Source organism: Buteo buteo, chromosome 19 (genome assembly GCF_964188355.1).
Source record: "Buteo buteo chromosome 19, bButBut1.hap1.1, whole genome shotgun sequence".
Taxonomy (NCBI): Eukaryota; Metazoa; Chordata; class Aves; order Accipitriformes; family Accipitridae; genus Buteo; species Buteo buteo.
In genome coordinates this window covers 14,818,597-15,395,312 of record NC_134189.1, presented here as the reverse complement: position 1 = coordinate 15,395,312, position 576,716 = coordinate 14,818,597, and the positions used below count along the sequence as shown (strand labels likewise).

Below are 576,716 nucleotides of genomic sequence, written 5' to 3'. Positions count from 1 at the left end.
CAAACTACCCATTAGTTCAGAGTTTAAAATGACTTTACAAAGAAATCTCTAAATCTGCATTACATAAAACACTGGAGCATTCACAGACAATCACACATGGCACTTCTATTGTGTATTAATAACTGCGCCTGATGGCATCCCGTTTTCATGCTGGAGTGTTGATGGGGTGGGTGAGAGAGAGGGAGGAAAAGGCCCCGCGAGACAAGGCATACATCCTTACAAACTGCGAAAGTGAGATCTCTCTCTGAGAACGGAGATCAGTCCGTCCGCTGGGAGATTTGATGCGGATTTCATGGGGCGGCAGACAGACAGACCCACTAACAAAACCACGGACACTTTGTACACGAGCAATTCGGGTTCTAATGCTGAAATACCAAACCGGGGGTGCATAGGGCACCGTTTCAGACACGGCCCTCCACTTACGATGGAGAACTTGGTACGAAGCTGATACATACTAAAATGTCCTTCACTGCATCTACTCATATTCTTGCTTTAAATACAACGCAATGATTAAAAGCACTTTTTATTGCATCTTGCATTTCTAGCAGCATCTGCCTTGTTAAAATTATGGCTTAGCATTTCTAAATCAATCCAAATTAGAAAAAAAAAAAAAGGAGGAACATTAACCTACTATGCAGATGGAGAATTTCTCTCAGGTTATTTCTTATTAAACAGGGATCCACAGGTGCCTATTACTGTCATAGCAGCCACTGCTCAGCAGCCTTGTCAGTAAAATGGGAAGAGAGATCAAGACCAGCCTAGCTGCACAGAGCCAACACCTGGGCCGTACAGAGGCTCTGTACTGAGCTACAAGTCTGCAGTACCTCAGCACAGGCTTTGCAGGGAGGAAGCCTGAATGGCTTGAAGCCCTCTTTGTGCTCACCCGATCTGAGACAACTCCAGTCCCCCCAGTTTCCCTTAGCACAGTTTGTACAACTTACAGTACTCTCCCGGTGCTGCAAGAGCTCGTTGGTCTTCTCCCCCACCCGGAGTTATTGCTACCCTGGAAAACTCTTAGCTGTACCCTTCATTTCCAGTGCCATGGGGAACTTGTCCCTTAGTGTCCAGCTCCTTTTTGTCTCACGCTGCCCCTTCTGTTCGGCGTGGTGGACGAGGTATGGTACACGCAAAGAGATGTCTGCATTCAGGAGGGGTCTGCTTTACAACTTCATTGGTTTATTTCTGAGAAATGGACAGAGAAAGATTAGTGTTGTTGCAGGGAAAAGCTGCTCAATTCCTACGTTTTAAAGCAAATCAGGATCAAAGCAGGTTATTGATTTATTAATGACATGTAATTAACTGGCAATCAGTGAACTATACATCCAGGGTCAATATCAGCAGCACAACAGATAAACCACAATACAAGACGCTTACAAAATGTAAACCAACACTTGCAAATTCAAGAAAGGCCTTCCATAAGTAATCCCCAAAAGTTTTAACGCCATGCCCTCCCACCACAGCCACCCCACGTGAGGGTGAGGAGGGACCCCCACAAAGTCACATCTGCCCGCCGGCGGTGCAGGTCCCCACACGTTGTGCCCCGTACCGTCATCCCCTCACGGCATCCCTGGGGAGGAGGCACTGCCTAGCCTGGATGGAGGTGGGGATGTGAGTGGGTCTGAGTGAGTGTGGGCCCCCAAAAAGGGTAAAAGAACCTTGCAGGAGTTTAAAGCCCAGTAAAGGAAAAGTCACGTTTGGCAAACACACGCAGAGTTTTATAAGACAGCTCCCGAGCTGCTGGCTTTGAAGCGCCGACCTCCAACCAAGTTACAAAAGTTGTTTTGCTGTGCTGCCCCAGGATGGGAACATCAGAAGGATCAGTAGGTAGATGCAAAATTAACCCCTTCTAAGAAGTCAGCTGCGAGAACACGCAGAGGAAATATTTTTAGATCGATACAGGTATCCACAATCACCCAAAGAAGACAGGCAACACTAGGAGATGTGTAAGCCTTTAACTGAAATAATCACCCATGGAGACTGTGTTTTTTAAAGGTTTGTTCCAGCTGTGGACAGAAGCAGTAATGATCAGACAGGCTTGCTAATCCAAATGTTTCCAAACCAGCTGGCCCTGCTGGGTACATGTGCATGGCACTCCGTGCGGGACACCCCAGTACCACCCAGAAGAACAAGAGGCACAAGGCCAAGTGCCTGAAGGCATGACCAAAGTCGAAACCAGGAAGGCAGCAATGCTGCAGGCAGGTTTGTGTCCATGGCCCAGGGTATCACCGGCTTGGGGCAGGATCAGCTGTCGTGCCCATATCTTGGCTATACAAGATAGCCAGGCTTTCACTCATATTGTCGCTGCTATTTTTTAGATAGGCAACAGAGTACTCTGCCTGCAAACCACAATCTTTTGCTTTTCAGTTTATAATGAAAGCACTTTTTGTTTAAGAAAATATAGCTATATTAGTACTGAAATTGTATTTTAGTGAAACATTTAGTAATGTTTACACTAGAAGTACACTAACAGATAGTGCTGCATCTTTTTACGTATGGAGCAAAGGGTTGACTTGCAACAGACTGCTATTTTGATAAGAATACCTTCTGCTTAGGAACTATTCTTAAGTTTATTTTTCAAGCGTTATTCCAAATCCGTGTTATAAAATGTTTATATGTGCACTTAGGAGCACAGTTATGGTATAGCTGTAAAAGTAAAAAAAAACCTCACCCCGCAACTGGTGTCTTTTCGCATACTTCAAATGTCAGAATGGATTTGCAATTCTCTCACCCTCGGGCTGTGCAAAGCTAACCCTCACAACAGGGGCGGTGCTGTTAACGCGCCCACGTGCCCCCCAGCACCCAGCGTGCTCCTGCGGTGCTCGCCTCCACACCACGCGCAGTCGCAGAGTAGCCCAAGGAATGCGGAGGGAAGCGGAGTGGGTCTGTCACCTTAAGGATGTGAAAGGAGATGTTCCCATGACAATAAAAGCACTCCTAAGTGCACCTCCAATCATAAATCATTTTCAAAATTGCTCCTGGCTTTTTAATTTCTTTCATTTGGAGGATTTATAGTGCACTGACGTGCCAGAATGTTTATTCCATGGGCTGCCTGTCACGTGGTGCCCCATTGGCAAGGTACCAGGCTCCAGTCTGCGTTAATCTAAACCTCTGCAATGAGCATCTGCGGTTTCTAATAAATGACTGATAACTCTGTGTGTAACTCTTGCAGTGATTAAAGTTAACATCGGTACAGAGTGCAGGCTGTTTCAGCCATTTTTTGACGGCTATTTGCCATTCTTCCTTTTTAGTATTGCCATCACTGAAACAAAAAGCTTCTTGTTTGAAAATTATTTATGGAGTGTTGCAGAGCTTTGTAAGATTTTCATACACCATTCTGCGAGCTGGTATCCTTTTGGATTAGAGTGTACTCTCAATTTCAGTCCATGGATGAGAACAACTTGATTTCTTTTCATAGTTTGCAGCTCCAGAAATGTCCATGAATATGTATTGCGTCTTTTGACACTCCTTTGTGCTGGCTTTTGGGGAAGGCTGTACAGAATCAGAGAAGTTAAAGACGGAGTGGACCCATTAGACCATCCCGCCCGTCTGCCTCCCCACACAGGCTTGCGCTTTCTGAATGTAGCTGTCTCGTATTTGGTCGGGTCCCAGCTGAGGGGCTTCTGCTGCTTCCCCGGTGGGCTGCCAAATGGCCTCGCCTAACTACTTACACAAAGACTTGTTGGTACTCACCCTAAATTTTCCACTTGTTATTTTTGCCTGGTACACCTGATACAAACCCACTATTTTGTATCAAACCATTCTCCTCCATTGCTGGAATTCACATTTACCTCCATCAACATGCTATTGCCTGTTTGCGTTAGTGCCATGTAAGGGCACTAGCCAGGAACCACACCACCTCGCAGCAAGTGCTGTGTGAAAACAGAACAAAAAAAATCAATCCCTGCCTCAATGAGTTAATTGCTCAGGTGAATTAAATTTACAATATGCACAACAAGAAACAAGGAATAAAAACTGAGGTCTGGAGGGAGAAGCATTCCAAAGTTACAAACCACTAAGTACCAAGGTTGCCCACGCCACCATATCTCAACCCTTGTAAATGCCACTGTCAGTGACAATGCTGTTCCTTGGTCCATCCGTCTGCCTCTCTCGCAGCCATTCCCAAAATTAAATTCATGCAGGGGAGATTTTCTTTTGGTCTCAGTATTCGTCCTCCCCCGATGAGGTGCCGTGTTTCTGGCAGGTTCACTCCCACTCTTCCTGCCCAGAGGATCTCACTCCTGCTGTGCAGCTGCCAGTTCTTGCTTCTGGTCTTCCGAGGCATCTCCTCCCTATGCCTTTCCTCCCACTTTCCCTGCTCACACCAGCACTCCCCATTTCCTTTCTTTCTCTAACAGGTGCCAGTGTCTTTCTCTCCATCTAGCCCAGCTTTTGCCTGCCGGTGGAATTACACATCTCCTGCTGGCACCATGCGCCGTGCTAACGCCACGAAAGGCAGGTGCCGAGGATCGGGCCCATTCTCCTCCCTCTGCTCTGAAATGTGGGAACTTCAGAGAGCTCAATTGCCAAAGTTTCTAGGTGTGGGCTGAAAACCCCCAGCCCACTCCGTATTTTTGTTCAGCTTTATTTTCTGACTCATTTTAGAAGGAAGTTCAGCCGAGGAAGACATCTACCTAGAAAATTTCAGTCCAAGCAATTAGCTCGCCAACGCCACAATTGGAGCATAATGGAGAATATAACGTTTATGACTCTTATAAGTGTTAGAGATTCTAACTTCTGCCTAGAATAAGCGTAGTTTCTAAGGAAGGATTTAAAGCTCTACTTGTGCTTTGCTCATGCACTTCACTACTCTTCTCTGGAAACACCTTATTGACCAATTACGCTGTGTTCAAACACACAAGCGGCAATTAACTCACTCATCTGCCTCACCTGTCACACGTGTATTTAAAAATCTGTCTTAGCATCTCGACATTTCTTAGTCTCATCAGCAAAACCCAAAGCACTGATGTATTCTGAGACACTGCACGTTTTTTTTTTTTGTCTCCGTGTGTTGCACCAGTTTTACACCCCATTGAGTTCAGGAGAGCTATACAGCAGGAAATTAGGCCCAAAGTGCATATACAGGTTTAAATCCGTTTCTAAAACACTGTAACACACTGCTCTGCAGCCCTCTAATGGAGAAATGGCAGACACATTCAGCAAAATGAAATGGAATTAACGCTTAACAAAGAAATTTCCCCTGAAGGAGGCAGCTCTGAAAACACATACTCAATTAAGAGCAGACAGATATTTTCCTGCAGTTGAAGTGATTTTTATTTATGCATTTATTTGTTTATTCAGAGCAGAAGGTCATGAGTTTTCTTTGTAGTGAGAAGCAGGGGTGGGGGGTGAATGAAATTAGATCAGTAAGAAGAGGGCAGGTGAAACCTCCTGGAGAGCTCAGCCTCCCCACCTTCGCTGGGGAACTCATTGCTACTGGGGACGCCCCTGCTTCTTTCTCTGCTGTGTCTCTGAGAGACAGCCCGTGGGCAGAGGCAGTGTGTGTCCCGTGAGTGGCCATTCATACCTAGCGATCCTCTCTGAAAATGTGACATGTTGCCAATACCATCTTATTTGACTGCAGTCTAACACAATACGTTGAACAAGTAGTGTACTCTCCCGTGCTGCTAACGTACCCGTTTCACCCTGACTGGCTGTGTGGAGTTGCTTCGGGTTACTTCTGCTCCGTCCTCTCCGACAGATCCTAAGCCAGCATAACGCCAAGACGCTCCTGCTCATCAGCGATTTTTGTTGGAAGGACTCTGCACTGGGACCTTACCTGGCATTTTCAGGATGAGCTTAAGAAAAGTTTCAGAAATTGTAAAACAGCTTTGACTTCAGTCTGCTGGGGATACCTTTTAGGATGCCTTTTACTTCTATATCTCAGCTGCCTCCTCCTTAGTTTAAGTGTCTTAAAGAAATAGGAGTTGTGAGAATTCGCTCAAGGTAATGGTAGGGAAAAGTAAAGACATTTTTCTCAAACACTGTAGGACTATACCTGCTCTGGATTGCATTGAGTTGTTTGAGTCCATTGGACATTCACACTGTAACGGTAGCCAAAGATATCTGTCATTTCTGACTCTTCCTGTAAGCTGAGGCATTAGTCACAGAGCTGTGCTTTTTTTTTTTTAAGACCTGCATCCCACACTCAGGAATAAAGGAAGAAACCATATAAAGATTATTCTCATTTCCTTAGCTAATCTGAACAAGCCAAATGACCCATGCTGGCTCTCCAAGAAATGTAGTGGTTCCCAGTCCAGCCTCAGCACATCTTCAAGGTGTTTATTTAAAGCTCCTTGAGCTTTAAAGAGGTGCAGGGCAGGTCACTTTTCAGACCATGAATTTTTAGGAGCCATTCTGAAGCATGTTTAGCAGAAGAGGCCTGGGATGACACTGTTTTACAGAGTGGCACCGGTATTTTTGTGAGTACTTGCCATCCCCAAGGATGGGTGTGGTTTGGCTTCCATGTGGGGAAAAATATGTGTTTGTGTAGATGTTCCTCACTCTGCTGTCATCAGACACTGAAATAGCCCGTTTAAAAGTGCTGAAGAAACTAGAATGAAGTCCCTGGTGCCTAGATCTATAGTTAGAGGGGCATTACTGGATGATGTGATCCTACCAGATTGCAGGGTTTATTTTTTTACAACATTAGAGGACTCGTCAACCCTGAAGGGACTAAGGGAGGCAGGATGGAGAGGATGAAACCACCTGGATATGCAGCACTGCAGGTTTAAAGCTCCAAGTCCCAGGGCTCAGGGCACACACAGTGCATCTGTTTAACATCCTTGCTGCTTCTGGGCTTCACCCTGAGAATTGCTCCAGCACCACGTGCCACAGAGCATCCCCCCTGCACTTGCATTAGGCATCTCTTAACGTTCAGAGGGAAACAACAAAAGTTTCCTTTTTCCTTTACAGCTCTTTCACTTTCAGCCAAAAGAAGGTGGAATATAACATGTTGAAGCAGTTTTTCCCCTACAGTAGAATTTCCTTTTCAGTTACTTTTAATCTGACATCTGCTTTAACATGCACTCACACACTACATGTATTTTAATTTTTTCCCTGCCTTGTGTTTTATTATTTACCTCCTGTTCCAAAGAGATCACAAAAGATTACACTTCTGTGAAGCAATAACAGCGGTGGCGATGATCTCTCTTACTACTCACAACTTCTCTTTTTACCCCTGTCTTTTTCCTTTATCTACAGCTTCCCGTCACTGCCCTCCCAGAGGCCTCGTTACAGTCGCTATCAGATGGGGTGATGGCATTCACGGGTTTTTTTGGAATTGGACAGATTTGTGCTAACTAGAACACAAAGCACTCCTTGTTCAGAGCCCGGATAGTCATTCTTTGCTCTGGTTCAATTCATGCCTTTAAATAAGTTAGAGCAAGAAATCACGCTCTAGGTCAGCCGGTGCCTGTACTTTGAAGAAAGCCCAAGAGTCTGCTGGAGGCAGCAGAAAGCAGCCAATGCTGAGACGTGCCAGCCTTCAGCCAGACTTCTGACATGATGCCGGCTGAATGTTTCATTTCCCCTGGAAATGAAGATAACATCCTTAATCAACTTACATGTAATTAAATTAAATCATGGAGAATACGCATTCTCCAGCTTCTCCTCAGAAGCTGGTTGCTCAGGTCTGCACATTAGGGTGGAAAAAAAAGTTCTCAATGGACCAGTAATCACTACAGACGGTTTTAGCACCTTCCACCCCCAGGGCAAGCTCTCAGGCAGTAAGAGCAGGCGCTGGTTTGTGCAGCCGGCAGGCACGATGGCAAGCCGATGGCAAGCCTTGGCAGGCTCCTCCATCAGCCCACGTGCTCTCCAGGTTGCGACAGTGGCGGGGACCCTAACCCGTGGGATTACCAAAGCAGCCTTGTCACTGGCCTCGGCCCAGATGTAGGACGTGAACTTGCTGGCTGGTTCGCTTGTTTGTTACAACTAGTAAATAGGTCAGAGCTCATGTAAGTCTTTGTATAAAAGCAGAGCTTGTGCTATTAATGATCTTGAAAAATCAGCTTATAAAGCTTTCCCTTATTTTTTTGTACAAACCATCATCCATTTGGGGGTTTGGTTTTATATTACGCTGTGCTGTATAGAGATGATGCTAATCTCCACCAGCTGAGCCTGCAAAGATCTTTCCTCTACTCCTCCCATAGAGAAAGCCAGACTTGAAAAAACAAGTGTAGTCAATTCCAGTATGGCTTCCTCAGTTTGTTAACATTCTTTAAAAAATTATTTGTTTTCATCTCAGCTAAGGAACCAATTCTAAACTGATGCTTTTACAATTCAGTATTTTCAAACACTCTCTGCGATCTCAGAGATCTGAAATGGTTATGCCTCAAGAAAGCTTTGCTTCCAGAAGACAAATTTTCTGCAATTCCCAGGAATTAGCAATCCACAAGATGTCCCCAGTGCTCAAAACAGAGCCACTTAAAATCACTGGACTCATTAGGAATGGCTAGAGCGTCTTGTTGGCACTCCTTCATTGCATCAATGTTAAGTTTCATTAATGGCTATTAAAACAACTTTGTTACGCGTTCTCTTGGTAAATGGTTACTGTACGTCCTCACAGAAGGGGAAGGATCTGTAAATTGTCTAGAACAGAGGAGAGGTCCCTACAATATAGCTGGTTGGGACCTGACAGTCACGCATCACTTGCTTACTCTTGCTTTTAGGGAGTGCAAGGACTGCAACCTTTCTTGATGCTTCTTTCTTTCTAAATCTTACCACCTCTTAATTTAGCACACCTCCAGCTTTCTGGGATTTTAATAATAGTGGTCAATCAGTAATTTTTATCTATGGTGTCTTTGCATATTAAGAATACTCTTATCCTTGGTTGCCCTATTAAATAAGGACTGACCAGATGGACAATTCTCTGTCTTTCTCTCCTGGGCAGGTTACATCTAATTAAAAGCAGTTCCCTCCTTCTACTTCTACTGCACATTATACATATCATGCAGATGTCAGCACTGGTAATTTCAGCAAAAGCTCACCAAGATTTGGATAAAACTTGCTGTTGTTGTTTTGTCTTTTTTTCCCCCCAGGGGAAGCAAGGAGCCAAAGTTCCAACTGAGCGAAATAAAATTAAAAGTAGATCACTTTTTTCTGTCTCAGTAGCATGTGCTATGGTATATAATGTATGTTCCCTGCTTCACAAAGGAAATGAAAGAATGAACTTATACCACTGATGAAATAAAGATATCAAAGTATTACTTGCCCCAGCTGATATGTACACTTCACATATAATTACTATTTAATATCTTTGTTTCCTACAAACCAGGAAAAAAGCTTACCCTCTCTCCCAATTCCCTCTTCTTGTAAATAAGCTGATGCAGAATCTTCTAGATTTGCAGTTTCTACTTGACTTTCTTCTTGAATTTATTATCTTCTTTGCAAAGTAATGTGGTCTACAAAATGAAGCTATTTAAAATCCTAAATGAATAAGTGTTATAAAAATAATAAATTGGTATACAAGACTGACTTGCACAAAACATATGTTATACTCTGAAATATATTTAGATGGGAGTGCATAATTGCCTGTTCCTTTTCTAATGGCCTGAAGCACAGCGCTAAATCTGAACTTTTCCCAAAGTCTATGCAGCGACGGAGCAACACCCCCTCCCTGGTTCCTGCCTGAGTTCAGGTCCCCATTGCCTTCCACGTGCTGTCTGCAGGAGTGACGACCAGCTGCAGCAGCCTCGATAAATCTCGACTGCCCCCTGACCACAGGAACTAAATAGCAGCAAACAGCCATCAGTGATGAGAAAGATGGAAGAGAGGGCAGTGGAAGTGCCGGTCAGGGCGAAGGGCATTACTGTGAGTGCTTCCAGTTCCCTGTGGGTGGGGGCGTAGGTCCTGCCACACCAGCCTCCGACCGGAGCTCAAACCGCATGTCAGTCCCTGGCTCCCCCGTGTCTGGCTCTCTCACGGGCTCAGTACTGGAAGAACCCCAGTGATGCTTCTGGCCCTGCCCAGCCTCCCTCCAGCCACAGCAGGGGCCCAGGAGCTCCACTTCAGCTCAGCCTATGGCCCTCAGCACCTGCCTGAGCTATGTTGCAGGAGTGCCGGTCTCCAGCCCTGCCTCCGTCTCCAGGAGGGACGTCGGACCTGCGCTGTTGGTAGCTGTCTCCTGGATGGGCCCCTTGGATGTGCTTTGTCGTAGGTCTCCAGCCCGGTCCCCTGCTGCTCCTGATGGGACCCCCGGCCCAGGGTCACCCCCTCGCATTGCCTAGGGCTGTCAACAGACCAATACTTGGCTGGTACCAGCAGCTTCTGTAGGAGGATTGAGAGACGAGGCTCTGGGTCACGTTGGGGGTCCACAACCACAGATAACATGAATACAACTCACTTGAGTCACAGAGAAGTTAACAACCAGTCACTCTGTAACACTGAGCCTTCTGCTTGTTCCTCAAAAAACAACCCCCACCCCAAAACCAGAATCACCTTTATTTGAACGTGTTTGCAGATTCTGTTACTTTTACGTTTCTTCTTTTTTTCCCCCTAAAATTACAGGTTTCAACAGAAAAATGTTTAAACTACTTCCCCGTCCAGCTTCTCCCAAAACACTGGTTGGCTTGGAGTTGCACAGTATTTCACATTGGTGTGTTCGTAACGTTCATGGAAAAGGGAAGTGGCTATCTTCAACCTTTCAGGAAGCCAAACCTCTCCCTCTGCAAATGGAGCCTGTTCCCTCTGAAGCAAAGTAACCAGCAGCAGTCCATGTGCACATCAAAACTAAGGGAGACCATCAACAGAAATACACAATTCCTCCTAGCAAGTTCATTAATCGACACGTAGCTCCTGTGGAAACAGTGAGGTAGTTCTCAGAGGTACTCACATTAAATAGTTAGGTGGTAAAGTTGGACCTTCATTAATTTTAAGGAGAGTCCTTCACCTAAAAACTAAAGCATCTCCAAAAAATAGATTGTATCTTCGACCTAAATGTCCAAAAGACAACCAACAACAAAAAAGTTTACTTTGCAAGCGAGGTGAATCTTTCTATTATGAAAGTATTGAAATACACTCTAACATGTATATGGCTAAACAGCAGCAAAATCCAGTGTGCAGTTGCTGGGAGGGCATGGCAGAGGGTCAACCTGGCAAGCACCTGGTGGGAGCTGACTTCATATAACAGGCTCTGTATTTCTGAAAGCTCAGCAGCAGAAGTTTTGTCTAAATATCCAAACAGGCACTGGATTTTTTCTTCAAGAAACTGGCAGTGAAATCAGAAGGAAAACCTGTGCAAAAAAGGCCACTTTCCAGGTAAACAAACGTATGAAAATAAAGTCACAGCTCAGCCTCATTTTCTGTGTTGAGACCTAAACCAGAAAAAGGCTGAGAGCCGTGGATGAACTACTTCCTGGGAAACTAAGGCCTATTTTTAGTACTGAGCACTACATATAGGATTTTGCTTTCTGTATATGTTGTTTCTCTGGGGTTTGTTTTTTTTCCCCTATTCAGCTTTCCTATCTGTCCAAGGTGTTTTGTAGAGCACTAGTGATTCAGGTGGTATAACCAGATAAATAACTGAGTTATTATCTTTATGAAGCACAGATCTTTTTGTAATAAATGTACCTTGTAGTTTGATTTACAGCAAAATCCTCCTCCTCTTACTTCCCTGATGAGACCTACTTAAGTCAGTGAGACAAGTCATGATGATAAGATAATTAAGTTTTTAGTACAACTCTGGTTAGTGAGCAGAATGCAGTTCTGAAGTAATGAATCTACTAGCTACAGTCTGATATTCAAAAGGTGTTGATGATTTTGGTATTATTCTTAATGTGCTCTGAGAAAAGTACTTTTTACATTAAAGCTGTAAACCCCATATAGGACACATTTCAAATCACCTTTTAAATTAAAGAATTGCTTTTAGAATGGCAAAGTTGAAGTTCAGCCAGCATAGCAGTGACACCTCCAAACTGACAATCAAACCCCCCTACACTGAAATGGAAAGATTTGCATGAATGTGTTTTAAAATGACAGGAGACAGGAATGGGAGCTTCTAAGCAAGTTAGACTAAAATTTTAAGAGTAAAATGCCTAAAAATAGGCCCCTGAATGCATAGTTAGGCACCTATATAGAGGCTGCTTGATTTTCAGTTGTTCTGATCACCCAGAGCTCCCATTAACTTCAGGAGAAACTGTGGATACTCAGCTGTTCTAGAAATCAAGCCACCTTTATTCAAGGGTCTAAATATGGATGTCTGTGCCCAAGTTTGGGGGAAAAAATAAAAAAATAAAAAAAAAAGGGTTTTTTGCTACAGAGACATTTTATAAAAGAAAGTAATAGCCAGGTTTCATTTTCTCAGGTTACAATGCTTGAAACTGAATCAACATAACAATTAGCAGTGCAACACATCTGTGGCAGAGGATTTTGTCTGAGGTGAATGGAAAGCTATTCCAAGATCTGTAGCTCTTAATTAGCAATCTGAAACATTCCATAGATATTTCATATTCTGCGACTGCAAAGTGTTACCAGGCCACCTAAATCTTTTTCATAGTATTTCAGTGTTGCCATTAATAAGCTTTTCAGGCTGGTCTGAGGAAGACTTTGCAAGATTAACTTTGCAAATCTGTAAGAATTAACTATTTAACTATTTCAGAATTACCATTTTTTCTGCTTTTGGATCAAGTACAACCAGCAGACTTGAGCACATTTTTAAATACTATAAAATACGAAGAAGGGAAGAAGGGAGAATTAGGCCTTTAATTCTACCATATGCACTTGGTTGTCAAAAGACTTCTGAATGCTGTTGGCTTAAAGATCTCTTTTGTAAAAGTAATCCTGAGTTGATTTTGTGTCTAAGCCATTGCCAGGTCATGCTGAAGTGCATAAGAGCCAGTCACATGATAGAAAATCTGCAAGAAAAAAGAAAATTTATGATGGAATTATATATGAATATAAATCTCAAAGTGTCAAGGAAGTAACAAATTAAAGGCATGCCAGATGAAGATGATAGATATTTGTTTGTGTGTGTGTGTGCGCGCGCACGCGCACATAAAATATGATGTAATATACCTTTGTATATTTGTTTATAGGATCTGAACTAAGGGGTCTTGCTGCTTTGCTTGGAAAAAAAGAAAAAAGCAAAGACTCTTGTTGCTTTCAACTAAGCTTTCAAAAACAGCTAGGTAGAAGACAATGATTTACTCTCACTGTAATCTAGTTTTGACAATTTCAGTATTATTTTGTGATATTCAAAGTATCCAAAATTGCTTATGCTTTTATAAGGCTCATTTCAAACTATTCTTTTAACTGTACTGTCTTGGGGGTGGGGGAGTGTTCTCCCCATTTTCTATGTTTGTTTGGCTTTTTTTAAATACCTGTTTGTTTTATCGAATATAATGATTGGGACATTTTATCTTACATGTTTTTAGATGGGACAGTATAGCAGAGCTTTGGTCATGACTGGGGCATTTGTGCAATCCCTGGCAGATAAAAGGATGCCACCCTTAAGAAATCAGAACAAATTGTGCAACACAATCACTGGCTGTGTTGTAAGACTCAGCAGCAATGGCAGTGGCAACAAGAAAGCTCATGCTGCTTTGTCATAAACAGGGACATGATTTTAGGTCAAGAGTGAGGCAGAGGCAGGCTGGCAATGAAGCAAGCCAATATTATTCTCATTGCAGGAGTGAGCCAGGGGTTTTCAACAGTCACGAATATTCACCTGACATCTCTCAGCTGTTCTATATTTCTTAAGACATGTCAGCATTTCAGTTGCTAGGGAAGGTGGGGAAAGGGAACAGACCAATGCTTTTTTCCTCCCCCAAATCCCCTACATCTCATGTTCTCCCACCAGCAGCAACAGCACAAGGACTCTCAAACTTTTTTCTCGGTTAAAGCTAATATCACCTCATCTCCTGAGTTTAATGAACATGGGAGTGAAGTTCAGCAGCCCCAATGGTTTAGTAGTTCCTATGACACTACACTGTGCTCAACTATGCTGTATCCTTTGGGGCTGATATCCTGTGCCAGTGAGGTAGGTCATGGGTAGATAGGTCAGAATCCTTCTTCCCACCAGGAACTACACATTGCCACTGCACCTCATACACTATTTGTCTGCCAGGAAACACAGCAACCAGCCTGCACAAAAATAAAACCAATTAGAAAAATGAGGCTTTGTAGGAGGCAATTGCTTTTCTTCCCCAGGAAATAATCAATATGTAAAAACTTCTCTATCAGCAGTACCATATGTAGGATGAGACGTGACTTTCTCCGCAGCATGGAAATATATTGTGAACAGTTGCAGCACAGTGACACAAAGGGTCTGTGAGGTATTTTGAGGGCCAGCTGAACTGGCAACATCTAGGAGTTCAGGGGAGTGCACTACCATGCATTTGCAAAAGACTCCATCCGTATATGTACAAACTGAGCCTCTTTGCTTACTGCATTGCAAACCTGGCCAGGCAATTGCCAGCTGCTGGAATATCAGTGTCCCAGACGTCTGTAATGACAGGCCAAATTTAAAGAAATACTGGGCTGGAAGTGAACCTGACATTAATAATGGATTAGATGTATGTTCTATTATCTTTTAAAGAGCACCAAAAAGCATATTCTGCAAAAACAGTAAGCCAGCACATTTAGGAAGATTACTTTTTCTCTCCACCAAGCTGAAAACCATTAACAACTAACCTGTTTCTCAATGTCTTCCAGCAAACTACTGGCACCCAGGCGAAAGAGCTCTGGTGTTAGCCATTCCACTCCCAGTTCCTCCTTCACCAGCATAAGCCAAGTAATAGCTTCCTTTGCCGTCCGAATGCCCCCAGCAGGTTTAAATCCAACCTTTATATAGAAAAAAGAAGTGCAATACACATTTTCATTCATCAGCAACCCTAGAAGAGCAAACAGCATTTGTACACCAGCAGTCTCAAAATGCCTGTGGTGTATGTAACAACTCCACTCGGCAAGTATCTGACTGCAAACAGTAAAGCTCTGGACTAGTGCTGAGAGCTATCAAGCCTCAGTCATCACTGCGAAAGATAACATTTTCATCCCGAGGGACAGCAACTGAGGGAGTAATACTTTTGACCCCAGTGCACTTTCTCAGGAGCTGGGTTGCAGGTCTAATGGGAGCACTTTGCCCATAGCACATATTAGCCCAAGGGATTTAGGCAGGACCTGGGATATGTGTGTATCACCTACTGCCCACGTCACAATCTAATTCCTAATGTGTAACAACAAATACACATGCAATAACATAACACTAAAGATGCTGAAATAAAGCACATGAGGCAGCTGGCTCATATGGAGAGCAGTGAGAGATGGCTGTACTTCATAAAAAGCCTGTACACCACAGTTACACATGATTGGGCTGTACATTCAAACCTATCAGAGGTTTAATTTTCACTAAAATTTCCCAAATGGGAATTAAATTAGGTCTGTCTTTACCAAAAATTGAAAGTTTTGTGCTTCACAGGAACTGCAAAACTTCTCTCCCAACACATGCTGGATATGTTTTCGGTCACTTGATGTGAGATATGTTATATTTGGTCAGGTGAACTGCCATGTAGGTAGAGGCACACATGCCAAGAAAAACCTATCTTTGAGGTAAAGCATGTCTTGAATCCCATGATCAACCTGCTGTGCAGAGCCACCACTGAGGTGACTTGGCAAGCACCCCTAATGCCAGTCTTTTGGTTACATCCCATTTAAACGCATCTCATTCTGAGACAGAGCTTGTGACATGCAGCTATCAAATCCCTCGTCAAAAATTTTGTCACATGCATTAGCCAAAATATTGGCCTGCAGCAGCTTACTAAACTCTTGAAAAACAAGGTGAATTAGGAAAAAGTGTTTCCACATTAAAAAAAAAAAAAATTAAATCTGAACAATCTGTACAGTAACACACAGTGATTCTGTCTACATTTCCCTCTGCCATAAACCTTTACCTTGGGTACTCCTTCCCATCAGCCTTCTTCTGCAAGAATTATTGTCTTGATTTCTGTATATATGTTCCTGCAACCTCACTGCATTGAGGATTTCTTTGTACCTTATGGATGTAATACTGGAATCAAAAAGTATCTGTTTTTAAATGTGTTTGGTAATTTTTTTTTATAGTGATTTCAGGACAAACACAGAATAAATCCTTCTCTTACACTGAAGCACTGTGATAACAGCATATTTCGAATAAGATTATAAAGAACAATAACAGTAAAAGCTTTACAAATCCAAAACATGAAAACTGTGTTTTTGTGGATGGATGGGTGGATGGATGCGTGAGTGTATGCATACATCTGTTAATATTAGATTTCCAAAAGGAATTTAAACCACAGCAACTAGAAAAACATCTTTTAGACAATAAATTAAAATTGTGGGAATGTCTTTTCCCTCAGGAAGAGAAATTCTAATGAAATTCAAATTTAGATTTCTTCCTAGAACTATCACAGCTCTTTGAGATAATCTGTGGCAAAAACAAGTAAAATAGAGTTAATATAAGAATTAAAAACACCATGTGGAATTCCTTCCCCTTTTAGCAAATTCTGAAAGCTCTTTTCTTTGCAAAAAAGCTGACAAAGACAAGCCTGTCCTCTCCTCCCTTTACCAGCTTTCCAAACGGCACATCTGACTGCCATAAAAACGCAAAAAGGAAGGGGGGCTAGGGGTGGAATTTAATTCAAGAGCAGTACAAAGTCCAGCTACCACTTTCCTGCTGTTTCACAGCATTTCATTATTTTGCTTAATAAGTTCATCTCCTCAAGAATTTTCTCTTCACCTTATATTATTAAAAGTAATAAGTTTTTCTGGATTGGAGGTTTTCCCAACAGAAAAACCAATTTATGTATGTCCTTCAATAATGACAGGAAAAGATTATTTCCCATTATATTGCACACTTTTCATATCACCACCACAGCTTATCATTCAATAAATGTTACTCTGCAACTTGTTCCTTTCCTCGAAGAAGTTTAATTTCTGTATTAACCTGTTTTTCCCAGCCAACTCCATGCTAGAAAGCATCCCTACAGCAGCAAAATTAGTTTGTTAAAGAAACCATTTAGAAATATCTTGTCATTGATAATATTGTCTTCAGTTAATAAAAACACATAAAGTCAGTTTACATCTAATTCACTGACACACACAGGCACACAGACATAAGCACTCATTCTTAATAACACATTTTATACCATGAATGCATCCTTTTAAAGCAAAAGGTGGATTCAACATTTATATCCAATTATAGGTACAAAGCTCTGTTAATGCAGCAGAGCCCAACCTGGCACACAGCTCCTGCAAGCCGCACGGGTGCCAAGGTGTGTCAGCCAGCCCCAGGGATCTGCCTCCGGTTGGCAGCAGTGACAACGCTCCCACAGAAGCAAGGCTGTCAGAGTTGTCGCATGGCAGAGATGCAGCGTGGGGAAGGGAGGAGTGAGGACAGCCCAGGGATCCACGCTGGCCTCATCTAGATGACTACAGAGAGCAGATGGACACACGTCTAACCTGCTGTCACATGTTCCTCAAGCTCCAACAGCCCCTGAAGCCATCTCAGCCCCTATTCCACTGCTCATCCCATGTCCTAACATCATACCTTGAAAGGCCACCTGCAGAAGGGACAGAAGGGTGAGCTGGAGAGGACAGAAGGGTGACCCAGAAATGGGGAGAGGGTCTTAGCTAGAGATATGGTTTCCTTCCCTGAGGCTGCAAGTGAGGACAAAGCCCACTGCTGAACGCCAGCATCAGATCTAACTGGCAGCCCCCACTTGCCTGTGGATAAAGGAGGTGAGAGGTGGCTTAACCCTTCCTGGATAAACTCCTCCTTTCTCACTGCTTCAGCGCAAGGATGGATGCACAGATAGTTCATCACTGCATATGCCACACGCTCCCCCCTGCTCCTCGTCTCCACTGACCTCACTTGGCAGTGACCTGACGGATAAATGTTGTGTACCAGAACATAATGTTCTTCTGGCCCCTGTCCCTCCCTCCCTCCACCCCAGACAACAGGATCCAACTGGATCTGCCTTCTTGTCCCCTTGGAAAGGCCCTCTGGCAAGGGAGGAAAGAGCAGAATTTATCCCTTGGGCTGGCAGAACAAAGTCAGAAAACACAGTTGTGTACACTGGACAGACTCTTGAGGGCTATAAATCTGTATAGCTCCACTGAGGTTTATGGGAGTATGCCGGTCACTGTCAGCTTGAGATTTGCCCTGTTATTAATGGAGATGACCATTTAAATACCTTAAATGGTGAAACAAAACTCAAACCCAAGTGCATCAGGGGATGCATCAAGATTGCATGAGCATTTAGGGAATGAAGTAAGAGTTACTCAAGGGAGGAAAGCCAAAAGTGCCGCCTTTTTTTTCTAAATATTAGCAAATCAAATGAGGAATACAAGACAGAAGTCCCATTACCTATTGCTCATATAGTGACGGAAGCTAATGTATGTGGATTTATATGTTCTGTGTTTTGAAACTATTACAGTTTTATGTCTTCCTGAGTGAGCCTGTTTGGTTAATTTTTATAAAGGTAGTGAGAATTACCTTGTTGCCAGTTTGCCAGTAGAATTCTCTAATGGCTCGCATCATGACTATTCCGACTGGAAAGGTTGCGTTTTCCACCTCCTTTCCTGTAGACGTCTTTATAAAATCAGAACCTGAAAGGAAGTAAAAAGCTTTATGGTAGTTTTAGAACAAGAGCCACTCTGCACATACACAGTTCACACTCTCCAAAGATGTCCTCATGCTTCACTGCAATTATGAAGCATTCCTTTACATGCACCCATGGTGTCAGTGCTAACCTTGCTCTGGTCGAGGCTAGAGCAGGAAGATGATATCCATCCAGTTTCAGAGCAAGTCAGACATCCCAGCAGCTAAATGAACATCCCAGCTCTTAATTCTTTGCTCTAGCTATCAGACCAACAATATCTTCAGGACAGTCCAATATAATATATGCTCCTGTACAGACACTCAATATATGAGTATATATACATAAATAGGAATGTGTCTGCCTAACCACAATAATGGAAATTATGTCCTCTGAATAAATTTTGCTTCTAAATCAACATTTTGATATTTCCACAAGGATCTTTCTGAATAGAAACAATTTTCATCATTTCTTTTAATTTAACTTTGCATCTATTTAGTCTCACATATGACAGTCTAGTATCATATCTCCCGCAGCTGTTTAAAGTGAAAGGAAAGAAATCCCACGTGTATTTACGAAACAGCTGTGTAATACTGTAAACAGGGGGAAAAACTCCCTTCTTATGCATTTTGCAGTTGAAACACTGCAAATTACTCTACTTAAATCCGTGGTCTGATATAATGCAGTAACAAGGCCAAAACACCTGTGTTATTTAAAGAAGGAGAGTTAGCTTTGGCTTATTTTTTTTCTGGTTTCTCACTTGTGAACAATATTCTCCACTGCCTGTCCTGAATACTTGTATAGTGTTCTTCTGCATTCTTGCTGCTCTGGGTTGCCTTAAAATGAATCCTGCAGCACAATATAACAAAAAACTAAGAAACTAACCAAAAAATTTGCCTTGCAGTGTATGATCCTGCGCTGACACAATACAATGACAAAACTTCTTTAATTGCATTAGGGCGCACTTCATCCCTGGAAACCTACTTCTTAGAAAAGGTGTACAGTGGGATCATTAATTATCAAAAGTAATCGGGAGAAGAAGAGGGATAATTCAAATATCATGTAGTAGTGCATCATCCACTTCAGTCAATTGGAACTGCATCTGCTTCCACTTCAAATTTGGCTTAGGGTCCATTTTGTCTCTCATTTGAATGATGATGCCTCTACAACATCTCCTAGAGTAAGCAAGGAAAGTTTCACTACTGGCTTAAGCTAGAGCTGCCTAGACTACATTTTGATGGTGTGCTGTGGCACGCTGCAGCGACCTCTCTTCCTGATGACACAGCTGACTGGCACACAGGTAGGTCTCAGCCTGATGGGAAGTTAAGACAAAGCCAGGCATGTTTCTGTGTCCTGTGATTTAAACATAACCGAAAGGTACCACTAACATTGTGTCTTGTAAGATCACGGTTTCCTCTGTAGGCTTCCTGTCCAGGCACTAACTCAGCTCACTGGTGGTTAAATTGCACCGTGCTATGACAATTCCTGTTCTAAAGAGAAACAGTTATTTGCAAAAAAAGTTGTAACTCCAGAGAAAGTGCAATGTGCAAAAGAGGCAATTAATAGTTGATTGAGCTTTGCAAAGAATGGAGCACATAGGGGAGACAATTGAGTTACATATTTCAGAACTACTCCCTTCCAGAGAGACACTACGGACATCTGATAGTCACATTAAAACAAGTAACAGTGGAAGTGAAACTTCAACATCGCTAAATTATATTTTTAATTTCCCTTTCGAAATGTAACACTTAAAGTCCTTCAGTGCAATACTTTTCATTTTTTCTAGTATAAGGTAAGTCAAAGCTTTTATAAGTCTTATAATTACAAGTCTCTATGGTACAGTTTCATTAAAAACTTTCATTAAACAACAGCTGCCCTTGTATATGGTCTTCTAATCAATTTGGTCAAACAGAATGACTTCTAATCAGCTGTTGATAAAAATAGAAGATGAAATTTTAATTCTAATAGATTAACCACAAACTCAAGATAGTCTTCAAAATCCATCTAGCTCTATTCTCCAGTGGATTTAACGACTATTCAGCAACTCATTACTAAATAGAACAAGATGAACATTTTCCAGTTCATTAAAGAAATGTACTATGTATTTTTGCATTGTCCTCATGATTCGTTACAGGGAGTCTTAATTACAAGATAATGGATAATGGTTATTAAATGCAGACTCCAGTAATGAAGCTCTATTCATTTGCGAGCCTCAGAGACTGCAAAGAGAGGAAAATAAAATTACTAGCTTCAAAAGATTAACGGATCAAATTATTATTCAATTTTGAAAATCTCATTCAGACTTCATAGAAACAAGAAGAGATTAAAAACTAGTATTAGTACAAAAGTAGTGCATTTATATATTTATTTTTAAATAATATCTTAAGGCTATTACCAGAATAATCAGCTTTAGATGTGATTATTAGACAAACATACAGCCAATTTAGTAGCATCCTCTAACAATGAAAACAATACATTTTTATTTCCTGAACAAATTCTATTTATGACACAAGAGCTTGCTAGCAGGATTGCATGCAGCCTCTCGCAGAAGACAGAAGATGCACACTAGCAGAGAGGGCCACAATGGAAGGTGCTATTAACGTTTAGATTTCAAGAATGAAAAGGGGGATTTAAAAATCAACGACTGCCATAAAAAGCACCTCATTAAGTAGGCTTTATGCCAACCTTGTAATAATAAGGGAGTTTCACCAAGTCTATTTCTTATTCAAGTTTTCAAAAACAAGCCTAAGGAATGAAGTTCAGCAGGAGTTTAATCTGGAAATTTAGGTGATTATTTAGAAACTGAGTTTTATCACCCATCTTCTCATCTTCCTAGGCTAATGTTAAAATACATGCTGGATGGCTTTCCCCTTCCTTAGAGTAGGTTACATGATTCAATGAAACATTAAATCAAAGACTTAAAAAATGAATTCTTCGGGGTAGTCTTCCAGGGAGCCTGGAAAAGGCCATGCTTTCTACTCTTTTCCAATGCGTAACCACAACAGTACATTGCCTTTCAAGGCAGCCAGTCATGTAAGACTCATTGAATCGGTAAAGAGCAGGGACATCAAAGCCTTTTTGAAACACAGCAGCATTACACAACTGTTTCAGGTGGGCTTGCTGCCAACCTAGCAACCCACCTGTGTGTGGTACATTACAGCACCACAGCCTGGCAAGCACAAACTGCATCAGCTTACTTTAACCAGAGGTGGAAATCTGAATAAACCTTAAGAAATATGAACAATGCCACAGCCTCTGTTTGAGAGGCTCTCTCTGGTCGAGAGCATCCCAGCTCTCAGCACCACTGGGAGCCAGACCACTTGGGCTGCAGTCACACGTCTTGTGAAATCAGGTAGAGTATTTTAAGATATTAAATCCTCTCTTCCCTTGCACTCTTACCCCCCATACACACACTACCCTCAGCCACTGCACTCCACCAAAGACCACTCAAAATAAGCCAGCTGAATGTGTACACACTAAAAAGAAAATCACTGTCTTCATAGTTTGTTGCCTGAACCCATACCTGGAGGTCAAGATGAAGTGCATTATATTATTTCTATTCTAGATACTCACACAGCCTTATTTATGGTAGCACCTGAGCAGAGGTGTAGAGCTGACGTATACAGAAGCTGAGTGACTTGCCCAAGGCCTCTCAGCAAGCATTTGGTAGGGCAGGGATTGAATGTCCTGGTCTCCAGAAGGCCAGAAGAGCTGCCATGACTGGCCCACTCTACTGCTACCCCCTACATAATCTTGAAATGCTACAAAGCTTCCCAGTCTGTGTAACATTGAAGCAGACCATGAGACCTGGAGAATCTTATTGAGATGACAGCATCCAGGAAACACTCTGGTTCCATAGTTAGGCAATAAGGAATAATAAGCAGTAGAGCAATCATAGAGTAATCACAACCTTTTGGTTGTGAAGTGCTTCAAATGCCCTTGGGGAATGATTATCTCCTGATAACTACAGACTCTGTGTTGTTGCCTTACTCTTAATAAAGAACAAAGATGCGTCTGGCAGTTTTAAACAATAGTTTAGAGAGAGATGGTTGCAGAGGGACAATTATGCCATGCTACTTTGTAAGTATTTGCAATGAGCACAAATATATCTTGGTTGCTGCAACTCAGATATAACAATATGCAGTGACACAGGGCAAACACATACCCTTCCAAGACTTCTAGGACTGGTGGCAAAAAGAGGCATGCTGCTGAGGGGACCTGCAAAAGCCCCTGCTGTTTGTGCTGACAGGGTAGCAATGATAAAATAGTACATTATCAAATGTGCATAAAGTCCCATTAGCAAGTCATCCTTCTATTTTATGAGTACCTAAAATAAGGGTCTTAAGATTCACACACAATTAGTCTGACTAGGGGCGACCAGGTTATCAACCCTCTGAAAATAAGAGGCAGGGCAAGATATAAAAGGGTAATGTAGTAGCTAATTCTTGTCAGTTGAGTCATAGTAATTGTCCACTTACATGTCCTTATCCTACTCCAGTGGCAAGATAAAATACATTCCCTGCTAGCTTAACTTTGCCATTGAGGACGAGAAGAGAATACAAAGCTGTGACAACTCACTTTAGCAGTAGCTTTAACTCCATCACACATGGCTACACTGCCAGACCACTTGGTTAGGTGTCTATGCACGTTTTCACACGCCTGTGTCTATGCTACCATTTTGAAAAATGCTAGCTTATAACTTGGTCTTTTGTGAACTGCCTATTTTTTGCAATTCTTTTTGGAAAAGTGTCTGCACGGAAGGGGAAAAAAAAAAATCACATCACAGGGCTCCATGTTTAATGTCTGTTTACAAATAAGACAACCTTTCTAATGACCCATCCTATCATCTCAGCTTGGTTTTCAAGACTCCAAATGGATGCTTCCTATCTCGTATACCACCTCCGGTAATAGGCGTTCTGCAGGCCAAATGGTGCCCTTAGGAACACTTACGCATGCAAGCAAAGGGACAAATTATTAAGTCCACACTTACGCAAAATTCCCTGTAGATGATGTCTGAAAGAATTCAGCATTGCTGAATTATGCATAGCTTGCTAATGCACTATTATAGTGTCTACCACAGGCCTCCATAGAATACTATTAATTAGTATTAGTTTCTTGTGTGTTCATTTAAAATGTGTTTCTTTAGAAGGTTCAGCAGAAAGATCCATACCACCTTCTGTTGCTCAGCTATATAGCATAGGCTCTTGCTATTTTTAGAGCATTCCTTCCAATCCAATCCCTATTTGTTATGGTGAAAGAGAAGATAAATAACTGACATGTGCTCCGGGCTCAAAGACCGCAGCTGGCATTCCTGCCAATGGTGGCTCTTGGCATCACGCTTCAAACCACACTAAAGTGCAAGAGGAAACATGGTCCCAGTCCCCTCCCATATTGCCAGGCAGAAACAGTGTTGAGAGATGCCCGTGTGCAGGAGCAGTTCAGGCAATTACATGCTGCTGGAACAGCCACTCCTCTTCATCTCGAAAAAAGAAGCAGCAGGATATCCTCCCAAGAGTGACTAGTGGGACCACAAGGAAGCTTAAGGAATCCCAGTATTGTTATCTGTTGTTAAATTTCATGTTTCTTTACCGAGATGTCATTTTTCTTCTTTAAAACTGCGTACCATGTATTACACTCAAGGGCTTTACAGTGTATGACCTATATTAACCTTATTTCATTTTGCAGATGGCATGACTGGAACTGTTTAAGCAGTTTGCCTAATGACACATGACGAGCCAAAGGTAGAAAGAAGAAACAAACCAATGCATCCCAACACCTAATCCTAACCTTACTATAATCACTGAGAAAAAATACACCTTTCCTCTCAGCTTATCCACTCACAATGCTGTTTTCCTTTACAGACTATTCTGTGGGCTATTTTTTGCCACATCCCTTCTGATTTTGAGCAAGACACAAAATACAAGAGACATCAGTGCAAATCTCCTCTCCACTCTAGCATAGGCTCAGCTTGAGAGCACCCCTCAGCGCACCCAGGGCAGGAGGGAGTGCTGGTGGCACAGCTCTGGCCCCAGGTGCCTGAACCCATGGCCTCCTCCGGCACGATACCCGTGACAAAACAGAAGCAGGCAGCCGTGGCACATGTTATCCAGTGGAGGGAAGAGTGAACAGGGTGAAAGGAGTAGCAGAAGTGGTATGGGGAGATAGAAGTGTTGCGGTTACCATTAGCTTTAAGATGTGGCTGTTCCATCAGCTACCAAAATACATGAAGAGTAAGGGGGAAGGGAGTAGAAGAACCACAAACAACTGAAAAAAACACGGATAGTGTGCTAGTGGTAAGAGTAGCCGCAGCACCTGCATAAAATTTATTGGAAGTGCTCTGCAGCATGCACGGAGGCACAGAGCAGCAGGCCCGCTCCCTCTCATTGCCACCACCACCATCTCCACAATTACACAGCGGCTACCTACAAAAAAGGCAGTCACATCTTTCAACACCTCGTTTCGACTCAAGGATAGTGATGGCTGAATTCTACAGCCTTAATGTCCAAAAGTCACATTTGCATAAAAAAAGCTACAGGTTATAAAATAACACATTGTCTCTGTACAGGGATATGGATGTGGCCAGGGGCTAAGAGGGGGACGGTGACTTTCCCTGCTTTGGCAGAGTGTTAGTGTCCCACATACAGCATGCTGGGTGTCTGAGAAGGAACTGCAACATTCATTTTCATTGCTTTACCAGTAACACACAGTTTGCTCCTAAAATAGGTTATTGCTCCTCTATGGACCAACATAGAGAGGTTGGCCTCTCCTTTCAGATGAGATGCGGGCACTCAGGTTGTCAGCACTGAGCCACATGCTCCTGCCGGGCTGGGTCAAAAAGCAAAATGCTGTGGGAGAAACTAGACTTGATTTGAAAATCCCCATTAAGTTGCCTTTACAAACACTGAATTGCATTGCATCCTTTACTTGTTCACACTTAAACTAATCTAAACAATGATAAACTATTCTAAACTGTGATATAATTAAAACAGCACTGATCTAAGTCAGGCTTTTTCCCTCTTGGCTTTCTTGGTTTTGGATCAATACATCTCAGTCTCTCAAAATGTTGTGCAATACATGACATATTACAGACTGAGGCTAAAACCCTGATATACCTAACAGTAATAGCACTGCAGTTTGGAAGAAAATAACTATGCATGACTGCTTAGAATCACAGCACTACATGGCATAACGCATACCATGTTTTAGCAACCACATTTAGCTTTGTGATTTTAATGTTGATAGCAACTTTGAAACAAATATGTTAACATTAAAGCTCAGGTATGCTTGTCTATTAGCTTGTAACAAAATTACTTAAATTGAAGAAATAGCTGTTTGAAATCCGTTTGGAAATACTCCACACCGAACAAAGCAAGTAGAAAATCAGTCTACTTTATCAGAAGGTGCTATGAATTTTAAAGATTTTAAAAAAAAACCAACCATACATAATATAGCCAAAATCATGACACTTCAATGTCATTTTGAGTGTTTTTCAACACCTCATGATAAAAGCAGTTTAAGATTCTGTTCTGACTCTAACCCAGAGAAAGGCAGGATTGATTTTTGAGATTTAAAAGTCATGTCTTAATGCCACAATCAGAATCTGTAGCACCAGAGCATCCAGCCTCTTTGTCATGCAGAAGACAAATAGCCAGCATCAGCCCCTCTTCCACACTGTTCCCTACACATAAAAAGGCAGCTGGCAGGGGTGGAGGCTTCAGCACTGAGGGGATTTCCAGTATGAAGGGCATTTCCCAAGAGCACTTCGTGGCCAGTGTCAAGCTTTTGGCTTTGCCTGAAAAAAAAATACAAGGTGCCAGATCTCACCAGACTCATCTGGTGCATGGAGCTCTGCCTGGGGATGGATGAGGAGCTGACCGAGAGCTTAGGGGTCCGGATTCCAGGAAGGGCAGGGAGAGGTGATGTTATGGGGGTCTGCTGCAGGCCACCCGCCCAGGAACACCGAGCAGATGAGGCCCTCTATAGACAGACAGGAGCAGCCTCATGTTCACAAGCCCTGGTCCTCATGGGGGACTTGAACCACCCCGGTATCTGTTGGAGGGACAACACAGCAGGGCATAAGCCATCCAGGAGGTCCCTGGAATGCATTGATGATTAATTCCTTCTCCAAGTGACAGAGAAGCCAACGAGGAGAGGTGCTATGCTGGACCTTGTTCTCACCAACAAGGAGGGGCTGGTGGGGAATATGAATCATAGAATCATTTAGGTTGGAAAAGACTTTCAAGATCATCGAGTCCAACCATTAACCATGCCCACTAAACCATGTCTTGAAGCACCCTGTCCACTCGCTTTTTGAATATCTCCAGGGATGGTGACTCAACCACTTCCCTGGGCAGCCCATTCCAATGTTTGACAACCCTCTCAATAAAAAATTTTTCCTAATATCTAACCTAAATCTCCCTTGCCTCAACTTGAGGCCATTTCCTCTCATCCTATTACCAGCCACCTGACAGAAGAGACCAACACCCACCTCACTACAACCCCCTTTCAGGTCGCTGTTCAGAGCGATAAGGTCTCCCCTCAGCCTCCTCTCCTCCAGACTAAACAGCCCCAGTTCCCTCAGCTGCTCCTCACAGGACTTGTGCTCCAGGCCCCTCACCAACTTGGTTGCCCTTCTCTGGACACGCTCCAGCCCCTCCATGTCTTTCCTGTAGTGAGGGGCCCAAAACTGAACACAGGACTCGAGGTGCGGCCTCACCAGTGCCGAGTACAGGTGAACAATCACCTCCCTGCTCCTGCTGGCCACACTATTTCTGATACAGGCCAGGATGCCGTTGGCCTTCTTGGCCACCTGGGCACACTGCTGGCTCCTATTCAGCCAGCCGTCAACCAGCACCCCCAGGTCCTTTTCCACCGGGCAGCTTTCCAGCCACTCTTCCCCAAACCTGTAGCGCTGCATGGGGTTGCTGTGACCCAAGTGCAGGACCCGGCTCTGCGCCTTGATGAACTTCACACGATTGGCCTCAGCCCATCGATCCAGCCTGTCCAGATCTCTGTAGAGCCTCCCTACCCTCAAGCAGATCGACCCTGCCTCCCAACTTGGTGTCATCTGCAAACTTGCTGAGGGTGCACTCAATCCCCTCATCCAAATCATCAATAAAGATATTAAACAGAACAGGGCCCAACACCGAGCCCTGGGGAACACCACTTGTGACCCGTTGCCAACTGGATCTCACCCCATTCACCACGACCCTCTGGGCTCATCCATCCAGCCTGTTTTTCACCCAGTGAAGGGTGCACTTATCCAGGCCACGAGACACCAGTTTCTCAAGGAGTATGCCATGAGAGACAGTGTCAAAGGCCTTGCTGAAGTCCAGGTAGATAACATCCACAGCCTTTCCCTCATCCACTAGGCAGGTCACCCGGTCATAGAAGGAGATCAGGTTGGTCAAGCAGGACCTGTCTTTCATAAACCCATGCTGACTGGGCCTGGTCCCCTTCTTATCCTGGGCTTGCCATGTGGGCGCTCTCAAGACAAACCGTTCCATAATCTTCCCCGGTACCGAGGTCAGGCTGACAGGCCTGTAGTTCCCCGGATCCTCCCTCCGACCCTTCTTATAAATGGGAGTCACATTGGCAAGCCTCCAGTCCTCTGGGACCTCCCCTGTTGACCAGGATTACTGATAGGTGATGGAGAGCAGCTTGGGAAGCACCTCTGCCAGTTCCCTCAGTACTCTTGGATGGATCCCATCAGGTCCCATAGATTTTGAGTGTCCAGATGGCGTAGCAGGTCCCTAACTAATTCCTCCTGGATTAAGTGGGGTATAGTCTGCTCTTCATCCTTACCTTCCAGCTCAAGGGGTGGAGTACCCTGAGGATAACTGGACTCACTATTAAAGACTGAGGCAAAGAAGGCATTTAGTACCTCGGCCTTTTCCTCATCACTGGTTGCTACGTTCCCATCTGTATCCATTAAAGGAAAGATATTCTCCTTGGGATTCTTTTTACTGTTAACATATTTGTAAAAACATTTTTTGTTGTCCCTTACGATAGTGGCCAGATTTAGTTCTAGCTGAGCTTTTGCCTTTCTAATTTTCTCTCTGTATGATCTAATAAGATCCCTGTACTCCTCCCAAGTTGCCATTAAAATGGCAAGCTATGGTTGTTTTTAAAAGGTACCAAGTTACTCACAGCTCCCGCTTCTTGTAAGTTTTTGCCCCTCAGAGTGTTCCCTTCTTCTTTCCCCATCTTGATAATCTGACATCTGGCAAAACTGCAAAAGCCCACATGTGTAGGCTGCAATGTGGGTGAGAACTTCAGGTACTGACAGATGTTTTCACCACTGTTTTAGGTTTCTAGCTCTTCGGTAGCCTGAATACCAAAAAAGCCTACCAGTCCCCTTCAATAAAAAAACAACCAAAACTGCTGACTGTGCAGCCACACTCCAAGCAGGAGGCACCTCTCTGCTGGGGGTCAGGGAAAGACACACTTCTGTTTTTTTAAGAAACCTTTTTTTCCCCCCACTGTATTATTGATGATGCTTACATGGCAAAACTAACAATTTTATTTCAAAGGGATGCTTTATGAAGGCATGTTGCTGATAAATTCAGTCAGACTTTTCTGGCATAACAATCTACTGAGAACTACTTTAAAAAATGAAGGAAATCAAAAAGACCCTTAAGTGCCATCAGAAATAGGCAGCAACTCATAAAAGGTATTTAATATGCTGGAGCATTGTCTCTACACCTCCATTTGTCAACAGCTTGCATTCTGATCTGGTCATGGACTGCAATCATGGTGAGCATCTCAAACCAAAACTGGGTTTTGGTTAAAAATAATTAAAACTGATACACAAATGCACATTTCTTTAGTCCACTGGGAAAATGAAGATGATACTTCAGTCTTCCAATCTACATATCATATATAGGTTTTATATTTTTAAAAACCTACACTAAATATATATGCTATTGTTTTGTACTTCGGCATTCCATCCTTTTTACTGAAATACTGTGAAGGAAAGAAATTGAGTATCAAAATCTCTTTGCGTTAGATGTATATATATCCTCATAGGTATTTAGTGGCAAGTTATTAAATGTCACTATTCATTGACACAGTAGATTTTATATCTTTCTTACCAAAAAAAAATCTATCTAAAGTTTGTAGCTTTGCATGGCAGTATTTCAGAGCCTGACTTAGGTATCATTGGCTTCTTCATCCACACTTCAATGTTGAGAAATAGAAGTAATTAAACAAAACATTACCTGTGTTTTACTGAGTTGTCCCTTGCCAAACTGCAGTGGTAGTGATGGTGTCACCATCACACCAGGAAGCACGAGTGCCTGGTGTATACCTTTCCGTCTGTAATCCTAAATTCTGCATAAATAGCAAAAAGCTGCAATACTGTCTCTCCATTTGAGTTTGGTCCTAAGCAAGCTCTGTTGAGGTTATAGAGCATAACAGTAAGCAAAGCTACCCAAGGCTGCACGCCAAAGAAACAGATATTTGATGTAAACAGACAGACCTTAACCCAAAAAAGTAAAGCCTTGCAAGATCCACACTTTTAACTATGAGTTCTAACAATATCTAAATTGGTATTAATATTTTCTGTAGTGACTCCAATTATTAAGTGTCGGGAGTGGGATCATGAGACATACTACCATGTTTTGTGTTTCATACATAACCTGAAAGAAAACTATGAAAGTTTAAACACAGTCTGTGGGGTTCTTGTTTTTAATAGCAGTCACTTTTAATTAAAGTAAATCTTGATCATGCCATGAGACTAAAAATCACAAGTTTAAAAACCTGTCACTTGGCTTTTCTCTCCCCCATCCCAATAGCAATGCGTACATTTCAATAAAGCAGCTGCTTTTCACAGATACTGAATCACAGCTAAGTTATGAGGAATTATGTATTCAGCATTTCTCTACATCAAATCACATACAAAGGTATCTAATAAGTATTTACATTGGAAAACACTGATCTGGAGTATAGCAGTGCTGCATGTCCCTTATCTATCAACTAAGCACAGTATTCACTTTGCTTTACATCTTCTCTACAGTGCTTTAAGGCCCCCAGACATTAGCCCAAAGCAAAACCACATTGTCTCCATTTAATTACCTATCTTTTCAAACTTACTGTGATCAAAATGACTGAGTTAAATAAAATGGTTACTAGTAACGGGAGACCTTTGTTAACCAGCAAGCTAAGGTGGGTGTATGTGCATAGAGTTCAGAAGAAAAAGATGTTACTGCATGCTGTTTGCTTCTCCAATGTGAATTTATAAAGAGCAGTGAAAGTGCAGTATCAAGTGAATTAGCAATAATTAAAAGGATTAAAATCCCAGAAACCAATGAAGCCAAAGAGAAATGGAAAATGGATTCAGCCCTAAAAAGATAAAATTATTTAACAACTTATTAAAACAGTTCATCATTGTAATTAAAATCCAAATGCCTAGAAAAAACTGGCACAAGAAAGGTAATTATTTATGAGGAGGCTTTAAAAAGCCATTTATTGTGAATTTGGGAGAGAATCAGCCTGAAAGAGTTGGTTGTAAAAAGAGATTGTTTGTTTATTCATAAAACTTATTTTGGTCTAGCATACCACTAAGAATCCCTAACATCTGCTCAATGGCAGCTGTAAGTAACATTAGGAACACTCAGCCAATTTATATCTTTCCTTTTTATTAAAAAATAAACAAGTCTTTTTAAATTATTCACTAGTAAATTAACATAAAAATCAGTGCTGTAGCAACTCACATTTTGTGGAAAGGAGTCTGCAAGCTTTGTATGATCATGATGATCTAAACCTTTCTACGTTTCACTGACTACTTGACTCTTTATGTGATGTCCCACCTAATTTAGCAAATGAAAACGCAGAAAACCTACAAGCCATACCGGAGTCATGGCCGTGAATAATACAGAACGCATCACTGATACCTCAAATGCCATATTAGTTGCCTCCTTCCAACTTGAACGGATTCTGTTCTTACCTTCCCTTTGCCTTCCACCATTTAAAAATTCCACTCAAATAATCTCAGATCCGCTCCTGCTTCTGTCTTTCATGAACCAGACATTAGACAGTAACCTCAACTGGCAGAACCCTTCTCTGAATTATTTCTGAGTAACAAAATGCAGCAGTGTTACTAATTAATAATTATTTGTTCTCATCTGCAGCATTTTCATACATAGATTGCAAAGTGTTCTGCATTTTCCTTTATTTCCTTCCAAAACTGTGTTCTTAAGACAGGAAAAAAGGCACAGGAATCCTTCAAACCTAAAGGCTTCTCTTTACCCCTCACTAACACTTTTTCTTTATTTAATCTGTTGAACAGTTCAGCAGAAAAATGTATCACTTTCTTCCTAGGTTTCTCTCCTGCCTTCAGTTCTTACTTGCTAGTACAAGCAAGTCCCTGCAAACAAACTCACCAAGAAGTTGCTCAAAAGCACGGAGTAGCTCTGTTTATTTTACTAGGATTTTTTTTGTTTTAATTCTAAGCAACAAACCAGCATTTCTGCAATACACTCTGGAGACAGTTAGTTTAAAGCTAAGTGAGCTGTAATTCTAACCCAGACACTGGAAATCGCTGGAAATGGCACCGTTACAATAGCACAGGGTCTATCCAGCTGAAGTTCCCGGAGAAGCCTGCCTTGAAGCTGCAACCGTGCTGCGACTGGCAACCAAGCAAACTGCTGTGAAGCTAAATTTGCTTACATCCAGAGTACCTGCAAACACAGTACTTGATACAACATAAATGCTGTTGATAGCTAACTGGTTACATGTACATGGTATCTTCTTACCAGAGCACCACCTGAAAATGCTACCCCTCCTCTTACTGGGGACTAGAAGTCATGAGAAACATGGCACCTCCTTCCATCACACCCCACCAAGCTGCTTTGTCATCCTGGGGCTCGGGTTTGTTTCAAAGCTCTATTTATGCATAAGGCTTTGTGTTTCCTTTGAGCTCTCTACACATCCATTTGCTAGGACCAGTGGGAAGGAGGCTTTTGAAGATATATGATTCATAATTTTGTATTGCATAATTTAAGTTTAATGTGCTGCACAGAATATGGAACATCGTCATCTGTTTCCTTTTTGGTCCATTAGAGATGAGTTAACAATCTTGATAAACTACAAGCCTTCACCTCTGCGATGTTTGGGATAGGCTGGTAAGTTGGACATTGGATTGGCAGTGTAACTGCAAAGGTGATGGAAGGAAGACTTTTTGCTTAAGAAGAAGTCCTGTCATCATCAAGGAGGAATCTTTTCTACATCTTAGATTTAGGGAGAATTCAACTTGAGAAATCAGCTGCAGTTGTACACTGCAGGGAAATCACTTCATAGCACAAATGCTAGAGGGGAAGAAACATCAAAGGTGCAAATGACAATCAGATGTCAGATCCCTGTTGGTTTTCCATGAAGGCTATGGACTTTGCTGTCATCTTTGCCTTTGAAAAAATTCTCTCAAAAGCAGGACTATTACAGACAGCTCTGGGAAAGCTATTGTCTCTGGTAACTATAAAGTAAGCATAGTCAGAAACTAGAAATTGTCTTATCTGAGAGATGCTGAAATTAAAAACTACCATTTCAGAAAAGGAATTAAAAAAAATATAAATCAGGAACATTTCCCAGGGGATGAAATTCCAAAGTATAGTATCAAAGAAGGGAATACATTCCATTCTTTTCAACATCTTCCCAACACAGCTGGCACTTCAGCAACACAAACCAAAGTGCAGAAAGCCTGGGAGACAGGCTTCAAGTAACCCAGCTACCTACCAAGGAAGTTCAAGACCCTTGTGCAACTCACCAAAAATACTGCAAGCAACCACAGAGGAAAGCTGGAAAAAGCCATGGGGTTCTCTTTCTGAACACCACTGAAATGTGCACATTCCTGAAGAATATTGCTATATCCTATGGTCATATTCTGATAGATATATTTTCCTTTCAGAAAAGGCTGACAAAGTCTATTAAGAAGACCTGTTAAATTCCGGTTAAAAACTTACATTTATAAGGAAGGGAAAACGTTAAACACAAGCATAAATGTTTGCATTTGAATAGGCAGTCCTATTTATCTCAGGGAGGAATATGTTTGCATTATGCAACCCAGCAGTCAGCTTGGGTATTCAGCCTCTTTCTCTGCACTCAATGATGTAACACTTTGAAATACAGCATCACCACCATTAGGACATGATCTGTTAAAAGTCAGTGGATGTCTTTATATTGATCTCAGTGTGTTTTAACATACAGTTTATTGGTAAGGTAACTATCTATAACCTCCTTATGGCAAACTTCTTGTTTTACATGACTATTTTTTGTCCCACTTTTACATCTCAATATGTATTTCACTTACATTTGTGTCCATCTTTTGTTATGTTTCTTTATTTTTCACCATATTCCTGTTCCTTATGATTATTTTTTATTTTATTTTATTTTTATTTTGGGTTTATTCAAATGACTGTCCAGGTGTTTTAAAATAACCTATTGATGTTCAGAATCACATATTCCTAGTGTATTTTTCCATGCAACAGCTTTCTCTTTAGAATTCTAATTTCACATTTCTGCTCTCATGAGCATATACCTTCAAATTAGGTAGGCACGATCACTAAGCCTTGCCATCTTAAAAAGTGACAAAAAAAAATCCCAGGACCTACAACCCTCAAATCATGCTTAGTTTATTTCCACATCTGTATTAGGTTTCTGTTAAGGGATTGGATTTTCTAACTAGTATTCCTACTTGCAATCTCTTAAAAGATACTTTAATATTTCATAAGCCAATTTTGTATAATTGATAGATACAGTAAATTAAATATTTATTTCTATTTTTCACTGGTTTAGTAGAATTTAACACCTGCTGCTGACAGAATAAAAAAACAACCTGAAATATCAGAGAAATAAATAGTACCATGTACATCTATTGATTTTACATAATATTTCCATGTTTTAAAATTGCATTCTCTCAAACCATTACCTTCAATACCAGAGCTTCACAGATTCAAAGTTTTTTGCTAGGAAGCCGTGTTATTTTGATGGCGTGTTTGACTAGAACTATTCACTGTGCAACGATTTCTGAGTCTGAGGTGATATGAAACTTCAGAAGTTTTAACTCAAATTCTAACAAATTATTTAACATAGAAACAAGGTTTCATTCATGGGGAAAATTAATGCAACAGGGGTGCTTTCTCACCTCTCTGCATCAGTTGTTATAAATTGAAAGTATACCATTTAGATATTCCTAATTAACATGCTTTGCAAAGATCTTGAATATCAGGAAAAGAAAAATGCTATTCAGGCATTTAGGACAGTTTGTTAATAGAAGGTTGACCCCTCTCAACAGCATGTTACACTGTCAGTACATGCCTACTCACTGTAACCTGCTATTTCGCAACCAGTTTCAGAGGTTGAAGCATAAAGAATAGCCGCTTTCTTACAGGTCAAGAAGCAGAAATCTGGAGATCAGGGTTCCACCCTTCTCTGAGATCCAGTGACAAGTCTTGGGATTTCTGGGGAGTTATCACGCTCCTGCCCCTCTACGATTTCTTGTAGGGGCATACTGCTCATTCCATTTTGCTCAGTGCAGGGAGAACACCAAAGCACAGCAAAACAGGCATACAGGAGGCATGGCAAAACTCTTTCATTTAAAAGAACATTTTGGGTGGAGTGCTATGAAAACAGCTGAAGTGAGGTGACCTCCCTGCTGCTACGGGCAGTGCTCGTCAACCGTGCAGCGCACAATACCATCACCCTGGAGTACCACAGCAAACTGCCAGCTCCCACCTCCGCTGTCGCTCCCAGGGTTGGTTGTACTAGTAAATCAGAGTCAGCAGCTCCCACCAGAAAATTTCCAGACTTTCTCTTGCTCCATTTCCCAATTTCAGTCGTGACCAAGGGTATTCTATCTTCATACACAGGCATCGAAAATTTCTGCCTTCTAATGACAGGAACATATTTCTGCTTATATCTTAATTTATTAGACCTCACGAAGGTCCTATAAAATGTGCAATGTTAATTTTACATATGGAAAAACAGAGAAGCTAACAGAGTTGTCAAAGGTGATGAAAAGTTAGGAGTCATTCTGCTACCTCAAACATCCTACCCATTTTCTGGCTTCCTGACTTAACTTGGTATTCTTCTGGTGATAATTGCTTGGAAATAGCACTGTTTCTATTTGTAAATGGGAATGGTGGAGAGAGAAAGTCAACTGGTGGTATGGATAACACAGAATCAAGCAGGTACAGAGCTGACAAATATTTTACATTGGTATTTCTTCTTTTGACTTCAGTAGAGGGAGTATATTGCTATTTTCTGATTACAGTAGAATACCATTAATAGAATAGACCTTTCACAAAATTAGCAAAGTGAGTTGCCAAGCATCGTAGTGTGACAAATATGAACGGCCCCAGATAACTATCTCCCCTCAGATATGGCTGTACAGGCTAGCGCACAGCTCGGTAAGCACATAAATAAATGCATAACAAAATGTGGCATCACATGCACATCTGGGTTTCTAGCTTAACAAACCGCAAACAAATGAGGTTTTACTGTATACACTCTGTCCTCCCTTCACAGACTCTTGGTATCTTTTTTTCCCCCAACATCTCTGTTTCTCTTATGTATTACTTCTGTCCTCTACTTACCCATACATGGTTCTGTCGCTCTTTTGACTCTACTGAAAAGACATCTCATTAGAGTCTGCCCTAGTGTTTCTCAACCACTTTCCATTCTTTCACTTTTGATTCCCTGTACATACATTATTGAGTTCCAGACAGATTTTTTAGTCTCATTTTGCATTCCTTCAAGGTCTGCTTTACTCAAGCCCAACATTTTTTTTTGTTACTTACTACTCTTTGTAGGGACTCTCATCAGTAATTCAAACCTGAGGATATTGTGACTGCATTGTTAGAACTTTTCAACTCCAAGCTTATCTATCACACCTACATTATTTCTAGTGATTAGCTACAGTATCACTGCTAAGCTTGTAGGCAATTACTTCATTTAAGGGAGCAGCCTTGTACTGCCTTACTGAACATGCAGCTATCTGCATTTTTGTACTACTGACCTTTTTATTTCCCCCCACTCTGTACCAGAAAAAATGAAATCACTTGTTCCTGTAAAGACCTCTCTTAGACCAACTGTATTTAAAGATAATCCATCTTTTGATCTAATCCCCAATTCAAAAACTTTTTTATTCTATAAGTGACCTGCTCTGTATCTTGGTCTTCCACAGCCCATTTTGTGCTCATTCCTTGCACTAAACCTTCAGTGATGTTAACCAAAGCTCTGAAAATGCAGAACAGCCGCAGACTATGCAGAATGCAGGACATCTGCTGCAGCAAACAGACAGGAAAGTTATCAACTACTAATATAATTCCATAGCGTTAATTACTGTCCTGATGAGCCTCTTACAGCAGCCAACTGCAACCACGTCTACATATTCAAGACAGAAACCTAGGCTATGTTCCCAAAACGACATACAACACTACATCTGCATGATGCAAAGTGCTAAAGTATTACAAACTCTGCAAGTTCAAATTTATCTAAAAATTCTGAAGGAATGGGCATATCTTTGGACAAATGAGGTACTGTATGCATGCAGGCAGACAGAAGAGAGCTGACATAAACATCATTTTATGCACTCTCAATAAACTGCCAGAAATTCAGAAATGTGCCCATGCCCACGCTAGATCTAATCTGTACCGCCAGAAGATCACAGCCAAAGAAAATTGGGATTATTCTCTACCATTTGACAATGCAGGTGGGAGAAGTCTCCCTGCACTGTGCTTTGTTCTCTGAAGACAAGCAGTCAGATGCAAGAATACACTGCATTTCAACACCCACTTTCCCCAGCCAGTGAGTGCAGCTCAGCCAAGCTGGAACAGCAAGCAATCTCCATCACACCTTGGACTCACTCCTGCTTGGTTGGAGGGAGAGAGGAAACAGCCACGGCCACCAGACTGTGACCAAGAAAGCCTTAGTCGCCAGTCAGACAGCAAGTCCTCTTCCCACACATTCAAAAGTATAAGAACTTACTAGTTTGTCCCCAGCCCTATACTGGACTTCCAGACCAGAGCTTAAGATCATCTGTCACCCTGGAAAGCACTCAGAGACAGTTCACATCTGTAGAAAGGAGCTGCCAATTTCGACCCGGTCTGCTTTTAGAAGATGACAGCCATGCATTGCCCCTGATTTCTGATGGACCTTTTACAGGGTGAAGTGTACCCTTTACAGATACACTGTAAACTCAACACAATTGTATTTCAGACACATAAAACAAGACACAAATTGAAGTTTTGCTTTATATGTGTTACCAAGCCTTCTCCCTTGGTTTGCTTTTCATTTGGAAATGCTCTGGGCTCTAATAACTGACTGACTTAGTATCAAATTACAGCTGAAGTTGTAGGCACATAATTAAATCAATACATAATACAAGTCACATGCTATTGAGGGGACCCTCGACTTTTGGGTTGAGCGTGGGATTTAAAGCTATGAACTCACAACCGATCTCAGCTTGACTTTTGACTTGTCTGTTGTTATCTTTGTGTCATACTTCACAGGGTGATTGTAAAATTTATTCTGCTAATGTCAGTATGTGCTTTGAAGACGTAAAGTGCTATCTAAGTGCCAAGTATTATTACTTATTCAGTAGTCTTGTTTCCTACATTAGTTGCATTTGCACAAAGCATGCCTAGCTTTTCAGTCAAATTTTGCTAGTTTGGTTTCCTTTCTTCTCTTTCATTTTTCATGAAACATTTGCTTGGTAGAAGTTTTGGATCATAGCGGTCCACATTCAGCAGTAGGAAAGTCATCCCTTGCACTTAGACAGCTGCTAGCATGTTTACGGCCACACAACCTAACTCTGCTCACAACAAATCTTTGCAAGACAGGGCTCAAAACAACAACAGCTATTGGTACCTTAGAATTTGTCTTCCCATTATTCATACTAAAAATGGATCCACACCAATAATAACTACACTATAAAAACCTTATTTAGAGTTGAATTAAAAGCTTTGTGTAGCCAGGCATTATTTTGTGATGTTCCAAACCACATTTCTTGGACTCTCTCTTCTTATAATCATTAAACTGTTATATCTTTTCTTAATTTAGGACTAGGCTTTTGTGCAGTAGGATGTTCTGGTCTTGAGGATTTTTGAGGAAACATCTTCATGCACTACTGCCATGTCCTGAATTTTCTTTGGGGGAACCTTGTGGCACTGCTCCCTGTTTTAAGAGACAAAAACTGGATAATACAGACCTCAGCCAGTCTTTCTCTGGATCCAGCACAAGGCCAGCCTATTTATGCCTTTAAGTTTTGGTAAGGTTTGCTGTGAAAATAAGTGTGTATTAACTAGAATGGCTCCTGTAAAGCAGGATGAAGCCTGGAAGGACTGAAAGCGGGCTCTCCTGAGAACTGCAAGACACAGCTTTTCTTCACCGTTTGGCTATGTTACTTTTGTTCACTGTGGAATGAACTGTATCAAAGTGTCTAAAAAAATTTCTGCTCACACATTTAATGTGTTTTAATTTTCCTCTTCTAGATTATTAGCATCAGAGATCTTATTGCCTCAGTCATCTTCTGCTACTTTTTGCAGGGTTTTTTGTGCTAGAGACTTTAGAAGTTGGTTTGGTTTAGCACTAACTCATTGTATTTCTAAATTCAAATTTTACACTAGACAGTATCTCAACTTATAATTTATTTGACTAACTGCTTAATGACCTATGAAAAAATTGTTTTAAACCCATACATTTAGTAGAGCTGCAGAAGAACCTACATCACTCCTTCATGATCTTTTCACAGGTACTTTTTTAGATATATGTAATGAAAACAAATCTCTTTCACATGTCACTTCTGTGTTTCCCTTAGATACCCAAAAAGTGACGTAAAAGGAGTTTGTACTATCAAGACCAGCTTTCACAGTCAAAATGACACAGATGGAGGTTTCACTTTTAAAGTAAAGTACATTTACTTAATCACTTCCTCCACCTCTTCCACAGCCTGCATATTTTAATTAACTTGAATTGTTACACAGAACAATAAAGATTTTTTATTTAGGTAAAATGGTTAAAATGTGATTTTTCCAAAATAAAAACCTTATATATGACTGAAATATGCAATTAAGACATCCACACCTTTACTGAAGCGTTCCTTTCCCACTGCCAGTCATCATCTTTCCCTTCCTCGTCTGGCTTCCTTGGCAGTTTCTGATGTTTGTGTGAAAAAAATAAAAGTTAAAAAATGGCCTACCTCTCATAAGAGAACTGTGTAAAAGACCTGTTTTTTTCAAAGACACCTTGATGAAGAAACATGGAATAGTTACCACTGGTATGGGGGAACCAGGCACTCCCATTTGTGCTCCTTAGGACTGTTTATTCCAAGAGGCTACAAAGACACAGATTTGAGTGTGTCCTATAGAAATGGATGTGACTCACACAAGTATACACCACAGTGAAAACCACTAATTAGTTTGCTCTACACATTGTCTGGAAGCTGTCTGGTAGAGTCAAAGATGCAGTCAGTTTTCCATGAGAAGCTCGTGTACTCAAACCACCATCAAGACTTCAAGAAGCTCAAGAAATGGCAGTGGACGTTATAAACCAATGACCGAAGATTCCTTGATTCAGTGCCAAGATTTTCTCTCAGTCAGCTTTCTGAAAACAATGTGCTCCCTTGGTAGTAACACAGAGCCACTGATGTGCAACCCTACCTGCCATTTTGTCCTCCTTAGCACTGCAAGGATTATTCTTGCTAAGTGAGTCACTGTCCTTAGAGGGCTGTCAGCCTCTTTCACTCAGAAATAGGTTCTTAAATATTCCAGAAGAATTTATTGCATGTCAGTCAAGTCTGTAAAGGTATGGTTAAAAGAATTTGAGAGAACTGGGTGCCTGCTCCCATCCTGATGTCTTTCTCCTTATGTACTGTGCTAGAGAAGAAAGAAAAGTAGTCATGGTACTTTGGAGATACGATTTCAGACACAGGAGGAGCTAAAAGCCACTGCTTCAAATAGAGGCAAATTATTCTCATACTTCACTGTGAAGCAACACTTTTTTCCCAAGTTCTTGCAGGTGCAAGCATTAACATCTTGTACACAGGCGTGTTAGGCAAAGCACCATTTCTACAACTGGCCTCCACCTCCAGTGCACTGCTAAGATCTGCACATCTCACTGGGCTCAGCCTCACTCACTGGTGTGCAGTAAATGGCTTCTGCTGAGCCCTGCAAGGGCTGTGATTCAGAGTACAGCTGTTTGTCTGCAGAAGCAGCCTATGTCATCTGCTTTGAATATAAAAGTGCACGGGCACACCACCCCTGCCTGAGCACAGCCCTTAGCGTTCTTTTAAAATCCCAGCCACTGAGGAGGTGCACATTTTTTGACCTTTTACCATCCCTTTTCAAGTCAGTGGCCTGTGCAGTTGGCCTCACGTCCAGTGGCTGAATCCCAACCCGCTAGCTCGATCAGACCAAATGTAACATGATGTGGTTCCCAGCATACACCAATAATTCCTCAAGTCAGCACAAGGAAGACTGTATAAAACTTTTGGAAAATTATTTGGGAAAGGAGACATCTGGGTTGTATTCCTTGTTCAGTTAATCGCTTTGTGCAAAGCAGAGCAACTTTATGGGGAGGGACTGAGGTCCTTAACAGCAAATACATGGTAAATTGACCTGTGTGGAAGAAGAACCTCAGTCAGAGAGACCAAGTCCCAGACATCCCAGGCAAGCTTTTTAACCACACAGCTACTGATAAATCAACATTGTGATACTCTCTCAGCCTTCTGAGTCTCACAAATGAGACACATGGGAAATACCCATATTTTATATACACATTGCAACACAGCTAGTGGCTTTGTGCTTCAGGACCTAGGTGAATGCGTGCATGCTCAGCAAGGGCAATGTAAACATCTCTAAATCTAGGATTTTGTGCTCCCTACATGATAGGCTTACATTATGCATAGTGAAGTGAAAACAGTTTAAGGACTGCACGCCAAGTCCTCCGTTGCACTGATGAAATCGTATGCAAGGCAAGGCTGTAAACCAGACTATTGAGGCTGTGACCATTTTAAAAAAAAAAACATTTCCAACCAATCACAAAACACACAGCAAACTAGTTAACCCTTTTCTGGGCTAATTTTCAACTGTATTACTTGGAAAACTCAGGTTACAATGCAGCATGATGAGCACTTCTAACAGCACAGCTGAAGCAGCAGCAAATTTTGGTGTAAAGGACAGGAGCAATTGGCCAGAGGCAGCAAAAACTTCTAAAGCCAGTTTTGCAGTTGAATCCACTGCACTGTGTAACTAATTTCCCCATATAAAACTAATTACTAGGGTCAAGTTTATCAGAGTTGTTGCTCTATCTTCAGATAAAAGTTGCCAGGGCCTGCCATATCCACAAGATCATCTTTTTTTCTTTCTTTTAAATCATGGCACCAACTGAAAAAAATATATGGGTACTAAAGCTAGAATTTAAAACTACTGTGCCGAATTACTTTCTCCTCCAAATGCTACAAATATACAAATCAAACAAAATTCAACAGGAATTTGAGGTTCTCAGCAGTTCTGACAAGTCAAAGTCTGAAAATCTGGCCCTCAATACATGTACGTAGGGCACCAATAAATTCTTATTTTTACACCTACCCACAAAGAAAAAGCAAGAGACTGAAATAAGAAAATTACTGCATATATTCAGATGGATAAGTGTTTTGCAAAATGAATAACTATGCAAGGAAAATCATTAACAATAGAGCCATCTGCTGTATTTCAAAAAAACTACACCAGCAAAAAATCTGAAAATGTTAAAATGCTTTACAACCTAAATTTTTCACTACTCCGTGTTACAAAAGTGATCATAATGATTAGTACATCAGTTTAAATGACAGGACATGTGTATTTCTTACACCTCTTCTAATTAAAAGCAGTATTTACTGGCATAATAATGATCCTCTGTATCTAATGATACCAATTGTCATTGTAGCTGAGCATGTAAAAAGCCTGAAATGCTTCCCATTCTATTTGAAGTAGATAAGCATAGTGTTGTGTAAGGAGACAATGAGGTCAGCAGCAAGTTGAATATTTATTTAAATACTGACAAGACACTTGGATGATTTTTTTCTTGCTCTAAAATAAGAAGCAACTCCCGGTCTGAAGAGCTTACAGTAGAAGAAAAAAAATCAACACAAAAATGAGGAAAAGTTTAGAAGACAGACTAACCCAAGTGGTTCTTAGTGTATCTTTACACTTCTATCAATTCAAAATGTTCAAAGAACATAGCCTTATCAGCCAATTCCCAGTTCTGCATCTTAAAGATGGCATTAAAACACAGCCCTAAAATTCTGGTTAAACTAGGGAAAATTGTATCAGCACAGACCCAAAGCTGCAGACAGAATATACTGCTGTAAATCTGGGATCAAATGGGTGATTTGCTACATTCAGTCTGCAATAGCTATAGCTATGCAAAAAAAGTAATACCTACAAACTGTATGTAGCCCCTGAAAACTCTATCCTGCTCATATGAATGTGTTTCTTAGCTGAAAGGTTCAGAAAAAGACAGACACACTCCAAACATCAGGTCAGATGTAATTGAGTTTTCAAAGACAGGGAAGACTGAACACCTTTTGAAGTGCCAATTAATTGCCGGTACTGACTGCCAGTGTTTGTGAGTGTGCCAGTTAAAACCAGTTATAATCAAGCCCATCCCAATGCCTGCTGGAGCATGCAGTGTTCTTCGCCTCACTGCATTTCCAGTACAGCTGGTTTCCCAAACAGCACTGTCACAGAGGTGGTCAGAAGAAGTGATTGCAAACCAGAAACAAGAGCTGTCAGCATGAATCTTCACAGGGAAGTTCCCCTTGCATTTAAAATAAACTTATGAGCCATCTATCTACACCACAACTGTAGCTCACCACAATTGCCTGGATAATACGTGTATCTGCCCCAAATGTATGTGTCTTTTTTAACTATACCAAAGATCAGATGTTTGACAAGTATTACTTGTTCCTACAAATTTTGTCATTTAGCAGTTTTAAGTGTTATCTAACAGTTCGTGCAGTTTTTGTAGGTTATACAAAACAAGTGACACTTCATTACTACACCTGCAACTTCAGTTATTGCTGCATAATAGTTTTTTCTACTATTGGCAAAACTAAACTTTCACAACTAGAATATTTTAAGCTTCATAAATAATATAGCAAAGACATTCTTGGCTTAAAAAGAAAACTACATATATTTACCTGCCATCATAGCTATCATACTGGCTTTGTAGACATTAGCAAGGGACCCCAGTTCACCTGTTGCCAAGATTGTTTTCATATGAGCTTTTCCACAGGCCTCACGGCACTGACGGATCTCCTCGTAGAGACCTGTGGATAAAAGCATGTGAGAATGATCAAAGTTGCCTGAAAGACATTTTCAAGTATGGCTGTAATTTCCACTTCTGGATTAATTTTCAATCTTATAATTAGTCATAGCACTCAAGAACTTAAGTTTTGTAAGTTCAATAAATTACATGACTGGAGGTAATTAACAATGCCACACAGTTTCAGACTTAACTTAATAGCTATTAATGTCGGTTCTCTCAAAACTAAGAATGTGCACAGTATGCCAAACACTCATGAATACATCATGAGTAAAAAATGCTATGATAGTCAAGATCGATTTTAAAACAGCTTTTTTTTTAAAACAGCAATAAATACGGTAGTACATCGAATCAGTACTCAGGGACAGTTATGCTTTCCTGTCCACATCCCATCATCACCCTCTCTGTCCCCTTCAGCCACATTTGCCAAAGGGCTCAGCCTAAAAGACACCGAAGGTGTGACCAAGTTGTCTAATGACAAACATGAGGGCCACCTGAGATGCCATGACGTATGTCCCTTGGCTTCCAGCTGTCCCCCCTGGAGGCTCCACATCTCCCTTCAGTTTCCTGCTGTTCGCCCTGGTACCATGGGACCATCTCGGGAAGTCTGATTATGGGGCTCAATGTCTGCGTTTAGGCATCTGAATCCCACTTTAAACTTCTTGAAAATAAGAATTTCCTGAAAAAATCAATGCGGTCTGCTGACATCCCTGGTGAGGAGAGACCAAGGCCTGGGATCACACCTCAAGGACCAGCAAATCCACACGGATCTGTGTTTACAAACCACCTCAAGTAGTTGCGTTGCCCACGAGGCTACTAAGGACTTGGACCATCCTGTGCTGTGACCTCAGACGGCCCCAACAAAGGTGAAGGAACCACCACGGCAGGAGGGCCAGCAGGGCGACATCTGCCTGGCATGCTGTGGAGCTACAGCTCCGGGGGCAGAGCTGGACCCTCTCTTCTGATGCCCCCGCTCACGGAGGAGGCTGGCTACAGCTCAGGAAGGAGGTTTGTCATGATCCACTGTTACACACACAAGCACTGCCACTGCACTCACACAGACAGCAGGGCTGACTTACATAAAGCCTTTTAGATGGGAGATAAAGCAGACCGTTATCTCTGTGTCTTCACACCACTTGGAAAACAAAAAGCAAACCCTGCCCTGGAGTTGCCCCTCCCTCCCCACAGAGAGCGCCATCACCTCTTGCCATCAGTCTGTCTTCCCACCTACAGCTCGCCTCAGCTCTCGTCCCCAGGCAGTCAGCATGTCCCCGAGACAAACCAGCACACATCCCACCCGCTCTCCGCTTCTCCGTGAACTGCCACCCAACCAGCCGGCCACCGGCTGCAGCCAGGGAGAAGCAGGGACAGGGAGGACAGGCCGGCATTCGGCTCCTCATGGGCATCGCCCAGAGCAGACCACCCCCTCAGAAACTCCTGCTTTCAGATTTACGAAGTGTCATGGCCAGAGGCATGCTTAACTTTCGAACCGTTTTATATTTTCACAGACTCAGTAAGGACTGGAATAAACTTGGACATAACCAACTGTAAAAAGGCTGGGATTCGTAGACCTGGTCAGGAAACGCAACACAGAGAGCACAGGGAAACCCTCCCACTCTTTTTGGTAAAATTCAGCAGGGCTCCCACAAAATTTTAAACATAGGGAGACTAAAAGAGCTAGAAATTATTGAAACATAGCTGTTAGAAGCTGGTCATTCAGAGATGTTTAAAATTCCTCCAGTGTGGAGAGAAAAGCAGCTCTCACAGTGTACAGCCACCATTTCTGGAATTTGAATTAAAAAAAAAAAGGCATGAAATAAGCAAACAGGATCCTTTGCAAGAGAGTCCTTTTCACAAATCATATTAAATCTTCAAAGGCATAATCAAAAAGTTCTTTTATGGAAGGCTAAAATACAGCTTTTAACAAATCTTTCTTGCTACAACAGTCCAGGACACGGCGATGAAGACTAAATTTTTTCAGCGATACTATCTTTCTTTTCCTCTCAGTCCCCAAGCGAGACCCAGAAACATACAGCAGGGTTTGCCAGCTGCTGGATGGCTGGACCTCCCCTCCACCTGTGATGCTGCTGCATCCTACTGATGCCATCAGCACACCAGGCAGCCAGGGCTGGGATGGCTGGGGTGGTCCTCTGAGACATACTACACACATTAGTAGACAACTGGCTAATGCACTTAGCAAGTCCCTTTATAGACACCAGGCTTCACCTTGTTTCTTACTATGTACCAAAGGTGTGAATTAATCAGTACTAGCATGCGGTCTAACATGTTTTATTGATCAATTGATGATACTCCAGAAACCTACATCAAATCGAGACTCAAAAAGGAAATAAAAAGAACCTGTGCTATTTTCTTGTGCATTTGATAACACTGCTCATGTTAGATCCAAATGCAGTCTTTTTTTGTGGAGTAAGGCTTTCCTGAAGCTTTTGGAAAGCCAGAGAAAGCAGCTTTCATGTTCTTCTAGCTTCGGTAACAGGAAGAAAAGACTCGAGTTTTCTCTACCTTTAAGATACACCACCAAAAATGTCACAATAAAATCAACAAAATGTACATTTAGGTTGGATTCCAGGAAAAGAAATTACAGGCTTATAGCTGTTGTTCACTGGAGTTCGTACCGCAGCTACAGCATTCTCCCTATTGTTGGAAGGTACTTTTATATGCAATTAGTGCCAAGATCATTTGAACAGTCTCACTATCTGACAGCATGCATCAACCCACGGACAGGAACAACTGAGGATCTTCAATCATCCGTGTCTATCAGGTTAGCTGAGGTGGTGGAAAAGTAGGCATACTTTAATGGGGCAGGTGTGTAGGTAATAAATACTGCTCTTTATTCAGAGACCAATTATTGCAGACAATAGCTGGCATTCATAGGACATTCTCAACCCTACAGTAAAAGCAGAAATAGAAATGCAACTACCTCTGGGACAGAGAAAATTAACCAGAGCACCCCAGTCCCAGTGCTAGCAGGAACTGCTTTGACACAGAACAAGTACAAAAACTCCTACTCCTTTCAAAAATAAAAAAGAAGTTTCAGTACTCAGTTTTAAATCAAGGTACAAATAACTTGATTATCCTGAAACTTCCTGGCAAATGCCTGAAGTATAGGTGGAGTTAATCACACTTGAAAACGCACTCAGTGTTTCAAGGAGTCCTGGGCTTCTTCCTGGACAGTCTGTGCTGCCAAAAAGTCCATTGTTTAACTACTCGGTTCCATCAAGCTGAACAGTAGCAGGAGCAGAGCTGGACGTTGCCGTTCTGGGAATATCTGTGACCTGTGCATAACACCAGTAACTGACACAGCAGATAGAGCTTCTCTGGTTAGCAGTAGTGGCACAAAGATTTGGGGAAAAACCTCTATCACAGAAAACCCTGCAGTCGTATTTTCAACTGTGAGCTAAGACCACCATGAAGAGGTTGCAAGAGATCTCATACTGACTGCTAAAAACAAGGAAAAGAAAATCAAGAGCTCTCAAAGCAAATGGCCAGTACTGTGCAGCATCTTGAACACAGCACCAACACTATCCATTCTGAAAGAAGTCTAAGTCTTAAGCCAGAGAAAAAAAAAGAAAAAGAAAAAAAAGAAAAAAAAACACCAAAGAAACCCCCAAAGCAAGCCAACCTATACAGAATATATTTGGAGCCAGTTGCTCATTGATGTAGTCTGTAGTAGCTCCACTGACTTGGCTGTTAAAATGGATGTGACATAAGAACTCTTCTACTTTACATCCACTTACTTAAGATACCTCACTGCTTTCATGAACTTTAGATCTGCTTTTATTGGATGCATTTATAGAAGTCAGAAAATTCAGATTTTATAGGAAAAAAAAATACTTTCATAGGTGTGGTTTTAAATTTTATAAAAGATAAGTGTTGGAAGGTGTCTTTTGTGTAGTTTTCCTAAAATTCTAACTATTCAGTACATTATATTGATTTTTAGCAGATATTAAATATACCAAAGAAAATGTTCCTCCCCCTACACATTTCTCAAGCAAACATCCCTGACAACTACTGCCAGCTATAATCTGCCCTAGATTGTCTAGATGGTCTTTTGCTTTGGTCTAATATATTTGTCCTATAAATCACAAAATAAATGGGATAACCAATATTTCCTACACAGGAAATGAAAATATTAAGGGGAAAAAAACACAGCTTAAGTTTTTATGAAACAGCTCTTCTCCAAAAATGTGGTGATAAAAACACTTTTTCTTTTTTTTTTTAAATTCAGCTTATTTGCTTTTTTTACCTAGTCACTCACATTGACTGGTGTTAAGGGTAGAAACTGAGATGAGGGGGGAAGATGTTTCGATTTCTGTTAGACCAAAAGATCAAGGTAATCATGATGGGAAACTGGAAAATGAGCTGGAGTCCCTTCTGTCTTGCATGTTAATGGCAGGTTTGTTAACAAAATGACAAGCAAAAGGCTATCAGCACAACACGACTCTTTCAGTTCTGCTCTCAGCCACATATGTGCAACTCCAGGCTTCAGTCATTCACATGAAACTGAAAACAGAGCTTGGCGTCAGGAATCTGAGCTGCTGCTGGCAATATCAGACATAGAAATTGTGCAACTAGACTTCGAGATCCCAAGTCAGCTTGCACACCTAGAAAACAGTAAATTCAACTATATTATTTCTGAACAACATGTGGAGTCTTTTCCAAGTCTCTGGAGCAGGAAGTGTATTTTCTCTGCACTGTTTATAAATCATGTAACACAAAAGGGGGCCCCAATCCCTGAACAAAGCCTCTAAACTCACAGTTGAATAATTATTAACAGAATTGAAAGGCAGCTTTCATAATGAGGTTATACTCAATGTATTTCATGGATGCAGCCATGTTCAAACTTCTTAGATTATACTTGGTTTTTTTGCTTTTCTTGTAGGAAAATTCAACTGACAGAGCAAATGATGGGTTAACAATACCTCTGAAGCTGCTGACAGTGTAGTATGTCCAGGTGTTTGCTAAAAGCTGTGGAAATAGAAGTAACATTACAGCACCCCAGAGAGCTTCAGAAGGTACTGCAACTCCAATATATTCATTGATAACAAGAGGGAAAAAAAGAAAAAGAAATAAATACAATTTCTTTGAACAATTTGTTGGTCAACTTCGTCACTCTTTACATACAGGGTCCACATTCTGTGCCTAAAGACAGTATCTAAATTGTGATTTTTAAGCTTAATCCATACTTTGTCAAGTGATAAAAGACAATGGTTGAGTAAACTATCGTAAAGTAGTATTGCTTTAAAAGCTAATAGGTTGTAAAAGGTATCTTAAGTTCATAAACTTAAATCTCATTTAATGTTATTTTCGAACGTAATTTAGCTGTCCAATAAAGCTTCTTTCATGTTCAGCACTATTAAAAAGATCTTAACAATTACTTCATAAAGATCTAGAAAATATATTCTGAGTGTCATAAAGAGCTCCAACAATATTTAAGAACTGCTTTAAAATAACTTGACATAATTGGACATACACTAAAATATTTAATAATCAAACAAGCCTTTGAAACAAATCACAAAGCAACACTATCCTAGCATGGTAACCCCAATTATTGCACAGGCTAGAAGAAAAGCTAAAAATATATGAACGGTAAGATAAAGCACTCTACCACATACATATTTTTGTCAATAAGTCCTGAAGCTGTGAAGACAGGCAGCATGAGAAAATAACGATAAAAATATATTAGCGTTATAAGCATAAGCAGAGATTCTGTCATAACTGCAAGGCAGCTCTAGTTGAGGAAGCACATTGAACACAGGCATAGTTACTGCATTAAACTTTTCAATTTTATGTAATACAGGGATCCATCCTAAAAAAGAGTTCTTCATCCCTTCTTCTAACTTCCTTAAACTTACTTTATACATTGTTTTGTATCATACCTAATCATTAGATAGAGGTGGAAATCTGCATGTTCACACAGTTAACGTATCTATTGAAAGCTAAACAGGAAGTCAGAACACTAGATTTTCACCAAAATATTCAGATCACCTACTGAAGTAATTTTTTTGGATGGGAGAGTTAAGTATGGTAATTTTTCACCCTATAGTATCATTATCTGGATGGCAAATAAATTCTGTTCCTGAGGTAGCTTTTTTCAAGACCATGTAAATATGTGCCATACACAGATTCACGTTCTTGAATAAACTTTCAGAAAACATTTGGAAATCATTTCAATTCTGTCCTCAGTAGAAAAAAGTAAACTAACCATTGACAAAAAAAGGATGGCTTTCAACCTTGTCATGACTTCAGCTCTGGATAAAAGAATATGCATACCAAATCAAAAGTCATCCCTAATTTACTTATTTAGTAAACTGACAGCTTTATACTACACCCATCATTGCTGTGTCTGTGTAGTCCTCCCCGGTAATTTATGATCACAAAAACCCAATTAATTTCCCATATAGAAAAACCTAACAATGTATGTATGTCCAGTTTATTTCAATCACTTATACAAACTTTCTCTCTGAATCTAGCCCTGTACTTCTCCTCTGAGTTCTCCTTCACGTAGTCCCAGGCAATATAACCTTGAGCCTGCATTTGCAATTGCCTACATGCACTAACTTTCTGATCTCTGCTCTATGCAACTTGTACATAACAGTGGTTTGTACCATGAAGTCTGAAGCATGGTAACCACAGTTATGTGAGAAATCGCTACAAGACAGACTTTTTCAGACACAATTGCTCAAGTCCAGTTTAGTGGTCCTTTTTTCATCTTAGTGACACATCACGGACTCAGCTCACTTTGTGTCCAAGACCAATATGTGTTCCTAGTGGAGTGCAGCTCCTGGAGAGGGTATCTGCTTTGTAGACCATAGTGTAGACCCTAACAAAGATACAGTGTAGGAAAGTGTGATATAGTCTTACTGCCAGCTGGTACAGAACTTGATCCATCATTCCGTCTTATTTAAAACCATTCAATCACCCAGTCTCCATATTCCAGCAATTTCTGAGGCCATACCTGAACGTAAAATAGCCACTCTGAAAGAAACAAATGTCTGCAACAACGTCCATCCTCAAGAAGTCAAACATTTGTAAAGCTGCATAGGTTTAAGAGCAAAAGGATGGAGATGGTAAATACTACAAAAGATGTCAAGATGTTACAGCAAGTGGAAACCAGGATATCAGTCCTGAAGACACAGATGCAGAAACATGTGGGTTTTTTGGTTCAATTTTAACTGTTAATTGAAGGAAGATGAAAATCAGAAAATACGATCTGTTACCATGATGATTGTACTTCCTTAACCAAACTCAGGTACCAGGGGTCCTTTATGAAGTCTTCCAAGAAAACAGGCTATTACGGCGCTGCATTATACAGCTAAATGGAAAATTCATTCCAAGACAATGACGTGTTTACCTTCACATGGAGATTAGTTATAGGAGCATTGTCAGCACTTAAGGCAAGCCATCCACAGTACATTAAGAAGGCAATTAGAGCAAAAACCATCTTCAGCATTATTGTTCTTACTAATTAGTAGTAGTCTACAGACACAAGAACATCAATAACATGAACAGTTAATTTGTACCCTCAACTTTCAGGAAAAAGAAAACAACTAAAATACATATTTTTGTCAAGAACTGAAACATGTATATTTAACAAGGTATCATCTACATTAGCAACCCCTTGGGGGTTTTAAAAAACCTGTTCAAATAATTAGGCATTCTCTTCCATTTCACTTGCTATTTTTTTAATCCTGTACACAAAATCCTCTAAAGGCATAGAAGGAATAGACCCGAATTTTCAAAACACAAAGTCATTCTGCATACCCAGCTTGACAGGACTTTTAACAGCATTCTTTTCAAAAAATGCAACCATTTGTCATAATTTAGTTAAATAGTTTTCATTTAGTTCAGTGCCCCAGATTATCAGTTACTTTTAGGGGAGGGACCAAATTCTTCAAGGACTGATGTGGAGACCTAGGGAAGAGACAAAGACAGAGCTTGCACGTGCACATACAGAGGTTTAGGTTCCTTGCCAAAGGATGGGTACTTACGTTCCCACTGGCCAGTCAGCACCAGACTTCTGCTAATGACAATGTCAATCTCTCTGGCACCATATTCCACAGCTAGCTTTATTTCGGCCAGTTTGGTTTCTAGAGGAGTTTGTCCAGATGGAAACCCAGCAGCCACTAGCAAGAAGGGAGATGCAGGTAGAGGGAAGAAAATGTTTTATAAATTGACCATAAAAACACGAATACCTCTAATACACCAAAGAGTTTGAAAGTTATTCTTTTTTATCCCTACCATGATTCAAAAAATCTAAAGGCACCTCATCCTACCCTCTCTTCATCCACAAGAAGTATTAGCTCTTCCCTCAAGAACCAATGTCCAGCAAGATACTAAGTGAATCTTGTGATAAGGTCTCTTTCACATACCTTAATTTTTGCCAAAGCAGCCTACATAAGAAAGCACAATATCTATTGCTTTCAGCAGAATTGAGCAAACAAGGACAGAACTCATGTATAAAGCAATACATACATTTTTAATTCTCCCCAGTTCTTTTAAGTAGTATTTCAGATTAAATCCTAGTAATAAGTTTAACAGCTAAATCACAATATAGCAAAAATTGCTTTCAATGAGGTCTACTTAAGATTACGTTTATGATGTTCAAGTACAAAACCCAAAGGTAACTTTGGAAATGGAAAAAAAAAATGGCTTTATCAGACATCCTCTTTCTCTCTGATATATAAATGCATTTAGTATGTAATTTTTCCCCTACATAACAATGAAACAACAACAAAAAAAACCACTAGAAAACATGGATCTTAGCATTAAACACCTGATCTAACTTCAAAGTTAGCCCCTGCTTTGAGCAGGAGGTTGGACCAGATGACATCCAGAGCTCCCTTCCAACCTGCATAATTCTTTGATTCTACTTCTTTCTTATTGTAGATTCAGGACTTGTCTCCTGTGTATGGTGACTGGAGAAGAGTTGGCACTATTAGATTTGTAAGTACAAGTCCTGAACCTGCAGGCTGCTCAGCAGGCAATAACCCTTGCCTCTGCACACAGATTCATTGAATTCAGGATTATACTGTTTGTACTGATTGTAGGATTATACTTAAAAGCCAAACAACTGATATGGGAAAAAAAACTTGTATTAGAACTCCTAAAGCTCATATTGCAGTATATTTTTTTTTTTATTATTATTATTATTATTATTTACTTAGTGTCTACTGATGCTTTGTCCAGCACACTATGTCAATTTCTTCTATTTGGGTGAGGAAAACCCTGATAAGCACCTCTTTGAAGAGCTTCCAGCAAAACAGACTTGGCATTCCTGATAAGTTTGAAGTTGAAAGAAAACAAAAGATTATACCAGAAGCAAACCCCCCTCCATTCCTTTCCTTCCACCTGCTACCTTTTCACCTTATGCTCTGAAACAAAAACAAGTCCAAACTTCTGGATTTTTCTACATATTTTATAGCATCAAAATATTTAATTGGATATTTTTTAATAAAGCTTACCTGAAGCTACTGGTATGTTACAACCAGCAGCCTTTAGGGCATTAACAGCATCGGTGACTCTTGCGGGATATACACAAACTGCTCCAACACTAATACCTGCAAAAGCCACAGTTTACTTTTTCATATATATATTTCCATCTTCTCGAGTGCAATCCATATCATGAGCATGTGTGCATTGTTCTCACCTCCCACTTCTGCATTCTCACAAGGATCTTAAGCACCTACACTAGAGATGTCTGTTATATTGCTCAAACGGTTCGGATAATTCTCCATATTGTTACCTCCCTCATGTTCCTTTACCTGACCCTGGCAACAAGGTTGCATGAGCAGGAGTTAAAACACCAAGACTTCTGTCAACAGATTCACTCTTTAAGGCCAACACGTACAAGTTAAGACATGCTTAGTCAGCGAATTACTGTGAGAGAAACCACACTGCCAAACTCTGTCCTTACTTGTTGAGCCAGACTGAGCCCAGCAGCAACTGAGCACTTTTTATGTTAATGCAGTCCTACTGCATTTCTAGTTAAAATGCTATTCTCTCAAAGTGTCAGATAATTGACCTCATATTTAATACTTCAACTGTCTGAAGAGTCCATAAATCCAAGTTTTTTAAAAAGACTAATCTTTGATATTTTATGTGTATGGCTTAAAACCAGAGGCCTGATTCCCCGTTGGTTCTACATCATATGACTTCAAGCAGTGGACTAATGCCCGTGTAAAACTGAAATATTTCAGTAGTAAAAGCATGCCCCAAATGTCATTGGGATTTTCTTTTTGTTAGATCATCACAAGGCCAGCGTGACAGGACAAAAGTCAAATGGTATTCACTGACACATCAATGATTACATCTGGAAAAATTCAGAAATGCTGCTCAGATGTAAAGAGTTTTGTTTTACTGATAGTTATATGACAGTCTCAATTTGCTCTGAAGTTCTATTGTGTTCAGTCTTGTGTGTAAAATTGGGACTTCAGATGGAGCCTGCTCGAGTAACGTCAGTGAAAGTTTTACCACTAGTTCTTAAGGGCTGCCTTCAACCCCTTCAACTCTGTTGACTTAGCTGGGAACTCTGTGTGTATGCACGTGTCTGTGTATACATGATACGCACACAACTGCATACACTCACTACAGGACTGACTCCCTGAAGTAGACTGGGCTGCAAAGATGTCTCCTATCTAACTATTGAAACAAGCAGGTAACAGACAGTGCTTTCTGAAGGAAAAATAACATGCTTAGGACCGTGAAATGCATCTTTTCTGACAGGGAAAGTGGCAGGCTCGGTAGTTACATACAGAAACAGCACAAAAGCCAAAGGAGTCACATGAACACTCCCCCCTTCTCCAATTTATTAGGGACATCAGCAGGTTAACAGAATACTCAATTAGTTTCACCTTAGTGCACTGTTATTAAAAGACATACACTGAGGTTATACACTTGTGGCTTCCACATCAAATTTGCTCATTAGGTATCATAACTTACAGTGTCACCCTGACTCCATGCTTCACTTCGGTTGCCAAACTGAGCATGGATTTTTTTTCTCCATGTATTCTAATATTAACTCAAAGGAATAGATATTTTGCAGTTAGAACTTAAGACAGTTGCTTTGAATAAGACCGTCTAGAACGTAGTTTCTTCTCTCAGGACTATTAGTTTTGCAGCACTGCCTACCATAACTGCTTCCATTAAAGGAAGAAGAGGTCATTTTTACACCTTCCTGAAAACTGAAAAAATAATGAGGAAATGTGGACATTTTCTCTACAAAATACACACAGTAAAAACTATCATACCTTTATCATGCATGTCCATGGCTTTCAGCAGATCCTCTCTGATGGGATGCTTTGCTTTAAAACACAGTCTGTGAACATTTGAAGGAGTATCATCACCTGAAAGAGTGGTAAGGTCTATGCAGGTGACAGCTTTCAGCAGCCAAGCAGCCTACAAAGGGAGTGAAGCAAGGAATAAACTATTTCAGTTTAAGCTTCCAAAGCCAAACTGACTTAGAAGATGCAGGAATCAGAAGCCTGGCTCTCACTCTAAGAATGAGGAAATGTACGGGATATAACATGGAGGATATGCAAAGAACAGTTTATGACAGACAGGGTTGACATACTTGTTCATGTCTTGAGCAGTATCTAATGGTACAGAAAGGATTTGGAATCAAAAGTCTGCTCTCAGAATCAAAGGATCAAATTCCAATTTTTGATGTAAAAGCTAACTACCAAATGGGACTCTCTAAGAATCAGACAAACATTTTTACCTGGACAAAAAGCATGTTGCTTCGAATTTAATTCTGTAAGGCAAAGATAAAAGCATCACCTATGTGAGGAACCTCACTGTTATCATATGCTCCATTCTATACAGTATGTCTGTAATTTTAAGGCTTGTATGCACAAGGAATTATACACATGCTTCAAGACAGCATAGGTCTGCAATTGCCAATAACCAGATGAGTCTACACATCAGCAATTTGCACACTTGCACATTTGCATGCTTCTCCTGCTGTGAGACTGAAACATGGAATCAGTGGGGAGTAAGAACCCAGACTTCTCAAAACTTAGGGTCTAGACTCCAGATGTTCCCACTTTCTTTTGTGTGAATTGGGAATAAAAAACATCTGTAATTATTTCATGCAAAAAAACAAAAGCAAGAGCTAAGTGACAAGGCTAAAGCACTCTTTAGATTAATAAGTCTTTTAAAATTCTGTAGCATTTTCATTGGAGAATGGAACAGATGCACAACTAAAACTTTTTTGAGCTTTCTTGTTGAACAAAAATTGAGCTTAAGACATTATTTTGAAATACTTTTTGAAGCTCTTCCAGCAAATTCTTGTTTACAGTTATGGCTTCACTAAAAGCTGACATCTCTTAATGGGCACTTGTTCAACAAGGGGAGAGTTTGCGATGGCAAAGTCCATTTGAGCCCATAAAGCCTCTCTCTGACTCCTCTGCTCTGTGACAGGATTAGTCAGTACAGGCAGCAAAACTTGTTTCTGCATGGAGGTATTACTCTGCAAATCTTAAGTGGCTGGCCAGCCTACAAACCTTTCACACTTCGCTGATGGAAGTCTCCTTTCTGAACTTGCAGTAAGTGTTACACTGAAAGCTGCTTTGGGGTGACTGAACAGACTAATGAACCATTACTGGCCTCTGTTAGTCCAAGCTTAACTGCTTGTTTCTAACCAATTTCTACTTTCACCCTATAATACTTCAAAAGGGGTTTTCACTTTAAATGGTTTTAAGTTTCTTTTACTTGGATTTTTTTTACCCTTTGTTCAAGGGAATTTTTGTCTCATCTCTTATGACATGAATCATAAAGTCATCAAGACAGATGTAGTCAGGGAGCTCCAAGAACTGGTATGACCTTCATTTTTTTAAAAGGGTTTTTCAAATGTGTATTTGGGGAAATGGGCTTCTAAATTTGAATCTGTGGTGCTACTTATGTTCAAACATGTAAAGGTTCAAAATCACCTCTGTGAAATAAACAGCACATGACTATCCTGCAATGACAGTATTCAAATACAGGGGAGATGCTTCTGGCACTCTTCAAAGTAAAATCTTACTCAAGTAGCTCAGTACCAGTGTTAACAACACAGGAGAGTGAAGAAGTGTTAGTAATAATTAAACATGTGTCCTACAGCCATGTTGAGGAAGTGACACTAAATCCCTTTCTTCCCAATGATTCTTTGTAATCAAAGCCTGTGGCGCTCTCTGTCTTTGTTCTTTATATAGTAACTTTGGTCAAATCAGAAGACCTACTTTTTACATTACTGCACCTGCAGGATCTGAACACAGCCAAGGTTATGGAATACCCTTTGGATTTTCTCACTGACACTATTTCCCAACCCAGTGCCACCAGACTGCTAAACTTGGTATCAAGTGACTTTTTATGCATAAGGAACTCTTGAGAAATGCTGAGCTGGTATCTAACTTTCCTCAGTTTATGTCCATTTTTTATTTAATCATAACATTCAAAGCACAAACTTTCAGGTTCATGTAACGGGCAGGAAGTTTTTTTCTATCACCTTCCAGTAGGATCTTACAGCTACATCAAATTATCTCCCAACTGTCATCCACAAGATCTGTGCTCATTGTGAATGAAGCTTCAGCCACCCCAGAACGGCTGCCTGATGTACTATGCTGAGGATGCTGACTATTTTGAACAGCTTTTTAAGAATTAAGTATAATTAAATGATTCTTGCTCTGTTCTATTATGTTGCACTGTTAAGACTGATCCTTCATTGCCTCCTTCCTCCTGCTTCCAGGTTTCCAGTTACTGTTGCAAATAAGTGACTTGTTTGCGCAGAGGGTAGGAATCACACACATTTGCTTGCAGAACAGCTGTTTGGTGAATGAAGAATCGATCTGTCCTTTGGAGGCTGGTTACAACCCCACGGCTGAGAGCTCACTGGGAGCTCCAGGTCTGCAGCATGGCATCGCTCAGACCTTGCCCTTGGCTGAATTCTGCCAAAGCACTTGTGGCATCCTGCAGCCCGCTCTGCTTGCCATTCCCCTCTCAGTGCTTCCCATCCTGCCACTGAGGCAGCAGAAGCCAGCGCGTGGCCGTGCCTCACCTGCTCTGCTTTGCAGAATGCATTAGCTTACGTTGCTGACGTGGCTTCACGCTACGATTGTCACATACAAACCGGAGAAACCAAAATGCACACCAGGCCAGTATCTGTCAGTTCTGCCAGGAGGGCAGTAACAGCAGAGCTTGAAGGTAACTGCTAAGACACTCTGAACATGTGTGTTCAACGAATACAAATCAGTCTTGAAGAAAAGTTCATTTGCACCACTGGCTTTAGCGATGGCTTACGTGAACCTACTTTATATTAAGATGGACAATAACCGATCATTTACCTTATCTCAGGAGCTGAGAAGTCAGTCCCCTTAACATTAGTGGGCTCGCTCTTTTTTTTTTTTCCCTCTTTGTTTTTTTAACTTTCTCCCCCCAAGTGCCATAGCCAGTCAGAATTTTCGAGTTTCAGGTAAGAACTAGTTAAGCAAAGAAATCACACATGTTGGGGATGTTTAAGTAAAGAAAAATCATCCAGGTAGGTCAAACTTGACAGGGACCGTGATCATATCTTACAGCTTTAAAATTAAAAAATAAGAAGGCAGCATGCAGAGAAGTCTGTCTGGAAAACAGAATAAATGTGGTGGGATAGTAATATACAATTTAATCCACTCATGAATAAAGATGACTTAAATTCATTTGCGGTTTTGCCACTCATGAGTTATAAGGTTTTTAACTTGTTTGGATAAATGCGTCACCTTATTCCATCCCATCATCATCAAATACAAATTATTAAAATAAGACTTGGACAAGCACATCTTTTAAGTTTACATGTATCTTGAAAAAAATTCAATATTGCAGCCTGGAGAGGGAGAGTGACTGCTTTAAAAATACAGGAACAGAATACATAAAAAGAGCACTTACTTGCCAATTACCTTTCACAGTTCTCCATTTTTTAATTTGTTCTGCATGCCTCACAACTGCAGGTCGATTCACATGCACTTTTGAGATCCAGCCAAGCTCTGGGGTGGAAAAAGAAAAAAAAAGCCTCATCTATTTCTATGTTCTTTTAATATATGGTGCGAGACTTCAGAAGAAAGTTGTAGCTTAGTTTGGAACCTCTGAAGAGCATGTTATGCTTTCATATCCTCTTAAGGGCTTGTGTACTTATCACCAGTCCAAAATACCATAATAGCATTCAATTCTGTTAGGGTATGATCTGTGAACTCGACGTTTCACACAGCATGTTTTGTTTGCCATTACAACTCAAATAACTTACTGCTGCTGAAAGACATTATGTTGCCAGTCCTGGACTATGAAGTTTATTATACATGTAGCATATAAAACCCCACCACAAAACAGCCTTCTGCCACTGCTTGCTGATTTACTTCTTGATTCCAGAATACAGTAACATTTATTCAGTCCTTTGCTTGTCTGCTGGCACCCAAGATACAACAGCATTTTTTGTGTGCATGAACCTTTGTTTACAGGAACTGTACCCCACACAGCCACCAAAACCACTGCACAGACCCTTGCATAACAAAGCATTTGAGTTGTTATAGTCTAGAGCTAATTTTACTGAATTTGCTGCTAGGGCCTAACTAACTGCAAGTTTCCAAAAGCACTGAATTCCTGGGCAACATACCTGCTTGGAAGCTGCCTCAATGCGTGCCTGCCTGAGAAGTGCTCACCTTGCCAAGTACCCCGGAGGACTCAGGGAAACATCTTCAACATGTAATTTCCTTCAGACACCCCCTGCAGACAGCCTGGCTCACAATTTCAATGAGTTTCAGTACCCATAAACAATTACCAGACCCAAAGTAAAGCAGATGCTCAACATTTGCTAAAATAATGAAACTAAGAACAGAAGCACCAAAAATTGGACAATGCTTAATGAAGCGTAACTGACTGATAAGGAGAATTGAGGGTTCAGGCTCTTGAGCCCTGACATTTCTGCTGAGTGTGATAAACCAGAAGTGTAATTTTGAATGTTAATAAACACAAGCTGCTCACAGAAATACACAGGAAAAAGAAATCATAATATCTTTAAAATCTCTCATATCCCAAAACATAAATAATTCTTCTAAATACTAGTCATATAAGCAATCCATGAAAATACTCTGAAAACAACATCAACAATCATTAACCACCATCAGCAAATCACCACCATTAATCATGAATATCATCATCAGTTAAGGTCAGTAGACGAGCATGGGCCTAGATATTAAGAGAAAATAATTCTGGGTGACTTAATTTATTAAGAGCATCTCATCTCTATGAGTCGTCTTCACTACTGTATTAAACTTGCATTTCCCTCGAGCACGTTGATTAAAAAAGGTTTAAATCTTTTTAAAAAGCTGATAGCCAAAATTACTAATTTTGTACAGAAATCTTATCCTCAATTTTTTTTCTTCCTACTTTATAGTTTTAATAGCAAAAAAAAAGTGCAGAGCTAAAGTATGTGTAAACACAAGCTTGTTTTCCTAATTAAACTTACAAAAAGCTCTGGAGAAACCAATTTAGGGTAAAGATGACTCAGTGGAAATGCAGGACAAATGCATGAAACAGCTAAACAAAACCTTGTTCTGAGCACAGTAAGCCACCTTGCTACCACTTCCCTATTACCACATACAAGTAATTAAATGAGTGGTACCCACCAAGATCAAAATGTTGGCCAAAAGCAAAAAAGTAAATCAAAGAAGGAATTTCAAAGGAATCCTAAGGAATTTAAGGATTTTGCATCAGTCTCACTGTATGGTGACAAAGAAAAGGAGGAACTTGAAAAGTTGCAAACCAGTCAAACAACAAACCCTCATTACTTCTCTCCACTTTCAAAGCCACAGGCTTATTCACTCTGCCCCAAAAGCAAGAAGCTGAGCTGACATGTAGAAAGCAGGTAAGAAAAGCTATTGCTACAAAACCTATGGCTAGAACTTTCCTTCTTTTTGAATATCAATAAACGCAAACCCTAGAAATGCAGACAGCTGAAATATAAGCTAGTGAAACATCTACATCCTCTGCAGTTGCTTTAAGGTCAAGGCTCCTACGTGATCAGCAGAGAGCATACATCACTTCCCACGGGACCACCGTAGGCAATATTTGACAAAGTCCACAGGGGAGGAAAATACAAATAAATAAATGAAGGAAACACAAACTCTGTATTGTGATTCTCCTACTATGTGCCAAGTGCTTGGGTAGAATCATTTAATCACAGTCCAATTTATCAAGATAACTTTTGAACCCTACTGGGTGCACGATGACCTTTCAGCCCCTTTAGAAAATGTGATAAAATCAAAAAAAGCAGTTTAGTGAGGAACTCGGCTTCTTGCTCTGTAATAAGGATCCTTTCAGTTACTCTAATCTAACCTATTCTTTCTACATTATGAAATACAATCAAGAAATCCAACTAAATAATTAATTTATAAAACCTACAGCCTTCTATAGAAGAGTTTGGAAGAATTTGAAGACGGTGTCCGGTCTGTTAGATATTGAAAATTCAGGTTCCAGATGAAAATTTAAGTGAAAGAACAGAAAATTTCCCCATGAATAAGTTAACTCTTCATTACTTATTTGTAGAGGATTCAGCCTGATTCATCTTGTGCTAGACTTTGGCAGAAACATACATACAACTATCTTATCTGCCCCTACCTGACTTTTAAGCATAGCTTCTCAGAAGGTCTGAGTAATCTTTTCAGGAAATAGGGCACTGCATGCTAGATTAGCTTAAAAGAAATAGTCAAGTATAATACCATTTGGGGAAAAAAAAGAAAAAGAAAAAAGAAAGAAAAAAGTAAATTCATAATCAATGGGAGAAAAGATGGGGAAGAACAGTGGAAGTGAAATAAGCTACTACGTTTGCTTTGCCCAAAGTCACCCGTGAAAGTTACCATATATCAGCTGATCAGCAATAGCTGATTGCATGTTTTTTGCAAATACGATGAAATTCATTGGCTTAAGCCCTTTTCACTGTGTAACACATTTTACCTTCTGTTTTCAGTAACACAAGACTAGTCATAAAGGTAGCCGACATGGTAACTCAGTAAGGTGTAATATCTAATTTTTTTGCCTGAGATGCAAGTTTCCTTGAAAGACCATGGAATTTGGATCTACAAGTGTTTTTTCAAATGTGGGAAATTGAACCACTGTGCACAGCACAGGCAGAAAAGTTTTAAAAAAATCAAAATAATTTAAAAAAAAATCAGAACTCCATCCTGTCTGTAAAACTCAATGTGAAACATCATGCAGTTTACTAAAGGAAATAAAATGGTGTAATAAAAAAAATGCATGGTGAGGAAGGACAAAGGTTCTGGTAATATGCAGCAGCAGATGGAGACTTCTATCTAACACAGACCTTTTATTCAAGCCTACTTCTCCATTAATTAAAGCACTGGGCAAGTGAAAACAAATACGTCTCAGCACAATTGTCTCTAAATAGACTTTCAAAGTTTGCCATGTGAGGTCTCATCAAATCTTTAAATGTAAGTGTCTCTGTTCAGAAAAATCACTCACAACTCCAGCTTTTTTTTTTCCTGCATTAAAAATCAGAATAAAACCATTATTTGAAATAGAACCGACTGCCTTTGGATTCTCCCCTTCCCCCACTCCCCCAAGCTTTATGATTTAGTATCTGGCTAAGGAAAACTATATTTAATTAGGCTCATTAACCTTGCAGTGTGAACACGTCTTTTTTTTTTTTTTTTAAATAAGTCATCTGCTAGTCATCTGCACAGTCATGTGGCTTCAGGGATAAAAGTAATTAAAGCAGTTACACTATAGCTAATTAGCCAATATTCTGTAATCACTCTTCAAGTTTACTTTTTTCTCTGAAGACATTTGAAAAAATCATACTCGAAATCTTAACAGGAAATTCATCTCCTCTCTTTGAAGAACATGAATCCAAAAATACCAAGCATTTCCTCAGAAAACAATAAATAAAACCACTTCATTAGTATAATTACATAAATATCTAAGATACCTAACACATTCCTCATAAAACAGACTAAGCTTTTCAGAAGCTTTAAAACCAATGTGTAGATGGCATCCCTTCAGATGGTGAAACAGAAAGCTCAAGAACGCCTGAGGCTGTAGTTTCACAAGCATTTTAAGGCAGCACTGTCCCCAAAAGAAGCTGCCCCCCCAACTGCTTATTTTGTCCTCTGTGCCAGAAAGAGCATGTGTGCTCCTGCTCTTATCATGAACACTTGATAAAACGGGAAAGAAAAGTGATGAAAGCTGTTATTTCTGGAGAAGTGAGTGAAACTCTGCCCTGAACCTTTAGTGGAGAAATGAGCTGGACACAGGCTGACCCCAGCTGGTCATGTATAGCCAAGCAAAGCCACCGAAGAGAGAGAAAAGGCTTCAGGATCAGGTCTTGTTACAGTTGTCATGGTATGTAAGCTGTTTAAAGGTTTGGGGGTTATTCAGTTTCTCAGAGACAGAAGCTGTAGTTATTTTCCCATAGTGACTCTTGCTATGAACCTATTTTGTTTTCAGATGGGTCCTCCTTACATGAGAGAGGTTCAGTCTCCAAGTCATCACCATTCAGATACTCAAAGCAGGACACCAAGGCATGAGCCCTGAACTAGAAATCAGCTCTATTATCTTGTGACATTACTGAAATCACACAACGTTGACCATGGATCACATGAAATGGATCACGGTATCCCCCAAAGCACTTTGAAAACCGCTAACAAGCCTTTCCTCAGAAAGTGAGCTGCAGAACAACAGGAGCTTGGTTTCCTGCAGCTCCAAAGTCCTCTGCTGTTCCCTCTCTTCTTCCCTGGCTCCAGAGACCTCTCCTCACCCCAATAACCCAGCTGTCTTGTTATGGTCCATGGAGTAAAACATGATGTTGTTACATGTATAAAGCCCCCTCCAAAAGATGTAATGAAAAGTCGTGTAATTGCTGAGCTGTGCCTGCATTATCCTCAACCGAGGGACTAACTTGGTCACTCCACCCAGGGACTTACTTCCGAGATATCTATCTGTTCTTCAAATGTGATTAAAATTATCCAGCAGATTCAAAAGGCATTAGAAAGGAACAGTGAAGAAACAGAGCCACAGTACAGGCTAAAACCAGCTATTAATATATTAGAACAGAATTATGCCGTCTTGAAAAGGGATGCAACACTTCATTATCTAAATGCCACTTACCAACAGGCTAGCTCTCACATGTAAATGGCTCAGAAATACCAACTATAATTAAAAATATCAATTGAAACATAATGAATGTATTTCTGGCCCTTCAACTAGGGGCTGAGCAACATAGATAGATTACTTTTTTTTTTTAGAATCCAAGAACATACTTCGCAAAACAACTGCAACTATTCATTACTCAGAATACATACGCGTGTATATATATACACACATACATAAACACACACAAGTAAAAAACCATATAATTTAAGAATAATTTGGGTTGGAAGATCTCTGAAGGCCATTTGTCCAACCTCCTGTGCAAAGTAGGGTCAGCTATCAGCTCAGACCAGGCTGCCAAGGGCTTTATTCAGTTGCGTTTTGAGAGTCCCCAAGGATGGAGACTACACAGCCTCTCTGGGCAACCTGCCCCACCACCAGACTGTCCTGGCATGAAAACGTTTTTCCTATATCCTATATCCGAACTTCTCTGTTTCAAGACAAGCCTGTTGTCTCGCTTCATCCCATCACGCAATGCTATGAAGAGCCTGCCTCTGCTTTCTTCGTACACTCCCTGTACAGATGAGCAGGCTGCTGTTAGGACCCCCGGAGCCGCCCGCTCTCCAGGCTGAACCGGCCCAGCTCCCTCAGCCTCTCCTCATGGGGCAGCTGCTCCAGCCCCGGACCATCGTGGCGGCCCTCTGCTGAACTCGCGACAGTTTATCCATCTGTCTTCTATCGGGGAGCAGCAGAACCGGACGCGGTCTTCCAGGCAGGATCTCGGAAGCGCTGAGCAGAGGGGACGACCCCTCTCCTCCCGTGAGTGGAGCTGCTGGCCGCGTCCCCGTCGTCGGTCCGTCGTCCCCATCGGTCCGTCCCGAGAGGCCGCCGGCCATCTCTGCTGCCAGGGCACTGCTGGCTGGTGCCCAGGTCGCGGCCCCCCAGGCCCCGGGGCCTTTCGGCAGAGCTGCTCCCCAGGCAGGCGGGCAGGCAGGCCGGCCCCAGCCCCTGTGGCCGCCGGGGCTCGTCCTCCCCGGGGCAGGGCTCTGCCTTCGGCCCTGCTCAGCGTCACTGGGCTCCTGTGGACCCATTTCCTCAGCCAGTTTGTGTCCCTTTGTGTCCCTCTGATCTGGCTAATTTAGTGGCATTTGCAAATTTCATGAGCAAGCAGTCCATCGCCTCTTCCAGGTCACTGAAAAAAATATTAAACAGGATGGGTCCCAAGCTAGACCCCTTCATTACTGCACTTGGTACCAGCCTCAGAGTATTATCAACTGTGTTATCTGCTGGTTTTAAACATCCTACTTGCCATTTTCTGGGTCTACCCAAGGTTACTGAATGTCTGTCTTTCTGCATGACTTCTGAAGTTGTTGCATCAAAATTCCATCTGCAGGGAGCAGAAAACCCATGTGGTAGATGTCTGCATCCCCACAGTTAAACCAAAGGAGTATGCTACTAGCTTACACTACAAAACAGATGCTCATTGATGTGCTTTGCTATTTTTTTTGTGAAGTGGCATCTGATGCTTTTCTGAAAAGTAACAAAACATGAAGCACCTGGTCCATTATACTCTAGCATCCTTAGGAGCAGAGCAGGAGAGGTAGACTCCTTTCAGCCCCTGCAGTCAGTGTGGTGAACCCTAATACCCAAGAATGACTCTGCAAACAGTCCCAGTGGAATGACAAGCTTGTAAAATTCCTTACCCACCTTCTTTACACAACTCTCTGATGGCAAATGTATCAGTGTATTAGACTAGTGATCCTCTGACTAGTTCATGCAAATCAGTGTCTTTTATCTGTGTTACATGTACCTGTTTTTTATTGCAAGTAAACACTTTGTTCTTCTACTAAGGAACAGTGATAAGAAGGAAGACAGACAGAATGAATTAAAGGCTTTTACAAAAATGTATTTATTTAAAAAAAAAATCACATGGGAAAGCATTATATGCCATTATTTGAGAAGAGTTTGGCTTGTCATTGATAAATAAATAGATGCTCTCTAATGGCAGCATCAGAAATTTACTCCTTAAATAATGACATTAGGTAGCAAGCACAGAAATAGGGAAAAAGGACTCAAATAATATATTTTTAAGTAAAATATATTTTACCACTAGGTGTCCCTGTTAGAAAACTGTAATCCTACAGAATGCTCTGTGAGATACAGGGCAAATAATCTGAATTACTGTTAAAGTTGCTGGCACAAGCTGGCAAAACCTTCAAAAGCCAAAGTACCTAAGTCACAGAAGCAGTGTGTACTGTTAGCAACCATGAAAGATAAAGGCAAGGGTTTAACGTCCTTTTTGAGTACGGCTACCAGCTAAGATGCAGCAACTGACTTAAATATGGCACTTAAAGTATTTCAGATGTGTATTTAATAGGAAAAAATGGCAGGGAGATTCAGTTCTCCCTTTAAAGCAGCCAGCGTAAGGCAGCTGTTAGAAATAGCCACAGCAGGTATGCTGCTGTTTAATAGAAATATGGTCATGGCCACACCATTCCCCTACTATGCCTGCCCTCCACAGTTAATCCAGCTCATTTTGACCGCAACTGATTTAAACAAAGGTCACTGGGAAAGGATGGCAACAAGTACCTGCAGATAAGCTAAGGGCAGTGGCCCTTCCAGGTAAATCAGCTGCAGCTGGAAGAGGCCACATGGTGCAACCCTGAAGACATCCATCCCTCTGTGCTCTCCATCAATAATTTTGAGCATTAGTTGACTCTGCCCCTCCAGCAGGGGAGAGCTACTTATGGGAGGAAAAAGAGTCATAGAAAATATTTGGAACATACTCGAGGATTGTTTCAGTGGGTGCAAAAAAACAATGATTATGTTGTGCTCGTCAGCTGCACGTTGAATAATTTTCCCTTGACTATGTTTGTGCAGCAAGATCCAGCCAAATGTTAGCGAGGTTGCCTGTCTCTTCCAATTATTTGCCACTCAGCAGCATGGCCTTCCTTACACGTAAGCCTGTCTGTCAGACGACAACTGATAGGAACTGAACTGACTTCACATTCAAAGGTTCTGGACTCCCCACACATACTGACAATTAATTGTAAGACTAAATTGACAGTAAGAAAAAACACACACCTCATTTAAAGTAACTGGAGCGCATTTGCAAACTTCCATGCTAGCTTTATTTCTAACAGCTACTCTAGTTTTGCCACGATATGATTAACAGGTTTGTTTTAGCAAAAAGATGCTGTTCAGATGGCTACAGTTGAAACTCACCTGTCCCTGTGAGCAGCCCACAGATAAGCACATCAGAGAGCAATTTGAGCACCCAATTTTAGGAGTTACATGTCAGTCATTTCAGAGAATGAGTCAACTTTCAGTTGCCCACAGGCTAATTTAAACTGCACATTAGCTCTATAAAAATGCCCATACTTGTGCTAGAGACAGGAGCATGGTCTCCTAAACTCTGCTCATGCTAACTTTGAGATCTCCCTGTTCCACACCAGCTGTCCTTTGCTTCCCATCTTCCATGACACCACCCCTGTATTTCCTCCACTTAATTGTCCTTCTACTCCTATTGACCTAATTATCACACCTTAGAGGCAGACTGTGGGAAGGGTAATCACCTGAATTCATTCTGCCACTGCAGCTGGGGTCTGCTGGGTGAAGAAGTCAGAAAGCTGTAGCCATTTCTCCATCCCCACCCCCAGCAATCAGCAGAAGAGGAGCTCCGGCTGGGAAGTGACAGAGAAACCCTTTCTTGGCTGCTCTCTGCCTTACCTGAGGCACAGCCACCTTTCAGGCCTGGAGACCACCTGCAAACACCTGGAAAATCCTTATCAGTCTTCAGAGAGCAAGCAACGAGGAGAACGATAAGGAGAGGTAAAGTCCTGAGTTTACAAATCAGAATCCAACTAGTAAAAAATGGTTTGAACCTCTTGGGGAGAAAGGAGGGGGGCAGATTTACTCTGTGACAACCAGAACGGTGCACAAGAGGGGACCAGGCCCCGCTCTGTGACAGGACTGGGGCTGCCGAGTCCTGCCCGGCCTGCGCGCTGCCGCCCCGCTCGGGCCCTCTCAGGCCGAGGCCACGCACGATGGGCAAACCCCGACTTGTGTTTAACCCGAGCACCAAAGGGAAAATAAGCCTGCCACGGGCCTCCCGGCTGAAGACAGCCCGAACAGTGTGTCAGGAGCGTATGCTAAAGGATCTAAAGGAATCGTGAACCTATTCCGGCCTTTCAGAAAAACAGGTTTTGCAGCGGCCCGGCGCGTACGCACCGCGGCGGCTCAGCCGGGGGTGGGCGGGAGGGAGGGCGGCCCCGCGGCCGGGGGCCACCCGGCGCCTCACCCGCCCGGGCGGCCGCCGGCACTTTCCCGCCCGTTGCCAGGGCGGGCGGCCCCTGCCCGAGCAAGCGCTGCCCGGTTTGCCGCCTCGGGAACCCCTCACGCCGCGGCTCCGCGGCTAGCGGCCCGCCCCGTAGGCCGCCGCCCCCTTACCCAGCTCGGTGCCCGGGTTTCGTCCCGCCATGGCCCGCGCCGCCGGCGGCTCGCTGCCCCGTGCCGGCGGGGCGGGCGGACTTCGGCCTCGCCGGTCCCGCCCCGCGCGGGCAGGAAGCGGCGGCGGCGGGCGGGCTCGGCGGGCCTGCTGCGGGCCTGCTGCGGGCCGCGGCGTTCCCAGCCCGCCGCACCGGAGCTGTCGGTAACGGGGCGGCCGAGGCCTACCGCCATCCCTCAGCCCCCGCGGGGCGAGACCTCCGCCCTTCTGCGAGGGGTGCGAGGAGGTTCTGTTCCTTTCGTCGTAAAGACACCCAGCCTGCCATTCTCGATGGTGGCGAGTCCAGGCAACTTCCCATTTCTTCGAGTTGAATCTTCAAGTAGCAACTAGCGTCACACACAGTTTAACAGGCTGTATAAACTTACCAACCGCATAAAACTTCCTAGTAGCACCTGCAAAGGGCAAGTCTGGTAACAAAGCCACTGACAACTGCACAGCCTTTACTTTTTTCCTGAGTTACATGGACACAAACTCATATGAAAAAGGTATTAAACATTGTTAATATTCTCAGTTAGATGAAACATCTTGCAACTTTAGCCCTACTTGCCCAGTGCTAGCAAAGAAACCACAGCATCGCATACAGCAGCAAATGGTCACAGCTCTGAAATCTGAGGACACTATTCCAAACGTCCCTGTAAGACGCTACACAGCCTGCTTGAAATACAGCATGAAGACCACAGCCTGCAAGATGTCTCACCATGGCGTAAAAAGTGTGGGAGTTTCTTGTTTTAAACTCATACTCCAGCTTGTAAAATGAACAGCTTCTAGGCTGAAGTACTAGATTTGAGCCCTCAAGCCTTAATGGAATTAATGATAAGGCTGAAACAATAAGCTGTAAATCAGAGGGTTGTGACTTGCTTGTTGTTAGTAAAATTCAAACAGATAACTGCAAAACTAATTTTGGAATAAAGTCTGTGAAATCACATATCCTTAACACTAGTATTGTACTAAGAAACCATGATTCATGGTTACCCCATTCCTTGTTTTCTTACTTCCCCACCCCAACAGTTGAAGCTAGAAGGGACTGTCTCCAACCACCTGCCCAAGCAGGCTCAGCTACAGCAGGGTCCCTAGGACCACAGCCAGTTGGGTTTTGAGTAACTTAAAGAATGGAGACTTCACAACCTTTCCAGGCTACCTGTTGCAGCATTTGACTGCCCTTCACCATGGAAAAGTATTTTCTTACATTCAGACAGAATTGCCCATGTTTCAATGTATACTCCAGTTTTCAAATGTTAAGCTTCAGTTTTCTAGGATGATAGCATTACTGTAATCTTGGGAAAAAAAATCCAAAAGGACAGTAAGGATAAATATGAAATAAGTGTATTAATAACTGTACCTCTGTATAACCCTTCTCCTTTCAATACAGAATGCATTATGTAAACCTTTAAGCATAACATTAAAGGAAATGACAAGTGGAAGAATGGCAATATTTTCTTTAATGAAGAAAATATGATTTGTAACCTTGAAAGAGTAACTTTTTTTATCCAGTCTGGAGCACTAAACCCAAGCTTTATACAGATTCATAGCCAACCTCTGAGATTTTCATGTACAACCAAATATTTCAGGCAGCATGTTTAATTTAGTTTTCACTGGTTTTGATTTTAGAGACTCACATTTACATTCAAAGAGTAAAAAGACACAAAGCTTACAGATCAAAGAACTTGCCACCCTCCCTACCAACACCAAACCATTCTTACCGCTTTCCTTCTGTATAGTACAAAACCAAGATGCTAGAAAGGATTACATGAAGTTGGTTGCTTTTCCATTCCACAAATCCAACGCTGAACAGTAAGATACGAGTTTTGAGAGGCATTTTATTTAAACAACTGAAAACAGTTAAACATTCAGAAGCAGCGTACAATGAAACAAAACCCGAACCAAATACTGGAAGTACGTAATCCCTTCTTTTGAACTAAAGCCAAATTTTCCAACTTTCAAGAAAAAATAATGGGTAAAAGCCATTGTATCTCTTCTCCATAATAAAGAAAACACACTACAATGAGTCTAATTGAAATTGGAGAGACTGGATCGTGGCTTGCACACTTCTTTGAAAAGACAGTAGGCAGTTATGCTAAAAAGATAGCAAAACTCTACTACTTGTCTTTTTTTTTTTTTATTTGGATGCTCAGTTCTCTTACAGACAACACCTAGCCAGTTCCACCGCATTCTCATCAATTACTGCCCATCTTTGCCTTATGTAGAGAGCACACTCTGGAAGGCTGCTGTTCATCACTGTTCACTTGATTTAGTCTCTTATGTCCACATGTCGCATAACAGTTGCAATAATCAGGCCTTAACTTCAGGAGTTGAGCTGTACACTGAATCTGAGTTTTCAGAGGCAAGATCTTCTGCAATTAAATAAAAAGGGTATTATTTAACTTCACCTGAGATATATAAACCAAATAAATGTTCCAGGGATTGCTTAAAGACCAGTTCAGTTTGTTTTCCCATTTAACCTGATACAGTTATGCTACCCCATCTGTTCAGTCTGCACAGCTCTAGTCACTAGTCTGACACTTGCCACATGGTCATTTTCAGGAAAATGCATTCAAAGATCTTGAGAAGAGTGAAAACTGCCAGAAGGTGCTTGGGGAAAACTACCTCTTCCATACTAAAGACTGCTACCATCTTGACTAATCTTTTAACACTTAGCTGAGGTGAAGCGGGCACTTTAGTGCATTACCTATTTCTTCCTCTGCAGTTCCTGGAAGGGTGGTCCTTGCTTTTGCTGCTTCTGCATTCTCCTCTTCTGTAGAGAGAAGGGAGAAAAAAAGTCAATACCTTCAGTTCCCCCACCCACCTTAATCAAAAAAATAAAATGTTCCACTTAATTGAGGTATATTTCTTGCTTTTCAACATAAAAATACATCAGACTACTTGCTTAAATATCCACAAAGTGTCTATATACCATAAGCTTACAGGTATGAAGTTAATTGCTTAAATGACTGCTACAAAAGTAAATCCTTAAATCTAACAGATTTGAGTGGATAAAGAAACCCTCAGAAGACAGTACAGTTACTATATGAAATTCGATGATGTTTACCACTTCAGATAGATATTACTTAAAAAGTGCACATGCAGCAGCCAAGTTCCACCAGCAACAAGCACACACTTACCAGGAACTACACACTTCCAAAGACCATAGGTTTTCCCTACTGTTGTCTGCCACAGCCTTAGTGTACCATCCTCAGAGCCACTTGCATATAACTCTCCATCAGGGCTAAATCTCACACAGTGAATTGGACCAAAGTGTCCTTTGTAAGATTCTATAAGAGAACATATGAAGACCATTAATTTCAAATTTTAGCCAACAACTGAAATTAATAAGTAAAAACTGATCAGAAGAGGGAAAAAAAAAAATACAGAGGGCAGGGGGGACCACTTTCCCAGTACTTAACTTCTGATGCAAAAACAAAGCTTCTATTAATTGTATCTCAGCAATCTCTAGTTTAGGTAAGATACTAATGTTTTATTAACTGCAAGAAAACAGGTGTTTATTTATTCTAGGCAAAACTACAAAGCAAGCCAGTAGCACAGAGTACACATGCTCTGTTCCTTCAGCCTCTTGCTCCACACAGACACAATTTTAAACAAGGACAGGATCAACGAACAAACTTACAAATACATATTTTTTTTAAAATACATTTAGCCAATGTTAACAAGAACACAAACATATCGCATTTTTCATAAAAGTGAGTAGCTGCAACTCATTAGACGTATATAATAAATGCTATAGTATGACACAAGTTAACATACAGCTTGCTACTGTATTGCAGATTGACAACTTTTTTTTAAAATGGGTGCAAAGAGCTGTTTGATGGAGGCTTTAATTAGGTCTAGAAGAGTAACGTTAAGCATACTGAGATAGGAAAAAAAGCTTAACTGATAATATACCTTTTCATCTTCTTGCATAGCATGCTATGCTAAGACCTTGAGTACAACAGTTTAATTAGTCATTTCGTTAATCTAATACCTATTTCAGAACTCATTTTTTAGTACAGAAGACAAACATACCTAATTCTTCTCCTGTATTATAGTCATATTTATAGAGTTTAAAATCTTCACCACCTGCAACCAAACATTCTTTCGCAGGGTGAAGTGATGCAGAATTGATTGTAGCAGGTGCTTCAAATGATTTAATCTGCTCTAGACTGAGGAGAAAAGTTTGTTAAAAAAGTTCATTAAAAAAAAGATCCTGAGAGCAAGGAAACTGTGATTCTACTAATCACAACTGCTTTTAAGATAGAATACACCCACACACAGTTTCTGAAACAAGTTTTAATACTTGCAAATCACACTCATCAAGTTAGAAACCAGTTCAGAATAAGCAAAACAAAAGCTCACACATTCAGAAATACTTTCTGGAATATGTTTAAGTGTGTAACTTGCTTTCTTAAGACATCATAGAGATGTATAAATAATCAGTTCTCTGAAAAGCATGGAACTGAACCCTGGCCGAAACTTATTCAACCACAACTACCATTAGTGTGAAATAAGAAAACGGCACCGAATCTTTACAGTGTAGTATCTTACAGACAGTTAGGGTTCACTATTTTAGAAGAGGGTAGTCATTCCACACTCTGCCTCTGACAAGATGGCAAGCAAAGATGTCCACTAATGCCCGTTCTCACAACTTGGTGATTTTGACCTTGTACAGTCAAGTTTTTACCCACAACCAAGCCCATGAAAATTCTGTCGTTTGGACTCACGTTTCTGCACTATGAAAAGCAATAGTCTTCCCATAGGTTATCACAAGTATCTGTCCTTCTGGAACATACTCCATGCTGCTCACTGACATTGCAACATTTAGTGCCTTCACTTCGGTCATGGTACTCCGGTCCCAGAGGCTTAAGAGGAAACAAAAAGGAAAAAAACCTCTCAAATTACTTCAGCAAATCAAACGATTTTCACCTCCCATCCATGGCAAGCTTTGAATCAAAAAAGCCACCTAAAAAAGAATGTAGTTTGATTCCATAGGTACTTTGGGTTTTCAGTGGCATCCTTGTCTTCATTCTCACCTGGGCAAAGTTTTAAGACACACTTACTTTAAAATACTGCTACTTTTGAAGCTTAATGCAACAACATTAAATGGTACACATACCATTTAACTACTCAAGGATTCTCTTAGAAGTTAAAAATGTTATTGTAAGTCTCCTGAGCAACAGAGCTTTCTAGAAGCAAGGCTTGAAGATTCCATTCTGCCTTTTTACCTCACAAGGCAGAGGTACTAATGCCAATTTATACAAAGAACAGAGATTCATTTAAGATAATATTGTTTTCCATCTAGGGGTGCAAGAGCTATCTAAACAGAAAAGAAATGAAATTGTTCTGCTATGACAAGTAAGAATCTTCGTTCATTAGATGACTGCTACATTTCCATTCCTACAATTCAGAGAAAAACAAACAAGACCAGGCTCTTGCCTATCTTGAACACCAGGAAACTGAAGAGAACCGGAGCTGAAAAGGAGACTACAGGGAAATTGCACCAGTGACTTTACCCTCCCATCATTCCTTCCACAAAGCAGAAAACACCACTCTATTTCTCTCTCCTTTGTGCCATAAACATAAGAATGGAGAGACAGCTAGACATGAGATAACACTCGTCATATCAGCCAGAAAGCTGAGGAAGCAGTTAGGCACATATCTCATCTTTTCTGGACAGCATAGTTTGAAGAAGGGTCTTTGTCAATTCATCCCCCCAGCAGTCGGGTTTGTCTAGGTTTCAGCACATCTCCTACCAATTGGGCATAAAGTAAACAAAACACTTAACTGTGACAGGATGAGCCATGTTATAAAAACACTAAAGCCTACTCAACTGATCAGCATGGCAGAGAAAGAAGGCTATGTCTATCAACAGTGCACTGTTTCCAGAAGTCTTTTAACCCAATGCCTGGCTAGTCCATGCCTTGTGCATCTTTCAAGGCTGGATTGCAGATGACAAGACAGCAATACCTCAGCACAATGCGTATGCATAAGACCTCACCTACAAATTCATCTTCTCTAGGATTACAAAAGGCATAAATTTATTCTACTATGCAGTTCTCAAAGACCACCTCTTCTTATTAGGGAGGACACGTTTATGAGGTAAATTAGAATTATTACAAAAGTTTTGTCTCTAACAGCAGATAAGAACTGTATTAGGCATGCAGCTATAATAATCCAGGATCTAATAACCTGTGTTACTTGTATCCTTTACCAAAAAACATGTCTTCTCACGCAGATTATGACAATAAATAAAGTGAACTTCTTGGAAAATTCAAAGTTACTTTTTCTTACCGGACAGTTTTATCATCAGCTGAAAGAATCTGTTTGTCATCACTGCTCCATAAAGCCTTTTTAATGCCGGAAGTATGTCCACTGACAACGTCAGGTTCTTAAAGTAAAGCCAAATATTTTAATACTTGTAAGAAAATGAAATGTCATGCAGCAGTTTGGAAGCTTTCTTAAGCTATATGAATTTCCATTTACTAGCAGCTGTAAAATTACTTCAAGCACTTACAACTTTATTTGTAGATCTTATTCCAGGAACAGGCTGAGTATCTGATTGCCTAAATTTAAAAAGCCTCACTAGTTTAACATAAAGGTTCTCCAGCTTCATATCAATCATCAGTAGTCCAGCATCAACATGAATTTAAACACTCTTAAATATGTGGAATCTCTTTTCTTTCAGATGACTAAATTTTAATTAATTAGACACATTTCTAATGAGTCTGTATTGAACTGAAACATGCTATCCTTCAACTCCATTATAGATAAACTCCAATTCACTTGTAAAAGGGTAAACTTAAAACATACAGATAATCTTACTATAGCAAAAGGTTATAGACATTACATTTGTAAAACAATCCTCAACTTTGTCTTTCGTGATTCATAACATAAAGTAGTTTTTAATTTCAGACCTTTTATTTAACTCCAAGAAACAAGAATCAGTTCTCAAAGCAGACTCACCTGCTTCTGGCTTGCTCAAGTCGTAGATACGCAATAGTTTATCTTGTCCACCTGTTAACAGATAATTGCTATCCTGAAACAGAAGTTATAAAGGGTCAACTCTATTTTGAATCAAAATACCAGCCTTCATCTGTGAGTCTTAAAGTAACAGTTCTTTCTCTCAGATAGCCTCTAATACACTTACTACATTTAAGCTACAATCTTAAAAACTAGAAGTGGTATGCTAGATTATTTGCTTGTTAAGATACACATGTAAAAAGTAGAAAAGTAACTAATAGCAAAACAGGAACTCAAAAGCTTACTTCCCTAGTGAATAAGGTATAACAGTTTTTCATACCTGTGTGAAATCCACACTTTTGACAATGTGTTTGTGAGCCAACGTGATTAGTTCATCACCTGACACAGCATCCCACACTTTGCTAAACGGCAAGAGAAAACATTTTTATTTTAGTAGCACCAGGACAAATCAACCTGACAGTCAGATTATTTTGTAAGCAATGTTTCCTGACACCATGATAACATTTTATCATAAACACTACATAACCCAGTTAGTCAGTGAGAACACTTTATATGTTTTTACTAAAACTTTTTTTGTACTCTCTCACCATTTTCCTTTATTCACTTCTTCAGGATAATGCAAACTAATTAGCATTTTAGTTTTAAGACAAAGGCAGTTCTTCTCCACAACTTTATTAATAGAGATTGCCCTCTACTAACAGGATTCAACTTGCTGAATATTTAACATATGCTGCAAACAGCACAAACAAACAACAAAAAACATCAAAGAAATAATTCACTAGAATTTTCACAAGAGTTTTCTTGTAAGAAAAAGAGGCTAACTGCTAGGAGCAAAATAAAAATAACTTTTTCAAGTCTGCTATAACTACAGTGCCAGAGATTAGAGTTGCAAAGAAATGTTATTCTAGCAAATCAGTATGGTAATTACATATATCTATCAAGAAGCAATCATAGTTTTTCATCATGACTGAATTAACTGTAGCTGCTTTCAAGAACCTAAAAGTCTAGGTTTTAATTTGGCTAGCCATAAGCTAACAATTACTAAAGAAAACCAAATTAATCAGTAACTTACTACAGCTACATGTCACCAAGGAGCACTATAGAGTAAAATCAAAATACAGACTTCAAAGACAGTTAATCACTTACGCTGTAAAATCTGCTGCTGCTGTAGCTGCTTTAGTGGCATCCGTGTTCAAAGTGGCACCCCAAACAGCACCTTTATGACCTAGAAATGTGCCAATCCAGTCTCCTGTGTCACCCTGACGCAGCATAGGCTTACCATCTTCACAAAAACAAAACCAATATTTAGGTAACATGATAAAAAAAGGAAGCTGTTTTTAAAAAAGATTCCCTTGCACCAGCATGTGGAAATACCACACACTTTATGAAGCTATTCTTTGTAAAAGAGTTTAGCTGAAAGGCTTAGATATGCAGCTGTACTTGCTGCATGCATCTAAAACTGTACAGACATTAAAATACCACTCCAAATGTGATAAAAGTTTTCTTTAGTTTTGTGTTAAGGTAGAAGGGAAATACAAAGCAGCACTTCATTTAGGTTTTATTTTTACTGAAATTTTCTTCAGGAAGGACAGGTTTGGTTTTTTACTTTGGAACAATATTATCAGACTAACAGTACGCAGAAGTAAGTCTCGTGTTTACAATCAGATACGTTTAAAACACACACAGAGATGCTGTAAAAATGAAACAGAAAGCCTTTCCTGCGATTATTTTTTCTGGGAGGCCATCAAAAAGTTGTTCACACAAGTTGTAGAGCTGAATTGGAAGCACTCCGAGGCAGAAAAGAATGTCCTTTTAAACTTCTGAATAGACACATAAGATTAACATATACGTGTATGAAGGGGAAATGCTATTCACATAATGAAAGAAAGCTCTCACGGGAAAGGAGGCAGACGTCATCATTCTACGACCTGCAAGGCAGCTGCCGTGGTTAAACGGGAGCTCACTTTAAAGTCTACAGCCTATGCGTGCAAACAGTAGAAGTGGGCAGTTTTAGAAATGAACCTTTTCGAGGGTTCCCACCCACGCCCCCCCCCCCCCCCAACAGTCTGGATCCAAATTGGACGAATGCGAGCTTTGATACTTCCCAGGCTAACCCGGTAATTGAGCACCACAAAACCCAGCTGCCCGCTCCCTTCTTCATTCGGCAACCCCGTAAGCTGCTATTACCCTACAAGCACCAGCGTTTCGCCGGACGAACGGGCCACCCCGCCCCAGCCAGCACCAGCCGCCCGGCCCAGCAACACCCCCTCAGGAAGGCGATGCGCGGCCTACGAGCAGCGGGGCGGAGGCGAGGCCCGGCGCGGCCCACCCCCCCTTCCCTCCCCACACACCCACCCCCGGGGGCGGGGGCGTCCCCGCCGGGCAGGCCGAAACAAAGGGGCCGGCGACACGGGGGCCGCCGCCGCCGCCCGTCCCCGCTCACCCTTGCAGGCGCTGATGAGAAAGTAGCCGTAGGGGGTGACGCCGCTGAAGGCCAGGTCCACCACGGGCCGCGTGTGCCCGGAGCACGTCAGCGGGGTCTGCCTCATGGCCATGGCGGCGGCCCCGGAGGCGGCGTTGGGCGGGGAGCGGCGGCGGGGGGGCGCGGACGGAGCCTGGGAAGGGACACGAGTCCCCTCCGGCCGGGCAGGAAGCGGCGGTGGCGGCGACGGGCGGCGGGGGGGGAAATGACGGCACGGAAACGCTTCGGAGCGGAAGTCACGTCAGCCGGCGGGGGGCGCAGCCGGAAGCGCGGCTGGGCGCAGGCGCACGGTGGGACGGTCGCGATCCCTGAGGGGAGGCGGGCGGGTGGGGGCGCCTCGTTCCCGCGGCGCCACCGAGGGGCGGGGGCGCCCCGCTGCCGAGCGCTGCCGAGCGCTGCCGAGCCGAGCCGAGCCGAGCCGAGCCGAGCCGAGCCGAGCCGAGCCTGCGCGCGTGGTGTCCGGCGGCCTGTGGGCCGCTGGCCGCGGGCGGCTCCTCGTCAGCCGTGAGGGCCTCTGCCACCGCCGCCGCTCTCCCCTCCTCCCGGTTCCCGGAGGAGTAAATACTCCACTGACCCCAGGGCAGGGCCCAAGGCTTCTCCGTGCTCCGCGGGTTTGACCAGGAGCTCTCTCCTCGGGCAGCTCCCGGCACGCCCCAGCCCTGTCCTTGCCTGTCAGTCGCTGGGGGCTGACATAGAGCGGGCCCTGCCCAGCTCCTTCCAGTCACTTCTTGTGCTCCTCTGCGCTCTTCGGGCTCCTGAACCCACAGCAAAGCAGGCCTGCCAGAAGGAAGCAGTTTCTTCTGGAGGGCCAGCTCCCTTCACGGCTCGCTGCAGGACCTGACAAGCCTTTCCAGGCGGGGAGGCGGTGGGAGGGCAGACTGAAGGGGATGGAGGGGTCTCGGGGCACATGGCAGCACCCAGCTGGGCTGGCATGAAAGACCAGGGAGCCAAGCTGATGGTGGTGTCTGGGCTTGCCCTCGGAAGCATCTGAAGATGCCATTTGAAGATGAGTCGACAGCCTTACTTAAAAATTAGGGAAGCGGTGTTTCTCTTCTTTCAACAGGCTAAAAAATCAGAACGATTGATGGTTACTCATCTGCTTTTTCAAGTCTTATAACTAGGAAAAGCGTTTAAGTCATTAAAAGACAATTGAAGTTTAAGATAAGTTGAGTCTTCCACAGCTTTTCTTTAAAGGATAGGCACCATATTTCAGTTTCTGACCTGGTATTTCATTTATCATCCCAGAGTTCTCAAAAGTAACTCCTAATGATTTTGTAGTTTAATGACACATTTCCATGCATACTACCGGTCTACCTGACATTTCCAGTTTTTCCACACACAGACACAGCCTACCCACATAGACCTTTTCAGCATCCTTGAGATTTTATGGTTTTTTTCCTAACAGTGATACCAGTCTCTCACCGTGCATTGACACAGGCTTATAGCTGAATCTGTCCAGTCTCAGACAACAGATTATAATAATGGGGAATTCAAATGCATCTCTGAAAACTTTTATATTAACATTAAAATTCATATTTAAATAGAATTACTGAAACGTGTTTCTCTTGATAAAACTGTTGATGAAAACTGAGGAATTTTCTGTATTTTATCACATCCTTAGGAATATGTTGAGAGATTAATTTATAGAATGGTTTTATTCAGTAGAGTGGCTAAAACTTCAGAGTGCAAAAGTCAAATGCAGTTTTATTATACTTTATATTACAGCAGTGTTTCCAAAATGTCATGGTATATTAATCTTAGTGTTCTAAACCTCACGTGTATGTCCTCTATTTGTCCTATTCCTTGTCATTTTTTTTTTCTTTGTTCCTAACTGTACATCTATTTTGATTCTCAGTAGAGCCATTGCACACCAAAAAGTACATTTATAGGAGTGGGGCAGAAACTAGGGGGAAAGATAGAAGGAGATCCCTTATCTAAGCTTATATTTAGAACAGGACTAAACAAAAGATTTATTACTATTACATTTACATTTTTCAAAACCTAATCTAAACATAGGATTATGTCTCCTAGTTAGAAATGCTGCTTGGGTTTACATTTCAAAAAACTGTTCTGGTAACTGATGTTATCAACCTTTTGAGTGGGAAAAAAACCCCTAAGGGTCAGTAAAGATAAAAACTTAGTATTATATTTAAATTACCTATTTAAAATTCAGTACTGAGGAAGGGAAAGAAAGGGAAGATTGTGTCTAGGGAAGTTTATTTTTAATGATTTCGTAGCTTTGATTGATTTTGTCTTCTATTAGATGGGAGCATGATTTTCCACCTGCACAAAGCAACAATATGACATTCACTTAGGAAGACACAAAATCTATAACAGGCAGAGAAAAGCAAAAAATATTTCCAATTTGCTAGTAAGTAGCTGAAAATCAGAAAAGTAGAAAAATCATGGAGGTGTGAAACCTGTAAAATCTAGACATACTAAAAATCCCACTAGGCCCAGCAAAACTATAGGGTAGTATTATGAATTAAGTTTTTGATACGCTGCAGGAAGATGAAAATTCTAGTAAAGAACATGATGGGTGTCACTAAAGCCAGATCCTTAAAACGGGACTTTGATAGCTACTGTGGGACCTAGGCAGACTTTAGGCATTATGCTGCTAACTGCTGTGTTTCATCCTGAGGAAAATAATTGTACTGGGTAGAAACCTGTGTATTGATTGTTATCAGCTACTGCCCAGTTTTATAGAAGTTCTAAATCTGCTGGTAGATGGATTTAGCACAAGCATGTAGATGATTACGTGATCCCACGGTGCCCATATCTGCTTCCAGCAATAGGTACTTGGTTGATTCCCAGTTAGAGCCTGACACTTCCCTGCTGGCCTCAGCCACAGCCTCTCTGGCCTCATTTCCCACCCGCTCTGTACCAGGCAGGGGCTTCCAGAAACTGATTTTTGCCTTCCACACTGAAGGTGTTTCCATTCCTATGTACAGTAATAGTACAGCCACATGGCTGACAAGAACTATAGGAAATAGGCCCTTAGAGTCTAGAGTTAAGTGTGATACAGAAGGATATGACTTCTTAAACTGCAATTCTGCATTGCAGGGGGGACCTTTATTATCTTTGGGAAATATGACTAAGGACATACAGAAATTATACTGAAAATAAAGCTAGCTACATTTTTCCTTAAGTTATTAATACCAACAGAGACCACAGTAATTGAAAGTCTCTGAAGTTTGTCCTAGGCCTAACTCAGGATATATCATGCCTAATTCAGTCAGCCGCTTTGTTTAGCAGTGGTCTCAGACTTTTTTCCTGCTACATTCCCGGGTACATTCTGGGTCTCTATCCCAACTCCAACTAGAAATTTCTAATGCAGCATTTCTTAAACTGAGCAGGGGGAGGGGAAATACCATCATGAAGCACATTTGCAGCTGGGGAAGAAGAAGCAGTTTGTTGTGGAGCCACTGCAAGTGGAAAGAGCAGTGTGTTCAGGAGGAAGTGTTTCAGACGGAAGCAAGAGCATGGATGACAAGGGAAGGGGCCAAATACACACAGAGCGGGAGCAAAAGGAGATGCTGAACTGATCCGGCATTGTCAGCGAGCTCTTGCTGAGGAGCAACATTCTAATGTGGCCATTTCTATCAGATGTCCTTCCTCTGCTTGTGTTCAGCGCTGTTGGTTTCTTCTGTTGGAGCCTGACAGCCTTTGGCCCTAGCCACGACTCCTCTGGCATTTCCCCCATCCCCCTTTTAGCTCCCTAGTAACATCTCTGTTTAAATATGTTTATTCCCCCCATTTTGAGAATGTTTGATTTAGAAATACACTATTTCTGTGCACTTAGGCTAGACTACTTTTAGTACAGAGATTGTTAGAGAGGGTAGGAACGTGAAACAGGCCTCAGTTTTTCAAGAAGTCTAGAGAAGGTACAAGAAAAAGAAGGGAAGATGGAAAAAGTAGTTACTCACAAATGAAAGCCTAGCAAGCTTAAAATAAAAATACTGAGTTTTATTGTTTTAGCCAAGGTGATTATGTATCAGATTCCAATAATGCTACAAAGAAAAGAAATGTCATTAAAACCTTTTTATTCAAAGTTTCATATTTGTCTGTTTATTGTCCAAATAACTGTCCTGTAGTGTTAAATAAATATTCGTCAACCCCAGCTTGTCAAGAAGTAATCAAGGCCCTGTAATCATACAGAGTAATTCAGCCCATTACTGCATGGAATAACAAGTATGCCAATCATAGGTTATAAAGCATCTGGGCAAGACTCTCTTTTACTTAACATTTATAATTCAGAGTGTCTGCTTGATTAAGCAACATCTTTCCACAGCCGGTGATTGAATTTTCTCAGAAATGTTGCTGATGATGAATAAAGCTATCTTAGTGAAAGGTCATGATTCTAGTGCTTTGATTAAAATAAATCACGCAGAGATTGAATTAAGTAGAGGGTGTTTAGTATACATATTTACATTTCCAAAGACTCCTTTCTTCTCATGTTATGATATCATAGCTGGAAATACATTCTCTTGCCACTGAGTGGAGCTCCTTACGTATTTATTAGTACATTAACAACCTAGCTGAGAGCTTCTACTCACTGGTGACTTACTGGTGGTTATTTCAGCTTGTACCTGGCAGCTTTATGGACATAGCATTGAAGAAGGTACCAAATGCTTAATTCTCTAAAATGAATTGGCTAAGCAGGTGAATGGAAATCTCCAGTTGCCACAAGAGACAGCAGCAGGGCAGCCCCTTTGTTAGCAGACCTTGAATATGAGTTATTTTAATGTATTGTGAAACATTCAGTGTAACCTGTAGGCACATTGATGGTCTCTACCTCTGTTAAGTTTTTCTTTGGAGAAATGTCCCCTACTAATTTGTACAGTTAATTTAGGGGGTGAGCGAGGAAGGAATAGCTGTTTGCTGAAGGGTGATGTGTTACAGATGCTGCATGCAGATATGTGAGAGCAACTGCAGAGCATGTTGCTATGTTTTCACCAGGGGAATAATTACAACTGAGTGCCAGCCTTAAGCAGTCAGTTATCACTGAGTAACAAGATGAAAGATAAAAGGCAGATGTAATCATATTTCACAAATAATAGAACAGCGTGCTTCAAGTCAAGGAGTCCTTTCTAGATCAGCCTTTCACAGCAGGTGACCATATTTTTTCCAGTTTCATTCAACATCTTCTAATGCAGAGCTAGGGAATGTGAGTGCTGGACCACGGGCACTCTTCTTTTCTGTGTGCATGGTGGTATAGTTTGTATGTGTGAATAGAGGCCAAGGGGATTGGACTGGGAAATGGGCTGTAGACGAATAGGGAAGAGTGTGAAGAGGAGTTTGAGACAGAAGCAAGGAAGAGAATTGGTTTAGCAGGATAACTATAACCATGGAAGCTGGATAGGGGAAATAGGAGACTTACCTCAGAGTCCAACTGTGTGCCTCATAGTGGGATTTGTACATTTTTTCCTGTCTCTTCAGGTGAGGTCAGATGTAAGATCACTTCTTTAATCACCATTTTAGCATTAGGATCTCAGAAGGATTTACTCTTTTGAGAATAATATTGTTCCTAACATTGTCTACATTCAAGTTAGACTATCAGGAGCCTTTCCATCTGTCTAGAGGGCAGGGATCAGGCACATTGAGAGCATGCACCAACCACAGAGTGATGAAAACAATGAGAAATACTAAATATTGTTTTATCTCTGCTATAATAGCTTCTCTGTTCCTCAGTCTTCAAGTCCCGTTATGTCTTTTGAAAGGAAAAAGTTGGTAGTGCTGGCCAGATAGAGAGGAGAGTGATAAGAAAAAGAAAGGACAAACTTTTAAGTAGCCAGTGTTTTCACTGGAAAGCTGACCATTGCAAAACCAAAGGGATGACAGTTGAAGAAATTATTAAAAACAAATCAAAGAAAAGGAAATGCTTCCCCAGTTTCTACCCAAATATTCTTGGAATATACTGTTGCTAAAGTTAACCCTCAGAAAATAAAGGAATGTAAAGTAAATATATACATATTCAGGGTTTAGGCTGAAAGATGTAAAGACATAGTTGGGGAAGCCCAGACAGGATCAATGTCGGGAACTCACTTGGAGAGGAAAATATAGTGTGCATGTGTTCCAAAATTCTGTCCTAGGACTGTGCTCAGTCAATCCATTTAACAGTATAGAATGTTGCAGTAAACCAATACATATGATATGCATTTATAGAAGGAACAAAGGTCAATGAACAGCATTATAGCAGCTCACACAAGGCTTGGTGGGATAGGCGATCTCGCAGTGTTAATAGGGAAAATGGGAAGGGGAAATGGAAAGAAAGAGAGATACACAAGTGTGTTCCCATGCTTAGAGTTCTTGTAACGAAGACAAAACAGCTAAGTTATAGGTATTATGGGTGCTAATTTCTGACTGAAATAAGCCATTTTTTATTTTCTTTCTCAGCAACGTTTCTCTCTAGACCATTAAAAGCATGAGTGCACTGTAAAGAAGAAGACATAGGTGTAACATAATATTCTTTTCCCACCACTTTTCAAGCCTCATATTGGAACCACTTGATAATTCAGGCTAGCTAAATAGGTATTTACCTCTGCAAAAATAATTTCAATTCATAATAAAAATGAATCTGATAGTAAAAGCTTTGCTAAAAGATAATTAAAATTGTCTGGCAGTTCACTTGCTTTCCAGGAAACAGTTTAGCAAAATTCTTATTCTCTAAGTATCATCACATCTGTAATACCTCTCTATGAGATTACTGTACTGCAAGAAACAGTAATACAAATTTTCAGGAACAAGCTTTAGCTGAGTTAATTCATAATTGTAGGCTGCTCTGATGTTTTCACTTTGAAGATGTTCTTCACAGTGCAAGATGTTTATACTTACTCTTCTAAAAGGCTAAAGTAGTTCAAACATCAGCCTCTGAAAATCAGCCATAGCAGACAGCCTTAGTCCTACTAACCTAGGAGTATTTAAGCTGATTGGACATATACAAGTCCATGGGACCAGACAGAACCCTTCCAAGAGTGCCAAGGGAGGAGCAAGTCAGTGCTGTTGCACGGCTGCTCTCTATCACTTTTAGAAGTCACGGGGATCGGGGCAGGTTCTTCATAACTGGAAAAAGGTAAACACACCCATCTTCAAGAAGGACAAAAGAAGGATACAAGGAACTGTGGGCCAGTCAGCCTCATCTGTGTTCCTGGGAAAGCTATAGAGCCATTTGCAGACCAATGACAAATTATGCCTGACCAACCATATTGACTTCTAGTGTGAGATAGCTGGCTGTGTAGATGAGGGGAGAGAGATGGATGCTACGTACCTTGACTTTAGCAAGGCTTTTGATACAGTCCTTACAGTATCCTTAGAGCCAAAATGATAGTAACTAAGTAGAAAGGTGGGTGGAAAATCAGCTGGAGTGCTGGGCTCAAGGGATTGTGATCACTAGTACAAGTTGAGCTGGTAACTGGTTACCAGCGGCATCCCTCAGTAATCATTGTTGTGGCCAGTAACATGTAATGTCTTTGTTAACAATCTGGATGATGGGATAGAGTGCACTTTCAGCAAATTTGCAAATGATCCTACGTGAAGGATCCCAAGGGGGAGAGCAGGGCTGCTGAAGGCTGGAGAAATGGGCTGCAGGGAACCTCATGAAGTTCAGCAAAGGCAAGTGCAAAGTCCTGCACTTTGGGTACTGTTTTCATTCAGGCATAAGAAGATAAAGCAAAGGTGGAGGACCTTATTGTTATGTATATCCTATAAAAGGATGTAAAGAAGACAGAGGCAGATTATTCTCAGAGGTGCACAGTGGAAGGATGAGAAGCTATGGACACAAGTTGGAGTATGGGAAATTCCAAGTAAATGTAAGCAAAAAATAAAAAAATTCACCACAACAGTGATCAAATGCTGGAAGAGGTGACCAGAGAGTCGGTGGTGGAATCTCCTGTCTTGGAGATACTCAAAACTTGGCTGTACAAGTCCCTGAGCAACCTGATATACATTGTCCCTCCTTTGAGTAGCAGGTTGGATGTTAACTCTGGAGTTTCATTTCAGCCTATGTGATTTTATGTGTTTCCTTTGAATGATGATTTCTTATGTCTACACTACTCATATTTGCCCTCAGCCTTTGAAGATGAGTCAGAATAGCTTCCAGAATTGTCATGTTGTTTAAGGCAAAACATTATGTCTTAAAGGACTGACAGGAGTCACCTATATGTACTTTATATTCAAGCGTTGACATGATTCCTCAGAAGCACATCTTGCTCCACTGCTATATTTTACAAGTCCTTCACCTTCATGCACAGGATGTCATCTAACATATGCTTCTTATGCATTATTGAGTCTATATATCAGAGACACAATGCTGACTGATGCACGATTGCTGTAACTCAGCACCAAATTGGATCATTCAAAAGACTCATACATCTGCTTCATTTAGTCACCCAACCAGACATGGCAGGGAGAAGATCAGTGATACTCCTTAAATGACCTCCTTACATTGCAATAATGCCAAGCTAGTGCAGCAAATGCTTCCAGCAATGAAAAGAGCTAGACCAAACGCAAAGAACGCAGTGAAATTTATTTATATAATCCATGGCAGTTATCCAGACCTCTACAGGGCAGCAGATACAGAATTAAATTTATGTCGGCATGTACTGTATTTTTTTTCCCTTGTTTTCAGAGGTATAAGCTTTGCTGAATTCAACAGTTTGAAAAAAAAAGAAGCTAAACTGGGTAACATCAGTCAGGCTTGTTGATAAGCCTTTTCTAATCACTTTTTGAACAATCATGCATATTTTCTTCACATTCTGTTTTTTAGCAGAAACTTGCAAGTCCAGTTGTTATACCATTAATATTAGTGCTACAGGGTCAGGATGTAAAAATGCTGTAATCTCTGGTAAATAAAGCTTAGTTTGTAACTTGACTGTAAGCCTCTCTTCACTAGGCAACATGACATTTGCTGGTTTATCAGAGCAAGTTGTGCATTGCAGAGAACTAGAATACAGCAATGTTGTTCTGCTACTACTTGTACAATAAATTAGATTTGAAAAAGCAGAAAATTTTTTTAAATGGAAAGTACTATGTAGTAGACTGTCTTTCCCTTTTAGGACACACCAGAAAAATAGGTGAACTTGAAAATAGAGGATAGGAAGAAAAAGATAAGAGAGACTACTTATATGCAACATTTATTTGTGTTATTTAGAAAAATTACTAGATACAATTTCTGTGCATAGACAGCAATTATAAGATTATCTCTGCCCTAATGGCATAAAACCACCAACTTTTAAACAAATATTATTACTCTTCTGAGATTAGAGAATATGCTCCATTTCAAAACAACTTTAAGCTACTTTTGTCTCTGGACTGAATCCACTAATGTCATCAGTATTAGATCATGGATTAATTTGACTCATGGTATTATGCTTGGAGTAACTACAGTTCTGGGGTTTTGTTTTTTTGCCAGGATCAAACTTTGAAAGAAATTAATAGCACTGATTGTAGAAGACAGTGACTGTGCTTATACAAGTATGAGACATGACAAGGAGATTTGCAAAGGTTTCCATTCTACTGAGGTTTTGAGGAACAAAGATCATTGTCCCAAGATGCATAACAATTATGCAACTCCAAGGAACTGAAAATATGTAATGATGGAGTGAGTAAAAAAGATAGGAAGTACCATCATTATTCTTGAGTAGAAGTTTGCTCATGAGGCTTATTCAAATATTTGGAAATTCATTAGTGCAAGGAAGATAGTTGCCAGTTGGGTTTCTGTGAGACTTGACCGTTTGGTGCTGCACATCATGTAATCGTGCCATGCGAAATACAGACTAGGGTTCCAAAAAGTGTCATTATTGTTTCTTCCTTTTTGTTTCTTGATGGTGACACAGGAACAGATTCCCGAGCTGGAGGGAAGCATTTGTTCATCTCACAGTCATGTCCAAGCTAGTCTGTACTAGTAACCAGTCATCTGCAATCACTACAGGATGCTAAAAACAAGAATCTTATTTGCATGTGAATGTCAGTGTGACCCAGGTTTTATATAACATTTAATATAGATGTATGGATAGCTTTATAGGAAGGAGCAGTTTAGATTTAGGCTAGAAGTGGCTGGCTGTCAGGCTGGTTCCCAAGATAGCTAGATCCCTTCACGCCCACCAAGAGCCTTTGAAGTTTAACAACAAAGCCTAACTCTAAGGGCATAACTATAGGACCATGTAAAGAAAAATCATTAACTAGTTAATCTCAGGCCTTATCTGGAAAATACTCTATTTCTATGGAAACTGAGTACTTGGCTCTGAACGCCAGAGCATATCGTAGGAACTCATTGTAAGAGTATTGAAGCAAAGCGAGGTATCCAGTTATGTGTCAGCTAGAATAGCATTCTCTAGTTGTTCCACTTATCAATTCCCCCCTGGTTTTGTGTGTAATCCTTTACTTCAGTTTTTGTCCTTGTGTTTTACAGACTTGGATTGCCCCATCTTTGTGGGGGCAGTAAATCCAAAGGAAGCAGTATATTCAGGCATCTCAGAGACATTCCCTGAGATTGTTGGGGCACTCTTGGCTTGCTAAAGTACAGTGGACCAGTGTGGGAATATTATCAAGTGCAGGCTTTTGGGAAGTAATTTTTCTGGCAGACAAAAAAAAGTCATTTTACAGAACTGGTAACACTCTACAACTCCTGCAAATCCCTTGAACATTGTGACCACCTAAGAGTTGACAGCTGCAGATTACAGACAAAACCCCATATCTCACCAGCATATCTGGTGACTTCGGCTAGTCTATTTACTAAAAATAACTAATGTGAATATAGTATTATAACCAATAATATGCATCTAGCATCTCACCTATTCAAGGCATTGAACAAAAAAACATATGTGAAGTAAGAAATGGGAGCAGAATTTGGAAACTAGTAACTGGTAACCTGCAGGAATGATAGGAGTAATTTAACTTACCATGTTACATTGTAGTGTATCAGAGAAAAAAAAAAAAAATCTATTAAAAATCTGCCCAGCACCTAGGAATGGGCTGTTACTACAACTGGCGAGAGCTACAGAGATTTCCATCTGTGGATCATTCATCAAATCTGTCCCAACTTGAAAGACCAAAGCCTGCTATCAGTTAGCTTGTCACCTTAAAAAAAAATCAAAAGTAGCAGAAAGCCCTCTTGCTGACAGCATCACGTGAGAGGCCAAAGGCAGTTTAATCCTATCATCTGAACAACTTTCCTTCTTGTGAGAGTTAAAATACATCGGTGGAAAAGTGTAAAGTTATGTATTAGTACATTCGTTTCATTCTACTGAAAAATGGATTTATTCTACATATTCCATTAAACAACTGTCAGATCACCATCTTATCTGTCAGATCACCAGCACTTATAGGCACTGCTGACTGTAGCTGAGTGTGAATTGGTTGCCTGGAAGTGAAATACTTTGTTCAGTGTGATAACTGAAGTAAGCCCTACCCTCCTGAAGGCCTTAGGCTTTTGCCCTGTGGCTCCTAACCAGGCTTTGATGCCTCTCTTTGCTTTTTCTGTTACCTGTCTCTTCTGCCTCTTATCATCTCCTCCATTAAAGCCACAGCTAGTTTGCTGGACATTTTTATCCTTATTGCTTTACAAATGTTTTGCTAACTAAATTTATGTATTCCCTTCACTTGTTTTCCACCTCAGAACTTGATGACAATGCAGAAGACTCCAGATGAAAGCTGCTTTTGTGGCTTTCTGTGCAAGCTTCCAATTCACTGCGCGTGAGTCTCTCGGTCTCAGGAGTGCCAGCTGCTGGTTTGATTCCACTTGCAAAACTCGGAATTGAAGTGCTTGAAGGGATGTGAGTTTGAGGGGAAACAAAGTTACTAGGTGTTTGTTCAGACCTATAATGTGAATGAGTAGATAAAACCAAACATACCGCTTTCATATACTCTTGATCTGACTGCAAGTACCATGGAAAACAGTGATAGGAAGCACAAAGGTTTCAGGAATAAAACCTATAGTAATTCCTTTGCTGAGAATCTTTATACTTCTAGGAAAAAAGTAATGCTATGCTTTTATCTCAATAGATGTTACTGAAAATAGCTCAAATTCCACATCCAGATACCACATGACTTGGCATTAAGCTTGTAGTTACAAATTTTTTTACAAGTAGGTCCCTACTTGTATAATGCCTTAAACCAAAACCCAAACTGCCAACTCTAGACTTTCAAGTCTACATATGGATTGTTTTCACAAAACAAGTTAAATGAGTCTAAAATGACTTTTTAAATATTTTCCAGATAACTAAATTTAGCTTTTAAAAAACATCTTCACTAGCAAATGTAGGTAAAATATTTTTGCTTTGAGATCTGGGTTCATTGAACTCTCCCAAAGTCCTAACACATGCATGAGCCAAAAAAACCCATGAAACAACAGTTCACACAAACTCCTGAGAACCAAATCAGCTGACTCTGGCAGAGCACAAATGTTTTTAAACTCATTTCAGCTTCTTTTATGAAGATAATCCAAGCAGTACCAACTTGCTCATTCCACAAACATCTTTTCTGCTTCTCCCAGGACAAAATGATAACATAGGCGTCAAAGACTTGCAGCGTCGCAGAGTCACGGCCTAGATTTTTTGTACCATGGCAACAGATCTGCAAGAGAGCAAATATTTGCTTTATAATATGGAAAATGATGTTGGAAAATAACAGAAATCATCATCTTTTTTAACTAGTCACAGTATTTTAGAGAAGGCTGGAATGCCCTGCCTCTAATGTAAATGTACAGTACTCCATTTAACATACTTCTTTTATTTATTCTGTCTTAGTACTCAGCTGCTGCCTTTGAGAGGATAATAAAATTAGTTTTTATTCCCCCACACAAACATGCACATACAATGTAATGTATTGTGACTGATTTACTTTTTTTAGAGAAGCTAAAAAAGGAGAAATACACAAGAGCACCCTTGTTTGAATAAATACTGGGCTGTCTGTATGGAATAACAATTATATGCTGAAGCTAGAGCAGATGTATGGGTGTGAATCACATAAGGGTAGGTTGGGGAATTATAATCAGCCAAACAGACATAGGAATCAATCATCAGTGGAATTTTTTCTGTGGTCAAACAGCAGATTTTTCTAACTACTATGGGGCAAGATAGGGAAAGTGCTTTTCAGCCCATGTTCTGCTGCAAGTCTAGTGTGAAAGTTCCCAAAGTGTAGGACATGCATTTGTGGTACAGAAATGCAAAATGAAACAAGAGCTGGCACTGCCACTGGCAGCCACCATTAGGACTGCTGAAGAAAGGTTTGAAGACTTCTTATTTAGTACTCTGCAAGAAGAACAACTCTGTAGTTAAGACTAGAGATGTGAATGCTATTTTTTCCTGGTTTTGCCATACACTCTGACCTAGGTCAGACTTGGACTGATTTGCACCACCACTGGGTATCCAACTGTTACTGCAGTCAGTAGAAGGAGTCAATAAAAGTCACCTTCTTTGAAGGATGAGGTCAGCTTCTGTGTTACAAATCATGCAATATAATGGTATGTCTGCATTGACATTTGTGATGTTCCTCTGATACTTTCATATACAGAGTAGTCTCAAAGCACTGTTTAAAACAAATGTCATTTGCCTACTTTTCTTCATCATTTCTGCATTATCATACAAAAAATTTCACTCAATGAGGTCATTCAATGTCTTTCCCAGTGTTTATTACCTACTTACTCTCTTACTTATAAAACAGCTTTACCTGAATCATCAACATAGGCACACTCCCAAAGAGAGTTAACCAGGAAAAGTCATGCTGAAAATTTTGTCTTCTATCAAGTCCTTTCTTCTCTCCTATTTGTTTTGCATTTCACATGGTGTCACGTATCTTGCATTAGACCTTTGGAAATGAACAAAGGCATCTGTAAACTAAGGTTCTAAAGTAAGGTTCTAAAGCACCCTCTAAAAACCTGCCAGAAGCATCTTTCATCAACTTCAAGTAGTAAGCAAATGGGCTTGTTAACTTCATTCTTTGTTGTTAACCTAAGATACAGATAGTCCAGGAGGACTGAGAAAACGGGCAGGTAGTAGTGATTACACAACATTACTATTTGACAATTGGGTGGTATTTATTTAGTCAGTCAGTGAGGTTTTTTTGTCCACCTCCCTAAGATGTCTGCTGATTAAGAAAAGTAATTTTAGCTAGGTGCTTTGTGAGCAGTCTCGGCTGAGAGTTAAGACATAAAGGCAAAGGAACAGAAGCAAAGTCATTGCTAGGGCACTGCGGGGAATGCGGAGTCTTGCTGTCGCTGCTTTTGCTGCTCTCATACCTGCTCTGAGTGGAGAGATGACAGTAATGTTTGTCATTTCATCACAAATGCATTAATCTACCAAAGGTAAAGGGCTTATATTATATTATACTCAGTTCAGGATTGAAGGAAGTTTCTCCACTATTATCCCCACTACAGAAATTCCATGTGCATTAGCTGCTTCCCAAAAGGCATGGAGCTGGTCCTGGCAGTTAAGTGTTTTCTAGCCCCTGAATTAAAATAATTCAAAATAATTTGGAAATGTATGATATTCCAGATTTTTAAACAACTTGTAAAAGAAATACAAGTATTTTCCAATAAGCTTGGATATGGTTATGGAACCAGTGACCAAAAAAATCAAGGCTTTCTATTTCTAGTGATAACTGAAATGTGTCCAGAGTTGCTTCCAGTCAAGACAGTGGGCGTTTGTACGATGATTTTAGTGAAAGTAGATTGGGCACTTAATTATTTTTCCACAATCTTTCTCAGGTAGACTAGATTAAACACTATGTAGAACTTAGTTAATTGAGGAAAAGATGGTGTATTAAAAGCAGAAAACAAACCTACTGATTTATCATTTTGCTTAAAGATGTAAGAAGATTGCCTGTCTGAATATGCCTGAAGTTTGGGTTGGTTTTTTTTGCAGGTGCAAGAAGCCGCCATCAGAATATATACTATCCCCTCTATAGACTTTTTTTGCAGAAACTAGGGATCTTTTCTTCCAGAAGCATGAGAAACTCATCTGGTAAATGTATACATACGGAAATAATTACAAAGCGGCACAGTGGCACACTAGGGAGAAGATGTACGGTAGTTGAATTGATAGTTGATACAAAGAGCATTAAGACAACTGAAGAATTTGAGACAGACTTTTTAGTAGGGCCTGTTGCGATAGGACAAGGGGTAATGGTTTTAAACTAAAAGAGGATAGATTCAGGCTAGCTATGAGGAAGAAATTTTTTAGTATGAGGGTGGTGAAACACTGGAACAGGTTGCCCAGAGAGGTGGTAGGTGCCCCGTCCCTGCAAACATTGAAGGCCAGGTTGGACGGGGCTCTGAGCAACCTGATCGAGTTGAAGATCTCCCTGCTCATCGCAGGAGGTTGGACTAGATGGCCTTTAAAGGACCCTTCCAACCCAAACCATTCTATGATTCTGTGGTTCTATGATAAGAAGTTACAGTGGATTTATACCACCATGGAATGCATTTTCAGTTTATGTCCAGCTTTTCTTCTTTTGTTAGAAGAAATGAAAGGCACACAGCATCTCTATTTCAAATAACACTTTTTGCAAAGCTAGGTCACCTAGTGCCACTTCTCATTTAAGCAGAGCTCTTAGCTTTTTATCCTGTTGTACTAACCATGTAATCCAACCACAGCAGTGATATCCAGGGTGACTATCTATCCTATTTTAACGGCAATATCAGCCAAGTAGGAGTGGTACTCCAGGGGACAGAGGATTCCCACCTCTCTGAGCTAGTTTTACACATACATGAACCTCTCATATTTGAGCTCCAAAACATGACAACCTGCAAAACCAGCCTGGCGTGTCTTCTGGCTGCTGAAGAAACATGTATTTATTAATGGAAATGATGAACTTTCTTCACAGAAGACCACCATGAATTTCATGAAAGCGATAGGAGAGTCAGAATAACAATGGATACTGGAAGCCTCCCCATTTATTGCACTATTTCATCCTCCTATTTTTAGACAAAAATAATTGTCAAGAAACACTGAGGCTTGCAAATGTTCCTGCAGCTGTATTAACTGGATATTAGCAAGATACAGAGAGACTAGCAATGATGCAAAGAAAGGGCAAGACTTTCTTGTGGCACTGGATTGGAACTGTATGTGAATATCCAGTCTTTTGATAGCATTTTGATTGCATGTCTGACCATCAATGCAGAAAACCTGTTTACATCACAAAGTGGAACAGGAATAATGTATGATTTGGCCACTCAGTCATTCCTATCAAAAGCATTGAGAGATCAGTAAGGAGCAAGCAGTCCTTTTCTGCCAAGTTGTCCTAGACAGAAATCCTACTTCAGTAGATATATGATACCACTTGGGAAAATTGAGTGATATCAACCATACATCAGGTATAATCATTTGGATATATAGTTTTCCACAGAAAAATTCAGCATCAAAAATTCCACAGTATTTAATGCTTGAATGAGGAACCAGTTATTCACATTAATGGTGTGGCATGCCAAAATAACAGTAGCTGCCTCCCAGAGCTGACCTATGTAGTTAGAATATATTTTCTCCCTTCCATCCAGATGTTAATGTGATCAGAAACATCAGCCTATTCATTAGCTCATAGGCAGCGTGGCAAAAACTCATCCTTAAACTTGATTCCATTTCCCTGTATCCTGTCAGAAGAGATCCTGACTACAGTAGCCCATCAGCTACAGAGGTTGTCCAAAGGTAAAGACAACACCAGGGCTTCTACTGTTGAAGAATGCAGCTGTATAATTTTCAGGGGGATTAAGAGCTGCAGCTATTCCACATCATTCCTCTACACTGATCTTTGTTAGCTTCAGGTCTACTCTGGCTGCAAATTTGAGGGTCCAATCCAAATCTTCAAAGCCATCACCAAGTTTTAATCTATTCCTATTGGCAGGGCATTGCTATCTGCACAACAGCTACAGAGCTGCATCCTTCTCAGAAAAGCAGCTCAGAGAGTCCAAGACAAAGTACACTAAGGGTGAATGAAGACAGAGACTTTGGTAGGGGGTCTTCACTACTGAGTAATCTCCTCAAGGAGGTTATACACTCAGCAGTCCTGAACCATAAAACCACTCCTCATATCCTTTCCAAAGTTACCTGTCTTGTAGAATGTTTCCCTCCTCTTTATGGTACAAAATAATTTGTTTTATATCAGAAATGTGGAACTGTAAACTAAGATTACTGAGATTTAGTTACAATCTAGAATGAACAAGCCTACAATCATTGAAAAGTTCTTACACAAAAATAAAAAAAAATAAATTATGCTGCTCATTTTGAGATCCATATGACATCCTGGACCACAACTTTGGAGTTTGACATTTGGAAAGAGATGCAGTTAGTTCCCAGATTGGAGCGATTTTAGATACACCTCCAGACATTTCTTGCAAAAGACTTTTTTCCACTAGAACTGAGTTGAGTCAAATTATAAAGTAAATCTTTCCTAACAGAGAAAGATTCATGTTACATATTCCACTCCCTTCAGAAATAGCCTTTTCTGCCTTTCCATGTATCCTGATGGAGATAATCCCCTGCAGCTGCTGATTCATGCTGAGATTGCTCAAGCAACGGTTTGATGCAAGATTTACATTTGCAACAGAGTGCCTACCATTGTGTGAAGGGACTGTTGCAGAAAACTAGATTTATCTTTCCTTTATAAGCAATCAGCAGTGTTCCAGGTGGTGAGGCAATGCTAGGAATCAGGTACCAGCTTGAAGATCACCTGGTCTATATGGCAGCCTACAATTTGCTCCAACTTTAGTGAGTAGGAGGAAAAAAAGGGGAAGTGTTAAGCAAAAACAATTGACAACCAACCCCCGCAACTCTTGTTGCATTTATTTTGCATTTATTTTTCTGCCTCGTAGTAGGCCAACAAGAGAACGTTGATATTTGTATGATAGTTTAAGAGAGAAAGCAAAGACTGCCTTTTTTTTCCCAATGGTTTTTGCTTTCATACCCACCCTCCTATTTGGCTAGCAACAGCGAAATAACACTACTAATTGCTGCAGCTTCATTTTCCAATTTTCAGTATTTAATGTTTTTACTTGATACTTCAGATCTTGAAGAAGCTCAAACTTCACTTTTATAAAGTTATTAGGTCTCACGGAGAAAAAAAATATAATATGAACCCAAGTGCACCTTAAGAGCTCACAGTTAGAGGGAAACTAAAAATATCTTCATTTCATATTTCACAGCTAGACTCCACAATTTACGATGTTTATAACTAACAATTTTGCCAAAGATTCTGTTCTAGATATCAAATTTTTCTGAGATAACTTTTTATAATTTAAATATAAAATGGTGTACCCTCAAAGACATTTCAAAGATTCCAGTTTTGTGATTCACTTGTGAAGGGAGTTATTTTCAATCTTTCCCATGATCTCAGTGTCATGGGATTTTTATTCTCTGGGAGCCATGATGACACAAATAACATTACAATAACAAATGCATTATCCATTTTGAATTTAGGATAAGAAAGAAACTCACACTTCTGATAATTTCTTAGTGGGCAGCAGCTTTTCTTACCTGCTACTAGTACAAACGTGGCTGTCATCTGTTGTGGAAGGCTGCATAGGCTCACCTACATGTCAGTGGAACTGCAGTTTATTTTCACCTTTTTCTTGTGTTTTCCGTGTAATTTGTCAAATCACATACTCTCTTTGCCCCATATAGCATCTGTAAAATGGGGTTCTTTAGGTTTTCTTCTATTTGACTAGAAACAGATTGTTACCATGGGACAGATTCTGTCATCTCTGCTCTTGTAGCAGAACACTTCGCAAAGGAAAATAGCAGGAGTGAGAATGCATATTGAGTGTTTATCCAAAGGGGACCCTGAATTTGAAGCCTGTAGATGTATTCATTTTTCTGCATATAATGAATAAAATTATTAATAAAGTGATAAAACTTTCAAATGGTGTGGAGGTTTATCCAGTGTGCAAATTCTAGATAATGCAGGACAGTTTGATTGGCATACTAGCTGGTAGTTTCTCAATGTTTCAATGCATGTAGAAAGAGAAATCCCTGTCCCTTCAACACATTTCCCTCACTTCAGGCAGACTCTGTGTCCATTCTGTTTCTGCTTTGTGGTTAAACTAAGGACATCAGTTTCTTGGAATATCTCCTATTAAACTGATATAGTAAAATAAGTAACATTTGAAAAGAACTACGAAGGCAATACCAGCGTGCCTACAAACGTCTGTCCTGTACCTCCTGCACCCTGGGCTCGGTGGGCTCGGTCCAGCCGCTGTAAGAAGATGTTCTGGCGAAGCACACCCTGTGTGCCACAGCATCGCAGAGTGCCGCAACGTCGCTTTGAACCTCCGGCTTCTTAATCTGCAACTGAAAATACTGCTTTTGTTTACAAGCTTCTGTTTCAACATTATCTCTTTGGAATTTGATTATCAAACACCTCTGCCTGTTCCGGATAGATCACACACTGTGTTTGGGAACCACCAGCTTGTGCTGCCTTGGGTAAAGTTCTTACTGTATCTCACGAATGGCTGTCCTGTGTTGAAAGAGGAACAACTAAGAAAATGTGGTGATATATATTGCTATTCATACTGTGTTTTGGCAAAGGATGTTACAAATTAACAGTAGAATTTAACCCCCGAATTTATCATAGTAAGTACCTGAAATATGGACACCAGACCTGATATGAATTTTGCATGTGGTCTTTTCATTTATTTTTATAGCAGGAATAAATATTTAAGGGATGTTTGATATCTGTCTTTCTATTTCCTACAATGGAATGAGACAGATAATTGCTGTCTCCCAGTAAGTTTTGAATGTAGTTAAATGGTATTTGTAAGACACTGTAAAGTACATCTGTATGAGAACAAATAGGATTGGCTTAATTTTTTTTTTCATTTTTTGATCTACATTTGTTGCAAATGAATTTGATTTTTGTCTAGCCAAGAGAACACAGCCATACCTTACCTATATAAGCTATTTTTGTTATTTTGATATGTTTTTTCCTGTTTCAAAATGTGTCCAAATGAAGTTTTAATATTCTTGATGGGATCCTTATTTTCCCAGAAACTTTTTAGACTTTGAACAACTCAATTTAAAGAATATGTTCTAAGGTATCTCTAGATTGGATTTGTGATTTTATTTTGGATCCTGTTCTAGTTCACGCTCAACATGGTCCAGGATAATAAATCCTGATGCAAAAATGTGTGAAGATTCTAATACTGGTTAAGGATATATGTTTGCACTTTGTATTTCAAGAGGGATCTGTTTCAAATCCTTGCATATGAGGAGGAAAAGGACAGCTTTCTTCTAACGTTGTTTTGTTTTTGTTTTCAATCTGACAGAAATTGGATGCAAAACTGATATCGTCTCTCAGGCATCTGCTGCTTTGCTGCCAAGGTCAGCTCTGCAAGCTAACTTCATATTTTTCACATGGCTGTTCTGTGCTTCAGCTATTTCTCTGGTGTATTAAAACCAAATAGGCTCTTCTCCAACGTCAAATGTTCATGTCTTCTGTTTATTTCTCTGCCTGCTTTTTAACCCTTACAACTGTTTAAGCCCTAGGAAGACTCCTCCACCCCCTACCCCATCCAATCCTCAAGCCGTCTGTCGGGGGACACAGGGGTTAGGCTGCACTAAGTTGATAAGCAGGAACTGTTAGAGATCACAAAGTGGCAATAACTAAAGTCAAGGATGCAGGGAGATTTGTTCCTCTGCACAGTCATGTGGTTGCAGAATTGGGTAGGAGATGGTGGTGGCAGTTGTAGGAGAGTCCTGGGTTTTGGTTTGTTCAGGACCTGCAGTGGTTTGTCTGTCCTTTTGCAACTACAGTAGTTTTTTTCCCTGTCTTAGGCATAGGACACAAATATTGAATATACATTAGGAGGTTTTCAGAATGAACTGGGAAATTGCAATGTACCAGACAATTGCAAAACGCAAAGGTTCTGAACTCGCTAGTTAAATCTTTACTGTTTTGGCTCCTTATCCTCAGTGCTGTGAGGGTTATGGTCTGGGCTGTGGTCTTGAGTGAGCTCGGGTTTAAGTGTTCATATATTTGAGAAACTGATGTAGTGAACATATCTGTATACTGATACCTACTGATAGCTAATATGAGTGTCCCTCCTATGCATATAAAGTTCCATAAGAAACCAGCTGGAAAGAGCACTACCACTGAAATATGCCTGTCATTTTTTAAATGGAAAAATAAATCTTGACTTGTGAGTGCATAATACTAGTGTCTATATTTCTTGCTTCTGTATCATATTATCAGGGCTCCTGCTGCACAGGGTAGAGTGTAAGCAGTCAGGAAAACTTTCTGACACTGAAAGGAGTCTGTTATGGAGGTGCTGTGCTCACTCTGTTCCCCTTGTTTGAAGATGCCCCAAAAACACTTAAAGAGGCTGGAAGAGAGATCTTCCTGTCCAGGAGCTGTAATGCTATTGTAGATAGATATGACAGGCAACAACACAAGCCTCAGTATAGAGGCCATACAAGCGACTATACAGTATCTGTGTAGTATTGGAAGTGAAGAAGGTAGTTTTGAAAAATGCAAAACAGCTGAGCTTCTGTATACGAGAGCATCCTCTGGACTGCTCAATGTCCACATTCCTCTACACTGCATTGTTGTGTGCTTTTAATGCCCTAGACGTACAGATGATATTTTGGTTTAGAAGCTTGATACTTTCTGGCTTTATAACTCTGTAAGCTAAATAAATTCTTTTCTGTTTTATATGTCTAACTTAATGACAAACTTCCTGTTGTAGTAAGTGCAGCTGTGACAACACAGGCCTGGAATCCACGGGATGCTAGAAAACCCTTGGGCAAATAAAGTGTTGGCTGTTGGTAGAAAGAAGAAGGTATCTGCAGATCTTCGTATGAGTCCAAAAGATGACTCAGTGGTAGAAAAGGCAATTCTAAATTACCCCCTGCCTTGACCTATAAAAACATAGCCGACAGGCAACTTTTTCTGTTTCCAAATATCAATACAGGGCTCCAAACAAAACAAAACAAACCCAAACCCAAGAATGAGCCCCAACAAGGTGAAATAAAGCATACTAAAATTTAGGCAACTTAATGAGAAATCAAGTGCAATTTCTTTGGCATATTCCCACAATTTAAGTTAATGCAAACAGTAATACTATAAGTAGTTAGCTGTTAGAGTTTATTGCTCTCCTCCTGGGACCCAGGGTAGACCTGTACCTCATTTTTATTGCTATATGGTCAAAACTGCCTACAAGTGAGAAATAATTTAAAATGCAGGTTAGTAAAAATCACATTCCTCTGGTATAAAATAATAAATCCTCTGAAGAGAAAGGTCTACTGCAATAACTCTAAAGATTTAATATCCTTAAATATCTTGAGAATAGAAATTGATGACTAGAACAAGGATAAGGTCAATATAACATTGTAAACTCAATGAAATAAATCAATGAGAATGAAAAACATAGCAAATCACTTGCTGACAAATGATGATGGGGGACTGTGAGCTATTTATTTCCAATGTATGGTGAGATCCACAGTCAAAAACTTCAATCTTGCCATCAATTAATTGAGTTCTCTCTCACTTTACTCCAACCCTTAGCCCATAAAATCTTGTTTAATAACAGCAATGAAATCTTCCTCATATGAAAATAAAACTTTATGAAAAAATGTTGATAAGAGGAAAGCCTTCCTGTTGAAAAACAGGCCTACTGCTAAAGAGACCTTCATTCTGTTTAGGTGTTACTCAGAAAAATTAATATATTTTCACTAGGATAAACATGCTTTGAACAATATTCTGTTCCTGGGTTGGGCAACAAAAGAATTTTATTCATACCCAGAGAATCAAGTTAATTCTAAACTATGCAATTAATTTCTTCATATTCCAAAAAAAGACAGTAATACTACCATGCCTCCACACAGCAGTCCTGCATTACAATTATGCAGTCTGGCAACATAACCTAACTTGTCAACATAAACTTTTGTGTTGAATGGTGATGTATAGTAAGCCAGATTTCATAGCCAGCAGAGTTCAGAAATCTGGTGATTTGAAAAAGAAAAGAGATTTCAAGCCTTGGGATTTGTTTTTGAATGGCAAAAGAAAGTTTGGGTCATAAAGCTGTTGGGATATGAGAAGGGAGAAGTCTGGTGAGAATGGTCAGGGAGAAGGCAACTCAAATCAGTGTTGGTGGTCTTAAAAAGCAGCTTATGGATGAGGGAGAGAATGGTTGGACATGGGAGTGAATTCACCATATTTGCATTTTACATCAATATGTTAACTATGTCTTGGATGTGTATTTTAAGTAAAGGAGATAGAAGAGCTGGAAGGGTTACAGTTAAATGGACACAACACTCATTGAAATCCAAGTCCGAAACAGCTTACGTTGATATGAATCCTTTTAGCTCCCAAAGATTTCTATGAACTGGTTTCTTGCACTGCTGGATTCTTTATTAGGATTATAGGGTTACTATATTAATAATAGACTGTGTAGGCAATAGTCATAATGTATTACTAACAAGAATATATCATGTATTGTCTTTTTCTTGTTATTTTTTCTTTTATTCACTGCCAGATTTTGCAGACATTACCATATTATTACTGTTATTACTTTGTAGAACAGAAATGCTTGAAAGCACTCAAACCAGGGTTACACAGCAGCTAGACTGAAGCAATGGACACACATTGACCCCACTCCAGGTTGCTTAAAATCAAACGCAAAATGCAAAACAACAGCTGAATTTAATGTACAAATGCGGGAAAAATATGACCAAACATGAAATAGCTGTAGGGCTATAGAGCTGGGGACAAAGCTGGGGACTGACTGGGCCAGGGCGCAGCTTTGCCATAAAGGACTTGGGGGTCCTGGTAGACAGCCAGGTTTAAGCATGCATCAGCAGTGCGCCCCAGGAAAACGGAGGCTGAGCACGTACTACGCGGTAGTAACGAGAAGGTAGCTGAAGATCACGAGATTGTGCTTCTCCAGTAGTGCTTGTGAAGCCGTGTCTAGGGCAGCGTGTCTGGTTTTGGGCCCCTGAATACAAGAGCAATATCAACAAACTGAAGTGAATCTAGTGAAAGGTTATTAAGATGATTTATTTGGGTGATATGGTGTACAAAGAGAGTCTGAGAAAGCTGGGTTTCTTCAGCCTGAAGCAGAGAAAGTCTAGGGGAGATCTTATTGCTGTCTGTAGCTACCTAACAAAAGCGTGCGGAGGAGGCAGGGTCAGACATGGCTCAGAGGTACACGAAGGATGAGAAGTTGAAACATGGGAAGTTTCAAGCCGATGAAAGGAAAAAAAAAATCACCATGAAGTTAGTACACATGGGGACACAAACAGATAGGTCGTGGAATTTTCATTTCTTGGAGATGATACTCAAAACTCAACTGTACAAGTCCCTGAGCAACCTGAGCTAACTTGTAAGTTAGCCTTGCTTTGAGCAGCAGATTGTACTAGGTGAGCTCTAGAAGTCCCTTCCAAAATGAGTTATTATCTGAATCTGTAATTTTCTGGTTCTCATTTATATAAAAGCCTCTTTTATCCCAATTCTTGCAGTTTTACAGTGCTTGCAAGTAAGTGTAAATAAATAAATGAAATATCCATATAAGTAAATGAAGTGGTTAAACTACACTGCTGTAGCAGAGTAAACAAGAATCAGGTCCATCAAGTCTCAGATTTGGCCATGAGTGGCCATCAGCTAGAGTCACTGTGCTGGGCACACTGCTGTCTGGAGAAAACAGCCCAGTCTGAACTGGAGATCATATCTGCTTGAAATGGGAAAATTCACTCAGCCCATATGCTGGAGTATATGTCAGTGCTGGCCACGTCCCTGTCCAACAGGAGTTAAACCCATATTGAGAAGATTCACTCATAAACACAAATTTTTCTTTAAAACATTCCGCTTTCTTGGCCAGTAGATCCTCAAGGGAACTGCACAGGGAGTTGCATGAAAACTTCCGTGTCCCCGTTAGGACAACCTGACCTATTGTGTGTGTTCAATTGCGAGTGAATGGAGAGTGCTGACAAGACTGGATAACATAACACGTCTGTCTCTCCACTAAAGAAATAAGCTATCAAACTGTCTCTCCCTGCTTTTCCTGGGAGAAGCACATTGAATGAAGCACACAAGAGAATTTTTTCATTTACCACTAAGCTTTTGGATTCCTTCAAAACTGCTCTAGCATCTACCTCGTAAATGAGGAAAGTTAATTGAAAATTGCTCTCAGCACACAGAGCCTGACACTGGGGGAGTATTGTCTCTCCATGCTATAGTGATTTGATTGGGGCTGCTGTCAGATGTTATATATGTTATGTTCAACTCGGCACTGAAAAACAGTCTTTGCCATTTGCCCTGTTCTCACAGACAGGGAAGCTCAAGCCATTGTTCCTGATTTGTTTTGTTTTCAGTTGTTGCAGTCTTCGTGCTGGTAATTTCACAGCCTATAACTTAGATGAGGATAACAAGAACACGTCTTTGGAATAATACAGAGCAAAGGCACATGAAAGGATAATTAATTCTAGTTTCATAGTACTGTGTGCATCCTGATTTATCTGTTGCAACAGTCATTTACTCTGTAAAGTTCAGTAGTAATTTTCCAATATGTATGGGCCTGCTCCAATGTCCCATAAATTGAAAATATCCTTTTGGTTTCAGCGGACTTTGGATTCAGTTTATCACAATTCTTATCTCAGGATCTCAGAGTGTTTTGTAATTACACCTGAATAAATCTTCACCGTGTCTCACTCCTCTCCACGTAGCAATTCACTTTCTCCAGAGGGCAGGGTAGAATTTGGAGGCAGAGAACAAGAGAGAAATGCAAAGCTGGCCGTAGTGCCTCGCTAGGGGAGAGCAGCCTCTCCTGCGGGCGCACGTGCAAAACCAGAGCCTGCCTACTCACACTCCCTTGTGACGGACCTGCACTTTCTTTTAGAATTATAAAAGTCTGTGTTGATTTGAAAAGAAAAGAAATCTGAGATGTGCTTATTCTTGCCCTTATTCCATTTGGCTATGACATGCATATCATACACCTTTAGAAAGACAGCTTCTTTTTTAATGCAGATACAGCACCATTTTAAAGTGTCATAGAGCCTCTATTTTGAGGGAACATTAGGAGCGGTGTTACAACAAAATTATTGCCATTTCCTGCAGCTTGTACAATGTGTGAATATGCTTAAAAAGAAGGGAGAAAAATAATTTGTACAACTGTTATCAAAACAGATTAGGAATAAGTTTCACTTTGCAATAAAGGCAAAGAGAAAAGGACTAGAAGTTTAAAGAAATAAGAGCACTTAAGAATTTTTATTTTCAAAAGAGATTTGGGGTCTTAGGGTGGAAATCCCATTGACTATCTCATTTGTGTTGGCTTTGCTTTTGTTTTCAGACAGAGAAAAAGGGATGTTCCAGACATCCAAGGTTCACTTTCCTCACCTCCATCAAAAAAAAAAATACACCTCCCAAGTTTTAAATGCAAGGAAAATACAGTTGTAAACCTGCAATGTTTTTTTCAGGTCCCACAAATACTTTGTGGGTTACAAATCCTTGAAATAGGTTTCTGTTAGACCAGGTAGGGTAGCAATGCCTTGCTGTGTGCGTTTCTGGCATGTATGGCTGTTTTACAGTTGTGAATCTGAAAGCTCTTACGGTTCCTCCAGGGAGTTTCCTAGATTATCTATTCAGTTATTCCGGTAACTGTTTGTTTATTTTACTTTGGGATTAACTCTATTCCTTCTCTTCCTATTTTTCTTATAGTCCAGAAATATCTGTATCACAAGTGTGTTCCCAATCCTCCGTTTGTTCGTTCTAGGGGTTAAGTCATCCGTGTCACGTTATAAGAGTCTCAATCCTTCTCAGTTTTTCCTTTTGTCTCCATACAGCTGCACCAGCCACAAGCATCGCCTGATTGAGACCATTCAAACCCCCTTTTTTAAATTCAACAGCAGTCCGGGTGTCTCTGCCCTTTGGAGTGGTGAATTCTGCTGGCTGACACCACTCCAGAGGAAGAAGAAATTCTTCTCTTGGCCAAGTACTTGCTTATTCTTTTACCATAGGCTCATGTAAAGAGGAAGGACTGACATTATTTTTGTTATTATTTTGCCTGTTTTGGTAGGATACAGAGACTTTTCTCAGCATGAAGCCCTGGCTGTGCTAGGCACTGTGTACATATATATGTGAGGACAAGTCCCAGCCTTGAAAATCTCACCCTTTTAAAAAACGAAACCACAAAAGATGTGGGAAAATGTTTCTGTAAACAAACAGGGGGGTTATCATTGTGTATAAGCTCAATTTCTTCCTTCAGCTCATTGAAAAGCACCCCTGCGAAGGGTCAGGAGGAAAGGCAGGTCAGGTTTCTCCCACTTTGGGTGGTGGTTGGGTGCAGAGGCAGGGATGGACCATGGTGCTAAGCTGCCGCATGGGACCCTTTCTGCTGATGTGCCTGTCACCTGCAGCCTGGCATGCTGGCTTTTCCCCACCCTGTACCCCTTCCCCTCATCAGCCCCTTGTGTCTCTTGTATAGGGTCACGGAAGGAGGGAGAGGCCCCAGTGCTCCCTGGCTCCGAAGCGGGATGAGGGGAGTCAGCTCGGCAAGTCTCATGTTCATGGTGCGCCAGTGACGGGTGTATCGAGGTCAGGGTCTGTCGGTCTTGAATAACACACCTCTGGTTTTTGGACCTCTGGCACCAGAGAGGTCAAATGCCTGGCATCTTACTGCCGCTGGAAAGGGCAAAACTGCTTTTGGCCCCTCACTGTGTCAGTGGGTGTTGATGAGCGCACTTACTTATAATGGGGTGGGAAAAGTGATGGGGCATCACAATAAAAAGGAAAGGAATAATGGGGGAAGTGGGGAGGACTGGTGGAGAGGTTTTTACGTGCAAAATCTTGCTCTTGGCGAAGGGGGAATACACAAGCCAAGAATTTTTTAGTCTAATTAAAATTTTAACATGCTAACCAATATACAACACACGGTTAATTAGTAGTAGTACAGTTACAATACACAAATATTCACAGTCCAAATTATCTAATGAATATAAGTGCTATTAATAAAATGGCTAAAAATTGTTATGCAGGCAAACCAACCTCACAATCTACCCCTCATTCTCTGGCGTTACACTTCTTTCCACTGCCTCTCTGTGTCCCAGGGGCAATGGCACAAGTCTTCCTTACGAACAAAGCAAGTAGCGGGTTTGCAGCAAGGCACCAGTGTCCCATGTGTCATGGCCCTGGGAGCACCACCAGTCCTCACTGTCCCGGCCCATTTTAGGGCCCCATTTCAGCCCCCCAGGGCCATCAGTGCCTGCCCCAGGGGTGCCGCAGCAGGGCTGGTCTCCGGCTCCCCACAGCCCTGCCCTGCCCAGCCGTAGGTCCCCGGAGCCAGACCCCCACATGGGCCTATTTACTGACCCGTCCCCGTCCCACGGCCCAGCCTGGCCACCCTGGGGCTGTGTCTGACCCCTGCTCATTCACTGCAGGGGAATGGTTTATCACCCTGAATTCTCCAGTATCATCCTGTGCCTGTACTTCTCTGGGCTGCATCCCGTGTCCCCACTTTGGAGGCTTCTGCTGTCCTCCTACATCGTTATACTAGGGTTGTAAATATGTCATAATACACAGACTATCAGCTTGTTACTATTATCTGTATAAAAATTATTATGCCATATGGTTATACCATATGATTCTGCCATATTTTTCTCAGCTCTAGAGTGAAGCAAAAGTTAATTAAATCAGGCAATAGCCACCTGAACATTAGAAAATTGCTGTTATGGCTAAACAAGATAAAACACCATTCCAGGCGGGCCAAAACAAGTCCAGGCAAAGTCTGACATGTCCTGAGGTGTTGCCGGCTTAGTACAAAGCCTGCGGACTGTCCCCAGCCATGGCAGCACTGTGCTTCCCGGGCTAGGACACTACAGCTGGGTGCACAGGGCTGGGGAGGAGGGGGGGACAGTTCTGGGGGAGCAGAGGGAGAAGGGAGGTTTGGCAAAGGGCCACACAGTGAACGCAAAACATCCCTTGCCTGAAGGCAGCCCGATGCCCAAGAGCCACAGGGGTGGAGCATGCTGTGGAATCTTCTCTGTCCTGGTGTGGCTTCTTCAGGTACAGCTGAGAAAGGCTGAACAGGCTGATGGTAGGACGGCCGTTACAGGGATGGTGCTCTTAAAGATCCCTCCACATCCAGGTCTGGTGAGAGGCGGTGACCTCCAGCCAGGAGTTTTCCCGAGTACTTTTTCCGTGCTCCAGCCGTTTCTGTTCCATACTGCCTGAGAGGTGTGTCACACAGCTGGCGATGCCACCTCCCAATTGCTGCATTGGCGAGAGAGGGGTTGCCAAACACTATGAACTTTCATAAGCCCTTGGCTTAAAAACCGCACCTTTGCACTGCTTCTCCCTGGAATAATATGCATACGGTGGATGTTCTCCGAAATCTCTCATCCACTCTTTACCAGACAGGATTATTTTGGAGTACAAAAGGTCTTTCAGACCCCTGGAAGGACATCTGTCAGTACTGTCTGAAAACCACACACTAAGCTTTGCTTATTTATTTAGTAAAAGGGGAAAATGTTTGTTTCTGAATACATACATCTGCAGTGAACTTCCAAGGTGAGTAACCCTAAGAGATTTTAATAAGCTCGTGGTGCAAGGTAGCATTTAGAAGAATCAATTTTAAATTAAAAACTCCTCACATGGTGGAGGAAGGAGAATGGCACACAAGAACAGCAATAAGCTGTAAACTGTACAAGATGCTTCACACTTTGTAGATATATATGCAGTATGTCCCATAGTGTTTGGGATATTTTGGTGAGTTAGAGTGTGGAGTCATTGTCCTCAACTCCTTCAACCTACTTAAAGCTGTCTGAGAAGAAGAAACATCTCACAAGAGGTCTTTGAGGCAAGATCCTAAACAAAGGTGATAAAATCAGGAGTGGGCCATGGGATAAATGTATGAGGCAATTAAAATAGAATATGATCCCAGGCATCCATAAGAATGGTTCAAAAATTGCTTTAAAAGTGTGTGTTGACTGGCACATCATTTATATTCTGTTCACTCCATACCTCATCTATTGCTCTGCAGTGACTTCTGTAGTGTGCATAGGGACTGGACAAAATTCAACCAAAGTAATTGAACCCTGCCTTTCTAAAGCATGTTTTTGTTTGGTTGTATTTATGTTCTCACTTTGCCTTATACTATTGCGTAGTGTGCTGGTAAACTGTTAAGAAGCCATTACAGTCCACCTGATGAACTTTGTGGGGTTAATTGCTTTTTCTAGGCAGATTTTTATTCAATAGCTGAAAGTAGCTGTTAGCCTGCTTGCTCAGTGGCAGGCTGCATCAGAGGGCCTTCAGCCCTATTTCTGTGCGCTCCAGGAGGGCTGCATAAGGTCTGCTGTGGTGGGTGGCTTCTCCTTGCGCCAGCATATCTGAGCAAACAGTTGTGACCGCCTCAGTATGAAATCCAGCACTGGCTGACTAATGATGATAATAAAGGTAGGATTTAGTCTCCCTTTTTATTATTATTAGCCTTCCCTGACTTTACTTGGTATAAGCTCAGGGAAGGTCATCTTTTATTTGGTAGTATGTGTGCTTCAAATGCTGATATTACCACAGGGTTTGGGGTGCCTTAAGGCAAGTCGTAGCTTCAAGTAATGCGGCTGTCGATCTGCCACATCTGTCAGAGACTTGAGCAACTGTGAACTCAGACATTACATATGTTTATCTGAAAACTGTATGGAGTGAAACTATCTCATGGGGACCTTCCTTGGGAAAGAAAAAACTTGTTGAGTCTAGTTGTGTTTGTGACAATATACACAGCCTTTCAATGATGCCATAACCTTCTCAGTTGTAACTCCCAGGACCGCACCTGTGACCCTCTGTGAAATCAAATGCAGAGACATTGTCCCATTTTTTGTACAAGGCACCATAACGGTCAGAGCACCGCACAGGGAGATTGGGTTCCTGGGTCCCACCATAGCCCTACTTCCACGGGCACTGGATGCAAATTCCCAGCGTGACGGAGCCTCTTCAGCTTTGCCAGTGTGGTGTGACCAGAAACAACGAGTCATGTTCTTCCACCCCAAACTCATGAGATTCATGTAAAAGGCATTTAAAACTATACATGTACACACACACACAGTTATTTTATATGTATTTATTGTTATTTTCATTTCTGATCTCCCAGGGTCAGACGGTACCATCTTTTAAATTCTATGATTTTAGGCTTTAATAAAAACACAACTTATCCAAGTTTCAGGATATAACTGTGAGGTTTTTCAGTATTAGCTGAGCTTCGGCTGCTCCTTCTGTACAACGAAGTTTGTCTCTCCAGATTCATTAATGCTGGTAGACAATTTTGAGGTCTGTGGCAAGAGCTATGTAACCAAAAATTGTCATCAGCATTATTAATTACTTCTCTCAGCTAATGAAAAAAATATGCAATCAGAACTAAGCAAGTGTGTGCTGAAATGATGGGGATTTTTTTCCCACATAGCAAATGCAGAATTTCAGATGACCTTAAAAAAAAGGAACTGGGACTACTATTTTCAAAACTAAAATTCAGTGCAATTAACAATAAAAACACAGTTTACAAAGTAATTCTGGCCAATCAAGTGATTTTAGTATTGTCATAGTGATATTTGATATAGTTCTTAAAAGCTTAATTGGCTATAGTCTTATGAATGCACCAAATCCTTGTCATTCGTTAGAAGAAGAAAGCCTCTCCCTCTGACATTTCTGCTAGGAAACATGAAATCTACAGACCCCAAACCCAAATAATAACGTCAGCATCTTTTTTATCAACACTTCATGATTATTAAAGAAATGTCTTGATTTTAGATTCTTGACTCAAGAATTCTGAAGGCTTGGGATGAGCCATATGGTTAAGATTGTTCCCCCTCCTCCACCGGAGAAATATAGTTCAAAACCCTAGAAGAAAAAAAGAAAATACAGAAACTTCTATAAATTCTAGCAAACCAGATGAAAATTTTTTTTCAGTTAAATATTTTTCTTTCTGCCTGCCCTCTTTCTTTTCTTATTAATATGATATATAAGGAAAATTAAATATCTGAGGTTTAAGGCTCTACCTCTCTCCCAATAAACATAGAATTGTAATAAAAAACATCTATCAATCTTCCCTATGAAGAGCAGAGCATAGATATAAAAAGATTGATTGTCTGTGTCCTATTTCATTTTTGTTTCCGTAAGATGATAGGAATATGGAGGCATCAAAATGCATAACGTTTGAGTTTGCTTTGTAACCTACAATTTATTTGCTTAAATTCAGTTAGAGTCTCATCCATCAAACACAGTGTACCTCATGAGGGGATAGATCAAAATCTAGTAATCATGAACATGCTGAGCTTTGCCCACATGATGTCAGTGGTTCCCATATGGCTTTTCTTATGCCTCAGGTTTCTTTCAGGACAGGGTCCTTGACTCCCAAATCCAAGTGTCAGCCAAGCAGCTCTCAGTGCAGAGATTGAGTAATGCGCAAATTAAGGATTTGGGTCTGATTCTATTCCTTCTGAAATAAATTGCAACACTCCCCACGGGTCCAGCGGGAGAGAGGTCCTCTGCATTACTTCACTGATTGTAATCCACATAGGATGTGCAGGAAGAACTGCCAGATAATTCATTATGTCACAGACCCCTTGTCTTACTGGAAGGCTTTTTATCATCACGCATTCAACTTTAATCTTAGCCATAAATTTACGTGGTTTGTAATTGATGCATTAGTAACTGGAATGGTTGGATGGCAAGTTTGTAAGTTATTGATGGTGGCAGCTTCAGGCAGAAGAGTTTTGGGTCAGGATAAACAGCTGGTTCATTTATCCTAGTCAGCTCACTCCAATAATCTCCCTCATGGATGTAGCAATAATTAGGAACAAGGAACAAAAATCTGATAACCCGTGGCAGCTAAACTAAGGGACAAATAGAGAATGTGTATATTTACTGATGCAAGCTCCAAATTAAGCAAAACAGAGACCAGAGCATCCCGGAGGTGGAACTCCATGTTCTCTGACTTGGGGATGCAGGCTCCACAGGGACCATGAGCAAATGATTGTGCCTTTTTTTTAAGATGCCAAACTTTTCTGTAGTACAGAGTGCTCCCTCATATAACCTGGGCAAAGTGATTCACGACAGCTCTTTGAGGCAGTCTTATCTATTACTGTCGCTGGGAGTCTCCGTGGAGTTCAGTGCCATGGCTGCATTCTGACAGACACCTTGTTCTCGCCTGATATATTCTCTGCCCTATCCTCGAGCTCTTCAGAAGAATCATTTCTTGGGTGGAAATGAGGCTTCTGGGAATCCTTTGCGCTGCTTTGGCTCTGTACCTGGGAGAAAGGGTATGAGTCAGCCAGGAGCCGTCCAGACATTTTCCTTCTGGTTCAGAACTGAGTCTGGAGTTCGGTTTCTGCAAGGAGAGGGTTACAGACATGCTGGGTTCCTCCTTCCTTTTCATGTTTAGATCGTGGGTAGCTCTCTGGTCTGCTTTACTTTGTTTGCCTGAACCAGCCTTCCCTAGAAAGGTTATTAAAGAAAATGCAAGTAGCTTCTGTAATTTCATATTAATCAACTAAGCACAAGCTCTCCGATAAAGGAATCGACTAACTACTTGATGTTCCAAAGCCTATGGGGAGAGAGGAGGTCTTTCAATATTTTTTTTTTATATTCCATTTTTTTGGGGGGTGGGCGGAGCAAAAACAAAGCCAAACACATTAGAGGGTTTGCCCAAAGCTAATTTTTGCATAGCAGATCCTAGGCTTGTAATTAATTTAGAAGTTTATAGAATGTCCCCAACATGTTTAGACCAAATCTATCTCACCAGTTTTGAGGCCATTACATTATTCATAGAATTACTACTCAGAAAGTAAATCTGAGTTTAGAACAGTTAGATTCACTTAGTTTCTACTGAAAATTGTCCAAAAGTTATGTATTTTTATAGCACAAAGGATGACCATTTAAGCAGGATAATTTAAAACCGGACACACCCCGAAGAAACTCCCAGTCAGACTACAAATGACTTTGGGACTAGAAGAATCTCTATGCTTATTCTTCAGATCCTCTGGCCTGCATTGTTTTCTAGAGAGGACCATGTTTAGCCTTTATGCAAAATGTTTTCTAAAATTTTACCTAAGCAGCAAATAAATACTTTCCGTATTTGGGATTTCTTTTTCCTTTTCCATAGCATAAAGAATGGAGGAGCGTGCACCAATAGCCAGTCTCTTTTGTTTCTCTCATTTGCTGTGGATTCCTCCTGATTAACCTCACATTTTTATGATCCTAAATCAGGAAAAATTCCGTTGTTTCTCACTGTAGCTGCACGTGCCGTAAAATCAAGAGAAGAATGAGCCTTGCTTTGTATATTTTTCTCCCGAAAACTGCATGGATACAGTAGTGTCTGTTTTCAACGAGAGTGGAAATTCCAGTATCAAGCAGTGAATCTTAAATCCCCAGGCTCGCTGCAGCCAATGCTGTACAAATTGAACACTTGCCCATCTAGTTTCAAGAGAGCCTGAACAATGATGCTCCCCATCAATCGGCAGGCTGGTTCCCTGCACCGTGCCTTCCATCGTGTGTACACCTGCAAAAGGGACTGCAACTGGCTAGGACCACGGCGTTTGGCCAAATTCCATGCAGGAAGCAGGGGAGGGGGGGAGCAGGGGCAGCAAACAGACTCTGCTGGGTCTGCCAGACAGTTGTGCAAGTTGCTCGTTGTGTGTAAGTCATTCTGCAGGTTCCCAGCATGGAAAGTATCTTTAGGCTATTTTACAACAGAAGGAAATTCTTTGGCGTATTTCATCTTTTCCCCAAACAGAAAAACATGGGTGAAATGTCTTCTTCGCCCCCTGTGTTAGAATGTTCTGGTTTCCTCTCTGCAGTGATATTAGCTTCATAATCATATAAAATAATTTATAAATGCCCATACCTACTATACACATCCTGAAGAAAAGTTGATCAAGCACAGAAATAGAATTTATTCTTCCCCAAGTCTTTCTCTCTCCTATTTATTCTTCTAGTTTCCCTTTTCTCATCCTCACCTCCCACTTCCTTCCCACATTCTCCTTTATCATCTCTGTTCCTTTTAAATATTTTCTTCCCAAATAAAAACAAACTAAAGTATCAACCACAGTGGTCTTCTACATTTGTCTTCTGTCCTTTGTTAAAGGGAATTGGAGCAGGGGGTGGTCTCGGGCTGCTATCCAGAAAAGAAGGGGGAAGAGAGGCACTGTTTATTCCTGCCAAGGACTGAAGCAGTCCCCAACCTTTTCTTTAATAGCATCTATCATATTCCATTCCGCCTCTCATGGGGTAAGCATTTTACATGTAAATTACTATTATTATTTACCTAGGGAGCATGTGTATGGTGACTGGCACAAATAGTTTGGAAAAGTCACTTTAGATGTCAGTGTTCCTGTAAGCATTAATTCACATGAGTGACCTGTGTGACCTCTCCATAATCTGATTCTTTAACGTTTGAAGGTTTGTTGGAAACAAACTTCCTGTTAACAAGATAAGTGTATGGTATCTGTGCGATTCCTTGCTTGTTAGGTACATAGAAGTGGACTCGACGCTCCCCTCCCCCATTATTTCACAAGATTTTTTTGCACTTTCCTGTTGCATGGAGGACCCCTGGACCGGCAAAAGGAGCAGAGGCAGAACCATTAGAAGAAGATGCAGCGGGACGAGGGGCTTTGCCAGCTCAGAGCCAGGAAGAGGAAGTTGGCTGAACTGCTTTTCTGTTTCTCTTGGGGTTTCTTTCTTTTTTTTTTTTTTTGGAAGCAGGTTAAGGTGAACTCCTAAGCCATTGTGGAGTGAGGCCCCACCTTTCCCAGCCCGATCTGCAAGCTCAGGTTACTCTCTCCTGTCTGGTTTGCGGGAGCTCGCAGTGAGCCTCATGCCTGCCTGCTGCCCGCTGCCTTCAGCTCTCAACCTGCTGGGAAGCCTGGCAAAATAACACCGTTTGCAGAGCTCAGATCTTATTTTCAGGAACATTTGCTGGAAAACACCAGGTCAAGGATGGACTAGCACCACTTGAGATTCAGCAACCGAACTGCTGCAAACAGTAGCTGAGCGATATCTTCCTTTCTTCCTTTTTAAAAAGTGTTTGAGAAAATCCGTGTCCTTCCTGGAGAAGCCGTCAGGGGCACGACTCTGGCAGTGATGGCTCTGACTTCACCTGCCTCTGCACATGAGTCACGGAGTGTTATAAAAAGCAAATCACCTGCCAAGTCTCATTTCTTGGAACTGAGTGGAAATTTCAGCAAGCAGCTGCTCTTTCATTAGTTTAGACTTTTCCTCTGTGGGTTTCATGAAGAGGGCCTGGAATTACAGAAACTTTGTAGCCTAAAGGACCTGTTGCTGTGTTTGGGTAACCGCGGCTCAATCCTGGAAGCGGCTACGTGTTTGGTCTAGATCTGATTTTGATCTTTGTGACGAATCTTGGTGAAGCCTGGAAGGAGACTCAAGAACACAATTAAGCAGGTTTGTAAGTCTTTCAGGATTGGCAATTCAATCCTATCAAAAATCGGGAGCGGAACCTCAAAAATCAGATTAGCTCTCCTATATACTACCTGAAGGGGGGTTCTTTTCTTCTGTCTGATGCTGTCGAAAGATTTATGTGTTCTAGCTTTTCTCTGGAGTGACAAAAGACAAAAACTTATTTGAAAGTGAAATCGGTGAAAACTGATATTCTCAGGGAACAGCCCGATTTTAGGAGTGGAAGTAGCTCATTATAGGAATCGTGACTGTGGCAACAGCTTAGCGTGAGGACTTTGGCTACCTGTAAGCACGCCAGTAGTATCTGCGCATGGGACTATTCCCCGTGCAGAGTGAAAGCCACGTGTAAGTTGTCAGGGTCAGGAGGAATGTGGTGCCAGATGGAAACAACATAAACAGCTGGGAGATCTCATCCGGGATTTCGAGAGAGGACGGGAGACTTTTGTTCTCGTAGCCCACTCGTTCCAAGCGCGGTTTGGATACACCTACTTCTTCGGGGAAGGATTTTGCTTTTGGAGCCTTGGTAGGTTTTGCGAGCGGCTCTTTTTCTTCTCGATGAACGCTTACGATCACTTTAAACGACTCCCGTGTTGCAGCCCGGCTCCGGGGAGCTGCTCCCAGTCCCTCCGCGTTTCGTGAGCGCCCCGTAAACCGCCACGGGCAGCGGGAGGCGAGGCGGCCCCGGCAGCGCGCACAGCCCGCATGGCGCGGGGGGCTCCGCATGGCGCGGGGGGCTCCGCATGGCGCGGGGGGCTCCGCGGGGCTCCGCGCTGCCCGACCGCGGGCCCGCCCCGGCCGCGGGCTGGGGCTGGGGCTGGGGCGGCGGGGCCGGGGCCGGGGCCGGGGCCGGGGCGGGGCGGCGGGCCGGCAGAGGGAGCTCCGCTCCGCTCCGCTCTGCTCCGCCGCGGACTCCCGGTGACCGGCGCCCTCCCCGCGCCGCTCCGGCACTTTGTTGGCGGCGCGGAGCGGAGAGCGGAGACCCCACGCTCGCCCCTGCCCGCAGCCCGGCGGCGGCGGCGGGGAGACCCGGGGCCGGGGCCACCACCGCCGCCACCCCCCCGGTGCGGGAGCTGCGCGGCGCGCCCGCCGGAGGAGGACGCCCGGGAAGGTAAGGGGCTGGCGGGGCGGGTTTTCCCCCGGTCGCCGAGCCCCCCCCCGCCCCGCTTTTGTTCCGCCACCCTAAAAGCCGCCCGGGCGACCGCCCGGCTCTGTAAGGCGGCGAGTTGCGGGGCATCGACCCCAGGCTGGCCCCCCCCGGTCCCGCTGCCGCCGCCCTCCGCTGGGGCAGGGGCCGCTGGAAAACTCCCTCCCGGCCCCCCCCCCCCCCGGGGCCGTGCGGGGCTCTGCCGCGGCGGCTGGGGACGGCGCTCGCCGCCGCAGCCTTTCCCTGCCGCCGCGGCTTTACACGGACGTAGCTCCCCGCGTGTGTACGTGTGTATGTATAGGTGTACGTATGTTTTTCTCCCCCCCCCCCCCCTTGCGGTAACGCCACCCGCCGCCACACCTGCTCGCACCTCGCCCGCCGGGTGCCGCCGTCCCGGGGGCGGCGGGGCGAGGGTCCCCGGCGCTGCCCGGGAAAGGCAACCTCCGTGCCTGGCCCTCCTCCTCCTCCTCCTGCCTCACCTTCTACCAGGTGACTTGGCTTTCACTCCTTATTGTGGTATTTTTTTCCCCCCGCGGTTAAGCTGGCTTTTCCAAAGCTGGCATGTATTGCTGGTAGCTGGCAAAGGGCGGCTTTCGGGTGCCCTAATCCTGTTGCATGCCCGTGTTTCTTCGGTGCTCTGCCCTGCTGTCTTCCTTCTCTGCTGTGCAGCCCTTTCCCTCCATCTGCTGACTTTCCCTGGCGTCCTTCCTCCTTCTGCCCCTCTCGTCGCCATGACGTGCACTCCCTTACGCATCGCGCCGGTGCACGAGGGGTGACCCGGGCCCACAGCGGAGAACAGGTTTGTGGCATTTTGTGGCATGATTTAAGGTGCTTCTGCCCACCCCCCCCGTAACCTCAGTAGGTCTGTGTTGTACCCACGAAAGGCAAGACATCACAGCTTCCACTAAACCCCAGGTTCAAGCCAGCTAGTAGCAGGCAATAGAAGGGTGAAATAAGTTTTTCTTAAGGATGTTGTTTGGGGACCAGCCCTCCCACTCAAAACCTGTGCTTTGCCTGGGTTCGTGGGGCTTGTACCCCCAGAGTTAAAGACATGAAGCAGTATGACCTTTGGTGGAGCCCGCTGTGCATACTTAAAGTGAAATACTGAAGATAAAAGTATTACTGCTCTGTGTTACATCTGCTGGAATAGTAACCAAATGATGGATCTCGTGTGTCTTTGCAGCGTAGATCCTATTTTAATTGTGCTTCTCCTTCATCATCAAAAATGTGGTCCTCCTCCCTTCCTATTGACCATCTTTCTTCTCGTTTGTGATTGTGCAATGTCTGTATGTCAGCTACAAAAGTTGCTTACATGGGAGAGCATAAAAATGACCATTTTTGTTGTTAGCAACTGGAAATACTGAATCAGCATGTGTGACCGGTCTCCTTTCCATGGAGTACCCATGGAAATGCTGCAACCCTTGCCCTCTGAGAAGCGGTCCTCTCCTAGGCCAGGCTTGAAATGGGCTGGTCGTTTCTTCTCAGTGAGCAGTGGGGACTGCAAAAGGCTTACAGGGTTTCCAAGGTGTAAGGGAGATGCAGCATACCTCATCTTGATTCACAGTTCACAGCGAGCGGAGCATTATTAGCATACGGGTATCGTCAGGTAATGAAATACTGTGCTCGAGGCTCTGTGGAAGCAGGTTGGGACTGCTGCTTGCTTTCACTGGGGGAGGCTATGGAAATATAAGTGGCTTTGGACTTTAATTGTCCAACTGGTTTGTATTGTCACATACTCATAATGGCTGCAGTATTGAGTTATGCCTTCTCATAGCTCAGAACGAATGTTTCTGATTGTGTGTAATTTTGAAAGCAGCCAAAGCATCCCGTTAGATTTAATCGGGAGGGAGGTGACACCCCGCAAGCAACAACGCCCAATAGTGATGAGGTGCCAGGTTATATATAGCTATAATAGAGAGGGCAAGATTGATCTAAAGATAATTACTTTTGCTGTGAAATGCACAGGCAGAAAAAAATACAGAAGTTTTGCACTTGGCGACAACTAAATTTGTGAAATATGATTGATTTTCTTTCTGTCCATGGTCTAGCTGTAAATGGCGAATCAGTCACATTAACTGCTGCATTTTTTCCCCTGTGGGTGAAAGCTTATTAAAATCTAAACATCTGAAGTCGAATAATTGGTGCCCTGAGGGTCAAAATAGATTAAATATATAAGAACTTTTCTCTTCAGCTACTGCAGTGAGATAACAGAAGACTTCAAATCCACACAATGAAGACTGCACTAATAAAGTACTTGCTAACTTTGATTTTGGTGTCTAGCACTTGTTCCTCTTATACTCCTAATTACAATTTCTGCATCACTCTGTCTCTCAAATGGTGAATGACTGGTCAACGGTATGAGATTTTCTTGAAGACACAGCTTGCAGCCGTGCCAGAGAGAAAAATGGAGCCCTTTGGTCTGTGACCCATCCAGACTGTTCTCTTTCTGCTGTGGCACTGGTGGCCAGAAAGAAAAGACATTTAACACCTCAGGGCTGTGTTGCTTACGGTACAGTGTGCATGGCCCGATCCTAATGTCTCTATTCAAAGAGAATTGGAAAGGGGCTTTGCTTGTGTGTGCATTTTCTGCGTGTGGATAGGTCTGTTTCCCACGTTTCCTTTGAAACGAGGATTTCTTCTTGCTTTCTTACTTAACAGCATCTGGTTCTGTGCCCCCTTTGTCCATAGGGATTCAGAGTTTTCATCATTCTAGTCCTGAGCTGGGTTTGCAAGGAGGCTAATCAACAGCTCGCGATTAGATGGCTTTTAACTGATCTTGAAGCTTCAGTATTTGTTTTGTGGTGCAGAGAGCAGCATGGTGCCTGAAGTACCATTTTTCCTTGTAGTAGGGCCATACTTACACAATACCCGCTAAAACTGTAAGTCACTAAAAATACCAGTGATTACTAAACTAACAGTGCAGTTATATATTGAATTTTCACATTGGGGGGAAAAAAAGAAAAAGAAAAGACTAAGAGGCTAATTTCTTGGTTTTGGTGCTAGTTCTCTAGTTTTTCCAGTATTAAATGCTTTGCATTACCAGAAACTAGAACTCCTGCTTTCAGGGAGGGCTGTAACTGCTGCCATTTGATCTCAACTCCAGAGTTAGATTGATTCATCCATCGATTTATTCATCCAACACGCTGAATTTCTCATAGTTTTGTACAGATCTTGATTTAACCCTGATACCTAGGAATTTCAGTTTCCCACCCTAGATTGCAAGTTAGATGATTGCTGTCATCGTAATTTTACGTTTTGCTGGGAACTTCAGCTGTTACTGCAGTCCTGAGTGACTGCTGGGTTTCTCGCTGTTGTGCCCATAGATGAACTTAGGTATAAAGTCATTAAAGTTTCATCTAAGTCAGTCAGACTATTTGGTGTGTGCATAGAAAAGTATTTGTATAACTGTTCACAAAACAGAGCTCTTCATTCACTGAAATGGAAAGGTAAGGCAAGGCATCCTTTATAGTGTTTGATACTCAGAGAACGTACGTAATTTTGCTTGTTGCCTGGCGAGGTTAGTCACAGCCTTCTTGGAAAGACCACGATGATGTGGGAAGAAGCAACCTTTAAATCTGTTTTGTGGGGAGGGATTTTTTCATTTGTTTGTTTTGTTTTTAATTGCATGTCATGGATACTGGGGGGATAAAAAATGAATCAGTCGCAATTGGAAACGTTAGCATTAGCTTTTGAGGACTTGTTTTCATTTTGAGCTGTGACCATCAGCCCACAATCACTAACACATGCTTTTGATTTTATTCTGTAATGTCAGTTTCCGTAAAAATTTTAAATATTAGCCAACTCAAGGCCTTGAATGCTACTAGTTGAATGCTTCCAGTCCCTTCTTCCCTCCCTTCTCTATGCCACTGTCTCAGTAATTAAAGTTACTCATGCTGTGAATCTCCACAGGATTAAGATCTAAAGTAGAAACAGCAAATTACAAATTACTTTCTTTGCGTTTATCACCTTTGTGTTTTTCTGAATAGACTTCAGCAGCCTTGTGTGTTCTGGATAAACAAGGTTAGCAGGCGTCTGTCTCTAGCTTCAAAGGTACAGGGCTACTACTTTCCATGGAATTTGTACATATCTCCTTAAGCTATTCATTTCTGTGGGGTTTTCTGTTGTGTAGCTTTCTGACGCATAACAGGCATCTTCATTACTGATGGTGTGGCATTTTGACCAACCATGGAAATGGCTATCTTCTCTATAAAACAACAAACTAAAACCAAACCTGTATAAAACTCTGGGCTGTGAAATGATGAACTCCTTGTCCTGTAATACTGTGAAAACTTTGTCTATTTCAACAGAATATTTAGAAAAAATTTACCATTTTAAGAATGGTATCTGTTGAGTGAGAGTAGGTGTTACGGATATTCAGTAACTTAAAGTAGGTTTTGTGCAGATAACTTGTGTTTTTTTTTTTTCTTTTGAAGAATGCATTGGTTTTACATGAGAGAGAGGATTTATCTTTTAATAATCCAAAATGTTACCACTTAAGGATTTTCTGGATTTTAGAGATTACCACTGCAGGTAAGGGAACATCTGACTTCTTTTGAGCCTCCCATGAGCATACTCCCATGAGTATTCAGCTGACTTCGTTGTGAAGCTGCCATAGCTGGTTCTTGGGCCAGGGGGCTGGGATTTGCTGTAGCTGCTGCATGCTTCAGACTTAACCTACTGCAAGAGCATCACTGTAAGCCTTAATGTCTGTAGCTCAGGAATGTTTGTAACTGGAAAATAAAGGGATGACTCATGGGATTTGTGGGTATTACTTTGATTTCTACTCCTGCATGTAAAAGCATTTTTAACAATTCGACCAAGTAGAAAAGCAGGCACTAGGACTGCTGCTTCTCCCATCAGTGCTCTGTTCTCCTCCCCCTTGCCTTCCAGAAATTGGCTCAAGTGCAAAGAGAAGCTGAAAGTGAGATGTTAGCAGTACCTTTTTGCTGTTCGTTAATATAGGTCCAGACCCATTGGGAAAGGGAAACGATATTTAACATACCCCCCAAATCAGCTGCCTAAAACTTGATCTAAAAAATAGGAGAAATACATGAGATCACAGAAGTCCGTTTGCTCTTCAATACTTGCAGATGCCTGGTGAGATACAAGATTATCCCCATTTTATCAACATTTTAACTTTAGGTAGAATTTGACATTGCTGCGATTTGTTCACTTAATGCTCCTAGTGATTTGTCTTTCACCTGAAATGTGAACTTTGGTTAATGAGCACTTTCTTTCATTCTGGGGTGGTTGAGAGGGCTTAATGTTAATTCAGCCCTCTGAATGCTCCTTTCATGCAGACTGAGGACCCTGCTCTTCGTTCTGATGTACTCTTCCTTCTTCCGATGCCGCTGCTCGTTTTGCTTGCTTCCACAGTGTGTCTGAGGTGTTGTCTTCTCTATCTCCCGAGTCAAAGAACTCTTTGTTTCCAGTGTAAAATATAATTTGGAGTAATTAGCCGTGAGAAAGCTTTCTTTTTCTAATCCGTAAGGGATTTAACACTTGGTGTTTCAGAGAGCTAGGTATCTGGTTGATGCAGGGATTCATTAAGAGTTCAGTGCCTGTGAGAATCCCAGTGTACATCATAAAAATATTTTGAATGTGCAGTTCTATTACTCAGAGCGTGTGAATGTGAGACCTTTGTGCAAAGAGTGAGACATTCATCTTGTATGTTGAGTTCTTCACTGTAGCTGGGTGCACCTGACAATGATATAGCAAGGACTATGCAATGAAATTGAGTTACATCATGAGGAGTTTGTGATATCAAGTTGTAATAAAATTCAACTTGATGATCTTCCGTGCCATTTTAAAAATGGCACGGAAAAGTCAGCCATTTATAGATGTGCCTCTAACGTAATTTTCAGCTTTGCACAACATGTCTTGAGAAGCCAGTGAGTGCATTATACTGCCTTCAGTTGGAGATATAAATATACATCTATGTTTCACATTCAGAATTGGGTAGCAGGCTGTGTATTTAAATACACATTTTTCTTCTTTCACTTCAGTGTCATGTTAGGCTCGGTTTTCCCAAAGTGGAATTACTTATTCTCTTCTCCACTTCTAGCATTATTTATTGCTTTGCTATTCTTTCCATGCTCTTGCAACCTTAGTGTAACGTTTCATCTCTTCTGTTTCCTTCTCTTCCTGTATTTAAGGGTAAAGAATTGTCTCGGGGTGAGGGCAGAGGGCTGGCAGGTAGGAGGGTGGAGCCTGTTCCTATTTCAGCTGCAGACTTTGTTATGGCTAATAAATCCAGGCTAACTGGTAATTAGCTTCTTATTGCTATCCCACATACAGAGGGCAGAGTGAGGAATCTGGACTTAGTACTTTAGCGTTCATTAGGTAAATTACCCCTGTGTGACCAATGTCCTACACTGCTGAGAAACAAACACGGCTTCTCCATTGCAGTCACTGTTTCCCTTCTCATGGCTGCTTCTGTGCTAAAAGCACTGCTGCATTTTGAGCCTTACCTTCAGCTTTGGTCTCAGTTCTCCCCTGGCTGAAGTTTTCCTTCCTTCTCCACTTGCCTGAGCCATGTTTCTCCACCATCTTCCATATTCTGGTCCCTCCTGCTCTTGAGTCTTGATATAACTTTAGTCTCCTGTTTTTTTTTCCTTTCTGTTTCTTTATTTATCTCCTAAGTTTTCCCTACCCTTTTTATTTTACTTCACTCTTCCGTTGCACATACTGCTCTGTGTCCAACTTTGCAGAATGTACTTCACGGCACATCTTGCAGTAAAGCTTTTTCTTGCTCACAAACCAACTCTTTTTACCCTTTTGTGTCATTAGTCTTCCAGTGTCTTCTGAAATGCATTTCAGTTCCATTGATCTCAGTGGGACGCACTGTATGTGAAATTACATGTGTAGTCAAGTCTTTGTGGGATAGGGTTTGAAAAGTCATGTCTTTTCTAAAGGTTTAACGCTGTGCACTTTGTCTAGGCAATAATTTTAAGCTCACTTCAAGCAGTTCTAGAGCTCAAGACCTGAATAGGAGGTGTTAGTGTGTGTGTAGGCATTTGTTTTCCCTATGTGAATGAGGTGTCTAATACACACACAAAAAAGTCTGTGCAATCAACGTCTTACTGAATATGAATGTAAGATATTCCCAGAAGTGCCTTCAATACATGGTGGCATTTGTTCTTTTCTACTTAGAATTTAGAGTTTTTCTCACTTTTTATATTAAAGCTAAATGTTGACATGCAAGAAAAAGACGTGTTCATACATTTCTTAAAAGTGACAGAACAGAATACAGTCCTGGAGGAGAAGCAAGTTGCTGTTGAGGCCCAGTCTTGGTGATGACCGATTGAAGTCACAGTTTTGTGCAGCTGATCAACAGTTTGACTTCTTCAGAGGGGCTCAGACTTCCCGGTTGGGGGTTTGGCAGACGAGGTGGTCCTACTGGCCTATGCAGTACAGCATTTTGTGCCCCGCAGTGGCGAGTACCTTAGAGCAGCTGGCAGCAGTGGGCTACGTCTTCCCGGGTGTCGTGGTTTAACCCCAGCCGGCAGCTCAGGCCCACCCAGCCGCTCGCTTACTTCCCCCCGGTGCGATGGGGGAGAGAAGCGGAAAAGTGAGAAAACTCGTGGGCTGAGATAAAGGCAGTTTAACTGGTAAAGCAAAAACCACGCACGCAAGCAAAGCAAAACAGGGAATTCACTCCCCACTTCCCATGGGCAGGCAGGAGTTCAGCCATCTCCAGGACAGCAGGGCTCCAGCACCCCTAACGGTGACTTGGGGACACAAACACCATCACTCCGAACGTCCCCCCTTCCTTCTCCTTCCCCCAGCTTTATATACCGAGCATGACGTCCTATGGTCTGGAATATCCCTTGGGTCAGTCGGGGTCAGCTGTCCCGGCTGTGTCCCCTCCAACTCCTTGTGCCCCCCCAGCCTCCTCGCTGGTGGGGTGAGGAGCAGAAAAGGCCTTGGCTCGGTGTGAGCACTGCTCAGCAGTAACAACAACATCCCTGGGTTATCAACACTGTTTTCAGCACAAATCCAAAACACAGCCCCATACCAGCTACTATGAAGAAAATTAACTCTATCCCAGCCAAAACCAGCATACTGGGGAAAGTGTTTGCTGACTTTATTGGAGGGATGGATGCGCAGAGCGTGAGAGTTTATGTCCCATCAGATTCTTTGAGTGTTTTAAGCTGTACTTTTATAACTCTGAAAGTTCTTACTGTCCAAAGAGATCTCCATTCCCTTTTTTAAAATCATCTAAAGATCTTGAAGACAGCTGTTTTGACTCTTTGCCTCAGTTTTCCTATTTATAAACAAAAAATCTATCTGTGTCTCAGGAGTTCTGTGAGGCTTAATTAGCAAATGTTTACATAGCCTTTTGAAGATATAAAGCACCATATAAATGCTAAGTAGTATTATTATTACCACCAGCTGCTTACTTGTAATTGCAGTAATAAAAGCTTCAGTGCTGGTGGTTGTATTATTGTTGTTCTAGATACAGTTTTGTGAACACCAGAGACGTTGGGGTGGTGGTAAAAGTGACGGTGCAGACCATGCTGAGGAGAGAAGCTGTGCTTCCAGCTATGGAATCTTTGTGAAGGACTTCTTTAAAAAAAAAAAAAGAAAGATAAAAGTCCATAACTGGCAAAGAGTAAAACCTCTTCTGCAGTATGCCAGCGTTTACAAGTCACAGGGCTACCGGGGGGCGGTCCGTGCTGTGCAGTGTCTCACCTGATTAGGAATGAGCTAGCAGCAGTTGCATTCCTGACAGTGGCATGTAAAAGAAGGGATCTTTTAGAGATGATTGATAATTGGTAGTGTAGGAAAAGAGATGTGGTATAAATCACAATTAGCCTTTAGGATTTTTTTTTTTTTTTTTAGGTCTACTTTTGTAAAACATCCATGACTTAATGCTGAGCTATTTTTATTAATGTTCTTGCGCTTATCTCGCATAACCAGCTTGTTAAAAGAGGATATGAACACTTTTTAAGCCTCTGACTTATAAATTGTGAGAAAGAGAAAAGAAGATTGATTCCCACAGGCTTGAAGGTAGATTCATTTCTCTTCTAGTTGGCAAAATGAGAGCGGGGGAAAAACTAAGCTGAAGACTTAGTGGGCCAATCAGTTTTAGCCAGGTAGAAAATCATTAGATTTAGCTCTAATGTACAATTTAATTGTCAAACTTTAACCTAAAAGGAAATAAATGCAGGGGAATTCTGTCTGGGTAAATTGATGATAATATCTTCAAGTCATTTCTGCCTGAAGTAATAAGGGTAAGAAAAAAAAATAATAACAAAGGAACACTGAGGGGGAACAATTATTTTGCTAACATCTCCTGAGGATCTCAGGGGGTTACTCGGCTGCATTTTAAGGAGAATATTGTGCTGCTGGAATGTTGGAGAAGAATGATAATAATTGTGCTTTGAAGAAAACTTCTTTGTTCTTTTTACTGTAAACAGCTGAGATAAGATGGAAAAGTTTAGAAGAATGCAACACCTTCTGTGAGTTCTTTCAGCATTCTTAATTGCTCGTTATGAGATCTCTATTTGAATATTGTTGTTAGACATTTCTGATGATTTTTAGGGGGTTCTAGTTTACTAAGTCGGGCTGTCAAACTGCCTATAACAAGTGATCTGTTTCTAATCATCTTAATATCGAGTATAACGCTTATTTAAATTGCTAGGGATGTTTCCTAATAGCTTCTGGATCAGTTCTAGTTAAGAAGATGTGAATCAGTTAACATGTTGGAGAGATCACACGGATCTGGGTCATGGGCGACATGATTTCATAGTGGCTGCACTGCAAGTCCTTCTAGAACAGAAATGATGCAAAGCAGGGAACTGACTCAGTCCTTTATGATTATGTGTAAGCAAATTTTCAGACAACTTTGAACATCATTAAACGGCAAGAAGAAAAGGCAGCAACCTTCTTTTTTTATTTTTTAATTTTTAGGGAAATCCTATTTTAAAAACAACCATGAAGCGTACAACCACAAAGTCTTTCTGCATAGAAATAGAAACAGTTTAAACACACAGAGGTAGGCAATATAACCCTGAGGACCATACGGAGATGTCCCGACTTGGCAAGTTCATAAAGTGTTGCTTTAGCTGCTCAAAATATTTTCTGTAGAAAAGTGGAAGACAATTCATAGCGTTGTATTAAAGCTGTTCTCCCTTTATTGTGTGAGACTGGTGACACCTCATTTTGAAGAAAAGTCTGGGTTTTCTTGAGGGCTGTGGAAAAGAGCAACTGTTTTATGCTCCCTGCGTACAGTGGTACAGCAATTTGATAGGAATTTCTTTTTCTGTTATCCTAGACTGCAACATACAGTCGTATAATAGCTATCTTTTGAAGTACGGAAAATCTGCCTAAGGGGCCATAATTTTAAAGTATAATATGAAATGCTGTTTTAATAAGGTTTGGTTCTTGCACGTTTTAAGTGCAAGGAAATGTGTGTGTTGAAACCTTGCTAATCCTTCATTTGCACAAAGTATTTGGCTCGTTCCCTAACTGTCAAGGAATTAATGGTGTGCTTCAATGAGGTCTTGCATTACTAGACTGTAATTATTTTTATAAGAGATTCTACACTGTATTTGATGGTGCTTTATGAATTATCATAATAAATAAAATGAAATTGCCATTGTCAAAACATATGAGGGAAGTAATCTGATTCCTATTGTTTGTGTACTCACCGGCTCACGAAATTGAGTGATTTCCAGTGGACTTCCAGGCTGTTGATACAAGTCGGTGAGGTTTGCTGTGTTGCACTGTTTTGCTTGTTCTTGTGGCAAGTTAAACAATGGTGTAGCTGAGAAGAAGCAACTCCATTGACGAGATGACAACACATCTCTTCTGTACTTCCTCCTTTGGCCTTGTACTTGAAAAGGGAGCAAAAAGGCAACGCATATATTGGTTCACTTAATGAATTCAGGTCCTCATCTGAACCGTGACGGCGTGACCTCTGGCAGTTATTGTATGGTAACAGGCTTTAAATTAAGTTATTCAGAGGAGGGCTTACAGCAGAGATGTCAGGACAGCGCAGGCATATCCAAGCAGATTTTAATTGTACTCCCCCAGCACCAGAAACAGGCTACAGTTGCATGGGACTCCATGCCTCTTGGCAGAGGACAGAGGTCCTTGCTGCCGTGCCTAGACTGGGTCCAGTACCCAAACCTGGGTATGGTGTCTGCACTGTAGACACATCTTCCATCTGCATGCTTTTCTGGAGCTCTGCACCTAGCTAAAGCAGACTATATAGAAGATAGTGCATATCATTTGCTTCTCAGGCAGGCAGAGTCAGTGGGATAAAATCTCAGTTTCAGAATATCTACCTAAGATTTTCCCTTTGGTTTATTACAAATGTTCGTATGGTCATAGCTCCTCCAGATGTTAGCCAGTGACTGGAGGCTTGTTGTACTAGGCACTTAATTTCAAGAGAATTTTATTATTTAAACATTGTGTCTATTTTTAAGTCAGATAATCTATAAAACCTGTTTAAAGCCATGAGGGATCATTACATCATCTAGTTTGACCTCCAGAGTGTATGAAGGAGGAGAGTTTCTGCCTTTCTATTTCTGGTAGAAAAATATAAAATAAGATTTCTTGTCCTTCCTCTCTGAGGAAGATAGACACAATAATTTAAAGTACCTGCCTCTGGCAAACATTGGCATATTTCACTAAGTACATTAGTGAATTTTTAGTGGTTCTGTGTTTGGATTGTGTAAATGCCAGTACGTGGTGCTACCCTCTAGATGCTGTTGTTTGTATTTATATATATTTTTTTCTGGCACATAGCAGATGCAATCCAGATTTCCTCCTCTACACATAGACCTTTTCCCCCCAAACCTCATAGGCTAAAAGCAGATGATCCTGGAGTCTGTACTGTTTTCTCTTCATACTTTGTTCTATAAACTCAGGTCAGTTTCTGAACCACTGTATACTTGTCCGCATAATCATTTTTTGCTCACATGGCAGACTGAGACACTTGGTTGCCAAACAGTTTCTAAGAGTTAAAGGCTGTATTACCCTGTGGGAGAAATCCATGGAAGTAGTGGGGAGGTTCTTGTATTGGTTCATCTTGATATTTGAGAGACTCAGGGCCTTCTTACCTCCTCGACCATGGAGATGGTGGTGTACAGCGACTGGGATGTCCAGACGCATGCTGTGCTAGTACTCCCAATAGTGCCAGCAGTAACACTTTTTCTCCATGGTCGTGTCTCCCTTGCAGCTGCTGCTGAACAAGATTCACAGATGTTACTTCAAGCAGTTTTAAATTGAATCCACAAAGACTGTGTGGGAATGTGTCACAAATCCTTCAAGCCCTCCTTGGTCTTAAAACCTCCCTCACAGAGCTTTAGTGCAGTGACTTCTTTAGGATGTAAAGAAAAGTGCATGGTAATTTTACAGATGACCTTACTCTTTATGTGCTCCCTGCATGGGACTCTTTCTTCCAGTAATGAGGAAATGTTCTGAGGCAGTGTTGTTGCCATGATGACATAAAGTAATGGAGACTTCCAGATATTCCCCTGTTCTTACCCGGTGATAGACATGTGCCTTCAGGGATCAACTGACCTTAAAAATGATGCTGATCTGCAGCTTGGGGGTAATTTTTGTTGTATGGAAATTTTTTTTCATAGGCATTGGGATGATGATGTTGCACTTACTGATTAGAAACCATATATGATTAGCATTCCTGGTCTAAATGTGTACTCTCCACTCTGGACACATATTCCCCCTAGAGCTTCCAGGAATGCACTGAGTTGTTGTTCTAGCAGGAAAAAAATGCAGGGCTTTTGTCCTCTCTTGCTTTTTCCTTATTTATGCCTTTTAGACAACACGTGTACGAATTCTGCACAGATAGTTTTTAGTTTCTTTCCAATTTTACAACAGCTGTGTATTTTGTTTTCATCTAGATCTAGTGTCTTTCCTAGGAAAACCGCATCTGGTAATGTACATAATGTCCATACTGCTGTCTTTTGTTTCAAAACTTACCAGGAATTGCCTAAGACCCACCTTGACCAGTTTAAAGGTATTCTTTGGCCTTGTTGGAAATGTTCACTGATAAAGTGTGGTAGTGGTGTTTGTGAAGGAGTTGCCCTCAACCACGGGAAGAGGGTTGATTCAGGATCAACATCTTGATCTATAAATACTTATTTGCTCCACTGATATTAATGGAACGACTTGTCTGTCTGCCTGTTGTTTAACTTAAGTGCTTGTAAGATTGAGGCCCAAAATCTCAGATTAAAAAACCAACAATGCTCACAAAAAAACCGAAACAAGCCCCAAGAAAATTTGGGTGCTTGTTTTATTCATAGAAACTTAGATCATTTGGAAACAATTTAAAAGAATTTGTCGCTATTCTTGTTATTTTTTTGTGTCCTCATCTTACCATGAGACACATCTTTTGTTTGAAGTGTGTACTATTTTAAACAAGCATTACGTTTTCATGAAAACTCTGCTGGGCAATGTCTAACTCCAGACAGAAAAGCAAATAAACCAAGAAAACCCTTCTGTTTATCTGAGATGAGAGGGCTTTTTTAAAGAAAAAGAGAGAGAGAGAGGATCTAAACCTGCCTAATGATCTCCCTTGTCTCTAATGTTCCTTCATGTTCTTCTGCAGTCCTCAGGAATTACTCCATCTCGTTGGTGTGTCACTGGGGTATGAACTACAAAGAAGTCTTAAAATGCTACCTTCTTTAGACTATACAGTGAAGAGAGGCTGAAAGTGCTGCAATACATTGTTTCATATAGGTTGATTCTGATTTTACTCCGTTCAGCTGTAGGTTTCAGATGAGAGGTGGAAATTCAGAGATCAATGTAAGTGCTTAATGACAGATAATGTCTTTTGGGTGCTTTCTGTACCCTGGTGAAGTAAACGTGAGGATTAACATCTTTGGTTCGGGGCTGTTCGTTTTATAAATAGCTGAGATCTCTTGCATGCAAGGTTGGCTATTTAGGGTTTCTGAAGCTAGTGAATGTCGTACGGCAGCTCATCCTCAATTTTACTACTTGGTATTGCCTCAAACGAAGCTAAGCAAGTTTTACTGTAAGCTTGTCTAAGCTCTTCTCTATTGAAATCCCTCACAATTTCCAGTTGCTTGCTAGGCTGAAGAGTCAGCTACCATATTTCAGTGTCGGCATTGTAGAGGTAGGTGTACTAGCTGTGGCAAGCGATGTGAAGATGAAAAAGTGGGGGCTGTTGATTGGGGAATGAGCAGAATGGTAATGTGTGGGGCCTCATTTCGCCTCCATTAAAAACGTCAGTATGTGACTGTTGAGAGTTAGGAGAGCCTTCAGGGTCTCCTGCCATGAGGCACTTCAATTTGTTTTCACTCAATTCTTTCTCTATCTAGACTTATCCCTGTAAAGGCTAACAGTTAAATGGGAAGCACATCACTAATTTTCTTGCTTATGAACCCTGTGTTTTTCATAGTATCCGCTGTATGGAGGGAGCAAAAGAAACTGGTTTTGTTTCCATATATTTTTACAGTCTCTAGATCTTTTGCACTGGCTGCAGACCCCTATTGCTAGCTACTAGACAGTGAAAGCCAAAATGACTGCCCCAACGACCCTAGAAAATTAACCCCCCAGCCATGGTATCAGTTGGGGCTATGACAGCGGTAGCAAACAGAGGTCTGGAGCGGGGCATGTCAGTGCTGCTGCTTGGGAAACCAGAGCTTGGAGCTTTTATCCCTCTTTTGCAAAGCCCTGGGATTCTTCTGTTATCTTGAGTTCAGTCTGCTAAGTCTTGTTAAAACAATAAACTGGCTCACCTCCAGTACCATGGTTTTATCTTGAATTAATAATAAGTTGTCTTTTCTCACAAAGACAAGTACTTTTGTTTAAAACTAAAATTGCTTTATCTTCTTGGGGATTCTAACATGTTAGCTAACACATTAAATGTGGTGGGTTTTTTTTCCTAATAAACCTTTGCTATCAGGCCCTTTGATCCGTGCTGGATTTTAATGAGTCATTTAAAAACAGGTATCTATTTTGGCAATTTGACTGTGATGCTCTATCTCAAATCAGTTACCATTTTGAGAATGACATCTGAGTCTGCCTATGTTTCTGCATGACTGGAAGCTGTCACTACTCATTTAAACTTATTAGTGCTGGAAATGGATATGCTGGTTCTTCTAACAGGGATGAAACATGAGGCACCAGCATTCAAATTCAAATGTTGTTCCCGAGAGTAAAGGAAGAGGTGACTGTAGTCATGAGAGCTTGGACAATTAGGGGTGAAAGCTGCATTGCAGCTCAAAGAGGTGTTGAGTGCTTTGCTTACAGGTTGCTAAAAGCAGGCTGTGGCATTCTGGGACAGTTCAAGAAAACACTGTGTTTTAAGATAAAAGTTTAATAGAAGGATACCATGCTTTAGCTGAAGATTATACCATGAAAGACACTAAATTTTGCTCTCAAGAGGAACCTAAGTTGGGAATTCTCATTTTGGGCAGGGTGGATGGGAATGAGAAATTAGACTGTTAAGAGGGCAGACGCAAAGCTCAGACTGAAGACTGAAAGCTAAGCCTCTGTAACAGCTCTTGAGAGTCCACGCGTACACTGAAGGTATGCAAAAGGATTCTTCAGAACACAGACCTGGAGAATGAAGGCCACAACCCTCCAGCTATCTTTAAAGGACCTGAAGCACGCAGGACACACGAGCACTGCTGGCACACGGTCACTTTGCTCATCAAAAAGGGCTGTGAGCCAAAAGAGCAGAAAGACAAAAGGAGCCCCTGGGTGACTTGAGCTGTAACCGCTCCCACTGCTCTTCTTACAGGACTGTAGTGTGTGAACCCATATATTTTAATATCTTCATTATTCTTCCACTTTGTTACATCTAAGTATATTTCCAGAACAGAGATTATTTTCCCTTACCTCTTCTCTCACTCCCGTGCCCAAGTACAAGCCCAGAGCCTGCTTGTAATAGAAGTATTTTGATTGACAGTACCTTACCATTTGAGACTAGTGGTGTGCTAAAATGAACAACTGGTATTTCAGAAACTGTAAAACTGACCTGACAAAGTGTAATTTTCATTTTTTTTTCCTGATTTTTTCCTTCCCTTCTCTCACCAAGTTGTAGATGTGTCTTAATTCTGATGCTGTTATGCAGTTATGCCACTGGTTAACAACTTCTGCAACCTAGAGAGAACATGCACTTTGAAATGCTTACCTCATCAGCTGGTAAACAGAACTTAAATGATAGTTATAAATGTATCTTGTTTTAACCTTTTTCTCTAAATAGAGTTCAGACTGCAGCAGTAATACAATGATCTTGTCCGAAGCTGATGGCTGATAGAGTGCAAAGGTGATTTTCAAGGTGATGGAAATGGTTAGGACAGACTAGATGTTACTAATGGATTTGCGACTTCCCTACTACCTCTCACTAACCCATTAATTTCTCTGTAACAAACTAAGGGTTGTGACCATCTGCTTAACTACCAGCCTTTTTAAGGTAAGCTTACAGTTCTGCCAACCTCCAAGCAACAGCTTAGAGGCTCTTTCTTCTCTTGACAGATAATAATATTGGGAGGAAAAGGAAGTTTTGCAATGCTTAAACTTCCTGAAGAAAAAAAGCTGTTAAGATTCCTTTAAAAATAAATTAAAAACAAAACCAAAAAATTCAATGAGTCATAGTTTACAAGAACATCAGCTTTTTTTTTCTCTGTGATGATAACCAAGATATAATTTTTTTCCTATTTATCCCAAAGGAAGGCAAACTTTGCCAGCTTTTGGCTGGTGCTACACTTCAGTATTGCAATCACATTTAAAGGAATAATATAAAATTTCATCCATCAGTAAAATGAGGATGCTTCTGAACAATTAATAGAATCCCTTCACATCAGGTTTGAACATTGAAGAAAAGGAAATGATGAATCAGTTGAAAAAATGTATGAGGAATTTCTAAAAGGCATAGTATAAATAACCAAGCTGGATATTTGCAGAAATGCTTATAAAAGAAAGCCATTTTCATTGTAGCAAGTAGTCTGCAGCTCACTGATTTGGAAGAAAACGCTGCTTTGATTAACAAAATTAATTTCTGTAACACAGTGGTGAGACTTTGGCTCAGATTAAAACTGAAATATTCTCTTATTAAAGCACTAATGCTAATTAGTGAATGAAAGACTCTTCCAAGTAAAGTCATGTTTCCTGTGTGAAGTAATGACCTGATCTTAAAGAAAAGTCTTGCCTGATCAGCCTTTGAGGTATTGCACTAGGCATTACACATTGTTACAACTCTTATGCTAAATAACATTTTAAAAAGATGTGCTTTTATCTAATGGAGGTGTGCTCTATGTCAAATTTTCAGCTTATGGGGACCATCCTGTTCTCCCGGATGACTTTTTTTCACAACTCATTGAGTTCTTGCTTTTGAATATCTGTTGTGCATAGGGTTTTCTCTTGACCTCCTGGAAAAAAAAGTGGTTTGTGATCTTTAGTGAAATATTATTATTTATTTTGCTTTTTCCCCCAAGCACCTAAAATAACAATGTATCACTAGTTATCTTGTCCGTTTTATTCTCACAATTGCAGTAGTATAGAGCATCAGAAATCTGGTTTGTCCCGGACCTTGAAAGGAAAGTTGCTATGGTGACTGGGCACTGTATATCCCATTTGGGACTTGGGTTAGGTGTGCACACTTCATTTAACTTTCTAGTAGTCCTCCTGAGATGTTAAGCCTGTGAACTCCAATAAAACATCATGGCTGGTGTACTGCGGCAAAGTAGTCCCTCGCTCTGTCTCTGCCTCCCTTTGCCGCATCCCGTTTTTCTGTTCGTTCCTTGTCACTCTGCGTCGAGTGAGCAACCGGGGATGCTGCTCTGGAGCTTCCCAGGTGCTGGTGGGCAGCGACGGAGGGGCTGGCCCACGCTGATGGTCTCTGGTGGTACTACGGCTCTCCCTTCGTCAGCGCCGTGGCCGCGGGAAGGGGACGCCGCAGGAGCCGAGCGTGACCCAGCCGACGGGGTGCAGGGACTGGATGGGCACTGTCTGCACCGCTGGGTTTCTGCTCCTGAAAATCACTTTCTCTTCCCCGCGCTTTAAAAAACAGGCAGACGTAAGCTCTGGCGTGATTGTGGTACCATAAGTGACGGGCGGCTGGCATCCTGTGTCCTGCCAAAGGGGCGGTTCAGGCCGTTCCTTTTCATCGCCCCTTTCCTAAAAAGATAACAGAAGTCAAAGGGGCTGCATATGCACTTAAAGGAAAGGAGGAAATCTTGATGGGGATGAACTGGTAGGAGCCGTTGTGTAAATATTTTTACCTTATCTAGTAAGAATAATTCCCGCCTCTGATTTTTATGCTTTTTTTGCCAAGCTCTAATCAAGAGGCTTGTCTTTTAAGATGCAGGCATCTCCCACATGCAAGAATGTAACGGCTGCTCTCTTTCTTCTTCTGTGTAAGATGTTCTCTCTTATTTTGGGTGATGTTTTACCACTCATTCTGTGGTAGGGCTGTGGCCAACCCTGTCAGTGCCCCCAAGCACTCAAGAGAGCAGAGCACTGGCTGGATCACAGATGATGGGCTGGGTGCCTCTCTGAGCTTGCAGCCGGATTGAATTATGGTGTTGGGTTTAGGCTTCTTTGCAATCCAGCTGAGGGGTTTAGCACCATCTGTGAGCTGTTTGTAGGCAGCAGCGGGTCTCGCATTCTGGAGTACATTTGGGGGAGACAGAAGAGAGGTTGGGAGGGACAGCAACCCCTGTTGCTGGTTGTAGGTGTCCTTCACACGCACATTTGGTCGAGATGTGTCTGGACTAATTGATAATGCCAAAGATTCTTTGGAAGGGCCTTTTGCACAATGGTCAGATCCCGCTAGCTTGCTACATTCAACTTTTGTAGGCTTTTTGCTAGGTATGTTGGGATATCTGTAAATATTTATTCAGTTCCAGCTGGTAGCTTCCTATTGCCTACTTCTCGTCATTGGTTTATTTGCAGCATTGAGTGATGGCTGTGGCGGCTATGGGGTAAAAAATAAAGAACAGATGGATCTTTCTTGAGCCCAAACTGCCTTTGGGCCCTGCTCATGGTGGGGTTTCCATGACTTTGTGATAAGTAGGAGCCCTTTTTCCTAATTCAAGGGGTGGAAAACTCCATGGCTTCCATTTGCCAGGATATTGTGAGGCGATTCTTCTGTTGGGTTGGTTTTTTTTTTCTTTTTTTCTCCCAGAAGCACAGGGGGCAATCTAGTTCTCAACTAATACTGCCAGTTGCTCTTTACTCTTGGAGAATATTCCTCTACAGATTTTGGGGGTTATTTTTGTTTCGTTTTGTTGTGGGTTTGTTTTTTTGGTTTTTTTGGAGCCAGTTTTAGTAAACAAGTTGAGCTTGATCAAGGCTAGAGATACAAAGAAATTTAGGGTGGTGACCTGAGGCCTTATGCTGAGGCAAGCATGCAGACCAGCTCTGTTACCAACTTGGAAGCCATAGGTAATTTGTTTTCTCTGTAAGTGTCCCTGCAGAGGAGGCAAATGGAAAGTATTTCAAAAAACAAAGCTCATAGTCAGCTTTGTGCCTTTCCCGGAGGTGGAGGAGAGGCAGTTATTGTGCATCTCCACAGTTTGTTCTTTCTTCTTTTTTATGATCTTTGATAGCTGGGAGTGGGGTAATATTTTACATAGTTATAATTAGAAATCTGTTGTTGATGCTTTGCATCTCAGCCCTGACTTGAATGCAAATAACCATTTGGTTAGGTAGAACAGGTATAGCTTATACCCCCGGGACACTGGTTGAGAATAACTATGTAAGGCCATAGGTATTTCCCTTCCCTCATGCAAATTTAGTGGGAAACATTTGCTCAACCCCTTCTTGTTCTGTATTCTTGCTTAACCTGGAACATAATGGAGTGAAACGTGGGGTTTGTAACAGCTTACAAAATAAGAAGTACAGACTCTTTAATATTAATCTTTTCTTCCTTGTTGGGTACAAGTTAAGCACTGGGAAGTGCTCAGCTGGGCTTCATGGCTCGGATGAGAAGTTCTCCATTGGGCTGTGACAGAGGAATATGATTTTCAGCCCTGGTTTTGCAAGGAGGTTCACAGTGAAAATAATACTGGAAACTGTCAAATCACAAAGGATTTGCAGATTTCTAAAAAACAGTGTGCCAAGCTAAAGCTAGATTTTTAGGAACTGTCTAAGCACAGATACGTGGGGAAATGACTGTTTTCTTGCCTGGCGAGAGGACTGCTAGCTTTCACGCTGTCAAGAAGAATCCACATGTAACCTGAATAACACATAATCATGTCTCACTGGAACTTAAAAATATGATTTACAGGCCTGAGAGGCTCTTTGTTTTATCAGCATTGTATGGTTGTAGTGCAAACAAAAATGGACTTCAAGTACCTAGAAAAGAATTAGGCTGAAAAATATGCCATGTTTTTAATTATGTGAATTGTTATGTCTCTGAGTAAGTCTTGTATGCAAAATATTTTTACTTCCCTCAGGAAGACAGGTGATTAAACATAATATTCTCATTTTCCTGTTGCTGCAGTATTTTTGCTGCTCAGTAATAAGCATTTCTTTTTGTAATCCATCTGTGCCCACTGGAGTTGGTTTTGCCCACTGGAAGTACTCTTCATTTCTGGCAGTTTCATGTAAATCAGTAGCATTTTGGGGATGAAGCTTTGCCATGCTATTGCTACTCGCTGTAGGACCAGGGAGGAGGTATTTGAATTCCCAGCTGCATGTTAACAACACTGTGGTCAAAACTTTTTTTTTCTTGGTTTCCTCAGCAGCCATCCCACTATTGCTGGTATTGGTATAAATAATGAGTGGTGAAAAAAAAGTGAAGCAAGTGACTTAAACTCCCATTTCTATAAATGTAGCATCTTCCTGCCTAGTATTCCCAAGATTATTTGGTTTAATGTTGTTTGCTCTACAGACTGTGGAGTGTATTAGTCTCACTACTTTCACAAGGGTAGATGGGGGCATCATGTGAAGTCACTGGCCCAGCATCACTACTAAGCAAATATTTGCCGGGTTAATTTATGAATGCTGTAGATGATAAAACTTAAAGCTATTACAGACAAGTACTTAGTTGTTTTTACATTGTAGGTGGAATGTGTCATCTCTCAGTGGAACAGCTACCTTAGTCTCAAGTAGACAATGATGTGCACAGACTGAATGCTTTATCTTCATTCTGCTGCTGTACTCAAAGTCATCCTGCATCTACATTAACTTCCTATAAGGAAAGATTTAGAACTTTGAAATCCTGGCCTGAACGTCATTCTTCTGAAGTAACTTAATAAACTGGCATGTAGCCTTGCCATCTCATGGTTCGTTGAGGTCCTGAGGCAATATTTAGCGTAACAGAATAAGCAGTGCTCCAGTTAACACAATCATCCCTTATACAGGGAGATGCATTTATGCCTTTCAAGACAAAGAACCTTTTCACTATATGTCCAGCTATTATTTTGTTAATTTTTTGCAGTGAAATGCCACATCTTTGTTTTCCTTTGGGTGGGGAAAGAGTTTAGCATGTTCTCACTGTAGAGCCCAGAGTTTGAAGCCACAACACTTATGTGAGGATTAACTTTTTTAAGGACTTGAGGGTCCCCGTGGAGTTGCCTGAAGCTTGTTAATCAAAGATTGAATTTTCAGCCTAGTGTTTTAGTTATGTTTGTCCAATTCCTAGAGGGCCAGTAAATCAAATTAATCTTAATTAAATTTAAGCCTGTGATAGGAGGGGCAAAAAAAATTATCCTAATACTGTAGAGTTTAAAGCTTGAAAGGATCATTAGACAAGCAGACTGTTACTTTTTCTGGTTAAAATGTAAATACATTTTAAATTCAGATTTCTGTAAATACATTTTAACTTAATCATTTTTAGACTGGAGTTAGACTTTCAGTAATACGCTGACTGCTGTGCTTTTGTCTTCATGGGAAGAGTATTTTTCAGACCAATAGGTTGAAAGCTCATTTGATAAGCCTGTCTTGTCATGCTAAACCTGCAAATTGTTTTGATCGAATTTGCAACTTTAATAGTAATATTAATATTAGAAACAAAATTCCTATAGTGGATGTTTCCATATTCTAGAAAGGGACAAAGCTAAAAGTGATAAAGATGGTAGCCACCCATATATGTGTGGGTTTTGCACGTATTCTTAAGTTGACTTAAATCTTCCATTTAAATCCTGTGCTAGGAATCCTTAGATGTGTGAGACCATGCAGAATTACTTAATCTCCTGAGGATTTCTGCATTTTAATAAAATAGATGTCAGGTTTGCATCTCTAGGTCGATTGATTGTTCCTGACGAAAATTGCTCTTTTGATTTAAATCCAGTAGAAACTTTTTTAAAATACTTGTCTTCATCATGCCAATAATGCCCTCTTTCAAAACAACAAGGCATCTCTCCGCTTCTGATTCTGCAGGCCAGATTTAATGTTCTTTCATATATCTTCTTTTTAAGTCTCGTAAGAAAATTTGCGCGCAAATAGACATCATCAGCGTATTTTTTTGCATTAAATTAGATTTCAATGCTCCAGAGCTGTGAAAGACAGTATTAGCTTTGGTCTTTCGTCTGGAAACATTCTAGTTACCAGCTGTCATTTACTTCTTCCCTTGGCCTATTTCTTCATTCACCTTGTTTTAAAACAGTTCCTAGAAGCTCGTAGGAAGCTTTGTACAGGGTGTGCTTGGTGTAATCCACCAACTTCATTTATACATGACAAAGGCCTGTCCCCTAGGTGTGCGACCTGAAGTAGCTGGTTTAGGTTTGGGTTTTTTTGCACAGCATGACACTGACAGCCGTGTTTTGAGCCTCCTGGGAAATGGAAGTGTTTCCTCTGGAGTACGATCTTGATGCATCAAAAGGTTTCTCTGTCTTCTTTTCCCTGTGCATCTCTTGTGTGCATCCTTCCTTTGTTGTAGCAGTCTTTATTTCATCCTGGCAAACAGAGGGAAACCTTGGATTTATTATTAAACTCTAATAAGGGTGCACAAATTGTTTTGAAGTTAAAGACAAACAACACTGCTTGGGCTATGTAAATAATGCAGTGGGTTACCTGACATACTGGAGAGGCTTCTAGAGTTTCTCACCTCATCACATCTCCTGCAAACAAGTGGTAAAGGTTGGTTTCCAGTTAGGCTGGTAACTGTTACTTTCTTCATTAGGCTTAAAAAGGGGGTGTCTCTCTTCTCTGGTTTCGGTAATGTTCCAAAGAAATGAAACTTACGGGAGAGTTCCAAAATGTTCCTCTTTCTTTGCTTTAATGTGTTTTGCTGTAACGAAGGTTGAGAGGTTTGCTGAGCACCCAGCCACTGTCCTTGCTTTTGGTAGGCTTCTGAGCAGGTCACTGAGCCCAGTTCTGTGAATAAGTTATGCTGTGGTTTATTAGACTATCTAAGAAATTGCAATGATACAGATGTTAACACTTAATTAAAATCCCAACATACACAACCATTCTGTATTCACAGGCAAACCTGTGTATTTAGGAAGAGTTTAAGACTGGGCCCTTGCTGGCTCGGTCACAGCTTCCTCCACTTCAGCTGAGCTGTGTTCTTGCTTCTACCAGCAGAAAAATCTGGTTTCCTTACTGCCAAACAGGCAGCTTCAGTTTGGGATACATTTGTTGTCCTCTGCAGGTCTTGAGGCTGCAGGATTGTCCTACTCCATGGGATATATTGCCAGATTTCTGCTCTGTGAAAGGAGAGAGATGGTGAGGAAGAGAAGAAATGAAAAATGTTGTGCTTAGGAACTTCATGGGTTTGCACTAAACCTGCTCTGAACACAGCAAAAGCTTTTCCTTTTGTTCCAAGCCTGGTAACACATGTGTGTAAGATGTGTTTTGTGGTACCTGTGTTGTCAGCCTTTCCATTACAACCTTCTGTTTTAAGTTTTGTATTTTGGCCCTGAGTTTATTGCTCCTTGCAAAGACGTGGCATAACCTCTTTCAGCCTACAGTAAACACTATTTTATCCACGTTTTTCTTGAATTTGTTTACCAGTATGGGGTTTTGGTTTTTTTTGATTCAGCACCATAAATGTGATATTTTATGGCCACAATTGCAAGTCTAAAAGTAGCTTTGAATGCATAAAATAACAAGGTGATGAACATTACTTTAAATTATTAAAGCAGATTTCTGCTTTTATTTATCTATTTCCCCGGTAGAGTTCTGGTGGTAAAATTAAAATGATGAAACATTGGATTAGAAATTATTTGTTCAGAGGGATTTTATATCTGAGTGTGTTAAGCATTGGTAATGATAATACATGACTATGCCATGAACAAAACCAAACACAATTAAAATACTTTGTTGATATTGGCAAGACAAAATTTTAGGCATTCTTGGGAGACTTAATGGGCTGGCTTTCCTCTAGCTTTCATGCTTTTTGCTTCTGGAAGGGATGGGATGCACAAAAGTCCATTTTGGTCACGTAGATGTTTAATGTTCTTATTTTGGCCATGTGACTTTGAATTTGTCTAGCCGTGTTGCTTAAGGTTATTGTGTTTTGGTCATAAATGCCAGGCAAAAATAGTGTGGAAATAGAAGGAGTATGCAGATAGGTTAATATAGAGCCAGGGAAAAGTGTCCATGTAAGCATGGTGTTTTGGGCTTTTTTTTTTTTTTTTTTTTTTCCAGTTTGCAGGGAGGTTGAGTTTTTCGCATGTTTGTTTTTATGTATGCTCAGTTAGCCCAGGATTAGGGTTTTTTTGTTTGTGGTGTAAATCCTGCTCTTGGCCTAAAATTAATGTTAATTACACTTCTGTACTTATATGTGCCACATTGCAGAATCAGCTCCTTATTAGCAAGACAAATATAAGCACAGATGAGGTGATATAAGAAAGTCAAAAAGAAACTGGGATCAGATCAAGGACAAACACTCTTGTTCCAAAATTATAAAGCACAGGAAAAGAGATGCTTAGAAAATTTGGAAGGTATTTAAACATGAGGATTTCCTTTTTATATACCCATAACTTGTAGAAGGGCATTACTGCAAGACATTACTGAAAACATTACCTTTTAACAGGCTTCAATAAAAGAAACATTAGCAAGAAAGCCTTTATAGAGATAAGTGGTGGGTTTTGTTGTTCTTTGCTTTAAGAAGTGGAACCTTTTAGAAAGCTAATTCCTAGCTCAGGCTTGGGAGTAGCTGGGTAGAAATTGATTAAAGGAATATTACTTTATAGTTGTCCATTGTAGGGCTCCTTATGAGTACTTGGCCATCATTGGTATCAGTCATCACCTACAGGAGACGTAGCTAACCTTGTCCTACAGCAAAGGAGCCATCATATTTGTTATTCTTATGTGGGATCTGAGGAGAATATTTAGCCCAAGATCTCCAGAAATCCTTGTGTTTCAGAGTATTGTGAGCTCTGCCTTGGCCAGAGCCCTGCTCCAGACTGGATTGCTCCTGGTGATGTGTACTAGTGCAATGGGAACTAACAATAGAAGAAGTAAAATTGTAGTGCTAAGTACTATAAAAATATGGTTTGTGTTTGGTTTTTATAGGAATTAGTAGTCATGCTCTATTGGGAGCATTGCAGATCCTTCTGAAAGAATGGAGTGGCCCCAAGAACACTACCACCTTGTTCTTGTTGCAGAGTAGGCAGACTGTTATGTTCCTGATTCTTCTTTTGACAAAAAGATGTCGCTTTTTTTGTTAGACCTGATAGTTGGCCTGAAAACAGGTTTGCTCTTCTTTTTTTTTTTTTCTTTTTTTTTCCCCAGCTGCATTACTAGACTAATAAAAGCTATTAAAAACCTTGCTTTTCATACTTGCATTGATTTTTTGGATGATTTAACTTGGAATACGATACAATGAAGCACATTAAATTCTGATAAACCATTAATTCATGAAGTAGAGATCATATAGAAAATAGTAATGAGTTCAAAGACTCACGTTGTCAGTACCAATGATGGAGTAAAAGAAAAAAGGTCGTTAGCTGCTGAGTCGTGTAACAGGTTGCTTTGAGTTAGAGGAGAAATTTTGTTATCTTCATGGGCAATATCAGAAGAGACTGGAAAAACCACTTAGGGTGCACTGCTTTGACCACAGTGGACTCGATAGGCTCCAACAACAGTGATTCTAATTAGGGATAAATGTAAAGGCGTAGGTAAGAAATGTGTTTGAGAAAATGGGGAGATGAACTGACATTGTGGCATCCAGATGTCTTGATACTGTGCCTTTTTGTGATTCCCAGGGAAAGGATAGCACATACTGATGAAGAGTATCTGGTTTTATTATTGAGTATAAACACTATGACTTAATGTGCTTGAGTGGAGAAAAAAATTATATGAGGTTGATAGAAGTTTTAGGTGTTTCAGAGGCCATATCTATGGTGTGCTCTATCTTCTTTTGAGATAAAAAATTTGTGAATGCAAGTTTTGATATAGCTTGGAAGCAACTTCTGATTGCGTCATGATGGGGAAACTCCCCCTGCTCCTCAGCTACCAAGAGAAAATTATTGGTGCTTGTTGTGGTTTAACCCCAGCCAGCAGCTAAGCACCTCACAGCTGCTCACTCACTTCCCGCCACCCAGTGGGGTGGGGGAGAGGATCAGGGAGAAAAAAAAGGTAAAAATTGTGGGTTGAGATAAAGTCAGTTTAATAGGACAGAAAGGAAGAAAATAATAATGATAATAATCATAATAATAAAATGACAATAATAATAATAAAAGAATTGGAATATACAAAACAAGTGATGCACAATGCAGTTGCTCACCATTCGCTGACCAATGCCCAGTTAGTCCCAGAGCAGTGATATGTTCCCCCTGGCCGACTCCCCCCAGTTTATATACTGGGCATGACGTCCCATGGTATGGAATACCCCTTTGGCCAGTTTGGGTCAGCTGCCCTGGCTGTGTCCCCTCTGAGTTTCTTGTGCCCCTCCAGCCTTCTTGCTGGCTGGGCATGAGAAGCTGAAAAATCCTTGCCTTAGTACAAACACTACTTAGCAATAACTAAAAACATCAGTGTGTTATCAACATTTTTCTCATACTAAATCCAAGACATAACACTATACCAGCTACTAGAAAGAAAATTAACTCTATCCCAGATGAAACCAGGACAGTGCTAAAACTGATTACTGCAGGCTGTGCTTGTAGTAACTTTTATTACCGTAGTAGCCACAATGTGGTGGAATTCTGTAGGTGTGTTGATGTGGAAACCTCTCTGCTTTTTCTTCGCAGAAGTGATTTCAAGAGGCTGCCTGATTTTTGTGCTTTCCTTGATAAACAGAAAAGATTCAATATCTTCCTGATGACGCAGTTTTGCAGTGTGGTAACAGAGTTAGGAAGGGTCAGGTTCAAGAAGGACTAATAACTGCATGGCTTTAAATTTATACCAGTCTGAAGCAAATGCTCCATCATTCACCTTTTGGCCATGAGTTTTCTTAACTATCTAGTTACTGACTGCTCCTTTGCGTTGCTTCCCCAGCCTTCTCCTTGTGAAGGGATTTCCTGTCTTCCAGCTTCCTTCCTCCACGTCTCTAGAAGTCTCACAAGACAAATGAGCTACAGTAAATTTACACAAGGCAAGATTAGCAAATTTTCTAAACAAGTTTCTTTATTTGTTAAATTTCAGTATGAACACTGGGCATTTTGCGTAGCGTGCTTTGCCTTTCTGAAAAAATAAGAGGAACCTGACTTTTTCAGGCTACAGTGGGACAAGACAAGCTACATCAGTCCTTGTCAAAGGTCTGAGACTCAACGTAGTTTTTAAGAGAGTTCAGAATCTTACAATCTTCCTTCGCGGGAGTAGGCAGGGAATTATGCTCGAGCCGCTAACATCCGTATGTCTGTTCCCCACTGCAATATCCTCTATGTGCATCCTTTTAAAGTCTATAACATTATTTGAAGATAATAATCTAACCTTCCCAACTAATATGCTGCTCTCAGTTTTGTTTACTTACCAAATGCCTGTATCTAAAGAGCCAGATTTGTCTTCTGTAGTGCTAACAAGAAATCCCAGGTCTGTTGAAATGTAAGACCAACTGTCTATTGACTTCAGAAAGGCAGAAACTTAACCGTGTGAGTCTTTTATTAATAACCTCTCTTTACTTCAATTTAAAAAAGAATAATTTTAGGAATGCAACCAAGATATGCCTCTGGTAGGGAGATGAAGGGTTTATATATGTATATATATCTGCCAGTGTAACTCTTATGTGCTCAAGTTTAGAAGTAGATCCAAGTTGAATATATGAAAACAACTTTTATAAAACCTGAGACTAATATAATTTGTTTCCTATTTCAAAATAAAACAAAATAAAAATGTTACTGCTTGGTTTTCAAATGAATAAACCTGATCCTTGCAGAGCGTGAAACCTAAACATTGTGGCAGGCAGAACCTAAAAGTAAAACAGATTTCATTGTTCACCCTGCGAGAAGTTGAAGCTGAGAAAAAGGCAAGAGTAAACATGGAAACAGTGACAAGTAAATAGCCACTGAAATCACCTTATTAACAGTTTGCTGTTAACAAACCAAGTCTGACATTAATGTACAGGACTGAAGAAGGTATAAACATTCAAAGGGCAGTAATAGTAATAATAATAAAAAAAACCCTATAGCAATTTTGAACTTCTGTGGCAATGAGATGGACAACTTCTAGACATCTGATTCAGATTTAGGAAACTTTGAATCAGTATAAGTAACATGAAATACATTTTGCAGTTCTATTGTCTTTCCATCAAGTTTCTGTCTGGTTTTTTTTTTTTTTTTTTATATCCTTCCCAGTTCTGGGGAGTGTTTTATCAGTCTGTGTAGGATTACTCTTCTACAATGGGGTTGTAGTGCAGCATTTTGAAGTGATATTGTTGAATATGATCTTTTAAGAAGTGTCTGACTTGTATACAAGTTGTGTGGAGGGGTCCATCTCTTTTGGCATTCTGCCAGTTTCAGGCAAAATGATGCAGCATCTTAGCCCATGAGACTGTGCGAAGAGATGGGCTTTTGTGTGGCAAATATGACAAATATGCCTGTGGTACATTGGTGGGGAGCACTGTACTTCTGGTGGTTCTGGAAGTAGTTTTGCATGGTATGTTTTGTGAAATGACGATTTCTGTTAGTCAAGAAAATTTCACAAATGTACATATAAACAGAACTGTTGTAGACTTAGACATCAGTGTGGTTTGGGGAGGGGGCTCAGTGTCCTCATGTAGGGTATCGGGTGTATATAATTTTTTAAAATTTATTTTAAATCCATTACTATTTCTAAACAGGGTTTGCAAAACCATCACACTAAATGATATGTCGTCTCTTAATGTTACCAGCAATGCTTTTCTTTTTGCCTTACAAAGAAGCTTTTTCCCTGTGGACTTACCTGTGAGCTCCTAAAAGGCAAAAGAAGGTAAAAGCTGAGCTGAATTTGGGGGGGTTTTGTTAGGTTTTTTGTTGTTGTTTTATTTTTCTTGCTAGAAGACATATATGACTGATTTAGGAACAAAATATTGTGATAAATAAACTGGCATTTGATGACTTCAAGGTTTTTCCTGTGCTGCTTTACCATCTCAACATGCTGCATCTCTTATCTCAATATTCTCAAACCTTGCTGGTGTGCATCGAGAGACTAGCATTGGGGGGAAAAAAAAAAAAGTTGATTACAGCTCCTTAGAATGCTATGGAAAAAATGACTTTAAAAAAATGGTCCAAAAAAACCCCTTTCAGGCTGTTATTACTAATTTCACAGAGCAGCAGTGGTTCTAGATCTGTTCAGGTGGGCAGTTCCACTCACTTTGAAGGGTGTGACTGTGCTTTTTTAAGACAAGGCTATGCCAAATTAATTGATTTTTTTTTTTTCTTATTATTAAGTAAGTCTGTCCATGCCGCACTTACTTGGATGAAATACAAGCAAAAAGAAAACTCACATTGGTTCAGGAAGTTTGTTTTGTGGTTCTTTGGACGAGGACATTCTGTCCTCTCTGGAAAACCAATACAAACAGCCTCTTGGCACAGACACAGTTCTTTGTGGACACCTTACTTTAAATTATCTCTCGGTTATTTTGCAAGATTAAGTATCGCAGTTCCTATTTCCTGGATAAATTCTGCTTTGTATAATTGTGCTTTCACTTTGTAAGTCACATCTGCAGAGGTAGTTGGGCAATACGATTAAATCTTCTAAACACTGAGACCTGTTGATGAAAGATACTGAATAACAGAAATGGTGATTATAAATTGTAGGATAGTAAACTTTGTTTATAAAATAGCACTTACTCAGAAGCAGTTATATCTCATTGTAGAAATGGTTATGTAAAAATGGGTTGTGTCATTGTTGGTGTTACTGAAAAAGAGCTGCAGAAGTACAGAGTAGCAGTAAAATATCCAGAACTGTGAGGGATTTTTCTTTATTGGGCAGTTGAGGAATTGTGTGTGAGTTCTGTAGAGAGATGTCCTTTTCCCTTTTAACTTTTTTTTTTTTAAAGGATATTATTAAGCTTCTCTGGGTTACTAAGGGAGTACAGAGGACAATGCATTTCATGTGCTTCTATTAGGCATTTCTTACATGTGAGAATCTGGTATGAGCTGCTGGAATTATAAATAAGAGCAGGGAAAGAAACGTGCACTGTGCAACCTTAATCAAACAGGGAGCAATCTCTAGTGCCCTCTTTTGATAATATATTCAGTGGAACCAATTAGGGCAGGATCTTAAGTGATGTTGATAGGTTATTGTGCTGATTCTTCAAGTGGCTGTAACTCCTACTGGCTTGGGCTCTGAAGGGAAATGGAAGATATCTTGCACCTTGTGGGAGGCAGTCCTACTTGTAGTGAGTAATATTCCCAGAGAATGATAAAAGCAGGACAAATCTCTGCTGTAACAGCTTTGAAGTGAGCTGAAGGTTTACACACACATTCAGATGTAATTTTTGAGAAAAAGCTAATTTTTTTATTAGAAAAAGAAAACACGCTGGAAACCCCCAACCTTGTGAACTTTCCATTTCCATACACTGAAATCCAAAGACTAAAGTGTTTTGATTGTCATGTCTGTCTTATCTTTCTAGCAAAGCCTTTTTCCTATAATTAAAAGGGCATCAATTTTTCTAATTGATGCCAAATCCAATCCAAGCCACCCATGCAATTATTTCACCCTTCCCTCCCCCTTCCATCATTATCTGATATTTTGTTTTCACAGTCATTATTCATTAACTGTGTTCATGTCCAGGGCTGCAAACAGTAAAATCACATTAGCGAGGAGGAGCTCTGAGATGCACCAGTGAAATCTGTTTTTTCCTTTTCTGTTTTACATTGTTTTCAGATGAGAATCCCAAAACCTGTCACAGATTTTGGAGATAAGGAGCTTGGAAACAATGAATGTGCTAGTGTTTGGTACTTCCTTTTTTTGGCAGAATTCTTTAGTTCTTCCGTACTACTGAGAAGAATTAATTTCTGCATAAGAAGCTACTGAATTCACAAGTTACTATTGGAAAAGAGGTGTAGTCCGTCCTCTTTTTTACATACATACGTATACATGTGTAGGTGTGTATATGTGTGTGCATGCAGCCAAGCCTGTTCCCCTGTCTCAGAGCTTTATAGATGACCCTGTTTTATGTAGAGGTAAATTTTGAGCATGTCCCTTTTTCCTCTTTAGTGTATCCTCAGGTGGCTGTGTCTGCCCCCTTGCCCTTCTGAGAGAGAGACCTACGCACAAAGGTCTCGCTGTGATTGCTCCCGAAGGCTTTTGGTCTGTTGCTTTTTCAGCGTTTGACCTTGGTTCCTCTGAAATCAATGGCAACCCTCTCACACTGACCCAGGGTATTGGCAAGCACTGAGTGTGCTGCTGACCATTACCTGGCTCTTAGAGTGCTCCACATGACTTGCACTCGTATTTCATTAAGATGACTGTCACCTTTGTCCATGTTTTGCAAGGGAGAAAACGGGCATGGAGGGGTAAAGAGGCCAGTGAGCTGGGAAAGGCTGAGGCTTGTGGCTGGGAAATGAGGTATGGACGGAAGGCAGCCCGTGCTGCCTTAACGTGTTGTGGCCATGTGTTGTCCTTTCTTCAACATGGGTTTCCTGGTCAGCAAGCCATCAATTGCCTATCTCCCCTTAAAATATTAGAATTTTAAGGTTTTGACAGAATTAGGTGATTAACAGATAAACCACCACTACAATCTGATCATATTAGTAAGCAACTCGATAAGATTGAGTATATAAACTAGCTCAATATACTACTTCCTAGATTAATATGCAACTACTGGATCAATTCAGATTGACTGAATTGACTTATTGCCCCTTGCCCTGTTACTGGATTGACTTGTTACTGCTTCTTCCTAATTCTGGTGCTATATCAAATCGATCTGTACTTTTTAATTATTTTTAATTGGATTTCTTATAAAATAGAAAACATCACTGCAGGGTTGGCCCTGTAAGGCAGTGGGAATAGAACCTTTCATAGAAGTCACAGAATTGGGATAATGTCAAAATGATGTCCCAAAGAGAGTAACTCATAAGAAAATTCAACTGTAGACAGGACAGGTTTGGCAAAATTTGCAGGACTGGTCAGCGCCTGGAATGGTGCAGCTGTGAAGCTGGAAGTGACTTGTGTGTGCAACCAGGTTACAACAAAGTGTTGTATATGATGAAAGAAATGAAACAGAAAAGGACTAAGCTTGTCCGAACACTTGAATGTCAGATTCAAAACTGAGGAGTGGCAAAAATTTGAGGGGAAAATGGGAGAATACCATAATTGTCACTTCCAAAACCCCCAGGGGCTGCGTGGGCGGCGCTTGCTTCCAGATTCCAGGGCTGCGAGGTGAGGAAGGGGCTCGGCTCTCACCGCTACCGCCGTCCTTGTGCTCGTCTAAGATTTTACAAAATGGGTTTACGAATGCGTTGCACTCTTGTTCCCTTTGGGTTTGCAGCCTTCTCAGCTCTGCTGAGCCTGTCAGGTCCATGGCTTTGTAAACTCCTCACCCCCCCCCTTGAAGAGGGATCCGGCCCCAAACTGTGCTTGAGAGCAGGGGTTAGGGTGGAGGTTGTCCAGGTATCCTGACTATGAGGTTCCCGTTAGCTGTACAGAGGAATTCTTTTTTGTATTTCTGGTATTTAGAAAGTTCACATTTGACAGTAGTGGAGGAACTCTAATCAGAAATGTACTTCTCCCTCTCATGCAGTAAGGAAAATCATGTTTTAAGAAGTCAGCGCTCAGCAAGTCTAACTGATTTTATAACGCACAGTGGAATTGCGAAGCTGAACCTGTTTCTTTTCTATTTTTTCAGTGATTTGTCCTGTTGGCCAGCTGCCTTCTGAGTGACTCTGGAGAGATGCCAGCCACTTGAGCTGAATCAAGCAGTGGCAGGGACAGCATCTACCCCAGCTGAAGTTTTAATCCCAGGCACGTGGCATTTGCACAAGCGGTCACTGGTGAGTTGTACCTAAGTGCAGCTTCTCTCTCTCTCTCTTTAACAACTGTCACCTTGTTGCAAACTCTTAAGTTTTTGCACGCAAAGACTTGCCTGCCTTGCTTGTTTTTCCCAGAAGGTGACTGATCCAGGTTACCAGCTAATCTTAGGAGATCCTTACTATTTGTTTGTAAGTTTATGGGTTATTTTTTCCTCTCCCTCCACTGAATCAGTAACATCCTGGTGAGGCCAAACTTCAAATCCGTAGCAGTTGGTGTGTTGTACTAGACGCTATCACTGTGCCTTTTTAATCAGAGGAGGTTTTGTACCCTCTGCCTTAGCGCTTTGTAGCCTGGAAATACAAGCTGTGGGGCTCTGATAACAGAAGTAGTGACTGGCTGCTGTCAGCGTGAGGATGATTAAAATTGTGTGTGTGTGTATGTGCGTGCTTGTTCACTCCCTTTCCAGCTGAATAGAAAATGAAACTCCCCAAAGCCTTTTATGTAAGTGCATGTTTTTTGTTTTTTTTTTCCTGTTTAAATCTCTGTGTGGCTGTGTGCAGACAAACTTCATTTCCAGCTTTCTTTTGAAGATGCTTTGTAAAGAAAAGTGTGTGCTTGTTTTGACCTCCGAATCATGATCCTGTCTTCAGTTCAATACTAGACATACCCTCTCTGCAAAAGATAATAGCTAGCAATTATTTTTTTTGAGGGGAAGGTGGTTTCCAGTCAGTTTCTCCCATCTGTGGTTTTCCTTGATAAAACAATGGCAATCTGCTTCTTCCAGCAGCTGAAATGCTGTGATTCTTTGACAGCAAATGTGTGGAGTGCTGCCTTGCACCTTGTAACACCCTGCTTTATTTAAGACTCTGTCATGCTGGGCTCACTGCTGTCTTCCCAGGAGTGTTGCACCAAGGAATTATTGATGAGATGCAGCCTGGTCTGCAAAGCACACGTTTGTTATTAAAAACAACATATGCGCCCTTAGCAATTGCTAATCATTGAAACATCTCTGTGAAATCTGGGGGAAGTAGCCCCTCTCTACATGGATAGAGTCCATTAAAGCATCGGCACGATACAACTCAGCATCAGATGCTGAATCCTCCTGTGAATTTCAGAGTTGAAGATTGGTGCTTTAAGCAAAATCACTTGAAGTTATCTTCTGGAGAAGGTAGAAGGAGCGCCCTGTAAGGATGGGTGCAGGAAGGGTAATACATGTCCTGGGCTCTTGTCTGACTCTTTCAGGTTTTCACCATGTTGTTAAGAGTGCTCGTTGGAATACTTGGCCAAAAACCTGGAGGTCAGTACTGTACTGAGCTGTATGTGCTAACTTGATTAGCAGTGGAGTTGCAAAATTACTCTGGCCTGAAAAATTATGAGGGTAATTCTGGCTTTATGCTGGAGGAGGCAAAGGCAGAACAAGGAACTCAAGTACATTATTTCAAGGTCCAGTAGTCTATTAAACCAGCCTAAACCAAGTATGTTTTAATTAACGGAAAGTTTGGAAAAACAAATTTGGTGCTGTTGTCAAGTATCCCTTGTATTTTTGCAAGTTGGAAAATACCTGTCCTTAAGTTCCCCTCATTCTCATTACTGCTGCTCTTCCCACTTCAGTTCAAGCATAACAGCTGCTATCTTGGGAACCGCTAAAGGTAGACGCAGTTCCTTCATACTGCTCGAGAACTCTGAACCCCAGCACTTAAATAATACAACAACTTTAGTACTAACTCCAGCAGCTGTGGAGGAGAAAGGTTCTAAAATTGTTGCAGTTGATTTTCTGGGTATGTAGAAATGGAGAAAACAAGGTAGTAATTAAAGTGATGTTTTTTATTTAAACTTGTTATTGCTCGGGTAGGTGTACTTTTTTCACGAGTAAGTATTTTCAATTGTTAAAAGTTAAGAGACCACAGATTTTCTAGAAGCCTAATAATTTCATGTAGGTAAAATTATTCTCTTACAGTGGAAGCATGCCTATGTCTCGGCCAGGAAGGTCCCCAATTTCAGGCTAGCTGCTGTCTGTCATATCTGTGGTCCCAGTCTGACCTACAAGCTTGAATGCCAGCATGGGGGAGAAGGCAAAAACCTTTGCTCTCTTGTAGAGTGGGTGGGAAAGCATGTCCATGTGGAAAGACTTCTTTTGAAACCCAAGATCATCAGGAAGGTACATTGAATATTCACTGCACAAATAAAGATTGAGTGAGCCAACGCCTTCTTATCACGTCAAGTAACGATTACATCATGACGTAAATCACCTTGTGCTATGAATACATCCAATTTGATGGGCTTGCCTATGGCTGCACTTAAGAAATGTGTGTGAGCTCAAATGCAGGTTTTTTTCTGTTTCTGAGGGTGCTTTAGTAATAGAGCAAAGAGCTTCAAGTGCAGTGTACGTGGAGAGTGTCCTGCACTTGGGATTAGCTGGTGTTTTGCACTTTGCTTTCCATCCCGCTCTATTGCTTTTTGCTACCTGCAAATGCAGTGTGCTCTTTTGAAACTGCAGTTTGAATCTCTATCTGTAACCTGAATTTTCTCACACTTTTTTTTGTTTTGATCCTTTTCTTTTTTTTGCATTTATAGTTCTTCATTATAGGCATCTTTTGGTGTCAGAGCGGTATACACCAAAGTGATTAGCTAATACAAATATTGCAGGATCAGGTAAATTAACCTCCTGTCCTAGATGTTTGTTTATGTTGCTGGGATGCTGAAACACACTGACAGAAATTGCAAACCATCATAAGCCTGCAAATGATTAATGGTCAGCTATCAATGATTATTTTGAAACTTAAGAAAAATGTTAGCTTAAGCAGTTGATATAAATCAAACCACTCTTATGTTAGTATACATTTTGCTTAGATCCATGGAATCACTGAAGCTAGATGGATATTTCTGGTGGTTTCACCACAGCAAAATTCAACTTATTTCTTGAAGGGAGTAAATGGGACTTAACCTTTGAGACTTTGTGTTATCTGCTCCAATCACCCATGTTTTCCATTAAAAAAATAAAATTCCTAGGAACCATTGGGGTTTTTTACTCCTGTATTTCAAAAAACACATGATTACCCAAACTTTTAAATCCTGAAGATAGGGGGGGCAGTCTCACATCAAGACCTGGCTGCTCAGATGGGGGATTTACTTTTGGAGAAATAGAGAAATCTGGGCATTTTGAGTATTGTCGTTGCACGTGGTATGGCTGCTGATGCCCATGTGCCCCGCTCTGCAGGCGAAGGATCAGTGTCACGAATGAGAGCCATGTTGCTTGCCGAGTGTTGACAGCCTGTCATTACAGACAGTGTTTTTTCCTCCTGGCTTGTAGTTGGAAAGGTTTAGAAATGATCATAATCTCTTTCCTCAGGTGACTCGGGGAAGCATTGGGGTTTGTTCCTTCCAGATTCAGGGAGAGAAGAGACATTCCGCTTTTTGTTTGTGCTGTGTTCACAATTATTTTACTGTCTCAGTTGGATTTTCTTAACGTATCCAGAATTATTAAGCTCCTGCGGAGTGAAAGAGGATGTGAAGAAAAAGGAGCGGCGAGGGGAGAGGAAGGAAGAAATGATAGTTAAACAGGTTGGGGTTTTTCTTGGTTTTAGGTGGGGTGGTTGTTTTACAGCAGCTATTCCTGGTATGTAGGGGGGGGTGTGAGGAAGGTGGGGTGACAGTGGGTACATGTGATAGAGTATGGTATTTCCTCAGCCGTGTGGCAAGAAGGAATTGGACATTGACCAGTTCTTCTCTCTCCTTTTAACCGAGGCTATAGGAGAATTTTTTTGTTTAATGCGTAAGTGCGGCCATTCTTTGCTCTGGGCATGCATGCTGGGCTGCTGAAAATTAGATTAGTAAATGCGATCCAATGACATCAAACCAAACCCAAGCAAACAAGCCCCAGTAGGGTGCGAGCAGAGAGCACCCTTCATCCTCAGTCTTCAGAGGAACAGGGCTGTTGGAACGGGTTTCCACCTTTGTTTTGAGAGGTTGCTGTGGTGATGAATAACCTTTGCAGAGGGCGTGTGAGCAAGAGTGCTCGCGTGCCTTGGCTCTTGCATATAAAACGATGCTGCCGAGCCCACGGCTCTTCGCCCCCGCAGCGGAGCGTATATCCTGGCAATGGTCACCTGCTCCCCAAAGTGAGTTAAATAACAAAACTGTTGTCTTGGAGCTAGTTATTGACGTTGTGTTAATCTACTGCTCAGTTCCTCACGTTGCTTTCGTACCGGGTAGCAGGAGGCTGGGTGATGGCAAAGCGGTAGCTTTTGTCCGTTGCGTGGAACGGGAGCTGCAGGGTAGCCGATACGTCGTCTTTGCACAAGCTTATGAGACCTGATCTTTCTCTTGTCACCTGCGCTTGAGGAAGGACAACAGGTAGAGAAATAAACTGACAAAGGTACACTGTAGAAAGAAAGAGGGAAATGCTATTATCTGAGAGGGCTTTCTTTTTTTTACCTACCATTGCAAAGATTACGTTTTCTACACTGAGGAAAAAACCTGGGGACCGTCTGTGGGTTAGTATTGTTTCTCCACTTATCAATAAATATTACAATAAATGATTGTTAAATTTACTGCAGCTCGAAATAGATTAGTATGTTTTTCATACAAAGATACAAAAATCTGATGTAACAACTACATATTGATACAAAAGTGATTGTGTGAAAATTAGAATATATGTATGAATATTCTACGTGAGACTTACGTGCTTTCTTCATGAAGTCGCGCTGTTACAAGTATAGTTTGATGGTACAGTTGTCTGAAGATGTTATAAATATCGCTTCTAGGTAATGAATTGCCTTCAAGAAAGTCTTGGAAACTTTATTTGGTTCCCCCCTGCTAGAAAACCCTAACAAGGGTTGGCAAGAATGAATTACCACCTGAGGTGCCTCACAGAGAATTTTCTTCCCTGCATATTACCCTTGTTCCCAATGTCTGTGAAGCTGCCCTGTGCATAACTTGTATGAAGTACTCTGGGAAAAACTGAGTCACTCAGAGATCATCCAGTGGCCATAACAAATACAGTGAAGTTTAAAATGTCTACTTTTGGTGTGTAATTCCTGAATGTAAAAAAAAAAAAAAAGTGTGAATTACTCAGTTCTGTGTCAGCTCCCCATCTTTTCAGAGACCATCACAATTGGTGGTTTCATTTGTGAGGTACTTTGAAGGTTGTCTGTTCTTGACTGCAGCCATACTGAAGGATCAAAGAGGAAGATGAAAATGTTTAAAAAGCAGTAAGGCCTCTCAGTATTTAAAGTGAAGGTGGCAAAGGCAGAGTGTGTGGCCCCCTTGCACGACTGATGGGACTTCTGGCTGAGTTAGAGCAGTTGGGGAAAATAATCTCCTCTCCCTCCAGCAATTTTTGAGACTTGTCATCCTGAAGTTTTCCCCAGCACAATTTAAACATGCTGTCAGCTCCCTTTAGGGGCTCACTTAGTTAAAATCACCTTCAGTAAGGAGTATTTAATTATGTCTTCTAATACCTTATTCAGGCTCCCCTCCTGGATTTTTGAGTATTTGAAGAATGCTGCTAATACAGTGGAGCCAGCATTTACAGGAATAAATTAATAGCAGTACCATAGCTGTGCTTTTTACATCTGACACGTTCTCCAAGGCTAACACTGCACCTCCCGTACTTCTTCAAATTCATTTGTTCTGTTTCAGTTCAGTCTTTTGAAATATTTCATGATGAATGAGTTCACTTTACAAGCCAGTGATCAGCAGCAGCTGTTCATAGTCATGCTTTAAATTGAATCCATCTGTCAGTGGGCTCTTTAAAGTGTGAGTTTCACATTGTCAGGAGACCTGATTACACCAGAGCACTGCCTGGGTGCTGTTTGCCAAAGAGAAAAGAAAAAAATCTAAACAAAGGGTGCTTGGATGGGCTCTGGGGTATCCTCGCGGTCTCATCTGTAGAGCTGTGATTTAGCCTTCTGAGAGGAGAGCACAGTGGCTACAAGCAGTACTTTTGCACCGACGTGCGGACAGGAGGTGTTCAGACGTAGGTTGAAATTAAGAGGTGACCTGCAGTAAGCTTTGTAGAAACCATATGCAGTGCTTGCTGCTTGGTTTTTAATCCTGACCCTTTGATAAACCTCATCACCAGCTCTTTACGTTTTTTGGTTGTAGCATTGGGTCAAATTAATGTTCTTCACAGAATGAGCTGAAAAGACATGGCTTATTCAAATCAGCAAAAGGAGACAACACTGCTTTTTTTTACCCCAGTACACATGCACCATTTCTTATTTTCATTTGTAACTAGGGGAGGGTGAAATGTGTCTGCTGAAGCTGTTCTGCAAACCGCGTTTAAGGGAACATTTGAGAGCAACAAATGGTCGTTTGCTGACTGCATTAGTTGTTCTCATAATTTTATGTGAAACTTTGGTCCGTAATGTTCTCTGTAAATTACATGCTGGATACAGAAACTAGCTGATTCATGGCCTGCAGCCCATTGGTCTTATCCACAGGTAAGTTCTCATGTTTTACTTCTCTCCAGTTTGTTCCTCACCAAGACTTTGTGGTGTGGACTGGACTTGTGCTGGGATGTGCGTGTAGCTCTATGGAAAAGCATTTTGCACCAGCAAAAGCTTATTCACCAGAGTACTGCCTGTTTACCCAAGTATGTCATTTTCATTATATCATTTCACTTTAGGGAAGAAGCCTTCCTTGGAGGAGCAGAACAGTGGTACGGCCTCCTTTGCCACTGCAAACCTCTTATTTTTGTAGTAGGAAGGCCAGGCTATATTTTATTTCTAGGCTCAGTCATGGTCTCCAACCGCAGAGACTACCCTTCGTCTGTGGTCAGATAAACGCTGTCTCAGCAGCCCACACCGCCCGCGGCAGCAGGAGACCTCACGCAGTGGGTGAAGTCCGTCCGTGTTTCTCTGCTATGAGCTTCTCGGTCTTGCTTTTGCCGTTTTAGTCTGCAAGCATCGCCGCTCAACAGTGCGGCTGCATCGCTGCTGCATTCCTAGTGTAGTGCCAAGCCAGCACTTTAATTAACGCTAAATTCAGTGCTGGCAGAAGCGTTGGGGGGCAGGGGTGGGGGGAGTACAACAAAACAGAACACCCAGACTGGCTTTGTGAGCTTGTGTATTATGTCAGCCAAAGCTAGTACGGTGTGTTTGAAATGAAGTGTCCGTTGTCCTATGGTAAGAGAAGAACCTCTTAGCTTTTTTTTTAACATATAGAAAGCAGCACTGTGTATACTAGAGCCAGTTATTGCTGTGTACCTGATAAATACAGATTTTTTTTTTTTTTTTTCAAATGGAGGCTCATTAACGTGTTCCACACAGAGATGGTGAGAACTGCACATTGAGTGAAGAGATTGATTGATGTTGGCTTGTGTTAAGAAAATATGGCTGACAGAAGGAGTCAATACATGCTCTTTTTTTTCTGTAGAGTACGTTGGTTTTCCTGCATGTGTTTAACCAGGGAACTTAGCAGGGGAATGCCATCGCTTAATAGCTGACAGTATCCTGTTATCTTCCTTAAAAATACTTAATAGAGTTAAAATACAGTTATTGTTAAGATGTGGCACTCATTTGAATGCCCACTTGGGACTTTGGATTATAAACATGCAGTATCTGTAAATTAGCTGCAGACACAGAGTAAGTATTTGGTCCTTCACCATTTAAACTAACAAGCAGTAAAAGCTGTGCACCAGTGAGCACGTGAAAAGCCGTGTTCTGCAGACCCGTAGATGAATGTGTCCCTCCACGCTGGGAGCGCTCAGACCTCTGAAAACTGCCGGGTTCTGATTTCAACTTTTCAAACTTCACAAGTTGGGCCTGAACGGAGGGATTTGGCAGGAGAGGAAAATGGAAAGCTCTTCTTTCCCTTCCCACATAGAGAAATGGAGGTGAGCACGGAGAGGACACTGAAGGGACGGCGTCCCGCAGCTGGAGGAGCCGTGCGGTGCGACGTCTCCGTGAAGAAGCTCGGAGGGTCTGAGCGCAGCATCAGCCCGCTCGGCTCCCGCATCCTTCTCCGACATCAGTGTGAGCAGGCAGGGTATGGCAAGCCCACCGCTGCGTGGGTATTTGAAGAGGCAGCATCTCTATCTAAGGCGATTATAATGAAATTCTCAATACCTTGTCTAGGCTGTACAGATGATTAAGGATGAAATGATTGATTTTAAAACCCAGGTTCTTTTCCTTCAGCTTTTACAAATGTTTGGAAAAAATCAGCTTTTTGGCACCATGGTATGCTTTAAGCAGAAAAGCTGATTGGTGTTTGGGTACTCTGCATCTTTGGTTTCTCACTTGAAACTAGATGAATAATATATATTTTGTGAATATCTGTGAAAACACGTTTAAAGTTTATAACGCTGAGATAAATTCATAGCATGAGCAGTATGATTAGTGCTGTGTAAAATTTTAAGTTCTCATTTGTATTTTCATGAGTAGTTGTGAGTAATTCTAGTATCTGGTTTAATTTTTATCAGGTGTGCACAGATATCTTGTTTCTGGGAATGGGGTAAGGAACAGACAGCACTGACTGAAGAGTTTTGTAATCTCTGTTACTTGCTGCAATTCTTGGTGAGGGTCTGAAACTGTAATGGCTCAGCCAATGAGGATGTGATGGGCAGCAAAACATTTTGAAATTGCTAGCAACCCAATTTTCATGTAGTACATCTTAGGAAGTAATCCTGTGTCAGCATTATTACAGCTCCTCAGTTTATTTTGTAGCTATTACTGCAGAAGCTGAAATACTCTTTGCTGTCATTTGGAGAGGGAAATTTCTTCCATTTTATTATTTATTTAGACATTCTATATGGAAGATCTGTTGATGTATAGAAAATGTAAAACTATGAAAATGTTTACTATAGTATATTCTTGCCATTATCTTTACCGACAAAATTTCTTAATGCAGCCTAGGTTATAAGTGGGAGAGTTTAGTTTTTTTTGGAATTCCTTTCAGTAAGCGAGGTGGAATACAGCCCGCTGTAAGCCATGCATAATTTCATACTCTTATCTACTGCATCTGGGAAGATTTGTTTAGAGGGAAAAGTAAAAGGCTGCTTTGTGCTAATTCAGAGACAGTGTTCTCTGAAAGCACCGTATAGTAGTATACTGTGTAACCAAATAGCATCTGTCATAAGTAGCAGTGAGCTAAAGGTTACATTTGTTTCCAAACGTAAGTATCCAATATTAAGTCCATATTGGATACTTAACTACCAAATTCATTTACCTGGAGCCAATTTACTTTCATCTCCTCCATAGTCAAACACTGCTGTGATAAAGTTGTAGCGTGTGAAATTTCACTGGGCCATATGAAATTTCCTTTTTTGGTGGCATGACTGTTTTGGGTGTGCAGAAAAGCCACTGCAGACTGCCACTGCACTGAAATCCTCAACAGCCAGCTAAATATTGAGCTGTAGCTGTGCTTGTGATGGTGTGTATGTCTTTTTTTTAAAAAGACGCAAAACTGTGTCCATTTCCTCTATACCTACCATCTGCTTTCTTGCGTTTGTGGGCAGTACATCTTAACTAGGTAGCTGCCTTAGGAATTATCTGTTGTGGTGTTTTTTTGTTGTTGTTTTTTTTTTTTTTTTAAGGAGAGGAACGCGTGCTTGTCGTAGCTGGCGTTGTGCCGCTTGCTGTTCTCCTCTTTGCAATTGCCCATTCAAACACATGTTCTAGTCAGTAACAAAGGGCATGGGTGGCTGAATCATACTCTGCGATTTCAAAGAATAGCCACGTTCCTGCTGGCATAATTTACATTTCACTCCTCAGTTACCCTACAGTTAGGTCAAGGCAAACCTGCAATACTGGCTTTTGTGGCACAGGCCACTCTGTTTGAAGCTGCGTATGTGGCAAGGCATCGTACTTATTACCAAGCTCCCAATATCCACCTGATTTCATCCCTGTCGGTGTTCTTTCTGTGACTTAATCAAGAGCCCTTGCTAATGTACCATAGCTCTTACACAGGCCATGCAACGTGTGCCTCGTGTAACACAAGGCTGCATCTATGTTGTGTCTTCTGTGGCTAAATGGCATTTTAAGCAAACAGGAGACTGCTGTGCTTTCTTGGTAGACTTAATTGCTGATAAATAGGGATCTGATTCAGCTGACAGATTACACAGTATTGATATGTTTCTATCAAATTGTGTCGAGTAGGGTTATGTGCTCCCCAGAGAGCTTTAGGAACCTGTGAATTTTGGCATCTGCCTTTTTAGAGGAAGGTGCAGCTGGTTGCAACTAGTAATTTCTGTAATAGAGGTGAAGTGCAGAAGAATATGCTCTGTATAGCAAATAAGGAAATACAAATTCTTTCTGTGAAAAGGAAGAGTAAAGTTCAGGATACTGGCAAGATGTCAATACACCTGTACAGTTTTATCACATTGAACTGCAAGCACTAGTTGAAGGTTTCAGTCTTTAAAGAGGAAGGGTATCAGTCTTTCTTCAGTTTTCGTGCTGATCCCTCTGCAGGGTGAGGAAGGGACTTTGTCTAAAATTCTTAGTGAAGGTCACAAAGATCACCTGCTTTATGTTGTGGTCAACCATGGAACACTGGCTGCTAACAGATGCAAAATATTAAAGCAAATGGATCAAACACATGAGTCACTATGGTTGTGTTTTGCAAAGATGGGCTCATTTTTTCTTATTTCTTGTCCCATTGCTTTTCTCTTTTAAATAAAGCCATTGACTTTTCCTTCTTGAGTAAATGAATTTTTCATACAGTTCTTACAAACCTTTTCTGTATGCTTAAAAAAAAAAGAAGACTTTTTCTTCTACAGCTGCTAAATTGTTTGTCATGCTTCTTATTCTTGTTCAGAGAAGAGAAGGTCTAAAGAAATTCAGAACAGAACTCTTTCTACTTATTTATTATTGTTGCTTTTCTTCTTAAAAACAAAACAAAGTGGGGAAAAAAGTCTTTCTACCATGGGACCATTTCGAAAACTAGTGTCTCATTTGAAACTAGTTCATTGCTTAATGGATTTTGTTATCTGGAAAAAAAAAAATTAGAAAAATCTTCCTCTGTGCTGTCATCGAAGGTGGTTAGAGTGACATTGCTCATCTTCACTCATAAGGATGTATTTTTTTTCCCATCACTTAAACATTTTCAGTTAAACATGCTTTTTAAATTCATTATTGGTATGAAAAATACACTTAGTCAAGCAGCTGTAAGCCATAGTCCCCTTTCCCTGCTCCCTTCCCTCAGTTAGTTTCTCCTTTCTGTACTTCTCAGTGCTCCATCTGCAGGGGGTGAGGGGGAATCATTTTCTCTGCTCTCTCTCCACTGAGCTTATTTCCATTCTTTGCTGGCAAAGAAACTCTTATTATTGAACTAGCAAAACCTTTCAGGTGCTGTTTATATCTGATTTTAGAGATTAGGTTTGCTCCCATAGGTGATTGTAAGTGGGAGGAGTTCCTGAAATCTGTTGCTACTCTGATGCTCCAGCTTTCATTTGAACAGCTGCTGTCTGCTCCGGGTTTTTCCTCAGAATGATGCAGGTGAACTCACTTCCCGGGTGTTTTTAACTAACCTTCTAGTCTCCTGGCTTGGTACCCAAGACCTGGGTGGCCTGGCAAAGCAAAGCTTTGGGGGGTGTGTGTCCTGTGAGTTTCTGTTGTGTCCAGGATACGCGCAGCCTGTTGCTTGGTGTTCTGAATCGTTCCATGCTCAGGTGTTAGGTGCTGCGTTTGCTATTGAAATAACAGAGCGTGACTGTGTGTCATCAATAGAAAATGTGAGATGAACTTTGTGGTGTATGAAGGAAACCGTAGGAATGGTATCAAATTATATATTGCTCCTGATGCTCACAAAAAATCTCTGTAGAAAACCCTTTGATAAGTTTGGTAGGGATTGAATAGGTACAGTTGGAATGTTATGGGGTTCTGGCATAATACATGTTAGTGATTTTCTGTGCTCAGTTTTTATTATCATTAATGGTGTTCCAAAATATATGAATTGGGATTTTTCAGAGGAGACTGGAAGACATAATCCTGCAAGTAGTATTCATGTCACTAGGAATTCTCACTGTTCTTCATTCTGCTTTGTACATTTAGATCTCTTTTTTTCTTTATTCTTTCAAGTTGCATGCTTAAAAAATGGCAATAAGTAGGCAAGCGTGCCTTTTAAAACTCCTTATTGTTTATAGTATCACAGCATAATAAAATTGACCGTGGTCCTAGGGGCTTTGAAAAGACTGCAGTAATTGTCTATATATTTGCCTTGTAAAGCTACCTTCTTTGCATTGAAATGTGCTGTGATTTAGTGTTTTGTTGATATTAAATTCTTGATTTCTTTAGTTAAACTACAGTGAGTAGCCATACTTTGATTCTCTTCTTCCCTTTTACAATGGCATTCGTTGTTGTGAAATTATACTGCAATGGATAGATGTTGCACTGAAACAAGGTAACCATTTACTTAATAAATAAAAGAATTCTTGGTTAACGCCCTTGGAAAACATAATGAGGAACTTCATACAATGCTTAACTCATAAAGATGATGACACCTTTTTGCTGATATGCAAAGTTATTTGTCATTTAGGGAAGAGGTAAAGCAGCATCTTGAGTGTCAGTACTGTCTGGCTGTGTCTTAAATTTTTTTTTTTTTTGAGGTGGAGCTTTAAAAGAATGTATTATTAACTATGAAAGAATGTGTTATTTACTGTTTGAGGATTTTAATGATTTCGGTTGTCATTTGTCAAAGTACATACCTAAATTAGTGCATAGTGTACAACATTGATAAATCTTGGACTGTTGACCCTTTAAGCATTTATAGATTGTCAGCGGGGAAGTATCTTGTAAAAGAAGATTTTTTTGAGAATTTAAAGCATTCATATCACCCATCTTTGTAGACTTTCAGAATCTCATTCCTCTGAGATGATAAAAGTATGATTGTCACAATAATCTTAGGCTTCATTTGAAGTTATTTTCCTGACACCAACTACAAGGTTTACACACTTGTGTCTTATTTTGTTGATAAAATAGTGTCCAGCTCAGGTTGATCTCAGCTGTGAGTACACAGTCTTAATCCTAAGGATTTCCTTTCTAAGCGTTAGGATTTTGTCCCAAAAGTTATGAAGCGTATTGCTTCTAACAACTTTCAGCATATAGTTAAGGCTTAGAGGTAATGTGCAGTCTTGGAAGCAGGTACTGCAGTAGAAGACTTAAATTTTTGAGTTTTGTATTGCAAGAAAGAACTTGGCTTAAATCTGATCTGGATTTTTTTCTTTTTTTTTTTTTTTTTTTTACTGGTGGATATATCATTTGTAGTCAAACTGAAATTGTTTTTGAGTAGTGAAGAATGGCTTGTTCTGAGTGCTGTTCCAGAATAAAATAATGTTTCCGTGCTAAATTTCACCCTGAATTGTCATAACCATTGAGAGAGGAGCTCCAGTGCCAGCCTGTGGTGACAGCAGGCAGGAACCTTCCTGGTTTTAGAGGCTGGGAAAAGGAGTCATTGAGACGTGAATCAGTGAGGGTCCACAGTGAATCCAGTTAAGGGAGAGAATGAGATACATCTTTCTTGAGATGTTATTTTCTTTACAGGCAATAACCTGTTTACGGATGATGTGTGCACGTGGGACTGGGACATCTCCAAGGTGGCAACAAGTAGTATTGTTGCCTCTGGTCCAGGAGAAGTCCTGAAGCGATGTCTGCACTTTTGTTGAGCTGCGCCCGTGGCGCGTGTGACGCTCGCTGTTGCTGCAGGAGCAGCTTCTGTCTCAGCTCAGAGCAAATCAAGTGTCAGCAGGACCGAGCGGGAAGTAGGAATGTGCAGGGCCTTTTCTCTGAGGGCTCTTCTGTTAGCCTAACAGATTATTCAGATGTTTTCCTGTTGATTTAGTGCAGTCACTAGTTTCAGCTGTAACCTTTAAGGAGGACATAAGTCTGTCAATAGATACTGAAGACAGCTGTGAATTTGGGAGGAGGGAAGAGGAGCTCTTTTTAAGAGGTGGAGTGGAGACATGGCCCTCCTGGGACAGGGGAAGGAGGGAGGTAAGAGGACGTGCCCTTTGGAAAGGAGCGTAAGGTCAGTTTGGATGAGCGTGGGACCGGGCAGGCGTTGTCGTCCCTTGCAGCGCCCACGGGTCTGCTCCCTGCACAGCCGTCGTCTCCCCTCATCCATGTCTGCGGGTGTTATTGCACTCACGGCAGAATGCAAATCCTACACAAGGAGTGGGGAGATACAGTGTGAGGGAGAACTTTTACTGGAGAAAAAGGAAGGGGAAAAATACACCCCAAATGCTGGCCCTCTCCCCAGAACAAGGAGCGCGGGAGGGGCGCGTGGGGGTACAGGCATCATGTGCCTGGTATGGGGGCCGGTCTCTCAACCCAGGACCCCAAGTAGTTTTCACTCTTTCCTTCCGTTTCAATGATATTGATAAATAGTTGTGAGCAATGCGGATAACGACTAGGGAGCTACATGTTGGTTTTCATTTTGCTGTGTCCGTGACGGTGACAAAGATGACTTTGAGATCAGGAATTTCTTGGCAGCTTAATTAAAGGTCCTGTTGACTTTTACCTTGACTGCCTTTCACCCATCCCTACGGCAGTACTTGGAAAATGCCCTTTGCCAGCTGGTATCTAAGTTTTTAATTTGAGCTGAGGAAAAAAACCAACTCATTTCTCCCACGCTCTTACTTTGAACCACATAACATGGGCGACGCAGAGAGTTTTGCACCTACCCAGGCTTCCTAAATCTCCCGCAGGTGAGCGGGGGGTAGCCTGCTCCTCCTGCCTGCGACCCTCCCCTGGGGGGCATGGGTGGGTGGTGATTTGGGCAGCCTGCTGCCGCCCAGGGCTCAGCTGATTGCTTCTGCCTGTTGCTTGTTCCTGGCTCTTAATGACATCAACTGGGAAGAAGATCAAGAACTTAAAAGTAGGAAGAGAGCAGCTGCCCATCCCATAGAGACCAGGAAGGGGCTTCTGGTCCCAGAGCAGGAGATACAATTCAGTGGATCCGGGTACGTTTGCTCTTAATTTACTGTTTGTTGCTTATGTTTCTGCAGTAAGCTTTGCCTTTTTTTTTTTTCTTTCCTAAGTGGAAATGGTTGAATTAAAGTACTTATCAATACATTCTTGAGCAATATGAAAAGCCTAAGGCCAAGGTAACTTATGACACCATGTTCAGCCTATATCTTGCTGTATTCCAATAATAGAAACTCCAGAATGTATGAAACACTTTGTACTCTGATCTCGTGAACTGCAGACAGGGTTATGGCTGGTCCACTTATCTGTAATCATGCTGTCTTTGGCTCAGTCATTTTCATAATGAGAAAGTTGAAAATTGTGGGTTTTTTTAAATTTTTTTTTTGTTTTTAAGTTCTCTTGCTGAACTTTGAGGACTGTTTTCTGAAGTATATAGTGTTTACAGTGGAGGAAACATGGGTGTTAATTTTGTAAAGCTACCAACCATTGCTTTCTTTTCACACAACTAAATTGCCAAAGAGGACAGCAAAAAAGGGTGCTACAGGATAGGAGAAAATCATGCTCAAGTTTTGAGCAATGGTTTGGTTTAGGAGCTGTATGATTGGGCAGCCCAGAGATTGGGGGTTTGAGAGTCCCTTTATGCTCTGTGGTTATTGTCGCAGGGCAGTGACTCACAGATGTAAATGTCAGGCCGCACCTATATTGTCACCGGCTTTGGTCCTGCTGGGGATGAAGAGAGGAGCAAGTTGGGACGGAGTGCCAGGCTGTTTGCTCTGGAAGGGGGGCTGGAGGGGGGTGGGACAGAGGGAAGCTCCCAAGTATCCGCTCCCCTTTTCCTAGGAGGGAAGGTGGCAAATGGGGCAGGAACCGCTCGCCACCTGGAATCAGCCCGTGAGAAATTAGTGGAGCCACACTGAGCTGAACTGCAGTGTTACTCCGCTGTTTTGGCATTACCTCTTTTAATTGCACTAGTCTTTAAATAGGGGGGTTTTTTTAGTAATATTTTTTCCCAAGCACACGATCCTGCCTTTTGACCAGTTTGGCTTCTCGGTTCATTTGCTAGAGGCACTAATTTCATCCTTCAGATGTCAGTGTGCTGTTGGATATTAATGTTTGACCTTTAGAATTAGTCTTCTAATTAAGGAGTGGGTTGACCACATAGTCTGTGTTTGACCACATTGCTAAGAAATAACTTTGTAAATACTAATGATGCTAAATACAGACCATTTGAAGTCCTAGTGCTTGCAGAAGCAGCTGCAACTTTTTTTGCCCTCCCATGTTCAGCCAGCCCCAGGAATGAATACTTTGATTCAGCATAAGTGGCTTTTTGCTCAAACTGCTTATACTCAAAACCTAGTTGAAACTACACAGGAGAGACTTGAGCCCATTTCCCCCCCCCCCCAATTTGTTTCACAGTCTGCTTTTCATGATATGTTGTTTGGTTTTTTTTTTTAAGAGTTGATGTGACAAAAAATATTGTTATAGAATGATATGTCTTCAGGAGATCCTGTATTAGCATTTAGAGAACATTATTAATGTTTGAATTCTGAATTAAAAACATAGTGATACTGAAGTTGGAGGTTTTAATAGAATAAGTTAAGTTGATATTAATAGGAAATGTTTTAAAGATACAAATCATGCTTTCCACTTCAAGTTAAATCCTAATATGGCTTATTGTGACCTTATTTTTTTTCTTAAAATTTGTAAATGGCCTGAATGTCCCCCAAAATTTTAGGAAAAAAATTGTGCTTAGTCACCTCCCCTATACTGGTACTTTGGGTTTGTTTTGCACAGTTCAGTATGTTTAATATTGTTGCTTTAATATTTTATCTTACAACATTTGTGTTAAATGGTTTAAAAGAGTATTAATATTTTAACATATCAGTATATCTATTAAATTGCAAACAACCCTGCTTGATGTTTTTGAGAGGATTTTTAGAAATTTTCTATGTATTTTTAAAATGCTCTGAATCTTTAACAGCTATGTGCTGTGCATACTGAGTCCATGTTAAAGGATTCCCGGTTGCAGCTCCCCTGTGTCTGGCTGCCTTTTAACACGAATTCAGAGTACTAGCTGTGCATAGGCTACAGCAGCTTGGTGAGTAGTGATGACTACTTCAGATACAATACTGATGGCTGTCCTACTTTTGGATTTATCCTATCCCTCAATTTCCTTCTCTGCAGCACCCAGCCTCCCCTCCTCCTTTCCTGAAAAAGACGATGTCAATGCCTCTATATTTTTAAAATATTGTGTATCTTCCTTTTGTGCAAAGGAGTACTACTCTGAGTTCATCAGACTTAACTGAAACAAAGTTACTTTTTACACGAGTGGTTTTAATTATTTTGCTTTAGAAAGAGAACTTTGGTTTATTTTAGCATGTGTATTTATTTACTCTGCACTGTTAAAGCTCTTGCCCAGCTTCCAAAGACGTGAACATGAGCTAAGGGGATGCTTTCAAGTAGCTAAATAGTAATTGGGACCTGAACAAATGGAAAAACTACGTTCTTGTATCTTTTTTTAAATTTTTTTCTCTTTCTGAAAGCTAACATTTTCCTTCTTGTTACCATGCTTTGTGTTCTGGGATTTACATTGGTATGGTATTGAAGAACACTTGCTTCAAGCTCATGGAGTTTGAATTCCTTTCAATAAGTAATTAAAGAGAGTGAAGCAGGAAAAACTAGATTTAACAATTTGATCTCTTTTTGGTTTATTTTTCTTTTTTCAATCACAAAACACTGAGAAAGGAAGGCTTTGGGTAATAGCAGCTATGAGTCGGAGAGATTAATATGCTCCTGAAGATGCTTTGGAGTGGCTGTACAGTAGGGATGCTAGTCCATATTTTGCTTCCTCATTATAAACATTTTTGTTTCAAAACAAATCCTTTTTATAAGGATTACAAAAGCACTCCTAGAATCAAAATGCACAAGGAACTAGGATTCACCAGAATAAGTGTTAATGTTTAGATATTCACCAAGAACAAATCAGGTACCATTTAACATCTTAGTGTGTCTTTATAGTTATTTAACTTCTGATGCTACTAGCTAAGTGCTTGTTTTAATAAAAGGGCTGTAATGAGCATTTGTTTACTTTTATTCTGAACTATCTCATTGTACTATGGTTTCTGATTTATTTTTATTTAAATAAAACACCTTAACTTTATGATACAAAGATTATTTTACAGTATCCCGCATGGATTTTTGTAGAGATTCATTGGTTTAATGCTATCTAAAACTGAGTGATTATAGTACATTTAAGCTGGTGCTGCCATCCATCTGCTCCTGCTTAGTCCTTAAAAATTCTGCTCTGTCAAAGGTATCAGCGGTTTCAGCTCTGCCATCAGCAACATCTGCCTGCCTGAGTTTTTCAGGTGGCTTGCATGCATCTAAATCCCTGTAGTTAGTAACTCACAAAATGTCAAGAGTACATAGCATTGGCTGGAGTCTTAAGCTACAAGTTGATATAAAAAGAGAAAACCAATGGTAAGGGAGACATTTGGTGATTACACTGGCTAAATAACTGAGCTTAGAGATAAATCCTTTGTGATGGGCCCTTAGCAGAGTTGGTTTGTACTGAAATAGAGGAGGGACGAGATGAGTAAGGGATGTGTAACAATGAAATGGGGCTCTGCCTCTTCCCTGCAAACCAGTGCTCCCAGCTGGGGCCAGGTTGGACTCTTTCCTTTGGTGGTCATACACCTCACCTTTGCTGTCCTTCAGTTTGTCAGTTCTTCTCCTAATTTAAGGTGAGTGAAGCTGGTGGAAACCACGTGAATGAAGATGCAGGACTACAGGCAAAATGAAGAGCACTGAGGAAGTCTGACTTGTAGCAGCCTCTCTAGGAGAAGGATTGAGTAGAGAGTCTTATGAATAAGTTTGCAAACTTATTAGTTTTTTTGTTTGAAATTTTTTTTAATATATATCAGTGTACTAGTTTTCCAGTCACCCGTTCTCTTCTCAGGAAAAACAGGGTATGCAAATGTAAGTTGTGATGAGAGGCGTGAAGAAACAAAACTAAATGCACCCTTTCTCCTCAGAGAGCTTCCTTTTTTTTTCTCCCATCTCTTTTTTCTTTTTTTCTTTGCTTGTAAAAAGAAACAGAAGATCTTTCTTCTCTTTAGAAGGAGAGACCTCCTTTCAGCACTGTATCAAAGTGCAGGGGGCTGTTAATCACTTACGCATTTTGAGTTGGAAGAAAAAAATCAGTCTGGTTATTCGCTTCTGTAATCAGTCAAGGAGATAACTCGGAGAACTGCAAGTGGGTTTTTTGTTCCTGTTTTTATCCAAATCAGGAGGGAGGGAAAAGTATTATAAGTTGGTGACAGCTTTAATGCACAGATGTGAATACTTTTTAACCATCATGTCATAGAAATCCCAGACACCTGTCCAAACATCAGGGTTAGCCTAGAAAACATACTGTTATTTATTTTGCTACCTGAGTTGTTAGTATCTACTGAAATCTGTTTGCAGCTGAGCTTAAATGTATTTTGATTCTGTTAGTACAAACAAATGCTTGAAAAAGCCAGAGCTATCACACTGCTTATGAATTGGGACACGTAGTTCTTTAACTTTTTAAACAGAAATACAAAATGAGAACATGGTAGCAGATCAGTGGATGTGTTAAATAGAGAAACTGCCTGTCCAGAGCCAAAGCTCTTTGTGAATCTGTTTGCAGTGATGTGGAGTGAGGGGGCCCTGTATACATTCAGCAATCACTTCTCCAAACCAGTCACTTTTGCAGAAAGGAATTCAGTTTCAAAGCCTTTTGCTGAAAAGTTTTCCTATTTCAAGATTGAAAATGCTTATATGAAACAGTTAAACAACCAAGGGCATGGTTTTCTTCCAGGGGAACAGAGGAAGCTTTAGCTTTGATGCCCATTAGCAGCAGCTCTTGTGCAGTTTGCGTGTGAGCTGTGTGGTCTGTGTGTCCATCCTCTCCCTGCCCCTCTCAGGGGTGCTGTGCCTGCTCAGGAGAGGCATTTGAGAGACTGCTCCCTGCTGTGATTCCTAGGTGAGGATGGATTGGTGGAACTTCAGGAAAAAAAGGTGGGTTTTGGCAATTTCTGGGTTTTTTTTTTTTTTCCTCTTTTTTCTTCCCCCTTCTACTTCCCTAGGAAAGGATAGGAAAGTACCCAGATTCTTACTGAATAACTGGGTTGAGTGGCAAAGGTTCTGAAGTGTTTTAACAAACACAGAACCCCATAAAGCTTTATGCACAGTCATTTCAGAAAGCAAAAATCAACTGAGGATTGGAAGTCAGGTGGCAGAACAACTTTTAAAGTCCAGAGAGTGGAATTGAAGGGGTTCTCGCTGCATGTGTAACACATTGCTTTTATCACCTGATTCTCCATGGCAAGTGAGTGATTCAAGCAGGGAAGAAAAAGGTGATGATAGAGGGAGGTGGTACAGAAGATGGTGGCCAGGGCGTAGAATGGGGTATGGAAACAGAAGTGCTGATGTCCTTAATGTTTCTTAACACATTAGCTCACCTGTGTGCTAGGTTTATAGGGTGGTTTGGTTTTTTTGACCGGTGTCTTTTTTTAGTAAGCTCTTCTGTAGCAAAGGTTTGACACAGTGATGCACTTGCACTCTGGTAAGCAGCTGTCCGGTAAGAATCCATCTGCTCCTGCACTGGGTGGTATTTGATTACAGGTTGTTGAAGGTAGCTCCCTTCCAGAGGGGATGCTCTGTTGCATTTTACCAAAACAGTATGTGTAGCTACAGGCTAAGATGTCTAGGCAGCACAGGCAGCAACAATATAGCAGTGTTGGTGTAGTGACACCCGGGTATTGCTGCTTTTAGGACTGGACCAAAAAAATCTTCAGCGTGCTGCTGTGTGGATGGATGCGCTCATGTGAGAGATCTTTAATGCGTTTCTTCATTGTACCGTATGCATGTGATCCAAACGGAGGCCATGTACAAACACAAAAGCTGGTTGTTCAGTAGGTTGGTTTAGCAGGTAAAGAAATGCCAGCACTTATCAGGTTATGCTTGTGAAGCCCAAACAAGGAAATAAGTCATGAATTTAAGGTAGTGTCTGCTGATACACTCTGAAAGTTTGCTTCTGTCTTTCACCTGAGTCATAAGAACTGGCAAAAAAAATACTTCTTGGTGATTCCTTGTGAAACAAGAGAGCGCCATATGCTACTACTAGACTGTCAGGCACAAAGGGACATTTTCCCAATACCAGCCTGCCACTTGCCTGCTGACAGAGAACATGCGCCTGCAAAGTCTTACGTGAGAGAAAGTAAGGCATGGCGAAGAATCATCTACCTCCCGTGGCGGAAGATGTGCTGTGCTTTGTGATTCAGGAGGTGTAAAAGAAGCCAGATGTAAAAATGTTTCAGAAAGGTGGAATGTGGCAGCCCGGGCTAACGAAGCTGCAGTGGGTGTGAGGCCTTAGAGGACCAGGGATATTGCCAAACCTGCCCTGGGAGGGATAGATAGAAGTGGTTTTCTCACACTCTGAAATAGTGGAATAGTGATACATTTTGCTTCCATGGCAGTTCCTCACCAAAATATCCATTTATTTTTAAACCAAATGTCATGATTTGAGTATCATGAAAATAAGTTGCTATAACTGTTTCTGGTGTGCAAATGTTTGGAGCATATATGTATGTGAGCATACGTTGCACAGGTGCTACCCCTACATATTTTCAGAGAGGTGTCTAAACCCAGAATTTCTTCCATACCAAAATGGTGCATCCCAGGCCTGCGATCGCATCAAGATGCGTTGGGAGCCTGCAGTCGTACCGCCTGCCTCTTGGCACCTCTCCTGAGGACACCCTCGCATCGCACGTCTCTGAGCAGCTCAAACGGCTGCCTCTGTTACCAGGGTAAAGGGGGACATAGCAATAGTGATAAATAAGCACAGGAAGGTGATCCGGCGGGAGAAGCCTCCCCTCCTTTCCCCAAAGCTGCCTTGGCTTGCAGGTGAGCGCTGGCAGGATTCAGTCCTGGAGCAGACGCAGCTCTTGTGAGCCCCAGGGCGCGGAGGCTGTGGAGCTACTGAACTGATAGCGCTGCTGATGGTCACCTGGTGAGGACCCAGCCTTTTACGCCAGGTTAACTTGAACAGCATTTAATTCTTGCAGAAGCTTGGCATAACTAAAAGGCTTGGCAGCTTGAGTCATAAAGCACCGTGAATTTGAGAGGAGTTGATTTAGTTTATTTTATTGTGTGCCAAAAACTCTATTTAAAGTGTCTGACCTAAAGATGCAACAAAAAAGAGAGCAAGTTCCTCTAATCTCCTTTGGCACCATTTTAAGACTCTTTTAATGTAAGGAAAATATTTTGTTGATGTCAAACATCCTCTTAAATCTGAAATATGGAAGGAATGGAAAGCTCTGACTATCAGTAACAACATTAAACTTTTAACAGATCTGTTTCTGTTCTCTGCCCTAAGTTTTTGACATGTTCTTTGGTGGCATGAAATGAAATGGATCTGACATATCACAAGCACATACATCATTACTGGCACAAATTGAGTGGTTTTAGTAATGCTTTTTTAGAAGAGATATCACCTACTAATTCAGTCTCTGTGTCTGTTCATTTAGTGGGCATGGTTGATGGTTGGGCTTGATGATCTTAAAGGTCTTTTCCAACCTAAATGATTCTAAGATGAACAGTTTATTGAAGTTTTTACTACTTCATTAAGGCTTTTTTTTTTTTTTTTTTTAAGGAAAAGAATGTGGAAAAAACCCACCCCACCAATATGGCAGAACTTCTTAGCTAAAACAGTAAAATGCCACTTGGCTTCTTAATAAGGCATTTCAGGCTTGATATAGTTATTCTTGGGTGGACTTTCTGAAAAGAATGGCAGTATGACACACAATAGCAATGCTGACCTTTTACTGGGATGTTAAGAAAGATGCAGGTGCTTCCAGATGGAAATATGATGTATGCTATATTTGATTTAAGAGAAATAACTAGCTTTCAGGAGCTTCAAGAAAGATAATGGTAAGAAAACAATGATGATGTATTTTGTCTGTGAGTCCTGGGAGGCTCTGGAAGCAGGTTGTCTTGTTTTCCTATCTGTTTCTTCTTTCAGAGGCTTCCTTATCTCTCCAACTTCAAGGCTCCAAAGAGCAGGCACTGTTACTAATTATTTATTCCGAGTATTTATTCTCACTTTCAAGCATATGTTTCCTCTCCTAATGCTTTCTAATAGTTTGTAAAAAGTGGTAGCTTGCCAATTTGAATGCTGAGAACTTGCATGGACTATTTTTTTTTCAATCACTTAGTAACCAGTCCTGTAAAATACAGTGTAGTCATATTCTGGTAGTATCATAAATTAAAATAGTTTTTCTTGTCTATATTCTTCACGGAGATGATGAGCTGGTATTTATGTATAATATGTATATGTTGTATTTTATTCTATGTACTATACCTGCAGCCTACACATGTGATATTGAACTTTGGCAGTGGAAACTGCGTGTTAAATCTTTTAAACCAATGCACTTGCTTACTGATTTGTGGCTCTAGTTTTCCCCCCTTTAAGATTGCTTGCATCCGTAGCAATTTATGAAGCAAAATTGCAGCCCTTGAATCTGGAAAGTGCTTATTTAAAAGTAGCTTTATGAGGCTGTAATTTCTATTTGGCTCTGGATTAAACATTTCCTAATCTTGTAGACCAAACTCCCTTCTTGAGAGTTTTCACATCATAAAGTTTTTGCAGAGTGAAGCATGCTCTGACATTGTCTTTGTATCCCATTACCTGTTATTAAGTGGTGCGGCAAGAACTGTCCAGATATGTAATTGAAAATTAATGAAGAACTTATCTTTATATAGAAGACAATAGTATTCAGTTTGCTGCACAACAATAGCATTGATATCCTGTTTCAAACAAGCATGAAAGTAGCAGAACCTTATTTATTTCGCTAGTCAGCAACAATCACTCCTGACTGCACACTGGAGGCAGATCTGTGGAGTGCAAAGGTGCCAGTTTTATGTTGTTATTTATTGGACCAGAACTACTGCCTTTACTCTCAAAGCATTTATTTATTTTGGAGATTAGTACTTTTACAGAAGGAAAGTATAAGCCCATTTGAGGAGAAATGGCATTCAGAAAAAGTCCTTCAAACCTGCTTTTAGAAGTTACTTCCTTTATTTTCTCCATTATTTCAATATTTAACAAATAGGTTCAAAGAAACTTTCTGTTTAAGTCATCTGTATGCCACCCTAGAGCTGTTGATAAAATACCTGTGGTAAAATACCCGTCAGCCTGCGTAGAAGTGAAGCAAGCTAGAGTGTAGCCCAAGACTGGCACAGGGTTTTCAGATACTTCATTTATTCCTTTTTTTGTCATTTTGTCTGTGGCCAGAACTATAAAAATACTGGTACTGTTAGCAAGCACATGAGAAGATGCAACTTAGGTGTAAATGAGCAATAAGTTATGAGGGAAAGAGGAAACACAGGGAATTAATTATAGTAGAGTAATATTTTGTCTGGGTGCTGTAAGAGGTTTGGAATTTGATGTTAATTGTTGAAAAGAGTAATTGCTACCAGTTTCTAAATATATGATATTTTAACATGAAGATAGGGGCGGGGGCAGAGAGAGGGTGAAATAGGCTCAAGAGTAATTAGGTGAGCTGAGCTGGGCATGGGTTGATGCAGAGGTTCCTGGGAGGCTGCTGCAGCCACGCTGAGGACTGGGCTTGCCGTCTCTAGGGCGGCTGTTCTTTATGTGATTCCATGTCTACTCTGCCGTTCCTGGCCCAGCTTCTTATCTTGGCTTTGAGATGTACCCCGAGTCTAGAGGGCACATGTGGCATACAGTAAATTTTTGCTTAAAATTATATTTGAGATTATTTCTTTTAAGGGTAAAGCAATCGATATAAAGGTAAAGGTGCCTGTCTAAAAGAAATAAAATGGTGAGACCTGACTACCCAAAAGTTTGGAAGTCAACACTCGAGGATATTGAGAAGCTGTCTGAACTCAGTTCTGAACTGTTGGTAGTTTTTGCTCATTTGTGGAGGATGGGAGACCGTAAGAGGCTGGCACAGGGCAAAAATACAAATAAACCAAATCTTAAAAGTGACCTGCAAAAGATTGAAGTGATTTATGTCAGTTTGCAATGTACAGGGCAAAGCAAGGGGTATGTGAAGTTAGAAGCAAGTCCTGCCCCGCCCCCCAATCCCTTTCCTTTTGCCTGTTGGTTGGGTTTTTTTGTTTGTTTGCTTTTTTTCTTTTAGTAGTTTGATGGTTTTGAGATTGTTCATGTTATTGCTTGCTTGACTTGCAGGAAGGGATTGTCTGGGGAGGCTCAAATACTTGTTCTTGGGACTCCTGCATCTTCTTTTAAGTCGCAAGACTCAAATGTTTTTTGTGAATTTAGTAGTTAAAAATCATATAATGAAACAGTGTTTTAAGGACTGTTTTCTCATCTGCACTGACCTTCTCCCACCACTAAGGTCATTCAGCTGTACTGCAGAGAGGAAGTGTAGAAGGAAGAATGTTTTCAGTTTGCCAGGAACCGCTACAACCACTAGGGATTTTAAGCAGCGGGTCATTTTAAGCACTGTGACTTGTTAAAGTACCTGGAATTTACTCAGAACATTCTTGTTGTTGCTGTTGCTGGTGGAGAAGCAGTTATTCAATTTTCCAGTACGGTCAAAGTGTGAACATTGTTCCTATCTTTTGGACACACCTTCTAATGCAGACTGCTTTCAACACTATCCTGAGCAACCATTTTCAAGCTTGTTAGCTTAAAAGGGTTTGTTTCTGCATATGGGAATCGTGACAAACTGTAGCGGAGGATGGTCGAACCATTAAATAATGTACAGCCTGTTGCACTTGGCATAGCTCCTTATTGTAGCCTCAATGTATATACCAAGTCCAAAGAGGCAAAGCCAAACATAATCGGGGCATGTTGAGGTACTACAATTCTTATCTGAATATATATATATATTTTTGTGTGTGTGTATATATATATATGAATTATGCTAATCCCAAATGATGATATCAGTTTACAGCCTGACAAATTGTCTGTGCTAGATAGTAAACGTTCATTCTCTGCTCTACGCTAGAGGACAGAGCTTGTTGTAACTCAATCGCTCTCCTCCCTGTGGCCCCGTAGTGAGGCCTCGGTTAAGGGGAGAGTGTATAAACAGCTGCAGCAAGGCTGTTGCAAATACAGATGTCTTCATGAATTGGGATCTCTGGGTCACCGGGGACCATGCAAGCCACACTAAATGGGTCTGCAGGAACCTCTCCATGTGTTAGCCAACTGAGCTGTGCTGCTGTCCTCCAGAGAAATACTCTGTTGACTTTTGCCCACGGTCCCCGTCCCCCCCCACGCTGTCCATCTTCCTCCTCTGGGCTCCTGCACCTATCTGACCCTGCTATGCCAGCTTCTCCTCAGCCTCTTTGTCCCAGCAACAGGTTTCCTAAAATGCTGTTGAACTGCATTTGAGTCACAGGTCGGCAGCTGTGCTCTTGCCAAGACCTTTACTTCTGTTCTTGATCCCATTTAGATGTAACAGAATGTAAGCATGGGACCAAAATGGAAGAGTTTATTTTACTTGTGGTCAGGAGCTATTTGTCAATCACTTGCTGAATATCTGGTGGCTTGAGGAGTCATGATTATTGTACGCAACTTGGAGATCATATCTTCGTCTAACTTCAAAGTTAGCCTTGTTTTTGGCAGCAGGTTGGGACTAGATGACCTCCAGAGATCACTCTCAGCCTAAATTATTCTGCAGTATATACTGTGATTTTAAGTGTAGTGCAGTTAAGGAGTAGATGCTACAGGCCAAAGCACTGGTGAGCATAGCACAGAATTGAGGAACAATAGGTGATTCAGAGGCTAAAAGATAGAGTGGAGTTAAACATGCAACTCAATATGTTTGCATAGGCTGGTATTCAAAGGGTCTTGATAAGCCACTATCTAACTGATAGCAATAAAGGTCCATGTATATATTTGGTACGAATTTTGTTTAAATTTCATATTCCTAACTCTCCTGAAAAGAGAGCTAGCCACAAAATGTTTACTGCTAAGGCTAAACAAGTTGTGTGTGTGTGTGTGGCAGGGGAATCAAGGTATAAAAAAAAGGTTTAACTTGTAGCTATATTCACTTCTGATAGGTGATTAACTCACTTGCATTCCTTTATGCCCAATTACAACCAACTCAGTAACGACAGGGTGATCCCATTTATTCACCAGAATAAAAAGTTCTACAATAATATATTGTCTTAGTGATACATTTGTGTATGTTAATTTTGCAGTTGACTTGTTATGTTACTGAATCACTGAACTTTCATTCCTCCTATAACCAAGCATTTGTTTTGCTACTGCTGTCATCACAAAACATAACCACCGTTGCTTGGCTATAATGATATGTACCCTCCTAATACGTTTATTCTACAAATGGTGATTTGTGCTCCAATGTACATTAACTACTAGTGCATAACATGGCAATTTTTTCCTTGAAGTAGAAGAAAAATCATATGCTTTTGAAACTTGAACAATGAATACAAATCTGAAAGGGTACAAATACCTACCTGGAAGTCAAATCAACACGGGGCTGTGTGCATGTTTTATACCTTGTGATATTTGTCTTAGTTTCCTGAAACTACCTTTATCTTCAGAAGGCAGGTAATGTAAATTGTGCCCTTTGGGCTTCTATGATTAATACCTGTATTACAAAGTTACACACACACAAATCACCTGGATTTTTTCTGGATCCTCTTTGAAAGTTATCCAAGCCACCGTCATGCTCGGAAGCTTGTGAGGGTGCTGGCCCCAGTGACGCGGGCTGTTCATGTAAGCCATGCCATGGAGGGTCCAGATATTGCCCTGACCTGTGCCTTAATTTATACTATGTTCATCATTGCTCTCATGATAATCCTCTTTTCTTTCTTCTGCTTTCCTTGTCTTTTTTTTTTTTTTTTTGCTGACCATAACAAAACGGGGAGAAATAATCTGTTCCTATGTGGAGTGGGAGATGCTTTTAGGGCCATGATGGTTGCTGCAATAAAGATACAAATACAGAGGTACCTGGGCTGACAGCTTGTCCAAGCCATAGAGTATAACCACCAGTTTCAGCTTCCCTTGTCACTGGGGGACTGTGGCACGTAGGTCCTCCTGCACTACTGGGTGCGCGCTCCAGCTGCAGCCGAGATCCCTGCTGGTCCTGGGGCTCGTTTTGTTGTTTTAAAAGCCGACGCCAGTCAATATCGCGGCGCCTGCTCCCGGGTGTATTGCCTTTGAGACCTTTGTATTTGCTTGCCTCACGGGCTGCGTGCTTTTCCTGTTCCTCCCCGGCGTGTGCCTGCGCTTGCTGCTCGTGCTGCTCCTGCCTCTCTCTGTGGCGTACCAGCGTCTCCCCGGCACTCGTGCCAGCGAAGGGCACCCGTGCTGGTGCTTCGGGAGAGGATCTGCGGCGGAGGACGGCTGCGGAGGTGGGGTCGGCCACCTGGGTTCGCAGCCAGCGTCATCCAAGTGACGCCATCCGCGCGGCGTGGGCAATCCGCGCGCCCTTCCCAACGCCGGCGCGTGGCGTGTTCCGTGGGCACGGGGGTTAGCAGGGGGCTCCGGCTTCCCCGGCGTGGGCTGGAGCGTCGCCTCCTGCTGCTCCCGAGAGCTCTCCCTTTCGTGGGTCGCTCGGAGCGCTGCTGGCGTGCTCTCAGTAACTTCTCTCGTTTGAAGATTCCGTGAAGAGGCTGACAACTTATGTCAGTTCTTCTTGTTTTGGAACGTATCTCCCCTTTCTAAGCAGATACGTTTAACCTCTGTCATTTTTCTTGCTCATAAAGCCCGTCCCATGTTATTTAAGGGTGGATATCTCCTACTCACCTTATAGCTCTTATTGAGTGCTGGTGATTGAACTACAAAAATAGAAACCAGTGATTTATATTCATTCTTGGTAATAAATGACCTTAGGACCTAGTCTCTCAGGAACAAAACTGTAAATAATTAAGCTTTACCTCTGTGGAACCCGCATTCAACCCAGGCATGTTCTAGCTGTAATCTTATAACAGTTAACTTCTGACTAATTCCTTTCCCAGAGACTGTGGTTATGTGAGGTGGTCAAAACAAATAAAAATTAAATGCTATGCACACCTTTTTATGTACACAATATAGTAAGTGCTGTGCGCGGTCAAAAAAACCCCAGCTGATATAACTGCAGAACAGCCATGCGTTAGTTCTAACTTGGCCTAGTAATTTAAAACAGGAGCAGGCTCTCGACTGATACCCATTGATTGGGATTCCCTACTTTATTCTGAAAATCTGTCAAGACTATGAAGTTCAGGCATCTGAGTTTTGTTCTTGACCCACCTGATATTGGTAATTGAGATTTTTTTTTCCTTTGTACCTAAAGAAAAGGGGGTGTGGAGGAAACACGGGAGGGTGCAATTTGCTTTTTTTTTTTTTTAAAGTCTGGAGGATTCAAATAATGCCAATTGTCTCTCCTGGTTTAGGTTTTTTAATTGGGCAAGGCTAAGTAATGTTTTGGGCATTCCGAGCAGACTGATCTGTGAACAGCAATGCTCAAGTTACAGTGTGGGATTTAATCCTGGGAGCATACTGTGGTGAAATAAATAATTTACAGAGGCATTTGGAAGTGAGTGTCAAAGATGACAAAAATGTCCAGCTGACTGCACTACTGTGCACACAAATATTACTTATGTCATGTTTTTCTTCTGAGAATCATCTTGGTGCATGCAAGTGCCTTGATTCTCATGAAATTGGAATCTTTTTCAAAATTGGTATTTAAAGGAGACTAATGGAAGCTGGGCAATTGACTGCTCTATGGTTCCTTTGCCCCCTTACCCTAAAACTCTCTGAAAGGGGAAAAAATAATTGAAAACTATAGCTTTTGTTTGGAGAGAGGCTGGTTTGCATTTCGTGATGCTCTTTTTCTTTTAGAGTTTTCTTTCACTTCGAACTCATGCTATCAGTTAGCCTATCTCATAGTTGATGTGTAATGATTATCTGTGCTGAATAACTATTTCAATGTCCAGGCAGTCTCATACTCAGTACACTATTGTGACTTTATCCCTTGCATCCTGCTTCTAAATAGTTCTTAAATGTCATTTCTGTCTTCTAACAGGGTTCTGTTATTCTTGCAAACCCTATGGATATCTTTTTTTCTGCTTTCATAATTTGATTTTAAGTTTTGAACTGTTGATCTGAATATTTCTTATATTAGCAATCACCTTTCAAGTGTCTGTTTTTTGTGTGCAACAAGACGGGGATTAAAATTTAACAGGGATTAAAAAGAAGAATGAAAAATACTTTCTTTTCCCTCTGGCCTTATTTGTAGGTTTGGGAGAGAGCAACACAGGTGACAGACTCTGTGGGATGTGTACAGTAGGTAAGATGTATTCTATTGTAGAGATACAGTTCTCTCTAGATAATTCAAAAATACACGAAAAATTATTCTGCTGCTTACAGTTTCCTTTGTTACTCTTGTGGCTTGAAATGTATCTCAAATTCCTTGAGTTTTGTGCAATCTTTTCCAGAAATCTAGAGCTGTGGATGCTTCCTCCTCCGTCTGCAGCGCTCTGCTCCTGGGGAGGGGAGGTGTCCCAGTGCCATTTCTGAGTAATGAACCATCTCATGTCCAGGCCAACAGCATGAGTCAGGAGTGAGAGGTTTCTTCCGTTCCTTGCCTCTGCTTGGACAGTTTTGGAAATCAGCTCTGGAAAAGCATTTGTGGTCAGTTTGGCATTAGTTTTTGTATTGCGTGTGGCTAGTTTTTGGTCTGCATCCTGTGTATTATCCTCTTGGATAATAACCCCTTGGAGTGCACTAAAACATGAGGAGGAGAGGAACACTAGATAAGAACAGCCTAATATTAGGGAATAATGTCATTATTACATGACATCACATTTTACATATTTCCATTTCAAGAGCAAGTCCAAGAGACTATCGTCTCCTCCCTCATTAGAGCTGCCTTACTATCTTACGTACTAAGGACAATTTATGGTGGTTAAAGACTTCTTAGACATTCAAAGCACATGTCATCTGCTGCAGTTCGGTGTGTTAGACTTTATTACTGGGAATGAGGACGCTGTGCAATGTGTGCCTGCAGTTTTGAAGGAGAGCCATTGCTGCCGTGGGTTTTGTGTTCCTGGAGCACTTTGTTCTCCTCATGTGCCAGAGCCGCCTGGTCACGGGCGTTAGGGCTGCGATGCCACTTCTGCTCCTGATTAAAAGGAAGGTGGATGTTTAGCACCTCTTGAGCTTCCAGGTTGCACCAAGCCTGAACAAGAGAGTGGGGCCATGCTGTTGACGGTGCAGGTGTGAAGGGAGCTGGTTGTGAAGCCTGGGAAACCAGTGCCGCTGCTCCTAGCTGATGTGAATCTGTTCAGTGCCAGGGAGGGGAAGGCCCTGTGCACGGTGAGAAGTAGCCATCTGCTAAGCAATGCTAAAACTTGGCAGGAGTGAACCGCAGAGGAGGCCCTGGTGCTCGCCAATTGATCTGGGCAGCAGGAAAAGATGTTAGGACATCTGTTGGGATTTCCCTGTTTGTAGAATTATGGATTGCCTCCTGCACCAGAATCTGTGATTTTCTAATATGTTCTTTGCAGAAGCATACAAATATCCTGGGGAGTTTTTCTTAACCGAGCTATACATTAACTTCACTGGGAGAAGAGGCAGTGAGGAATATGGGGGCAACAGGGCTCTATATTTCAGAAATGGTAAGGGGTTTTGGGACTATGGGCCACAAGTGCCGTTATTTGAGCCTAAAAGAGTGTATGCTTTCTCCCCATCCCTGGATAATAACTTCTTAGTATTTTCTCCAAATGAGCATGGGTTTTAGCAAGTCTCAAGGCTGTCAGGTGAAACCTGGTGTGCCTCTCCTTTAGCCGGGTGTGAGAATCCGAACTGAGGGCCCCTCCTAAGGGACAAGAGAAAGTCCTGGGTGACGGGAGCACTGTGCAAGCGTGGCAGGGGTGTGCGGGCAGGAGGGGAAGGGCAGCACGATTGTGCTCGCGGTAGTAACTTTCTGCTGGCAGGACTTTCTTGTCTCATCTGCATTTTTTTTTTCCTTTGGGTGTAAGAATTTCAAGAGGTGCTGCTCCAACAGTAAAACTGGAAAGCTCATGCCCAGGAGAACAGTCTCACAGCAGGAAAAGGGCTGAATCCAATGGCTGCCTCCCTTTCTAATTTCTGTGATCTTTGACCTCCCCAGTCTGCTTAGAGCAGCAATCATTCCATTTTTCTAACTTCGTTTAGAGAAAATGGGTGCGTATATCTCCCATTAACATCACTGAGAGGCTGGCATTTGCTGAGATTTACGTGTGCTCGGAAGAACTGAGTCACAAAGCTGAATAATGGCAAAGGAAGCAAATTTTTTTGGTTATGTATTTTGCCTAGGTGTGACCTTCAGTGCTGTGGACTCCAGCTATGCTGTTTTCCCTTTGACAAAGGGCACGAAGGTAGCTGGCTTGGCCAGCTTGGCTAGCTATTTATTGTGCCACGCCTTTGGCTAAGAGTATTGACCTTGTTATGGGTGGGCAGCGAATGATTTGGTGACCTCTCCGTTCCCGCCATGCAATGCAACTTCTCAATTAACGGCTTCGCTCCCACTGGCCCTCCTGCCTGGCTGACGAGGGAAACAGCCGCGATGTCCCCGGGGGGGTGAGGTGGGTGCCCCACGGGGTCGTTTCTGGAGAAGGTGGCTCAGTGGGACACGGAGCCAGGCCCGCACCAGGGTGGCTGCCTGGGGGCCTGGGTCTTGTAGCTGTAACAAGGGAGGTGACGGGAAAAGCAGCATGGTGCTGAGTGGTGGGGCAGCTCTGCCGTGGGAGAGGGTTTTACAGACCGTTACCAGCTGCTACTTGGGGATTTGCAAAAAGGGCTTTGTAGGGCTGAGCAGTGTGCTGAGCGCGATTTCGGGGCAGGTTGCTGGTGACGTACCAGCGTGAGGTGTGACTGAAGGTCTGCCCTCACCCAGTCCTTGCTGCGCCTTAGCAGCTGAAGCCCTGGGGGCCGTTTTGCTGTGGGGTGGGCGACTGGCACGCGGACCGGGGAAGCTTGTCTTACTCAAGCGGTAGGCTGCATCTCTCTGACTTGCTTGTGGAAGTAGAGGACAAAACGTAGTGTTTCAGGCCAGGCCGGTGGGAATTCGGTAACACCAGATGCTGTTGCTGTGTTGCCGTCTGGCAAACGGCGTCCAGCTGCGGACTGCAACAGCAGGAGATGTGGGACCTCTCATGCAAAGTCCTCACTGACTGCAGTCTGCGGAGGCTTCCCATCATGTTGTGACCTCTTTTTGCAATAAAACTGGCTCGGCATGTTGGTGAAGTAACATATGGATAGCTGGTGTTGGGGTAAAGGCAAGTTTGGAGAGAACAGATTTAAAAAAATGTTTAGGTCTGTTTCTTAGAGCGTATGAAAGTGGCTGAGGAACATGAGAGCAGACCCTCGTTCCGCACGCTTTTTGCAAAGTACCAGTTTGGGGTAGGGACTCTTAAGAGCTACCTCCTTGGTTTGTGGCAAAAATTTTTTAGAATGTGAGCCAAATGTGGGTAGCCTGGGGACCCTCTAAGCTGCCCCCAAAGGTGGGGCATCTGGCAACCTTCCTGCTGTCCCAGTAAACTGCCTTACCCCTATGCTAAATCTTATTTGGGCCATAACCTCAACCCCTGCAAGCTGCAGCTCGCTCTTCTGTGCTAGATTTCAAACTCTGGCTCCTAGAGAGAAGTTGAGATTCTTGTGTCACTTTTTTGCATCCTTGTAAAGGCAGAAAGAGGGCATAGGCAATTAGAGCAGTAATTGCTTCTGCTGTTTAACCTAAATTTATCTGTGAATGACTCTGAGTTTTCAGAAAGCTTAATGCAATAGCTGGGAAACATAAATTGCCACATCCATTCACACACACACACGCACCCCCAATGGTTTTGCTACCTCCATTGGGAAAGACAGTATTTACAACTGTCAGTGTTAATTACCTCAGTGGTCATCCAACCCAATCAGAGATGAAGGACAGTCACAATGTGGATGGCAAGCTAAGTCCCTGTCTTAAAGTCTTTGGACAACACCAGGAACTATTTTTGAGGCTGCAGCTGGATTATTTTTTCTTGAATTACTTTGTTTCAGAAAGTCTGCTGCAGATGTGCACGACAAAAGGAAAAGGAGGAGAAAAGCATAAGGCTGAATTAAACAATATGAGGAAAGAGAATAGGTTATACAAAGTTGAAGAAGCAAGGGGATAGGGTTTAGAAAAACAGTGAGATAATGAAAGATAATATATAGATGAAGTAACTGTAATATTGTTTCCCCTGAAACTTGCCTTGTGGGCTCCTATGGGAAGATAGAAGTTGACGTCTGCTTGCTTTGGATTGCTTAGCTGGAAAAACATACAAAATGATACGCATGAGATGACGTCCTTGTAGGCCTATTGGAGTGTTGATATGAGTGCTAAGTTGTAAAAGAGAGAGGAGGTAGCAGTAAGCCAACTGTCTTTATCAAACAAGACTGAGGAACAGGATATTTTTATGTAAGCCCATTTTAACACTGATTGGATGCATGCTGTTACCTTTTTTTCTTTTTCTAAAATTAAGAACCTAATGTATTTCTTGGGTATGCTCTGGATAGAAACAGTATGAAGTGAGTTTAAATTGTAATAAGGTTTTAGGTTATTTATTGAGAAAAACTTTTTCAGAGTAAGGCCAATGAGCTCCTGGGTTTCCTCAGGCTTGTTTTTCAGCCTCTTTCACTAGTGGCCTAAGGAAGAGGTTGGGAAGTACTACTTTTGGGAAGTACCTTGGCACAGTTGCTCCTGCCTTAAGGATGGAGGATGACTTCTTTCCTTTTCAGCCCCATTTTCTGTGATTGTTTGGGAAAACTGTTTAGAAAAACATTGGATTTTGGGGAAGCACACATGCACAGTAAATCCCTCTATGATCGGAATAAGTTCCCAAGAATTTTCTCCAGGTTCTTTTATACCCTGGCTCTGCCGCAGACCTGCCCTAGGTTAAGCAGCGAATATCTTGATCATACTGCTGCATGAAAGCTTAGGTGCCTAAGTATCTATGTCAGTATGTTTCTTAGTTCGTTATACCTCTAAAATGTGAATATACTGCAGTCTCTTTTATAATTTTTAATTAGAGTGGAGTTAAAAGGGTACATGCTTAACATTTTAAACATTATCATTGTCTAAAGATAGCTGAAAGCTTTTCTGCATAAAAGAGCTTCTTTAAAAGTTTTCCTTTTGGTCTTCAGTCTTATTTTCCTCTTTTAGTTGGTTCTTACAGTAATATAAAGACATATGTAATGAAAACAAATAAGTACTGGGAATGATGGATAGAAAAAGGATAAGTAGAGCAAAAAGTTCTGCTTTCTATAGCATTTCAGAAGTCTTTGGGTGCTTGCTAGAAGTGCTGGCTCTAATCCAGTGTGCTTTTATTGGCATACATGAACAAATTATCCAGGGCACAGCTATTTTTCTTACTGTAGTAAAAACAGGGACTCTGAATGGAAGCTTTGTGTAGGACAAATATTTTTCCTTTGAAACTGGGTACAAGTTTAAAGTTTATCTAGTGTGCCTTCCAGAGAAGGAAAAAATATCCTTCTCCATTTCATCAAATAGAAAATATGTAACAGTATAGGCAACTCAGAGCTCTATAAACAAAATTTAATCATTGGTGAGGAGCTGGTGAAGTTTTATAAGAAACAGGATTTCTTAGTTGCCTACCAATGTGGGAGACAGCTCTCTTTATATAAGCTTTTGTCCTTCAAAAGCTTTCTGTGGATGCCTTCTCTCTAGCATCTTTTGCAGGGCTCTACATGCTTTTTAACCACATGGATATAACCAGGAGGATAGGGGCCTTATAGAAAATAGTTCTGAAGACAACATTCATTGCTTCAAGGACTGTCTCCACGGGTAATCCTTCTTATTCCAATTGAAGAGGGGGGGGGACGACGACGACAACAAAGAAAACTCCAACCTATAGTATCTCTAGTGACTATCAGTTGTGCAAGGTCCACATAAAGTAGAGACTCATCTTGAAAGGTAAAGAGATTATTTAATTCTTTCTTAGCTCTGTAGGAAGGTAACGATATCTTTTTCCAAATATTTTAGATGGGTATTTTTTACGTCATGTTAAGATCACTAGAATCAGCTCTAGAACAATTCTTGAAGTGCATGGAAATGAGTGGTGCACTCGGATTTCCCCAACCTCATCTGTCACTCCTCCAGGCAGGAAAAGATCAAAAAGTATTACCACACGTGGCTTTTTTGGCTCCTTCTATTTCTTCCCTCCACCTTCCCACCCACGCTTATTTCACACATGCTTATTTCTAATAAAAGAACTGAGTGGAGAACAGTAAATCCATACTCTGGAAGAGTTTTGAAAGTTAGCTTACTTCAAAACCTGTGGGAACTTACTAAAAAACAGAGTTCCTCTGAGGTTTCCTGGGAGCAGGGTATGTTGGGCTTCTGTCCCAGACAGAGGTTTCCATTGGGAACCTATCTGATATCAGTTTTACAAATAAATTGACATTGGAAATGCCTCAGCAAAATGTTTTCAATTCAATGGATGTGCAAATTGCCACAAAATACCTAGCTGTAGTATTTCAGAATCCCTTTCTAGTGATAGCTTATTAAATTTGGCTTGGTAACCAGCGATGACAAATTCCTGGACAAAATTTTCTTGTGATATGTGAAAATTCAAACTCCACAATTAGAGGTAATTGTGGAAACTGGAGCCAGAAACATTTTGCACCAATTATAATTTTTCTTTTATAAAGGTTTCTTATTTTGTCATCTTCAGACACTGGATGTTTGCTGGAAACCTAGTAGTATGTGATTATAAGGGCATTGAAATTTAAAAAATATATACTTTTAGTTCTGAAAGTCAAGCCCTTAATTTGTCAATCCTGGGCATTCACATCAGTGACTGCTTTTGGAAATGTGAATTTGTTAATTGATTTGGAAAAAAATTCACATTTCTGCATTTGATCAGCTAATTTTTGTAAAAAAACAAACCTCAAAAATTTGACATTAGTTGAATATATTTTCATTATTGTAATGGATGTAGAGGAAGGGCTTGGCCCGGATTAATGAAGGAGAAAATTATATCTGTACAGAGAAACATATATAATTGAAACTAGAAAACCAGAGACCTGAAACGCCAAAAGTTTAAATTTAATTTTCTTCTCACAAGTTGTGGAATCTGTTATTGTTCAGTCTATTTTCTTCCCTGAAACAAATGTTCCATGAACAAATGCTGAGTTACAGAAGCGCACTGTAAATACCGTGGCGGGGTCTGACTTCATTCAGCTGTGACCTCAGTTTAGTAAGTTCTTTTACACTTGAATTGCTTTGTGCTGAATAATGGTAGCCCCAAAGTGGACTGATCAGCTATGCTTAGATGATTAAGATAGTGCCTTTTGTTTACTCACTGAATTGCAATATAGTCTCTTTGGGTTATGTGCGCATTAATGCAAGCAAAAATTGATACTCAAGATTTTTGGTGACCCAAACAAGCATCTCCAGCTGGTGTTTGGATGCAGGTGAGTTATTGTGTGTCTGAAAGTGCTGAGAGCTGCGTAGGTTGTGTTCAAGGTCATGCATCCTACTGTGCAGTCATATGCCTGTTTTTAACCCTAGGTGAGGGGAAGTTGTCCTTGAAGTTTATTGTTTCAAATTCATGGTTCAGAAGGAAAAACATCAGGGAAATGCTGTATGATATAGAGGGACTGGTCATTTGACTTCACAATTCTGTACAAGTGAACAAGTCACATGGCTCTTCTTGTATCTCTACATTACTCCACTTTGCTGTGGGGTGGGAAATGATTTTTAGATTACTTGATTGGTGTCAAGGAGGTATTTCAAGTAGAAGGGAAAAAAAGGAAAAAGTAATGTTCCCTTGAAAAACATATTTTTTTTTCCAGTGACAACAAAATCATTGTATTTTTGACAGTATTAAATTGAATATCTCGGTTAGTTCACTTAGCACCCCAAGTGATGGTGATATGGATTCTTTTTCATAGATGAAAAAAGCAAACAAGGTTTGTAAAAGTCAGTGACTGCTGGTGCTACGTCTTAAAATAGCTTATAGTGCAACTTATTTTCCAATTCTCTTTAAAAATTAATTTTGTTTTCTTCTGCCTTTTCTCTCCTCTGCCTTATTTTCAGGGTCCCTACGGTTTTGGTTTTGTTATTACCTTACTACGTGGACACTGTATTTAGGCTCCTTTTCCCAATCTCTCCCACTATTAATGAAAAATACAAGAGGTAGTGAACAGTTGAGTTGACTGGATAGCAACTTAGATAACAACTTTCAGGGCAGCATTTTCCCCCCATAGATTAAAGACAAAGTAATTTTCTTAGGCCTCTGGGTTTGAAAGAAGTAGGATTCCTGCAGGTAACACAGTTTTCTGTTGTTAGTGTCTATAAACCAGCTTCAGAGTCAAACCTCCATGCTGAGATAGGGCACAGAGGTTGGACTTGCAGGTATTGGCAATGTTGCTGCTATACACTACATCTTCGTAACTACATACTTTTGAGGACAAATTCTATTTCTTATGTGTTTTATGTGTGCATGAGAAGTGAAAGCCTGGTCCCTTTTAGGGGACATGCTGACTAGATTTGGAATTAATTCACATACTTTCCAGGCATCATGTGTTAATTTAATACTTTCATGTATACATGACGTTGAAAGTACATTGAAAAATATTAGGGGGATATTTTTAATTAGTTCTGAGAATATAAACACTCTACTAACTTTTCTAGGATTGAAATCTTGTTTAAGCCCAAAAACTTGTGATGGTGGTGTTTGTTTCAAATAATGTTGCCTGAAGTCATGAGCTTTTGCGTATCAGCCTCATGAAGCTTCCTTTGCTGCTGCCTTTGCACATTATTTGATTTAGGCCTTTCTTAATAGGGACGTTTGAAGAGGTAACAAGCATTATTAGAATAGCATGTGTTCATTTATAAAGTTTTAAAAAGAAAAGTTTTAGTTTTGCTATTGAGCTCCACTGTGAGCTTACCTTTCAGCTCAGCATTGCTAATTTGCTGTGGTCTGATCAATAACTTTTAAATCTTACATATTTTTTCACCTTCATTAAACATAGCCTTCTCTGTTTTCATTGAACTGCATGGAAACTGCTTCCCCCACACACGCACTTTATAGACAATGTAAATCTTACAGTAAGATAAAGAGTATGACCCCTTCCCATAGTAATGTTTGAGGCTTTTCAGACTTTTGTGTGAATTGGCCTTTGGAGCACTTTACTGGTGGAAGAGATCAAGATTTCATAAATGATGCTGCGTCCATATTATCAAAGGATACCATCAAAGGGTGGTCCACGATAGTATGGAGCTTGTGTGTTTTTTAAGATAATCAGGAAACCAGTAGATGTTGCTCCTACTCAACTTTTTTTTGTCTTATTTAATTCAAGATTGTAACCTACTACTAACCTAGAAAATGGTGGTTCTGAGTAACTAGCTGATGGATTTTAATGGAAATGGGCCTTTGTCCTGATTTATTCTGTGTGCTGCCATGCTAAGAATAAATTAGCTGTGTAGGGTTTTTGTGTTTGGCTTTTTTTTTTTTTAAATATGGCTAGAGTGAAAGTTTAAGTAGGGAGCAATAAGAAAGCCTTGCAATGGGAGTCTTCTATTGCCATGTCTGAGACCTATAACTGCAGTGTCAGTGTCTGGCTACAAAGCCTGCAGGATAAAAGCTAATACAGCAACTTCACCAAAACAGAAGAAACTTAATTTGTGAAAACAAGAATTAGATCTTGCCACAGTTCTTTTAAACTAAATTAGAGAGGCATTGGTGAGTGTTCCTGTCCTTTTTTCCTCCTCCATGTTAATTTTAATGGTCTGGTTGGAGTATGTCATTATAGAGTTTCAGTTCAGCTCTTGTTATGGTCTCTACCACACCAACTTTAATAATGTCAGTGTGTCATGACACAGCTATTAAGCTTGCAAGTAGATGTGGGGAGGTGGTTAAGCCAGTTTCATTTGGTCAACTTGCAGCAGCAAGCAGTATTTTAACTATGTTGGGAGTTCCCTCGTTTTTTGGCCAGAGAGGAAAACTTTATCTAAAACAACAAACAACACCTAAAGACATTGTCTTGTTCATTTTTACATACTTACTATACCACTACAGTAAGCGTTATCATTTATTAACATTTTCACAAGCACTTCAGTGCAAGAAACTGTTCAGAAATATTTCATCAGCTATACTCACAGTCTTTTTTCAATGTGAAAGGGAAAACTATGTCCAAATTTCATGATCTTCTTGATGTGTGGTGTCTTCAGGGTGGTGGCAAGCATGCTCCTATGGCATCTGGAAAGAAGTGCCCTTCGCACACTGTTTCTTGCTGAGTTTCCTGCTGGCCCATCTAAACATGCACACTGGTATTATAATATCATTTATAAGTTCTCATTTCTAAAGTCAGATTGATGGCTTGTTGGTTGTACACTGCAAGCTGACTTTCAAATCAGTGTCTGGAGTGCCCTCTTTTGAAATCTAATGATCTTGTTTGAAGTATGATGTAACAAGGAATAGAAGGAAGTAATTAAAAAAAATCGGAGAGTGTAAAGAAGAGAAATAAAACTGTGGTATCTGTGTTGGGTCATCTGTATTTCCCAGCCAGTGGTTCCAAGTCAGTTGCTGGTTTTTTTGTTGTGTTTTTCTTTGTTTAAAAAAAAAAAAAGCAAACAAAAACCCCCAAACAGAACAAATTATTGTACATCTCTCTTCAGGTGGAGATAGAATGCACTGTTGTAGCCATGTTGGGATTAGGATTTGTGAGTAAAAATAGTATCCTTTGCTAGCTCACTACCGTACTTGGGGGAAAAAAATAAAGTAGATGCTTTCCAGGCAGCTGGGCACGTCCTCAGGTCTGAAATAAAAACAGTAACCTTCAAAGTCAAGTACAAATTGAGAACTACTGCTCTGAATTTCAGTAAATACTAAACTTAAACAGAATTTTAGTTCTTTGCTTTCTGTCTTGTAACTGTCTTATAGCTGTTCCTTGAACACTGGAAGGGAGAAGTTAGTGATGGTGCTTGTCCCGTGGGAAATGTTTCCCCCAGTGTCCTTTGTGCGAGTGCACATGGGTGCACAGGGATTCCTGGGTGCTGTAGATGAGGTGCCAAAGTAAGCTCTGCTGCAGTATGCCAGTGGCTCTCTAAATCCATGACCTCTTCCATTGGAAGAGTTTCTTCTTTGATCCTCTTCAAATACTTGAGGTAGGCTTACCAGAGACACTGATTTTTATGGTACATTATAATCCTCTTTTTCTACCTCATTCTAGGAATTCCTTCATGTGCCATAGACACCTTCCTCTTTAGACTGTTCTTCTGTATGTGTTGGAGGGGGTGTTTGGGGGTTTTGGGGGTTGACTTTTTTCCTTTTTTTTTCTTTTATACAAGATGCTGGTCTTCCAGCTGTGGTGATACTTTCTGCAAGGTCTGCATAATTATTCTGATCTTGGTAATTAATACTCATCCTGCTTTAGATGAGGTGGTTAATTCTCTAATTAAAAATAGCAGTGAGTGGTGGCTTTAGAGCTTGGCATATTTATTAACGTTCCTTTGTTGCAATAGGGATTTTAAGTCTTTGAAGCTTTTGTATCTGTAAAGCTGTTTTATTTTCTTTCAATACGGTTCATTATAAATCATGGCCCAGACCTTAGTGAAATTAATGGAAATAGGTTGCCATGCCAGAATAAGAACCTGTTTTCAAGCAGGGTCTTTATTAGTGTGGCAGTAATAAGAGCTAAATCTATGAACAGGATCTAGCTGAAGTTGATTCATTCAGTTCTTCCTGTTGGTCTTCATACTTCTCCCCTTTCTCAAAAGATACCTATCTTAATAGTATTGTTAGAATATTTTCTTAACAGTGAATCACTGGAAAATATCATAGTAGGAAAAAGAAGATTGAATGGGCATTTTTTATCTTATTAGTTTTCCCGACAGAAAGCTTCTCTTTTAGCTAACAATTCTTGCTCTGAAGACTGGTCTTGCATTAACATATCGAGTCTCCTACTTTGATTGGTAATTATGTCACCAAAATTTCTTAATAAATTTATCCTATCCCTCCTGCTGAAAAGAATACCGCTGATGAATTTAGTGTACTCCTTCTACTGAAGGACTGAGAAAAAAATATTAGATTTCAGACAGTGTCAATGAAAATCAAAGCACTTTTTGAAACTGGAAAAAGCAGTGTTGATTGAGCTCGTCTGCCGCGCTGCTCGGTGGAGGTGAACGCAGTTGCAGACCCCTTCTCCTCCTGGACAGTGCCCTGTCCTGTGGTGGTGTCCCCTGTCTGGCCAGAGCTGTATTCGTCTGACACAGTCATTAGTTTCTTGCAATGCTCCTACCCCTTTGCCCCCTTAGACAAACAGGTAAATAATTCTGGGTTTAAGTAAAGCTTTCAGTGAGGAGTGGCATTCAGAGCAGAGAGGGGGGGCACATCTAGTCCTTTCCATCCCCCCCAGGTTTCTTTAGCAGGAATGCCAGTTAGCTAATGTCACATCCAGCAGAAGGGTTGTTTGGGGATGCACTAAAATCTAAATACAGGATGCAACTCAGTGCAGATTTGTGTAAACTAAGATGCAGTGTAATTAACACTAATGGCCATGCTGGACAGCTGCTCTGAATCCAGAGAAGACCTGAAGGTAACAGAATTTTCAAAATGATTTTATTGTGGCTATTGTATTAACATGTTTGTATTAACGTACTGGAGTACTATTCCTTTCTCAGAAAGCTTCCCCCCCCCCCCCTCCCCCCCCATCATTAATGAAGAGCGGCTTGAAAGAGGCAGAGGGGACAACAGCCAGAGTGGTGGTGAATGAAGTCCAAGTGTTTTGTCTTGAAACTGCATCAATTGTAGGGTCTAGCTTTCAATTTTCTGTGTGATTTTTTTTTTTTTTTCCTGTCATACTTTTGACCAGCCTTTGGATGCTCCCATCCCCTTAATAGAAAATGCAACACATTACAGTACAAAGCTGCTGTCAGCCCAACCGGCAGCAGTTTTGTCTTAGAGAAATTCTGATATCAGTGTACCGAGGATGGAAAATCCCCAGTGATCATTTCCGAAGTAATACTTACTCATGCATGCATGTGCATCTTGGTGTTTATCTTGAGGTAAGATGTTGAACAGCCAGCAGAACTCGTGTTTGCTCTTGGTTCTTGTCTGAAGCAAGTCCCGAAGCAGAGGGCAGCAGCAACATTTCACCTGACCCCGTGGGACCCATTTCTATCAGGAGTTTTCCGTTTGTAAAATCTGTGGCTGGAGTGAAGATACAAATAGGAGAGTGTTGGGTCAGAACAAGGTAGACACAAAAGGAGAAGACACCAAAATACAGGAACATAAGGAATAACTAAAGAAACTACCTCAGCATGGAGAAGCAAGAGGGTTAAAAGTAATAGCTGTTCAAAAATTTAGCATGAGGAAGGAAAGCGTGTGTGGGTGAACAGGGTGAGGTTCGAGAAGAAATGAAAAATAGTAAGTCACACAGCAAGTTAAATAGTTTTTCTACATTCTGTAGAACAGCAGTATTGAATGCTATGGATAGCAATAAGAAGCATTTTTATTGAATGCTTAGTGAGTTACAGTGTAGCGTGGATACATCTGATTTTTTTTGTTGTTGTTTTTTGTTGTTCCGTAATATTTTTAAAAGGGAAAGGGTGGAGAAATAGTGTCCTTATCTGACATTGCTACAATGTCAGATCTGCTACAGATAAATGTTGCCTTGTAATAGTCCACCCATTTTTGTTTAGGCTAGAGTTACAGCCTGTGCCTGCTATCTAGCTGGGGAAGAATTCTTGGGGGTTTGGGACATGTGATAACAATGACTTGTTACTAACATTTTCATAATCGGTAGATAATTATTGTTTCAGCCATTCTTGGCTTTCCTTTTCCTTCCCCTACATCCTCCTCTCTTTAACCCTTCCCCCTCATAATTTCTAAAATATCCATGCCATTAAGCTGTTTCTCTCTCTCTCTTTCTCTCTCTTTTTTTTCCCCTCCCCCTCCTCCCCATCTGATATTGTGATCTGCTGCTGGGTGGGACTGATTGATTCAGGATGAGTGGAAAAGAGCACCAGTCTCTGGAATATCTCGTTTTCTTTGATGAGAGAGCTCTTGCCTTCTGGAAAAGGGATTTTTAAAAATAAATTGAGGGATTTTGTTACCGTCAAACCCCTACTAGGAAATTAAATGGCAGGGCATGTGAGTTGTCAATGTGTCAGCTTGTAGTTGCACACAGATTGTATTGCTTTCATTAGGCTGCTGTGCAACAAGGTGGGGAAGGAGAAGAGTATTTTAGCATTCAGGCATTTTTTTAAATGAATATTTATGACATGTAATCACGTTGTATGCTGCTATAATACTCCCCATGTTTGGGATTAGACCACCTGTAACTGTTGACTACTAAAGAACCAAAGTATATCTGACTCAGAAATGGTTTGTCTGTTATGAAGGTTGGACCCTTGTCATTTCTATTGCTGCTTACTATCAATATGCTAGAGTCCCTTCAAAAATAAAGCTGATGACAGCAGTGAAGTTGTAGGTGGATTTCTTTTTGTTCAGTCTCTGACACTGTGGGAAGAGAATTTAGTAATTATTTGGTTTTAGGAATTCCCTCCCTGTTTATAACTATTTTCTTACTGGTTTTAATAATATATTGTTTAAGATATTTCTCAAATATATTAAATATTTATCTTATTATTTCTTATTGTTTTAGCTATTGTCTTATTATTCTTTTCTTCTTAAATTCTTATTTCATTTTCCTGGTTTTACATATTTCTTGTTCAGAGTAAGCATGATGTCTTCTCAAGATCCTAAGAAAGACATGACCGTTCTTGGACATATTCACAAGTAAACTGTTGATACTTGAGGGCCTATTAAAGAGGGATCATACAGTTAATTTTGAAGGGTGTTTATCTTAAAGTCTAGGACACCAGCGTATGTTGCTGTGAGCTGCTGGGCTGAGGTGAAAGGGAAGATTAAAGAGGAAGTAGAGTTTATTAATAGACTCCTGGATGACAATGGCTTTGCAGTGTGCACGGGTTGACTTTTGCTACAGGACGGGTTGTAAGAGATGAAAGAGCATTCGAGATGAGAAGTACAGCAGAGAAAGCTGTATAAGTGAATAATAAACGAAGCTCTGCACATTCTGTTTCCTTTTATGTTTTTTCCCTTCTCTCCATCATGCACTTAAAAAATTTTAAAGTGTTTCCCTAAATTGTTTGGGGTTGTGGGTTTTTTTTAAATATTTAGGTTGAAAGAGATGAAATTGCCTGATAATTTGGGGGAATTAGGAGTAGCTTTTTGATGCTGTTATAAATATTTGGCCTAATTATAAATAACTGTAAGATGTCTGTTTGTATTCATATTCAGGAGCTTTTTTGAACCAAGAGATAGACGCATTGCATAGCCTCTTGAAATTGTCATGTCAAAGTAGTTGTCTTGGCATTTCAAAAGCATTTGATTTTGTTTTTTAACAGTGGAAAATTGCATGAGGAACAGGAAATATTTTTGGCTTTACTCAACTATCAAATAGCAAGTGGTGTTTTGTTTGCATATCAGCTAAAACTCACTAAAACTTTTGTGCTTGCTTGGCAGAACAAGCTGGGTTGTTGGAGTGGTTTTTTTGAAAAACAGACAAAATTTCTGACTTCAGTTTTTCATTTTCACTTGATTCAAAATACAATTTTAAAGCTTTTTATATTTACTCTAAGTGGTGTTGTGCCTTATAGTGGGCAAGTATTTAGTCATGAGACATGTTTTCTTCCCCTAATGTGAAAATCTGCTGCTTTAAAACTCTGTGTGTATGCTAACTTCAAAGGCTGAAGCTTTAAGTTGTAATATAGTATATTCCTTCTACTTAAAATACGTTTCACAACTTTCATAAAAGTGGAGTACAAATAACAAATCAAGTATTTGTCAGATTAAGATGTCAGAGGAGTGAAATAATTGTGAGGGAGTCTAAACCCAAGTTTTTTTCTAGATCTCACTTTAAAGCAGATAGTTGCAGAATTTGTTATAAATAGGGCTATGAAAAAATCACATGATAAAAGGGTATGGCAAATAGACTTATTAAATAAATGTTAACTTTATAAATGTGTGTATGGAAAGTAAAGAAAGTGGGGGGATACTGAAAAGTGACGGACATAATTTGTGTGAGTTTTTTTGATCTGGTCACTCTTGGGAAGCTAATCACAGGATAAACTGTTAAGCAGGGTAGCAAAATTGAGCAATGATTGCAGGTAATAAGAATCAATAGCTGATAGGAAGTGTTGAAGATCTTAATGGCAGTGTGAGCTGTGCACTCTTGAGTAGCTCTGGTCCAGGCAATCACTGAAACAGAGCAAGGAGTGCACAGTGACCTGGCAAATTCTGCTGAGAAAATGAGTATTTTTATACTTTTAAGTCATAGGACAATTTCAGGATGCTTCCCAAGGGTTGTAATTGCTAATGAATTGAGCAGCAGTCGGCACAGATAGTAACTTATTGGAGACAGCTGCTAAGTACTGAACTCTATAAAAAGTGGCTTAGAGCAGCCAAACAGGCTACCAGGTTGGATACATGACATATTCTTGGGGGTGTGCAGGAGGAATGGAAGTAAAATGTGGGTATGTCAGTAAACACGTTTTGCAAGGAGCAATCAAAGATTTAAAAGAAAAAAGTTTTTAAAAAGAGGTACTAAGCAAAATTACCAAGTATGTGCTCACTAAAGGCAACGCCACACTTCCACATGATTACATTTGGCACGTAATCAATGCAGCTCAGTTCTAGTTAGCCTTGCTAACTGCATCTCAGGTAGGAGATGTCAGGTGTTCCTCAGAAAGGTATAAAAATGACTGTTCTCAGTACAGAAGACCAAAAGCAGCTCATACTTCTCTTGAACTGCCAGGAGACTTTAGAGCTGAGAACAGAATTTGATTTTGATTGTATTTTTGCATGAAAGAGGAAAGTAGCAGAACATATGTGGGTGCAAAATACAGTATGTGCTGTAGGTCAATCAGCTGCTGCTGCTTTGTAAAACAGGAAGAGAACAGTTGAAGTGAGGCAGTAAGTTGACTTAGTGATTCAGAAGATAAGCTGGTTGTAAGGTGACTCTAGTACAACAAAGCAGGTTGTGCCTACTTTGGAAATGGAGCTTTTGTTAGGTACGTATTTTATCTGATGTACTTTTGACTGTTTTGCAGAGTTAAAAGAAATCTTCTTTCTATTTAATGACTGAGATGTAGAGAAATATTCAAGTATGTGTTATTCATATATGTATAAATGAAAGAATATTTGCCCATGGTAAATTTGAATAGAGATTTGTTAATTGTTTACAGGCTGATGAAAGTCACTTTCCAGAGTCAATTTTAACTTCAATGGGCCCATTATTAAAGGCAGAAGGCATTCTTTTAACTGTTTCATCATGGCTTTTTCAGTATTGTTGTTATATGAGAGGTTTCGTTTGGCATGCCAAACTTTCAGGATGTTAAATGCTGCTGGTTTAAAAAAAAAAAGGGGGGGGGGGGCATTTTAGTCCCAAAATAGCTAACCAAGTTTCTTTTTGTGCTGACAATTGTGTTTTGTTTTGATAATGCATCTTTCTAACAATTCAGCTGATAAGTTTCATAGAATGTGTATCAAAAGGTCATTTCAAAAGTTTCATTTGAAAGAAATGAACAGAGGATTAAAATCAAGCATGCTTGACTATTAAAGTTGCCATTTGGAACATCTTGTTCACTTCTGCAGTAGATGTTGTTCTTAGTTTAGTCAGCCTTTTATTTCTAAAGCTGTTCCTAAAGACCATTGTGTCAATAATAATAGCTTTATTCACTAAATTATAAATTATTTGAAGCAATAACTATCAAATTGCAATTGGGAGAAGTTCCATAACGGGTCTTTAAGGCATCACCGTGATGCAGATAATAACAATTGATCTTGTTGATGCAATTTCTTTCCCATTTCAACCATAATTTTCTCATTAGGTTTGCATTACATCTGTATTAAACCTTCATCTTTTAAGAGACTTTAATTCATATGCTGTTGTTTCTTTTCGCAGATCGTTTCCTTCAGTAAGTGACGATAAGAATGAATGGACATATATCAAACACCCCTCCCGGTGGATATGGAAGTTATTTTCCTCAAATGAAGTAAGGTTATGCCTTTGATTTTCCTTTGATGGAAAAAAATAGTGTTGTATTTTCTTCTTTATGCTTTTATTTCAGATAGAGCTATAATTATTAGATCCCATTGGAATAATACAAAGGCATTTTCTGTAAAAGAATGTGCAGTTTCCAAACCATGTAACCAAACCTCGTGTCAGATATCATCTGACTGATTTTTGTATTAGTGTGAGGGTAAAGCTGTATTAGTGAATGGAATCATCTGGAACAGCAAAATAAATTGCTGTAGCCATAACATACTTATTATATTGCTCGGAGAGGTCTTTGTATGCCTGAGATGTTTAAGGTTAGCTCTGAGTGAATGCATTTTTATGTATAAAAGATGAGGCTGCCCTTTCCATCTGTGAGAAAATACTGTTTCCCAGCAAACAGAACTGAGCAACTGTTACCTGAAAGTGTTGCCTTGCCTGAGACGAGAGGATGCTCCCTGTATCAGAAGCATGGCACTAGGCTCATTTGCAGAACTAATGAGATTTGACTTAATCTGATGCCAAAGAACATGTATTCCTGTATGCAGCAGGGCATCTGTGCTGTCATCTGCTTCTCATATTGTTGTTCCTTTAAAGCGAGTTTGTATATGACTCATTCTTCTTGTTACACTAGAAGGAAGTTGCATTGCCTTTTCATTTGTTGTAGGCAATGATAGTCCCTTGATAGTCCTTTTAAGTCTTTTATGAAAAGCAGTTAAAATTGTTAAAAACGATTAACACTTTCGTATGCAGGAAAAATTGGCGTAGTCATTATTATTATTATTAAGTGATTTTGATTATTTTCATTATCGTAGTATCTATGTGTATACCACACCCCCATTGTGCATGACATTGTATTAATGCAACAAAAAAAGAGCTCAGAAGGGCTTCCAGCCGAAGTGAAACATGCTTTATTGTATTCATGGTGCTGAACAAATACCCGGTATCATTACCTCTGTTGGTAATGTTGTAGGTATGTGTAGGCCTACATAAGGGGAGGGTTTTTTTTGAATGCCTGTTTCTGTGTGGCAAATACATCTGTAGAGAAGTTAACCAGAAATGTTTTCTTCCAGTGGCTATGGCTCCCCAACGTTTGCTCAGGCAGAGAGGGAGCAGAATTCAAGAACAAGTGCAAAAGCTCTTTATGGTAAGGCAGCATAAAGTCTCTAAACTTTTATGTTAAAATTGTTTAAATATCAATTGTGATGTCATGGTGGGAATATTTTATGCATATAAATCTGAAAGGGTACATACATACACGTGGATATGTATGTCAACAAAACAAAAGAATAAAGTGATTTTATTCCTACTAAAACTAAGTAGGCTAGCTAGAAAATGTTTTTATGGTTTACTAAGGAGAGAACTCCCACCTGCTAATTTTTAAGGCAGCAATGTGTAAAGCTTTTATCACAAAACTAAGAGTGAACCTATAGCTAAGGTATGTACCAGGGAGAAGGCATTCGGAGGTCTAGCTGTGCTACGGGTTTGATTCATGACCTGCATCTCCCCCTGCCTCCCCAACTTTATCCCCTGCTAGCAGAAAAGGGATTTACAATATTATTCTTGTTTGATACATGGATTTCATGGAAATTAGATTTGATGTAACAGATTTGGAGTCTTATTTGGCCTGCTATTTTCAACCGGCTTTGCGACTGTCAAACCTGATGTTACTTACAAATGCCTAACTGGTGTTGCACTTAACCAAGTACAAATGCTACTATTTGTCTTGGCTGTATACGCTACTCCGTAGCCCATGGCCAAATCACTGTGGAGGCAGAATGTAGTCATGTTCCTTGCCAGCCAAATCGCACCGTTTCCTAGTCGTCCATGTCTGCTGTGAATACATCCTGCTGATAGCTGTGCTGGTAATGGAAATACAAGCAGCAAGGAGGCTGAGAGATATTCTGCGTGTAAATCTGTGCCTGTTGTTAAATGCTCTTTTGAAAGTCAGTACAACTGATGAGGCTGGAAGAACGAGGTTTGCAGTGAGAACCCGGTCCTGTGCAGGACCCCCCACACCTCAGCCTGCGCTCCCTTGTTGCATCTGCCACTTCTGCAGGTTAACGAACTGGAAGGCTCAAAGAGCAGAGGCTAATAACTGCAACATCCCTAGTAGTAACTGATTTTTTTCTCCCCGCTATTTTGGGTGGGCTGATGGCTGGGAGTGACCTCGGAGGTTAGGGGAGTGGTGGCAGGATGCTTTGTGGCATTAGAACAGCGTTAACTTTGCCCTTGGAAGGATGCCCTACACGCCTTGAGCGTGGTTACTCACCTGCGAGCACATGAGAAGAACTTTGTTCTGTTGGTTGCCTTGTTGGCTTTCAAACTTTTGAAATTCATGAGGCTAAAAGCCCGCAAAGGAGACTAAGGGTCTCCTAGCTTTGTGTCCTCTGACAAGAGGAGTGGTGTGAAAAAGCTGATGTGGTCTGGTGTCTGAAGGCACTGTGCTAGAGTAGTGTGAAGGTCCACTTCTAGAAAAATCAGCAAAGACAGAAGTAAAAACCATTTGAAACATTTGTCATTTAAAAAATGATGTTGCACGTGAATCATTCAAAGTTTGAATTTATTTTTTTTTAGTGGTATGCTACAAAAGTCAGTCACTTGACATAGTATTAAAGGCAGAAACTGCAACTGAGGAAAATTCTGAAGTGATCACTTTGAACAGTGATTTCTGCATCCTGTATGGGTTCACTCAAACTGATTTCATGTGTTGACAGAAATAGTAGGTGGTAACAGAAAGCAGGAAGAGACATTGCAAAAAACTCTTAGCAGATTATTTCTTTATGAGATGTTATAAGAGAGTTGCACTTTTCTTTTTCATTTAATATCACCATCATAATTTTTCAAGAGTATGTGGTTTGAACAGTGTGGCAGTATCAGTAGGTGTCTTAACCATGTCCTTTAATCTTTGTGGGCTTTTAAAATAATTCCTCTCTGAGCTTTTTCATATCAAATGTGGTGGGATAGTCATATGTCAGTAGAAGATGGGGACGACTGAGTAAATTTGAGGTATTTAACGGTGAACAGCCTTTTACTTCTAAAATACTTAATTGAATTCGGGTACTAATTGAAAATGCTTACCATATTACTGCTGAATGGTGGTTCCTGTAAAATGAATTGTTGATCTTTGTTCACTTCCACTGCTGGTAGATATATCACAAAACTGTAGTTGCAGTTGGCAGGAACTGAATGAAGTAGAAGACTCAATTATCCCGGAGCTCTGAGTGAAGATACATTGGCCCAGGTTTTAGAGAGGAGGTGAACATTTTACTGCTTCTGCTCTGTTTTGTATGTGTAAAGAACTAGGCTGTCTGTATCACCAAATGCATGAACTGGAGAAAACAAGGAAAACACTTAAAACCTTTCTCAAATTCAGGGCAATTATTTTTTTTCATTTTAGCAACTGTGGTACCATTCTGCTGCATCCCACGTGTGTCTTTTCTTTCTCTGTGATGTTAGGGTTTTTTGTGCATGCTGTCCCAAGGAGGGTGGGAAGCAGTTGAGTGATACTGGAATTGTTAAAATGTGTTAAAAATGCTTATTATAAAATACTTTATTTCTAATTGATTTATAATTAATAACTAAAGTATTTTATTTGAGTCGTGAGACTGAAAGTCTATAAAGCACAATGGAGGTGTCCTAGCTTTCTTTCTATATTTTGTATTATGTACATATTTTATTTATGTAAATACATAAAGCTCATGTATTTAATAGATTAATAGATTATAATATATTGGAAAAAAATATAATTTTACTGTAAAAGTAAAATGGACCATGTTTTTTTGTTTTGATAAAATGTGACAAATGTTAGCAGCAAACTTCGTCAGTGACAAACTTCCTTTTCTTGGAAGACTTTTGAATGTCATTTGAACTAAAGAACCTATCCATGGGTAGCAACAAGTGAAGATAGCACCTGGGTTCTTAAGTGACCACTTGATCTTGAACTCAATTTCTTCCAAGCACAGTAAAGACCAAAAAATTATTAATAATAATAATGTGTATATATACATATATATTATGTATATGTGTGTGTGTATTTGCGTGCACACACACATATATATGTGTCATGGCATGATGTTTATCTCTTGGGGGCAGTGCTGAGGTGATTTATGATTGTTCAGTCATCAGGCAGAAGGTTGGCTACAGTGCCAGTGGGAAAGGAGGCTGGAGTTTTGTTGGTGTTACAGACGGTTCAGTTAAAAACTAGACCGGAGCCATCGCTATCTCTGATGTGGTTATCTGAGAGCAAAAACTTCCTTGCAACTGCCTTTTTTCCTGTTTCAAATAATCCTTTGTTTTCACTCGTTTCCTTCCTGAAATGAACTGTTTTCTATTTGCATGACAAATCTCTCACTGAACTGGAAGATGCCCTGTGCACATTCTTATGGGGTTTATTTAATCATTTTCTTCCTGATTTTTCCATCTGAAATGGATTTTGGCTCACACTGTCATCTGTTGTTCTAGCATTGGCTTCTCCATCTGTCTTCTGCAGCTTTGCTTGCAGGGAGATGTGCAGCGTCAGTCGGCGTCGATAGCCAGGGCTGTGCTGGGGGTTTGCCAGAGAGTGACACAGCCCCATTCCTCAGAAGTAGTAAGCTAATGGTTCATTCCAAATTGTTAGGTTATTATACAACATGGAACTGAAAGACGTTGCTGAAATTGTCTTCACACCACATCAGAAAAGGCTAGCTGTTTAATACGTTGTTTATACTCTCATGGCTGTGATTAGGTGCTAGCAGTGAAATTGCACGTGTATTTTTGCATTGCTCAAATATCTCATTTAGAGCAAGAACTATAGTGTAATAAATTCAAGGAAATCACAAGCAGATCATAGACTAGGTAAACGAGTCCATTAAAAGAAGCCATCCATGTAACATGCTTGTATTATTTGATACTCAAATGAATTAATTGACAATTGAGTCCTAAACAATACAGTTTTTTTGATAGCTAGTTCCACATAGCCATAGGGAGAAGCTTGTGGCATAAATCTCTGAAAGTGATAGTGTTTGCTCCTCTGAAAATGAGATTTGTTTTGAGCTCAAGTTTGACCTTTCTCCCTGGATGTGTAGGTCACATATCCTGCACTTTTCTCTCAGTTTCAAGTTGAGTTTTTCCAGCTGCTGCAATACGTTCTTAAAGGGATGTCAGCAATCAGTGCAATGCAAACCACTAATAAATGGTAGTAAACTAAGTATTGGGCTTTTCTGCTTGATGATGTGTGGTAATAATTTATACTGTCACTCCAGGATTCTTAGGACAGCTTGTGAGGGAGACTTTTAATCCACGTCCACGTGGATTGTCATCAGATTTTGGAGCTTTGTCTCCTTTATACACTGTACAGACATTTTCCAGTTTGGCTATGGAAGGGGGAGATGGGAGCCACCATTACCCTTCTTTGTGTTATCATAACCATAGCACTGATAACATTGATTACATCTGGCCTATGCAATTATTTGTAAGACATTGGTGGAAGTCTAGGCATCGAGATTCCTCACTTCTGTTTTAGGCTTTTAGGAACTGAAAATTTATTGTGTCTGAAGGTATCATAGCCCCAACCTGTGCTTCAGGTCATCTCTTAAGACCCAGCCTGAGATCTTTTGCTTCTGGTAAGAATTTTCCCTACCTAGATAAAGTATTAGATTTCTCTTGCTGTGATACATTTTTCTGTGTGGTCTTCTGGACAGTGGCACAGAGCCAGACTACGGTAGACTTTATTAAGCAGCTTTCTAATTTGCCGTATTGCTGTACCCTCTTGCAGCTGGAAAATGGGCGAGACAGGACTCTGGCTATGTCAGGTTCTGTTCATAGCTCTGCCTCAATGGACCTTGGGCAATGCTGGTGGTTTTGTCTGAAACTGTGGAATAGTTAGCTTTCCAAAGCATGAAATGGTCCTTCACAGAAATAACTGGGGAGAGCACAGAGTTTTTGGTGTAGTGAGGGCAACAAAGAATGAGTGAAAGCAATCTTGACTCCTGTTTGTCTCTGTCATATACCAGCTAGTAGTATTTTTGACTTGGCTAAAAGTCTTTGGTCAGTCTTTGTTTTCTGGTGTTTTGGACGCTTCCAAAAATGGTATGAAATCAGTACCTTTTAACATCTTTTTGTAACCAGAAACATGGTCCATTCCTGATGAATGGTGAGTTCAGTAAGTTCACAAAGACATGAATAATAGTAGCATCTGTCCACAACAGACAGTGGGAGGAGTATTAGTTTCTGTGGATCGATGTTTCTGTTTCTTTGAAGGGTTTAGTAACTAGTAGATCTTACAGTCGGGACCTATGAGTGAAATGCTGTGCTGCTTTTAAGTTTATTGCACTTGCGTTGTGAGAAATTTTATTCTGCTCAAATTCCTCTGGGTTGCATTTGCTATAGATTGCCATTAAGAACTCAAGTGTCTTCTGCCATGATCCTTTTTTATTTTTATTTTTTTCCTTTATCACAGGGAAAATACTTTATGTAAATTGTGTGCAGCATATCAGCAGGGTTTGAATTAACTGCGGTATTAAGGCTGCACTGTATTTTACATGTTGGATGTAAGAGCTGCAGTAAGTAGAGTAAATAGGAAAAACTCAATAGTTTTGATGGTTTTATTCATCCTGTCTGGAAGTCTCTGTTGCAGAATTTCACTTTAGTTTCAATAAGTCTCTTCATGCATGAAGGGACCCATGAGAGGCTGAGATTGATTGGAAGCATTAGGAGAGTGAAATGGAGAATACAAAACTTTTTTTTTCTTTTTTTTTTTTTCCTCCAGTGTCTGGGGTTGACCCCAGCCAGCAACTAAGGACCTACCCAGTTGTTTGCTCATTCCCCCTGTCTCCTCCCTGTAGTGGAATAGGGGAGAGAATCAGAAGAGCAATACCAAGAAAAAACTGATAGATCAAGATAAAGACAGCTTAATAAGTGAAGGAAAGGAGGGTGAGGAAAAAAACTGAGTAACGCAAAGGCAATCACTCACCATCTACCACAAGCAGACCAATGCTCAGATGGTCTCTGAGCAAGGGCTGCTTTGGAAAGACTACCCGCTAATTTTATTGCTGAGCATGACGTCCTATGGTCTGGAATATCCCTTGGTCAGTTGGGGTCAGCTGTCCCGGCTGTGTCCTCTCCAACTCCTTGTGCCCCCCCCAGCCTCCTTGCTGGGGCAGCAGAGTGAGAAACAGAGAAGGCCTTGACACTGTTCAGCAACAGCTAAAACATCCCTGTGTTATCAACACCGTTTTGGTCACAAATCCAAAACCCAGCACCATACAGACTGCTGTGAAGACAATTAACTCCATCCTAGCCACACCCAGTACATTCAGTAAGTCAGCAAATTCTGTTGTTCATTTTCAATAGCAGGGTATGAGTTACTTGCATTTGAAGATCATGTAATAAGTCAAGAGGCATTTTCAGGGTTTCTGTAAAAGCAGTCAGATTAATATTGATGAATAATAATCAGCCACTTTGATATGTGAAAGAGTTGAGGAGATGAAAGCTACATTTCCAGAAGAATGGGAATGGGCAACTCTGTAGGAAAAGAGGAAAAATAAGGAGCTGTATAAGGATGAAAAAGACTGTGAGTCTTGTGCTCAGATATATGTGACTTGGTAGTGGAAATGTGGAAGTGTTGTAGGAAGACACAGCGGACTTCTGTGTCATCTGGTTAGAGAAGGACGCAGAACAGGTTTGCAGGCTTATATCAATTTTGCTAGAAGTTCAGGGCAGAGCATATCAGCGGAAGAGGGTGCAAAAGGTCCTCCTGTCTGAGGGCAAAGTGAGCACTTGCTGGAGGTGTGTAGGTAGAATCTGGCTCATGAGTCAGGCATCGGGAGAAAGCAGATGCCAAGATTTAGTTTTGAGCTAGTGGCAAAAACTATGGGAAAGGGGATACATTCTAGACACCGGTCTTTTTTTTTTTTTTTTTCTCTCCTTTGTGTTATGTTCATATTCTCATGGGGGGACTTTATTCATTCTTACTTCAGTGCAATTTATGCCAGGCAGACAAGAAAACCATCTCTCAGGGAGCCTGAGTGATTAGCAGCTGGGTTGACTCTGTATGGGAAAGGAAACCCACTTTCTAACTATTGAATTGTAAAAGGGTTGAAAAACAAAGGTTGAGGGGAAAAAAAAGTTCCAGAAGCAATGGAAGAATTTTGCCTGATGCTAGGGTACTTATTAGAAGATGTATTTTGAAGAGTGAATAATTTCAGGAAGGAGCAGTTACCCATAGTATCTACCTCCAGCTCCTCTATAGCAGTGTTGACAACGTTCACAGCTGCTTATAGGCTACATCTTAGCTCATCCAAAACTGCATAAAAGTTGCAGCACTGAGCAGTAATTAAGAGCCTGTGAGGTACCCTCTCCTTTTTTTTTTGCTTTGGTCTGTAACTACAACAAGACTTGGAAGTCTCCCCGGTGTTAGTTTGCATGCTTCACTGCAGAGTTTAGATTTATTCACTTTCTTGGACTCCCAGAAAAGGGAGTCTCCAAGTCTGCATGAGTGACATACATTACATGGTGGGTCTTGGTAGAAGGGCACATAGAATAACAAGAAACAGCGGTCAATGCCCCATGCCTGTCAGTGTTTAAGAGGCATTTGGACAATGCCCTTAATGACATGCTTTAACTTTTGGTCAGCGCTGCAGTGGTCAGGCAGTTCGATTAGGTGATTGTTGTAGGTCCCTTCCAACTGAAATATTCTGCTCTATATGATAACTTAGATGTCTAAGTTGATCATTCTAATAATCATTTTACCTTCATTAAAGAAATAAATAGCTAAATAGGAATTGTTGCTGAACTCAGTATGGACTGTGAGTTGTTGTGGTGACCATACTTTTTGTTTATTAACACAACCACGGATTGACTTTTGTTTATTGGAAATCTTACTGAAGTTCTTGTTACTATTGTGTTGTAATTAAGAATGAAGAACTTGAGGGGGTCTCCTTGGCTCTCAAGTGTAGGCAACCACAGATTTTATTAGCATTCAGAAAGCTCTCTCTCTTATATAAATGCTATTGTTCTCACCATGACATAGTGTGTTGAAAACCTTACCATCATGTCTGTTGTGAGTGTTGTGCTGCTCTGTGGAAGAGGATGTGTTAATCGCTGCTACGAATAGTTTTGGATATTCTGTCTTGACACAGGACAAAATTTCTGTGAAGCAGAGCAAGGAATCTCTTGCAAAACTTACTCTCTGCTTTTTAATTCCTTTGGAGCCTCTACATATGCCAGGATTTCTTTGTTTATTTAAAACAACTCCAACTGTTATTGTTTGCAGGATTTTTAAATCTTACAGTGGATGTAAAATTTCTTATCCTTGTTTAATCTGATATCATTAAAAATAATATTTTTAGTCACCTAAAAGAAGATGATAACAGTCAAAACTGAATATCTGATGCATTGTTAATTGAAACAAGTGACTTTTTTTTTTTTTTTTTAAAAGCTTCTATTTTTTCTTACTGGACAGCATTTAACTATCATTTGTAGTCCATAACAGAAGACTGTTAACTGATCCCCTTGGAGATGCAAATAATTCTATGGGGTTAAACTAGATACTACTTTTTAATTCCCTTGTTTTGTTAGGAACAGATGGACTTTACTTCTTCAGATCATCATCCAAACAAAAAAAGAAAGGTAGCAAATCAGACAGTACTGCTTTACTGACTGTTTTGTTGGGGTGTGCATGTGTGTGTGTCTATTGTGGTTAAAAAGAAAATGAACAAAAAAATACTTTAACATGCTGCAAAAGCAGAAATAGTAGTTACAGTTGGAATCAATGTAGATCCTCTGCCCTAGGATTTCAGAATAATGTATAATGAAAGAAAAACATCTATTTTTAAATATTCACGCACCTAGTTAAAAATTCTGATAATACGTGGTGTTCTTGCAGTGCCGATTGCACTGCGCACTTCTTTTGCTAGAGCAAGCTGGGTAGCTGCTGTATAGGAGCAGGATGGCTCTGTTGTATGAACGGTGTTTGTCATCACGGGGGGGGGCTTCAAGCCAGTGATGTATTTCAGAAACTGTCTTGTCTTTCATGAAAGTCACCAAGAACTGGAGAGATAATGATGTGATTATAAAAGGTGACAAATACTTCCACAAGTGACATCTGAAAATAAGGGCACTGCTGTCTCTGTCAGGACCAGAAATTCCTGTATGAAGGAGCCCTGGTCACAGAAGAGACTTTAACAGTGTGGCTTTTATGGAGCCCTCACTGCAGATCTCTCTGTGTCACAGATCATGTGCTTGGTAGTAGTTAGCATTCTTTTATTTTGCAAAAAGTAACTTAACTTTTGTGTCAACAGAATCACACACTTTTGTTTTACCTCCAAGTAGGATGAAATTGATGTATTTTGTATGTACATCAGGTACTTTCCTTCCAAACAAAATCAAACTGCTTATTTTACTTGAAGATCAGAAATCAAGTTCTTTAATGAAATGGAGAGAAAAGAATTGCCTGCTTGCAGTATTTCCTTGGACCTCTCTCAGCTGCATCATCTAATGACTTTCTTCCTGAGACAAAGCTCCCGGTGTTCCAGATCAGGCACTTAAGTGGTTATAGTGAAAAAAAGAGAAAAATCTTCCAAATGGTACATTCAATTTTTTTCCACTAAAGTTGAAAAGTTTTCTTCAGTATTCATCTAAATTAATTATTTTGTGGTGTGGGTGTCTGTTGTGTCTTCATCTTGCTTTTTCCCTTCCCTCCTCTCCTGGTTTAATATTAATCTATTGTATAGAGTAAAAGGCAAAGGATGTTTCTGATTTTGCAGCATTGTGGTTTGTTAGCTGAAAAATATTTCTGTTTAGATATATTTGGTGTGTATTTCTCTCTTTTTTTTTTTTTTAATTTTTTAAAGTCCTTTCCATGCATATTTCTATGTTAGTAATTCATCAAATTGAATACTTTAGGAAGAAATAAAGGACGAGTCAGGTCTGTTTTGTGTGTGGCTTTGTTGCTTTGCAGATTTAACATGAGAATTATATGTGTATCAGAAAATACTTTTGCTTTCAAGTGCATTCATACAAAGGCAGTAAGCCTGATGCTAGTTATCATATTGCTACCAAAGTGGCAAGCCAGTGATTTTAATAATCAGGCTTCCCAATGAAGCGTTTACAGTCAGAACACTGCTCCCCTCCAGTGTCCTGACTCACTGTAAGGAGATAACTGACTTTTGTTTGCACCCACTGGCTCTCCGTTAACATCGTTGACGTAAGTATGATCCTTGTGCTGGACTATGTGACGGTGAAGGTTTTTTCCGTTGCAATACAGAAATTAACAGCAGCTCATCTTCTGTTTTCATATATACAACTAGTCTTAAGTATCTCTGAGAAATATTCAACAAGCAGGAATAAGAAGTTGAATGAATAATTATTCTTTCTTTTCCTCCCATCTCTAGAACAAAGAAAGAATTATGCACGAGACAGTGCCAGCAGCATATCTGAAACTTCGCAGTATCACGTAGAGGTGAGACGAGGACTGATATACCAATTATAGCTTTCAGTTACATGCAGTTATTTTTGCCTACATGATTTCTGAGGATACATATGCTTGAAGGCATATACATCTTCCAAAATATCCTGCCAGCCCGAGGTCACTTCAGAATAGATTATCACTGAAATGTCTCAAATTCTATAGCTTTGCCATAATGAGCTGAAATTTTGATGTAGAAGAATGTAAGCAAATTTGTGTGTAGTTTGGCAAAGGCACAGGACTTCTCAATGGGATATTAATTCAACATGTTAAGCTGCCCTGTCTCTGAACCTGGCTTGTTGCAAGGATGAGGCAGAGCTGAAAAACCCTGTGCTGTTGGCAAGGCACACTGGAGGATATTTAAAATGAATACTTTGATCAGTTATAATCGGCAGAGGTGACAGAATATTCAGAAAGAGCTGAACATTAACCCCTAAAAGCACCAATTAGTCTACTATGTAGTAGTTAAACAAATACATTCTGCCTGCACAGATTCTTCCCCAGTGTGAAGTGTAGAGTATGTTACTTCCTGTCTTAAGCTGCTTTGCAGAATTACTGCGTGCTGCTGTCATATTTTATCTAGGCATAGATACATTTAAAATAGTCAGCAGAGTAAGCCTGGGTGCCCATGTGTAGCCCGTTAAACCACTTTTGGATGCAATGCCTCATTCTGTAGTCAGACTTTGGCACAAACTTTCTTCCACTCCCATCAGACCACTGTTGTGGGTTAAGCCAAGTCTTGCAAATACCATAGATTCTCAGCTCCTTTTTGCTGGGTTTTAAATTAGCTGTAAATTGTGAGATCATATGCAGAGGAGTCTTAATTTCAAGTGCTTCTATCCTATGATCAGCTTGCAAATGAATACTTGTGTTGCTTCTAATTATCTGTCTATTTTTCTTTGGTTTCTTCATAACGGTTTTGATACTGTACTGGCATAAAAATTAGTACTTGTATTTGGAGTCTAAGCATTCCTGTGTGAGCAGCCAGTAGAGAGTTTGTTTCACTTCTTTTAAATACTTTGATTATATGCAGCTTATATCTACTCTCTTGTCTGTCGTTACTAAGTGCTCTTATCCTGTAATAGAAGAAAGCACACAATCTTTTTTTTTTTTTAAATTATTTAGAAGATAGGTGTGCAGGCATATATTAAAATTGGTTCACTTGAATGAGTGTAACCAGGTCTTCAGTAAGAATGTGAAGCTGGATTTATGCCTGGATAAAATGAAATAATTTCATGGATTTTCTTGCATGGTTGGCATGTGGAAGAAGAAATTGTCAAAAGATGGCGGGGAAGCTAGTTGAGGTGATGTCTGTGAGGTAGTATTTAATTTCTAGACCATTAATTGAATCTGGAGAATATTCCAAGTTGATGGTGAGCAAAAATAGTATACTACGTTTCTACTGCGATCCACATGAAAGAAGTGAGTAGCCTGTCCATAAGGCATCCCAGTCAGATGCAAGCCCATCACGGTTGCCATCAGCGTGCTAGTTGGCAGCTCTGGAAGGGTTGAGGCCACTCCAGGTCAGGGTGGTGTGGAGGTACATTGGCAGGGTATTTCTGGGAAGCTTCTGCTGACGCTCCTGGATTCAGCTTGCCAAGATGGACAGGTTTTCACTCCTGAACAAAGCTAATTAAATACTCAGGGTTTAATTCTCACTTTGATACCTGAAAGATGTCAGAATATGCCTTCAAGTCTAGCTGCTTACAGTAGTGAGGAAATGACAGAGGATGACAAACTGAGTTACAAAAATCAGTTGACTTAAAATGACATTATGGACTAAACAACCTCTCTTATGGCTTATAGGATCTGTCATATACAAAGGCACTTTTATTCATGAATAATTTGTATTGCTACTTTCTGGCAATTTGAATACTGATACTGCTGAGCAATAGGAAAAACTACAATTTTTTTTTTTAAATGTACAACCCATTCACTAGCACTTGACCACCTTTGTTCTGGACCGAAAAGAAGCAATGATTACAGTAGATGATGGAATAAGGAAGCTGAAATTGCTGGATGCCAAAGGCAAAGTGTGGACTCAAGATATGATTCTTCAAGTGGATGACAAAGCTGTCAGTTTGGTGGACTTGGAATCAAAGGTAAGATCTGTGAGTGGCAGTCTCATTTTCAGAGAGAGAGAGAAAAAGGGAACTGGCAGAAAGATGATGTATGTGAGATTCGGTATTCTAATTAGCTTATTATCACATTCCCTTTTTAACTCGTGAAGCTTTTCTGAGATCAGGACTCTGTATAGTAAGGTGGTGTTTGTTTGTGTTTTTTTTTTTTTTCTCTTCCGGCAGAATGAACTGGAGAATTTTCCTTTAAGCACAATTCAGCATTGCCAAGCTGTGATGAATGCATGCAATTACAATTCAATTCTTGCATTGGTATGTAAAGAACCAACCCAAAACAAGCCCGATTTGCATCTTTTCCAATGTGATGAGATTAAGGTAAGATAGTAATGGAGATCTGCTATGACTTATTTGTATAGGGGAAATTTTATGAATTGGCAAGTACAGTGGATATAATCAAGTGAGCTGATTCATAGAAAATAATTCTGTTCTTTTATTCTTATAAATATACTTTGAGTTTAATGCACTTATGATACCAACACTACTTACAGTATGTTAGTAAATGTAGTGTAGTATGTCTTGCAAGAGAGTAGTCCAGTATGTAAGCTGAATTCTTAGTGCATGTTCAAGTATGTTGTTACTGTAAATATTGATTCTTGTGCTCTGTAGCTGTTCATTTAGGTTTGTAAATGAGTAAAACTCTGGAATACGTATATGGTTTGCATTCGTGCTTCTGAAGAAAGTGGTGTAAAATAGTTTGAGTTATCTCAAATTTATCTTGTAATCTGCAAAGAACTCATCCCAGCCCTGAGTCTTACCTAATTTTTCCCCTTTTTCTCCTCTTTTTGTCACTGAACAATTAAACCTTCTCTACATTCTCACCTGTCTGCATCTCCGCTCAGCTGGAGAGATAATGAAAAGGAAAATATTACTTGGAGGGGCAAAATAAGGAAAAAGATTGTTCACCTCTGATTAAAATATTCCTTTCAAGCATAAATAATTTTTTAAAATGTATTGCACAATACTTCTTTATTTCCAGGGTTATAAATTTTAATTTGTTAGGTACTCTATATAATTGCTATTTCTTTAAATTCTGATTGATAATTGAATGGTTTTTTTTTAATTCCTTTGTAGTAGTTTATATCATTCTCTTAAAAAAACAGATTGCTAATCACATTGTGCAACCATTTTGAAACTTGTATAGTGAGTGTGATGTGAAGATGACTGTCTAATTGTGTGATTTGTTACACAGAATTTGCAGTTTCAATGGAAATTGGGATTCTGTGAGAAGTTCAGGTGGCTTTATGTTAAATAATGCAGGGATCCTTTTTGAGGTCTGTTTGGACCCAGCTTCCCAAAGTGTAGAGGCAGTCTCTTTTCTTCAGATTTTCATCTTTTGATGTTCTTCCTCTGTGTACAAATAAAAATGCAGAGCATGTAAGCATGACTTGGAAGTCCAGGATCTCCCTTTTCTTCTGAGGTATTGTTTGAGTGTGTGACCATACCCTAGGTTTTGTTCCTTACCCATGAGACTTGGCTGGTTTTGAAAGGTTAGGTCTTTCTCGCTTGTCTTTTTCATGCTTTTGATTAGAAGTTACCAGGAACTTCAGGAGCCTCTGCAATAGAAAGTTAGTAAAAAAATCAATAATATTTGGGGCATTCGATATTTTGTGAACAAAAAAATTGTTAAATAATAAATATCAAGAGTATGATTAATGGAATTCTTCTGCGCTTAAGTTCCTCAAATTCCCTTAAGTTTTTTTTCTATTAATTCTTTAACCTTAATGTATTCCTCGTCTGTATGCTGTAGTGCAATTTATTAAGACAGAGAAGTCCCTTAATCCCCTTGGATCTTAAATTCAACAAAGTCTTCTGGTCCCAGCAGAAGTTACATATTCCTCCTAAAAAGTTACGTATTTCTCCATTATGAGGGTACTAAGAAAGATGTGGACCTTGTAGAGTGAGCCAGACACTGACAGATTTGGGCTTTGACAACCTGTGTAGGAAATAAATTTATCAGCTGAAGACATGTAACACAGCATTCTAAATCCTATGAGAAGCTGTGACCTGTTTAACACAAGCTCCATTAAAATAATGCCTTAGACATATATCAAAATTTCACTTTGCCACTGGTGGAGGCAGACTGCAGTTCTGGAGAGACAGGAATTTACAGATTAGGAAATGTACTGAAAAAATTAATCTTCTGTTACATCAAAGAGAAATTGGAGGCTATTGTTATTTCTTAAAGGAAACTGTATTGTTACAAGTTACTTTCCTAATACTTTATGCTGCTACTGTCTATAGTGGTTTTGCTGCTACTATCTATAGTAGATTTTTTTTTTACAGTATGTCTTCCCCCCAACATACTTGAGAAAAACAAAAATGGTATGCACAGAGGGGAAAAAATAGCTTATGCAATAATGGTTGACTTGAGATAACTACAGCTGTTCAGACAAACTTGGTATCTAGATGACATGCTCATCTGACGAGCTTGGATGCTTGAGATTGGAACAGTGACAAAAATATCAACTCCCAGACAATAGCATTGTGTGTTTCTTTGTTCTGTTTGTATGTAAAATAGTTTATCCCAGAACTTTTACATGGGGTTTGCTAAGGTATTCTGGAATCTACAGATGCCCTGAAAAGGGCATGAGGAGATACTTATTTCATATATCTGGATAGTCTAATTGATAACCAGTGGTTTCTGCTTCTGCCTCTTTAGGCTAGCTTCATTCATGAAGATATTGAAAGTGCAATCAGTGACAGTAAAAGTGGGAAACAAAAGAAGAGGCTTGAAACACTGAGGTAAAAACCTGAGTTCTTGGCAGTATATAGGATCGTCAAATACTGTTACAGCATTCAGAAGCTCTCCAAGTCTGCATGCCATCTTTTGTTCTTTTTTGCTAGTTGATAACATACTTCCAAAACCACATGTAGAGGCCTTGCTTTAATAATTATTTCATGCTCTTTCAATTTATAGTGTCACTCTTACCTTTCCCAATTCCACCTTAGTGATGGGAACAGCTGACATCAATCCCACTTGCCAGAGAATGGCATTGCATGTCTCAGTTCTGCATATGGGTCAAGTAGTTCAGAATTTAAATTTAAAACATAAATGCCCCATAACTCCAAGTAAATAAGATCATGAGAAAAGGTTTTGGGATCTAAAGATGTTAAATAAAACAGTGCCTGAAGATTGAATAATCTTCCTGCCTGCCTGTTTAATGATGGTGAAGACTCCTTGTTTCCCTGGTAGCAATAACTTCTCTGCCACCTGGAAAATGTGAGGGAAAAGAGTCTGTTGGGTTCAGAGAAGATTAATGGAGAAATGAGAGGTAGCCAACAGAGGCGTAGAAACAAGGGCACAGATATATTAGATACTGAATGGTAATGGTGGTAGTTTGTTGAAAAGTTAGTATGTAACTGCATCCTGATAGTATCCATAACACTTAGTTTTGTGGTTCAGATAGAGAAGCCTCTGCTGGACAAAAATCATTAAGTAAAAATGTCACCATTGTATGAATGAGTTTGTAACAGTCTTAGCTACCTGTTAAATTCTGATGCACAACTTACAAAGTTTTCCTAGAGTGATGGACGCTCCTATAAAAACACAACAAAAACTGAACTATGTCTGACTTTTTCTGTGGGTTTAAAATCAAATAAGTAGACTTTACTGTTTGTGGGACTGTAACAAACAGGTATAAGTACAAAGAGGCAATCTAGAAGGACTCAGACACATTGGATGTGCTGGGAAACTAATAAGATTTAATTGGGAAGAGACTGTAGGTCAGTACATCTGGTGGGAAAAGCAATCTGAGATATCAGTCTCCGAGGGCCAAGAGGTCATGAGTGCGTGACAGCTTAGTGCCAGTTCCTCGCTGTCGTATCATGCACATGCTGACATCGGGTCGCGGGGAGAGACCCTCCTGCCTGACAGTGCGTTATGGAGTTGCTGCAATGTTATTGACAAGGAGAAGTGTGGGACATGTGGAGAAGAGTGCCCAGGAGACTGGAGGAAGGAAAGGTGAAGGAAACTTTTTTTTTTTGTTATTCAGTGTTCAAAGACCGAATAACGCTTGACATCTTGTGTTGTTGAATGCCATGAATGAGATTATAAAGAGATGAATTTAAGGTGAAGATCTTTTAAACAGGGGTGTGGGGAAGTGATGGGATGTGTATATGACAGGAGTTGTTGAGATTTTTTTTGTCTGTTGGTATCAAGCTTCAGAATGACTTCAAAGACCTCTTTCCTTATGGTATTTAAAATGACACTAAGAGCTGGAAAAGGGGAAAGCTGGAGGTGGGAACATAGATACATTTGTATCAAGACAGGATGAACAGGCCACTGTTACAAAAAGGAAAATCAGCAAGTAAATTGAATTGGTTTTGTTGGTAGGATTTTAAGAAACAGGTGGTTGTCAAATCTGGGGACTAGATACTCAACTTGTGATGGCTGAAGGGTAACTTCTCATGAAAAATTTCACATAAAATGGAAGTCTAGCCAGTCCACTGCATATGGTGGTAAAAACACCACCTGCTAAACCCAAGCCACTGAATTTACCGGTGTAAACTGGCAGGTCTCTAGACATTACGTTCTGCGGCACTGTTTGGGGATTTCCCACGTGGCCAGGTAACAAAGATTTGCTAACCCCATCACGGAGCGGGTTTCCTACTGCGTTTAACGTATTTGCGCATCGTGGTCTCGGGTGCTGCTTACTTGGCAAGCCCGTAGCATGCTCACCAGCCGAAGAGGTCCTTGCGAAGCCTCCTCGTCCTCCCTGGTTGAGCGCCAGCCAGCAGAACTTTTTTCCTTCAAGCGTCACTTCTGGGCTCTCTCCTCTCCCTCTAGGATGATATCCAAAGCTGACGGGGCCATCCCACCGCCGCCGCGGGCGCCTGCCCCCGTGCCGCCGGGGACCATCACCCAAGTGGACGTGAGAAGCCGGGTGGCGGCGTGGTCGGCCTGGGCCGCCGAGCAGGGCGAGCGTGAGTGTCGCTGGGAGCGCGGCGCGGCGGCCGACGGTTGCTCTGGGCCGTAGGTCTTGATGGCGCTCGGTAGTAACAAAAGTAATTTGGGAAGACCGCTTTTGTGAAGATTACGGTAACTGAATCCAGATACAGAAGCGGCTGTAGGAGGTCACCCCTCTGTCCTCGCTGGCAGCAGACAGGATTATTCTCCCCGTCTGGTTTGAAATGCCCCAAGCCGCCGTTGCCTGAACTGGGGAATAAGACCTGACTGTCATAATCTGACTTGTCATTCACTTGCAGTTACCCGTTTTCTGAACTGCTGTTCAGAGCCTCTTTTACTTGTGTTTAGCTGGGTGAGGGTGCGGGCTATGGGTTTTAACCTGGGCTTTTTTGTGAACGTGGTAATATTCACAGTAATCGGTACTGGCGTAACTCCAGTAATTTAACGATGCTCTCTTTAGCAATAGGGAGAGTGTAGGCCAGATATTTTGAGCAATTAAAAGATATAATCATGGATTAAAAGGTGACTAGAGTTCAGTGTTATCCACTTATTTTATATTTATCTTCATAATGGCCTGTATGGCTAAACTAGTGTTCTTTTCTGATGGGTTTGGATTTTTTTTGTTTGGCTCTTTTTTTTTTTTTAATCTCTAACAAATACTTTCATTTTGATCAGATTTCTTTGAAAAAAAATATTCTTTAGAAACAATAAAGTTCCTTCTGTAAAATAAACTGTATTAAGGGAATAAACTTGGTTAAAGCGAGGCCTTTTTTGGTTTGGGTTTGTTTGGTTTTTTTCTTTTAATAATAGATACTAAAATTTTAGAATTAGAAGTCATTAACCATGGAGTCTTTATCATTTTTGGTTTATTAAACTGTATCACTCAACAAAGTACACAACTATGCAAACAACTAAAAATGTTCAGAGAAATCTGTAATGTTAAGAATGTTTTCATCTACTAACCTACACTATTACATCTGTCTTGAGTAAAGGCTGGTTTGTTCCTCTGTTTCACAACATCTCAACTTCAGAAAAGTTTCATTAGTTTGTCAAGTGGTCTGTCTTCCTAGACCAGTTGTGGACCTGAGTTACTGCAGTTCCTTTTATTCCACTCACATGGAATAAAAATGCATTTACTAAAATCCCAGCTGTTAACAAAAGCAATGCAGTATGTAATGTGACTTAAAAATGCAAAACTTCTTGTTGCTCAAAATGTTAACCCTTGTTGTTCTAGAATAAAAGTTACTGACACTGTCCACTGCTATTTGGAAATACCTGTTTCATCACATCATTACCTCCTATTTCTGTGTTGCCAAACTTGGTCTCTCTGTCCAAATGCCTGCGTCCCTTTTTTCTTATTACCTTCTACATCAAAATTCTTTGAAGTCATGGCTACACTCTTCCTTCCTGCTTACTTCTGCTGGAGTAGCTTTCAGCATGTTTTGCAAAATGGGGTGATTTCTCATTATGTTGTATTTATAATCTGCCACTTTTTTGATTTAGACCCTGGTCCCACACTTCTGTGGTTAACTTCATTTATGCAGCGAAGTTGACTGAAAGCATACACCTAGGCTTTTTTGTGAGATGTGGCAGGATCAGGCATTAGGATGCAAGGTTTTCAGATTGTGTGGAGTCCTTGTGTGGAGTCCTTGCAAAGTGAATGGTACAAACATTTCCCATCTTTTTCTCACAGCAGTATGGTTTCAAGCATAAGCTGTATAGGAACTGTTGGTTACTAATTCTGTGTATATAGATGTCGTCTTATCTTCTTCCCTTTTCTACAGTTGAAAAACATAGACAGTACCATGATCACGAAGAAACAGCAGAGATGATAGCAGCCAGGATTGACAGAGATGTTGTAAGTGAGAAACTACAAGTGATATTGCTTAATGTCTGTGAAATTTTGCAGCTCTACTTTGTGGGAAGGCTTTTTCCACATGGGAAGTTAGTTCTGGAGGAAAGTTTTCCAGGCAGCCTTTGTTTGTGTGGTAGACCTTAGAAATGAATAGGTGGTTGCTCTTTTTCTTATTTTTTCCTTGGAAAAAAAAAAGAAAGTAAGTTAAAAAGTACTGAATGTTGATGCAAAGTTTTCTGCTCTGAAGAGCTAGAAATATAAATGCTAGTTTTATGTGGTAGACCAAATTCAGCAAACTGTGTAAGGGTAAACTTAAATTCCGTTAATTTAGTGTGACTTAGATATGTGCAGTATCTGGAAAATGAACATAGGGTCATTTCTGATATTGCCTATAAGCAACAACATTGGGCAGGTCTTATGATGTATGCAATATCAAATATTGCCCCATTCGTCAGTTCTACTTTTCTACTCTGATGTTGCCCTTAGCAACATCTGAGGGTCTTGAGGAAAGCATGTTGAGGCCTGCTGAATTGGTGTACACATGTTTTCCCCGGGGGCTCCTTCATTCTCCTCCACTTGCTCTGTGAAAACAATTCTTCAAAGAGTACTTCTATAAAACTATATTCTGCCATTCAACAAAGAGCCTAATACTTTGTATTAAAGGAGATTATGAAGTTATACTGTTTAGGAAAATGCTGTCCTACACAAATAATTAGAAGTTTTTTCATGTGTTGCAAGAGAAAATGTAATGTGTGAATGAATTGTGTAATTCCAATCTGAATTTAATAATCTTGATGCTTATATTTTAAAAAACTTGCAGTGGCCCTAAATTTTAAAAAAATCTAAGATTTAAAATACTTTACAGGTGTGTCAAGTTAAGAACAAAATTAATCTAAATAAGCAATATTTGAGCGTGGGTTTTGTCCCAAGGAAGCTGTTGGTGTCTGAGAGTGTAGTCATTTTGATTTCTGGAGTATTTCTGCTAATAGGTTCTGTAGAGAAACTGTTATTTTTCTTTTCTCCCATAGCAAATTCTGAACCATATTTTGGATGACATTGAGTATTTTGTTACCAAACTTCAAAAAGCTGCTGAAGCATTTGCTGAACTTTCAAAGAGGAAGAAAACTAAGAAAAGTAAAAAGAAAGGACCTGGAGGTAGGAGTTCTTACTGCACACAATTCTGTGTCTCCGAGGATCGTTGAAGTAGCTAGCAAATGTGTCTTTGTGGTGTTTTTTCATGAATGTAGTAATTTTGTTTCACTTTGAGCATAAAAAATCCTACGCAGTGTATTCTTAGAGGGAAACCTGTGAAAATCATTTGATTTGAGTCAGTGGGGAGTGACTAGAGATGTGACTGCAGAATATGCTCACTGTTGTGGTTCTAATAGTTATAAAATTCTGTAAGTTGGTAAATTTGTTATGTATGTAAATGTTTACTATACCTGTAATATTTACAGAAATTATATACCCTATAAATCTTGTTTTGTTCACCAGAGGGAGTTCTTACTCTCCGTGCAAAACCACCACCTCCAGATGAATTTGTTGACTGCTTCCAAAAATTCAAGCATGGCTTCAATCTTCTGGTAGGTCACTGCTAGTGGATATGGTGGTGTGAGGCATGCAGTAACAGTTGTTTTTTTTTTTCTGGGATAGTTGATGTTAAGCATAATGTGATCTTTATTTTCCCTGCTGCTACAAATTAATTTGGGTGTCAGTTTTGCTGCATTGATTTTCCTATGTCTTATTTCACTAGTATGAAGCGAAGAACTAAAATTCTGGGGACAGATGAAGAGAAAGAAGAATCAGTAACACGACAGATTTGCTTTGTAGATACTTTTGAGTTTCCTTGGAGGTTCCTGCTATTCTAGTGGGTGTGAATGCTTTCTTGTTGACTTCTCTGAGGGAGTTGCAGAAGGTTACCTTGTCTTTGGGAGTGTATTAAGTCTTTTGCCTTCTGTCTGTAACTTTCGGGGTGCCTTGTCCACATAGAGAAACCTTGTGGGTTTTAAATGGCCTACTGCTGCCAGCTCTGCAGAGATGGTCATGCCATGCAGGGAATAGTGAGCCTAGGTCTGTGGTGTCTTGGTCTCCACTGCCCTTTCAGAAAGAGCAAACCCACAAGTATCCTCTTCAAGGATGCCGATATACCTGGAAATGTGATCTTGTTTGGTCCTTGGCTGGTACACAGGAAGATAGCTCAGCTGATACTTGACTGATCTTGGATGTTCACCTTTTCCTTCTGCATCCAAGGTTGAAATGAGACAAGAGTGGAGCTGGCCACCTTTGGCTGAGGTTGGCCTGAGGCAGCTTTGGGATGCTGCTCCTCAAGGGCTCTATACACAGTGACTAGATGAGCATATTTCTTTTTCAGCATTGTTGCGTTTCTTCTTTTCCTGGTTCTTTAAAGCCTTTTACTTGGGAAATTTGAGTTTAAATTGGAAAAGAGTTTCTAGGAATGTCTGTTGGGATCATGGTTCTGTTGCATGCTTGCCAGCATCACCAGCTGTGGCCTTAATTTAGTTTTATTCAGCTATGCCCATCAGACTCTCTGTGCTTGTTGCCATCATTACATAGGACCTTTCTGGCCTCAGAACATTCCCTCCAACAAATTGCTTTATAGATTCTCAACAAGCGGAGATGCTAATTCAAGAGCCTTCTCCTGGCATCTCCTCTTCTGGAAGTGCTATTAAAGGAAAGCAGCATGTGGGACACCTTCAAAGCATTTTCTTTCAGATACTGACTGTCCCTTCCAATTGCTGGGGAAGCTATGCCAATGGGGAAAATTGTTCTTGCATTCACTGAGTCAAATCAGCTTTTTCTTCCTCTTGGGGCATGAATTCCAATTGCAGTGCTATAGGAGATTTTTAGAAATGTTAAGAATAGGGGTTTTGGGGGTTTTTTGAAACCTTATATTGAATGCTGTGATTTTGACCTGTATTGATTGCTGGTTTTGGGGGGATGGATGTCTTAGAACATGCTGATCCTTCTCAGTAACAGAGCTTGTAATGTTAATTTTTTTCCATTCTTACTTCGTAGTGCATTCTGCATTTAAATTAGTTTTTCACCCAAGAAAAGCATGTGCATCTTTGAATCTTTATCTTCCGTACAGGAGAAGAAACACTTCTTGTTTTGGTGCTCAGCAGCATCTAGGATGTAGTTTCTAATGTAGCTTTTGAAGAGTTGTGCTGTAACAGTGCTTTACTTAAGCATCATTGCAGGACCCAGAAAAGCCTGAAATTTCACTTCTTGGGGCTTTATGTCAGACATGGAAAACTGTATAAATTTAAGAATCTATTTTAAAAACAAAAGGCATAGCTAGAAGACTAAAGTCCTTGCCAGTAGAATGGAAACTGTTTTAAAATACCATGCTGGAAGCTCCTAGAAAATGCCTACCATCTGTCAAAAAAACATTAGAAAAGATCAAATGAAACTTGTTATGACTGAAGAACAACGTATAGGAAGTTATTAGAAGTAAAAACACGTCCTCCTCCTCTCTTCATTTGGAGACACACTCTGGAAGGCTAGATGTAAAAGTAGAATGAGGCTAGCCAAAAGCAGTTTGAGGCAGATGGCAAGATGCAATAAAAAAATACTATAACTTTTTAAAACACATTCTGGCATGCTTCTTCTGGAGCCTGCAGGGCCAATGGGTAATCAGTAAATAGAAGAAATCCTCCAAGAACCTGAATCAGAGAAAGTATATTATTTTTTTTAAATGCATATATTTATTTGGAAAAGCTTGATAGTGGACGGTATGTTCATGAAAACCAATTTTTTTTATGGGGGGCATAAGATATTACCTGTTTCCAATTGAAGAACTGGTAATGGGTTAAAGAACAGCAAATCAAAATGGCAAGTTACAGGCAGATGAATAGAAGCCCTGTTTGAATGGGCACTGTTCATCCATCTATTCCAAAAACTAAGTCAGCAGACCACATGGTATGGTGTATAACCTCTCTGAAACTGCCTTTCTTCCAGAGGAAGAGAAGTGGTTAAGGTAATGCTGATAAACTTTAATGTCATTCCAGGGATCTGAGGGACTATGACAACCAAGTACTGCTGAGGCACCCCCCTCATAGGGTACAGTTTGTAGGCAGGTATATTAAATTTAGGAAGAAGCAAACATGCTTGAAAAACAAAATAATGTCTATAAATCCATCAATTCTTTGATTTGTTGTTTGGGGTTTTTTTATTTCCAAAACACATCCAGCAAGGCTGCACACTCTGAAGTTCTTAAAGAAACTGAGGTCCTGAGAGGTTGAATGTAGCTTCTTAGATTCTTGTTTGGTGACACAGAAAACAAATTATAGGACTAAAATGCTGGTTCTCAAAGTGCAGTAAATTTAGCAGTGAAGTCCCACACGTGCCTCTGCAGAGGCCTTTGCTGTCCAACGTATTTACAGGTGTTCTCGCAAATGGTGAGTGTTGAGTATACAAATGTAGAAGTATCTCATGATAGCAGATAAAGTGACAAATGAAATTCAATATTGATAGATATGATAGAATCATGTACAGGTGGGGAAAAATCTCATAAAACGAATCGGAACAAAATGTTGAGGCAATACAGATTCCTGTGAGAATGTCATCCGCGTTCAATGGTGATCAACCAAGCAAATGTTAAGAACCATTAGGAAAAAAAACACCCAAACAAATGAAGAGCGTCAATGTGCCGATATGTTCCCTGGCCTTATTTTGTCCCTAGCATAGCAAAATTGAAGAAGTTACAGGAAAAGCAAGAATGCTCAAAGGAATTACTTTAGCTTGGAAAAGACCAAACAGGAAGAACATAATAAATCTGTAGATGGTTATGATCATCTCTGGAAAAAGAGGGTAGGAAAGGACTGTTCAGTTTTCACTTGGAAAAGAACTACAGAATACTAATGAAACGAAGAGGTGGCAAATTTCCAGAGGAGATGCTTCTTTACAAAGCATATAATTCAGTTGTGGAACTTCTTGGTTTGCATAATAGGTGCTAAAGATATACGTGGATTCAAAAGCAATTGGATGAACGAGCGCTTGCACTTAGCAGATGTTGCAGACAAAACACTGCGTTTAGGTGGACCTGTGGCCTGACCAGGGATGGCCATTGATATGTGAAGTATTTATTGTCATAAAAGTTAAATGTTTCTTAAAATGTATCATTTTCCCCTTCCTTCAGGCCAAATTAAAGTTCCATATCCAGAATCCTAGTGCAGCTGAACTGGTTCATTTTCTCTTTACCCCACTACATATGGTAAGGTTTTATAATTTTCTCAGTGTTTTCCTTCAGAACTCTTGTATTTATATGCTCTGTAACCTTTACAAGCATAACAAGATTGAAATGTTGCATCCCTGGAGAGTAACTAAGGAGAAATGTGTGTATCTCAGGTTGAGGTTCTCTTTAGAAAATAATTCATATCCTTTTCTGTGTGTATTCCCATCTATTAAATATATTTATTTAAATCATCTTTAGCACTGTGTGTTAAGTTTGCCATTATAATTTTTAATTAACAGAAAAAAATAGAGATACTTTACATAATGCAGGAGGAGAGTTGAAAGCATAGCTATATGTGTATTTAATGGAAGTATGTGTGGTTTTGATCAGTAGAGCAAAAATAACATTGCCAAAAGTGGGTCTAAATATAAAATGGTTGGTGACCGGAACAGCAGTACTGCAATAAATGGCTTAGTTAATCTGTAGGACATTAAGACACATTGTTAGCTTCTCAGAGTTTTGTTTCCTTTTTTTTTGGCGGGGGGGAGGAGGAAGGTGACTGATAAATGTTTCCTAGCAGCACTGTATGTAACTTATATTCACAGTAACTTCCTTACTGACAATGTGTACGTTCTTTGTATTTTTATAATGCTTGGATTTAGGTGGTACAGACGACAGGAGGTCCAGAGCTTGCTGGTACAGTACTCAGCCCCCTCTTAACAAAAGATGCGATAGACTTCCTGCGATATACTGTTACCAGTGAGGAAGGGCAGTTGTGGATGTCATTGGGTGACACATGGACCAAAGCCAGGTGAGAAAAAGCCTCTGCATATTTTACAGGTGATCTCTCAACTCAAGTTTATTGACACAATCTTTACCAGGTTATCGACCCCCCAGTAAACTCCGTATTAATTTGTTAGGCTTTGGACTCTTCAGAACTGTTCTTTGAAGTTTTTGGAAAGGAACTCTTTAGCCTCAGTGGAATTTGGGAGTGGTTTGATTTTAGGGGTCTCAAGGAGGGAGAAAATGCAGACAGAAGTTTTTGTTTTGTCCATGGTATGAAGAACCTTTTGACATAACCTCTTGCAGTAAATTTTTCTGAGCTGTCCCTTGCATATTTCCAGTTGTTTTTCACCATTATTTTTCCAACCCAGCTATCTGGACTTTGTTAAAATTCAATTTGAAGAAGCTGCAATAAAAAGTGACAAAATATTGAAGAACAGAATACAGATTTCTATCTTCAATTTCCAATAATTGTCAAAAGCTAAAAATTTACGATGTCTTTACTTCTTCAAAAGTGTCATAATGCTATAAAGAAAATGCTTATAATTTTGAAGCAATGCTTATTGGCTGAACCATGTTACATGTGCATACCCTACACGTTGTGCTTAATGGATTCACTATTATGGTTAGGCTTAGTTAAAAATTAACTACTTTATGCATTTGTTGTTTTTAAGGTAAGTATATGATTTGGAATTACTTAGGTAACTAGAACAGGCAACAGAAAAAGCTTAAATTAGCAAAGTGTGTTTTAGCTTTGTAATATGTGGTAGATAAGTACATTTGATAATGAGTAAGTATGGAATCACTTGGGCTGGAAATGCCTCATGTATTTTGTGTTTATTCATCCTTGCTCTTAGATTTCAAATTGGAACATAAACATCTACCAAGTGGATTTCTTTAATTGATTGATTGATTAAAAAGTATTTGAGTGTTTTGCTGGTAAGGGAGGCATGACAAACATCCTCAGAGGAGGGAGAGCGATGTACAGGTCTTTCCCTTCCTTAATCTCACTCTACTGCAGGGCCAGGAATGTCCAAATTCATCCTTTGGGCCTATCCTTCGGCCTGCTACTACAAAATGAGCTGGAAACAGGAATTGCAGCTCCTCGTGACTGCCAGGGAGCTTGCCCCAGCAAAGCACCATTCGCTTGCTCTGCTGCTTCAAGCTCTGCTGGCTTCATGGCAGCTTGTGGTGGGACTGGCAGTGGAAATTGCCTCGTAGCATTGGAGGCCCATGCAGGGAAAATGGATCGCTGTGTAAAATAATGGGCTCCTTGTCTTGGAAACGACAATCATCATTCGTTTAGTCCATCCTGAAAAAGGCTTAATGGAAAGAGAAGTAGCTCATGTTGGACAGTGAAGAATGGAGCACTTGGGATACAGTTGGTTGACCTGCACAGATTAGAAATGATGGTCTGACCTCAGTATACAGAGGTATGCTGTGTTGTGGTATAGCAGGAGATGCGACTGATAAAGCTCAAGGCTTACAGACCTAGCTCCAGCCTGCTAATGGGCTGGTAATTGCTGCCTGGTCCTGCAACTTGTGTGACTGGCAGCATTTGTCCCTTAATTTTTAGCAGCGTCAACAACGAGACTGTTAAAAGACTGTAACGTATATTCCCATTTCTGCTTCCACTGTGAAGATACAGTAATTTATATTGCAGGACAGTATAGTGAAAAGGCAGAGCATGAACGTGTTGATTTAGGTATTTTGTATTACAATAGGGAACGCTAATGGAGCTCTTTAATATAGTATTTTTAAAAGACCAATCTGGACTATAAAATGGCGAATGTGATGATAACTCCTGTGTCTTGGAGAATGTAGAGTTGGGGGGGGGTTGTCAGTAAAAGCTATTGTTTAACTTTTTGTTTTAGGTGTAGCTAGGCCCCCTAAGCTTCCATGCCTCATACCTGCTTTCAGACTTTCTTATAAAGCAGGCTGTTTCTTTGAAGTCTTGTCCAGTGTTTTCACCCCATCTAACAGTTTAAACAAAACCTAGATTTGTGATTGATTCTTCTATTATTCATCCTTTGCTACAAGACAGAAGTTTGTTGTGTTTTTCCACTGACGTGACCTTATGGCAGGAGCAGTTTCTTTCTGTAGGGCACAGCAGGGAGCATAGTTGTGGTCAGTAAATGTTTTTTGCTGATTTTCTCTGTTCTAGCACAATTTCATCTTTACTGTAATCCCAGCCTCTATCCTATGCTAATAAAAATCTAAAGCATTTCAATTTTTAGGAAACCTATTAAATCAATATTTGTGTGGCCCTTGATACAGATCTCTAATTTACTTTTCATGCAGAGCGGACTGGCCCAAAGACCATTTTATTCCACCTTATGTCCCCCGTTTCCGAAATGGTTGGGAGCCTCCTTTGCTGAACTTCATGGGAGCTCCAAAGGAGCAAGAACTCAACCATTTGGCTGAGTCTGTGGCAAACGTTGCAGAGCAACAGCGGAAGCAAGAAATGAAAAGACTGTCAACTGAGGTGAGTTACCTGCGACAGCGTTTTGTAATTTAGCTGAAGGCAACACCAACTGCTTCCTTCTTAAAGAAAATATTCCGTGACGTTGTTGGAGCAACTGTGCTCTGACGCCTGCTACTTCAGTGCGAGCTCATTACGCTTACATTAAAGTTATACAAAACCAAATACCTGTTCAGCCACCAAAAATGCAATTAGGAAAAATATGAGGCTTTTGCCTACTGCTCTCCTAGAACCTGGGGCACTTTCCTACCTCAGTTGGGAGGGCAGTCCAAGCCCCTAAGGTTCAGTCTGATTCTTGACCTGTGCTTTCAGATCCCGTTGATTTTGGTCATATACACTTCAGGCAGAATTTGAACCAAAGTATTCTTAAATGTGCAACCATGCACAGGCACACAGACAAAAAGAAAAAAACCACCACTTTTTAGGCAATTTTGGGTTTAAGCTGCTTCTTTACAAACGTGGAATTTAATATTCCTTTCATTAGTTTCTTGATACTTTCACTGTATTGCAAGAAGGTATTCGGGGGTGCTATTAGAGTGATGCTACGTCAGGTAATTTAGGCTTACTTCTGAAAAACAGCTGCCAATTAGATGAATTATTGCACAGGAATATTTTCCCATCCTTTTCTCCCAAGAAATGTGATGAATTTAGCAAAAGTTAGGTTATTCTATTTAGAGAATGGAAACATGCACCACCATCTAAAGCCTTCAGAGAAACCAGAGTGTATTTTCTGACCAACTTTATAGTTAGTCGTTTTGTTTCTCAACAAAGGTTCTACCCCCTACTTTTTTAGTAGACTTAGTCAGAAAACATACTTTGATTTTTGTGAAAATTTTAAGAATATATGTGGATTTTGTTGCTTTTTAATTCACAACAAACCCTATTGCCATTTTAAACATATAAAAGTTTTAATTTTGAAAGCTTTTCTTTGTTGGGAGGATGTAAGCTTTAATTTAAAAATTTAATTTATTTTTCTATGCTAGTTCTAGTTTAAATCAAGTGTTAGCTAGTCCAAGGTCCCCTGTTAGCAGCTGTGATATGGAAGTGCACCTAAGAATTTTCTAGGTTCAGTCCATAGTCTTCCTTGAGCAATCTACACCAGTACTATATTTGAAGTACATCTTAAGGCAATGATACTGGATTTTATCTTAATTTTATAGTGTATATAAAATATATATATACTTATCTGTTAGTGAAAAAATGTGCACATGGAAGAATATTCAAGGGAAGGATTATTGGCTGTTATGGGATGGTGTTGTCTTGCAGAGCAATTCTGTTATTGGAGACAGCAAAGTTTCCCCAGCAAAAGTTTATCAAAGCTGCCCATGGAAATCTTGTCGTGATGAAACTTTGTTCTAATGAAAATCTCTGTTAGCCAAAAAAGTCTGCTCAGCTGTAGACACAAATTGGGTAAAATTCTGCCAAGCAAAGGAGGATAACATGGTAGGTATTTGATTACTTAAAACACTGCTTGGCTTTATGCCTAACAAGATGAACAGGAATAAATGTGCCAAAAACTAAGTTATTGCCAGTGATTCATTTTGAGCAAAAAAGCATTTAGGAAAGTTAATGGGGACAATAATGTGAAATGTAGCTGTTGCCATTGCTGTCACCCCCTTCCCTGGTCATGTCCCCAAAATGTCTCATCAAACATTGTCTCAGTGTTTCACTGCTGCTCTACATTTCCATGGAGGTTTTTTTTGTTTACATTGTGCTCCTTCTAAATTACTAAAAAAAAAAAAAAAGGAGAAAAATAAAAAGACAAAATAATATTGAAAAGAGAGGAGCATTAATTTTTCTCTTCTGATGACTGCAAGAATTTCATTTACTATTTATATATAAGAAGTTAAAACAAATTCTGAGGGGGGAAAATGCATTGAGGTATTCTGGTTGCTTGTGTTTTAGGGAGTTGATGTCATTCTTTTTCATGGTGGTAATGTTGGTTGGATTGGTAGGTGTGCCAACTTAGCCTCTTTGACTTAATCTTCAAAAGATAAAAAAAATAACACGTATATCCCAGTTCACTGAGGGTATTTGTGTGCCTGGCACCTGGGATGTCAGGCCTTAATTTTGTGACTGTCGCTGATTCCAGCACGGTCTTGGGCAAATCATTTAACCTCAGTACCTTGGCTCCCTGCGCCAGTGCCACCTCAGCACTTCCCTAGGGGGAAGAGCGCTGAGCTGCTTAATAGCTGTGAAATGCTGTAGGTGCTCAGCTGGAAAAAGCTGTGTGAGTGCAAAATGTATTTGTCTGCAGCAGAAGTATCGCCCTGGAGTGGGTGATACCAGAATAATTATTCTTTCCTAAGTCTGCTGTAAGAGCTTGTTTAATGAAGAGTGCTGGAAAAATAAGATGAGAATTTAAGTGTTCATCTCTTGCAACTAATTGGCCTCATGTCTCGGTGTGACGCTGCTCTCCCGAGGACCAAGGCTGCGTGTCGAGAGCTGTGCCGTGCTGGGAGTGGAGAAGGGGTGCGTGCCGCTGCCCTCCCTGCCGGGCAGGGACCGCTCTGGCATCTGGCAAAGGGCGTTGGAGGTTCCTGCTCATAAGAGCCCCTTTTTCTTTTTTTCCCTATTCCTGAATCTTAAGATCTAGTCGCACACACAGCTCCGACTGGAGGGGTTTCAGGGTGGAGTCAGTTCCGCAGTGAGGACTTCCAATGGCAGTGAAACAACGGGGAACTGGTGATAGGGAGTGCAGGGAGGCTAAGGCGATGCACATAATTTGTGCATGAGGTAAAATGAGTTCCTGCTTCCTGGTGTCTTTTGATGTAAGGTATAAGCTAGGTGACACCTGAGATTTTTTTTTTTTCAAAGAGGTCTTAATAATATAGTTTAAAAGAATATTCTATGTGTATGGAGGGTTTTGTGTGCTTTTAATTTATTTTCATAAACCCTCAGTCCCGTAGGCAAGTGTCTCTGGGTGCCAGGTCAGATACTTGGAGACAGAAATCAGGTGAGCGGCTTTTCTGTAGCCACACAGACAGGAAAAAAACAACCCCCAATCCAACCAAAAAAACCAACAAACCAGGCTTAAAGATTTGGCAATTTCTGATGAATCTCAGCTGTTCTAACTTGTGCAACTGGATGTTAGTATAAGGAAAAAAAGATCTAGAATGAGCAATTTCAATATCATAATCTCCAGAAATGAACTGCTTAGCTTGTTTTTGTTTTGGGTAATGGTGGTTAAAATAGTTCTTTCTTAGAAGCAGAGTATCATTGCTGAATTTAAGGTGGGTTTTTTTTCGGGTTTTGTTTTGTTTTGTTTTCTAAAGGACTGCTGTTTAAAAAGAATTTCCTAAAGCCTTGAATAATCTTCTATATGTGCTTGTGATAAATTGTGATTATTTTCCTTAATTAGCATCCTTAATTATACCAACTATCACATTGCTTTTTGCATTTCTTCTTTGACTATAGTCATGTTCAGTGAGAGGGTGACACATATGAGCCACTTCATATTACGATCCTGCAATACAGTGATAATTTTACCTGGGAGGTTTTATTTCCTATACAGACATACTGTTAGCTAGCTAGGCTTTAAGCGTACACCTAGAACAAAAGCTCAAAGTGGTTTCTCAGTGCAGTTTATTTCAAAGCCATTCAGCCATTGTTTTTAAGTTGTGTTGCTGTAGTGATACCTGAGCAATGACATGGACCTTGCCCCAGAGAACTGTTTTTCTAAAGAATATCCGCTGCAATATTAATGCAGTAGGATGACTTAAGATAGAAATTCTTTTATTCTTATCCTTTTGATCTCCCTGTTTATGTATTTGAAATGCAGAAGTTATTAACTTTTCATAGCGGAACTGTGAGCACCTGCGGACGCGTGAATGCTGACAGGGACCCTAGGGTGCTGGATTAAGTGAACTAGGCGGTGCTGCTGCTGACACTAATCCACTTTGTGGCTTTGTTTCTTTTTTGTCTTCCAGCCTCCCAGCGTTCCCGACTACCCTCCGTCGGATGGGTATGCATTCAGTAACACAGTTTACAAAAGAGGGCCTCTGCTGGACCAGGGGGCGGCTGTTGCTGCCTTTAAGCAAACTGTTAGCCGACATGTAGATAGGTAACACTGAATCAACGGCGTGCGTGGTGCTGTGGATAACTGTCCCAACTTATTGCTGTTGGGGTGGTGGTGTCTGCAATTACCTCTGGTTGTGTCTGAAGCAGATCGTTATTTTTATGAGGAAGTGATTCTGGTTAGCAGTGGGGATTCTGCTCTTGCTTCTCTAAGGCACATCATTAAGACTCTCTTAGTATAATTTCCATGAAACTACCCTGTTTACATATGCTGTGAAATTGATGCTTTTGTCAAAAATGATATAGTGAAATTCCAACCCATTGGAGAACACAGAATCCTCCTATTTGGGTTCAAATTTTATTTCTGCTTTGTTTCATGTTTTTAAAAATACTCTTTGCTTTTTTCAGAACTACAAAGAATGACAAGTCCGCTCTGAGATTCATCTGTCCTTGTTTTGAATGATTGTTTGATTTGTCTAGCTGCTCACTTAGTGCTCCGTAGCCTCCTGCTTTTTGTTGTCTGGGCTGGTGCATAAATATCCACTTTCAGAATAGTAACTCCTTGTTTCTTTCATTCTCTTTCCAATGTTACAGAAAATGCTCTGAAATGTTTGCGTAGCAACCAGTGTCTTTTTGCACATCCTCTTTCATCTGCTTCATTTTAGCCTAAATCCAAGTAGCTTGATGAGATCAAATGCAGTGATCCTTGGAGTCTCGGCCTTGTCTGTGGGGAGAATTTATACCAGCACAAGCTGTGGAACTAAATCGGTAAAGCAGTGTTGGAATTGCTCCCCCATGCCAAACCGTATTCCGTATACAGCACATGGAACAGTATTTTGGCTTACATGCCATGTAAGATGTGTAAGCTAAGTTTCTGAGATCAGATTGCTGGTTAAAACAGCATTGCTAACAATGCTTTTGATGAAAACCTTTGCATAATCCCTAGTATTGAGCTATGTGCTAAAAGATCCTGTTGTTAATCTGCATGCAAACAAATTCCCATATGGTGTGCAGGTTGAAGACTCGATTCTTTTCCTGAACTTTGGATTTATTCTTCATAACAACAGCAGCAGTAGTAGTCATCTGTTAATTATTTTCTCAAACTTGGTTACTTTCTGAGTTCTAGTCTCAGGACCAGTCAGCTTGAAATCTAGATGATCTGTACTCTAAATTCCTTTCTCTCTTATCTGTAATGTGATAAGACCTGGTTTTGCCCGTTCAGAGTAAGAGTATTCTGTGCAAATGTTGTTGCCTCCATTTCAGGTTTAGAGAATGGGTCTTATTGCATTGAACTATTGATGGTATCGGTGTATCGGGCTGCAACTGAAAGAGTCATCCAAGCCTCCTTTGTGGCGGGTAAAGAGAAATGGGTGTTTCTAAGAAGCAGTTCATGTAAGGTGAAATTAGTCTTTTGAAAGATATGAAATGAGACATGCTGTAGTGGTGCCTGTTTCTTACCACTGATTGTAGGAGGGAGTCTAGATGGCTGGTACTGATGCAAACATCCACAGTGTGCCCCTATCTTCCAGTCTGTTCAATACCACACAAACTTCTATTTGTTAACTGGCTCTTGAGACATATAATATGTGGCTGGTAGGAGCTCATTATTGGGGGAAAGTTGTTAATTTATATTACCCCAAGTAACTTCCATTCAAAGATAAATTTTAAAGCATCTGTGAAGAAGTAGGTGGAGGAGTGGGTTTGGGGGAGGGAGTGAGAAATTCAAGCTGACCCTTTCAGCCATCATTTGCTGGTCCTCCTTCAAAGCTGCCATTCCTAATGAGTGGTCTGAAGGCAGTGACCAAGCCGCCCACTACCTTCTGAGGGACAGGTAGGCTACACTTTGTCCAGGAAAACTTTAATCACAGGGAATTTCAGTAAGCCTTATTCCAACATGCCAGTTGGACCTCCAGTAAGGTGTGCTTTCCTTGAGTGATGTAAACTAAGTGTCAGGATCTTAAACTTTCAGTGTGATATTAGGTATATCGGGGACCCTCTCTGATGCTGAAAGAGCACTGAATAGTTTTTCACCAAATTGTGTGGTGTTTCAAAGTAGTGTGCTGTGTAGCTTGGTTTTGCACTGTCATTTGAAGAAAAGCACCCTGAAAATCTGTGCAATCCACTAGGCTCTTGAGCAGTGTGCACAGGAGAGCAGAGGGCTGCAGTTATGGTATATCTGATAGGCAGTAAGAAAACACAGTAGAGGATGGATGGAGGGAAGTGTTGAGAACATTTGTGCCCCGAGTAAACTGTTTGGCTCATTAAGCTGGGCTTGAAGAATTATGGTCTCTTCAGAAGCATACAGCTATTGCCTGGCCCATGTTCTGGGGATGTTGCTGTTGATTGCAACAGAGTGGAATAAAACTGAAGCATGAGCTTTTTAAAAAATTCTTCCTGATTTATGTTTTTTTAAGGGATCAGGATACTTAGGTGTGGACAAGGTAGGAAGAAAGTTAGTGAAATGAGTTTGGAAAGGCAACCTAAAAGTAAAAGTACTTCAGAGGCGCATTAGTCATATCCCTGAGGTAGTAAGAAAGGAGTTCAAAATTACATGAATTTTGAGTGGGTGGTGGAAAAAATTGGGATTACTCACACACCTTTCAGCCTCATAACAGCTGTTCTGCAGGCTGGGCTTCATCCCATGTTTTTTACTCTTCCTTAAACACTTTTAGTATTTTGTCTGTCTTTCAAAATAATCTTTCAATCTAAATGTGACTCTACCTTCGTTCTGCTTTTCCGCTCAAGTGAGACAGTTCTCCACAGCCATGCAATAGCTAGGTAACTACTGGATTGCTTAGGCACACCTGGGACCCACGGTTACATAGCACCAACATCAGCAACTGTCTGCATTCGTATCCCTGTGCTGTGATGTTGTATATAGAATCAAGCCATTGATTGCTTCAAGTTTCCATTATCTGTTTGGATTTATTTATTTTTTTTTTTAATTTTACTACCTGGTGTGGATTTAGGTTGTTGGGTGTAATTTGCAATAAGTGAATAATGTTACTGTTTCTTTTGGTCCTGTGTTGAGGGGGCTCTGGGGCTTCTCAACTTGAAGAGGTACTACTATACCAAAGAAATTAGTAGCTTCTTACCTGAAGGCATTCTGAATAGGTCTTTCCTCGTGGAAACAGAAAGACATAGAGTTAAACTGTGGTTTGCCTTGTTCTACAATGAACCCTGTTTGTAACTGCCAAGAAGTTATTTTTCATTTTTAATTGATACAGTAACTTGAGGTTGTTATGAGTTGATGGTATCTTATGGTCAGTTAAGAAAACTGATCTACAGTAGGTGAGCATTTTTTAAAGTTTAATTCCATTGGTGTTGATGGCAAAAATTTATTCATGTATTATGTATTTGAAACAATTTATGATGAACGCTAGAAATAGCTTCATACAAAGCACAAGATACCAATTATATACTAAGTGTAGTCATTTGTTTATATGGCAAATGATTGTTTAACCTACTGTAGGAAAACAGACTAAGTGTAGTGTATGTGTTTGTTTTAAAACAATGGCACCTGCTGATCTAAGTTGTTATCATATATCTTGCAAGCAGTGAGCCAGTAAAGATTACCAGTTCTTGAGGTCCAGGTAGCTTGACCACCTCCTTCTTTTGTTTCTTTTTTTCTTGGCACTTGAATCAGTGTTTTGTGAACAGTTAGTTCTACAGCAGCATCATGTTATGGTGGGGGGGGTGTGTTTAAATGTTTTGCAGGTTGTTGGAAGAGGGCATTTTGTCTCTGTTTTTATTTGCTTGAATGTCTCACTGAACAATAGTCTGATCTTTGCTTTGCAGAAACTATGAAGCACACAGTAAAGCACAGACCAAGAAATATGCCAAATGCAAGTACGAATTTATGGCAAGAAACAACAGTGAGCTTTCTGTCATGAAAGAAGAGATTGTAGAGGTAATAATTTTTGCAAAGAGAAAACACAAATTTCTAGTACTACTCAAATCTGAGTGTACCTTTCCTGTGGACAGTGTGGCTGTCCTTAATGATTACTTCAATATGTTTGATTTATCTCCCTTAATTTGGAAAGTTCAATTAATTTGTTCTGTATTGTAGACAAGATAAGTGAAGATTCTGCGCTGACTTATGAATTGATGCTGTAGAGATCCATGCTAGAAAAATATATATGTGTTTCTTCCATCTTTTTTGTTGTTGCTTTTAAAAGCCTCGTTTAGTAGTAGTTAAATAACTGGCTCTGGCAAACACTATCTGTGTACACTCAGGGCATAGTGAAAGACTGTCCTACTGGCAGGAGGAAAGTCAGAAAAAATATGTGATTAATTTACCAAATTTTTTCAGATTCTGGATGACAGAAAGCAGTGGTGGAAGGTTCAGAATAAAAGTGGCAGCACAGGCTTTGTGCCAAACAACATTTTGGACCCTCTGAGGAATCAAGAAGGAGGTCTAGGATGGTCAGAGCCTGCATATACCCGCACCATCCAGGTACCGTCCACTCAGCAGCAAGACTTTCTTTTGAAGTGTGCAAGTGTGCGTGTGGAGGAGGAAAAGATTGACAGCAAGGCTAAAATATCTGCATGTTCCACTGATATGTCAAAAGATTTATAGTTTTGTACAGGCTAAGGCTGATTTCTGTATTGCATAGAGTCTAACATGGGAAAAAAGTTGATAGAGATACAGCAAAATGTTTTCCCTTAAGGGTTTTTTTCTGCTTATTTGCTTAGAGGTAGTAATTTCGATCCTAATGGATGTGTATGCATTTATTTTAATTGCAAATATCCTTTGTGGATTGATAGCTGTTGATGCCAAAGAAGGAGTTAGAATTATTTAAGGTAGGTTCATCTTTGTTTCTCCTAGGAGACTGAACGCTAGCTTTTCTTTTTATTTTCTGTCTCTGTGTGTCTCTATCTTAGTCTTGAATTTATTTAATTATTGTAGTTTTGGAGCCATAAAAATAGGTGTCTTTGCTTTTGAATGCACAAAGCAGGTATTTTTCAATTACTGTGCCTGTGCATTAATAGCACTCTAGTCTCCTGACCTAATTTTGGTTTTCTTTCTTTCATGTTGTGGTGTGGAATTAAGAGTTTATTTGTTGTTGTTTCTTTTATATATTGAAGAGAATTAGAGGGTTAAAAAAAAAATCTTAACATAAGTGCAATTGTCCACCTGGGTAAGGATATACAGGATAACGTTGTAATGTGTATTTTTAGGCAACATTTAAGTAGGCCGGAGACTCATAAAATAAAAGGATGTATTTTCTAAGATCCATTTCTTCCCTTTTATTTCTAATGATTTTGAAAAGTTAGGCAAGCAAGTTTGGATTAAGCAGAAATTCCAGGCCTGCCTCTGAATCGGACTTTTTCAGTCCAAATGCAAACCAAACTTCTGTTGAAACTTGAAGTTAAATTTAATTTAATCTAATATTCATTCCTTGTGCCTACACACTCCAGCTGAAGACCAAAATATGAGAAATGCCATAATGTCACTGTTGACTGTCTCTGCTGTAGACTCATCTTAAAGTCCCAGTCGAAGGTGTCGCTGTGCCGGATTCTGCGCGCACAGCTATCGTGAAAGCTGCAGCTTTTGCAGTATTTCCAGTTTTGCCATGGATACGGAAATTCTCTTGAGAAACAGGTCCTATGCTATTTCTGGCACAATAATGTGGTAGACCTGTCTTGAGCTTGATGGGCTTGAACCAGACCGTTTCTGAGTTTTTCCTATCCCTAACTGTTTGCCTATAATGTATGAGCTTATTCTAAATTGATTATGGTATTTGCCTGTCTGTGAAGTGAAGCATGCAGCCCGAGCGCTTTTCAAATCCTGAACTAAAGATCTGACATTTTTTCCTTTGGGTGCATGTCATTTTGTGTGTTTGGAATTTGTTGAGAAATCCTGAGCAGACTGAGTACAGTTTTGAGTAGAGGCTTTTAAACTATTCTTTGTAATGCACTGCAGGTGTTGAAGTTTTCTGTTTGAAATAATGATGTGACATGGGAAATAATAAAATCATCATTTTCACAAAGCATTCTTCACAGATCTATGAAAATTAGGGTCAGAGAAAAACATTTCAGATAGTTTCATTTCTTTGCCCTCTGGCAGGTTGTTCCCTACAGCTTTATCGTATTCAAATGTGAGCTTGAAATACTATGAAATTATTTAGGAATATAATGAATTACATAGGATAAATGGAGTCTTTACCAAGACATGTCAATAATGTCGTTCTTAACTTTATGGTGATTATTATAATTTTACCCCTCCTGAGCTTGCTCATTTGTCTCTTTCCCTGTGATAGATACATGGTTCATTTGGGATCTGTTTGCATAACCCTCTTTATTTTCATAACTGTGCTATGAGACATTGCTGCTATTTCAGAGAGAAATGAGGCATTGAAGGGATGACTGCCTAGCCCAAGGTCAAACAGGAGAACTTGTGGGTAGAGCAGGAAATTGAAGCGGTTCCTATCAGTGCCTTTGCCAGACCCTGAACGCAAGCAGGCACAGCGCCTGGTGCTGTGCAGCTTTTGCCAGTCTCGATGTCGTCTTTGGTTTTGAAAGAACGCTTTCAAAGTAGTCTGCTGCGGTGAGCCGCAGATAAGCGTTATGTACGAGGTTAGTGTATTGCTTTACAGCCTAATGGCCTTCAAAGCACAGCTGACCAAAGGACGTTTCCAGATTATTAGGAAGGATTGAGGATTCCATTGAAAGAGATAATTTTCTTTCAGTTATTCTACAGACGGACACCCTTTCTCTGAGAGATGGATGCCTCATTATCACAATTATTCTCAGAGCTGCAAAGTTTGTTTTACTCTCACTCTGTTCCGTCTCCTAGTGACCTCTGAGTCCACACACTAGATTAGATCCTGATTTTTCTCTCAATCCCTTTCAGTGTCCAGGTCCCAGATAGTTACCTGAAAGCACTGAATTGTCTAAGATGATACTTCCAGGAACATTGCAAGCAATATGCAGGTTATTTCATTGTCTTTGTGAGTCAGAGGCTGTAACGTTGTCTTCTGGTCAGTTGAATTAGTTTCAGGAAAACCATGGGTTTGCTTGTTTGCTACTTTTGTACCTTTAGGAGAGCATTTTGCTGATTATTTATGTTTTCCACTAATGTTAATTATTGTTTATCCAAGTTTCCTGTGGTGTTGGTTGTTTAGTCTGCCTTTTTATTGTGAACCAACAGTGATACTTCGCCATCCCATTATTTATGAACATAAACAGTTTCCCAAGCACTCTGATTTCTTCTTTTGTACGAGTATTACTGGTGAACCTAGAAAGTAATCAATGATAATATTTCCTATTTACTGTGCACTTCATTAACTTTTTTAATGCTTTTGAAAGAGAAATTTGAGGAACATAATTGGGATAGAAGGGTGTATCTTGGTGTGCATGTTAATTAATCTCATGACACCCTTTGTGAGGTGAGACAGTTATATTATCAGTGATGTGTATGAAATCCTGAGGCACAGAGAGCGTTAAGCCAAATGTAGTACTGTAGTCTCATTTTAAAAAAACATGACTGTCCACAGAAGTGTGACTATGTATGTAAGAGGCATGTTTATGGTATGTAAACACCAAGACAAAAGTCTCCACCTCACTAGGGACAAGCGTCCTTTGCATTTCTTGGTGACCTACCATCAAAACCTTTCTTTCAAATCTTTGTTTAGCAGCTCACTTGAAATATCTCAGTGGGAAGTTGTTTCCCCTCAAGCACAGTATTTGTGCTCCAAGTTAGTGTCATAGATTCATACTCTTATTTTGCCAACTGGTATCTTTCCTGCAGATCATGAAGTGTTTGATAATGAAGAGATGCAGTTGCCAGGTGTTCATTTGGCAGTGGCCAAAGAGATGTCATGATTTTTGACCAAGAGCCAGTATCTCTTTTACCTCATTTCGTATCAAATGCTCTTTAAAGTTGCCATCAGACCAAGACTTTCTGACAGCTTTAAAAAAAAAATTGTTTCCTGTCCAATTCAACATTGATCCAATCCCAAATTATGGGATGCCACTTATTACACAAAAATGTACTGAATGGTTGTAAAAAGGATTTGATTAATGATAGGCATTAAAAGTCCCCAGTGTGCCCATATTTTTTTTTTAAGAAATGGGGACTAATCCTAGCTAATACCAATTTGAATAAGTAAATTCTATCTAAATTTCTCTTTCTTCCATCCTAATATACTTCTTGGTTTTTTGGCAAGATTTTAGCAAGGCAGGTTTATAAATCCAAGAAAAACATGAATTCCTTATACCCTGCAAAGAGCTAGTCAGGTGACTTGTAATGGGATTTTAATAGGCAGCTGTTTGATTCTGCCTAATAGCTGAGCCCACCAAAGGAAACTGGCAAAAGACCTTGCTTGAAATTTGCTCTTCCAGTCTTGGGTACCTCACTGTCCCTTTTGGGTGAAGACAAGTAGTTGGTTCTCTCTTAGCTCTTAAAATGAGTCTCAAGAAAGCATCCAAACCACAGTGCCGTTGACAAAACTGAGGCTGAATGCTCTGCAGCCCTCTTGGTTAACTCCTGTCACTGTGCAAACAGGAATGTGGCACTAAAATGTTTGGAAAGAGAGTAAATAGGAAGCTTTGTGTCTGTGTTAACTTGATGAGAGCACTTCCCAGCACTAACGCTAGTTATGGCTGTGTCCAATGCCTCTTTGATGTCTGTATTTGCTATAGTTTGAATACATATATTCCCTTTTTGATGCCAAAACGTATTTGAAAATATGTTGTCCCCAGGTTTTTACAATGATCAAGAATTAGGGTTATTACCGTTAGCACTTTTACTCAAGCTTATTATTTTGCTTGCATTAAAAATAGATCAAATCATAGCGAATCTTGATTTTTGACAACATGTAGTTGTAGTGTGTTGACAAATAGCTTTGGGACCTCTATTTTCTTCCTGTAAATAAAAAGATTTTCTGGCAAAAAAATAAGAAAAAAAAAAAATCCAGTCGCAGTAAGCTTTTCTGATATATCCAGATTTTTAATGAGTGTGTATCATCACTGTTCCAAATAATTTAAAGGATTTGTTCCTATTTACATAAGTTGAGGATCGCAAGTTTATTTTTAAAGGAAAAAAATATGAGGAAGAAGGGAAAACAAAACCCAGAATTGTTCATTGTTCCTATGGCTGTCAGCAAATTAGTGAGTACACGTCTGTCAGCAGTGACCTTTACCTTATCTTCTAAGCTAGCCAACATTTCTTAAGCAAAAATAAATAAGTTCCTTTTTTATAATGTGCCGTGACTTAATTCATATTGTTCTACAGTTGCAAGTGTTCTCTACATTCACCTTATGATCTTCAATCCATTGTAAGTTTTTTTTTGTTTGGGTTTTGTTTTTTATTAAACCTCTTTCTAAGTTTCTGTCTGGGTAGGTGCTTTGAAAAGACCTCATTGCTTATATGGTGTCACATATGTATGTTTTGTAGCCAACACTCTGCTCATTATTTAAAAGAAAATAAGAATAACTCACTATGTGAGTTGCTTAGTGATTAAGAAGAGCTAATTATTAGCACTGTTGTTCCTTTGTTTTAGATTGCTAATGTGTATGAAATTTCAGGATTGATGTGTGAGGCAGTTACTTTTTACCTTTCTAACATTGTTTGATGTGATTTACTCCATTTTCCTCACAGCAATTGCTGGGAGAGCTTTCAGAGGTAACAAAATTACTCTTCTGATATTGAACCTCAAAAATTACTTTTATGGACTATGTAGTCGCCAAATTCTATAGTGCATGCTTGTTTGTAGCAATGAATAGAAGTGATGAGATGAATGTGTGGATGTCCTCAAAAGATCTGGAGTTAAAAAAAGAAGTGTTAAAAAAAGAAATGTTAAATGTGATTTGAATGTATAATTGGCTTTTGGGCACTGTTCAACAAAATGTGAAGTTATTTCAACGTAGTTTCATCTGTAAATTTAGAATTTGAGTGATGCTTCCAGTTTAATTTTTATTTTCACTCCAGCAAGTCATTTTGATGAGGCTTTTGTGCTTGCAGTACAACATGTTTTTGAAGCTACATTGGTAGCATCCATTGAGAGCTACATGTAGTGTTTAGCTACCGCTTTTTCTGGATTATGATTGTGGTGATTTGCAGTTGATGCCTTGGTTTGTAATGAATCCTTTCTACCATAAAAAAAGCCTTGCTTTTTCCTTGCATGTTGTTTAAGAAGGTTGGGGCACACATAAGGGTACATTGTGGAGATAACAGTCTAGGAACTGGATTCTGTGAACAAGATTAAAACAAATGTGAACATCATTAGAACATCTTAATATCTGTGAAATCTTAAAATTAATTAACAAGATTTTGGATATACCACAGTACACCTATATATCATAAATCAGGGTATATTTACTATATACCTAGTAGGGCACTCTCTTTCCACCAAAGGACAGGTTTCTTAAATATACATTATTCTGCTTGTTCTCTTTTATATTATGCATTTCACTTTTCTTGGCATTTGACATTTAAAAAAAACATTTATTGTCTTAACATCGAAGTAGTATAATACAGAAAAGTCAATCATATGATTTTTTTTTTGATCTCTCCACAGTGCACTACACAAGGTGGACACAAAATAATTGAGATGAATGCCTTTGAGCAACTAAATGCTAAGGGAAAAAAAAAAGAAACAAACAAAAAACCAAAAAGGTTTAATGGGGAATGTATTATAAGACTATATGTTTGCTTCAGTAGCTGACTATTACAATTTAAGTGAAAAATTGTCTAAGGGAAACAAAAGGCTTATTTCGTAGGCTTAATTGACTTGTCATAGCAGCTGATGGGATAAATTTTCTGCTGGTTATAACTCGGCATAACTTAGCTGTAATTGTCCCAGATTACATTGACTACAAAATGCCTTGTCCATCAGTTAGACTTACTGAGTTGGGGATTACTGCATAAGGGCAGTTGCTGACATTTAATGAAAGTTTGATTGTTGTCAGGGCAGTGATCTGCTGCTCAGATTCTAGTATATGACTCCTACAAATATTTCCTTACTTGATCTGCCATAAACCCTCTGCCTCCAAGGAAATAGGGAAAGGTATTTCAGGAAGGAGCAATGAATCTGGGGAATGTACTCATCTATTTTCATACCAAAGTAAGCAGACTTCTCATGACTAAGAAATGAGGCATCTCTATTGAGCAAACAAACTTCAATATTAAACTTTCAAGCTGTGTTAGTCCAAAACAGTGGAGAGGGAGCCATGTTAAAACAGTGAGATGTGGAGTTTGAAAGAAAAGGGTAGCATAGGTTGCTTACCTGTCTGTCATTGGGATTGCTTTGGGAAAATACATGCATCTTCCTGTAACTGGTGCCATTCTAAACACAAAGAAGGAGAAAAGAAATTATTCCCCCAAATTATTCTTGAAACACCTGATAGTTATTAGCAGCAAGATAATTTGCATATTGTTAGAATGTTGCGTAAAGCAGGGGAAAAGAAACAACAGCCCTATTCCACGAATTGTGGAGTTTGGGGGTTGGGTTTTTTTAATTGGATTATTGCATTGAGGTGGCATGTAGTAACCACATGAATAGCTGAAAAGGCACAAGTGAATGGGTAGGAGGAGCAGGAACCTCTTAAATGGTGTCTGCAGTTCAAGAAACACTGTGTTATCTCAACCCCAGTGATGTTTGTAAGTTAAACCATTAGTCAGGCTTAGGTGTGGCTGGATGTGTTCATATTTCTCTAAAATATACATTTTTACACTAAGTCCAACAGTTCAAAAAATTTGGAAACTGTTAAAAAATGCCAGTAATGGAAGCTTTGGGATTTAAAAACAATTTAATTTATAGAACTCATCTGTTTGAAAGAAACAAACCTGTTTCAGATGATGTCATCGCTGTGAATTTTTGTCTGACAGAGAAGGAAATTGATGCCAAATCAAGTTTTGGCACATTTTGGAACTATATCTGGCAAATAAGATGTCTTTGTGTAATAAATTAAATCAATTGGTGCAAAGCATCCCAGCATTTTCTGCAGAAACCTGAGTTTGCCTGATGTCTTTTCCAAGTTTTGCTGTCGAACTGAGCGTCTCTGCATCTTTTCAGAAACAAAGGACGGACTACGTCGCAAAACAACCCGATCCAGTTCCTGCTACTCCTTCACCACCTCCAACACCCGCTCCTGTCCCTGTGGCTGTCCCCCTCCCTCCCAGTGCACCAGCACCTATACCGGTTCCTGTGCCCAAAGCGCCAGCAACCATCAGCCGCCAAAGCAGCACATCTAGCGACAGCGGTGGTAGTGTTGCACGAGACGCCCAGAGGCAGAAGCAAGTTCCTGTGGATCGTAAGTTTGCCTAAGAAGCAAGAAAAAAAGTATTTCTCCCATTCCTGTGTGTTTTGCTTAATCCTTAAATTCCTTAAAACCTTCTGTTTCAGATAAATGTTTATGGAATATTTAGCTTTAACCCTATGTTTAAAATACACATTTTCTACGTATGTGTGTTCTGACTCTCGCTAATCACAACAGTAAGTAGGGACAAAACACTTCTGCACTTGTCCCGTCCTAAATCCTCTCCTTTTATGATTGTCTGGGATCTTCAGTCAGTGGTTTGCAATGCCGTAAATGGCCATGCTGGTATTCTGGCTAATGTATGCTTTCCACCTGGACTCACTGACACATTGCAATCTAAATTGCTTTTAAAATCAGTTAGGCTCTTCTTACGCTTCTGTCCATGGTCATCCATATCTCTAGGGCATTTGCACCATTCTGAAACACGTATCCAGGGCTTGCAAGAAGACTTACAGGTCTGGCTGATGCATAGAAACCATGTTGTAATAGTGTTGTAGGAGACTCCTCTTATAATTGGGTCCCCTTAGCTTGGTCAAAGCAAGAGCAACTGGCAGGCTGCTGAGAAACTTTCATGTGCTTGTCTTAGGAGGATGAGAGAACATACTCCATAGCCCTCTAGCTGGAAAACATGGTAACTTGCATCCAGCAGTGTGTGGGAGTCATGGAAAGTTCTGATTAAGTTCACCTTGTAAATATAAAGCCTAACTGATGCTGAGGCTCCTACTCCCTATTGACTGAAAGCAAGTTAGGTTCGGAGAACTGTAGTCAATAATTTCTGTCCTAAATGCACTTTAAGCAATGTGATTGCTTGGCTCAAAAATAACTGAAATTTGTAGGCAAGCATTTGCTATAGCTTTGCCAGTTATAGCAGTTAAAATAATGAGTTTTTTGCAGTGTAAGAGTTGATAGCTTTTCCTATCCTCTGCCTCCCTGCCCTATCAGAAAATCCTGCTTCCACCTGAGGTAAAAACTGGCACTAAGGGCAATCCTTTCTGCAGAAGGGCTTCTTTTCCCCCTTGTCCCCAGTGGATGGGAAGCATGCCAGCTTGGATCACCACACTCGGTTGGTGGAGCCCGCTTTGACATTGCCTGGTGGTAGACAAGCTCTTGCCTAAGCTCTGACCTCAGGAAGGCTCTGGGACCTTTTTAACACTTTCAGCTAGGCTTTTCTAGGCTGGCCGGAAATTATAAATGGAGAACAGCCTGGCAGGAGGAACAGGCTTCACTGCTGTTTTGCAAAGAAACAGTAGGGCCAGCTTCTGTCTTTGTCCTATTTGGGGTAGTTTGTTACTTAAGTAAAAACAGAAACCCAAGCACTTATAAAAGATGTGGAAAGTGAGGGTGAATTTCACATATGCACAGAAATGATAATTTTATTTCTATGTAAGAAGGGCTTTGCATCCTGTAGCAGGTATGTTTCCTTGAATCCACAATGGCCTCTATCCCTTACGGATGGAAAACGTGAAGAACATCCTGAAAACATCCTGGCTTCGGGTGGAGGGCGTGAGGTGTGAAGGGTTGCTCTAGACTAAGTGGTTACAAGACATCTGTTGCCCTCTCTGCCTCTAAGGCCCCGGGCCACACACACGAGCTCCGGTGCCCTCCCGGGAGCTGTCGCTCAAGCCCAGTTGATGGGTTTCGGGTACCTCACAGCCCTTGCAGAATAGCTGCCTCGGCAGAGGCAGTGGGCAACCCTGCCCCTTCCTGGGCAACCTGCTGCCCAAGTACCCGCCTGAACCCCGCAGAGAGCACGCAGCGTGGTACCTGCTTCACACCAAGGGCATCCTGGTTGTTTATGGTAATGCATCGAACAACAGTAAGAATCTGTTATCTAACAGCTAAATATTTATCTTTTGATATAGTCTTGGTCTAGATAAAACATCAGTCTTTCAAAATCTGTGTAAATAGAGGGAAGATAGCCGTTTTCTTGCTCTCTTCCTGTTTGGGAAAATAACTGGTGCGTGCTTCGATAACGTTGGCCAAAGGCTTTACTCATATATCTCATCTCAGACCTTCACATATCACTGAGCACATGTCATTTTGGCTTCCGATTCACACTTGGAGGTGGAGGGGGAACCCAACAAAATAGGGCCTGAATGCCTCACATATCTTACTAGAGATATTTTGTCCGCTTTCAACCTGGGGCTATTTTGTAAAAGAAAAAAGAAAACGGCTAAACTAAGGATATTTCTTTTTTTGTTGTGGTGATTAAAAAAGAATAAATCCTAAAAGCCTACATAAAGCTTGTTTTCATTTGTCTAACTGGCTAGAGATGTTGATCCTTGGAGAGGTTTGGGGAGAAGATAAAAGGAAAGTAGAGAAAGAAACATTTTTACTGTCTTAGAGTTTTTTTCATGTTGAAGTTGTGTTGCTTTCCTCTGTTGCTATTGGTGTAATGGGGGAAAAGGAATAGCTTTTGCCATCTAAGTGAGTCAGGGAAGGTGCTGCAGTTACTGTTTGTGTATCAGAGTGAGAAGGTTGAGTAAAGATGACTAAAAATATTTCAGCAAGGAGATCCTGAGAATTTTTGAAATCAGTTGAAGTTGTGTGTCAGTATTTTTATAGTAATTCCAGAGTTACTGCGTGGAGAGTTTTAACTGTGCTAAATCAGAGTCTTCTCTGTGCCCAAAAAGTTATTTACACCCTTTTGGATTCTACCTATTTTTGTGAAATTGCACATAAAAAGTTCTATGGATATTTTAAACAATTTTCAGTGTTGTCATAATTGATTTTGTTGAAAAGCATTTCAGTTTGTCACCTGCTAATTACCAGCAGCTGAACTAAACGCTTCAGACAAATGGGTTCTGTGGGATAGCAGATTTGTACAGTTTTGTGGGTTGGTTTTTTTTTGTTTGGTTGGTTTTTTTAAAAGTCTTTCCCATTTCCTGTGTGTCTGGTGATGAGAGTAACTACTTTTTTTATTTCTTCTTTTTTTAATGCGAAATGTGACATTGTTTCAGCTAACCAGTCACTCTAGGCTTGGAGTGAATGCAAATTTCTTAAAACTACTTCAAAAATGTGATTACTATAATAGCTTATTAGATATAAGGTGATATGTGTCAGCAGCAGTGAAATCTTTTTGCCTACATTGATTTGCAATTAAAAGTTGAGCTTTCAATTAAAAAAATGTTTGTGGAGAGTGCTGCCTTTCCACAGTGTAAGCAATATTATATTATTCCTCATCTATTTTGTTTTCATTTTTAAAACATCATAATTCTATTTGAAGAAACGCAGACTGTGATAATTGAATAACCCTCTGTGACCGTTTTGTTCTACAGCTTGGGTGCTGTCAGACTGATCTACACCTCTGTGCAAAATCAAGCTCATCTCCTCTTTCTAGGGTCTCACCTGAATTTGGGGGTGGGTTTTTTTGCTCTCTTTTGGTTTTGCAAAGAGAGGAGTGGAAATAATGAAATCTTCCCTGCAGAAAAAGGAGAATAATAATTCGGTCAGATCTAGTGATTGAATCTTTAAAGAAAAAAAAATAAATTAAGATTGGAAGTGTAATGTAAGGAATTACCTGGCTTTGATAAAACAATCTTGAGAATAACTCCTGTTATATCTCTCTCTAGGCAGGAAATCGCAGATGGAGGAGGTGCAGGATGAACTTGTCCACCGGCTCACCATCGGCCGGAGCGCTGCCCAGAGGAAGTTCCATGTGCCACGACCAAATATCCCGGTAGTTAACATCACTTACGACTCTTCGCCTGAGGATGTGAAAGCGTGGTTGCAGTCCAAAGGATTCAACCCCGTGTAAGTTTGAGTGCAAGTATAAGAAAACTTTTTAAAATTATTTTCCTGTCAGTAATAAGGATGTGGTCTGCCCACTTTTTAAAATCAAGCAGCCTTCTGAAAATCAAGACACATCAGCTGCACCCTTGAAAAAAAGAATTTGTTTTTACATATATGTACATAGATATTTATGTATCTATGTGTCTATATTATATATATACATATATATCAATGTGGTTAAAGATCTATAGAGATATAGATATATTTAGGGAAAAAAATTTATATATATTAGCTTCCACCAAAAGGCACTTGTAACAGATACTGAATTGACTTCAAGAGTCCTGCTGCATTAAGTTTTGTCTTGATTTAATAGCCCTATCTAAGAGAATGTAGGATGAAACTAACCTACTTCTTTCCCTTGGTTAGTGTATTTTTGCTTATTTCTTGTTTGTTCCCTTGGTGTGACCCCAGGACTGTCAATAGCCTTGGTGTGCTGACGGGTGCTCAGCTTTTCTCCCTCAATAAAGACGAACTGAGGACTGTTTGCCCAGAAGGGTCTAGAGTTTACAGCCAAATTACGGTACAGAAATCTGCCTTGGAGGTATGTATAACTCTTCTTACTAACCTAATGCTGGGTCACCACTTTTGAACCTATAGAGCTAAATAGCTCTTTCTGTGAGGCAGCTGGGCTTTTTCTCAGTTCCCATCACGTTGATAAGCATTATTTGTACCTGAGTTATTTGGTATTAATCCATTGAAACAGCATCCATCAAACCACCAGGTGGGATCCCTCCCCACTTCTTAAAGGGGTTCACAAAGCGTTAGAAAAAGTGCAAGGTAGTACTCAAGTTTAAGACATTGTGTGCTGTAATCGGGCTGCAAGAAGACAAAATGAGCCAAAGAGGGCTTTGGGGAAAATAATAGGTGAGAGTAAGATGCTCTTTTTCTTGCTGCTTGCTCTGCCTGGTACTTGGACAAACAGGTACTCCTGGTACTTTTGGTGGTGATGAGTTAGTTTTGCTTTATCTCTGTAGAGGAGATTTGATATGTTAGGTGTAAGTGATAGAGTGAGCTCACTGTTGAATCTCAAGGCCTTTCAGGTCAAATGCTGGGGCATCTGTATTGGTGGGTTCCTAAGTGGGGGAAAACACATTTGACACTGTGCTAGCAGAGCTAAGGATAGAAGTATTGTACCTCTGTATTCATTGCTCTGTGGCAGTTTGCTTTAATTACAGTAGCATTGTTCCTTAAACACCTTAAAAACTGGAATACAGAGTTGTGCTAGGAAGAATGCTAACCAATTTTAAACCAGGAGAGTGGCAGGTGCATATACTTCTTTTTTTTAAAACTTGCTGTGGCAAGCGGAGAAATGGACTTGATACTGTCTAGAGGTGAGACTAACCCAAAGGAGAAGCTATATTCTTCACATCCTGTTTAAAAGAAAATCTTGAAAAAGTTTAAAATGTCTTTCTATCCCCTTAGGAAGCTGGGGATGAAGTCTTGCTTAAATGATTTTAAGCTTTAACTACCAGGCTTATTTTTAAAGACAAGTTTATGATGATGCGTGTTTTACAATTTACTTGATCAGTTTGGATCACAGCACAGTGCTTTCTAACACTGTTAAAATTGCTTTATTCCCTTCTTCAAGCCCTGTCTTCTTGTGAGAGGAAGGGAGAAATATTTCACTTTTATTCTTAGGAATATATGTCGCTAAAGTCCAGAGCAATCCATCATTTCCTAGTGAAGATACATGTGTATTCAACTTTTCTGGAATGTCAGCAATCTTATTTCAGTTTTGTAAGGTTTCCATGTATTGAGATGGAAGTGCCTTTGTGGTAGAAGTTGGTTTGAGAAGCAGAGATGCACTGGATTGTAGAAGTTTGTCCTTTTTTCCCCTCCGTGTTGTTACTGTGCTTGCCTCAGGTCTCGCTCTGCAGGAAACTGAGCAGTCAAAACTTGTCTAATAAACACTCTACAAGTGTTAATAAACAGGTACTTGGAGTTTAACAAGATCATTGGAATTTGTTAGTGAAAAGGTAATTGAAATATTTATTTCTGCCTCAGTTATTTGAGGTTTAATGGATGAATTTCAGAATTTATGCAATTTCTGATTGCTTTAGCCCATTGTTTGCTGAATTACCCAGAACTTTGTCACATCTTCCTTTCTGTCCGTATAATATTTCAAGTCACAGGGTTTAGGAAGACTGTCCCTGTTTAAGAGAAGCTATAGGAAGATGAGCTTGCATGTTGCCAACAGGGCTATGTTCTTGCTGCTCACACTAGAAACGCTTCTAATAACAGAAGCATTTAAGCACACACATACTTGTCCCAGTGTCAGGCCTGTTTTACAATTGAATGCTTTTTATAAGCAGTTACTGGGTTATGGATTTGACCACTGTAATTGTCCTACGTGATTAATCAGTGATAATTTCATGAAGTTCTCTGGCATCCTTTATGCAGTACTTGCGGTGTCATATTGTAGTAAATGACCTGGGTGTTAAGTACAAATAGCAATAATAGCCAGAGACAGAGCAAACCCACACACTCCCTAGCATTACTGAACTCCATGCCTTGTCTTTATTTGTTATTTCTACTTGGGATCTTCCACAAGTATTTCTGGATTTCTGCAAGCCAATGAAAGGCTTACCTTTTGGATTTGGGGCTGCATTCCCAAATACGGACAACCAGATCTTCACCTTTATACGGCTGCAACTTTCTTTTTAGTGTTGTTCTACCTCAGGCAGAGGAATTTGGTATCTTGTAATTGGAATTCCAGTTGTTGGAATTTAATAATTTTACCCTTATGAGGAAAAAAATGAATAAGTACCACACTTTCAATTGTTTTACTTTATTTTCATGGTGTGCTGGTTTTGGCTGAGAGAGAGTTAATTTTCTTCACAGTAGCTAGTATGGGGCTACATTTTGGATTTGCGCTGAAAACAGTGTTGATAACCCAAAGATGTTTTCGCTTCTGCTGAGCAGCGCTCACACCGAGCCAAGGCCTTTTCTGCTCCTCACCCCACCGGCGAGGAGGCTGGGGGGGCACAAGGAGTTGGAGGGGACACAGCCGGGACAGCTGACCCCAACTGACCCAAGTGATATTCCAGACCATAGGATGTCATGCTCAGTATAGAAAGCTGGGGAAGAAGGAGAAGGAAGGGGGGGACATTCGGAGTGATGGTGTTTGTGTCCCCAAGTCACCATTAGGGGTGCTGGAGCCCTGCTGTCCTGGAGATGGCTGAACTCCTGCCTGCCCATGGGAAGTGGTGGATGAATTCCCTGTTTTGCTTTGCCTGTGTGTGCGGCTTTTGCTTTAAAGCAAAAACTGTCTATCTCGATCCATGAGTTTTCTCACTTTTACCCTTCCGATTCTCTCCCCCATCCCACCGCAGGGGGAGTGGGCGAGCAACTGTGTGGGGCTTAGTTGCCAGCTGGGGTTAACACAACATATGGTAACTCCATTCATCCCTGAATCACACCAGATTTTAAAACATCCAAGGAAGCAAGATTCTTAATGGAGTTTTGTGGCCCTTGTATAAACATGACCAAGTAACAGACTGCAAGTGCGGGGAAGGTGTTTGGGGTTTATCAGCCAGCTTTCTAGGTCTGGCCAAGCAAAAGCTGAAAGATAACTCTGTACGAGACCAGTGTGTCAAGACAGCAGAGAGCTGGCTGTAGCTGGGGCCAAACACCTTTCTGCCGGAGGAAATGGTGGTGGCGAGCAGCAGTGTCTCAGGAGGAGGCAGGGTGCACCACACTCTTTGTACTGATCAGAGCATCCTTCTCAGGAGCTGTTTTCTGGGGCTGCTCCAGGGAGCTGTAGTTCACCTTGTATGCCAAGTACAGTGTATTACAGCAGCTTGGCTCGTGATATATATGGATTTACTTTTCATTGCAAAGTGAAAATATTAATAGCCTCCATGATTATGAGTTTTTATGCGTCCATTTCCTCAACTTTTGTTGAGCATTTCAAGCTCTGGTCTTGAAAAGCGCTACAGAAGATAAGTGTAGAGACACAATATCCTGAGCACCACCTCTGTCATCTCCAGAAGGGAACACTTCAGGTCCACATTCTCATTGTCTTCCTAGTGCATCAATGGGAAACGCAGGCATACACGGCTTTAAAATTGAAAATGGTTTATGTCTGATATATGTATCAAATTGCCTGGAAAAATAGCTTATTCTTTGACACCTCGGTGAAAGGAACAACCCAGGTGCAGAGGTGGGATTGAACGGTAGAGTTTACTGATACCTCATGATCTGGTTAGAGACTAAGCTGGGTAAATCACTAAGGCCAAGGTCTAGCAGTCTGTTCCAAAAATTGTATTCCTAAAACCAGCCCCAGGCTACTGAGCTACGCTGTACCCCGCCTCTGAGTAGGATGTGCCTGTCGTGCTAAGTCACAGGATGTATTGCAGTTGGTTTAGTTGAGCAGCGTTTCAAGCTCATCAGTCATGTTACTGATGTTATCAGGAAGGTAAACTGTTTCAGCCTCAGCTGCTCAGTCATTTTCAGAAAAATATTTCTACGTGACCTCTGATAAAGCATGTTGTTGGGTATCTGTTGATGTTTTTTCCTGGGTGACTTCAGTAATGGGTGACTGCTGCACTTGCTCTGTATCTGAAACCAAGTGGGCAAGGACAAGATGAATTAAGACAAATAAAACTGCTCTCTCACCTTCAGAGAGTCAATTATAAGTCCCCTGCTTTGCCCTTCCACTCTGGGAGAAGAAAGCAATGGTAATTTAGCTAGGAGAAGCATCCTAGCCTCTCTCCCTGTGGACACCTAGCCTGTCTGCCAGGTAATGGCATCAGATAATGTATTGTAATAGATGTAATGGGATAAATCTAAATTAAATTTTATGTAATGGGATAAATTTTCAGAGTTCAGAATCAGTGGAAGGATTTTTCTCTTAACAGCCCTGAAATTTGTTTTACAAATTTCGAAAACAGTTTCTGCTTCCTTATTCAGAGGCTATTTTGGAAGCTAGTTTTGAAGCTTGGAAGGTCATGTCATAGGCAAATAACACAGTGGCGGATATGGCTCTTGCTTTATAATCCTCTAGTTTTATTCAAAGTCATGCACGCTTTGGAAAGTTCTGCTCTAGTGGATATGTGTCCTGGCCTTGCTAATAACTTCATTTACGTTGTCAAAGCAATCTGTTTGCAGCTAGCTCAGCAGACCTATTTTTCAACCTAAAAGGTGAAATAAAGTCTTGTCCTCACAATACTTCACTGCTGCTAATATAGTAATATGATTCAATTCTTATTACTGTGCTCAAAGTTTGAAACCTGTGTCTCTGAACAGCAAATGCATGATGGCGTATTGTGTAATGTGAGATACTGAGACCAAATCCTTACTTGGGCCTTGGCTGTGCAAACACATGTGCGTGCATGAATTTTGTGTTTACATAAATCTAAAACCACCAAGGGTTTATGTGCTTTCATTTCTAGATACGATTGCCCTGATTTTTAAGTACTCAAGGGTGGAATCCTGACAAACTTGTTGAGCTTTAACCCAGCTTTTACTGAAGCCATATTTCACCCCATATTCCCATAAATGTACAACACTTCCAGGGGCTTGCATGAGAATTAAAGATGAGAAGCAGTGCTGAAAGTCAAGCTGACGCTTTTAATGCTCTGGAGGTTCTTTTCTGGTCCATATTTACACTAGTGAATACTTTCCTATTCCAAATGTTATTTAACCAGATTCTTAGTGCATTTTTAGTTCTGGAGCTGCAAGGTGGGTTTAAGTTGTTCAAACACCTATCTTAATAAAATGCTAGCAGAGGAACTTCATGACATGTCAAACCCACAAGTAAACTCTTTTTCTTTTTTATTTGTTTGTAGGCTAACAGTGGTAGTTCAGAACTGCAAGAAATTATGAGAAGACGACAAGAAAAAATCAGTGCAGCTGCCACAGATTCAGGTGTGGAGTCCTTTGATGAAGGAAGCAGCCACTAAATGTGTTTCCTCTTTTCTTTAATTCTATTGTCCATAGCATTATACCATCCAGCTTTGCTTTAGGAAGCAGTGAAGGTGAATGTCTTACTATATTGTAAACATAACTAGCCATCATAAAGAAAATTTACAGTAGTCTCCACAGAAGTACCTGCTGCTGGCTTCTCATCATTAAAAATGTACAGATGAGAAATTCAATGGAGGTTCCTGACGGGTGAAAATATTGGCACATGATTCATTTACACCCAAAGATGAGTCCCGACTTTACGGAATTAACATGACAGGTAAACTGGAACATGTCTTTGTGATTCATCCGAGGGAAGCTGAGCCAGCAATAAAAAAGCATTTGAACCTTTCAGTAATAACAAGATTCTGAATCCCATCTCTTGCTGTAGTGTGCAATTATGTCTTTTTGGCTCAGTCTGTCTTGTCATGCATTGGGCTGCAGGATGTTTACTGAAGTCATTGATGCCAGCAATCAGAGAGGAACTGTTTAGAGCGTGAACAGCAGCCCAACATAGACTGAATCCTTCTTGCATCACTCCCAAGATGTTTTATTACTAATGATGCTGTTTATAGCAAAATAATACTCTGTACATTGATTTTATCAATACTTCACTCGTAATGAACTATAATATTGCACAAGAAGGAATAACTAGAAAATATTAACACAACTCGGCTCAAAGGGGTGATCAGATCTGCTGTAGGTAGCCTTGAAACAATTCGCAGTACTTTTTTTTTTTTTTTAATATACTTGCGGTTTTTTGTCTGTAACTTAACCCATCAAAAGAACAGTGTATAATCTAGACTTCTCTGTGTATTGATCCCAGATGTGAGCTTTTCCTTATCTAAAAAGCTATTGTTCCTTTATAAATGTAATCTTTTGGAAAAGTGGATTCCTGGACGCAAAAGGGGGAGAAAAGAAAACATCCCTCCCAGCAAATATTTTTGAAGATGCAATGATTTTTGTCACAAAATGTTCTGTTATTTCACATGGTTGTGTGATTTTATATATGATATATGTATTATATATAATATATAATATCACTTAATTTAGACAAATTTAATCATCTAGTTTGATTAAGTTTCATAGTGCCTTTTTCACATGAATCAGCTTAAAGTCTGCAATAAACAGTATTTCTTGTCTGTTAAATAGTTGTATCTTTGTGGCTACAAAGATGGTATTGAAATAAGAAAGTGTTCTTGATTTTTGCCATTAGTTTGCTCTTCCTCTGCGTACAAGGGAAAAAAGAATCCTATTCGTTTTTCATAAAAAAAAAATTAAAAACTTAATAAAAGTGTTTAGTGCCATTTATTGTAAATGTCCTTACAAATACATCTTCTGTGCATTGGTTATGTGTCCATGTATATTTTTACATTTCATGTATATTCTCTATGCCTGTGAAAAGTACATAGGTTCTACACTTGTCATTTAAATGTAGTCTTATCCAGAAATGGGTCAAGAAATGACAAATCCCAAACTGAAAACTCCAGCTACCACAGCTATCACTGAGAAGTGGATTCTTGTCTTACCCAGTTGAAAGAAACGATGATTTTTGATTGCTTTCTCCCTATAGGAAGCATTTGAACCAGCACACGTGCATGGTAACTGTATCCGTTCAACCTGTATACATAGCTTGAGGGGGGAAAATGGTCTGTCTCACTGCCTGTCTTCTCATTAAAGGTCAAGCCCAGACCTCCAAAGGCTTGATGTATTTGCTGATACACGTTTACAATTTCTTCTTCCCCACCCTCTCTAGTAAGCGTCCATACCTAGCCTGAAGAGCGTTCACTGTACAGCAAAGTCCCCTACACTGGGTGGTGAATGACTAAGAAAAGAAAGGAAGGTCTGAAGCTACTCTTACGTAGATGCTTCGTTACTTGTAAGTACCAGGAGCAGGAAATTTCTAAAAAGGTCTTTGAAACTCATATTTAAAAATAAGGGTCACTGTCTTTTCTCATGGAAAGTGTGTCTGATTCCATAAAAGGACTTGTGGTGGTCACCTGCACCTCTATTCCCCTGTTTGTTACCGAAATACCAAGCTGATATTCATATTCTCTGCAAGCTTATTCTAGCATTCAGCATAGGGTTTGCTTTTGCCCAGAAGGAGGCATCAGCTTTGAGACTTTTCGGATGTTGTGGAGTTTGGCATGCGGAGGTCTTGGAGGAAGCACCCATGTTTCATCTCTGAGAGAAAAGAGGTGCCTTCACAACTGTTTTTTGGAAGCTGGCTTTCTGTGTAGCTGTTAAGTTATATAGAAAGAGCTAGACAAGTTTGGATGTGATCAGTGTGCTCAGAGGCATCTTTGGAGATGGGAGGAAAACAGGAGACCCCTTCCAGATACTCGAGGGATAAGCAGAATAATTTGGGGGCTTGGGGGTTGGTTGGTTTGTTTCTGTGTTTTTTCGTAGTTTTTAATTTAACTACTGATGACTTCATACAGTACAACTTGAGTTGTATTTTACCCTTTAACTTTGCTGAACTAGACTTTATGATTTCTATGTTACGGTCTGTGAAATCTGAATGCCATTAAGGCAGATATTTCTTTTTGCTGGAATTTCCTTGATGGTTTAAAGCACTGCAGGGAGCTTCACCCCTCTGCTGCGCAGTTTTTGAATTTTAAGCTTGTTGGCAGTTATAAGAAATCAAAAGGGGATCTCGTTTGGTGTTCCTCAAATGAAAATAAAATGTTTTCTTTGAAATTTTCAGTGTCTTAAATGAAAACAGTGGTAAAACGTGATGTTTCATTCAATGTTTGCTTTAGGATTATGAGCTGTGAGGATTATTTTTTTTTACACTAATATTTTAGAAAGATGTGATATGTGAAAAGTGCCATTGAAAGGGAAACAAAACAGGTTTTTTAAATGTCAGAAAAGTGCCTTATTATATGTCGAAAAAGGAGTCGTGTTTGATAACATAGGAATTACTTTGCTATTTTGCTGCCATTGAGTGCCTTTTAACTGGGTGGAGGGAGTTTTAGCAGCCTATGTTCACTCAGCAGTTTTATGCTTTCTAAGCGCATACCTTTTCACATCAGCAAGGCACTTCTTCCCACTCCTTTAGTCTGCTTGTTCCCTTGGGATGCCATGGGGAGAGAAAACCACTGTGAAACCTCACATTTAATTCAGAAAGAACACTTCTAACCAATATTGATGCATGGAACAGTTTACTTACCGTCTAGCAATTCAAATGTTAAACAGTGCTTTGCTCTGACAAATTGTGATCTATAAGTGAGATTTTTATACATACTTTTATTGCTCAAAGCATTGTGCTATATAAAAGTTTGTGTTTTGAGTGGGGCAGGGAAATAAGTGCAGACTTCCACATTATGGATGTGTGCAGAAATCAATGGTTTATGGAGGAGTAGATATCCAAAATGGTACGATATTCTGAAATGTGCAGAGCTCCCACTGACTTTGTATTCATCGGTGTTTGTGAAACTCTTGAAAGTGTCCCTGGAAGTGCTTTGCTGGACAGTAACATCAGTACTTTGCTAATTAAACTAAGGGAACAAATAGAAATCCATGAATAACTGTATGATGTGGATTAAGTCCTTCTAATTACGAAACATGTAACTATCAGAATTTTTATTTTATTTTTATTGTGGGAAGTGAAGACATTTTGAGTTTTCAGGTTTTTTGGACACACACAGAAGCAAGCTATAGCTTGAACACCAGATCCTTGTTCAAGCATGTATCTCCACTCGTTTTCCTGGGCTGCATATCACGCATAAGGGAAACAGGATTATGAATGGGAATCCATGTTTCTGGCCAAGCTACCATTTTATAGGAGCCCAGTTTTTCTGTGATGTTTTTTCGTGAACTGTGGAGTCTGTGTAGTGTCTAAAACATGAAACAAACATCCCTGTCTAAGGATTGAGTCTGATAGATCAAGAGTATTTGAGGGAATATTTCTGTGCTCAACCTTTGCATACAAGCAACAGTGTTATGTATGGGAAGTGCAAAATGAGGGACTTTGTAAGTGTGCATTGGGTTTTGTGTTTAAGTATTTCACAAACGTGTTGGATTTTTACTGTGGCCTTATTTCTGCTGATAAGTGCCTATTTAACTGCCTTTGGCTCTCCAGTATCTTCAGTTTCTCTGTAGTTACATGCTTAGGTTGCAACTTTGGCCTTTTACTACTTCTTCAACACCCAGACCAAAACCAGTATCGGGATATTAGTCTGTGCTTCTGCTTCTTGGTAATACTTGTAGAATAGAAGAGGAGATGAAGGAAAATAGGGAGACTTCCTAGATGCTTCCTAGCCACCACTGCTGCCCATCACAGCAGCAGCAAAGCTCAAAGCCCCCTGCTCCCATCCATGTCAACAGCACTAACAGTGTCATCCTCTCACAAGAAATGGCTGAAAGCAACAGCTTTTTCCTGGCTGAATGAAACTACTGTTTTCACCCAAGCCCTTTAAAAAGTTAGAAGTGGGAAGGAGGTGGTGTGACTCTGTGGTTAATGCACTAAGGGAAGGAAAGGCCATTTTGGTGCCTAAGATTATGATGATGGATATTTGACAAGGGGCAACTTTGCTGTCTTTTAGGCACAGGAAAAAAACCCTGTAAAATGAAGTAAAGCACAAGTAAGGCTTCTCAACCTGTTCTTAATCCTTGTGTGAGGATGGAAGGAAATGGCTCTGAAGAGCCAAGTATGTCAGGGCTCACTGCACATGGCATGCTAGGAGAGACAACGTTTTCACACGTGGATCTAAAAACTTCTTAGGTCTTCTAAAATGTCCTTAGGTTTACTTGTTCCTTCTGTGGCAGCATGCACAGCATGAGGCAACAAGGAGAAAACCTGTCCTGGTTTCAGTTAATGGTCGCTCACTGTGCAGAGCTGCTTTTACATACATCTGGGTCAGTAGATGCTGTAAGAGCAGCAGATGAATATAGAGCATCTGTGATGTCAGCAGAACTATGGGCATGAAACCCATAATTCAAAAAAAGCTATTACAAAACCTGAATCTTCAGACAGCTTTGCAGCTGCAATGACTTGAGAGTTTTATTTTGACAGATGCTGGAAACCATATCAACATGCAGCACGAGTCCCAAAACATTGCTCTTTTGGACTTGCTTTCAAGGAGCGTGACAAGGTAAAACCGAAAGTGTGACATGTCGATTCGGGCTGAAAGGCTCTGCATGAGTCTTCTGAGCCACAGTGTCTCCCAGACTATTTCCTTGCTTTACTTGTGTCTTGAATTCTGGGAGAGGTGGTTTCCACTGCCATTCCAACACATCCAGCTATGCAGTTTTGCGTACTATACAGGGTAGGAAAAGGTATTTTTCTGAAGGAGTTTTCATTGTAATTGATTTTGTGATTAAGTAGCTATTAAAGGAAAAAACCCACCTGTTACTGTGCAAATGGAATGATTTTTTGACATGCATGCAAAAACTGTCTAGTAAATTCAGGCTATTCAGGCAGTATTGTTTGCAACAATGTGATTTTGGCATCTTTGCAGCAATCTTGTACCCTGTCACATTCAGCCAAGCTTCTGTTACAGCTGGCTCACACTGTGATATTTTGTGTGCATGTGAATGTTTTAAAAGTAACCTGCTTACTCTGGTCTATGATACAGAATAAATGTAGACTTGATGGGAAATGGCCAGCAGGAGGGAGGAAGCAGTAGATGAGAAAGCAAGAACAGTTGTGTTTTGTTGTTTTGTTGGGTTTTTTTTTTTCCCCTGGCTAGTGCTGTAGAGGGATGCGAATATATTTTCTGAGTAAACATATAATAAAACTCTGACACTTTTTTTTCAAAAAGCGTGAAGACAAGGTCTGAATGGTCAAATGCTCATTTATAATTCTGTCTTCTGTTCAAATTAGGCCAGACAAATCTTTGCTGTTCCTACTGAAATGGCAAGCCCTCCAGCTGAGGCGCACTGGTGAAATGAGAGAGAAACATCTACCACTGAAGCCTTTCTTGTTAGCAATCTGCTCCCTGAAGGCAGGGCTCTCTGCCCTTTTGCACTGACCTCTGTGCATCTTATTTAGAGAAATAGCACCTCTGCTTTAAGACTGGGCTTAGCGGAAACAGTATTAGATGCACGGAAAGAGGAGGGGTGTGCAATTCATACCATACCCATTTAATAATCAGAGGTAGAGTCCAGTTTCTTCAGTACCCTTTGCAAGGACCTGTTTTGCAGTTTTGCATAATATAGATGGGATACTTTGAAGGGAGTTTTCCGTTGTAACCAATATGATGATGAAGTAGATATTAAAGGAATATACACCTATTTACCTGCTAGTGGAATAACTCCTTGGAAGAAGAAAATCAAATATCATCTGAAGGAGGTTACCAGGCTCCTGGAAGTAGCTGAGCTACCAAACTACACCCTGGTACCCCGACAGGCAATAGCAGGCTGCGGAGCGAATAGAAAGGATATGTGGGTGCGTTTGCTGTTTTGCTGATAGTGACTTCTTCACAGGTAAGCAATCCAGTGTGTTTACTTTCAGTTCAAGTTTGTTTTGTTTACATTGAGTACCATTGCTGCTAACTTCCAATGAGGTGACACAAAGCAACAGGTTACAAAAATGCCGTCAACATCCATTCTGATAGCATCCATGTCACAATTCACAATGATGTACCAGAATTATACAAAGACAAAAAAATAATATATATATAGCTAATTACTCTGACTAGAACTGAAACTGACAGCAAAAAAGAAAAGACCCCCAGCCCTGACCCCAAAGCCCCTGCAGGAATCCATACCAATGCTTTGGCAGCCTCGTAGCAATAAAGCAATAACCAGCCCTTCACATGCCAAAACCTTGGGTTTGTAACATTGTGAATTCCTGGCTTGGAGAAATAGTTACATCTGTTAAAGCACTTTTTTTTTTTTCTTTTTTTTTTTTTTTATCCTTCTGCCCTGTGTCCCCCTCCCCCCCCAAACCTGAATCAGCTTCATGTTTTTACATGGGGTTAATACTTAATAAAAATAATAAACAAATGAGGGGTATAGGCACCATAGACTGCTCGGACAGTTAAATGTGATAGTAATGGAGTCTAAGATATCCCAGCTTGAAATTCAGCTGCCCTTTGATTAGATTAATCTAAAACAGGAGCCTGATCAGTGGCTTTACTGAAAAGGTTGGCAAAAAGAGCAATCCCTCTGCTTAATTAGTAGTAGCACAGTTAAGAACCGAAACCACCCTATCTGTCAGTGTTGGCTGCCTGCTTTAGGCTTCATGGTTTGGATTTCTGCTTGTCAGTCCATTCCTTGGGTCTTGTGCTCCCCTCAGACCCCACGTACATCAGTGCTGTAGGAAACAGTCAAATCCATGTACCCAGCAAACCCCTTTACCCTCCCACCCCTTTCTCTCACAATCTCCGGATTTCTTCATGTATGTTCATGCCTCGCTATTTACTAATGAGGTATTATTAGATACTAACAATGCCTGCTCTCCTATAGACATTAGCACAGACCAGTGACACATGAAGAAAGCTCTTCAGTCAACCATTAAAAAAATATTGCACTTACTTTAACCTTAAGCCCAACCTGCACAGAAAACAAAAAATAATTTAAAAAAAAATTAACCAGAAGTACCGAACAAAAACTCATCACTCTGGAGCAATCTATTTTATGCACGTATAGTGTCTTTTCCTTCATGTTGTTTAGTTGAATTTGGTCCAGTATTCTAAAAAAATGTCCAGAAATTAAACAGTTCAAAAGACACCGCAGGCTCGTTAAGGCTTTGTCTCCCCAGTGCTTCAGAAAGTTAAAAGTTTCTTTCTTTCATTGTCCGTGTACTGCAAAGCAGCGGTCTCTCGTGGCAGAACAACTGGCCATTCAAACCATCAAAAGAAAAAAAAATCAGAAGCAAGGGAAGATGGGTGTGCTTCATGGTCTCACCTGAAACCAAACACAGAATGATTTAGAAATAAATAAGGAAATAAATACAGTTCTTGGCATTTATTTTTGCCAGCCATGGATACAGGCTGGGACTGCAGCCCACCAGTAGAAGCAGCTGGGCTCTGGGACTCAGATTAGACAGTAAACTACTCAAACATTAGAAGTGAGGCAAATTGGAGTTCATTTTACAGGCAGAGGAATGATGTGCACAGAGGCCAATAAAGGCACATGTGCAACACCACAGACACTCAGCAGAGACGGCCGGTGTTGGTGCCCACAGCCCAGCTCTCCAGCAGTTATTTGAGAAGCCAGTTTATGTTGAAAGGCTGTAGCTTCCTGCTTCATCCAAAAGCAAATATTAAGGTTATGGCTGGGTTATTACTGCCACCTAATGAATTAAAGCTCATTAGCTTAAACAGCATTGATGTACATCCTCACAGCTTGTCCCCATCAGCAAACCTCGTGGTAGGTGTCCTGGTTTTGTCTGGGATAGCGTTAATTTTCTTTCTAGTAGCTGGTGTAGTGTTATTTTCTGGGTTCAGTATGAGAAGAATGTTGATAACACACTGATGTTTTCAGTTGTTACTAAGTAGTGTTTGTTTGAAGTCAAGGATGGTTCAGTTTCTCATGCCCAGCCAGCAAGAAGGCTGGAGGGGCACAAGAAGTTGGGAGGGGACGCAGCCAGGACAGCTGACCCAAACTGGCCAAGGGGGTATTCCATGCCATGGGGTGTCATGCCCAGTATATAAACTGGGGGGAGTTGGCCTGGGGGGGATTGCTGCTCGGGAACTAACTGGGCACTGGTCAGACGGTGGTGAGCAATTGCACTGTGCATCACTTGTTTTGTACATTCCAATCCTTTTATTATTATTGTCATTTTATTATTGTTATTATTATCTTCCTTTCTGTTGTGTTAAACTTATGTTAAATCCATGAGTTTTACTTTTTTCCAATTCTCTCCCCCATTCCACTGGGTGGCTGGGAAGTGAGTGAGCAGCTGTGTGGTGCTGAGTTGCCAGCTGGGATTAAATCACAACAGTAGGTCAGAGCCATGTGTTTTACTCTGTAGCTGGGGACTGGGCTGGGCTGGTTGCATGCAACAATTCAGGCACTGGGGCTCAGGGGAAAGGCAAGATGGTTGCTTTGGTTATGCTAATGGTAGTACCAGTTTGAGGCACCCTCCTTGGTCCCTGGCTCTAGATTTATGAAAAAAATTCTCCAGTGTTTCACATCAGATCTTTTTGGTTTCCATCTTGCCCTCCAGCAGGATCTGTTGCCACAGCAACAGTGTTGGCAGAGCATCCCCAAAACTCTGCTGGCCTTGGTGACCTGGGAGTTGGTAAGTGACTTGAGAATGACTTGAAGATATTAAAGTCCTCCCATCCTTTAAGCTTTGTAAGGAGTGTTAGGACAAGTGGCAGGGAATAGTTAGATGGCTCACTCAAGAGTTCCCAATTCTCTTTTTCTTGGAACGATGAGTGAGCCAATATACTCTTACAGTGCTGTGGAAAGTATAGAGGGTTATTTACTGCAAGAGGTTAGAGAGATTTTCCTCGCGCTTTTCACGTGAACAACAGCTCAGCAGGGCATGAGGCCTGGAAAGCTCCAAACTGCCAGCAAAGCTCCTGGAGCAACCAAACACCCATGATCCTGGTTGCTGCTGCACAGCTGCTGGGACGCAAGGCTATGGGCATGGCGCAGGGCTGGGCTGGCCTGACTTACCACCTGTGACTCTGAACTAGGACTTGCTGACGTTCTCATATATGACATCACTGATGCAGAACTGCTGCTTCTTCTTTTGCCACATCAGTTGCACACACTGGTGAATAAAAATGTATTGTTCCTGGAAGAAAGACCAAATGAGTGGGCATTTTTGTACCTCAGAAAGCATGACAAAAATCCAAACAGTGAAATAGTTTGATAGTTCACATTAACAGCCTGCACAGCTTCTCTGTCTCTCCCTCCTCAGACCCACTCAATGTACGGTGAGCTGTCAGCTGCCAAAATAATAGCCCACAATTGTTACAGATAAATAGTAGCTGGGAAGGCATGAAATCCACCTGAGCTGCCCCAGCATCACAATCACTTACTTATTAGTAACCTGAATGCTGAGAATAGAATAGAATACCACAGCATACAACAGAATGGAATGGAGTAGAATACAAAAATACGACCATACAAGAACGGACTAGAATAGAATGGAATACAACAGCATACAATGGAATACTATAGAACAGAATAGAATACCACCCAACACAACAGAACGGAATAGAATAGAATGGAATACAACAAAATACAATGAAATAGAACAGAATAGAACAGAACAATATAATAGAATGGAATGGAATACCATAGAATACAATGGAATAGAATAGAATACAAAAGAGTGGAGCAGAATGGAATAAAATAGAATTGAATACAACACAACGGAATAGAATACAATGGGATGGAATAGAATACCACCCAACAGAATCCAACAGAATACAACACAACAGAACGGAATAGAATAGAATGGAATACAACAAAATACAATTACATGGAACAGAATAATATAACAATGGAATTGAATACAACAGAATAGAATGGAATGGAATAGAATACAAGAGAATGGAATAAAATAGAATTGAATACAACAGAATAGAATACAACAGAATGGAAAGGAGTAGAATAGAATACAACAGAACACAACAGAATGGAATAGAATAGAATACCACAGAACAGAAGACAATAGAATAGTGTAGCATACAACAGAATGGAACAGAACACCATGGAACAGAATAGAATGGAATGGAATAGAATACAACAGAACAGAAGACAATAGAATAGCATAGCATACAACAGAATGGAATGGAATAGAATGGAGCAGAATGGAATAAAACAGAATAGAATACAACACAACAGAATGGAATAGAATGGAATACAATAGAATACAACAGAATGGAAAGGAATAGAATAGAATACAATAGAATGGAATGGAAAAGAAGGGTAAAGAAAAAGGAAGAGAGAAGAATGGAATACTACAGAACGGAATAGAATACAATACAACCGAATGGAATGGAATAGTTCAGTTGGATCTGGGCCTAAGTGGGTCTAATTTATATTGCTTGTAAATTAATTAATTCCCAGAAAGGTACCCGATTGCTTTATGTGCAACAAATTGCATCTGTGCCCCATATGCACCTAAAATCTTTTAATGAGCATCCTGTTCCTTCGTGCTTGACTTCTTTACCAATAAAAAGCTGAAACCTGATTTTGTTCACAGAACAGTTGTTAATCATTTGGGAATTTATCAATCTCTGTGCAATTGACACTGTAAGTCAGTCAGGTCAATCACATGCACTATATTTGTGAACAGGTTTTTCTGCAACAAGACTGTGGTTATCTTCTTTGGGTTTGGTTATGGAGTGGATTTTCCAAGCATTATTATCATACGGATTAAACATTGTAATTCAATTTGGAATAACCTTAACTGATGACTGACTGACTTCTAGATGTCAGAGAGAGAGAAGGCAAACCCTGATAACTCCTTACACTAAGCTTTATGTGCACTAGGCACAGGGAGCAAGTGGATCTCAAGCAAAAACAACTGTCCCAAAACCCGAGTCTGGCTTTCAGCCCCAGTCCCCAGTGGTCTGCTGATGCCGGCAGAGATCAATATGACTCTGAAGCATGGTTCAGACCACAGAAATGTCTGGATTTCCTCACACCCACGAATTTGGAGCAACTGGTTTCAGTTCAGGATACTCTCCAGTCTAACCCCCTTTTTGGGCCTGTGCCATTTGGTTTTTTAAGCTGCTTAGTGAGACACTGCCAAGTTTCCAGTGTACGAGGCAACGTGAACCCAGGTGAGCTGTGTGTGGTTTCAGGTTTTGTAAGGAAAGCCTCTTCTGTGCCCGAGTGCCATTGCCACCTAGTGACCTCTGTGGCCAGGCTTGGCCACTGCCTGGAGCAGCAGGAGCTCAGTGACAGCCAAAGCCCAGCCCTTGACATCAGCCCTGGCAGGCAATGATTTTGTACATTAAAATAAATAAATAAAAGCCATATCACCTCTGAGGGGTAACACAGTTGCAGCTGAAATCAACCACCAGGATTTGTTTCTCTGGTGTTTCCATAAAGATCTGCCTTTGCATTAATATAGCGAATTGTAATGAAAAGTGGCAGTTTGATAGGATTGATCCAGAATGGTCTGAGAATAATGAGCTGCTTTTTTCATTTCTAGATGCTAGCTGTCATCACTGCAGGTTTTCCTTCTCCTCTGCTCTCCCTGCTAAGTGTTCTTTGCTTTGCTCTGGGTTCAACAATCCTTGGCAACAAATTATCTGCCAGACCTAGCCTGCAAACGGGGATGGTGGCACTTCCAACTGTATGGAGGTTGTCAGTTTATACTGTGTCTAACCAGTGAAGAGTACAACAGGCATGAAATCTTTCCATCACTAGTAGAGGACCTTGGAAGGTTTCAGACGCATAGAAGCTTCTGCTTTGGAGTTTGTGATTTTTTTTTTTTTTTTTTCCATTATATGTTCTGACAATAGGAGTGTTCTCCTGACATTTGCCTTAAAAACAGAAAAAGAAAAGTAGATATTTGGGCAGGGAGAGGGCCAAGGAGGGTGTCTGGCAGACTCACAATCCTTTTGTCTGTTTTGCTTGTTATTTGCATTACCATTGCATAACTGAGTTCCTGTGCTTGGCCAGATGATACCCTCTTGAACAAGCGTGACGGGCTGTCCAATACTGATATCATTTCATGAGCCATTAATCCCCTCAGCAAGCCCAATTCTTTTCAAAATGGTTTGAAAATTTCATATGTTAATCTCTTCTAGTGCAGTTTTTGCATATTAATTTTACAGAAGGTGAGAATAACTCATCACCTCTGGAAGATATCAGTGAGCTTGTAGATATATTATCAGACCCACCTATGCAGCAGATTAATAACGTGACAATATTACAATGAAGATGAAAACCTAATTGTATCTATTCATAGCTATTTTGTCAAGTGTTCAGGGGGAACAACAGTCATTGGAGATGAACACACTACAGAGACATATGAAATACACATACATGTAACATGCAATGCTGATACATTCACAATGATGAAGGGAACAGATCCTACCTCTGTCTGCACCATGGACATTCTGTAGGACCGCATGTCAGACACCAGGCCCAATATGTCTACGAACTCGTGGTCACGGATGTGCTGTAAGAGCCGATCCAGGGCTATGAAGGTTCCTGTTCGTCCCACTCCAGCACTGCAACACATACAGACATACATCATGTATCAGGCTTTTCTGATGGGGACACACAGGAAAATCAGTGGTGCTGCAAAAAAGCAGGTGTCCTGCAGCTGCGATAATCAGATGTAGCCAATCTGAGGTCAGACAGGCTGGTTAATCTGTAGGATTTAATGCCATGCAACACTTCATCCATTGTTTAGGCAGAACGTGTGGAGTGGATGGCTCTGCAATTATTTCACCTTCCTATACTCCTTTTCATGTACTCACGTGCAGAATGTGCATGCACTCCCTCATCCACCCATAGCTGTCTCTCTTCCTACTTATGTGCATAAGATTCTTTGCATTGTGATTTCACATATAACATTTAAGTCTGATTTCATTATGAATGTGGCTTTAGAGGTTTTACAGAGTTTCATAGAGCATCCCAATACCATACCTACTACTAAGGATAGAGTTTGTGTCTTAGCAAAAGTTTTTTCTGCTATCTTGTCATATTTTTCAAAAAAGCCTTGAAAGTACTTGCAACAAAGTTTAACGGTTCATCTCAATACAGTTCAATATAACTGTCATGAAATGGGGTGAGGGGTTGTGCTCATGTTTAACTAAAGTGTCAATATCTCAAATGAGACACATACACCGGAACTTCTGACCTATTTATTTGACAGATTCATTAATTGATAAATTCATTCTGTGCCTTCCTTAATGTTTGAGAACAATGGCTGTAAGAACTGATCAATACATTCTTTCTCTCCCCCCTTCCACTAATTTCATAGCATTGCTACTTTTAATCTGTGGTCTAAGACAGATGTACAGTATACTCTAAAAATACTATATGAAAATATCTCTCTCTGCTGCCAGAAGCATCCTAATTAAAAAGGAAATACTACAGTTGTTACCCAGCTCTCTGATACTGGCTTGTCTTCCTTCCTGGAACAATTAAATGGTATATAATGTGTTTGATTTCACAACACTACATATAAATCTCTTCCCTGGCTTACTAGCACCTTTCCTGATATTAGGACTCCCAGAACAATATCCCCTATGCACTTCTCCATTAAGTTACAGGGGAGGGCTGCTGCTGTTGTTATGCATTCCAGTAGAACATTAAGTGCCATACCTGGAAACCAGAAATTACATTGCTATAAAAGACTGTTTTCTGGGAAGTAGGTCTCAAAAGTGTGCAAAGTGGTGGCAAGAGACAGTGCTGCCCGTCACATTGAAGCAGGAAAGACAGCGCTGGAGGGTGCTGACACCTTGTGCAGCATCGTAACTGCTGCCTCTGGGATGGGTGATGTAGGGTTGGCTGAGATTAATCTTAGCAAGCCTTGACTTCCATTAGGAGTATGTCACTGTAATGTACGTGTATTCATCCATTGCAAACCATCTATTTACATATTTCTGAGAAATCTGTTGTGAGCAGCTCTCGCACGAGGAGCCACAAAGAGGTTTGAAGTCAGTTGGGAGAATTGCATGAGGAACCAATCTGGTATGATATCATCACTAACACGGCAGCTGCCCCCAGAGAGGCCAAGTAAATGAGCATCTTAATAAAAGGCCAGATGATGCACAACAGATAAATCTGACAGTATATAAACCAACCTTCCTCCAAAAATAAAAGAAAAAAATACATATAACTGTTAGCATGGGATACTGGTATTACTGCTAGCACACGATAGCGCTCTTCACATCACCTCCTGAATGTACCGAAAGGCAAATGACCAGAGGAGAAGGATCTGCACAGAGACACACATCTGCAGGGGAGCAGCAAGCTGCAGCAGGCTGCTGGCTGGACCTCACCATCTGTATCATGAAGGTGTGGAAATAAGAGAGCAGGGGCAGCCTCTGAGCTGGTGTAAATCAGGATCGCTTGCTGCACCTCCTGAAGACATTTGTTGATAACATCCAAAAAGATGACCCTTCTCTAGAAAGAAATGCCTCAGTGTCTACGGCTCCAGACTGAAATCCCAGCCCCACTGTAGTCAAAGCAGGGGACTAATCCTTTACCCTTAACGCTAGAGAGAACTATCTCCAGCTAGCAGATAAGCAAAATGCCAGAATCTTTTTTCCAGCTGTTTCCCAACTCATTTAGTGTTACATCCCTCAGTTCTCGATTTCCTGGAAGCATTTACCTGCAGTGTATGATCATGGGGCCTTTACTCTTTGCTGTTTTCTGCCTGACCATCTGTACAAACTGGAGGATACTTTCGGCAGCGTTGGTCGTGGGGACACCGTGATCTGGCCAGGCAGTGTAGTTAAAATGCATCACGTCTTGCACCTCATCAGCCTAATGAGAGAAGCAGAACAGCAGCATGTTCACAGGAGTTTTAATAGTGCAGTCACGCTCAGTCAGACTGAGGGGTTTTTGTTGTTTTGTGGTGTTGGGGTTTTTTTCCTAAATACAAACTAAGAAAGTAAAAAGTCAGACAAAAAAGTGGCAAAGAATTTACACGCTATTTGCTTGAAAAGGGGAGGGGTTATCAGGCCATCATTATCAAAAGGGCATGAACTCTTGTTTCTGGGTTTGGGATTTGTTTTTTGCTTTTTTCCCCCCTCACGGTAGTTTGATTTGATTTTGCTTTTAAATCAATAATGGTTGATTTTTCAGGTTTAGGCTTTCTTCCTCTTTCTACTCCATTCCCTATCCTTTTCTTGCTTTGCCACAGATAAAGAATAACACTGTTGGCAAACAATCAACACTGGAGTCTAAAGAGTTTTTCTTTTCAAGTTTCAAAGAAAAAAAAAAATACCAAAAGGGAAGAAAAAAATCATTACAGGGGCAAAAGAAATATTTAGAAAAATACCCATTATTATAAAAAGGTTTACAATGCGAAAAACTCTGGTGACTTTAGGTGAAATAAGATCCTCAACACAATTCATCTTGACTTTGAGATGTAAAGGAACTCAAAACATGGGGAGAGGTGGGAGGTGTCATCACCAAAACCCATGGCAAGCAATGCTTTTAGTTTTGCCGTTCTGGGTCAGGCTAAGTAACCCCTCTCCAGTCACAGGCAACAGCAGATCCTTAGGCAAAGGATATTAAAAAAGAAGGAGATCAGTACAAAAGACCCTGAAGTAACTGCCCTGGGTTTGGTAAAGGACAGTTTACCTGCAAACTGCAGTCTTGTCATTATTTTCAATGGATGCCAACAGCCCAAGACATCGAGTTTTATGCATTTGCACTCCTAGCCTGCACCCTGTGCGCACTTTGTAATGCAGCGAGGCATGGCTGAGCGGGACTAAGGTCCTGGGCCAATGTCAGCATGCCAGCAGATAGCTTTTTTCACATCCCCTCCATATCTCTAACCTTTCCTTCACGAGCTGGTGCTCACAATGAGCTGGTGCAGGAAACAAAGCTGGAAAGAAATGCCCGAAAATCTGAACAGCTTTAATTTGGAAATCGCATGCTCTCACACGTGTTTCAATGCTTTACAGGAATATATGAATACTGCAGAATTGCCCGTTTGAAAAATATTTTCAATTTCTACATTGGTATTTTCAACTTTGGAATGGCTTATAGCAAGAAGATACGAAGGAAAGAAGTTTACACATTTGTTGTCGCTAATTATTGGCACCACAAAAACATCCAGAACTCTAGTACTAGTTTTGTTTCAGTCTTGCACTTTGCTGATAAATTCACAGACACAACAATTTTAGGGGAAAGTTTTGCGATTTAGTCATTTGCCTGTGTGGAGTGAGGGTAAGGCTATCGATCTTTCTCTTAGCCATTTTCCACTGGATGCCATAAATGGACAAAAGTTGAAGAACAGGCTGGACCAAAATTACTCCCACTCCTTTAGTAGGGCCATGCAAAATATTTCACTTACATAGCTAATTCGGAAATTCCTATAAACCCAGTCTGTGTGCTCCTCCTCAGACAGCATCTCCACCGTGATGTCCCCATATGCAACAGGGTCTTCCGTAAAAGGCCAGTAATGATCACATTTCACCTGAAAGGGAAATAAATACATACATATTTGTATTTATATAAATATATATATATGCATCTATAAAAAAGTATAGTGAACCTCAGTTTTAGAAATGTCTACAGCACTATTTCCTTGATGCTGCAATAAGAGGTAATATAACCTGCAGTGACTTTCAGCCTGATCGTTCCTACTTGTCTAACTATGGACATAAGCTATACATTGGTTTTCTGAAGGGTAGCATTAGTATAGTGAAAAATGGAAATACGTAGCATCTTTGTAGATTGTTACTTTTCCTAACAGAATAGGTCTAAAAGGAACAAAACATAGGGAACAAGAACATATATATATAAAAATAAAATTGTATTCCAAATGTTTCTATTATAATGCCAAGGAAAATGTAAAGCATAACACTTGTATTTTATTACTATTTAAACTTAAGCACAGAATCACAGAATGGTTGAGGTTGGAAGAGACCTGCAGAGGTCATCTTGTCCAACCACCCTGCTCAAGCAGGGCCACCTAGAGCAGCCTGCTCAGGACCATGTCCAGATAGACGGCTTTTGAATATCTCCAAGGATGGAGACTCCACAACCTCTGGGCAACCTGTGTCAGTGCTCAGTCACCCTGACGGTAAAAAAGTGCTTCCTGATGTTCAGATGGAATTTAATGTGTTTTAATTTGTGCCCATTGCCTCTTGTCCTGTCACTGGGCACCACTGAGGGGTGCCTTGTCTCCATTCCCACCCATCAGGTATTTATAGACAGTGACAAGATCCCCTTGAGCCTTCTCTTTTCCAGGCTGAAGAGTCCCAGCTCCCTCCACCTCTCCTCATGTGGAAGATGTTCCAGTCACTTAAGCATCCTGAAATGCCTGCCATACGTAAATGAAGTGCCATTCCAGTCCTGGTTATGATGCTGCCTCATGGTCAGAAAACAATGCAAAGAAATTCACCCACCAGAAAATAAATATGTTTTCAGAGTAGTTTCTTTTATACTATGTGCAAGATTTTGTTACATACCCTTCTTTTCTCATTACATTGAGTGAGCATAACAATAATTTGAGATTTTTGCTGGAGAACCATCTTCCAAAAATCATTCCTAGTTTCTGGCAGTGGCCCTTGGGTTGCAATGTATTCCTGGGGTGAATTATAACCCTAAGAAACAAAGAGACAGGTGCTATTTACCAACATGATTAATGCTTCAGAACACATATTTTCCTCTGGCATACGTATTTTTTAGCTTGCTTTGTACTTCTTAAAGTGGTTTCTAATACGAAGAAACTACTCCATGACTTATTTTATTTATTTTGAGGAGATTACAATTTCTGCCAGTTTTTAATGCTCCCAAAGTACAAGCAATCTAGAATGAAAGACAGAAGATGAATATGTTATTATATAAATCCTTTACCCTGAAAACAGGAAAGGCAACATTAAAAAGAAACAGGTAATGAGAATCCTAAATCAAAGTTCCAGCTTCTTCCAGATTTCATAATCTAAGAGTTTGTTTAGTTACAGACATAAAAACAATTATAGACGCCTAGCCTGCTCATCCCAAGCAGTGCCTGCGGTGATTTTCAGTCACTGATGTAAATGGAAGGTAGTAATGAGCAGGATTATGTGCACGTGTTTATGTCATAAGGACTTAAATTAGTAAAACATTAATTAGAATTCTGCTTAAAATAATAAAGAACTTGCTGAGTTAACACCCTTAACAGATTATCATTGCTGTTTTATTGAAGCTCAGGTGCTGTATATCCATGTATTCCTTCTCCCATCTTTATCAACATGCTTTTAGTTGGAAAGACTCTGTCCCCTCTCCAAAACCAAAAGTCCGTTGTAAAGACTATAACAAAAGATCCACAGAATGGACATTTTGGCATTTGCTATAACAATATTTGCTGAGACTGTATCATCAAAACTGCATTTGGAAAGCTATATGATATTCTTAATAAGAGCAAAAGATACATCCAACACACAGCATGATCCCATGCCACCACAGTATGCGGATTGTAAAAATATTTGTGATTTGGGATCATGTTTCATAAATGCTTTCCTCCAGACTTCTCTAGAAGTCAGCTCAACCTGAATTTTTGCACTACACAGAATTTGCTGTTTGTTTGTCTGCATGGGCTATGTCTGACCTAAATGTCAAATCTGTTACTACAGAGACACAGAACACCACTAGTATCTGTGTTTGGAGGCAGGTACTCAGTGGAGAAGCAATTGTCAGGAAAAGCCAGGCATTAAGACTGTCCCAGTTTCTATGGTCAGCATTATGCTCTAAGTAGAACTAAAGAGGTGTAAACTATAAAAAGCAGAACTGAGCAATCCCAAGGACTGCTACCGGAAATCCTATTATCCATAATCCCACGTCACAGAAGTTTCCTGGTTTGTGAATGATGCTTTTGAACACTGGAACAATTTTCTTTCTTGATTCACTGCGAGCTCAGGCACTTGCAGCTTGAGTGTTTATGTTCATGCTCCTGAACATAGAAACTAGGTGGAGGCAACTTGCTCAGTAGTCCATGAATGGGCGATGCCACAGTGACAAAGAAAGAAGTGGTTTCACTGACTCATCCGAGGGCTCCTCCCTTTGCCATAATGCTGACTCAGCTCTCTCCAGCACAGCCAGGACCAGCTCTGTCTTCTGCTCACGGCCAGGGTGCAGAAATGCTCCCCTGCCTATGGTCCCCAAGTGCAAGGTCTTTTTCTACATGGATGGGGTAGTGCCCTGCCTCCTCTCCACGCAGAGTGACCCACTGGTGGGCACTCTCCCTCGAACACAGCTTACACCGAGCCACGGCAGGGTGGGTCACGGAGGGGAAAACCCTTGCGGCACCGGCAGGAAAAAGCCTGCCTGACTGCACGAGCTCCGGCGAGAGTGGAAAGAGCTGACGAGGCTTTCGCCCACCCCCAGCGTCAAACGGGTTGACGACAGTACCGTGTATACTTCCGTTATCCCAAACCCCTGGGTGCTGCTCCCTGGGAAACGGCTGCTCGCTGCCAGGCGGCGGGAGGCGCGCCGGGAGCCCCAGGGACGAGGCAGAAAGCAGAAGCTGCCTCCACGCACCATCTGGGCTGTGGGCCTTTTGTCAGCTGTGGCGTGTCTGCCTTAATCCTTTTTCCGCATGCTGTAGAAACCTAGAGAAGTTTCTCATTTACATGTTTACGATTTTCCTAGCTGTCTTAAAAAGCCACTGAATCACTTAACATTTCCTCCCCATTTCCCTACCAGTCCAACCTAGGTTTTGCAAACATTCACAGCTCACCCAGCGCCACTGTGGCAAAATTTACCAAAACTCTTCCCCCTCCGCCTGTTTTTTTGGTGGCTGCTGGAAAGCACAGTTCCCTATAGGCAAAATATTGGAAGCCGAAGGAGATGCTGAGAATGTGACTGAGCTTCCAGGAGATATTGTGCTTTTTGCAGGTGACAGGCGCTAACTGCTGCACAGGACACTGTGCTTTACACTGACCGAGCCGCTGTACTCACGGGAATGTAGTTGGCGTTAATGTAGTCAGATCCCTCTTCTTCATTCATTGAAACTAACCGGACACGACTAAAATCATCTGTAAAAGGAATAAAAAATATATTTGTCTCTCAAACATAGCACTCAGCTCCAACTAGGCAAGATTAAAATCAATCCTATAAAAACTGAAAAAATTCTATCAAAAAATAGAAAATGCTCATATTTCCCAACAGTGAGCAATGTTTGCTTCAGTAAACACTACATGGATGCACCATCATTACCGTTCTGCAAAATGCACCCTCCAACTGCCGTCCCTTTGGGCTCCCTTAGGTTTCATTAAAATCGCAAGAGAAATAAAGTAACACTACTCAGTAGCAGAAATGACCTTGTGTTTCTCACTTCCAACTCCTGTCTGGATAACCGTCCCCAGAAAGCTAACGTGTCTTCAAAGCTACAAAACCCATCTATCGCCCGGTTCTTTCTAAGGGCAGGTTTCAGAACAGGCTTTTATCAGTCAGAAAATTTGCCCTGATTCTCCAATTCTCTTATTAAAACTCTTCTTTCCCTCTCAAGGGACTTTAGCAGGAGCCTGTATGTATTGTACTTACATGGCAGGATATTTGTGTAGCGATTTTTACAGCGATTCATGGGAAGATCAGCAGCAAAGTGGGGTATGTCAAGCCCAATCAGTTTTAGCTCCTGGGGTAACAGAAAGAAAAACGCCAAGGTCAAACTCACAAACGCTCAAAAAATAACTCTTTGTGAAGTGATTACTTGTGGCAGGTACCAGACTGAAAATGCTCATAAATCACTTTGTAAACTGACAGCAGGATTACACTGACTTTCCTTATCTGATGCCCCTGAGTTTGGCTCCAGACAGCTAGAGAGCAACGATGTGGGCTCGCCTGCTGATCCTGCCAACGCACTGCTGCCATCCAAGGCTGCGACTGCCGACTGCTCCTCTCTAGCCGCACTTAATTAGCCAAAATAGTGGCAAACCAGGGGGTTGAGAAGTTATTTCTGTGGTGGTCATCCACCCCACTTAAAGGGTTTTCTTCAAGTCCTCAAGTGGCTTTTGATCTTGATACTGGGGAATGCCTGGAAGATCTTTTTAGTCATTACCTTCAGCAGCTACATCTAATTTGTGATGCACCAGAGGACTTTTCACTGGCAGGAAGGGAACAGGTCAGCCACCCAGAACAGTGGTAACACCCTGACAGTCCTCCCCGCTCCCTTTCCATGTTTAAATCTTTGGGAGCTAGCCCTAGGATAACAGCTTTTTAGCTTTATACTACTAAACTGACTTTAAATTCTGGGTAATTAAGAGAACATACCTGAACTGGTCTTAGAGAGACCTCCTTGCTCTTAAAGAGATTTTTCATGTTACCTTCTCATTCCAATGCTTCCCCTCAAATTAAGGGCATTAAATAAATAAAAGACAGACGTTAAAATCCTGAATTTAATTCAGGCTGCCAGCACGTCCTAAACTTAAAGGAAGTGTGTCTGTCTGACAATTATCTTGACTCTAATGTGGTGAGCTACTCAAATCAGCTTACTAAATGCGGTCCTTAACGACACCAAGGTCCACTTTTAAATTCTGCAGAACTGGAAGCGAAGCTGACCCACCTAGCAACAGTGCATATTAAACAACACAGAGCACAGGAACACATCATGCAAACCTAACAACTGGAAAAAGCTGATCTAGGCATGGCAGCTAGGAGAGGACAGAGTCCCCACAGATTTACCTCAAATTGCAGGGAAAATTTATAATCTGAATCTTTGGCCATATCCTTGATGTAGCCATCAAAATCATCCAACTGGACAGGGCTTTAAAAGAAAAACACACAGAAATTAAGGAAAAAAAACCCTACCTTTTTTAGTACATTTTATTTCTATTTTCCCCCAGAATACTATCAAGTCATGAATATGTATTTGCAACTGTTAATGCTAGAAAGCAACAATAAAGAGGAAAAAAAAATTAAAAATCCTGTGGTTCAGTGCCACCAAATGGTGGGCATATTGCTCATTACCTGCACCATACCATAACAGCACCAGAAAGAGAGGCTGAGAGAGGGGTGAGCTCAATGCTGCAGCTGCTGGTGCTGATGATACTGAGCACCCTGGTTTGGGGGGGCGGGGGGGGGGGGTGTCCTACCCAAGGGAAACCATTGGTCTGAGGTGTGGGCAATGGCCCATGCACAGCTTTTGCAGGTGGGTACGTCCCCAAGGCACAGGTGGCACCGCGACAAGCAGTGATCCAGCACCCCATCGCAGACCCACTCTCAGTACCGTCCCAGCAGGCATCAGGGCAGCGGCTGCTTCATTTAAGTTGCCTCTCGTGCCATGTAAAATGTTGCTTTCAGATATTTTCGCATCTGTCGGAGACACTTTTAAAACTCATCTGAGCTTTGCTCATGGAGAAAAATGGATTTCATATTTAGGTTTTGATTTTTTTAGAAGGCCCACCAAAAGAAAAAAAATCCTGTAAACCAGCATTTTGGATGCCACTGCTGTGACTGTTTTCTCTGCTGGCTTTAAGAACTACGCACATCTGTCATTAGAGGTCAAATTCTCCTCCCAGAGAGATGGTGGCTAAAAAAAGTGGCATACAAAGCCATGCAGAGCTTCAGCAGGTATAAATTAGCCTTGATTTAGTGACAGCCATCATTCTACACACTTTTTCACCAGGTGAGGGTCTATCTGTTAGTACGGGCACAGCCTCTGAACATAACGGAGAAATAATTAGGCTAACACTTTGAATAACGAAACACAGGTAAACAGCTTCCCTCACCTAATTATCATGCTCTAATTTACAAGCTACTGAAGCGTGTACACAGTAATCTTTTCATTTACTTTGAGGCAATATGCCCAAAGGAACCTGTCTTATCACCACTTAATTACTCCTGTTTACCCGTTAGCATTAATGATCTAATGTTCTAGCAACAACCGTAATGAGAGCCTCATGTCAAGAGGGAAATATCACTAGAAACAAATGCATCCCAGTTTTTCACCATTTGTCATTTTTAACTAAGGATAAGCTCTGTTGGAATCACTAAGTTGGATAATTGATCTTTTCCCTGATGACTAATTTTCTGTCAGTAAGGAGCTGTTTTACCACAACCTATCTGTTCCTTTGTCCAATTATTGTTTGTTTTCTGTCTTCAGATCTCTATCTCAGGATGTATTTATCAAGAAGTTTTCTATATCTGTAACTGCAATACCATTATACCATGTACTCCATAATGCATGTTTAGTCTAAGATGTTACATTTGTTTCTTTAAGTATTATAGAAGTTACATACTTGGTCAGCTTTCTCTTCTTTAATCCATTTTTACTCCTGAAAAAAAGAAAAAAAGTGGTTTTCATTCATTGAACTATTGTACAGTCTTTATTCAAAGTTAGTACTGATTTTAGAACATACGTCTTCTGGTCACCATCATACTCAGGATGAGATTGGTGATAATATCTTGGATATTTTTAAGCTGATAGCAAAATTTCCATTGACACCAATGAGAAGCATTTTCCATTCTGTGGCTCTGAGAACGACCTGCTTGTGAAAGCGAAAACCTGTGCCCAACAGAAGCCAGTGGTCCTCTACAAATCCCGACCCAACAGCATCGCTGGCTTCAGGTGGGCTGGGGCTGAGTCGCCGGGGCCCGATCCCAGCGGAGCCTGGCAGGGGGCTGTGCTGCTGCAGGGGATGGGGCACCACCGTGACCCCAGGGCTGCTCCACTCCGGCTCTACCGGGCTGGGAAACTGGATGCCAGCACCAGAGAGCAACCGGGAACAAGAAGCACCTGTTGGCTAAAGGGAGAAGACCACCATTTGCAAATTCAAGGAAGGGTGAAGGAAAAAGGAAAGGGCCTGAACGCTATTTCTCACCCATTTCATAACCTGCTTATGATGATCAATGAAGACAATGGCCAATATCCTACTGACTTCAGTGGGGCTCAAGTTTAAACCTTAGATAATTTTAATTGACTTTTAACAGCTAGAAATAATCATGCCAGTCATGTAATACACTGCCTTCGCATGATTTATAAGTGATATAATTCACTAGCGACAGTTGCGAGCAAGCTTAAGAATGTGTTAAGCAGTATAACCCGTAAGATATGGACTTAAGAACTGCGCTACACTAACTACCATCATGTGTTTTTTTGGAGGGGGTGTGTACGTTCATTTTGTTGTTGCCATAAAAAAATTAAGCAATCAATCAGATTAAATGCATAAAGTGAGCACCCTGGAATAATTTGGCTAGAAATCTGAAAACACTGATCCCCTCTGTTAAACCAGTCACAGAGCACAAATAGATTCTTGCTTACTCAGAAGGGATTTTAGTAGCGTCATTATTTTTTTTCCTGGGCATTGAACAATATCTGTTCATTCATCACATTATAATGATGCTATTTTTAATTTCATGACGATATAAAAATGATTTCTAGATAACTTGGGTCACAGCTTCAATTAGTAATTGAAAGGTAAAGACTTTTAATTTTCAAACAATGAAAATATACAGAAAGAAATATTAAAAAGTGGAGTATTTTTATTTTTCTACCCTGCTAAGTTTAGAAGTGAAATAAAAAAAACCTCCAAAACCTATTCATTTCCAAAATTAAGTTTTACAAAATGTTCCGTTTTTGAAGCAGCCACAACCTGTAGTAATTTTATTCCTGTCAGGGTACATTTCCATTTAGGTGTGGAGCATTGCCTGCAGAGTTAACAAGAGCTATAGCAATACCAGCTTTACGCTAATGTGGATATTTACTTTGCAAAGCTTTACTTTGCAAATATTATAAACCTTTTCAGCTTACCGTGTTTTCTATACAGATATTATCTGTATAGTATCTGTACATTCATGTGTACTATACACATAGCCCAGTAGTATTTATTCTACATCTTCAAAGACTTTTTCCAGCGAAAACTTAAAATTAATCTCTCTAAATTAGTCAACGCATTTCTATCCCCTGTGACTGTGGTAAACCCTTTAATGTCAGGCACATTGGAATTCATTTAAAAAGAAAAAATATCTAAATGCTGTTTATGATGGGAATGCTTCTAAGAATGCTTCTCCAAGGAACACTTCAAGAGGCAATAAAACAAATGACTGACATCCATTTCTCAGCAACAATTTCTTGTGCCTTGGTAGTCTCAAGAGGCCTTTGTTTCTTAGCATTGCAATTGTTTCCTGAATGTTTGTAAATGTTTTAAACCACCTTGTGTGCAAAACAAAGACATTTGAAACATTAGCTGGTGTTTCATCTGTTCTTTCATTTACAGATTAAAATACAAAGAGGGGGATTAATCTCATCTCATTCAACTTCAGCTCCTTTAAACTTGGTCATCTAAACTAGGTAGTTTGATCAAAGAGGAAACCTCTGAAGAAAGATACACTCTGGAAAGGCAAGTTAATGCATATTAGTGCATATTAAACAAAAAGAGGCAAAGGGGCAAAAGAAGATGACGACTCTTTTTGCAGCAGTGCCATTGACAGCAGCCACCTTGGGCTTCTTGACCATTAGAGAGTTAAGAGAGATCAGTGTGACCTCCACAAAAATAAACTGCCTGACCCTCCATCACTGTGCAGCTCCGACACTTGGTGGAGTTTACATCAGACAAGTTACAAGTCAATATAATATTAGCCTTGGTGAGACGTGGAAGAATTCCATCTGCTCTTCAGCTGGGTGCATGTGCAGAGCATGCTTTTACTTTCATTGGAGAAGAAATGGACCTTTCTTTGGTTACATAAACTGACTTATTTCTCTGCTCACCAAAAATTTAGATGTGATTTTCTACAGACCCAGTGTGACCCAAGGAAAACCAGTCTCAGAAATCCCTACGCTGAAGGTGTCGATGACTGCCTGCCAGGGCTTTGGTGCCGTATAGTAACACCACGGAAAACATTTGTTCGTAAGTAAATCTTAACTTCGGTACCAAGTTTTTGTAAATCACTATACTTTGGACCAAAGACCATCAGGAACTTAAGTTTCTTTTATATAAATTAAGCATTTTTAGATCATAGTCAATTATAATTATTTGTGAAACAGTTTGTAAAACAGTTCTGGTTCTAAACAGATCCTGTGGCTTTGTTGGTTAACTATTTTCAAAAAAACCCAATCAGTCACTTACTAAGTCTTCATAAATTATTTACAGAATCAGCTATGAAATATACACACATAGACACAGAGACACGCACACAGTGTCCCAATTGTTACACTTTGGGACTGCTAGTTTGCATTGATTCTCAGTGAACTGTTGTTTCCAAAAGCAAAAAAACTTTTACTGATGTCAGGAGAACATAACTGCACCTTTAAAAACTAAGGTATTCGACATCACACACCAAACAGGTGGGGCACGATCAAGCAATTTTAGTAATAGAAAAGCAGCAGCAGCAGGAGGCAATGCCAGGCAATGAACAGATGAATAACTGGGACAGAAGAAGCCAGGACTTATAATGAAGTGACAAAAATTGCAAAGAGAGCAATGAGATGAATATGACAACCAGCATAAGATTAGCTTTTTAATACCAAAATAGGTTGGAGCATAAACAGACAAACTAGATGAAGCAGGGTAGCAAATACTTTGATACCCACATCCTCTCCAATCCATGTTCTAGTACAAGAAAATTATACCTTCAAAAGCTTTGACCCATTTGAAAACAAAGGTATCACACATTTTTCATGTAATAGAAATTAACATTGTTTATACATTGCACATGGAAAAACAAGTAAATCACTTACCAAGGATTAATATAAAATGCCAAAAGATAATCAGTCCAAAGGCATGAGGGTAGCAGAGTTAGGAAAGCAAATACACTTCTACGCCTGTGAGCATTAATAAATAACATACATAAAGATGAAAAAGTGAGGAGAGTTAGTAAGACAAACAGAAATCAGGAGATCAGCAAATTCTATTTTAAAAATCGGCTAAACCCATAAAGGCTTCCTCTTACTTACTTCATAAGAATATTATTAGCATCCATAGAATTTTTACTCCTCAACCTGACACCCTATGCAGGATTTTCAGCTATCCAACATAAAATTCTATATGATCAAAATAAATGTGTTTTAAGGTATTGATTCAAGTGTGTTATTCTAAATCAATGTTAATTGATAAACTGGCAGATTTTCAGAGCGTAAAATGTCTTTGAAAATTTCATCCACAGGTTTATGACCTTTACAGAGGTGGTGCTAAGTCTATTTACTGATGTTTTGAGATATTTCAGGACAGACATAGTTTGTTTTTACCATGTACAACTATGATAATCTCCCATGTTTGCTTCTGCAAGTGATCCTGTGGCTATCAGAACATCTGTATCAGAGATAAATTCAGATCATTCCCATATCTTTTAATACCCTCTATTGAATCAGATTTCTGAAAACATCCATGTAACATTTTGCAGAGTCCCATTTTTAAGTGCTTTAAGTTCTCTCCTAGGTTTTCGGCAAAACATTATTTGAACTTTTTCTAACTGTAGTTTCTATGACTAACTCTTCATAGCAGGTTTCACTGGGGCTAAAGGAAATTTGAGTACAAAATTATTCTAAACTTCTGTATTTGCAACCTGTTTACCAGGTTCTGCTATGCATTAATCCAGGAAACCCACTCAGGCCTGTTCTACCTACTGGTGGAATGTGCTACAGGTACTTTGCAAATGTGAAAAACTCATGAAACTTAAAATAAAAATTGCCCCAGGAGCAGGATTTTTTGCCAAATACACCCTCAGCGTGTTTTTTCCCCATCAGAAAATCTGCTGTCCTAAAAGCAATACCATCTTTCTACAACTGTTCTAAAGAGGAACCACAAAGTGAAAATTCCTTTTTCAATACTCTTGGCTCTTATGAAGTCAGTAGATATCGAGTTTTCCCTGATGAGCAAATCATGTCAAATGTAACCATCTCATCTCTAATCTTAATCTTCCAACCAGTAGTGGAAAACTTCTGCTCATGCAGTAAAAACTCCAAGTGATGCTTTAATGAGCTTTGCTGCCAACAAGAGAATGGGCAATGCAGTTTCTACAGGGCACCTTCCCGAGGCGTTGGCAGGGACTGTGTGGGTCAGCCAGAAGCGAGAGCCCTTTCTTGTTAATCATATGCCATAGTGGTTGCAGCATCAGGGCCTTAGAGCTTATATGTTGTTAGGGTTTCTATGGGACTGGACTGAGGATGAAATCTGGTTTTCCAGAAGCAGATCTCTGGTGCCACAGAGAGGTTTTCATTAGGCTTAGAAGAGAGAAGTGATGATGTTGCTGGAATACTCCTCTTTCCTCTGGGGAACTCCAAGTGAGATTTTTACTTCCTCTTGCCTACAGAGGCAGAAGGAATTATTCAAGCCTGGGTGTTCTTTCATTGTCAGATCACCATGAGAAATTTCCACACTTTATCAAATCACAGGCTAGCATGAGTTGATATTTCATTCAACATATTTCATTCAATGCATGAAAAATACGTAATTGCCCCCAAAATACAATATTGTTTTCCTGAAATTATATAGTCTTTCACCTACGGCTCAGGTGTACTGAACAATTTTATTTAATTAAAAGAAAGTGACTCAGAGATTGCTCAAATCCTGAAAACTCTGCTGAGCTGAGCTTTCCTTAGGAATCGGTGGATATGTTCATAGCTCCCTTACTAGATCCTTGGAATGACCCCAAGCAAAATGGGTTTCTTATCCTTCTATCTGCCTTTAGGGCCATATTTCCCATTTGGCTGCCTGGATGGACAGTGAATCTGGTCTTGACATCAGACAACAGAGGCACACAAAACAAGATTATCTTTACTAACTCTCAGAAAAGTCAGGACCATAAGAGAAGGGCACACTGCCTTCAGTTAGCAAAAATTTGTGGAGATATTAAGCAGGAATATTTTCCAAAATTTATATTTTTATGACATAATTTATGTGTGTATACATATATGCTTATATACACACATATATATACACACACACATACATACACATAGACTAAACCAAGCAACAAGAATGTTCACTTTCACATCCAAACCTATTAATTAATTCCCCTTCCCATAAAAAAGCCTTTTATGGTTTTAATAACATCTGTCGCTAGTGTAATCATTTGATTCAAGCTTGGATATTTAATTAACATGAGTGTTTGATCTTCTGCCTTCTTTGCCATTAATATAGTCCAAGCAAGAGAAGCTAAAAGAGAGATTAGTTTGTACTGCATACAGCTGGCTGCTATTAAAGCTAAACCAAGCAAGTGAAGCTTGTTTAATATCCAGTTAATTAGCAGCACAGTGAGGTATTGACAAGATTTGCTGGGCTTGTTAGTTCAGTTTGCACGCTTATTAGCAAAAGGCTTGTTGTGGTGCAGTGTCAATCCATTTAATCCTGTCCTTGCTGGCAGGCTGTGTCCTATGAGATCATGGAAGCAGTTCCCCGCGCACCAACTCCTCTTTCCAACTCCCTGGCTGTCAACAAAGCTGACCATGGGCGTAAAACCAAAGCGCATATTTTCTTCTTCCTATGTATGGGAATGGGGCTGACAGCATGCTTTAAATATCTGTGTTCAGACTTGCCTTGAAAGATAAGAGGTTTTTGCAGAAATTGCTAATAACAAAACAGGAAACCTTGGATCAGTCATTAGCACCCATTTGATTATCAAAATAGGAATGGAAATGACCACACTGGCGCCAGTCAGGTAGCTCTCAGAGCCCTTTTGCTTCTATAAAAGCTAATCCTACAGACTTTCTTTGTTCAAATACTTCTCTTTGGCTGATGGTGTCAGTGGCGGTTTGGAGTCCATAGTCAGTGCCTGCAACTCTTGTAGGTGGTTTTCTAGACCAGCAAGACTATAGGGGGTTTTCTGAGTCTTTTCAACAGCACTGACCATTAAGTTACAGTAAATATTTGAGTTGGCTTGTCCTTGTCTTGCACTTCAAGGAAAATTTAATTAATGGCAGTGCATGAAGACAGTTGCTAATTGGTCATCTACAGGCAAGCTTACTCCTGGATGCAAATATATCTGTGGCAGTGCTAACGGATTTATAGATCAAGTTTCTACACTTGTGTTATTTTAGAAAAAACATCTGTAAGAGAAAGGAAAAAAAATATGCTCCCAAAACACATCTATGCAACTTGGTTGGCATGTATAAACATAATTTCCTACTAAAAATAGCAGGTAACAGAATACATAGTCTTGAGTCATCACTCAAGAAATAAAATACTAAACTAAGAGGTAGAGTAGTTTTATCTTGAAGAGGGACAGTGATGACATAAAAAACAAGCATTCAAGATTAAGGATCATATTTGCCAAAAAGCAGAGATGGGGAAAAACACAGTTAAAAGCTTTGCTTCAAACACTCACCAATTATAGGGAAGCTTTCCATCTCTCTCTAAAGATGCAAAATTGACAAAGGTTCCAGCCCCACACTCCCTGTTTCAGGAAGAATATCGGGTACAAAGTTACCATTTTTGGATTCACAACGCTTGCAATGACATTGACTTAACAAAGAACTCTCAGAGTTGTGGAGAAGTGCTGAACACTCACATCTGTGACTAGTTCTGAGATAATCTGTGATAAATGTAACTGAAATCCCTTAACATAGTCATCCAAAACCAATAAATGTTCAACACCACCCGAGACTGGGTTTCCTAATAATGCTTAAAAAGAGTGAAACATGGGAGAAGTTGCTAATAAAGATCTCCAATAGACCTCACCTTCTGCACAGATTTGAGTTTTCTGTAGTCTGGCACTAGCTGCTGGCCTCAGTACACTTGCTAAATATTTACCTTTCTATACCAAATAGAGTCCCAACTCTGAGGAGAAGATGTGTAATTGTCTCCATTTGACAGGATCATGGTAATTTTGAGTTCACAAAATAATTGTGGAAAAAACCTGAATAACATCCAGTGAATCTATCACAAGTCCATTATTTTCAGCTACAAATGATAAACTGACCACATAATGTTCCCTGAAAGATAGCTTGCAAAATATGTGTGATGTGGTCATCCATTGCATGAAATACATAGCCAAGACATGACACAAAATGCAGCATCTGCTAGGTAGCCAAGTGCAAGATTCTTCACAAGTTTTTTTACATGAAATCATTTCTTTTCTTGACGCAGTACAGTAAATTAATGTAAAATACACTACATAGATTATAAAAGGATGAAGACTCCAGGACACTTCCAAAACGAGGAGGTGAACCACATATCAAGGGTGTGGAGAAACTTCCACAGTTTCCTCAGGCCATAACGTAACCCACATTAAAGTGAACTGTTACAGATAAGACCAGCAGGAAAAGGAAACTGAATTTCAATATTCAGGTACAAATGACTGGTGCAGGTAGCTGAAGGAGCCACAGGTTTTGTAAAAAAAGGTTTACACCTAAAAGATAATTTTTCCCTTCATCTGTATGACACATCAAATTGTGATTATTAATGTTATAGGTGAACAGCAGGACCTGAGATCCCTTCTGGATTTGTGGGTCTTAGCATATCTTTGGCTGCATCCTGACTGCATAGAAAGACAAGGTCTAGGTGAGCCCATATGCTCTTTCTGATGCTGCAGTTCCCATAGGAAGGAGGCCCATTAGAGTGCATAATTTGGACAACTGGAAGACCAGGCTTTGGAGGCAGACTGGCAAATGCTCTAGAGAGAGACTCTCAGGGCCCCAGGCACATCCTTCCTCGTCCCAGGGGTTTGGCTGCCAGGCCTCTGAAATGCAGCATCCTGGACCTGATGGACAAACCATCTTATCTGTTGATATGGAAAATCTGTTCCAAACAATATAAAAGATTTGCAAAGCATCTTGATGTCCTGCTCATGCCCAGTTGCCTCAGATCCTAGTTGTCCTCTGGGTTCCTAACACAACCCTTTTATAATAAGTGACTGCACTTCTTATAGGCCCAATCTTGCAAAGCTCAAAATGAGACAAAGGTTGAGGCTTATAACTCAGGCCAAGAATGAAAGTAGATAGAGGGAGAAGACACGCTACTCCTAAACAGCAGCAAGACAATTATTTTGAAGGTATCGTGTTCACAAGCATCTCAAGCAGTACCCATGCACACAAGCATCCTCAATTGCAACTACTGTCACGAAGTGTTTATTGTTGTCTGAAATTTTTGGAATTAGCATAGATTTGGACTTACCTGGCCATTTGTAGATGTTTCCTCCTGAGTACAACAAGAGTCACCAGCAGCAGTCCAATCAGAAGGATACTTAGGATGGCTAACACAGAGATTACCACTACGTTGGGATTCATCTCAGCGACTGTACAAACAAACAAGGACTCTTGGTTATTCAATTCAGAAGCACTGACAGTTTGGGATTTTTTCTTTCCCAGAATGTTGACAGTGTTATTTTTCTGAACTGATCTCATTCAGCTTGGAGTGTTACAGAGAGAAAAATCTACCACTAGGGATAAAGGGAGGTTTAGACTAGTTATTGCTCTTACAAGATTTCTGTGGGGATATGACTTCACTCTGGCATTTTGTTAAACTTTGTAATGTTCTCTTTTTTTTTTTTTTTTATCTTTTTAACTGACATTCATAACGCAAGAGAAAAGGGTGAAGGAAATATGAAATACAGATATTCATCATCATCTATGTCTCCAAAGCACATTTCAACTCTGAAGTTGTTCTTCAACAGTAATCAATACCTTTTCTGACCCAAAAGCAAAATAACAGGCTGAGTCTCTGTAACATACTAGGTTGAAATTGATTGAATTACTTTGGCAAATAAATTTTTAAAAAAATTCTGTTTTAAACAAGAGCTGGAATCAACCCTCAATAACAAAACCCTGATTGATTTTAGTCCACATTACATGCTTACTGACTGTACTACGAGACCAGATACCCTGTTCTACTCACTATGTAAGAAACCCTCTCTACTTTGCTTGCTCAGAATAACTTTACATCCACAGTTGTCTAAAGAAGCATTTTTTAGATTAAAAAACATGGAGATTTTTAAGCTAAGTATCAGACACTGAACTCCAGCGTGGAGTGGTGTATGATGAACAGGACTAGTGACTAAAGCTACAAAACTCCCTAACTAAGCAGAAATGACACTGATCATTCTGAAGGGGAGATTTTAAAGGAAAGTCCAGTGTTCTGGGCAGTTCAACACCGATATTCTTTCTTCAGAGTCAGCATAGAGCCAGGCCCACAAGAGGCCCGGGGAGCCTCCATCAGGAGCTATCCCTTTAGGGTGTGACTGCTCAAGATCCTGCAGTGGCCCTTCTTCTCTCTCACCCTATCTCCACTTCTTTACTGAAAGCAGAAAAAGATTTTTTGCCTTAGCAGCTTATAAATGTGATTTACCTCTTGTTTGGGATTGGCTGAGAAGACATTTTTCTCTGTAAATATCATCAAGAAGTACCTGGATGTTCAGCCTTGACACCACAAACTAGGTCCCTGATTTCTAAAACCCAGTAGAGAATGAGCCTCTAGTTTATGTTCTTCCAAGTCAGTCCCCTGGCAGGGATTTTCCTATGGACTTTTTAAAGCTGCTTCCCCATCCCATCCACATCTGGCAGCCTTTCCATGATACAAACATCCCCTGGGGCCAGCATTACCGAGAGCAGCTTCAGAAAGCAAAGAGAAACAGATGTTGTAAGTGGAGGAGGAAGAACAAAGCAGGGAAGTGCTGCTTACCCATGGTGGAAACCGCAATGAAAGTGGGGACGCTGGGGCTGTTGTGGCTGAAGGTGGTCACGCTGCAGTTGTAGGAAGTGGCAGGCGTTAGGCTGGAAATGGTCACCACGTGTGAGGAGACGGTGACAGGTTCCTGCAGAGATGGGGAAAAACACACACAGAGAAGCCTGTCTCTCCTGTAAATGCAAGAGCACAAATCAGTGCTCCCCCCTCCGCCCGTATATACATTTTGACCAGGTAAAGGCAGATCTGGCCTGCCCTCCAAAATAGGCAGTCTGGCAGAAGAGGGGAGAGGAACAGGAGTGAAAACAGCAGGAGGAACAACCCAGAGCCCCCCAGGCCCCCTTGGGGAGGGCAGGAGGGTGCCTCGCAGGGGCTTGGTCAGGCACACACTTGAGGGCGGAAAGTGCTGCAACCTCTGGGACATCATCCCAGAGATGGGCAGAGCTCACGAGCTCTGCTTACTAAGCCATACAGGTAGGAGGAAAACAAAGTTATTTTTATTCAAAGCGCAGCCAAAGCAGCCACAGTCTCCGCGCCCTCGTACGAATGTGTGTCATCTCTGCCTCTGAGGCAGGTCCTCTGGATGCGAAGAGCTGCAAGTCGTTTGAGTGGCCAAGGTGAAACACAGAGCTCGAGCAAAGCCTTTGGGTAATAACTACGATCAGACATCCTACACCTCAGTTTTTCTAGCTAGTAGAAATTTCTTACGTAACATATTTATATAATGTTTTAATTACTATGTCCCTGGTAAACACTTGTGTTTTTTAAATGCTGGTACAGCAAAACAAAACAAATAGAACACATGCATTGACTTAAAGGTAGATCTCCTTAAGGTTCTCAGAGGCTTTTCTGTACTCTCCAGCAGAACCAAGGGTGGGTTGTAGATGCGAAAATAGGGACACTGAGCCAGTGGTTTAGAAAGGGAACAAGGAGAGGTTTCATGAATGAACTCACTCCAGATGAGGAGTGCGAGATGCTGCAACAAGTCCCGAGCACTGGATTGTTGCAGTGGCCTGTTGTCAGTCATGGGCTCCTAGGCAAGCAAGGGTTCCTGTTGCAGTGCAATTCTGAGCTATGTTACGCAGATGAAATCACATGTATGTGAGTGTAAGGGAGGAGACTTTTATTCCCTAAGCTAGAAGGAGGGGCCACTGTTTGGCAATTGGACTTTGTTGGATGTTTTCCATTTTCCCCTCTGGGAAATTTAAATTAGTCAAACAAAACCCAAGATGTTCAAACCCGGAAAGCTGTTGCTGTTCATTTTGCTGATTTGAAAATAGAGTAAAGGGACTAAAATGTTCATGTAATAAGCATGGAAAATCACAAACAAGGAATTTTCACCAGTCTAATAGGAAAGCATCCCTTTTTACAGATCAAAAAGGAGCCCTTCCCCTTTTTTTCATAGAGACAGAAAAGAGAGTGATGAATCTAATGACAAGTGAGCTGACAATCTCTGTGCATTTCCCAGTGCCAGATGTTCATATCAACAAACGAGACACCCACTGAAGCTGCTGCCAAACGGAGCAGTCTTTTCCTGGTGTTCTTATAACAGATCTGCTATGCACTAAAGCTGCAAATCCTGTGGTACCTCCCTTGCCTGATCACATCATTATTTTGAATCTCTGCTAAGTGGATAATGACTTCATGATCTTTAGCTATTCACTGTGAAAAAGCAGGAAATCTAGATGTGGAATGCAAACTATCTAAAAGATTAAAGTGCATTTAAACATATTTTTTTTCCCCTTAGTCAGTGCCTTTCTTGATTTAAAAAGTATATTAAATAATTCAGACTGGTCTTCCATAGGATTAAAGAGTGTGTATGTCTCTTCTGTGAGTGGTTAATTTTTTACTTTTTTTTGAATGATTCCACATTACGTGTGACAGTACACATTACAGAATGTTGTTTCATGGCATGTAGTCACAGTGATTCACCACTACCATCACCATTACCATCAGCTAAACCTCAAAGAAAGCCTCATAAGTTGCATGGCATCGAACGTCAAGGAATTAAAGCTACTACTGCTCTGTTCTTCACTGAACGACGTTACCAATCTAAACACTCAGATATTCAGGTGCACGCTGAGCACAGGTACCTAACTGGACAGAGAGAAAAGGAGGTTCATTTGTGAGGCTGAGAAGGTGAGTCTTGAAGGAAATACCCTAAGAGACAAAATGCATGAGGAGCAGCTGCATTTGCAGCATAAAGTTACACTTTGAATAGCAGTGACGGTCCCACTGAACTTCAGTTAACAGTTCTCAAAGCCAGGAATAAAGTAAGACAGAAATAATTAAATGCAGCATAAAAGATCTCATGGCACCTAAGCATGTCTACTTTTCCCATTACTTATCAAGCTACCTTACCATTTTTCCCTTCCTGCCCATTGACATTCCTTTAGTTTTGTGGCCTTTTATGTTTTGCAGGGTATATTAGAGCCATTTTCATGAGTAGCCAAAGACTGACACTCTGTTGAATATACATAGCTTCTGCCCAACTAGTTATAATTTTGTCAATAAGACAGAAGCCAATGGTAATATTGCAAAATAATTAAGTATTTTAGTATTTGAAATGCTTTAGTCATTTAGCTTTTAAAGGTTTAATTCTGAACCACCTTACCACATTTGGTTTAATGACCTAACCTGTGTACTGAGCATAAAATGTCACTGGGCTTTACACACAAGCGCTAAGCAGCAGACACCAAACCAGAAGGATGCAAGGACCAGTCTCAGTTTTAGAGATGAAGAGCAGAAACCAAAGAAGAGAAGCTTACATACCTGGACTTTTGTTTCCTGACCAGATCCAGCCTGCTGGCAGTAGACTTCAAAGAAATCAGCCACTCCTTCTTCCACCCACAGCAGAGTCACGGAGGTCTGAGTCTTGTTGACAGCAAACAGTGATTTTGGAGGGGCTGGTTCTGGTTAAGAGAAAATCTGCTTTTATTAAGCTTATCTTTAAGTTTCCAGACAACTGAGAAGAAGCAGCCTTAAACAAAAATAAAAGCAATGCCTGATGTCCTTCTATCTTTCATTTCCTTCAGATAAAGCCTGTCAATGTAAAGCCCTACCTCTCATGATGATAAACTACCACTGTAAAATGGGAAGATGATGAAGTGTCTTGGTTTTTCTTCTCTATTTAAACTGTTCTCTATTTGGACAGTTGGATAATTACTTCACTTCCCTTTTCAGCAAAGCCCTTGTTTGAGAATGATCAGCGTATTCTAATAATAGAATGATGTTAGCAGAAATTCTTTCGGGAGAAGATGACTGTCCACCTGTAAGCAACACATTTGGCCTGAGAAAGCTTTTCTTCACAAGGCCTACCCCAGGAGATGATAAAGAAGCAGCTTCCCACAAGTGAAGGCCATCTAGGTTCATTTAACTGTAGCAGAGGAAATATTTAGTCAACTAGCAGTTTAAAAAAAAGCTTGCAGTCTTTTTTTTTTTTTTTTTCCCAGGTTAACATTTAAGGGCCATTGGATCTGTGCTCATTTCAGTTAGCTGCAGGAATTTTCTCTCCTCACTGAATGCAGAAGTCCACATCTTGGGGGTCTTCAATTTATTGCTTTGATTTTCGTCGCTGTTGTGCCGGATGAACGGACAATGGGCAAACATATACAAGGGTCTGGCAAGGAGGAGACAGCCCCGTGACAGGAGGGGTACAGAGGCTCTCCTGGGAGTGATGGCATCAGAGATACTGTGAAACACGGCCGGGGGTCTGCACCCAGCGCTCCTGGCCCCGCGTGGGGTGGCAGCAGCTGCCGCCTCCAGGGCCACCTCGGCACCCGTGGACCCCCGTGGCTGGGCTCTGACCTCCACTGGAGGCCACCCACCTCTGCAACCTCACCTGAGCCAACCTGGAGTACAGAAAGCCCAGGAGAACAGGGGGGGAAACCTTGAGGAGCAGAGGGAGGAGCAAACAGCCTAAGCAATGTGTTAAGGCGAGATACGCTTTTTTTCCCAAGATTATTTAACGACCAAGTCTTGATCCTGATTTTCATCCTGATGACTTCACACGACAGGTACTGGCAATCCCTACCTTTCAAGGCCTCAGGCATCCTGGGCTCCTTTGGTTTGCCTTCAGAGAGTGCAAAGTTTGGGTTGTACATTTCCGAGCTGTTCTCCACAGTGTTCAGATTTCCTCATCTATGGATGTTTAATGAAAGCTGTCATTCTCCAACAATGACCTGGTTCCAGGATCCTGACACACTACATACAATGTGCTATGTACAACAACATTTTCTCTTATTTTTTCCCTTCACAAATAATTTGTTATTCTCATGCAGTGAGATGCTGTCACAGGAGCCTGGACGTGATGTGCAAGATCTGCCACAAAAAACTTGGCACAAAGCACTTGCTCAAGTGGTTATAGACATTTTGGAGACGTATCTGATCCTCAGACAATCAGATCAGTGTTCTAGGGTTGGAGGTTGCCAAGATTATATTGGCATTAGGGAGAGAGTTGGATAGGGACTGAGGCACATTCACGTGGCTTCTTCTGTGTCACGGGGATTGCAGCGTACATGTTGTCCTAGAACTACATAGGAAAGCGTCCCTCTCTCTTAATTACACCCATATATCTGCTCTTGGATTCAGAAACACATTCCATCCCTCACTCCAGGTAAAAAAATGGCCTCAATTAAAATATGAGTTTTGCATTTGGGCATCATCCCAAGTAAATCCTCCTTTTGCCTCCAGCAAATGGCTTGATTTTTCTGCAAGTGGAAAGTTGCCAGGATGAAGCAAACATCATGGAGGGAAGAACATTTGGCAAGAGTGCTTAAGTGACTGCCAAGTGCTGAGTCGTCTATCACTTAGAGTCAGTTCCCACTACTGCTAATTACAACTCCCATTGCTCCCTGAGAAACAGAGAGAAGGAAAACCTCTGGTAAAATATCCTTACTATTGTCTATTCAAAGTGCAAACAGCATAAAGAAAAATAAACAAAACCAAAACCAACAAAAACCCACACCCAGAAGTCGAGAAGTGATTTATTGAAAAAGAATTCATTCCACCTTCTCTTTGTTGTCAATGAAAGAGCAAGAGCAAAATAACTATACCAGTTCGATAAGAGACTGCCTGTCCATAAGCAAAGAAGAGGAAGATACAACTAGGCTGCAGGGTGTACAACACGAATAGTACATGGCACTTTTGGACCTGTCTGAAAAATAAAGCTAGCTGCTATTTCGAAATACTCCCCTAAAATATTTGGACAATGGTAGTGGGGAGATATACTCACCCTCACACATCCACCCACCCAGTCCTGGGAATGAAGAGCTACGCGCCTGTAACTCTGTGCACAGACAAAAGGCATGGGGAAAACAGTGGATAGGACTTACACAGGGAAGAGGAAAATCCACGGAATTTGTCTACATCTTTCAAGTATTCCCTTTGGTGAAAAGACCTGGAAGAACTTCAGATTCTTATGGTTGTACTGCTTGCTCTAGCACTGTTTAAGAGATCTGAGTAAGAGCTACCGAGAAAGATGAATAGACAATGATTGCTTCAAGACGTCTAGTTCGATTAGAAGTTACAGAGCCCTTTAAATTCACTTTTTCACTGTCACTCAGGAAAAGTTTATTATGCTTATAGAGAAGATAATCCAGTTCAAAATTACTAACTCTTCCTTACCCACCTTCACAGTGGAGTTAATGCCTGTGAAAGCAGCTAGGCACGCTTCAAAATTTCAGTTTCAGGTACCTAGGGCTCAACAATTCTATGTACGTGCAAAAGCAAAGTAAAATCTTTTAAGGTATAATGGTGTAGTGTCCAGCCTTCCTCATAGGTAAAGGAAGATGTTAGGCATAAAGTTATGTTTTAAAGTCCTACATAAAGGATGAAGTTCTTAAGTCTTTTCTTGTTTCTTTGAGTAGATTACACATATTTCTCTTAGAATGATGCTGGGTTCCACAGCCATGAATCTGATTGGTTTTTTTAAAGAGTACTGTCACTGATTTGTATTTAAAGATACATTTTTCACGTTGGAAGACTATGGATATGTCCAGGGAGAGAGGAGGGGAGACAGGAAAGCAGAGCAGGTAGCAGAATGCAGACCCAGATATAGGCATGTCAGAAACAGGGAAAATTCTGCTTTGTATTGAAGGGTTCATCTATAAAGCCTGAGTCGCAGTTCCCAAAACCTGCCTGTGTTCAAGACCTTAGGGAAGCAACTATGAAGCAGAGTTGTCCTCCCAGCGAGGCATTAAGTGATTTCCACTCTCCTACTTCCACTTACAGTCAAATTCTGCCACTCTTGCTCCTCTTGAGTAATACTATTTCAGGAGAGTAGCTTCACATACAGGAATGAGACAATCTTCACAGCAAGCTGAGGTGAAAGTTACAGCTTTGCAAAAGAAATGCAGTCACAGGTACGTGACTGAAATAAGGAAGATGCTGAATCTGCTGACAGAGTTACATTTACAGTCAAATGAGAAAAAAGAGTGAGTTTATAACTTACAAACAAGCATTTCTTACCCAATTTCACAAGCTGGGGCAGGGAAGTATTGCTGCCTCTTTCAGTACAAGCAGTCACCGAAAGGTTGTAAATGTCCCCCGGTGGCAAGCTCAACACTGCAGTCATCACATTGCGTGTTACCTACAATAATTATAGACACCAACTGTTAAATATGACACAAACCATACATCCTTCTTGTAAAACTAATCTGGTCACTTAATATACTACAAAGTAAGCTCTGTGCATCACAGCAGGTGTCTTCTGCATACTCTAGACTTGTTACATGAACAAGTTCCCACTGACACCAGCTGTGGAAAGCCGTAACACTTGGCAGAATATCACAATGCAAAAAGAAGACAGTATTAGGCTGTATTTTCTATATGACCAGTGAAAATTTAAGGAAGAAAGAAAATCTCCCCCATACCAATGAAAGTGCTCTTGCATCTAGATTTTTCAAGTTGTGCAAAACACTAAACAAGCCATGGATTTGAGTCCACTGCAATTTTAGAGGAATTTAAATCAGGTCAGATATCTCTAAGAAGAGTACACAAGACACATATAGGCAAGCCTTCATATATCCTAAGAACCTGCAAATTAAATCCAGCTGGGCAAGTCTAACACCTACCTGGAGACCTGTCGACTTGACAATAGATCTCAGGGGCTAACTTCAGTCATCTGCAAGTTTGAAACCAGATATGATCCAAAACTCAGCTGAGATTCATAAGATTATGGAGAACTTCTTCCTGTTACTTTAGGGGTGAATATGCTCCCCATTTCTCCAGGGTCATGGAGAAGGATGCAGAACTCAGATATGCAACAGACTATTTTCAGAGCACTTCTAGACTATCTACAAAGGGCACATGCAGGAATCTCATGCTGGTTTTCATAGTCACTTAGTTTTCAGGTTGAAGCTTTCAGTTCCAAGAGAAACACACAGTTCTGAATAAAGACTAACAGGACTATGCACATTATTTTCATCACTTCTTTAAAAACTGACCAACTTCTACAGAGTCTTGGGAAGTAACCAAATAGCAGGAACAAAAAGTCACCACTGCCTGCTAGTGTTACCTATTTATTTTAATAACCCCACAAGAAAAACAACCATAATAACAATCTTAATAATCTTAATAAACCAGATAAAAATATTACAATATAGTATGATTTTTGAAGGAAACTGTTTCTGAAAGTGACTAACAGAGCTTAGGAGAACAAGTACTCCCTGATGCCTGCAAGCGTATACCCATATTTACAAATACGAGCAGGACAATAAAAGTTATAGAAAGGCTGTTGCAGGAATTTCCTAAAGAATACTTTCTAGGTTCCCTTGTCCTGAAAAATAACATAAAGACAAACATTTCTAAAGACATTCCTAAAACTCTGAAGTTTTATTTGTAGCTATGCTCTATTATAGATATGCTTTATTTTTAATGTTTTATTTAATCTAAAATTACATATTCAGTATTCTTTTTAATTTAATTTCATATTCAATATTTATTTTATATTTATTTAATCTAAGATTTTCATATTCAATGAAGTTGAAGGGCACAGAAATCAGATTTTTCCTGGCAGAATAATAAGCTTACAGATAACATGACTTTTGGAAGGAAGAGAGGAGAGGGATATCACAGCACAATTTTTTTAGAATTTAATTGTTAGAATATTTTCTTTGTAGGAAAAAAAAAAATTGGAGTTTTCTTCGTCATTTGAAACAAAGATCCAAATATTGGAAGTTCCTGCCGTTCAGAAATGTCATGTTTTTGAACAGTTCTACTAATCATGTAATTAGATTCATGCTGCAACAAGCTCCAGATGGGTTGCACTCTTGCAGCCACTAGGAATCCAATGAAAGCAGGGAGGTCCCTATAAATCCAAGCGAAAATTGCTGACGAATTTCCACTTATGCTGAAAATCCACTTCCAATTCAGCTGAGTCTTCAGCTGTAGAAGGGAAACCTTTCCCTTGAAAAAGACCAGGCACTTTCTCCCTGTCAATGATTAAAAGATCAATAGTGGTGTAGAAGACAGTCACAGGCCACAGGCTGTCTGAAGCGACGCTGCTGGCCGTACGCCTTCCTGCGCTGCAGCGCTCCACCGCTCCTTCAAACACTTCTCACTGTACGTCCAGGGGCTGCTCTTTTGCTTCAGGTTAAACAGGCATCTCAGCACTTTACAGCAGCGTGACTTTAATCCATAATTGGAAACCCCGCATTTCTTTAAGTGATTTTTAAATACGCTCAAAGAGTTCAAGAGAATCTGCCAAGAAAACAACATCTGGCAAGTTTTCTAAGAAGTGCACACATTCTGGGTAACCCATCAGTTAGTGGAACTTGTATTCAAACAGAAAATGAAAAACATAATTTATAAAGATGTCTGTTTGATAAAGTCAGAAAATGGGAAGTGGTAGTACCTGGCCCGAATAAACTAAAAAAACTCAGCCGGTAGTGTAGTCTGGTTATTAATAACTAAAAACTGAAAAGACCATATCTGTTTGCTAAAAAATACTTTTTATGTTTTACTGTCTGGAGCTCAGAAGTTTATAAGCTATTTTTAAATTCCTACCTAAATTATCAACACTTGCACCGGATCACCATAGAACCATTTTGTCCACTGGCTGTTTTGAGAGCTTGAGTCTTTGGAAGTGCGTGCTAACACTGTGAAATAACTTTAACTGATCAGGCTTCTACCAATCTTAATCAACTTGCTTAAACTTTATAATAGAAAGTTATTAAGTCAGCAAAAAAAATACAGAGAAATGAGCAACACCTTTCCCCCTCATACTCACACTCTTCTTGATTTTTTTCTTTCCTTCTGCAATGACCATCCAATGCAGCATCCTGGAATGAGAAAGGTCAGTACCATCTCCTCCATAGGTCCAGGTGACGTACAAAAGGTGGTTGTAATATTCTATAGAGGTAATCTCAGGTGCCACTGGTGCTGAAGGAAGAAGGCAAGTGTATTACAGACGGCGTCTAACATAGCTGATTATCAAATCCAGTAATAAACTTCTGCCAAAGGATACTATTGGGAAGAGAGTATCACAAAGATAGCAAAAAAATATTAGTAAAAGCATCTGCACCCAAGCACTAGCTGAAACAAACAAAAATCAGCATTTAACCTGGGAGATATTTGGACCAAAAATACATTTCTGTTTGCAATCTTTCAGTTTAAAAAAAAAAAATAAAAAAAATCAAATCATGAAGCTAGTGGCTGATGCAAACCATTTTTTGAGTCAACGTTTATAAATGGAATTCAAAGTCAAGTTATAAGCTTCAGATGTTGCTTCACTGTGTTATAGCACTGAAACAAAATGACAATCAGTGAGAAATAAAGAAGAATTGTCATACTGAGTAATTTGGATAGCTTTTCCACAGGAAAAAATATCTTCTCTTTATTGAGCTTGCATCTTCCTAGGAGGAAAAGCCCTGAACCTGCAGTTTTCCAAATAATAACTTTTTGCACAACAAGTTATAGCCACCTTCGTTCCCCGGGTGGAATTCCCACTGTCACAGAAGGCAGCCGCCAGGCAACAGCCATCTAAGCACCAAGTGTCTCGTTTCCAGGCATATGGTAGCTACATTATTAGGTGAAGCAGCTGTTGTCCCTCCTCTTCCTCCACACACCCAGCTCCTACCCAACGCCGTCCCCTGCACTGCTCAGCCCCGACTGCCCCACCGCAGCCCCGTCAGCCTTTTTGACGGCTTGATGCTGCCAGCAAGGCCTTGGCTCCCTGGGCAGCCCAAGAAGAAAGATAGCAACCTCCAGAGCAACGCATCTCCTCCTAAAGTAGGTATTTAAGGTGAGAATTACCTCCTGGAAGTGTTATCAATTAATATGCATAATATGATTGAAATAACCAGGGACCTGCTAAAGTCCTGTGTACATCCCCCCCCCATCAATTAATATTTAAAGTAAGGAAACAATAACTAGACATGATTTAGGGTTTAGGGATAAACTATCAGACAATGGGGCTTTGTAGATAGGTAGAATGCTTATGTCAGAAAAGGTAATGGATTGTGGTCTGATCAACAAATCTTGAAGAACCGCTTGGAACTGCCAAGACAGAGTAAGAAGTAGGTAAAAGGTAATTCCTACAGAGGGAGATCGCAACCACCTTCATTGACCACCTACTCAAGGGATACCACCTGCTCAAAAGAAGACAATGAAGGAAGAAGATAGAGTCTGTGCACTAATTTACATGAGAGGCGAAGAAGAACGAAGCAATCGTTTAGAAAAATAATAATGACTATGTATTACTTAAGTATATAAATGTGGGAATTTTTGAGACAAGGGTGTGCTGCCTTGAGACAGGCACCCATTCATGCGCATCAATGAAATTAGTTTGAAAATACCTCGACTCTGTGTGGCCCTGGCTCGCACGCAGCGTAAACGAATCCGCTTTTAGGATGACAGAGGTGCCTCTCTATTAATTGCAGAGGGACTGTAGGTGGCCAGCTCACCTCGATCGCCTAATTCGGAGGTGCAGGTCCCCAGTTAGGATTTCAGTTAAAACTGAGCGGAGACCCAAAAGTGGAAGTCAGCGGTCAGTAAAGCTCACAAACCCCTCTCGAAGCGGCATCAGTGGGACAGCCTGGATAAGATGTATAACTCCGTGTGCTCGGCAGATTCTTTAGGAGCACGGTAGGGAAAACGATGGGGCCGATTGAGCCTCCCCCGCACAAGTCCCGCCGGGTCCGGCGTGTTTGGGCAAAGGCGGCTCGGGGCGGGGGGGGGGGGCACTGCCTGCGGGGGTCCTGTGAGGAAAGGCAGGACGGCCTCGGAGCTCGGGTCTCTCTGAAGGGGCCACGAGATGTCAGTGCTGCTCTCAGGAAGGGTTCTGGGCCCGGCGCCGAGACTTCCTTGGGGAACCGGTTGACTGAAGTGATGGCTGAGGAGGGCAGCACGCACAGCGCGCGGACCATTTAGAGTCGTTCAGAAACGTTTAGCAAGACGATTCCCTCCGATTAATCTCCAAAATGGCCTTTTATGCTGTTGAGAGGAAGCTACCTTATTTGGTGTGAAATCTTTACAGTAACGCTTCTCTTAATTTCTAGAGTCCCCGGTCCATCCCTACACAAGGATTCCTTCCAATTGAAGGTCACGACTGGCATGATTCTTACACGCCGATAATAATTTCCTCCTATACCTAAACATCGATGACATGCCTTCCCTCTTAACGTTCACACAGCTGTTTGCTTGAGGTATCTGGCAAAGAACATCGAGGATACGTGAAAGGAGACTCGGGCCCAGGGCTTGCGTGACCCACTCCCCTCGCACCGCGTTCCCCTGGGCGCTGAGCAGCACCCACAGGCTGCACGTCCCCCTGCTGACCCGGCCTGAAGCGAGAGCCAAAAGTATCCACGGGACCAGCAGGCAGCAGACGTGGTGGTACTCACCGACACCAAGAGTTCGCCTTTCTTACTCTTTTTGCTTCTCCCAAGCTAAAAGCGTTCTCACGGTAAAAGAAAATGTTGGTGGTCTAAAGCGCCCTTGCTTAGGATTGCTTTAAATCCAGCTGTTTACAGCAGGTGGCATTAAAAACTCATTAGTCACCACAGCAACACTGGCAGCACCGCAATCGCGTTAAAACAACAGCGTGCAACCGTTGCTGCAGGAGCCTGGCGGAACAAATGCCGGTTTTGATAAGGCTCTGGGATCCCCCAATCTCCCCCACTCTCCTGGGGATGTCTGACCACTTGTTGTGGGAGAGAGCTATATATCATCTGGTCTCCTGTAATACCCTTTTCATTCCAGGTACTGCAGTTCACCAAGGCCCCAGCCTCGCCATAGACTCCACACGAGCAGTCAGATCCTGCGTTAAGGGAAATGCTTTGGCTGCTCTGAGCTTTCAGCACAGTGTGGTCCCAAACTCCCAGATGACCCTTCTGCTTTGTTTTAAAAAAAAAAATAAAAAAATCAAGCTTACATTCCAGGTGCAGAGGTTAGCTTTCCTGTTATACAGGGAAGAACTGACAGATGGTGTACTGTCAGGAAGACTACAAAACCTTCATTCTAGTATTTTAAAATCTAGGGCTTTTTGGTGGTTTTTTGTTTGTTTGTTTTAATTCCTGGCAACCTGTGCAGGGGAGGTAGCGTTGTTCAGAATGATGTGGAAAGGGACCAAGTGCTCCATAAAACCATCTGTTCCCTCTCTGGAAAGAGAGGCTGAGGGTGATAAAGAACTCTGCGGTCCCCTGGTAACTTGAATGAGTGAAAAGGCAGCACCTACTGGGGACAAACATTTCAAACCTGCAGATGTGAAAAATTGGCATGCCATTTTCTTGCAAGTTAGCCTGACAGCAGGCCCTGGACAAAGCTGAAGAGATTGCAGGTAGTAAGGCAATCGGAGGACAGATGTCTATCCAATGGTGACCATCTATTTATAAGGACTTATAATTTGATCAAATCAGATTTCTCTGTTAGGACTCTTAAAATTCCCTTAAAATGCTGTGATCTGGCTCACTGCTATTCAACATTTTCATCAATAGTCTGGAAGTAAAAGCACTGCTGATGAACCATGCAAGTAACACGGCAACTGGCAGAGGAGTGGAGGATTTAGACAGGGCTGTGATTTGAATTATTGGCCCCTACGCTGGGCCTGTTCAAACAAAATGTATTTCAAAGTGCCAGGTGCAAAGTTGAGTCTTTAGGAAAAAGACATGCAGACAACACTTCCCAAATGACAAATTCTGGAAAGCAGCTACCATAGGAAGGAGTCAGAAACCACAGAATAGTGGCAAATCAACACAGACCTCCAGCATGATGCCACAGCAAATGCAGTCATCTAGATGCACAAACAGGAGAGAATTGAATAGGGAGCTGATTTTGCCTCTGTAGGAGTATTCAGCAGGCTGGTATTACACTTTCAGTTTTCACATACTTTGTTAAAGACAGCAAAAATTGGAGAGGCAGAGCAGGGAAAAAAAGTAACATGAGAAATTGCCTTACTGTGAGAGCACCTGAAGAGTTCAATGGGAGTAATTTATCAACAGAAAAGAGTGAAACTAAATTCTGTATAGAGAGGAGGGAAAAGCTTTGTGTCTCTTCAATCAATAAGAGAAAAGTGTAACAAGAATTATGGACTGGATATTAAAACTAGACAAATTAGATCAGAAGCAAAGGATGAACCTTTGATAATAAGAGGAATTAAGCATTGGTACAACTTTCCGGTTGAATATTTCACTGAAGACCAGTTGACCTTTTTGAAAAGAGGTTTTGCCAGCCACAAGTGGATGACATTATTTAAGACATTCATCCATTTCTGGTTTTGTCTACATCTGCTAGTTAAGGAGTTGATTGATGTTACATCTAACAGCAGTAACAGTCTTTACTTTCTCCATACAGAGATCCAGACTGATCCTGATGATGGCTTATATTTTGGAATAACCTTAATGTCCCTGATTCCTGATGCAGATATTCGGAGACACAATACTGAAGCGTGAAGGCCCCACTGGAATATTTCCACTCTAAAATGCTGAACCTGGTACCCAAATCAGTTGGAAAAGACATTTCTCCCCTCCTCATACAGCAACAAACCAGCTAGAAAATTGCTTCCTTATAGTGCTACAGAAAAGCTGATTGATACCAAAGGACAATGAATATCCCTAGAGACCCTTCACAGGGCCCTGGTGGGTGGTATGAATTTCTGACACACTGGAGAAGTGCCAGAGTTTGTCGGCAGTGCAGCTTGGGATCAGATATCTCGGAATGAGAGGGTTTCTGAAGACTTCAGTGAAGCTAGGTCTTAACCCGCTAATAATTTTCTGTCGTCGCGCTGTCGAGCACAGGCACTATATTAATCATCATTGCAAATGGGTCTTGTTCAGTTCCTTCCTCAGTTCCATCCTCTTAGCCTCTCACTGAAAAGAATATCTGGGACTAGGCTAGTATTTGTTTTGGAGAGAGTGGCTGGGACCTTGTAGGCTGATTTTCCTCATAATTTGATTTCTACAGCTAGAAAAGAAGAGCAACTCATACTTTATTTCCTTTCACGGTGCATCTGAATTATTTACTGCTTTCAATCACCTTCTGCAGGGTGAACTAAACAGTGGTACATAAAAGCAAAATGATTCAATGGGGAACTTTGACTTAGCCAGCCTGGATGCTAGGAATGCTCATGGCAAGGCACTAACAAGAGCTCTTGTATGCTCTTCCCTCTCCAGCTGATCTGTCTGACATATTGAAGATTCGAACCCAAAGTATCTGATAAGAGACAACGGAGTGTGTTAAATGCAAGGCCAGTCCCAGCTGGAAGAGGGTGATCCATGTGGTTATATCAATTTACTGCAGCTGAGAATTCAGATTACAAATGACTTGCTGGCACCACACAGTTTCCCAAGGCCAATTTAGCCAGTGTGGGTGCAATGCTTTGATCACAGAGGCACCCTTGTCTCCCTACTGTGAGCAAGTGAAAAAAAAACCAGCAGAAAAGGCAAAGCTGGAGGACAAGAATAATGTGCTACCAAACTTACTACCTGCCTCGGTCTGCCTGAAAGCGTATAACTCTGCTCCATGTTAGCTAAGGTATCTGAGCTGTGGATTACTGGAGGAGGGAAAGAGGAGGAAAAGGCAGTTGGAAACACTGCAAATATATGGAAAAATGTTTCATAATATTAGCAAACCAAAGAATTCAGATTACTTATATACCCATTAACTTTTCAATGTGTAAAACATACGGTGTCATAAAAGGTGAGCAGGATCACTGGCCCTCACTGGAGCCATGCATTGAGCCGATGGAGGACTGGAACAGAGTAATCAAGCACTGTGGTTTGCATAGGAAAATAATATATATTCATTTAAAGCAGTCCTCAGAGCTTCCCTTAAAAAAAATAAAAAAAATAAAAAACCCCAAACCCCCCAAACAACCACACCTAGCTGTTAAATATCCTAACTTGCAAGTATCTGCAGGTGAGACACAACACCCAAGTCGGACTTTCTCAACAGTTCCGCTCCTGGGAGCATTTCCACAGACTTTTCAGACAGCTGCTTACCTGTTATGAAGCTGATGGTGGAGCTGTCACAGCAGCTCAGCTCTGGGTCCCCCCACGTCACCATAGTGACCCGGAAATTGTAATACCAAGCAGGCAGCAGGTTAGCTATTTTCTGTGAAGTGACAAAAGACAAACAGCACCTTAGGAGAAAATTCACCATCATGAGGTGTGACTTATAAAATACAAACAATATTTATAAATCTAGTGCCCACAGTCATTTTACTGAGCTCCCATTCCTTAGTCCAGTAGAAATCTATGTAATTTGGTGTTTGATTTTATTCAAAAATCTGTGCAGTGGGAGCAAACACGGTTGTGATGACTCTGCTGCTTCTCCACGTGCACATGGTCCCAGGTCCTACCTTCCACAGGAACCTCTCATTGATTTCCCACGTGGCGAGAACAATTCCCACAGAGCAATCTTCCATCACAAAATTCTGAGTTGATGAAGGCAGAATATTTAACTGGCAAAAGTAGGCTTTTCTATTTTGATTAAATAGCATTTGAGGATAAATTAGAAGCAATGTTTTGACTCAGATATTGTCACTTCAAAAGACTTTTTCAAATTTTCAAAGTGTATTTCACTTCATATTATCATTTATTAAAAATGAAATATGAATGAATCATAAATGACTTATGAGACATAAATTATATATATAAATACAAATGAGATATAAATGAAGTATAAAATGCAATATATTTTATACTATAATATCATATGTACTATTTAAGTTAAAATTCAAATACTTCCATTGACAGCACAAAACACTTCAAATATTTAATTTTATGTTAAAATGAAAAGCCTCATATTTTTAAAATTCAAAACAAAAGCAAATTGGAAATAATGAAAATTTTCAACAAATCAGAAATCACTATTTTTCACAGATCTCTGCTGTGTGCAGTGGCCTTTTCTCCCCAGATACTACAAGGCAATCCAAATATAGGCTTTGTGGACTATTCTTTTTATGCTTTTTAGAAAAAGTTGTATCCAATTAACACCAAAACCTTGAAGATGCTTGGACTTCTTCTGACATGCCCCTGGTAATATGGAAAATACCAACACTGCTTTGACAATTTTAAAATAAGATACAGAGCACAAAATGAACAAAGCAACTAAATAGAGTGAAAGGACAAATTCAGTTCCAAAGGTTCTTTCTCACTAAGTGATAATGTTTCAGGAAATAATTTTTGACCTAAGCTGTCAGATAGCTTGATTTTTGATTCCCCTGCCTTCTCACTGGGCTTGACACTGTTGCTGCGGTATACACGGCTCCGAGATGTCAGTAGATCATAGGGAAATTTGTGGGACACGGTGGGATTCTGGAGCGCCTCTAGAGAACTCAAAACAAAAGTTCACCAATACCTACCTGTATGTTAAATGCCATAAGAGAAGAACAGGAAGAGACTCTTTTTCTAATTCAGGATTACCCCTTAAAATTATTCTTTAAGAAATGCCCACTTTGACTGTGATATACACTGTCACACTTCAGACTGAAATTCAGACAAAGGAGTTCCAACTTGGCTTCTTTGAACAGGATTTGCAACAGTAAGGGAAAATATCATCTCATTTTCTAATGAGCCACATTAACTCTGGAAGATGGCATTACTTCTAAGATGACTCGGATCACTCAGGTGTTAATCTAATTGTGCTGAGTCATGATTACAAGATATTAATTACTCATTTGGTAAGTTATTTTTGTTTTTAATTTCCCTGGAGATTTATGTGCTAAACTTTCAGTCACGTACCCAATTACAGTTAAGCCGCTGTAGCCAAAATGACTCCACAAATGTTATTATGCAAATCAATTACGGTAAATCACTGTGGCTTTCACAAGCAGCAAAAGTTATTGCTATCCTTTTTGCATACTCATAACTTTCTGAACAACTAATTTCAGCTAAAATTGCTTGCTGTCTTGTGCTACAGTGAAGTCTGAATAAAATCTGTTCACCTCCTCTAGGAAATAATGGAAAAGAAGAGGAAGATTTCACTTCATTTCTGGAAAGATGCACTTGTGTATATGTGTATGCATGTTCTTCTAGAGATCAGTTTCCACCTAGTTGAAATCCTGGCATAAGTCTTTGTAGCTTCAGAAACACGAAGGCTATTTTCACAAGAGCATCTCTGTAGCTAAGCCTTCCAGATGGCACACTATAAGACTAGCCTGCAAGCCCCAAATCCATATTATCAATATTAATTATGTAGATAAGGGTTTGGACTACTCCCCCAAGGAGATGATGGAATTTTTAAAGCCTTGACTGACAAACTGACCCACAAACTGAAGCTGCCTCCGGACTTGCTGAACATGCCCATTTGTCAACAAAAAAAGAGGCTCATCTCCTATCTCATCGCTCTGCTTAAAATTTAGCATGGTTCAGCTGGCATTCCCTTACTTTAGAACAGAAAACGCCTCTAGCATCCCGGCCATTTTCTCTGCTCTGCCTGGAAAAATGTGCCAGGCTTAAAGGCATATATACATGTTCATAGGGGAAAGGCAAAGAAATGTCACAAGGTGCCAGGGCCACATAGGCATGGGAAAGCAATAGTCAGTAATGGTCACTTTACCACGGAGGCAGTTAAGGAGACGGTGGCTGCAATTTCGTAGTAGGTTGTCCACTCAGAAGTCATCGTCGATGGGTTGAAGTAAAACATTTCTACGACATATTTCCTGAAAACCCCAAGGAAAGGTCTGTTCCAGCTCAAAACCACAGCAGTAGGTCCCAAAGGGTAAAGCGTCAGATCCTTTATTCCAGTGGGCACTATAAACCAGAAATTGTGGTTAGTGATCTTTGCATTATCAGTTACACTTTACTTTAAAACAATACATTTCCTTAACCAAGGTCTACCTATTTCTGGTTTGTTCCTGACATTAATTTCCAAGAGCTTCCTTGTCACAAGCAGTCAAATACCATTTTTCAGCATTCGTTCTCCAGTTTGTTATGTCTTCTTTTTTCAGAAATGACTACAGGGTACTTGGTGTTGGCTGCTTAGCCCAAGGTAAAGCACAGGGCTTGCTTTTTCATAATGGAGGGTTCCATTCTACTTTAAAAATCAGGATGTTCAGCAGAAATTTCAAGTTGCTCAAAACCAAAAGCTTTGAAAGCCATAACACTTTGGAAGATGAAGACTATGAGAAAGAACAGGTTTTATGTCTAGCCCTCCTTCCCTGGGGAACCTAAAGGTGCTGCCATGTATTGCTATTCTTGCCTCACAGATGATGACACTGAGAAAGAGGAGTCAAGTGATTTGAAGAATGTCACATAAGGGTCAACTTCTGCAACCCTTACTTGTCTGGAAAGCAATTATTCTTCATGACTTAACTGAGGCTACTTAAATAAGTACTTTGCTAACATTTGCAAGGGTTGCAGAGCCCCAGCTATTGTATGCCGGGTCAGAGCAGAGACCAGCACCCAGATTACTTCAGCCCATGTGAGCACGTGATTGCCTTTCCCTTCATAAGTCATTTACCACATCTTTTCTTTGCTTTCTCTAAAGTGTTAATACTCAGCCAGTGAAAGTGAGGCTTAGGAAAAACGTGGGGAGAATTGAATACTTTTTAAAGTGTGTTTTATCTTATTTCAGTTTCATTCGTCGTTAACCACCACTGATAATTTCACAGAACAGTTTATTTTGCAGTTCTACTATTTTAATATCAAATTCAATATCCTGTTATGAAATGAAAACTCATACAACTGTTGTTTTACTGCATAAAAACATCCCCTTTATAATAAGAAACCTATGGGATGTTTTATATAGAAACTGATTACCATTTTGAGTTTAGTAAGAACCTTTTATGGTTGTGAGGCCACACAAAAGTGGAGAAAATGAAGGAACTTATTTACTTTGGGAATATATGATTTTACTTTCTCAAGTGCAAATAGAATTTTGCAGATTTCTGAAGTAATTACAGTGCAAAAGAAAATCAAAAGCATTTATAAAAATTGTCCAGTGATAGAGATTTTAATAATAAAATATATTTTTTTAACTTACTATTTTTTCCTTTACTGAAATATACCATACTCTCTTTTCAAAGTTTTATTCAGACCCAATTTATGAAAATATATAAGAAGATTGCCTAGAATGAAAAGTGTCTCACTATATTCACTAGTCCACATATTTCCTTTCATTTAAGGATTCAATTCTTAAGAAGTTAACTCTAGGTTTTTTGTTTCACTTTCTTCCCTACATCACAGAGAAGCAGCAGAATGAAAAATATTGAAGATCTCTAACTTTCAGCCACCTGCTTTCCCACAAGGCAAACTATTTGTCAAAATGAGAAGCTGGGTGACTCAGGTTAAATATTTCTCTGCAAATGTAACTGTATATACACTGAATCTCTTTTCTCTTTGCCCTTTCTCTTAATACATTTTGTTAAAGTGGTAACCTTAACAAAATAAATGATACTGAAACTAAAAGATACTGAATTCTATCCTAAGTGACTACTTAAGAGCCTGGTGGAATACCAAATTACAGGCATGGGGCAGTAGCTCTGCCTGTTGGCATAAAACCACATTCTTGAAAATGTTGCGCTCGGTCTCAGAGGGTTCTTCTTATCGTCAAATTTCAAAGCAGAGAACATCAAGATCCACTGTTAAACTCAAGAAAATGAAGGCATACACAACTGAAGTTGGTGATGGTCATGTAGTACAGTAGGAGATAAGCCAGCTCTCCTGACCCTTATCACTCTGGCTTTCAGACTGGGCCACATTACATCCTTCATAAAGCACATTTGCAACAAATGCCTTAACAGCAGTCCCACACACTTCATGAGACAGTGGGAATGAATCACGCCTAGAAGTGCCCACATCCCTCCATGCACCACAGACCACCTGCAGCTCAGGCTGGCTACACCTTAGTGAGGTGACTCCAACCCTAAATGACAGAGACCATGAGCACTGCTAGAGACAAACATATATTCAGGTGTCCAAGAGTGAAGATGGTTCTTTCCACAGGGCGCTCTGTGTGTGAATCCTGGCCATAACTGCTCTGTAGTTAGGTTTGGTAATAACTTAACATTTAAATGTGAAATATCTATCTTCCACTGAAGGAGTGTTTTCCCTACAATGGGCTAGACAATACAAGAAAAATATTCTCAATAAGTGTTCACTACATTTGAAATAACCAACATGACAATTTTGTACTCCTTCATGGGCTCTAGGACTTAGTGAATATACTACACATATTTAAAAACAAAACAAAAGAAACACATTTCAAACAGTAGATCCAGGGGTTACCAATGGAAAATGTAACAGGATCAGAAGGCGGTCCAACCAATGGTCCTTTCCGTAGGTAAACCACGACTTGGTACTGAGCACCAGGAACAAGATTTTCAATGAGGCTGCTGCTTGAGTTCACCTAATAGGAGAGGAACACATCAGATATGAAGTTTTTACTTGGTTAACTAAAAGAATATTGAGACTATACTTGAACTACTCCAGTTACAACACACATTATTCTGAACACACTGGCATCAGCGGCTAAAACTCTATTCATTAAGCCCCAAATGCCTAAACTGTGAAAGTGGTCAGGACTGACTTGACAAATGATCTGACACAAAGAATCACACTTGCCTTGCTGCAAAAGGTCAGCTGTCACACTGCAGACCCACTCTCTCCTACTGTGAAAATTTATTGAAATATTCAGGCTACATTATTCATAGAATCACAGAATCATAGAACAGTTTGGGTTGGAAGGGACCTTAAAAATCATCTAGTTCCAACCCCCCCTGCCATGGGCAGGGACACCTTCCACTAGACCAGGTTGCTCCAAGCCCCATCCAACCTGGCCTTGAACACTTCCAGGGATGGGGCAGCCACAGCTTCTCTGGGCAACCTGTTCCAGGGCCTCACCACCCCCACAGTGAAGAATTTCTTCCTTATATCTAATCTAAACCTGCGCTCTTTCAGTTTAAAACATTACCCCTCATCCTATCACTACACTCCCTGTTAAAGAGTGCCTCCCCATCTTTCCTGTAGCCCCCTTTAAGTACTGGAAGGCCACTATAAGGTCTCTCCAGAGCCTTCTCTTCTCCAGGCTGAACAACCTCAACCCTCTCAGTCTGTCCTCACAGGGGAATTGCTCCAGCCCCTTGATCATCTTCATGGCCCTTCTTTGGACCTGCTCAAGCAGGTCCATGTCTTTCTTATGCTGGGGGCCCCAGAGCTGAACGCAACACTCCAGGTGGGGTCTCACGAGAGTGGAGCAGAGGGGGAGAACCACCTCCCTTGACCTGCTGGTCACACTTCTTTTGATGCAGCCCAGGGTGAGATCAGCTTTCTGGGCTGTAAGTGCACACTGCTGGCTCATATTCAGTTTTTTATCCACTAATAACCCCAAGTCCTTCTCTGCAGGGCTGCGCTCAATCCATTCTCAACCCAGCCTGTATTTGTGCTTGGAATTGACCCGACCCGTGTGCAGGACCTTGCACTTGGCCTTGCTGAACTTCATGAGGTTCACACAGTCCCACCTCTCCAGCCTGTCAAGGTCCCTCTGGACGGCATCCCTACCCTCCAGCATGTCAACCGCACCACACGGCTTGGTGTCGTCGGCAAACTTGCTGAGGGTGCAGTCAATCCGGCTGTCCATGTTGCCGACAAAGATGTTAAACAGCACTGGTCCCAGTACTGACCCCTGACGAACGGCACTCGTCACTGATCTCCACTTGGACATCGAGCCATTGACTGCAACTCTTTGAGTACGATCACCCAGCCAATTCCTTATCCACTGAGTGGTCCGTCCGTCAAATCCATGACTCTCCATTTTAGAGACAAGGATGTCATGCGGGACAGTGTCAAACGCTATGCACAAGTCCAGGTAGTGTTGTCATATTCAGGTGATATTATTCAGGCTGGAGTATTTAGGCCATGTGTTTTCAATAAAAGCCTGAGGCTTTTCATTGGTCATCTAATTCATCTGCAGCTCTGTGAGCTGAAGGCAGCGTAATGAGAAAGCTGTCTTCTGAACGGATGTGTTAAGTGACTGCATGGTGAAATCAGAGAGGAATTACTCTCTTTCACCTCCCCTGCACAGCACTACAAAAACCTGACTGAGGGACACTGTGATTTTTCTTTTCAGTTTGAAACATCACCATTAAAATTTCTGCTGTGCCACACTAGGTTTCAGTCAGAGCTGGAGGCAGAATGCCTGACCAAGTGATTCCTGGTCTGATACGATATGAAAAGTCTTCTCTCCTGAAGAGCCAGCTAACAGCAAATGTGCAGAACAGCTTTGAGGAAAGGACTTCATGCACCCCTTCTAGAACTGCAGTCTGGTATTTCCTACTAACATTTTCTTCACAGCCTTTCCAAAGTCTGTATCACAGCCACCTTTGCACTGGTGGTTTACTGCAATGCACATGAATATATCAGTATCAGCACAGATTTAGTAAGGAACAGAATTTGTCTTTAACAGCTGCTTTGGAAAGCTAAATCACTTTTAACTCCTGCACAATGTTAGAAATGGATAGAACTCTGCATTGAATTTTGCCCTTTTCAGCTCACCAAGCAGAATTCAAACTAACACCCATTAATAATTCCAGGTATAATAAGCTGATAAAATCTGATTAGTGGTGTTATGAATATTTGTAATGACAGAAAGAAACAGCTGTATTCAGACCTTTCTACCTACTTGCAATAAACACGCATTTACTTTTACAGATATCTTGTTTATTCATGGATTAGCTTTAGGTACTTGGTTTTGAGTTTGTAGATGAATCCTGTGGTATTTACTGTAATCATATATGTATATATTTGAGACCTGTGGTTTATAATCACCTACTGTATTGTTTTGCTTCCTGATTAAATGACTGCACTTTTAATAAATGGAAGGAAAATAACTCAATGAGATTACAAGCTGATTCTGAAAAACAATTCTCAAATTATCATGAAAAGACACTTCCAAACGTTTAAGTTCACAGCCGTTGGAATAAACCTCAAAACATTTTGACAAAGATTCATTTTAAGAGACACTTTTAAAGGATGCAAACTCTCTATATTAATTAACTTGGAGGGCTAACTGCAAAGTTGAAGGAGATAACGATTTACTGGAAGTGTCTCTTTCTATTCCCATAGAATCATAGAATCATTTAGGTTGGAAAAGACCTTCAAGATCATCGAGTCCAGCCGTTAACCCAACACTGCCAAGTCCACCACTAAAACCATGTCCCTAAGTGCCACATCTACAAGCTGAGGGTGCAGCAGGGCAGCACTGCAGTCCTTTGCAGACTCCTCCATCACACACATTTAGGGAGCAGGACAGGAGTTGTGGCATGACTCAGAATATGCCCTTATCAGCATCTTGGTAAGGTAACTGAGATGTGGGCTAAAACCTCTTTCTCATTGAAGCCACATGCCACTGATCCATCATAGCCACAGTATCTGACATGGGGTTGCACCCGCTAAGGGTTTCAAGTAACAGAAAACTGCCATATTTTGGGGTTCAGGATTCTTGATCATTATAAACACATCCCATAAGGCAGCTGTAAAGAGCTGTTGTCCATCCAAATCACAGGTGGTCTGAATTACTATTTACTTCCCGGTGCTGACATCTTTTTTTTTTATGGATGAAAAGAAAAGCTGACTTCTGATCACCTCTAAACTTCCAGGAAGTTTAGAATCAGGTTCTGTATTCATACGTAGGGTATCTAAGAAAGAACTTATGTTAGTTTGATGATAATCATGCATGTGAGCACTTTGCTTAATACAAACGGATTACAACATATGTCTAAGTGTTATTATGATACGGCACCATTTTGCCTACTGCCACAAAAATGTCTCAAAGCGTACAACATAACTCACAAGTTTGAACAAAGGATTGGCCACAGTCAGTCCAACAGAAATACAATTTTAACAGTACTATAGTTTACTGCACACTCTCATTCCTGAATGCTGTGCTCTCCCCTCCACTCTGCGTCATCCGTGTCCCTTTAGATTGCAGCAGGGAGCACCTACTGCTGTGCTCTGCAGCCCTGAGCCTGATAGGGCCCTGGGGCATGACAACCCCAGACAGCAGGATGATTAGCAATTTTTTCCTGTATTTGTAAAGGCTCCAGCTTCCGCCCCTTACCTCAGTGCAGTAGTGTTTCTCAAGCCTTTGACTTTCCTTTTGCTTCTGACAGGTCAGGGAGACCACAGACACGATGGTGCCGTTGCCGCCGCTCTCTTGTGATGCTGTCCAGGATGTCAGGGCCGTAGTGGAGCTTAGCACCGTCACGGCCACATGCTGGGGCTTTTCCGTGAGCTCTTCTATCCATTCACCTGCGGGGCCTGGGACAAGTCCCAAAAGCACACGTGAGCAGGCCACTCTATGCATTTGAGGCATACACATTAAAACACCCTTCTTTCACGGGATCTTTTACTACTAGTGAAAGAGGCTGGACTGAGAGTTGTCCATCTCCAGAGCCCTGAGGCAGTGAAGATGGCAGCCCCTGGGAAACAGCCTGTGGCTGGTGCTATTTCACCTGTAGCAGAGCAGATGATGAGAGAAACGTCCCTGTTTGAAAATTCGGATTGCAGTAGTCTCTATTGCTTACCAGAAACCACCCAGCAATATCAGATTTGCTCCAAGGGAATGTTTAAAAGCAGTGCTATCCAATCATGGGCAGATAATTGACAAATATTAAAGGATAAGCATATAAAATTTTGTGCTTCTTTACATACTAACATACCCTCCAAATGTACTACAGCCTTGAAGCGTGAAAATTGAGTTCACGGAGGTTACCACCGTGAAGAATCTCATTCTCCATTAGACTTTTTGAAGGACTTGCTAGAGAACACAGGTTTAAATGTAGATAAAATAACAATTTGGAAAATAAGTTCAGCTAGACTTGGTCAAAATTTCAGATTTCATGAAAATCGTCAGCTTTTCGTGTTACTTTTAAGTGACATTTGTGACAGCTCTCTGACATTCCTTTCTCCATGCAATTCTAATGGTACTTTATTTTTATTGAGAAAATAAAGCATATGCCAGAGCAAGAATTTGGTGTAAGATCAGCCTATAAGATTTGACAATCCATACTGATAGCTGGGTGCAACAAAAATTTATGTAATACAAGCCAGTAATTTGACAAGATGATTCACTGACTGAGTGCTACAAGGATAAGGTAAGGCTGAAGCTCTGAGCAAAATTTATTCACGACAACAGACTCACACCTACTCAGGTAAAAGGAGGAATTCGGTCATTAGATTAGTCTCTGGAGCCAGTGGATGTATCTGTAGCTCTTACTATTCAGAAATTGTTTCAGCATCAGCATTAAGGGAACTGAGCTACCTCATGTCACAGCCCAAAGCTGAAGTCCGCACACAAAAAAACCTACTTGATCAGACTCATAAAGAGGAATGGAAAAGCAATTTCACCTGAAGAGTACCTGTGCACCTCTCAGATTTGGCATACTACCAGAAATACATATAAAAATCTTTCTAAAATACTAAGGATCTTGCGTTTGACAAAATGAATAAGACAATTGCCAAGAATCCTCACCTGGTTCTAAAAGCCTGCAAAACTAACAGACAAAACCACGAAAACCAAACATTCTCATGTGTTACATGTAAAATGAAAATATTTGTTACATTCCTGTAACACCTTAATACTTTATACTGAATGAGATTCAAGTTCATCCTTAATCTAGCAATCCATACATCTATACTTTGGATTAATATTGTCTCATTTCTCTCAGGTCTCTCTCACCAGTTAGTAGACTTCATGGAGGACATCGTATTGCATACTGCTTAATGGAAATAAGTCACATCTTGTAAAATGCAATAACATTTGTTACTAATAGCAATGCTACATAATTTATTTGATATACTTGTATACTTATACATACGTTAATAATTTCCATATAATGAAGCTGCCTAAGAACTATTCCTAAAGAAAACCAGAAGTCAGTGAAATTACAACAGCAGAGACCCTTTCGCTCATGTGCTGTTTCCTTTTTTCTCTTTGTTTTCCAAGTACTGTTTCTTTCAACTATAAAGTTGAAAACATAGGAGCATTAGTGGAATTCAGTTACATGCAGCCAAACCTTATGATGAATTTAAGCCTAAATAGTTAGCATTTGTAAATGTTATGAGCTACTAAAGACACAATTTTTATTAATAATGTACTTAAGTACTTGAGTACATTTCATTTTAGTACGAATATTTCTGCCAGCCTTAGCTACCCTGTCTTGTTGCAGCATTCATGATTCAGGGGAGACGCTATCCTCCCACATGTAAAGTTGTGTAGTGCTGCAAGTATTCCCCTGTTCTCATTGTGTGGGCAATTTGTAGGCTATATCTATTTCCTTTCATAGAAAAAGGTACAAAGGTGACCACAGCCATCACAAGGATAATAATCTGAATTCACCAACAGCTCACTGATCTAATTGTCAGTCATGATATTAGTTTACACAGTAGTGTATTAGTACTTTCTCTTTTACTAAGTCTTCAGTTAAGAAACCCTGGGATTCTACAGGGAAATAATAAATTACTTTTCCTTCTCTGAATTTAGCAGGCTGAACTATTTCATCTACTATAATTTGCCCCATGTTCTCTCAGAGACCGTGTAATTTCAGGGTTCAGTGTTTAATTGTGCAATTCCCACACCGTCAGCCTGAGATGCCCTTCATCCCTAACCTGGTACATACAGCCTCCAGGAGTAAGGAAGTTAAGTATTTTCAAGAATTTCTATAACCACCAATTTAATTCTTGGAATTAAATCCTCTCTGAAAGATGCAAGAGGGGAACCTATTTCAGTGAGCCACTTCTGAACACTGGGCAATGACTCCATCAATTATGTCACCTGCTTTCAGTTCTTAGCTCTGCCAAGACAGCATGATGGAGGCCCATCCAGGCAGGATATAATATATAACACACTTTCACCATATCTCCTTCTCTGCTGCAGGGAATTCCAGAAGTCCAGACTCTTCTGATCCTGCAGCAGATGCCAGAGCTGCCACAGTGGTCAAACTCTGTACATTAAAGTTATATTGGTCTGGGAGAAAAAGAGATTTGTTGAGATACTTACTGATGTAAAAGCTAAGTGTTTTTGCTGATTGACTTCCCCGAACTTCACAAGAGCCAGAGGAGCTAAATGTTGTTACAGACAACTTATATTTTCCTGGTTCTTTCAGTTCAGCAACAAATTTGTGAGTGTCCTCACTTACTGTCAAAAATTCCGTGGAGTTCTCTAAATCAGGGGGGGAAAAAAAGTGTGGATTAATTGAAGTTTGAAAGGCTCCAGCCACTGAAGAAGTGATTTATATCAGAAATGCTAATACTGTTTCTGCTGTGGGATTAAAAGGTATCCAAAAGGACTGGATTTATGTGGGTAGTTTTATTTCTTGCCATCAGCACAAGAGTAATTAATGACCAAGGTTGCAGGGTAGGTGTAGAGGAACAATAAACCCAGGCTAAATTTTCATTCTGTAGAAGGGATGATAAAATAGGGTTGCCATGACTGTGCAAGTGAAAAACAGCATGGCATGGAAGAAAAGGAGCTTCCAATTTTCTATCTATTGCATTCTTATTCTGCAAAAAAAAAAGTATTTGCCCTTAGTGTGGGAAGGCTTACGAAAACTGCTTGTCAGGAAATAAAATTCATTTGGATAGAACAGATTTTAAAACAAAAAATCTTTAAGCAACATGGCAATTTTCTTGTAGCTCCATCACTTGAAAAGTCTCCCCGTTCTCCACCACAGCCTCCTTGTGGCCTAAGGAATATGTTTGGTAGCTGTCCTCTGAGACAACTGTTAATCTGAATGTAGACTATCTTTTCTGTATGCCCTGTCCAGTCAAGGTACCCCTGAGAACCTTTCTCAGTGGCAGACAAAACTGCAAGGTATAATGTGCCGCCTTTGTCTCAAATTTCAAAAGTCAGTTCGTTTCTCTTTTCTCCGATACCGGAATGGATTTATGATAACTGCAGTGTAAACAGTGCAGCAATATATACAACAGTATAAATCTTGTTTAACAGAAGAGAATTGCAAACTGCGATTTACCCCTCCTCCCTTACTTTTACGATGCTCAGCCAGAACTAGATGCTATTCAACGCAAGAAAGTTCTCAAGAAACACAGGAGATGTAACAAAGTCCTCTGAAGCACAGTACTAGGTAATTAATAATTTGTAGAGGAGACAAGCCAGCAATGGAATTACAGAAAAGAGGTACGAAAAGGATGTAAGGCTCTGTTTTACCTTCCCTTTCAACATTGATATGGAAACCATCAAACGCAGTAGGTGGCTTTGGTGGTAACCAGGTCAGCACCATTTGCACAGGAAGGAAGGAGGGGAGCTCTGGCGTGAGTTTTCCCGACGTGTTGACATCATTGGCCTCGTAATCACTGGCAACTGCATTGACAAACTCCTCTTCACCCTCAGATGACTCAGCTTCGTTAGACCACCAGTACGGCTGTGATGTGGTTTCATACTCAGTGCTGTTATAGCGGTAGTCTGGCCAGGCTGCAGATGTGTTCGCTGCTGGAATTTCAGGTGGGTTGTCAGAAAAATGGCTAAGTTTTTCTTTTCTTATGATTTCTTGTGGTCCCATGAATGATTCTTCTGCAAAATTCCCACTGTGCTCTTCCCAGTTGTTTCTGTTGATTGGTATAATCTGAACAGAAATGTTTCGAGGTGGGTAAGGAACTAAAAGAGAAGCAAGGGTTAGTCTTTTAATAGCTATGTTCTGTACACCTTTACGATGTGTTAATTCCCCAGAGAAATATTGTTTGCAGGAAAACAATGCATCTAGGGATATTCTGAAATAACTAGTTCTTATTAAGATTCTTCTTTCTCTTATATATCCTTATAGTAGAAGTGATTCTAGTGGGATCAAGATGAGTGTAAATTCACAGAAGAATCATGATTCAAGAATCAGCTGGGATAGAGTTAGTTTTCTTCTTAGTAGCTGGTACAGTGTGTTTTGGATTTAGTGTGAGAATAATGTTGATAACACACTGATGTTTTTAGCTGTTGCTAAGTAGCGCTGATCCCAAATCGAGGATTTTTCAGTTTCCCATGCTCTGCCAGCAAGCAGGTCCCCAAGAAGGTGGGAAGGAGCATGGCCAGGACAGCTGACCCAAACTAGCCAAAGGAATTCCACACCCTAGAACGTCATGCTCAGTATATAAACTGGGGGGAGTCGGCCGGGAGGGGTGGATCGCTGCTTGGGCATCGGTGATGTGCATGGGTCACGAGCAATTGCATTGTGTATCACTTGTCTTCTCTTGGGTTTTATTTATTTATTTATTTTATTAGATTGTATTCCTTTTCATTACTACTATTATTATTACTACTATTGTTAATATTACATTTTATTTTACTTTAGTTATTAAACTGTTCTTATCTCAACCTATGAGTTTTACTTTTTTTTTCCGATTCTCCTCCCCATCCCACTGGGAAGGGGGAGTGAGTGAGCAGCTGTGTGGTGCCTAGCTGCTGGCTGGGCTTAAACCATGACAGCCAGGAAGAAAAGTAGATGTGAAGTCACAGTAAATCAGACTTCAGTGCTATTACAGCAGCAAGGCTACTCCAGTGTGAATTTGTAAGAGTGGATCTTCATTTATTCTATTGTGTCTTCCAGAAAGACCTTGATCATGGAAAAAAATACTTCTGTAGACATGAATTGAAAAACATATGCAAAACAAATATATGGCATAGCTCACATTTAAAAAGTATGACCTTCACGTTGCTGTAGGGCTTTTCATATGCTTTTAGCAGCCACCTTTTCACAAGCATTAAACATCAGTTTAAATTTTAATATTTGTGAAAGCTTGATCTTAAGATTTGGGTCTCCAGAAGACAAGATTCTGGCATGCGAAGAAGTTATGCCAGGAGGTGAACACACACCATTTTGTCTGCGTCACTGTAATTGCTTGTCTGTCTGCCCTTACACACGATAAGTGTGAGTAGCCTCTGCAAACAATTTTGGCTGGCATCTTTTAAGCTGGCATCTTACAAGACACTAATTTGTTCACCTCCCCTGTCCCAGCCACAGCCACTAATACAAAACCAGACACTACAATCTCGTTGCAGTTTGTGCGAAGAATGGGGGATGGGAGGGCAGCAGGAAAGAAAAATGAGATCCTGTTGGTTGCATTCTTATGGTTCAGTATCTTGATAACTATATTTAGGATCCTCAGGACAGAACTCAGCTGGCATCAGTTGGCTTTGCTCTGTCCAAGGCAATGGACCAACATCAGTGTATTTATCTGAAGATCTGGCCTTTTGATTTTACCACTGGTTCTTTTCACTTTGGACCCTGGAAAATGTCTGTGGTCCAACAGATGAACAGAAAAGTTTTGGGCACCATCCCAGGACCAAATTAAATTAGTTCTGGACCCTGAACAAATGCAATTTTCAGCCTTTGCAACATTGCTGTCTTGGAGATTAAAAGTTCATGCTTCAGGGCATAAAGTGGCCGCCGAGTGGGACGACTATGACATTCTTCTCTGTGACAGAAGACAGCACAATGAGGAAGGCCTTCTCCAACAGTTTAGCTATGATTCACTGTGCAAGCAGACAGACCAATATAGATAGATCAATAGTATGCTCAGCGTGGCTATTCCTGTGGCTTAAAAATTAATTCCTAGCACAAGGCCTAGGATATCTCATGTGAAGCAGAATTTATTTTCTAAGAAGCAAGCTTTATAACAGAAACACTCAGGCAAATTTCCCTTTGCACTGTATTGTACACATAACCCTATGTAGTAGCCACAGCATCCTCCTCCCATGCTCCTGGCCAGGAGTAGCACCCAGGACTGCTCCCTCACAGACCCTCCTCTCTGTGGGATCAATCCCCTCCCCACAGCAGAAAGCAAAGCAGCCATACAGACTTGGAGCAAAAGGTACATAATAATTTTTTTCACCTGTTCTGTGCCGTTTGGGCTCATGCTGGACCCCGCTGTATTCCACTAGCGTGCTTTTGTTGAAGGTCGCTTCTGATACCAACTGAAATGTGATGTTACTGTAGCATATGCCTGGTAGCCAGTGATTGAAAACAGTTTTACCTTTAAAGAAGTCTGCCGAAGGTTTAAAAAGAAAAGAAGAAAGGAAAAAAAAAAAGAGGAAAATGCATCAAATGTTCACTTTCTGATAATGCAACTGCACATGCTGAACTGGCAGCATTTCAGATGTTTAAACATTGCTCAGCCTGGTCTGAGACATGAAATTCTAATAATTCAGTTTGCCAACATTTTTCCTCGCTGTCAAAGGCACTTTGCTAAAGAAAAAAAAAAAAAAAAAGCCCAGCACAAGAAACATGAACTACTTTTCACAGAAAAGGGAACCGAATCTGGCAACCTGTTCCATGTGACGCTGAACATCTCAAAGAGTATCTGACAGTTTCTTCAGACCTTTAACTGCTGCACGCAAAAGCCTCCTTGGTCTTTTGCTGACTGAGGCATAACGTTCGGGGTAGATGCTGAAAGGGCCATCCACCACGCAGCTGAGTGCAAGCCGCTGTACTGAGAGCTGAGCTCACGTCCACCGTCGGTACACGTGGGGGCTGAAGAGAAGTTGCTTAGGGCTATTTGGCTACAGGAAGGAGTGTGCAAGTTGAGTAGTGAATCTCTTAACTTGGTTTGACTTTTTTATTTATCAGCAGCTGCAGCTGCATACAGCCCCTGGAAACATGTATTAGCTGCAGAAGACAAAAATTACTGCTGGTACCCCTTTTGTTCCCTGGAAAGAGGTCACCTATATTTTGTGCTGTGATTCAGAATTACCCTACCTAACTTCTGGCACTTCACAGCATTGAAAATGTGATTTCTAGCCCCACTCTGTATTGAAGCAAAGAGACTCCAAAATTTTCTGCCCTCTTTCTGGAGGTGCATATCTCCCTCTGCTGACTTCAGAGAGAGCTTACAGTGACCAGACTTCTACATTGGGAGCTTTAGTTCAGTGCCTAAAATCCAGCACCTACTGGATTGCTCAAAGGCATTTTACTGCCACTATGCAATGTTAAACCATTGGGGTTTCAGGGCCTGCAGAGTATGCAGGTGCCTTTCTCACCTCTTAGGATGTTTTCCATAGGACAGTCCCATTTACATCTCTGAGATAGATGCTATGCCTAAGCTATACGGCAGGGCCAAAGGGAGTTGTTATAAACAAATAAAGAAAGCAGAATTTGCTCTTATTAGATTGTTTAGATTGTTAGATTGGTTGTTTAAATTGTTTAAACTGACTGTCTAGATTGTTAGATTGATTGCCCTTGATTAGATTATTTTAAGAAAATTGACATTTATAATATGCAGCAGGGTTTATTAGCTCAGGGACAATACTGAACGCTACAATAATATACAGTACTATACAGCATAGTACTATTAGCACTGTGTCACTGTATGGTGATACAGAACTACCAGGTTTAAATCCTGCACCAGGAATTAGGTATATTGAACGGGTTTCCCAGCTCTGGGGCATCCCAGAGCTCTCCTATCAGCTGTTCACCAATGACAACACCTTGGCCAGAGGGAAGAAACTGGGAAGTTTTTTAATGCTTTCAACTGACACAGAATGTCATCCAGGGACTTCAACAAGCATATCTAGAAAGCAAAAACATATCTCTGTCCTTCCTTCTGAGTTTGGAGGTTCTTTCCTTTTTCCTTTTCTTTTGTTTTGGATTGTACATCAGCAGGGAAGATAAAAAAAATATGGTGGAACATTTTGGGGATTTTAGTGTACATGCTTATTTGGAAGCACCAGAAATCGGGCATCCCTTCCCAGGTTGATAGCAGAACAGCTGAAAAAAATCCACACCACCCAGTCTTCCTCTAAAATCCAGAAGAAAGGAAGCATCACTAGAACTAGGATGGGAAGCAGGTTTAAATCCAAAGTGAACCACCAGCTCAATTCGAGGGCCCATCCCTTACTTCATGATATAAAAGTTATTATATAAACAGACACATTACCAGAAATAGAAAACATTATGACCAATATATGTCAAAAACACACCTAAGACCACTGTTTAAAATGTTTCCAGCAGAGTTAGCATTAAGTTTTAGTGAAATAGTTTCCTCCTACCTTTGTACAGCATTGTTCGGTAGTCTTTTCCTTCCCAGTAGCTTATATTTACCCTGGTAAAAACATTGTACTTCTCTGGGTACTGAATTTCAAACAACACTCCTGTTTCTGGTGATGGTTTGTAATCATAGATAGAAACACTGCTCACAGGAAGGGGTTCTAAAGGATATGCAAATAAAAGGAAAAAAGGAAGAAAGAAGCAGATTAATAGGCAAACTGAGCTCTTCACACATATACATGACCAATGAAACAAATGGTTTTGCTAGGTATGGCACAGGCACTCTTAAATCTACCAGGTGATATTTGGACCTTCACAGAGGTCTAGGGGAAAGCTACTTGGGATGTTGTCAAAGCCAATATTTGTGTGTTCCCCCACAAAGCAATTTATGTTCTTGATGCTTACACTTTAACAGAAAAATTTCCTTATTTGCCATAAAAAATAAGATTGAAATAGCAGTTACTATTTAAGCACTCAGTCATGACCCCAGAAAGATTTTAGTCTCTAATGCTTGCCAATCATGTAAAAGTGCCCAGATAAAAACAACCAAACACTTGAAATTGCTCATAACTTTGGCATAAATGTGAACATTTAAGATTAGCTGAGAAGCTTATCAGTGTAACAGCGAAAGGAAGCTACTTGAATGAAGATTTTCTATTTTGATATGTATTCATTCCTTTATTTCATGGGTGCCCATTCCTACCATTTCTGAGAGGGCCACCGTCTTCAATATATTTATCCACACCAAACTTCTATAAAAGATAGCAGTACCATTACCATTATTTTGCAGATGATGAACTGAGGTACAGAAAAGTAAAGTGGTTTACTGGAGGGCACAGGGGATCTGCCGATCTAATGCTCTGAACTCTGAGCCAGGTGGGCTACAAAAAGTAAGAAAAATACCCTGTGTCCTGTGATATGGCATCTAGACCCATGTAGCTCCATCAACTAAGGAAAGCTGTGTCAATTCACTGCAGCTGGAAATCTGGATTGTTGCTAACAATAAGAGAGTCACAGTTTTATTCAGCCTCCTTTATCCACAAAAAAAAAAAAAAAAAAAAAAAAAAAAAAAAATTACCCTTTTGCTTGATGCTCTTCTCAGGGAAAAAAAAAAAAGCAACCCAACTATACATTGGTTAAGAGGGCCAAGCAGATATTTAAAACAAGGTTATAGTGTTCATTGAAATTTGTCATACTAACTTATTTTAATAGAGGTAGTTAATGCACAACACCCTCAGTAATTATCCCTACAACCTTATAAGTATTATTGTGTTGATTTAGTTCCTGCACACTGTAGGGAAAAGATTGAAAAATTCAGGCTGTTGATTAGCATGGCCTTAGAGGACACATTTGTGTTCAAAGTTCTGCTGCGGTAGGCCCTAGAGAAAAACATAAAATATTTTTCCCTTGGAGCATAGAGTCACAATGGGCAAGAGAAAGAGTAGATGAAAGGGAAGACCAGTATCAGTTTCAAAATGGAATTATCCCACAGAAGGTGGAACAGGTTAATCAAAGATGGAAAAGCAAGACTGTAGTGGAAGTGAAAATTAAATCCCAATTACCAGCACAGGATTTTCACCACAGCACTAAGTTTCCAGATATGATGAGAAGTGGAGAAGAAAAAACAACTAAGAACAAAAGCCACAGATGCAAACAGAATCTTTCCCCAAGTCTTAAGAAGAAGCCGTGGAATCATTTTCAACTTTGTCAGAGCATGGGAATGCAATCATGTGGGATTATTAAACTATTTCTCATGGCAAAGACGCTTCATTAGCTTCAGGTAAATATCAGTATATTTGTATGTTAACCACTTACAAACAGAAACTCCCAATCTCACAAATACCAACAGGCACTTCAGTGATGGGATCTGTGAAAATTTTGCTGACAATTTGTGATAAGCCTAGAAATAAATAGGAGCAAAGCAGATCATGGGAAACAACAAAGCCTACCCTCTTCTTTCTGCTGAGGCTTTTCCCATTGCTTATTCTGAAATAAATAGTTGATCTGACTATCCACATGACCAGAGGGTTTATATCACAGCTCACACAGCACACGATAGTAGTTTAAATGTCAATAACAATCTCTAAATAGCACAACGCTTATGTGCAGTCATCTTTCATGTTATCGGGTGTGCCCTGGGCTTTCTTCTGCTATCTCATTCACATCTGAGGTCTCCTTATTTCTGAAAGAATTACTGAAACTTTCTTATGTCAGTGATTAAATTACCCCATTTATTCCTTCCTACAACAAATCAAATAAAGGATGGAAGTTATATTCATTTTTAATCCAAATGATTTTTCCTCCTGATGCTTTGATTTAATTAACCAATAATTGAATTAAGCGGTAATCACCACAGACTCTCTTTCTTGTTGTTATCTTCCGCTTACTATCCTCTCGTTGCTCATGGCTGATGTTAGCAGAGTAGCATGAGTGATATAATGCAATTTAAAGATTCTTCCATTATCTTACTTCCTTCGGCACCAAATCTTCACATCAAAAGCTATTTGCACACTGTGAAATTAAAAAGACACTCAGCAGATAAAAATCATGTTATGTTTTTCACTTACTAACTGCTCCTAGGGTTATTAAACTTAAAGAATATGTAAAATGTCACCCTTCACTATGTATATTTATAATTCAGAGCATAAACAGTCTGGTCTTTTTAATTTTACAATTTTCAGTATTTAGAATCGAGCTTTTCACAGATTTCAGTGGTTCTCAAGAAGTAGCCTAAATAAAGTGTAATATAATACTTCAGAAATCTTAGAGCTTTATAAATGCTCTGCACTACATTGACATGTGAAGTCATATTATAGAAGGACTTAGAGGATTTTAGTGTCCCTCTAATAGCATGTTTAAGGCACTTCTTCACGTACAATCTCTTTATTTTTAGACTTGCAGATTATATTAAATGCACATAGACAAGCTTGCAGGATCAAGACCTAAATTTGCCTTTTTTCTTAGTGTCTCAGAATCTGCTGCTCCTATAGCAACTGTTTTCCCATTATATCTGTTTATGGGAAACTTAACTTCTGAGTTTCTCCTGGACTCTACAGCATTTTGCATTTAGCACATAGCTCACATTATACAAACATCAAGATAGCATAGTAAATACGGCTAACGTCTTCCTCAAATGCCCTGGAAAATTCTGGATGCTAAATTCTCCATTAATGCATTCAATTTGTGCCAGACACATTAACATTTGCAATTCGGGGGGGGTGGGGGTGGGGGTGTGAAGTACGTTGAAAATAAGTACTATATTCCATTGTAGATTGGGTCACTCTACAGATTGAATTAATGATTGATTACTGTGGTGGGTTAGATGTAGTATTACACGTGGGTGGTTGAGATGGGACTGAGATCAACTCTCTTGCTTCTCACACTCAAACCCAAATTAATCATGATTCACCTTCATATCATGACTTTTAGAAAAAGAAGCCCCATTAATGGAATGACCTACCTCCCACAGGTAATGCCCTTTATTCATATGAAGAAGTCATGAATTATGCCATTTTCTACCCAGGATGACACTATTTATGTTGTCTATATAGTTACTGGGAGTTAAGTCACAGCCAGAATAAAGCTTCCCTTATGCTATAAACTTTAGGGATCGTTTTATCTCTTGCTAAAAAGCAATCATTTCTGGGATTAAAAAGCTGCTGTTTAATACTTCAGGAACATAATGTTCAAGTTTATCATAGCTAATAGAGATGCCATGTGCTATTGCCTATGAAAGGGGAATGTAAGTGAAAGTAGTATCTGAGCAATGATGGTATATACTGCAATTTCTAGATGCCCACATAAGATGACAAAAAGATGATACAAACTAAAAAATAATGTCATCACAAGAACAAAGGCATATCTGTCGTCCTTAAACAGATTTAGGCCAGGACTTTAGATCAGCCCTCCAATGGAAATTATGGCAGGAAATCATGTGGTTGCAGTTCTTTTTGTTTCTTTGATTCTGATGGAAGGCTTTTTTCACCTTAAAAAGGGGACAACATGATTTGTTTGCTGGGTAAAGCTGAGCACTAATGGACCTAGATGTTCTTCTGAGTTATGTTTCAAAATTAGGGCTGCCATGGATAACCAGCCTTTTTAAAGACATGCCATGTCATCCTTTAAGAAAGAAAAACACAAAGGGCTTAAATTTTACATTTCATTGGAAAAAAAAAAACTCTGAAGCTCCTACTTCAACAGCTCTGATCCATTAACGAGCCAGAGGAAAGGACTGGACCTGCTGAATCACTTCCTGCAGCATCTGGCACAATGACAACGGAGCATTAACTAGGTCTAATGCCAATTACTTTCTGAGAGCTGAAGAGATCAGAGTCCCAGGCAGCAGGCCCGATGGTCTCTTGAGGAGAGTACTTTTTGTAGAAGATACAGAGGCAGAACTCTCCCTAAAGGGAATATATTTTACAGTGATTTATGAAAGGAATCATCTGCTTTCGAAACAATGAGACATTTACCACTCAAAACTCCTAATCATAAGCTAAAATAAAAGTCAGGCAGAGCTGCTCTTAATTACCCTCAGAGGTCCTGAGATCCTGATTTCTCCAATTCCCACCAGAGATACATTTTTCCTACAGCACACAATAGCTTTGCAATGTACTGCTTTCCTGATTCCTTCGAATGTACAAACATTTTTTCCTTCACAACGAAAAGAAAAATTGACAGTGAATTTGAAAAAAAAAAAAAAAAGGCTATATGGGTATGAGTCACCCTGGGAAGAATAAAATAAGGCTTCAAGCTGGGAAAATGGAGTATGAGTGAGAATTTCAGTCACTGATTTTACATCCGTGCTCTTTATTCTCTCATAAAGTACTTTAAACCCAATTAGTAATAAGGTGGAACTTCCTTTCAAATATTGCAAAACACTAAATTAATTATATAAATTCTGGAGTTGCTTCACTTCCATTGAAAAGCCAAAACTCCAAGGGCAGAAGAAAGCAGCCTTGAAATAATTGCGTTAGATACCAGAACTAATTCTAACCTTGTCCAGACTGAAAACTGGGAGGAAGGTCATTTTGATAGGCACAACACAACTGCACTCACAGGAATCTGGCCAGAACAGCAAGATTCACACACCTGCTCTTGTGAAAACCATCACAGGGATCTTTAATAAGAAGTGGTCAGGGTTTCAGTTTTTCTCCTTCAGTGAAGTACTGGGCCCAATTTGCTGAACACAGCTTTGCTACAGAATCTGAAGAAGTGCTGCTATTTTATGCTCAAATTCTATTTTACAGGTTTCCTATCTAAGGGTTGAACGCACCCTGTTCATCTCGTCCTTCCTAACGTCCCAGCTCAATAAGCAATGCAAGGATGCAGGCTGTGCTCAAGCTGACAAAACCCTTGGGCTCTGAGAAGAAATATTGCAGCAAATAGCTCATACTTTGCATTACAACAATCTGGACTACAGAACCTAAACAAGTAAACTCTATAGTTTGTGGCGTTTTGATTAACATGAGAAAGCCCTGAAATGATTCCAGTCAGAGACAAGCAGAAAATAAACTGTTCAGTCTTGTAGAGAAGGCCCAAATTAACAATAGAAGCTCAAATGGTAGCATGCATACATGTATATTTATATAATGTTAAGATATTTTATATTTTTGTATGTATGTATTTATGCACACACATATTTATATGTATTTATATTTACACATACAATTCTATATGCATATATATAATGTATAAAATACATGTTTTGTTAGCTTTTAAATCACCTTTCTTTTGAGGAATCTTTTTTTTTCTGGACAGAAACCTTAGAAGGGTAAAACAAAAGTCTTCTCTGACTTAAATGGGATGAAGTTTCAACCTGTGAAGAGACCTACCGTTTTCTTGCCAACATGCTGAGAAGCAGCACATCACTGAGGGATGTGAACAGGAGAAAGGAAATGTCATCAAGATATACCATTGGAAAGCAGAGGTCTTTCATGACTCTCACTGAATTTCTAAGTAGGCAATCTCTTTGAAGGACCTTGCTCTCATTTTGACAGGCATAATTTGGATAAGCACTGCTCTGTGTGAAACTCAGATCTCCAGCATATGGCCAAGCTGAAAGACTGCATCTCCCCGCATGGAGTCCTTTGCAGACATCAGGAGATCCCAGAAAGCTATTGGGAAATATCAAAGTACAGACTTGGGAATAACCACATTGGCATCACTGGCTATCCTGCTTGATTTATCTTGTGGCAGCCTAATGAATGGGGCCAATCTGCCACTGCTAAAGCTCTCCTGATACCAGTGAAATTAGCACAGGAATTAATTTGGTCCTGGAAGCTGGTTGCAATGTGCCATTTTTTCATGCGTAAGATATAGATGGAAGAAATTAGATAGTTATATGTCTTTGCGCAGTTAAAATAAACTAAGAATGTTAAACAGGCAGAGAGAGCATATGGCATGAAGAAAAATGTGAATCTATCCTAATTATTGTCTGCCAAAAAAATCAAGTTAATTAATAGTCAGAAAATGATGTAAACCAGGCAGTGGACAATACCAATAAAAGAGAAAATAAAAAAGAAAAGGAAAACCGACTATCAACTCATTCAGTTGTGTAGGAGAAGCCAGTGGTCGCTACGTGAGTTTTAAGATCTCTTCTCAAAAGCACTGTACTGAAATATACCTTAAGAAGTCCAGCCTGCCACACTGCCTTTTCATTCCAAATTTACTTTCATTCCTGTAGCCTTGTGCTCCAAAAGACGAGCTATGTTAGTAGCTGAGGCTGCTCCGCGAGGGCTAGCACTCATCAGTCTGCCTGACGGGAACCACTCGGAAGGAGATGGAGCCCTTTCCCTGGCAAAGCTCCCAATGTCCAGCATAATTTTTGTGCTCAGTACGGCATCCTTCAGCGCTGCCCGCAGGAACGCCCTTTCTTTTCTGTAAGCTGGTTGTCTTTGTGTCGAGACAAAACCAGTGAAACTCGCTGTTCCCTTTTTTGTTACACGACTTCCCCCAGCAGCGCTGGCCGACGGCCAAAATCACGGGTCCCTCCGAGGTCTGGGTGAGCCGCAGAGGGCACAGCAGGAAACCCCGAGGTGCTGCCAGCCCACCTGTGGGGGACAGGGTGGGCTCCTTTCCCTTGGAAAGGACACCATCAAGCCGTGGAGGAGGGACAGTGACATGGGATATGCCCCCTGGAGCCGTCAGCCTCCCGCTTTTTTGGGAACACCTTGTGGAAACCCCCTGAGCCAGAAATGGGCAGTGTGGGGCTGGCTTTGATGGGCTGAGCGATGCTGGCCCCCTTCTACCTTCAGAGATCCCTTGCATGGGAGCGTGTGCTCCATCTGCCATCCTGGATCACACCTTCCCCTGCTACCAGTGACCCTCGTGGGCTCTGGAAATCAAACAGTGATGAGCCCTGCTGCACAACTGCAAGTGCAGCATTCAAACCCCCTGGAAATGGAGAGTGAGGCATTTTTTTTCAGTTGTGTATGACACCTGATGCTTCCATCATTTTCTTTTAAGAAAACAAACAAACCAACCATAAAATAGGAAATTGGGTTAGGATTACTACTTTGTCTGCAGGGTTAAAGCAGTCAAAGAAAAGGAAATTCAGGCTGCCTATGAATCCTTAAATTGCTTGCTACACATAGATGTTCTTGCACATATGCCTTATGAAAGACTTGCATTACACAACAACATGATACTTTCCCCACGGGACCCTTCATGATTGTCCTCATCAAGGCACCACTTGAGCACACAAGGGAAGGCTGAAGAATGTATAGATGATGCAAAAATCTGGTTACTCTTAAATTTCAAGCACCTCACTCAGTAACATATGAGGCTACTGTAATATCCTTTGAATGTTATTACAGTGGATGGCATTTCCTCATTGACAGAATAATATAAGTACACAAAATCATAACCATTCCTCATCTGCAAGCCAACTGAAACTGTCCGTAGATTCCAAGTGCCATTTAGCAAAAAAAAAAATAAAAAAAAAAATCTGGAAATTGGGTTTGCTCCATCCAAATAATATTGTTGTCTGTCTTTTCTTGAATCTGTCTTCCAGATGAAGAAATCATTTTATATTCTACAAATTGTTTTTTGGTTGGCACATGGAAACCATTCCGGAGCAACAGCACAGCCAAAAATATGTCAGGAATCACACAGAAGTCTGTGGTGCTTCACATGATGACAGAGAAAACAAAATCACTCCTCTCCCCCAGGATCAATGCACCTGGAGGTAGTAAGAGACAGACTCCTACAAATATGGTCTCCATCACAAAAACCTTCAGCTGTACTGGCAGAAACACATGATTTTGGTGACTACTATCTGCTTCCCAAGTTTAGTACTGCTTCAATATATTAGCAATCAAAGAACATTGTTACAGCATTTAAAACAGAATATACCTCATTATGTAACAGGAGTGCTTACGCTGAAATGTCAGTCAACACTTTTTATGCCTTTTACTAGATCTTTAGAACTCCTGGTTCAAAGGATTTAGGATAAACATCTGGAAAGGTGGTTCATCCATCACACTTATTTCAGTATGTTAAACCTCTCCAGTCAGTGTTCAGGAAGGTTCAGCCGGGGGAAACCCACAGCTTCTTGCCCAGACCTTGTGAATTTTCACTCACAAGCCTCCTCAACACACCTTCCCTGCTGTTCTCACACAAGGAGTCATCCTACGCGCAAGGAGGACCTATTGAAAACAAAAAGGCCCACCCAACCTTCTCCACAAGAACTTTGGGGGGAAAAAACACACACAAAGGGAAGAAACAGAAGAAAAAAAAAGAATAAGGTATTACTTACTGGTCAACACAGTGATTGATCTTGCTGACTTGGAAACCATATTTGAGTTCACTACCAACAGAGTCACTATGTAATATAGGCCGTGGTATTTGGCATTAAAAACCACAGGGGCAGGTAAAGTGCTATTGAATTCTTCGAACTGGAAAAAGTAGTTCTTGGATTCTCCAGCTATCTTCACAACATATACAGAGGATGAGCTCACCACATCAGACGCTTCCAGGGAAACAATGATACAATTGTCTTCTCGGACAGTAACTTGGAAAGGTTCTGCATTCTACAAGACAAGAATAAAGACTGTGCTGAAGTAAAATCTATTATTTCACTTTTACTTATTTCCCTTGGTATTGGTAGGATACTCATGTTATATTTGTGATAACGTTACATTTCATATTCTGCAAGAGAGTTGACATCCAACCGTAGCAATTATTTCAGAATAATTCACAGTCAGCCAAAGTCCACAGGCATCTGATTATCAGGACAGTCTCTCTGCAGCGGAGGCTGGTTCCTGCCGTGTGCTTTCTGATGCTCTGGCTACTCCATCCCTTACATCCCGAGGAACAAAGCCTCCACCATTCTTTCCTGACGGAAGGTGGACTAGAGCAGAAGAAGGATGAGATTAAAAAGGCTATCAGGGGCAAGAGGATTTCTGATAAAGCCACAAAGGGTAAGTCATTTAAATCCCTAAAAAGAGATGAATTAATCAAGAGTCCTTTATCTTGCAGAAACAGGATCATATATTCTTCAATGCAATATATTCTGAAAGCCTGCAACTGAAGAATAATTTTTGGCACTGACTAAGCTTTTCTAAACATGCCCGTTCCAGCAAGTACCAGGTGATAAGCAGCTCTCAGCACTATGTCCATGGCTTTGGTTGGCACTTTTCATTTCCTAAGCTACACCATTTCATTTTCAATATTTCTTTTATTAGTAGTAGAGAGAAAGGAGCAATTTAACCTTGTTTTCATATATCATGAGCATGTTAAGTCGTTGCCAGCTGAAAACACTTTCCATTTTATTAATTGCAAACCAGCTGTCAGCAAGAAGCACTTGTTCTCTACAGGAATTTCAAAACAGATTCATGGTAATTAATGAGAAGGAAAAGTTCAAGCTTACATCAAGAGTTGCCTTTTTATTTATTAGGCCACACTGCAGCTTACAATTTTTTTACCCTACCCCCAGTGAAAACTGTAATACCTGATATTTTCAGTTCCCAACTCCGCAGTATCTTTTTCTCCTTCATATTTCACAGGCTGAGAGCTCTATTTGGAGGGCAGGGTGGGCAGGTGGGCAACCATGGCTAGTTTGCAACTTACTCATTCAGTCAAGTTGTTCCTGTACCAAAGAGCTAGACACCTTCTTCAGAGATTAATTCTAACAGCTTGCCTGCCTCCTGTTTTGTAGTTTTGTTTAGTGGGGATTGTTCCATGAGAATAATCTTTTTTGGATTTATGCTGCAGGAGCCAGGCTCCCTATTCGGAATTCACACATATGGTGTTGCCAACTCCTGGCATAAAAAAAAAAAAAAAAAACCACACAAAAAAAACCCCAAAATCCCAAGAACAAAGAATTGGTTCTAGGACTGTAAGATTTTAAATAACGGTAGTTTGCATTTACATATATATATCTGCTTTTATCATTGAGATTTCACAGTGTACTTAAGGTCATATCACCCTATAGGCAAAACTATAGGCTTGAGAAGAAAGGACCTAAGCAAACCCACTCATCTGGCTCAACATGAGAACAAGGTAACAGGCATACAGTAAGTCCAGCCCAAATAGGATAACGAGTCTAGACAGCTTCAATCCTGAGACTAAAAATAGAGGCAATGCAACTTCAGCCACTGATTTGAGGTTTGCTTTCATTAGTCCTTTTAAAAATGACTTTTAAGTTGCTAAAATGATATAAGCCAATGTTATCAATGGATGAATACTTTGGTGTGGAAGTCTGGGTAATTTGTCACAGATGGCAGAGCAACTGCTCCAAAAGGTTTACAATGTAAGACTACAATTACGCAAAAGCTTCCATGTGTTTTCCTTAGCCTCAGCTGAATTCTACAGGCTTACCCTTGAGTAGATCAAAATACCACATTTCAAGTGTTTGTATTTTGCCTCAAATCCTGATCCAGCATTTGGATCCACACAGAATCAAACCTTTAACTGGGGATTATGTTTAGATCTGGTCAAAAACAAGTAGAGGTTCTCTTATCCTTCTTCCTCCCCATTCTCCCCACACTAAGGAAATGTGGAATGATTCCTACTTCAGCTCTCCTGATGTAGCAAGACAGAAGAAGGAAGGTACCCCCAGACTGGCTTTCCAGAATCATGTGCATTATTGTATCACAGAGAGTATGGTAGTCTTCCAAGACCAAGCAAGGAAAGACACACCTGATTCAGCAAGGTTATTTCTCCATATTAAGCTTGAAGTGCATGTATAATCCTACAGAAGTCAGTGGGTTTTGACCTACAGACTTGCATTTCAATGCTCCACTAGAGGAAAGAGAACAGTGTAATCTCTAAAATTATTCTAGCCTTCCCTTGGCTTTGCCGCTTTATTGCGTGGTACTAACTCAACGTGCCTACCTTGCTATGAAGAGACAGACAAAAGAGCCCAGCAAATTTAAACGTGCCAACAAACAGTTCAAAGCAAGTTCCTTGTGTTTGGTGGTATTATAAATCATTTGTGATGTTAATCAAGTACAGCTGGAAATTAAGCATATAATTGCAGAGTTATAGACATTCCTAGGATATAATTAGATGCTTTCAGAGACTGCTCATATTGGGTGTGATTCTATTCTTTGATTCTTCCACAAGTATTGTATTAAACGTGTTGAAGACCATACTTTCATTTTTCCCCTTGCAATGTTTTCTTGAATTCACAGCAAGTACCATTCAGCAAATGACCCACTAACCTTCTTCAATAGTTCTCTCAAAATTAGCATAACATGCCTCTGCTATCTAAATGCATAGAAACCTCTCAGCCATATGCTAGTGTTACTTATGACAACACCTAACTGGGGAAAATAACTTTTTCTGAGTCCTTTATCTGCCAAGCAGGTAGGGATTGTGAAATGATAGCCTCCCTCCTTCATGTGCCTGTGTCCAGATGCTTTTGAACCGCTGCTGCCATGACGCACAGCCATTTTCTGAGTGACCTCTCTTTAGTAGCTGTCTGGCTCATCCGTCCCATGCCTGCACCCACCTGCATAACGCAACCCTCTCTTGAGTGGTACCTATTCTTTTCAGGGATTATGTGGCCCTCTTCCACACACCTGTATGTGTCCAGGTTTTTAAACTGCTGCATGCATGGGACGCATGGTTTGTGGGAGGCATCTGTTGTTTATTATCCATTGGCTCTTGAAATAATTTTTATCCTTTCATTTCAGCTGTAAGGTTTGGTTTATAGAATGAAGTGCCAGACAAAGGATGAAAAAAAAGACTTGGCAATTAACATGTCATAAGATGAGATCACTTATCTCCTTTGGGATATGGATTTCATGTTGGCAGTGTTTTAAAAGAACAGACCATTCTGGGCATCCTGTTCTCCATGTTGTATGAGGGGAGGGTTACCAGCCAGCACTGGGCTTATGATTTTGAGAAGAAAGCTAGGGAAAAACCTGAGTATTTTTTCTAAGCACTGCTGGAAGTGACAAACATGCCCCACTTAACTAGATTGTAAAGCCAGTGTGTCTTAAGACTGACAGCATCAGTATGGTAAATACACATTTCATTACTTCTGGTCAGCTACCTCCAGGATTTAATTTGCTGGTGTCACAGCTTGAGCGGCTGTTTCATGCCTGTGGGGAAATTTGGCAGGGCTTGTGCATTCAGAACCAAATGATTAGCTCCAACTTCCTTCCTAGTTTATTACTACAAGCTCGTGCCACGATAAAGCACTTAGTAAAAAAAAACAAAAAAACAGAGGGGGAAGTAAATCCCACAATGTGATGCCTGTTCACAGTCATTTCGAGTGCAGGGATGAGTCATGCTAGTGGAATTTCCAGCCAATAACCAGGTCCCAATTAAAATGAAAAGGAGGGGGAGGCAAGGAGATATACAACATGTCAAATAAACAATATTCAAAGAGTAATAGGAAAATAAATGGTGTGCAGCAGAGCTCAGAGCTCTCTTTTTCAGAAGTCTATATCCTCAGTTTATTTCCTTATAACAGTATGAGTTTTACACATGAGGAAGAGATCAAAGTTGCAAAACAGCTACTAATTTTATGTACTTTACCTTTTGAACCTCTCTCTCTGAAACATATTGGGCCAGAACCCAATTATCAGAAGTGCAAATAGTTACATGTTCTGCTGACTTTAAGAGGAGCTGTGGGTGCTCATCAGCTCTGTAAAATTAAAGTACTGGTAACTGCATCACATTATCTAATGCTAGACAAGTGGAATTAAGACCTTGAACAAATCTGACTTCTGTCAGCTCTTACAGAGTAAATCCTGAAGTATCACAGAGTTTTCTAAGTGGGCATCTGAAATCCCAAAGCAGGAATAAATTTCAAAGTTATGAGGATCTACGACTTGGCAAAAGTACCATTATGATCACCTACTGTATAATGGTGGTCAAAAATAACATCAATGCAAGTATTACAAGACAATATTGAACACTATATCCAGAACTCTTGGATGAAACACTGGCTATTTTTGTGAGTGATTCTACTACACTCAGATATAATTTGTTGCAGTGGCCAATAATGCTAATTTAATTCTAAGTCTCAATGACTCGTTCTCACCAAGATTCATTTTACTCAATCTTAGGTACTTAAATGGAATGACTGAGAGCCAGGATCAGCTCTTTAGACAGAGTACCTGTGGATTCATCGGAGATCTGAATTACTTTTGAAAGTGCACTCAACAACCAAAGGGTCTGTGCTCCTGGCTCAGAAAAATTCTTTCCATCCTCTGTCGCTGGGTGCAGTGAGTCCAAGCCTTACAAAGACAGGACTGAGATCCAGATTTAAGGATCTTGGCCTCTGCTGAAGTCTTGCAGTGGTACCTCCACAGACAGCACATAAGAAATATCATAAAATAAATAGTATTGCAAAACATGCATAAAAGTCACATGACAGTAGTTTTGTAGCAGCTTCCTAAAGTATGTTTTTCCTCTGATGGTGACAAATGATACTGAACAACAATTACAATAAAAATGGTACGCATTCATTTTGTTCAGAAATTGGAATCTTACCTCCAATAAACCTACTATGCGCTTGTTGGAAATTTGTTTCATATGAGTCACTGTGCAGGGAACAGAGTCAAATTCTGGCCTATTTAAACTGTTTTAGTAATTTACTCTATGTTATAAAATTTTCTCTCTCTCTCTCTCTCTCTGTGCAGGCTAGAAACGTCACAGTTTGGGGATGATCCCAGCCACCTTCCAATCCTTTATAGCTAGAAGAAAGAGGGGTCCCTGATACTCACTTCTGTTGCAATGTGAAGTCACCATCCAGAACAGGCAACAGACTCTAGTTTCACACAATTTAGCTGTGTTTTGAAGTATGAATTAATACTTAAATCTTCACTTTAGATGACCATTCAGGTTCCCACCTTGCATCCATCATTACTGCATCACCTGGCTCAGCCCAATACTTATCTTTCTTATTTTCACAGCTCTCTGCTCATACTATTCACAAAGTATTTTCTTCTAAATATTGCAACATCAAACCTTACACTGCTTATGTTCCACATCCAGTCTCTTTATTCTTAAAGTTTCAAAGGCTCTCAATAACAAAATGTTTTGCAGAACTGAAACTGATGTGGTTTCACAAAAAGATACAAGCAGTCTCAGAAAAAGCAGTTGTTAACAGCCATGACCTGAGAGAGATCCTCTCTGAGCACAAGGGGTGGAAAGTGTAAGGACTGGGTGGAAATTGCCCCACACCGAGGCTTCTTTGGAATTGCTAGCTATCATGATTAGATCCTGTAGTTTTAACAAAAAGGCAAAAAAGGCAAAGTCAGCCTTACAGAATCTGGGGAAGAAAGTACATCCTAAGCTTTCCATGTGTTCCAGTGAATTCTGGAGCAGGCACAGACTTCAGTGTTCACCGCAAGAGGAAAGGATTGTTTGAAATGGTCTTCAAGACTGTGAACAGAAATGTTACAGGCTTGTAAGAAAAACGTAAAGACTTCTTGAAAATATGGATATTTATTCTTGTGGCTTTTGTTTTTATCTATACTTCTCCACAGGTTGTGCAGAGAACTTCCGTTAATAAATACACTTTGGAAGAAATACTCCATGGGAGAAATGGAAACCCTTATCTTAAAGATTCTCCATGCAAAAATGAATACTTTAAGAGGTGAAAAGATAGCAAAAGCAGCAGTTCTCAATAATTTATGATGTTTGATTCAGGTTAACACACCATTTCTGGCATTCTGCTCCATGAATAGTGTCCTCAGCACTGTTGCTATTCTCAGTCTCAAAAAGCCAGTAATAACAATCTGCTGGTCATATTTTATAAATGAGCTTCAACATTTCTTTGTTCTGGGAGACAGTTTTAAAGGGACAGGTATTTTTTCCCCTCTCTGCACATGAATGCAGAATGTGAGAGTGTTTTTTTTAAGCAAATGTCAATATGGTATGTACAGTCCACCATGTTTTACTACCATTCTGAAGTTAATAATCTGGAAGGAAATCTTTCTTGACACTATCAACTGCTATTACGATAGCATTAAGTAAATGCCAGAATGCTAAATATGTGAAAAAGAAATGTTTGCATTCAGTAAGGCTAATATCTTTTATGTATCACCTTGTTAGCATATCCAATATTTAATAAATTATTGCTAAATATATACTTCTACTCCATCTTTCTAGTGCAAACTGGAGAGGGCAAAACCCAGGCATAGTGATCCAGAGACCTTGATGTTGACAAAGTTTGAAACTAGGTTAGAACTTCACAGATGGCATTTCTCCCTATTATTGATCCTGACTGCACATACACACCCCAAATATGACAGGAATTCACACTCAGGCAGATATAGTTTGGTTTCTCTCCACTCTAGATTTTTAGCTTCTCTCTAGTACTAAAACTGTGTCAAAAAGGATAATTCTTCTGAAGGCAAATATGAATTTGGTTCCCTTCCCCAACTCAGACCTTTATGGAGCCTCTGCAATTAAAGTTTAGCCATCCCTTGTGGATATACTCAAACACATACACATGCCAGATGAACCATGTGCTTTAATTAAAATGCATCTTCCCTCTTGAGCCTGCATGTGAATAACAGAAAACAAAAAAGGGCACAGGAAACATAATACATCGGCTCATCAATTCCCTTAGCTCTACCAAACTGGTCCTTGTAGTGATCTTCTCCAGTCAATACTTGTTCTGTGTCTTTGGGAGAAGAGTGAAAGCAAATTTCTACCTGAACAGATGTAAAATGATCAGAGCTGTACGTAGGCCAGGTGGGAAGACAAGGTCATGTTACGTGGCTTCTCTGTTAAATTCTGAAAAGGAGAAGTTAGGGGGAAAGGAAAAGAAAGATTACTTTCTAGGAACAGGAGTTAATTGAACAGTATGCTCCACATATACGTTATCCTAAGAAAGTACACATTCTCTATCAATTGAGAGTAAGTGGTTCCGCAGCACAGCATCTACAGGTCAAAACACATCCAACTGTACTTCAGTTCCCTCTCCATCATAGAGGAAAGGAGGAACAGATCTCCCCAGGAAAATGCTGAAGGAGACGGCAGAGTGAGAAATTAGTGTGGATTTTTAAGAACTTGGATTATTAGAAAGAAATCTCTCTTTCCGTGGTGTCAAACAGTCTCTGAGGTGTCTTACATTTCAAAGTGCCCTATGGGAGATGAGAAGCAATACTGAAGGAGATGCGTTTTCTGAATGATGGAAGGAGAAATCATTCACGCTCTTCAGTGCTTCAGCTCCAAAACTGTGGATTCACCTGTGCAAATGATGGAAGTCTGTAATATAAGCTTCTGATGCTGAAACAGCTTCTGAACAGCTATTGATGCTGAAAGGTGACATTAGAAAGTCATACAGAAAATTCCTGATGTTCAACAGAACACAAAAACTGTTGTTGCACCATGAGAAAACTGTGACCATGACGTGCTCCACCACTCTGTGCAGCTGAGAGGAACTGGCCTGGACTGGTGTGAGCTGAACTTCGTCTCACAGGGTCTGGCAGAGAGTATGATGGAGGAGTAGAGACTGACCCTTATGGGTACTACAAAAGTGAAAATGCCTTCATTTTTAATTGATAGGGTGTATGTATACCCTTCTATGTGCACAAGTGAACTAGTTCTTAAAGACAGAATAGAATTCTTTGCTATTTGCATTATCTACAAAAAGCACAGCTGAGAGGAAGTTAAGAGTTTTCATTTATGTGAGAAACTGGAGACCAAGGCAGTTATACAATTTATTTGAAACCATAAAGCAACTTAATGAAAAATGATGGAAGAGAACATGATTTTCTGTTCCCCCCCCCCCTTGTTAATCTATAATAAGAGAACAGAATAGATGAAATGAATAAACTTATAGTTAGGGGCTATTCCAGGAGCCTAAGCCCTTGTTCCATAACTCCAAGTGATTTTAAAGAGAACTGGGCACCAAAATGCTCTTAAGTATTTTAAAAAACTCTGTTTTTTCAAATATGTTCTGAGACTACTAGAGAGGTTTGGAAATTTGAAATAAGGAGCCATTAATAGAAAAAAAAGAATAATTTTCTGTTTCAAATCAGTTTTTCTGATACAAAGAAGAATTCAGAAGCAGATGTGAGGTTTTGTCCCTTTCTAAGCTGCTGACTTCAATTTGGTCTGGAGTTGACCTTAAACAAGTGGTCTGCCTTATTTCTGCTCATTTTTCTATCACCCCCTGCCCCTCAATCCCTGCAGAAAAAAAAGCCCCAAACACCCACTACCCTTTCTTCAAAGGTCACAGGAGCCATTGCATAGTCAGGAAAAAAATGTCTAAATCCAGATCACCAGTCTTCCTATTCTGTGCTTTAAAATACTTACCACTTTTCTGCCCCAAGCCATAACCATAATGTGGCTATGGCTATCCCCTGAAAGATTGCTTACTCAGGTTCAAGCGCAGGTTTATTTTGTTTTGAGGTACAGGTGGAAGCTGATATTCTGCCCTTTGTTTACCCTGTTGTTTTCATATGTTGTCTAAATTGGCAAGAGTTGACCAGATAACCCGCTGAGATTTTCTCACATTATTTATACATAGTTCCTGTGGCTGAATGTTTTTTTTCTTCCTAAAGTATTTGCCGTGCAGGTTTTGGGGGGGTTGGTTGTTTTATTTGGTGGTTTGGGGTTTGGTTTTTTTTTTTTTTTTCCTTTTTCCCAACCTGTGCTCAAAGAGAGGCAAGCAGCCAGTGCCATTTCCCCGATTACTAGCAAGATACGAGCTCTGTAATTCTCTGTACAGCACAGGGTCAATTGAAAATCCACACAGAACATTTCAGTTGTTGCTACAGCCTGATTTTCAATTCATTTCTAGTGTGGCTTTAGGCTCAGCTCAGCCATTTGTACTGATTTGATAAATTCCTACTCACAGAAGGATTCTCCATCACGCTACTGCTGGCAACGTGCTGCTCAGTAGTCCTGAGCGCTACCAAACTCTCTAATGCCGCAAAACCTCACAGCTTGTCACTGCCACCTTCCCCTGCAGGGATAGCTCCAGCAGGATTTACTTTGTCGTAGTGTATCAACCATTTATTTTTTGGTACAGTTGCCACTTGTTGACTTCAAGGAAGGGAATGAGAGGAGGGAATACAAAGAGCTTAGGAAATGGAGTCAGGATCCTCAGCTGTGGGATTAAGTCCTTTCAGATGTAACACCTACCACCCCACCTGCCCAGAAGAAGAGACTGTCCAGGGGAGAACAACTGCTGTGACCTCTCAGAGGGATGACAGTCCAGGTTACTGAATGTTATACAGCTGTCATGAAAGATATAGTCCTGCTACAATGTCCTCTCCTAGCAGCTTAATGGCTTCAACTTGCAAAGCAGAATCTTCTGCAAGTGTGTTTACCAGATCAGGAAAATAATTATGCCTTCTACTCTAATACACAGCCACCACATTTATCCTTCATTGGGATCCACTTGTGTGCTATCACAAGAACTTGCTTAAATATTCTGCACACTTGTGTGTATATAACTGAAATACTGAATACCCTGTTACCTTCAAAGGGAGGAGACTTTAATGACATGTTGGTCAGAACTTTTATGCTGAGACTTCTATACCTGGTGTGGGATTCATCTGGCTTCATTTTATCAAACTAAAAATTGGGCATATGGTCAAATCTCATCATCTAGGCTCCCTCCGTACTCTGTAGGGAGAGATGAATCTGAAGAATTTCATTTATCCACTTAAGATGAAACAAACTGCCTTCTGCAGATGCTTTTCTCTTTCTGTGCACCTTCCTTTTAAACATCACAAGTCAGATGAGACCACAAACATCAGCTATGTATGGTATGATGACAGCTGCGACTCAGATTTGTATTGCCATTTTTAAGTATTATGGCTCCTAATCTTTTGTCTAAATTGATATTATAAGGTTTAAATTTTGTTTAGCTATTCTCTTTTTCAGCAGTGAAAAAGTACATGATGGCCATGACTGAGCAAGGCATATAGCTTTAAGCATTCAAAAGGTCCTACTCAGCAAAAGATGTAAGAATGTTCATAAATCCTTTGCCTATGTGACAAAGGTTGGCCCTGTGTACAAGAATCAATCAGGAGATCAAGGTCTCTCTTCCTGAGTTGCCAAAGAGTAATAAACCCCTGAAACTTCCTTCTAATTTGTTTTGTGTCTTTTACGAAGTGAGGTTGCTAAAAAGTCATTCAAAGGATAATAAAAGTCTTGGTTCATTAGGTGATGCCGAGAACCCTGTTCTGCAGGTTTGGCGTTCTCTTCATAGAAGTTATTACTCCTTGCTGCTGTCGTGTTGTTTTTCCACTTGGCAGTTATTCAGGGGCCGACAGGGATGCAGAGAAACCTTTATAAATACATTCCTCAGACTAGTATCTTAGGCTGAGGTAGCTCAGCAGTAATAATATGGAGAGCATACAGATTAAATCTCCAGCTGGTTTAGCAGTTACAAACCCTTTGAATACAGAATTTATAGAATTAAACTTTAGCCATTAGCTTTCTTTTATATGTTTCTCTTTTAATGTTTCTCTTTATGTATGGAAGCACCAGAGCTTTTCCCCAGGCATGACAATGGCTGAATACACCAAGAGATGAAAGTCAGCTGAGAAAAGGGTGTGTGGAAATCATCAATGGGAAATCTGTTCCCTAAAGTAGAATTGACTGTAAAACAAAAATATATAATTTTAGAAAACTGTTTCCTCATTTTAACTCAGGATGATAATCCTTTATTGTCTCTTCTGAAAAGGATGATTTTATAAACAGCATGACCTTAAATGAGTCAACATGACCTTTCCTAGACATACCCCACAGTAAATATTTACTGAGCTTTATTTCATAGGCATTATCTCATTGGTAATATAGAAAATTTTCAGGTCACTAGACAATGCAATGTGTAATATTATCACTGTGACATAGAAAAATATGCACAGTTTAAAAGTGATAATTATTTTCTTTCCTAGTTAACTTCTAGATATGAGTTCACCATGTATTGGTTTATGTCATTGTTTTCTTTTTTCCATTTTATGAAGTATTTTTGTTGCCAGTGAAAGGGAAGGGTGGAGATGATGACGTGGTTTTTTTCCTTTTCTTTAATTTACAGCAAGTTGTGCTTCCATACATAAGCACTGGTCATTTTGCATTACACTAATCCAGGCAAAAAAATATATTAGTCTAGTCGGCTGGCTGCCATTTGCCAGTTTCAGTATGGTTGTTTCTCAATAACTGCAATGCAAATATACAAATCTCTCTTACCAATTCCCTCGCTCAAAATTCAAGCAACAAATATATTGCCTAAGCTCTTGCTCAAGTCTTTGACTGAACCAAAACATTTTTCACTATCCTCCTGTAAGCACGTCTGCCTGTACTTCAAAATACCAAAATCCAGGTTCTTCTTTTTCCACATGTGACCACGAAAAGTCACTACGATCAGTTTTGTAAATGTACATATGTGTCTTACAATGCAGATAAGTATCTACAAGATCTTTAAAAAAAATCAGAGCTGGGCACTTAGATTTTTTTTTTTTTTTAACTGTCAAGTGTGCACCTTTAAATCTCTCCACTTGAAGAACATGGTCATTTATGTACACGTACATACAGAACCTACCCATCAGAAAGATGCAAGAACACGCACACTGGCAGCACTGAGCCCCCATGGCAATGGGAGCTGTTTGGTAACCAAGCCAAATGAGTGGTTTCTTTTAGTTATTTATAGCTTTTTAAAATTTTAAATACATTCTTGACTTATTCTCCACGAGGCCCTTATGGACATCATTCAGTTTTTCCTCTACTTCCACTACAGGGTGCTCATGCAGCAATGAAACCCCTTTACTATCAACATTAGACTACAATGTTGTTTCTCCACTCAGGTTTATTCCTGATGTAATTTTTGCTACTTAACTCAGGTGCCAGGAGAGTCAATAGACAGAAGTATGCTCCCAACCAAGCTGTTTCCCATTACCCTTTAGAAATATAAAGGAGCAGAAAAGGGAGACTATTCAGTGTTTGGTTGGGGTTTTTTTGTAGCTAACTCACAATAGGTTATATTAAGTATTGCAGCTCCAGGCATGTTCTTGTGATGATTTCTCAAGTGATACCAAGAGCGCTGAGAGCACACAGAAGGAAGTTATGGCTCAGTGTTGCCATCATGTTTCCTGCCCACCTCCCAGACTTCAGAGGAGAAACTCATCACCCAACAGCACTGTGAGCTCCCTACATCTCACCGCACCAAAAGCCATTTGCAGCCAACAGCTTCTCCACAGCTTAATGAAACACCAGCAGTAACAGACTGGGTGCATACTCTGAGTTCACTTCAAGCACCAGGTAAAAATGATTGGCTTAAATTACCCCAAAGATTTGGATCATAAACACAATCAGTTACCACAGCTAGGGCCATAAGCAAAAACATATTTATCTACGGAAACAAAATTGGCCATGTTCTGCTTATCTGTGCTGTTGCAAATACATCTCCTAGTATGTATGTGAAAGTGAACATTCATACTTGCATTAAGTATTTTCATGTGTATGAATAAACTATAATCCATTTGACAGTATTCTCCTTTCTTGTCTTATTAGCCCTGTAAGCTCTTCATTCAGTTCTCACCCTTTGCATACCAAAAAGACAGAAAAACATCAACATCCTTATAAAGTTGCACACAAGTGCAGAAGGTCTGCATAAATAAGAAAGACAAGACCCAAACACTAGAGATGATGCTCCAAAGAGCAGGAATTGGGCCACAGTAGTGTTGGCCACAGTAAAAACAGAAGATGGAGAAATCTTGGATTTTTTTCCCCTGTTTATCTCTACTTGAAAGGGTGTCCTGGTCTCAGCTAGGATAGAGTTAATTTTCTTCTCAGTAGCTGGTACAGTGTGTTTTAGATTTAGTGTGACAATAACGTTGATAACACACTGATGTTTTAGTTGTTGCTAAGTAGCACTTACCCTAAATTAAGGATTTTTCAGTTTCCCATGCTCTGCCAGTGAGCAGGTACACCAAAAGCTGAGAGGGACCATGGCCAGGACAGCTGACCCAAACTAGCCAAAGGGATATTCCATACCATAGAATGGCATGCTCAGTGTACAAACTGGGGGGAGTCGGCTGGGAGGGATGGGTTGCTGCTTGGGCATCGGTCAGTGGGTGGTGAGCAATTGCATTGTGCATCACTTGTTTTTCCTTGGGTATTCTTTCTTTTTTTTTTTTTTCCTATATTCCTTTTCATTGCTATTCTTATTATTTTTTATTATTGTTGTTATTATTATAGTTTATTTTACTTTAGTTATTAAACCATTCTTACCTCAGCCCACGAGTTTTACTTTTTTTTTTTTTTTTGATTCTCCTCCCCATTGCACTGGAAGGCAGGAGTGAGCAAGTGGCTGCATGGTTCTTAGTTGCTGGCTGGGGTTAGACCACGACAAAGAGGGAAAAAAAAGACATGCATGAGTGATGTGTAATGGAAGACCTATTTGTGTCCAATTCACTGGAGAAACAGTACAAGGACATATCATCCTTGTGAAATAATTTGTCCTGTATTCCTTGAGCTAGATGAAAGTCCCATTATGTACAAAGTAACATGTGCAGATGAATACAGATTTGGGAGATCTATTATTCTCTCAATACACTGCCTCAGTGTAACTCGTCTTCACCTCTGTCATAAAAACAGGCTTCTTTCCGAGTGCTTCATACTATCATAACGTGTGACTTTTTTCACTAACCTAGAATAGATTTGAAAGTGCACAGCAGCAACAAGGCGTCATTCACGATTAGGGCTCTTGCTGTGAAACAAAACTGACACGTGCTCCTGAAACATATAGCAATTAGCAAGTGTGAAATCAAAAAATCACACCACACCAATTGTTAGCAAGGCACACAGAAGCAAAAATAAAATGAGAGCTACATCTGTATAGACCCAGACAGCTCTACAATTCAGAGATCTTTATGAGGATGTAACAATTTCGTTCCCTAAGATGAGGCTCTGTGCCTCATACTGACACACCTGAGCTCCTCAAAATTCTCCTCTTCACACTGCTATGAAACACAAGGTACTATTATCCCAGACTCTCTCCCCATTGCAACTTCCCTAACCTGAAAAGAAGTTTGTGGAGGAACAGAAGATTTTGAGATCTAAAGAAAAATTCAAGATTATACCTGTTTCACTTAACAATCAAAGTTTTCTCCTTTTGCAGCTTTAAGAAAAAAACCAAACAACTAGGTCCAGTATTGCGCCTGGTACAGCACAGCACATTGGAGCCTATTCAGCCCATAAACCTTTGTGTTACTTGTAAGTTTTAAGGGCTACAGTGCAACTCCTTCTTCCATATCAAATTAAATAATAACAAAAGAAAAAATTGTGCTTCCTACAATGAGACCCCATTCTTGGTTGAAATCTCCTGCTACAATCACATTACAAATAGTTCCAAACAACACAAAAACATGTCTCTGCCAGCAAAAAGCAGTCTGCATCTACACATGGTAAGACAGAAGTTGGAAAGTAAAGACCATGCTGTTTTATTAAGCTGTCCTAGAAAAGCCAGTAGCTATCACTCATTTGCAGGTCAGAAAAAAACAGTCATCCAATCTGGCATGAATGTAGCTTGAAATCATATGCCTACAATTCTCATCATCACCTGCTACAGCACAGTTTGATAACTGCAGATGTGAGGATGGAAACAAAGCTACCTTCTCCATTCAAATGTGAGTCCAGTCTATTCTCCTTGGGTCCCAGTCCGCCAGGTTAACGGCAAGATCACCTTTCCTTATTCCACCCCAGGGAAGCTGTGATCTCGACAAGTGCCCTCAGAAGTGTGCCATCCCTCGCTGTGGCTAATCACAACATTACTCCGACTTGGCCTCATGGGTAAGCAAAGTAGCGGCAGAGGTTTTTCCAGCAGGTGAAAAACACTCAGATTTTTAAAGGTGTTTACAGATCCAGTATACAAATTTTTGCTTTTGAAAATCCCACTGGCACCAATTTGTACCTTCACAGATCTAAAAATCTGGCCTTTATGACTTCCATACCTTGGGCCAAAGCATGATTCGTGCAGCCCTAGGCTAACTCACTGATGTTAGCCTTGATTTATGTTTAAGAGAACTCAAGTATTTTACCTGATGCTGAAAATCTTGCACTTTATTTCATTTAAACTTGTGTTTTGAAAAAATTATTGAGAACATACTTGACATCCACATCTTACATGGTGGGGTTTTCTTTTGTTTCATAACAAGTATTTCATGTTAGCTATTCCAGGAAATTCCCCCACGCTTTTGTAAAAGTGGCTCAGAGTGAGGATCTAGGGAGAAAGACCAAGAGCGCAGATAGAATAATGATTATAATTCAAACAAAACTCCTCAAAGGGCAGAAGAAGTTACAACTGTAATAACTAATTGATTCTACATACACAAAAAATGTTAAGAAGGATTTTGCCCTGGTAAGACGGATTTTTTTTTTTTAAAGAGGGATTTAATTGAATACCTCTCAGATCTTTTTCTTTCTTTCTTTCTTTTTCTTTGAGATTTTAAGTGTCAGGCAGCATATCCAAAAGAAAAACGATACCATCCAGGAAGTAATTATCTGCATTATGTGTGCTGTTTGACTTCTTTCCTGCTACAGTGATCTCTGGTAGAAGGAGGAAGCAAGGAAGTTGGGGGAGGAGGAAAAAATATTCACTCAGTAATTTGAGAAGTTAAAAGACATTTCTCTGTGTCTCAATTAACAGAAGGAGGGCTTGTTCTGCTGTGGGAGCAGCACAAGGTTCATAAAAGGAAGGACTATTTTAGTGACTGTGTGTCATGCTAGAAACTGGAGAAACATAAGGGGCTTGACACAGCATTATTTGCTCTGAATAACAACCCCCTCGAGCCACTGCTAGTCAGAACTGTTATTACACATTGGGCGATCAAATTCAGGGGCTCCATCCGCACAGCGCAGTCAGCTCTGGGTATGGGCAGATGTTGACGCTCTCATTATCTTGGCTTTGCTTTTCCCTGGTTCGGCTGGCTGCCCCGGGCGGCCGCACGAGGACAGATCCACAGCGCAAGTCGTGCAGGCTTTTCCCTTCTCTGCCGGCTCCAGTTCAAGACTACGTCTATTCACTAGAGAAATTGGTTTTCAAGTTGGATGTGTTGCTCATATTCTTAGAACCCTGTTTATAAATGTTTCATTACACCTGTCTTTGGTTTATCCCAGCTTCTGTTATCGGAGATAAATGAGAGTTGAATTGAACACTTAATATTTAAAATATGTTTCCTGTGTGTTTTGATGATATCAGCTTACTTATTGAATCCCTCCACTGGTTATCCCGCACAGACCCGAAGACTTTTGCAACCATTATTTGATGCTAGCCTTTCCACGTTGTTACCCGCCTTCTGTTCTGCCAGCAACAGGAGACACAAGTACCTGTTTCTGCTTCTTTCCTTACTGCTCCCTGCACATGACACTGCCTTGCCATAAATAAGGAAGAATGCCTCCTTTTTATAGAGGTTTGTAATAAATCTCAACAGCCTCTGTCAATTTACTTCAGGTATATATTTAGAAAATACATAACTAGGAAACAAATTTCATGTAAAATTTGCATGTGGTTTGCTCCCATGTTCCTCACCTTTAAAATAAATTTTAAAAACCAGTAGATTAGAAACACAAGTGTTTTGTATCTCTGACTGATTTATCTGCATGTTGCATTCTGCAGTCTCTCTCTCTTTCTTCTGCATCTTTTTTTTTTCTTGCTCCTGACTGTTGTGGATTGATGCTGCTCCTTTGGAGACCAAGCTGGTTACCTCATCCAGTGGTGATGGCAACCAGGCCAATAGGTTTCCTGTCCTACCAGGAGTTCTCACTGCTCCTTCAGTCTGCATTGCAGCCATTGAGCACAGCTATGGTATAATGAAAACATTTTAGTTTCCATTTCTTTGCTCCCCAGGAGGATAAGGGGTTTGCATGTCCTCTGTTCTGTGCAGAAGGACATCATCCTTAACACACAGAGACCCTGACCTGAAGTAACATGACAATCCCACAAATAATTTTGTTTGAAAAGCTTTCAGTTGTGAACTACTTTCTAATGTCAGCCATAGCAGCCCAGAAGATCCTTCTGCTAAGTCTCCACTTACTCTGTGCACAGAAACTGTGCTTTTTGACAAGAGACCAAGAAAAGTCAGCCCGAAATAATCATATATTCTTCTGTGCGTGATCGCTGCAGTGACTAATCCCAATTTGCTCCCTTAACTCCCTGCTTCTGTCTCCCTCCCTTTCAGAAGGCAACAAGGCCACCCAGTACTGAGAACAAATGAGAGTGGAGGAAAAAAAGCAATTTGTACTCATGTTCTCTCCCCCACCACGCTTCCTCCCACTCAAAATTCAGTAGCAAAGGAGTATGTTTTGGTTGACTATCTGAGCCTAAATTCCCAGCTATTATGTTAACAAATAGTAATGAAAGAATATTTTTGGTTAATTATGTGGCTCTACTGCTGATATTGCAGCTGAGTGGGAAAGACTAGAGAAAATCTGTATGGTTTACGGTACAAATGTAACGTAGGAAGTGCCCAAGCCACAGACTTCTTGGATCGTCACTTAGTTTTCCAAGAAGTTTCGGAGCACTTCAGTCTTGTAACCTTCTTGCCACCCTGAGGGAGAGGATCCCAAACTGAAGTTCAGATCTAAACAATTTAAATTGAAGAGCTGATTAAAGCTGATGTCAAGACTGGAAAATGCTCTGTATTTCTGTGATATGGTATCTTTCACTAGAGAATTTCAAAGCACTTTTCTAATACACGTTAATGAGACCTCACAAGAATGCTATAAATACAGCATCATGTGTCTATGACTCATGCGGCTTATTAATTTTACATCACCTACACCGCTGTTTGAACGAGAGTGACAGAGCAGCATTCGGGCAAATTCCTCTGTGAGAACTTAGCCAAAATAGCAATACTTGTGTCTTCAGGGGTCAGTCTGCCTGAAGGCTGACTCTAGTTAGAGAGATTGAGGCTGAGATATGTTTCCTGCTTACTACAACCCTCGCATTGCATGATTGCCTTGCAAAGCAACAACAGTGCAGTTCTCTTGCCAAAAATGCAGACCGTTCTTCTAACAAGAAAACAAACTCTAAAGCAATGTATAGTATAGCTCCTATGCTAAACATACCATACTATGCCAATGGTCTATGGCAGGGTGTAAGGAAGAGAGGGAACTTTACTGGAGGATGGATATGGATGCAAAAGGTACAGATCCTCTGTGGGACTTGATTTGAATTATAAAGCAGAAGAAAAAGCAATATATAATCTCTTAAACTTACCTATGCCCTTAACTAAAAAACATTTTTACTTAGCTTAATTAACTATTAATACTGAATTTCTGAAAAGCCCTTAGTAATTTCAAAGTGTTCACTCTACTCCCATGGAAATTATCAGTTTAAGAGGTTCTACAGACAGACTAATAACGAAGACATGTGAAGGATTTGTTTGCGTGGTACTTTACAGGGACTGTGAGCCAGACAGGAGCTATTTAATTGAGATAAATAAGATGCTACGGTCATATACGTTAATGAGAGGTCAAGTATATTAGCATGGGGTTAGCACTAGCTAGCGTAGCTTCCTGCTAGCTTAGAGGATGGCTAGGTGAGCTAACGCCTGCCTGTAAACTATCATAAGCTAAATGAATGGTTAAAGGCGCCACAGAGGGTAAATAATAGAGATGAAACCATAGTAACTAGATTTCTTTAGCCCAGTCTCAGTGGAATCAAGAAAGTTGGATCAAGCCACCCATTTCATAGCGATTTCTTTCTTTCCTGCATACAGGATGATTGATGTGGTGGAATTCAGCCAAAACAAGGAAGGCATATTTTGCTGCAACATTCACAGAAGTGGGAGCACTGAGACAGGGTTGGAAGGAAAGGAGAAATCCCTGGTAACTGCACTGATCTCCCAAAGCAAAGAGAGGACGAGGAGGGGAAGATGCTTCCTATTCTCCAAAGGGGAGGAAGGACAAGAGCAGCTTTCTAGGCTTCAGCTGAACCCCAGGAGTTTCAGCTCCTAACTAGATATCAGTAACATAAGAATACAAAATTGTAAATAAATTGTTCCCCTTTTATGTTTTGGGGGATCCATGCTGTTAGTACTAATTAAAGCTTTCTAATCTATGAAATTAGTGGATAATAGAGATCAGTGAGAATGTGCATTGAGTCTGGCTGCGATGGAGTTAATTTTCCCCATAGCAGCCCTCGTAGTGCTGTGCTCTGCATTGGTAGCTAGAAAGGTGTTGATAACACACCGGTGTTTTGGCTACTGCTGAGCAGCGCTGGCACAGCATCAAGGCTGTCTCCCCAACATTTTTGCCCCCCTCAATGGCAGGCTGGGGCAGGGCAAGATCTTGGGAGGGGACATAGCCAGAACAACTGACCCAAACTAACCAAACAGATATTCCATACCATATGACGTCAGCTCAGATATAAAAGCTAAGTAAAGGGAGCTGGAAGGGGGGCATTTTGGTCTTCCAGAGCAACCCCTATGCGTACTGAAGCCCTGCTTCCCGGGAAGTGGCCAGACATCGCCTGCTGATGGGAAGCGGAGAATAACATCATTTGTTTTTCTTTGCTTTCACTTTATTAAACTGTCCTTAGCTTGACCGACAAGCCTTCTGTTATATTTTCTCCCCCCTGTCCAGCTGAGGAGGGGGAGTGATAGAACAGCTTTGGTGGGCACCTGGTGCCCAGCCAGGGTCAAACCACCACAGAACGCCACTCTTCCCACACGGAAACCCATACTTGCTTCTTGTCTTTGTGAATGGCTCCTCTCTAAACCAGAATCTAAACAACTCCAAACATCTCAATATTCAAATCCGAGAGCAGATTCTGTAGCTAGAATCTACCTCTGAACTCTAAACCATCAGTAATCACTACAGGTTTTGTTCTGTAAGTTGCTATGATTGCTAAGAATTCAAGTCTGCAAATTCTGATTTAAATGGAAAAATGTCTATTCTGTGTCTTTGACAATTCAAAAAACACACTGAAGCTTAAACCAAGTTGACTGATGCATTTATGATTTTCCTGTAGTAATTAAAGACGGAATTAAACACTTTACCATTTAAAATGTTCCTATCTTAGTCTGGTCTGCTCTACTGCAAATGCTCTCCATGGATGCATTCTGTTTCTTTGTCAGTACAAAAACATTCTGACATCCTCAAAAATTTCAGCTGAAACACTGGGGAAACATCAGAAAATTCAAGTGCACCTGTTTGCTTGTTGCAGCAACACAGCACAGCCCTTGCCCTATTAGCCATTGACTTGCTAAGGATGATTAATCCATGAAAAGCTAAGAAAAAAATTGATGACAAAGCATGTGCAATCACCAAGAGACAACCTGAGAGTAACCGCTGTGCACTGGAATCAGTCAATCACGGACTGCCTGGGAGACGGCTGCTTCTACAGGCTGAAAGGGTTCCTGCAAGGATTTATTGCTATTTGTAGCAGGGTACAACTTGGAAAAAGCAGTGTTCTTGCGAAACACCTGATGGAGTTAAAATTGAAATGGCCCCTATTCTCAAGAGTTAATAACTTTCTGGGGGAAAGAAATTACCTTAGGACCCTACTGTATTTCACAGGGGGAAAGAAAAAGACATTTTGGGGTTAAGGAGACGGGGAAAGAAGGTGGAAAATCTTATGTGGTGGGCACAGTAACTTATTCCTCTGACCTGCAGAAGGTGGGGTGAAGCTGTGCAGTGGTTTGCCAAATGAGCCTAGCAGTTTCTGAACTTAAGACCAGAGGCTCCAAATTTAGTACTTTCACTAATGATATCTGCAAGGGAGTTGTATTATTTATATGTATTTTAAATTAGCTGGTGACCTGAGCTATATCTATTACAGTCCAAATGCAGTTTGCATATCATTCATTATATAAATGAGGTTTGAAATGAACATAACTGTTTATTCAGAAGACATCCATTTAGTGAGTTGGCATTTCTTCATTACCCAAAATATATGATAATTGTCCATGTAATTCCTTCAGCAAGTTAATTGCACACAGTCCTGCTCCTCGATGGAAATTATCTGTCAACCTCACATAATTATTATGCACCACTCTCAGTTAATATTCATTCATTCATGCTATTGCATACATACGACTGTATTGAAATTGGGCTCAATTCATAGTAAGGTGAGCACCTTTTTAAAAAAACTACAACAATGAGGTTTTTACAACAAAACTGGAAACATGACTCCTGGTTCAAAGAACGAAGTGCTACCACGATACGTGATGGGTACTCGGTACGTAGGAGGGAGGAAAACCCTTGGAGCAGGGAGCCCTGAGACAACAGCTCCCTACGAAGAGGCACACACCTTCCCCCAGGTGTTGGGCACCAGCAAGGCTTATCTCCCACCTCTGGACCCCTCAAAGCTGAAATAGCCCCTTTCTGTCATGGAAGTGAGGGTTGCTGCAGGGTGAGGTGCCAGCCCCGGCCAAGCTGGGAGCAGCCGGCAGCCGGGGGGGCCCCACGGTGCCCGGGCGATGCCCGCTGCAACGCTCCTCGCCTTGGGCTGCTCCCCACTCTCTGCGCGGGCAGGCTCACCCCAGCTGGCTTTCAAGTGCCTGTCTGAGGACAACGCTAACTCCCACAGTGTCTTCACAGCTTCCCAGAGGGTTTTAGCATGCTCAAGGCTGCTAGCAGCACCCGAGCCAGTTGCTTGTATGTGACTGAAGTGTAGTCTAATATTTCAGAAAGCCTGAGAATCTTACCTGCCTGTAGGTGAACTCACAGCAATGTATTTCACCTATATTCATTTCACCATGAATGGTGGTCTGAGACATTACGGTAATGAAAATATGATATTTGAGCCCTGTGGTTCCCTAATGTCCTGCACATTAAAGACGCAGTAGTCGCCCTGCAGTTCTGCAATGACCCGCAGTAATTATTAAGACATATCACGAGGCCTCATAAGATCACAAAAAGTCTGAACCTTTTGCTGTTCCTTGTACCTATTTCTTCATTTTCCATCTCATTCAGGCATTTGTACCTCCCAAAAATAGTGAGCAAAAGGTGTATGCTGATACATCAGAATAAATAGAGCTACATCCCTTTTGTGCACACGTGATAATTACAGGGTGAAAGGTAATGGTAAATCAGGGTAGTAACATTCACTCCTGCAAGGAGAGATTCCCTTTGCAGCAGGGATGGGAGGATGCATTTCTGCAACTGGAAGTATATTTTGCATTTTGCACTAAACTAATTAAATTTATTCTACTTTCACTGGAAACAGACTTTCATTTCTAATGGAGTTTTCTCCAAGTGTATCTGTAGAGTTTTATTGTGCAAAGGGATTTAGCTGTGACAGCATCTTCTACCCCTGCCACATCTGAGGCTGTGGTACAGATCTTGAGGGAAATCCTTGAAGGGTGGAATCGACATTGCCCTCAGATCACATACAAGATACTACGTCAGGCACATTGTTTACTGTCATCTCCAATTTATCCTACGTGACATGGCACAAAACAACACGTACCACAAAGGAAAAAGAAAAGCATGAGATAAAGCACATGATAGAACCTAGCAAATCTGTCAAGAACATCATATATACGTATGTGTATGCGCACATCCCAAAAAACCCACAAAGAGCATTCAGATGACTAGTTCAAAATAAATGCAAATCCCCTAGCCCCCAAAAATCTGACAGAAGAAGGTCTTACCAGCTAAAAATGTAAGTTTTGTGACTAAAAAGGGTAAACTGACAATCTAGGTCAGGTTTTGCCACCCATTGCTGACAGCTCTCAGCCTTTCTGAACCCTTTCGTTCCTGATCCTTACATATCCTCATGTTCTAACTTTAAAAAAACCTCAGTGTGACTCTAAAACCCATACATTTTGGTTAACTAAATAAGGGGCTTTGCCAGCTAAGGCTTTATAATACTGTATTTTTTATTAGACATTTATAGAGGAAAATACTCTGCAATGCAGTCTGTATTCAGAAGGTAACATAAATCCCCAGAATACAGACCCAACCCAGTCAAACCCTTTATGAACACGAAGGCATCCAAAAAAGATACAGAATATGAAGTAACTCGAACAAGAGTGCATTATACAGATTAAAGGCACTAACTGCAATGCACTTGACTGCAGAGGCTATAGCATTTTATACTCTGTGCAGGGAGTAAATAGGAAGATCTAAATGAAGTGACTGTATTGAGGTTAGCATAAATCACTGCTTCTAGGGACTGCTGTGTTCTTGTCATACTCCTCAGAGGATTAAAAGGAGCGCCTCCCTACCAATTTCACCTCCTCTTGTGGACATCATATTTCTGTAACCATCATGGAGAACAGATACCACCTGGTCGCAGCAAAGGTAGTCCAGTATTTCTCTTTCTACTGGATAAGAAAAGGATGCAATCAAAATTTGGTTAATGAGAAAGCTCAGCACCGAAGTGAATCAGTCAAAGGTCATTAGTGCCCCCATGGGTCAGTTAGAGACCAGCATTAACTGAGACCTCAAAACCCAGCTCCTTTCTCACAGGGAGTCAACAAGTTACAAAAGAAGGTTTCAAAGATGAAAAGTTAATACAGAGAAATTGTTACATCTCCAAAAACTGAACAAGAGGCTGCCTGTCCCCTCATTACCTTACCAGCCCTCCAGCAGGAGGAAGGAGGAATGTGGGTTTCCATTTTATGTGCTTCACATTTCACGTAGGTGGGGAACATTGCTTCTCAGCCATTCCACCTCCCCATCAAGATGCAGAGTCAACAGACAGCAAAAGTGTGCTGGTTTTGGCTGGGATAGAGTTAATTTTCTTCACAGTAGCTAGTATGAGGATGCGTTTTGGATTTGCGCTGAAAACAGTGTTGATAACCCAGGGATGTTGTTGTTACTGCTGAGCAGTGCTCACACCGAGCCAAGGGCTTTTCTGCTCCTCACCCCACCAGCGAGGAGGCTGGGGGGGCACAAGGAGTTGGAGGGGACACAGCCGGGACAGCTGACCCCGACTGACCCAAGGGATATTCCAGACCATAGGACGTCATGCTCAGTATATAAAGCTGGGGGAAGGAGAAGGAAGGGGGGACGTTGGGAGTGATGGTGTTTGTGTCCCCAAGTCACCGTTATGGGTGCTGGAGCCCTGCTGTCCTGGAGATGGCTGAACTCCTGCCTGACCATGGGAAGTGGTGGATGAATTCCCTGTTTTGCTTTGCTTGCATGCGTGGCTTTTGCTTTGCCTGTTAAACTGCCTTTATCTCAGCCCACGAGTTTTCTCACTTTTACTCTTCCAATTCTCTCCCCCATCCCACTGCGAGGGAGGCGAGGGAGGGGCTGCGTGGGCCTTAGCTGCCGGCTGGGGTTAAACCACAACAAAAAGGAACTTTGCAGCATCAGTGCGGTATTAAAGTGTTTTATGCCCTCAAAGTAGGAAACTTTAGAATAAACTTTCTCTAGATGATCATAAAACTCTCTGCTTCAAACCCAGGTCTCTGTGTCAGCTTTCCATACAGACCCTCAAGAGATTAAGTTTATTTTGGTGGGAATATCTGACCATGTCAGACAGAATTTTCTATTGAGTGCACGTAGCTCTGTGTCTCAGAGTAGATGTCAATGCACCTGTAAGGGTCAAGGGTGGTACCTAACATTGTCAGAGATATGCTAGTAGCTCTCCTGCTGTTTTCCTACTACACCTACTAAAGGCAGAACCTCAGTGTTTAAGCTGACTTCAGAAAGGCTTATGTTCCTTAGACTCTGGTGAGGGGAAAAACTATGCCAATCTGTTAACATTTTTATTATCCATAAAACAGGGTCTTAGATGCACAGCTCAAGATGATTCAGGAAGGCAAATTTTAATGTTAAAAAAAAAATCTAATTTTTTATGACAAGATCACAAAAAAAGCCTAGAGCCTATCTCACTCCCAGTTCAGGAAAGGAAATGCATCAGTCTTATTTAAATGTGCCATATATATGTATGACAATCACTTAAAGATTCTGTCTATTCAAACACATTTCTGCACATCTCAGTAGGCTGAGGATCAAAAGCCATGCTCAAATTTATGCCATTTTGAACTTATGGTGGCGAATAACGACTCTTCAGCTGGTGCTCTGAGATACTTTTTCTGCTACTGTAGATCTTCATCTAAATTTCCTGTTGCATTTCTGGTGCTTCCCCTTCCTGTCCGTAATGGAGAACAGGCATGGAAAACAACATATTCAAAAAATTCAGTGGCTGGGAAAAGTTCAGGTTTAATATGGACCCAAGGTTTATTTGCAGGACTAAAGAGGAAATTTTTAATTTTTTGAGACTGCTTAGCTCAGCCCTAGTTATGGGACCTCAGAAAGAATATAATGACAGGACAGCACTAAAATATCAGCTGCCACATAATAATAATTCTCTATGGTCTCTAAGCAAGTTCAAGGAAACACCTAATGTGTTTTTGCACACTAAATCAGCATCCTATTTCATTATAGAATTTCCTTAAAGTGTTCTAATTATACTTTACAGGAAATACATAATTTTCAATTTTTTCTTCATGGCCCAGGAGACAGTTCCCTGAAGAGAAAGAACTGAAACCTTCAGCTTTTTATATCATCTCTAATTATATGAAATAGAGATCTGTCACCTGAGTAGGAGATGTCCAAAAGAACAAGCGCATGGAAAAATTGTGGTATTTTTGCAGTTTGAATTAAAGAAATAAAATATCTGGAAGGAAATTAGTTAGATGGGGTGTTAGATTAGATTGATGAAGTGTCTGTTTGATGCCCACTGAAAAGAGAATACCACCTTCTTGTCAGCAATATCTTACACGTTTCAGCCAATATAACTACACAATAATTAGTTTTCTGTGGTCACTCAATAAAAATAGAAAACAAAGTAACACAGCTTCAGAAGATAGTTGCTGAATACTGTCATTCAACCTTTTCTGTCTTTTAACACAAATGAAAACCAGTTTTTCACACCTTGGGGGGAAAAAGTTTTGCTCTTAAAGGTAAACCACATAATTTATGATTTTACAAAAAAAAGTCTTTAAAAATACAAAAGTTGTAGGTTTCTAAGGCTATTTAACTAAAGGTGATTGATGAAAATTGAAAAGTTATCAATTGGTGAACTTACTTCCTCATAAAAATATTTGTAGAAAATATAAAAATAAACACAAAAATAGTTTGAAAATTTCAGTGAAAAGTAGGTGGTACACCTCAACTCCCGGAGACACCAAGAATACAAAAACCTTGTTTCTTCAATAGTTTGCTTTTGCAACTATGTGCATATTGTTCCTTTAAAAATCTATCTATAGCACATGCCAAACCACAGATTTTATGCAAAAACTCTACAGCGGAGCGAATAATGAAAATAGCATTGGCCAAATTATTTAATGCCATCTGCTCTTTTTGCATTGCTCCAACTGGGCAAAGAGCAAGGAAAATTGCCGAATTTTCCTAGCGAGCGCAGAGCCAACCCGGGCAGCTTCCTCTGCCCCTTCCCGCAGCTGCCGGCATGGCCCGGTGGAGCCGGGGGGCGCAGGGGGCACAAAACGCGGTAGCCCGGGGTGGCCGTCTTGGAACACTGTGGGTGGAAAACGTAGGTTGGAGCCATCCTAACTCGCCGGTTAAGGACAGCTGTGCTGTACGGACTCAGGGAACTCATTTTAGGGCAAGTTTTCACACGCTGTCTTCCCATTAAGCACCACCTGAAATGCTTGCTTGAAAATTTGGCCCTGTGGTTTTGGCAAGCCATAAGAGGACCAAGACAGCAGGTACGGCACAGGGTCTGGAGCGAGCGCTCCTTGGGGAACAGACGGACTAACTCACGCCTCGCTTTTCTGACCAAGCTCCTTTTCCTACGCGAGAAGAAAGTGAGCCTTTCCGTAATTCCTTTTCTATACTATTATCACATCCTGCTGCTGAGCCCACAATAGCAGGTGACAGATTGTAGAGAGGGCTTTTAGAGATACTGTAGATGCCTTTTAGAGATATTGTAGATGCTTATCTGCTGTAAATCACAGCTTCATTACCTCCAGTGGAATATGCTGAGCTCTATCAGCTGAGGGTCTGACTGCATGCTACACTTTAGAGCTGCGGTGTTGTCACCATCTTTGCAGAGAAGCTACTGATTTTCGATTTGTAATTTAAATTAATGAGAATGAATGTTATTATTTCTGCCACAGAAAAGAAGTTCCCCATACAGCAAGAAAAAATAATGATTCCAAGCTTTCTCTTCAGCTGTAATTCTTGAATGGTTTTACAAAGAAAGAAAGTAGCATTATCCTGTTCCACAAATTAAGACACAAAAAGGGACATGTAACCAGCAGAGCTAGTGGCAAACCCAGGGACAGGCACTCACAAAAGGAGGGGAAAAAAGTAGTAAAAAAAAAAAAAAAAGAAAAAAAAAAGATATCCACAAGGATTTAGCACAGATTAGAAACCCAGAGAAAAACGATTTGGAAAACTCAAGAACTGGATGCCTTCTATCCAAATACAGCAAAGTGATCAGAATGATCTGATGGCAAAAAGACAGAAGAGTTTACACATTTCTAAATGTATTCCAGTGGAACTGAGGTGTCTTTTACTGTGGGCTAACATCTTCCCTGTATTTGCCAATCTGGATTCAGCTCAAACTGAATAAACTAGCCTTGCTTTTGACAAGGCAGCCCAGGACAAAAAAAAAATACACATGAAATTAGCTCTATTACCCTTTTTCAGAAAATGAGTAAAGTGTAGCAGTCAAGAGCCAGCAGCACAGTGCCAGCATGCATATTTGTTCCAAGGCTGGATAAAGACCCATAAAAAGACCCCTAATGTAATCGCTGCAAAGATTTACAACAGGTAGGGCCACTTCCAGCTTGGCACAACTTCAGGGGAAACACCTCAGCTCCGAACTTGACCCACCGTTTCCATTCTGATGCGCATTGCCAACCTCTCTATTCCAGTCCACAGGGCAAGATGTAGAACGCCAGTGAATCCCATGCAGCTGCACTTTCCCTGGGTCTGCTGTGCTCAGGGCCCTTGGCTCCTCTGAACATCCCATTCTGAGACAAGTCACAGCCCATTCAGAATTTCCCAGCTATCTCAAAAAAAGCCCTCAGTAATCTCTCATTTAATGGTCACGTGAGGTCTTGGCGCACTACGTACAGGTAAAAGACAGGGTTTTAAATTTTAGGATTTTGTATACTTTTTTCTAACCTGAAAGGAAGCCATTTGGATTAAAATCTTCTGGCTGTAGCTGCCAATGAAACGTAATTAGCATTATTAAAGCGTGACAGGTAGTCCCTGCAGATTTAGCCCTTTCCAGTGATGAATGACAACATGTGTGTTTATGACCGCAAAAGAATTCTGCATAAAACTTCCATCATTTAACTGTCCAGTTATTAAGACAATCTATATGACCAAGATGAGGAATTTTATCCCGCTTAAAAAACCAAGACCCAACCAAAAACCAGAAAGTATGTTGGTATAAAGCTTAAAATGGCAATATGAGAGTCTGTATTTGGTTTGTTAATAAAGATTTTTGTGACACTGCTTATTAGTTTATCTCATAATCACTAGAGTGCAATGATTTACTAAAGTCTTTAAAATAGTACCATAATTCTTATTTTGGGGGCTACATTACTGCACAAGTTCATACAGGGAGTTCATCCAGGAAGTTCCTAGCAGGGTTGGGAAGAGACTCTAGATATCCTAATTTCTCATCCTATGCTTAAACCTAGCAGTTTGTCTAAACTTTTATACACAAACCCTAGTCCAATCAATTCTCCAGCTCAATCTTCTAAAGGCTTAAATAGTCTTTATGTTAGACACATCCAGAAATCAAGTGTTTTCAAAAGCTGTCCTCACATATTCACAGTAATGGGTAGGCACCAAAACACCCAAAAGCATACCAACCGCCACTGGCTGGATTACAGCTTCACCACGTGTCAGCTGGAAGCTGGCCCTTTGCACTTCACCTGACACAGTTTCGAGTAAAAAACCTAATTTCTCTCCTTCTCCTCAGTTTCAGTCTGTCACTTCTGCTTTATGTTTTAGCCAAGCCTCCAAAATACAGCACTGAAGCCATCCACGTCCCCATTACCTGACTATATATATACACCTGTCAGTGCATTTGAACTGGGAATCTGAGCACTGCTTTGGTCCAATAAAACACGCATCTCTTGAAGTCTCAAATAGGAATTGTTTCTAAAAACGTGAGGACTTAAAAACGTGAGGACTCCAAACGCCAGAGTATTTATCCATCTCTAATTGCAGCTCACCCTCCAGCGCACTGCACAAACAGAGATTTGCTAATTATCTTTTGGAGGTGAGCTTGGCTACTCCAGCTTTGATGCTCTGCTTTGCAATTAAATGTATTCCAGCAGCCACATGGGGGAGAAGGAAAAAAATACAGCTTCCAGTTCTGCAATGACCTACTTACAGCATTAAAGCACCGAGGGGGAGGGGGAAGGTTGGGGGGGAGAGGAGAGGTCTAACTACAGCTTAATGCAAGCTGACACTTATCTGCTTCAGACTACACAGCAATCAATATCAGATATGACTTCACATCCTACAGAAAATATTGGTAAGACAAGGAAAGTTAATGAAAGGAAGAAATTAATGCAAGACCTTGGTTCTCAAAATCTGCAGTAGTGTTAATATCCCAGTCCTTTTCTGCCTACTTTGCCATGCCCCATATCACAGTACTCCTAAAGCTTGTGTTAAATTCATGATATTATTCAAGCTAGGGGAACCACTGTACCGAGCACTGTGCAGTCACAGGCTGTCACAGACAGTGTAACTTATAACTAGGTAAAGTACAGAGATTCTCATTCCTTCCTCCAATGAATAAAGCAAGGCAAAGGAAGAGAATCTGATTTATTCAGCATCACTAAGCTCAAGTCAATGCCTGAGCCACAGATTGACTCTAGATGTTCTTGTTCATTTTTAAGCCCCTCCCCCCAATTTATCCCCCCCCCCCCCCCCAATTGTCTTTAAGCTTTAAGGCAATTAACCAGAATTGTTAGAGAAAGGTGTTGATCATGGGAACATTTCCGCATTCTGTCAGGGATCCCAGATTGCACTGGATTTTTAAGCACAGGATGTATTTTGGGGTATGGTTTCCCTTTTCAATATTCCACTATCCTGGTTTATGGCACAGACAATTTAATTCCTGGACTTCACACTAACCATAGTGCTTACTGGTGAGGTAGTCAAACAGAAGGCACACTTAACAGTGCTATAGGCTGGACTCTTCCAAAATGCCATATACTTGCAGCATGCAAAATGCCTATCATTTAAATATCACTGCAAATGTTTTGAAAGCTTAATTGCAAGAGTTGAGCCAAACACATCAGTAAGCACTCAAAAATCTGGCCATTCATTTGTAGCTTTTTGTATAATGTAATAGGAAGTGAAGGAAACCCCTTTAACTTATGCTGGAGTAAATTCAGACTAACAGTTAGAGGACAATCATCCACTTTTTTTTTTTTTGCTGCTATCAGATGAAATATTAACCTTCAGTCCTGTTTCCAAAACTTACAAATATATTGGAAATATCAAATATAAATATACAATGACTACCCTTAACTACAACAGCTAAGGATCAAGAAGGAAAGAAAGAAAGAAAGGAAGGAAGGAAGGAGAGAAAAGGGGAATATGTTTTTTCATCCTTTCAGCCTCCACTCGGATAAGGAGCAGCATCCAGCAGCACTGTTTGCCCCAGTCAGGGGAGTTTCAGGCTGAATTATTAGCCTCCTTCAGTATTCTCTAGCTCAGTAGCTGCATTGCTTGAAGGAATCATTCACATCTGTGGACTTTACTAATCCTCTTCTACAGTCATCACAGAAATTGGCTGTTCTCCATTTCCCCAACTATTTCTGAGTCACACTACCTAAGGCTGTGAGCTTGTCATATCTGCTAACTAAGACAGGGTCAGACACGGTCAGTACTTTAACAAGAGGCAGCCAGGAAGAGGTGAGATGCTATGGAGACGATGCCAGTTAATCAATGGACAGCAAATTACACTTTGCATGATTCTACAGAGAGCATCGTTCCTTCAGTACGGTCAGTTGTGATATAATTGCCATAGAGCTGGAAATGAGGAGAAACACTGTTTCTACTTGAAATGACAGTCAGAATATAATAATTTAATGAACAGCTCTAAGTTAGTAAAAATCACTATGATGTATTGCAATAGATAAATTCCTGAACTACTGTCTTGCAAGAGAGTTGGCAAAAAAAAAATCTCCATTCAAATCACTGCTAAAATCCCATGGCTCAGTCAGAGGTTTCATTTAGCATCATGTCCAGCATCACTGCATTGTCACAGAGATGGAGTAATTCTAACCTCAAATTTACTCAGCCTGCAGCATGGCATCGGATAAACAGGGACTTGCTAGAGTTAGCCAATTGCACCAATTTATAAATCTTTGTGTGACCAAAATCCAGGCGTTAAAATGAGCAAGCAATTAAGAACATGGGGCAAAAGGTGTTGGTTTTCTGGTTTCCTGAAGTGTCTCTCCCTTCTAGTAGCCCTCTGTAAATGTTAATACCGCTGCTTTTCTACAGTCAGAGTTTGGAGAGGAGGAAGTATGCCCTGCAGAGGAGGAATAGAATTTCCTTGTTTCCTTGCTGTGCGCCCAAGAGTCTGTCACAGGCTGTCTTACAACACACCGGTGTCTCACTTTATCCATCAGTACTGTAAATTACGTACTCTGCCTTGCAGTGGCATTAAGCCTCAACAGTTGTAAAAACTTTGCAACGCTTGGATGAAAAACATCATCTAAAGTACACTGTATAATTAATGTGACTGCGCAGACTTTTCCTTCTTTTTAAGCAGCTTCTTCAAAAGCATTCTGAGCATCTAACTCCTTTTTTCTTTTCATATCAAGATGATTGATTGCATATTTAACAGTATTAATTGGTTCTATGATAAGTTTTTTTTAAAAACCCTTAAAGCTGCAAGATAGCAGGAAGAAACAATGTAATTGCTCAAATAACTTAAAACACTTATACATTTTCACCGGTCCTTAATACATTGACAACAAAGAGACCATTACAGGCGAGCTCTATGGTATTTATTTAGAAAAGGCTGCTTGTAAGTAATGGACTAATAATAACTAACTTGTAGAACATTGTGCACGAACTATAAAGAGCATTCAGAACACTGATCTCATTCCTGGGTTTAATTATTCAGTTCTTTTTAGGCTGGAGCTACGTGTCTGGTATATTTGCTTCAGATCTCGAGAGGGTATTGACCAGGTTTTCTGAAGTCTTCTGCATTATTTATCTCTTCCTACCATAAGGGGTCTGATAGGCATACTGTTTCAATAATTAAATGTCAACAATTCATGCTGTTGGCCAAAACCCAGAGGACCTTCATAAATAAATAATAACATCTTGCATTTTTATAGCTTCTTTCATTCAAGGGTCTCAAAGTGCTCTGCGAATATTCATTAAGACCCCCCCAAAGCCTTGTAAGGTAATTCAGAATTACTCTGCTCTCGGTTCTTCACAACCGGGAAGACCGGCACAGGGAGATGGATCGGCTGGTCCAAGGTCACGGCTGAAGGCAGAGCCCGCACCCACAGCCCCTCCTGCCGCTCCCCTCGGCAGGCTCTGCGCGGGCGGCAGCGGGGAGCAGATGGGACTGCGGGGACCTCGCCGAAGTCAGAGCCGTATACGAGCGATGGAAATGGAGCAGGGCGAGGGGAAAACAGCATCTGCCCTACTCTTGATTTTTGTTTTAAACAGGTTTTATTACGACGCTGCCAAACGAGATGAGGGAAAACAACGCTGCGTGGTCCACCCGCCTGACCCAGTGCTGCCATTTCTCTGTGACTAATTGGGGCACTGCAGCCAGCAGTGATTTCAGTCAGAGCAAGGAAGTATTTGATGTCTTGTTTCCCATCTAATCCGTCAACGTGTTCATTAGAAGTCATATATCTATGTTTTATTCACCTTTCTCCAGTCATTTTTGTTAGCATCCTTCTCCATGACCCCTTTTTCACTCCATACTGAGGAAAACAAGAATGATAATGATGTTACATTTCTGTAGAGGCTTTCATCCCGCTGACATGTTGAGAGCAATGATGAGCACAGAAATAATATAAGAAGCTTTTCAGGCATCCTTTTCTGGAATTCGAACTGAGTTTCTGAGGAGAGAAAGGCTGAGTCTAAAAGCTGAGTGCACACCACTTGCTCTGCTCACTCAGGTAGTTTTCAGCCATTAATTCTGCTCCTCCAAAGAGATGAGAAGATCCACACAGAGATGATCCCAACAAGTAAAGCAAACCTCCCGTTAAGATTCTCACAACAAATACCAAGTTCAAAAAGCTCCATTACACTGCGGTCTGTTACAGTTCATTTCTGGTTTGAATGCAATGCCTAGATAAATGCAATGCCAGAACACTATATATTTTTAGAGAAAGAAAGCAATATCCAAAAGTGCTTTCACTCAGAAATGGCACTTTAAGATCTCTGACTCTCCATTGATTTCAGAGGAATGCTCATGTTTTTGACCCCTCACCAAAACTGTCACTGTATACATACATACACCTGTATATAGCGTATCTACATATTGCGTATACACACACACACACAAAGTACAGCCTCAGGTTGGTGAGGTGGTTTAGACTGACTAAATTTGAGCACAAGTTATTCTTTAACTTTTCACTAATTAACACCATTTGTCAGATGTATGAATGCATATACCTGTTCCTGATGTGCCTTCCTAAAATTCTGCACCCGAAATTATGGCTGCTGTTACAGCCAGGAATAGTTAACCACTCTATATTAGCTCTTGAAAACTGGTAACACAGCTATAGACTTCACATCTATTTATTAAGACACAAAGAATCAATGCCTTTTTGTGTGTGTGTGTGTGTGTGTGTGTGTGTGTGATTTCCAAATAAATGGACCAATTTGCTATGTTGATGATGAAGGTTAGGGGCTCTGATGAGAAAGAGTTGACAGGAAGCAGCATTCACAGATATTATCATGAGTCAAAATACACACATCGTCCTATCTGAACTTGACCAATGCTCATTACCAGTAAGAAAAAGATAAAAGACTATTGAAATTTAAAGATATAAGTATGTATTTAAGACTATATTTAAGTATTTAAGGATATATCATTGGATCAATAAAAATTAGATCAATTTTATACATTGTGAAAATCAGTAAAAAATTAATGAAAAATAGGATATATGATGCTTTAATAACAGTAATTCACCTCCTTCTCCTGCAGGTTGTTTTCTCCATGCCTGCGCTATTTCTCTGCTTCTTGAATCTCCCTTTCACCAAGCTTCATGTCTGCTTTCAGTTCCCTTTACCCTGCAGAGCTATAAATTTGGAGCAATTTAGGGAAAGTGTATGTTCTTTTAATTACCATATTTCTGTATCCACTGCATAGTTTCTAAGTCATCCTTCCCCACATTTTTCTCATTAAGTCATCCAACCCGGAAATTAACCTTAATGGTAGTTTTGGCTTCAGCCATGTGAGATACTGAGTTGTGGAATACAGTTACGAAAAGACAGGAGACGATAAGATGTCACTTGTCTGGCAGCAATGGTGGCAACATGGTGGATGCCTAAAGACCTTTTTACCATTTGTGCAACAACCAGTTGATTTATAAACTCAAACCTATTTCACCGATATGCATACGTATCATTTGTGAGTGCCCTCTAACTGAATTTAGATTCAAGCATGTGATAGTGTGCCAGAATAACACCTGTTCTGTTGACCAGCTACAATTGTTTCTCAGGTTTCTATATAGCTTGATTAAACGGTCCCATCGCAGCCCTTACAACCTAGTATAAGACTAGCCCAAAGGGCAAAATGTTGATGTAGGTTGAAGTGATCAAGAAAACAAGATGGGACATATTTTGAAATTAATATCACTAACTAAATTTGGATTCATAAAGGACTTTTGAACATATTCTCTAAAAGCCTGAGCACATTAGGTCAAGGTCCCACATCTTACTGTTTATATAAGATACTACTTCACTGAGCATCTTCTCCTTAGAAGACTACTTCACAGCGTCCTTAAAAATATGGAGTACAATTGAGTTCCACCATGATCAAGGCAGATAGGTACATACACTTTATTGGACTGTTACCTGAGATAGTTTCACATCACTTTATGCCTTCATGGAAATCTGTACGTGAGTGTGTGCGCACGTGTGAGTGTGCATGTGTGTGTATGTGTGTCTAGCAAACATGTAAATGATTCATTTAGATAGACTTAAGCCTGTCTTGGAAGATTAGAATACTGTTTCAAGACAGCAAACTCCTTAACACTGGGTGCTTCAATACTACTACTGAAACACATTTTTATTCATTCTTTACATTACTCTGAATATGGTCTGCTTTCTTTCTCATCTCCAAATTCCAGCAAGCAGTACAAGACAAATCTAGTTAATTTTCAAAGCAGGCATTATTGATCCCATGTCACTGCTCTATTAAAATGACATTTTGTGCTATGCAGAATGACTGATTCACAAGTTATTTAATCTGATGGATGCTAGAGCAAGAAGGCAATAGTTGCTCACTGCATCGTTATTCAACAGATAACATTTTAGCTTTGGAAAGGGCACTCACATAGAAGGGGTGCTACTGAACTAACACTTCATTATACTTTCAGAATACATCATCCACCTTTAACATTCCCACCCTCCCAGTAAAACTATCTTAAATCCAGTCAAAGCAATAGTGACTAAAATACTGCTAAATTCTATTCTTTGAATCAGATTAAGCTACTAAGCTGGGTCCAACAATATCTGGATTCTACAATCTATTTTCTAAGTTCCCCTCTCAGTTTCTTTACTATAGACCTTTTAAAAAAAACAAAACAAACCAAAAAACCATCAAACACCCACAAACGCTGTATATGAAGTGAGCAAGATTCTCAAATTTGACTCTTAAGATTTTTGCCTTTTGTGTGCAAAAAACCATGTCTAGACAAGCCAGAAGTTTGTAGTTTGAGTCTACAGGTATCGCCTGATCCACTCAGGGAGATTCCACACAGACTGAGTATGCAGAAGTAATCAGCAATTAAGCTGAGAAGACTCTCATTCCAGCTCTTAGCAAATTCAGATCTCTGTCTGTTGCCCTGTTCATTCCTTCCAATGCATAATCTGGAAACTCTCCTAAATAAAAATCCTAAAATAGGAGAAAAGACTCCTCAAACTTTGAGCCTTACACCACGCCAATCATGTCAGTGATGACAACAGCATTATTTACGTGACTGAGGACTACTTACACAGGGCTTTTACTTCCTGCGCTGTACTCCCAGAAGCGTCTACACAGGGACGAAGCAGGGCGCTTGGGGAACACAGCGGTACAGCCACATCAGAGCAGTGCTTTGCAGAGCCTCATTAGTGCTGCTGAGAAGCAGTTTATTCATATCTATTTCGGGTATCTCCCAGGTACTGCATATGGACATGCCTTCAACTACAGCCAAAGCCCACTGAAATAAAGAGCTAATTGCTAATCCCAATTATTTTTTTTAATTGAAAGAGCTTGACTCACTTGGGGTATGTCCACAGAGGTTTTTTGCAGACAGATGGGAAACCGGTTTGCCCGGGCTTTGGGCTGCCTGCGTGTAGCCTAGCTTCATCCAAGAGCCACAGAGATACAATTAACGTGACCCTGTGCTTAAGCTAATCAAGCTCTGCCAAGAACTTTCCTCGTGCAACGTGTTATCAACCTACATGAAGACTGATGGTTTTGCGTCTGCCGTTTTCTTCTGCTCTAGAAAGATGTAAAAAAGAGCAGAGAAGCTGGATTCTAGCAGCACATGAACTTTTCTAAGTTGATCTTCATCTTCCCTCGGACAAGAGCATAGGCAGACCAGGTAAACAAGCACAGGCAGAGAGTGAAGGGTGAAGAAAGCACAAGTGGCAACGTTGCTGCATGGATGAGTGACCTACACGCAGGTGTAAGCAGGCTGTCTGTTTTGTCCCACTCTGGCAAGCAGAGGCCACAGCCGCGGCATGCTGCTGGAAAGTGTCTCCCTCCTGCCATCAGTAGAGAAGGCTGTTACCTCTTTTTGTCTGCCATGTAAGAGATAGACCGAGTGTGTAAAAAAGATGTGTACCATAAAGTCATGGAAAACTCTTGTCTCTGGCAGAGCATGGAAAACAAGCTGTCACTGACAGGGTATATCAGTTTATTTAGCTCATTTATGGGAGAGCTTCTCGCCTGCTGACTGCTTTATAAGGAGAGATGGGTCATCCGTGCTAGGCCACTGATCCCTGCCAGCTCTACTGCTGGAGCCAATTTTTTACTTGCCAGTATAAATTTGATGAGATAGGTAGCATGGGGACTTCTATTTGTACCTGGGTGCAGAGAAGGAGTGATACTAAGCATAAGAAGTAGAGGTTTACAGTCAGCAGTGTGGCTTTACTGGCTTTTTTGATAGCAAGTCAAACAGACCAGATGAATCTTCCAAGGGACCTGAACAGTACCAGCAAAATATTTCTAACACAAACAACTGCGTATTAATAGCCACTCTATGGTGAAGATCCCATGTGATAAATACACCCACGGGAATCCAAGGCTCATACTGGTAATCTTAAAAGTTCCCAGAGGTCTGATTATTTTGCAGCAATGTTGCAAGCCTTGTCAAGACTCATTGCTTAATCAATCTCTGCAGAATCATCAGGCTAACCGGCCTTTCACTGACAGGATAACCGGCACCAGTCTGTGAGCTTTACTTTTGCACAACTGTCATATTAACAGAGCCAATAAAGTATAATTGGCCATTATCAGTTCAATACCAACACTCATTCAAATTGACACGGTTTGCTAAGACAGAAGGAAACAAGACAGGGATCTATCTCCCAGGGAAAATCCTCGATTTAGTCATTTCTCTCCTAATGTTCATGTTTACTACATGTTTCTTTGCTTACTAGCACCCCTTGATTCATAACAGCCTATTTTACTAACTGATCATATTGTCAGGTTTATTTTTGCAAGGCAAGAAGGCAGCATTCTGGTTGTCTGTTCTGACCTTTCACATAACCCAGGCCAGAGAACACCAACCAATTTCTCTTAAGTTAAGCCTAAAACATCTGCTTGAGCCATAACACGCTTTTACACAGCTTCCCAGTCTTGGCTGTGTCAATTTTTCTTTCCCTTATAATATATTAAAGAAAAACATGTATAAAAGAGGTAGGTATTACTGAATTATAAAGACTTACAAGTGAGGAAGAATCCACTGCTTCCCTAAGTTGCCACACAGATTAGTTACCCATAATGCAAATTTTTTTTCATATTAAATTCAGCATCAAATCTTCTGATCTAACAGAATAAAAAATATGGAAATGAAAACACTATGCAGTATCAGAAGTCTCTTGTCCATGTTGGTTCTTCTAGACCACAATCAAACTGACTCCTTCCCTTCCCATGGATAAACTAACCAGACCGTGCTGCTCTAATCTCCCACTATAAGGCATGTTTCCCAAGCCTCGCATCACTCTAATACCTTTTTTCCTAAGCCTTTTCCAAATTTGTGGCAGTGTTTTTGAAGAGATATAAAAAACATAGCTTAGAAACAGCCTGCAGAGTCATAAGACCAGGCAGTTGGATGTCATTATAAGATCCAGCAGAAGCTGGTTTTTATCAGCCCAGAGCTAAAATTATTGGTGAAATTGCATTTGTTTGTAACAAAGGAACCCTACAACCTTTAATGGAGATCTCTGATAGAAATGAACCTAAACTACCCAGAAACAGCAGAAAGACATTTAGGAAGAACTAGAGATATTACAAAAATAAAGTTTGTTTTGTGTAATATTCTCTTTTTTCCACATTTGCTGAAGGGTGAAAAATCCATCTCTGGAGAAATTCAGAATTATCAAGGACCATTTTGTTTAAACCACATACCAGCTCTTACTGGGGAGTAGAAATTGCCTCCTTCTACACTGTCTTTGGTGAGGAATCCTCATTCTTTTGTACACAACTGTTAAACATGAACGTGTCACAGGAAAGATTCAAGGCTGCTTGGCTGGAAGTATATAATAAGCAGCAGGAAATCCTAGTTTGATCTCCTTCTGTTCTCCCTCAGTCCACATAAGAAAGCCATGGGAAAGCGCCTGGAATTAACTTCGTTGGGGAAAATCAGCCTCAATTTAAGGGTAAGTGAAAGTTGTGCACTCAGACATGAGTACCAATGGGGTCATCATAAAACGTGGCCAGTGTGCGACATGAGCCTGACCTGTCTTGCCACCCTGTCCCCAAGGTCCAGGTCTGCAAAGTCACACCGAGCACTCGTACTTCAGTGCTCTCGACACACGGAAGGAGCTAGCACGCTGAAAAACGTGCAATCAAGCAAATGTCTCACCCTTAGCTTTTCCCCAGGCTGCATGCGTTTAACATGCTATCAAGACCCTGGTGACCCTCATGTCCTGGACTGTAAATGGGATTTAAAGAGCCATGGCTCAGAATAGTAGTAACCAAGGCTCTAGTTACATCATGATAGCGACAAGGTGGCAAAGGAAAAAAACAAAGGCACCCGGTAATTTTTCATTATAACAACTGCTTAAAATTCTGTGCTTTTTTGCCCTCTAAATCCTCTGACCTAAATCTGCTGATGGACTATGGCAAGCTGTTACGGCCCAGGACACATCACGACGTCAGCTACCACTGTATAACTGCGCTAAAAGTTAAGCTTTTGCTAAAAAGAGAGAGAAAAAAAATTATAAACTCTTATGATCAGGAAATAGTTGAGAATGCTTCTAGAGGAAAAAAATCAATGCAATGCAAGCTACCTGAGTCTGCAGAGACCCGAAATGACAAATCTCATGGCAATATTTAACCCAGGACCTACTGATCTGGAGGAATTTCATCAGCAACATCTTGTTCCCTCCTGTCTAATAAACGCACTCCCTATCCCTACAACACTCTTACCCTTACTGGATGACAACAGGACTCTCAGGATGCCGTAGGAAGCATATTGTTATACTGCACTAAACGTTTTGGGTAGTTTTCAGATAACTATGCCCAATACAGTAAATAGCATCAACATGAGCCTTACGTCATGTAATGCAGAACTGCATTATTGTTTTATCAGCAATGACTCCTCCGTTACTAAGACGTGAAGTCTACGGTGATAACTACAGATATAATCTTAGTTATTCTGCTGCAAGCATTTTGCTCTATTAAGAATCCAATTTCCAGTAGTCTTGCTTTTGGACAACATTGTATCTGAGCACGTGCAAATTGGATTCCACATTAGAGACAATGCAGAAGTACAAAAGGGGCTTCCTGTGTCAAAAGAGCCATGGAACTACTATGTAACTAAGAAAATACAACTGGGAAGTGGCTTATTAGTGCTAGCTATAAAGATCTCCAGGGTTTTGAGGTTTTTTTTCTGTAAGGGGGGGATGGAGGGAAGAACATGAAAGAAACAGGTTTTTCAGGCGGCAGAGCAAACCTGCCTGCCCTAAGAGCTCAGAAATAATATTACAATTTTAAAATGGCAGGAGGAGCTAGATTAATAATTTAGGACGTGAAGCACAAGCAGACTTCCCTTATTCTCAGTGCCACCTTCTCAGAATGCAGTTCAGGGCTCCTCGCTCAGGCAGGATGCTCACTGCCACGACTACAGCAGCAGACTCACAATTTGGACCGTCAGTAAAAAGATGACCTCATTTGCATTCACTGTTACTCTTGTTTTGCTAATGACAGAGCAGTGCTTTTCCTTAGGTGGAAATTACTCTCCCTGAGGTTCATGTATCAACAATAAATTATTATATTTACTTCTTTGTGATGTATTTGGCTACACAGAAAAGAATCTTACTTTACACTTTTATCTGTACAGTGAAAACATTTTGCATATTTTTATGTTGCAGCATGCCACTCAGCATTATTTTCTATGAGGCTATAAAATTTCAGTGTTGGCTTTTAGGTTTCTGGGAAAGTTTGATGGATACCGCCAAGTAAGCATTTCACTAGTCCATTATTTTTCTCTGCATGTAAGTGTGTGCTGTATATGGAAAGAAATTCCTTACTAAGGCATCATACTAGTATTTGCTGTTCTCCCTGCATACATGGGGAAAAAAATCTTCAGCAGCTTTTCAGATACGGAAGTAGGATGTTGGCATCTCCATTTTTTTGCTCGTATTTGAGGTGATAACTTCACCCTTCATTCCTCTAGGAATTTCTCCCCTGTCAGGTGTGGTGTCTTCGAAGCCTAACTCTCTCTTTCACCTTTACACACCTGTATGACAGAAGAGGATGAACAATATAAATTGTGATCTCCAGGGTCTAATACCTTCAACTTATCTACAGAAGGCAACTACAAATTCATTTTCTATGTATTCTACCTAGAAGTGTTTTGCTGTGTGGTGTCTTGCAAGGCTAATTTGGTCTACCCAGGTATGGATGAAGCACCTGTCACGATACCACAGCATTATCATCACTTTCCCTTTTCGTTTAGATGCAGTCACTCCTGATCATCTCCGTATGCACGCTGAAAGCTTGGGCAAACTGCAGGGGATGTTTCCCCATCCCCCTTCCTGCTCAGAGATGCAGCACGTGCTCCCCAGGGTGGGGAGAGAGACCAGCGCCTGGCATCCTGCAGGCACCCCTTTGCCAGCAGTTGGGCTACTTTAACAGTGTTTAACTTGCTGAATTTTTATGTTTCTAATGCAAAACATCAAGGAGGTAGCTTCAGGTCAGTGATCACAGCTGGTGAGGAAACCCAGCCCAGAGCTCCTCAACTTTCCACATGGTCTGAGAGGCTACACCACCCTCTTCTGCAGGAAAATGAACACACATTGAACACTCTCACAAATGCCATGAATTTCTGCATCAAACCAGTCTCTGGCTTGATTGTTCCCACAATTTAAAGACCAGGGGGATAGGCTATGTATAAGCTGCCAAATGGAGGGAAGCAGGGTGACAGCGTGGCGTGGCAGCCCAGTGCCCTGGCCCAGGACTCACGGCACCAGGAGGTGAGCTGTCACACCGCCGCCTCGCCGCCAGCAGCCACGTAGGACTGCAGCAAAGGGGTCCTGTCAATGGGAACTTCCAAATTAATCTTCATACGAAACGACTGTCGTTGCTGACACAGATGGCCTTTCCTCTCAGCTGTGCCAGCAGCTCCACATGGGCAACGATGCCCCACGTATAAATGATCTTGGAGATGAAGAGAGCTGCTGTCATGTTCCTGACCCTTTCAAGACATGGGGATGGAAAGGAGGCGAGGAGAAAAAGAGAATCGCCCCTCCTGGCAGTGGGAGCAGAGCTGTCCACGTACAGGCAAAGGGAGAAGGGCTGGCGAGGGGGTTGCTGTCACACAGAAGCTGGGGATGCGACAGAGATGAAGCCATCAGATAGCACATAGCAAATGATAAAGGAAGATCCAGTACAAACTTAAACAGACTAAACGCCAAAACCAAAATGCTGCAAGAGAGACAAGAGCGCTTCTGGTAACTAACACCACCCATCACTAAACTGCTGGAGTTTCCCGTCTCGCCCGCGGGAGCAGGTCTGCGGCAGAGGCAGCTTGAAGAGGTGGTGCAGCCAGCGGGCAGGGGACACCCACCTCTGCGCCGTTTTGCTGTTGCAGCTCGAAGAACCGTGTTACAGTGGCTACCGGTGCCCCAGCCTGGCTCCGTAGAGAGCACAGCGGACAACCCCACATGGAAATATATACTGAAGCCCTCCTGAGACTCCTTCGTATACTGCCGTTCTGCTGTGTTATTAGTAGTGGTAAAGCAAGGGCAGAACATAACAGCACAGACATAAACAAACTCATTTCTTTCAGGAATTCATCTCTCTGGTTCTCTTTCCATTCCTTACTCCCCCTCTCAGGAGCGAGCGAGCATTTGTTAAGTCTGGCTTTGAACACAGGGAAACATTGGTTTGTAATAGCCCTCCTAATTTGCTTTTCTTGGCAAGCACCCTGTGCCAGCCGTCCCCAGTTCTGTTGTTAGGGGATAACTATGAAGTTAAGAAAACACACACACACAAAGTCTCCAGTAATTATACGCGCAGTACCTGCTTTTTAATACACTGCAGTGTAATTACCTTTTTGTCAGCTCAACTTCATTCCATGCAGAACAGCTGAAATCCCTAATTACCAACTGCAGCAGCAAAAGTCTCCATTTTGCTCCCGAGGAAGCAGTATCATTAACCCAACTCATTATGTGCCGCTTGTCGGGTGAGGGCTATGAAAATTTCACCTGCATTTATAGGTTTCCTTCGATGGAAGAGTAAACACCACAGTTTGGATAAAATACTGTAAAAAAAACCCCACTCTGCAACGGCAAAACCCAACAAGCTGACCCAGGCAAGAATCTCACCAAAGCCAAACCAAGCATGAATGACTTGCCGACAGATTTCGGGGTTTAGCCCTAAATAATGAGAAGTGCCGTTTTCTTTATCAGCAAGGGTCAGAGTTTGGAATATTGCACGTATCAGATGGGGCACCCAAAGCGTCAGACCCATCTGGGGCATAATTTGAGCTTTGGCCCAAATTGTAGCATCGTGCCATGCAGTTCAAAGGTGGGTCCCACGAGTTGCAGGAGTGCCCTGAGCAGAGAACCTGCTGGTGGCCAAAAAGCATGCAGCTTTCCATAGCCAGCTGGGTGCCCGGAGCAAAAACTCACCCAGATTTCAATTTATATTCTGTCCAATGAATACCCTCCGCAAGAAGCTGAGGAAAGAAAATACATGCAATATAAACTAACTGCTATAACAACTCAACTGACAGCTAAGGTTTAAAACTAGCTCATTGCTATCTGCTCGGAGCTATGCTTCTTGGTGTTTCCCTGTGCTTTCCTTCTCTATTTATCTTCCTAAGAAAAGGACAGTTCTCAGTGCATATTTGCACAGGGTCCTGTGTGTTGGATACTTCCATAAAACAAATAATGTGTCATTAACAATTGCTTTGCTGTAGCCAACATCAAATTTTCAAGAGAAAGAAATTAGGATGACTGCTCACCAAAGTAATGGGTGAATTTCAGAGGGACAAATATCTTGCAATTTTTCCCAGGGGGTATTTAGTTGGGGGGTGGGAGGGGGGAAGTGCTTTAAATGTCACTGTAGCTATTTCATATTTCAGCAAATATCTAAAGTTTCTGAGAAAGTGGCCTGCAGAATAATGATTTTTAGTCAATGCAAGAAAATACTTTGCAGAAAGCAATTTTTGAATTAAAGTATCTGAATCACAAAAATTGATTAAAAGCTGTGTAGAGCTTTTCAGATAGAACATGGGTAGGAACTCATGATACAGGTAACTAATAGGACTTCACTGATTAAAAATTAGGCATTAAGACACACGTGGACTGTAGGCGTCAACCCTATAGTGCAGCTAGCTATATTTATTTGGGTACCATCACAAATTTGTCTCTCTAGAAGTCCATGTGTACTTTTTGAATCAGTGAGTCACAGATCCATGGATTTCCCTTACAAACAGTAGGAAATATATCACTAAAATAGCCAAGAATGAGGTTCATGTTCTTTAGTTTTTACAGTCTTGCTTCGTGCTGTTGAATAGCAAGTGCATTTCAGAAGTCAGCACATGGATTCAGATGACACACACAGATGCTGAGCATTCAAAGAATTCCTGAATTTACTGTGCAGAAGTTCTAAGCAAACTTAAAGCCTTTGTGAGTCAACCATTTCTCTGCCAGGAACTCTACTGTAACATCAGCTTGTTAGACATCTACAGAAGGTGATACTAATAAATTAATTCTTACGTGAACATACCCACTTTTTCCCCTCTTTCCAGAAGCTAAATGGCGAGATAAAGCAAATGACAAAATTTTAGCAACTTCTGAACATATTTAATTAAGGAAACTCCATTTTATTGCAGACAGACTGTCCTATTTAATCTCCCACTCAGTTTTCCTTCTCACTGCATTTTTGTGCAATTAAAAAAAGACAAACTGGAATGCCAATTAAATGCCTTTTGAAACGACAGCCACCCTTTCTGACACCTGTTTAAAAAATGCATGAACTGACACATTTGCAAACTAATCTCAGTGTTTCTGCAGTGGCCCCGATTGCCTCGCATTCTAGGCTGCTGCATTTTATCAGGAAAGCAGAGAACATCAGCCGCTCTCACAACCTCTGTGTCGCAGTACCGTGAGGCAGGAGGAAGGAGAGGGGCTTCCTAAAGGACACCCTGAGGCAAGATGGAACTGTGGACTTTAGGTTTTCAGTGGCTTGGAAAGAGAGAGAAGAGACAGTCTCTGTCTCCTGACATTTCAGGGGCCCTATATGTCACTCATTCGCGTTGATCTACCCCAGGTAGAAACTCCTCAGGAACCATGAATGCAGCTGCCCTCTGCCAACCCCCTCACTGCTCTCATCATCCTCAGACCCAAAGAAGGGCTCCCAGTCTTCCTCCTCCCCATGTAGCACCCCTTCTGCACTGAGCCGTCTCCTTGGAGAGGAGGAACTTTAAGCCACGCGATAGTGGGAAAGATGATGAGTTTCCTCTCTGAATAGTCAGTTACTGGATGTATCTGAGGTTTCAGGGTAAGAGAAATCCAAGATAAAACCAGATGCTCCTGGAAACAATCCTAATATTCTTCTCTGAGGAAGTGTTCAGTTTATGGTCTCCACAAGCTTACAAGAAGAATTCTGAAGTTTGAGCCAGGTGGTAGTTCTAGGGTTGTATTATTCAGCCACTTAGGGAAGGACAGAGATTGGATATAAGGAGGCCCTTTCTCTTGTGGCACAAATTACAATTATATCAGCAACAAGGATAAACAAGGAGAGACCGTGCTGTGGCCTGGGGGCATAGTAATGGCACATCGCATTGCATCAGAGTGGTTATTTCCAACTTGAAACTCTCCCCCCATCTCCCTCTCTGCATAGCCACACAAACGAAGGCAGGGGCACAGGACAGCCTGGGGCTGCAGGCAGGAATAAGCAGGCGGAGGGGACAGCGGGGGGACAAAAAGGGGCTGCTTTCCTGGCATGGTTCTCGCCAGCACCAGAGGAAATGCCGTGAAACTGCCAACTTCTACAAAGCAGGCAGTGGAGAAGCTCCACGGCCACGGTGCAATGATGGGGGTGTTCCTGCAGCACAGTTACTCCTTGCTGCCCTCCACCCCACAGTCCTGCCACAGCAAACCGCTCTGCACCCAACCATTAAACGGGTCTGCGTGAAAGGAAAAACACACAGGGAAGGAGAAGGAAAACCCTTGGGAGGGAAGGGAAACCAGCATCATGATGCTGTTCAAAGCAAAGGCTGGCAAGGAAGGGCCAGGTCTCACTGCGGCACCAGGGTGGGAAGGAAAGGGAGGTGGGGGAAACCCAAAGCCCCTGCTTTGCAGACAGAGTCTGCTAGATTAATCATCCCCCGAACTATCCAAATCTTGCCAGCCAATTTAAAATAAAGTGTTAAAAGTTTGCTGACTTAATAATTCACCCCTTCTACAATTCTGTTCCCTGTTCCCCAGCACCCGTGTCATGCTTCTCGCCCACCTCTGCTGGTGGAGGTTTTGTGCAGCCGCTTCCACCTCTGCAAAGCTAGTGGAAGCGTTAATAAGTCATCAGGAAGGAATCAGACTTGGTACAAAGAAAGCACTGCTTCTTCTGTAGTAATCACTCACAAACCAGGCCCTACCCCAGTTTAATTATGCCAGCACTGACACTGCTAAAAGGCATAATCGTATTTCCTTTCTGACAGGCTATTTTTCTTCTGTGCTCTTTTTCTTCCCTTATGCTCTGTTTTCTCTCCACTCTTACTAAAATTGCTGGATATTTTCATAAGAATCACACCAAGAATTATTTTATTTCCTTGCATTTTTCATCCACAAGTGTTAGGAAAAAATTTCTCACCTTTCTAAGCACTGCTTGGCAGCATTCAAAGATTATTGCATCTAGTGGGAGTACCAATTACAATCTGTTTTGCTTTCTAAATACGCAGGTTCTTTAGTTTTTGCCTGACTTGAACATCAGTAAAAGTGATGGGACATTGTTCTTTCATCTTGCAGAAAGGAACTGAGATTAATTTTTTTCCCTGTTCTTCACCAAGATGAAACGAAACTTGTAACATTTTCCATGGAAGACAAGAAACACAAGGTGGGAGGAAGGGAAGAGGGCAGCAGGGAAAGGAGGAAAAACCAGATTAAAAGAAAGGGAAGGAGGTGGGAAGGTTAGACATTCCCATTTGACAAGTTTTTTAACTGCAGTTAAACTTTTTATTTTGCAGTAGGTTTTGTATGTTTCATCTGCTAGAAACATCACTTTCTGTGAATATACATGGTAACAGGGCCTAAAAGAAATTTAGTTTATAGTCAAAAGAATAGGAAAGAGTAGTAGAAAATTAGAGTTCAGGTCCCTCTGCTCACAGCACCCCACACAAGGGACTTGATTCCCAGGCTACAAATTCAGTCGCTTTTAGGTTGGAGCAATGCACATTATAAACACAGATTGTGGCAGCTCCAACCTGAAAGGCCGAGAGCACCATCATGAAACCATCAATAATTTAGGGCGTTTGCTTGTAAAGTGCCATGCTGCTGAAACAGGCTGAGGACCTGGGGGTTGCACATCTCAGATAAACGCTCAGGTCCTTAAAACACTACCTCTTCCAGAATCAGTCGCTCTTTAAAACTAGGGATTTCATTTTGCATCCAGTAAATTTTTTCATTGAAAGTCTCCTTGAAATTGATACATGCCTCAGTAGAGTTCTGATGAAAGAGCAAAAAACTAGCCCAAGAAATTATTCTTAAAATAAAGCTAAATTTGAGGCACATATACACACAGCTGTTTGCATAGGAAGATGAAGCATTGTGCCATGCCTTTGAATCTGAACAAAAAAAAAAAAGAAAAAAACAACCCCAACAAAACTCACACTCACATAGTGGTTCTCTGTATTCTTTGCTTCTGTATTTTTTATTTTTTTTGCTAGCCATTCTTGCTGCCAATCAGATTTTCTGAAAATAGATATTTCTGTTAGTGGCAGATACTGCTCTCCCCCTGCATCCAGTAGTTAAGCTATGCTGCACATCTGCTTAGTCCTGTCGGCTCAGATCACAGCATCACTCCATCTTCAACCACCTGCAGCTGCAGTACTGCTGATCAAGCAGCCTGGCTTTGTCTTTTCTAGGTAGACCTCTGAGGCAGAACTTGCCCCTGCATTTGTGTTTGAACAGCACCCAGCACAAGTTCACCCACTTAAGTCCCCAAACTGCATGCATGTAAAAATCTCCCAAAATCTGAAAGTATGAAACACAGAGATTCCATGTGATTTTTTTAAAATTAGGAACTTAAAACCTATTTTTCCTGCTGTAGGCAGAGCCTTAAAAGATCTAACCCTAGCTAGTTCACGTACTGACCTGTGTGCTAGACACTAGTCCAAAGCAGAAGTCATTTCAGAGAGCAGAAATAATACTGTACCAAAACAAAAGCTCACATACAGTTCTTGACATACTACATTAATGATCCATGCTAGTGAAAACCAACCAAAATAGTTCACAGTGCTTGACTGTAAGCCTTCAGCCTGCACTGATTGCTAGGATTGCTTAAAAGGTCATTTGCAAACCCTTTGACATTGTCGGTTTATTCTGTAAACCTTTGATGTATAGGACATGTCAACCCAGTAAACAGGCCAGTTTAACTTCAGGACGTAAGGGTGACGCCACAGGTCCCCGATAACTCAATTTCTGCCAAGTTTGGAACGTACTTGCTGACGCACAGGCAGACCTGCAGCATCAGTGCTACGACTTCTCGTTGCACTTAGGGGCCTTGACATGCCTTTCCCTCTCCAGGAGGGAAGACAAGCCTAGAACAAGGGTCCTGTGGTCCACAGAGCAGTCTGTAGAGGAGCCCCTACTTTGCAAAGAAACCAGGTCAGTAGCCTATGAAAATTACAGCTACAAGAGCTTGCTTATTAAAAAAGCTTGTTTGAACCTGTATGTGTTTAAAGGGAGCTTTACCTCAGCCTGGCAAGCTGTCTGTAGTCACCTGGGTGCACATTTTTCATTTAAGTGTTCAACATAGGTAGGTATCCAATATGCTGTACACATGCTTTTGTACATAACACCACCACAACACAGTAATGAACCACTGATGGGTAGCAGACAAGCAGCTAAGAGCAGACTTATTTTGCAGCATTTTGTATTTTGTTACTGAGGCAAATATGACCATTATTGAAGCAAACAAAATAACATACGTTCGTTTCCATAAGATGCATCTTGGGGTCATTATCCACTACCATGATTAACATTCATTTTCTTTCACGTACAAGAGACAGCAGTGACTAATTTATTATCAAAGTTCATTGCTTCAAGAAAGAATATTTTATGATTGATACTGGACATCCTGTACTACAGTCATGTCACAGAAAATTAGTATCTAGCATCCGTACAAAAGACCTGTTTGCAGGTGGTGGCGTCACCTTTTTTTGAAGAGTATTGTTACTATAACCATGATCAAGATTCAAATGCACTAGATGTTGTACAGAGTAACAACTAGTCCTTTCCCTAAAGGAGTTTGATTATTACAAACAATAGACAAAATGCAGGAAAAGGAAGCATTAGGTCAGCAAAGTAGCAAACACAGTATAAAAGGACCAAGATAATAAAGTATCTTTAGGTCTTTTACTATAAACAACATGACTGAGATTATTGCAAGAAACCTAAGGCAGAGAAGAAAAGTTAATGCACATCTTCAAAGTTCCATTTCTGTTTTTTAACCAGAAGTTCATTATTTCTACAAAATTTCTATAAAATTCCCAGCTTTAAATGGAGGGTTGGACCTGATGACCATCAGAGATCCCTTCCTGTTCTAATTATTCCATGGTGTTGTAACTCCATTGATGACTAATGAGGGATCTCCCCATCAATCAAGAATAAAAGTAACTATAGAGAAAAACAGAAAAGAAAATTATTTCACACCATCTGTGGTCCCAGGGATTGTTTTTGAACAGTATACCTAACCATAAAAAAATATGGCCGTATCCTTAACATCTTTCCTACAGCACTCTGATAGAATATAAAGCAAGCATGACAAAGGACAGAAAAGCAGCACTTAAATCTCCATCAAAATCATGTGGGCAGATGGACAACAGAGAGTTAGCAAAATAAATACATCCAAAACCAGCCTGCAACTTTACAATGCTCTCCACTTTAAAGTACCATTTCGCAGGAATAATCTTTGCTAAAAGGGACTCCAGTTTCAGTCTGGGCAATCCTGAACACCTCAGCGCTAAGGCTGCACAGATTGCTCGTCTTAGAGGTGCTCTGACCACCTCAGCCCACCTCCTGTACCACGCAGGCCACAGGTTTCAACCAACCCGTTTTCGGACCTGGCCCATGACCTGCAGTTGTGTCACCCAGGCTGCCAGCCGGCACTTCTCAGCAGGGAGGGCAGGCTACACCTCGCAGGATCAGCCCTTTTTGAGGCTAAAGCCATAAGGCGCATTTAATTCCAGCAGCAGGAAGTGCAACACAGCTGTGCCATGTAAAATACCAGCATGATTAAATGATGTGGAGGAGAGGTAATTACTCATTGCTGGGTCACTGGAGGAGGATGGCTTATATACTCGTGAGGAACGCAGGGAGAGAAGGATGCCTATGTAAGCAGCCTGACAAAAATGTACTGACATTTCGTAGACACAAACCTGGATCCACTTGGACTTCCACCTTCCCTCCACCAACAAAATGCAATCTAGATGCGAAGGAAAAATTACTCTCCCTCCCACCTCGCCAGTAGCTTTATTATACCTACAGCAGCACTTATCCGGCACGTTCAGTCTCATTAGCTTCAGTAGGGCTCTTACTGCAAGATCAAAGGAGCCTTTTCCTGGAGGGTTTGTGCCATTGATAATTTGGACATCTGCAGTAAACTTAATCTATCTGTGCTACACCATAGAGATTTGAGGCAGGGGAAGATTAAAGTGATTTGCCTAAGACAACAGACGCAGCTTGAAGAAATTGAATGCGGGTTTCCGCAAAGCCTAGGCTTAAAAAGAAGTCTCTTCACATATTAAAAGCCTCCAAATACACATTTGGAGAATTAGGATTTTGCTATCACTATATTGGATATCTAAAGGGGAAGGATTTGGAAATAGGCTTACCTTTGTCTTTTTGCCGCTTTTTTACCCTTTTCTTCTCTCCTAGTGTATCTTAATTTTGGCTATGAAAGGCCCAATCAAATAGGTCACACAAGTCTTTTGCATACATATCTTATCAGCAGACAACAGCTCTGGGAGAACGCTTTTCCTACGTGCTTGGCCCTGCTAAAAATACTGAATAAACTCTTGCTGCTTTTTACAGTTATGTCAGAGTACGCCACTCCAAGAAGAGGTTTGGATGGCCGTCGCCTTCCGTCGAGGCTGTGAGCAGAGACCCCAGCTCCTCTGCAAAATGAGAGGGGCCACAAGCAGGCAGAGGTGGCCGTGAAGGATGGCACTGGGAAAGGCACGCGGCACGCACCTCGGGTACGGGGATAAATAATGAGGTTCCTCTGGAAAGCTCTTCTACGTGTTCCATTTCTTCAAGAGGTTTGAGAGAGAGAGAGAAAGGTGTGACAGCGAACATTGCTTTGGCTTTGATAATGACATTATGCACAGCTAGCCTGTTCTTTGGCTTGTTAAATTCAAAAGTTTCCTGTGGGTAAGAAATGAACATTACTTTGTCACTGTTTTCAGGGCTTTCTGCCATGTTAATCTGATTATCTATGACAGTTTCTGTCAGTTTGTTAGCAAAGATCCAATTATTCTGCTTGGCTTTTAAGTTCTCACATATTTCTGGCTAGGGGCCTGATTCTGAGTTCTTCTTTGTCCTCATGCCTTCAGTAAAAATTTTAATGTAAAAAACCCACACAGGATCAGAACTGATACCCTAGTGTTTTATACCACGTTCTTAGAAAATGGATGTATTCTTCATCCCGAGTAAGCATAAACAAAAAACTGCAAAACTGACAGCTGAAGGAAATAAATGGCCCTGCACTTGATCTGCCTACACTTCTGTAATTGGAATTTACAGTGTTAGTAAAGAAGGGAGGTGTTTTTTTCCCTTCCTTAAACTCTTGTTTAGATCCTGGGTTTCCTTCTGTGTCAAAAAAGAAGAAAAATACAGTATAGTTCTATAAGTAAATATGACACATTTTCAACACAGAAATAAAAATAGAATCAGGTGGATCCATTTCGAAGGCATTTGACATAGGAGACAGCATATTCAGTCTGTTATTTTCTCTCTTGCACATAGCTTTTCTCAGATACAAGTTTGCGTGGGATAGACCGGTATGACTGGAAAATGGCAAGCATATAGTAAGCTATGAACAGACAGAAAACTAGATGTCCACATCATTATAAGGTGTTTGGTGCCTAATCCTTACATGTCACTAGCTTTTAACTCATCTCTGTTTATGGATCAAAAATTAATTTGCCCAAAATCAGTTATCACTTCTTAATGTCTTTGTCAATAAAACCAGTAATACATGGGCTTCATGAATTCCTGCTGGCAAACTTAGTACCTTTCTCATTCTAGTCTGTTCCTAATGTATTTTTTTTTTTCAATTATGTCTGCAAATAGTGTATGTCTATCCAAGAGCTTTTTATGAAAAGGACTGCCTACCATTGCCTACAATGGTATAGCTCCACTGACAACAGCATCAGCAGGAGCTTGGCATGACAGTCTCCTGTAGGTACTTAATATAATTATTTAAAGCTCTATGAAGCAACTATAAAGGCAAAGGTGCTGGAAGATTATGGTCTTTTTTGCTTGGGCTCCATGTCTCTATTACTGCTACTAATCAAGATTAGTGATACCTGCAGTAGTTGGCATTTCCCCTCAAAACACTTAAAAAAAAAAAGTATTTATTTGGCAGAGTTGCATGCTTATACGTCAACACAAAAGTTAGTGGAAGAAGTCATGACGCTCTGGCATCCACAAACTTTAGTGCCATACTCCTGAGGATTTCCTCACAAGCAGCATTTCATCAACAAACAAAAGCTGTCATTCAGTCCTGGCAATTCTCTCCTCCATCACTGCCTGGCATTTCCACTCACTGCAAGATACTGGCAGTGAAAGACATCCCCCAGGAAGGGTATGCTTCTTCATAGGAGGAATTCCTATTAATGCATAGTTCTGGTCTATAACAAATGCTTGCAGATAAGGGCTTTACAGTCAGCACTTTGGGAGCAGACACTGCTCTCTTTTTTTTTTTTCCTTCCTCCTTTTTTGGGGGGTGATACGGGTTAACAGTCCCTTGGGGCCATGTATAGCTCGATCAGCTGCAATAAGCATGATACCAATGCCTTCTATTTACAACCCTGGTATAGAATCCCACCAACTAAATCAGGAACTTAAGGTAGCAGCCACCAGAATTAATTTAATAATATTTTTCTTAAACTTTATAGAGTGCATATAAGTTTCCATGATACCAGATGTCATACTCAGCAAGAACACTGAAAACCAAGCCAAACTCCATTGCTAAATATTAGGTGCAACATTATGTATCATCACCAACTCCAATATCTCACTCCATGATAATTTGTTTGCACAGTTCCTTCCAAAATGAGCCTGATCATATTGGGTGTAACTTGGCAGAGACTCTTCAAAGTCAGCGAAGTACTGCCAGCCGCTATCAGGCAAGATCCATTTCTGCACATCTTAAAAATGATAAACGAAAAGAGGAGGCAATAAAAAACCCCACTATTTTCTTCTCTAGGGAATTTTAAAGCTTGAAAAAGTCTTCTCTTTCAAGTGCAAGCATAAAATATATGCTTGGATAACAGCAAGATTGGGACTCAGATGTTAAGAAGGAAAGATATTCTGTGCTACTGCTGCCCCTTCATCCTTACTGCCCCTCTCCGAGCCAGTTATGCCTAGGAGAATCAGGGGAAAAGCCAGTGTGTGTGTTAGGTGCATGAAGCCAGCGGGGTAAACCCAAGGTTATCAAATCTCGCAGCTTCAAAGCCTAAACCTATCACTAGCAAGGGTTAGAAAGAAATCCTACAAACTCTCCTACTCTGCCTGCTATGGTATCAAACCAACCTGTGCTCTGGGGGGTTTTATACCATCTCAGACCGCATGGCTGCTGCTTCAGCCAGCCTGCTGATCTACGTGAGCCAATTACCTACACCAACAGCTCGGCAGGTGTACTAGGAAACTTTGTTGTACTAATTCAACCCGCTGATGATCACCAATACTCAGGTTTCATAACAGAAAAACCTTGCAAGGTCTGTCAAGCTGCGTAGACCAAATTTGTCTTTCTATTGCATCTGTCCAACCACCCTGGAAGTGAGTATGTTATGAGGAAAGAGTGGAAACAGGATATAGCCCACACTCCTGAGTCTGGGAGATAAGATTATAGAAATTATTAGCTGGCTTCTAGCAAGTCTCCAGAGCACTGTACCAAACAGAAGTATATGAGCTTACGGCACAATCAAATGAGTGAGGAACGACAGGGGGACTGCTCACTGCGCATCTCAAGCCAGGTAGATTAAAAACATAAGTCTAGCTCACTGCATTATCTGGGGTTTTCTGAAAGGCATTCTAGAGGGAAAGGGGGGGGGGACGACAAACAAACAGACAAAAACAAAAAAAGCAAAGGCTTCAAAGTTTTAGTGGCAACAGGGAACAACGTGGGAGCAGAAAGGCAAAGACAGTACACAGGTGACGAACTCTTACTGCACATCTCCCACAGAGGAGGTGCTTCTGCTAATGCACTAATTCCCTCCTACGTACAAGAGTTGGCTAATTTTCTCTAGTAAAATATCTAAAACTTTCACCACTGGATTAGTCAGAAGAATGCTACCTCTTAGTTAAAGTAAGGAACGGGGGGGGGGGGGCAAAACCAAACAAAAACCCCACCCCTCTCCTTTTTTATTTCATCTTTAGGCTTTCCGAACCCTGAAGCTTGTGAAGGAAAGCGCTTCAGTCATCAAGAAATTTAAGATCAGCCCTCACAGCTGCCTTTAATCTGAATGCAGCAGCACATAGTTCTCCAGGGGACATTTGGCAGCCTGGGATCATCTGCCACCTTGGTCTGTCACCTTTCCTAGCTGTCACAGGGTCACAGCACTGCTCAGATACTCCACGCACATAAAATGCCCCACTCTCCTTTAAGCCAAGGGTTATTGCTGTAAGCCACAGAGTCAGCAGCTACAGCCTGCAGCTGAACAGAGAGAATATTGTGATAATTCTTCCATATTCGCTCAGAGAGGCAAGAGCAGCTTAATTCAGTCTTAACTTGTGTATAGCTCTTGAAGATCCTTAAACGAAAGGTGCAAAACAGCCTGGAAGAGTAACTATGTTTAAGCCATTCGATAATTAGCAGTGTAGTGTAAAAAGAATAAGTCAAAACAGTAAACTCAGGGAGAACATGACATTATCTGCGGCTTGATCTATTATTAAATACAGTAGTATATTAGATGCAGTGCTTGTATAGCTATATTGCTGGGAGCGACACACAGGAATACCTACATATCTGCAAGACAAATGGGAGGAAAAAAACTTTTATAAGATTGTTATTTTCTGTATAGGCCATACCTTTTCTTCAGAAATCACACAAATGGAAGGGATGAAAATCAGGCAGGTAAGAAGGAAATACATCTGCATAAAATCACCACCAAGTATAGGTGGATTTACAGCCAGGTAAAGAATTTGAAATACCTGTAAATATTTAAATTTGCATCGGTACATTTTAAAACTAAAGTTTGCTCCCTTGTACGTAACCTTTCTTGCCAAGATGCATGGGCAGTATACGGCCAAGACACTGAAGATGCTTGGAGCTATTTCCATAGCAACAGACTGCGGTGAGGTAATACACCTGAGATACTAATGACCTCAGCTTGGAGTCTGGATCCTCACAGATAAATGAAATGAGGTGGTTGAAAATTTTCACATTTCAGTGGGTTTTTTAATGAGCAGGAGAATGAACCCATAACAAAAATTTCCAGATAAAATACTTTTGTCTTTGTATCACCCCTAGGGCATATATTCTTGTTAAAGGGAAAAGGAAAAAAGAAAAAAAAACCCAAAGCAAAAGCCATACGTGTGTCTTCAGGAAGAGCAAAGCTGACACAAGCAGATTGCTCGGCTCTTTTTGTGCTTCTGCATGTACAAATGCACTTACACTTCCTGGCTGAACACATTTAAGTCCATAGAGAGCTCTTATTTACTTCAGCATGTTTTAGCTTAGGACTAGCATGAAGATCCAGTTTCCCTCCTGGCCCACCTTTCCTGTGTCATTCCCCCTAAGAAATTCCCAAGTTAGTTTTTGCCAATGGGGACAAGAACTACAGGAGCATCTTTAAATTTCTAACAGTGACCTGTGAGGGCATGGAAGACAGCAGGCAATATTTAAATTTAACATACTAAAAATCCTACTATTTGAAACCGGAGAGCTGTCTGCCAGATCTTGCCATGGCTCTGAAGACGGGTCTCCCAGCTCGCTGCCGTATCTCTGACTTCCCTGTCTGGCAAAGGAAGACGGGGACCAACTGAGGACAAGAAGGGGAAAAGCAAGGTCCCCTTTCACACAGACCAGGGGGTGCGAAGCTGGCACTCAGAAAATGCCTCCTTTGCAAGGCAGTGCTTGTCCTCGCTTGCACCTTTACTCATGGGCCAGCTTGCCCATACTGTGTAGGAGGCAGCTGTAGCTCAAGCTGTGGCACAGGACGTCTCTGACTCTGCTTTCAGTCGGCACAGGAGCTCAGCCCCTGCCCCTCCTAACTTTGTGTTTCTGCATAAGCAAATAAACAGGGTGAACGAAGTTGGACTTTAAAACAGACTTGCACCTGTAGTTGACAAATAAGGTGGACATGGCCAGCCCATAAAATGTAAAAAAGGAATTAAACACACTGATAATGCCAAAGTTGCCCTATTTTCATGTGTATCCAAGAACAATTTTCTCTCAGCCCTTCCCTCTTGTAGGTCAAATCTCTTGCTGATTTCATCAAGATGCAATGACTGCCAAGAAATAAAAAATGTTTCTTGTTTGTAGATCATCTTAAGATTGCCAGCTAAATCACCAGTTGCTAAAGCTGCCCCTACCTCCAAGGCTCTATACAAGTTACTGCTGAAAGCCAGGATCTAACAGAGAGCAAGTCATTTTAACAAACTACCCTACAAACACTGAGAATATGAATTTAAATCCTGACTGCACCAAGCCGGTGGTTACATTACTGATAATTTATAGGATGGAAGTTCACCCTGGCTTCCCACTGAATTCCATAATGAAATTGTAAAATTACAGCATTCCCCCCTCACCAATTCAGTGCCAACACCAGGGCAGTGGGCAGCAGGGATGTGGCCTGGCTCGCATGATTTGCAGGGCTGCAGAATAACTGGGCAGCTGGGAAGTGGGTTGAGGACACCTAAGGAGATCCAACATCTGGGAAAAAAGATCCAAAAGCTTGCAGACAGGTTTGGCAGCAGGGGGTTGTCAGAAGAGGATCACTTGTAAGCAGCAGTGCCCACACTTTGCAGAGGTGGGCATGATTAGACAAGAGCTTCTCTTCCTAATCACTTGGCTTCTCCTTTTTTTCCTGATGAATTAGAATTAATACCAGGCAACCAATACTTCATCTTCCCCTATAGCTGTCCTTGAGAATGTTTTTCTTCAAGATATGAAAAAGCTCTGATAAGTTGCAAGCAGATCTTTTTAAACAGATGAATTTGCAAGTTATTAAACACTATTAAGCCCCTTTTCATCACCTCTTTGAAAGGGGGAAGGTACCCTCTCACTGCAAGGAAACAATTATATTCAACATGGTCAAAACCACCAACACCGCTTCAATTGCTCAGTGAGTACCCTTCAGTACAACTATCACACTTTCCATTTTGAAAAGGTCATTAACATGTAATATAGTATTGATCAGAGGAAGCCAAGGTGGCAACAGGATTTGCACTTTGGTATTTCTGAGCATACAGCTGCAATGGGATCCCACTCCACGTGCTCCGTGGAAGTAGGTGACCCAGTCATTTGTGTCCTGGTTGTTATATCTCCATCTGAGGTTGTCTACCTCCAAAACAGAAAATACAATCGTGTAGCAAAATCCCTGCAATGGGGTGCTGCATACAGGGGTCATCGGTTGGCTAATTGCTGTGTTAAGTGAGTGCTGACCCTCTGGGCAGATGTTAAGTGAACAGGGCTGAAGGGAACAGAGCAACCAACAGACTTTTGGACCAGTCCTTCTTAGCAATGATTTAGCAGTCAATTCTCCTCGCCTATCTCATAACCCAGGCCTGGCATATAGATGCTAATTTTCAGCTGCCTGCTTACACTTCATTTGAAACTCCACCAAGCTTTGTTTTGGCTTTATGCATGAGAAATCAGTCTGTGAAACAGCAGATAAGTACTGGTGATGCTGAGAAATAAGTCAGTCTAAGGGTAAATGTAGTGGCAGAGAAGCAGGAAAAAAAATCACTTTATAAGTGGCTTGAAAATTAAAGCATACAAAAAATACTAGCTAATTCTGATCCCATAAGGAGCAGAACACAGGCTTGCCCTGCCTCAGACATATCGCTCACTCTGCAGGGGAACGAGATTTTCACAATGAGAGAACTGGGTCAGTGGAACTGGAGTCCAGGCTTGTCACTTCAGCAGTTTAAACACAAGTTAGTGTTTAAACCCCAGGCTCTGACTCAAGGAATATGAACAGACACCACATTTGGACAAATCACTGATAAATCATTTTTGCCATTTGGTGTTTTTTTTGTTTGTTTTGGGGGGGTTTAGGTTTGGGGGTTTTTTTGGTATTCTTACTTTACCTGAAATTCCCCAGTTTGGTCCAAAATTCAACAAAACAACCCAGTTTTAGTATGTGTCACAGAATCTAAGCTTTTCCTCATGAATATTTATAAACTGTAAATTATAGTCATTTGCATTGTTCACTTCATGCCAAAAAAAGCAAGTGCCACGTTCCTTTCACTTAACTTACTTGATATGTCTATTGATGTTGATAGGTCTACCTGGCTTTGAAAGCAAACAGGATTTGGCTTCCATAGGCATATGATTTCAGAGAAGACTGTACTGATAGGGCTCAATATTATAGTTTCATTCCAGACAGACTCATGCTAAATATAGAGAAGGACAGGATAATACAACCTGGAACTGTCCTTTACTGTAATTAAAAGTGCTCAATAATGTTAATGATCCTTTCCTCTTAGCAGCTGCTCCAAGATTTAATACTAATAAAAAAAGCATATTTTGGAACAATGCTATTTATTGCAATCCTCTTCCTATTCCTGACCTTCACAAGAAGCTGAAGGCCATTTAGGAGACTGAAAAAGGACAAATGGGTGTAACTCAACAGCAGAGCCAGCTGCAGTGCAAAGAGGATGGGAGTACTCAGTCCCTGAAGTATGAGAGCGAAGGTCTAATCCACAAAAAAAGGCAATTCATAAAGTTTGCTTCTGAATATTGAATAAATTCTGATCTACATCATAGGACTATGGTTTGAAGATACCTCATTCACCAGTTTTTTTAATTACTTCGTGAATCATTTCATCTGAAGCCACTTTACACCTATGCTGTGCCAACTTCTAAGGGAAAAATCAGAGTAGAGTCCCAGGAGACCATTCTCATCTCCTTGAGATTTCCAATGCTTCTTTGTCACAGTGAAATCAGAAATATACTGAGAGTATTTTGTGGCTTGAGGCATTTGGTATTTTAATTTCTGGGATGAGAGATTTATGCAAATTCGTATACAATAACAGAGAACTGTGAAGCTTCTAAGATGTCCTTTCACTGCCGAAGGGTTGATGGGAATTTAGCATTTTCATTCAGTAGTTTTCCCTTTCCTGTGTAAAAAATTATTTTGTCTTGCAAAATTTTGTTCTGTGGAAATTACTATTAAAATCACAGTGTTAAATAATAATAGAGCCTGTTGTCACATCCTTGTTGGTACTGTCAGTTTAAACCACAGCTGCTCTTAGGGTGAACTTCTGAGCATGGAGCGCAGCATGCTGAACGCAGTGCTGTTACCTGAGGGATGTTGCTTTTGGCCCTCTGTGGCTGTGTACTTCATATAAAATGAGATTTGCAGAAGAGGAAATTAGACAGCTAGCTCCAACTGAATTGCAATGAGATTTGAGGACCTAGTTCCCACAAACCCTGAAAGCTGTAGGCAGGATCATGCAGGTAAACGAGAAATGCTATTCTGACTGCTTCTTGCTATCCGGTGGCGTGCAAATGTGCTGGTTTGCTGCAGTCTCACAGCTCTCTCCTCACCCTGGAAGGCTAACCATTTCACTTCTGGGGTTTTTTTTTCACCCAATTTTTTCCTAAGCTGAACTGACAAACCTCTTCATGGTTAAAATTGGCTTTGGGCAATTTGTTACTGAATTAAGCTGCTTTTCGTTAGCCTCTTTCTATTCCATAAAGTGTTTCTTCTACTTAAGTTACTTCTTCCCTTTCAAGCAACATTCAGATTTGTAGATTTGTCTTTTTTGTTGTTATTGTTGTTTGGGTTTTTTTGGCATGTGTAATATTTGCAATAATACTGAAATAATCAGCCAGGGAAAATTTCTTCAAATTCAAAGCCACAGAAAACTCCATAGTTTCTGTACACTTATGTCAATATCCAGTTTATGTGAAGAGAAAGAGCTAGAAAACTGGTAACGGTGGGGTGGAGAAGCTGGCTTTATCATCACGCTGGTTGGTGCTGACAGAGCCTGCTTTGCAGAGCCATACTTGTGCTGTAACCAATGGATAATGAGGCAGACCAACCGAACTAGATGGAGGGATGCACAACATCAGTCTTTCCGTTTTGGAGACCATCTCCAACAGGGTTTAATCCTCTGCAGTACAGCTGAGGTATCAGGGAAATGGGAAAGCTATTGACAAAGACAACATGTAGCATGCAGTTCCCATATGGATAGCCCTATCCTACTGTATATTTTCTACTGTGTATTCATTCAAGAGTACAGATCGAACTCTACTCCTCCTCTCCACTCTTCCTCCCTGGGCTGCTTTTCAGTTTCTGGTGGGATCTTCCAGAGAATTTTTGGCATCCTTATACTAAATTCAAAAGAGTGCTCTTGCCTGGTAGGAGACCACCAGACTGCTTACTAAGCTGAACAGCAGACCAGAGCTAGCCAGCTTCCCTGCAATAGGTTACTGACCTGCAAAAATTAACTGGAAAGAGGAAGGGAAATCCCACAATTAAATTATCTGAGTGATTCAGGCGGATAAAATGCTGAACCAGTGCCCCTCTCTAATGAGGTGTTAAAGAAGATGCAAAGGGTAAAAAGATAAGAAGTCAATGCCTCTCTCTGTCATCCAAAAGTTGGAGATGGTTGTGCTTGGATGGCAAGAAAGTACATTTGATATCAGTGAGATGGTCAGTGAATGTCCTTCCTTTACAAATGAAAACCAAAATGACAATTCCAGTAAAGAGCCAGTCTTACTCTTCGCAAGATATTTTAGATGAAGCCCAACTGATCAAAATGGAAACACTTTAAACTGTGAACTCCATTCCTAAAAAACAGCTTTTTTAGATCACAGTGTACTATTAACATGTTAAGTGTCTTTCTATATTCTATCAAGAAAAGCCCCAAATCTCTCAATATCTATTAGAAGTACAATCTTGTTTCCAGTGCCTGGAGAAGCAGTAGGTAATTACAAAACAGACAGAATAGCTAGAGGAAGATAAGAAAAATCATTATGTCACACAACCTTGAATTAGGTTGATTGCATACTAAAAAGCTACAGTGTAAATAAAGTCTTACCTCTAGTGAAGTCAATGGCAATGCTCCCAACAACTTCATCTGGGAAAAGTTTTATACAAAGGTTTACTTATTGAATGTTTGGGTCATCCTAAAGCATTCATAAAGGTTACAGTATTTATTAATGAGGTGTCTAATTAAGGTTTCTACAGTCTCTATATAACCACTGCTAATTTATAGTACTACAGGAGAAAATGAGTCAAAATTATGATTTTTTTTTCCCCAAAAACATTAAAGTCAGGGTGTGTGGGGGGAAGATACTTTTGTATCTATTCATGCATTAGATCTTTGTTTTGAAATTTGGAAGACGCACAAAATTTCAAGGCAAATCCATGACAATGACAAAGCAAAAGGTTAATTAGTCCCTTTCCTCCTTTTGTCTTTTGAAAATGTCTTAATGCTTCTCCTGTCTCACTTTTTGGAGGAATTTTCTCACTAGCTACACTTTTGTCACTTACAATTTTATGCCTAAAATATATATATATATTTTTAGGACATCAGGAAGCAGGAAGGGACCAAAATCAGGGAACCAAAAAGACAGGCTGCAGTTCCACTACTATTAGAGAAGAAAATTAAATTTGCTGGTGGTTCATATATACACCATGAATGAGCCATGCAGTGACATGATGCAGTCCCTGACCCTGAGAATACTCATTTCCCAATAGTAATAGCAGGAGTAAGCAGAGGATCTTGTGATGGACACAAAGTACTCAATTCACCCCCAGAAAGTGCCCTCTGTGAAAGAGCTGCAGCATGTGGAGTTGGCATTACTTTCAGTGGCATCTTCAGTGTGGATAGGCATGAGGATTTTTGTCTCCAGAACTATGAATTTGGCAGCTTTCTTATGCAGCAAATTTAGTTAAGAGTAAAGAATTTGCCATATGTTGATTCACCCAGGCAAGTGAAAATGAGCCAGCTGCAATTGTAAGAGCTGGTGTCTCCTAAATTCTCCTTTCTTTGTGTGGAGTCTTCAGCAAAATCTAGCTATCAGGTAGGAGAGGATGTACAAATAACTGAATGCAAAACTCATATTCATCTTCCAGGTGGTCTCCAGATAACCCTGCAGCAATTTCCCCTCACGATCAGGTAAATAGTAGGCTCCTGGGGGGACAGAACTTATATGCAACTTGTCATGTAAGTAGAGAATAATTAATTACACTCTTATTTACAGTTTGTCTGATAAAGGCATTAAACGGCAAGTAACTAGAAGAATTCCAAGGTGCTGAAGTGTTTGCTCTCACCCACTCAACATGTAAACACAAGAGGAATGAAATTAATTTGGCACTGACTTACACTATGGTCCCTCACAGTGATGGGACTTGGATTTTGCAAAACAGCAATCACAGATGCCTCTGTCCTGAAGCTGAAATCAAATTTTGTTGGTGCTCCACAAGGCAATAAAATGTTCTCAATACATCAGCAGTCTTAAAAGTCACGAAACTCCAATTATCTACTCTGAGGTCCTATAGGAGCCCCGTATATTACTCAGATTATGATCCGAGATATGTCCTTGATTTTTCTGAATTTTCTCAGTTCAGCCAATGTTACTGGCCCCTGGGTCCGCTTGTATTTACAAACCTCAGCACCTATATCTGGAGTAAATCAGGACCTTCAGCCAGTAGCTTGCCAGGCTAATGACAAAACCACTGATTTCCAAAGAAAGCAAGAAAAGAACATTAAGGGGAAGAAAAAAAAAAAAAGAGGGGGCATAAACCAGGCAAAAACCAGTGACAATATCATGCCATATTCACTTGCACCCTGTTTAAAATTTCATTCTGGTAGAACCAGGACATCTGTCACAGGTCTCTTAATACCTCTCTGACAAGGTGAAGATACAGTCACATTAAGACCTCAGCACTTGCCAGTGAAACATGTAAGCTATTCTTACGCTTAGTAAAAATGAGGGCCTAAAATTTCAAATTGCAGTCATAAAAGTGAAATAAAAAGCAGAAAGGCAGAAAAAAAAAAAAGAGAAGGAGGCTGCTTTTATTTGAACCATGAAAAAGTGATTCCCTGGGATTAGCATACTTTATTTCCTTTGCATATTCTTTTCTGAATTAATTTCACTGCATTTTGATAACGATCTTAACTCATCGAGTGAAAATAAGTTGATGCCAAAAAAGTTAACACTAATAGGAATAAATGGCTTTAAGGGACTGGAAAGTAGGTATACGGGCTCTTTTATAGGTCACTACTTAATCCAGCTCCAAGGGCATTAGAGAGCAAACGTTGCTGCCTTCCTGCGGCAGCAGATAAGCCTGTCGGTGAGGCTCATCCCTCAAAACCAGGGGCTGCAACATGAGCAGCAGCCTCGGTGGAGGGGAAGGGGGGACTGTCAGGGGAAGCGTTTCACCTGCACGTGCTAAGGAAAAGTCCAGCTTTCACTAGTCTGGTAACTCACTACAGCTATGTCTGCGCAGGGGTGTAATGATGGTCCAGGGCAGAGGAACAAGGCAGGAAGGAAATTCTGCCTTTCCACAGAAAGGAGGCTTTGGTGTCGGTTACCCAGATCTTGATTTTTTTTTTTGATGTTAACAAAGGGAAGAGTAACATAAGTGAGAAGGATTCCCACGGGCTAAATTACTATCAAGTAATTTGAGTGACGGCTCTAGAAATTATAACCATCTGTAAGGTATGTATGTGGTACAGCAAACCCCCTCTTATAAACCCAACGAGAAAAGCTACTTATTCTTTTCTGTAAAGTAGTGTGAGATTGGCAGGTGAAATGGAAATATTCACAAGGGTATTATCTATCATCATTTACTGCTGCTATTATTTAGGTTTGGAGAGAAAAAAACCTTTCCTAGCCACCCAGTTTATTGAAGAAATATTTGTTTAAAATCATATTACCATAGGATTCAGGCATTACTTTAGGAAGTTTCACAGCTTACTGGTCTTGACATAAGTTTAATTATCAGGCAGTGAGTGAGTTTTTTTCTTCTACCCACGCTATTTTATGTATACTTCTTATGCCATCTTATGCATAATAGAAATACATACAGTAAGTACAACTTGTAATAAAAGCAAAGTATTATTCTGATTTGAAAAGGAATAAGACACCTGAACCAATAATCTAGAAAATAAAATTGCCTGTAACATAAAGAGATAGAAGAAACACAAAACTGTCCCATCCCCAAAACCAAAGCAGCCAAAGAATCCTATCCACGTACTTTATCCACTGGCACAGTCTGCTGACCCACTTCCTTGAGACCCAGGCACCAGAAACGGATTGCATCCAGGCAGATTGCTGCGAACCACATCTCCGGCCTTGTTTGTTTCAAAAAGCTGTCAAGTCCATATCACACTGCACTTCAAAGACTAATTTCAGCCTTTCAAAGGGTGCCTACCAATTTGTTTGAGTTTCAAAACTGTGTTTTGTAAAACAATAGCAACAACAACAAAGTCAGAGAATTGGAAAAAAATTATGTAGCCTGATGTGAACACAAATATTTTAGGAATGCTTATTACGTTTAAAGAACACCTAATAAATATGAACAAAACCCAAAGAATAAAGTAAAATTTAAAAAAAAAAATGTACCCAAACAACCAAAGAAACCCCCCAACCCCCCACCTTTTTTCTTCTGTATAAAGGAGCCACCACAACACCATGTTAGGCCATGACAATCAAGTTAAAAAAATAAAAAAATAAATAAAGCTACTAAATAGAACCCAGCAAGGAATATGAAGTGAAACAATGTAGTTTCACTGTGTACTATAAGAAGCATCTAAGTAAACACATGAATGAAAAAGAAAGCATTGTTAAGCTGATTTTACTTCTGGTGTTAATATTTCAACTTACGAGGAGCAAAGAGGATGCTTTACAAATGAATCTTATATGAGGTAGAGACATTTTTAATAAGCAGATTAAGCACAGAAGGAACCGATGCTATTGTTTCTCCTCCAGCTTAACAAGAGATCTCTGTGCCACTTTCTGCAGCACCTTTCATGGATTGGAAAACACCAATTAAAAGATTTCAGAGAAATCTAATCAACTCCTTGCCAAAATAAGTGAAATTTTCTTAGCTACTTGTATGGGGTTTATATAAGAAGTAGGAGTCTACAGACAACAATACAATAACCAGCACAAATAATTTGGGAAAACTCTACATTTGTGGAAGTCCAAAAGCTGGAGGATGGAGTAAATTATCTTATGATTGTACTCCAAGCCTTATGCATTTGTCTGGTGATATTGAGAATCCAACGAGGGTTATGTTTTCTGTAGTCAGAGCTGACTAATCACACGGCTTTGTATGCTCTCTAAAAATCAAGTCAGACTTTTTTTAAAACATGCAATTAAAGATCTCAATGGTTTTGGAGAGAAGAAGGGAACTGAGTGTTTGACAAGAAGCCTCCTGTTTACTTCTAGATGAATAATGCAACACAGTTTGAACAGGTACCTTATAACACATACCAGATATGGGTCGTCAGCCTTGTTTTCTTCTGCATAAGAAAGCCTTGCTTTTGGATGCATGAGATTAAAAGCTGGTGATATAAAATGGACCATCTTTTTAACAGGTTAGATAAGCAACTCAAAGTTTGTATGCTTGTTCAGACTTTGTGGACATGCACTTTTACATGATTCCGGGCAGTTTCTGCTAGTAGCCAGTGAACTGTTTCTCTCATGCTTTTTCAGTATTTCTACATCTATTTAGAGAAGAAGTGCTCGTTGGAATGGAAACACAACCAAAAAATGTTAGTCAGCCTCTTCCCTGCCTCCAAAAAAATGAAGTGGAAAGCCACTAATAGGTATTTCTTTATTTCATCCAGGCTTTCTTGGTTTAACCTGTAATATATAGAAGGGAAAGAGGACTGACCAGGTTTCAGCCATCATCACTAAGACTTCAGGGTGAAATCCTAACTCTACAAAGGCAGCAGAAGTCAATTCTGGATTTAAAACATAGGGTTGATGCTTTAATATTCACCTCCCATTAATGTTCTTTAAATCTCTTCCAGAGCTTTGAAAACCTTACTCCAAATGACTTCATTCAAAACTGCTGAAATTACCCAGAAGCTTTCATGACCAAGAGATACTGAAATTCCTCTGCTTTTTGCAGCATATAATCGTATGCAGCCCAAAAGGTGCATTTAAGAGATATGAACTTCAGTTACAACATCCAACGAGTCTAATGGGAGCTTCAAAATTATAGTGGAACCAGAGGCCAGGCAGGTTTCACTGTGATGCCTAATAAATATTACAGATAGAGCTTCTAATATCAGCTCTGAACTTCGTACAAATCCTATGTCAGGTTTTGGCAATGCTGTAGGCTGATACAGAACACAATCTTATATTTCCCCTTGTGTTAAAGGGGGAAAACCCAAAAACACCACCCAAGAAAATCTGGCACTGAGAAAATACTAACAACCCTTCTCCCCAGTAGCTGAAAGTTTTTTCTTGAATAATGAGGGGAAAATGAATGCGCAATGTTTCCAGACATCTATCCTTCCAGCACCATGTACCAAATGCCTAGGAGCATTTGTGCTATTAATAAAGTGTAAAGTTGTCAGTTCTCAAAACGTCATGATCTTTTGAAGCACAAAAAAAAACTCGAAAGACCTTGCCATGCACTGCTAGAATGTACTGCACGAGTGCACCCCTCATTTTTCCACATAATTTGCAGAAAGATTTTAAATGAAATTTCATTTGAATCTCAGTATTCAAGGATGCCAGGAAATTTCCAGCCCTGTGCTTTATTTGGTATCTGTTGCCCCCAAATCCCTCTGCCTGTGCTGTCCTGTGGGCAAGAAAAGCCAGCACAGGACAACCCAAGCCATAAGGGAGGAGTGCTGGGGGCTGGCTGGACCCCAGGGCAGTACAGAGCTGCTGCCAGAAAGCATTGACTTTCCTCACTGGATTCATCTCAACCTCAGCTGAAACTACCTAAAATGGGGGCATCTGGTCTGAGCAAGTTGGATTCATGCTGTCTGGGCAGAGATGACCGGGTCTGGAGAGTAAGTTATCACACCTTAGCACTGACGTGAAACATCTGGGACATATAATCCACTCCCCTCCACTGAGTACGCAGCAAAACCTACAGCCCAGGCCATGCACATCTTTCTAATGGCAATGTGAGGCAAACCAAATCTCACCACAGACACAAGCCTCAGCTGCGACGGACGAGTCCCAGAAAGCAGTTTCTCCTTCTGTGAGGGGAGGACCCGACGCCAGCACAGGCTGGTTATCCATCGCTCCCAGGCGTTCCTATTGCAAATGCAGCTGCACTCCATTGCCAAGCAATTTTAATACGGTTATGCTGCACAGTCCAATTCTGCTGCTCTTCCCTCATGGAAGCGGTCCCACTGAGTTTAACAGGATTACACACGTGGAAGGCAGTTTGGCCTCACGCCCGCTAGCTGCGGAGGAGCCATGGAAACACCGGGTTTGGTGCAGGCTGCACCTTGGCTGCGTACTCGGCGGCTGAAGCCCACATCACCGCAGCTCTGCTGCTAACTGTAGCTGACCCGATTGGATTAAAACCAGTTTAGGCACAAGTACCCGAGATGTAATCACACATCCCGACTGCACTGCAGACCCAACTAGCCAAAGGGCCGGTGGGTAACCGCTACCAGCACAGGGGATCAGTCCCAGATCTTGTCTCCTTGCTTGAGTGTGCTCTGTTCACGGTGTCAGCAGTGCACTGGGTCAGGCTGATGCTTCCTTGGTTAACTCTCTACCGACACTCCTACAGCACAGAAATTCCCAAAAAGCGTGCTGCAGAAGCTGCTCAACCGGGGGAAGTCTGATCTGAGCCCACTGGTGCCTACGGGAGCCTCCTCTTGAAATGAACAACTGGAAATGAATCCAGAGGAATTTCAATCTGAAGCTATGCTTCTTGTGCTGCATACGTAAGAGAGCAGTTTCTTCTCTTTGTCTTTCAGTTTGTACAATCAGTATGGATTAAACAATGCAAAAGCATGATCTTGAGGATGTTAGGCTGGTCACTAATTTAGGGGACTACTCAAGCAAGGAAGGATTATTTTATCTAATTAAGACAGAGCATTTGCATTAAAACAGACAATTCAGAATTACAAATACTGTTGGGTCTGAAATTATGATTGTTAATCTCTCCTCGCATAACAATGTTCTACTGACACACATTATAAATCACTTCCTTTTGCTTGCAGTAGATGAAGCCATCACTCAAAATGCTCAATTAGAATCTGAATATAATTTAAAAGGTGAACTTACTTCAGTTTTACTAAGGGCAGAAGGGCAATGCTGATGGTGTAATACCAATGTTAATGCATTACTTATGACTGAAATTTGGTTTGTATTCACCAATTCACTCATTCCTGTGATCAGAACTGGCAGCAGTTCACTCTCCTGAATCCTATTTCCCTCTCTGCAAGCGCATTGTGTGTGCCACGGACAGGTTACCCAGCTCACCCAGCGTGTATTTTTGAAGACACAAAGAGCAGCTTGGTCCCAAATTCTCCATGAACATTCTCCTTGTAGGGGCCCTCTCATACATCTATAAAGTGTGTACATTAATCTGAGAATGATTTTTAGCAATTACCAATAAGCTGTTTTAAAAGGACATGGTAATCCATAGTAAAAAATAACCAGAAAATAAACCCCAGTATCTTCATTTGTGTATTAATGACAGGAAGATAAGATTTGTGGTTTACAAACTGCAGTTAAATATGGGTATGGAATCATTAAAATATAAAATACTGCATCATTAATTTTCATTTTCTCATGGAGAGGAGATAGACATTAGCAAGTACATGAACACCAGTGCTAATACTCTCTACCCTTCTCAGCATCTTTAGGTGCCAGGATTTAATTATCCTTTGTCTCATGTTAATCTGCAGAGATACTTCCACTTCAGCAGAATCAACTGTCTCTGTTGAAGTAAAAACCTAAAAATAACCATTTCCAGTGAAGAACTGTAGTTTACCAAAATGCAGCCAAGCAAGGTTTTACAGTAGTAATTAGGTTTGCTGACCAAATGAATGCTTTCAATTCAGGTCACTTTATTTACTTAATAATGGCAGATATTTTAAATGTATTTCATCTCCAGACTCTTTTACAACTGACAACTGACATATATCTAGAACAGTCTTACTCAGCAATAAATTATTTCTAGAAATTACCAGAGGGTAAAAGAACTGCCATGGGTAAAATTGGTCTGGTCTTCATCAAAATTTCAGCCATCCTTTACTGGCTGTCCTTATTCCCCATTCACAAAGCCCATCTAGGAAAGCTGTTACAGAATGAAAGGCAGAAGTCCCAGTACAATCCCTTTACAAATTTCAGGACAGGACTGTAACATCCTACATTGATGCAGAACCCATTTTTCCCAATAGTTTTCCTCACACTTCCCAAAAACAATTACATAAGACACACTGAAGTATTTGCAAGATGAAATCTACCTGAAACTTTTATTTATATTAAAAAACACGTTTACACCTGCCTCCTATTCATTTGAGCCAGGGGAGTCTCTCCATTTGCTCTTTTTTTTTGTCTTTTTGCTCTTTTCTCTTCCCCGTCTCCCCCTCTTTTTTTTACTAGCACTGCTGATGATGCACGCATGACTCACGGCAGTCTTCTGGGACAGAACAACCTTGGGCCAGCATACAGGGAGACTGGCTAGCACCAGGTCCACTGGCAAGGACTTTGTGCATAGCTGAAAACACAAACAACATCTGACCGACCAGACTGAATTTAATGAAAACTCCAAGTACAGTTCCTACTCTTCTTGAAAAGAAACTCAGGAAAATTTCCTTCCTAGTGAACTACTTGTTCCAGGTGGGTTCCTGCTCAAGCACCACTTGGGTTTGCTCCTATTTCTAGAAGTGGAGAGACATGAGATAGTTTGTGCAGACCCAACAGCCTGCTGTCAGCAGAGGAAGGAGGAATTGCTCCTTGTTTCCCCCATCCCCTCCCAGCCATCCGCTCCCACTGCCTGCTAGACCACTCGTGAAGGCTGACCCTACTAACCCTCCACAAAACTACCCCAGCTGAAGCGGTGAGCAGGGCTGGTTCCAAAAAAGGGTCTGATGAGTAGTGGAGGTGGTGCAAGAGAGGGGCCAGTGGCTTTGCACAGAGCAGGACTGGAGCCAAAAGGAGTGAAACCTCCTGGCACCAGCAAACCATTAGGATGAAGCAACATGAGCCAGGTGAACCTAAGATCTGACACCACTGTATTAATTGCTGGCACTAAACACAAGGTAGTGTCATCACAGACATTGTACTTTGGAAGATGCTATGTCTCTCCTCGTTACACAGCCACATTTTGCGGTCTGTACTCAAGATGGCCCTGAGGCCTGCAAAATGGTCTGAAGTCAATGCGGTCATTGACAAAAGTGAATTCTCTAGCCCCAGTTCAGCCAGGTACTTAATTAAGGACATCCCCAGGCTCAGGCTGCGGGTCACTTTGACAAAGCCATGTGTCCCAGGCTAGGCGCAGCCTTACGGGCTTTGCTCAGAGAGGATCTATGCTTGCAGGTAGGCACTGGGAGGAAAAAGCCCTTACTTGTGGCCCAGTCCCACCACCTTCATAGGTGGAAATATAGTGGAGAGACTGACATCGATTTCTTTGGAAGCCAGAAACAGCCTTGCTGGCCCAACTCTAATTATATTAGTGTGCAGGATTAAGGAAAACCAACTGCTGGACTTGTACAGAAACACATGTGCAGATGCTTTTGAAGGCATTTGCAGTGCTTCCTAATGTATTCAGAAGCATGAAGGCATCACTTTCCTCTTTACTCTGTAAGGTACCCTGCACATGCGCAGCAAATCTCAGCGCGCACTGGGGAAGTTGGACCTACTGGTTATATAAGTCTCCACAGCCTGGTAGCTCCTACAAGCAGCATCCAAGCTGTTCTGGCTATCAGACATTCAGAAACCATGAAAGATTTGCAAAGTCACGTAGGTGTGGCTGGACAAAATTTCTGGAAGGAAAAAGAGGAAATACTTGCAAAGCTACATGACTTGCACGGCCACCTGATGCTTGTGCCTGCTTCCGCTCTGCAGCTCAGACCCTCTCTGCTGCTACGTGACCCACGTACCCCTCAACACTCTTGCAGAGCCACCAGTCCAGCTGCACCACCCGTTCAGGAAGCCCCCACACCACCGAACCCACAAAGTTGTACTGTCAGCGGGACACCTCTCTTGAAGGGGACCCCCACCATCCCCAGCTGCAGCTTACAGCCGTTGTTCAATTCCTTTTATATCAGAGCCTGTACCTAGCCACCAGGTCTCAGTCCACAGATTAGGGGCCTCCAGTGAAACCCTTTGAAAATAACCTTCACAAAACATGCTTTTGTGGTTTTAGTTCATTATTTATCTGCTTTCACAAATTGGTGGAGTGGTTGGTTTTCTAGCAAGATTATAAGAACTTAAAACTGCGATATTCAAAAGCAAGGTCACATACCTTCTAGGGAAAGCATTACTGTTTGCTAATAATGTGACCAATTAAATCCCAGTGTGTTGTGTGGGAGCACCACTGTTGTTAGTAATTGTGAGTTTACAACTTAGGGAGGGCCTTCGTGTAAATCACATAGCCATAGCAATAGCCCTGGAAAATCTATTTTATGGGCCATCAACCTGTCCTGGTGTAGGGGAGGACCAATTTATCTACCAGAAAGCTTGGAGTATGATTAATGGAAGGAATATATGTAATTCAGACAGACAAAAATACCCAAACAGACTTGCATTAAGTGCTTTCCAAGAAAAGGTGATGAGAGGGAGACAAGAATAAAAATCAATTTTAAGCTCTTCACAAAGATTTTTGGAACCCCCATCCTTCTAAGATTACAGCACAATATTAAGACAACTACCTATTTTTGAGGTGTAAAGAATTTTTAGTTTAAAAAAAAACAGTTAGTCTATTTATAATTTACAGTAGGATATCTATATCAAGGGTCTGCTATGTGTTGATCCTGTGCTGGTATCCCAGGGCCAGCTGGTGGTGGTATGTTGCCCAAAGAGGGTGTGGAGATACATGCTTATTGCTAGTCAAAAGCTGTCTGCACACAGTCCTGGGCAACTGGCTCTAGGTGGCCCTGCTTGAACTTGGTTGTTGGACCAGATGACCCCCAGAGGTCCCTTCCAACCTCAACCATCTTGTGATCCTATGAACTATAATCAGGACAAGGTTATGAAACCCTAGCATAGTTACAGCCAGCTGAGCTCAAAGTCACAGGGACTGATGTTGATTTTAGTTACATTTGGTAAAAATCAGTGTAATGCCATTGCTTGAGATGAAGTTCATTTGAATTCACAGTGTAGGTGACTAAGCACAGTAATTGGCCCTTTTTTTTCCCTGAGAAATATGATCTCTATTTGAATAGCAGCTATTTTCACTAAAATAGTCTTTTCATGTAATCAGTCTTTTTGTGACTATTTAGCATTCCACTGGAAGTTAACTATTGAGCTGGGCTAAATGGCTGCAAATGGTGTGTGCAAAGAAGCCTTTTCTTTGACTGTTATAAAATGCAATCCAGAATGTTTACTGGAGAAATACAACTTCACATAGGAGTGAAAAGCAAAATACTCCAGAAATGAGGTTACACAGTTTAGGTGAGGACAATGTGTTAGAGGCTGGGTGTGAGCCGAAAGGACTTGAGCAGGGTTACGTGCCGGTGGAGGAGAATCAGGGCTGAGCAGGGCAGGAGGAGATGGCAGGTTAAACAGAAGGGGAAGAAGTGGGCTGGAGAGGAAAGGGGTTGAGGAAACAATAGTGAGGGGACAAACACTAGAAAGGATAAATGTGAGAAATGGGCTAATATTTTATTCTTGGAAAAATGCAGATCTCAGACACTGAATACCTGCAAAGGTTGTTAAAGTTGCTGAGTTTTCCTTGACTGACTCTCCCTGCCTCCATTTTTCTTTAAAGAGGACTGAAAGCTTAGGATTTAAATGTTCTTTCTGGAGAATCAAAATATTTGCTAGGAAGCTTCTTAGGCTTCTCTGTCATAGCAAGAACTACAAAATAATTTTTGTCGGTTAATCCAAATTATTATTTTGCCTTTCAAACCTTCTGAGTACCCAACCTCTACAATATTTCTTGCACAGCATTAATAAATAAAACATCCACACACTCTGCCCATTACTGTAAAAAAAAAATCTTCTAGTATTTAATTCATGAGGGAAAGGAAGAGGAAAAGATTCTTTGTCTTTGCACTTTCCTAGAAATGTCTTTCAACTCTCCAACAAGATGCTGCCTCAGACGTGCTCGGAGGTGCTCCTTCTCTCCCCCTCAAGTACTAAGCCTAGTTTCACAACCTGAAAACCAGATCAGCCTGCAGCTTATCCACGGATAAGCTCCCCACCAGCATTTTAGGTGCCAGTCAGCACTCTGTTATGACAATGTGATAATGTGAATGGTAACATAAGCCCTCAGAAAACATCAGAGCTGAGGTACCACAGCAATCCCTCTGTGGCTTGTACCAGTTGTTTATCAGAGAGGGATGCACTAGCACAATCCAGTCGCACTGCGGAGGAGGACAGAGTGTCTGCTTCCTCCCGTTCAGGATACAAACGACCTCAAAGGGAAAGGACCAGCTGAAAGCATGGTGTTGCCACCTTCTCCCCAGCTAGCAATGCTGCCTTTCTCTGAAAACGGGAAGACAACAGCACCCTTCTCCAGCGCAGAGCTGCAGGGATGGAGGAGCACCATCAGCAGGGCGATGGTAGCAAGCCTGGCCGGCCACCTGCTTCCACGAGCCCTGGCACGACTCCCAGGCGGGCAAGGCTGGGGGTAAGAGCAGCTGGACCCTCCCCAACGCCTGGGCAGGTCCCGGGCACCAACCTCCCACGTCCCGCCACGAAGCGACCCTTGCGCTGCAGCCAACACCAGCGGGCAACTCCTGACACATCCTGCGGGGAGCTACAAAGCCAGGTGAGATATTCTGCCCCCTCTTCTCCTGCCTGACCTGGTGCAATAGGGACAGGACAGGCATCAGTAGGTCAAGCCCTGCAGGAACTACTTCTGGTCTCCCAGCGAAACCCGGCCCCACTACGCCACTGTCATCCTCTTTTCCACAGTGCCCATGCTACAGGCTACCAAAATCTGACCGCTCCTGTAAGAAACAGCATCCACAGAGACTCCTCCATCACTGCCACAAAACTGATCCTTTTTTTTTTTTTTAATTAAAAAACATATTTATTTAATCCCTCACAGTCAGATTAGCAATATTTAAATTTATGAGGTAGTGCTGGTCAGGGGACACAAACATTCAGGGAGTATCTTTATCTTGCCTCTCACCAGAAAAGATTTATAGTTTGATCTGACTGGTTACTTTGACATAGCTCCTTTAACCATAACATCTTTCCATTCCTCTAGTAGCAGAGATTTAGCATTTCAGGCTGAGTACATATGTTGGCTAAGAACATAATCCTCAGCTCTGGGCATAGGAGTTCATGGTAAGAGGATGGCTCTGCATACAAATTGAAAGCACTGAAATGCAGAAAAGAAAAATACACTAAACCCTAATATGCATATTGTGAAGGCCTTCTGGCATCAGAAGAAATCATCAGTTATTTAATTTGACATCTTTAGAAGCAGAGGGACTAGAGGAAAAAAAAAGGAGAGAGAGAAAAAAAAATGGATATGACCTTTAGTCCGACACTCCAAGTAAAGACTTTGGATAAATACTTGCAGAGAAGGAATATGCCAATATGCAATGAGGAAAAGATATAAATGAGACTAGACCATTTCAGTAGAGAAAAATCCCAGAGCTCCCATTCTATAGCCATTTCTGACAGCACAGAGATGGATTTATCAGGGGGCAGAAGGGGACACTCCCCTTCACCTCTATTAGCCTTCTTCACGTAGCACGTGCGTTCCTGAATGCAGGATCCAGACACATCTCTGCAGTCCATCTGCTTCCCCTCATTCAGAGGGGGGCTCATCTCCTAACGCAAAAAGACTTTTCGTTATCATTGCAAAAATTCACAGTGGCCATCCAGCAATTACCAGTCATCCATCACATAGAACTGTAGGAATAAGGGGTAGTGTTTCTGGACAAAAACATAAAGGGTCAATATCCCAGGCATCATCTGACACCACTAGACTCTGTTCTTTAAACTTGTAAAAGACACAAATCAAAAAAATGCACTGTGGAAAACCAGAGTATATGTGAAACACGACATGCAACTGTCAGACAATCCCTGTTTTAATAATTTATAAGCCTTCCAAATTATTAATATCAACTGAAATCATGCATTTAAATTGCGTTGCAGGCAAGGGGCTCTGTGGCAGAGCCATTTCAGTCTGGAGCCCCTTTCCCACATGCCCTGCAGCTCTCCTGGGCACAGTGGCGTGTGAAGCGGACCTCAAGGTCTCCTCCGCACCACCCTCCCTGCACAGTGGAGGCCAGAGATTTCAGCATAGCTAAATCTAGCTTTGAAAAGAGTTGGGATTAGAGAACCAAACTTTCTGAACCCACAGTCTGAGCACAGCTGATCTGCCCTAGGCCACGCATAGCATCTCAAAATCCCTTCTATCCATTTCTTTTATGCTAAATATATAGAGGTGCAGAGGTTTTTCCTTTTACTATAAACTCGTCTCGTTCTGTGTAAGCTCTGTTCTCCAGGATATCTTCACACTCTCTGCTGACACCTTTCACTTCACAAGTGGTAAGCACATTCCACAGAATAGTCTTGCTTTCTTCCCAAAATAAATTAAATCTGGCATTGTAGGGTCTTCAGGGAAAAAGCATCATTTTGCTTCTCTAACAGATGACATTAAGAGATTATTTTCTTTTTTTTTTTTTTGAGAACTGTAAAACATGCTTTTGTGTTATTCACTGAAAGATCTGACTTTTTAAAGCTATAGGCAGAAAGCTTTTTTATGGTGATATTGTTTGGAAATCAGGATTCATGCAACAGAACTGGAGGAAGTAAGGACCACAGAACAGCAACCATTTTATAGACTTTTTAATCTTGGGGGGAGGTGGGTTTTGTTGTTTGGGGGTGTTGGGGGGGGGGGAGTTGTTTGGGTTTTTGTTTGTTGTGGTTTTTTTTTTTTATTCTGTATCCTGTCGTTAAAAAAAGAAATCTATATTTTAGTAAGGAAAAGTAAACATCTGAAAGTATGAGTTAACATAGTTTCAAGGCAAAAATCTGTGAAAAAAACCTAATGAATCACTGAACTTATCCTCCCCTCTGACATTATAAATCATTAGTAATAAAATGCTAGCAAGATGCGGAGTCAGGCAGCAGAAGCTGTAATCACAGCCCAAAGTAACTGTTCCTTTGGAGCTCATTAAGTGTATCAAGTCCCTGTAATCTTCTATTGATTTTATGAGCAGTGGTTCAGTTATCAATACAAAAAGTGTAAGGGAAATTTCCAGAAAGGATTCCACATATTTGAGATAAGAATTTTCAACCTTGATTTTTACAAGTTTCTCAAACTGGATGCAGTGATGAGCAGCTCCTCTGCTCCAGCACTAAGCCAGCTAGGACAGAGGCCAGCCATGCCCCAACAGCTTTTAATTCACATTGCTCACGAGTACCCCCGCAGTGAAGCTTTAATGGTTTCCTGCATGCCTAAGACCTGAGCTTGTAAAATATATAAAGACATGGTACTCCTCCCAGAAGTGTAAGTCAGAAGAGGGGTGGGGGAAAAAAAACAAACAACAAAACAACTCTCAATCAAAAAGCCTTCTTGAGAAATGTGATCCTGTGAAATGAATGGGCAGTGATGGCAAATAAACTTCCTGAAGAATCAGGCAGGTAAGTGATAATTAAGGCACATCCTAACAATGGCAGCTCTAAGAATTTTATCCTTGATGTTATATCTAAATCTCCAGCACCAAGGAGCTGCTGAATGCAAGAAAAGCAGCAGACTTCAGCAAAAAGCTTGTGACTGTAACCCAGAGTTTTAAATTCTACAAAGAAAGATAGTCTAAATTTATTTTTTTAATGAATTTGAAAAAAAAAAAAAAGGTCAAGTTGATAAGACAGTTTCATGCTTTTTTGAGTCCCAATTCATTACTTTTAAAAAGGTTTAATTGACTGTCATTCCTTTCCTGCAGGGCCCTAAGAAGTTGTCCAGAGAGGTGGTGGAATCTCCATCCTTGCAGATACTCAAAACCTATCTGGACACGGCCCTTAGCTCCTGACCTACTTGGCCCTGCTCTGAGCCAAGGCTCTGACCAGATGGTCTCCAGACATCCTTTCCAGCCTAAATCACTGCACGACTCTCAACAGTTACGCATTTCCCTGTATCCTGAGAGACGCACAGAGTCCCCACTCTATACTACAGCATTTGCCATTTTGTTGACAACCAGGGGACAATTCTGAATCACCTGCTTTGTCAACTGGCCCATTGCAGTCTCTTATTCCCCCCTTTCCCCACGTGCCACCATTGAGCGGTGTGCCCTGTCCACCCTCCCAGCTATGCAGTGGAGCGAGGAGTATCAGCATTACCGTCAGCCTAAAGCCAGCTAGAAGGATAAAAAAGAAGATATCTATGATAGTCCAAAAAGCGGGCAGCAAAACATAAAGCTGTCCAGTGATATCCAACCAGACCACATCCAGCTTATAACACCCTTGTGACTTTTGCCTCACCATTTTTGAAGAGAATCATTCCTTGCTTTTGACTTGCAGCCTTACCGCTGCACCTCCAGGCAGTCCAACGCAGCAGCCCTTGGCTTTCCTTGCTCTAGACAAGATAGCTTGCTGCCAGCCCAGTTCTGCTGTGTTGTTGAACCTCAGTGCAATAAGTCACTACACTGGGAAATAAGCATGAGAAAATCTGACTCTTCCTTTCTAAGCACCATATGGGACCCATACACCTTACGGGACAGCAGACAAATGCAGACATGGTAAACTATCAGCTTAGAAAACCAAATCATATTATTCTAAACATTTCAATGGCACGATTGATTCTTCCAATTAAAACTAATGCTAATTCAGGTATCCGCTAGCTCTCATATGCTTTAATCATATAACCAGCACTCATAAGGGCAACAAATTCCTACCTCCAGAAAAAATAAAAGAAAAAATCTTTCAAATAAAAATGAAAATACCCTGATCAGTAGATGAGATCCCCCTACAGTGTGCATTGACAGCAAACAGTTGATTCTATACAACCATTACAAGATACCATTACAAAAAGCCAATCTCCAAACAGGTCACTTCTTTATTAAAAGTTAACTACAGAAAGAAAAGGGATGCAGAATTAACCATGTACGTAACTGGAACAGATGAAGCCTGCAAGATACACTCTGGCATGTTCCAAAATACTTCTGTTTCTTTTCCATTTTGTCTCCTAACCTCATAACGTTCACAAACAGCTATTCCAGTCACACCAGTCCTTCTGGTGAGGCCATAGGGAAGGCATTCTGGCTCTGCTCCAAGCCGAATGCTCATGCACCATATAACAGACATTTCAGAATTTGTTTCCTCCACTTGGACACTTACCAATATCCTGACTTGCTACTGTCCATCACCTGGTGCAGTAATGCCTACCAGGAAAAACTGGTATCTGATAGCTAGGCTCTTACGCCACCACATAAAAACCCCTTTGTCCCAGCATCAAGCACGATGTCTGCCATAGCCAACTGGTCTCTGGCATGTTGCTTTGCAAAAAGGCTCCTGCAAATTTCAGGTCATCAATGGCAAAATATTAAAAGGAAAAACTATATATCTTCTTTTTAAAGAATATTTACAATATGCAGCAGATATGGATACAGACCCCATTTAAAGTTGTTGCTATTGTTAACTTCTTGTGACCATTCACCCCTCTTTAATTCTCAAGTTTTAAACCAAACTATGTCCATAGAGAAACAGAAAGAACTCAGTTAATCTCTACAATGGCTCTGTATGTATATCTAAGAACACATCCAGTTTTCTCCTCTTTGTGGAAGGAATTCGGAGGATTTAACCCCACCATGAGTTCCTCCAAGCAAGAGCAGCTGAGCTACTCAATATGTAACTTGAACTCATTGCCAGCTCTTAATTTGGCTGTGCATTTGCCCTTTAGAGAAAAATTATTTTCCAGATACCTATCTTAAATTACTTTTCAAATTCTGGTTCCTTTCTGCATTTCAGATAAGTACGTGAATGTATTTTGAACTGGTATTTCCATTTGTGTGATCAGATAGGAAAGTCTACTGCTCTGTAGTTAACTGGAAGCGTATAAGTGAAAGAGTCTGGGAAATAATGGCTGTGTTCAGGTCGCACCTGAGCAGAGCGGGATAAGAGTCTATGTTCTCAAATTGAAAAGCCCCAGATCATCATTGGGTTTTGGTATCAATTTTGACTCAGCTAGCCTATTAAAGAGGCAGGGACCACCTGTATTGTTCAGAGCCATATACAAGTGTGTATCTGGTATTGATGCAGAATTTGGTTTCCATCCATCCACGTATCTGTGTTAATGCTGCAATGCCAGCAAAAGTAGCTGTAGGTTAAAACGTACTTAAACCCGAACTCTTACTTGACCAGTCCCTGAAATATGCAGAGGAAGAAAAAGAGGAGACTGATGGCTCTGCCTTGAGAAAACCACCCTATTTTTTGCCTAGCACTAGTTACATAACTTCAGTTTCCTGCAAAGAAGCTCCTCTTGTAAGAGCAGAAACATTCAAGTGCTATCCTGTTACACTGGCTCCAGCGGCAGATTACAACACACCAATTCTTGCCAATACAGCTACTCCCTAAGCAAGAAGGTTGCTCAAGATTTATCTGATGGGGAGTTTCTTTAAGCTATCAGACTCTCAGATTCCAAAAATCAAAACCATCCCGTGGCCTCACGTTTGCGCTACCGACACTGCGGCAAGCGAGCCCAAGGTCACCAGCACGTCACAGTTAACTCGATGCTGCACGTCAAACTTCGCAGCATCACCCAGCTGAGATCGCAGGTCTTCCTGCTGCAGCTTGGTCCAAAGCCCATTTAAAGCAACATAAAGACTTCTATTGACTTTCTTTGGACTTTGGACCCATTCCCAGAAGCACAGTAGACTCTCTGATAGCTCCCAGCATCCTAAGAATTAGAGGCAACCCGGCAGTTTTGGTTCCAGCTAACAGAAGTCAGTGTTGCACATAAACAACAGGTGAGACCACAAAATTATTATCCGTATTCATGGAGTGCTTCCGTTTCAGTTAAATGCCAGTGACATCATATGGTGTCACCATTCTGTAGTTTGCATGCCTTCCCACAATGCTGCTGAGGAAACCTGATGGGCTTCGGAGCCTGTGGAGTCCTGAGTTAGTTTTCAAGAAAGATTTAAAAATAAAAAAGAGTATTTTGTGCTTAACACATTACTTTGTAACCCACTGAGAAAGAATTTTATACCAGAGATCATTTTGAAATACAGTTAAGTATTCACTATGTATTCATTTATCTTTCAGAAAATGTCATAATTTTTCTTGTATTTAATAACTGCTAGTTAATTATGTAAAATCCCATCCCATCTGCTTATTCCTTCCCACAGCGAAATTAGAGGGCTTGATTCTAAAGTCATTACTCACAGAAGGAGAGGCATTGATTTAATGGACTTCCCTGAAAAGGGATTACAGTATAGGATCCTCTGATATTGATTTTGTGACATCATAATCTTTTCCTCAGAAGCAGACACTGATGACTCAAGATAATATCAGTGCAAGGTTAGGCAGGGGCAGCCTAGTTAGAGAAAGAAAATTATTAAAAAACAGCCCTCCTAGTTTAAGGTAAGAAGATTACAATAAAATATTAGCTATGTTCTCTGTTTTGAATAAAAGTTCTCTTAAAAAAAAAAAAGAAACAACTGAGTTATGTTTCTCTCTTTCATCTCTTGCCCTGCTTACAGTTACTTTCATGAAACTATTGTGAGCTAGAGCATTTTTTGTAGGTTAATAGGTTCTCTTTGAAGGGATTAAAGTCACATTGATTATTAATTATTTTTTGATATTTTAAATTGATGTAAATGTCCAGAAGCTCTGATGAACAACATCCTCTAGAAATCAATACCAAATAAAAACAAAAGCAGCAAACAACAACAAAAAAAACCCCTCTGCTCAGCTCTTGGGGGAAGCAATTGTGACTTATTTCTGTTTGGAAGATATACCGCCCCTTGGAGAATACCAGCAACTGGCATATATGATAATCATTTCTCAGTTATCTAGAGCATCTTTATTTTGATGTGTCTATCTTTCAGACTTCAGGCAGAGTCTGCAGATATTTTGCATACAGAACAAAGCTAGGCACAGCAGTGCTAAGCAAATAATAAATAAATTAATTTCATTGCTGTTGGAAAATGTTAATTTTTTCTTAAATCCGCCTTGGAGTACTTTGGGAAAACACTAATTAGCATTCTTTCTGTGGAATTTTTTTCCACCAATTGTCTCTACTGTTCTTCACCACATTTTAATAGGGTGTTGGGGTTTTGGTTTGGGTTTGGTTTTTTGTTTTTTTTTTTTTTCTTACTCAAGCTTAAAATTTCTTTGCTGTAAGTGGAATGAGAACTAGACCCTTCCTTCTCATTTGATAGGCCAATGAGGAGTAAAGATTCTCCATGTTAAAATGACTTCCATACGAATAATGAGGAAATGATCCTGAAAAGCTGTGGTGCAGATGAGACATGTGCCAAACAGCGGATTACGCAAAGGTAACAAGGCAACTGGGAGAGTCTGTGGTCTGCTCTGGAGACTCCTCTCAGCCTAGAAGAGCAGCCCCTTCTTGGTTGATTCCAGGGATGTGTCTAGCCCAAGAGGAAATGATTGAAAACTCTTAAAATTGAAGGAGCTTCTGATCTGATCAACAACTTAGAGACTGGGTCCTACCTCTCTCATCCCAAAGATTTGGCCTTTGCACTACATAGTTGGAAGTCAACATAACTAAATTGGGGACCTCCAGGTTTATAGCACACAAAGAAGCTACAGTTGTTCAATCCTTGTGACACAACTAGAAGACCCGTGTCTAAACCTCCTAAAGAGCACTGAGGCCCAATCATTTCAGAATCACAGCTGTTACATTGACAGGCAATATTATCTGTTTTTCCCAAAGTACTTATAAAGGAATTTAGATTTTTATCCTCCAAGAGGTTCATATCTACCAAACAGCTACCTCGTGTTAAATCTCTGGCTGACATAATAGCAGAGTTGTTGACTTTTGTTATCTCCATTCAGCTCCTCTGAAGTGCTCAATCCCTGTGCTTAAATGTCCCACTTGAATTTTTCCATCCCCAACATTATGCTTTCTACCCATTCACAGTGCCCATCCCACATATTCTCTTCTTATTGCCATGCTGCCACCTCAAGACCAGCATACTGAAAGCTGAGTCTATTAATTCCCTTAAAAACATATCTCCTGATAGCTCTCTTCCCTGTTACTATCAGCTGTGTCACCAACTTTCCCATCACCGATGCTTACTGTAAAGCATTTCTTCTCTAAATACACGCATATAACAGAAAAGAAAATGCAAAGATAACCATAGTAATTTGAGCACAGCACATACTACTTTTGCTCTGGTACAATGTGCTATCTTTATGGCGAGCCAGACATGATGCATATAATTTTATTTCTGGAACTCCTTCATTTAAAAGCCACTGTAATTTCCTAGCATAAGAATGAAGGAGTTCCAGAAATAAAATGCATCACGTTTGGCTTACCGTAAAGACAGCAGACTTCTTCCTTAGGAATTGCTCCCTTCACTGGTTGTATTCATTCAAGATTACACAGTGCTATGAAAAGCAAGGTAATCTTTCTGTTTCAAGTATCTCCCATTCTCTATTCACCTGTTACACATTGTGCACGTGGCAGCTGGTGTGTGTTGCCATGTTTCTTTCATAAAGATTTTCCTCTTTTCAAATATACACTGATAGAAGCTTAATAAAAAAAAGTTATAATAGCTTTTGTGTGCAGAACATATTTAATAAGCCATTCTTTTTCATTTTCCTAGTAGACTCCTAGGTACTAACCTCTGTGTCAAGATTTTAATATTAAAATATTTTTAACATTTATCGAAGTTTGATTTTTTTCTTTACATTGCAGTCAATTACATTTTGCTACATGAATAGAATCTTTGAAATCTTGAGTAACCAAAATGTAATCACTAATTTACTAGAAGATAAGAGCGCTCAGGATGATAAAGATGATACATACTTCTCCAATGGAAAAGGCAAATAATTTTAAAGAACACTTAAAACCAAAGTTAACTACGAGCCTTTTAAGTTGTTCAGCAAAAAAGACCTGTTTTCAAAGCTTTATTTTTTTGACATTTATTGTCCTGACCCATATACCTAAGTAAAAAAAGCTCTCTTCTCCAGAGCTGAGACTGACTAGTAAAATAAGTCTCAAGACAGATTTACACAAGACTTTGTTCAGTTTAACATTCATTCTGAAGCTCTGTAGGGTCATTTCATGATCTGCCTGGATTGCTCTGTATGGTGACATCAGAAATGCAGAGATTAGTGGGCTTCTCAAGTTCAGTCAGCACACTGTCTGTGAGCCCTTTAATGAATTGCCATGGGATCACCACAGGTAAGTCTTTATTCAGCATGGTCCCTGTCTTAACCCAAATGAGGGATCACCCTTGAGTGCAGCTTCTGACTGAGGTGATACAACCTAGAAATTGCCTTATTGACCTCGTGCAGTTTGAGTCTGGAGCTCATAACTCCTGCAGAGATGAAAGAACTTTTCTTGATCACCCACTATCGTTTCACCACAACAAAACCAGAAATTTGCCAAAGAGTAATAGCAGACCCTTATTCCACTGGCAGAGAGGGTTTTGCAAGTGCCTACTACAGTTCTGTAAACATGAGTTGGCATCCAAGCATCCTCTTCATCACCTTTGCCCTCTAGAATCACCCTGGTCTAGAAATAATGCATGAAAATAATGAAATGAGAGAGAACATGACTTATAGAAGTTCTGGGCTAAGGATGACCATTCGTAACAAGCTTTTTGCAAAAGAAAAGCATATGCTTTTGCTGGGAGAATGCCTTTCTTTCCCATATGGCCTGGATAGTCTCAAACTAGTGGTAGGCAGAAAAGTTCAGACTGTTTTACTTCAGTTGCTCCTCTGAGCCTGTCCAGTCACAAAGAAACCTTACATTAGTTTTGCAAAGATGAACTGGTAAGATGGGGGGGTTTATTTTGTTACTAGTAGGACATGGTCATGAGGAAAAAAAACCAATCAAACTTGTTTTCTCAATAAGACCTTCAATCAGCATCTCTTAGAGAGAGAAGAGATGCTAAAAGGACTCCATACCAAAATTCATGTTAAGTGTCCTTTGGGGTTTTGGTTTGGGTTTTTTTGTTGGTTTGTTTTGGTTTTTTTTCCAGCCAAGAGGAAACAGTGGTGAAGCACTGGGGCTCCCAGCTGTGAAATCAGCCTTTCTTTTAAAAAGGTTTCTCCCACAGAAAGAGGCAGTGTCCTGATGGTATGGCTTTTGTTTCAAATTACTGACATTAGATGCAGATATTCTTGCAAATTACACCAATAGACATATATTTCCTTTGTTGGGTAGGGTTGTGCTGAGTAAACTCTTACAGAACCTAAATCTTTTTGAATGCCTTGGTCCACGTAAACCTGTATTTAGACTTCATTATGACACCAAACTCCATAAACTGATGTAGTAGTGGACAAAAGTCTACCCTGCTAGACACAAAAAGTTGTCCTTGCTAAGAGAAAGAAAGAGGGTGTTGCTGCTTTATATGCAGAGCCTGAAGAGTATATATAAGACTGATATAGAAAAACCTCAGTCTCCTGGAAATAAGAGATGCATTTTCTTTTATTTGCATTTGTAGACAATTTTCCTGAAAAGTGTCATCCCTCCTATTTAGTCCATACATGGAACTACTGTGACAACCATTTTTCTCATTGTTTTCCTACTGAGAGCATTGGTCAGACCCTCTTGGAGGTGTAACAGATTGTAAATGATGTCCCAGCATCAGGTTTGGCACATTTAAGATGCTTTGTCCTCTACTTAAGCTCTACCTTGTCCCACACAAATAACACAGCAAAGCAGCATAAAATCACCCAGGTGCAAGCTATTAACAGCATGGCACATCTGACATATCAGTCACATAATCCAAGGCAGAACTTCAACTGGTGGAAGCTCAGTGTAGACATGACTAAGGAAAGGTTGCTGGATTGCAGTTAGAAAAGATGGGAAGGATAACATCAGTCACTGGGATCAGGGAACGTGTCTACTTTTCATTGTTCTTTATTTAGCTGAAGTACAGATTTTCCTTTTGGCTATGATCAGCCATGTCTTTGCCACACCAAAATGAGACCATTACAAAGCATGCTGCTAAAGACTATACCTTCCAGCCCTTGAGACTGAAACACCAGAGAACGCAGACCCATTGCAAAATGGCAATATATTAAGAGATTCCTACAGCAGAATGGTTGGAGGCTGTCATCTGAAGCAAGACACAGCCCTGTTCTTCTCCCAAGTACTGTAAATCCATACTAATATCTAAGCTCGCACGCAATGCCTTTCTTCTGCTAGTTCCTAAACTAGCCATCAGATAAGAAAACCACTGAAGAAAGAAAACGATAAAGGTTCAAGATCACATTGGTGTATTTCCAAAAAAGATTATGGTATTACCCTGGAGCACAGAAAGCATTCGCATCACACTGTGAAAGAAGGAACTAATTACTAGCCCATGGGCAACAATATCAGGCACATGACATGCAGCGGGCAATATCCCTCCCTGTTTGATCTCCTTTTGTCACTGATCGTACCAGCAACCTGAGACAATGTCAGGACTCGGAACAAGTTGGCACTATTACTTTACGCCATGAAATATGGCAACTGGAAGAGAAAATGTGCTTTGAGCAGTTTTATCACTGTGCAAAGCCTGCTGATAATTTTACAAACTGCCAGATGGGCATCAAGGCCACATCAAGCGGATACAGCTTAGCAAGTGACATTTGGGCTGCTAACGCTGAAATAGCAAGCACACAGACATCAGTTTTGCCCATCTTCAGATTCATCAGTTCAATGCTGCTGCTTCTTCAATAAGATTAACTTCCAGGTGAAACATCAATTTAATAACTCGAGGCTGGATAATTTTAGTATTGCTTCAACAAGTTGGCAGAACTAGAAAGCGTAAAACTAGGGAAATGCCTTGTTTTGAAATTAGCTGTTTTCAATTGTTTATCACTGCAAAAAATATGCAGACATTAAAGAAAATGCAGTGAATTTCAGGCTCAGGAAAATGGTCCTATTCCAGTGATCTGAAACAAGCACTGCTCTTGCTTCCCCAACTTCTTTCCTGTAACCATGTTTACTCTAAGCAGCCTCTGAAGCCTCAGTTCTCCTCTTATTGTAGTGTCTAATAATAACATACGAGATAACTAATTACAGTAGACTTGCTATCCAACCAAAGTCATAATCCAGTCACACATGATGTTACTGATGCACCTGTCTTGAGCTACAGCTTTACCTTCACCTTCTCTTACACTGCAAAGTTCTGCTAACGCTCATCAGCTTTCTTTGTCATTGCAGTCCTGGGTTTGTCTGAGTTTTATCTGGCTCAGAAGTGATGGTTACTTACCAACAGAATGAAAACCTGAGGAGGCCTTGGATACCTTCAAATCTTACCAAATTTCTTGAGATTTATTATTTATTTTACAAGTATAGTATTTTACAAAATTAAACTACCTGTCTTGCTTTACCACAGTAATTTTTGTCACAGTAGTGCTAGTAAAAAAAACACCTTGATTTTTTTTTAAAAAGCCAGGATTCAGAGTAATATGAATTCTGTGACTGTGGGTTAAAGCAGCTACTTAGATCTGTGTGCACTTCTATATTAGGGAACAAACTAGAACCTTCATCTTTCTGCTGGGCCATAAGATCCATGGCCTTACTTTCTTAAAAATAAAGGTTAAAAAAAAAAAACCACCCAATTCCAAGGAACAAAATTTTGCCTGTATATTAACATTTTATCTTGCATAAATGTATGTTTCAGCAGTTATGAAAATGAGACAGCTGACAGTTGACTACTATATGTGAACAGATGCTGCGAAAGCTTCCCTTTAAATAGTTCTGTCAATGCAATGTCAATTTTAGAAGTGACACCACTGCTGTTCTAAGACATGATCCTGCAAACTCTTATTCACACAGGGAGTCCTGCTGATTTCCATAGAACATTTACATTTATAAGACTCTAAAAGGTCAGGTCCTTAGTTGCAGAGCTCTCCTTAGCAGTGACTGACAAATATACAACAAAGTTTCCAGTAGCGCTGAACACTGTACTTTAGGGCAATGACATTTATAGGCAGCGGTATTCGCCTAGACGATACGTACATTTTCTTTCGGAAGTTACACGGAGCACATTAAATACGCTCGAGAAACCATTAAAGGAGCGAAAGCGTAAAGATAAAAAACGCCATGTGAAACCAAGCTCGCGGTATTAAGCAGAACTTTGAAAAATTCATCTGCCGAGAAGATAGGCTGAGCCCGAGCACAGCGCGGTGCTGATCCTAAAGCAGCCTTAGCTTCTGCCACGGCAGAACCGCCGCGGTACGCCGCCCGCCCCTTTGTTCGCTCCGTTCTCATAGCGGTTCTCTCGGCGGGCGGAGGCGAGAGCCCTTTACCGGGGGCACACGCCGCGGCGGGGCCGCTGGGTGCTGAAGGACAGCGCGGCACCTCCGGGCAACCCCCCCCCCAAAACCGGCACCCCCCCCCCGGGCAACTTCGGAGGAGGCCGAGGACGGCGCTTTTTCGGGGACGAGGGAGAGGGGGGGGAGCGTCTCGGCCCGGGGCACGGCGGATCGCGCACCCCCCCCCCCCAAGCCACCCCGCTCCCAAACCCCCCCGCGGGAGCACAAAGCGGGGAGAGCCGGGGCTGAGCGCCTGCCCCCCCCCGGAGGTCCCGCCGAGGCACACAAAGGCTCCGCGGAGGGGGCTCGGGGCCCGCGGGAGAGGGGGGGGGGGGACACGACCCGCACCCCTCCCCTTCCCCGGCACTTACCTTCAGCAACACAAAGAGCCAGAGGAGGCAGGAGCGGGCCCCCGGGGCCCCTCGCCGGCGGCGGCCGGGCATCGGGGGGGACGGCGGCCGCGGCCCTCGGGGGCGGCCGGGCGGGGGGGGCTGCTGCTCCTCTGCCCCCTGACCCCCCGCCTCCGCGCCTCGCCTCCCTCCGCCCGGCTCCGAGCCGTGCCCGGCAATGGCGAATTGCGGCAGCATCAGGCGGCCGGCGGCGGCGGCGCCGACCTCCCCGCCGAGCGGCGCATCCTGCCGCCCCCCGCCCCTTTTATTTGGGGTTTGCGACGGGGAGGGGGGGGGGGAGGAGGAGGAGAAGGAGGAGGAGGAAGGGGAGGGAAGGCGGCGGCGGGGGGGGGGTGTCTCTCCTCCCCGGAGTTGGGGCGATCGCGCAGGGGTGGGGGGAGCCGCCCGGCGGCTCCGGCAGCGCCGGCTCCTCGGCGGCCGCCGCCCTCGCCCCCCCCCCCCGCCCCGCTCCCGCTCTCCCTCTCAGCATCTCCTCGCCGCCGGCAGGCAGAACCGCATCCCCGCCACCCGCCCTCCCCGCTGTCGTTCTCCCTGCCTCGCCCCGCCGCGATCCGAGGGGCAGAAAAGAGGCTTTGGGCTTCTGCGGGAGGCGGCCGTGCTGGAGCTACAGCCGGTACCCAGGGACCAGGAGGAGACACGGCGGTTGGAAAGAAGGCGGACTGCCCTACGGCTGCTCTCAGGAGGTAGAAAAAAGAGTCAGGAGAGCTCTTCGGGGGCTCAAGGTATAGGTCTAAGCCTGTAAAGGGGGGAGAAGAACTCATCCTGTCCCATGAGATCCTCCGGCCCAGTGATTAGAGGGGCACATGGAAAAACCTGAGGTCACCTCTCCTGTTGTGTCTTCACCCTCACATCCCACCCTGAAACCCTGCAAGTTGATCAGGGCCATCTCCAAACTGAAGGATAAGCAAACTATTCATCTTTTCAAGAGTCTTGCTTAAGGTGATGTCCTCAGGAAAAAAAAGGGGGGGGGGGGAAGAGCAAAACAAAACAAAACCAAACCCAAAACCACCTATGCATGCCCCCCTCATTCAACCACAATGATGAAAATAGTCTTTCCAAAACAAGAATGCATCAGAATCTGGTTTGTCACCAACCACACTCTCACTCACACCAGTATAAATTAGGGTGCATCCTCGGTGCAGCTATCAGAGCTATAACCAATGTCAATCTGAACAAAATAAGGCTGTTTCTGGGGCATTAACCTTCAAAGCAATTTTGGATCTAGGTGTGGTGTCCATTGCTTATAATAATGGGCCACAACCTCACTTTTCCTTAAAAAACTAAAATAGTGGCTGAAAGTAGATTCAGGGTTTGTTACCAAATTTTCCAAGTCATTTAGGCAAGGTGAACTCCATTAACATTCTTGTGGGAATGTCCTTTAAACTGATCAATTACAAAGTTGTTTTCTACCAGCGTTACTAAATTAGACAATAATGAACCTGCGTTTCAGAGCCCTGCCCAGCTTATATGTGGCATATTTTTGATTTTCATACAATTTGGGCCTTCAGTCAACAAAAGCTTGATTTCAAAGTGGCCAAAGCCAGAGAGGGATGTGCTTATTTTGTACTGAAATGGGCCCTGGAGCACTGATTTGCCACACTTTATGGGGATTAATCCAGAAAATGAAGGAGAAAGTCAGGTCCTGTGTAGATGCTGGCACAAAGCCCAAATTTAGAGCTCCAGAAGGCAAATGCTATTCATGTCTTCATTTATAAGAAGCTGGGGACAGAAAAGACCTACTCAATGCTACCAGTGAAGGACACAGGCCTCTCTTGGGTACTCATCACTCTGTTGGTGTTTGGAGAATTATCTGAAATTGGTATGCAAGGAGTTAACCGTAGCTAAATTTCCTTCAGTACACAGGTTTAAGATGAAGAGAGAGGTTATCTGAAAGACAGAGCAGTGAATTTCTTTAGGAAATTAAGATTGTCATCAGTACTTGAGAGCTGTGGATTTAAATTTAGGCTAGGAAATTCTTGTTTACTGAATAAATTAAATTGTAATAGTCAGTGATTTTTGACATTAAGATTGTACTTTATGCAGTCTTTCTTCTCCAATATTCCACTCATTTACAATATTTAGATGTTAAAATGATGATGGCATAAACAAGACTAAAGACACCTAAAAAGCAAAAAAACTAAATATAAAATTCTAGTAGCATTTTAGCCTCAGAACAACACTATTTGAATCAAAGAGTTAAAGTGAACAATAGCTGAAAGAAGTGAGAAGCGTTCCTGGAATGAAACCTTCAGTAAAGGACTAAGACATTAAAACATTCTGGTCTGGCTGTTGCAGCAAAGAAAAATGCAGCCAAAAGAATGCAAGAATAGCATCCTTTTTAAGTTGTGGGGGGTCTAGTGATACCCAACCTTTTAAAAAAGTGCCAGTGCTTTGGGAGGTTCCAATCTGCCAATAGAATCCCTTAGAAAATGATCATTAAGTTTGGGTTGTTTTTTTTTAATTAAAAAAAAAAATTAAAAGGTGTTTTCTAGCAACTATTTGGGATTGTGTTAGACACAGGCAGTAGACCAGTTCCTGCCAAGGAAAGCCTACACCAACTTCGAGAAAGAAGGTATAATGTGAGCAAAGCTATCAAGCGAAGATTATCATACTGGAGAGGTTGTGCTCCAGGCTTTTTCAATGGGTGAAGCCTGGAAAGTCATACAAAGCATTTCATAAGAATGCAAGAAGGTAGGACACGAAGGAGGAGCAAAAGAAATATCTTCTTTTCTGATAGGAGGTGTGAAAAGTAAGTACAGACTAGAGAAAAAAAAAGGAACCATGAAAACAATGGCGACCTTACTTGTTTACAGCATCTAAACAATAAAAACAGCGAGTCTACTAATAAACCAGCAAAGCTTTAAAAATAACAAGACAATGAGATATCTTCCTTTTACTCAGGGAAAAAGAAACAGGGCAATTTGTAAGTGTTTGAAAGTGGGCAGTTAGTGAAAGGTACTGATACAAGGGTATTCCAGAAGCTCCAGAAGTCCTTCAAGCCCCTATCCACCGCTCAGAGGTACATTGATGGTCAAAAGGCTTCCGAAGGGCTCGATAGCCCACTACATCAGTCCAGGAGGAAACAAAGGAAGTAGTCAGCAGCATACCTCACAAATTAATGTGGCATTTGGTTTCTTTGAATGTAAAACAGGCAAACATTTGAGAAAAAAATTAAAAAATAAAAGTCAGCATAAAAGTGCTCAAATGGGGAACCCACGCTGGAGTAAAACGTGGCTTTTTTCTGCATCAGATACTGTGGGTTTGGTGATTTGACCTAAAACTTCCCCCGCCCCCCATTGCATTCCAGAATTCTGAAAAACCCCTTCTTGGCACAGTGCAAGCTGAAACATATTCCCAGTTACTGAGAAGGCCCTGTAGCAAGGACTAAGTCAAAGCCCTGACCTTTGCATTTCTGTAGCTCCTGCAGTACACAGCAGCTGACTGAACAGGGAGTCCTTCACTCCACCAGCAAGTTCCCTCGACTCACATAAGACTGACACTCGTGAATCCCTGCCATCTTTTCCCAGGATTTATTGAAGGTCATATGTGGCATTATGGCATGGATATACAGTCAGAGCGTGTTGAATTATGAGCATTTCTCATTTTTCCCTAGGAATCTGTTCTAAGCATATACTTGGAAGGCATCCTTAATTTTTCTTGGGCTATGATGTACGCTGGGCTGCAGTGGTATCAGAGCAGGTTTAAGGGACTTTGGTTCTCTCTACATCCACCTGGCAGAATTATGGTGAAGCAGAGAATTTGGAGCAGAGGGACCTGCCAGTGAGGTGCGTAACAGGGTATTATGATACAGACAAAATTCCCAGAGACCTGTCTGTGCTCACTAGATTTACTGTAAAATCTGGGGATGAATTATTTTGTGATGTGCAATATGCAGGAACATGATAAAGATATTTCAAGGTATTATAGGACACAGATCACTAGGAGACAAAAAACGTTAAAAGAAAATCCTCTTGCATTTTACGAGCACCACGTACAAGCAGGACTCCACATCAAACACACTTTGTCAAGAGCTTCTCGGGTAGCTCATCAACTACTTGAAGGTTGTGCTAGTGACAACGTTAGAGCTTTACCTTTAATTTAATGACCTAATGAATTAAAACAATCGTGGTTGCTTGTCATCAGTGATTTAATGAATGTGACATCCTAACTGAATGAGCATTAATTACCCTATCCCACCCTAGATTATTAGAGAAAAATAAAAGTCAAGATGGTTTGTGGTTTCAAAAGTTTATAAAAGTGTTCCTGCTTGTAGCCTACCTGGACTTAATTTCAGGTTTGCAGTAAATTCTTCCCTTGCCCCTGAAAACCCCAAAGCAACACACAGTCAGATCTACCAAGTTTGCCTGGCCTAGGGGGAAAAGCTGTAAATTACCATTTATTCTTAGCTGCAGTATAAGCCCAGATTTATATGAAGCTTTACAGGCCTCAGCAAGTCTGGATAAATATGGCATGAAATGAGGTTTATAAAAAAAACCCGCCCAAAACCCTGTAAGCAGAAGAAGTCCTAGCCCATGAAGTTTTTGAAGCAAAAAACATTTGTGGCTGAAAAATAGCTTATGAAAAAAAAGCATGGATCCTTCTTAAATATAGTCTAACCTAAAGTCCTTTCATTTCAATGGCAGGAACAGATAAAACAATAACAAAAACAAGTGCAAAGGGTGGCTGGAATAACGTGCATGGGTTGCCGCTTATGCGTTCAAGTGCAAATTTATCTTAGCTTTCTTTTTGATAAGTACAGGCCCTGTGACTTTTAAAAGCATGTCCCACAGCCCCCCTAACAAACAATTTGACAGGTTTTTTTTAAGATCTGTCTTTTCATAACAAGAATGATTGACACACTTCAGATGTACAACCTGACCAGCTTCCAGATGCCTATTAGTCTTTCAGTGCAAGAGAAGCAGTGAACTATACCATGAAAGGTCATTTCCCTTTAAAAAAATTGTCTTTGACATTGAATTTTCTCCCCTATAAATAAGTCTATGAAAGATTTTGCCTGATATTTCTTTCCTTTAACACTGTGCAGTGTTCACTGAAATTATGTATGGAGAGGAACTGGGAAGTTTTGGGTTTTTTTCTGCAGAATGCAAGAAGCAACTTTTATTTCTCTCTCCTAGGGTGTCTGGGTGCTACAGTATGCCTGAGAAACAGAGCAAGTTCTGTGAATGGAGTTTTATACCAAGAAAAATATTCATATATGTTTACCTTTCTTGTGAGCTATTAATATTTGGTCAGTGCTGCCTGGTATCAGGAACCATCTCTTCTACTCTATAGTTCTCCCTCAAATCTCAGCAGACATAGTCAATTAAAATAATTGCTGTAGTTTATAACTGTGCTTATTTTGTATTGTAGCCTGTATGTTTCCTTCCAGATGCAGCTCGTTTCTCCATTTTTGTCTATGATCTGAACAGGTCAAAGGCACATTCACTCTGGAAAACGAGGGAGTTTAGGCATTTCTGACTGTCTTTAGCACCTTCCCCAGCCGTATAAGATGATAAAAAAAAAATAAAATCAAGTGATCTTTTCTGCTTAAGATGGGTACATCTTTCCAGGGGAAATTCTCAGTATTCAGTTGTACTTTACATGGCAGAACAGTCCAGGCCCTTTATCCCCCCCCAAAATCTGAAAGGAAAAACATCCAGAAGAAAGACTGGGTTCTGGCTCGCTCCAGTCAGCCACAGACTTTAGTACCTTTCACCTCTAAAATATATTGACTTCCTCTGACCCTCAGAGGCTCTATTGATTCACAGAAATCTGAGTCATACTTACAGGAAACATTTCTCTCCCCAGAAATTTACAATAGGAGCCGCAATTTTGCACAGATAACATCCTTTTCTTCCCTCGCATCTACACAAAATTTTTTTTCTTTCTTCATGGTATGGGGTTACCATATCCCAGTATACATGTGCATGCCTTAAATCAGTGCCTTTTCACTCCCATTTCCCAAATGGCCTCAATAAGCAGCCTTTTTGCATTAGCAATATTTCTTTCCTACAGAAAGATAATAATATTAGCTTCTGCGTACTACTTCCCAACCACAGGTATCAAAGCATTTCTCAAAGGAACAAGAATAGCTGTCCCCCGGATCTGCAGGTGAGGGAAGTATATAGCTCATATACTGTATAGTAGCAGAAGGCCACGAACAGAAGCACCTCAGAGTCAAAGTTTCACCTTGAAACTGAAGAAAAATAAAGGCCTTGTGAGGTCTGCAGTCAGATTTGTTATCTCTTCTCAGCAGAAGTTACCCACGGGTGGACAGCAGCGTGAAATCCAAACTAAGACAAAAGAACCTTTTCACGCATTTGGTTGTAGTGCCCCGTTATTTTATCTGCTCCCTGCCTGTATTCCCACAGCAGCATCCGTGATGCCACCCTCCTGCCCCGGGGTACCCATGGGTGGGGTAAGCAGCCCTGACCCACCCTGGTGGGATACTGCTGCCAGCCCCGGCCACCTTTGCACCGTGCTCTTCCTCACCCCTTTGAAATGAGATGCTCTGCTTAAAGAAAGGACACTTCAGCATCTTCCCTCTGCTTCACTAAAATCCCAGCCAATCAATCAGGCAACAGCACGCGACTAAAGCAGTCGGTCACATCGTTTGATTAATCATGCCAATTACCAGGTACTCAGAGTAAACAATTTCAAAAGCAACCCAGAGTGGAAAATGGGCCTGCAGCTATGTAAGAATGGGTCAAATCACTTAAAATCATAAACATATTCATAAAAATCCCATTTCATTCACAATTTACTTCCTAGGGGTGAGTTTCATTCAGAGAAGAGAGAAAAGACAAGATTCAGCAAATATATTATTGGCACCATCAGGTGTTCTAATTTCAGCTGCAGAAATCACTAAGGAAATCAGGTTAGCAGGATTTAAGAGAATTTTACGTATTATATGGGAATAGGAAGAAAATCTGTAGATTTATCAGGTAAGGCAACAATGTTCTCTTTTTAAATTCAGTCTTTAACATTCCAAGATCTCAGGGGTCAGAAAGAGTGTTAAACACAAAGGACAGGATGATGCAGGTTTTTTCTTTTTTTTTCATTTTTGCCTGTCTGTACGTTATACGTGGGCTCATTCCAGAGTATTTGGAAAAAATGTCCAACAGTAGGACGGGAAACAAAAGCTTTTTCAAATACATAAGTGTCAGAACATCTCTACAGAATCTCCCCTCCATTTTTCAGACCCACTACACACCTACTTGCAAAATCTTAATTAAAAATAGTCTGCTTTCCTTTTTCTTGATCATCTCTCAAGGAACACATACAGTCTATCCCATTTACATAAATTAGCAGATTAATATGTCAAATGCATCATTTATGAACTTAACACACTCTCAGACTAATGGGAGTTGCATTATTGACTTCAGCAGACATAGGTTGCCTCCCTTATTTTTTGGAAAGTTATTTAATAGAGATTGATATGATGAGTCAGCAAACTGTTTTTTCTAAGATGACTTTCACCTCTAGGAATACTCCTTCACAGTTCATATAGCATATTTTCACACCCAGCTCTTTCTAACACCGTGATTTGCTGTCCCTACCGTGACACCTTCAACAACCCCTTAAATCAGAAGAAAGCTAGCAGACCTGAGCAAGTCAGTCAGGTAGCCGTGCTGTCTGAGTGAATTAGGAGAAGCAGAGCCCTTAGCTGCTGCCTCCAGCTGACATCAGCACCGATGCTCTTCCTCCAGCAGAGCAGGTGAAGTCTCACATGGGATGAGCACGAGTCCCCTGAGCACATCTGCAACCTTCCTGCCCCTTGGGCCAGCAGCGCCTGCCTGTGCGGGTGTTTGCTCTCCACCCAGCCCCACCAGGCAGCTTCGCCTTCACCATCGGCGCTTGAGCAACGCCAAGGGGACGACTCCACAGGCGACAGCTCTGCCTGGGCTGTTAGTTGCTTCACAACAGCCAAAACCAGTATGTGTTTTCAATCAGCCTATTTGACTAATGCTGGAGGAGGGCAGAGGATGAGAGCTCGTTGCGATGACACTGACCTAGGTTAGATGGGGAAAGTTGAGGGAGAAGCCAAGTGCCTGTCCTCTCCCCACGAAGAACACTCCTGCCTGTGTCCTTACCCAGTCTCGGTGGTACCACAGCAAAAGCTATGCCCACCCAGCGCTCAAGGTAGGCTAATACATATGAGGACACATATTGCCCAAATCGAGCACAGGTATCAACCTAGTAAACTAGGGGGGTGTCCCATTATGGAGTTCCTGTGAGATAAAAGAAATCATCTGATATTCGGAGTCTACTGCAAGGCAGAAAGCTTTTTATAAGGAAAACCTCCCACGGTTTCTGAAGAGGCCAAAGTTTGAGCTAACTTACATATTGTCTCCTGCCCTGACCCACATAGCCCTTACAGGGTAGTGTTGAAGTCTACTGAAGTAGCGTGGGGCAGGCTTGTGCTTCAGAGGCATTTCAGAGCCTAGAGACTGTCAGTCTCCAGTGGGAGTGGCAGAAAAAAAAACAAGCCAAAAAAAAACCCCAAAACCCCAAACAAACCAGCACTGCTAGCACTCTGCAGAAGAGTCCCTGCATTAGCTTAGCCAAGGTTATCAAATCCGTGACAAATATGGGGTTCACTTTCTTATGCTTCCAGACAACCCACAAATCTCAAAGTGCCACACGAACTAAATTGCTATGAAATTAGAGTCATACAAAACTACATGCAACAATAAAACCCAGAACAATCTTCATTTCCATGGCATTTTTGTCATAATTAAAAATATTCATAGAGCTTTACAAAGCATGAAATTACCTTGGCATTTCCATATCATAGAGTAGAACCTTGGCATCAGCTCGGGGTAAAACTCTGGAGCCCCGGGAGGCTGCACACTACACATCAAACGGGCATCTATAGAGCTGTTCAAGTACACACCGAACGCCTTGTGAAACCGGAGGCAGCTACGAAATGGCTGGAGTGGTCCGACGCTTTTGGACAAGACAGCTCTGACATTTTCTGTCAGCTTAGGAAAGCCGCACAAAGCGAGAGGTAGATCAATAGCATAGAAAACATCAAAATGACATTATGGGGACTTTGACAGAGGTAAAGTGTTTACAAGCATAATGCTTCAGCTGCAATAATTAAATGTGGAGCTTTACTGAGGCTGTGCATGGAAACAGCCCCTCTGAAGCTGACTGCTAGCTGACATGACCCAAATACATGCACGGGGCTAAAAACCAGTGAAAACAAAGACACCTTGGTACAGTAATTCTCAGAACCTGAGTGTAACCAGAAGCAACTAATAAAGGGTGATGCTCATGAGACCTGATACACCTTATGTCTTCTATTCGGCAAAGGAAGTGAAAATGTAGAACTCTCCATTTGAAATGTATGAAGTGCCATGAGTGCTTTCTGACAACAGCTTACTCTGTTAGAGCATTACATTCCTGTAACAAACATCTACGCAAGTCAACGGAACAGTTTATAGGAGGAAATACCATTTATTCAGTGTAAAAGGCTTAAGAATTCACAAGGTCAGGCTGAAAATAACTCACATATGTGCCAAGAATACTTCGGCTTTGGGGTTCATGCCTGTTTTCAGCCCATCCTGTCTTGGGCAGAACAACACGTCCCCCTCCAAGTCTAATTAGATATTTGCTCCCAGGAATTTCATTCAGGCCTGCTTCTAACTTGGGGAGCTTGTTGACCGTGGACAGCTTGAAATTAAAAGGACTCCATTATTTCAGTAGCACACATAAATGGTTGGCAGAAAGGTACAGATACATGCTGGGGTTCAGAATAGCAAGATGCAAATTTGAGTAAGCCTTGTTGCAAATGTTTGACCACAAAAACCCTTGTGAAAGGATGCATATTAAAAAAACCAAACAACTCTTCAGTTTCTGTCCGGTCACTGAGTGAAACAAGTAATGTTCTAATATCAAGGTGGATTTGAATGCATTGCCATCAAAGTAATTACATTTGACAGAGATGAGAAATGAGATCCTGTTATATATGGCAACTCATTTTATTGGAAAAGTCTGACTGTGCCAGCAAAAAAACGATACTGAGGTCAACTGAAATTCCTGTGGAAAAGAGGATGAAACTAAAAAGGCAGACAATACCCAGATGAAAATACAGATTTTCAGGATAATTTTCAGTGCATTGTAAGACTAGGAGATTTATCTGCAAGAATTCTGTCAATCATCCTCACAGCACTGATCCATCCAACATGAATCAGGGTATTTTATCATTTTAAGGTGCAATATTGATTCAAGTGGTCAGCACGACAAGAATCAGTAAGGAGAAGATGGTTACTGTGCTGGCAACAAGTTCATTGTTGCAATGATAGCGAAAAAAACCCGCTGGACTGTGTAGCCCCAAAGGCTTGACTGAGCCTGAAAATGCCCGTTTTCTTCCAAGAGTCTCACAAGCAAGTAGACATCGAAGAAGCTCAAGATAGCTATGTTCTTTTCACTGGAATGGCATTAATAATGTTGGAAAGTATTTTTAAGAAAGGAGATCAAACAGTAATGGAAGTGAATTGATAACTGCTAAGATCATTATCCATGCAGAATGCACACAGGCGGACATTTAAGTTGTTGCTTACTATTAGAAAGTCATCATCCAAAAAATGTGATCAAGCAAGAGTCTGGCCCATAGCCTGAGGAGTAAGCAAAACCCTTGACTGGTAGCAACACATCCAAGTCCTCCAGATTTCAAATGAGGCACAGGCATTGCAATAGCCTGACATGGCACCAGGCATAGAGCAGAAGCATAGCAGCTTGAGGCCCTGGGATCAATCACCATCAGCTGATGAAGTACTTGCTTTCGCCGCTTCTCCCCATATACAGTGCTGTAGGAATCTAGCACATATGTCTTAGATACCCTCTTTTGCCAGACTGTCTGCTTTTCATTAACAGTACTTCTCTTTTGTGGTTACCAGTGCATTACCTGGGCACAGCTGTACAAATATTGCTGTCTTTTATGGATTTCAGGCTTTCTACCCATTTGCACCCCTGTTTTAGCCTTATTTTTATTCCCTGTTCTTCAAGTAAGCTGACCTACTTAATCACTTTATTCTGCAGCTCTACTGAGTACCACTTATTAGTGTCTGTTAATGTCAAAACATCCTGAATTTTTTTATTTTTCTGGCACTTTCTCCCCACTTGTAAGGCAAAATAAAATCATCAAATGAGAACAGCATTGGTAACCAGCTATTCTTAGTGTTTTACATGCAAGTATGTAAACTATTATGGCACTCATTTTTAGTACAAGCTCTCCAATAACCCTGAAGCATTCGAATGTTAGCATCAGTGCAATCAAATTATTTTAATTGTCAGTAAAAATGCATAAAATTAAAGCACTATCAGATTACACTTTGTTTTCATACACTTTAACCTATGCCAAGCAATATTTTGACTTTCATTCGAGTATGGCAAAGAGCTCCACAATATTAATTAATTAAGCCTTAAAATCTCTCTCCATAACAGGAAAATATTACTATCTCCATTAAACAGCTAGGTAAGCTGGAGTCAAACTGTGTTTAATGACTTGCCTGACTCAATGACAAATCCAGGAAGAGAGCCAAGAAGTTCACTTTCCCAATTCCTTCTGCTTTATCACTGGAAAACATTCTCTGACTCTGGGTAAGTGTTGCTCTGGGTAAGCATGCATGAACTGCCTCAATGAGTGTTGTTGGTTAGGCACATAAGCAAAATTCACTACATTTCCCTTTTGGTCACATATAAGAGAGACTCCATCAAGGCATGTTCTAATTAATATAGGAAGATGGTCAATATAATATGTTGACATCAAAGCTCACATTTGCTGATAATATATACCGTCTCATTAAATGGAGAGAATTAATTATAACAGTTTATCAATGTCAAGTTCTGAACTAGAGGCTCCCAAAGCAACAAATGCATCATTGCACCTTGTTTGATTTAATTTTCCTTTGCTGACAAAGTCAAATATGAATGTGCCAATGTTTATGAACTATAAAGCTTTTCCAAATCCATGCATTATTGTCTGCCTGTATTTTGCTAAAGTAAAAATCAATACAATTGCAGCACATTAAATTAGACTAGCTGTAAGTGATACAGCGTGTGTGTAATATCAGTGGTAGCCTTCTGAATAAATTAGTGTCTTGCAGCAGAATTAATTAAATTGATATCAAAGATAACTCTATTGCTTAATATTCTACAGTAAGGAAAACCCTTCAATGAATTTAAGATGCCCTCAGGAATAGGAATGTCATTGGAAACTAACAGATGCTAAAGTATGTCTGTGCAAACTGGGTAAGATTTAAAAAGAGTATCATTGAATTGGTGGGACAAATCTATTAATTCCTATTGCTCAGGTTAGTCTGTGGGTTGGGAGGGACATTCAAAGATATGCCTCTGAAATCAGAAGGATGGGGCAAGAATGTACACTAGGCTACAAATGGAACAAAAATAGACCAGTGTACGAACATACAACCCATTCACCAAGTGCTACAAAAATTGGCAATGACAGTATAAATCTCACAGCTGTAGCCATAATGTCCCTCTAGACCTTGTTCGTGGGTGAAAATAAACCTAAGCATTGAGCATAATCTTCCACACCACTGAAACCAAGTCTGAAGTTCTGTAATCCTTTATTCCCTTATTTATTAGGGCAAAGAAGTGGAGGAATATGGCCGGCAAAAAGCTTCAATTCAGTTCTCCCGAACTTTGTTTTTACTTCTTTTATTGGCAGAAGCACTGCAGCAGCTTCTCAGCAGCACTTGTTAATGCCATACCTCGCCTGCTCCTTTTTTCGCCTGTGTTACTCCACAGCAGTTCTGCAGGGGACAAAATGTGTAAGCGACTACTCCCGAATGCATAGACACGTTCAGCACCTTCACACTTTATTAATCTCTCCTTAGGACTCAATTTCATATCCAATGAATTGCTTAGTTATCCCAGGGTCCTACCCAGTATGTATTGAGTACCTTCACCTGATGGAGAGAGTCGGGCCAGGGCAGGCATGTTTGCAGAGTCTGAGGGCTCCACCTCAAGTTTAAGCAAAAGAGGAAGGAAAAAGGACCAGACCCAGGGAAAAGGAAAGGCTACCTTTGATTTTATAGATCCACAACTGTGTGTCATTTCATGGGGCAGCAGTGTGTACTAATCAGTAACAACTTTTCCATAAACCTGGAATTCCAACTCCTTTATATTCACCATCAAGGAGCTGGTATACAACTGACATTCAACAATTACATGGCATAACGTCAAAACATAATCCCAGAGATTAGCAAAATCCAACTCTTTAATTTTATTTTTCACCTTAGTATTTAAAACACAGAATAATTCTGTAAAGGAATCTGGATGCTGAGGAAATACAGAGATAGCTGCCTGAGTTGCAAGACTATGACTATGCTTGAAGCTAGCTGGATCCAGGGTTTTGGCTGCATCCTACCTCTTGTCTTTGTCAAATATGGCAAATTTGAGAAATTATATTGGCATTTATTCCTGCACAGACACTTATTTCTTCACAGGCACCCATCAGAGTAAAGCTTCAAACAGGCATAAGTGCCCAGTGCATTGAGAGGTTAAGAGAGTATCTGTGTGAACATAGATTACTTTACTTACTTAGACACAGACTACAATGTTGGAAGATGCTCAGCAGCCTTATTGCAATTCAGAATCTTAATATGATATATTATTTTTGCGTTACAGCATACTTGGATGTAAGTGTGAGAGAAACAAGTAAATACACCATTCTGCCCATTGTTCAGCTTCAAAAATCACAATTCTGATTTTCCCTATGTAAAATAAATACATTGGGGGGGGGGATCCCCTAAATCCTAAATATCAGCAATAGAACATGAAGAGCTCAGATAGCAGCAATGCTGGTTTCTTCCATCCCAATTAAAGAGATCATGAGAATTTTTAAAAATATAATTAAATCTCTCTACGCTATCCTCACCCCCAACCACAACAATTCTCTGCCCCAGCATCTTAGTGGATTCCTCCTGCGCCTTGACACGGGTGTTTGTCCCCACCGCACTGCCACACTGGTTTATGCAGAGTACAGAGAGGGTTACAGGGAACTCCCCCCCCCACCAGCCCGCTGCTGGAGTTCGCAAATATTGTCAGCACACTCGCATAAAATTTTCTGAAACATTGCCACCATGTGGCAATCGGAAGTATAACATGTATCATTTTCTCTAGCTGTAAAAGCTGCTTTTAACTTTTGTGGCACATGATGTTAAAAAGAGAAAGATTTCTGGCACAAAAAAAAAATAGCTCCAATTAAGATATAGTAAAAAAACCGAACAAACACACCCTGAAACCACAGTGGTCTTCATACACTGCAGTACCTTCACTGAGACCAGTTACAGTGGAATTTTAAAAAGAAGCATTACACAAGTGTGTCCAATATTACACAAATATTACATTATCAGAACTTATGAATTGACATTTTTAAGCAACTTAGTAAGTATAAGTCCCAAAGATGAAATGCCCATTTTGCACTGTTTCTCAAGGGCAAGCAAGGCAGATTTTGAAATATTATTATTCATGTAACTTTTGCCATAGGATATTCAAAGGTGAGGCAGGCAAACGGAGTTTACCGACACCTCGTTGTGGACAGCAGACTGTTACCACATGTATTCCTGCAGGACATCAGACACAGCCATTTATCTTTCATTTTTTTAGTAATTTACCATAGGCTCACCAGTTTTTAGCAAGCTGTCACGGGGGCTTCAGCTGGAGCAGCCTCTCACATGGGGCAGGCACCCCACAAACAGCACAGAGCCCTTCCAGCCCCTTCGCCCCCAGGGCTGTGATTCTTCCCCTACTAACCACCAAAGGCAAGCTTCACTGTCAAGGAAAGTTTATCCACATGTCTATTCTCACCAGGAGACATGCTAAGAAGAGACTATTTTTTAAATTTTACTGAAATACTGATGAAGATTTTAGTGAATGCTTTAAATTTCCTAGAAAGATTTTAGCAGCTCCTCCTACCAGTGCCATACCAAATCCACAAGGAATTGGTTAGTAAGCTGTGAAATCACTAAAATCAACAACTTTCTAAAAATCAGAAGAAAGGAGGTTTGAGGTTCTTTTTTTGTTTTGTTGTGGGTTTGGGTTTTTTTTAATTCCTTTTAAGTTCAGATAGTAGTGCTGACTCAAATGGAGTTGCTCATGTTTTAAATCTAACATCATGGTCAAGCTCAGAGAAGAAGAGCAAATAACTATTTCTCATCACAATAGTGTGCTTTACAAGCACACACAGACAAAAAAAAAAGAAAAAAATCACTATTTAGCTTTTTTTTCAGAAGTAAAATAAACCCCACTCCCTGCCTTTGGTAATATGCAAAATGGATGATTTTTCTTCTTAGGCTACTCATATAACAAAAATGAGCCTCTTATCCATGAATGCCACCAAGGGTAATAATGTCATTTCCCACAGCAAACACCATAAAACTTCGCACGCATTAAGAATATAAATGTGTTCTATCTTGAGGAAAATACCAGAATATTCATACATTTATCTAAGATTTCAAACGCATCATTTATTCAGAGAAATGTTTTGCTGATTTCCCAGGAGTAAGAAAAAGTATTTTAATCTCTGAGGTACTAGAGAAACCATGCTCCTCCTCTTCACAGAGACATAAAATCCAACCCCACGTATGCCGTGCCAGCAGCGGATTTCATGCTGTTTGACATGACAGGTACCAAAGTAAACAGGAAAAGCTGTAGCAGTGTGACAATAATTTAGCTAACATTCAGAAGTTGGAAACAGGAGAACTAAAGCCACTATAGAGCCTTTGAAAATACTTTGCTATGATAAAGACAAGTAAAGAGAGGGATACTTGCAGATTACTTAGTTGCTTTCATGTTATGTGCTTTGTTGAAGTATATAGAACTGGTCACACTTTTTATACAAAAAAAAGAAGGAGGGGCATAGAAGGAGTCTAAACATAAGTTACCCATCAAGATGTTTTCATTTTTTCACACTAGAAGTTAAAAAGTTGGGTTTTTTTCCTGTGTGAGCAGAGAAATTTTCTCCAGAAAACAGTTGACATTTTTAACGTAGCCTAGTATATGACCTGCTTAAATCTAAGCTTATAAGAAGAAAAATCAAGTCTTCCATTCAGAGACAAACGTGTGTTGGAGCACATAGTTGGACTGGGCCACTGACTCTGTTAATTGGCAAATTCTCAATGTTTTAAAAAAGTACTGAATGTTTAAAGAAATGACTTCAGCACCATTCTTAGCTACTTGTAATATTTCAAATGTCATTTGTAGTCCTCATCCTGCAAGATACATCATCCAGTGTAAGTACCGCAAAAAACCCAAACAACATCCACAATACTTACTGGGTTGAGGCACTCAGTCACGTAGAAGTTACAAGACACTTATAAATCTACATAACATCTAAGCCATTGATTTCCTTCCTACTAGCAAAGGTAACCCAGTAGTTAACATGCATTTCTCCAGAATAAACAAAGTAGCATATTACTAACCCGAGTCAGACTCGCTGGGATGAGCCCATGGGATGGAGCGAGGCCATCTCGCCTTGCAGCACGCACAACCTCTGCGGGACCATAGACAGGCAGCGGTACTTCTGGATGGGGGCTTGCCCACCTCCCCCTTCTCAGAAGGGAGGAAGGTAGAAGGTGGCAGGAGAAGGCTTATCTCTGCTTCCCACAATAAACCCATCAGCATAACTAGGCCACTCAAAGGGACACAGCTTCCTACTGTTAGCTCAATCTCAGGAAAGCAGAAGAGAAGAAAGGCCAGGTCTCTGAATGGCGCTTTGGCTAAAATGCCATTGAGCCACACACAGGTTGAAACAGTTGAAGCATCAGCTTCTGCTGACCCATCCCTTACTCAGCTGCTCCCTCTCATACAGCAGAGGAGAAATCTCCCCCACACCACTTCGGAGGGTCTGCAAAATTAACTGCAATTATTCAAGGTGCTAGGGAGCTGATTGATTTGCAGAGGCAAAATAGAAATGCTTTTCTATCAGGCTGTGTAGAAGACCACCCAGGGAGAAGCAGCATTAAGTCAGTGTACACAGCTTTAACTTCAGCAATTCTTGATTTCAGCCTGCATCAGTACTCGGTCTTAATATTATCATAATGTAATGCTTTCTATGGGATAGGAGAAAGGAACCATGGCTATGGAAAGGAACCTCATGAGATTTCAAGTGGCGAGGATGATGAGATCCTCTCTCAGCCCTTCCCAGCAAACAGCAATGCTTTTCCACGCTTCAAAAAAATAAGTGCAGTTGAACATTAAGCAGTTTAGGAGAAAGCCACAGAAAGTGAAACAATCTGGTGCCTGTAATCAGCGATAAATGCAGGAAGCCTGAGGCAGGTTGCTTTTGCAAATCTGACAGTGGAAGCTTACGGTGCATCGTTGCTGACACGGGCTGCCACCACTGCCCAGGTGTCGTGGTTTAACCCCAGCCAGCAACTAAGCACCACGCAGCCGCTCACTCAGTCCCCCCCCACCCAGTGGGATGGGTGAGAAAATCAGGAAAAGAAGTAAAACTTGTGGGTTGAGATAAGAATGGTTTAATAGAACAGAAAAGAAGAAACTAATAATGATAATGATAACACTAATAAAATGACAACAGTAGTAATAAAAGGATTGGAATGTACAAATGATGCGCAGGGCAATTGCTCACCACCCGCCGACCGACACCCAGCCAGTCCCTGAGCGGCGATTCCCTGCCCCCCCTTCCCAGTTCCTAAACTAGATAGGACGTCCCATGGTATGGAATACACCGTTGGCCAGTTTGGGTCAGGTGCCCTGGCTGTGTCCTGTGCCAACTTCTTGTGCCTCTCCAGCTTTCTTGCTGGCTGGGCATGAGAAGCTGAAAAATCCTTGACTGTAGTCTAAACCCTACTGAGCAACAACTGAAAACATCAGTGTTATCAACATTCTTCGCATACTGAACTCAAAACATAGCACTGTACCAGCTACTAGGAAGACAGTTAACTCTATCCCAGCTGAAACCAGGACACCAGGCCAGCAGCTGCCCCCAGCAGTAGAGGTGCTTATTGTTTCTTTCTGCTTCCCCTGCCACCTTTTTTGGACCACTTGTAGTCCCTTCCACTTCACCGCAACTCTAGATACTTCTGGCAGGGGCTGGCTTTGTGCAATGTGTTTTGGGGCTGAGGGTTTCTCAGGGCACATGGGAGCCTTCGATGCGGTGAGGACCACGTGGCTCAACCCAGGCAGCTGCCTATGGGAGGCTGCTCCTGGGACTGACCTTCAGGGACAGAAGCATACACAGGTCCGACAGCAGTTTCTCACTCCCAAACACCACAAAGCACAACGTGTCATAACACCCACTCAGACCCTCCTCCATGGAAGACCAGCATCCAGAAAACCCCACCATGTCCACCAAATGATTCTTGTTTGGAACTGCTGTCTTAATGCAGTTGCAATCAAGATAATAAATGTAAGTGATGCGCAGAAGGGCTGTGTTATCCAAGCATCCAATTAAATCTCTGCTTGGGATTTATCAACCACCTTCAAGTAAGCCATCTGCAGGCATACTGGCAATAATTCTGCAGCTTGCTCAGCAGAAAAATTGTGGGCATGAAAAGGATCCTGAGCAGGTGCTCCCAAGAAAGTGAGAAAACCTGCAGTGAACACAACTGATTCAGTCATGCACTGACAGGTACCCACATCTTCCTTCCTGTTTCTTTTTTTTTAAACTTCTTTTGGACAAGACATAAAACCAGATTCCTAACGACTCACACAGTTACTTAGGATCCCACAGCTCTTCCTATGAGATTAGGGGTGCTAAATGCACCATCATAGCCAAATTCTAGTCTGAACAATTATGATCTAACTCTTATAAAGCTCTTTCCTGTATCAGTTGGATGAGATACTTCTTTACTTCCCCTCCTGTAATGGATTAGCTGCCATTAGCAACTGCTGAAAGTGACCCTCTCCATTACTTTTAATTGTGATTAGCTGATTGTGGAAGTGGAAGGGAGGTTTTAAAGAGACATGATGCAAAAGGTGCCTTGAAAGGAGAGATTTAGATCTTTTCAGTGAACCCAGGCTTAAGCACAGTCAAAACAGAGGGTTAGAGGGATGCACTTGTTTTGAGTGAAGTGATCATTATTTCAGTTTACCAGCCAGCTCTGCTGGACTAGGCACCTGCACATGATGGCTGTAAAGGGCTGTCTCAGCAGTGCCGGGGTATGGTCCGTCTCTGCCTCAGAGGGGTCCCAGCCCCAGCGAGGCAGGCGCTCCTCTTCTGGTTGTGTGCAGAGAAGCATCCTGCTGCCGAAGAACAAGGTGAGTGCAAGGTTGTCAGAAGACCAGCCAAAGCATGAAATACTTTTACACACACAAATTCCGTACATGTCCCTCTTTTTAGCTGGATCATTTGGTTGTGCTGCTTCTATATACACGTAAAAGGAGACAGCTGTCATGATTTAACCCCAGCCTGCAACTAAGCCCCACACAGCCTCTGCCTCACCTCCCTCACAGTGGGATGCAGGAGAGAATTGGGAAGGTAAAAATGAAAGAACTCGTGGGCTGAAATAAAGGCAGTTTAACAGGTAAGGCAAAAGCCACGCACACAAGCAAAGCAAAACATGGAATTCATTCCCCACTTCCCATGGGCAGGCAGGAGTTCAGCCATCTCCAGGACAGCAGGGCTCCAGCACCCCTAACAGTGACTTGGGAAGACAAATGCCATCACTCTGAACATTCCCCCCTTCCTTGCTCTTCCCCCAGCTTTCTATACCGAGCATGACGTCCTATGGTCTGGAATATCCCTCGGGTCAGTTGGGGTCAGCTGTCCCGGCTGTGTCCCCTCCAACTCCTTGTGCCCCCCCAGCCTCCTCGCTGGTGGGGTGGGGTGAGGAGCAGAAAAGCCCTTGGCTCCATGTGAGCACTGCTCAGCAGTAACAACAACATCCCTGTGTTATCAACACTGTTTTCAGCACAAATCCAAAACACAGCCTCATACTAGTACAATGAAGAAAATTAACTCTCTCCCAGCCCAAATCAGCACAACAGCAAAAAGTGAAGTGACTTGGAAACATCACAGGAGATTCAGTTAAAATATTTCACCAAAAGTACACGTTTTTATCAGCTGATGTGATTCACAAATTTGTAGTAAATTCATGCAGTTATTTTCCTGAAAAAACCCTCAGATGATTGAAAATTTTTTACTATTTCAATGTTCTTTTTATTTGTCATCTTAAATTTATGGTTTTGGAAGCAAGCCTAAACCTAAAGCAGCAAGCAATCCAGCAAAGACTACTGCCAAGTAGAAACACTTTGATCCCTCCCCTTCTGCCTTTTTGGGGATCTTGTCTTATGGAACTGACAATTTTATTTGTTTATTGCTCTAGGTCCTACAAACACTCGCACTCCTGACCACACAACTGCTTTCCTGACAGCCTTGGCATTTAATCTCATATTCTCAAAAAATTTCTAAAGGGGATGGGGAAAAATAAAGCCTTATTTTAAAACATATGCCACAGCTTTCCTGTCTGATGTTCAACAAAAGCACATTCTCAGAACAAAAAGCCAAAGTCTTCTAACATTTCAGAGTGTAACGTCACTTATTTATTGGTATCCAATATTTATTTCATACAAAGACTGTAATAGCTGACTTCCACGTTATTCTGAAATCAGCACTTCTCTGTTCTCAACATTTCATTTTCAGAACTAGTGAGTGCTGCTGTTACTAGAAAATCCAGCTGGCGCAATGTCACCCTTCAGAAAACCTATCACAGATCTGGTTCACTTTATGAATCTGTCCCCTTGTGTATCTGCAGGACCACAGCCAAAGACTTTTCTGGGGCAGATTTATTAGTCTGAGCGCCATACTTCACAAAAAATGGCTGGGCCGCATTCAGAGCCACATTGGAAATCCACAGTGGCTGGGATCTCTGCTAGCTTGGATATCTCTATACCAGCCTCCAGCTCACCAGGTAGATGTGCCTGGGGTTCGTGAGTCCTCCCTCAGGTAGTAAGGCTGTGGGGCTGCAGATGTTCATCCTCGGGCATAAAGCTATGGGTCTATATTGGTGTCTATCATCTGCAACAAATAAGCCAGACCATGGAACTTTAATTACGTGGCACAAACACTCTCATTTAACGAGTAACAGTCTATTTGCTGACAAAACTGTGTTTGTGCAAAGCACTTCTGTGCGTAAGGCAAACACAATTTAGCTTCACTTCACTTGCTGTAACTCTGGATTTCAAAGAAGTTCTTTATTCCAACAGAAGACATTGCGGACAAAACTCTATTACACGAAGAATTCCTGCTGGGGAAATTCTCCAGATATAATGGATTTCTCTGAAGCGTTTTGAAACATCAGGGAGATCCTGGAAAGGTTTTATAATTCTGTTTTGATTCCACTGGCTCCTATAAACAATACATTTCCTGTATACTTGACACTTGTCACTAAAGAATCCCCATTCTTCCTGAGTTTGCGTTACAATTAATCCTCTTTTAAGCAAATCACCACAGGCCAGATGTCCTCAGCAAAGCTTAAAAACATTAAAATGCATCCTACCCTTCCTTTCCCTTCTATGATCTGCATTCACTCTGACAAGACTGGGGATTTATGGCCAACAGAGATTTACATATCACAATCCACAGGATGCCGCAGAAGTAAAACTCAAAAGCAGAGGCTGAAGCAACAGCATGGCCCCATTTGCTTCTCCTTGGCCTATGGTGGTGTAACTAGGCTTTGCATCTCTTCAGTGAGCATGAGCACAACCACGGCCTTCCAAGGAAGAAGAGAGAGAGAAATGAACAGAGTAAAGACATTTCAGGAGCACAATTCCAAAAACACCGCTACAGTCTAATAGGAACATAACAACATACACCTGCAAATGATACAGCCAACATCAATCTGATGTCTTTGCTCTGAAATTAGGCAAGAAATATTTCAAGTCCCACTGAGAATCTCAAGACATAAATGTCATGACTGTGAAACAAACCAGAGAGCACAGAAAGAAGAGGATTAAATAATTCTGAGGCCCTCAAATATTTTTGGAGGTTTTTCATTCTTATTTTGCCCCACACGCTTACATTCCAAAACAAATACATGAAGTACATGTTTTTCACAATACATCACAACAGATAGTTTAAGCACAGTAATTTGAAATAGCATAACACACAACCTCTATGTTCTATGAGCAATAATGTGTTCAAAAAAGATTTCAAGCTTCTGAAGGTGGAGAAATCCAGTATTACATTCAGATAGTGTTGGAAGTCTGCTTCAGCTCTTCTTGCACAGCAGACCCTCTTTTCGCATCCCCATCTGCATCTGAAAGAATAGAAAAAAATAAGTCCACTCCTAATTAGTATTTCTCAAACCCATAATGTATATAAAAAAGAATTCATCCATTTCCTTCAAAAATATTTTTTCACAGCTGGAAGAGGCACAGCAAATAATCCTTTGAAAGGCCTATAGGAGAAGAATTCCTCCTGCTCAATTTTCAAAGAGTAAAAATAAGTTTTTGGAGGTTGGGTTTTTGATCACATTGTGAGCTGCATGTAACCTTTACATGCAGCAACCATTTGCAGTACCTGGCAGGAATAACTTACCTGTCCTATGGTCTTACTTATATAATCCTCAGTACCTCCCCGTAGACTTTATTTTATTATGAATATGATTATTTTACATAGCAGCTTTGTAATACTTTTTAATTCACAATACAGCACTATGAGAGACATTATAGCCTAACAACAGCATTAATAACAATTTGCACATACATTTTGCTGTTTCATCCATAAACTATAAAAGACTTTAGGGTCATCTGCTAAGCAGGGGATAACAGTGAATATCTGGGTGTGGATCAAATTATATTAACTTCTAATCTTTGTTATCTCACCATCAGCTCAAGAAGAAATGAAAGTCACTTTAAATGAAGATGAGAGGGCAGATAAAGGAAAGGAAGAATCATGTGGCATCCCGCCTATAAAGTATGTCATCTTCTGTGAGAAGCAAACCTGGTTCTCCCCAAAGCAGGGGGAGCTGGTGTAACCAGTGCAGCTTCCACCCTTTGCATTCTGGTTCTCTCTAATCCGGCAGGTCACAGGCACAACTGGCCCAGAAAGGGAGCCAGCAGTTGGACGTCAGCTGAGGATAGATCTAAGTAGGAGTCAGAAGCATGAGAACAACCCTCTTCCACCCCTCCTCAGACTACATAGCAAGTGCCTTATCACCCATAGAGCAGAACATGACCAATTTCTACTTTAATTTTTCCCAGAAGAGCAACTGCAAGATCTTTCGAGGGTTGTCTTCATAGTGCTTGCTGACAGAGATGGCATCAGCTACCTTTCCACCTCAACTTTTCTCACAGCAGCAGCTCTCCTGCTGCAGCTGACCACTCATCATTCTGTACCCAGGCAACACACTCCGCAAGCTTTCCATCTGCTTCCTTTGTTCTTTCCAGAAGAAAAACCTGGTCAACAAAACACTTGCCAAGCAATACGGATTTTTATGTCAGATTCCAGACCTTCAGCTGCAAGAAGTCAGCATAGATCCAGTGAAATCAACATATTACATGTATTTATTAATTTCTCTGCACACCCCATGGAGGGAAGGTAGCCTCTTGAAAAGTAGCAGGATACTATAAGTTGCATCTTCTACGGTGACCCTCTCAAGTGACCCCCAGCCAACTGTGGTGCACCTGCACAAATGGAACACAGGCTAATTCAATGCTGCCCATTTATTGAATTTGGAGTGTTTAAATGCATCATCATCCTCTTACTTTGTCTTCTTTGTAGGCATGAACACATACATAACAGGTCTAATATATATGTATAGTGTTTGTATATCAGTGGAGCATTTTATTTTGTTTTATAATTATTTTACTTCACTCTTCATTCTTGTATTTCATTCATAAGAACGAAGGTGCGGAAATAATGTATATACTACAATCAGAATGTACAATTAGTGTATGAAACTATGAAGAAACTGAAATATTTAATTAAAAATCTGGATTTAAACACAATACCATTGAATAAACAGATATACCGGTGAAATTCACGCTTCGCTGAAATGTGGGTTCCCCTTGAGTGTGATTTTTAACTATGGTCAGTGACAGCACTCAACCAGAGACCTGTCAGTAGCCGGCAAGTTCTCTTCTGGTGTAACTCACCTGAAGCCAAAATTCCCTGCAGGTATAACCCGGGGAAGTCAACGGAGCTGCTGAGAGTCCGACGTCGCAAACGAGAGGGGCGTGTGGCTCCAAATACTCAGTTAAAACCACAAAGAGACATTCAGCCGGATCACCGATCCTGTTACCTGATCTCAGGAAGGAACTGAAGATTAACGATTCCCCTCTCTCAAATCAGCAAACCCGCTATTTTACGAGTAGACTTTGAATCACCCCCCTCTCAGACCAGCATCGCACGTTGTGCCCCCGCGGTGGACAAGGCCCTGCCCGGAGGCTGCCCCCCCCCCCCCCCCCCCCCCGCGCTGGAGGCGGCAGACAGACGGACAGACGGACAGACGGACAGACGGACAGACGGACAGACGGACAGCCCCCCCCGGCTCGGCCTTGTGCCGGCCCCTCCAGCTCCGCGCCGCAGCCACCCGCAGGTGGCGGTGTGGGACCGGCCTGTGAGGGTTCCGTCCCACGCCGCGCCCCGAGCGGGTGTCACGTCACGCAGTTCTCTTCTCGTTGCTCCTGTTGACTATTTCTTACAGCACTTCTGGCTTAGTTTTCTCTTACACCGGGCACCCACCGTAAGACGCATTCCAGTGCGGAATTCCCTTCCGATTTGCTAAAACTTGTGCCTTTTCTATCTCGTTTTCCCTCATCTATGGGCTTTCCTGAACGTGTTTTCTGCAGCGATAAAGTTTTTGGCGTATGGAAAAATTAGACTTCATTATAGTCTCTGCGTGATGCTTCCCGTGGCCTATACTTGGCCGACCTTGGCAGGCTCAAAGGAGATGTAAATTACCGCTCCAGGTTCAATATGGTTAAGACTCCTTCAGGCCAAGGATTTATTCCAGAAGCCTCGATACTTTGAGTACTGCTACAAGGAAGAGATAGTAGTCATAATTTCTCTTCCTTTTCTTTCTCCGTAGATGTGCAGTTGGTGGATATTAAGTCCCCCTAGACCTCATTATCAACACATAACGTAGCGCTGATCTCTGTTGAACTGCATAGGGGTTTAGCCTTCTATATCGCCATGTCAATCAAAGGTACAGAAATGAAATTCCTAACGCAGCAACGCGGCTGTGGTGTCTGTGTGCGCACCTGCTGATCCCCCCCAGGGACCACAGAGCCTTTCGGCCCCACAGGCTGGGGCAGAGGAGGCACTAAGGTCAGCCTAGCTGGGGTACTCCTGCTTCTCCCTCCAAACCACGCGAAAAATACAGTTAAAAGAGTAACTGAGAAGTATAAGGCAGCTGCCCTTCTACGGCTTGAGGCTCTGGTGTGGCAGGGACGGGCATAGGATGGTGTGTGTACGTGGCTCGAAGGGCTGGGAAGGTGGGAAGGTGGGCACAGGCACCTCAGCCATGCCCATGGCTGGGACTTGATCACTGAAGGAGCATGCAAGAAGGTGGAAAGGCAGCGCTTCTTCCTCTAAAAGTCTCTAGGTGGGACAGCAGCAAGGGAAGATGAGAACGTTGTGCATTCCTGCAGAAATTTTGGCAATGTATTGTAATGAGGAGTATACAGCTGGGAGGCGGAAAGGAGCTTCTTCTCAGCTGTAACACCTCCACTGGGAGCCGCAAAGATCGCACACATCTCGGGACCCCAGTTCTCTCACTCGGCTAGATGAGAGAAGGAAATCTCCACCTTCTTCAGTGGAAGCACTGGAGAGAAACCAGCACCCACAGCTTGTCATTAACTATCACAGGGAACAAAAGATTATTTTAAAATCTCTTAAAGCCTTCTAAAATTCCCTTAAACCTAGTATTACATGTGCAGCGAAGAGCATCAGCTTACAAATGTTGCTCAGTTACCATGCGTATGTTGTGGGACTGGTAAGAGGATACAGTGCATCTTTTGCATTTTGGTTACTTTGAATCTATTTCAAACTGTCTGAAAGATACTATTTCTTGATAGTCTCTCAGTGGCTTACCAGTGTACCTCTGTAAGGTCCATATCCAGTTCCAAACAGGGTGGGGGAAAAAATCACAGTTATATTTCCATCAAAGATTTCAAAGCTTTTGAGGAACAGAAGTTAAGCCCCAGAAAGTGCTAGCAGTTGGGAGGGGAATAACTAATCACTTCCATATTTAAGTATCAAATTTAAGAACCTACTTACAGTAGGATTCTTGTATTGTCAATGGAGAAAACTAGCATTTTTGGAGGAAATTCAGATGTTAAACTTATTACAGAGACTGTGTCAGAGCTGAACAATGACTATGCTTCTACCTCAGGCACCTGAGGCAGCAGGAATTCCCGCTTCCTCAATTTTTGATACCTTGTTTTCATAGAAAAGCAACCACATAACTTGTATGATTTTTTTTTTCTACATTAATTTGCATGAGCTTGGGAAAAAGCAGTACAGAAGCACTAATAACTAGACTAGTAACCACAGACTGTGCTTCTTCTGGATGTACTACAGATCACAGATCAGAAAAAAAAAATCATCATGTAGCTAATTTCAGATATGGAAATTATAAACTGTGACTATTGCTATCCCATAGAAGAACATGCCAACATTTGAACTTCCGTTTCACACACTCTATTAGCAGCAGGACTGTGATCAGAAAAAACCCCAAACTTAACAGTAATCCCACCCTCAGAAATCCTCTGGAGAACTTGCTGGTGAGAAACTCCATCCTGAGGTCTGCCAGAAGCTCTAATCAGCTAATATATCAAAGCTCTAGTGTAGCCTGTCTACTCCCCCGATCTCAGCAAGAGATAAAAATAATTCTCATGGGTCAAACTACAAATCTAAGAATAAGCAAGAAAATATGCATTACTACACTCTGCAAGACTGTGAATGGATGATGGTGATGAAGACAATGCTTTGATGCTGCTTCCAGTACATTCTTATATGTATTTCAAATTCTGTGTTTCTTGAATTTAGCATCGGCACAGTAAGCCAGAGGTGAACGGAGGCATGTTGCTTACTTCCATGCTTCATGCCAGGCAGACATGTCACATATTTTACCTTTGTTGGGATTCAAACTGGGTAAATGGTCACTGTAAAAAAAAAAAAGTTAATTTGTCATAGACTGAAATGGCAAACTAGATTTTTAGAGTCAGGAGACATCTCTTCCTCTTTCCATTACAAGCCTTTAAAGGGTCCCACTGTACCAAGCCAAGGAGTCACTATCAGCGTCAGGCTCAAGGAGTGCGTGTGACTGTTGCCTTACAGCTCCTTTTCACCGGTTTTACACAGTTTCTCAGATATGGAGATGGATTATATCTCTAATTACACTTTCGTCTTCATAAGTCTATCTGAGTTAACTTTCTGAAAATATCAGGCTACTCAGCTAACAGCAAAAAAAACCCCAAACAGGATTGTTTCCTGTGATGACACCTTTCTAGTGTCTTGTGCAGAATGAATAGTAATTTCAAACCTCAACACCCAAGAGGCAACCAGTTTTCCATAACCCCAGTTTGCCCGAAGCTATCAGAGTACTGGGAAGCAGCCACTTCTGGAGCATTTGTATTCAAGTGCTTGCCTGAGAATCCTCTCCCATCCCAAGCAAGTAACAGGTAGAAGTCGTAGGATGGTCTATATGAATCCTTCAGTCCTCTTCAGCACTATAAAAACCCACAGATTTTCAGATAATTGCAGGTTCCCTTCTTTAGGAATGCTGCTCATGATATGGGTTAATTTTTTTTTTTTTTTAACCAGCTGCAGAATTCCCCTGGCAGGTGTTTTCATCAAGAAAGCAGCATTATCCCAAGTTGGGACTGTGGTACTTTTACACAGTAAACACAACATTCCTAAACAGGTAGCCAGCCCTACAAGTTTCACTGTAATATTACTGCTCAATTGAGCTAAAGCAACCCTGGGATATCCTGTGTGAGCAAGTGGGACTGCAGGAGGCTATAGGTCAATAACCTTGGATGTATTTTACACAACAGATCAAATAGCTGTATATTGTCCCTGAGGTGGGCAAGATTAAGTCAGATAAGAGCAATGGCTGTGGTCATGCAGAGCTTCAAGATTCTGTTCCAAGTCCAGGCTTTTTGGAAGCCAGTGATTAAACACTGGAAAAAATGTGAAATGTTTCTGATAATTAAAACCATTTATTCAGTGGGAAAGGGCATGAACTGCATTTTCTTAAGGAAAAGCAAATGTAGAAGGACTACTACCAGCTTGGTTGGACTCCAAAAGCACATCTTCCCTATTAAGGTTAGATGATTCCCATGTGGGGTAGTAGACAAAGGGACTCTTGTTGGTTGTTTGCTTTCTACGCTTATTTACCACATATAATGAAGTGTGGCATAAATGAAAATGAAGCGGTACGCTGCAGAAATTTTCTTAGTAGGTATTTGGGTGGTCAAAGTCTCGTGGGGGGCTTGCAGTAAAAGTTAATTCTGGGGCAACCTTTGCTTTGCATAATGAGCGCCTAAACAGCTGGAGGTCTATCTGAAATCTGGATATAGCACTCCAGCAGCTTGAGGACCATCTGCAGTTACTTTCATTCATGTCTTCCTCTTAATCATCTTAATGATTAGCTAGTATATCATCTAGTGGAAATGCTAAAATACCATAAGCCATAGATTCTGAATTAGCAATTCCTGCATCACATCAGTAATTTATATTTAGTTTATAGCAGTGCTTTTAAAAACATCTTTTTAGAAAGATGTCCAGTTTAGATTAAGACATAATGAGGCAGTCTGTTTAAATAACTTGAAAATTATTTCAAATCTCTGTCCAAATACAAATGAAACTGAACATGAACACTTTTGGAGCACTGAGGAATTTAGTCACCTTCTTTACACCCTGTTTCTCTTTCTCTACATGTGCTTATAAGTGGAGACAGCTCAGATTAAATCTAGATTTAAACTCTATGTCTGGATCTGAATATCCTGTCTCAAATGGTACAAACCACAGTCCCAGATCCAAACATCCAAGAAAAAAAAATATTGGATCCTAATGCAAATCCTGGGAAGCTTGAGGAGTCCTAAACCAGCTCGTGAGCGAGCAAGTGTGAGCTGAACCCTGACCCACATATGAGCTCTGGATTCCTGGGTTATTTGCACAAATCACTCCGTATAAAGTAAATTTTTATCACATCTGGTTTGGAAAGAAGCATGCAGAACCCAAAATGCAGCAGTCCCGGAGTGAGCACCAGGCATAACTGGCCCTGCAGGACACAAAACCTCTCAAAGCCCAGCTATGGGAGGAGGCAGCATGGTCACTCTCCCACCCCAAAAGCCAGCCCCTGCCTGCCCCGGCGCTGGGAGAGCCAGCAGATCCGGTCCCTTGGCTGAAACACAGCCTGCCCTTACAGGGGGGAGACCGCAGGCAGACCTGGCCACCCCCCTGCAAATCCGGTTTCCCCCAAATCAGTGTCCTCGGTGTCACCTCCTGAGGCAGGCTGGCTGGCTTCAGGATGGCTCTAAGAGCTCTGGGCTGTTCTCCCACCTGGCTCAGCATTGAACGGTCTTACCTAACCTACATTCAGTGCCAAGCAGTTATCCACAACCTATTTCCATCTCCGCAGACATTGCCACAGGCATACTTGCCTTATGAAAAGAATTCACCATTCAGACATCGCCTTTTTCCTCCACGGCCAAAATGCCTCTCTCTTGTCTACCTGAAAAGGTAACTAACCACGGAACAATCATCATTTTAAAGGGTTCAATAAAGATTTCAGCTCGAGGAACAGCAGTCTGCAAGGAAACGGGTATGATATAGCTTGCATCAGTATGCTGATGAAAAATAATTAAGAATATATTACATATATCATTTATATACATGTACCATTAAACTGATTGTGCATCTTCAAAACCATGCAAACAGAGGAGTTGTATATACCACTCAAATAACTAGACAAACAGCAGAGGTATTTATTTGAGAAGAAAGCCAAGCAATCACCTCTATCCAGAGAGCAAATGTGGAGGTATTCAATTCTGGTTCTAACTTCTGACCTGACAAATTTGGATGGAAAGTTTGAGGGCAAAAGGAATTTTTCCACAACAAAAAATTTCAGTTCTCAAAAACATTGTGTTGTTTCAAAACTGTGGTGGGTTGACCCCAGCTGGACGCCAGGTGCCCACCCAAGCCACTCTGTCACTCCCCCTCCTCAGCTGGACAGGGGTGAGAAAATATAACAAAAGGCTCGTGGGTCAAGATAAGGACAAGGAGAGATCACTCAACCAATTACTGTCATGGGCAAAACAGACTCAACTTGGGGAAAATTAACTTAATTTATTGCCAATCAACCAGAGTAGGGTAACGAGAAATAAAACCAAATCTCAAAACACCTTCCCTCCACTCCTCCCTTCTTCCTGGGCACAACTTCACTGCCAAATTCTCTACTTCCTCCCCAACAGCAGCGCAGGGGAATGGGAAATGGGGGTTGCAGTCAGTTCATCACACGTTGTCTCTGCTGCTCCTTCCTCTTCAGGGGCAGGACTCCTCACGCTCTTCCCCTGCTCCAGCGTGGGTCCCTTCCACGGGCTGCAGCCCTTCAGGCACAGACTGCTCCAGCGTGGGTCCCCCTGTGGGGTCACAAGTCCTGCCAGAAAACCTGCTCCAGCGTGGGCTCCTCTCTCCACGGGGCCACAGGTCCTGCTGGGACCCTGCTCCAGCGCGGGCTTCCCATGGGGTCACAGCCTCCTTCGGGAACCCACCTGCTCCGGCGTGGGGTCCTCCCCGGGCTTCAGGTGGAGATCTGCTCCCCCGTGGACCTCCCTGGGCTGCAGGGGGACAGCAGGACAGCCTGCCTCACCAGGGTCTTCCCCGCGGGCTGCAGGGGAATCTCTGCTCCGGTGCCCGGAGCACCTCCTGCCCTCCTTCTGCACTGACCTGGGGGTCTGCAGGGTTGTTGCTCTTACATGTTCTCACTCCTCTCTCTGGCTGCAGTTTCTGTGCCGCAGCAACTTTTTCCCCCCCTTCTTAAATCTGTTCTCCCAGAGGCACTACCACCGTCACTGATGGGCTCAGCCTTGGCCAGCGGCGGGTCCGTCTTGAAGCCGGCTGGCATTGGCTCTGTCGGACACAGGGGAAGCTTCCAGCAGCTTCTCACAGAAGCCACCGCTGTAACCCCCCTGCTACCAAAACCTTGCCATGCAAACCCAATACAAAAAACTATTTAGAAATTATTTTAATTGGAAAGAAAAAGTTGAAAATGTTTAAATAATAGCAAAGCTATTTTCTTTCTGTAGGTTTTGCTACAACTTCCCTATAAATCCTCACTCGACTTCAGCAACCCATTGATATATCCACAACCAGCACCTTCTATTTCTCTTGCAAGTTCAACTCATTACCAGTCCTCATCACTTGACCAAGATAATTTCTTTGAGAGTTCAGTCCTGCAAATTACTGATATTCTGTCCCCAGTCTACAAAGCACTTGGGCAGACATTTGGCTTTAGTGAAGCTACCATGGCTTTAGTGAAACTGCTCATGGAGTTAGAGTTAAGACTTGAGCACTGTTTTGGATCAGGGCCAGAGCAGGTTTTTCTTTGCAGGATTAAGTCCTAAATCTCCCTCCGTAAGTGATTCAGTTCCAGTTCTTTACCAATTGTTTTGTTCTCTAAATTTCTTAATTTGCTTTTATCTTTTGGATGAAAATCAAGGCCTAAGGCCTGATTCACTCATATATTGTTGCTTTTTTACATGAGCATAACAACTTCAATGAAGTGTCTTAAATCAAATCTGGGAAAATTATTATCTGGGTGAATGGATGTGTTTATGCACTGCTAGTTTCAGACAGCTGGTCACTAGGAAAAAAAGTCTTTCCCATTGCAGATCCTGCTGTACAGTTGCATAAAACTATAGCAAAGTATAATTTTTCTCCTCTGTGATGAAAGAAGGAAAAAAAGCACAGGTACTTTGGCAACAAGATAAGCACAGGCTCTTCCTGACAACAACCATAAACCAAGAGGGCTTAAACAAAAAAGAGGGCAAAGGAATTCAAATCCATTAACATATTCCAATAAGCTTTAGAGGCCTGCATGATTATGGGAGATAATAATCTTTTAGATGCAACAAGCCTTTCAAAAACATAAATTCACAATATTTCTGGCAAAAATCACTGGGGTGGAAATCTGTGGTACGCTAGGGAATACATTCTCATTGAAGTGTGAGGTGCTGGAAAATTTTTTTTCCTTTACTCTAGTTGAATTCAAAACATATCGAAGTCAGCCCTTCACATTGCTCTAGAATTCAACTCCCACGCAATTTTACCATTTTCTCAGTTTAAAATTATTTGACAAAGTTTTCTGAGTAATATCTTATAATTTCCACAGGTTACTATACTTGACACCATCTTATTCCACATTGATGGGCAAAATCTGCTGTTTCCCTGCCTCCTCGAAAGGATGCAGAATAAGAGAAGCAATCTTTTGACTTCCATGGAGTCTCTCTCCATAGCTCTGACAATAGCTCAGTCTGAACTTTGTCATGTGAGTGAATTTGCAGCTCACAGCAATTTTTGCAGTTAAATAGAGCAGTAGAAAGTAATCACATCTCATTGCAAAACTGGTCAAAGCTCGTCTCAGAAAGGCTGTGTAATAGAAAAACTACATAAGAAGCAAAGCAAATCCCTTCAGAGTCAATCACGATTTAGGGAAAGTCCATCATCTGGCAAAACCTCCATTCTTTATTTATCAGCTGAAATACATCTTGGCTAATCCAGTAAACAACAAACCCAGCTCAAGTTAACTTTAAGACAAATGGTCCTAAAAAGATTGTTCCCATTTTCATCTCAATAGCAGTGCTAGAATTTTAAATATTTGGTATTTTTACTATAAATACAAATTGCTTCTAATGTACTAAATAATGCATTAACACTGCCTTGCTTTAGTATGTTGGGCGCTTAGTTGCTCTTTTTCAAAGTATTATTACTTGACTATCCTACAAAAAACAGGTGGTTGCTGTGCAAGTGTATCTAGGCACATATTTCTTGGAGGAAAGAATGCTTCTGGCTAAAGTCAATGTAATTAAGGACTTTCACACATGATCCCTCAGACAAAATCTGCTTTGGTGGAAGTTAATGCTAGGATGCACGTTAATTCTTTACTGTCAATATTAATATAATCTTGTTCATATTGTTCCTTCAGGGTGTGTTTTAACAAAAACGTGCAGTGACGCAACCTTCAGCAAGGAAAGGAAGCTGAGCTGGCCACGTAATAGGTGTCTTTTAAGAGTTAGTGAAATATGTCTCATTGCACATCAGTGGTATCCTGAATATTTCGATTGGTTCCACTGTCAGCACAAGTCCCTGACTTTTGGAACAAGGAGGCTACGGCCTGAATGCAGAGAAGCTGCGTATTAGCTACATTTATACTCATTTGCCAAGATATTAGAAGATACACTTCGTGTTGCTGCCAGATGGCTCCCAGCTGCCTTTTGGTGGAACCGGGACAGGCTGCGACTGCTGGTGCGTGCCAGGGGCTCGCCTTGACTTGCGTCAAAATACATCTGGACATGCACTCAGCCTGGAAGCCTAAAAACTATTCCCAGGTTCTGGAGTCTGGGTGTAGCCTAATTTAAGCAGAAATAAAGAATGGATCCAAAAATTTATTTAGAAGTCTGAATTTCCATTCATGTTCTTTTAAGAACTGTAATTAAATATCTAATTGTCTTCATGTCCCTTTCTACAGGAAGATGTTACAGAACATTGCTGTGTCACCTTTACCAGGTGTGACTCCTATAAAGCAAGCTGCTGCCCTTCATAGCAGCCACAGTTCCCAAACTGATTTAAATCATCTCTCTGTTTAGAAGATATTGTATTATTACAGTCTTTTCTGTACAGATTCAGATCAAATATGTTTTGCGTGCTGTTTAAATACATTACATAAAAAAAAACAACAACAAACCCACAACAAAAAGAACTCACACAATATGAAATGCCAGAATTAATCTATCCAAAAGCCTTCCTAATTCACCTTCACTGGGTGTATACTCAGTGATACATTTCTTAATTATATGATGTAAACCATTATTTTCCCCTTGGAACCCAGCCTTTCCCGACAAGCCTTGCCGTGAAGGACTTTGCCATTGTTGCAGATAATCCACCTAACCAGCACATTCTTCCCAACAACACGTTCCCGAAGCCATTAAGACTAATTAATGCTATAAGTAACCAAGCAAACATGCCTACTGGCAGAGATCACTGCTTCAGGACTGGATTTCGTAGTCCCTGCAAACGTGAGCTCTAACTGAAGGGCACCACTAAGGAGCAGTGCAGCTGCAAAAGACTTACATCAAGGTCGAAATTCAGCCCTCTGTCTTCAAAGCCAGCCTGCCTGCATGGTCACACACCTTCCCTTTCCCAGCTGGGCTAAGGTGGTACAGCGGGACCCTCTCCCTTATTTCTGTCCCTTTTACGAGGTGCACAGGAGGTAGTGGGGGCCGCTGACAACCACTTTCCCCAGCACATTTGTTTGCACAAGACTTGTAGCTTGTGCAGGGAAAAATCTCCACACAGCAAGAACTCCAAGGCCCACGCCAGAATCCCACAGTGAGAAAAATACCACGTATCCATGTTTCCACTTACCAATACGAAGAAAAGTTAGAAATCCGACGAGCTATAAAGCCGTAGAACTAAAAGCACTACTAGCTTTTGAAACTTCCCTTCGGAGAACCAGTTTCCAGTACATTTTTCCAGTAGATTTCTCCAGTCCATCCAAACCTGGTTATAGAAGGAAAATAGTTTTATGCTGTTTCACTTAAGGTAGAAATGAGCATTAGATACAATGAAGGGACATTGCCCATGTCCTACTGCTAGACTGCTGTAGCATGCGCCCACCCACTGTTGGCCCTTTGGAACACAGAACTCATCCAATAATAATCCATATACAGCCCTTGGCCAAGTCTTAACCTTCCAGAAACTTAAAAAATGTCCTTAAAAAGTTGAGATTTTTCATAGAGGAAAAAAAAGGAGTTGATTAATTTTTGTGACTGAAGTTGATTTTACTTAGTAAAAGTTAAAACAGGAAATACTGGAGAGGTAATTTATATCACTGAATAACATTGCTTTCCATTTTTTTTCCATTTTGCCATGATGTACATTTAGAGAAAGATTATATTATGAATTTATCAGCAATTTTTCTTTAATCTCAATAAATGTATTATTTCAAGCTTCAACATGCATCAAATCTATCTTTGCAATAGTATTAAAAATACTTCAAAAATATGCACTTATATTCAGTCACTGAAAGAGTCTCCCCATTATTACTTTGTTCTTGAAGAATTTCAAAACTGCAACAGGCAATCCTTTATGTAATGTATGAAAGTATAGTGTTCAAATATTTAGAAAACATTGGACTTTTCACATTTTCAAACCCTTTAACACTGCCATCCAGGTCTTCAGAATAACCAAGGGGACAATGAATTAGTCCTTTCTCAACAATGGAGAAATGGACGACTCTGGACACATTTGAGTATTTACCTATTTTGAAGGATCAGTGACTAAAAAGAAGAACATGTCCCTTCAAAATACCTAGCAATTGTTCTTCCAACTGAAAGAAAAACTAGTATATTGTTAGAGAAACAAGGAGCTTTAAGCCAAATGTGACTAGACCAAACTTTTTTAGCTGTGGATGAATCTTGGACAGCAAAGCTTTTATTTGATAACTGGATTGTGTAATTTCTGAGAATTGAGAATACTCCATCCCAGTCGGCTTCTATCACAAATATACTACTGGTTTTGGTCATTTATATTTCTTAAAGAGAAAAAGATAAGGGAAAAAAACCACTTTTATCCTAAGAAGCTATCTGCAATTATTTTTATTATTTACTTCATTTATAGGCTCTTGAGTATCCTACAGTCTATCACTAGCAATTGGTGGCAATTTTTCCTATGCATAAACAAAGTGAGTCTTATGGCAATTAGTGCTATCTTTAGAAATGTATGAAAAATATTTTTTCTACTCATGCCAGAAAGTGTGACCTCTTTTTTATGCTACAATCATCATGATTATTGAATATTATGACCATTACAGTCAACTCATGTAGGCATGCAACTTTATCAACAAAAAATACATAAATGCATTGAAATACATAAAATTCAACCTCAGACCACAGAATCCTAGAATAATTCAGGTTGGATGCCACCTCAGCTGCTCAGTCAGCTCAGTCTCCTGCTAAAAGCAGGCTCAGCACTGAATGCAGACCTGGTTGCCCACAGCTTTCTTCAGCCGGGTTTTAAAAGTTCACAAGGACAGAGTCCACAACCTCTCTGGACAGCCCTTTTCAAGGTCTAGTTGTCCTCAGGGTGATGATTTTTTCCCCCTTTATGTCAAGCTGGAAGCCTACTGCAGGTCTCCCATCCAAGTACTGACTTTTGGGGTCTAACCCTGCTGAGCTTTGAGGTCAGACAAGCTCTGGTGGGTTCAGGGACATGTGACCATGCGCCACGATGTGGAATAACTCATAAAGTTGGTTGTCATCCTTGCACAGGGCTGTGCTAATCTCTATACTCTTCCAAGTTTAGTAAATGCATGCTAAAATGAGCTACAAACAAAGCAGTCACCTTATCTGCTCTGCACCACCCAGCCATGGGATAACAGAGCCCAGATATTGTGCCTTATTCAGTTCATGACAAATACAGGGGATGAAAATTACAATTATGTTCTAAAATATTGAGTGTATAGGTTAATACTACCATACAATAGACTAGGTCATCTAGAAATAAAAACATCCTTTCTGCATTTCAGTGATTGTTACAGTCATTACAGAAAAACCTTAGAGGGAGACGTAGGACTTTGGTTTTAAAGGTGGTACTTAATTGCAAACGTTGTTGTCTGAGACCAAGTGCACCAAACGAAAAGGCTTTTAGTAAATATCATTCAAACTCAGTCACTGAAACCCTACTGTAAACAAGTATTTCCAACACTTTTTTCAGATATTCCCAATTCATTGCATTGGATTGGCACAGCTTTTCAGAGTTCAAGTATTAAACCAGGCAGACATAGGAGCTGAAGGTTCTACCCACCCCATTTCTTTTTGGAAACGCTCACTCAGTCGCTGCTATTGTCCTAAATAACACGGGGAAAGCATTTCTTGTTATGATTTGGCTACAGAGCTCCAATGCTGTTCTGCTAGTCTCAGCAGTTTGAAACCCCACACCAACAGATTACAAAGAAGCCATTAATGTCTGGTCTTTTTTTTTGCTTTTTTCCTATGTATTAAATGAAAATATCCAAAGAGCTTTGGTACAGCCCCTATCTAGAAATTTCTTTCCTGTGCCAGGAGCTGGCTGGCTATCAGATTTCAAAGCCTTGCACTGCACACAGTATGCAATGATCCTTTTCCAATCAATTTGGGGTTCGTATGTAACAGCCATTTGTGGTTTATGTAGCCATTAATAAGTATTTCTAGAAGTCTGCATCTCTACATGCCATCTCCTTACCTGGCATGCGAGTGGAAAGACACCTGGGGGAGTTATAAGTCTAAACAGGCAAAGGGATTAATTCCAAGAAATAAATTTGACATAAGGAAGCTAAACAGCTTTGCTCCCTTTGTAAGCAGTGATCAAGAGATGCTGCTGTTAAGAGTTATATGAACCAGAATTCAAGCTCTGCAGGTGTCCTGAATTACCTGGAGGACTCCTTCATTTTTTGCACTGACAACAGGGCAGCACTCAAAAAGGTGAGTCTCTTTTCCTAAAATAAAAGCCCTCCAAAATAATGAGCCCACATCCCCAGTTTTGGTTTAGGTTTACAGGGTAGAACTATTGCAATGCTTCTTTCTTCTTTTTATTTTGAGGTATACATTTTGTTAAAATATGGAGTTTTTTCAAGCTGAATTATACATGGAAAGCAAGATTTAAAGAACAGACACATTTCTAGTGTTAGTTTTTCTCTGCAAATTTTTGATCACTTAAAACAACCTTCCAATTAGTCATGTGAAAAATGAACAAAATCAGGAACACTCTTAAAAATATAGGATAAGCGTTCAACACTTGGCACAAATCAAAGAAAGGAGGGATAAATTTGCACCCCATTAGGGAAATTTCCATGCATAAACACTGTTATGTTAAGAGCTCCCTGTATTTCTTCCATAGTGTTAGTCTAACAGCTTTTTGATAGTTCAAAGCTGCACCTACACCAGGTTTCTTTAATTACCATTCAGAAGCAGCTCACAACCAATTAGTTTCTTTAAATTTCTTGGTACCATCAGTAACCCGTAACTCAGTTGGTGTTTTAACATGGTAGAAGGGCTGTAAAGAGTAGGTAGATTGCTTTCTCTCTTGGAAGCCAAACATTTTTACATTGGATTATTTTCAGAGGTTATTTTTAGTTTGGCTGGATAGTTAGCAGAGTTTTAGTGCTTACAAGATTAATATAAATCAGGGAAGAAGGTGGCTTAATGATGCAGATGGCACAGGGCCATGGAATGCATACACTGCCTGCCTTAAAAAAGACATAAAAAGGCATTCCTCTCACCATGGCATCCCCAGAAAACCTAAAAGGGAAAATATCTTTGTTTTGTTTGAAATTCAGCCTAGGAATTCAGATTTATAAATACAGACTGCTAGTTTGTGCCTTTTAAGAGGTGCTACCCTGAAACCTACGTTAAATAGCTGTGTGCATCTGGACATGGTTGTTTTACTGAAAGGCTCGTGGTTGCCAGGGCAGTAATAGTGGGGTTTAGCACCGAAGACAACAGTGGACCTCCTTAAAACAAAAGCTGTCTCCCCCATTCAGGCTCAAGAAAAGGAGCAATCAGGTCCTTTATGTAGCTGCTGGTGATGGTGGTGTCTGCCTCACATCTTGTAATAAAGCCAGGCAGATTGTAGTTCACAATTACAGTGGTTAGGTTATCTTTTTTTTTTCAATTTTTTTATTGTAAAAGCTGGAGGTAGACAAAACTGGGACTTAAGAGAGACAAAGAGATAAAGTTTTTTGGGTGAAAAGCTCTCAGGAATGACAATTATGAAGCTTTCCAGAACGCTTCTGTTGTGGCTGGAAAACAAACCATTGTCCATAGACCAAAACTGTGTACAAGTTGTACCATAAATATATGTCATTTTTATAGGTTTCTCATCTTCTGTAAAAACAAGAATGAAAGCCACAAACCTGCCTGGTAAGGCACACATGTAGAATATGAATGCCAAATTTTGAACTCCTAGAGAAAAGTCCTGCACGTCCAGCTGCGAGGCAGTCACTTCTTGGGAAATACACTTTATAGGAATGCACTGTGAGAACCAAACCTTCAAGAGTTCAGCTGGAAATAGGAGTTATTTGACCAAAAGTAAACAGCTCTGTCTGAGCTACTCAACTGAAATCACCTTACAGTTAATGGAAGAAAAAAAAAAAGTTGCGCTAGACTCAATGCATCTCACCAAAATAGGTCACTGACTATAAGAGGAGATAGGACAATATTGTATGCAAGACGGATGGTATGGGCTACGTCAGTTTGGCTGTGTCCTGGTTTCAGCCGGGATGGAGTTAACTGTCTTCCTAGTAGCTGGTACAGTGCTATGTTTTGAGTTCAGTATGTGAAGAATGTTGATAACACTGATGTTTTCAGTTGTTGCTCAGTAGTGTTTAGACTATAGTCAAGGATTTTCAGCTTCTCATGCCCAGCCAGGGCACCTGACCCAAACTGGCCAACGGTGTATTCCATACCATGTGACGTCCCATCTAGTTTAGGAACTGGGAAGGGGGGGGAGGCAGTTTTTTTTGGCCGCTCGGGGACTGGCTGGGTGTCGGTCGGCGGGTGGTGAGCAATTGCCCTGTGCATCATTTGTACATTTCAATCCTTTTATTACTTACTGTTGTCATTTTATTAGTGTTATCATTATCATTATTAGTTTCTTCTTTTCTGTTCTATTAAACCGTTCTTATCTCAACCCAGGAGTTTTACTTCTTTTCCTGATTTTCTCCCCCATCCCACTGGATGGGGGGGAAGTGAGTGAGCGGCTGCGTGGTGCTTAGTTGCTGGCTGGGGTTAAACCACGACAGGCTGCTCACTTGGAAATATCTAATATGGAACAGGTATTTACAAAATACTAGATCACGGTTCTCTGAACATCAAACTGGTATGAGATATGTCAGATTAAGCATCCACTAATTAAATCACTCAAAAGATGAATACTGATTCAATTAACAGTGATTTTAGACAAGAGGTGGTGTTTTCAAAAGCAATGGACAACTCTGGGTGCCTGATTTTCAGAAGATGTGCTTACCAATTCTTCATGAATATCATGACCTCTTAAAGAATTCCCAAACAGACATCAAACAATTTGAAACACAACTATCTTCTAACATTTTTTGACCAAAACTCTTAGGTAAGCAAATGATGAACTCTTATGTTAGTACTAATATTTACAAACATTTATGCTATTTTCATCGGAGTTACATTACTGAAAAGAGATACACTGTCATTCTCTGCTTTGTGCATGACACTTTCAAATATGTTGACGTCTCCTTGTTCTGTTGCAAGGACAGCAATGAGCTGTTGTTTTGGTGTTTCAGTCTGGATATGGAACACAACAGAAAAGTCTTAATCTTTCTTTGCTACAAGGACTTCAGATTACCTTTGTCCTTAAACAGATGCAAACAGGAATCATCTTGACTGTGGAAAAAGTACTGGTCCTTGTGTTTAAGAATCCACAGTATAAATTTAACTAACACCGGCCAAAACATCGTAAAATTCTTATAACTAAGCTATTTCACTTGATGTATTCTTTCTCAGTGCCCATTTGCTGTGCACCTGTACACATGAAATGGCTGAATGACTATCTTATGTGATGTTAGAGGAAACATGCTATTTCATTCCCAAGGAAGAAAACTCAAGTAACAAATGAAAAAACAATGTACCATTGCATAGGATGTTCTTTAATCATGCAAGGATATTGCAGCTATGTTCATTGCTCTAAATTATGAGTTTCCTGTATGGGTTTTTTTCTGGATAAAGCCAAAACAAAAAGAAATTAAACTAATTTTAAGTATTAGCTGTAAATATTTTGAAATGAAACATTTATTTTTTTAATCCTTTGTCTGACTGGAGCCCAAAACATTTAATGGATTTTTAAAAGACATTATTATGATGATGATACCATATTAATTAAGGGTATAGTACAGGCATTAGTGGATAGTGTTCCTTAAGGAGGACTCTTAATTGTATTCCTGCTATCCCACTATCAGTCAATACTGAAAATATGAGCAGCTTAAATAAACTAGCTACTGCTTGGTTAGTTAATCTCCATAACAATGTTACACTGCTTTCCATGGGATTGGTGTTTATACGAGGATGGGAAGGCTAGGTGAAAAACTAGAGACTTAATCTTAGTTATTTCTTTCTGCTGTTTTAATTGCTGCCGTTTTATTGAATCCTTCAAGCTTTGCCTTCAGTTGAACAGGGAGTCCATGGGAATTTAACATGTGCTTAAAAGATTTCTCAAATTATGGCATTACTAGTTTTTCAAAAAAAGTCCTTTCAGAGTTTCTCCACCTCATAGGATAATATGCTGAGAAATTTGGGGTTGTAACATCTGTTTGTTAACATTGCCTTCTGTTTCGTTGGAGGGTATCTCTGGCTGCTTCTCTCATTCTGTCCTGACAAACTTTTATGTTGGTTTATTAATCACTCATTTACAAATGGTGCCTAAAGGTCTTTGTTGCTGACTGAAACTTTTAGTGCACACATACAGTCTCAGAAACTAGTTCACAGAGACTTTGATAAGTAATATGATAACAGTAATTAGTATATAAAAGCTAGACTGAATAACAATAATGATTTCCAGACAAGGATGGACTATCCACTAGCACCATCACCTCATGTCCTACAGTCACAGAGCAGCACAGGAATGCTCAGTGTCTGAAGGAGCTAATTTCCTTCACCAGCTGTGCCCTGAACAGAGAAGAGTCCGAGGCTGCTTGAATTCCTCCATCGCCTTATACATAAAAAATTCAGGGACAGTTCAAAAAAAGTATTTAGATGACACTAATACATCATAGGAGTCAAGTATCTAAATAGTTGGTGGGTTTTTTTCCTCCAGACCTTGTGCATGAATATTGTGGAGAAAAGTGGCAATATAAATCCCAGGGTATCATTCTCCAAAACAGCACCAAAAAGAAGGAATACACAAGTGCAGTTCAAGGCAAAATTACATAGTTCAAGCACACACTGGTGGACAGAAGAAATCATTCAGCCCCCAACAAGCCCTGGGTACGTGAATCAGATCTGAGTTCACAAGACTCATGGACGGCAGGTCATCCAGTCCTTGACTGAAAAATGTACTTACTACTTTTCATTCAAGATGTTTACAAGATGCACCACCATCCCATTGACGTGAATTGTGCAGAGGCCATTCCAGTTGTGGAGCACTTGGATGCACAAAGGTTGGTTCTCTACCACGACACGCTCACAGTCCTGGAAGACAACTGATGATGTAGAGAGATGGGGAAGGACAAAGATTGTAAAAATATTAGTCAGCATGATAGGCAGTGGTCATAACGTATTTGTGGGCAAACATTTCCCAAGTTGATTTTAGGGATTATGGCAAGGAGGAATTTGAAGGGCTAGATTTGAAGGAGGATGATGGATTATCTGTATATGATCTCCCAAGTACAGCAGACAGGACAGAGGAAAGCACAAAAGCACATTTCTGGAGAATTTATAAATGTTAATGGATTTTGTAAACAAAATTGCTGTCTCTTACACACAGCAATAGAAATCAGTGAGAAACCCAGGAAAGGATGAAAGTCTGTTTCTCTCTCTCAAAAAAAAGATCTCATTTTTTGTTAATGTAGTGGTCTGGCTAACCTAAAATGAATCATTTCAGTTCTGGATAGCTTAGACAGAAAAGTCAAGAAAATTACTCTCATGGTGACAATTTCTTCACTTTTCCCCCTTTTATCTTTACTCTATCTTTAGCTCATGCTATGTATAGGAGGCCAAGTTGAATTTTTCCTTTTGTTGAAGAGTTCTGAATCCAGCTCTCTCCAAACTCACAAGACTGTACCCTACCCATAAATACCATACAGTTTTGAGGCAGGATGCTATCGTTTTATCACATCAATGTTTTCCTAAATGTAATTAAATATTCTCTGTGGCAGGGACTGCTATGTTTGTCTTCATCCTCACCACAGGGCTGCAGGGTTAGCCCTTTCAGCTATGTCTACGGGTGCTCTCTGACAGCACTGTGTATCCCCATCCTGCTACGTGGCTGTGCCCAGCATTCATACAGTACCTTGCTGTACGTGTTATCAGACCATTTTAGGAAGGACACAGGCTGACGTGTCTATCTGATGTTGGCCATGGTCACATTCCCACAAAGCAGCGTATTGTCATACACTACAAGGACAGGCAGACATGGTTTATGCTAAGGAATAGCCCCCACTCAAGATTTCCTTTGCAGTGTATCCCTGAGCTCATTTAAACCCTGCCCCTGAGAATGGACTGGCATCTGAAGGGCTTGGGTAGGAAGCAAGTCTGGATTTGATCAGGCATGGATAAAGATTCCTGCGTAAAATCCACGACAACCTACCTCTCTCCTTGATACAAGTACAGAACTGTTTGATACAACATGAAACAGCCGCAGTAGAAAGAAATGGGGTATATATTCACACATACATATGTACTGTGGTTGCCAAGACACTCTCCTGTGAAAGGGCACCCCCTGCCAAATCCACTGCTTGGCTTCAGAATGGGAGATGGAAGCGTGGCCTCCTGCCTCTCTGGGCATGCCATGGTGACTGGCACTACAGTGGGTTGAAAGCAGATGTTCCTCAGTCTCACCTCTGCGAACGGGCCTGTATCTCCTAATCCTAGGTCTAAATATCCTCTAAAGTCCTAGCAGTCATTCGGTTTCTTGAAGATATTAACAATGGCAGCAATTTCCCCTTCCCATTCTCTTGATTAAACAGAGGGAGGGAGGTAGAAAAAAGATGAGAGACGTAAAACTCCAGATGTTGTCGACACCAATATCTGGTTCCACCAGAGAATTTGAACACTGAAGCAATGATGAATTACAGTGGGGTCCCTATGGCAATCCAGATTGCAATCATAATACCATTGAGGAAGAATAAGAGCTAGCATTCATTAACATGAATAGCAAATGAATTTATGACAATTTCCATTGGTCCTTTCAAAGAACATGAATACATCTGTAAGAAATTAAGATGACACATCAGTGTAACTCATTCATTAATAAAGTCTGGTATTGCACATTTGTTGCAAAATTTGTCGCAACTGTTACCAGTGGTTTTTAATTTTATAACTGCACTTTATTAAAACCATGACACAAATCTCTCTAGCAGATGAGTACTAGCTAGTTTGCAGACTGTTATGTAGGTGATTTAATTATTAGTCCAAATATACTTTGGTGTAGAAACTGAACTTCATCAGTTTTAAAGCAAGTAGGTATTTAATCATTATGAATATGCACAAGTGAGTTACAGTCACCCTGCTTTCTTTAGGGTTATACAGCAATTAATTTTACATTAACAAACACTTACTTGAAGGATCTGTCTGTGATCTGAGTAAGTGTGGAGGGAGAAATAACAACACCAGAAAAGCAAACTGTAACAAAGAGCAAAACCAGTAATAGCAACATACCAAATTGTGATGGAATCAGTGTAGTCACTGCTGTATTCCCGTGAGCGTGGAGTCACAGCTTGCCCATTTTTAAGGGAAGACTGTCAGGATACAACCTAGTCAATGGCACAGGTGAGAGGAAACACAGATTAGCAGAATTTATGCATTTTAACTGGGGCAATATGAAAAGTATCCATTAGCCATGTGTTATAAAACATGAGTTTATGCTTTACTACTCTACTTAGCAACAGTTCCTACTGAGCTGTGCCTCTCAGCTTTGGACATTGTATCACTGTTAAATATACCTGATAAAAATCTTGCTACTGCAAGAAACCCAAGCTGTGTATTACATGTCTCTGTGCAAATGTGCCAAACGCATACTGAGACAGAAGGCCTGCATTAGGAGACAGCATAGAGGCATTTGCATGTGTGAGATCCACACGATGCTGTGAAGAGCATCCCATGTCCATCTCCAGTGCCCTGTTTTGGCACCTCATCAAGCCAAATGGAACAAAATGTTGAAGCCTGGATTCTACAAGCCACTCTGCAACCCACCTTCAAGTGATACTAATGGGGAAGCTGTAGCTTCCTTGGCCACTCCATTAAGCCTGTCCATGTAAGGTTAAATGCAAACAAATGTTCGCAGTATTGTGGTCTTATTTACTGCATTAGAAATAAGCAAAGTAATAATGCCTGCATCTTAAAAATATGTATTTGATTTTTCTTCTATATAGTGAGGAGGAAAATCAAGAGAAAGAGAAGTTATAAATCCTTAGTGTACACTCAAGAAAACCCATCATTATAAACTCAGTGTTTCATGAGCCACGAGGGAAAATATGAGAAAATGCAATATTAATTTAAAACAGCAATACTTCATATTGACTACAAACCAAACTAACAGCAAAGTTCATCCATAATTTAATGACAAAGCCGCAATTTTTTTCATGGCGCTAGATTAGCGTAACTGAACAGATTTATGTACATTGCCGAGAGCCAACACAAAAACATTTGGAAGATATTCTATGAAAATGAAGAAAGCAATCCGAATGTTTCCCAATGAACCCTTAGTAATAGCTACATATATTTGTGTTAACATGCTATTTATTTGGTAGTTTTTCTACTAGTTATCGAGTATCATCTCAGCTCTCAGAGCAGTGCTGGAAGGAAGGGCAAAAAAGTAAACCAAGTCACTGATGGGCTGCTGTTCGAGACAAGGATCCAGCTCTGACCAGGTGTGCTCTGATCTAGAGCAATCCTCACTGCCCGGCTGGGCTGCTCTTCTACAGCAGCAGCAAAGGCTGTAGTCCTGAGCTCAAGAACCCCTTCCTTACTGCAGGAGTCGTACCAGAGGAGTCTGTTTCCTTGTCCGTGTCACCAATGGCATGATCTGCTCTACAGTTAGTAGACACTTGGACTCAGTTGCACAAAGGTGCTCAGAAGATGAAATGCCAATCATTTCCATAGGATGATTCAGAGACTCCTAAGCGACCTTCTGAAATCAGGTCTTTGTCATCTTTTCTTCTCTCGTGAGTCTCATTAAACCCCATGCCCAAATCCTGTTTTGGAAGTTGTTGAAACCTGCAAAATTGTCATCTATAATGGGATTTCCAGCTTCGGAAATAAAAATACCCCACCTTCAGCATTCCTTTCCTGTTCATACATCCTTTTCACGTGTTATCTGTCAGGCCTGCAGTGTCACGCCAGTCCTATCTCCCACCTTTCGGGAAGCAAATGCCATTGGCTTTCACAACAAAAACACCTCCAGAAAACACACCATAAGCATCCAGAATGAAAATGATAAGCCAGTAGAAGCGCTTGACAATAAACAGGTAGCACCCCCAGACCAGACAGAAAGAACACTCTGGACTTCAGCAACAATTAGATATCTTATTAAGCCAGTAAAGTAGTATTTAGTGGTACTTAAAATTGTGAGCCTTTCTAAAATACTTCTGTCAATTGTAACTGTACCTCTGTTAATCCATCCTGAAACAACATTTTGCTTTAACTTAAGAGTCTGTGACTTCATCTACATTTCCAGTTGTTCACATTCCTATTTCATTATCTGCTCCTCAGCCATTAGGGTTTCTGGTGCACGGGGGTAGCCTGAAGCTCTGACTGCAGACACTGGCTGACTGCAGGCATTTACCAGACCATAAAAGAACCAAAATTCTTGCTCTGGACCATTGGTGGGCATCTTCCTAAGCAAAAAGGGATGCAACCAGGTGTGGATAACAGGGGAGCTAAGCCAGCTATATCCCTTGCACCATGAGGTGCCAGCCCACCTTCCAGACCCTGGTGTAAGCACACAGCCATGGACTCGCAGCCGCAGTTGCCATGTTCCCAGCGGGGCTGGGCCCCGCTCTTCAACTGCAACACGTCCGCAGTGCCTGGGCTGACCGAGGGAGAGCAGGTCGCCTGCTCTGCCCTATTACAAGGCACAGTGTTGCCCCTAGGAGTCATAAAGCCACAGATGAACTCACCGGTGACTGTGGGTAGATACACTTCATTGCTTTGACACCGTAGAAAAGGAGGCTACAAAAAGGAGGGAGTTTCCCTCAGCTCTACTCCAACCAATATTTCCCACAGGCCAGCTATCCGCTTGTGCCGGGACTGCTCCTTTTCCTGGTAAAACAAGAATAATATTTTTGAGTATACTGAAGTGCTATTTTCCAAAATGAATTAAGGCTCTGAAGCACTATGACTCACCAAACATGCAAGGCACAAGAGGGAGAAATCTAAGAAATGTGGCTCTGGTGGGGAGGGAAAGGGATGCTCCTGATTTCTGCTGGATCAGGCTGAGTTCAGACTGACAGCACACAGACCATCTGGGAGCAGATGCCGCGCACCTTCGGCTTTGCTTCCCCTCTCCCAAATTTTCAGAAGACGGAAGGGCAGAAAAGGAACCTGCCCCATCATGCAGGCAGTCAGTCACGTGGTGGTCTTCACATGGGAAAACCTTGAGCTCTTTACCTATGCCAGGATAATACCCATGAGCACATTTTAGGATCAGCAAATGTGGCAAAACCACTGAGAAAATGTCTTCCACAACTCCCAACAAACCATTGCTTACGACAAAGCAAGGTGGTCCTTGGTCTATAGGACTAAAACCGAAGGCTTTCAAAACCCATTTTGGGTAGACCCCCAACCTCGCAAACCCATCAACATTATGTATGAGAAGCACAGTCAGTACAGAGAAAGCAAACAGCAACTGAGGCGGTCCTGGACCAGCCCTGGGGGTCTCAACCATTTGAAACCCTTGCCTGTGTCCATGATTAGTGTTTACTAAATTCTTATGCCCTGGCACCAATAAGAGACTTCAGCGCAAGCAGACTGCACAGCCACTAGGATTTTTAATGACCAATAAATTATCTGCTGCTTTGGAAAAGCCAGTTATCGTATTTAATTTGACAGCCCCATGCAGGGTGAATTCCATAGACACAAAACAAATGTCAGGCCTCGAGACTAACACACATTTCTCCAGATGCAAAATAGACACTCACCAGTTGCTCTCTTAGGAGGATGGAAAAAGCTAATCCCTCTAAATTATGTAAACCAAACGAGAATGAAGGCTTAAAGCCTCAGCATTTACTTTTAACAAGTAAAGCATAAACCACACTACTGCTTTCACATCTGCCTTCGGATTTTTTTTTTTTTTTTTTTTGCCTTTGAATGATATGCAGTACAACTATTTTAAGATCTGCTCCTGAGTGTCTGCAGCTGGCACAGCTTGGAGGGAAAATAGTAGGTGCTCCTTTCTCCTCAGGACTGCCACCCTGCCCCCTAAACGCTTATCGTGCTCTTGCAGAGAGGCTTGGATCACAGAAGATCTTTTCGAATCCAACTTTTATTTAATTTTGCATCAAGAAAGACAGCGAAGGGAGAGCTTTCTCTTTTACTCATCTTGTATCTCATTCAGATCTGGGCTGGAACAGAAACAGAGGAGGAACATCCACTGAACTCTTAAGTGCTTTCCAGCTCTGGTTCACATCTGTTACTAATGTATCTTTACATTACCGGATAGTTTAATAAACAAGGAAGTAAGAGTTGTCCGGTGAATTTGATCCTATCATTTCGGAACTCGATCCCTGGCTCTGACACTAGCCTCTTGGAGGGACTGATGTAATTACACGGTTCGTTTTCCCCATTTGCAAATTGAAATAACAATGCTTTCCTTTGCCATAAGCCATGCTGGGATGCAGGGAGGAAGAGCGCGGTGGAAAAAGCTGGTGCTACTGGGAAGCGGTCTGATGAGGCTGCAACCTTATGTGGCTTTGCTGTTCTGCTTGTCAGGACAGGGAGAGGCTACCTGGCTCTGTGCAGAGTTCTGCGGGGTGGCACGGGAGAGCAGCACTAAGTGAGTAAGAGAGGACTTGAGCTGTTAAATGAAGCTCTGGAGCAGACTTGGCTGGGCCCGCTAGCGAGCGCTTAGACAAAATTTACGCGTGCGAACGGCAGCCGTCGGCCCGCATAATTAAAGGCTACGTTACCGTCAAACACGCCGAATTAGAGGGCTGCGCTCCTTCCTCCGGGAGACCGCGTCGGGCACCGGCTGACGCCTGCAGGAATCTACACCCAGGGCACGGCGCCACCTCGCCCGGCCCGGCCCGGCCCGGCCCGGCGCCCCCCCCGCTCCCCGCCCTCCGGGGCCCAGCGGCCCCGCGCCCGCCGCCCTCCGCACCGCACCGCACCGCACCGCACCGCACCGCACCGCGGAGGGGCTGGCGTGCTGCGCCCGGCGGCCGGCAGGGGGCGCCGCAGTGCCGCGCGGCGGCCGGCAGGGGGCGCCGCAGTGCCGCGCGGCGGCCGGCAGGGGGCGCCGCAGTGCCGCGCGGCGGCCGGCGGGCGCTGCGGGAGCGGGAGCCGCCGCCGCCGGGCGGGCGGACGGACGGGCGGCCTCTCCGCATTGTGCGGCCGCGCCGCTGCCGCCGGCGGGAGCGCGGACGCGCCCGGGGCCGGGCCGGGCCGCGCCTCCCTCGGTCGAGCGCGGCGGCGCAGCCCGGGCACCGCCGAGCGCGGCCCCTCCGCGCCGCTGAGCCGTGCGCGCAAGGAGGTGAGCGCCGGGCGGAGCTGTGCGCGCCCGCGGGGCTTCTCCGCGGGCGCGGGGAGGAGGGAGGAGCGCGGGGGGGAAGGTGCGGTGCGGGGGTATGGGGGGGGCACGGTGCCCGCTACGCGCGGGGCCGCGGCGGTGCCCGCAGCCGCGGGAGCCGCCCTGCGCCGGGCGGGCGGCACCTGCCGGGAGGCGGCCGAGGAGCCGGAGCCCGCCCGAAGTTACGGGGCAGGCGGCGGTGAATCGGCATCTACCGGGGAAACGGACAAGATACCGGCGGGCGAGGGGCGGGCGGGGGCGCGGAGCGGCGGGTCGTGCCGCGCGGCGGGCGGCCGCGGGGGCTCGGCGGTGGGTCAGGTACCGGCGGGCGGGCGGGGGCTTTCGTGGGAGGGAAATAGCGGTGTCCCCCTCCCAGCCCGCTAGGGGATGGGGCTCCCGAAGCGCTCTGCGTTCTCGCTGTTGATGCGAAGCGAGCGCGGTCTGGTACGTGCTCTTAGGCGAAATGAATCAGGAGCATAAAGGCGTCAGAGATGAGTTGGGACCCTTCTCTAAGTGCAGTGTCTTCACTCTTTCTTTTTACAAGCTGCCTTTTTTTTTTAATAGGCAAAAGCCGCAGGCTTTTATTTCAAGAGACAACTTTTAAATGCATTTTGCTGTAGACCGGGTAATATTAATGTAGAGAGCTTCCTACGTCACTATTAGAATTTACGGTTAAAGCGGACACTTTAGCACAGCAGCAAACCTTCATAACAGGTTGCATTCGCAAGTAAAGTTCTACCCCGTTTTAAAGGGAGACCAAATTTTTGATGTTTTAGTCAGGGCTGAGGATCATCATCACCATCACAGTTGCCATTTTTCGCCCAAGATCTTAAAGCATGCTACAATGACGGGTACTATTATAATTTTTACTCTCCGGGTTAGAGAAATCAAGTAGAAGAAGTGTCAGGTGACTTGCTCAAGGTCACGCAGCAAAGCTGTGAATATAGATAATTCCCATGTGGCCTATTAAAAGCATATTACCAGAAATTCTGGCATCCTTTTTCTAACCCCATGCTTTGCCGAATGTTTATGTATGAGCTGAGGCAGCTTAAACAAGGAGCACTGGAGAACTTCTGCGTACGGATTTGTTTAGCAGAATGGGCAAGGTACAAGTGCTTAGAGGTTTTTAGGCAACTGCAGCTGAGTAATTGAAACCTTTCTGGAACTAGAGGGCTTGAGGAAAGATCAGGTCTCTGCAGGCACTATTAGTGAGTGCTTGTGGCTTTTAAATACATTCTACAAGAACTAATTCGTTGGAGTTGAGGCAAATACAGTAAATACGAGCAATTGCAGCTGAAAGAGAAAGAAAGAATAAGGAACCTTGTGAGGCAGGTACTCTGGGATAAGTGCCTTTTGCAATATTACGGTGCCAGTGTGAAACAAGCAGCGAGAGCTAGAAAGCTGAAGGTAGGTTTTGTATGAGCAGTGCCAAATGTGTCAGTGGTGTTACTGCAGTGTTTAAAGTGGGAACGTAGCATCAATTATCATGATTATTTGAAAAGAAAAAAGGGGGGTTGAGGGAGAGCCTGGCTCCTTGCAGCTCCATCCTCGTGGTGTTCTTCCCCAGGCTCTGCATTGACGTCACAATGACACGGTGAAGCCGAAGACAGGAGCTGGGAACAGTTCTTCTGCTTCACTTTTGATAATCGGGTGAATTTGTCACCGCTCCCTTCCTTCCAGCATGGCTAAGAGCGCAGAAGTGAAGCTGGCGATCTTTGGTCGAGCTGGCGTGGGCAAGTCAGGTATGTTTGTCGTCTGATTTTTTCTTATGCTTGTCATCAGGTAACTTTTTGCTCCCTGTGTGCAGACAAACTCTTTGTACAAAGGGACAGCTCTGACTTGATTCTTGTCAGGGAAGTCAGGATCAGGCCAGGAGTTCTCTCTGCCTTGCTTTCCACACTATTTTCTCCAGGTTCTCCAGAATAAAGTACTTTTATTGCTTTAAAAAAAACCTAACCAACAACAACGAAACAAACTTCCCACCCCAACTCAATCCCACTTCTCATTGAGTGAGTAGCAAGATTGCTCTTTTCCATTGGAACAGAATTAGTAATATTTAATTTGTCTCTTCATATGAAGGTATCTATATTATGCTCCCTATCCTCCAAGATAAGATCCTCTATTAAATATTGGGTGACTTCTGTAATAGCCCTAATTCTGGTTGATTTCAGTGATGAATTTTTATTCTCAGTGCTCTCTTGTATTTACATATTTAGCTGGAAACCAAGAAAATATGATGTGTAAAGTTTGCATTTGGAGAGATCTTTTGAGAAACAAATGTAGTCTGGTGAGTTCATATGGTAGAAACACAAGGGGGAGGCATAAATGTTAAAAATCCATTTCTACAGACAGCCTTTCCTTTGGTGAGACAAGGAGCATAACGCGAAGGTTGCAGGCTCTCTCGGGTACTTCAGTGGTGTTGCATTAACTTGACAGCTCCAGGACCATCCCAACATGTCCTTGCACCACAGGCTTGAGGAAATAAAGAGACTGAGTCTAATCATACTCCTGTACCGGCTTGGGAATTCTAAGGTACTGTTTATTTTAGAGAAATCTGCACAAGACAAGCCAGGAGGTGGGATGTACTGGTAAGAGCATTAGGCTAGACTCTCAGCTGCTGTCAACCAGCTCCAGTTCCCCAAAGTAACTTTTGCATTAGAAGGGCCAAGGTTCTGGCCCATAAACGTATTATAGCTTTACAGGCCAGATAGTTTTGTTAACTTCAGAATGGGTTGTTTATAAAAGTGCTTTTACCCAGAAGGTATTTTACCAGAACACTCTCAGTGAAGTAGCTCTGTCAGCCTTCAGGAAAAAAGGCGTATGTGAGGCAGAGGTTGTTAGAGATTATACCGCTTACACAAAGACAATGCAGATTGAATTCTACCTTTTTGAATAAAATACCTGAGGGAATGCTGATAATATACTGGGATAAGTTTAAACTGTTCCTTCTCCCCTGCTGTGCTCACCCCACCCCTCTTTTGTATTTGTATTTCACTGTCCCGTCCAAGTTTTGTGAGTAACTTCAGTGGTTCTTGCTTTGGTTTGTCTTACATTTGGTTGACGGTTTCTGTGGTTGTCCAGTCTTTTGGCTGGATTCAAAATAATGCAAGAGCATGTTGAAGTATTTGCAGGAAAACTGAAACACTAAGAGACTCCCCTTGCCTGATATTCCTAATCATTTGACAGCTTATATTTAAAAAATACAAAACTACCAGTTAAGTGCTCAGTTAAAATGCCTCACCAGCATAGGATCAACAAGAACCTTTTTCACCTGTTATATCCTTTTTGTAGACTTGAATATACTAGGATTTTATGGTAAAAATGTTTTCCTGTAGTCCTGGAACCGGGCAGGAGATAATTTTTAATGAAAAGCCAATAAAAACATCCTAGTCCTTCAGAGTCTTCCCCCTGTCTCTTTTCTTTTTCTCCCATTTGAGATGCAAAGAAATATTACAAAGATCTGACTAACGTCCCCTCTTTTTGACTGTGACCACGCATGTGAAATTGTGTGGAAATGAAGGCGCAAATAAGTGGGCAGCACAACAAGGTGAATTTAGGAGTGTGGAGACACTACAGACTGCAGTCGGCTACCTCAACAGAGCAGCAACTGTGCCTCCCAGAATCTCCAGCTTGCTTATGAAAACCCCTCTTGTACGTTCCCATAAAAGGATCCAGTTTCAACAGCTCGGCCAACTCCAGAGAAATAACGGGCGGGGGGGGGGGGGGGGGAAGTGTGTCTGAAAATACCGATTTGCCTGTAGCCAACAGTAGCAACAGTGGGAGCTGTGGAAGTGCTGTTACACCTTTGCTAAAAGCAGAGCCGGACAGCAAGTAGTCTCCAGATAGCTGGGTTTGGCGGATAAACACCCTACTAGATTAGTGTTGATAGTGTCTTTTTTTTAGTGTAGCTGTGCAATTCCCTATCCCTGTGACCAGTTTGTAATACATTGTTGAGACAGGATCCTGTGGCCATAGGTTACTAGAGTAGGCTTGGCCAGACAGCTGCAAGATAAGCCAGACTCCAGAAGCAAGAATGCAAGGCAGAACGCTGGAGCACGCTAGATATGTGCAATGAAAAGGAGACGTTGGGTGATGAATAAGGCCACTGTAATTGCCAGAAAGTCATGCCAAAATATGGTCACTGGCTTGCTTGCTTGGCTCATCTTCATTTGCTGAGGAAGAGCCAGACATTAGGTTCTTAATCTGTAAGAGGCTTCACCACCTGACGGCATCTGTGAACTTACAGACACGTATTGTAATATCCTGGAGAGGCTCCTCTTCCAGTTCCTGACCAGGACTTTGGATCAGTGAGTCAAAGCAGCTATGAAGAAAGAAGTGTTGTGCTTCAGGACATGCAGAGAATTAAAGCTGTCCCTCATACACTGTGAAAACCAATAGAACTGTTACCATTAGTGAGAGCTGAGGAACATCCTTATCTCATCATTAATGCTAGACATCTGTTTAACGGGGTGCAAGACTGCTTGTTCTACTAAGTAGTCCCAGCTAATCCAAGGCTCTCCCAACATGAGGTGGAAAACCAGAACACTGTTCACAAGTCAGAATAGTGATAGCATCTCAAAAAAGAGTTAAAGCCAGGGAAAAGAAAACTTCTCTCCACATTCTTGCTGCTTGTCACGTTTCCATGGTTCAAAGGTTTAAAAAACAAATGGGGGGAATTGCAAGTCTGAGTGCCAGCTCTTTGCTGTTCTCCTTCCTTGCCTTGTCTCCTCCTGCCTGCTGGAGAAGGCCAGCAGAATTGCTAATCAACTCACCTGTCCTGTTTTGGTTTTTACTTATATGTGGACCTAAACCTCTCAAATAGAAAAGGAGGAGCAAGCCAACTCAGAAAGTGCCTCTAGTAAGGCACTTAGTTCAGAATTACACTGAGTAGCAAATCACTGGTCAGCTCATCTGGGCAAGCTCCTCAGGTACGAGCATCCCAACCTGCTTTTGTACAGTGGACTGGATGCTCCTCCATTCACCCAGTTCTTACTCTTCAGAAGTTGCATAAACTTTACTTTAAACTAGCTGAAAAAAACCAGATGCGGAGCTCTGCCTGAGCCAAGGAGCACTTTACTGCTCTTTTACTCAGGAAGAAGAGGAGACGCTCTGTGGGTGGGAAGGGACATTGCTAAGCCCTGCTGTAGATAACAGGGCTGCACCTCCTAATTTGGGCTACAGTCAAGCGGCACTGAGAAGGACAGAGAGCTTTTAAAGTCTTTTTCTTCATGTCCAACAGGAGATTGGAGGGAGCGGGGAATTACAGTTGATATGAATTACTTAAACATTGCTGTTTAAATTGTTCTTCTGCTGAATCCTACAGCTTCATTCCTATGGTAACAAAAGTTAGAATTTCCTAAATAGCTCCTTTTAAAAATACAGTAGTAACAATTAATAAAGACTTACAGGCCTTGTTCTTCCATGTCATTACAAGGTACAGTATGTGCCCAGAAAGCTAAAGAGGAGTGAAAATGTATGAACCAGGAGGAGAAAAGAAGGGCATGTACTGGATAGCACTGCACGGCTCATACTTTTCCAACTCATAATTCAGTTGACTATGAATGCTCAAAATACCTCTGCTTAGGAGCCTTTATATTTTGTCCAAAAAAGAGAGAATGTCCAGCTGCAGTATGTGCTGTCCAACTTGCCTTTTCGCTGTGTGTGTGTGCCAGGCTGAATACTCCAAGTTTCTGGGTTAGCGTGTACGGTGTGCCCACACAGGCAGATGCACTTCTCATCTGTCTGCACGGGTCGTGCAGCTGCAGCCATCGTATGTGACATGGAAGTGTGTGTGGTTTCTACCGGTGCATAAACGACAGAAAGGTACTAAAGCTCCCACAGGCTCCCCCCAGTAAATATGTGTCTGCTTCTAGGCAGCTATGCAAATAATTTTCTTAGGCAATCAGGCACATGAGACACGGGGCTGTTGTTGATCTTTTGATCCAGCTATAGCTCAGATGCTTGTGTTTGGGCAAGAGGGTGATCGATAAAGTGGCATCAGTAAATAACATCCTGCAAAGAGCCTGTCCCATCTCAGAAATTAAGATCTCGCTAACTTCAATCATTTTAGTGTCACAGTTGGGAAAGTCCTGAGTAGACGTAGATTTGTATCTGTTGGCTTATGCTATTTTCGCTGTCTAACCCAGGATGGGGGAACATACTTAAGAGAAAGATATCTGGATTTGAAAGTTCCTATGGAACAAATTCAAGCAACAGCCAAGCCAGAGAGGCCTACAACAAATCTGTGTTTTGTTTTCATTATTTGGGGATATGTCTGAAATACACTACCAGGGATCACTTCCCAGTTGCAAGGTCTGGGCATGTGGGGAATAGAACTGAATTCAGCACCACCCCCCATTCAAAAAAACATACGGGTTACTGGGAAAGAAGCCCATTTCAAAGTGATTTTCTACTTCACAAATCCCTGCTCATATGTTTTCCCCCACTAGTTTCATTTCAGGGACTTTTGGGGAGGAAACGTGAGTTATTAAGGAGCGATTAGTCATCAAGCTCACAGCTCTGCTAGTAAGGCAGGGAAAGCTACCACAAAAGCTTCAAAGTCCATGCTATACCAACTGATTTATCTAGGGAAGATTACTGTAATAAGGTGTCTCTGAAATCCAAAAATGTGGGTGGAAGAAGACTGTGGATTTTCTGGTTTGGTTTTTTGTTTGTTTGTTGTTTTTACACTAGTGGAGTAGATGAGTTGCTTTTTTTTCTTTGTTCTTAAGAATGGCAATGACAACCAGATGCTTAAGCAATTATTCAGTGATCAAGTTTAACACCCACTATATTAATTCTCCCTAATATTTCACTGGTAAAGTACTCATTAAACAATCCCACTTTTTGCATCCTTTGGTTTTACACTTTTCAACCAGATACAGGTTCACTGAGGTACTGTGCATGTATGTGTATATGTACTGGCAGAAATATAACAGTAATTAGGTCACACTGGATGAGGTTTTGTGATTATTTCTCCCCAGCAAGCATGTAAATGTGTCCCCCTGGAGCAGGTAATATTGCAAGCAGCCAGTTGCATTCACGTGACCTTTCCACACTTCTGTCCAGTGGGTAACGCTGATGCCTATACAGAGGGTGAGCCCTGGGTTCATGGATCAGTGAAAAAAGTCGCTGTCACCCATGAATGTGTGGCCCTCAGAGTCCTTGTCATGCCAGCAAGGAGAGGGGCTGCTGTTGTAGTGGACCTAACACGTGCAGTTTTGGGGCCAGGCAGGGAGTACAATAATAACCAAGTGCAGGGCTGTACTGGGATCAGCAGTACCTGGGGGCAGCCCCAGCATGCCGCTTGGAAAAGCCCCACTGGCCTTACCACACAGATACAAGCAGTATAGTATTTAGTCAGCAGCTGCGTGACAACCAGTCTTTCCTGGACTTTCTCAAAACTGCATTTGTTGATTGTTGTTATGCTAAAACTGAAGAGAGGGAACACCAAGAACTTGGGCTAGACACACAAGCATTTGCTCTGAGTGGCAAGATAGTCTACTTGTATCTGTTACCTCCTCCCTTTCCTCTGCTTATTTGCCTGTCCATAGTTCACTATAGCCTTGCAATTGGTGTAGAAAGCATTCATGCTCTGCTCGACCTTCAATCTTCCTTCTGGCTAACCATGAAATAATAGAAGGCAGAATTTCTCTAACCAAACGCCAACTTGTTCATTCAAGCATAGCTGCCTTCCCTGTTCCATCTCATTTAACTACATCTGACATCTGCTCTACCTGCGTCCCCTCTCAGCAGCTGGTGGCAGCTGTTAGAGCTAAGACTAGTCCTGCTGTTCTTTGTTTCTGTTTAGGTTGAGCTAAATATAGCCTGCTGTTTGATTACCAAGGAAGGAATGCCAGGATTCAAGATTTATGCATGCAGCACAGATTTTTCTCTAGGCCTGTGCCCAGCCACCCCCCGCAGCTCTTGCCTTGATAAGATAGCCATCCTGCCCACTTCTGTCTCCTGTAGTCATTGCGAAAGACAACCAAAAAGCTTCCTGCTGGAGTCCCAGGAATTGTTCGCCGGCTTACTGCAAAGCCTTGCACTGTTTTGGCCAGTTTGCTGTTCCCTACCAGGTCACTGAATGCACTGGTATCTCCTAGGCTGCTGACCCTAATGGATCCTTTCAGAAATGCTAAGATTTTATTCTTCCACAAACTTGTTCTTTACCTCCCTGCTATCTGGAGTCCCTGCCTACCCCTTGCCTTGCATATACTTCTTTGCTTCGTTTCTTCTCAGCTATCACCCTTCTTTTTCACGTTGCCAGTTTAGTACATGTTTCCTAAAGTCTGTGTATGGTGGAATCACTTCTGCTTTGTACTTTACATGAAAACTTTGTATTTACAGTTGCCTTCTCAGCCTCCTCACTTAGTGCTTCCTCCCATCTCTGTTTCTCATCTCCAGCTCCTCCGTTACTCTTTGCCCACACTGTCAGTACATCATTAAAGGCTCAGTGTGTGAGTTCCAGACGAGCTGACCTGGCAGCAGTGATGTGATGTGGCAAAGAACAGCCACTCTGAAGTGGTTCCTACTGTCCTGGCAACCATTCCCTGGCTTGGACTTTGAGGATGCTCCAAGCTTTGACTGCTCCAGACAGTCATTGCGTGAAGCCAGCTTCACACGGGTTAAAAAGGGAAGCAGTATAATATCTTTACATAGCTAGCCTTGGTCATAGAAGTCGGTAAATGCACCTATTTTGGCTTCGTGGCAGAGCAGGAGACACAAGTTATGTCTGTATTTCCCAAGAAAACTTTCTTTCTCTGCATTTATCTTTGTGCCACCCTTGCATCTTTTACATTTTTAGCACCCAAAAATAAATATGTAAGTATATGGAAAAAACACTGCCTTAAAGTAGGAGTATCAACAAAATGCTTCAGGCTTCAGCCGAGCTGTGGTTATAGGGCTGTCTTTAACTGCTGTTGATTGAAGGTGTACCCTCACCACACACCTGGCAAGCACTCCCAACACTGTGGTAAGCAGGAGAGTGGAAAAATTCCTGTAAGTTAGCAGTGGACAAGGAATCTACAGCATCCTCATTCATTTGCTGCTCTTATTCCAAGTCTGTGTTTGCTCTGCATTACTGACAGTCTTTTATTCTACCCGCTGCTGCAGAGTTACAACTTTGGGCGAAGGCACCCCTTGGCTTTCCTTCCCTTTCCACACGCAGTTTGCGGGGCGCTGCCATGAGCTCTCCCCATTGCCACTTCACTGGTTATGGGGCTCCCACCTCACCAGCTCTCAACCTGGCCTGCTGCTGGAACTAGCCGTTCTTTCCATTCGCCTCAGATTAAACCAGCTCCCCCGATTTCATTGACTCCTACCTCTTCTTAGAGTCAGAAAAACAACTGCGAAGGGAGGTGCATCTGTTTCTATAGCCCTTTCATAATTCTGAATGGGAAAAGTACTTTTTATGATTGTTTCCCACCAGGTAGAGCATTCATTCTGCTGGAGTTAGTCTGCAGCTGTTAGTTTCTAATGGATTTGCCATGTAGGTGTTGGGAAACGCCATATATTATGCTAGTGACGCTGTAGATAACTCATATTCTATGCATACAGTATGAAAAGATGAATGGCAAGAGAAGCACGAAGCCCTGGGGAAGGAAGTAGTAGATATATTAAACATATGTGCAGCTTTAAAACGCCATAGAAATTGGCTGAAGTCTCCAGCTGCCTTTCCAGAAATGTTAGACAGCAGTCTGCGCACAGGAAAATGAGAGAATATGTTGAAAACATCAAGCCTGGTTTTGAAAGCACATGAAGCTCCTGATGTTCACAGGTTGTTTTGCTGCTGCCACGCAGGGGTCAGAGGAAAGGAAGCTGCAGACAAGCAAGAGCAGACGCCTGGGGCAGCGATGCATTACCGTGTGGGAACTGTTTAGATAAGTGGCTTGAAAAGTTTTCAAGCTGGAAGGATGCAACTGGAGAGTACACAGGATATACTCTCCCAGGGAGGGAATTTCTTTAGCACTCGAACAGCACTCTAGCTTTCCAAAGGGCTGTGGGAACAAGGGCCACCACCATGACCCTCCCACAAGACACGCCACCATGACTATCCTCAAGTGGCCAATATGGAAACCGAGGTGAAGGAAGGAGGAGCCTGGTAGTCTCAAGTCACCAAGGGAATTGCGACTTGGGCATTGCCAAAGCTTCTTATATATATACTCTCAGTATAACTATAATGCAATCTATCATAGATTTGCACAACCCTACTCTGGAGGGCTCAGTGGCTTATCTCGGTGCCTGCCATGGGAAACAAAAATCCCACTCGGCGGAAGCCAGTTACGCAGAGCTGTCGACCATGATCTTTTCCTGACCTACCCAGCAATTGACCTGTGCCCTTGAGGAGCTTTACAAGTGAGAACTACAAGTCTGACATTCGGAGCAGGGAAATGCAAGAAAATGTAGAAGCCAAAAAATTGGAGTGGGCTATTTATTTCTCCACTGAAATAGGGCTGCAGAATAAATAGAAATATATTGGAGAGTCACCACAGAAGAATGCAGTATTAGACCCATGGGGAGCAGGAAAAAAGCACAAACAAAAAAAGTCCCAAACCCCACACTCTGCAAAACGTGGGGCATGGGAGTATGAGTGCCAAAACAAACACCTTGTGTAACCAACCTTAGTGGCAGAATCTGTGATGCCAAGCACTATTGCTTAACCCAACTGGATGCTTGTGGTTACATACACTGAAGCTGGTTCTGCTCCAGGCTGAATTCCAACATGAAATAATTTAATAGTGATCCACAGCATGAGTTTGTCCCACAAGTCCATGTCTGTTAGATCTATTGCCAGGCAAAGTTTCAGGAAATTTATCTCCAATTAAGAAAACTTGACCTTTATCTACAGGGGGCAAGGTAGGTCACGAGATTATCAAAGAGGAGAGGACTATCAGTGTCCTTATTTATGCATTATTTAGAAAGTTGCCCTTCAGTGACGTGTGGTCTTGTACCTGTTCTGGCAGTGGGTGCCTGCTTACCCCAGCTGAGGATCTGGCCAAACAAGCTTCTTTACAAAGCTGGGAGTGTGAAGTGGGCTGCCTACCTCCTGCTGCTGTGCTGTGCCCACGCAATCACCTTTCCCCTTGCTGCAAGAGGGAGCTGAGGAATTTGCCTTATTTCCTGACCACAGTCAACAAAGTCACTAAAGTAAGAGGATCGAGAGCTCTTGTAATTCATATCCTAGCAAGTGCAACTGCACATGCAGGCCTTACGTCCACTCTTTCTGTTTATTTATGTTTACCTTGCTGACAAGAACAAGGAGCACAGCAATTGTCCCATAAAGGTGCACAGTCCTGAAAGAACACCACCTGCCTCTGAAGAGCTGCAGGCAGAAAGGTTGAAGGCAACAAGAGACAACTTTATCCAGGACACAGCTTACTGTATTTTAATTATCAATTACTCATATACCATGTCCTATTGATGACTTTGTGACTAAAGAAATAGGCTTGGGCATAGGACTGTGAATAATCCAGCTACAGGCTAATGAGCCTAGGTTGGCCACAGATGGAAAACAATCCAAACTGGGCAGAAAGCCCCATGCTTTTGAGATTTGATAATTGAAAAATGTAAATCAAAATTCTCCCCAGTATGCGTCAATGGAAGAAGGATTCATTAATGAGCTGTACTGGTAAGACATGAAAAGTAAGTGACGCAAAAGTTAATGACACAAAAAGCAATCCAGGCTCATTTTTTTTGCTTGAAAGCAAGTGACTGACCAGACTGGAGTGTTCAGACCCATTCGCAGGGAGAGGCAGTCCTGTCCGGGAGCACCAGCTGACCACCCTGTTCCTCATATAACTGATACTGTCTCGCTGAAATGAAAGAAAGCACTGGCTGAGCCAAGAAATCAAGATCTTGCCTTTAATTAATCTTCAGTGCCCCACGGTAACCTCAAATAAGTACATCTCATGCAAGAATACTCTTTCATTAGCATTCAGTGTAATTAAAGCAGTCTATTTCTCACCACCCCCAACCATGCATCCTCAATATCACTTTGTTAATTTCTTGGGGATTTTTGTTTTCAGTTTGACCTGGCACCTGAAACAATCAAGCCTCTCTCATGAAACAAACTACCTCTATTTTAAACGTACTCAGTATGACTGTTTTCTTCATTATTTTTTTTTATTTAGGCTCTAGCATGAAAGAGGCACCTGAGCTTTGACTCAGCACCACTACGGTGGAAACCAGTGGAAGTTCACATAGTGCTTAGTGTATGTTGGGAGGAGTTTGGGAACCCGTACTATAAGAAATACTTGCATAGTTTGGACAGGTCTTATGTATAGTTCTGCAGACTTCTAGAGCTCCAAGGAAAAGATCATGCACCATTTCCACTCTTTCCTGCTTGAAAAGGCAGACACGTTGGATTCTGAGCTAAGAAAGGAGCTTTGCCTGTTCTATTTTGCTAGACCCCCTCTACAGGAATTTCATTCTCCTATTTTATTTTCATGCTGAAACCTCAGTAAAGTTGCCTATTTCCTAAGCAGTTGTAGCACCTATGATATATATTGATCTGTAAAGTCATGGGCTGCATGGTACAATAAGCATCAGCTCTGGAGCAGGCTAGCTTGACATCCCTTTGAAGATGAGGCAAGAGACAGACCATGGAAAATGCAGAATGACCCTAGAGCAATTTCTTGATTTTTAGCACCTTACAGGTATGAAAAGTATCATAATTTGCCTGCAGGAGGTCTCTAGACCCAGCTGAACAAAGCTTCAATATTGTTAGGACTAATTTCATGTTCAGTATCATACACCTCGGTTCACATTAGGTCTGTATCTAAAAGACTTTTTAAATCACCTAAAATAATTTTGCCTGCCTCATTTTATAGCATTTCTTCAATTGCCAGACAGTTACTGAATGATACTTTCTAGCAAGCTGTGAAAATTTTAATACCATCAAGTCTGAGGAACTTTGTTGCACGAGAGTGCAGCAAGTATTACTTTTTGTTCCCAGCGCTGCAGCATGGACCGGGACTGGCTGTGAATAGAAGCAGGGAACTCAACAGAAAAAGTGACCTTCACAGCCAAGTTAAAACAGCACATTGCCACCTCAGATCCTACTTCTAGTTTCTGCACAGGAGGTAGCTGACATTCATGTTGTTCAAAAAGGCAGGGAAAATAACAATGACCAACAGCAGGAGTTGGAACAGGGCTTAGGGAAACATGTTCATGATTAAAACACCTTGAAGCTCGATTGTGCACTGTCATTTTCTGTTCATTCCCATTAATACCTTGCTCTTGGTGAAGGTTAAAATGCTTTTGTGTTTTTTGGATAACAAGACATAGCAGATGGAAAAAAGTCTTTAGTTTCAAGCGTGGGCAGACTGACATCATGTGTTAAAAGTACTAAATCACTGTGCAATTCCAGGACTTCTCTGTTTGCTTTAATAGGCGACTCTTAAGAAGTTGGGGCTCTACGCTCCTGTGACATTCTAAAGGCATATTTCATATGACATTTCAGAACACTTTGAACCTGCTGATGGCAGAAGTGCTCTCAGATCCCAAACTGTTCTGCTCAGAAAAAAGTTTCCAGGGCAGTCACGAACATAGGATGCTGGGTATGCCTCCTGGAGTACTAAACCAGTGGGATTAGTTTTGCACATGGGTCTCTTTTGTAAGGCATAATTCAGTTGCACCTCTACAGTTTCTGAAGAATCCTAGGGATCATCTTAATGATGTTGCTCTTTTATTTGGAGAACAAAATGAATGTGGTTTGTTGGGGTTTTTTTTGAGTCTGAATCTTGACATCTAGAAAAACTTACCTGCCTGAAGCTTAGAGCACAGAGTGACATTCTGTAGTTCCCTGTTGGATTGCAGGCTTTCTGAGGAGCAAGGCTAGCATCACAGTAAAAGTGATGGTACATGACCCAAGAGACCCAGGTTTGATTCCTGTAAGCAAAGTTCCTGGGCTGCCAGCTTTAGCTATTCTAAAAAAAAAACAAAAAAAACCAAAAGAAAACAAACCCCACACTCAAAAAAGAACCCCACGAAAACAGGCTAGGAGAAAAGTGCATGAATGCATGGAGCCACTGTGTCACTATGGGAATGAGAACCGTCTCTTGTAGAATGCCCAATGACTGTTCCGTCTTCAGTTTATCCCTGTACCCCTCACATGAGGGACAGCCAGTACTGAAAAAGCCTTATGGACTGGGACACGTTTTAGCACAGTACAGGAGTGTGCAGTGATACTAATGTGTGAACTCCTTATATCACTCAAGGACTTTGGTGAAGCACTGGGACATGATCAAGGAATTTTGTTACCTCAGCACAACTTTGTAGCCACTACTTCTAAAAAAACTTGTACCATCCTGAAGCTTTCTGGTGCACAGATGAAGTAAAACAAGTGTTATTTACCACCTTACTGCAGGAGGACTTACACCATCTGTATCTCCAGAAGCCAGGTCACAGCAGCTCCTTCAACTCATGCATTTGAAAGAGAACATTGTTGCCTAAATACCATCACATAGGTAGTGCACTTGCTACCATACTTCAATATTAAATAATCCTGGAGAAACTGAATGACAATAACGTGAGATATACGTATGGGCTATCTCTACTCTTAGGGAGTCAGTGCAGGGCTTTCTAGCAGTAGTCTCAGCAGTGCAGACCTTGTCCAATTTTAAGTAACTCATGAACCCCCTAGGATTTTATTCCTCAGTAAATAATTTCCCCAGTGACAAGCATTTTATGTCCTTCATTGCAAGGGGGTCAGAGTAGATGACTGCAGTGACCCTTCCTGACTTGAAAAATATGATCTTGTTGGCCATGAGTGTATTAAATTAAAATTTTTCCCTGGTGCTTAATTGCCTCTTCTTTCCCTTTTGAGCTAAATGACTTCTGTAGTCATGATCCTGTCCTCTGGGCCACTTGAACTTTCCTTCTTCTTAGCAGAGTTTGTATTCTATATATCTGATTATTCCTACATGCTGTCTAACCACATGGAACTCCATCCTCATTTTATAAGACAAATTATTTTCCTAATACAATTATGAAATCTTTTTATAGTATTTAAGAAAAAAACAAATTTATGTAACTTCCTGTTAAATAAAACAAATACATATAACTTTATGGCACTAAGTTGAAAGCATTAGCTGAGTCAATGTTTGGAGTGTGCTACAGGGGTGTTAATAAGAACTAGCAAATTTTATGCATTTGAACTCATTAAAATAAACAGCACAATTCGTGCAGCAGTGGCTTATTTGCAAGAATAGGGATTAATAAGAGCATGTGGAATAGCAGAATACAGATGCAATTCCTTTTGTAAATTCACATGAAGATCAGAACAAAATTACAGAGCTTTCTGCTGACTCTTGCTAACATGAATACTTTTACCTCTGACCAGGGTGTAAGATTTGAAAACACACTGGCAAAGAAACTAAGAGCTTGCACAGAGGAGATCCTGCACATATCGGGGGGAAATCTAGAAGCAGACAGTTTGAGAAAGAAAATCTAAGTTAATACTCTTGGAAGATGAAAAAGCAAAGTCACAGAAAGGTGAGCTTTAGTTACAATTCTTCAAAACTAGATGGAAATTTGACTGGATTATTTGCAAAGCTGAAGAATATTAGTTATGGGAAATTAAAGATTATTAGTTAAATTAATTCAAGATTCCACAAAATGCTAGACTAAATAACCTTATACAGTGCCCTGAACAAATGCTGTGGCCCTCACAGATGGAAGGAGATTGATATATAGGTAATATTTGATTTCAAACAATCTGAATTGCAGCTTGTTGGTGCCACTACTTCTGCACTGTTTTCTTGTCCTTAGAGGTGATAATCTACTAGGGAGGTCCCAGTTTAAAGGAGGTTCTCCTTATTCAGAAACAGCTGTGAGAGATTTGAAAAGCAGAGGTTTCAAAACACTCACTAAGGGAAGGGCGAGAAGGTAAATGTTTGGGGATTTTTTTTTTAATCTCTCAGTTAAGAGCAGGTTTCCTCAGGCTTAGCCACTCCAAGGACTTGAACAGAACCAATCCAGGAGAATCTGCAGTGATTTACAGCGAGACTTTTCTCCCCCCCCTGCCTCCAGAAACATACTGGTTTGGGTCTCTTCTGAATTGCCATCATTACTTAGTTTCCAGAGCAATATTTCCACAATTTAGAAGTATTGACAGGCATCTGGAGATCAATCCAAAGTCTGTAGAAATCAGTGGAAAAGCATGTGTTTATTTCTGTGGGCTTTGGAGCAGGTCCATGGAGAGCAGGGTCAGTTGTGCCATGGGCCATGCCCACTGTCCCTCCACGGCACATCCCAGGGAGGAAAGCAGCAGTCTGGGGTGTCCCCACACCCAGTGCTAGCAGACTCTCTCAGAAAGTAGTATAATGAATTGAAAGACAAAATACCATTTAAAAGCAAACATTGTAAAGGCAAAACCATAGATCTCGGCAAAAGCGTGGTGTGCTATTTCCTCAATCATAGGTGCTGCGTTGTTTTTACATTCAGACTTTGGAGTACTTCCTACAAATTCTCTAAAAGCTCATCATCTGAAAAAGTTATAGTTCAGACTTCTTTTCCACCCCTGCCTTGCAACAGCAATAGACTGCAAATAGCGCAGCACTAATATACCCTCGCAGTAGCCCGTATTTCACATACTGAGGACAGGCACTGGGCAAAGACATGAAGTAACTGATACCAAGGTGGTAGCTGTGCCAGCAGTCCAAGCCAGACCTCTCCGGTTCAATCTAGACCCTGACTTCTTGGACCAACGACTCTTTCTGCTGTTTGCGTGGTTTAAACTACCACTATCAGCATGTTAGATTTTTCAGTCGGACTTACCACAATCTACTGGCTTCATCTCCTAGATACCAGCACCTAGCAGCGTGCTTTCTATCGCAGGACAGCAAGGACATGCCCACAGTTGCAGCGTTTTTCTGCTCGCCAGTGATGTGATACTTCTAGATGAGCCTGGCTCAGACTGCTCAGAGCGGTGAAAAAAAAGAGGTGGTTTGTTGAGAGCTTTGGCAACTGAAATAATGAGGAGACAATGCTAGTTACTAGCAGAAAAAGCAGCAGGGTCACAGGTTCAATAAAAGGAACTATTTAGCTGTGCTGCCTTAAAACGCTGAGTTGTGTAAGCGAAGTCAGTGCGGCTCCTGCATTTCTTTCTCTGACAAGGATGAGCGTCATCTGTCAGACTAAGCCTCAGTTTTCAGTCTGACAGGTGGAGCTGGAAGCAATGCTATTTAACATACCCTTAAATAGGAGTAGGGTAGTACCAGGGCCCCTCTAAATTTCTTAGGACATTGCTTAGATTTAACTGCTCAGGCTGGATATTTCCATGCCGGGTGTCTGCTTCAGGCTGGGGCTTTTTTTCTGGAAGTTGCCTGCAGAAGTAATACAGGCATTTCTAATAACAAGGTTAGGAAAAAAACATAGGTTGTGTCTGCGTTAAAAAATATTCTTGCAGCCACTTTGCATAGGTATTCTACTATCATCAGTCCCCAAAGCAGGAACTCAAAATATGACAGAGAGGGGTTAGCATGTCAGCAAGGGTATGCTTTTGCTATGCTTGCGAAAGTATACTTATCTTTGGTAACAAGCCAATGCCTCTGAAAGTCCTGAGTTGTGTTTCATGTGTTGGAGCTGGGAGTTAAATTTTCCTCATGAGTTTATCCTTACAGAAAACATTCCAGCTCTGGATACAGGACTAGCTTTCTTTTCAAGGAGCCGTGTATGGAAGAAAGCGGGCATGCTGTCATTGTGTTTTCCTTTTTGCTGGCACAGAGGCACTCTGAAGAAGTAGTGAAGTGCATGGGAGACAAAAATCCCAAGAAACAAAAAGCAAACAGCAATTTCAGATTAAGATTGCCTTTCCATTAGTTTATCTGAAACAGATTTGTCTCAGGAAGCAATGCTGGAAGCTAAAAATGTGGCTCCCAGCCTCAGAGATCAGTGGCAAAATTTCAGTCGCTTTACCTCATCTGGCATCCAAGTCTCTGCACATCAGCGTGAGCCTTTCTCTCTTCCATGCTTGGGCTTTGATGGAGCTTTTTACACTCTGTATCTTTTTTACATCCAGTGCAACTAGAAATAAAGAATGAATCAGCCTCACCCACTTAAAGATTCTTCTGTACTGGGCAGGGTCGCAAGACGTGGGCAAAGGGAGTTCTCCCTCCTGCTACCGCCTGTGTGGTAATTACGCTATGGATAAGCGGAGGTCTTCTGTCTCAAGGGCCATCAGGCCAGGCAGCACCTCTCACCCGCACAAAAAATAAACCAAAGCACAGGGCTGAGGTTTACCTCACTGGTTCAGGAGAAAATTTAAGTTATATACAGTAAGTATTGTATCTCACATAGGGAGATGGATATACATGCACGCACACAAATGTATATCTCTCCAAGTATCTTTTGGCAGCTGGGCTTTGTGAGCTCATATTCAGTCTTTTGAATAGCCCAGGCAGAGCCTGCAATCCTGCAAAACAAGTTCCAGTTTTCAAACAGCACAAGGGTTATATGGGCTATTTATGAATTTAAGAAACTGAAGCGCTGCTAAAAGAGAAAAGCCTGCCTTCGTAAGGCCTCTTCTCAAACACGGGCCACTAAGGGAACATCAAAGTATCATTTATTTTTCTATTTTGTCTAATGCCCTAGATAGAAGTCATTCGAGAGCAGTTAATTTTTCATCCATTTCAATTGAGAGATCAGTTCCTTGTGGCCTCTGAGTGTTTTGGTGGTTTTTTTGTTTGTTTGTTTTTGTTGTGGGTTTTGGGTTTTTTTTAAGATACTTTTTAGTGCAGGGCTAGAATGCAGTGTTCAAGTAAGGCTAGCGAGCAGCTTGGGAGGCAGTTTTAATACCCTGAGTACATACACACCATGCAGCAGCAGGCCCAGACACTATTGTTGGTGCATTAAATTAATTCTAGGTGTTCATTTTACTTCTAGGTGTTTGTCTTAGCTAAATGCCTGTAAGACTTTAAAAAATGACAGTAATCCAAATGCCTTCCACAAGATTTAGCACCCACACAGCAGCAAGGAAGCTTGAGATTCCAGTTTAGGCTGCCTCAACTGATGAATGCAGGGCACTTCGTGCATTGGCATTTACATCAGCTCAGCAGCACACTGTTATTTAGCTTTGGTGGAATTTTATAGCCTGCTTTACTGCAGCAAGAGCAGCAGTGTGATGAATCTTTTAAATAAATCTCATCAGATGGATTTGCTTGCACCTTATTTAGACTAGGGGTGAAAAGTATCCCACCCTCGTAGCTCACCACGTTTACCACCAACGTAGGCACCATTTAACACCATTAGCACAGTTTTGACTAGGAAATTTATATTAAAAACCCTCACGTACTGCGTGGGGACACATCACAGATGAGCATTAAGTGCATGCAGTGAACAACTCAGCACTGAAACGAGCTCATATTCAGTATTAACTAGCTTAAGTCAGACTCTTACTACACAACTGGATGGGTTGTCTCTTCTGCTGTGTGTTTTCACCCAAATGCAACAAGTGAATGAAATGAGCGTTCTGGGGTTCAGCTGCTGCTGAAGCAAGCTGTGGGGAAGATAATTCATTTAAGGGCAACTTCAATTTCATGTTCACTCAGAAAGTGAGTTTAACCCAATTTCTTTTTACAGCAACTTCCTCTCCCCTTCTCCCAGTTCCCCCCACTCTCTGCTTCAGTGCTGCAATACCAAAGGAAGCTGTTTGAATAGTATTTTTCACCTTGTCTGAAATTGCCATGAGGAAAAATCTGTTGTCCCAGTGAGAATAAGGTCAATTTTGCAGCCTCTTGAAAAGCAAATGATTTTTTGGACAAAACCCTAAACTTCTGGGAGTTTATCCAGATTTGGACTTTTGTTTGGGCATTACTCAAGGAAAATCAGGAAAAAGGCATGGGTTGGTATGTCATTCTTGATCCCATATGCCATGATATCTTAATCAAACTGTACCTTTGTTTGCTTAAGCCCTTAAGTATGTGGAACTGGAAACTTAGCTAAGATCTATTTATAGGGTAGCATCACTGGTCTATGCAAGTGTCAAGTCCATCATTCTGATTGTTGCCTCGTGTATGTTAGGTGAAAGAAAACTCTACTCCAGCATTTCTCCCTGTATGTAGGAGTTTAAGGGCCTGAAGTACCCTAGCTCTTGCCTAGGCTTTCTACACTGTTACAAAGGAGGTTTTTGATGGATTTCCACTGCCTTCTCCTTACCACCTCTTTTCTTTCTGTTCCCTCCAAGATGTCCCTTGCTGAAGGACAGTGGAAAGGGGGTCTTGCAGCTCTACTGCCTTTCTTGGGGACACGTTCTTCCACACTGGATGCCTTTGTGTCAGCCTGTTCCTGCTTAAAGCTTTGCTTTGCTCAAAGCTTTCTGAAAGCTGCATTGATTCAGTGTTTGCACCGTGGCTTGCAGGGGCATGAAACCAGTATTTATATTAACCTGAGGCATACTAATTTTGCATCTATAATGAGTGATAAAAGTCTGATCTTTAGCAAAGATACAGGATCTGTCTGCAGATCCAGAATGTCACAGTATTTCTCTATTTCTTCATGGATATTTTCCCTCAACATATTTCTGTATAAGAAAAAATACAGGTGATTTTGGGAAGAGCTTGAACCTTTTTGAGCACTAGGCTTAAAGTCTATTTAGGAAGCAAAAAAGTTAATTGCTTTACTAGTTTGATACAGAGTATTTAGTAACTTTCCTCCTGTGATATAGGGAGAGAGCATCTCCTTGCCTTTTTGCACTTCCCAGAGAATCATAATCTGACTGGCAGTGTCATTCATACAAGTTCGCACGAATGTTCAAAGACACTCTCAGTTAATTTTAACTGCTAAAGAGAACAGTTTTAATATGAATACAAGTACAAGGATCATGTTTACATGCACATAGCAAATGAACGACAGTTCTAAAGTCCAAGTGTGTCTACACCAATAGTTAATTAGCAGCCAGAAAAAATACATACATCTCAATATTTAACCTTGAAGTTGGGTTGGTGTAAAGGTCTGAAATAATGTGACATTAAAATGTTACCCAGAAATTGTGTCTTGAAATGAACCAGTGAGCCGTGATTGACAGCAAAAGACTTTGGTCCTAGTTTTCTAGCATCTGTTCTTAATTCTGCTGCTATTTATTATATAGCCTTGAGAAAACTTCTCTCATTTTGGGGTTCCTTGCTCACCATCCTATGCTGAGATACAAGGAGGCGTCTTTATTAATCTCAGAGAAATGCTTGAAGTCCTTGAATAGAAGAAGTTATACAAGCGCGAAGTTGAATGATAGAGAAAATTCTCTGGGGATGGAGTAAGAGAAGGGGAAGGTGGAGAGGAGTTCCTGCACTTCTGTGATGCATGGTTCTGTAAATGCTTCTGCAGGATAGGTAGCTCTTAGAAGTCTGGCTAGAGTCAAAGAGATGCTCATTTGTGACTGAATTTGCTTTGCAGTCAAGGCGGTTAGAAGAGAACGAGAAATTAAGGGGATGTAACAGCAGCTTTACAATGACACTGGAAAAAAATGGGACTCCCCAATTAGAAAGCAAAAGGTAGAGGGAAGATATGATCAAGTTTTACACATCATTAAAATGGCAGGCAAAATGAACACAAGGTTCACTGAATACTACAGTATGAAGCCACTTGATGAAACTAGTATAAGAATGGCTTAAACCAGATACAAGCAAGTATTTCTTTCAGAATGGGTAGCAAAATCCTGAAACTGTGCTAGAGTTTTAAAACACAGGCAGCATCAGCAAGATCATAAAAGGATTTACACAGGTTCATGGATAACAGATCTGGAAATGGATCTTGAAAGCAATTCATGGATGTGCCCTGTAACATCCTTAATACAACAGTTCTCAAGGAGGGGACTGGACCACAGAGCGCAGCCGGGCTCGCATGCTCTCCCAAAACAGTATCTCCTGTTGCCACTGTCAGAGACTAAGTGCTTGGCTAAGATGGACTGCTGGCCTGACCCAGGAGGGCATTTCGTATGCTCCTGTACTACAGGGAGCAAATCACACAGACAGCGCTGTAACTTTACATGCTGATGTTTTTCCTATAAGATACCCTTTCCTTATTAACTCCAGACTTCTAAATATCATCAGATCAGGACTAACTACTTCCCTGAGCATATGCTACTACTGACCACCCCCCAAAAAAAGGTTTCTTTTTTTGTTTTAAATTTGCATTTTCAATTAGCTGCTATTAAGACTCTTTTTATTTGCTTTCTGGTGTGAAGTTTCAGAACACACTTGCTTAACATTTTCAAACTTTTCTGCATAATCAGGGTGGCTGAAGACACCTCCACAGACTTTCAAACAAAGCTGAGATTCTCAGAGTGTCTGCTGCTATCACTCAGGGCTGCAGTAAAGGGAGCAAATGTCAAAAAAACTGCAGTAAAGTCATGAGAGATGGCAATACTTTTGTGACTAAACAAGACTGGCTATCAGCCATCTAGATAATTCTATATGCATTCAGCTTCCACAAATCAAAAAGACTTCTGGAATTAATCTATTTCAAAGGTCTGCATCAAAGAACAAGTGCCACTTGTAGTGGTTGTTTAAGTCCCAGCACAGGTGTTAGAAAAAGAACGATGACACTAGAAGTTTGTTTTCCTGGCAGAGGACCCCTTTCGCTAGTCACAGCAGCATGGGGTGGTTTTTCTTGAGGCTGAACAGATGAATTGTCTTAAAGCCTATCATCTAGAAACTTCTGCAACAGAGGTTGACCGCACAAACTGATGTCAGTGAAACAGAGAGCAAATTCTGGCCAGTTGCATTTCAGTTTAATGTGATTCTTAAGTTGTTGGCTTATGTTTTATTCTGCTTCTGCCGGGCTCCTTTCTTTTGCAAGAGCACTTTATCTGGAAGGCACAGTTCTGTGCTTGCTGGGCCATACAGTAGTTAGCCATCCATAGGGCGTTCTTTTCACTTGGCAACCTTGGAAGCAGGGCTAGACAGCCCTTGTAAGAGAGGTAACAAAAACACACATGCTTATTTGGAAGTCTAACAAAATTTCAAGCTAGAGCTATTCAAAGTGTTGGAGGTTTTATTGGTTCATTCTGTGTGTGTGTGTTCTTTGTTTTGTGGTTGTTTTTTTTTTTTTTTTAAACAGTTATCCAGATTCCTAGGACTAATTTCTAAAGCATAAAAAATTAATCTGACTGTAGCCAAGCAGAGGAAAAGTTAGGCCTGTCTCACTGTAAAAAAAACCAAAAAACAAAAAACAAAAAAACCCCCACTTTAGTTTTACTGCTGCACTTTAAAACATCCTTATCAAAACCCATGTAGGGCAAGAAGAGCTCTACCAACCTGAACACGCAGCCTTGATGTCATAAGTCCCTCAGTTAAGAGGGCTACATGTTATGTCATTAAAGCAAGAAGGTGTGCAGCGTACTTGTGCCCAAGCACAGGGTGGCTTATTTTGAGGAGCTGAGCTGTAAGATAGGTTCTTTGCCTATGTTCCCAGGTGCCAAAAGGCGCACAGGTAGGCAGGAGGTTATCTGGACATCCAGGGGGTGCACTGATGCAGTTTCCAAGTTTTATGATGCTTTATGTAGAGCATTCCTAGTTTTAATGCAAGAAGCCCCATATCTACTAATGAGAGCTACAGACTGGGAAATAGGAGCTTGAGGGCTATCAATAATAGCTTGCTCCTTGTGTGGTCTTGGCGAGTCACTTAATCATTTGCTACCTCAACTTCTCCCAGCCCCTGAAGAATATAGTACCTTTTTATTTCCTGCTTCCTCTTTCATTATGGTAAGAACCAGCAAGCCCCAGCAGAGATTAGAGGATGCTCTCTACTGTTTGCTATAAGGCAAACAAAAAAGATGTGCAAAAATCAGCTGATGTTTGTATACCGACGAGTGCCTTGTTTGCAGTGCACCATATGGATGCAAAGTTTTCGTCTGGCATATTCCTACAAGCAGATGCCTGAAGGAGCAACTGCTCATCTGAAGTTTTTACTAGAGGAACCTCCCATTTCATTTGCACCACAACCTCCTCCTCTTTCTCCTCCTCTAACATATGGAAATTAAATGTAGTTATGACTCAGGGGAATGTTTGTCCTTAAAATTAAAGAGCTTTCCCTGAATGCACTTTCTGTGAGGAGTTTTCCTTGTTGCCTTTCTTACAAACCATTTGTATAGTTTGCGTGCTTCTATAGGTTATATTTTATATGTCAGCAGAAAGCCATTTGCTTGTACTAACGTTATGGGCCACTGATTTTGGAGACAGGCTTGCCATCTCAGTTGGTTTCAAGACCAAATGAAGGCTTAGATATCAGCCCAACTGAATGGTTTGGTTTTCCCACTTTGTATCTGCAGGGAACTTCACTTTGCAAGTGCAACACAGTGCTCAGTGAGGGTTACACGAATAACTAATCGTGGGACAGGCATTAATTGCATACCATAGTTTATTAGCTGCTGCGTGGCAACAGCCATATGGTTGCATGTTCTTACTCTGTTGAAGACATGACATAGCCTTAATGGGAGGTGAACTTCCTTCTTTATTTGGGAAGGACTACGCACACGGCGCTAGTGCAAAGAAAATGGGATGATGTAGTCCCTACCGAATTTGCCTGGCCCTAATTTGTTTGCATTCCCCATGTCTTACAATGTAGTTGTCATTAAAGATTAGATGTTTTACTCTGAAAGCTAGTGACTTGAATTCAAGTTTCCCATCTGTCACAGATTTCTTGTACAGCCTTAGGTCAGTCACTTCACCTTTTATCATGATTATTAGAATAAATCTTTATTTCAAAAAAGCCTGGGGGGGATAAATGCTTTCAGACCTTTAAGTAGTTGAATATCACAGCAGTGGGAGGCTCTACAGGTGTTCATGTCAGCTTGGGTTATAATTGTGTAAAAACAGTTTGGAAGAAATAAAAGATATATCAGCATATACCATGTAGAACAGAGTGTATTTAGGGTTGCTGAGGAAAATAATTTACTGGGAGAAAAAGTAGATGAGGTTTCTTTTACTGCTATCTACCTCCTTGGCCTCCAGAGTAGTTTTTCCTCAATATATTTTAATGTCAAAATAGTTTTCTTATATTAAAAAAAGAATCTTTCTGCAGTGCTCCCCAAAGAGTTAGGCTTAGCTTTAAATGCATTCCCCCACACCCCATTCTATCTGCCACGCACACAGGGCAGCTTTGTTTTCACTTTAATTTTTTTTCCTCCATTTTTTTGCCAATTGTTTTGTTGACCACTTCCGGGTATTGCACAAACCACCAGCAATTCAGAAAACAGACTGAGAAATGTCATTCTAGAGGCTACTGCAATATCAGAGAAATGTTTGGAGGGAAGAATATGGGAAAAGCTCCTGTTTCCCAGGGGAGACAAAGCCAACAATCAGAATATTTTTAGCCAAGGAGGTTGTTTCTTCACCTGTACCTTCACCATCTTGTCCAAACATCTCTGGCAGTATCCTCAAAGTCAGGTTTCCTGTTCATTCACTGCGCACCCCATGGGCACCCAACAGAGCACGTTCTCTGCAATGAATCTTGAAGGCACTGGAATTCAAGGAGCCTTCAACTCTGGGTGCTCCTGCTTGGGGCAGCCAGAGTCCACTACTCAGATGCCTTCACTATGTCCTAGAAAACATACCCCAGCACTCCTGCATTTCCTCCCACCTCATTGTTAAGGCTTCCCACCCCCCCAAAAAAAACCCTCACTAGGCACACAAGCCCCATACATGGCTAGGACATGCTGGCCCGAAGTACCTTCACCACAGCACATTCAAAGAACAATCTATTCAAACACCACAAGCACAACCAGAAAAAATTACTGGGGCTTAGGCTGCTAAGAAGTCTGTGCAGTTCAGAGGATGGGACCTTGGTGCTTTTGAAGACAACCGTTTTTAGAAGAGAAAGGGCTGTCACTGGGGCCCTGGATGAATAATTCCCACACAGAGTATTTTTGTAGCCTCAGCTGGATATGGCACATCTGTGTTCCCAATTTAAGCATGTTTGTGTTAAAGAGCAGATCAGCATCCAGGGATCCCTGTGCAGTGTGGATACTATACAGCCTAATATAGTACAAATTTTTGTCACTGCTAAGTCAGTAATTAGCACTGGGGTTTAGCAAGACAAAATGCCAGTAATGGCAGTAATGCCAATTGGTACTGCCTTGGAGCAGAGGGTTGACACGTTTGTTACCTGAACCAGGAATACACCAGGACCCTTCTGAAAAGTGTGAAGCACGTTGGCTTCTAATAGAAGTAGAAGAACATTCTGCTCTTTATGTGGCAAGGGGCAGGCTCACACGCTTGCTTTAAAAAGACTGGAGGTTAGAAAATGTTTCATAATGGAATGTAGGAGACTCAGCAAGTTGGTTTAAAGAAAATGTTTTTCCTCTCAATCCATTTTAAACTCTCTCCTTATGTCTTTCCCATTGGCACTGAAGGACTCATCTGAAATAGCTCTCCCCTGTAGAAACTTCTGTCCCAGAGAATGATGTGGTTGAGAGAACATCTTCATGCAATATCCCAGTGGCACTTATTAGCCCTTAGATGTATACCTGATGCCATTTTCCTATGGCAGCCAAGTGGGTTGAGACATTAAGCCTGCCTGTGAGCATCAGGCTGCACTGAGAAATGAGAACGCCTCCTTTCAAGAGCCAAGGTTATAGACAGAAATCTAGTCAGAAGTCACTACAAAGCAAGGACTTAGGCAAAAAGCATCCCTACTTCTACTGTAAGGGTGAAGATTTACTAGTAATGAATACTATATACACACCCTGCTCTGCATCGTTATTTAGTCAGAATGGCTTAAGCCAGATGACATAATTAAATCTGCTGTGCAGGCCAAAGGACTTTTCACCAGTATTACTGCCTGTATACATAGTGGCTTTACAGCTATAGATATGTCAGGGAAGATGTGCAGAATTTGTTCTCCTAATGGACAAAAGATAAGCAAGCACAACCTTAGAAGTACATTAAATCTAATTCATCTTCAGCACATTGCAATGAGAGGCAGCTCTCAGCATGTCCTGTGGAGAACTGTGCTTGCATTCCCAGCAGACAAGGAAATTGCTCTGGAATAAGAAGCGACAGTGTTAACCTGGAGCATAAGGACTATTCTAGAATATTTGTCTGTACAACTGTCCTGATTTTAAATCTAGTCTTTCATAATTTAGTTGAATTTTCCAGGTATATGTCCTTGCTCAAAGTACAGCTCCAAGAGCTCAAGCTGTATGTCTTCCATTTCCCATATCACGGATCCAGAAATAAAACAGAAGCTTACAATATTGCCTGTGTGGTATCAAATGGCTTGTCTACACATGGAACTGTCAAAGTGAAGTTTTGCATCCTGGTTTATAAGCCACCATGATCATATTCCCTGTTTGGAGGGGCTTCAATGCCTTACACAATTTTTCTTGCAGGTTCTGCATGAAGATTTGCAGGGGTGGTTCAAGATAATGAAACGAAGTTTTCTTTAGCTAGAGCTCAGGACTATGGAATTACACTTCATTATCGCTTCAGATAATGTCACCAAGACTGTCAAGATCAACACTGAAATGTGTAGAGACTGAACTCAGTAAAAGAGCAAGTTTCTTAGCTGAACCTGGTGAGAGATAGTACTGTATCAGAAACAAGGCAAAGTGACATTAATCTTTCAGACCTTCTGACACCAACTTGCATCTTGTACTATTCTTCAGGTCTTCCCTTCTCTAGCATATGTCTGGTTGAGCCTATATACAGCATACCAACTGTCTTATTGAGACAGGCTTTGTGTCTTTAGGGAATTCATGTGCTGCTAAACTCAAAAGATTGTCCATATTTTCTAGACAGCACATGGTGTTTACATGCATGGGTTTTGGTGGCTGCTGAATCAAAATATAGTACCAGCAGCTACCACATAGTTACTAGATCACATAGTAGGATACACTGGCATGCAAGGGAAGTAGGATTATCAGATCCTGAAAAAACTTTCTGATTTGTTGTGTATCCCATAGAAACAGCATAACATTTTTCTTGGAGAAAGGCCACTCACAAATGAGTCAAGCCAAAAGTCTAGAAAAAACAACAGGAACCCTACTGACTAGTTCATGCCCAAATACTAAACCTTCAATACAGAACATTTTCTGCCTAGGAAGGGTTCTCAGTGCTTTCCATTGACTGCAGCCAGGCACCACCTCTGTTTTCATGGCATCAAATCATTCACATCCCTTTAAAAAGCAGTTTTTCCTAGCATTTGCATGTTGCTTGGGTCAGATAAGCAATGAAGGCCAGTCTGTAGTAAGCAAGCGCTGCATCTCTTCACCTGGGACTCCCCTCGCGTACTTTCCCTCACTGTCATTGCCCTCCTCAGCCTCCTCGTCAATTCCTATCTTCAGTCCTTTCCCCAGCTCCCCTATTATTGGAGTTACCACTGACACCATAATGAAAATCACATCAAGCTAGGCACAGGCAATGCAAAGAGAGGTAGGATGTGACTGTTTACCCATTCCTGCACGTTTCACTTTCTGCTTATTTTCTCTGCCCTGGTTGGAAACCCCTCTTCTTCCACCCTCACCTCTCACTTTCTAAGACCGCATTGCTCTGCTTGGCACTTCCCTGCACTGTGTCTAGCACGCAGAGGAACAGATGACACAGCCTAGTTAGCTCCAGAGAGGGGGACAGAAAAGCATTGCCTTGGTATGGTAGTGCTGCATCTCTGATGCCTGTTGATTTGTAGGCCAAAAGCCTAGTTCTTTGCATTGTGGGTCCTAGGATGGAGCTGCTTATTTAAGTGTGTTTTGCTACACAGCTTTGGGCACATAATGATTTCTGGACAAGTCCTTTCTCAAAGCAAGGAACCCTATGGGGGAAACACTGTCACAAAGAAATTTGAGTCTGCAGCAGATCCATAGCACATGGAGACACACCTGATCTCCAGGACAGGAAATAAAGTGGACTCAAATAGTCTATCCACTGTGCTCTGGAGATGTCCAGAGTTTGCACCCAAGAGCAGACTGGCATCTAAACAGCATGGGCAGGCAGCAAGCCTGCCAGGCCATTTCTCCATCAGTAGTGCAGACACAGCATGGGATGGAACAGCAGAGCACCTGAAATCACAGGCAGCAATCCTGACTTGTGAGGCAGGAGCTTAGCTGAACTCCAGTCTTTTCAGGGCTGGGGACTGGATGAAAGTTGTGAGAACTTTTTCAGGCTGGGGTGTCAAGCAAAGAAACATTCAAACTTTTCTGCTCTGGAGGTGCCCATTTGACAGGACTGATGGCATTCAGTGTTCATTTTTGTTCCTGCATTCAGCATTAAGTGCTGCCCATGGCAGCAGCTTGAGACTCACATGGCTCATATGCTGCCAAGGGTAGGACTGAGAAGGGGAAGAAGGATGGTGCAGGACAAAAGACAACCCCTCCCTGATCTTCCTACCACTGTAGCTCCCATGATGGTAGTGTGCTGTGCTCTTCCTGCAAGCAGGAGGTAGTCCTACACTCAGCCCTTGATAGACCTTATAGGACCCACCTGTAAGCAGGGTCAGGCCTATTCCCCATCAGCTGGGCCAAAATAAGTTAAAAAAAAAATAATCAAGGCAGTACAAAAAAGAGAAGCTGCTGAGGGCACATGTGCTCATAAACACACACCACAATGAATTAGGATTATGTAGAAAAGTCTCCTAGGTCATCCTAAGGTTTATTTGACTACAGTATGTGGAGATCAGCTCTTACTTGCATTAACCCAGGTTGTATGGCTGGAGCTGAATATAAGTTACATCACATCAGAGTTTTCCCATTAAGTGGTGAGGGTGCACCTTGACATAGATTGAATTCTCAGCTTGTGCTCCAGAGCATGTAGGAAAGCCATTGGGAAACAACTGATAAAGGAAGCTATTTGGAGCCTTTGGTATGGATAAAATAAGTTAGTAGCAAGGCTAGATAAATAAGAGAAAATGCCTGGCTTACATGGTGGGAGGAGCCTTTGAAGCAGGATTGCCAAAAAGTCTCTAAAGGTCTGACCCCATGCTGTTCAAACAGGCAGTCACATCGGGCTTGTCTACCTTCATATAGAAGGACAGGTATAAGTGCTTCCCACCAGGGATCAGGTGGGGGGGTCTGGCTGCCAGCCTCAATACATGGCCTCACTGGGCACTTGTACCTCTGAGTTGCTCTTCTTCCATCACCTGACAAAAGGCATCTGCTCAATCTAACATTTCTGCCCTGAATATAAGTATGGTTTGCATATGGGGAAGTAGTCCACATATAGTCCTACTATAAAAATGACACTTTCTTCATAAAAGCCATTTTTTAAGAGCAGGCTTTCAATAAATTGAGTTGAAATGGATTCCTTTGCTTCAGTTAGACTAACTCCAGAAGAAGAAACACTTTTAGCCCAGGAGTCGATCATGAGTATCTAAATTAACAAAGAGCGCTTTATTCTCTAGAAGTGTTTCATGTTCATATATTTTGTTCTCAAGGACAAGCAAATCTTTTAACATTTATTGCAAGTTTGAAGACCAAAACATTCAATCCCTGCAATACCACCCACTCCAGCTCCACACACAAAAAAGCCCCAACTCTCCAAGAAATCAAAATTGTCGTACTAATAAAAGGAAAACCACAGCAGCTAAAGCAGCTGAACTTGTTTAGTCATGTTCTTGAGCAGAGACCACTAATTAAAAACAAAATTGATGATATGGTACTTTTATATCTTCTCACATCAGAAGGATAGATGCATACACAACTGTTTACAGAAATGGGCTTGGAGCATCACCAGCCACAGTTTAGGATTTATTAAAGTCACACTCCTACAAGACAAGATGAGGGAATGCAAGTAATCTGGTGTTAGAATTTGAAAGGGACAGGAGTGAATTAAAGCTTTAGACTAGATTTTTCCATACATGAAGCATCTTATCCCAAGGCTTGTATACCACAGCTTTATGAAAAGCATTAGCAAGAAACTACAGGTTCAGCCTCAGAAATACACAAGTGATCCAAAGAACTCTTTTAAACCCCTTAATAACAGCAATACCTTGGTTCCTCAAGAGGACAACCAGTGGGCATTTACAGCCCTGCCTACACCCATTTCAAGTTCCTGCACCCAGGAAACAACTCCCTAGCAGAAACCAACAGCAGCAGATTTTGGAGCTCCGCAAAAGATCTGGTATTTTCAGTGTACCATTTCCAACTCCATGCTATTACAGAAGTTGTCTGTAAAGTTATTTTCTTATTTAAATAAAAGTCATGGTTTATTTTTGCCTCTGTTTAAAATCATATGCAAGGTGAAATGTTAAAACTGACAGGCTTGAAATGACATATTAGAACATTCCTTGACCTTGCCATTGCGATTCGCTTTTTACTTTTTTGTACAATGAAAATATGTTTTTAAAAAAAAAAAATCAGCATATTCCCATGAAACTTGTTGATTTCCATGAATTGGCATTTTGCAGGAGAAAAAAAAAAAATGTTAGCTGGAAGTTTTTCAAGCAGCTCTCTACACAAGAAAGGCAAAGCAGAAAAATTGCCCCAGCCAGTCCAGTTTGAAATCCCTAAAGGCTTCTCCTTTGCTCTTTTAACTCTGGCCAGAAGATAGAGTCTTCCCTGAATTCCCTCCTGCAGGATTTTATAATGGAAAGTAGTTCTCACTGCTTCTTTGGTTGCTTTACAGTATTGTAACTGTATATATGTATTACATTAATAGAGTTGATGTAAATGAGAGGAAGACATGAAAACGCCTATTGCATATCCAGGCACAAAATCATTATTTGCTTCAGGAGAGACACTGTAAAATAATTTTTGTTGCTGCAGCAATGGGCACTGCACATAGCAAGATTATATTTTTTTTACATGTACACAAATATATACACATAAAAGTCATACTAACACATTTTAAAAGGAAATGGCAAATAAATGAGGTGGTTACAGCAAGCACAGTGTTTGAGAGTATGATGTATGAATACCTAGACAGCAAGGAGTTTGAGTTCCCACAAAACATTGTTGTATTTACTGGGCACATCCTTCTAGTGTAAAAACTCAGACTTTGATTTGGCATTTTTCATAGTACCACCCCCCCCAGACAGTTACCGATTTCTGTGCAGGGCTCTTACCTTTGTAGCATGACTCCTTCCCAGCTTTCTGAACCTGCATCGCCATGGTGGTAGTTGTGGTCTACATCCATTTCCAGCCAAAGCAGAAGTCCACCCCCAGAGAAGTGCTCCAAGGCAGGTCTCCTGCCACTTTAGCAGAGCTCTACAGTCCTCACTCTGCTTTGGGCAGGTAGCTGCTTCTGCTTCAGGCACGCAACTAGGTGCTTCGTTCCTTGTCCTTACAAACCAAAAGTTTTGTCCCTTGTTGAGGAAGCAAAGCGGCAGTGGGATTTATTTAACGCTCTCAGGACAAGGTAGAAAAGTAGAAGTGCTGGACAGGGGCCACAGCTCCTCAGCAACCTTGTAGTCCTCTGGGTTCTTTCATCATGCTTCCTACTTCATCTCCAGATATTGAATTACTTAAGCTTCTTCTAGGACCTGCAGCACACTAATTTCCAAGCAGTTTTTCCACTTGCTAAAGAACACATCCTCCAAACCTGAACTAACCTAAGCAGCCCAGGGCTTGCCATTTAAAGGGAGTGCTGCAATCAGCTGATGCCCATCACCTGGTCCCCTGTCTGCCCTCACCCACAGACTGCATTTCCCAGCAGGGCTTTGTCCTGGGCTGCTCCCAACATCCCTGGTAGAGAGGGTGATGGAGAAACAGCTGCCCTGGGGCCAGCTAGTGCAAGTGAGAGGGCAGATGCAGTGGCAAAGCTTTCAGCGCAGGCTCTGAAAACTCCTTGGCAGCTCTCTTTACTTGGCAGGTTACTCTGGAGTGAAGCCGATGGAAAGAGGACACCATGCTATAAGCATTCATCACACTTTGCAATCCAAGCCCATTGAAACAGATAGGAAGTAAATACCAGCAAAAACTGAGTATGGAACAATTTGGGAGAGACTGTTAGCAGTACATAGAGTTTTGACATGTGCAACAATGGACTGTCCAGTTCCAGCTACTGAAATTGAGAATAATACACCTGAGCGGTCAGCCAGAGCCCGGAGTAAGTTCCTATATCCTGTGAAAAACAACATGCCAAGTAGTTACTATGGTGCTGAAATACAGTTTTAAAGCTGGGATTTAATTTCTCACTCTTGATGAGGAAGATTATTTATCTAAACATACATTTTCAAAATTACAAGCAATGATCTATGAGTAAAAGCTGAATTTTGATGATTTACAGCTACATTTGTTACTGGCCTTGCTAATGACATGATGTATTTGTCTGTGTAACCTATGAGTTATCCAGCAAAAACACAATCTTTCCGCTGCTAACAGCTGAAGGAGAGTTTTATCAGGGAGAATTTATCAAATGGTGCCCTTCAGCACAGTAAAGAGGAATCCTTTCTGCTTGTGCAGAAACTCCATGCAAGATATCTGAGGACATGAGCACTATCAGCCTGTTACGCAGTATTTCCAATGGCCTGCAGATGTGAGAAGTGGGTTACATATTGAAAACTTGCCAGTATTCTGCTTCAGTTTTTCATAGATCTTCATAGTTTCATCTGTCCTATTTTTCATTTTTGCAGATAGACTTAATTGGCTTGCAGCGTATATGTTAAATACTACTGAAAGCACACATGAAAAGAGATCTGCTTGAGAGAATCTATGCAGAGATATCATATACCATATGGGCCATGGGTTTAAAAAAAAATAAAGAAAGGAAAGAGAAAGAAAAAGAGAAATGGTAAAACATTTCCAAGATGGAGATGAGGTATTCTTCCCATCACTACTTTGCCTTTGTTTTATTAGATTTGATATTTGGGCATACAGCCTTGTACAAAGGGTCAACAAATGGCCTCTGCAATGTTTATATCCTATATCATTATAATAGGAATTGTGGTGAACTGAGGCCTTAAAATGCTTCACTGCATATAAGCAAATTTCACCTTTTGAAATGCCAAGGAAGGAGATGGCTTATAAAACTCAGAGAGAGACTGTTTCTTCGAAACTGAATAAATAATAAAAGGGAACTGTTTTGTAACTAATCTTATTATAAAACTATTCTCTTGTGTAAGAGATTTTGCTGTTAAAAAAGTATCTCAAACTGTTTCATATAACCTGGTCAGAAAGGAACACAAAAAATCTATTTCAATTGTATTTACCAAAAGTTTCAGAACATTATAAAATAGTTTGGAAGTCTTGCAAGAATATACTTTCTAATGAAATTTGTGTGGCTCTGCTTCTGCTTAAACTGGAGCATAAGGTGGGGGGGGGTGGGGAAAGCACAACAAAGTTCAAGCAGAGTTTACTGAGCCTGAAATAGGTTTGGCTTGAGATGGGAATGTAGTTTTGTTTCATCTGTATCATCATGTTAATTTACACATTTTATGAGCAACATCTGTCCCTGCTGTATGTCCCTTGTGCAAAATACCAGTTAGGTGTATCATGGGTACATTTCCCTGTGTGTTTTGTTACTGTATTTTATTGGAGGGTATTTTGTAAACACTAGCACATTTGACATAGCTTTACATGATTACTTTATTACTGAGGAAGACATAAACAATGTTTAGCAAAGCAGATGGTGCAGTCAGGTGTATATTCCTTTAAGAATAAATCACAGTATACCACAATACGTTTCCTGCTACTGGTATTCAGAAGTGACCTAGGAAAAGAGCCTAGAAACTTATCATCTTTAGCCACTTAGAATAACTTAGAGATGTTTCTTATATAAATGTCATATCGTAGTATAAAGAGGTCATTGCTTCTCAATTATCTATTGAATACCTGTTTAAACAAACACTGTTATCCTTTAAAGCTTCTTTAAGGAGGGCTGGGGATTGGTACCACCAAGCTAGCTTATAAGTGTAAATCTGATTGACACTCTGGAAAGGTCAAAGCAAAATATATTGTGTTTGAGGAGAGTTCAAATCTCTCTTGCTAATTGTCATCTGAAGTTGGAAAGCAAATAATGACTGATACTGGTATAGAAGCTTTGATTTGTAGAGATCACTGAACATACAAAACCCATTTCAGCAGTTCCACACCTGTAGCTGAGTAAAAACAAATCCAGCTGAAGTTGCAGGAGGAATAGAAAATGATAGCAAAACTAAATTTGATCAGAACAATGTGGCTAACAGCACTTTTTTCATGAAAAACAAGTAATATTATGTGATCTTATTAAAAGAACACTGAAGAACTTTTATCATTTCCCAGCTTTAAAAAAAAAGTGGGTTTTAGACAGCTGATGGATTTGGCTCAGAAAATGTGTGCTAAAGAGATGAGAGGATTCTGGATGTTAAAAATTCTAAGTTTAAAGAAGGAATGAAACCTCAGTTACATGCTCAAATTCCTTTACTAGCAGCAGGAGACTGTGTTGAAGAATGATATTTGGAAGTAACTAGCAAGTCTCGGAGAATCTGTGCATGGAGTAGTCCTGGGCAAAAAGCATATTCCTGTGGGAACAAAGATACAGTAGAAGTCTGTGGTCCTAGCCAACTTACTGCATTTTGCGTGTAGGAAGGGACCAGGGAAATGCATAATTTCAGATAGTGATTTGAATTCCACAGGTTGTTGAACAAATCTTTCCTAAGCAGGGATACATTAATACTAGAGATGGTGCTATATGACTGGACTTGGGTTGCTTACAATGGTAATTCATGGATTTATGTGGAATTTGGAATTGCTGTTGCTCAAAAATAAGTGAAAGAGGATGGTACACAACTAAAAAAATCACAGAACTTATCTAGTAGAATCATAGCATAGAAGACTTTTTTCTGGATGTACAAGGGGATTGCAATATAATGATTATTATTGAGACAGTATCTTAACTGTGCTTTGTTTTTACTCATCTAATCTCTAATAATTTACTGTAGTCCATTATTTTATACACTGTAATTCTATCTCTAAGAATTTGGGAGGTGTGACTTCAATTGCATAAGAAATACAAGTCTAATTGGTACGGGAAAAACAATAAGGGGAGGTGTTTCTGGAAAGTGTGAACTATCAGAGGAAAAGATGTGGAATGGGAAAATATCATGTGAATCCAAATGTCCCATTTTACTGTTGTCGTTGTGATCCTGGTTTCCTAAGGAAACGGCATTTTTTTTTCTGTTGTACTGTCTTGCTCTCTCACCATCTGTCTCATTTTAATTATTTGCTGACCAAACTCCATACAAATTTGACAAATAGATAGTTATCTGAAGCTTATTATGTTCCAATAATGCATGTAAAGCTCCAGCTGAGGAAATGGTTCATTGCAAACTCTCCTCTTTAGACATCTGAGCTTAATCTTGGGACCCACATCTGAAAAGACCCCTGGGTTCCATCAGTGTCCCTCCTCCCAGACTGAGTCACTTCCATAGTTGTATCAGTCCAGTTCTCAGCACACCAGACCCGACTGTGTTAGGTGCTATGCAGACACAGACCAAAAAGAGCACAAGAACAAAGATTATCATGAGAGGACTCACAGAGCAGAAGAATGCCTAGTAGTTCTAGAGTAAAATATATATATAAATAGACATACAAACATGCAAAACAAAGCACTAGCCTGGAAAAAAGATAGCTCTGACAGCCTCCTGGACTGGACATCCACAAGCCTTTTGTATTTGGGTCCCATGACATTCATTGGGTCCCTGTGTGGTTAGTCTTCTGTTAATCCGAGTTGTCTTGTTCCTTCTTCCACACAGCTCAGTCTGTTGACTGTAGGAGAAATGGCACATTGAAGATCTTTTTCTTTACTCATGGCCTCAAGGACCAGTTCTGTCCCATCCCTGTGAGATCCCCCACTGGTTTGGCATATGCCCTCCTGGCGCTCCAACCTGGCTCTGCACTCACTCTCCATTTTCTTTTGGCGTTCATGATGACCGCATGTACTCTAGGGCTTTGATGTCATGTTACTGTGGATTCACGTGGTGTAGCTATTGTATTGGCTTTACACAATATAGCTGCAGAGGGACAGGCAGAGGGTTTCACTTTTCCATAGCATATAACCAAACAGCTCAAAACCAGCCAGTTTCTGCTTAACCGTCATGCCATTCAGTGGGCATTAAAGAGCACGTCAGAGAGACCTAGAAAGCTATAAATAGGAAGGCAGAAAGAAGTACTTAAAAATAAGAATGTTTCTGAGCTAAACAACCTTACCAGCCACAAGAATTAGTAGGACTAGAGGAGGTGTTGGTTGCTATTCCCACATTGATTTATTTTGGTAATACAAGAAGTAGTGATGAAGAACTGCACTTAGAGTCCTGCCATAAAGGAGTCTAAGTGTAGTTCTTCGTCACTTTTTATATTCCCAAAAGGAACCAAAGGGAGAATTAGAAGACTTCATTTGAAATTATTTTCAAGTGCTGAATTCAGCTGCAGCTCAAAACCTGAATTCATGTGCCAAAGCAGATGCCTTTGTTGCAGATGACTGTAGTTAATTATTCATAGTCCACAAACTGCAATGAAAACAGACCTGGAGATGCAAAAGTCATTTTATGCTTGTAAGTCAAATTCACCAGCACTGAGTAAGCAGGTGCAGCCCCACTAATTTGAGAAAGTTCTGCCAGGCCACCAGCAAAATTAGATCGTTGTTTAGCATGCAGATGGCAGGAGGTTTTGGAAGAAATGGATGTGGTTGATTTGCTTTTCATAGCAGTTCTGATGTAGTATGCAGCTATATGCCACTTATTTACTACAACTTTTACTTTACTACAACTGTTCTTCTATCTGGAAATGAATGCTTCCAGGCCATGGTAACAGACGATATACAGACAGCATGTTTCACTGATTCCCAAAATGCTATAAGTGGTAACAGCCTAGGATGCTGAAGGTCTCTGTACCCTGCAAGACGAATGCCATTGCACAATGTCAAGCTCCTGAGAAAACACTACGGTCCTTTCTGCAGGATAAATGAACTATTTAGTCTCTAAATCCCTGTGGGGCACAGCTGGAACACAACAGGGATGTGGAGCTCTGCTCTCGGTGCAGTTCTGCATTGGCTCCTAGGTCAGTACTGCTCACATCCCCAAGGGCCATCTGACCAGGCAGAAACTACTTTTTGTGGCTCGTGCTAGCCCGACTAGCCACCATTTTTTTCACGTGCCTCCTCCGTTACGGACATTGAAGCTTGGGGGAGAGGGACAGGAGATTGTTTGCTTGCTGTTAGCACAGTTAGGGATGTTAGGTTTTTGCCAGGAAAACATTTCTCTTTTGGCACGTTTGCCACTCAGACCAGCAAGTCGTTTCGCTTACTCCTGAAATGCAACCTTCTTAGAGGAAAAGTGCAGTTTCTTTTTCATAGCACAAAGTACCTATGACTTTCTGGACAGAAAAAGAAGGGCTCCTATAGCCATCCCAGCTTCCAGAGTAGAGGCTGGCAGAATGGAGGTGCTGGAGTGTGCCAGAAATAACACAGCTCCTCTCTCCTGCAAGGATGGCCATCTGTCCTGCTCTCCCCACGCTGCCTTGGAACCGCACTGTGATCTTTGGCAACCTCCCGCTTTCAGCCTTCTCATTTGCAAAATGGGGGCTTGCAATGTCTCCTTCACCTCCAAGGCCTGCTATGAAGAGCTAAGATGGAAGATGCTAGAGAGGTCTAAAAATACCATGGCTGTTAAAAGTGGAGAGTATTTGGATCGGAAAAGCCAGTGAGAAGCATCTGGGATATTTCCAAGATCTAACAAGGTGCATTCATTTCCAGTTAGACTTTGTCAGCTGGGTGGTAATGAATCAATGAGAGGAGACCTTCTATTTTACATGTGCTCTAGAAAGACACTGCATTATCGTTTGTAATACAAGTAAGTGTTGGATAATACTCCAAATAGGACTCCTTTGTACTTTGGTGCCTCTGGCAATGGTGTTAAGTGCATAAATATTGCAGCTCTGCATTGAGACATTATTCTGCTTAATAGACAATTTTGGTGGTTTGAAATTTGGTATTATTCTGACAAGGGACACATTTTAAAATTCTCTATAAAAAGAAAAAGCCATGGGACTAGGACTCTGGAGCAGACATCTTGGCGCTCTTCCCCACAGGCAGTGCAATGCCAAGAGCCCTAAGAAACCCAGCCTTTGTGCTGACTGATCCCAAAGCTTCCTGGGTTGTGAAGGAAAACTGTCAAAAGCAAACCATCTCTTCAAAATATTTCAATTTTGACAAATAAGCAAATGCTAGTGGAAAAAGAGAAAAAAACCCAACCCTGCTGGAATTTTTCTCAGCAGTGCTAGTAAACATTAAAGTGCAACAGCTCCAGCTAAGCAAACAGGAAAGCATACCCCGCTGTCTAACTGTGCAAACTGCCAGTGGCAAAATAAAGACTAGATTAAAGGTATGTTGGACCACAGCAACCAAGAGAGTTCTGGATCTCTAAATAACGTCATGTAACGAAACACAGAAAGATAGTGCCTCTTTATGAGCTTAACCCTACTTTGCCATGCAGGTAATCAAGGCTGATTTTGTGATGAAGCCGTCCAGAAGAGCATACTGGAACCTGCTCTTGGCCAAAATAAAAAAATAATGACTTCAGGAAAAATACACATCTGTTCCCTCTGTTTGATTGGCAAAAACATCACCGGTATTCCATTGCCTCCCTAATTTACAAAATTAGCCCTTAGGATAATTATGGCTGTCGTCTTTGTAAAGGGCTTTGAGTTTTGCGCAGGTACCGCTCTATACATAAAGTACAAAATAATATTATTTCAGCACGGTTGCTGGGATACCATTATATTGCGCATTATGGGAGTACTCATGTTAGTGATATTGCTCGGAGGGAATGAGAGGAAAACCAGAAATATCTTCCCCACCCACCCTTCTTATTCAGCGTGATGGTAATTACTGTTCCCACTTTTTCAACTTTTAAACATCCTAGCTGGCTGTGAAGAGGGCAACTTTCCTGCAGTAGCCGCACACCCTCCCTCCCCGCAGGACTCTGAACATGAGCCTCGGCCCCTTGGCTGTTCTGGAGCCCGTCAGTACAGCTCCTCACGTGCCCGGTGTTCAGTGTCCCAAGTCACTTGCTGAATTAGGCCCTGTTAATGCAGTTAAGCAATGATTTACCTCCCTCTGTGGCTAAAACACCTGTGTGTGGTGGCATCCCATGCCATTCCCTGGGCAATGTGCAAACAAATCACCATCTAGGTCCGCACTGATTAAAAGCATTAAGTTTGCTCTAGCCGCCTAATCTATATTTCTCCACTTTCCATTTTGTTCTTTGCTTTGGGACTCATGTTTGAAAAGCTGTGACTCACTCTACTTGGGCTCCTGCTGCTTGAAATTAAAACAAGAAAGCTCCTCCCTCTACCCCCTACCCTCCATTTCCTAATATGTTGCTTTCTGAAGCCATGCACCACCTTATAAATGTTTCACCAGAAGGGAGCTGCCAAAGCATTCCCATCTGTCACATTAACACAGCCAGATTGGAAGTATTTTTAAAATACAAGATATCAAATGGAGGGAGGGCATGAATAAGGAACTGCATACATGACCAGGAGAAGCAGAGTTAATGGGAGACTGTGAAGTACCGCCACTTTGGGTTTGAGAATCTGGGCCCACCTTGAAACATGCTTCAGCAGCCTTTATAGACGATGAGCAACCGTCGCTCTCTGCCTGCACTGTCAGCGCTTACCACACCTGCGAGTTTGGCCCTTGCCATCTTGCTCTGGTCCCTTATAAATTGAGCTGCCTTTACTAGAAGTGAAAAATACAGCGCCTTACAATTGCCAGAGCTTAAATAGGAATGCTTGAAAATGATCTCTGCCTACATTTCCAAAGAGGGGAAGGATCCTATGATATCTTAAAAATAAGCTTTGTGTCCTATGTTTTACCAAGTATTCATAATAGTAAACAAATTGTACAGTCTTTCCTTTGAGCCAAACTCCTGCCCCACCAAAATCAGAGTCTTACCATTGCTTTGGGAATGGCTCTGGTGGGATTCCAGCCTTAGGCATGGCTACTCCATGTGAAACAGCAAGTTCAGATCTCACCAAGTGAGCACTGAACGTGATCGCTCAGGAAAGCGAAGCGAAACAACCAGCTGAGGCGTATGTGTGCTCTGAGTAATTAACCTTGTCTGTTGGCAAGGCTGGTTGTTTTGAGCTTTGTGGCTATGCCTGTACTGCTACACAAAATAGACCGAAAGATCGGTTCTTAGCCCTGAGACCCGGTGTCAGCAAAAAGCTCAGGGCTAACTCCATTTGAAGCAGATTTGTCTCAGAGGGAGCTTGCTAGTGCGGTCCAAAACAAAGCCAGGGCAACCTGATGAGTGCACAGTGTGAATTGAGGGGGGCTATTGCTCAAGCTTGCTTTCTGCCCCTGTGTCACTCAGCATTATATACCTGTGCTGTGTAGACTTACCAGTTCACTCAGTCCTGGAGCCTTCTTCCACTCTGGGGCCGTCCTGAGCAGGAGCCCTTGGCAGCTGGCATGCACCTTAGGGGCTCATGGAGTTGCAGTAGATGAATCTACATCATGGTACGTGGTATTCAAGCTGTAAACCAGAGTCAGTAAAAGGTTGTAATTAGCGTAGAAAAAAACCCCATCTTTTTTCCTAGGATTGCTTTGATTCAGAGTTGCAAGCACAGATAGGCAGTACGTCTTTTGTTTTTCTCAGCTCCTCTGAGTAGGAAGAGGGCAGAAAAAGTGTTATATTGCAGCTTTCCAGGAACTTGCATAATTCTGTCTCATTCCCTGTGTTGTATACAGCAGCTCTGTCATCATGCAGGATGCTATTCAGCTTGTGTTTTAGCCAGTGCCCACCCCACACACGGCTGACGTGCAGTTCTCGCTGGAGTTGAACACGTATGCTATTATTAGCCAACCATACTACAGGCCAATTTGCAAGAACATATGTGGACAGAGATGGACGGCTTGAAAGACTGAACCCTGACTTCGTTTCCACCTGTTATGCAAATGCTCTGTTGCATTGGGGTCTCACTCTATCTGTCAGTTTGTCTTCTGCAAAGTAGTTATAACCTTAAAATAGCAATCCAGATTATCAAAAGAGCTCAGCCTCCCACTCTGACAGCCAGACTTTACAAGGAAATCACCTCTGATTTAGGCACCAAAATGTAATATTCATATGTAGAAAAGAAGTTTAGCACACTGGATCCTCAGCTTCTTACACAATCTGGGCAGCAGACAGTGCTGCGAGGGTTGTTGGGAACTTTGGAAAATTTGCTTCTTCTTTAAGAACCTAAATGAGAACCCAGCTTTTCTGAAAATCTGGCTCCAATTTAGGTGTTGAGCACTCAAAAATTTGAGTCTGAGCTCCCTGGAAAATCTGGCATCTAACGAAGAAGTGCTGTGAGGATAAATTAATTAATGTGAGATCCTGGGGTAACAGTGATGACAGGACTAGTAAACTTTGTAAAGAAGTGAGGAATAGCTTCATGTGTTGAAATTTCAGGGAAAATACCTAGTAGGCAAGAAATGATGACCTACTGTGGGTCTGCCACAACACAAGGAGAACCACAGTAGTTTCTTCCATAGCTGAATTCTGCCACCGGTAGAATGGGTACTGTTGCCAGTGACAGATGTGATACTATTGGCACACAACCTTAGAAGTTTTAAAATATTAAAGTATAGGCTTTTAGCAAAGTGGAGAAACACATAGTAAATCTTTAATCCTGACTTCTTAACCAAGAAGCGCAAAGAGTATTTGAAAGCTGTTGCTCTGTTGCTATGAGTTTCACCAGAATATTTGTTGTCCGGTGAACTTAGATTTTCCAGATGACACTAATATCCCTGCAGGAAGTGGGAGGGAGATGAAGCAATGTCTTTGAAACTGCTGAGAGACTAGTTTTGTAAAAGAATTATGCAAATATGATAATCGCGTGTTTTTAACAGTTACACTATATGAAAGGAAGATAAGTGCATCTAGGAGATGCCTGTTGCCTGTTCCACATGTTCACTGGTGGAATGCCTGCCTAGTGAAAAGTACCTGTGGCTGTCAAGGGTCTTCACTCATCCTCTCGGAGACAGGCATGTCAGCCTGTTTGGGGGGAGGTTTCTCTAATGAGAAATAGAAAGGATTTTGCTTCTAATGCAGTTCTTTCATTTCCTGATAGTTTCTCAAACACAGCTGAAAAATAAGGCTAGATCTGGCACATCCTTACGGTGTGGGGTAGTCACGCCTTCAGCAGAAGCTGAGAGTGCTGTAGCTGAGGGCTAGCAATATTTATCTCAGCTTCATGTTCCAAGGACCATCTATCTCTGTTTTGTAGTGAGCTAAGCAGCCACAATCTAACAAATACGTAATTCCAATGAGTTCAGCAGGGCTACTCTATTTCATATCAGCAGAGAGACGGGTCAAGTAAATAATCTTTTTGCAGATACAGTAGTTACTTGTACACACATATGTACATGGACAGCATCGCACTCCAAGGGCAGTGGAAACCAGCAGGTTTGGCATTTTTGCCATTTCTTAGCTATCTCGCCTCTTTTCTGAACATTTCTTTTATAAGCTTAAGCTTTCTCTTTTGCCCTTGTGGTACTTAACTCTCATGCCTGCTTCTGCTGATTTAAAAAAAAAAAAAAGAAAAAGAACAAGAAAAAAGAAGTACTGGGAAAATGAAATGATTTCTGGAATGTGTCAGCAACAAGTAGAATCTCTTGGGATCGCCTTTGACATAAAGGAACAATAAGTTTGAGAGAGGAAATTGGTTTCCCCATGGCTGATGGTTTTCCTGGATTGGCTTACCCCAGTCCCACAGTGTTGAAGCTATTGAACGCTCAATTAGTATTCCCCAAAGTGTCAAAATGAATTGAACCAACTCCAGAAATTCTTCACTGCAGTTCATGTATCATTTTTCAGGCTTTGAGAAAAGAACCTACTGTTTCACTGTGTGCAGCAAACAAATTCTACCCTTCTCAACCCTGTGCCATTTTGCTTTTTTTTACTTGGTTCAAGGGCACCTGCAAAAATAAACAGGAATGGCAAGTTATTGCCTCCAGAATGTGTGGAGTACCTCAGCTAACTAGTTTATAAATAGCTAGACAGATGGATATAATGACTATAGTATCTTGAAGTATTTTCAGTTGGTTTTGTTTTGCTTTGGGCAGTTGCTATATTACACTGTGTGATTCTGACAACGGTAATGGATTCCCAAAGTGCAGATGGCAGGCTCCATTTTGAGCTACAGGCCAAAAATCATGGTGCCAAGCCCAAGGACTCAAAAATCATGACCTAGATTTCAGCCCAATTAATGGGATTTCTTCACAAGCCAGTGGAACTGGTTTTGTAAATTAAAAAAAAAAAAAAAGGGTTGCTTGTATTTCATATTTATATTTTTTAGTCTTTGTAATGTCTTTGGCTACATTTTTATCTCATCTTTATAACCAAGAGTCATAAATTTCTTGCATAGTAATAAAAATGGAGACCATAGTGTGACTCCAAGAGCCAACGCTCCAAGAAAAATGCTGATTTTCACTAGAAATGACAACATGGCAGAAGTTAGAAATTAACTTTTCAGGCACAAGTGGTTACCAAGGACAACGCATTCTGGTTCATCCCAGTGCAAATTCTGAGAAAGTTCCTTCTCAGCTTGAATCACTCACTAAGGTACTCAAGAGTAATAAACTCTCCAAGTCTTATTTGCATTAACTTCATTAGATTTGCTTACTATAATCATGCTTGACCCAGTCTTTGCTAGTGGTGATGGCTTCTTTTGTGTTGGCCAGGCTTATGTTTCTGGTCAGAAGAAGCAGACAGAAATAAAAATACGACACAGCTAAGCTGGGTGCTGGACAAGACTGAGTGCATCACTCACCAAGGTGCTCAGAAGAATGAAAAAGCAGAACTTATTTGAACTTTAAACCTCAAATGACAGTTGAATTTTAGTCTGAAGTAGCAAAGAAATTTCTAACAGCTTGCTATTTTATTCTGAAACAAGTGGACTTTAGCACTTTGGTCCTTTGCAGTGAGATCAAGGACTGTTTTTCAACAATTGAGACAGCCTTGAGTAAGTCATAAAAAGCAGCTCTTCCCAGTTCAGTCAGAAACTAGTTATAAGAAAACTGCATGCACATGGAAGTCTCAAAGAGGACCTGCCTGGAAAATGATTCAGGTAAAGAACTAAACAGAGAAGAGAAGCAGTGGCAGAGAGACAATGGGTCAATTTGAAAATATTCTTTGTTAGCCCCTGACATCTGATAGGCACACTGCAGCTTATTAGTTGATAATTTTGATGATGGGATGGAGAATATGCTTATGATACTAAGCTGGGAAGGACAAGAAGTGTGTCAGAGAACAGAATAAGAACTCAAAATGATCCTGGTGAGTTGGAGAAGTGGTGCAAGAACCATTCTTTTAAGGAAAAGACCACTTCTATTTAGAAAAAGTTGTGGTACAACACAGAGAAGTGGAAACTGTGGCACAGAGGTTGAAGAAATTAATGACATGAACACAGCCTGGAGGATGTCTGGCTGGGTATAACTTTATCCAGCAAGGATTTGAGGGTTATAACGAATCAGAAGCTATGCCCATGAGTCAATCAGCCTGAGGCAAAGAGGGAAGATACTATACGGGTATGTTTAAATCAGAGTATCATCTGTAATAATCACTCCACTCTACTTGGAGATGCTTAAGACCAAGAAGGCAACGAGTAGCATTCTCCAATATTTAAAATGTAGTTGTGGGTACAATAAAAGCAATGGCCTTAAATTTGCAGTAAGGAGGGTTTAGTTAGACTTTAAGGACAAACATCTAACAGCAAGGATGACGGACCCCTGGAACAGATTGCTGTGAGAAGGTTGAAGAATCACAGAAGGCTTTTACGCACAAGATAAACATCCGCCAAGAATAGATATAGTTGAACTTTCGCAGGGCAGATTTGGTGACCTCAGGGTCCTTATTTTCAATTATTTGTTAATAAAGCCTATATAAAAGAGGAAGAGCTCAATACAATACCATCACCATTTCTTTATCACTCTGGGCAAAAATGAGCAACCAGAGACAGTGCCTCTGTTTTGGTACTTACTGATTCTGACACTGGCAACAGCAGCCGTTCAGTACGTACGGCAGCTTGCAGCAGAAGCAGTACAAGGGTGAGTGGAGAAGCGAGATGAGGCTGTTGACGCAGGCTGTATGATGTGTTCCACCTTCAGAGCCACTTGCCTTCACAGGATGCTCAGTAAAGAGGTAATGGTAGGGTCACTGCCCACCACTCGCTCCCAGCGCAGATGATGGTGCAACTTGGGCCATACATGGCCACATAAACAAAAGCATTCAGAGCTCAACTACTTCAGGCTTTACAGCAGGATTCTTATTTGACATCTGTGAAAGAAATCTAAAGTCCTACTGGCCTCACTTCCTCCTGGAGCCTGTTGCAGAAGCTAAAATGGCTACCTAGAGCTTCAGTCCTTACATACTGCAGACTTATTCTAACTTGGCTCTTCATAAAATGTTATGCATGGGAGAAAATACTTTAAAAATACACTTGAGCAAGCCAAGAGAAAGAGATAATGAGAGTCAAAAATAGATCACTTTCAGGCACAGAGGGTGTACAACCTCTGAAACTCTATTTTTATTTTAGTTTTCAGATTTCTGTCTAAGAATGCAAGAAAGTTCTGGGGGAGTGGGAGAGTGAGTGCTTTGACATGCACACAGACTTGTTCGTTGGCAGAAAAAATATTACTGGGTTTGCTACTATATCAAGAGCTTTACTACACTGACCACGGCACATACACAGTGTTTTCCAAAGTAATGTCTTTCTTCTGGAATTTCCCTATCTCTTATTTCCATTTTGAAACTATGTAATCAATAAATAAAACATTAGGTGGGCTCCTAAACAGAAATAGGCATCAAATCAAAGAGGAGGAATGAGTGAATAAAGTGGTGGTAAAAAAGGGAAGATTTGGATTAAGGGTGCATAGAAACTTCTTCTATTTGAAATAATGTTCATAGCATTTTCTCAGCATCAAGCTAAGAAACCCAGGATAGACAGATTGGTTGGTTGCCTGTACTGCCTCTTATGTTTTCATTGCCTTCCTATGGGCTTATTTTCCCGGGATAAAATCTTTTATTCAGCTAGCAGAGACATAGGTCTAGCAGGCAGAAGACAAAAGAACCACCGACCATTTGCACAAGGCACAGAGGGAGAGAGTGTGTCTACATACCTGTATTTAGGATCCTATTTAGAAGGAGCCTGCCATAGAGCTGTGCCATGGAGAAAGGTGTGGGCTGAACTTGCTAGTCCAGGCCAGGGACATGTTTCAGTACATACCAAACTGGACATATGTGAACAGTGTCTCTGTAGTCACCTTAATGTAAGCAATAAGGCTGCTTTCTGGAGAGCCAAGTGGCAAGTCTGGGAACAGATGCTCAGTGCAAGGCTGCTCTGTTGGACGGGGAGGTGAAACTCAGCTGTGAAGACAGGCGAGAGCCAGTGTTCATTTACCCAGAGCTGGTATCAGGATACCACAAGCTAGACTGTGGGTACTCAAGTTTGTCACCACATACAATAATCACATTTCCAACATATATCCCCTCCGTCGGAGCTCCCCCCAGATAGCCTCCATTCAGTTTAGCTAAGCAACTAGAAAAAAGAAGGCCACGTAAAGCCAGAGCATCTGAAATAATCGAGTGTGCAGCAGAGTATTCGTCGTCTCACAGCAATGAAATTAAGTTTCCATAAATGAGTCCCTAACAAGCCTGTATTATTTTATTAAGGCATGACAACAATCTAACTAAATATAAATTAAGTTCAAATTTAGGGACTTTAAATGAAGGGATTACCCAAAATATTTAGCTGAATCATCATCAGTTACCATCTCTGTTTTCTCCTAACAGATGCACTATCAGAGTTTAAACAATATGCCATTAAGGGTACTTGAACACATGCTTACCTTCAAACCTCTCAGTAGACTCACCACTTCAACCTTAGTGTTGAGTATGTGCTCAAAGATGTTGCTGACTCGCAGCCACAATCCTGAGTAGGCATCCGACACGTTCAGTTGCCATGAGCAGCACGAGCTTTCACGTGTGCGTCAGAAGAGAAAACAGCACCAGATTTTTCTCTCCAAGATACATTTAGCACTGGTGACAGCTGCCGAGCCTGCGACGCGCTACCAGAGCGTACGTCCCGCGCGGGAGCTCTTGCAGCCAGCTGCCATGTGCAGCCACAGCTAACGTGTCCGTGAAGGCAGGTCCCTCTTCACGGCTTATTCCCTGCCCTGGAAACCCTGGCCTGTCTCCCATGCCTGGTGTTTTACGCTCGCCGCAGGGGGGTTTGTCAGCGGCCTGGGTGGAAGAAGTGTGCTGGAGAGACGGCAAGGGTGGCTGGCTGAGTCAGAGCCTGGGGCTGCAAGAGAGTGCTACGGAGGACGGCAGCTAAACTCAGCTCGAGGGGGAGGGTTGGAGTGGGATTTCAGCTCACGCGTCGATTGCTGTTGGGTTTGTGGCCAGCTCATGCTGGCGAAGTGTATGAGTTGCTAAGGGTCCCCGTGGGCTGTTTTGGCAGCTATGAACCCACGCTACATGGAGGTGCGTTGCCCATGCCCTTTTCCTTCTACATTGTAGAGCATTTGCGGGGGAACTTTCTGGAGCCGTTTAGGTTGAACATGGGCCTGAGCAGCCTAGACTATAGCTAGCCTAAAAGGGAAAAAAACTTGAAAGACAGATACAAGGAGATTCTAGCCTGCTTCTAATGTCTCCCTGGAACTTGCACTGCAGAAGCCACCAAGAAGCAGCCAGACAGTGGAGACTCATATTTTCCACACACTGTGGAGCTACAGGGATTTAACCTTCTAGTGAAAAGTTTTGTGTCCCATTACCAGTACCTCAGCTTTTGTATGCTGATGACAGAAGGAATACCTGGTGTTGAGGAATTGCATTCCACACAAAATTTTAAACCTGAAATCTTAATTTAATTTTATTTTTCCTTTAGGACTTCTTTATTGTTGCAGGACTTTTGGTGTAATTTATGCCCTGTTATTTGACTTTATTACACAAGATGCCAAGATTTATGTTAATAGAGGAAAATGCATTTAAAATGTCTCCTAATATATTTCCCTTGAAATACACGAAGATTACAGCTGCTGCAATAAACTCATAATCTCTGAATGCTAGAATGGAAATGTTTGACATTAACAGGCTGCTTTTAGAAATGAAATATCTGTAGCCAGGACATGGAGAACTTATAACCGACATCTAATTGTGACTGCATTTAACTTTGCGTGCTATTTGGTATTCAGGGGGTGGGGGGAAGTTAACTTTTTACACATACCTCAATACTTCTTGATGTCAACCAGAAACAGAGGCAGCAGAATTCCACAGGAGAGACTGCTCCCATGGCAATTTGGAGTTGACAGGAACCAAGGAGCATGTGAAATCTTGTGAGAAGTTCTGATCCCTCTTATTTTCCAGTCTCAACGATTTCCATGGAAATTGAATGCTAGGGAATGCATACTGAGATTTATACTTCAACTGCAGCACAAACTTTAAAAATCTGTAATGGTGTGGGACAATTGGGGAATAGTTGGGTTTGAACCAGCACTGAGTTCCTGACGTGCCCCGGTTAAATATGTGACTGGGAGACCTTGAAAGTGGACAACCATCCTGCAGCCCTTCCTGCGTATGCTTGCATTACTTTCAGAGCATGGAGGCAGGCTTTTCATGTTACTCTGAAGTAGCAAATGTTGAAGAGATGAAAAGAGGTGGTCTCTGACCAGATTCCCTACTCTGCCACAGCAGATTTGTGCCACTAGGGTTTTACTACCTTATCTCACTGTAAGTCTGATGTAGTATAGCAGAGATTAAGTCTGGGTTTAGAAAAGCTGGACAAGTTTGAAATTAAAGTATTACAGTAGAGCTGTAGTTCATACTACTGTTAGAAATCCTTAGTGCTTAAATAAGACGAAGACCATTTTTGTACACATGAAACTCCCACTGAACTCTGCTGGCATTGACAGGGCAATGACTAATTGCTCAAAATAAAATATGATTGCCTGTTCTGAATTCCTTTTTCTAAGAATTCAGATCCTTTTGATATAGATAGGGTTATTTAAATCCTCCTTTGAAAAATGAACACAGGAGTGTGGGTCTAAGCATGACAAAGGCCTTAGACCTCCACTTTGGAGTTGGGGAAGCCTTGTCATACCAGTCAGTCATTTGCTGGGAAGGTTTTTGTTTACATTCTAGGCATTAATTGCACAATGTATTGCAGAACAAAATGGTACCTTTCCCTTGTTCTGGAATACCCCACCAGAAGGAAATCAAGCTCAAAGTGCTTATACATCCTGAAGGAGGACAACTATTTTCCTGCTTTTCAAAGGATTACACACAAATACAAGGCTGCCTGCATCAAGAGAAACAAACAAACAACAACAACAAAATCCCAAACCTAATCTGCTTTAATAATATTAATAATTCGCTATTTTTTGATAAAGGAGTCATTTTAGTGTTTAGTTTATGAATATATTCCATCCCTGCTACACGGATATCAAAACTGAAACATGCCACAGACCAACCCAGTTAAAAGAAAATCATGCGTTCTTATCACCTCTTCACTTTTCCGTATATTTAGGATAACGACAATAGGCCAACTTCTATTTGAGGCAAGGTCAAAGTAATTTCAAAGAAATCAATAACATTCAACTTTAGTTATCTATGTAACTGAAAGCAGAATTTGATCCAATAAGTGTAAAATGAGCACTCTTGAAATAGGAAGTAACAGATTCTAGGCACATGTATAATCAGTTCAAATTAGTTTTTACCTCTTGAAGCATCTCAGCACAATGAAGAAATAGGCATGGAAAGGAATTGCTCAGTCAGTGAGGAGTACAGCATCTCTTCTACTGTTTATATTGTCTTTCCTATATGTTTTCTTTTGTTCATCAGTAATAAAGTTTTTAGGTTTTTAATGCAAATTCCTTCTTCTGTTTGCTTTGGGCATTTTATGTGCCTTATTCTATAAAATCTAGAATGATTCTTTGTATTAAATCTCCCTTTCTAGTTACTATGCATTGTTACCATTATTTTGTTTGTGTTATAAAAGACTCAGAACCGGTTCTTTGCTGTATACAAATATGAAAGAAACCACAGTCCCATCCCTAAAAAGCTTAGGTGGAAACTACTAATATGTTTGGGTTCATCCTATTTCAGGAAACTAAATTTAGCTTTTAATATCTTTTAAAGAGAAATCACTATGCTATGGGAAAAATTACTTATCTGAGACAAAAAAAGTACTCAATAGAATCTTAGCTGGGGGCTTTATCTGACTTGGTAGGACTTCTGAAAATGTCATGTTTTACACTTTGAAGCGATAAACTGAAAGACATTTTGCTATTCCAGTAATGCTGGGAATTATAATTCTCTGCTCATGAGCCTAAAAAAGCCCACAGAATAAAGCATCTATTAGCACAATTTAGCCAGTACAGCTTGAAAGCACAGATCACAATGTTAATCAGCTCAACAAAGCTTCTACATTATTAACAGTCACCAAAGGTCTTTGTGATAATAGTAATACTAAACAATGAAGATGCAAATAACAGGATACTTGGGTGAGTTTTACAGTTATACTCCCTTCTTGGGGGCTGTATTTTATTTTGTTTTTCTTAAAGAAACATGGGGTCTGTATATTGAAGTGTTTCATTTGGAAGGTCATTAGATTAAGTGGAATAGAGTCAAAATTTAAAAAACATATGTTCATACTTGTTCACATCCTAGTCTTGAATGCAGTGGGAGTTGAGAGCTAATTCTCTTAGATGAAGCACAGCATGCTGAAAAACTGAAGTTTTACTGTATGATTTTCTTTCATTATATAAGCTTGGTTATATAGAGGAATATTTCATAAAAATTATGGTTAATCAAAAGCCAATTTATAGGTGAAGAATGGTTCTGATGACAAATTTATGACCAGCTGTAGTCCATAACCATAAGGAATTCTTAGGTGGGAAGTAAAGGGCTTTCTTTTACTAAACATGTTCACTACTGTAATATCAAATGTGTTAAGGCCATTTTTCTCAGGTGGAGCTTTACAGAATCAGATCCAAAACTTAACTGCACAGTGTCCACCTTCTCCAATCAATGAAGCAGATCTCCAATATACAGAAACTTCATTCATTATCAAGGCTTTGCCTTCCACCCTCCATCCACTACATCAAATGTAACAGCAGTCTTGAAAAAATAATACACGATCATGTATGTAAAGGTTGTGTAATAGGCACAAAGTAATTAAATTAAGATATTGTGGACAACCTGAATGCCAAATACTTGAAGCTTGATTTTTTAAAAACTTAGCAAGCATGTTAATAACAAAAAAAATATTTATGTGTCTATGACAGCTAGTATTAAAAAATGGATGTCCATTAATTTTATGCACATAACATACTTAAAAATTTATATTATATTTCATGTAAATCAAGCTGTTATATGTAAATGGTGGAGTGGAGGTATAGGCACATTGAATTGGAAGAGAGCTTGGTTGGTCACTGAGTCTAATCCTTCATGTCATGAGTCCCCTGTCGGATATTTGCTTTCTACATGAATAGTGTATCAAAAAAAATTGCCTTACTCATAAGTTGTTTTCTACTTTATAGATTAACAAATAAGTACAGTATTTGAAGAAGACATTACACTGTAGAAATCAATAGCAGATTGCTTTGATAGGGTGACAATAAAAGAGATTAGGAATGTGAAAAAAATCAGGAAGTGACAAAGATGCTTCTTCAGTCAAAGATTATTCCCTGGTTTAAGTTAAAAAAAGAGGAAGAAGATTGCCTCAAGTCTTCCTGTGTGTTTGTCATAGCACTTTTAAGGTGTAACAGTGTTAATTAAATCAAGCCTAAGGTTTTCTAGGAGTATTGTTATACCTTGGCTACCTGTGTGTTGTCTGATGAACGCTGAATCAAGCTGCCTTTGCGGATAAATATTCTCTCTTTGACTCAGTCTTATCGAATATGCAGCAATGTGCTCATGGATTTTAAGGGGTGCTTTGCTTGGAAAAGAGCTGAGGAAAGCATGCGAGGCTATGGCCATCATGCATATGTCAGGTATTCACAAAGTGAGTTAACATAACACATTTATCTTCACGAGTTTGACAAGTAGATCATCTAAATGTGCTGTGACATTCATCCGTAACTGAATGACTAAAATGCCCACTTCTAACCTCAATTTACTCTAATTGATTAGCTCTTCTATCTATAATTCAAGAAAATGGCTCTGCTTTCAGAAATGACAACTGAAAACCAGGAGAATGATACCCATGCACCTGATTTTTAGATTGTCTAAGCTGCTCTTCTGATGACCTGTGAGGCAAAGTCATGACCCCACTATTTCATGGTGGTGCTGGATGATGTGAACTGCAATTAATGCTGTCAGAGGAAGCAGACAGTTCTGTTCACAGACTGCCACTTCGTCATGTAGCTTTTGCAGCTGCACAGTAAATAGCTCTAAAGCATGCTCTTGGAGGTTAATTGTCCACTACAATAATTATTCAGACATCACATTATGTACGCAGTCCTTGACGCACCTAAGTATCTGCCTCATGCATACTACCAGCTCTGCACATACATATTCACATACAGCATCCACAGCCCAGATTCAGGTAGACCAATTTAGTTATAACTGCAAAACACTCTGCGTCCAAAATGCAGTAGTCTGGGGGGGATTTGCAATTGCACCTTTTTTTTTTCCCTCAGATAAAATTGCCATCCCTGACCTTGATATATTAAACTTCTAGGTTCCAGTTTCCAGTTCAGTATGCTAAATGCTAGTAGAAAGCATAGCTTTAAAAAGGAAAGCATATGTAAAAATGAGGTATTGCTGGCAGTTAATGACAAACTGCACTGAACCAAAGTGTTTTAGGTAATTCGATAACAATTTTCCCACTCCTTTACCAAGCTAATACTACATAATGGGATATATCTGTTTCATTTCATGCAGGTAATGATATAAACATATGTATGCGGTTCAGTAAGATGGTTATGAAAATGCAGTGCTTCACCCCAGTGATTGCTGTCATCTGGCGTTCCGTTGCTGCGTACTTTTATTCGTAACATAAGCGCTTCAGGAGATGACCATGGCACTTTGCAGGTCCCTTCATCTAGGGGTGAGAGGAGGGCATGCCGATGCAGTGGGAAAAGAAAAGAGTCTGGATGCCTTTAGGGGCTCGAGAGCTCAGACGTGGGTGACGGTACCCTCCCGCCACCACGAGTGGAGGTAGGGTGGCCAAGTTGAAAGGAAGGGGGCAGCTGGAACATTTTGTTCAATTCAAAATGAAACATCACATTTCTTTTCTTCACCTTAGTAAAGCCTTATGTTTATACTTTTTACAGAATGACATCAAATCAGCAATGGAAAAGCTGTTTCCAAAGCAAAATCACTTTGGTTTTTCTGAAACAATTTTCTCCTTTCTTTCGGACCAGACTGCTTGCTGATTTGATGAATGGTTTTGGTCTCCCTAAAGCTGCATTTTCCTTTATTATTATTTTGTTTACAAACCTCCTTCTTTTCCTACCCCCTCACCTGTCCCTGGCCTGATACTGTAGCATGCTGCTTCCATCCCCTCCATCCCCATCCAGCTGTGGGAAGCTGCTCAGCTCCACTTACTCCCCATATTCTGCTGAAAACAAAAACTAGCTGAGCTGTTACCAGAGGTGAGGCGAGGCTTCCTATCCTTCCTCCTCCAACCTGTACACATGTAAATTCTAAGTAGGAGTATTTATTTCCCCTTTGATTAAGGGAGGTTTTCATCAATACTTGCTGGGTTCCCAGGATGACCGGCAGTCAGATACAGCCCGGCGATACAGCCCATAGTAACTGCCCCACAGCTAGAAGCTGCTTCCCTTCGGCAGAGCTGCAAAAGGCTCAGCATATGATACTCCCAGTACATTGCAAACATGGCTGGCTTACAGCACCAAAGGCAGCAGCTAACCAGCCTGTCTTCACATTTGCAATGGTCCGGAGACACACGCACAGTTGATTACCGTGTCTCGACTGATGGGAAAATACACTAACAACGCAATGGTTTTCAGCTGTAGGCCTGCAGAGAACATGAAGATCCCTGCTGGTTTCTCATGTTCCTCTGAGCCAGGTAGTCAGGTGATTTGAGAGGAATGTTAGGGTGGATCTCCAGACACTTCTGGCTGTGCTGAGGGCATATCCCCCAACGGTCTCATCCTGGCTGCTTACCTCTTGGAAAGAGAAGAGACAGGCAGAGGGAGCGATAAAGGCGAACAGTCCTGCTGCTAATGGCAGCAGCCACGTCCCAGGACATTCCTCACCCCAGGCCCCTCTAAGGCAAAATGTAAAAGCAATGTATTAGAAAACTCAATTTTCTGAATCTGTGGGTTCCAACTAAACTGATGAGGGGAGAAAAGAGAAAGAGTGAAACAAAATACTTCCAGCTGTTTGAATGGGAAATTTCTGTATCATTCAGACCTCAAAATCAGATTTTGTTCAGGCATCGGCACATGTTGCTGCACTGGTTTTTACAAGACACCAGATGCTGATCTGAATTGCTTCACAGAAGCCGTTAGCAATCCAGGAGATTTAGAAGGCTGCTGATAAGAGAAGATAGAGCAGCTCTGTAAATTGTCTCATTACACATCAATAAAGGTTGAAGTGGGAGCTTTCATCTACATTTGATCTCTTCCCAAATATGTAGAGTGGTTGAACATGCCCATTTTTCTGAATAATAAAACTATTGCGTTAAACCTTGCAGAAATTAGTAGATTAATTCACCATACTTCACTGAAGAGGCAGTTGTAGAGATTTTTTTTTTTTTTAAACTGCGTATTTTTCCTACATCAAAGCTTTGGAGGCTACTGCTGACATTTGCTTATTGTGGTTTTAATTAAGTATTATTTACAATGCAACCGAAGCAGTAGTCAAGAGGTTTTTTTATGTATGCTGTATCAGCAAACCTAAGTAATAATTCCATCTGAAGTTGATGAGGTATAAATGTTAAAGGTATAAATGTAAGTTTAGAGAGTAGTTAAGGGTAAATATTTTCCATTTGATTTTTAATTGCTCTGTCCTGTTTAACAGATCCTTTCTAAGTCATGCTGGAGCCTCACTTGGGAAGCAGTTGCTTTGATGGAACTGCTTTTCGCTCCCTCTGAATGGGAACAGCATCATGACAAAATACCAACAATAAGTTAGAACAGAAAGGGATCAGCGTATTTATATGCCAGGATCTCTGCCTTTACAGTTCTGTTGAACCTGTCTGAAGCCGTTTGAAGGCACTCACTTGTGTAAGGGGCAGAGCTGGAGAACACCACCAGAATCCTGGTACTGTAATGGGGTTGACCGCACAGAGCAGCTACAGCCGTAGCAGCGTGCCAACCCCAGCTTAGAGCAGCAGCCGGACGGGAAGAGGGAAAAGAAGGGGAGAAGAAAGCATAGGCAGGCATGGCACAGTGCAGCTGGGGTGCCCGCTTCAGAATTCCCACTCCGTTCCCAGGGTTCCTATTCAGAGTCAAGTCCTCTGCAGTGAGCCTGCCATCACATAGTGAGAACAACAGAATTTGGATCAGAATAGTCTCAAAAGGAGGCTAAAATATTACAATTAAGAATAGCCTCTTTGAAGGAAATCACAATTAGTGGACTTACATTTCCTGCCCCTGTGATCAAAGTTCATAGTCTGCTAAAGTTTTGGGGGTGGGGAGGTTGTGGTGTTTGGGGTTTTTTTTTAAATTGTGTTGAGTTTAGATATCAGCCCACAGCCTTTTCTAAGTAACTTTGTTAGCTTGACGGCAGAGGCTAACATTTGCAGCTTGTAATAGCTGAAATGTTCTGGTATGCTTAAGTGATTTAAGTAAGTGCTTCGGGAATTTCTACCCTAATTCCTTGAGAGCAAAACTTTAAATGTCACTTATAACAGAAGAAATTACAGCAAATACGCATATGAATAACATCATTTACAGTTAAAGAATAACTAAACATTGCTAGAGATTGATATAAAGCAGAACAATTGGATCCAAACATACGCAGCCTTTCAGACAGACTGAGATCTGGTTACAATCTTTATAGCTGAAGCATCTCTTTAAATATCCCTGACAGGAATGTATAACAACATGCACTGTAATGTCTGAGTCACCTTTCAGCCATGGGAGTAAAGGTGGTGAAGACAGCACTGAAAATTTGGATATTAGGGGCGCCTTAGGAGCTGTAAAATAAAAAGCCAGTGTTGGGATAAGTCAGGGAAAAAGTCAATAAAAAGCTCTCTTAAACTTCATGTGTTTGGTTCTGAAGCTATAAAGCTTTTGAACTGTGGACAAATAAAATGAAATATTTACCTAACATAAATGGAAAAAGAAAGGGAGCCAACCAGATGAGAATACACACCCATATTTGTATACATAAGGTCAGCTGCAAAGAAACCTGTTCAGATACATCCACACTGTCAAATAACTTATCTGCCTGCTTTGCTCCCAGATCTGGTCCTTTGGTCATCTGCACGAGATGGAGTAAAGCAACTGTATTTCTCCACACCCCTCCAAGTGTGATTCTGAGAGTAGTTTGCCCCGTGGACTGCTCCTATAGCAGTAGGGATGAAGAGCAAAGCATGTTCTCCAGCACATCCCCATCAGCCCTGCACTCTCAAAGACGCCTTCGCACTCTCCTGTTACTCTCCCATGGCATGCAATAACCACCCGTGCTCTTGGGCTATAGAAACACCACTGTCTTTCAAGCTGTCATATAGCCTACGTGAGATCTCAGGCATCTCCAAGTGAAAACTGCAAGAAAGAAAACAACTGTCTCTTAGAGCCATGGGGTCTATAGGGGATCAGGGCCAAGTGCTGGGCAGCGTGAAGGCAGCTGGTTGCTTCTAAGTGGGGTTAAGCCTGTATGGTGGGAGTGTGACCCACTTAAAAACACTGGTCTGGGCAGTTCCTCCAGCAGATGCTGTTAACAGGGTCCATGGTACTCTCTCTCTCAGAGATATGAACCCAGACTGGGTTATGTAAAACTACTGTTAAAAATAAGCAACTCTTTGTAAAGGACTAATTGGTATCGTGGACTGAGAATTCCAAAAAGCACCAGTCAGAGTGCTCAAACAAAGAGGATATAACAGAATTTTATTGAATCAATTATTCCTACTGATAAACTGCAAGAAGGATGTGGACTTAGTTTCTACATATTAAAAGGCTTGTTGGGCAGATAGATTGGAAAAAGCTTACGATTACAGATACCAATGAAGAGGTGACACACTGGCTTTTGGAAATGGACAGTCAGATCTGTCTAGATTAGAGATTAGATAATTATGTTTAGCTATTTTAATAAGCTGTTTCTCATCAGGCATAAATGTATGCTGATCAGTAATTAAAATGGCTGTAAGTATGAATCTCTGCAGTTTTTCTTTAAACAGGCTTAACTATATTTTACTGCCCATTTATTTCGGTCTCTCTGCACAACACTGTGCCCAATATAATAAATGAACTTTTGGGGAGACCAAGTGTGAATCCATTCACATCCAGTGATAAACCATTAATTCGGTGGTTATAGCTTATTAGGTGTCATTTCAGAAGCCTTCTGTCTCCATCACTGGTACAGATGTTGGAGAGGCAAGCTGCACCTTGTGGCTACGCACAGAACAAAGACCACACAGGGGTCTCAAAGATAAGACAATTAATCTGTAATGACAGTGTTTATTAACACCAGTAAAATGTGCAATGATCTCACATCAGGGGAAGAAAAGACTCTTAACTGCAATTTTATCCTAATTTGGCTGAGTGTAAGAGAATAAATCAATGGGATTTTAGAACAGGCTGATATGCTTTATGTGAGTGTTAGTATGAAAAGAATTGAGAATAACACTGCCAAAAGCAGTAGTTTATCCTGTTGAAATTAGGAAGATTCCAAGACATCTTAGAGGGTATTATTAACAGAGCGTGTTTAAGAAAATAATAATTGGGGCTTGGGAGAAGTCTCAGAAAATACATGACTGTTCATATTTTTAATTCTTCTGCAGGTTTGTTTTTATTTTATGGTGGTTAGTATTGGAAAATGAAGGTACTTTACTTTATAATGGAAAATTAATATGCTCCTATTAGGTAAAAGTTTGGACTATTCTGCAAAGTAATTAAAATTGTCAGTGAAAGAAAAGCAACTGAAAACCAAAAGGCCTGCATTTTTCATTTGTGCTGGTGCAGAAACAAAACAAAAATGTTCCCGAACATTTTGCAAATAAAGCAAAACAATTCTGTGGAAAATTAAGTTTTATTTTAAAAAATCTTTTTTAAACTGAAAAGTTATTCTAAAGATCATGCATAGTTGTATGGCAGGTCTGATTTATAGCCCACACAGGACACTATAAGAAAGCAGGGCCAAATCCAGAGCAAGCATAAATCAGTTGTTAGCTTAAATAGAGCATTGGACTAGCTGAGAAACTCATCCTTATTCTGCTATGCTGGTAGTAAAAGCAGCACATCTCATTTCTTTCTGAATTAGATCCCACTCTTGTAAAGGTTCTACACAACTTCCAAGTCCATTATTATTCTTAAATGAAAGGCTTGTAATAATATATGGCGTTACAAGATAGGGGAGAAACCAGTTCTATAAGTCAGAGTCCGTCACAGCTTAAAAAAAGCACAAAGTCCATCTTCCTTGCATTTGAATGATTTTGCTTAAGAAATGAATCCAGGGAAGATAGATGAGCCACTGGCTGAAGGGAAGACTTATTATATAATAATAAATTTTGTAGGAGACAAAGTCACCTTTTCACTGAACATTTTACAAGTTTCAAGATATATCACCCCTGCCATGACATTTACCTGGGGCAGAAGAACCCAGTCCCACAGAGTTATCTGGGAAACCTCATTAAGCCAAATTCTGCTCCTTGACACATTTCCAGCAGCTGTTTAAAGACCATGTGGAGCCCTGCATGCATCTCAGAAGGCCTAAAGTTCTGCAAGTGCTTACCACTAAGTAATAAAGATCTCGCAACACCTTGCACTTTGCAAATGGGGAAATGCAGACACGGACAGAGACACTGTGATCCCCTCCCATGGTGTGGCAGAGGCAAAGATAAAACATGCCTTAGGTCAGAGGCCACTCTTTCATCTTTAGACTGTGCTACTGCTATTCATAAATGTTTATTCATTTCATATTCCAAATATGCATGACAGTGAAGGCACTAGTAACATTAATATGAATATGTTTTTCATTTGCATTTTACCACACACTAGCCATGTGTGGTTTTGTGTTCCCAAAACAGGGAAACTAGGGAAATGCTCTGTCTTCAATTTGATGGATGACCTCTCCTATCTGATATGGAGTCCAAGCAAGTTATCAGAAAAATTTGGTACTACACATACTTTTGCACTGTGGAAGCATCTTCAAGAGTAATGATCACCCTAACACGGAAAAACTGTCTAAGACCTTTGTATGACTGTGAGGACAGAGTATATTTTAACTGTACATGCTGTTTGAGTGCTCCCTTCTACCCTGGGATTAATTCCTCTGTACAGAAAACATTCCTCAAATACAAATTATTTCATAATCTGACACAAAATAGAGCTGAAAAATGAATTGACTTGGCTGAAATAAATTAAAAAATATGGTGGATGTTTTCTGAACACTAGTGAACACTGTAGGCCAGATTCTGTCCTCATTCTGTATAATAAATGTTTGGTAATGGAGCAAAATAAAAGTGAAATGTATCTTCATGCTTGCAGGGTTGTAAGAAAGAAGGAGGTCCACCAGAAAAAAAAAAAAAAAAGTACTTTAACAGTAAACCAGGGTGAGGGAAAACACATTATCAAAGTGGAGATACACCAGTGTAAAACTGGAGGAACCTAGTGATAAAACAGCTCCATGAAATATGAAAATACAGAAAATAGTTTTTCATAGAAATGCATCTCCAATGTATATCTCATTATGCCCTTGGGAGTTGCTTATGTATGTCATCTGCATAGAACAGAGTGAAATTCATCTTTGGAGTATTTTGCTGCTAGCTGGGAAATCAACAAAATGTTTGTAAAGGGGAGCTACTAAATGCATTTCTGATTCCCGGGGGGAAGCATTTCTAGCGGCAGCAGGCATGACTAGCTCTATTTTCTACCTTGTCAGACTTTCAGCTAAAAGTGAACTGTAAAGTTCGTGCTAGGAGCTAATGACTGGTATGTGGGAAAGCAGCAAAAAGATTATGTTGCTTTTCATCCTTGGTTCAGATCTATTCCACATGGCTGTTGGTCAAAAGTCTTTTCCCATCCAAATGCATCTGGACATAAGCCAGGATACTGGATACTCATTACAGCTTGTAGAGATGGGTCGCTGCCTACATCACATCCTAACTTGATCTAACTGGAATTTGTGCTGTTGAATTGAGCATAGAGAGTGATATATTCTCTCTGATTTGCTCGATGCAATCAGGACGTTTAAGCAAATATACCTGGAGTGAGAGCAGCCATACAGAGCAACGGGACTAGCAGTGAGACCATGCCCAGGAGAGCTGTCTCTGTGTCCCAGCTCCACCCCTACATCCATCATCTGGAGGAGAAAGCTTTTTTCTTTCAGCTTGAAGCCTCGCTTGAGTTCTTGAAAAGCATATGTGGGCGGCGATCAGGCCACCGCTCTGATTGTGCGTAAGCCCGTTGTGAAGATAAGACCATGGTGGTGGCTCTGCACCGCAGCAGCACCGTGCTGCACGTTGGGCTGCGTGTGGCACTGCTGTCCCTGGCGTGGCAGGTCCGTGGGAAAACAGATCTACCAGCACCTTCAAGCAGGGAAAAGTCTCTTGCTGGTTTGTGAGAGTCAGAAGGGGATGCAGTACACAGTGGTTTTAAATTGTTTGTGTTCACTGTATTATAACAAACTCTAAGGCAATAATTACTTCCCTGAGGTAATATCAACTGCACTAACAGCATGAGAAATTTGATCTGCCCATTTCCTGGTTTTGGCCACAGCTCATGAAATCACAACTATCAAACGCAGAGCCTGGATGAAAGGGCCATTCTCCTCTATCTACACAGCTATTTTTGGTTCTTCATGGCTTATAAATAAAATAATCTTTGAGCCTGGAATTGCTCAGGAGGTTTTTTTCAACCAAATGGCAAGTGCCTTTAGAGCACTCAGGGAGTTGGGGGAAGTCAAAATCATTTTTTAGTCACAACTGGGCTTTTGAAGCATTCAAAAATGAAAATATGTTCCTAAAAAAACAGATACATATATACTCTGAGTTTGATCCTCTCCCTGGAGAAGCTTTCATAGCTTCAGTGATTTCCATGGAGTTATGTCAGATTACATGAGCTGGATATTTGCTTCAGGACATTTTACAATCACAAACAGCAGCAACATGATAAAGATCTCAACATATTCCTTAAAGGAAGGCAAGTGTCACTGATAGACTGGTTGCAAAAATGTCATTCATTAATAAAAAGGTCCTGAGTGACTGAAAGGGATACAAATGAAATATTTCACCTGTTTGGAGCTTCATTTTTCAGTCCCTTTAATTGTATTTATCAACCACATTTTCCTAATCTTTTCAAAGGTCTGTCTTCCTGCAATTTAAGGTCTGTGTTTGGGAACCTCAGGTTAAATAGAGCCCTCTCTTGCAGTCTCTAAGCCTGGGGACACACTGGAAAGGCGAGGACTACTGCTGCAAGATAAGAGGGAACCTGAGATTTGAAAGATGGCTCAAACCAAAGACACTGACTGAAACAGCAGGCTATGTAAAATGCAGGTGTAAGTACAGGCAGTGGCACTGGCATTATATGAAGTAGCAAGCACTGGTTAGGTAATTACAGATGGTGCTTTGAAGCCATGCACACTTACTGTGTAAGCATGTAGCAACTAAAAGCATGAAGTGTGATCTAATCCAGAACACAGTAGCATCCTTGGAAAGAAGTTCCAAAGAAAATTAAAGCAAAAAAGATGTAATCTCATAGCATCAAGCATGAAATGACTGAATACTTGACTTCCTCAATCACTCCTACCTTAGGCAATGAAAACAAGCTTATACTCCAGGGTGAGAAGGAAAATTTATGAGAATTATGGAAATCAATCACAGTGTTTTATTCGTCCACGGTGTGCAGGAATTTCTCAGAATCCAAATGGTCTTTTTTTTCTTTTTCTTTTGTTCCAAACACGAACAAAGAATATGTACTGAATTAGAGTAGAAACTTTTACATCTGGTTTTCCAAGATAGAGCTGTAGCATAAGCAAGAACACAGTCCTACTTAGGGGTCACAAAGACTGTCTAATTCTCTGATTTGTGCAGCAATAAGGTGAAGATCTCCAGTTCTCGCACAACACATAATCTAAAACAGAATTCAATTCTAAATCCATTACAGAACACCGAAGCTTTTATACTATTGAGCTTTTCCCCCCTCTTCCACCAAACTGATGTGAGTGAGCAAGCATGAATGGATAGTACTAGAATCAACTAATGGTAAGGATAACCCCAAAGTATTTGCACAGTTGTTCCTGTTCCCTGTCTGACCTGCTCTGCTTTATGTCAGTGTCTACTTTAAGGGGTAGGAATTGTCTTTCTGTACTGTGGTTTATGTAGTGTCACAAACATTGATATTGATCTCTTGCAGCAAAGGTTTCTGTTTGATCTCACCAGTGTAAGAGCATGTATGTTATTTTCATCAGGGCCTTTCCAGTCAGTTGATTCATTAGTTTTGCACAAAGCAGGATTGTAACTGGGCAGTGAGGAGGGGGAAGTTCTATGTGCAGAATAAGATTTAGGAATTCCTATATTTCCTGTAAGGCAGAGACTATTTTGATGTCGGCTCGTTATGTTTGGTCTTCCTTTAAAAAAAAAAAAAAGTATCTCCCCAAAGCAGAGGGCAATGGCATCTAATTTTCCCATCCACTGATTGTAAAATCTTTATTTAATAAACTTAAATTTTACCTTCTCCCTCTTAACTTCTCCACTAATTCTGTGACATGGTAACCTTGTTCTGAGTGTAAATGTCCTTCCTCTCCCAGTCAGAGATAACAAATGTCCTTGTCAAAATAGTACGTCTTCATTTTTCACAACAGAGTTGCTATCCCACTGGTTGCTTAAAAAGCAAAATTAATGTTTTGTCTGTGGGAGCAATTTAAGCTGAGATAAACTATGGGTATTAGCCTCTCAGAGATCATCCCCAGCTGACGTTATAACCTTGTTCAGTTGATACATCTGGTGGTATATGAGCTTCCCCATAGCAGCATTAACAGAAATGGTTTAGTTTTGGATCATGCAGTAGGATTATGAATCTGTAACATTAGCACTGTCACAGGTGGGTATTCTCCTGCGTGGGCGCTGACTTACTTGTCTTTTGCATTCTTGTAAGGAGGAAAATCCTTAGAGATGTAAATCAAAGGTATTAGTAGGAAGCAACTGATATTCATCTGCAGGAAGCAGGAAAAAAGTAAAAATCCCAATGGTTTTGCATTACGTCATCTCCCTCATTTGAGCCATAGTTAATCCCAAACTGTTTGACATCCTGTGGATGTGAATTTAGGTGTCAAGTCCCATGGAAAGTCTCCTGTGGAGGAGATGTTGAGAGAAAGTAAGGGTATGGTTCAATTTCAGAAACCAAAGTTCAGCATGCCTGTATGTTCATGTTTACGTGGGAACGAAGGGTCTACACTCATCATGTCCACCCAGGGCTCTATGAAGTTGCTTAAACAGAGTCACCTAGTGCCACCTGAGAGGGCCACAGGAGGCTGGCTGGTGTGAGACAGGACCTGTCAAAGACCCATTCTTTTCTAAATGGCAGCTAGAGCCACGTAAGTTACTATAGGGAATTTCTAATGCCACTTCATACCTGCATTCAGCCAACTGAATTGAGCCCTAAGTGTCTCTACTGCTCCTTATGCAGACAGCCAAGCAGCAAGCACAGCCCAGAAAGTAAGTGGCACTGGTCACCAAAGAACTGAGTGAACAGCACTAGTTCTCTTAATCAAAAGATTTTCCAAGGCAGAAATTTCTCTGACAGAAATTAATTGCCTCCCTGCAATTGCCCCAAAGTAGAGTGGAAGCAGTGCATCTCTGTGCCCTTCTCTTTTCCTGTCTTCTTACACTTTTAGATCTTCTCTGACACAGACGAGTAAAGTTCTCTGTGGGGAGAGTGAGTCCAGCTCAAGGTCTAGAAAACAATTCGATATCCTGGGATGTTGAACTGTGACAACTAGCCAGCTTACTTGCCTCTCAATTCCTGTCCTTGGTTCTCTTTGCCTTTCTCAGGTACTCTTTTATATATCATCAGAAGCTGTATTTAAGTAGCAAAGACATTTTTGACGTTACTCAGGAGGAACAGCATCATTATTCTAGTGCTTTATAGCCCAGAAGTGCTTCAGAACCTACAGGCATGGTTGTTTGCTGTGCAACAGGTCCCTGGTGTCTAATCTCCCAAGTAAATATGTGACTCATTCGTCCTACAACAGTGTGGGACCATAAATATCAGAGGTTTAATCGCTCAACACAAGGCCATGTTCATGTGTGGTTGATGAATCCAAGTCTCTAGATAGTAAACACTCAGGCCCAAAACAAACCAAGCCTGCAACCAAGAGTAAAAAGCTTTGCTGTTTTGTAGAATTTCATGTTACAAGGCAGACCTTGTAGTCAGTAGATCAAGAGTAGTCCCTGCTGAGAATTATGCTAACTTTAATAACTAAGTTTTGTTGTTGTTCCTGTCTTAGTATCCTTTTAAGGCCAAAAATATGTTCATTGTGTCATGAACTGTTTCCAGTCAAAATATGCTTGACAGATTCTAATTAATACATTCAAAGGGACAGTTTTAGTACAGTTTCTCACAGACACTTCTATAGCAATTGTGTTTCAAGGGGGCAGTAAAACTACGGGGAGGTTTTGCACTATAACAACACTTGGCTGTTTATCTGGGCTCAAGGTTACTTGGGTGTTACATATTACTTCCTGCTGGAGCGTGAATTTAAGAAGGAAAATATCAAGCATCTTTCAGGTAGAGGGCTGCATCATCCTAGAGATTTTTTAGCAAAACAAGTGGTCTAAGCCCTAGCAGAGATAGAAAGAGCTCAAGGACACATATGTGCTCCTTTGCATTCATGTAATTTCCACTTAACTAATTGTTGCTGTGGTGCAGGTCAAATACAGCATAGAGATACCATTACAGGGACTTCAGTGTTACAGGTACGTCGAAACTGCACTTAAAGCAGCATTAAAATCCTGCTAGTTCACGAATTAATGGTAACTTTGGAAACCAAATTCTAATACAATAGCTCTTCAGGGGACAACCTGGAGGAGGAAAAGCATTTTCATTTGGCTTTGACAATCTTGCTTGTTTTCTTGGCCCCTTTTTTACTAACAGCCGCTTCAAACCCAGAACTTGCAGAGTACATTCACACTCTAGTACAAGGCTCAGAATACATGGCACATTTCAACCTTTTAATCACAATCACTGATCATTGTTCTTCATAACCTAATTTAGCTCTGCAAACAAGACAATTAAAATGTCAAGTTTCATCAGTTGCATTGATTTTTCGAGAGCAGCCTCACACTTGGCTACAGCCTTGACTGGGATGTCTCCCTACAGGCTCTGCTCTTTCCTTGCCCTATTCAGATCCCAGGACTGAGCTCCAGAGGCTGAAACTCTCAGACTGAAAGACTTTATTAGTTGCATGCAATCCCTGGTGGCATCCAGAGGGTACAATAGAAATAGGAGTAACTTTCCAGCAAAGCCTCAAGCTCCACTGCTCAAGAAAATACGGTTCTCTACTGTAGGAGCTGCCAGTCCTCCACTCCCACTAGTAGCAGCAAGGCAGCTTCTCCCTGTGATGAATTTCCTGCAGTGCAACAACTTTTCAAGGTTCAATTTCGAACTAGAGTATATAGTTTAATGAGAGCTGAAGCCCATAGCAGGAGAAGCAACAACAAGCAAGATGGGCAGAGGGTTCACCCTGTTCAAACCTCCCTACATTTGAAGAGAAATAGCCACTTGTGCCTTAGTACTTTGGTTCCCGAGTAAATGTTGTTCAATGGGTACATTAGACAGGTCTGGGGTCTAACAAAAACTACCATAATAAAATTATACTGCACAATAACTCAATCTTATCATAATTCCCAACTACTGAACTCTAGGCTGCTTCAGCTCTACCTTATCCAAAAATTGAGCTTTAAAAAATTCGGAGGAGGGCACTACAGAAAATTAGAGTTCACACCAGAATCTACACAGTGTGGGATACAAATTAAATACAGATGAGAAGTAAGAGAGAATGTGATTATGAAAGGAAAGGTGAAATCTAGTCACTTCTTCCTGTTTATCTAATGTTACAATGCAAGATCACTCTCTGGAAAGATTAATAGTTGGTACATCTAGTTTATAGCAACATAAGAGGAAATGATGCTCCAAACAGCAGCTGTTTAACCTGTGCATTGCACATCCAGAGGAGATCATCACATCACTTGCATTGTCAAAATGTTGAAACAGTTTCTGGTCTTCAATAAATATCTCTAATTATAGGTGGTAGGGCATTGGAGGGCTTTGTGAAAGAGTCATGATTTAGACCTTCAGAGGAGCACTGCCAGGCCTGAGGTCTGTTTTATCATGGATATAAATGCTGGGCTCACACTACCAGGAATGTCTAATCCATGACTAACCAGAAGAATCTGAGTCCACAGCATAAAAAATAACCCCAAGGTCTACATTGGTGGGTAGTCAGGAATGTTAAGCACTAGAAGGCAGTAATCAAGCATGCCAGAATTTACAAGATCAAGTAAGATTTACTCCTAACCTGACTCCTAAAAATATTGGATAGTAAACACATCCTAATCTGGAAAGGTCTTTGAACATACTTCATCTAGAAATAAAAGTGGGCATCTTATGGCAGCACACTTGCATAGAATAGAAACTGACTGTCTCCAAGTTGAGATGACAGCCACCTTGAACTCACTAGCTCTTATACCTCCCCCTGCTACTCCCCCCCCAAATTCTTATTCGGTTAAAAAATATTAACAGTAGGAGAGCTTCATTTTTGGCAACACTTTCTTTTTACATTCAAGACAAGCCAGTGCTACTGGACCAAATCTTCAGCTGGTGTAAATCAGCATGATTCTGTTGGTTTCACTGAAACTCAAATGAAGCTCAAACTTGTCTCTTGGCTTCAGTCACACTGTTCCGGTCTGCACAGAGGGTTTGCCCTACTGCCCGTTGTAGTTCATGCAGGTCACGGTTCACTGACCATTTTCCCTCTACTTAGAGCCAGTGAGACCTCTGACCTGCTCTCCTTAAGGCTTTCACAGCCCAGGAAGGAAGCAGCCAGAATGGTCGCTCCCTCCTTGTCTCCTCTTTGTAGACCATCGGAGTACTCAAATTGTGTCACTGCGCCTCTGGGACTCACAACTGAGAGACAGTTTGGAAGAAAACTACTCCAGTTACCTCTGAAAATCTGGTATGATTCTACACTTGAGTTTTTCAGATCCTACACATTGTTAAGATGCTCATGAGACTAGGATTGTCAGCAGTGAGGAATGAACCAGGAAATCCAGCTTCTCAACACCAGAACCCTCTTGTTGTCTGAGCTCTTTCAGCTCTGTTGCATAAAGGTCTAGCAAGATCTTCAGCTCTCCTGTGTAGTCCAGCCACCTGGATCACAATCATACTAAACTCATATTTTCTCCAGCATCTTAGAGCTGTGTCCTTTGCAACTCATAGCTTAAAGAACCAAGAGTCAGTTTGGGACTTAGTGACCATTTAATTGTACATGCTCCCTCTTCTATGTTATCCGTATGCACAAATAAGAACAGTGCATGTGACGCCAATTTTGCTAAAAACTATATAACTAAATGTATATCAGAAAGATATATGTAAGTAAATTTTAAGGCAAGGTAAAAATACAGAAAAAGATACTTGCAACTTCTAGATAGGTCATTGCAGGCACAGAATTATGAACCTACTGTTTTTCCCTCACCTGCCCTCTGAATTTTTGGCATACCCTTGCTGTCATACACCTTGCATTGTTTGTTGCTTTAAGTGAATGCTAATGCTAAAAGAGAGTAATTTGATGGCAAATTGAAGGAACGTTTAATCTAATCAGTGCTTGCTTTGAACTTCTGCAATGCTATGAAAGCTTGTCAAATTACTGTATTTACATAGTGCAGCTGCTATTCATGAGCCTGCACATTATACATTATTTAATGCTGCATATCATAGGTGCTGGCAGAGCTCAAGACTGTGGTTGCACGTGCAGAAATGTCTTCGTGCTTTGTTGCAACCTACCTCTGGTTGCACAAGTAATATCAGAATCTTAAGAGAACCTTCTGTGAGGAAAGTTCAGTATTTTTCTCCTGGTCTCATTCAAAACCATCAAGAACAGAAGCACATGAAAAAGTAATCGAAAAAGTAAGTTAACTGAACTATTTCCAACTTCCAAAGAAGTGCTAAGCAATTTCAGTTTACAGAGAAGCTTCAAGTAACAGAAGCAAATAAACAGTTTAATTTGGATGAAATCAAGATGGTATTCAAAGTAAATCTGAGTACTGTTTTTGCTTATAGAATTATACTTAGTGAATGTAATATACTTTATGAAAAAAAAAATATAGGCAATAAAGTCTTAATTTACAGAAAAATTTCAGCCTACACAGGAAGACATCACATAGTAGCGTTACCTGGTGGAATCCAGAACTGGAGATTTCTGTCTATGTCACCACTGCAGGGTGGCTCTTAGCAAGTTATGCCGTATCCATGTACCTTGTGTTTATCACACAGCAGTGAAGTATGTTCTTCTAGTGACTAAGTCATCTTGCAGAACTGTAGGTGTAAACAGAATTATGTAAGAGCTAATACCAAATATTTATATTAACTTGCTTATATAGCTGAAAACATTGCATGGATAGAAGCTACATGCAAGTGTGTAATTGTGAAGCATTAACTGGAAAACAGGAAACATCACTTGCTTATCACCAATAAATTGGTAGGACTGGCAAAATATTTTGAAGGCTGCTAGATACATACTCAGGATTTAGGAACCCAGAATTTAGCTCGTATAAAGTCAAGGTAATAGCTGAAGGAAGGTAATACAGGCACTACGTAAGAAATTTGGAAAAGAGTAATGCCAAAAGTGATCTGGAAGCTGTACTGAATTACAAACAAATCAAAGGTTGTAACATTATTCGATTGTGAAGAACAGCAGCATGTGCTTGGGTTTTGTGAATGAAAGTTCCTATCAGTGTAGAAAGAATGTAACAAAAATCTTAAGTATAAAAGCTGTTTCAGTACCTGAAACGTAAATACATCTATGCTAGGCTTTCCTTTATTAATTTTATAGCATGCTTTAGGCAAAATGGGCATACTGGAGGAAATGGGAGAATAAGCAACAAAAAAGGACATGGGCTCAGTGGGTGAATATGTAACCAAAAAAATTAAAGGATATGAATAATCAGGAAGGCAGCAATACTGTGAAAACCTAAAGCTACTCCCTAAGTCCTGTTATTGAAAAAATAGAATTTTTATGAAGAGGCCACACCAAGAATTTTTTTTTTTTTTTTAGAATATTCTGAACGCTATTAATTATTAAACAAACACCCCTATGTTGTTTGTGGAAACCAAGTAAAAGAATGCAAAGCAAATATGCAAGTAAACTAACTAATAACTAGTGTTTATTCAATTACTGTTTTGTACAAACAAGCAGAATGTTTTAATATCAGTTTGTAAACATCTCCTTACCCAAACTGCATGTTCACTTGAACATCATCTACATGCGAGTCAGCTGAAAAAAAGCACATGCAAAACACAGGCTAAAATTCAAAGGGAAAAGCCCTTAAAAGCGCAATAAGAAGGGATGAAGAAGGATGAAGAAAAACAAGGGGGAAAAGTAATTATTCAAATTTTTTCTTGATAAACAAAGTTAGAAAACTGTCAACCACAGAAAGACAAAAAAATATCTACTCATCTTTAATAAACTCAGTTCTGGATTGGCAAATGGAAGATTTTAAACAAGGCTGGCTGCCAAGAAGAAGAAAAGTGGAAGTCCCAGCTGTAATTAAATAGATTGACTCCTCCTTCCTCTGGAAGCAGCAGAGCAAGAGCTCCTCTTTGGTGGCTCTTCAAAACTTCCCCCTCTCTGTGGCTGTTGCAGTGAAGACCACTTGGCTCAAGGGAGGCTGAATTAGGAACAGTATGAGGACTGGAGAGTCTTACAGCCTTTTCATTCAGGTGTTTGCATGAGGAGGAAAAAAATTTATTTGGGGGGAAAAAAGGAGTGCCTCAGCTGAGGATCTCCCTTCCTTCCTGCCAGGGGAGCTTCCAGCCTGCCAGGGAACTCCGGCTGGGGAAAAGGGCAGCAATTGCCCTCAGCTGCCTCCCCTCCTCTGCCAAGAAATAGGTGCTGATGATGCAGATTGCTGGGCTCCCTCCTCCGGAGGAGGTTAAAACAGAAGAGAATTTGCTTTTCAAATACAGAGGTTATTAGCTTTGATGACTCAACCGTACAAACCGTAGATCCTAGTTAGGTGTCCCCCTCAGCAGAACCACTCCCTTCCTCACTGGGACGGTTAGAGCTGCATGAAGCTGAAGACATGCATCCTTTACTGAAACGTCTTATCCTTCTCAAGCGAGGTTTCAGGTTTCTGAGGTTTTCTACCTCAACTGATATTGCTTGAGCAACCATTCAGCTTCCCTATTAGGATAAGCCAAGGATGAAGAATTTCTAGGATATGATGCAGTCCCTTATATAAGGGCGAATCAGCTGAGTGGTGACTTGTTTTTACAGCTTGCTTTTAGACACACTTGTCCCTTTCTTTGTCCTCTCTCCTGAAGCTCACACCCCCAGAAGCTAGTGCAACCCTGCACCATGCCAGCTGCTCAAAACCCCAGGGAAGCCGCCCTTGAAGGTGCCCTGGACCGTCTGGCTGGGACCTTGCTGGCTGGGCCAGCCAGCTGCTCTGCTGGGGGCTGCTGCAGGGGTGGCTGGTACGTCCTACAGCTCATAGGCAGCATCTCCTGGGAGGAATCCAGGCTCTTCTTTCCAATCTACCTTGGTTTAGAAATCTTCTGAATGTTATTAGATTCTGTAAGACCTGACCTTTAAAAGTCAGGGGTGCAATTAACCACTCTGGCCAGCGCCACGTCAGCGGCTCAGGCTAGGCTAGGAGAGGCAGGAACCAGACAGTTCACTTCTGACTAATGTTATTAAAGAGGAACAGGAGGTGAACCCAGACGGTCTAATTAAACTGCAGCAGGTCTGCTCAGCAGGCTGTTATGATTGAGTGCAAAGCAGAGATACTGTGCAAAGCATGCTAGAATCCCTGGGCTTCATCTAATTACGTGGCATAGCCATTTTTGTGTTGATTTGCTGGCAGTAGCCTGTCATCCAGCTGGCAAAAGAAAGGGAAGGTATCCAGAGAAATGGGGATCCTCCACTGCCAATGCTCTGGTCCAGAGGCCTCTATACTAGCTCACTTTATCAAAACCAAAGCATAAAGGCATGGCTAGAATGGAAGGAAAGGCAGTGTGGCCAGGAGATTGCCGTCATTATCTGTATGAGTGACTCTGCTCTGTTTTCATTTGTATGTCAGAAATAGCCCTGTATGTAAGAGTGCCCCTGAAGATCAGACGAGTCATTTGCCCGAGTCTGATTCAGTGTTTCTTTGGTGTAGGTGAAGATGCCAGCTCTAGAGCCTCTGGCCAGTGCTAAATAGTCACTTTCTCTCCCAGTCCCATCAACTTAGATATGGACTTAAATGGCAAAATAGGAATTCTGCAGAAAGGTGAATCTTGCGGCTCTGTTGGGCTTTTTTGCTTTTTCTGGTATTTCAGTTGGCTTGAATTGTGGACTACGTTTGCCTGTGTCAGTGTTTGCTGTCCTTTCCACTGGGGATCTACTGACATTTCTTGCTTCTTTCTCTCTCTTCATCCGGCTCACAGTGAATTGCCTCTGGTTCCATGCAACCTTTTTCTGTTAACACACCGAAAACCTCGGACTTAAGATAAACTACTTTTACTTGGATCAAATGGGCCAAGCCTGAATTCGGCTTTTATTTGGGCTGGTAGCCTACCCACTCTGTAGTACAAACAGAAGTCAAACCTGGTCGGTTGGTGCTGATTGTTTTGGCTCCTTGTTTCTCTCATCTCTTGTTCTGAGAAGCAGAGTTTTCTTAGCAGTTCACTGTGGAAGAACCACAGGCTCGTTGTTTACTCACAGAGAGCCTTGCGCTGTTCCTAACCTTCCTACAGGACACCAAAATGACCCTGCATATTCAAGGAACCCAAATATCCTTAACATTATTGAAAATTGAATGTATGTAATGGGAAAAAGCAGGGAGGATATTCTTAAATGTAGGCATTAGCTTCCTGCAACTCTTTACCCAAGGGTCAGAGTCGGGCTCCTCCAGATTGTAATCCAATGCAGGAACCTAATCTATCAACTAGAAAAAAATCTTGGAGAAATTAGTCTTGTGAGGCTAAAGACAGTTGTTGCAAATAGATCCCTAACACATCTTAGATCTTAGCCTAAGCCTCCAAGTTTTCTAGTGTTTAGCTGATTATGCAAGTGAGCAGCTATGTATTTCATGTCTGTTAAGTAAGATGGGTGCAAGAACTTGGGCATTGATTTGTTTAGGCTTAAGAACCTAATCTAAAAATCATTTGAAGCTTCCTAATGATTTCTCAGCTAAGCCTCTGAATTGCCCCTCTTACTTGTCTTTCTCTATTTGAGTACTGCTGGTAGAATTTGCAGCTGAAAAATATACTACTTTGACTTGCGGAAAAACATTGTTAGCATGATTAGCTCCGAGGAAACAAAAAACTCTAACACTTTTATACTTGCTCCTGATTTATGTCTATTTTTTCACCTCTACTTTGCTGTCCTGTATACTATAGTATTGTTAATCCAGTTCCATAATAATGCACAAAACTCCCAATTATTTTAAAGTAGAAGCTATAGGAATAATTAGGTATATTGCTGATATAATCTATAACGAAAGTCTAAACTGGCATAGGTGCATTAGTACTTGCAAAACTAGTAAGGTTTGTATCTCTTCTTGGAAGTAATGAAAATGACAGAAATTGCAAGTTATAAACAGGGACTGAGGGCCAATATTTTTAACAGAAGTATGTCCCTAATACTGCAAATAAGTGCCAGGAAACTTGGTGCTTCTGGAAAATCTGATTAGGTCCCTATTTGCATCTTAAGAGCTTAAATATACTTATGCTTATAGTAAATGAGAACTTTCAACGGAGGCTGATGTTGGATCTGGGCCTTTGAAAAAAATCTAACCTCACTGAAGGGATTGGGAAATCTTTCAAATGCCTTTTAAAGATTTCCCAATCTTTTAAGTTGGGGTCATCCAAAATTTTGACAACCATAGACCAAATGATATGATAGGAATTTGCTCAGATTGGGCTTTTGGAGACAAATATATTTTATGATCTTATAGAGCAGTGGAAAAATCATTTTGCCAGGCCTGGGTGGAAAAGACCCATGGGCCATCAGCTGTGCAGCCATGCACCAAGCTTATGGAGTGACTAGTTACTCATTAACCCCCTTTTTATGATACTTGCACTTTTCCTGATCAAAGGAGGAAAAAAAGCATACTTGCTGCAATTCAAGTCCTACTGGAGAGAAGCATAAGAAGATTTATTTACTACATAATCTTTTCAAATGGAATTAAAGAGAATTTAATTTGGCTGAAATCATAGACTTGTCCTCTGCGTGAGTGGATCACAGCTTACTTGCCTACATTTGAGAATCAAGACTCACACAGATACTGAAATCTAAAGACTGCTGGGAAATGTGGCCAATGCTATTTGGATGAGTAAGGGGAAAGACAAGGTGTGGGAACGTTATTATTAAGAACTAGTTCCAACCATAGTTAGCAGAGAAGTTATCACATTTTTTTGTCTTAAGATCCTTCTAGTGAAAAAAAAAAAAAAATCCTTCCTGAAAGGGCAGGAAAAGAAAGACAGAGTGATCAAGCAGAAGGATGGGGAAACCTGCCATGAAATTTTATCTAAAGTTGAAGTATTTCAGGTTTTCTTTCAGAAAATGGGAGGGGTGCATTGGAAGGGCAATAGCCTAAAATGGCAACACTTTCATCAAAAGAGTTCCAGTCAAATCTCTACTGACCAGGGCAATGATAGTTGTAATGTACTCATTTTTCTCTACATACTTCGTCTACTTCTCTCATATAAATTTGAACTTAACTACCCTGTCCCCCCTCCCCTCAGGCCTGTGATTGTACTAAACCAACGTTTTTACCATGAGGCCTTTGGCACACAACCCTGCGATACCTCTTTGGATTCATTAGTCGCCTGTTGTGGTTTACAGCGCATCCATCTGCCATGCGTTAGGCCCTCTGGTCGCGGCTAGCAAGAAGCTAGCTCAAGTCTGGTGGAGCAAGACCGTAATGAAGCAACAGCTGAGTCTAATCCTAGCAGTTATTGTCCATGTTTCATTAGCTGCGTGTTTATGGACATTTGTGGGATGTTGTTTTCCTCCTCTGTTAGGCTACGTGCTTTCTTTTGTAATTAGTGTAGCTTGAAGAAAGACCTGCTGGAATAAATAGATGAGGCCTTTGGCTTAGTGAGAATGGCACAAAGAGACAGGTGGGCATTTGGAGTGATGCCTTCAACCAAAACTGGACACTTGTAATGTACGCACTTCCAAGGGACGAACCCTGCCAACACACTCCACAGCAGGTGCCTAAACCCCCCCAGCAGTAACGGGTGAGCGGCTGCAGTGCTCCCCACCGGTACCATCGAGACAGTTGTGGAAGGCCCAGGCAATCAAAGAACAGGGAGAAAAAGTAGCCAGCTGGTTTTCGAGGAGTTCCCTGCCCAAACAGTCAGAATTTGATCTAACAATCCTTTTCCCAATGATTTTTGAAGTTGATTTAGTTTAACCAAGTTTCATAAGAGAAAGACCAGGAGTAAGCCTATCCACATAAGAGCTGTTGAGACTTAGCAGTTGTACTTTAATTTACATGCAAGATGATTTTCCAGGTGCGTGCAATCAAGCTTTTCAGAGCCATGAATAGCAAAGGAAACACTTGAAAAACTAGTGAAATGTTTGCAAGAACCCTCACACAGAAGACATTGGAGGGATGAGAAGCTCTCTCTTTAGGAGACTACTTTACAATGCAGGAATTTAGCCTAGGCCTCCCGTTTCCAGCTATTGCAGGCACAGGGATTTCAGTCTTAACTTCTTTCTTGTAGGGGTGGGGCTGCTGCTGGTATCAATTTGAGAACATTACTTATCTCATCGCACCTAAACAACTCCCTGGAGGCATGAGCTTCAACCTAGGGAAAGAAAGGCAAAGCTGTTGATGACTTCAGTGGGTTGTGCCTCAGGCTCCATTCAAGGAAGGAAAAATTCAGTACAAAAGTCATCTCAGAAATATATAGCTACGTTGAGCAATGGCAGGGCACTTCCCAGCTGTTGAACAATTTAACAGCCAAATTGAAAATAGCCTCCTGATGCATGTTCCTCTAGGAAACATTTCAGTGGCATGTGAGATTTCTGCCCTTTCATTGTCAGCTTTATTTCCAGGAATGTTTTTCTTTTTTCCAGCCAATGCTTTCTGTCACAGTGGCTTATCTGACAATAGGTTGCAATGAGCCTGCTGCTTCTCTGCTTTCCCAAACACACAGTCCTGGCCTTCTTATCTCCTGTATCAATGAGTGACATAGCTTTAAATGTTGTACTTCATCTAATTAAAATGAGAGTACAACCTATGCCCCATTTCTAACCAGACCATGCTCATTCTTTTAGAGTAGTGAATTATTCATCTCTTCTTGCCACTTCTCCTGTTTTTTGCTGGGCTAAACTCTGAAGAATGGGAGGGAAGGGAATTCAGAGAATGGGGAGGAATAACAAAATTCCTCCTCCAGCTCTGACCTTGATAACAGTGGGGAGAGCAGGAGTCACTGCCTTGGCTGCTTATCCTCCAGGACAACAGGTAGAGCAGATAGAGTAGCGAAGCCTGCCTGGAGCAGGAGCATGACAGAGCAATGCTGCTGGGGAGCAGGACCAGGATCACCGGTGGCTTTTATTGCTCCCCTGGGGCTCCATCACATCTACCCCAGGTGGATGAGCAGGAGGTGCCACAGCCCTCCCAGGTGCTCTGCTGTGCAAACAGCAAGCCCACAGGGCAGGATAATACCTATACCTGGAGCATAAGACCATATCTTTTCTTCTATATGAAATCAAAACAATAAAGAGGGGATCAGACTACTTTAAAAATAACCCTTGCTCCTGTAAGAAAGGTGAGCAAAGCTCTTAGCTTTGGCTGAACTCAGCTGGAGCTGAAGAGTTCATCCCACCCTGCAGCAGAGTCATTTGTGAGACCACAAGACTCATCTTTATCTCCTGGGGAGGCTATGTCAGGGTGCATCAGGAAAGTTAAAAATGCCGGCTAAATTTGCCTCCATTTTGAAAGCAGGAAGGAACCGATGGTTACGGACTATTCTTGCTGTCTGTGAACAGCTCATTAAAAATGCAGCTTCTAACAAACAATAAAATAAAATGAATGCTTTCCTTAAAGGTACATCTGTGAAAGCATTGTTTCAGCATCCAAGTAAAAAGTACTATTTATATTTCCAAAACACTTCTGCTTTGTCAGCATCAGCCTTTCTGCAGTGATAATCCATTTATCCCGGCAGGAACACCATTACACCCAGGTTCCAGACGAAAATGAGGAATCTGGAGAGAAACTAAAGACCAAATTTTTCACAAATTGCTCCAGGGCTGAAAGAGGAAGATAGGTCACAAAAGAAATTTCTAGAAATGCCCTAGTGAAAGTAAAATCACCAGGTGTAGGGTGTGTTTTCTCCAGCAGCAAAGCCAACTTAAGTATTCCCCACCTTTGCCACAAAACCACCTTCTGCTCTCAGTTTGGCCACATTGGCTGTTGGAGGTACCATGGCTTTCTCAGGATCAGTGGAATGATCAGGGTTAACCAAAAAAAAAAAAAAATATCAAAAAACCCCAAACAGCCTTGAGGAAAGAGCATCTTCTGAATCAGGATAATTTCATTAATTCCACATAGAGCTCATCCCCACAAACACGTGAATCAGCATGGCTGGGTAGGTAGACTTGGAGAGCTGCAGACTGGGGAGCAAGAAGAGACTTGGTGGGGAGAGATGGATGGGAGAATGCTGGGGAAGGGCATCCTTAGAGACCAACACCATTTAAATGCTATTGGGCATCATGCTGGCTAGCTCTCTGCCCTGCCAGGCACACTAATAGCTTTGAAAATGTAATCACCCATTATTCTGGGCAAAGCCAAACAAAAAGCACGGCAAAGCAAGGAATGTAAACCACATCTAGGGCTGGCTCCCTAGCCACTGCATCAGCCTTCATTATGAGCAATTGGAGGTTTTCTTATTTGTCAGACTGTAGATTCCCAGGGCTGTGTTTCCTCATGGCTCATATGATGTCATTGTGAATGGCTAAGCAAACACAGATTGCTGCAGTCAGTATACGGCACTCTGCAGGGCAGTAACAGGAAAAATATATATTGTTTTATTCAAGTGCTGGCAAAGAGAGTGGAATTGTTTATATTCTCTCTGCTCACTCTAAAAAGATCACAGGGTGAAACTAAGGAAGTGTTCTTAAAAAAAAGCATTAAAAGAAAAACTCAGTGATAAGAGGTTTATCATGCTGGCCTGAGAAAATAATTGCAGCTAATATCATCATAATTGCAAACTTCCTTAGTCCTTAAGGATCTCTGAGCCCCTGACACTTACCCACTACAGTGGCATGTACCTACCAACCCTCAGGAAGGAGGTGAGGATCCTACCAGGGAAAGATGACACAATACACTTATAAAACTGCCGTGGGATCTTTAACATCCCCCTAGAACAAACAGGAACTTGGTGTTGGCAGCCTCATGTAAAAGGAATGAAGAAAATCCCATGACTAAGGTCACTTCAAACTACACAAACCACTGAATGAGATAATGACTGGGAGAGACCTGAATATATGACTTGTTATCTTTGCTATCTGTGTAATTTCTATGGACAAGAGAATCTCACGCAGATAGAACCTCAGATTTTGGGGGTATAACTCATTTTTCAGCATGAATAAATTTAGCAGATCTTCCTCTCTATATAGACTTTTAGCTAAGTATAGCTAATTAGCTAGCTGAGACCAGAAGAATGCTCCCTGTAGCTATTGCACTCTGGGGAGGCAGGGCCAGGTCTCCTGGCAGCTGTGATGAACATCATAAACTAAGTTATGTTAATCCTCCAAGTTTCAGACTTGAGATAAGTCAGAGGTTTTACAACATCCATTATCTACTACTGTGTCTTTTATTTTGTTTGAAGACATATGATGTTCATTAGCTGAGTGCCCTTAAGCATTGAGTATGAAAGCAGAAATTAACCATTTAAATTTAGATCATGCTTTCCCCCTGCCACACACACACATAATTTTAAAGTTTACTCTGAACTGTTCCCAGGATTGCGTGTCCAGATTCCAAGCAGGATGCTAATAATAACCCCTACATTATTATAAGACTACATAAAACTGTAGTTGCAGCCAGAGATAGATGATAGTTATTTATCAAAACAATGAATTAGTTTAAATTCATTTAATGCTGTCACTAGTACTGGGAACCAAGCACACCACACTGTAGTATACTGGCTGGACCACTTAGCAGTGTTTGTCTTTGCCCATCGTAACATGCCATAGCTCTGACAGGAAACCATTACTTCCAGGTTCTGGGATGAATTAATCTTCCTACCGACAGCGGCTGTATGGGATGAGCAGTGACTTGAGATCAGGCAGATCACCAGTTAGGCTTCAGATTTAAAAAGGCTTTGGTTACTAGTGATTTATGGAAAGTTGCCTTCCACCCACACCTGCTCTTCTAGCCTGCTCCACAAAAGAAAAGAAGCGATACTGCAGGTGATGCTGTTAGTATACCATTAGGTGGCTACCAGTCCCATCTCCCTTAGGGTGATCTTTTTGACTCTAGAAATTAGCATCTCCACAGCACGTTAGAAAACCTTTGTTCAGACTGAGCTTTCTTCTTCAGCTAATCATTTCTCCACTTTGCAACATACTTCTTTGTACTGTGAGAAAGAAGCATGTGGTGCATAGCGTTTAACTTATGTTTTACTTCAGTTGTTGATCACAGCCTATCATTCATTTTTCTTGTTCTTTAGTATCGCAGACCCTACTGTGCAAATGATACCTTTGTCCTTAAAGAGATTCTCTGCTCCTGCTGCTGTGTGTCTCTTAATTCTCCATGTGTAACGGCAAAGCTGTCTGCTGTACAAAAAAATTGCTGGTACAAACAAAAGTTCATTATGCCAAGTGGCAAGTGAGTAACAGGAGCAGATGTCTTAACAACACAGGGAAAAGGAAGGAGGGTAAAAAATAAAAGCATAGATAAAACATGAGAACAGCCGTCAGGACATTTGCCACCACTTTCCATGCGATGCTAGAGGCTGTTGGAAGATTATATACTATGTTGCTAGTACCTAGTCACACAAGCCTGAAAACCATTGTGGTTTATGTCACTGTCTGATATATCTGTTCTCACATGCCTTTCTCCATTCATTTTTCTGGGAACTTCTCCAGGTGTCTGGTTCAGGTACTTGGCAATGAGCCCATCAGAAAGAAAACAATTCCTTATCTTCTGTCTTTAAAAGTCTAGGTAGCCAAGGAGCTCTAATGCAAAATCAATTAATAGCACATTTTGAAAAGAATGAGCTCCCATAAATATTGTATTGTGCACGGTATTAAAAAGATGTAACATTTATCAATGTGTATGTCATCAGGCTTATAAGAAAGAGGATCCTGAAAAATCCCTAAGTCAGTTTTCAATGTATTTTGTTGCTCTAATTCTTCTTTTCCCTGTGACACAGGCACCTTACAGTCATGCATCTATTGACTGATTTGTGGCTCATCAATCAGTAGGGCTGATACGAGCTTCTAGTGTTCACCTAATGTCCTTTGTCAAAGAAATCCAGAAATAGCACAGAACATATGATCTTTCAAGATTTTCCCATATAACCTACTCCAGCTGGATTGTAATCACAGTGTAAAGTTTTTCTGGGTTATCTGACATTTCCATGGAGCCAAATCCAGAAAGCCAGGGTGTGCATGTAAATGAAATGAAGTATATCACAGAAAAAAAACAGGGAACAGCTTGTTTTTCATTTGATGCAAGCTGTAGTCTCATCTGATAGAGTATACACGGACTTAAAATAAGACAAGAAAATTATTACAGTCAAGCTGAGGAGAGTGATAGATAGTCTGTCCAGACTCTGACCACACAGAAACAGCCAGTGCTGTCTACCAAAATGAAATAGGGAGCTCTGCATCCCTTTACATCACTGGGTTTCTGAGGCAAATGAGAGAAGAAGGTACACTTTATGCCATTTCTATTACCATTTGTGCTGATCTGTACAGACTTAGTGAAACAGTAGCACAGCAAGGCATTTTCACAAAGGTACTTTTTGCCATCATGAAGGTTACAGATACAGGCAGTGATCCAGCATTAATGCCAGTGGCCTTGCTCACAGTGTGCTAACTGCCCTCTCATCCAGGCTGACTCACCAGGGCCTGATAAAACCCTATTTTTATGTATTTAGGGTTACACTAAGTCTTCAGCCTAGCAGCAAAAGGGTATGTTGCGCCTTTCCAGGATGGGTTTGTCAGACCAGGACATACCACGTGAAACAAAATGTCTTTTTCTACTGGCAAGAACAGCAGTCAGTGGGATGGCGAAACGCCAGCCAGCCCCCAAAACTATCAAGCACTAACCCCAGTGTGAGGCAAATTGGTTCGCTGAGCTCCTTACCGGCAGCCTCCCGCTTAGGCAGGGGTAAAGATTGATGGGCAGGTTGCTGCCAGCAGCCAGGGTGCTCTTGGAGAACAGCTGGTCCTGGTAGAACAGTCCCTACCCTGACCAAGGATTCACACAGAACTGGCTTTTCACTTCGTTGGAAAAATATCTTCATTCCTTCGGGCATGAGACTGCGCTCCCTGCCCTACTCCCTGGAAAGGAGTCCACGGCTCTCCCAGGACATGCAGACCTTCTCTAGTAAGGGAACTTCACTTCTCTCCCCTTTCTTCCAGTTCCTCCTATTGCTCTCTTGCCTTCTGAGCATGGGAAGGGAGAGGGAGCAGGGATCAGAGCAAGAGCTGAAGGAGAGCCTTAAAAAAAAACCCAAACCAAACCAAAACCAACAACCAAACAAAAAAAAAAAACCACAACAAAACAGAATTAAAAAAAGAAAGAAAGAAAGAAAGAAAGAAACAGAACAGCAACAAAAATCCCCACTCCTGCACTGGCAGTGGCTTCCTTCTGTGCTCATGCATGTTCCTCCCTTTGCACTGGCAGAGGATGAGGCAGCAGCTCCACACTGTCCTAGGAGCAGCTCAAGGCGTCTCCAAAATCGGCCAACGCTTCCTTTCAGGAGTGCCATTCAAGTAAATCACATTGCCTGCAGCTTGAGCCAGGCTTAGCATCAGCAGAGCTAAATCAACTTTTTGGTACATACAGATAAGCTGAAGCAGCCAAGAAAGTGCATCTTTGCCATCTCCCTGTAACCGTGACATCTGGCTAAAAAAACCCACAATTTAGTCCCACACGTTTCTCCAGTGCAATACAAAATAACACTGCAGTGAATAAAAGAACAAAATGGAGGCTGGTGAGGTTGTGTTGGTTTGTTTGTTTTAAATCTGCATTTCCTAAGTTACGAGTTCTTTGAAAACAAATGGTGAGGTGTTCAGGCATTTCCTTTGAAAGAGAAATAAAAAAAACTAGCTTCCAAAAAATGGCCTTTCTGTTACAAATGCATTTTCCAACAAAAATTCATTCATACAAAAATGCTTTGACAATAACCAGAAGATCATCCTGCCATCTAAAGTATTACGGAATTCCCTCCTGTTTTTCCTTTCTTTCTTTTTCCTTTTTAAAGATGAAAAACTAATTTGAGCAAGAGTGGGATGTTTTCTAAAGTCAACAGTGGGAGAAACGTCAGGAAAAAATGTACAAAAAAGCTAGAGAACCCTGAAAATTTTGTCATCTTGCCATTGTCGTAATGACGTACTGGATTTTTAAAGAAAAAAGCCTTCCACCCCTTCTTTCTTCTGAAAATATTTTCTTTTTTTTCCCCAATTTTTTCTTAAATAAATCAAATCTTTTTTTAGTTTTTACCTTGAGATGGAGGGGTGGATTTTATGTCAAAGTTTTATCCTGAGAATCCTATTCTACTTTACTTTGCCCAATGTCTTTCAAAACAGCGTGCAAGTTCAAACCTCACCTGTGTCAGTCATCTAGAAAAGCAACAGTTATTTTTGTGATTTCATCTGTAAGACTTGCTCTACAGCCCGATCACAAATATACTCTGTCTCAGACACACAAACATCTGGAGGTGTTACCATTAACTATGTTTTGGAAAACCATATGTGTTAGTAATAGCACACCAGAAAGTTTAGTCTTCACAAAGGGGTGACATAACAAGTTATACAATGAAGCCAAGAGAGGAGAAACGGTAGAAGGGTGCATATTACACACTGCATTCCTAAAATGATCAAAACCATTAGACACACTAGTCTGATCATTTATCTTTTAGATGAGAGGAGACCTGTGAAATAAACAACCTTATATTGGAGCAATGTATTATGGAATGGGATAACGTAATATAAATTAAGCCTCCTGCTTGTATTCCATATGCAGCAACTGTTGTAAAAAAAAGGCCTCCAGCACTGAAGGCGATGGGCAGAACATTACTACAAAAATCCTCCCGTTCAGTGGCGACAGGACGAATGACTACTATACTGTGTATTTTGTGAAATTCACAGTAGACTATTCCAGATGAATATATAGAGAGGTTCTTTTATTGTGAAATTACCATGCTAGAAGCAAGACAAGAAACACTTCCTGCTGTTAACATTAGGATGTGGTTATAATCAAAGATTTTGACAAACGATTCCTGTATTTTCCATATTCAGCACTGAATAAGGAAAGTGGCCTTCATTTCGCTAACATGCCTGTGCCAAGATTACTTTCTCCCCAGTCTCTGAGTAGTGGCAAATTTTGCCTCTAACCTGGGGGCCAGACGTCTCTGTCAGTGAAGGGAGATTGTCAGTACCGTTCCCTAACATCGGACTCAATTTGTGCGACTGCTGCAAGCCTACAAAAGCAGGACCGGGCATAGCCAGGTGTTGCAGAAGAGCTGGCGCACCCACAAGAACCCATGCGTGGGCATACGCAGGCAGGTAGCACCGCTAAGCCTGGGCAGCCCACACATGGTCTGGTTGGTGAGCAAGAGAGCAGAAACACGCAGGGAGAAGAGCACCGGGTAAACAGTCACCCTAGCAGTAAGTGTGAACATAGGTAGAGCAATTCCCCTTGTGCAAGTTGGGAAATGGATGGCTCACCTTTCCGTTTCACAAGCACCTGCAAGCATTAGTTTCATTACACTGAAGCCAATGATTTTTATGTTAATTTTCAGTGGTGGCAAAAGTAAATTACTGGGCATGCTCTGATAAAAGCACAAGTTATTGTTCACTTCATTCCTTGCAATTAAAAAGAGCTTGCAAAATAATCTAATGTAGTGCTTCCTTCCAGGCTGCTATTAAGACAGTTGAGAGGAAATTAGTAAATACACCATGCTATGGATCACCAGAGTTTCAGATGAGCTCCTTGAAACAAGTTACTTTTCTACAGACCCTTTCCACTCAAAAGTTCCTAAAATCAGGTACTTCCCACAGCAGTAAAATGCAGTTACATCCGAGATAAACTGAAATTGCCACTAACAAAAGAAATAGTCCCCAAAACTTTGTAGTAGAAACTGAAAAGTGACAGTGATTTTAAAAATTACACTAATTACACTGACATTTGGTCAGGCCAAAGAACGTATGTCTTGATGAAGACTGCTAAAAAACAAGGATGAGTAGAATTATGGTTTCTGTCTCTTCCGCAGTAGCACAGTCCTTCCAAGCAACTTGTCAAAAGGAGGTCAGTTATTGACGTCTAATTGAACAACCTACTGAATTAGCATCTGAAGCAGTCTTTGGAGGCCTGCTATGTGCATATTCAGCATGTAAAATATTATTTACCATAAAGACAAATCCAATACACAGTGCTTAATTGTTACATTTGAAAGTGTGTTAGTGATTTTGAAGTTCTTGAACATGGGATGTTTGTTTAGTCCATGATGCGGCTGTGGGGATTAAGATGGAGATTTGAGACAGGTATTCCAGTCCCTTTATACCCCACCAGAACAAAAAGACATTTGAACCATTTTTGATGTTCAGATTTGGGTCCACAGAACGGAAGCCCACGTCATTACCACTGAAGAAAAAAGGCTTGCATTACACTGAGCAACATAACCTCCTGAAAGGCAAGAGCAACACATTTCATCATGTAGCTGTTCAATCCTAGTCTGTATTTACTGTTACACAGTGTGTATATATATATATATACACACATACACACACACACAGTTATATATATACTGCTGTACAGTATATATAAGCATATTAAAAAGTATACTTTTGATATTTATATATAAAAGTATATATACTTTTTATATTTATATCGTCAGTCAATGGAGGACCTCACTGTGCTGTTACAGAAAAAACATACAAGCATATACAGTAATTTCTCTGAACAGTTCACTGCTTAAGGCAGTGATTAAAATATGCATAAAATATGCGGAGTTTGAGACAGCGAGGCAGTGTAAACCAGGTGATTTTTATACTTGTTACAGTTCTTCCTTTCCTTTCCCCCCACTGATCTCATTTTGCTCCATTAAATTTACCTTCTAGTTTACTACAAGCACGTTAGGTCTCAACATCGGAAGTGACTCCAGTGAACAAACCAAGAGAGAAGGGGAGGCAGAGAAAACCTCCTGTTGATGTCTCTCTCACCCCTCGTATCCCCATATCACTGAACTGCCAGAGGTATTGTCAAAACTGAGTCAAACCCAGGCCGAGAGATGCAGAGCCAGAAGTAATGACTGCATGTTTACATCCATGGCGTGCCAGGGTCAGAAAAGGACTCTGCATTATAAGTTCATACCCAAACACACACAGACACCCCCAAATGACCTGCACTTTCAGGAGCAAATTAAATTCTTATGGTAGTGCCTTTAAAACAAACCATTACTTCCCAAAGCTGGGCACAGAGCTGTTTGAGGAGGCAGCACATCACACGCCAGAATCCTGTGGCACCGCCATCCTGCAGGCTGGAGCTTGCCACGTGCTCCAGGAGGACTGGGATTCCAATACGTGAGGGGCCTCCAAGAGGGTGAATGGGGGATGAATTCTAACAAAAATACACATTTTAAAAAAATCAGATACTTCATTTGTGAAAGTGCCTTTTGATCATTATAACCTCTGGTTTAAACCACTCTGGCGTCTCCTGCCAAGTATGGTTTACTGATGACACATCATCATGGCACCAGGGATGGACTTGTTGATAAGTTAAATAATGGGACTACTTTCAGACCATTTTTATAGCTGAAAATTCTCATGGCATAAAAGAGTCATCATACAGTTATTTCACTGTGGAGAACTGTTATTTTTCTTAGAATAACTTTGAACTCTGTAGCTTTTGGGGAAGGGGGATGTTTTTCAAATAAAACCCTGCTTCCATTCTTCCCCCAAAAGCTCAGCTTGTATTAGCTGGAACAATAACAAACTCGTGAAGATATGTATTCAGGCAGATTGTAAATTTAGCCAGAGCATTTATATGTTACTAAATCCAAACAAAGATCTAAAGCAAGACACAAAACACCACCAAAAAAAAAAAAAAAAAAGGTTGCAAAAGATATGGACTGAGATTTTTAAAGCTAAGTAAGGGACTCAGCCACACAAGTCCCAAAGAAATTGATTAATTATGTGGTTGATAATCTCAGTTTATATGCCAAGTTAATTCCTGATATAACTTCATTGTCTTCAGTGGAGTTACACTGCAAATGTATTTGACAGATAGTCATATTTCTTCTCCAAGAATAACTTCTAAGGCAGAAGGTTTAAACATGAGTGAATGAAAGTCCTAGGCCAAGTTCTACCCTAATTTAAACCCTGTACAGAACAGCTGACTTGGAAGTAAGGGTGTAAGGAAAGGCAGAAAGAGACATGAGTCTATTCTTCCTTTGCTGGGACATTACATCAATTCTCTTAGGTAATGGTCATGTCTCCAAAAAACACAGCGGGAATCCAAATTGCAGTTTGTTGGAGATTCTTTCATTCTAAGCCTGCAAGTTCTTGTATTTCACAAGCAGTAAGTGTTCAGGAAAGAGCCTGGACTAGTCTCAGTGGAGGACCATGAAATTCTCTCCTATTAGGTACTCCATGGATCCGAATCTTGCCTGCTTCAAAATGCATCTCATCTTCTTTGATGATAAACACTGGTAATGGTCATTTTAATACAAACATTGGAATTAGTCACCAAATTTAATCAGAAAATAATGCATTTCAGACATTCTCAACCTCAATGTTATTTCGAATCAAACCCCAGCATTTGGATTATTTTTTTCTAGTGTATTGGGTTATTTTTGGCTCATTATTAGTATTAGAGTTAAGCATGTCTAAATAAGGCTGATGGGTCAAACAGGGTGCACACACCTTTGCTAAGGTGAGAAGGAATTAATGCCCATCTCAACTCTTTCTGTGCAGCATTGCTAAAGACACGGGGAAGTTTTATTGCTTTGCCCAAAGCGTCATTTAAGCCAGCGGCAGAAATCTGAGCACTACAGCTCTTAAGTGTAGTGAATTCCTAATATCCTCACTTCTGATTCTTCTGCTGGCAGAAGTTATTTTACTAAAAGTGATGTAACCTGGCAGTAAGTGAGCTCAGCATAAACAAAATGGCTCCACATAATACCTCTGCTCCAGGGGGATCACTGCTAGGGCAGGCGATGGGAGCCAGCAAGCTGGTCTCTGGACTGACAGCCCGAGCACTTGGATGCCCTTCCCAGCTCTCCTCTCATTGACTATTTTCAGTCAAGTCGGACAGCAAAGTCACATACATTGTTTTAATACTCAACTGGATGTCAGGGGCCCATCTGCTAAGCACCCTAATGAGGCAAAAGTGAAGACATTTCACATCCAACATAGTTTGCGATAGTTATAAACAGGACAGACACTGGATCAAGAGCATCTCACATTCCCCACCTGTGAAATGCAGCTGCTAATCTTCAGCCTCGTAAAAATGTGTGGAAGTGAAAAAGCTCCCTAGGATGGGCTGTGACCACTGCCTTGAAGGAAAGCAGGAGTATTTTGAGGGAATCGGCCAGACCAGAAGCAGGGAGGTTGAGCATAGCCAGGAACAGCAGCTCTGCACGGCCCCAAGTGGGCATGCCCCCGAAACTGGCACAGAGCACGTGGCTCTGATGCTGACACTTCCCCACTCACCTGGAGCTGTGCTGAGGTGGCATTTTCTTCCCTTCACGGGTCCCAAGCGAGCCTTATGCAAGTACTTGATAACTGGCAGTGCCGAGCGAGCAACTCGCTGGGTTTGCTGTGCTCCCCACCGAGACCTGTCCGCGAGGGAGACCGATCGCCATCTGGCCCCGTGCATGGGAGCCACCTCCCACCCTTCCTTGCTTTTCTTCAGGTCCCTCCTGCATATGTGATCATTTGTTATTTCTGCATACAGGCCTTCCTGCTGGAGATGAATACGACCTACTCTTTCCCTCCTCACCAGAGCTTACGTCTGCGATCTCTAATTCTTCACTTCTGTAGCACTCACTGCCTGCACCATTTTACCCCATGTACATGGCTGTACCTCTTCTTCTCCCAGGCTCATCTCAGCTGCTGCGGCCCAGTTCTACCTTTCCTCCTTATCCCTTGTCACCTTCTCCCCTCCTTCATTCGGGCTACCTCCAAAATCAGCTCTTTTCCCTCTTTTCCGTCAGAGATGCTGCTCTCTATCACCTCTCTCTGACATTAGTGCTTGACAGACTTTCTTCCAGGCCCCTTCATCACTTTGACCCTCCTCTCCAGCGATTTTCATCTACAAGTACAAGGTTGTCATAACAAAGTGGACCATGTTTAAATATGAAAATAGCTGGGCAGGTTCCCCCACTCTCTTCTGCTTTTTTTCTCTCTTCATTATCTACTCCAGGTCCAGGCACAGGCTCAGGGTAAGGCACTGCAACACAGGTAGCACATCACTACTCCTTCAGAGCACAGCTGAGAAAGAAGAAAGCATTTTTTAAATCTGTTCTTGAAAAAGATGATGGTAAGGAGTCTTCTGAAAGCATGTCAGGAGAACTTTTACCCTGCAATTCCCCAGTGAAAATAGAGAGAAAAAAAAAAAAGAACATGCTGTATATTTTACTAGCAATTAGAGAATAGTCATGACCGAACTTTTGAAACATCAAGATGCTTAAACCATTCCAATTGAGGTAAAATGTAGGGAATTTACTTTAGCTTCATAAATCTTAGAGAATCAGTCTAGCTTTGTCATGTAAATAAACCATGTAATAGGTTTTCTAGAGATAGGTAACACAAGTGGACAAATCGTAGAATCATAGAATGGTTTGAGTTAGAAAGGACCATTAAAGTTCATCAGATCATCTCAAGCTTGATGACTTGTATCCTAGAATGTCCCTCTGTTTTTCCACTAACTGTAGAGGGAGGCTAGATGTTTACCTAAACCTTCTTCATGTGGCTAAAATTAGGTTAAATGAGTCCTATCTGACTGGAATAAAAATGATAAATTGGTAGATGAAAAGCTGGACATAAGCCGGCAATGTGCAGCCCAGAAAGCCAACCTTATCCTGGGCTGCATCTAAAGGAGCATGGCCAGCAGGTCCATGGAGGTGATTCTGCCCCTCTACTCCACTCTGGTGAAACCCCACCTGAAGTACTGTGTCCAGCTCCTGAGTCCTCAGTGCAAGACATGGACCTGTTGGAGCAGGTCCAGAGGAGGGCCACAAAAATGATCAGAGGGATGGAACACCTCTTCTATGAGGACAGGCTGAGAGAGTTGGGGTTGTTCAGCCTGGAGAAGAGAAGGCTCTGGGGAGACCTTACTGCAGCCTTTCAATACTTGAAGGGGGCTTATAAGAAAGATGGGGACAGGCTTTTTAGTATGGCTTGTTGCAATAGGACAAGGGGTAATGGTTTTAAACTAAAAGAAGGTAGATTTAGACTGGATATAAGGAAGTCATTTTTTACGATGAGGGTGGTGAAACACTGGCACAGGTTGCCCAGAGAGGTGGTAGATGCCCCATCCCTGGAATCATTCGAGGTCAGGTTGGACGGGGCTCTGAGCAACCTGATCGAGTTGAAGATATCCTTGCTCATTGCAGGGGGGGTGGACTAGGTGACTTTTAAAGGTCTCTTCCAACCCAAACAATTCTAAGATTCTATGAAAAAAGGCCTGGTGCAGACATCATCATGGACGGAAAACAAGCTATACAGAGACCTTCTTGTAGTATACTGACATCCACATCAGGACTATGACTTGAAAAGTTACTTTGGCTAAGAATTGCCGCATTCAGTCTGAGGGCCAAGGAGAGTATTTCTGCAAAGGCTAAAAAAAAATTTTAAAAGTAGGATTTCCTAAGGAAAATAGAAACTTAAAATAACACCGATTTAAAAATGCTTCTTGTGCAGTGATCTCATTTCCTTAGGATCAGCTGCTTCTTACTCCTCCAAGTGTGAGGCATAGTTAAATCTTTCTGAAAACTAATGTTCTGGTTGTATTTAAAAAATAGGTTCTGATCAAGCAAAGCTTAATTAATTATCTTTATTCTGCAGAGTATTGCCTTGTCCTACTCTTGGGCACAGAAATCTGGGATGTGGGGCATTCTCATGGCTTTAATTTTGAAAAGGATCAGAACTGGGTTTAGCTGTCACCTTTTACTGTCTGTCTGCAACTGAAAGAGCAGAACAATCCTGTAGGGCTGACAACAAGGAAAACTTTTCCTATAGCTGAAATTACTGCAATCATAGCTAGAACAGTAGTATCTTTAGCTCCATTTTGGAAATGCAGAAAGGATTTTGAATAGTTGGCAGTGGTGAACACTTTGTTTACACCCTAGAAATTCAAGGCACTGCTTAGTTTTAAATTAGAACATAATCAATATCCTAACAAAGCCTTTATAGATTGTTTTTAAAGGGGCTGAAAGAATAGAAAAAATTAAATATAAGAACATAAGTAGCAAGATCTTAGCCCATAAACTGAACTTGAGACCTAGTTATCCAGTGCTCCAAAATCTAAAGCTTTATTTTTACTTCTGAAAATTCATTAATAGCATTTGTTGACCATTGGTTTAAAGTGTTATAGCTGATTCCTTCAAGTGACAAGTAGGCAAAACACGGAAGATAAATTGTTGCAAGGAATGCATGCCAAAATACAGAAGGAAGCTATTTAGCCAATTTTACCTTCCAAGGTTTAAAATCTGAAGGGAAAGTTTTCAAGAATTAAATTATTTTGAACACCCCTAGTTTTGAAGCTTCAAAGCATGCTGGATCAAAAACTGCCAACCCTTTTTCCCACTGGTTATGGGAAATCTAAAGCATCCAAAATAGGGTTTTTTCAAATGTTGTCTGCTCATAGCACTGTAAATGGGGTTGGTTTGGCTTTTTAATGGTAGAAGCTATTGCGACAAAAAAATAAGTGGGGAAAAAAGTTAGAAACTACCATTGAAAATCTCTTGGTATTCTTTGTCCTGCATTGTTGCATGGGTAAAGAGTTTTTGTTTTCACTTTGTTTCCCCTCTCTAAAAGTGTAAAGTGGGCCACAAACAGTGAAGAGGTCTTGACTCCCCCAATAAACAAAGCTGAATTCTGCTCACAGTTCAGGGGAGCTGCTACATGCCCATTCACACAGAAAAGTTTGCTGGGAAAGCTTTAAAAAAACAGATGAGTTGATGGCTTGTGCATCTCACCTGGAATATTTTTGTTCCTCCAGCTCTTGTTGTACGCTTCCTGACCAAACGGTTCATCTGGGAGTATGACCCGACACTAGGTAGGTTGCATTTTATTCTATACATGGGGTATGCTGTATATAATACCAGGGCTGAAGTAATGGAAAGTCATAGAGTTAATATTCCAAGCCTCAGTCAACCTTTAAATTTGCTGTAAAAAGCTTCTCTATAGTCATTTAAAGCTGGAACAAATTATTACCTAAGATGGCAGAATAGAGAAGCAGTAACACAGTCAAATGAAAGCAGAATTAATATATGAGGCACATTTCCACCCACACAGAAGTCAGTGGGAATTTTGCCATTGAAAACAATTGCGTTAGTATTTCACTCTGAAAATTATTTAGTGTGCGATCACTTTTCTGCTTTCGGATAACCCAAACATCAGCTGCTAGAGAATAAGGTGGCTGGGATACAGATCTCAAAAATTCAAGCGGAAAAAAAAAAAGTAGGTACTTACAGTCAATCTACCTACCCTTAGGTAAGTTTTTTGTCCTCATTTTCAAACATACATCGTGTCTTACTTTTTGGGTGACCAGATAGGGACACCAGTCATCAAAAGAACATCCATGTCTCCTCCACCACTCCCACTTAGCTGTGTTGGGTCTTGCACTTTTGAGAAGCTGGCACAGATACCTCAAAAAAACCTCTCAAACAATTGCTCTGAATTAGAGGCCTTGCTTGAAAATTCAGTCCAAGGTCCAATTTTTTAGTATTTTGTAAGTTAGCATATATTTGAATGCTCTGCACTAGGGAAAATCCAGGCCAAGAAGTCTGAGATGAGGCATTCACATCTTAGAAGGCACCTTTAATACCTCAGGACTAAGTGACTTGCACATGAAGTAAGGGGCTGGAAAATTCTCTTTTCTCCTACAATCTGTTGCTACCTCCCTCCTAACCTTTTTTTGGAGGCTCAAATACAGATCGTGCAGTTAAATACCTATTTCTTTGTTAGGGTTCTTTATCTATGAGGTCACACTAAAGAAATAGAGAATTCCATAAATTTGCACAGCAGAAACAAATATGAAAGTTTAATACACTTGATTGCAAAACCCAGGCAGCCCTTTCAACAAAGAAAAGTATCCAGTATTGAACTAAGTATTTTCATCTGGTAGGATGAAGAAATGACAGATATTGGAAATCTCATCTTGGGAAAATAATTCTCAGAACAACCTGAGCTCAAATACATTCTTTTTTTCTGCTAATATCAATATATTCATCAGTGAATTATAAGTCACCTGCCTTGTACTGCACAGTGGGATGTTCAGGATAATGCTTTGTTAGTATTATTAGTATTAGTACTTCACATCTCTATCACTAATGTATAATTTTAAGAACTTGACAATAGAAGTAGTATATAAGTATTTTGTATCAGTATAGTCCAAGTCTATTAATGTCTTAACAGGGACAGTACATGCAAAAGTATCCTTGTTGCCTTGTTTAAGCACACAGAGTAAGTTATTAGCAAGCTGCAAGGTTTATTATTTTTTGCCCCGTTATGAAGGCCCTATGTCCTTTTTGGTGTACAAGACTTGACATTTGTTTCTGTTTTACAAATGAATACAACTGCAAATTGTCCATGCCCCTCAGGAATATAATCATCTTCTGTTTGGAATATGAAAAGCTTTCAAACAGACAACAGTCCTATCTCAATAAAATAAAAATTAACTCTCTTCTGACTTACTGAATTCTATGTTCTCATTTGGTTTAGAGGATAACAGCTTAAATCATGTATTACAGTTATTGCAAAGCTAAGTGCTTTAAGTTGCTCAGAGGAAAAGGTTTGAGAAATGCAAAAACTAATAAACTATTATCAATAAGTTATTTCATAATCACAGTAATCTCTGGTGGAAGCTGCCCACCAGAGATTGGTTTTTAGAGTACTGTTTTTTCAAACTATGGATCACAACAGGATTCAAAGAAGGCTCTGAAGTGTTAGAGAAAAAATCTCCTGACATTCTAACTATTATTCAGGCCTTTGGAGATCAGTCAGAAAAGCACTGTAACTTCAAAAGCTTCGAGAAACAGTGCTTTGAAGAACCCATTTCTGTCTTTAGCATGATCATCCTGTGGTGATTTAGTGGCCAGTTACCTGTAAACATCACTGAGCTGAATTTACTGAGAAGTTTTAGCTGAATGTATTCATTTCTTCTTAGCAGTCATGGACTGGCAGTTCGGTGGGAAGAGGGATATCTATATATTCCACCAATATAAAAAGTTTAAGTTGTGTCAGTGAGACCCATTTGCCCTTCAGGGAGAATAAGTAGCTTTGTCAAGCAATTTTGAAAGGGCAGGAGTAACGCAGATGCAAACTCCCTAGCTACTAAGCAACAGGAGGTTTTGCCAAAAATCACTGGGGCTGTGACAAAAATGTCATATTTATAGTTTGTTTGTTATGTCAAGTTTTCAACCAACCATTAGCCCCCCTGATGCAAGGAATCTCCAGATAATTCCTATTTTTAGGAAAGCTTTCACCAAGCTGTACAAGGCCTGATGGAAATTCAACATTATCCTAAACTAAGCATCAGTGTAAAAACCTTGTCCTCTTAATTCAAGGGTGGCACATTTTAAGTGGGAAGGAAAAAACACACCTTATAAATATTCTTTACTACTCTAACCTGCCAGAAGAAAATGAAGGACCATATTTTTAGCAGCATCTGGATATACTGCTGTATCTCCAGGAGCCAAATTACAAACCACAAAATAACATTTTCTGGCGGGAGGAGCATCACTGAATCTTGCAAGCTTTGGCACATGGAGCTGCTGCTGAAGTCAGGGCTTTGCAGCTCTGCCACTTTTGTGCATGATGTTGGATCTGTGCAAGCATCGGTCTGACAGCTGCATCTTCGCAAAAGTACTTTACACTGCGCTTTTTATTTTACTATTCTCAGCCAAGGGGTAACAACCGCAGCAAAGGTCATTTTCTGGGGAGTGTTAACCATCAGCCTTGACTTCTCCATCAGTTCTGTTTAACTGGCAAGTCACTGTCACCATCTTGGCATGGTTGGTTTTGTTTGTTTGATTTTTTTTTAAAAAAGTGCCTAATCTCTCAGGCTAAGTGCTTATCTGGCACTATTAAGGTGAATGAGTTTCCACTTTCAATCCTTGTAATAAATCACACAACTATCTCACATGTGCAACAGAATTAGAAGGTCCAATGAAAGAGCTCTATGTAGAAATAGGCTGGAAACGCACATTTAAAAAATATATATACAATTGTTTTATAAAATATTAAATATCTGAATTCAGCATTAAATTTAGTCTTCTTTAGCTCATTAAATAGGTACTGAGAAAGGGGATTGGGTTACCACGTGGATTTCACCAAAATTCATTAATGTTTATATGTTTTTAAATAGGACACAACTTGCAAATTGATAAGCAAATTCAGCGTGATGTTAGAAGGCCTAAAAACACTTGGCCTGGTTAGGGCACCACTTAAGCCACAGCCTAAAAGCACTTCACAAACATAAGCAACGCATCCACGGTGGATTTAACACAGACCTGGAAATTTGTGCTATATTTCATTTTGGCTCTATTAAGAGGTTCATAGAAGTAGCATGAAAACGAGCATTCCTGCCTACCATTTGAGCGGTGCTTGCCAGGAGCGGGGTGGCAGCGGGGTGACGATTTGCCTGCCACCGAGGCACCTTGTCTTGGGGAGAGTTTGCAGCCCCCCTCGCAGCAGCACCGCTCCAGGTGGCTCTCGACCACCTCGCCGCTGCCACAGAACCAGAAGCGTGTAGATGTGTAACACCTGCCAGCCAGCATCGGCTCAGGGGTGGACACGCTCGGTGGGGATGAGTTTCGAGGTGGAGGCGTAAAGACCTTTATTTGGCCACCTACCCTCTGTGGGTAAACGCGTAGCCTGAATGCCGGGCTCCCATGGACCTCAGGGACCCAGGGCTTCACACCATGGTTTTCGAGGGTGCTGTGAACAGAATAGCTGCTCTCCTCAGTGCCAGTAAATAGGAATAACAGTCTGGATCTCAGCAATTTTCCCCATGAGCTAGTGGCGGTGCCCAGAATTTAGGGTGCCTTCAGCTGATCTCAAAGGTGGAGAGACATTGTGGTTTGCCATCAAATAAGTGATTTATAATTGATATTAATTAGAGATGCCAAATAGAGTAAGTCATCAAGGGAACTGATAAATTTCTTTTTTCCTGGAGGGGGGCAGGGGGGACAGCAAAAAAGGAGGAGGAAGCCCAAAGAGTCATCACAGCAGTAGCCAGACAGCACTGATGGCCTGCAGAATACCTCATGGGCAGATTACCTGCCTCTATAAACCATGACATGTAGGGAGGATCTCCTGGATCAAATGATGAAAGAAGAAAATTCATTATAGCTATGGCTAAGTGGGTGCTTTTTAAAATAAGTTTTGCAGTATTTCTCTGAGAACATATTAGTTGTTCTAACATAATCGGGACAATCTGCTTAACTAGAAACAGAGCTGTGATATCCAAGAATTTAAAAAAAGAGGGGATTATGAACTGGGTTGTGTCATTTGTTCTGAATTAGCATTTCTATGTATAGTTGGGAGAACCAGGTGCTTTCTGATGCGCAGGGACTTACAACATCCACTTTTGCCATATGGGGAAAAAAACCAAACAAATAAAACCCAAAGAAAGTGCAGGAGACAGGTTTCTCAGTTCTTTTCTTGATTCTGTCACTGATTTGTTGCCCGCAGTCTCTCTCCCTGGTGCTCAAAGAGTTAAGACTCACATATCAAAGGCGCACAGAAACACAAAGCATTTCTCCAGAGACTGAATTTTAAACAAAAGTCTACTTATAAAATAACAGCAACCAAGGAGATAGTATTTTTGTTGACCTTTCTAAAAGTCACTTGGCTTTCTCACACTATCCCTAGATGTCTTTCTCTAGCTGTTCACGTATTTCATACAACTTTGCTAAATCTCTGAAAGGAAAACTGTCTCTGAGCAGATAATCAGCAGGACAGTGCATGACAGACTGGCCTGTCTATGTAGTCAAAGAGACAGAAAGCATAGGAGTTTATTTAATTTGAATGGGATAGAGAAAAGACTATCCATTACTTTGAAGGAACAGAGGCAACCATAAAGAAACATGAGTCTTAAGAAAAATTCCAATTTTGCTAGGACTACCAGATTAATAGTGACGTTTTTAAAGAGTATTGCTTCCAACTATGTCACAATTTCTTTAGGTCACTCGGATTTTTGTTCGCTCTTTTTCTACTGGGAGGGAAACAACCCAGAGTTGGTGTTTCTGTAAAGTCGTATCTAATGCAACATACCGACAGCCCATAAGACACCATCAAACATGGGTAAAATGTGTAGGTATCAGTAAAGCAGCAAAGGTAGGAGATAAGGTGGTAGAAATTGTTGTCCCACTAGCTTAGTTATGAAAGGCCCATGATAGCACCATTCTTCTCCAGCATAACATGAAACAGCCAAAGGACAGCAGAAAGGTACACGAGGTAAACAAGTGCTTGAGGGAGGGAGACAGACACCTCTGTTAGTGCCCTGAATTGTCTCGCAGCAAAGAACTTAATCTCCTATAGACCAGCTCAAGACTTACAAATTTCACTGCTGTGGCAAGAACAGCAGAAATCACTTTGCAAATATATTGTCTACATTGGCAAGAAGGCTTTTTCCATTGGAAAGCTTGTTGCAAGATTATTTTTACATTAGAAGGGTAGTTTTGCCTATATAACCACATCTGTAGCTGGGTGTTCTGTTAGCAAAACGGTATCATTCAGGGACTACAAGGGAAGTTTGCAGATACCACGTGTAATGTAATTAACATTACAACACTAGCAAATGTTGCTAGCCTGAATTTCTCTTCTGCACCTGATAAATACAGATCTGTACAAACAACATAAACAACAGAGCAGAGTGGGAATATATCTGAACTAGCTTCCATCAAAATGGTTGATAACCAGAAACAACTTAGCAGTGGGAACTAAGACCTCACTAAGAATAATTTACTCTAGCAAGAGAAGATGCAAGAACTATCTTTCTGGGGTAATTTTGTGCCAATGGAGCCATGAAAAAGAGCTGAGGTCCTCAGGTCCAACTACAGTTCTCAGGGACTCACTTTGCTTTCTGGTTTATTCAGCTAACATGTTGCCTGGACAGCTGGAATACCATCTGAATACAAGCCCTTCATCCCCAGAATTGCTTTCCCTGCTCCAGATCACAAGTTGAAGAAACACATGTCTTTGTATAGTGTAGATTTCTAGTTTTCTTGACTTGTGGCTCACTCAGCAAGTTTGTCCTAACACTCCTGAAGGTTTACTGCCTGCCTCTACCCTAAAAATACTAACTCCCAGCAGCACAGCTAAGAAATTGCCCAGCCAGCAAACAGAAGTTTTAACAAAGGGGCCCATACTAAAGTAAGTGTTAATAAATCATTAACTGATGGTGCCTTCAGCTCTAGGGTGTAAAGGTTGACAGACCAGCAGCCCCAGGAGGAAGGCAGCCTGGGGAAGGCTCCCCTCCCAGCCCTCTCTTCCTCCTGCTGCACAACAGGGTACTGCAGTCTACACACTGCTAGAGACCAGATCGACTTGCTCATGATTAAAAATAACCATTTTCCATAGCGAGCAAAAGAGGAGTGACTTCTGCCATCATCTTGCAGAACTTTGCCTTCTGCATATTTCATCTGAACACCCATGTTGACAACCACAGCTTATCCAAGCACAAGCTAGGAATAACATATGTGGTCCAGTATGGGCTTTCAGCCAAAGCGAGGTGGAATGGTAACCAACTGTTTGGGGCTAGGAGGAATGGCTGCCAACCTGTGTTTCAGGCAGTACCATGACAAATGTGTAGACGCTTAATAAATTGCTGGAAACCAGCCTTCTTTTCAAGCCAGACTCTAGCTATTAGTATCCTCAATTTTTATTAACAAAATTACTCATTCCTTCTGCCTCACTGCTTAAAGCATTCAGTGCTCAATAGCCCAGATTATGCCTTCCTAGGCATCTTCCTGGGCTTCTATTTTTCCCACTTCAAAACAGTAGAAACATTACTTAACTGGGTACACATTTAATACATTTTAACATTTTTACTATACTCCTTAGCAGTAGGAATTTATACTGAATGTATTACAGCAATGAGCCGTGAAAGTATTCCTGATTTCTCTGAGGTGTTTGTAAGGAAATGGACTGGTATGGCCTAGAGCACCTTAAACCCCCAACACTGGCTTCTAAAATGCTCAGCAAAGACTTGAAATGATGAAATTGTAATTGGGAGCAGCAGAGGAAGATGCTTAAAATAACACGGGAAGCAGTTATCTGAAAATGTGGTTTTTCTTTCATATGAGTCTCAAGATGAAGATAACTCCTGATGCCAGTAATAAAAATATTGCCTTTTTACAGTAGCTCGACAGACAGCAAAAATCAGAATGGCAGTGGCTGTTCTTGCTGTAGCTACAGCTGCAAAATATTTTGCCCCTACTTTTCTTGCTCATCATATTCTGAAATGTTCTCCAGATGAGCAGAAGTTTCCAGTGCTTGCTTTTGCACCTTCAGGAGAGCAAGCTTTTGTTTTGCTTGTTTTAGGTGTGAGAAAAGTCTCGCTGGTTAGTTTTCATTTATATTGGCAGAAATAAGGTGAAACTCACAGCTTTGCTAACAAAGAGTTCTTGCCACAATCAAACAAAAAAGCGTAGCAAAATATGGTTTATTTAGACTTAAACTTGTCATGGGTGTAATTCCTACCAGCAACTAATGCCTTTGCTTAGCATTGGTGGGAAAGTTAAATCAGAAAATTAAAAAGCAGTTAAAGCCTTGAAGCTTACTTGCTGCTAGTTAGCACTGCTCTGGCTTTGTTGGTTTTGTTTCAGCAGGCCTTAATTAATCTAGTTCCCAGGTATCTGTACACATTTTCTCTGCCTATCTCAGTAAAAGCTGGATGAGGACAGAACCTGTAGGAATGACAAGCTAACACCACGCCTTTTCTCATCAAAAGAAACCCGGTCTTCACATGCAGGAGAAAAATCATACGCAGGAGAAGCCAACAGATAGACATACTTCCCATTATTTTTAGAGGTATCTTCAAGAAAACTGTATTCTAGGATTTCTGTTTGGAGGCCAAAATTTATTTATTAAAAATATCAACGCAGCAAGAAAAAATGCTTTTCTGTAGACTAGTTTTATATCTCCCCAATGTGTTCTAACCAAAAAGCAAATTCTGGGGATGCAACAGATCCTTTTATATCAAGATGAGAACTTTATAATCTAGTGGGGCTATGCACTAGTGGGGCACAAGCCATCTGTTATCTTCCTACTTTATTAAAATAGGAAAACATGATAAAACCCAAACTGCTCACTAAGCAGCAGAGCTAACGAAGCCTTATTACTTCTGAATTTGTTCCCCATTTCATACTGCAGTAGCCGTTTCCTTTGCATGTGTCCCCGTGCTCCGTGGAGCATCCTTTGTCCCCCATGAGTTCCCCACAGCACCTGAAGATTCTTCTAAGGTCACCTACTGATAGTCTTTGCCGGTCTGCATGGACCAGGGACAGCCCCACACCCTGGCTTGCACAGAGGCACATGCCTGCTGACTGCCCAGAGCCTACACTGGCTCTTCTGCCCTGTGCCTCCTTAGGGGCATTAATAGGGTCTCTACTCTTACCCAGCCTGGATTTATACGGGTCAGAAATATTTGAGAGCTTTGCCTTGGACTGAAAGCAGCAACTAAAAGCAGCTCAGCAAGGTAAGACACTCGCTGCCTGCAGTGCCACCCACATGGCTTTTTTGTGCTCAGCTTTAATCTGACTAGTTTGGGAATACCTGCTGTACTGCAGTCGTAACTCTGATTACAGCAAATGTAGCCTTATAGAAGGCAGCCAAAAAAGCCAAAAATGAAGTGAGAAAAGAAACTCCTTTGCACATCACCATATCAATTCCAAAAGCAGCATTCACAACAGCAGGATGCGTGTGAAGCAGGCTGGAGTCCCTAGAGTTGAATTAAATATCACTGCAAAGAAATACCTTCTTCTTTCATACACATCTTGGTTTAAATGTGTAGCTTGACACGAATGTTCCTGTACTACAGTAGTCATATATATAAAGCACATTGCAGGTACTGTACAACCTCCAGGAACTTGTCCTTCTATATTTCCTGACTCTTGGGGGTTGCACATGCAGAAACACAACATTGAAGAATCCAAGTCCAATTATCAGAGCTGTCAGTCACAGTTTCCTTTCAGTAACTTTCTTTTTACTACTTTTTCTTCTTTTACATGTGATAATAAAGATTGCAATAACAATGCATGGCACATCATTTGATGGTATTATTGATAAATAACCCAACTATGCTTATTTTTGAGTCTGCAGTAGCAGTTAATAAAGAGATGTGGGGACACACTACATTAGCATTAGAAATACCTTCTAAATACACAAAGGCAGTACTGTGCTTACTGAAAAACCACTGAAGGTTGCAAAATAAAACCCCTCCTCTAAGGTAAATAATGGATGGAGTAAGTAACAGCCAGATGCAAGCAAGAAAAATACATTCAGCTGAGTTTTGAGAAGAACTGGGGTGGGGGAAGGAAGAAGGCAGGAGAAACCTTCTGAGTCAGGAAGGTACATTTAACTTACAGGAGCTTTCTGAAAGGTAAAAAGTTCCTGAAGCAGCAAGGAAATGCAGAAGGGGACAGATTTCACAAAGGCAGGCTGAAGGAAGGCTCTGGAGAACATATCAGACAACACCAGGGTTAGTAACGGAGGTAAATTTTTTTCCCCAATGGGCTGTCAAAGTCGCTGTTCTCAAATGTGCTAGACAAGTGCCATCCTGATGGATGTCAAAGGCTGCAGAAGTCTAAATGAGCAGGGAGTTGCTCAACAAACAAACAAACAACAGGAACCTTAATTTTGTAGTCAGAAATAATTATGGGAAATGTTAGTCTTTTAAACATACTGCTGCATTGCCATCCCACATGACCTTAACCATAACTCAGAAGTTCACACCTATTACCTGAAGCTTTTTGGTCTGGAAACTCAGCTATAATTATTACACAAAAGCTCTTTCTCTAGGTCTCTTGCAGTTCTCAGATCCAACTGGCTGAAAGCCACCATGAGACCAAAGTTTCTTAGAGCATTTTTATATGTCCTTGTTTTATTAACCTTTCCTGACAAAAATGAACTAAAATTCTGAATGGAAACAGAGTTTGTGTCCCTCCGTACTTAAAAGCAAACAAAAGAGACCAGGCTGTTCCTTAAATTTCCATGTAAAATGGTTTATGTCATTGCTCCATCTCAGCTGATTTACCTACTCCTACTACAAGTGTTTTCCTAAAAGCAATAAACCCTTCCAATGCAAATATTTCCTTCCAGAGCTGTGACATAGCCCTGATATATATTTCCTGTTCAAAATAAACAAGTACTGAAAACAGCTTTTTACATCACTACAGCTTTTTACATCACTGCAAATATAAACCAAGAACTAGCAATTACTTCTCAGATAATAGTTTTTCTCCAGAAAATATAATCTTCTGGAACAGATATATTCAGTAGATAGTACTGGACAAATAGTTTTGATAAATGACCAGCTAAGTCTTACAGGCCAAAACTCTATTAAATGTCACAATAAGCATAGCACAAGGATGTGATATGGTCAAGCTGTGACTGAATATCATATCCATGGACAGTCTATGGATCACGGGCTTCAAAGTTTTTTCTATATAAGCTTTGTAGGTTTTTTCCTGCATTTTTTTAAAATCACATTGCTCAGAAGAATAGGGAGATTTGTAATACGCTTATCAACAGAGAGCCCTGGAGGGGGGGGTGGTTAAATTAATTTTTTCCCCAAAATAATTATTTCTGTAATTATTCAGCAGCTGTGGTAATTTTATCCAGTTCCTATTAATGAATTATTGTGGCAATATATTATAGGCTTAAAAAACAAACCAACTGCTACCACTTTCCAACAAGTTTCTCAGGCCTCTTGACAGGTCTAAATGTTTCTGGAATAAACTTAAATTTTTCCAATGATAGGACTGTGAGAACCAAGAGTGTTTTGCACCACAAGGGTGCTGCAGGATTGCAGCTTTATAACCAAGCAGGACCCTGAAATCTGACATCAGCTTTCAAAACCACACTCATCAGCACCTTTGATCTTGTTATTGGGAATATGACTAGAAGCATAACACACCCTCAAACCAACAAGAATGGATCAGATTTACTTACTTATATTGAAACAGAGCAAACCACCAGATATGACTACTTCCACAGCACTAGCAGTGTCAGGCACACCGTGGCTCAGTCAGCAGCAGCTCCCTAACTCTGCTTTGAGGCTAGCAGTTTTGAGACTGAGTCTATGAAGAGCAAAACACAGCTCTGAGGTTTCTTTGCTATCGATGAGGTTTTAGCCATAGAGCTATAGATGTAATATATAGGCATCACCTGGTGCAAATGACAATCAGAAGCTCAGAAAGTTGCCTATCATCATCTTGGGAGCCACTGGTACAGCATTACACTTTTCTCTTTCTACTTGACTGTGATGACACAAGCATAAGACTGAATTCATCTGACCAATTTTAGACTTCTGAGTGCTTTTGAGTGTGATTTATCCCAGGAGAGAGATCAGACAAACTATATCCAACACCTATTTTACTTCTTCAACTCCATTACGAGTCAAGGGTGCTTAGCTGAGACACAGACACCTGCATTGTCGATGGTTTCAGTTAGGGATCCAGCAGGTATCTCAAGTCATCTAATTTCTCTCTAGCTGCATGTCTCAAAAAAAAAGTGCCACAGGGAAAATGATATTAATAAATCCCAAAGCAAGGCAATCCATTTGTGAAGTACCATGGGATTGATGTGAACAGACTGGAAACCACAACTTCAGGGCTCATAACTTACAAGATAACCAGACACTTCAGATGTTTCTGTTCCCTTGAAGGAGAAGCCACGTCTGTGATTACACCAAAAAATGCTTTAAATGCCCAGCTGTTTTACACTCCTCATTAAAATTCACCCAGCTACCACATATTCCAAAGCACAGGAACAGACACACATTTACTAAGATATATTTACACTGATCTGACCCAAATCAGTGCTACTCGTTCAGGATCAAATTCCATCCCAATGTGAGCAGCCAAAGCGAGTTAAATTTTCAACACAAAGAGCTGCCAGACTCCTATTTTGAGAATTCAAGTATCATTTAAGAATCATGCCGCTTTTATGCAGCAAGCACAAGTCTACTCCTTGAGATTTATTCTCCCATTTCACGGGGAAGAGCTGTATGGCCTACTGCACTCTGCCTCCTAAGAAGGACATTTCACAGATACGCTGCAAACATGGTTGGATGACCACTTTCTCAAGCTGTGTGGACCAACTCTCAACAGCTACTTGTCAAGCAGGACCAGATAGTTGAAGGCATTCAAGCATTGCAAGGCCTAAACGAGTAAGGAGCTAATATCACATTACTCAGAGAGCCATCTCTTCTTCACAGCACTGTCCCCAAAAGAAACAAAGCCAAAGTTCCTAAATGACTTTGGACATGGAGTGCTGCACAGGGAGTCCCAGCCTAGCACTGGACATTTTAGCCACTGAAATAACTTGTTGAAGGTTCCACGCCAAACTAGAGCTCCTGCCTTTTCTGCATTCCCCTGGGGGAATTGCTACAGCCTGGAGGGTGTACAGGAGGGACAGATAAGACATACCACTGAGAGACTTAGCTATGTCTTACTCTGCTGTGTAGGTATAGCCTCAGGATCACAAAGGTAGGACTCCAACTCCTCCTTTAAACAGAAGGGATAGTTACAGCCTTTGAAAAACAGTCGTCTTTGCCTGAAACCCTACAGCAAGATTGCTTGCCATCTGCCTAATTAAATTGACCATTTGTCCCTATTAGAGGCAGCTGTGCTACTTAAAACAATTAAGGTGGCACAGGAGGGAAGTGACATTTTTGGTTTGGGAAGAGACTGTTTGCAGCACTGATAGCATTGAAACATTCATGATTATGAAGAAGTGACATTCTTAAGTACATAACAAAAGAAGGCATTCACCAAACATGAGCCCTTTCAGAAGTTCAAATTAAAGAAATGTGTTTCCTTAAAGATATCCTTCATTCCTGTTGAGGAGATTTGCACCAAATAAAAGAATTGTGTCTCTGACAATGCAAAGCATTCATAGTCACTGGCCACAGTTTTACAGCATATGCATTTGCCTTTTGATATAGGACATCTGTGAGCTCGCAACAGTAATAAATCTGAGTGTTAGCAGAGATAATTTTCCAAGTTTTAGGTCAAATGCTATCAAATTTAACTAATCAGTTCATTAAGATAAAACAAAGCCCTTTTCTCATTAGCTTTCCGATTAGTTGCAGGGTTCCAGGACCTGGGACATAGTAAATAGGTTCCTTTTTTCCTGTAGCATAGTGTGAATGCTTAATGCCCACTGGTTACCCTTATAAATCATATGCAGGGAAATCACCGCTTGAGCCCTTGCTAGAAGAGGGGAATGTGATGATTTCAGCATGTTTCAAAGAGACATTCCTAAAATAGCTAACTGTTCTGTAATTTTATCACAGTATAAGGCCTGAGCTTAGTGGTTAGGTTCCCTGATCTCCGACTATACTGGTTTTGATCTTGTGAGACTTCAAGCTATGCAGTGACAGGCTGTTGAGCTGGGTACTTTGAGAGTAGTGGTATTTGCGTTTCAGAGGTGGCAGCCTTCCCTATGAGCAAACATGAAAAATGGGCTGCAGCCTTGCAGAGCTTTGCCACAGAAAACTCTGTCCTCTTGTTGGGCACAGAGTGCAGCATCCACAGGCACAGCCCTCTGCAGGTATAAGACATGAGAACGAAAGGGTTTGGGGAGAGGTAAAAGAGTCACTGTTATAGAAAGAGGGACTTGAGTATGCTCCAGAACGGTTGGAAGAGCTCCAACAAATAAAATTCGGTGAAGCTGTATGTCACATCTCAGGTCTTGTGCTGGCATAGCTGTAAGGAAGATACAAAAAAAACTTACCTTCCTTTAATAAGTTTCACAAAATGTGTTCTTATTTTAGAGTCTACATATCGTCACCAAGCTACCATTGATGATGAAGTGGTTTCCATGGAGATACTAGATACAGCTGGTCAGGTGCGTGGGTACATGTACTATTATCCAATACCTTGGCTTAGATAGACAGCAGGGAAGGGGAGTGTGGTTGTGACAGCAGTGCGGTGGGGGGCAGGTGTGCTCCACTTCTGGGACAGAAGCTTGCTTCTGAGCAGAGCCCCCCCTCCACCACCATCACCTTACTGCTGGACCCAGCACGCTGGATCCAGACCCTTCTGCAGGGGACCCTCCTTAGAGTTTTTGAACACTGGAAGAACAAACAAGTCAGGGTTTACTCTGGGATTAAAATGATTTTGTTCTCATTCCTTGATTCAGGGCCAACCCAACATGTTGTTATTATTACGCACAAAGTCACAGGTTTTTTCTACAGTCAAGTGATGAGGCTTTACAACCTCAGTCAACGATCCCCACCGAAGTGAAGAACAGTGTTGTCATAGTCAGGTCTCCCTTCCTTTCAAAACATGTCAGGTGCTCATGCTGCGCAGTCCTATGCAGTTCGTGTGCTGGGTACGATTCAGCAAAGACCCTCTTCCAATTGTCTGCTACCAGCCTGTCCACAGGCAGCCCATGGCACCTCGGTAGAGTAGATCTCCTATGCTACATGATAAAAGAAGTGATGTGCGTAAAGTATAAAGTAGAGCAGATGTACATGGCTTTGTAGGCTTTAGAGGACCAACATCTGTCTGAAGGCCTGGTGTCTTCTTCATAAATCAAATTCCTAAGGCTGGTGTCTGTCTTTTCAAAACAGGAGGATGCTATTCAGAAAGAAGGACACGTGCGATGGGGTGAAGGCTTCGTGCTGGTTTATGACATCACGGACAGAGGCAGCTTTGAGGAAGTGCTGCCACTTAAGAACTTGTTGGATGAAGTTAAAAAACCCAAAAACGTCACCCTGATCCTGGTGGGGAACAAAGCAGACTTGGATCACTCCAGGCAGGTCAGCACAGAGGAAGGTGAAAAGCTGGCCACTGAACTAGCATGTGCTTTTTATGAGTGCTCTGCTTGCACAGGAGAGGGCAACATTATGGAGGCCTTCTATGAGCTCTGTCGTGAGGTACGGCGTCGAAAGATGGTCCAGGGCAAGACACGGAGACGAAGCTCCACCACCCACGTCAAGCAGGCAATTAATAAGATGCTTACCAAAATCAGCAGCTAAAAAGAGCTGTACTAAGCTAGAGAAGCATTTTAGAGCATATTAGCTTGGAGTAGGGATGAGGCAGGCAGAGCACATTTAATTAAAAATGGTCAAAGCTTTGCAATTAAAATAAATAGAAAAGACAAACCACACCGCTTTTTTGAGTAACCTGGGGTCAGACTTTTTTCCTGTTTCAAAATGTATTTAGCCACACTGCTTCTGGCTAATGTGGGGGAAAAAAAAAAAAAAAAAAAGAAAAAAAAAAGAAAAAAGCAAACTCCAAAGGACCAGATGATTGTGGGGATTGGCACTGACAGAGCATCTTCTGCTTCTACAAGGCTGGCTCCAATCCCCTGCAAGTCAGTAGTGCCTAAACATCATTTCTGGCCAGCCAGCTGCTCAGTAGCCATTGGAGATTAAGAGTCAGCCCTCAGTCCATCAACAACCATCACAACCAGTGTTCTCAAGGACTGAATACACGTAGAGGCTGCTGTGTTGTACCAGAAAGTTCATCTGACATCTTTCACCAGCTCTAAATTGGTGCATTGTGTGCTTTTACTCCAAACTGTCCTTCCTTGTTGTTATTTTTGTCAAATCTATGAATGCTGATGTTCTTAGCAAGGTACGCAAAAAATATAGGAAAGGTCTATTTCATGGAGTGTTTACCCAGCAAGACACATTTCAACAGACCTGAAGTTCAGCTGCTTTTCCAGATCCTCTGAAACTGCAGAATTCATCAAGAAATAATCAGCTAGTCCAGTGGCATTTCAGCATTTCCCCCTGAAAGTGCAGTACTGTGCTTGGGGAAATGGCGTGTATGTGTTGGGAAATCAAACTAAAAAAATAACCATATTACTATTGATTTAGTTATGGGTAGCTTTTAGCTTTTGTTTGCATTTTTGTTTTGGTCTCCTCTTACTCTACCTTACACCGAAGAAGAACTGAATCCATGGGAAGGCAAGTATTTAAAGTCTAAGACCAAATGTAAATCAGATCTGAATGGCCTCCACCATATCAAAAGGCCATAATTTCCAGTTGTTTAAACTTCCAGATGTTGCTTGAAGCACTCTGTGGTTTAAACCAGCACAGGTTTTTTTGTGACTCTTATCTGGCACATTGAAGTGAAAGTGCATTTTATCAGATTTTTATGCCTGCGATAAAAAGTGTCCAGTTTTTTCTCTTCCTTCCTCCTCCCTCATGCATCTCATTTAAGCCAGCTGTCAAGTTTTGCCTCCAGTCTACTTGTATGCTAAGAGATGCAAGAACCAAGACTGGAAGATTTTCATTCAGATTGTGCTGGTGTCCCACCAGTTGTGTTGCATCCCTTTGGACAGCATGGTGTGCAGCTCAGACTGGCATCATGTAGAACCACAGCCAAAGGTTGGAATGACTAATGGGAATATTAGCAGTATTCTCCTTTGAGGAACAGCCCACTTGTAGCAACTAGTTACAACTTCATTCTCCACTGCTTTGTACTTCATATGGTTATTTGCCTCTCTGAGGAAGTAACACCAAAAGGCTATCAAACACAAATTACCACAGATGTAGGAGAGTGAGGATATCTGGTTGGGTAGCACTTCATAGAGTTATAGGTAGCCATATAAGTGGTGAAACAAGCTGGAGAATCAAGCCCTGTCAACAGAGAAAAGTCCCAAGTCAGGACTTTTTTCAAAAGGATTGGCTAAAAGATACTTTTCCACAGTACATTTTTTTTAAACATTCTCGTCTAGCCAACCAGCATCAAAGATCATCACATTCAGATGTGTATTTTATTTGTGCTGTTGTTTGTTTTCTCTGTTTCCACTATTCTAGATAGTGAAAACTTATTTCACTCTTCTGGAATCAATGTCTATATTTTGGTCCTCATATTCAGGTATGTTGCCATACATCAGCTAGACGCACTGCAATGGAAACCTCACCATGTGCATGTGGGCAGGGGGTTCCTGCAACAGGTGATATCACTATCTCTGTGACACACCTGTTCCCAAACTATTCATTATATCACTAACTTTTGTAAAAAAAAAAAAAAAAAAAAAATTAGTAACGCAGAATCAATGAGTGTAAAAGAAAGAGCTAGTGCCTGTGCCTGCACCAGTAGTCACTAGCTGAAAGTCTGAACCTGCAACCATGTATGTTACGTTAGGAGCCAGAGTGAGCATTTGCAAGTTGAGGACTAAGTCATTCTGTTATCTTTCAAATCAGTGCTGTTGCACGAATCTGAAGTAAACAAAATCCTTACCTGCAATCCCATGGCAACATAGCTGAGAGGAAAGTCTTTATATTGGTATGCTAAGCAATTGATTTATCCCTCTCTAAGACAACTTCAACAGTTCTTTTCTCAGAAAACCTTTCTTGGAGTTCAGACCTGAGATGCATTTAAAATGCAAAAAGGTAATATATGAATGATAAGAGAAAATAATCATATTCATATTAGGATACTTGAAAGGAAGGAGAGGCTAAGCTGTGGCCCTCATACTTTCCAAAAGAATTCCAGAAAATTATATCTTCTTTTATAATGTCTGCATGGAGAAATTACAAAATCCTGGTGAAAGAAAATGTTCCACTGTGCAAACATGACTTGTTATATAAAGAACCTCTAATAAAAATAGTACCATTCCTTTGCAAAGACTGAATTTGGAAACTGCCAAACATGATAAACACCCGGTCAAAAAGGAGGCTGCTATTTTGTGACCTTTCCTCCCACACAAACACAAATTTTACTTAATTGCTCATTAATTTTTTTTTCCTCGGTGTAATGAGCTGCTCGTCAAGCCAGTTATAGTATATTATAATCTGTTGATACATATTACATAGTATTAAATGCAATCTGATTTACTGTTGCTCACAATGTTGCAACATATTATTGGCTATGCTATAAATGTGCCATATTTCTACAATGTGCAAATTGAGCCAAAAAGTGCCCAAGCATGGAAAAGGCCAAATGCAACATGGACCCACATTCGGCAGCCTTTCCGCAGCAGACATCAACAGTTTAAATTCTGTTTCTACTGCTGCTATTTAAATGTACGTGTATGACACTAACATTAAATTTCTCTCCTCTGCCCATTGTCATTTCTGCAGAGAGAGGATGGGAAGGACAATAAACAAAAAAGGGGAGGAAAGGTGAAATGGATACTTGTTACCTACAACAAGTTGATTGTCATTTATGAAGTTTTTAAATATTTATCTTCAATTGATGAAGAGTTAGTCATGCCCATGCTGCAAGACCTGGATCAGGAACAAAGACTTCCCTAGAACTTTGAGAATCTTCATATCTGGGGGTTCGGTGCAACCACGGATGGAAGTGAGGATCAGCCACTGGGTTTGCACCTGGATCCAGACAAGTTGTCCCCAAACCTGGGGATAGTTGCATCTGGCAGTTTGCTACAAGGCTAGTTGATTTTTATATATATAATGATCTGTATGCATTTTTACATTCAAAATATGAAAGCTTGTGCTTGTAGATAATATATA

General features: G+C 41.1%; 5 protein-coding genes, 1 long non-coding RNA gene and 1 other non-coding gene across 14 annotated transcripts; 2 read left to right on the top strand and 5 right to left on the bottom strand.

Annotated features, from left to right (window-relative positions):
* Nucleotides 1–10,323: 10,323 nt before the first annotated feature.
* Nucleotides 10,324–68,578, bottom strand: DERA (deoxyribose-phosphate aldolase). The gene is made up of 9 exons (XM_075051317.1): nucleotides 68,448–68,578; nucleotides 58,788–58,885; nucleotides 55,139–55,286; nucleotides 53,354–53,449; nucleotides 51,881–52,015; nucleotides 43,744–43,872; nucleotides 18,467–18,579; nucleotides 14,629–14,778; nucleotides 10,324–12,851 (listed from the first exon to the last, which is right to left on the bottom strand). Exons 1-9 carry the CDS (start codon nucleotides 68,476–68,478, stop codon nucleotides 12,795–12,797), a joined length of 957 nt encoding a protein of 318 aa, XP_074907418.1. The 5' UTR covers nucleotides 68,479–68,578; the 3' UTR covers nucleotides 10,324–12,794.
* Nucleotides 68,579–69,926: 1,348 nt separating this feature from the next.
* On the bottom strand, nucleotides 69,927–78,171 carry STRAP (serine/threonine kinase receptor associated protein). Of its 2 annotated transcripts, none has more exons than XM_075051315.1 (10): nucleotides 77,918–78,171; nucleotides 76,621–76,756; nucleotides 75,794–75,875; nucleotides 75,457–75,529; nucleotides 74,785–74,881; nucleotides 73,218–73,355; nucleotides 72,523–72,659; nucleotides 71,625–71,774; nucleotides 71,192–71,257; nucleotides 69,927–70,856 (listed from the first exon to the last, which is right to left on the bottom strand). In XM_075051315.1, exons 1-10 carry the CDS (start codon nucleotides 78,027–78,029, stop codon nucleotides 70,795–70,797), a joined length of 1,053 nt encoding a protein of 350 aa, XP_074907416.1. In that variant the 5' UTR covers nucleotides 78,030–78,171; the 3' UTR covers nucleotides 69,927–70,794. The 2 variants fall into 2 exon arrangements, with proteins under 2 accessions (XP_074907416.1, XP_074907417.1); XM_075051316.1 differs by having other exon boundaries at nucleotides 76,621–77,294; nucleotides 77,918–78,057.
* Nucleotides 78,172–114,122: 35,951 nt separating this feature from the next.
* EPS8 (EGFR pathway substrate 8, signaling adaptor) lies at nucleotides 114,123–252,777 on the top strand. Of its 6 annotated transcripts, XM_075051312.1 has the most exons (23): nucleotides 115,200–115,436; nucleotides 148,582–148,726; nucleotides 178,831–178,881; nucleotides 196,551–196,641; nucleotides 197,717–197,790; nucleotides 208,019–208,086; nucleotides 210,033–210,194; nucleotides 210,396–210,545; nucleotides 212,890–212,972; nucleotides 215,017–215,153; nucleotides 216,921–216,994; nucleotides 218,020–218,146; nucleotides 218,486–218,574; nucleotides 222,150–222,224; nucleotides 222,848–222,996; nucleotides 225,270–225,453; nucleotides 229,380–229,513; nucleotides 233,266–233,377; nucleotides 233,780–233,923; nucleotides 241,488–241,725; nucleotides 245,304–245,484; nucleotides 245,935–246,064; nucleotides 251,313–252,777. In XM_075051312.1, exons 4-23 carry the CDS (start codon nucleotides 196,580–196,582, stop codon nucleotides 251,424–251,426), a joined length of 2,487 nt encoding a protein of 828 aa, XP_074907413.1. In that variant the 5' UTR covers nucleotides 115,200–115,436; nucleotides 148,582–148,726; nucleotides 178,831–178,881; nucleotides 196,551–196,579; the 3' UTR covers nucleotides 251,427–252,777. The 6 variants fall into 6 exon arrangements, with proteins under 6 accessions (XP_074907412.1, XP_074907411.1, XP_074907413.1 ...); XM_075051311.1 differs by lacking the exons at nucleotides 115,200–115,436; nucleotides 178,831–178,881 and adding an exon at nucleotides 114,123–114,313; XM_075051310.1 differs by lacking the exons at nucleotides 115,200–115,436; nucleotides 178,831–178,881 and adding an exon at nucleotides 114,703–114,851.
* Nucleotides 252,778–257,249: 4,472 nt separating this feature from the next.
* Nucleotides 257,250–416,922, bottom strand: PTPRO (protein tyrosine phosphatase receptor type O). The gene is given in 29 exon segments (XM_075051302.1): nucleotides 257,250–259,281; nucleotides 261,004–261,124; nucleotides 264,392–264,527; nucleotides 266,642–266,796; nucleotides 268,337–268,459; nucleotides 269,457–269,591; nucleotides 271,927–272,003; nucleotides 272,512–272,602; nucleotides 273,649–273,730; nucleotides 275,205–275,240; nucleotides 278,642–278,725; nucleotides 282,226–282,294; nucleotides 284,013–284,133; nucleotides 285,516–285,648; nucleotides 288,291–288,430; nucleotides 291,987–292,107; nucleotides 294,748–294,899; nucleotides 300,953–301,064; nucleotides 303,513–303,706; nucleotides 306,182–306,302; nucleotides 310,011–310,210; nucleotides 312,951–313,112; nucleotides 314,118–314,564; nucleotides 316,787–316,939; nucleotides 318,939–319,097; nucleotides 327,695–327,968; nucleotides 416,707–416,759; nucleotides 416,762–416,801; nucleotides 416,803–416,922. Coding segments are annotated over 28 exon segments (3,795 nt in total). The 3' UTR covers nucleotides 257,250–259,281; nucleotides 261,004–261,019.
* A 21,810-nt stretch (nucleotides 416,923–438,732) lies between these two features.
* Nucleotides 438,733–461,442, bottom strand: LOC142041981 (uncharacterized). Its single transcript, XR_012653594.1, has 4 exons — nucleotides 461,350–461,442; nucleotides 459,035–459,173; nucleotides 451,337–451,471; nucleotides 438,733–438,998 (listed from the first exon to the last, which is right to left on the bottom strand). It is a non-coding gene; the product is annotated as an uncharacterized LOC142041981 (long non-coding RNA).
* On the bottom strand, nucleotides 453,196–453,295 carry LOC142042265 (U6 spliceosomal RNA). The gene has a single exon (XR_012653669.1). It is a non-coding gene; the product is annotated as a U6 spliceosomal RNA (small nuclear RNA).
* Nucleotides 461,443–466,213: 4,771 nt separating the features above from the next.
* Nucleotides 466,214–576,478, top strand: RERG (RAS like estrogen regulated growth inhibitor). Of its 2 annotated transcripts, none has more exons than XM_075051298.1 (5): nucleotides 466,214–466,378; nucleotides 467,982–468,156; nucleotides 558,048–558,104; nucleotides 572,055–572,128; nucleotides 572,856–576,478. In XM_075051298.1, the coding sequence occupies exons 2-5, from the start codon at nucleotides 468,096–468,098 to the stop codon at nucleotides 573,261–573,263; spliced, it is 600 nt and encodes a 199-aa protein (XP_074907399.1). In that variant the 5' UTR covers nucleotides 466,214–466,378; nucleotides 467,982–468,095; the 3' UTR covers nucleotides 573,264–576,478. The 2 variants fall into 2 exon arrangements, with proteins under 2 accessions (XP_074907399.1, XP_074907402.1); XM_075051301.1 differs by lacking the exon at nucleotides 466,214–466,378 and adding an exon at nucleotides 467,716–467,821 and having other exon boundaries at nucleotides 468,095–468,156.
* Nucleotides 576,479–576,716: the final 238 nt, after the last annotated feature.

Excerpts from the sequence above, each read along its gene's own strand:
- DERA (XM_075051317.1), bottom strand. The coding sequence starts at position 68,478 with ATGGCGGGACGAAACCCGGGCACCGAGCTGG. Across the intron at positions 58,886-68,447 it reads AAACCCGGGCACCGAGCTGG|AGCTTGGCTGGATCTCAAAA; the intron begins GTAAGGGGGCGG and ends TTTCCACCCCAG. Across the intron at positions 52,016-53,353 it reads TAACATACCAGTAGCTTCAG|TGGCTGCTGGGTTTCCATCT; the intron begins GTAAGCTTTATT and ends CCTTCTTGCTAG.
- STRAP (XM_075051315.1), bottom strand. The coding sequence starts at position 78,029 with ATGGCCATGAGGCAGACCCCGCTGACGTGCTCCGGGCACACGCGGCCC. Across the intron at positions 72,660-73,217 it reads GCTTTTCATAGTGCAGAAAC|TCTAGAGCAGATTAAATCAT; the intron begins GTGAGTCCAAAC and ends TTTTCTCCTCAG. Across the intron at positions 70,857-71,191 it reads AACTGCAGAGGAAGAAATAG|AAGATCTTGCCTCTGAAAAC; the intron begins GTAATGCACTAA and ends ATTTAATTGCAG.
- EPS8 (XM_075051311.1), top strand. The coding sequence starts at position 196,580 with ATGAATGGACATATATCAAACACCCCTCCCGGTGGATATGGAAGTTAT. Across the intron at positions 218,147-218,485 it reads TAAAAAGAAAGGACCTGGAG|AGGGAGTTCTTACTCTCCGT; the intron begins GTAGGAGTTCTT and ends TTTGTTCACCAG. Across the intron at positions 218,575-222,149 it reads AGCATGGCTTCAATCTTCTG|GCCAAATTAAAGTTCCATAT; the intron begins GTAGGTCACTGC and ends CCCTTCCTTCAG.
- RERG (XM_075051298.1), top strand. The coding sequence starts at position 468,096 with ATGGCTAAGAGCGCAGAAGTGAAGCTGGCGATCTTTGGTCGAGCTGGC. Across the intron at positions 558,105-572,054 it reads GGAGTATGACCCGACACTAG|AGTCTACATATCGTCACCAA; the intron begins GTAGGTTGCATT and ends TTCTTATTTTAG. Across the intron at positions 572,129-572,855 it reads TACTAGATACAGCTGGTCAG|GAGGATGCTATTCAGAAAGA; the intron begins GTGCGTGGGTAC and ends TTTTCAAAACAG.